The sequence below is a fragment of the Erithacus rubecula genome, assembly GCF_903797595.1.
Source record: "Erithacus rubecula genome assembly, chromosome: 5".
Classification (NCBI taxonomy): Eukaryota; Metazoa; Chordata; class Aves; order Passeriformes; family Muscicapidae; genus Erithacus; species Erithacus rubecula.
Genome location: NC_136687.1, coordinates 37,604,474 through 38,181,189, shown reverse-complemented (window position 1 = coordinate 38,181,189; position 576,716 = coordinate 37,604,474). Strand labels below are relative to the sequence as shown.

The following is a 576,716-nucleotide window of genomic DNA, read 5'->3' as shown; positions in this document are numbered from 1 at the left end:
CCCCTATGTGAAATTTTCCCCATTGTTGTGCTAAGAACCTGTGGAATAGCCCTAGTGATGGGGGAAAGGGGAGAAAGGGAGAAAACCCACGAGATTAAAAAAAAAAAAAAAGAAAAATCCAGAAGAAGAGAGGGGAGGCACTGGCTCTCCCCATTTTGCCTTCAGGGTCGGAGGAGGATGACTGACCGCTGTTGTTGGACCCTGCACCACTGCCTCTCCCCTTCAGCCTGCCTCCAGGCACCTGCTGAGCTCTGTGAGCAGAGGGGCCTCTCCTCCATCCCTCTCCCACCTGGGATGCTGCCACCATCACCCCAGCCCTCTCAGCTGCACAGGACCTGCCCTGCCCCACCTGCGGTAACTGCAGTCCAGGGAAAGGGTGTCTGTGGCTGGAAAGGACTGGAACCGGGTTACTGTTCTCTTTGTTGCTAATTTCATAGCTGTTGGGTTTTTGTTTGTCTTGTTAGATATATTAGTAAAGAACTGTTATTCCTATCACCATATCTTTGTGTAAGAGCCCCTAATTTAAAAATTAAAATAATTTGGAGGCAGGGCAGTTTACATTCTCCATCTCAAAGAGAGGCTCCTGCCTTTTTAGCAAATACCTGTCTTTCAAACCAAGACAGAAGCACTTGTTGGAACCTATTTGACTTGTCTGGGCTACCTGAGTAGGGATGTGGTTGTGCTATCAAATGAAGCAAGTAAAGACACAGAATTTTCTTGTACCTGCTTTCATATACCATCTACTGAGCTAGTTGTAAGAAATAACTGATAAATGACAGATACAAAAACTCACAAGTGGGTAATAATATTTTCTGGGCTTCCTTTGAAGTGCATGACAGGCTTTTAAAGGAAATGGTTGTCAAAGAGGCAAGGCTGTATTCCCTTTCAGTTGAGAGTAGCAGTTCATAGCACCTCTGTGCCTCTTACTGAGGCATCTATTCAATACCTTCTGGAAATTCTGGCCATGCTGGAAAAGAATGCCATTTAGAGTAATAAGGATTTGAAACAACTGTGTGAAATATCTTGGGGGGGGGGAAAAAGTGTTTCTATGTTCTTATGGGTAAAAAATATTTGTACTTTTCATTTTAAAGAACTACTCTCAAAAGTGGTTACTTAGCTTGAAATGCTGAAGTATCTCGTTATATCAGTATGACTAAGACCTTTCAAATCTATCAATGTTGAGAAAAACTGCTGGATGTCTGACTACTTCCCAAGTACACTGCATTTCCAATATATTCATTGAGGAACAAGGCAAAAATAGAGATGTGTATTGTCTCAGTTTGGCAGAGGGATATTCAGAGCTGCACGATTTCCAACCCTGTAGGAATTTGTGAATTCATTGTTCAATTTGTGAATTCATTGCCTTTGTCCACTTGCAGGGCTGTTTGATCCACAGGTTTTGGCTTCATAATAATGTGTAAAATACCAAATCAGAAATTTAGATAAATACTTAAAAATACTTCATGCTTTTTTTTTTTTTTTTTTTTTTTTTTTTTTTTTTTTAAATTAGGTTAGACTCTTGTTTTTTAAAACTGCAGTTGCAAATAATTTCTGATAGCTAGTAACAAATAATGTTCCTCATGTTCTCATATAGGAGCTGATACTGTTTAAAATCTTCATTAGTAGCCTGGATAGCATAACAAAAGGCTCCTGCATCATGTTTGCAAATGACATAAGGTTGGGTGGGTAGGTCCACACTGGAATGATGTTGAATGGATAAAAAAAGTGGACTGAATATAAAAAGGGCTCTTATGAAGATCAGTAAAGGTAAATACAAAGCCTTGCAACTGTGATGACACAAACCCTTACGATTGTACAGGCTGAGAACCACATAGCTATGAAAGTACTGAATAATCTAAAGTTTACTATAGGCAACAAGTTTAGCTCAAACCATCCACACACCCTTTCAATGACAGAGACTAATCACATGCTGGATTGCACTAGCCATTAACTGGAGGGAAGTGACCCCTGGAACTCACTGCCATGGAGCATCAAGACCAAGACTCCTACACATTGGAGGATGAGCTATAGGTGACCTGGGCACACAGGGGGGTAGGGACTTCAACATAGCTGCATTTCCACAGGACCAAGCACGATTGGTGGCAGTAACAAGTTCAGCCCAGCAATCATCAGCCAAATGTGATGTGACAGCCAGGGCTGAGGTTAAATTGTACATCCAACAAAAACATCAGTACCTGGAGGAAATCAATTTGGCCCAGGGACACATGTTCCATAGGTCAGACAAAAACTAGGGACACAACCTGAGCTTAAACAAAGCGTCTGGACCAAAAGGCAGATGATAAATTGGTGCACTATGACTGGTCAGGACAATTAGTGCTTGTGGGTGCACTCAGGGCCTCTACACCCTGAGAGAAGAGTTCTGCATAGTAACTGAGTCTTTCCAGATTTAGTCAGTCCTTTCCTAATGTATTTCTAGTCATGTCTCTATCAGTCTGTCTATTCCTGTTCTCAGATCAGATTTGAACATTTCTTATGTCATGTAAAGCAATCAATTTTATTGTACTTTTCAGTTGTATGCTGGTGTGGTAAAACTTTTATGCCTCGATTTATTCTTGCAATAACTGATCACAAGATCATTTAAAAATACTTAGGTGTTTATTTATAAAGTTAGGTTATCTGTATATTTGTATTTTATCTAATTTAGCTTGTAGTGTTTTAGTAATGAAGTCAATGCTTTATTCAGAAAGCTGCACCATGACAGTATGCAGTATACTAAATGCAAGGAAGTGAAGTAATTTTTGACTTGTGACAGAAAAAGAAGCATTCTGCTATTTTAATTTCAGAAAGAAAATGGTGTTTCTCTTGATGTGTTAAACATTAACTAATAATTGCTTTTCAACTTTCCTTTAAAATAATGATCATCCTGTTTCAGTTTTGGAAACTAGAGGAAAAAATATGTAAAAAAATTACCATTTTTTACACATGAACTCGAGGAAGGTGTAAACATGGAACAAAGTAATTTAGGACAAATTGGGACAAGCCACCCTGCATCAACACCAGGGATCAATACTCCATCTGAACAAGATATACAGCATATTTTTAACTTTCCAGAATAAAGCCACTTTCTCAGATACAACAACAAAGGCCTTCTTCAAAACAGTCAATCAAGTTTTGGACATATCCATCCATCAATATATTCCACACTTTGTGTACCATAATTCTTGGGCTCTTATTTCATCCATCAACTTTCTTAATTCCTTTTCCCTCTTGGTTAGAGTGCTTATCCCCACCAGCTCTGCTTAGACTTTTTTTGCATCATTGTGGTCTTAGTAGTTACTAAATATAGATCCAGAAATAAATTTATACATTACATTAAGAAATGTGGCACAGCAGCATTAATTTTTAGATTACTTGCTCTCCAGTACATAATAGAGTCCCCCAAACCCAATGCCAGGTTTCTAGACTCTGTTTATAGTGATTTTAAAAAAGAAAGAAGCAATTAGCAGCCAGTAACCAAAGTTAACCAATGCAAAACACCAAACTCTTATGGAAGAGGCCACCCATTAAAAGGGAGGCCTTCTAATGCAGTGGTCCAACAGTCATCATCTTAAACATTTAGGATCCAGATAGCATTCATTACACTGCCCAAATATCATGTGAGCTCTTCAGATTCTATAGCAGTGAAGGCCCTACAGCCAGGCAGCATCTCCTCTTCCAGCTGTTCCAATGTTAATGGCCAGTCTAGCAATCTTCAGTATCAATACAAGTTCTAATTTAGCAGTAGGTCACTGTTTATCTACTAAATATGCATAAAGTTCAATTAGTCATCTGGATATTGTTATCTTTTTTTTTTTCATAATCTTTAGTGTTGGGTCTAGAACCCAACAATTTTTCCCTGTTTGCCAGGCAATTTTAATCTATTACCAACTCAGATCTAACCACTGTGTAAGAATACCCTATGAAAAAAAACTTCAACATGCTTAATATCAGTATTTCCATCACACAACATGCTGGCTCCTCTGCATCTCCAATGGTCATTATGCACAAAATCTAGAAGAAAGAAATCAATTTAACAAGTTGCAGGAGGAGATGTGGGCAAGTAGTTTGGAAATAAAGGGAATAAAGGTGCTAGGGGAATAACAGAGAAAAAAAGAAAATTCTGAAAGATAATGGCTGGATAAGGAGTATGTCACCTCAGAGAAACAGCATAAAAAAAGAAAAATTCAACAGCTATCAGTCAGAAAATATCCAAGACTTTGGGGAAAAAAACCTGACAGTACATGAACAAAATTATTTGTATGAGAAGGCGCAAAGAAAAAAAAAAGGCTCAAGGATGTCTATGGAATAGATAGGAGAGACATCTTCACTATTAGGTTTGACACTCTTACTATACAGCAAGAAAGAAAATGAACATTTCTGCCTGTGAAAAGTGAGATAAGCTAAAAGAGCTTTTGAAGGTAACAGGAGAGAAAAAAAAAAAAAAAAAAAAAAAAAAAAAAAAAAAAGGAAAAAAATCCAGAAGGTAAAACTTTGTACTTGGCATAAGAAAGAGCAGGTTATGCTGAGTCTCTGAGAGGGTGGGCCTGAACTTTTACTGCAGCTCTGCTGGATCAGAAAAAGCTGCATTACTCCTAAAGCTGTAGTTCTCATTTCCTTGTAGGCTGTCCGCAAAAAGCAGGCAATAAAGTTCCTTTATTAAACTTCCTACTGTTTTTGAAAAGCTTCAGACCTACATCAATTAAAATATGAAAAGGAAAAGAAAGACTATGTCTGAGAAATATCCTGAGGGACAGAAAATCCTAATCCTCTCTGAGGAGTGGAAGCCCTGTTGTTTTTACTTTAAGAACAATTCTGGACAAAGTACTTGAAAATGCACAATAAAGAACATTTGTGCAGTGCCAGGAAATTAACTCAATGATCTAATAGGTATCTTTCCCCTCTAGCTTCTATCATTCTGGTTGAAATTGCTCTTTAAATTTAGAGAGTTAAAATTAAATAAAGACAAGCACCAGTACAAGCCTTTGAAAAAATCTATTAAATGCATTCATCTGTGTTACAGCTCTCTCTGTGGGCCAAATTCTTCCTTCACTTGTATTAGTGTAGTGCTGTTGAAATAAGCATGAGAAAAGTGAGTAACTATTTATTCCCATTCAGGAGATGTAGCTTGTTTGGTAGTCGACTATCCTAATTGTTTTAAATTCCAAAAACATCTGATAGCTTACTATTGAATATTCTGTATATGGATGCCTAGTAACATAATGCAGCTTAAAATTGATTTTAAATCTGTGTGGACCAAATACTGCTTTCAAATCCAGTGGCATTAAATTTCAGCAGAATTTACTTTTAGCTGTCATTGACACTTAATGGCAAAAGTCATGAAAGACAGCAGTAACCAGAGTCCCCCTGAAAAAAACCCAGACATCATTACCTCTCTGGTGTCTCTCTAATCCCTAAGAATGCTATTAGAGCAACGTGTGGTTTCTTAAATGGCTCTGTCAGCTGATCTTACCCCTGAGTTTCATTTAATGTGTGTCTTTATCACAGAACAAGTAAGGCTGGAAGAGACCTTTGGAGATAAGCTGGTCCAGCTTCCCTTCTCAAGCAGGACTACTTAAAGCCAATTGACCAAAACCAATTTTGCTATATCCACAAGGAGGAAGATTCTGCAACCTCCCTGGGAAACTGGTGCCAGGGTTCAAAATTAAAAAACCACCGTGTTTCCTGAAGTTCAGATGGAGCCTTCTGTGTTTTCTTTCTTTGTCCATTTTTCCTAGTGTCCTGAAAGTGAGCCTAACAGAAGACCCTTTCTCCATCCTCTTTTCATCTTCCATTCCGGTGTTTATTTACACTGATGAGATGCTGCCCTGAGCTTTTTCTTTTCCAGGCTGAACAGTACCAGCCCCCTCAGCTTTTTCCCACATGAGAGATGCTCCAGACCCCATAACCATCCCCACTTTGCTGGATTCTGTACAGTACGTCCATGTCTCACTTGTGCTGAGGAACAGTGAATAGTTATTCTCCCATCTGTGTTAGCAGGCTAAATGTGCATGGACTACATGCACAGCAGTAATAGTCTTGTGAATCTTCTGACAAGTTCAAGTGAGTTTGAAAAGTACTCTTTTCTAAAAAAATGAGGCTTTGATTTTCTGAGTAAACTGAAAAATGAGCCCTAATATCCCTTTATTTATCTATACAGAATATTTCTTTATAGAAATTAAATTTGTTGTCACAAGCTTCCTGGTTTCCTTTATTGTTTGTATAATTTTAAAAGATTTGATTGAAAAAAACCTCATTAAATATTCACTTAGAAGAGATAAAAGCGTTTTATTCCTTGGCTCGCAACTGCAGTGATGTCAATTATGTCCCAGAGAGGGGCAATTATCAACCACAAAACTGTAAGTGACCTCTGCATCCCACTCATGAACTAAGCAACAATAAGAATGTTAGACAAAAAAACCTCTTTGGCAGAAGATTAAACCATTTTAGCTATCAGCATGGTTACTCAGTATGGGGACCATTTCTAGTGCAGGACTGTCTATTGTCAATTTCTAATGCATTCACAGTGATTAGAATATATAATAGCAGTCACAGCAAGACTTCTTTAATAATTATTTGAGTGGTAGGGAAATGGAGTTCTTTTTTGTGGTGAGCAAGAAATCACTGCTTGCCCTTAAAAGAGGTCCACATCTCAATCTAGCATGTTTTTTAGTCAAATATCTAATCACAAATACATAAGTGAGCTCATTGTACTAAATAAAAGGTCTGTAGAAAATTTTATGAAACTCGAAAGGCTCTGGTTAATTATGTGTACCCACAAATCAACCCATGCCATATCATCTTTACCAGTCTAAAGAATAACTGATTATGTATGAAAAGGTATTGTAAGATCCTGGCACCAAATCAATCATGCTTTCTTCTTTGACAGTCAAAGGGACAGGGTATTCCTTCCCTTCTTTCATTCAGGCATAGCAATCTGTCGGTCAGCATGTGCTGATACAAAAGCCTGGTCCTAGAGGAACAGATTGATGTACTTTTTTGCCTAAGCTCTTAAATACATGGCTTCCCGTTAGGGCAAAAAAGCTGTCATGTTTACTTAAAAGTACTGTAACTTTCACTGTAAAGCTGATTCCATTTTTTCTCTGCTTGGCAGTAAGTCTGCAGCTACAGGTAAGTGGAACACTGTCCTTTCTAACAAGTGGTCTTCCACATCACAAATATAACTGCTGTGCCTCTTCCAGCCATAATTCACCTTCTATCACAGTGGGCACAGGGTACATGGTTAGCACCAGCTGCATCATAAAAGTACTTTGATTGATTTTGTACTGTGCAGACCACAGAATGACTGAATTTGCATGTGTGCAGAGAGAAAAAATTCTAAACACGAAGCTTTTATGCAAACCTACACAAACCCACCCCAAACACTGCTCTCCTTCTCACAACCTGACACAATTTCTCCGTGGAAACACACAAATGTGAGGCAACTGTTACTGCTTTCAAGTTCCACACTTTTCTGTAGGAAAGAAATTTCTGTGATGTAAAGGAGTTGTTTACCCTACAGAACTGAGTATCATGAACAATCTGAGTCTGGACCACGCAGGGAAACCACATGCCTTGGTGGGACTCCAGACCTTCCTTTGAGGCCATCAAGTAATCAGGGAAGGGGAACAATAAGAAACAATTTCAAAGGCAAAAAGAGCAGCAAAGGTGATTAAATTGCTGGTTCAGTGTTCAAACTTTATTGGAGTCATATATTGCTGGACTCTTTTTCTTGCTTTAATCATATTTTAGTCATTCTCTATCTCAGCCTTGTTTCCATACACTTCAATACTCATTAAATATTCTTCTATATCATCCACCTTCTAAAAAATGAAATTATAGGAAATTATGATGAGCTCTTAAATGCAGTAGACATGAAAAATCTATAGCAAAACAGTCCAGTTAATCAATATTGCAAAAGGGACGTATATCAGGATGCTTTTTTTTCCATGCTACTGCATGAAATAAAATTAAAATGAACCTATTATTATGGTCATTGGAGGTTCAAAACAACATGTTCAACAGATAATCTCACTGGATTAACAGGATATCCAAAATATACTTTCTGATTTTGCGTGAGCTTTTCTTCTCAGCATTATCATGACACAGTTAATTTTCAGTGGGATTTTGAATTTAATGAGGTTCTTTAATAGGGAAGTCTATTAACATTCACACTTGGGAATTAAAAGGGCATCTCAGTCCATGAGCAAATGAACTCTTTCCCTTTGGAAACTATTAGACAACCTTCTATTAGTGATCATTGTTCCTGCACTATAAGAGGTTCAGATAATTTGGTGCTTCTGCAAACAAGATACGCCACACCTTATGAGGATTTATGTCCTGACTTTTTCTCCTTTGTTTTACCACAAGGAGCTGCTGTACTGAGACTGTGCCTCCAATCCAGTGTCTGTTGCTTTACCTATTAAACTGGTGGAATTTCAATAGCAACAAAAGAAAAAGTACTAGATATGTGAGTGGGTGTATATATTAAAGAGTACATGTGCATATGATACAAGAGTTTCAAGACAAACTTAACAGATAAAACACAATCTGCCTTGGTCATTAATTATCATGACCATTTTAACAAGATGATTTAGCTTCTACATGTTGGAAATCAGAAGTGATAATCATTACTTTGTAAAGGGCCTTCTAAATTTCTTTCTCATGCCTTCATTCACATTCAGCTCTCTGAGCTTGCGAATGACCAGAAAAATTCCCACTGTGTGATAAGGTCTCCCCTGAGCCTTCATTTCTTCAGGCTAAATAACCATTTCTCCCCCATGCATTCCTCATAAGAATTTGAAAAATAATTTCCCGATGTGAGGAAAGATAATGGAACAAGAGGTACAGCTGGAGAAACAAAAGAAGCAGCAAGATCTGGGAATAGAAATGGAGAATAGATTGCCTATATTGGCAACTGGATGTCCATTGGCAATGGACTGGAAGTGGAAAGGATTGTCTGCTCATCAGAGAGGTATGACTGATTTCTCTGGAGTTTGCTGCCTGCAGTTCTGTTTAGTGATTCTTTACTGTACACATCATGGTTCCTGCAGGCTTAGGTGACAGAATCACAAAATATTCTGAGTTGGAAGGGACCCAGAAGGATCAGCAAGTCTAACTCTTAAGTGATAGATCCCCAGAGGGATTGAACACACAACCTTGGTGTTTCAGGCTCGAACAGGGAATGACCCCACATTTTAGTGTGGGTGAAACCATAGCCAAAGTCACTAAGAATGAAATAGATGTTAAATGCAAATATATAGCTGGATATATGGAGGGAAAATCAGAGATAATGTAATTTTTTAACTTTCTGAAAAATCCCAAACCATATGAGAATCTGGGAGCAAAAATTCCAAAGGAGACAATTGTTACAGGTCTTCTAGGCACTTGGGAAACACTTCTAGCCAAACCTATATCTGGAGAAGCTAATGTACCATTTTATCACAATCAAGGGCTCAGAGTTTTACAGATATTTGTTGATGTGGGTCCAGTTCAAGTTAGAGACTTATTTGCTCTTGCTTGGAAAAATGCCTTGTGCATTCTCTTCAGTGATGAAATAGATTCAGCAGGAAGGAAGAGAAGTGGCAAATTTGAAGGACAAAGAGAGAAGCCAATCAATTCTTAGTAAAAAGATGTGTTTAATACAGCAATGTAACAATTTTGGCAGGTACTAACAAGCTAAATATATTTGAGGCCAGAACACTTTGACAGGAAGATTTAAAATGAATTCCCACATATAGAAGGAAGTGCATCTATTTTTCAAAGTTCACTTTAGGCCTCTGAAATTAGACATTATTCCAAGTAAATATAACCTAGTAAGAAAGCTGACACCACTAACACTTGGCTTTTCTGGGGCTGATATTGCCATGTAAATGTTGGAGTAATCAATTATATGTTGTCTGCCATTCGAAGTGGAAGAAAATGAGATAAAAACGTCTTGATAATGGTTAGAAATTTCTGGTGAGGGAATACTCTGACAGACCCAAAGTAAGAACTTCTCATGCTCTAACTGATCCTTTTCCCCTCCTAAAAATTTTCTTTGTAGTTAAACTCTATTTTTTTTTTTTTTTTTTTTTTTTTTTTAGATATGGCTAATGTTTTGTTTGTGTGTTTGAGGGTTTAAATGAGGGGGTTTTTTGTTCTGGAAAGTTATGTGTTCAGCTTTTCAAAATCCCTGTAATTTTGGCTAAGAAAACAGTGGTTGCATATAGCAATAATACAGTTTTCCCTTCTTTCCTCAGATTTTTACTGCTCAATACCAATGACTTGTCACAATACCGTGCATAATCTTTGCATACAACCTTAGAGAATCATAGAATCACATAATGGTTACAATTGGAAGAGACCTTAAAGATCATCTAGTTCCAACACTCCTAACTTGGGCAGGAAACCTTCTCTCATTTAAAAACATCATATATGTTCAGCAGTCCAGAAAGCATCCATGGGTAAAAAGTGGCTGAAAAGATTATATAAATGATTCAAGGAATAGACATAGAAAGGGCAGGACACATAGAGAATGAGAGGAAGGTTGGCATAGGAAAAGGGGTAAAAGAAAAATGCGCACTACTTGAGCTGAATATTTCAGGAAGGTCTGGAGGAAAATAATCAGAATGTCAGCACACCAGCTGCAGTTTTCTGCCTTCCAAAGCTCAGTTTAGAGTCAATTCCATTATCTCTAAACTCTTTGTAGCATTCCTCCCTGTGGACTGTACTCTGTCTCTCTGAGGATAGTTGTTTGGTTTTTTTCCATAATCTATACCACTTTCCCTCTACTTTATTTAGTCCAACAGGTTTCTCTTTTCAGTGATCCAGTTTTGCTTTTCTCTCTCCTAGCTTTGCACTTTGACTCTAATATCTTCTCTTTTTGGTAAGTGGCAGTCAAACACACTTCTGCTCTCTCTAAGAGGACTTGTCATATTAATTTAAGCTTTAGCTTGACAAACATGTAAATACAGGCTTAATTTTAGGTTTGAACTTAAATGAGATAAAACACATTTAATGACTTGCTTAAAGAAGGACCTCAGTTTCATAATTCTAATCTCACGTTCTTTCAAGGTGTACACATAGTGATTAATATATTTATAAGTTATTAATCATGCTGAAATTTTTATTTGCACACAAAAGCAACAGTTCTGTAAAATGTAATGAGTTAAAAATTGTCTGGCAGAATATCTCTCTATTTGAAAATGTGTGCTATTTCTCTGTGTGTGTGAGCTCACTGTCTAAGCATAAATTGTTACACTGCACTGGGCATTACAATTTATGTTCCTTTCAAAAGGAAACCAAAAGAATCCTGAATACATTTGCATAGCAAAATATTTATTGAACCTTTTCTTGCACTATCACCACAATCCAATCTTTCCATTAAGAAAAGCAGACCATGGAACATGAAAGATAATTTTAGCAGCATTTAGTTCACATTGTGTGGTACTTCTGGCCCCATTATGCAGTGTATACACTTTCCTTAATATATTTTCAGATGCCTTCTTTCCCACTTCAAACCTTTTGGTATCAAAATTCATGCATGAACTTATGTAAATAAAATAATCTGGGGTACTGGTTCAGAGTCTGAGCATCATTCCATTGATTTAAATATGTTATTTTCAGTAGGAGTGTGTGTATTTATATCAGTTTAAGGAAATTTGGTAACAGTAAAGTTAAACCTCTGTACAAGAAGAAAGCATTAGAATTCTAAATCACTACTGATTCAATCAATATATGAAAATTATAAAATTTTAGCCTGTTCTGAATTTGAGTGTTACAGCCTTTCTTTCTCCAGCAAAACACCTGGCTTAAAAGAAACTATCACAATACTCTGAATTCAACACATTCGTAGCATCTTTTCAGCCATGGAATCTACAGACACTCTAAGGAAAAAGAAAATCAAAGCTTTTGCATTTTTACACTAAACTAGTTAGCCTATTTACCAAGCCCATTTCCAAGAGAAAACATATTTCTAAAGCATGTAACATTTTGTTCACTGTACTGCACAGAATGCATTTTGCATACAGAGCTCTTAGTTATTAGCCTTTGGTAGGTTAGGTTCCAGTTACGGAGCAGAAATTCATGCCATATATTAGTGCAAATAATGCATGAAATTACTCAATACATCTATTGCCTGTCACTTGCCCCAGCTCTGACTCCTCCAAAGATGGAAAAAGCTACTTCAGGATCCTTTCTGAAGAACCAGTGCAGTAATCTATTGAAGATATACATTATATGTGTGAGAGAATGATAAGTACAGTGGGTTTTGTTAATATTTTATTAAGTAGAAAAGATAAACTAGTAGCAGTAAATCTTTAGAAGACTAACCCTCCTGTTACACCTTAACTTCACTAAGGAATGCAATACTGGGAGTTATACACTGCAGCTTTCTAGGCTGTTAAAAAATTCACAAATTAAAACATGCATTTATTTTACCTCTTTTACATAGTGAACAAGCATATTAATTATTTAACACAGCATGCATCAAAAAATCAAAAAAAGAACTCAAATGATAATAAAACAAATTGAGTCACAAAAATATCTAACCATAAATATTAGTCTTGTTATAATCACAGAATAAAACTTTTTACTATTATGCTTAAGAGGGGGAAAAAGTGTAAAACAAACAAACAAACAAAAACAAAAAAACCCACAACAGAACAAATTCAGGATTCCTCTAAACTGTTCTTTCTCCTAGCTTATCCTATCCATGCTGAATATTTTAATGATGAGTAGTACAAATATAATTTCTACTATTACATCAATGATTTTTGCAGTACCTGGAAGCTAGCACAATACAATTTAGTTAGGCTTTCTATATGCTCCATGCATGAAAATTCTTTATAGGAGTTTTTGCCAATGAAAAGAGAGAAAACCATACATATAATTCAATTTCAAAATGTAAAGAAAAATGGTACCACCTCAGAAAATATTTTGAATCAAATTAATAACAAAGCTCCTCTTAAAAATCATAAACATGAAAAATTCTAAATTATAAACTGTATTTTTAAATGTATTGCACATATGTAAATCTGTGTGATGCAATACATGTGCAGTACTTGTATAAATCAATATATTTGAAATATAATTCATGTACTATCAATGTATTCTATTCCTATAAATCCTGGAATTAAAAATTAATAAAACATCAAATCAAACTGTCAGTGGAAAAAAAAAACTTCAAAAGATTGTAAATACTTAGGGAAGATTATAAGTTACAGCATTTCCACAGAAACAATTTCAGCTTTTAAAACATCAACATCCAAAAGAGTGTGAATAATTAAAACAGGAGTGGTCGCAGAAATTTCAATGTCAGATATTTCTCTTTAGTGGACATCACTCAGAATAACTGATAAACAGCACAGCAAAATACATTTAACAGATCTCTTGTACAAATCCAGTTTCCAAACGTGTTTTACTGTATTATATGTAGTAATACTAGAATATAACAGATGGTATGGGACTGAATTAAAGGAAACAATCCACTGTAGCATTCTGGCATACTTATAAAACTCATCAATATAATCAAATGTGGAGTAGAAAATAAGTGAGAATTTTTTTACAAGCAAGTTTTCTGCAGTGGAAATATTTTTATTGTATTTCATTTAATGAATAATCAGACAAGTACATAGTAAATATTAATGCCTTTTCTGTCGTGTTGGGGCAAAACTTTAAAACTTCAAAACTCAGATAATTCTTAACTCTTGATTTAAAAACGTGACAATTATTACATTGATATTGAGCAAACTCTGGGACTAACATTGCAAGACAACATTTGTACCAATTTCCCATATTAATTTCTCAAGTCAGATCTCATTATAACACCATAGTGTACTAAACCAAAGAACAATACACTGGGAACAATAGTTGACTTTTAGTTGTTCTGCTAGAGGTGGAAAGCACAGAAAAGCCCTAAGCAAGCAAAAGATTTTTTGATGCCCTGTTTTTGTCCATGACTCCCAAAACACACTCTGTGCATTGTTAGATATGGCTACATCTGATTTTTTTTTAGACAAAATATATGGTATGTTTTGAATGAAAAGTACCCAAGATATTCTCATTACTCTAACTTAATAAAAAAACACATGATGATAACACAAAATATTTACTGTTAATTTTTAACTTGGAAACAAAATGTTTTTAAATACTCATTAATTGCAAATACTACACATTCACCCACAGGAGTTTCTCTTGACTCTATTTCCTAGGTTGACTCTTCTCTGCTAATGATAAGAGCAGATTAATGAAGGATCTGTAAGAGAAAATTCTCATGAGCCAGAATTAGCAGGAATGTTTCTGATAATGGAATCTCCAGCTATATTTCGCTCTTTTTAAAAAAACAAATCAAATAAATAAGATTTTTATTCAGGATACAGGGAAAACTTCTGAATTTAGTAGCTTTGGGTCAATATATGCAACATTATAACTTGGAATATTCCCTTCACTGTGGCAATAGTAAATAAGCCATACTGTGTGTCTCACTGTGATAAAAAACACCTAGAACAATGAACCTGGTTTGTGTATTTCCCATTTCATAACTACAATAGCTCCATCAGGACTAACGATGCATTGCCAATAACTCCAAAAAGCAATAAATGAAGAAAAAGCTATTAGTCAAGGCTGTTAACAAAGAAGGCAATTTAGAAAACACATATAGTCTTACAGTTTAGTATTTTGGATTTGTTTGATTTTGTTGTTTTGATTTTGTCATTTTTTTTAAAATGTGAAATGAAATATCAGGGATCTTGCCATACTATAAAAAGGGTCTGTGGGGTACTTCAATTTTCAATTAATTTTTCCCTGAAAACTTTTCAAAGCTAGCCACAGACTTCAATACCTTTCACGTGACATCTGATATTTCCAGTCAACTAAGGATTACCTTCACTAAGGGTGTATTAATTCCTGCCAGTCCTAGTATTTTCAATTGAAATTTTCAGTATCTTGTTAAGAACTAAAAAACCTCCAAACCTCACCACTCCAAAAACAGCCACATTGAGAGCTCTATTGTGACAGAAACCTTTGCCAAGCTCTGTGAAAAAAATAAGAAACAGGGATAATATCACCTTCTTGCAGAGTCTTGAGAACACTGTGAACTCTTGCACTAACACCCCAAGTATGAAAACATCAGTATTTAGCAACAGATTAGAACACTCAGAATACAAGGCAATCACTGCTGCACAGTGATTGCCCTAATGTCTATTAACCTTTATAATTTCACTAAAATAAGAAAGTAAAACTATGGAAAATTTTATTTCACCTAATTTTGTACTAGGAAGGGGGAAGTAGAGATCTTGGAAGAAATGGCAGAAATTAAATACTTGCAGTGATCATTCTGACAAGAAACACAAGCTAGTAAGTAGGAAAAACTCACTCCAAATACATATCTTCAAAAAATGTGACCTAAGGGCTTCTTTTCATTTATTCCCTTTCTATGTTGAAAAGAAAAACTGCCAAATCCCAAATCCTCATATTGTAAAAAGGTCCCCCTTTTTTATGCTTGATGTGAAAATTTTTATTTTCTAAATACACATGAATTCTGTCATTGCAGATGTAATCACAGTATTATATGGGAAAATGTGTACAAAAATCAGTGACACAAGACTACAAAAAAATTAAGCTATTCCTTAGAAATGGAATGTTCTTACAATTTCAATACCCCACAACTCAGATCAACTCCTCCTGAACAGTCTATTAAGAAACTGTGGCAAGATATTTTTATGTGGTGAAATGCCCTTGTACTTTGAGTAAATTCCCAGTTTAGTCATTGTGAAGAAGAAATGAATGAAGCAGAACAGGTTATGACAGCCCTCTGAAAGATGGGATAGAGTTCTAATTCTCTTCCCTAATCTCATTGTTTTTTTTTTTGCATTTACCATTACATCATTTACTCCCTTAAGAACAGCCTGAACTATTCTGGATGCAACTCATAGAACCTTCACCTTCTGTTGCATCCAATCACTGGATTGCTTCAGTGAAAAAAATGCAAGACCCTCTCAAATATAAGGCTGGGTTTTTTTATTATTATTATTTTTGTTTTGGTTTGGTTTTTGGGGGTTTTTTGTTTGTGTTTGTTTGTTTGTTTGTTTGTTTTTTGGTTTCTCAAACTTATAGTAATCAGCATGGCCTGATCCGATGTGTTTTAGAAACCATGCTGATAATTTGAGATAACCACAGAGCTTGTGAGAGAAACCTACACAATACTATGGATTTGTATTTGGGCTTTTCTTTCTGCTATTCATCTTTTCAACAGAGGGTAACCTGATAGCTTTCTGCTAAACAAGTGCATAGGGAGATGGTTTCCAGCTACAGAAGGTTCTTTATCTGGTATGAAGTGATATGAGATGATTTCAACTTAAATATTAAGAGCTATAAATAATGAGACTGCTTTTTAGTATGGGTTTTGATGTTTGGGGATTTTTCACCTGCAAGATTTCATCTGATAAAAGTCTTCTATTACAATAGATTTAGAATAGCAAATCTAGGTTTTTACCAAGCTGTGAATATCTAAAAAAACAGAACCGCATTTTCATATGAAATATTCCATTGGAAAAAATATAAAATTCTTGAAAAAAATTTTTGTGTTTGGTTGTTTGTTTTATTAAAACCAGATTTAGGAAGGAGCAAAAAGTTGAATCCAGGATAGAACTGGCAACCAGGGATAAAGGCAGATTTTGATGCTGTAATTTGCAAGTACACATGCAAGTTAACATGCAAGTTAACAAAGTGAAAACTGGTTGTGGTTGTCATTTACTTTTGAAACATAGTCTTTCACCCAAGCCTGGATGACTTGCTTAGAGACACAGAAGTTAAGATTTAGGATTCTCAATAATATGAATTACATAATGCACACACTGTTCATGCAATTATAGTCTCACAGCCAAGGGAATGTATCATTAGCCACATATATGGAATTAAGACTTAAACTGAACCTCTCTCTCCTAAATCTTTCCTCCTAAATACTTTTCTGATCCATTTAATTAAGATTTCCAGTGAATATTGTGAATATCAAACTCTTAAAGGTCATTGTGACCTACAAAAAACATGGGCATTTCTCTGGTGGATGAGTAAACACTGATAAAGTTTGGGCCAGCAAGAGTGAAATAACCAAGGAAAGCAATACACTGCAGTCCCAACAGAGACAGACATTGTTTGCTACACCCTTATCTGCATTTACTAATGATTAATTGTTGATCCTAACTTTTTCCTTCACCAGCTTCCTTTATAACTCATACTAAATTATACAGGATATGAGGCAGACTATTCAAGGCACAATTTTCTTATCAGTTTATTCTGTCTGATGAGCCAAAACCTTCATAGTAATACATAGGGGAATTCAGTATGACTCTCCTGGAGTTAACACATAGATAAAATGTTCAGAATAATCTCTTCAACCTGAAATTAGAATGCTTTACTTTCCCTGAATGGCTCACTTTTATTTCCAGGTCAGTATGATTAAGAATAGCTTATAGATATATAAATACAGATAAATCTATTATTTTAAGTTTTAGAAATGTTTTTCAGGTTACAAAAATTTAAAAAACCCAAAGAAACCCAAACTAAAACTAAGTAAAACACTGTGAACTTTCATCCTGCTTTCCATTTTTTCATCTCTAAAATCTATAAATAGGGCAGAAGAAGTTAGGCAAGGGTTATACTGACATGACCCACTTTCTAAGAACTGATAGCTTTCCTGCATCCCTAGCTCAGGAAAGCTAGTTCTTGAATGAAAAACTCTGCTACCATTTCTAGAAGCATAAAATAAGATTTCTGAACCAATATATCTTACAAGATACCTTCATTGCTTGTAGCACCATATCCCAACGAGCAACAATATTAAGTGTACTTACATAAAACCATTTAGTTTGCAAGTATATTTATCATATTTTCAAATGCGTACTTAATACTAATGAATTCAAGCTACTACTGTTAAGCATCATTTTGAAGCTTTATATATTGAATTCAGCATTTATTATGCCCAGCCATACAACACTGAAGAAGACAGAAATTTTTTGATTGCAAGCTATAAAAATCTAGATTCTGCCTGCTATGAAATGCTAGTAATTCGTATCTCTGAACCAGCAACAATATGTAGAAAGCAGAAATATTAATCAGGAGAGCCAGAGTTCTGGGGAAAAGTGTCCATTATTTCTAATGAACTCTCTTTACCAATTCAGAGATACCAGTGCAATTGCTTTTCTGGCAGACATAATATATTTTATGATGTAATTCTTTCCAGACAATTATGGGTACTCACCTGTTTAAATCAATAAACTACTCCTAAAGAGTCACTTCTTTTTCACCAGGGCAAAATAAATTCCCTTGTGTGTTTTAAACATCTTCTTTGATGGGTAAATAATCTCTAATGAGGTAAAACATCTTCTTATTTTGACCGAGTATGTAAGTTAAGCTTGAGAAGATACATTCTATAAAACAATAAAATTCATGTGGGTTTTATGTTTGCTTCTTTTTGTTTCTTTTTTTTTATTTTTTTTTTCAGGTGGTTTTCATTATTATTGTTTTTTGTTTTGTTTTTGTTTGTTTGGTTTGTTATTTGTGGGGCTTTGTTTGTTTTTCCTGGTTTTCCATTTGTTTTTGTTTGGTTGGTTTGTTATTTGTGGGGCTTTGTTTGTTTTTGCTGGTTTTCCATTTGTTTTTGGTGGTTTTTTTGTTTGTTTGTTTGTTAGTTTTTTTATCTAGACTTGCTTTGATATTGAAAAATATCAAAATGCCAGGAGAGATACGAAAGACAACCTATTGCTATCTAGAATTAGGACTAAATGAAAGGCAAAGTAATTCTAGCCTAGTGTTTAAATATCAGCCAGACGCCCAAACAAAAACCACAGCTGCAAATATCTAAAGTCACCTTTGTGCTTCATACACCTTACTGATGCCTGCCTCAGGGATATTTGCTGATTCTCACAGGTTATACATGACTGATACCTGATTCATGATTAGAAGGGCTACTGATCCTGATAAAACTTGGTTTCTAAACAGAAATAATAACACATAACTGTGGAGGTAGCAAAAAAATGCCTTAATTTAGCGTAGCAAAGGCAGCTCTAGAAATTTCCTGGTGTTCTAATAAGAGAAACTGCACATTTGGAGGAATCATTGTAGTAACTGACAAATGAAATCTTGCATGCAACATATTTTAGGGTGAAAGATTACCCTTACAGAATATTGTTAAAGGATGCACAAACTACAACAACAAAAAGCCAAACATATAACTGTACTGCTACACTGAAAGAGAAATAATGGGTAATCAACACTTTTTTTTTTAACCAAGTATCTTTTATGTGCCACCGAACCACCTAGGGACCCAATATATCACCATGGAAATGATTTGGACCATAAAAATACTGAGATACTGGCCTGACTTCTCTGAGAGCTGTCCCCTGTACAGCCCTAGCCACAGCAGGGGTGGAGAGTGTGAGTGGTGGCTCAGAGGAAGGAAGCTTGGAATAGCCTGCCATTCTAATTTTTGTTAGTTTGTAGGATGTAAAACTTTAGTCACTGTCAAGTTTATACCCCTATATTATGATTCCTCCATACGATTTTATTTTCCCTACCTCTCACTGCCTTAAAAGTGGAGAATGACCAGAAGTTTACTATATTCATAGATGTATGAATGTGTTTAGTATATTTTTTATATGCATATGTATAATCATACACACACACATACATATATACACACACACACACCTATATATGTAAGTATAAAATAGTTGTTACTTGTGAAGAGCATTTATCCACAGGCAATTGCAGACATACTAAGCTAGAGGAGGTTGACACTGCATTCAGACAATATGTACAGAAAGAAATTAGATAAACACGGATGTCTCATAATGAAGTCTGCTTTGTTGATAAGAGAACAAACTATCTGATTGCCGAATTCAGCTTGCTTCCTGTTGTTGCAGAAATGTACTGTGTAGAGAGATAGCAATGCAACAGTCATTTCAAAATTGAAATTGAAAATGTAGTCATCATGAATCCAGGAATTGATTTGAAAAACCCATAAATGCCTTCTTTACCTCCCTCTAGGATTTAAACCAGAAATATTTGTAGTACAGAGTTACTGAAGGTATGTGTCATTTGTGATTTATAATTTTGACACAAAATTCTATAAATATACAGTTAAAAACATAAAAAGGAAGCTTTTATTTAGGATTTATGTTTATTTTTTGTGACCAGATAGTGACCACACTTGGAAAATCACTACTTTACTTTTTGGAAAACAGATGTACAAAGGAAATCTTTTTAACATTGACATCACAGAAGCCTCAGCCATTTTTCAGATTCATTGAATCCCATGGAGGATAAAGCAAACAAATGAGGTAAATATTTTTCCACTTTCAGAACCAAAATAAGAGGAAATCCAGCAAAAGTGTCTTGCAACCCTCTAAAATGAGTGGTTGCTTAAAATACAGTATAATAGAAGTACATAAGATCTGTGGCATTATTTGCAAACATTTGTATAATTTCCTGTTTAACAGGTTAACATGTACTTGCATTGAAAGTTTTGTATTTTGTTTTAATATTTGTTTGTATTCAATAATTTTCAATGAATATGTTATGATATGTCACATTTTCTAACTATTGCCCTATAAAAGCATTATTCTTCTTGAAAGAGCAGAAGAAATCAATCTAAATGAATTTTACTCGATAATTAAAGCAAATGTACATAAGCAAGAGCCAAAGAGTAAATAACTTCCTTTCCTGCAGCATTTTTTTAAAGAACTTGAGTTCATTTCTTCTTTGACGTATCTGTAGACATCACCAGCAGACATATGAAAGTATGCTAACACACACACCAAAAAAAGACAAATTAACAGAAAGTATGGAGACATGGAAGGAGGTGTTATAAATGAGTTGATGCTGGGCATGGAGTTATAGGTTATTGGTGGATGTAGTGAATGAATTGTTGATGTTTGTGTTGGTGTGTGTCCACCTAGTCAACCATAATTGCTGATGTTAAGATGATGTTATGATTTTGTGTTTGTTAAAGTGACACAGTCACTCTTTAAGAAGGGAGCATTTAGTCATAAATTAATGATTTTTTTTGCCTCCTGCTGCCACAATGAGACTCCTCCTATCAATAATTTAACTTTTATCTTCTTTTAATAAGAAAACTATCAACAAGATTAATTGTATTCCAATATATTTGACTATGCTTGGATATTCTGAGACTTTGTTGCCTCTATATATTCAAATTTCCAATGCAGCAGCATACTGCATTAGTAGTAGTCTCACACTTCAATTATGTTTTTTAAATCATCAAGAAGGCAGGAGTCATTTTTGTGTCTTTAGAACTCTCTGAAGCCTTTCATATATAAGATGTCTGAGGGTACAGACATGAGAGACAAAGTTTCACTTACTGCATTCTCATCTTTCCTCTGAGTGAAATGAGGACTAGAATTATGCATCATGTGTTCCCAGTCTGAGTAATATAAAAAAAAATTGAAGTGTTTTACTTTGTTCCTATTCTGGAGAGCATATAAAAGCCCATATACAAGTGTTTGAGATACCATAGAAAACTGACTTCTTAAGAATATATCTCAGCATAGCCTTTTTAGTCTATATATTTAGATACAATATAATCACTCATGTTGGTGAGACTAGATTAATTTTCTGCTTTCCCTACAGACTCCCTATACATATATGCAGACAGAGCTATTTTTTCCCATAAAAATAGTGACTGCATACCTGAAATTTCTTTAGTCTTTCAGAACCCAAAACTTTTAAAAACTGAAAATAAACTTCTGTATTTTTATCCTTTTTTCAGAGAAGAAGCCCTAGCAAATGGCAAAAGAGAAGAGCATCTGGAAAGTGCTTGCTCACTAACTGAAGGTGGTATAAAAGCTACTGTGGAGTACTGGTAACAATAGATTCTCATCTGAAGGAATAGGTACACCAGTAGTGAGCAAATTTTATGTTACCAGCATCATTAGACTACAAACTATTTTACATACACGACTTCAAGCTACTGTTGAGAAATATGGTTCCTCTGCTCCAGGAATGATTTGTTGCATTACACATGCATTATTTAGATCTGTCTCTGTTCACCTGCACAAAATATTTAATCGTCTTCTGCTTGAGCTTTCTTCTTGCCCAGTTATTAGAATAAATTCTGACAGTTTCTTACACCAAGAGAAACCTACTTATAAATATTCTCCTGCTAATTTTTGGTTTGAAGGACATACACAATCACAAAAGGGCTAAAGTGATCTTTCAAAGCATGTATGTTTTCTAAGTCATATTAATTACCATATACCCTGCTATGTAAAGCTGAGCATCCTGGGATTTTTGCTCATTGAAATATAACAACACTTTTTTAAATAATAAACTCTTGAAATAAGCATACTCTAGCATAAGCCCAGCACACAAGAATTAACAGTCACATTTGACTGAACTGATCCCAATCCAATAGTGATTTCTGAAAAATGAAGCTGTGTTGACTTACAGACAGGATTCTTACACACATCAGTACTTTGTTCTATAGAATAAGGGAGTATTTCTGTGTAGCTTGAGTAGCTGACCTCAGCTAGGTCCCTCTCTAATCTGCCTCCCAGGTTCCACACATCTTTTCCATTGAAAACAGTGCTAATCTTTGCCGTGTCTTTGTTTGTCTTCACTCCCTCCTTTATACTTCCCTTTCAACACTCTTGGCCTAGTGCAAGTCTCATGGAAAACTTAACTTGCTTAGTCATTCTTGACTGAAAATAGATTATAGTAAATTATTTTTTTCTTTCATTTGGAAGATAAACTATAATTTGTGCTTGAAAATGGATTATATCACGAGACAAAGAATAAGCAAATTTCAAATAAAAATTATTGTACTCAATATATAACTGCCTGAAATAAACTCCAAAAACTCCTCACTGAACTAAAGATACAAAAAATTTTCATGGGACAATTTTGATGATTAGGATGACTTAACCAATTATGCAGTCAATTGTAGTGGCCAGGTTTTTTATTTGTGTGAGGTTTTTTGGGTGTTTTTTGTTTGTTTGTTTGTTTGTTTTTTGGTTTTTTGGAATGTCACACTATAAAATATCATTTAATATGACCAAGCGGAATTTTTTGGGGGAATTTTTTTTCCAGAATGAAATTCCTTTCCTAACAGATCTGTTTAAGGCTACTGCCATTTCATAAGATCTGTTAAAATTACATAATATAAGCAATTAAATAAATGGCAAAAATCAATTAATACCAGTGTAAACAGGGTAGGAGCAGATTGACTTGTATCAGTACAATGTCATAGGCCCAAATTTTCATTACAATAAAATAAATGAGAGCTTGATGCATGTTAGACAGTAAAAGTTCAACAGTGATTCAGCAAGGGACATTAAGAACATAAATGACCAAACAGAACAGTCTGAAAATGAAACACTTAAGAATTCAGAACAGTTCTCTGTAAAAATAAAACCAGGAAACCGTAACGGTTTAAAATAAAGGCATTCCCAAAAGATGCATGAAATGCAACTGAAAGCAGAAACTCTTCAAATAGAGTTGTTAATTTAGAGTAGAACCGAGTCCTGCACAAAGAAACTTACAAGAGCATATTGTTAATTGAAGTCATAGCTATGAATTAGTCTCAAAACAAACATTTGATGCTGTCAAATTCCATGGAATATACATTAAATTAGTCTAGTTGTGAATAAGAGAGATGCTGCATTCATCCTATCACAGCTGGAAAAGTTTCTCATAGCGGAAGCATTTTCTGAACCAAATCAGTTTCATCAGCAATAGTCACACGTTTTTTAGTTGCTCCTGTTCCCAACATTTCCTTCAATACCAGTAAGTTTCCTTGGCACTGGAAGAAGATTTAAAGGTGACTGTGTCTGCCTGCACTCTGAGGCCACAGTGTGGCTGCTGTGAGCAGCAGACATTCATTACTTTTAAGTGCTAAACCAGATGGCAGATGGTAGATGCCTGACTGATATTTTTAGCACTCTGTGCCATGTATGACCATCTGAAGGATTTCCACATTAAGGAATAGTCATAACAATTTCTGAAAGTGTTTAAAATAGCTAAAATTTTTATAGTTCAAGTGCTGCAGTACTACAGGTCTAGAACAAACTTTTTCTTCAAAGAACCTCTAGAGAATACTTGTCTGTATACCTCTTTCCAGATAATCAGAAGTAGACTTCTTTGGATGCTTCAATAATCACTGCACTTATTCAGAATCTATCCTGTATATGATGTCCCAGGCTCAAGTGGAAGAATAGTGCTGAAGCCAATCGCTTTTCTTAGAAGTAAAAATGAGGGCTATGTTTCCTGCAGAATGTTTTTCTATAAAATGAATTATTACTTTACTTAAAAGGAGAAAAAAAATTGATCTGTAACACAACTTGATCCATTAAATAAAGTATTACATGGAGTTCCTAATGCTTTCCTTAATTCTCACCTAATTTTTTTAAGCTCCAACCTCTTTTTTTAAAACTTTTATAAAGCTCAAACATAATCTGACAAAAATAAATTGGTAGAGGTCTAAGATTAATAGTGGTTAAAGAGGTACATGGGAAATTAACTTTCTGTAATTAGCCTTGTTGTTAACTAGAAACACTTAATTGAAAAAAACCAAAACCAAAACCAAAAAGTCCCTAAATTTTAGAGTGATATCTGATGAAGGCTACCACAAGAGGGAGAAGAGATGGAAATTGATTCTTTCCACCAGTTGCTCCTTCACAGCATTTTTTAATTGATCCTTTTCACCAGTTGCTCCTTCACAGCATTTTTTAATTGATCCTTTTCACCAGTTGCTCCTTCATGCCATTTTTAAACTGGCACAAGGATCTTGGCCTAGGAGTACTGCCAGTCTAACAGATGGCTGTAAGTGCTGCAAGTCAGGAGAAATCAAAATGTGAATCAATTTTGAGGATTGGGATTATATTCTTATCCAAGACCTATCAAAGCAAAACCTAAACCAGATTTTCTTCTGAACTATAAAGGTGTAAAGGTATACAAATGAATAACCCAACACGTTTTTTTATGTTCTTAATATCAGAGAATGGAAGCTTTTGGTCTCTAATAAATGACCAAAATTAATCCCGTTTTAGATGTATTTAGAACTTGAGAGGTTGTTTCTCAAGTCTGATTTTGTTAGTCAGTCTTACAAGACTTTCTGTGCACTTGTCTTGATTCCGACTTCTGCAAGTGGATCGACATTGGCATTTAACTTGGACCCTGGTACTCTATTCAGTCTCAAAACTACATTTTACACACAACCTCTACAGTGCCTCACTTTTCCTTCTCAGGTTATAATCCTATTTGGAAAACAGAAGGAAAATAAATGAACTAACATAAACTCAAACTGTTTCCGACAAGCAATCTGGATACTACCCACTTAATAGTCACTTCAAGTACAGTTACCGAAAGATAAAAAGTCACTGTGAACACAGGGTTTGGGTTTTATGTATCTGCTCTGACCATTTCTGGTGCTGGTCTAGTTCAATATATCTTACTGTATATTATACTACCAGGAAGATTGTATTTGGGTATCTTCCTTTCTATTCCTTTAAAGCCTCTACAAGAGTAACTGTTTTAAAAAACATCTTTTATTTGATATTATTAAACGTAAAATAATCTGTCTCTCTTGATCTAATATTTCATTGTTGAGACAGCTTGGTGAGACAACCTTTTCTCCAGCCACAAAACTGAACAAATATAAATTTCTGAATTATTTTTTTTTTCCGTTTCCTGCTAGTATAATGTGCTTTGCTTTCTCTGACTACACTGGAGTTATTGATGCTACTTAGACATATATTAATGGCTTTTATGTCCTAGAACACAAACACGTTTTGCTGTCACCTGTAAATCTTAGAAGGAATTTTTTAAATTATTATTTCTCCAGAATTCTCACATTTAGAGATAGACCTGAAAAGAAACCAATGAACAAAAACCCTAATTCCCCCACATCTTAAGAGACTTTATACATTTTTAATAGACCACTTAGAAAATTATGTATAAATAAGATAAGAATTTCTACATGAGTATCAATTAAACATATAAAACAGGGCAATATATAGATCACGATCTCAAGACTTTTTCACCTTTTCAAATCTATGGAAAAGAGCAATTTTTCTTCCGAACCATTTCTTCCAAACACCTTATTTCATAATAGAATTAGACCTAATGCTTTATTATCACCTTTAAATGTGGAGAAAAATAAAATAATCTAGTAAAATTACTTTCAAATAGCAGTTGTTTAAATAGACAAATGGCTTTTTTTTTTTTTGTTTTAAAATGTGTAAAGCTATTCCCATATAGCTTTATAAATTCCTGTGGTATTATTACTGAAACCTTGCATTATCTTCTATTCAAAACAAATATAACTAGGGGAAAAAAATCCAGAGCAAGTAGATGTGAGTTATATCTAGGAAAACTGAGCTAGAGGTCAGATCAAACAACTTAAGGCACCTGTAAGCAATGTTAGAGAAAGAAAAGAATTTGACAGGAAACCATAACCTATATTTATAGCTTGGACACAAGCATACATATTCTGCCAACTGCCTCCAGGCTGAGCCCAGATGATTGCTACCCCTCTTATACCAGGGTGCCTTTGCTAGCTATGGGTCTCATATTAAGTCAAAATTATTAACTTGATTTAATGATTTAACTTAGCAAAAATCTGATGCTTGCTTTGTTTAAGTTAATATTTTCTGGTTTGTCAAAATAAATTAGGAATTCTTTTTGGAGAGGGTAGGAAACTGGTTAAAGAATTTCACACGCTTTGATATTTGTATTGGTTGTGACCACCAAATAACCTGTATGAAGGATACTGTTCTTTGTATGTTAATTCAGCTCTTTGTGCTTTGTACTTAGAGTTTCTTATTTACATTTCGCTAAGCAGCTCGGACTGATTCTTTAATACTTATGGCTGTATTTTTCCAAAACATACAGATGCAGTTTATATAGGTTATTTTGATGCCTTGGGTTTTAACTTTTATATTTTTCAGATTCTCTGCCACTTAGCGTGTAACTCTGAAACTTTATATTAGGTGTTAGTATGTTCTCTTCACAGGGTACCTAGACAAAACCCTCCCTTCCCAGCTAGAGAACCAAGGACACCCTTTACCAAACAATGGCAAAGGCAAGGGGGCAAGCCAGGGGGTTGAGACTTCATAACCCGATTGTGGTTGGATAATTGACCCCAATATGTAGATGAAGCAAAACTTATAAAAGTGTAAAAACTTGTGACCAGGATCCATCTTGGATTCAACCTGAGTGCAGCCCTGGCTGAGCTCTTGCACTGCCCAAGGTGTATAATTTTAAGGCCTTTTAATAACTACGTATTTTACTCCTTTTAACTCTGTCTACGCTCTGTTCCAGATCAGCCTTTCTAGGCATCAGTTCTGGTGACAACAAAGGAACCTCAAGGCATGTGAAAAACACCTGGACCAGAGGAACACCAACTTCCTGACCGCACCCCCCCCCCCCGCCCCTCCCCATTCTCCAGGATATTTTACTCCTAAATTTTGATCATTTTGTATTAAAAAATATACATAAACCACATTTCTAAGTTCAAAGAATTACAAGGAAAATCACAATGAAGCATGCTATTTACTTTTCTCACTGTTTTTGAGTGTAATTTACAGGTAATATTTACAATGAGGGACAAAAAATTCAATTTAATTTTGATCTTAATAGTAACTTACTGCTTCACAAATATTAATGGAACATTAACGACCAATTTAGAGAAAAAAACCTGTCTCATTATGACAGCATATTGACAAATTCTTCAATTTTAAATTTAATTCAATATTTCATACACATACTGTTATTTATTTATAAGAACACAGTAATAAAAAAACTTCTTTAATTTTAATAGGTAATGTATGTAGACATGCAATCAATATTCTGTTTTTAGTCCATATTTCTCATGTTAATCTTGAGGAATTGTTGAAAACTGATTAGTGATTTCATTTTATACATTGTTTCTAATTATCAAAAATAAAAATTATGTATGTTTAAACTATGAAAAAACCACCTTTTTGCCCCAACTGACTATTGATATAAAGGGAACCAGTCAAAAAACTGCATAATACATGTTCTCTGGACTGTAGAAACAATGAAATATAAATGCACTAATGTTTAATTACCATTACAATATACTATTGTTATTCTGAAGTATCAGGGCATAGTAATTGCTGTGCTTATCTTACCATGAAATTCCTGACAAAGCAGAAGTATATCTACTGGTGATTCCACCAGAGATTTCAACTTAATTAATTCTGTGGTGAATGGGATACCATGAATTTTCACTTGAATTTCCAGAGAAGTTTCCATTACTTCTCCTGTCTCCACCCCCCACCTCCCATCCCCACATCTTAAAAAGAATTTCAGGCTCATGAACTATATTTTTTTCACTGTCTGTGTCTGATTTGGATTTAGAATCAAAACACATTAAGTCTGTCCAGGATACTTGGTCTATTCTGTGTTCAATGCCTGAATACTCACTGACTCAAAGGGGAATGACACAGCAAAAGCCAACTCAAAACTGTGTTAACCTGATCATGCCATTTAGCTGAATCAAACATAATGATGGATTAATAAAAATCAAAACTGTGTCTCTTGCTTTTGACCACCACTACTTTTTATTCGCTGCCTAAAATAGAAGTAGATAAATTATGACCCCCTTAATATTGCCACTAACAAACACTTCTTTTTACTCAAGATAGTTTTTAACCTATAAATTAAATTACCATTCCTTTCATGGTATTTTAATTCCTATGCCCCAAACTACAAACCATTTTGCAAGATACATATTTATTTCATTTTGTTGTAATCTTTACATAAGGCACACCTTTGGAAAAAGTTTACAATGGAATCAGTTTATGAAGTGGCATTTATGAAGAGATTGTAGAGGGAGGGTTTTATTAATTTGGACTTTTTCCTTATGATCACAAACTTTCAAAAACCAAACATGCAAAACCAAAAATTGAATGAAAGAATATGGATAGTCAAAAAATATCTGTAAACTATTCAAAGCTGCCAGCAGCATTTGAAGTATAATTCACCTGCTATGTGAGGATCATATACAACAACCTATTCAGAATATTTGCTGCCTTTTATATCTACCTAAATCCGTTTGTGTTGGTGTTTTCAGAAGAAAAGGAGCTTAGAAAGATGTGTAAGAGCATATATATAATCAGGTTATCTTCTTAACAAGTGTTCAGAGTGAAAGTGAACATAACTTGGAAATTAAAGATTTCATTTGCTGCTGCAGATTTTCCCTGCCTTGTTAATGCAATCTGTGAATGATAGTTCATTCCAATTCTGGTCTACATTAACAATATTTGAAGAGTCTGAAAAATCAATTAATTGTAAAAATTATTCTGAAACATGGTCTACAATGCAGGCTCAATTATATATTTTTCATAATAAATAAGTAACTTATTAATTTCTACTGCTTGTACCTGGCGTGTCCCTACACTAAAATGCACAATACATTCCCAGATTGGAAAAGAAGAAAAAAAGGCAGTCCTTTTTAAGTGGACACACTTTTCCATTAAACATAATGATTGATTTGCTCTCCTGTACCAGCCCAAGAAAAAGAAAACTTTCCTCTCAAGCAAATAAACCATTTTGAAAGCCGTGATAATGTTCACCATTGTATTTCTAAGGATTCCAAAACTTTGGGCCACACAAAACATTCCCCAGAGGAATGAGAAACCAGCACAAAACTAGGGACAACAAAAATAATTACTTCTATTTTCACCCATCCTGTCTTTTAGTGAATGTAATTCAAAAGACAGTTTTTGAGCCATAGGACAGAAACAAAGGCTGTTGCTGCATTGCATGATGAAATGCCATGCATCTAAGCAGATATGACAGATTATCCCTAACAGCAATCTGATAGCACAGCTGTACTCCACTCCTGGTTATTTCTGTGACAATACAAATATTCCAGCACACCATAGCACATTATGGGCATGCCAAATGTCCTCTCTGTGTAATACATACTGCACATTATTTCACTTTTAATACCAAGATAAATCTAAAACTCTATCCAGTCACTTGTTAATAACATTAACTTAAAATATTCCTACTAAAGCAAAACTTGGTTACTGAACTGAAATTGTTTTTCAATGGTTTGGTTGAAAGCAGCCAATTCTTAAAGAATATGTATTTTAACTAAAGTATTTAGTATGTATGAACAAGATATCATATCGGACCACACAAAACAAAATAAAAAAGGAACCTCTAAAATCTCCTTAAATGTACTGGTTTCCAGACAGTGAAACATTTTATTTTCATTCAAACTATGACAAAAAAAACCCTCCAACCAAATCTTCTAATTTGATGGTGTGAGGAAGCATCCAAATAAAAGTTATGTTTATTGTTTGATGTATTTATTTTTCCATGTAAAATCTGGATTATCTGTAGTGATGCAGCATGAATCATCCTCAATTTTCCTATGGAGGAAGAATTCCATGCACCAGTACATGCTGGCTTCCCAGAGAAGTTGTGCTGTCTCCATCTGTGGGTATAATGAACACCCAGCAGGACATTATTTTGGACAACCAGCTGTAGCTGATCCTGTTTGACTCGAGTAGTTGAACAGATCATCTTAAGAGATCCCTTCTCACCAAAATCTGTGATGTCAGAAGATGTCAGCATGTGATAATAGCTCACTGCGTGCAGGATGTAACATTTAATTTACTTAGCTGTGTCTTAATAGGTTTATGTGCCTTGACTGACATTTTTAGAATAAGCCCAACAGTTGAAGATATTTTTTGCCACTGTTGTCTTTACTGTGCATTTAAATGAAACCACAGGCTTTTCTCAGTTTAAGTTTGTGCAAGAGAAAAATGACTCAAGCAAAGCTAAATAACAGAAATGTTTTTCTTTTACAGTGCTTACCAACTCTCAGTGGACAGAGGAAAAACTTTTGCAATGTCAAAATTTGCAGTTCACTTGTTTCCTACTAATTGACATTATGCCACAAGAATCCAGCACTGAATAATTAAAAATTAGTTGCCTGCTATTTAAAGCTCCCAGTGGGAAATACACAGACATGTCTGTGCAATGTACTAAGAAAGGCCAAGCCTGTTGGCTGCATTCAGTGTTTGGATTTTGTTTCAGTGGCTTAAAACACAAAGAAGTTTACATTTGCTTAAATTAACAAAGAAGTTAAATTTGCCATTGACATAAATGATGGTAATTGGGACTTCAAAACAGACACCATAATTTTCCCCCCTTCTTATAAGTGAAATAAGGGTGAGCAGAAAACTAGTAAGACATTTTGGTAAGTATAGAAATGATACTGAGAAATCACTTCTAATGCTCAACTTGACACTCTTTCTAAATGTCACAAAGCATACGACATCTAAATGCATTTTTGATTTATTGATTAGGAACTTAAGATCATGTTATCTCATGGGCTTGTGCACAAGAAAGGAGTTAGAAATACCTTTATACACAGGAGCTATTTGTCATGGAAGAAGGTTACCTCTTTTACCATAACTAGAGGAAAAATGTATTATTTGAGTTTCCAAATCAGTCTGCAAAAATGATTGAAGGGTGGATGCCTAGGTCCAGAAATATTCCTTTGAAACCTTCTTCCAGAATGTTAATTTAGGTTATTTGAAAGCTGCTCTCAGATATTTTAAGCATGTTCATTTAGACTATATATATGCAGATTAGTCCCATTCAGGAGTGGTCAAGTGTTCAAGAGATTACTGAAGTACATAAAATGCATGGGAATTGTTATTATACAAATTTGGTAGCATTTTGTTCCAAATAATTTTTAAAAGCAGCTATTTACAATCACAGAATATCCTGATGTGAAAGAGACCCACAACAATCATCAGAATCATGCATCTCCTTATTTTACATATGTGGAAAAGCTGAAAGAATTGTGGTCTTTAAATCAAGAACTTAACTTTTAAGAAAGCTTACTTTAAAAATACATGGATATTTTCATTTTTCCTAAGTGCCCATTACTTCCTCAAAACTGCACATTCTCAAAACAAGTTTCTGAATATATATATTACTCAGAGAAGTAGTTATAAGCCCAGAAGGATACATTTCAAGTATTTTTCCATTTGATATCAGACATTTCATACAACAGATTTTTCTTTGTTTTGCAACAGCTTTTAGGAGTCTTACATAATTTCCTTCTGGATTTTGACCTGAACTCATCTTGATGTTAGAAGACAAAAAAGCAGATGAAAACAGATTGTGTGTGAATAGGTTTCTTCCAAGTTATGAAAGCAGGTTATGAATTAATTATCATTGCAGCTGAACAGCAAGTGGCTATGACACTGCATTTTGACATAATGCTACAATAGGAAAAGGTGGAAATGATTTTTCTTAAGAAGGCCAAAATCTAAGCGAGACATATGACTAGTAAGTTATGTGACAAATTTGTGTCATCAGAAGTAGGGCCACATTTAGGAGTCATATGAAAGCCACATACAAAAATGTGTATGAACAGAAAGACTGTTCTTGGATGTGAACACATTCACTATTAGGATAACTACAGTTTGGAGTCTATGCATGTACTAGATGTCTAATTCCTACTATTGCCATAAAAATCAAACACCAGTAAGCTTTAGGTGCCAGGCTTTAGTTCCAGCCAAAAAATGAGATTGCCATCCCTTGCTACATGCCCTGTTGCGGGGCTCTACCAAACCACTTCATGCCTCAGTAGGTCATTGCATGTGTGCAAAGAAAAACAAGGCATTCATGATTTCAGAGAATAAAACACGTTGTCTTCAAGGTTTTTCTTCAAGTTGTTCTTCTAATCCTACATAATGTCCAGAGTAGGTCTGAGTGCTTAGAAAAGCTCAACATCATCTCATACTTATTCACTTAGAAATCAGTTGAAGAGCCTTGTTCTGACAAAAGCAGAAGCAGAGATTTTTACCAGAATAAACCCTAAGTATAACTACAGCAACAGACTTGTGACAGTTTTGTTGAATTCAGCATAAATCAACTCCTGCCAACTGCCAAGTCTCTTAGTTTGTCCATCTGTGCTGTATGGCTAGATAAATATCCTAAATAACTTTCAATATTTTAGGCTGGCACAATGATTTATGACAATGAGGATTAAGAGCTGACAGGTGGGGGAAGAGCTAGAAAAATATATTAATTGCCTTTGTGTAGATCTCAACTTGAAACATAACTACAAAAATAAATATATTATCCTTTTGTAATTTTATAACAATTTGGGGGATTTTTTAATACTAAGATTTTAAATGATGCTTGAAGACATTGGATCTACTTAGTTTGTACTTTGTTAGAAGCTCTCAGAGAATGTCTGTAATTTTGAAAATATTGCTATACTGTGTAGTTCAACTAGAAGCTTTAAATGTTTTTGGAATTCCTCTCTGTCAAAGAGAGGTCAGTGAAGGTATGATGTGGTACCATTGGGACCTGTTATGTGAGCTAATCTACTGAAATACCTGTATTTTAGCAGAGATTTATCTTCTTGTATTAATAGAACTCTAATACAATTTACTGGGAAATAATAATTCCAATCTCAGTTTCTCTCTGCCTCCAGATTTACTTGGTGGAAAGTAAAAGAAATTCCACAGTCTATGAGCCTAGAGGAAATGTCAGATGAATATTGTCAGCATCTTTACATCCTTTCCTTGCGTTTAGTTTGTGCCTGAGTTTCTGGTAACGTTCTCATAGGTGAAACTGGGCAATGGACACATATAAAAAATTAAATTCTATGTCAACATGAGAAAAAATATTTTTACTATGAGGACGATCAAGGACAAAAACAGGTTTGCCCAGAGTTGTGAATCCTCTGGTTTGAGATATTCAAGGATTGACTAGACGTGTCCAAGAGAATCTCATCCTCTGACTCTATTTGAGAGGTGGAAGACACAGTGATCTCAAGAGACCCCTTCCAAACCTCGAAAAAATTCTGTAATTCTTTGAATTTCAGTTGTGTTAGTATGAGAGATTTAAAATCTTCAGAATACACGCTCATGCTGGAATGAAGACAATTGCATGTTTTTCTATGGCACATAACATTTGAGTTTCAATACAGAAACTCAGAGGTTAAGTGTATCTCACATGAAATGAGAGACATTTGAAATGTTTAAAAAAAACGAACCCACAAAAAAATTTAAAGAATACAAGAATGAAAAATTCTGAACTCCTATGAACTCCTTGCTTCCTTAGCAATTTTGGATGCACATCACTTCTGTAAAAACCTAAAACTTAGGAGATGCAATTGCTGGGACGATCTGGAGCTTCCCTCCAGCCAACTCCGGGTATTAGAAAGAAGCCCAGAGTCCTGCAGGAAGGAGATAAAAGAAACAAAAGAGGCTCCTTCTCCCAGTGGTGATTCACAGCTTTATTCCGGATGTGGTGCTGGGAGAAAGAGAAAGTGGGAATGCCGGACCTTGGATTTTAAACCCCCCGCCAGGGGCGGAGTAAAACCAGAGCCCAGCCAGTCAGCTCAGGGGGGAGGGGAAAGGACTGAACCACAGGACAGGGTACAGGGGAAGCCAGGGAGATACCATTCTTACTGCTACACAGAGCAAGTATATCAAATACAATTTTAGTTTTTCTAATTTGGATGGGTGGCATTTTAGCTTCCACTGTGAGCAGAATTTTAAAAAGCATAATAAATACTTTCTATGTATGCATGGCTATGCCCTAAAATGGAAGTGTCTCTTCTAAATCAACCTAGGCCAGGTTACTAGCCTTACGTTCTATTTAATGCTTGACAATGGATTTTTCTTATGACAAAAATTTTGGTTTTCTTCTTCTATAGAGATATCCTGACATTGTAAATAACAAGCTGCCTTGGTTTGAAAGACAGACATTTGCTAGGGAAGGCAGGACCCTCTCTTGGATTGGAGAAGGTAAACTTTCTCCCTCCAAATTATTATAATTTAGAAATTAAAGGGTTCTCAGGCAAAGATATGAGGATAAGTGTAACAGCTCTTTACTAGTATGTATATCAAGGTAAACAAAACAACAGCAACTATTGAATTAGTAACTAGTAGAACCAGTGACTCCATGACCACCTTCTAGGCCAAGATAAGAAAGGAGGGAGGAGAGGCTTTGCCTCACAAAGCCCTGGGGCAGCCGATCCCGGTGCCCTGCAGGACTCTGAGGAGCACTAAGCTGGAACTGCAGGAATGAGCCAAAGATCCCGGCTGCTGTCTGAGGTGTGTCAGAAACTTTGTGGCAGTAGCTGGAAGTGCTGGGTGTCCCAGCAGGGCAGGGCAGTGCGGGGCTGCAGCGCAGAGAAACCCAGAGCGGCGCCGAAGGAGCGGCGGGGCTGGGGCAGCGATGGCCGAGCCGAGCCGGGCCGGGAGAGGGGGCTCAGGATTACCGGGAGCCCCAGCAGATGGTGACGGGTCCCTCTCTTAGGGAGGCAAGAGTTAATAAGGTCCTGGGTCAGTGGCTGCTCTCACAAGCTGAGGCTCACCCCACAGTAGAAGAAAAAGCTCTGGGCTGGGTTATGGTGAATTCCTTTTCCCAAGCAACACCAGCGAGCATCCTTTCTCTGAAGCTGCAGCTCGAGAGAGAGACAGTAGCTGCCTCCTGCCCTCTTCTTACCTGGGCCCAGCCACACCTTGGTTTTCTCATGCAGCCATAAGGACCAGGAGTCAGCATCTTCCAGCATCTTATGGAAAAAAATTCTATAAATAAGAAGGAACTAAAGAAAAGAAACCTAACCCCCAACACAAATGAAATACCAGAAGTTATTTATGTCTCTTGGAATAATTTTACTGACTTTTATAAAATAAAGAAGCTGCATTCTAACTGCTTAGGACTAACCAAATTTTGGGGACAAAGAAATGGACTAGCCAGATTTCTCTTTTACCCACAAAGGCATAGGAAGTAGACTATGAATATTGGGATCCTGTCAACTTTTCAGTATTTAAGATAACTGCAAATTATTTTTGTTCAAACTTTTTTATCCAACATGGTCTGTTACACAACATACCAATTAACAGAAAAAAAACCCACATCCATTTTTTCCTATGTGGAGAGAGCAAATCACCACTGTGATGGATTTCTTGCATATTTACAATAAGTATTGGTTGAATTAGCACATTCTGTGTTACTTTCAAAATTACAAGTAACTTTTTAAAACCAACCTCAATTCTTCATTGAATTCTTCTAAAAACTTAGAGAAAATGCAATAATGAACCATAATTCTTCAGCTAAACTAACATTTAAAAAACAGCTGATAATATTTGTTACTGATAGATATTTAACATTGTAGACCAACATTTTTCCTTACATGCACAAAAGCATTAAATTCAGAAATGTCATGGAGGTTTCACAGAGTCTAACAACATGGTGTCAAATGAAATCAATAACATCTGCAATTAATATTTTTCCATATAAACTGACCAACTATTACAGAAGCTATTGAACGTGGAAATGTTAAAATATTAATTTACAATTGCATATCAAGAAATACAGAGGATGTACTTCCAGAAGTACAGTTTTCTTCAAATTTTGCCTTTAAAGTTGTAATTTGACACAATAATGCTAAATAATAGAACAAGAGAAGTATGGATAGCATTAAATAGGGAACAGTGTAATGAGGAGTCAGCTCTCAGAAGAGTAAAAACCCTGAAAAGTAAAATGGATTGATGATAACTAATATATGATATAAAATTGGAAGACAAATAACGCTTTCTCTATTAGTGCTCTACACATGAATAATATATACATACTTTAGAACAAATCCCATCTTCTGTATATCATCCAGATAAAGTAATAAATAAAAATGCCAAGAACAAAAGGGGAATGATTGTTTAAAGCACTGCTGCATATAGTATATATATATATATATTTTTTTTTTTAAGAAAGAAAGAAGAAAAAACATTATTTCAACTGGAAAGAAATAGAATAAAATACACTTTTAAAAATTTTCCTACAAAGACAGAATCCTTCTGGGCAACAGTAAAAAAGATGCACCTGCGTGAAATGCATCAGAACCCAAGTAAGTAAAAATTTGGTACCAGTTACTCCAGTCAGAGATCATGAATAACAAAGTAGCAGTTAAGGCCCAGAGAAACAAACTACACGGATGAAACAAAATACCCCAAAAATTAGGCACCTAGGAGTCAGCTCAAAAAAAAGTGATTGAAGGAAGATGAGATATATGATATGATATGATATGATATGATATGATATGATATGATATGATATAGATATGGGTAAAAGAAACAATATAATTGAGAGAGATGCAAAAGTAATCCCAATGTGAAACTGAAATTGTACTTGAAAACTGAAGAGAAATAATAATATTAGATGTGTAGAAAAGCACTTTCTGTAAGATTAAATTGTAACATTTAAATAACTAATAAGAAAGTAATAGAAGTTGCCTTAAAAATAAGGAGATCAGTAATTTCAGTTTTGAGAAGTAATGGAAATTGAGAATATTAACATTTTTACTCATCTCTGTAGGCTGTCTCTTAGGTCTGACCTGTAAATCAATAGATGGTAGTCTGATTCATCATTAGAAACTGGAGCTAATCAGACATTTTCCACATTTCTTTCATTTGAACCAGCAGTATTACTACACCTGCAGATAGAAATGAAGATCTCTCAGGCTAGAGAGAAAGCACAGGAATGAATGTGGTTTCAGGCTTTCAGTTAAGGTACCTCCATCTTAAGTTAGTGAAAGATATCTTGTGGTCCCTGACACAAACAGTGTTTGACCTTTGAAAAAAGAATACTTTCTACTAGATGAACAAGACATCATAGAGAAGCAATTTAATGGCTACAGCTATTCTCCCCTCAAAGATGTACTGAGCAAAGTTTCCCTTGACTTTTTTTTCTGCATTGGACTCCAAAGTCTGAGAGAGAAAAGGTAAATAAGACCCTGACATGGTTTAATCACATCCAGCAACTAAGATCCATGCAGTGGACCCTCCCATTCCCCTCCTCTGCCCCACTGGGATAGGAGCAGAATTGTGAAAAGTTCATGTGTTGTGATAAGAACAGTTAAATAACTGGAATAAGGTAAAATTATGATGATGATAGCAGGAAGGGGGGAGGAGGAAGGAATAACATGCCATAACAACACAACTGCTCACCATCCACTGACCATCCCATCCTCAAGGAATAGCTGGCTGCTCCTGGCCACCTCCCCAGTTTATACCCTGAGCATGATGCCCTATGGTATGGAAAATCCCTTTGGCCACTCAGTTGTCTCAGCTACACTCCCTCACAACTTCTTGCTCTCCTCCTCACTGGCAGAGCATGAGACATTGAATTTTCAGCAAGAAAACTTTTTGGTAAGAACTACTGAGCAATATCACTATCAACAATACTCTAATACTAAATCCAAAACCACGGCACTGTTCCAGCGACTCTGATGAAAATTAACTCTATGCCAGCCAGAAACAGAATAGAAACGACATGAAAATGAAACATTAATTTTATTCTGATGGCCAAAATAATCGGAGCATAAAGAAGAGAAACTGCATTAATTAATAAGCATGAATTCACTTCTCTGTCACTTTTCTGAAAATCATGTAAACAGTTTTGAATAATTTTCTTTTTTTTAATAAATTAGTGGTTTTTATGAGTGGCTCAGCATCTATAAGTTACAGCTATAATAATAATTCTCTGTGTCAGATGAACCAAACCCATCAAGGAGTTCAGTTCCGCTTTTTAAAACCAAACTGATTTATTAATGAGGATGAAAAGAAAGATGATTCCATCTAATCTCTGTGCATGTGCATTACTGTCATCCTTCTTGGTCAGACCTGGAAAATTAACCTTGAGTTCATTGGTGTGTCCCTTACAGTGTAACAATTATACTATTTTTAACTCATTGCTATAACCCATAGGGCTTGAAAAGCTATGAGGCAGCCCCAAGAAAACAATCTGCTTGATTAGGTTTTCCAGCAGCCTAGTTATGTTTTGGCATCTAATAGTGAGAAAATAACGATGTAAGGAAAAATATTCTATTTTCTTTTTACTTTCTTTATTTCCTCACTATGTTTACATATCTCCTTGTCTTGACTTAAGAGATTTTGGAGAAGGGATGATCACTTTGTCCTGTGATTCAGAACACCCAGAACAATATATTGTTTTCATTTTTTTTTTTGTAATACTGTAATTCAAAGGCACATTATTAAAACAGAAATACAACAGCAAACAAGAAAACATACAAACAAATCCCTTAAAAAAAAAAAAAAAATACACGAAACCTCAACCCATTCCCAACATTAATATTAGTGTGGTGCTCCAAAGCACAGTCCTTACAGTTACCCAAATTACTCTCAGATTAAGAAAGTACATGCTATAAAAAATTATTTAGGAATTACTGATGTATTCTTGGTTCTGTCTCTAAACTATTAGTTTTGGATTTTTCCAATCATTCTCATATGATTGCATTAATACTATTTTATTTCCAATTCTTAAAGTGATTTCATTTTTCTCTATTTAACCAACTTGACTTCAAGCATGAATATTTTTAGTGTGTATTTTCTCTGTACACTTCCAGGCATTACTATAATCTTTTATTTTCTGTATTTTTTATTTACAACCCTAACAGTTTTCAGAGTGTGAAAAACATTTGTTTCATTTTTTTTTGAAAAAACACTTTTTTTTCAAACATCTTTCAGACAGTAATCATTGCTGTCCTCAGCTATGGGAAATCTTGCTGACAATGGACTAACTTTTGACCCAGACATATGCTTCCACTTTGCAGCAAGAGTTATTTTAAATGCTATTTCTGCTCTTCTGAAAAAGGTTACTCAATCCAAAAAGCTGGATTGAGCAGTTTGCATGTGGCTAAAAGATAAATACAGTTTCAATCACCTGGGAATAAAAGTCTTCTCCTGTGGGCTCTCTTGACCTGAAAGACTGAATCCAATTTTGTTTTTACATTGCCATAAGTTAAATGTGGTTTGAATGCCATTTAAGTTAAAGAGTAGTTTTGGGTTTTTATCCTGTGAAAAAAAGCTATGCTTTTCTTCTGCAGCAACTCATCTGAGAGCTCTCACTTCTCAGAATTAACATGTAATAAAGATTCCTCTGTGTTGATAATATTGCTGCAAGAACATTTGAAACACAATGCAAATATTTTTATTTTTTTTATTACTCTTAATTTAATAAACAGTTCTTGTCCTACCAAAAAAAAAAAAAAAAAAATCACCTGTTTATTTTCCTGTTGTCTTTTCCTTCTCTTTTTCTTACTTATTTTCCCATCTCAGAACAGTGAATTTTCTGCAACAATAAATAACTATTTCCTAGTAGAGGAAAACAGCCTCCTCTCATTTCAACATTCAGAATTAACAATTTTTTTACAAATGGAGACTTATAATTTTCTCTGTGCTATTAAGCAAGTGTCTTGTTCCATCTAGAACAACAAATGCATTTCATAGAGGCAAATTTGATATCTGATATATTTACAACAGAATTTTTATTAATATTAGCATTTAATAAGCTGATTCATTTCATCATGACTATTTCATAAGCTTTTCCTTTCCTTAAACTCAGTACTATGTTTTTTCTATTTCAGTTGTCTCCTATAAAAAATAAATTTCCCTTTCCATTTGCCAGGTATTAGCATACAAAGCAAATGGGTGTGGGGTAAAGAATCAAAAGTGTAAAAGAGAGAAAACTTGTGGGTTGAGACCAGGACAGTATAGTAATAATAACTATTCCTGTTGTAGCAACGTGCAATTTAAAAGGAAAATATCAAAGAGAGAGAAAATAAATGCAAGGAAGATAAGTGATGAAAATGAAAAAAATTCCTCACCACCAAACGACTTGTGTCCAGCCAGTCTCTGAGCAGCTGGACCTCATTAATTCCCCTTGTTTTATTGCTAAGTGTATTGCCATAGGGATGGAATATTCCTTTGGTCAGTGGGTTTCAGCTACCCCAGTTGTGTCCTCTCCCAACTTTTTGTTGCCCTGACTCCTTACTGATGGGGTGCAGTGAGGAACAGAAAAGGCTTTGGACCCTCATGAACATCACTCAGCAATACCAAAAGCATCTCTGTTCCCCTGTAGTAGCTACTGTGAATAAAATAAACTCTATCCCAGCCAAAACCTAGCAAAATACCATTATTTGTACACAGCCTTAACAAGCCAGGCTTCCACATGGACACACTGAAATCCTTTATACTCTTGGACTGAATTGCACCAAGTAATTTCACTGAAGTAAACAAAAGTCATATCAACCAAATCTGACCCTAATATTTCCATTTTTATCCATTCTTTGCAACTCTTTCTTCCCCACCTCATAGGTGACTGTTCTGAGACTACCATGACTGAATAAGAATTGCAAGACTGCATTTTCTTGTGAAGCACCTGACTGGGTCAGGGTCAAGTTCAATAAGCTACTGTGAAAAGCAAAGAACACACAACATGCCATGCCCACTTCAAAGTTAAGTGAATGCCTTCTAACTCTGACTTGTTCTCAGACAACACAAAGAAAATTAGGCAACAAAGCTGCATGTTGAAAATTGCTCTAAGTGTTGCACCGAAACCAAATTTCAGTGCTGTCACACGCATATCCTATCTCATCTCTGCATCATATTTATCTTTTCATATACCTTTAAGTATTATACATAAATTGTATATTTATTAAGCAATAATTATATATTTAAGTATTATATTTAAGTTATATTTTTTTATATATTCTATATATGTCAGCTTTATACAACCAAACATCTACTTTCTGACACCTTATCAAATCTGTTTTCAGGCAAAAGTAATTTAGAATGCTGTTCACATTACAGGCTTGAAAGTTTGTATCTGAGTTTAAGATCCCCAACATACATTTTTTTGAGGGCTTGATGACAAATGTATTTCTCTTCTGTAAGGCTCTCTGTTAAGCAAAACCCTCAGAATTAAATGAAGATAGACAGGTTTCTGTCCAACAGAAATGTTATCCTGGTTTTGCAACTGAATGGTGCAATTTGATCAAGAAATTATCTGAGCACAGTGACCTTTTGATGCATACATATATGTAGTGGAGTTTTTTGTGCCTAAAGATTAAAGTGCTCTTTCTGCATCTCTGTCACCAGTTTAGCACCTGACAGTTAAGATCAGTTTTTCCACAGCTCATTACCTGTTATTGTGACCTACTCTGATCTATTACAGGTGCAGGGTCTATGATTTTGCAAGGCACCCTACCTACCTATGACAGTCCCTCTTGTAAGGCAAATCAATCATTCACATTCTGCTCATTTATTATCTGCAGCTTCAGCTGACAAAAGCAGCAGCTGCACATCTCTTCTAGGACTTCCATATATTTCTTTCTGTAATGCTATCTAAAGACATATTTTTTTAGTCATTTTGAGAGTGGTTTTAAGTTTGCAAAATACATTTGGCAAAACACTCAGTATTTACAGATGGATAACAAAGGTTCAGTATAATATCAGACATAGTAATTTTACAGTTACAAAGCTTGCTCACACAGATGTGTAACTTCAAGCTTGTAGTACCAAAATTCATACTCAATGTCGACATTTTTTAGAATTAAGACTGAAACATCTGTTTTCCCCAAACATTTCAAGGACATGGAGTTAGATTATTTCTTACCCACAGACCTTCCTATCTATCCACAATACGTGTACAAAATCTAGTTAAACTTCAAAAGGAAGAAATCTAAAAAATTAATTTAATTAGTAAAGTTCATATCAAATAACAACAGAACCAATGACTGAATCACTCAGACATCAGGAATATTTTAATCATATTAGACAAAAAATTTAACTGATTTCTTTTTCTAATATTTTACAACTAATTCTTTTTTATCTGTGCGTTTCAGCAATTAAAATTTCAAGGAGAAAAAACGAGCAAACAATCCATTCTATTTTAATACATAAGATCAAATAATGGAAGATTTATTTGTATGTTTCCTAGAAATAGATCATCTTTGAGGGTGCTGCATGTGCAACAAAGTTCTTTGAGTATAACTTCTACAACATGAAACTATTGTAGCAGCCTACCCAAGTCTCAGTGGGGAAGGCTTTACCCTGCTTACCAAGACAACAATAATTGTCTCCACCACACAAGGAAAACTGTGGAGCACAGAGAACAATTGGAGACATGGATGGGCAGCTCTGGCGACTGAGACACCTACATAAGATGCCCACAGTGACAAAGGAGACCAAAATCAGAGATGAATGAAACAGCAACTGTCTCATAGTTGTGTGTACTGGCCTAAGCAAATAAATAGTAACCACTCAAGATTTTATCTCAATATGTTTCTGCTATTTGTAGCTGGAGAGAACAAGTATTTAATGGTTTTAATCTAATTTTTTTTTTATTCCCAAGAAGCATTTTGCTTAATATTAAAAAAAAACCAAAAACGTAAGCCCATAACGGCTGATCACAGATATTAACAACTCCCAAATATCCCTCCAACTCCATTCAGAATGGCTGAAAATGATGACAATCATAGCCTGGGCAAAATTCATGAGCCTATACTGCAAGCATCTTATAATTTCCAGGTTTTTTTCTGTAACATCATGTTACTTAGCCTCTGCACTATATAAGGAGTTCAAAATTCTAAGAGCAAATACTAACTCTTGATTCCAGAAATGAGTTAATTTTCTTGTAGATGTGATCAGGAAAACGACAAGGACTAGTTACAACCTTTCTTGTGTTTACAGAATGGCAGAGGCATAAGAAATCAGACAAGATAAACTTTTCAGATTTCACACTGAGTATATAGAGCATTCCTTCAACTTAATAATATTTTCTGATAGAGTCAGTTGTTAGCAAAAAAGGAAAATGAAAACTTCAGTCCTGATCTAGCAGCAAGAAACAGATATCAACACAATACAGTGTGTTTCTCTTCAACAGTACTGTGTTAAGTCTTTCCTATGGAAAGACACCTAACTGCTTGGCAAAACCCTACTCTAGAGAGTAGAGTAGAGTAGAGTAGAGTAGAGTAGAGTAGAGTAGAGTAGAGTAGAGTAGAGTAGAGTAGAGTAGAGTAGAGTAGAATATTTAGGTTGGAAGGGAAACTCAAGCATGTTATTAAGGACACTACCTAACAAAAAACAATATTCAAAGCTTGCATTCCTTTTTAATGATCATTCAAAATATGATTCATAGGTATTTCTAGATAAGTATTTCTACTCATAGCTGGCATATCTTTCCACGAACCAGCAAATCATCTCTCTCTAAATTAAAAAAAAAAAAAAAAAAAAAAAAAAAAAAAAATTCTTCAAATCTATTATCTTTGCAACTGTTTTCTCAAAACAAAGTGCAACTGTTCTCCAACCTCCCTGAAACTGGTCATGGAAAATCTCTGACACATTATTTCTCAAGACATTGCAGATAGTGTTTGCCTTTAGAAAGAAAAGAATACAAGTAGTTTAAAGGATTCTAAGCCTCAGAATTTTTGCTCTATTTCATCACTGCTTTGACTGACCTGTATGCAGTTTTAATTTCAAAAGGAGTAGCAAGGTGTGAAACAGTTGCAACTGCAATTAAAACCAGCAAAGACTCAACGTGCCCATGACTGGGAGAATTGCTTTTTGACTGCTGTAAGATTTTTAGTCTTCCAAAGCATTTGTAAAATATCTCGAGTGCTGCTATCTCTTCTTTTTCCTCTTTATTTTTGTTTTTAACTAGCAAGCTTGTATTAATGCTGTTCTTGTTAAGATTAATATGAAAATACCTCAAGATTTGTCCTTAGTGCAGAGCAGAATCTGTCTCACACAGTTCAGGAAGCATGTCAGGAGAGAACAAGAAAACTAAGGGGTGATTTTTTTTAGGTATTAGAAACAAAATAACTGTCAACTCAGACTGACTTTATATATTACTGATCACAATTTCTGAGTGAAAGATATAAGTTGTTTTCCTCCATTTTGGTATTTCCTTTGTTTTTCCCTTTTATTTCACATATTGATGAGTACCTCTTCTGTTTGGCCTCTAAACACAACTTAATCTGGTGCTTCTAATATCTAAACAGATTTATAGAGACTGACTAAAAACTGGGACAACTTCCAGTCAACAAACTTAATGAATAAAGCTCACATAACACTCATACAGACATATACTCCATTCTATCGAACTGTCTGTATTTGTGAGTTTGCTCACAAACAGAATCTTTTGAAAGCTAAATTTAGTTCTCTTCTGAATACATGCATTTGTTCATGAGAACTTCACCTGTGAACTGCCAAGAAAATCTCTTATTCTTCCTCAGCAGCAGCCTGCCATTTTGGGAACTGCATAGCACAGTGTGCATGGCATTTACAAGGTTGCTAGAAGAATCTGTGAAGAGACACACACAAACTGTGAATGTTTTTCACTTCAGAGAAGGTGTTTAACTGTAGATCAATTAAATATGCAGCTGTAAGTTTTGCATAGATCTGACAAAAATTATGATAGTGTAGGAGAGCTTTATTCCAAACACTTGCATAGACTCTAAATAAAGTAGAGATAGGAACAATAATTGTATTCTCTTGACTGCAGTCAGTAGAACTTGAAGAGTAACTTACAAAGTATTATTTTCATATTAGACAGATAATCACTGTTTCTGAAGCTGACTGCAGTTTAGTACATAGCTCACTTTAGTGCATTATCCACTTCATCACATAAAGCAAGTGAAGCCCTCTCAAAGGTTTCCTAGTATTATCTGTACATACATTTTTCAGTATTAACTTGATTCACCATATTATTTTATGGTAAGCCATCCCTTCAGCTGGGTGAAAACTCCAAACTTTGCCAGGAGCCAAACAGATCAGAGCTGCTAAACATTTTTTCCAACAAGGGCTTTTCAAACTCAGGAGCCAAGTTACTTTAACTGACTTTATTGAATTACACCACTTTTGAAGCTCGTCACCAGCATTTCAAACACAAATGAACACCTAAGTCTGCATCTTCCTTAAAAACAGGCTAAGTAACTAGTTGAGTTGCATGACACAGCATTAAGATGCTGGCCTTAAAAGAAAGAATCTTAATACTCCAGGACAGCTGTACTGTGTGAATTAGAGATATCACAGTTTGCTGCTCACAGTAGGGCTCAGATGCTGCCTGGTTAAGTGAAAATCTTAGCTGCACATTCCACTACAAATCAACCAAATGCTGCTTCTACTGCAGCAGGCATATAATTTTGCAAATGAGAATGGGGTGCTAGTTTTGGACCACTGTTTATGAGTCTTTTTGCAATAGATGGAGATCATATATCATTTTCTATATGTCACTCAGATTCTGTTAAAAACATAAATTACTACTTATCCGTAAAACAAAAGAAGGAAATCTATTTTATTATTCCCCTGGAAAATCTAAACAAATTATGCAACATCACACTTCCTCCTACTAGAAAGCAATAAATTATGTATGTAGACAAGAAAATAAGAGTTGAAGTATCAAAGGAGAGCAGAATATATCATAAAAATGCTATTCACACTACAAGACATAAGGCTTTTTCAGTTTTTCTATTCTGATCCATTATGCCCTGGGGATCATCTCAGCCTCAGAGCAATTCTTTTCAGCTAATGTATAACTCTAAAGTGAATGTGCTGTGGAGGTTTCTCTTGTTTTGTCCATCCTAGCAACCAAAAAGGAAATTATAAATGTCACTGTAAAGTACCTGCATTGGTGAGATACAATGGACAATTTCCTCATATAAAATCTCCAGCATGAAAATGTATTTAAACTAAGGTATAAAGGCCAGCATCACCAGATACTGAGGGCTTGAATAAAACTACTTAGTAGTGGCTGGGAATTACTTCAAAATGGCCAGTACAGGATATCAGCTACATGCTTGAAAATTTCTGGCTGAGGGAGTGACACAATTAACTGGCTAAATTACTTTGTCAGGGATGAGGTAGCTACTCACAGGTTTCCCGTTACTTTTTTGACACCTAAGCAGCTCAAATTTCTCAGTTAGATGTATCAGGAATACAAGCCTGTGGGATTGGGTTTTTCTGAAAGGGGAAAAAAAATAAGGTATGCTTCAAAACATTGGCCTAAGTAAATTCTGCATGTCTTTTGAATTTTTTTTTTTTTTTGTCTTTTGTCTTAAACTGTTTGATTTAAATCTGATTTTTTCACAGGGTACAGGGAATCTTTGTTCTTCATTTTCTTGAGAGGAAGTTCATGCGCAGTGCCAGCCTCTATAGCTTTGTGACTCTTCTGAAATAATTTATTAATGGATAGTCAAAGCTGTTTCTCATTCTTCAGAAATATTCCTTGGCTGCATCAGCCACCCCAACAAAGGTGTAGCTTTCAGTCAAGAATTGTACAGCAGCTTATTGCAGTGGTCAACTACAATTGGGCTGCTGTGCCAAATGACAGAGTATAAAGTACATCTGAGTCATTTGGCTCATGCCTACTGTTGCAGCTGCTTTCATCTGCCTAGACTAATCTGTTTCTTGTACAGCATTCTGTAACTCCTCAAGCTTAATTCTATTTACTATTAATTGCATTATGAGAAAGCAGCAAAAATACCACATTCACTTTTCACTCTTGGATAATTTGTGTAATAGAAAGGTAGAAAGCAGGCTGTTAATCATGCTAAAACACCTCTAAACTGAGACAGCTTTGGCTCATGCAGGCAATGCAATTTTCTACCTAATAGTGAGGTACACTTTGCAAGAAAGAAGGATACATGAGATTTTTCAGGTTTTAGCATTTAAGGTAATAAAGTCTGTTAACAGCGAGAATTTTTTTTCTTGGTTTCCTTTATATTTATGTTTGTGAGATTTTTTTCACAGAACATCCAATCACACTTTTCTGTAGATTGCATATTTTCCTCTATACCATTTCAAAAAACAAATTATCAAAAAGCATATTTTGTGAATTATTTCCCTTTGATTCACACATCCTTCAATTTTTAATTTATTTACAGAATTTTTTTAGTGTAAGACCATATTGCCTTATCCAGATTTTCCTATAATTTATCATAAACAAGTTATTAAAGGCATTAAAATTTATAATAATAAATTAATCTTACCATCTCTCTAAGTTCTTATGTAATTCCCCTTCCCTACCTTGTTCCATCTACCTAGAGGAAATTATATGAGAGACACAGTATATGGGCTCTCAGTTTGTCCTTTAAGTTTCTCTGAAAAAAGTGACTGGGTTAAAAGAAATTCCTTGAGGTTTGGTCTTGCTTTAGGTAGAAGCTAAGAGCTTGGAGATAGAAGATTCAGAGGTTACAGAGTGTAGTAAGTGAACAGGAAGCCTGCAGGGGAGGAAAAAAAAAAAAAAAAAAGAAAAAGACAGAAAAAGGAAAGAAAAAAGGATTTACAGCCCTTAGAATGGGACAGAAGGAACCTTCCTAGGGGCTGGTGGGGAGGACTGAGTGTGCTGTAATGCAGAAAATCCAGGAAATGGTTGAAATCAAGCCCTGAAACAAGCTTCTCCTCTGCTAGTAAACTGTGGGCACACCATCCTGTATATAATTTCTTACAGTTACTTAATTCTGAACACACATGGTAAAGCAGTGCTCACAAGTATGTGGAAATATCTACAAAGAGAGTTATATCAACTAAATAACTATTAAATTAACTGCCACACAAAGTACCTATAATAATATTCAATTCCATTTACTCCAAATTCTTACAACCAGATGGGACTTTTTTCTTTCTTCTTTTTTTTTTTATTTTTATTTTTAAAATTTCTTTTGTTTCCTTATAGCCTAGTAAGATTAGCTTAGTTGCTTAGAGCATGGTGCTAGTAAGACCAAGCCTGAGGGTACAACCCTGTGTGGGCCATTCACTTAAGAGCTGGACTTAATAACTCTTGTAAGTTCCTTCTAATGCAGTATATTCTGTAATCTGGAAATAATTCCTAGCTGCTGTAATCTGAAAATAATTCTAGAGACAGAGAGGAGGGCATACAATTTTTTTAAAAGCAGAATAATTAATATAAAAGGCTATCAGTCTTTCCTTTAATAATTTATTCCTTATCATGAACCAGACCAGAAAAAGTAAGAAAAAGACAAGAAGTCTTAAGGTGTTATGAACTTCTGTTAATCCTTGCATCCACATAAGATGAACAGAGGGGATAAAGAAAGAAATCTTGGAAGAGGAGAACAGCTGATCTCATACTATAAAACATTAATGGCTTAGCTAGCTAGGCTAACTAACAAACTATATTTCTGTTGGATTTTGCAAGAGCTGAAAAAAGTACAAAGAGGATTTCTGAAGAAATATGCCCAAAACGAATTGTGTTTGCACTGGGATAAAAATTCATAGCTTGAAGCACACAAAAAAATAAACAGTCCAACTGAACTAATATTAAATCTAATATTGGGACAGGCTCCTGTGAGCTATTTACTATTCTGTTGACATGTAATAGTCTGTTCAGCAGTGCAACTTACATTTTTTTACTACAAATATGAGCACAACTCATGAGTTTGGTAAGAAAAAGCAATTCAAAAAAATTTTTTTTTCTTTAAACATCATAGTGTTTTGCTGCTTAAACCAACTAATCTTGATTGTCATATTGCCAAAAAAATTTATCTTTTTGAGTGTTTGATTGCCATTCTAGCCCCCTGAACTTCTTGCACATGGAAAATTTTTTGTTCGAGGGGAACATTTCAGTATATATTTAGTTTCTTTAGATTTGCAGAATCCACAGCAAAAGAAGATTACAGGACCATCTGATTGTTAGCTACAAAAAAGCCCCATAACAAAACCCTCAGAACAATTAAAAAATTACATTTGACATACATTTATGATACTCCAATACACTCAAATCAACTTTTTCATCTTTTACTTAGGCTCAAATTCACTTCTCAAATGTATAAAGTAATAGTGTTTACAGATCATAGAAGGCAAAATCTCCTTCTAAAAGGCATTAAACAGAATTAATACCATTGGCATAGCCTGAGGATAATCACTTTTGAAAAATTGATTAATAAATAATAAATTCCTTATGTGCAGTGCCTCAGTTGCTGGGATTGGCTCATATTTGCACAAGTTCTTTACGGTTCCTTGAGGCAATCAGTTGATGGCAAAGGAAGTTCTACAATTCAGGACAAAAAGGCAGAATATTCTATATGAACACAGAAAGAGAGGGGACAGCAATTGGTATGGACAATGATGGCGATAAAATGGTGGCTATTGTTCTTATAATGGATTTTGAAACACACTTTGTTTTCTGAAGCTGGCAACTCTTCCTTTTCTGTTTTTAAATAAGTAATTGGCTTAAGAAAAAGCAGGTTGGCTTAAGAAAGCAGGTTGCCACAGACTTTGGAATTTTTCAAGTTGCATGCTGGCACCCAGGGTTCTAAATATGTGCATATCATCATGTTGGAACATATTCTGAAAACCTTTTTTTTGCTTACCAATAGCCCAGAGAATTAGGCAATACTCAACTTATACTGCATTAATCAATTCTTCTACCTATTTTTACTAGGGAGATATGTTAATGTCTTGATGCCACAAAATATAATGCCCTGTAATTGTTACTAGCCAGGTATATATGACATACAACATTTGCTCCTGAAACTGAAGTAGATGCTGAAGAGGGAAGAGTTATAATCCTATTTACAACTTGACTTCATGAAACCTGGGAACTCCTCTGATTCCTGCCAGTAACACCTATAATCTGCCATGAGTAAATCCAAGCTATATAGCATGACAAGAACACACAGACATGGGTAAATAAATAATGTCAAAACAGCTTCTATAAACAGCTTCATAAAAATACATAAAATTGTCAGATATCTTGTACTGCTCCTATGAGAGAATATGTCTTCACCGAATTTCTTGGATTTGATAACATCTCCCCAGAATTAAGAAATTGAGATGAAATATTAGTCTCCAGATGCTGAATTTCTTAATTTTAAACACTATCTGATTAACTTTATGTTTTATCACTCACAGTAATAATATGATTATATGTAGTTGGGAAAGTACATACATATTCTAAAGGAAAAGTAATTGAACACTTCATTGAAGCTCATAGTCATCTAGTCATCTGCAGTTCACTAGGTCAACTTCTATACTTATCAGGTAAAAAGGAACTTTAAAAAGTTTTTAAATTGTTTAAGTCATATTTGGAGCAAGTTGTATAGACAGAGTGAGAAAGGTTCACCATATGTTTCAGAGACCTGCTCAAGTCTCTGTTGACACCTGCCACATTGATTCACTTTTAACTTATGTGACATGGTCTGTTTAGAACATCTGTATCCTAATGGGTCAAACACCACAAATGTAATCATTCTGACATTTAGGAGTTGAGAGGTGCTGTTTTCCTTTGAACAAGTAATTTGTGTAAGCATAAGCTGAGTCTCTGTGCTTCTAACTCTGTACTAGCAACATGGCCCAAACCTCCTCCACAAATTTCTTTTCCAATGGAAGAGCATCAGTAATCTCCCTCTTGATTGTGTAACAGCCCCTGCAGCTCCAAACTTTCCCACGTATACATGTCATCAACATCCATTACAAAGCAGGGAAAATGTGACTGAATTTACTGCTAGATACTCCCACATTTTCCTCATAAAAACTTTAAGCTTTAATTTGTTTATTAATCTCAAAAGGCAGTTTTATTTCCTGGAATAAACACTGAACACTGTGGAACAAAACCAAAATAAGTTGAAATTCATTGGAACCATGGATTGCTATTGCTTATTGCAACTCTAGAGTTTATTGTAATATCTTTCCTATCAGTCAATTTTAAAGAGAACTTAGAGAAATAAACAAACAAAAATCCCAAAACAAACAAATTTAAAAAAAAACCCAAAAACCAAACCCACAGGTTTTGATTCTAAATATCTAAATTTAACAGGATCAAAGCTCCTTTCCTTTTGAATTCTCTCTGTCTCTATATGCATACAAGGTCAACAATGTACCTTCTTGTCAACCCCTGGATGAAAGGAACAATATTTCAGACAAAGAGTGAGAGTGGAATGGCTGACAAATAGATGTTTAGAACCTATAATTAAACTTCACAGAGGATGCTTAACAGAGGGGCAAAAGCAAACAAAATTTAAATCTGTTTCATACCTACCTCCTCAATCCTACCTCATTCTCCCCCAAAAATTACAAAAGGAAAGATATCTAGTGGCATAATAATTGCTATAGGGTACTAACTGCTATGTTTCACTGGTTAAACAGAACTTGAAAAAGAAGCTGCACAGAAGAACCAAACAGTATAAATCTAACAAAATAGCCCCATAAAGTAGTTCAGGAAGATGCTACTTCACCTGAGGAAAAGAAATATATGACTGGCTTGAGATCAACCCCTTAAAAACAGCCTTTGGATAAGCAGTGGATAGGGGTGCAGTTGGAGTAAGACCTACACAGATTCACTTCAGCCTGACCACATAAGTTTAGGAAAGAGAGAGTGACTGAGAATCTGAAATTGCTAGAATAGCAACATGAAATAATTCAAGCAAGGTTCAACAGCAGCTGCTGTCCTTATGCTCTGAATCTTCCCCTCTTCTTTTTGTGTGCCAGCTGCAATTTCTCTCCTTTACTTCTCACATGGTTATTCTCATTTTTTTTTTTTTTTTGGTCTTTTTTTTTTCTTTTTTTTTTTTTTTTTTTTTTTTTTTTTTTTCCTCTTTTGTGTTTTAGCCCTATAAATGTTAATTTGCAGAGTGTCAGTCAGATAAACACAAACTTGCTTTTCCTGATTTTTTTCAAACTTCAAACCAACAGCCTTAGGATCTGATACCAAACAACAAGCTGAAAATCACTGATTTCCAAATAAAATTTTATTAAAAGTGTGCTACTCATCAGAGCCTTGTGGAGGGCCACTCAGAATGCTGTGCTGTCAAGGGCAGGCAGCAAAGGCTGACAATCCTCTTCAAAGCCCCCTTCCCCATCTCAACCACTCAGGTATTCCCACTGCTTAGTTATGCACATATGCCTCAACCTGCTTCATTCTCTTAATTTATTTTTCTGCTTATACAGAATTTAAACATAAATTAATTTTCAGTCATTCATACTGAAGGCTTAATACTCTCAAAATCTAGTTTTATTGAATCTCCAGGCTGTTGCAAAACTCAACCCAAAACATTATAACACAACTCACAACTCTGGATCCTTTTTGCCCCCCAAACTGAGGAAAACACAGTTTATTTCCAGCTAGGAGTCAGTCTGTTGTTTTTCCTTTACCTGAACTGGATTCTGTCTCTTATAAACCTATATCAATATATTTAATATCAAGCAAGCTTTGTCATATTTTTCCTCCATTCCCTCACCACCAAAACCTCCTACTGCAAAACACATACAGCTTAACTCACACCTGATGTGAATAATCTGTTTGTATCTCTATTTTTTCCATGTTTTCATATTTTTATTATTAAAATTGTGAAAGAGAGATTTTTCCTAAACTTGAGAAGTTCCCTACATTATTAAAATTTAAATACAGCTGTGCTAACTGCCTAAATAATAACAGTAGTAAAATAAAAATGTCATATCTTTCTGTCCACATTAAACAGTGCTATATTATGCTGCTGAGAAAAATCTGTGTACGATATATCTTAATCTTTCCACTTAGCTGCTAAACTAGATCAATAAAACTATTGATGTCTGAGATGTGAGATTATAGAAATTACTTAAAATTCTCATACAATAATTTTAAGTGAATAAATTAAGTATCTTTCAACCATTCCTTCCAACTTTTCTTAACATCATTATGAAATAACAGCTACCCACCTTGGATATCTACAGCATAATAATAATTTTCTATTGAAGAAACAACAACAACAACAAAAAACAACCCTAGTACTACAATAGTACTGCAAATAAGGAGAAATCTGGATGCTTCTACAGATTTTTTGACATAGATCTGTACAGAATACAAAGACATAACAGACATAGAGTGCAGTTTACTAGCTGTATTTAATTTAATCTGAAACTACCCCATGCTATCTTCTGAAGGAGATGGAGCAGATTGGTGTTTCCGTTTGCATGACATTTTTCCCCATTTAACTCCTATCATTAGCTCCAATATTGCTTCCCATTTTTATGACAGAATGTAGTTGATAACAAGCACTGAGCCCAAAAGGAGCCAAAAACCTAACTGGAAGATTCTTTTATAGAATGGAGTCTTTTATAGAAAAGGGCATCTCTAAGCAGGTCATTTTATTCCAATAAAAAGCTTAGTCTGTAGCACTCTGCAATATATCTAGTAATAATAAAAAGTCCTCTGTAATCTATCTAGTACAATTAAGACCTGTTTGAAATTCACTCTCACTTTTCAAAGAGGAACTTTCAGTGAGGTGCCTTAATCTATTTTGAAGTTTGAAATTACACAGACTCTGCTCCTATGCAAAGTATATTTTGTATTTAAGATTGTCAGTGGCAGTCCCACCATACTGCAACAAGATGAGCACAATTGCCAGTAGGAAAACTGCTGAAATTCCAGCAATAAAACTAATTCCTAGAATATACCAATAATTTTTAATGAATACTTTTATATGTTTTTTCTCTTTATAAAAAGGAAATACTGCTTTCATTCTCTTGACAACTATTGTGCTTTGACAGCACATTTGTAGAAAAACCTCTTGGAGTAGATTTGCTTCATCATTATATTTTACTGTTTTACAGCCACACATGGTTTTCTTATTTAGAGTCACTAGTAACCTTTTGCTGTGCATAGTGTGGGTAAGAATAGTTAAGAAAAATGGCTTTTTTAGAGAAAGAAAAAAATCAAGCACTTGTCTCTGACTTTTTACTTGTCAACAAAAGTCTGATAAAAACAGCTTTTAACTTTCGTCTTGCTAATAACCCATTGAAAAGTTTTCTTTAAGAGGTTTACTTTATTTAAGCCTGTCACTTTGAAAGAAAGACAAGATTAATATTTTACTACTCACCATTTAGCACTGAAAAATGCACAATAAAGGTGTTTTAAAATAGATCTGCTCAGTTGCTTCTCTTCATAGAGAAGTAAATTAAATTAAGTGAAGTTGCTGGTTGGCTTTTGTGTATTTGAGTCCATCAATATGAGTCATCAAACACTCAATAGGGTATATCATAGATAACATGTTGCAAAAATGACAGTGCAAGGGAAGTTTATATGGAATAAGGTGGAAGGAACATCCTTCTGTTTTCTTTCTGCAAGACATGCTGGAAGACTTTTATGAGACAAAAAATTGTATTTCACAGTCAGACATTTCTCCATCCATTAATAAACCCATAACCCCTGTGAAAAATAAAAAGAAATTGAAAGCTTTTGAAATGTATCTAATACACTTACAGAGCAAAGGAAATGGATCTTGTAGTGACAGCAATTCAAAATGGTGACATTTCAGCTTTGAATTGCAAGTTTACTGTTTATTTGAAATTTTCAAGCGCTGCAGCTGCAATGAGATACCTTATGGTTAACCTCAGGAATCCAGTAGAAGATTTGCAAACATGATGCTGAGGCCATATTGCATTGAGTGAAAATTTGGAAACCTGTGTTAGATACCCAGGAATTCCCAGTAGAAAGTGACACAAATCACCCAGTCATTTAGGGCCAGAAGCCACATAAGGACAATAACCTTAAACACAGCACCACTGGCTGGTCAAAGGGGATAACTGTCCTGCTCTACTCTGCAGGTGTGGCCTCACCTTGAGCAGATTTGGGTACCACAATATTAAAAGGGCACTATTAAAGAGCATCCAAAAGATGGCTACAAAGGTGGTGAAGGCTCTGGACATGAAGTATATGAGGAGTGGTTGAGGTCACTGAGTCTGTACAGTCTGGAGGAGACTGAGGGGAAACCTCATCACAATCTACATCTTCCTCCTGAGGGAAAGAGGGACTGGCACTGATCTCTTCTTGCTCATGACAAGAATCAAAGAAACATCATGAAGCTGCAAGAGGGGAGATTTAGGCTGGATATCAGGAAAAGGTTCTTCACCCAGAGGATGTTTGGGCACTGGAACAGGCTCCCCAGGGAATTAGTCACAACTAGAAGCCTGAGTTCAAGAAGCATTTGGACAATGCTCTCAGGCACATGGTGTGATTCTGCTCAGGGCCAGGAGTTGGATTTGATGATCCTGAGGGGTCCCTTCCAACCTAGCATATTCTGTGATTCTAAGCATACAGCTCCTTACTTATCCAGAAGGCTAATGGAGGAAATACAGAACATGTAATTTGTCTTAGCTCAATAAAAGTTGTCAGAATCATTTCATACTCTTATCATTTGCATTCAGGAACACTTTCCTAAACATTCAGAAGACAACATTCCTTTTTTCTTTCCCAGTTAAAAAACCTACTAGCTCCTGTTAATATTAACAGTTGTTAATATAATGTCTTTCAAGAACCAAGAGAAACTACTTTGAAAGTACTGTACTCTGTTATAATGCATTTGTTTAAAGTTATCAGATCAAATAATTATTTAAATAATTTTGGAAAATGGATGTTATTCTAACTGAAAACATATTTATTGTATAGATTGCTATTTTTCAGAGAAAGAAGAGGTGTGGGAGAGTAGATTAAACCTATTTTTTGAGCAATTTTCAGTTTCTTTTGGTTTCCCTAGCTAGACTCACTTGTCTCCCTGGAATGAATGACAAACTGTAAAGGGTTGGATAACAAGATGAAAGAGCAAAGAGGATCAAGCTACTTAAGATTACCAAGTGCAAGGTTAAGTAGTGAATCGATCTCAGTTTGTGAGTATCTACAGCAGGACAAAACCTTTATAATGAGTTCTTCAGTCCAGCACACAAAGACACAAAAAAGATGTAAGAACTGGAACACAAAGCCATACAAATTCAAGAAACATGGTGCACACGTTTTATGAGAAGCAACTAATCATAGAAACAATTTAGCAGGGTTTGCAATGGATTTTCTGTCACTGTCATTGCTAACATTATCTGATGAGATAGCTTTTTTCATTTCTAAAAACCAATATTGCTGCTCAGGGATACACAGAAGTCTTATTTAGTGTGCTGCAGAATTGCAAGGGTCATATAGTTTCCTCCTTTCACAATCATATATGAGTAATTATATCAGGTACCACTAAAATGAACATACATTAAGGGTTTCCATCCACAAAACAGTTTCTTTCCTTCAAGTGTGATGGCTTATTTTTCCTTGCCCTGAGGACAATAAAATTCCTGGAAATTTTGAAATTAGTCAGAATATGATTTGGAAAGAAGCAAATGCCCCTAAAGAACCATAAAGATTCTGTGTACATTTATCTTTATTCTTTTAGTTTAGAGACTATATGATCCATTGTTTCCCTAAAGAAATACCACGTTTCTGTTTACTCGTCACCCACAGCCACCACTCTTCTGTAAAATGGCTACTTCAAACTGCAGAATCTGAGTCTCTCTTCATGTATAAATCAGTTGCAATCTCTGGTTTCAGAATGGAATTGCAAAGGCGAAGTTCTGTACTCCCTTATTATTCTGTGCAAGCTAGTAATACATCAATAAAAGGGGCAAATATAAAGCCACAAGTATAAAATACCCTTGCTCACTAAATGTATGGAGTTTATGTATTTACTACTTAGTTTTTCTCACTGTATAATTTTTTGCCCTTCAGTTATATACCTAAGGTTTTTCTTGGGTGTCAATATACACTGTTATCTAAGGGAAATCAATGTTTGTGAAATACTATGATGCCAAACTCAGGTGCACTTCAGCAGCAGTTCATCACACTTTCTTATGCAGCATCATTCCAATATGATGGTAATGGCAACTGAATTCCAACAGACTACATGTACTTCATTTTTAATCTCTCTAGGGTAATTTTTCTTTACCTGAGAGCTTTATGTCTTTACATTCTTCCTTGCATTCCAGAACTAGATACATTTCCTATGAGCATAAATTTGGAAAGAAGTGACTGTAAATGTGTTAAGCAAATGGAAAATTTTAATACTGATGATCTTTCTGTCATCCAGCAGACTTGTTCAGCTGGTAGCTGCACATTATAAGAATTACCTTTTAATATGGTTTTAAAATTGGTATTGGCTGTACCTCCTAAAGGTCAGACCTGAAGGTATTGTGCTCTTCACTGCTATTTCCCTCCTTCTCTTCTTGCTTGTCAAAACCAGTTGATGAATACAAGTCCACACACCTTCAAAGAAAAGTTGCCCAGATTGGATTGCATTATGCTGAATTATCATGCATTTGTCTGTTATGTATCATGTTTGGTTCAGATGGAGATAATTATAAGCTTTTCTTCTTTGGGTGGAGGGAAATTCCTATTGAGTATTAGTTGTGAAAACTGTCTTGACTATTGCATGAAGGTCAAGTAAATTAAAACTAGGTTTTTGTTTATTTCTTTTTAATTGCTACTTTTTATCTACAGCATTTAATTATTTCTACCCCCTGAAAAATAATATTTGGGAAAAAAAACCCAAAAAACAAAAACCAAACTATTCTTCTGGCCAGGAAAATAAACTGTACAGGAAGCAATTTCTGTATGAAATAGAAAAGGTTAGTTTCTCATCTTAAGAATGGAATGAAGAAAAGAAATCCTTTCTGCATAGCAATATTCCCAAACCATTTGGTTTTATTTAAAGCTTGTGATATGGGAGAAGTGAGTCATGTTATATCTAACCCATAAAAAACGTTCCATTGAAAGATGAAATTCAGGGTAGATTTTTTTTATGTCAAGCATTCCATACACATTTGATGGAAGTGAAAAAAATGGAAATCAATGCTGATCTTGACCCAAGAACATTGGTAGAAGAATAATAGCAGACTGGGACTGGATAAGAAATGAACTGCACATCAAGCATGAAAGATTTCCTGCAGACTGTGCTTGTGCTGAGTTTTACCTTTAGCTCAAGAAACAGACCAGGTTCTTGAGCAGTCAAGTGTTTCTCTTTCAGTCCCATAGAGGATGTTTTAACATAAATTTCTTTTAATTGCCCATTTATTTTTGTATAGACTAGAAGCAGGTATATATGACAGCCTCTGGTTGTACTTATATAGAAAAGGTTAAACTACAAATGTTTTATTTCACAAGTTCAGGAAGAGTCAATAATTCATGTGTGGTGTAACCACAGGCAAAATTCCCAGGTATTTCTACACATACCAACTAAAATCTATCCATGGCATACTCTCTACTGTATTTATGTGGGATCTTCATTTCATAGTTCCTATTCTCTTTTTCACTGAATATAATTCTTTTGTCTTTTCTGTGGTCCCTAAGATTCTAGTTCCTGAGATTCCAATTGTATTTGTTGAGAGCCCACTTGCTGCAACTCATTCTTAGTAGTTCACTGACTGAAAACAATACAATTTTGAAAAACCCAAAACCTACCAACAGGTAAGTATTGAGGCTACTATGAAATTCCATTCTGATTCAGAAACAAAGCAAAAATACAGAAGCATCTGGGAAAGGAATGCTCTAAAACGTGTAATTTACAGCACTGATCCTGCAAACGAACACATTGTTATGAGCAACCACTGACAAGCAATGTTGTCTTTACCAGCTTTGATTGGTTGGGCTGTAGATATGGTAAAAGTTCTGATTTATTTTTTTATTTTTTTTAATTTCCTGAAGAGTAATTTTACAGTGATGCCTAGAGCATGTGAGAGGCTCTTTCCTTAGCTTTGTCATAAATCTAAACAAATAAATTATAATAACAATGGTACTTTCCTCATGGATAAAACTCTTACTTTGTGCTATAAAGATGGGGGGAAAGGAAGGAGCAATTCCATTTTCTCATAGCATCAATTTAGAATCAATTTAACTCTGCTACATAATGAAAAATAAATGAGAGAATCATTCACATTTAAGTGTCAACAGGAAAAACTTATGCTAAAATATTGTCACCTTCAGTTACTATGATGCTTTTCATTTTTACACTATTAAATTCTTAACTTTTACAATCGTCATTTGCATTAGAAAGATAAGTGTCACAGAATACCATCTGGAAACAAATATAGAATAAAACAATGTAAATGTGTCTACAGAAAATCGCACTTAAAAAATGTGTTCAAAGAAGAATGCCCCCAAATTACATTGAAAATTTATACTGCTCATAATTTATACTCCCATCTAAATCTTTAGTAACACGCTTTACAGTATATCTACTGAACGGAGCTGGTTTTTAGAATGCCAGCTTTTTTCAGAATGCTGAAATTAATTACTCTGAATATATACTAGATGAAGGAAGTCACGTCAGACTTCATAATATAAAATAATAGGTACAAGGAGCCATATCTGGAAAAGAAGTTAGGGGTATGGCTCATTATAAAGATGAAAATTGTACCAAGAACTGAGGTATTATAGATAAATTGAAATAAAAGGAAAAAGTCATGCATGATAAAAGCTACCTGGAAGTACAATCCAGAAATAGCTTTGTTCAGTGCCCATCTATTTTTAAAATTTGACAAAAATATAAAAGTTCCAATTACATACATCTCAATGACCCATATTAAGATGTGGATTGCTGATTCATGCTCCTCTCTCACAGCTTCATGGTTATTAGGTTTCTTCAAATTTCCATTTCATAGATTTTGAGAATGACACATTATGAAACTTTCAGATATCTGTTAGGGTGACAGTTAAGTGGCAATGATGATACACTGGAAACTTTGAAAAAGATTTGTCGACAATAAAAGAATAATCAAAATAATTTTAAAATCCAACACATTAAAGAAATTGTCAAAAAGAATAGAAAATTTCATTCGCTTTTATATGAGAAAAAATAAAACAGACCTAGCAAGCCAAATGTAAAACTATAGTAAAGCAAAGCAGGTAAAACTTCAAGATGAAACTTGAAGGCATAAAATAAAATGGTTCCAAGCACAGAAGAAGTAGGATGACTGTAGCGTCAGTGGGGCCAGCAGATTATCAAAGTACAAAGGGCACACTAAAGAAAGGGAAGACTGCTGCAGAAATCACAAGGGAATCCTTTCATCACTGTTCACTATGGAGAAGGTCATGAAGGTTCCTTTCTTCACAAGGCATGAGATGGAGAAACTATATTTTTTTAAAAAGCATCACTAGAAGAGGTTTTAGTACAAATTAATAAATCGAACAGTAACAGTTGCCAGAATCGTGAATTTTTTTCAAAAGTGAAGGAAGTCTAGTATGAAGTTGCTGAGTTATTAACTGTAGCATATAAACTGTTGCTGTAATAAGACTCTGTGTCAGAGGAATAAAGAACAGAATTGAAGAGATAAAACTCTTGAGAAAGGACTCATGCAAAGACTTAAGGAACTACAGAACAGCAAATTGGATAGCCATTAGGAAAATAAGTAAGAATTACTATTCTAGAATTAATAGATGATAAATATGAAATATTTGCTAAAGTTCCACATGGCTTTTATAGATTTTTTTTGAGGACTATTTCTTATCAGATTACGATTACTTTGAAAGTGTTAATAAACATAGATCAATTGATATAACTAATCTGTATCTTCAAAAAGCTTTTGGCAAGTTTCCATTCTCCAATATTTGACCCATGTTGTTCTCCCTTTTTTCATTCCTTTTATTGCTTCTGTTTTTATCAAATGCATTCTTTTTAGGTTAACTATGTCAATGAATTCCATACTCTACTCTTTATTCTTTCTTTCAGCTGATACAGTTTTATGTTACTAAAAAAATGGAAATCAGAAAAAGTTTTGATGCACATTCACAGAAAGCTATCTAGGCTGTTGATCAGCCAATTTTCAGAATTTCCTAAAGTCTTTTCACAATGAAGTTCTGATACTGCTCCCTCTTAATTTAATAAGTGCATCTCCTGGGATAATACACACCTCAGTTTTCAGCCTACTGTTTTTTCTCTTCAAAATGTAATTAATATCAAGTTAACAAGAAACACTGTCAATTCTCAGAGGCAAATGTACTGTACCATGCAGAAAAATGAACTGACAACAGTCAATTTTCGTGAAAGGTGGGCAGAACACTCCTTGTGTTATTCTGAAGAACAGTTTTGAAAAATAAGATGAAAATATTTGTTTAAGAAATTCAGCTTCCAAATACTGGATTTTGATGTTCTCCTTCTAATAGCCTTTAAAATATTCTTTTTTAAGTGAAAAGGTGTTAGGAGACGTATTTGTATCTAGCCATAGGTGGTGGTTGTCTATTTTTTTAAATTACTTTTTGCAGAACTGCAGGTGTATAAATCAAATAAGAATATAGTTGAGCTAGACAATGTAGCTATGATTGCAGTTCAGAGTCTCATCTCAGCTGTGAACTCTGTGTCTTAGCCATGCAAAGGATTGCATTCTTTCTCTTTATAACAAAAGAAACAGGCCCCTGTTAGCCCTGTTTCAGTCCTCTGTGGTTCATTTAGAGCTTTGTTTGTGGAGGACAGAAATTTACCCCTTCTACAGCATTCAGAAATCTCAGATATCGTCCATAACTACCCACTTAACTTTATAAATATTACCAAATTATGTTATTGTGAAAGTATTCCAATAAATATTTGAAACTATTTTGGTGGGAGTTTTGAGGTTGTTTTGGATGGTTGGTTGCTTTTTTTTCTCAATTTTTGCACTGTGGCTTTTGTTCCTGAGAGAAGTCTTCCATTAGATTGCAGCCATAAGTGGGATCACACAAAATTCAAAGTCACATCAAAAGCAACAAATCAAAAAGCAAGCAGTGAGCTGCCTTTTTTCAGGATACAGTAAATATTTTCAAACAGCTCTCCCACTGGTGATGACTTTGTGTTAGTGGCTATAAAGACACATTGCTTAGATCACCAGAGGTTGACAGATTTTCCATTTCTTCTTTTTCTACAAAGAAAGCTAGTCAAGAATTTTTGAAAAAGTATTTCTGTTTTAGAGACAGTTGCTATCAAACTAGTTGCAAAGTCTGCCATTTAATTCATGTTTTTGGTCAGTCCAAATTTAAAAAATCTCCTACTAACCTTCAAAAATGTTGCTCATCACATTAATTGGTAAAAGTTATACATTTAGTCAGTATATGTGCAGAATCCAAAACAGTACAGAATTGCTGTTTCTAAACATATTTCACAATGATGCCATAAGTATTTTGAGGATTTTTTTGGTCTTTACTGTAAGTTATGTTATGCAGGAAAACAATATTACTAAATAGAATCGTGGAAAGAATATAGGGAGATAACGGACTGAGAAAATCAGAAATATATTTTAAAAAGTCAAGGGAGTAGGCAGAAAATTAATACATGCAATTTGAAAAAAAAAATAGGAACACGATAAATGAAAATTCAGAGATAAAAGAACTCAGGAAATGAGATTACATATTTTTAGCAAGTCCAAATATCATCTGCACTAATGAGTACTAGACAGAAAAAAGTTTAACCATCTTTCTTGAAAATGAGAGAAAACTCAGAGAGTAGGAATGCAAGGAAACCAACAGAAAATTCTGGCAGTTGAAGACCATAGCCAGTCTTAGTGTTTTTAGACAATGTGCTGTACAACCTGCAGTCACAAGGAAAAGGGATGTAGTTGTAGTGAGTGAAGGGTATGAATAATGCTTGATATAATTTCTTAAATGATTCTTTTGTACTCTGAATATTTATTTCTGAAGTCAGCATAAGAGTACTTGTAGCAACACTTATCCAAAAGGATGGAGAAAATATTTGTCTGCTCAGCTGTTACTTCTAGGTTGAACGTTTTTGGTGTAGCTACTCAATCTGCCTAATAGGATGAAATATGCCTGCAAGGAACAGGCACATACCACCACTACTCCATAAGAAGCTACTAAAAAAGTACTCAATGTGCACTTCTGTTAGGATCAGAGATGACCTGAGATTTGTTCTTTAAGGTGAAAGGAAGTTCAGTAAATTAATACTGCTATAACCTCCAAAACTAAATTTTAGGAGCTCTGCAATAATACAGAATGTCATTTTCAAGTCAGTTGTAAGACTGAATGAGTGGTTTTAATAAGAAGATGAGCAGAAACCATGCATAGCCTCTGGCAACATGGAAAGGGATTTTTTAATTCACTATCTGCTTTCTAGTTGATTGGCAGCATACAATGCAAAACAACAAAAAATAAATTCTAACCCATTCATATCAGAGACTTAAAAAGCAACAATTCCCACCTGTTCTTGCCACAACACACTCATCAATTTTGATAATTATTATAATCATGTACAGTTTTAAATATTCGAATTAATTCTGCTAATTATATGACATCATTAGGATATGATCAATTAGCCTTCCACATGCCCTGGATTGGTCTTAGACCTGTAGATTACCTTATAATTATCAGCTCTGCTATTTGCTGCTCCCAGACACTGGAAAAAAACCACAACTGCTGATTATGAAACATGTGCAGTGGATCTTCCCTAAGTGGAAGGTCTTTCAGGAAAAAATAGTACCTCAGTGCTACTTGCTCCTTTTATAGATTCACTCCACATGATTTCTACAACAGATGAAGGATGTTGAGTCCCCAGATTACACACTTTCCTCTTCCACTAACTTTAACAATAGTTTCTAGCACTGCATGTTTTCTTGTTTCCAGTTTTCTCTGGAGAAAACTGTCAAGAGATGGAGATCAATACTTCATGCTTCTCAGTATCCCTCTAATTTAGTTTTCCATCCTTTTCTAACTCATTGCTAGCCATACTTCTCCTTGATCACTTTGCATCTAGTGCATAACTTTTGCAATAGTCAAGACATGTTTCTGTTGTTAGCTACTGTAAAAACAACTGATGGGGAAAGTGTCCTCTCAGTACTATCACCAAGACATGCTCAGTCAGAGTGACTTCCTTCTTTTAGGTGCTAGTCTTACAGCAAAGGGATACCTCTCTCACCTACAATGGCCAGTAGTAAGGACTACAACACTAACCAACATCCTAGTGTGTTGTGTTGCCATGCAGGGATATCATTTGTGCTACATTATGGATATATTTTTGTTTAAAGAGTGACACTGCCTAATGCTTTGCTTCGTCTAGGTTTCATATGATGGGTATAATTTTCTGTTTACATCACCTTCACATGTTCTGTGCCACTGTATTACATTTTCTCTCTAGTTACATTTATTAGGAGAAATGTAAATTAAAACATTTTTATCAATTAAGCGATAAGGAGTAACTTGTCTAAGTGATTAGAAGGAAAACTTCTTAGTATATACATACCATGTTAAGGAAAATAGTGCATATAAAATCAGTTTCAGTGACTAAGGCATCATTTAGAACTTTTTTTTTCTGCAGCTGTTACAGTTTTGAAGCTGTTTCTGTCATAGAATAAGCTGCAGTAGGCATACTTTTGTAGAGTAAATAAAACTATGGGTAAACCCTGCACTCTTCAGACTCCATTAAATAGGATTTTTATTCTTGTGCTCTAAAGAACATTGAGCACTTCAAACTCCAACAGAGAGGCCTTATTAATAGAGGCCACAAAAGAGAAACAGTTCATGATATCAAGGTGTCAGAATTCAGATCAAGTAATCTATGAATTATTTTTGATAGTTTCTTGTGTTTGAAACAACTGCCATCTACTTCATCCTCTCCTAAAAAACAAGAGATACTTGATTTCAGAGCAGTGAAAAAATAGCATCTGATGACTTATTTTCCCTACAGTCTTCTAGTATTTCATGCTTTTCTTCTCTATGAAAAAAGCACCAACAAAACACAACTGCTGTAGTTGTAAACTGGCATTTGTATTTATTTGTAAAATCTGTAAACAACATAGACTGTACCAAGAGAAACGTGATATGTTCTAGGTTGAAAATACAATCACTGTGCCTAGAAATCACAAAGATTCATTAGCACAACACTGTGCTTGAATGCTCTAAGCCCTGCTCAGAGCCAGAACATAGCACCTAAGAAATGTATTTAATATTCATAGAGTAAGGGAATTATTATACCTGGAAAAGGCCTCTAAGATTATTTTAGATTATCTAAGACTATCCAGTTGTTAACATAGTGCCACCATGTTCACCACTAAACCATATCCCCAGGTGCCACATCTACATGATTTTGTACACTTCCAATGATGGTGACCACCAATCCTATGAGCAGCCTGTTCCAAAGCCTGACTGCTCTCTTAGTAAACACCTAATTAGGTCTTTGTAAAGACCTAATAAACCTCCAATAATACAACCTGAGGCCACTTTCTCTTGACCTGGCACTTGATACCTGGGGGAAGAGACCCCCACCTGGTTACAACCTCCTCTAAGGCAGTTGTAGGTCACCCCTGAGCCTCCTTTTCTCCAGGCTTAACACCCTCAGCTCCCCCAGCCACTCTTCATTAAACTTGTACCTCAGACCTTTCACTACTCCATTGCCCTTCTCTGGACACACTCCAGCACCTCAATGTCCTTCTTGTAGTGAGGGGCCCAGAACAGGGTTCAAGGTGTGATCTCACTAGTGCTCAGTACAGAGAGACAATCACTGCCCTGGTCCTGCTGGCAACACTGTAGTGATGACCTAAGCCAGGATGCCACTGGCCTTCTTGGCCACCTGGGCACACACACTGGCTCTTGTTCAGACAGCTGTTGAGATGCAGCCCTGAGTCCTCCTCCACTGGGCAGTTTCCCAGCCACTCTGCCTGTAGAACTGCATAGGGTTTTTGTGACCAAAAGGCAGGATCAGCACTTGGCCTTGTTAAACTACATACAATTACCCAGTGCTCCAGCCTGTCCAGACTGCTCTGTAGAGCCTTCCTGTCCTTCAACAGATCAACACTCCCACCCAACTTGGCAAAATGTATGAACTGAGGATGCACTTGATTCCCTCATCCAAGTAATCAATAAAGGCATTAAACAGAACTGGCCCCAGTACTGAGCCCTGGGAAACACCAGCAGTGACTGACTGCCAACAGGATCTAACTCCATTCACCACCCCTCCCTCAGCCCAGCGATCCAGACAGTATTTTGTCTAAGTAAGAGTATACCTCTCCAAGTCATAAGCAGCCAATTTCTCCAGAATGCTATAGGAGACAGTGTAAAAAGCTTTACTACATCCCAGCATCCACAGCTCTTTAAGGAGATAACCTTGACATAGGAGGAGATCAGGTCAGTCAAGCACGACCTGCCTTTCACAAACCCAAGCTTGTTGGGACTGATTTTCTGGTTGTGCTGCACTTTCCACATAATGGCACAGATAATTATTTGCTCCATGACTTTGCTGTGAGATCAGCTGACAGGTCTGTAGTTCTCTGGATTCTCCTTGCAACCTTTCTTGTAGATGGGCTAACCTCCAGTCTATTGGGACCTCTCAGTTAACCTGGACTGCTAATAAGAGATGGAAAGTGACTCAACAAGCACTTTTACCAAATACTTCAAAACACTTGATTGGATCCTATTCAGCACTATAGATACATGTGCCTCCAGCTGGTGTAGTGGGTCCCTGATCATTTATTTCTCCTTGGATTATCGGTGCTTCATTTTGCTTCCTATATCTGTCTTTAAGCTCATGTCCTGGGTACCCTGAGAAAAAATAGTGTTTAAAGACTGAGGCAAAGAAAACATTAAGTATCTCAGACTTCCCCTGAACCTTTGTCACTATGTTTCCTTGTACATGCAATGAAGGATGAAGATTTTCCTTGGCCTCCTTTTGTTGCTGAAATATTTGTACAAAACAATTTTCTTATCTTTTACAGCAGTAGCCAAATTAAGTTCTATCTGCACTTTGGCCCTTATAATTTTCTCCCTGCATGACCTCACAATATCCTTTTAATACTCCTGAGTTGCCATCCCCTTCTTCCAAGGGAGATACACTCTCTTTTTTCCCCCTCCCTGAATTCTAACCAAAAATCATCTACGTTCAGCCAAGCTGGTCTTCCCTGCTGGCTCATCTTTTGACATATGGGGATACTCTTCTTCCACACTTGTAATATTTCCTTAATAAAATGTCCAGCCTTCCTGGACTCCTTTGCCCTTCAGGAATGCCTCTCCAACAGACTCCCTCAACCAGTCTTCTTAACAAGACAAACTCTGCCCTCTGAAAACTCAATGATCTACTGACACCTTTCCTTACTTCAATAATTGAAAATGGTCATTTTGTGATCACTCTGCCCAAGGCTTCCTCCAGCCACCACATTTCACACCAGTCTTTCCCTGTTCACAAACAGCAGGTCCTGTGGGGAAGCTTCCCTAGTTGGCTCCCTCTCCAGCTGTGTCAGGAAGGTATGTATATTCCTCACACTCCAAGAACCTTGTTAGACTTGGAAACGCTTTCTCTCTGCTGTGTTGCAAGTTGAAGTGCCTCATGAGAACAAGGGCTAGCAACTGTGAGACTTCTCCCAGACACTTATAAAAAATTTTATCTGTCTCTTCATCCAGAACGGGTTATCTGGTTCACCTTCCCCCTGATCCTTACCATATGTACTCAGCCCTCTTGTGACCATCACTGTGATCATCCAGACAATCAAAACACGCTCTGACATACAGGTCTACATCCACGCTTTTCTTTCCTGTAATTTCTGAAGAACTTATAGCCACCCATTGCAGCACTTCAGTTGTGCAAGTTATCCCACTACATTTCTGTGATGGCAGCTATGTCACTAAGTCCGCACAGTGACTTCTGGCTCCTTCTCTTGGTTGCTCATGCTGTGTGCATTGGTGTAGATGTACTTCAGTTGGGCATTGATCGTGCCACCTTTTTGGGGGATCGTGCCCTAATTCTCACTTTAGGAGCAATCCTCAGGCTTTTCTCTAGCACTCCTGGTTTCATCCTCTTCTCCCTTTAAATCTAGCTTAAAATGCTCAGTGGGACCTGCTAATTCCTACGCAAGGATCTTTTTCTCCCTTTGAGACAGCAGTACCCAGTCTGTCATCAGCAGGCCTGGTGCCATGTAAACTGACCCCTAATCAAACAACCCAAAGATGCTGTTGGTAACAGCAGGCTATGAGCCATGTATTCATCTGTATGATGTTCCTGTTTCTTCCTGCTTCATTGCCTGCAATTGGCAAGACAGACAACACTGCTTGTGCTTCTGATGTCCCAGCTAGTCATACCAAGACCCTGAGGTCTCTATTCATTGTCCTCAAACTTCTTATTGTGACTTCATCTCTGCTCACCTGAACAAACAGTAATGGGTGATAAATCACACCAGGCTGGAGAATTTGTTGGTGACATTTCTTAACAGGATCACAAGGAGGCAGCAGTCTTCTGCATGGGTTTGTTCAAATTGATATATTGGAGCCTCTGTTTCTCTCAGAACTGAGTCACTGATAACAACTACCCTTCTTTTTTCCTTAACAGAAGTAGAATGCTCTCTAGAAGATGGCAAAATATCAAAAAAGCAGAGCAGTCTGGAATTCTCTGTATGTTAACAAAACTGGATCTCCAAATTCACTAATCTGAATGGTGTTCAGTGCTTTGTTCCTCCTGAAGAAATGGATATGCTTCTCAGAATTGCTACCCAATTAACATATAGAAGGACTCCTGAATATTTAAAAATCTCAGCCAGATGACTGACAATCTCTGATTGAAAGGTCAGTTTTCAATTGAGATTTTTTTTTCCCCATTTCTGTGCAATAGCCCATAATGAATGAGCAAACTGTGTTTCAGGATTGTAGCTCAACTGGAACACAAAAATTAATTGTCCCAATCAGTCAGCAAGTAGCAACCTGTCGCAAGTGCCTGCACATATTAACTATGAAATGAGTCAAAAGAATAAATATTCAGCACGAAAACCTTCTGAGAGCATAGCACAGTTATGTTTGCTTCCAGTGAAATTCACAGCACAGCTGTATTTGTTGTGCCAAACAGAGATAGATGTCTAAAGCCAGAATTGGATTAATTAAGCAAGGGTTGTAGGATCACCAAAGGCTGGTCCCAGCATAACAGATGAGAGGATGCTTCCAGTTCTTCTTGTGTGCTGGCCAAAATAATTGTTCTGTAGCAGGCTGTACATGGAAAGACAGCTCTGAAGGCCATGCTATTTGGGTAACCTTTTACAATTAAACCACAAATTAATCTGCTTGCTAATGTTTGTCATCGTGGAAAGACACTTTAAAAATCCTAGATACATTATTGCTGCCCACTACAACCATCTGTAACAATCAGCTCTGTGGAATAAATTTTGAACAAGTGCATTTTGAGCTAAGGCCATGCTGAAAATTAATGGCTTGGAAAGGTTGTGGGTTTTATGCATTTTAAAATATATGGTGTGTTAACCATATACATATGGTATTATTCATGTATTAAAATCATTCTAACAAAGTAGAATTACTGAAATAAGTATTAAATTATCTGTTTCTGTTGATGAAGAATGCCTCAGCCACCATACCTGTTAATGCACCATTGTTGCTCAGAGGAAACAAACCTAACGAGAAAAATAGAACCACCATAACTGATGCAATTGAATATAACAGATGAAAAGATTGAAACTAAGAGACCCAAAAATCCCTCTTTGAAGAAGTATGGAGACATAGCCCAGAATCCATGAGACAGAAACCCATGCAGACAGAGTCAGTCTAAAATGGAGTTTCTTAATGATTGCACAGCAAAACCCAAGGCTCACTACTGAAGGGCAATAGACATCCCCAAGTTTTAAAGTTTGTCTAAGCCAGATCTCAATAGCATTGGATGAGACATAACAGGGCAGTTAAGATTAATTCTTCTTGTAAATATTGATAATTTTGCTACTTATTTTTACTCTTCATTGCCCCATTTGTCACCTCATAATTAAGACCACAATCTTTTGATTTGTTAAAATAATTCTGGTTTTATTCTAGCCACAGAACACTTTATGACAGAAAGCACCTAGGTGAAGGCAATAAACCTGCAGCACATTTCCCCAGAGTCAATAGATAGAAATCAGATGGTGCATACCTACCACACGTGTCTACAACTTTGAAAGATTTAAAGATCTTAGTGCTGTTTGAGGAATTGCATCATCCTGCTAAACCAAAGTAATTCAGTATAGTGACTGGAAACATCTCTCATTTTCTGGGGAAGAATTTCCATGGTACTTGTTCTGTACAGAACAGGAAACAGTAACACTCCTAAATCTTCATGAAAATTTGGGAAATGAAAAAGTTAAATTCTTAATTTATGATTGAAAGACACTTGTTTGTGTCCATTAAGAGCATTTTAATATACCTATTAGCATCATATTTTGCATCACTATCAATACGGACATTAAATGAGAGCATTAGAACTAATGCACATGGTTTACAAGTTTCTTTCCACTAGCTCTATTTTTGTCTCTTGTTTTTCTTAAATACTGCTATTTGTACCTTAACAATAACTCTGATTAAGACCTAATTTTGTGAAAGACTCACAGTTTCTTACTCACTACAAAAAAAAAAATCATAGAATCATATATTATCCTGGCTTGGAAGGAACCCAAAAAATCATCAAAGTACAGCTTCTGACCCTGCACAGGATCAACTCTAAAATCACACCATGTGTCTGAGAGAATTTTCAATGCCATGGAAATGCAAATGGAGAAAAGGCACCTGGATAGAAACCTGTTTACACATGATCAGTGCTGGCTGCAGTTCTAGCATCAGTTCCTGGGACAATACACTTTGTTAAAAGACTCATGCAGTACTATAAAAGAGAGTCTTTTTGTGTTTTCCCTCACTGAAGGATTCATGAAGCCTAACATCTTCCATCAGGGCAGTGACTACTACTGCTGCCAAATGTTAAGCAGGAGAAAAATATCTGGAAACTTGACCACAGTACTGTGGAGGGCTGTGAAATTTTTAGAAAAAGATATTTTGTGATAAAAGTAGAATCCAGCTTCATCCACCATTAAGAGCTGAGACTGAAAGAAAAAAAAAAGGTAAGAAAAAGGTGTGAGGAAAAAAAGAAAGAGAGCAATTATATGATTGAATATTAATTAGAAATCAGCCAGAAATTCCCTATGTCAAAGATGCTTGAAGTATTATTATAATGATTAAAAGGCTTAACTGCAATTTTGAATAAAGTGATCTAAAGAGGTAACAAAAAGTATTTATTTATTTATTTTTATGAATAAAAACATGTGTCAAACAACATTGACTCTAACATCCAGTGTCTGAAACATTAAAAACAGTTTAATGGGTAACGGGTGCTCAGGGTTGTACTACATCAGGTTTTCAGAGTTAACATTGAAAAATTATTCTAATTAACAAATTTGTTCAGGTACAAATTTGGTATACTGACATCTACTAGTATAGAAGAATTCACAGATTTAAGCTAAAACTTACCAGACATTAAGACAGAAGAAAAGACAAATCAATTACTGGATTTGTGATATTTCTACATACACAATGGAAAATATAAAGGCAAAAAGAATGTCCCACAGCCATCAGTAAAAGGATAGGAGAAAGTTATGTTTTGACTCCATACCTTCTCCAGTAAGACAACTAAATTCAAATCAAACCTCTGACATTTGTAGTGTGGTTTGTAAATAGACAAAGCTTTTCACTGTGAAGTCTGATATAGTGGAGCTACTCTCAAAATGCTGAGTTCCAGAAATAACAGGCAAGTGCTTAATTTTAATGTCTATTTATAAATGCCTACTGTAAGCAAGAATTGCATAAACAAGGAGTAGTTGAAATTTAGTTAACACAGAATTTTGCACTTCTAGGAAACATAGAATGCGTGCTGTGACTTTTGAGCACAATTATCACCAAGTGAAAGAGCAGGGAGATAAATCTCCATGGACATAGTTTAATATTTAGCAAGATATACTTCAAGAAACTAAACATGTAGGAAGCTAGTTTGCACGAGAAACATTTTCCCATGTGGAATTCATTAGGGAATTAAATGAAGAATTCTGTCTCCCAACAAAGAGTCTGCATTATTATAGCACTGAGACTGCTCCAAGTACATCTGCAGTCTAGTGTGGCAACTCTAAAGTTAATTCATACTCACAAAATTACTGACAAGTTGTTACTTAGGTTTTGCAGAAGGGAAGATAGGAGAAGAATCAAATTATTCTTATTAAAGCATGAAAGAAATTACTTATGGGCATGATCAACTATCTTTTTGAAGTAGGTGCATACAGAAGCTTGTGGGCAAATATGCTGAAGTGTTTGATGAAGAAAACCATAAATAAATCCCATCCCTGAATACTTAAATGATGTAATGCTCATGCATTTTGTAAAACAACATGAGGATAAACACTAGTGCATAGCCAACATATCTTCGTGCTAAAGGCAGGACAGAGACAGTGATTATGAACAAGTTCAAATGTACAAGATGTACAGATTTTTGGAAGGGAAAGATCTAGTTTTCACCTTTGGAGCAAAATTATATGAAGAGTTATACTGTAAGCCATTTAATCACAAAACTTCTTAGTTAATCAGAACTCTGCAATAATCTTCACATGATAAGGTGAGGCTGATAAGGTGGTCAAGAGTACTAGAAAATGGTTCAAACAGAACCTACTTCAAAGTATACTTATGAACAAAGCATAAATGATCAGCATATTGAAATAAAGATGCATGTTTGACAGACAACTTGAAGATACAAAATAAATCATTGAATTAGATGTCTTGCCACAGGCTCTTAAAAATAAATCTTATTCCTGAAAGAGTACTTGTAAGATAGGTTGGAAGTATTATTTTACTTATCTCAGGAGTTTTAAACATGACAACAGGTCCACAGTCCAGCCCACAGTAAAAGGCACATTTCAGAGGTGATATGTAACGCAGATATAACATTTCAGAAATGAGACAAAAAGGGCACATTAACAAATGAGGCAATACTCAAATCTAGAAGAGTTTGGACCAAGTCTGATCTCCAAGCCTGGCTGAACAGAAAGGCATAAAAGGAGACTAAATAGTATTAACAATGGCATAAACCTGAAGGGGGACTGTGTACAGAGGAATCTGTGTTATCATTTTGTCCATAATGTGATATCAGTGCCTTTTCCTTTGTGGGGAACACATCTTTTACTAGAGGGACACAAGAAATCAGATGCCTATACAAAAAATGAAGAGCTTAACTGTTAAAAAGAAACAAGCAAGGAGAAGTATAGGTTAAAAAATCCAAAATATGGGAAGTGGATTAAAGTCTTCCTCTCTGTATGTTTATTTGAATGCTACACGATATCACTGTACCTCAAGAAAATGAAACCAAACCAAAACACACTTCCATGATGAAAATCCCATCTAGTTTCACAAGTCTTGCATCCCTGTGTATTATTACCCAGCATGCAGCACATAAAATATTTTGAGAACAGCGTGGCCTTACTGAAGGCAGTGGGAAATTTGAAATTGTCTTCAGAGGAGCCAGGATGAAAGTCAGCAGTCCTATTGATTCAGCAAGACTATTAATTGTCAGAGGCTATGCACAAACATGAATCTTCAAAGGAGCAGGGATTTGAACAATTCATCTGTATGTATTTATGAACTGAGAAAAATGTTTTAAATCTGACTGCAACACTGGCATGAGCTTCAAATGAAATTAAGTGCACTGTTTCATTATGCTGAACCTCAGCTATTGTAGATTTACTGAGATGAGTGTTCTGGATCAGCAGGTGTCAGTCCCCTGCTGTTAAATAAATTTAGACAAGTAAAGGCAAGAGCAGCATCCTGCAGCAGAGCTGAGGAGCCGTGTGTGTTCTACCTCTGCATCAGGGAGCCTGAGCAGACAGGGAACCATCTCTCAAGCCAAGGCTTCAAGACCTGCAGTGTCCAGTGTCCTCAATTTTATGGAATAGAGAAGAGGGGGCATGTCCAGACTGAGAAAAGATCTCAAAGTGTCTAGGCTGTTTACTTCTAGACATGGTATTTCCTTAAATGCTCAGGTTCTTTCCAAATTACATAGCTACAAATTTTCTTTTTGTTCTTGTTTGTGTGTGTATTAAAAAAGAGAAGACTTTTTACATTCAAAACTGCAGCCTGTTCTGACATTGCCAAGATTTGTCTTTGTAAATTTTGTATCTGGTTCACACTAACAAATTTCATTTCCTGTCAAATAAATTAAAACTGAGAAGTAAGAAGGAAACGACTGTAAAAGTTAGCAACACCTAAGTGGCACAACTTATGCCAGGTAAGTGCATTCCAAGTACAAAATGTATTCAGATGACTCCCAAGTCATAGAAAATGCTCTCTCTTTTTTTTTTTTTCTTTCCTAAATAACTAAATAAACAACCTAAAAAATTAGATCTGGTTTGTTTTTTTTTTTTTTTTTTTTTTTTAACAAATACATTTTGTCATCACAACCTGAGGAGACTGCAGAAATGTGTTTGGAGAGGTGTTTTGGGAGTTTTTTGGATTGTTGTTTTCTTTTTTTTCCTGCAGCTTTATTTTTTTAGTTGCTTTGGCATGTGGTAAGTAAAAGAATTAAATATAAATGATCCTTCTCCACTCCTGGGCATGACATGCACAGCTGCTTTTTCCAGTGCACAAGGAAAACATAAAATTGCCCTTGTACAAATAAGAGTTCCTTTTAAGGCTGTATGTTAACTACAGCAATCTGATTTGCAACCACCACTCTATAGCTTGTCTAATCAACTCTCAAATGGATATTAGATCCAATTCACTGACTGGCTCTTTTCCCTTCCTGTAATTTCTTCTACAGATGATCTCTTAGTTCTATAACATTATCCTCAGATATAAAGTATTTATTTAAAGTCATTAGGTTTTCAATTCTACTAGACAATACCAGTTGTACTGTAAATATTTAACTTTAGTATTTCATGGTCTTATTTGCTTCGACTCTATCTTTTTTACATTATTTGTATTTCACATAAATCCTGTCAATAAAATTAGAGAAACACATAGGTAATCTTTTCTCAAAAATTCATGACAAAATTGAACACTGCATGCATGTTTTTTTGTTTATTTTTGCTTTATAATAAAGCTTTAATTAAAAAAAATATACATATACATTTAAGTTACTACATTTTAGAAATCGTCACATTAGTTTTAACAACAAAGGAAAGAATACTAAAATACTTAAGTTGTTTGCTACCATTGTCTAGTTTGGTCTGTTAACTTCATATTCAAGAATACTTCTATTGAAATAAAAACATAAAATGTAGTCCATAATCTGCAATCAGGTCACATTTTTCATATTATGCAAAAAATCATTAAGCAAATATGTTCTAATGTTATTCGCCACACTTCAATTTATTTTCCTACCCAAAACTGATAGTAAAATGAGTCAAATTCATCTAATGGAAACGTAACAAAGTCCTGTATTTGTAATTATTGCTTGGAAAAACAGATCAATTGAGTCTTTTAACATTAAAAGTTCAGTTCTTTAATAAAGATTTTTTGTAATTTTATTAGCACTGTGTTGATTTGGCTTAAAGATGTTTGGGGTTTTTTTTATGTAGAGGACATTTGAAGGACTAAAGGAGAGGAAAATTATTGAGAAAAGCATATTTTAAATTAATTTGGAAGAATACTTATGATAAATGAATCTCACCTTTATAGTGATTAATGCCTGAGATACTATTTGGTTCCTAAGGTCTATTTAGATATCCAGGGAAGAGAAACTCTATTTCATTATTGGTATCACTAATCAAAACAACGTTTCTATCCATCAGGAGAAAAAAAAACAACAATGAAGGAGCTCTTTACTGACAACCTACATGTTAATGTCTAAAGAATTCTGAAAAAGAACCTATTCTGGGGGATTGTATTAATATATTTTCAGCTTGCTTATCAGAAAATATGCATGGTCTAATAAATTTTATAATGAAATTTTTTTTTAGTTCTCATTATGATCTCCAGGTAAAAAACTGGAATGTGCTCCACTATGTGAACTTACCATCTCCCTACATGAAGACCTGCCTGGAGCGTCCTCTTCATTTTTTTCTTGAATTTGTATTGTTACTGAAAACTAAGGGTAAGGAGCAGCAAAGACACCATCTCCTATCCCAGCAAGAGCTGAGGACAGGCACGAGCAGGACATCCTGAGGTTTGCTGTATTCCTGCAGATAAACACCCAGTACATGCTTTGGAAGCACTGAGTCAAGGCTATCTGCTAGTGGACTCCATCACTGTTAGCCAAGCAATTCAACTCAAACAAGTTCATGGCAAAGCAACATCAAAATAAAATGCTCAGGATCTCCATTTTCATGAAGGGTAATCTATATAAATATAGGTATTATTTCTATGCATAAATACACTGATTTTTTCACAGTAATAATATTACGGGGGAAAGACAAGGATAAAGACACCTGCTCTTCTCCAGATCTGAAAAAATTGAGATGACAGCACAGAGACTGAGTCTATAGCATGTAAGACAAAGTGTTGTAAAATGATGAACTATTCCTAAGCAAGCTGGAAGGGGACTGAAAATTGTAATTGCACTAGCATGATGTGTCATGTTGCTGTGGCTATTTTTTCTCTTCATCTAAAGTAATTTGCCTCTATGATACCTTAAAATGCACACTGCATTTGTACACAAGAAATTTATCTGAGAAAACTGTTAAGTTGCACAAGTACAGAAACGTATTGGAGGGTGGAGGGAAGAGGGGACAAAGGGGAATGTGTGCACTTATGCATAAATTATTGGTGCATATGTTAATGATAGGTACACAATAATTTTGTATTTTTAGAAATAATTCATATCGTGTTTCTTTATATAAGATAAAAAGTGGTGCAAGAAACTTACAGGTGCTATCTATTAGGTACAAACAAAAGTATTCACAGATGTCCAGGACATAGGTGCATTGAAGCAATATACTTGAGTATTTAAAGTATTTGTATTTTCTTTGAAGTGCATCATTGAAAGCATGAAATATACAAAATATTAGAATGTTTCAGACATTAGTACACGCTATGTTGGCAGTAAATCCAAGTACTGTTTTCAGAGCTCATGATTTACTTCAGTAGCCAAATGGATTCTTAAGAGCTGATAAAGTACCTAGGGTAGGTACAAGCAGGCAACTTCAGGTACAGCACAGGAAAAGGCTTTTGTATATTAAGAAACAGAGACCTTTATGAAGAAGCCTAATTATTCTGCACCCTGCAAAGAGTAACTAAATGATCTGGAAAATGAGAAATCTTTGAAAATGTTTGTTCCATCCACATGAGGCATTGGAACACAGGCTGAACTTAACAACATCATCACTTACAAGCTTCATTATCACCATCCATAGGAAGCATTCATTGTTGGGAAAATATTTCAACATAATTTACTGAAACAAATATTCATTTAAATGTACATTAGTGGAAAGGAAAAAAAATTAGTTCTCTTTCAAATTTTTCTAAATTTAAGCCACCCCAGGCTTCTTTCTATCTAAAGTGGTGTTATAAGCCTATATAGTAAAAGAAGGTTTACAAGGGAAATAGCCACCCCCTTATCTTTGAAATTCACTGAGAGTTTATACAACTCCTTTCCTGCCCCTTTAGTGGATATTATTTTAAATAGATGTATGGAATCTTAGGATGGTACTTCTATGCTATACAAGAATCCTTTGCAGCAAGCAGTCTTATGTCACTTTTATGAATTAATTAATATAAACCCATTCCTTGATTCTGAGCCACAGTTGAGCAACTATAATTACATGTATTCCTATTGAATAAACTTGTTCAGTCTTTTACTATCAATAAAAAAGGACATGGTTTCCATAATGAAACCAAAAGACACCATAATAAAGGATCCATGAAGCTCTTATTAGGTGTTTGTTAGGGAAGGGTGAGGTTGCTATTGGTTTGGGGTTTTTGTACACCTTAGAGCAAGATTATGTAACAAAAAACCTACCAAAACAATGTTAAAATTTTAATTTAAGTAACGAGATATTAAATATATTTTAGAACAATTTTATTTATATTTTTAGTTTTCCACACACAAGAGGATTCTACTTTCAGTTTGTCTTTTTTTAATTATATTGCTTGACTTCTGATATTTGCAATGCCACCTAGCCAAGGAGTAAATTCCAAGGCCTGGGTTATGCTGCACAGGACTATGATTGATATTCCTCCATGGCACTCAGCTGCTCTCTAAAATTGGGGTGAGTGGAAGGGTCTCTCACTTCCTTGACTTCTAATTTCTCTGAGCATATGATCTGTTTATCCCTTTCTGACAGAGGGCACATTTTCTTCAGCTCACCTTTGCAGCACCTTTCTGCTTTGGCTCATACCAGACAGTTTAGCTTGTTTAAAGGGAGACCCCTAGAATCCTAATTCTTATAAAAAAACCTATTTTCTCCTGAAAAATTACACCTGTATGCTGTGTGGCTACTGGCCTAAATGTCAGTGTTTTTCCAAAACCAGATAGAATAATGATCCTTAATAAATATTGAGGAACTTTTTTTCTAATTCAGAAATATCAGTAAAGGAGTAATAGGTAAGAGGCTCAGTGCTGGTTGATAAGGATGGCCAGCACTGAAGGCAGGATGATTTGCAGGATAAATATTACCTAAATTTCTGGGCAGAACACAGGAGTAGGAACTACCACTTAGTGCTATCACTGATAAAGTCATTGTGTACCAGTGTACCCAGGATGTGATGAATATGGGCTGTGTTGATCAATAGAAGCAGAAAAAGTGACATCTTTGACTCTTTGAGAAAGCCAAAGCCCCCACGCACAGCAAGCTCTGGTAGTGGGCAACAGGTTCTAGGCAAGGCACAGATTTCAGGGCTGTGGTGGAAGCAAGAACTTTCCCTTGGGGGAAGTGCAGATTCAGAGAGATATAGTTTCAAAGTATTACTAACAAGAATAAGTATTTAATAATAATTTATTGACACTCACATTCAAGCACAACGCACACTACGCTTCCCTTCACATTGCACTCATTTATGACAGTTCCCAGGTTAATTTCAAGATTAACTAGTTGCCTGCCTGCAAGTAGGTAACTTTAAACAGATTTTCAAGTAGGGGAATAAATATTTACCTGTGTCATGGCATCACTATTATGTTCTTTACCACTGTTATCCCTAGCTGAGCTTCACTGGCAATACCTTATTCCCAGCTGATCAGGAAAACTTCTGGAAAAAGCTGCAATCATCATAAATATTGAAATGTAGGGCTTTTAAGTCTCAAACTGAACCCTGATTATCTTTGAGTGGAAGGCTAATTTTTAGACTCAAGGGTATTTTTTCCTCTTATATAAAAAATTCCCAAAACTAAGAAATGGAATTAAGTTCAAAATTCTAGTTCAGTGAGAACACAGAAATCAAAGTTGGCTCATGATTAGACCAATTTATTAGAAAGGTATTGGATTAGTCATCCTTTGAAGTCCTGGGCAGCCTTATGGAAATTAAGATGCAAAGAGTAATTTACAGAAAGCTGTATGATCCTGTGTTTTGCTTTAAATAAGATATTTGAGACTACAGGAAACAGACAGTTGTTTCTGATTAACAAATACTGACTTGATAATCCAATAGTATCTTCTGAAATAGTATCTATCTTTAAATTTTAGAAGAAAAGTGTGCTGCTATTTTGTGTGGAGTGTGTTTGCAGTTTGTTCTTGTTAGGGTTGGGTTTTTTCTTTTTTGTTTTTTCCAAAATGAAGACAGAAATCCAAGAATTTTTTTTTTATTCCAGTTATTGTTCTAGCTTAATTTTTTTTTTCCTTTTAAACAAGCCAAATTGATGTTATTGCAACAAAAGCAGTATATTGAAAATGCAAAAATAATTTAATTTATTTATCTGTTTCATAGGCTACTAAATTTTTTTATCACCTGTCATGAAGTATTTTTCTCTAGCTGGAAAAAAAATCAATTAATTTTACAAAACTAAAAGTGAATTCATACCAAAGCCTGCTATGAATGGCAGCAATGCTATAGTATTAATTTCTTATCACATAAGTTTTAGAAAACATGAAATTGATGGGTATTTTTGCTGTGGGAAAATATTAACTTTTTCATAAATTTTATATACATAACCTATGCATATGAAATACATTACCAAAAATACATTAATAAAGTACTTAATAAAGAATAAGTCAATGAAGCCCCAAACCATCCCATAGAGTGCCCAGAATGAATTTCTTTGGCATAGTAATATCAAAGTCAAAAATAAAATCTAGAAGCAAGTAGTCCAAAACTCTCCTGCAGAAACAAAGCAGTCCCAGATCTGGACCAGCAGTTGGGATTCCTATCTGTGTGCTTGCTCCTATGACTCAAAAGCAGAGCTGAGTGCTTAAAAAACACATTTTATACCTGTAGTAGCTTTCTAGCATAAAGAAATTGTAGAAGCAGAACAGTGCTTACTATTTCCTCCTTTCCACCTCTGGAAACTTCAAAAGCTGAATCTGTTCATGTTTAGTTTGAGGACTTTTTTTCAGGGAAGGTGTTTGGCTTTGTGTATTTTTGTTTAGTTGGTATCAATCTGTGTTTAAAACCTGCTCTGATCCTTGTAATGAGATCTCACTCGTTACAATCACTTTTAATATTTGGGGGGTGAGTAGGAAAGCAAATGGATGATGTCATGCCCTAATGAGAATGTCTGATGTCATGGAGATTAATAGGGAAAATGGATTATACCACCAACTGTTGCTGCATTGGATCTGAAACCTTGACTGTGTGAATAAAATAGTAATTGCTGATGGAGTGTATGACAAAGGGTGTAAATACATGTTTGGACAGTTCCTAAATAATAAAAATTCTAATTACATAGTACATTATCTATTTTTATTTTAAAATATCAAAGAGCTAAGCAGTATGCTCATTTATGAGCTTATACTTTTGGTAGAAGGAAATAGAAAAGCTAAATTAATACTATAAATAGTTACAGAACTTAACAGAGACAGCAAAATTACTTTGCTCTGTGGCTTCCTTCACAAGATAAAATAAATATTCCAACTGTAATAAGTGATATGAGAAACACTGTGTGCAAAGAGAGGGAGGACAGATCACACTTTTTCCACTTGTGCCAGGGCAAGATATGGAAGTCACCCTTTTGTACAGTTATTACATCTATTTGTGCAAAGATAAACAATGGTCTTTAACTGGTTATTTTATTTCTACTAAACAAACAAGGAGGCCACAACCAGGAGTACAGAATGAACCTTTAGGACAACAACCTTAACATAGATATAGTAGTATGTTATGAAAAAAATTTGTAGAAGCTTTTTTAAAGTTTTATTTTTCCTCTCTGGAGCTCAAGATAGAGCCTGAAAGAGCTTATAAATTAAAAAAAATATAGTATCTTGGCACTATTTTCTTAGATATTCCTGATATCAGGCAAATTTTGCACTTTTTCTTTTCTCAGATGAATGCAAGCTGAATTGCTACCAGTACACAGTAATTACTCAAGGACAGAATAAACCATGGTCAAAAGGAGGAAATGATGACCTACAGAAGTTTTTCAAGTAGCCACATAAGCCATTTGTCCTAAAGCAGATGAGAATAAATTTCTTTCTCTTGCAAGTGTAGTCTCTTTTATCCTATATTTTTCTGAATTATATTTTTTTCTCATAATTTTCCTGGCTGGCACATTGAATTTTAAAACCACATGCCTTTTGAAAAGCCCATGGCAACATTTTTTGTTTTGCTTCTTCCTCATAGTACAGACTTATTATGATGTTAGTTAAAAATTAGCCCATTGAAGTTAACTTCAGACAGCTTGCTTAATTTATTTCTATGATTGTTGGTTGCTTTTTCCTAAAAAAAACCCATGACACATTTCCTGAAATCATTGTTAAAGGGATATTAAGAATGAAGTAAGAACATACTTGTAGAAGGACTAAATTGCCAACACCAGCTTTATGTGTAAGATTAAAGCTCTACAGACAACAGTTATTTTCTAGCAGTAAATTATACTACAGTATACACAGTATGTATATAAAGTGTGAGGATAATGGCAAAATGAATATTACTCTGTCACATAATGAAGAATAAAATGAGCTCTAAGTTACACAGAGGATCAAAAAGTATGGTAGATGGTGACAGCCATGGGACATTTTGATAATATATCTAAACATAATTAGACATGGCTCTTTTATTAACAAAAGTGAGCTACTTCACTGAGAAACAGGCTCTGAATGACATAATATATTTACAGTTGCAGAGAAAATGAAATACCTATTGTCTGGAATTTTGAAAAGATTTCCTGTGGCATAGATCAGTGTCCTGTTTAGTCAGATCCTTAACGGCTTTAAATTAATTATTTAATTCAAAATTTGATTCTATCATTGATCAGAACCTCTACCTCTAAAATGTGAAGGGTATTTAAATGAAAAAAAAATTTGTTATAGTAAACAAAAGAAAAAAAATCCAAACACCTTCTTTCCTAAAGCACGTACAAGAAGTTTTGCAACGAATATTTTGTCTGCTCTTTGCCTTTTTTGTTTATAAACCAAACACCTTTCTTAAGACCCTCAGCTGAGATGAACTACAAGGGTTATTCACACTCTGTTACTATTTAAACTTTTGATTTTTTTGTGTATGAATAAAGATCTTTATAAGCACCAATAGTCATATGGTTTTCAGGTTTGCTTTTCTTATTTTTTTTACTGAAGTTTTGAGCACAGTGAAAAATTAAACATTGGGAATTTATCCCATTACACATTTTGAAGATTGATGAAACACTATCCTCCTTGAATGACATACTGAATACATGGAACTGTGAAAGTGGGAGCTATGAAGTGAAACAGCAAAGTTATTTGTGATTTATAGGCTCCCAAAGGCTTTACATCAAAACAATAGGAAGGGTTTTCATATGGTCTAGAATGAATTCTGCTTCTTAGCTAACACGAAAAAAACCTCTAAGAATGAAAGTTGATTTAAAGGATCTACTCTTTCTGCAGGTGAAAGCATACCCCTATTGCTAATTACTCTAAATGAGACCTGCAGTTTTATTCCTAGCACCAAGAATTTTCTGTCTTCTGAAGGATTTATTGCCCTCCAATCTGAGTTTCCAGCAAACAGCTGGAAAAGATGAGATCAGTGGCCTTAAACTTTTAAAGGTATAACCTTCATAATTTTGAAATATTGAGTTATACTATGGAAAGTTACAGTAGACATAGCCTGTCATGAACTGAGCTATAATTGCAGCACATTTATGCAGCTACTCAGAAAGCTCTTCTGGATGTAAAGTAGAAAAATTCACTCATGACTCATCTAGCCATCCATAGGCACTCATATATCTAACTGCACCCTTTTTCCTTTTAGCATATATTCTATGTATTGAACACGGGCAACACAAACACAGCACTAGCCCATCACAGTGTAATGAGACTGACAGCAAAGCAGCACCACCCCCACTAGTTCAAAGGCTTTCACAAAATGAGTGGGGGGAAAGGTTCCTTCACTTTGTGTCCCACAAAGGCCAGTCTCACCCTGACAAACTCCAGGTCCATGCAGTACCCACCAACCCACACAACACAGCTCCTACGGCTGCACTGCCTTCCTGGGAGCAACGTGGGGTCTGCCTTAGGCACCTTGAAGCAGAATCACCCATCCCAGGCCATTCTTCAACCACACTGACAGGTGAGGACCTACTTTGGAAGGAAGATACATAAGCATAGCAACTAAATACATCCACATAAGCATATGGAATAAGGTATATGAAGATGCATCTCTGCAAATAAACATTCTTTTTCTACAGCTTTCTGGAGCTCCTTTCATCTCCCTTGCTTCCTTATGCTGAGAATGACTTCAAAATAATAGGTATGTATTTGTAACATTTCATCATCTACCCAGAAAGCTTTGGGTTATTTTCTTTGAGGTTTTGTTTTTGTTTTTTGTGGTTTGTTTTTTTTTCTTTTTTTTTTTTTTGTTGGTTGGTTGGGATTTTTTTCTTTTTGTATAAATGCTTTTTGTTGTTGTTTTTGTTTTGTTGGGGGCTTTTAGGTTTTCCTTTTTGTTTTTTATTTTCTTCTGCAATTGTCTAAACTTTGAGATGACCATTCACATGGGTCTACTGGAAGTTGGGAGAAGTCACAGTAAGTTACTTAACCTGGCAGCTTAATGCTGCATACTCGGTATGACAGCTGATTTGAGAGAGATTTCAGGGAAAGCCTGAGGCTGTGTAGCCTCTCCAGGGTGTTGAGAAAACTAGACTCCTTGGAGCATTTGAGCAGAGTCCTGGCACTCAGAAAGGAGGTCATCTCCACAATTTGAAAGCTGGCTGTATCCAGCTTTCTGTTATGGCATATCCCAGAGAAAACATTATTTGACATAGGTAAAAAATATCTCTATGTTACTACTTTTATTTTTTCACTGATAGGAATAGTGATTTTTTTCCCCTTGTCTGAAGATTTTGGCCAAGTTTTGTATTATATCTTAACTAAGAGAACTAAACTGTATTTTACCAAAATCTCACTTGCTGAAAACTTAAAACAGCTCATTCAGATATCACAGTCCCAAGAGCTGGTCCAGAGTTATGGGAGCATTTATTTCAATATATACTGTGTTTAAATTAGATATTGGAATTACCTAAACCTACAAAAATAAAAGGTCAAGATTGTTTTTCTCTGTTTCTATAAGTAAAAGGGTTATGCATTTTTTTACTCTTCTACTTGAATTATAGAGAGCAAAAATAACCAAGAAAATTAGTGTCATGGAAGACCTCACCTTAGCTTTTTAATTTTTTTTGCCTCTTACCTGGAGATGGGAAGCAAATCTGCACACATACATGTAATGCAACAGAATATTCAAAATACGTAATTCTGGAATATTCCCAAATTGTTTTCTAGACGAAACCAAACTTTTATCAGACAAAAAACCTATTTTCTTTGTATAGCCCAAACAGACAAGTATTCAAAATTAACCCTCCAAATCACCATTAAGTAGGTACTTCGTCACTCTGGAATGTTTCAGGAAGCTGCATCTACATAAATAAGTGATCACATTGCTGCTTTCAAGAAGAAACTTGCCAATGCAAGGGTATAAATAATAGACATATAGAGGCTTTCTGTCAACATGATGGGAAGGGTGAAGTTTTCAGCCTTGCCCACGGAAGCGACCGACTGAAGCCATTTCAGTACAGGTGCTCAGAGCAGCAGCAAGCACTCGTGCAGATAAAACATCTTGAAAACCAGGATTAAGTATTTCTGAGATTTTGAAAACATAGCCACTTTTAGATTGTTGCTGAGTGATTGAAACAGACAACTGATGCAAATTCCTTATCATGATGTTTCACAGACTTCTGACATTACTTTACCGCAATAACAACTGTTAATTAAATTCACTCAACTAGAACATATTCTAGTAACCACTGAATTAATTTACTGAGAATTTCACATTTTAAATTAGTAAAGATGAAAGATACAAAAGAGACCCATTTATCAAACCTGCCACATTTTTTACGGTATAACTTCTATAGATTTCTTATAAAGAAGCCATCTAAATCAACATGTCCACTATGACATGATTATTTTTCTTTTCCAATGTCAGAGCTATTATTTATGCCAAAGATGATCCTACTAACTCTTCTTTTTGATGTCATAAATAAATGTAGTCATTTGTCAATAGTCTCATCCTCCCCAAGAACACCTTTCATGTGAAGGGTTTTAGTTTGTTTACCCTTTTCCTACTTGTGAAGATGTCAAACTTTCTCATGGATGTGTTATTTCCTTATTCTTACTATATATGAAAAGTCTTAATATTCAAGATGCTAATTCACCAGTGTTCACATTATATTCCACTACTTGGAGACAACAGGGCCTATAAAAATCAAATACATCATATCAACTGTCTATTGCACCACCAAGACAGGAAAAAAATTATAATTTCCACTGGTCCTGGGTAAAATCTGAAGAAAACTTTACCCTAGTTTAACGTAGCTGACAGCAAAATGTCCAATATAGTGACATGGCCACATCGTGTTAACAGATAATGTCACATCCCCTGTATGTCAGAGACCATTTTCTGAGAATAGCTGGAAGATGTTAGACTATGATTCCCAGAGAAGGAAAGAAAAAACGAGCCCATAGTCCCCATAATTTATCCAGGGTAGTCCTGATGAAACAAGAGACACCTCCAAGCAGCTGTCAGCTCCCAGAGGTCTGCCTTGAGCACAGACACATCACAGCCCAAGGAAAACAACACAGTTTTCCCAAACTCTGGTTTATCCACTGAAGAAAAAGCAAACTATGGATCATTAAACATGGCAGTGACATTCACCTACGGACTATCAACATGTCAAATTACACCAGCATTTATGTTAATGACCAGAAGAAAACAGGAGGCACTGAAAATCTGTTCCAGCTGTAGTCTTTGATTCGCTCAATGTTGTAGCTAATCCATATAGTAGCTAGCCTAATAAATTAAAGAATTATGTAAGACCAGTTTTAAAGAATAATAGAATGGCTGCATAGCTTATTACTGCTACATTAAAATGTTTATCATGGCAAGGAACTACTCTTAAAACCACATTATGGCAGTGTCATCAGAATCAGGACCTCAAGCAGTGCAGCACTCCATAGAATATAAAATCTCAGCTTTCTCAGAAACAGTATCTTTTCTATTTCCTTTTTAAGCTATTTTTTAGCTGCACAAACAGCTGTAGGAAAACACTATTGCTACCTCTTTGCCTGCTTCCCAACAATTATTGTATTGAACAATGTAGATAATGCACATCTAATGAGTATTTCATTCTCTCTGCTTCAGATCAGGCAGTGCACAGTGAGGTTCCCTGAGACTGATTAGTTCGTACAGAAAATCACAGAGAGCAAAGTGTAAGCAATTACTTTCCTCTATAAAAATGCAACTACCTTTAACACATATATTTGGTGGAGAGGGGGGAAAAGTAATCCTGGGTACTGCTAACACTTTGTGGCTATGCTTATGCAGTCATTGTTACAGTTATTTTAATATGGAGATTCAATTCTGCAAATGTATTTTGCTGCTTGTCATGGATTTTATAATAAATCAAAAATAAATTACTATAAAAGGAGCCTAGTATAACTAAATTTCAAGTTTCGTGAGAGCTATTGATTGCCTTCTCTCATTAACTGCTACTTTAAAGTGTTCAATAAATTATAACAAAATAATAAAGGAGATCATTGCCTTTAATAATCAAGTTTCTGTATTGCTTATTTGTGGAAATGACTGAAAAATATATTAAACCTAAAGACTAGAGTAAAGGCTCTAAGTCACGAACAGACCATTTTCCTATTTTGTCTAAAGATGTCTTATTCCCCTAGTATTTAAGTGAAGCAGTGTGTCCATATGTCACAGCTTGTGTTCAATGACAGCAATGCTCTGGGGTTTAGACAAGGAGATTGTTGTGGGATTATCATTCCTGTGACACTCTGCTAACATATTCACTCTAAACTCTTTTTGGAAAGATACTTGATATGACTTCTTATTGCTGGAATTACTTCCAAATTCAATAATATTTGATAAGGAGGGGAGGGTGATAAAAGGATAAAAAAGATATGGTGTTAATCCTACAGAAAGTAAACATGGGATTCTATTTACTGGGTATTTAGAATGGCAACAATAATTCTAGTACAGCAGAAATCCCAAACAATAGAAACCCAGGATGCTAACAGAGCTCTCTGTGTAAAAGCACAACCCAAGGAGGTTATTTATTGGTGATTAAAGGAATGTAGTCTTCACAGCTGTGTGCAAGTTGATTTATAGACTATAAATGAGAACAAGAACATATACAATAAATTTGAAATAGTCAGGTACAACGACAATTTAAAAGTGATAACAGGAAAACATGCAAGAGGATCACAGTCCTTATGACAATGAAAACCAAGAGTGAATTTTTTCAGCATTATTCTCTGAAGTTAAGGATGCAACACCTGACCAATGCCAATACTTCAACATCCACCTCCTCTTCTGGAGAAGGAGAATGATACTTTTTGATTTCCTTCTTCCTGTATTTTATATATAATTTCTGAAATTGCAGAGTTTCAAATAACAACCTCTTCACGTGTCACATGTCTAACACAAGGCAAGAGATATCACAGCATTAATTTACAGTAAAGGCAAAAGCAACAACAGACATGCAAAAAGGAAATACCTGTGTGGTGGCAGGTATAGAAATTTGTAGACAATGATCAACAGGGATTAAAGCATGGTTGTAATGTAGGAAAAAGAAGCCAGGGAGTAAAATGCATTGGGCAACTGAGAGGATAAAATCTACCATTGGACTTAAACAAACCCCAAACTGAATAAAACCCACAGCCTCTACAGAGGCACATGGTTTGAATTTTCACTCATTTAAGTGATGTTCTTCCTTTCTCCATCTGGAACCTGAGTGAAAATATAAGACAATTCTGGGGAAGAAAATAATTTCCTGCAGTCAGTGTTGCAAAATCCAAGTTCTGAGTTCTGTTACATCAATTACAATGTTACCCAAATAAATGCATAAAAAAGCAAATATTATATTAATGTACTCTTTAATCAGCAGAATGTCTTAAAACTACAAATTTTGACTCTTTTAATGAAGTGTATTTCTTGCTAAACTACACTGAGTTTTTGATGATTAGGCATTAACATTTCTTAATCTATTCCACATGAAAAAAACCTTACACACACAAGCAAACCACCCCTATATATCAGCTAAATCCCAAGCAGTCTGAATATCTTCTACCTCTAATTTTTCAAAGCCATGTTAGCATCAACATAACCTCTCAAATTAGGTCTGTATCATCAGAATTCCCTTCTCAATTTTAAGTATTTTTATTAAAAAATAAAAGGTCTGTTTACATATAGATTGGCCAAAATTATGCTACATATATGCAAACATTATTTTATATTTTGTATTATATTCTTAAAATTAACTTTTAATTGTTTTGAACAGTGTTGAAGCTTATTTTTTATCTGATGCCATTTCAAAATATTTTCCCATTTCCTGCTACCAGAAACGTTAGTGTTTTCTAATTTCTGTGTCTTCTGAATTCATGGGTGGCTTAAAAAAATACTTTACTTGTTTTCATCTTCCCTAAAGATATGAAATGCATAAAAAATATTACAGTGTCTGAATATGAAGAACTTTTGCTGAAGGAAAAAAGCTTACTTCACAGTTTGCATTCTTCACCCACCTATTTTTCATTTACTTTTGTCAAAACTGGCAATAAATAACAAAATTAATAAGATACCTATGGACATTGGTGTTATTTCTAATAACCAAACTGCCTCCTATAACATGAAAAAGCAACTAATCAAGTGTCACTTAAAGCAGACAAATATAAGCCAAAGGCTAAACCTAGAAGCAGTATGCTAGTAATGTAATAATATATTGTTCCCATCAGGCTTCATTACAGTTCCTGGATTTATTTAATTCAATTCATGCCTAGCACAGCTCTCAGAAAGAGCTATTAGAGTATATCATCTAACTTGTCACAAAAAGAAATACAAGTCATCCATTTCAATCTAAAAGTAAACTGGGAAAAAAAAAACCCCAGACCTAAATCACCTTTACCTACTATTTCAATGTGTTCATTCTTTGTTACTGGTAAAGTTTCTCTGACATCCATAAAATGATAATGTATAGCAAAACTGTGCTCTTGGGAATGACTGTAGTGCCTATCGAGATATAAGCTGTGATTTCTGCCCCAAATACAAGGTGGAAAAATACAAGTTCAAGAAAACAAAGAAAAGTTTGAAAACAGGAAACAATTTCTACATTTTCAACATTTAAAATATGTCTGCACTGCTTTATTTTCTTTTTGCTCTGAACATGTGAGAACTTCTAAAATGCCACAGCAAAGAAGGACACAAGTTCAAGGCACTGTTTCTTCTATTGTTAAGACAGGAGAAGGGAAGGATTTCAGTGGCTCTCACTATAGTGGATTACAATTTCATTGGTTACTTTAGTTTGTTGGGGTTTTTCTGTGCACTCCGCCCCTACACTCCTCAAAAGAAAACATCAGGCAGAGCACAGTGAGTTTCTGTGCTCTGTATTAGTGCAAAATGCTGTGCAACAAACTCAAGTTAGATCATGATCTTCATAGACAAAATGAACAGGCATTAGTTTCAAGTACCGTATTGAAGACCACAATAAAAATGTGATGGTGCTCTTCTCTCCCTTTTTTAATGTACTTTGACTCAACTGATCAAATGTATCTAGAGTGAAACTGAGTGAAAACAACATATTAATGCATCTTTTTTATAAAATAAAAACTAAGAAATATGAGCCATGTATAAGATGTTTTCCCCTTCAAAATTAAAGAAAAAGTTTAAAAGGTAGTATTGTATGTTTTCAACAGAGATTGTATTTAAAGTACCTTTGTCTGTGGCAAATTTTTATTCTGGGATCATAGCTGTGACAGTTTTGCAAATTAGTTTATAAACTAAAAAAAATATAATAATACATGCAAATTTGAACATAACACTAATTTAATTTTGTTGATTGCAACTGCCTTCAGTCTCAAACTTGGGTAGCAGAAAACAGATAAATTACAAAACCATAATTTTGCTCACTACACAGGATATTGAAGACTGGTTTGGTTAGCTTACATTGCAGCTAAGAATTTGAGAAATATAACCAGATATTTTAGCTATAGCATTTTGTTGCAAGATCCAGCACTGAGCACTAAAACCTCTTCCTAATTCATATGTATAAGGAAATCACAAGCTAAGTTCACTGATCACTGGTGTATTTAGATGTTCTTTAGTGTAGGAATCAGAGAAAAAAATGGAGAGTTCATTTATTTTAATCTACTTTCACCCTTTTCATGACTTTCCTATTTTTAAAAATAAAGTACTCCATTATCAAATTTTCAAAGTGACAAAACTTTAATCAATTGTAGTAATATTCTTCATTACATATCAATTCTCATATGCAAGTCTTTGTAAACCTGTCAGCATATTTTACAATTCATCAGAAGTAATTTATTCTAAATCACTTCAGAAAAATCAAGTTTAGGAACACTTAAATGAGAACTATCCACAAATACATTATAATCCTCTTAAATAGTCAGCAGCTTACTCTTGCAAAATAGACACTTAGGAGGGATTCAGCTGATTAAAAGATAACTGTACCAGACTGGAGAAGCTTAAACCTTGCTTTTGAGGAAAATTACTATCACTGATCTTACTCAGATGGGATGGATTGCTTCTGGCTTGGACCTCACTTTCACAACTGCTCATAGAGATTTACATGACATGCCCAATCTAGGTACCTGAATTTCACATGCACAAGCTTAGTTAAAAGGAAATATATCACTAGATTTAATTTATTCATTTTAATCATTTCACATATAGGAAATGCAAAAAACCCCCAAAACCCTTCAGCTAGATGCCTCATCTTTTATTAATTGCCTCTAGATTCTCTAGGCTAATCATCCAGATCCTCTATAAACCTCTCTTCTCTCGATAAGTTGGAATCAAAGCCTTAAGTAATCTGAAACTATTTACTCATGGGGCCTTCAGAAATGAAAAACTCCTGGAGTAACCTAATTGGAATATCCCACTTTTCAATTATATTAAATAATTGCCTATGTTTTCAACTCTGCAACTACAAGCCCCTAAAGCCTTTTTAAAATTTTACCCTTACTATCTGAAGTCAAAGACCTTTTTCTGTATTTTGTGGTATATATTCACTCAGTTTTAGTAGTTTACAGCCATACCATAGCTGCAAATGTTTTTTTTTTCCTGAATCACATCAGCAGGCAAAGCCCCAGACCCCAGAAGTACTAAGAAATTTCAACCATAAGAAGACATCCTGAAGGAGCAGTTTCAGTATCTGCCTTGGAGTGACAATCTTTTTGAAGTATGAGGCCTCATAAACCTCTCCTATTTCCTGAACATAATCCATTTCAGTATTTGAAGGTATTAGTCCTGATGTTTTCATTTCTTTCACTTTTTATATTTCCTTTGCCTTATGCTCTGCAAATAGAAGTTTCCAGTAAAAATAGCAGATCTACAAAGGGTAACGTTCTCTGCTGTTGATTATTTTCTAGTTACAGGGATGCTGTGGGAAATGTTGCTCTGGGAAGTGTAGCATTTTTGTTTACTACCTAAGTGAGATGAGGAAGAAGAACGTCAAGATTTCAGCTTGGATTCAACCAAGCCCTAAGTCTGGTTTCCACCAAGTACTTCCAGTATTTCACTTACTATTATCTATGCCTCTCTCTCCTTTCACTCAAGTTGAAGAAACATTTCAATCTATAGAATACAAGTTTTCTGGGGTAAAACTGAAACTTCCTGCTGGCCAAAACTTCCACCTTTGACCATCAGTTTTCGTTTAAGTGAGAGCTTTTACTTTACTAACTGTAGCCTGAAGCAGCAATGAACCATTTTCAAACAGTGCAGTGACCTAAAGATAGGTACAAAATCACCAGAACCAATAGCCTGGGGATTTCATCATTGTCCTAATCATTATGACCATAACTTAGCTTTAACATTATCTAAAAACAAGTTTAATGACTTAAAAGCACCAGAAAAATTGAGCAGAATATATAAACAACAACAACAACAACTAATCTTTTCCTGCTAAAAAAGGTAAATAATAAAAAAGAAGAAACCACACCAAAAAGTTCAGACCTTCAGCTGAAATATGATATTCCTATGAGACACTGAAGCTTCTAGCTGCACCAGTGTCTGCAATTTTGAGACATAAAGAGGAAAAGCCTAGGAAAATTAGTTCATTACATACCAAATACTTGCTAGAAAACATTTTGCTTTATTTCCCTATTTCTCCATTTAACCTTATATTTGAAGCTGAGACGTCAAGAATTCCACAATAATCCTTTTCTTTCTGATGAAATTCCAGAGACAAAAACCTTTTATTATTCTGTTAGTAATTATGCCTTGTGCTGCACCACAGCACTTCAATACTGACCTATAAAAGCAACCTTGTCTAGAGATAAGAGTAACTGGCTCTGCATCCTCAGTGAAGAAAAACTGATGGTTATGCCAAAATTTTCATTTATATTATTAACTAAGCAGAACTCAACTAGAAACTATATTTGCTTGAAATATATGTCCTTTTTTGCAGAAATTAATTTAAGAAAATGCTTAAATTTTCTCTGTTAAGATAGCTGGAAAGTAAACGGTATAAGTGGTCAAGGTACACTGTTAACTTACATTTTCAGTAATACAATGAAATTCTTTGTTGGTGATTCAAAGTGTGTTGAAGTTGTTATTCATTGTTCATAATAATCTTCACAGTGAATTATATTACTCCTATCCCCACTTGAATAAATTGGATTTTTATAATGTCAACTTCAGAAACCAGATTTATATAAAACGAAATATTCAAGGCAATAAGTGGAGAAAGAAAGACCCTCAGTTCTCATGTAAACAAAACTTGGCTGTGAGAACAATTTATTGACTGCACTCCTTGCATAGGGAAAAAGAGTGATGATTGTTAACTCAAGCAAGGATAATATTCCACATATAGGTAGATAAACTAATCTTTTGCAAATTCCTTTCAGACATACTGATCTGACTGCAACCATTAACAACCAAAACCAACTTTACTTCAGTTTAAGGAAGAGTGCTCCACAAGGGGTTGCTCAAAATTAAATTAAATTCAAAATTACAGTAATAGAAATGAGTGAAAAGAAACATAAACAACAAGCTGATGGAGCAAAGTTAATGCAACAATAATTTGGAAGATTGTGGGAGTTAAAGCACTACAATTATTTTTTAGTTTCAGAAAGTGAATTTCTGAATGTTTTAAAATATAGGAATCACTTGAATGATTGACTGAAAGCAATTTCTGATATCTCCTTTATTCTTCTCTTCCCTTCATTACATTAAAGGGAACCAACTCCCAAATGATTTACTAAAATTCAACTAACCCTTCCACAGGTAGGAAAACACACTTTGCTTTCCAGATTACCATGCTGCACCACCAGTGTGGGTAGTTCCTTACTATGTTCCTCTGTTCCAGATACGTTTCCTTTTGACATTTGTGATTTAAATAGCTCTAAGGAGGTGAAATAAAACTTCTTAATTTAAATGGCAAGGGTGGGAAGCTATGATACACCTTTAAGCTGTCTATTACTTTGTCTTACAATGACTTTCAAAGAGAAATTAGTTGCTTCTAATTTCAGTATCTGGTGATTTACAGCAAATTAGTTTCTCCATAATTTTGCCATTTTCCTCCTAGATTTCTTTCTGCAATTTTATAGTGTCCAAGTTTAGGAAAAATTTGGGGGAAAAGAGCTCCAAAGGGCCCCCCCCCTTTTTCTTTTTCACAATTCCTTCCTTCACTGAGCTCAGAAACAATTGTTCTTCAGGTGAAAATGGAAAATACTTTTGTTATTAACAAAAAATACAAAAGAAACACTCCCCAACCCAAACCAAGATGAGACAAACCCAGCCGGTCCTCGCCGAGGAGAGCGGCACAGCCTCCCAAGCCGACCTCCAGCAGCGGCCCCCGAAGTCCAGATTCTTGTCCTCCGGAGTCGGTGCAAATTCCTGGAGCAGGGAGAAGGGAGAGAGGGGGAGGGGCAGCCGGGAGCAGGCCAAAGCAAGCCCAAGACAAGCTAAAGCAAGCCCAAGACAAGCCAACACGGGGGCACAGACAAAACAGCTGGGGGAAAAGGGAAAAAAACGGCAAAAGCAGCCAGGGGAGGGGGTCACAGCTGAGCAGACGGCAGAGAGCAAGACACAGCCCACAACCGAAGCGCAGCAAGAGAGAGAGAGCCGGAAAACACCAGCCTAGATAAAACAGTCTGAGGGAGGGACCGGCAGCTGCACGGGGGAAGCAAGGAGAGGAGCCAGTCCAAATATCAGCCCATAACATTCCACCCCTTATCCCATACCGTGATCATTGACACACGATTGGGATACACACTCACTAAACACGATATGAAAACTTCCTCTGACTTGCTTAAACCTTCAACACTTACACATTTCTTTCTATTCATAGAATCTAGTATACAATGGTGGCAACACTCAACAATAACATTTGTCTATACTTCATCCTATAGTCAGATCTCCCTGAGGTACACAGCGGGTTGTTCCATCCTTCTGCATTATCCACCAAGTACATCCTGGTCCTTGAGCAAAGGCAATCCCACGAATGGGTTTGCCTGTACTCGAGGCAGGATGAATCCATACTGTCTTCCCTAGCAACCCTCTGACATGGGCCACTGGGACTTTGTCTCCATCTACTACATTAAGGCCTTCAGACTGGGCGGGACCTGCTCGGTTGGTGGAACCTCGAGTGTTGACTAACCAAGTGGCTTTTGCCAGGTGCTACTCCCAGTTTTTTAGAGATCCCCCACCCAATGCCTTTAAGGTGGTCTTCAACAATCCATTGTACCTCTCCACTTTACCTGCAGCTGGTGCATGGTAAGGGATATGGTACACCCACTCAATACCATGTTCCCTAGCCCAGGTGTTGACAAGCTTATTTTTGAAATGAGTCCCATTGTCTGACTCAGTTCTCTCAGGGGTACCATGCCTCCAAAGGACCTGCTTTTCCAGGCCCAGGATGGTGTTGCGGGCAGTAGCATGGGACACAGGGTAGGTCTCCAACCATCCAGTGGTGGCTTCCACCATGGTCAGCACATAACGTTTTCCCTGGCGGGTCTGAGGCAGTGTGATATAGTCAATCTGCCAGGCCTCCCCATACTTGTACTTGGACCACCGTCCACCATACCAGAGGGGTTTTACCTGCTTGGCCTGTTTGATGGCAGCGCAAGTGTCACAGTCATGAATGACTTGGGTAATGCTGTCCATGGTTAGATCCACCCCTCGATCTCGTGCCCACTTATAGGTGGCGTCTCTGCCCTGATGGCCTGAGGCATCGTGGGCCCATCGAGCCAGGAACAGTTCTCCCTTGTGTTCCCAATCTAAGTCTGTCTTTGAGACCTCTATCTGAGCAGCCTGATCTACCTGCTTGTTGTGCCTGTGTTCTTCATTAGCCCGACTCTTGGGAACATGGGCATCCACATGACGGACTTTCACGGGGAGCTTCTCTACCCGAGTGGCAATGTCTTTCCACTCATCTGATCTCTTAGAAGAATTTGTTTACTTTTCTGTAATACCTGATAGATGCCCATATTGAAAACTGAACTGGACCCTTGATTACAGTAGCTCTTTTTTTTTTTTTGACATTATTAGAACATATTATAAATCCCAGTGACCTAGACCTGGGAGAAGAGAGCATTCAAGAGATAGTGGGTAGTAGGTAGGGAGGTGCAAATGTGTAAAAAATTATGTTTTTTCTTCATTCATAAGGGCTGCAGTGACAGTGGGTGGAATTTTTGGGGAATAGAGAAGGGAGACTGTGGCTGTAGTAGCCCCTCTTCATGGGCTGATGGTGGAGGATACAGGGCACAAATCAGACTTAAGGAGAAAGCCAAAGTTCCCATAAGCTACTGTGTACTTCTGTATTTATGATCTTGGAGACATTTAAATTCTGTTCCTTGTTTTCAATACTATAGAAAGCACACAGAATTAATTTATAAGGAGCTTTCAATGCACTACATGATTCTAAATGCCAAGTTTTTGCAACACATGTTAAAAAGTATTTGATTTTTTCCACCATCTTTCCATAAACTATTGATAATGAAAGCAAAGCTCAAGAAAAATTAAAAGCATTTCTATTAACAACATGAAATCCAAAATTCAAATCTTTTATCTTTATCATTAAAAGTTTAACATTTTTACAGTTGTTCCTTCAGTCCTTAACAACACAAAACTCACAAATTAAAGCTATCATGTTGGTTAGACAAAGAGATAAGTAATACAACAAATCCCATTACTTTCAACCCTCTTAAGAAACCAAAATTTGAAAAGTTAAAAAAAAATTTCTAAAACAATTAAAATATCTCATGGAATAACTTTTAATTTTTGTTTAATTAAACACTTAGTATTTAATTGCTTCTGGAAAGGTGAATTTAATTAACATTATTTTGAAGAATGAACATTTCACACATCCCAAATGGCAGATTTAGTTATGAATCATGTGTATCTATCTAATTTATCTGAATGGAAGTAGTCTGCTATGTGTAGTACAAAAGGTAGAACTTATTAAAAAAAATGTGAAGAAAGGGTTCCACACAGTATTGGATCCTAAGAGAGCCTATGGCTTTGAATTTTTCATTTTATTTCACTTATTTACTGGAAAAAAGAAACCATAGTTTCCAGAGATGTCAATCTATTCACACAGGTCCCTCATGAAAAATACTCATTTGTTTTATAACTCATGGCTGAAGAGATGATTGCTGAGGTTGAAAGCTCTTGGTATAGCAGTGAAGTCTGCTAAATGATCTGTATAGAAGATTTGAAGTTGTCACATGTTTGCTTTATGAAGATATTTCTAGTTTTGAAAATTTCTATATTTGGATCCTTTCATAGCAGCAACACATCAGCTCACAGTTTGTGGGAGCCCCGTGTCCTTTATACCACCACCAGAGATTTCATCCCAGCTCTTAGCAGGCTGCAAGAAGCATCCTAAGGGAGGAAAATAATTGTTATTAAATTATTTTTGCAAAGTTATTCTTGAGCACTAAGATTCCTTAAAGTCTGTGCATCAATCCAGTCCAGTTTGAGACTTCTAAACCACCAAAGATGCACAAAATTTCATTGTTTACTACTTTAGCCAGAAATGATGAATCCTTTTTGTTTCAGAAATTTAAAGTTTGTTTCTTACCTTGATTTTTCAAGAAATTATATTAAAAATTTTTCACTACAAACATGGTTGTGTTTTTGTAGCCATATCTGAAGAAGTAATTAAGGATTATGCATTAGTGATTAGATGAAACATCTACACAAGAGACTGGGGAGTAGAGTTATGTGCAGGACATTCTCCACTGGCATATTGTAGCTAAAAAAATAATCCATCATCTTTATCAGGAAATTTATTTCAGTATTTTTCTTGGTTTTAAAGGAAGTATCACAACACAACAGTATAGAAAAGAGCATAAAAATACCAATATATTTTTCAAAAGACAGTAGTACCAGCTATTGCATTGATAAAAAATATATTTGTATACTATGACTCTGGAAATTCATGCAGTAAAGCAAGAGATAGTTTTAATTAATTCATTCACCATTTAAAAGCTGCAAACATTTGGCTATGTAGGACTGGGAAATAAAAACTAAGATGAGAACCAGAGAGAACTAACTTAACATTCGAAAGATCATCAATTTCTCTGATTTTGAAACTAAAATAATTTCAAGGGATAAAAAAAATTGCTGATGAGTTCTTTCCAAGAGTACCTTTGGGCAAGTTAACTCAAAAACATGTTGAGTGCTTCTATTATATTATCCACCTGTATTCACTAAAGGTCCATTAACACCATCCCTATTTTATTACTTTCATTTGTCTTCCCCTCCAGTCCAGAACACTTAAAGGACAAGTTAATATGAGAAAGAGACTACTAAATTCTGCTTTTTTTTTTTCTTATCAAATACTAACTTTATACAGGTTCTCAGCAAATATATAGATAACAGTACTTCCACAAAAAAACAAATCAAAGAAGCAAGCTAAAACACCCCCTCTTGTCCCCCACCAAAAAAACTCCAAACCAAACAAAAACCAGCAACCATACATAAAAACCACCACCCTAACAACAAACCCCCTCCTAAACCTTGTAAATGTCTTTTGCATTGAAGTTACAAAATTCACCTCTGTGGAATTCATAGTGCTTGAAAGACCTTGTTATGGTACAGCATACATTTAGATGATACATGACAGACTTCATATTGTTAAACTGAGGCAGACAATTTACCTCAATACCACATAACCTTCATTGAAAATAAAAAGATCTTTAAAAATAAGGATATAACTTCTACTCTCTTCACAACACATATTTTATTATATTTTATTGTTACTCGGGATTTTTTCCCTACACAAGTAATTGAAAGGTTTACATCATAAATTTTTATGATTACACGGAGAAGTAGGTAATAGTCCAAAAAGGTAATAATTTTATAAATTGTAGGAAAATGAATGGTAAATAGATTACTGGTGCTGCTGCCTTTTAGATAAACCCTCCAATAACATTAATCATTCTAAAGGACTTTTATTCAAATGCTTGTGTTCAGAATTCCTTTTCCATACAGAGCATTCATTACTCAATGCCAAATCCTGCAGTCTGTTTACTGCTGTTGGATATTCTCCATTTATTACATCTATAATTTTTGGGCAGTTGGTCTTGATACTGGGGAACTTAGAAGAAATATCAGGGGAATTCAATCAACAAAGACAGAAATTTTTGTGATGCAGATGATAATATGTAGAAACTTACTTGAAGGTACACTCCGAACATTTGGCCATGAAGAGTCTTTTTTGTGAATGTTTTCTATGTCATGTGTTTGCTATTTGTGTGATTTTCTGGATGAAGAAGTTACAAATCTGTTCTGCCACGATAACATTCAGACACCATTTTTGTGACATCCTGCATGTAGCCATAAATACACACCACACATTCAAGTGGCCCACAACCGTATCATGACTAAAAGGAACATCAGCCATGACACATGATAACATTTCTTCTGGGATATCTTGGCACCATATTTAGCTTCCTGATAACAAGTGGAAGCAGATTTTATATATATTTGAAAAAAAACTGTGTCCTTCTCTAATTTATATAGTAGTAAGAATTGTTCCCTTTTAGTCATATATGAAGCTAACCAGACAATATCGCAGTCCTGTGAATCGTACAATGGGGATATATTGCAACATTAGGACAATTGGGCAGCAGTGACTGACAAAGGGTGATTACTTAATAGGTGAAAAACAGGGGAAAAATCACCTTATTTATTAGGTCTTTAAAGCTTGATTTAGATATTTATTTATTTTTTTTAGTCATAGGAGACCAATTTCATCAATTGACCCATATACCTACATCAAGAAGTATCAGAATTTTTCTAATAGAGAAATATGGAGAAACAGCCATTTTTTCTATATGATAGGTTGCTAATCCTTATACAGCCTCACTTTTACAGGTCTTTAGTCTATTTCCATTCTTTGTCATTGGAACACTTTTATATTAAATTCATCTTTCTGCTATCTATATTTCATCTGTTTAATCCTCTTTGCTTTCTTATACTCCAAAAATTACATGTTAGTTTCTTTGTCTCCTTCTCTTTACTCCATACTCAAATGTTCTTTGAATTCTGTTTACTGATCCAAAGGCTAAGTTACTATTGCATTGCATTTCCAACAGTTTTCATTGTCACTGTTTACCAAGAGTTACATCCATATATACATTTGAACAAATACGTCTCTCCTGTTTTCCTCCACACCAAACTTCTCTTTTCTGTACCTACTTCAGTATTTGTTGCCTTTACTGTCTGTGTTATCTCATCATTTAACAAAACTGGGAAGAGTCATTCCTATTCTTTTCTGAGATGGAAATAGTAGAGAGCGGTGATATGTTTATTTGACTGCAATCAGATTCATTTAAACTCCATGCTAACACTACTGAGACTCATGATTCTACTACTGCAAACATTATGAAATAGCAGAAAAACCTTCATCTGCTGTTTTCCTCCCCACCAAGAGCTGCAAGTGAGATGCCTGTGTGACCCTCCCTTCCAGTGCTCTGCTCTCTCTAGTGCAAGGTCTAGTTTTGAGGGATACAGCTTTTCACATTGTCAAACCTAGGTTAGCTGTGAGAAAATACATAGACTAGAGCAAAGCTATGCAGGACAAACAAAATTATTTTCAAAACTAAGCTCAGACATTAAAGAGGAAAATACAAATATGCAAAGGCATACAATTCATCCAAGGATAACTAGAGACTGACCCTTTTGCACATGACCAATGAAATGTTAGGCAGCAAAGACACTTGCAACATCACAGGAATGGCAAGCATCTTAATGCTTAGGCAGTAGCTACCTTAATCTTATCAGCTGTGCACATTTGCCAAAAAATAAGTGCTTTGAAAGTCTGTGCTGTCTAGAAACTGCTTGCATTCTCTGCTTGTACATGGTAAAAAGTATATCAAGTGATCTGGACTGTGAAGGATGTCAAGACCAAGACTGACCATTGTAATCAATCAAAACCCATATCCCTGATGACCTCTGCTCCCCCACAGTTTGCTGTATTCAGCAATGCTAATACCAGTGAGAGGCTACCACTACTAAGTAACTTGCAGGAAATTGCTAAAAGACTTTTGATTAGATTTTGTGTTGAAATTCAAAAATATATAATCTTTCCATATTAATTTTTTGTCTATTTTTTTGACATTGATTGCAATTCATGCCTCTGGGATATGTTGAAACAGTATAAACATTGCCATGATACCACAGAATCATGGAAAATTAAGGTTGGAAGAGACTTTTAAGATTATTGAGTCTAACTATTAACCTAGCACTGCCAAGTGCACTTCTAACCATGTCCCCAGATGCCATATCCACATATTTTTGAACATCGTGAGGGATGGTGATTTCAGAAATTCCCTGGAGGACTTTTTCTGAGGCTTGGCAGCTTTTTCAGTGAATAATGTTTTTCATAATATCCAATCCAAACTTCCCCTGGTGCAGCTTGAGCCCCTTCCTCTTACTGCATCACTCGATATGTGGGAGGAGAGTCTGCCCCCACCCGGCTACCCCCTCCCTTCAGGCAGCTATAAAGAAACAACAAGGTCACCCCAAGCCTCGTCCTATCCAGCCTAAACACCACTGGCTCCCTCACTGCTCCTCACAGGTCTTGTACTCCAGGCTTGTGCCTTTCTCTGGACTCTCTCCAGCACCTCAATGTCCTTCTTGTAGTGAGGGGCCCAGAACTGAACACAGGGGTAAAGGAGCAGCCTCACCAGTGCCAAGCACATGGGGGACCATCACTGCTCTGGTCCTGCTGGCCATGCCATGCTGATCCAAGGCAGATGCTGCTGGCTTTCTTGGCCTCCTGGGAACATGCTGGATGACATACAGCTGGCTGTTGATCAGCAGTCCCAGAACCCTTTTCACCAGGCAGCTTTCCAGCCAATTTTCCCTTATCCTAGTGCTGCATGGGGCTGTTGTGACCAAAGGGAAGGACCCAGAATGCAGCCTCACTGAGCCTCATACAGCCAGGCTCAGACCCATGACCCACCCTATCCATATTCCTCTGTAGAGACTTCCCACCCTCCAGTGGATCATTAGGGTATCAAAGGCTTTAATAAAGTCCAGGTAGACAACATCCACCGTTCTTGTCTCATCCACTGAGCAAGTGACCTTGTCATAGAATGATATTGGGTTGGTCAAGCACGACCTCCCTTTCATAAACCACTGCTGTCTGAGCCTGATCCCCTATTTGTGATGGCCCTCAAGGTGATCTCTTCCCTGGCATAGAGATCAGACTGACAGGCCTGTAGTTCACCAGATACTCCTTCTAGTCTCTCTTGTAGATGGGAACCATATTTGATGACTTTCAGTCAGCTGGGTCTTCCCAGGTTAGCCAGGATGGCTGATCGAAAATGAAGAGTTTCCTTACCTCTCCTTTTACTTTTGATGTATTTATAGAAGTTTTGTTGTCTTCTATTGCAGTAGCCAGACTAAGTCCTAATAAGGCTTTGATTGCTCTAATTTTCTTCCTGCATAACTTCACAATATGCTGCCTGTGGTGAGTGATAGGAAACAAAAATGTGGCCTTTCCTGTCACTCAGGCTACTTTTCATACTTTAGTTTGCATAAAACCATTCTCCTGTCTGTGGGTAATGTGTAGGTGTTTAAATATACAAGTGAAATCAAACAAGAAGTGCAGAATGGTTTTGACTCACTAGTGATTGAAAGATCAGCTTTCAAAAGGGGTGAAAAAAAGGAAGGATGGTAGGTATTTTCATATGTCACAATGTGAACTAGATAGCTGAAGGGCATTACAGGTACTTCACTAACCAGGATATATGTAGAAAATGAAAAATCCTCAGATAATCTAACACAGAAATAGTTTTTAGCTCTGGGAATTTGAGAGAAAGTCAGCAAGCTGGAGGATTAAAGAGCTCTGCTAGTGGACACTAGAATGCTCCAGGCAGAGAAAAAGCGTTTGCAGTCAAGTAATGATTGCAACTATTCTTTTCTTACAGAAAAACTTCTTTCATTTGAGCACTTCTTTCATTTCATGTAGCACTGAAATACATGTATGAAGTTCTAGCTGCCATTCTGCCTAACCTATGGTCTGTATGAAATAAGAAAAAAAAATCAGCTCTGTGCTTTAACTGTAATTCTGCCAATGGACTAGGAACAAAATGATTTATTGTTCCTGAGAGAACAGGGAGTTGCTTATGACAGCTACAATCCCTGTTCCCTCCAAACAAACTAAACAAAAAAAGAAAGCCCCACAAACAAACAAACAAACAAACAAAAGTAATAACTAAAAAAGTCAACTTTTGCAATCCTCTTGGTTCTTGTGTATAATCTGCAAGGCTGTGTGAAGTCAGGCAAAAAAAAAATAGAAATTTCAAGCACTTTTTTATGTCTTACCAAAGTCAATTAAAAATAAATAATGGAAAAAATATTTTAGTTTGAATATGCTGAAATCTATCTCAATGTCTATAGACATTCATCTGAATTCCTGTGAAGTCAGTAAAATGATTTCACTGTGCTTTAGACTAAGCTCCTGTGTGCTTGTGTGAAAGACAGAAGTACAGTCATAAATTTTTTCAAGCATTAATGTGTCACCAGCAAAGCAAATTATGGAGAATGTAAGCTTCCACCCATAATTACAAGGAATTAAAATGCAATTAAACAGTACCTTAAGGTATAAACTGTCCATGAATTAAAATTTCCAATTCTTTTTAACTCATAGCATCCCCATCTCTCTTGCTTTGTTTGGATTTTTTTGGTGTCAATGTTAATGCTGTATTTGACTAAGTTACATAGTCATTTATCTGACTGGCTTTGTGCATGCACAAGTGTGATGCATCATAAGAGAAGAATGGGAGCTACAGGGGTGGCTTCTGTGAGAAGCTGCCAGAAGCTTCCCCCATATCTGGCAGAGTCAATGCCACTGGCCAATTAGAAATGGTGATAATGCCTGAAGGATAACATATTTAAGAAGAAGAGAGAAAGAAGTTGTTGCACAGGTGTGATTGAGGCCAAGGAAGAGCAGAGTGAGAATACATGAGAGGAATAACTCTGTAGACACCGAGATCAGTGGAGAAGGAGGGGCCAGAGGCAGGAATTAAGGTTCCCTGCAGAAATGCCTGAGGCAGCTCACTGCAGCCCACTGAGCACCACCGAGATTCAGAGACCCACTGTGGAGCAGGTGGGTGCCTGAGAAGGGTCTGGGACCCCATGGGAAGCCTGTGCTGGGGCAGGCTCCTGACAGGGACCCGCAGAGCCATGGAGAGAAGAGCCCTTGCTGAGGCAGGTTTCCTGGTAGGGCTTGTGATCCCATGGGGGATCCATGTTGGGTCGGGCTGCACCCTGTGGAAGAGTGACCTGTGTTACAGCAGGACTGTTGTCAGTGTGATGGGCTCACACTGGACAGTTCATGGAGCTCTTTCCATGGGAGGGAGCCTATGCTGAAGCAGGGGAAGGATGAAGGACTCCTCTCCCTGAGCAGTGGGAGAAACAATGTGTTTCAAACTGACCATAACCCGCATTCCCTTCCTCCCTGTGCCACAGAGGGAAGGATGTAGAGCTGGAAAGATGGGAAGGATGAGGGGAAGGTGTTTTTAAGGTCTTATTTTACTTTTCATGATCCTGATTTTGCTAGTAATAAATTGAATTAATATCTGCAATCTGAATCCGTTTTGCCTGTGACAGTATTTGCTCAGTGATCTCTTCTGGACTCATGTTTGCTATATTTTCTCAACTCATGAGCTATTGTTTTATTTTCTTTCCCCTGTTCAGCTGAGAGGGGGGCGGGGTGGTGGTGATAGAATGGCTTCTATGTCTGGCATCCATGCACTGTTTAATGTAAGTGTTAAGAAAACGTCAGGTTTACTTGGATAGAATAATACTGGGCACTGTGGGAGCTGTCACTCAAAGGAAAGTGTCCATCTCTTTAGTTCCCCAGCTTGCAAGAAGAAAGCAAATACCTTGCAAGAAACAAATAACACCAGAGGCTATTCTATGACAAAATACTGTGTAGCAGGATTTATGCTCAGAAACTGCAAGTCACATTAGTTATGTCCTACCTGCTAGATCACATGGGAAAATGCTGAGAAACCCTCTGAAGACTGAAGTCACTACCCATTACTAAAAAAGTTTTTCAGTATCTAGATGGTTTCTTATATTCTTTTCAGATAATTAAACCAATAATATAGGTGTACAAAACTAGAAGGAGTAAGCATTTGATCTTAATAGAGGATTTAACTCTTCAAGTGTAACTAAGCTATTTGTACCAAAGAGCATTTACTCTTAAAGTTTTATCCCCATATGAATTTCAAGCAATTTAAGCACAAATTTCTTCTAATGAAAACAGACATTTAAAATTTCCACACTGCCCTTGGTGGCTCTGGAGGGTTGATCCTGCCTGGACACCAGGTGACCACAAAAGCTTCTCTGTCCCTCCTCTCTTGAACTGGACACAGGATAGAAAATTAAAGGCTTGTGGGTTGGAATGAGGACAAGGAGAGATCACTCAGCAATTGATCACAGGCAAAACAGACACGACTTAAAGGAAATGAGTTTAATCAGGATAGGATAACCAGAAATAAAACTAAATCTTAGACCACCTTCCCCCCACCCCTCTTAAGTTCTTCCCAGGCTTAACTTCACAACCTATTTTGTCTCCCTTCCCCCATTAGCAGTGAAAGGGGATGGGGAATGGGGGTTATGGTTAGTTCATAAAACATTGCTTCTGCTGCTCCTTCCTCCTCAGGGGGAGGACTCCTCATGCTTTTCCTCTGATGTGAGACAGTAATCCATGAGCTTCTCTAATGTGCATCCTTCCTATGAGCTTTAGTCCTTCACAAACTGCTCCAGCACAGGTCTCTTCCAAAAGCTAAAGTTCTTCAGGAACACACTGCTCTTCTGTGGTTTCCCCCACGAGGTCACAGCAAACCAGCTCCAGGGTGAGCTCCTCTCCCCATGGAGTCACAGGTCCCTACCCGAAGCCTGCTCCAACATGGGCTTTCCAAGGGTCACAGCCACCTGTGGACATCTACCTGCTCCAAAGTGAAGTCCTCCATGAGCTGGAGGTGGATATTTGCTCCACAGTGCTCTTCCTTGGCTGCAGGGGCACATCCTGTCTCACCATGGGCTTCACCACAGTCTGCAGGGGAATCTCAGCTCCAGTGCCTGGACCACCTCCTGCCCCTCCTTCTGCACTCACCTTTGTGCTTGCAGGGCTGTTTTTCTCACATTCTCTCTACTCTCTCCAGCTGCTATTCTGCAGCAGTTTTTTTCCATTTTACCATCTCCTCTGGCTGGCTTGGTCTTGGCCAGTGGCAGATCTATCTTCGGCCAGCTGGCATTGACATTGTTGAACATGAGAAAGGTTTCTGGCAACCTCTCACAGAAGCCACCCATGTATCCCTCCTCCCACCTAACCTCAATCATGCAAACCCAATACAGGAACAGAAAATTTCCTTAATAACCAGGTATAATTTTAAGCTTCTTTACCAAGAAAACGTCAACTAAAACAATCTACATTTAATTTCAAACAACTATGAACAAGAATAGCTGGAGGGTGAACACAAGGACAAAAGAATTGATCAGACATGGTTTTTAAAAAAAACAGTTTTAAATGTCCAAGTATTGTGTTTCATAAATTTCTGCATCACTGTTTTTCCATTAGATGAGCAACATTTTTTTCTGCCACTGAGGATTGTATCAAATGCATTAATGATTTGTTTTTTAGCCCAGGAAAAGTTCCTTATAAACACCTTTGCTTCACCCCTCAACTTTACTTGAAATCTTTTATAAAAAAATCAATTCACAAAGAATCGACATCAAGAGCTAGCAGACACTCTTATTAACTCCCTATTCATTACTGTTTAGGGAATTCATTGAAAGAAGAGGGCTTATGATCACTTTAGAGTATACTTCATTCAATTCTTAATGATGTTTAACATTTGACAGATGTTTTTCAGCTCAGTCATTGCATACAGAGATTTACAAGTGGTGTTTCAGAAAATAAATTTAAATTAAATTTCTCCCTATTAAGAAAAACTGATTTTTTCCTAAATTTAATTGTTTAAACCAAATGTTTCAGAATTTTTCTTTTAATATGAGATATTTGCAATGAAACAGCTAGATTGTAGATGTATAAACAAAGCCAACTCATCAGAAAAGCTCTCACAGCAGTCCTGAGTCTTTTTGAGTTACTACATAGTTCTTCAATCCTGAGAATATTTTGATTGAAAATTTTTACATTTAAATTTAAATCTAAAGTGTCCTTTTACCTTGCCATAAGTTGACAGCCAGGGTGAAGCAAATATTCATTATATCTCAGAGCTAGTACTTGTAATATATGAACCCTGTGTATCCTTAGGACAGCATTTTAACTCTTAAGGTGACATAGAGGTCATTTTCACTCACTAAAAACATGAATGTTCAACACTTTATCTAATACTCTATAAATATAATAGCTTTACAGAGCCCTTCCCCTTACTGCCACCCTGAATGTCTGAATAAGGCAGGGAAGACCTTTCAATAACCAATTATTGGGAACTACATGCTATATCACTCGTCTTTGTAATCTCTAGATATTTTTAAGTGTTTAGTATTAGTTTATCTCCACACACCAATATCAACATAAATACAATAATAGGCTAAATTAATGATAAAATTGTTGACTTTTACTGTTTCTGAGAAATTATGAGGAAAAAACCCATATTATTTAGGTATTTAAATTCTTTACCTGTCCCCTAATGACAAACATCATAATAATCTTGCATTATTTTGAAAACTGCTAAAATCTTTGAGTATATGCCTTTAAAGCATTGCCAGCAATTCAGTAACTCTAAGTAATCTCAAATTGCCTAAAATTTCTGGTAGTCAAGTCCTGTGAAGTCCTATTCTACTTGCAGTTTTAATATTAATCTCCCACAAGACAGAAGCTGTTTAAACTATTGTCAGCATTCAACATTCAGCAGCTTTTTTGATCAATTTGCATCATGCCAGGGTCCTCTCCAGATTTTGTGCAATCTGAGATAGTTTTTTTCCTTCACAAGAGCAATGACATCTAACCACTAACTACATCAGAGAGAAGAAAAACAATTTGTTGCTTTTGTTTAAAAAATTAATTTTTTCTTAATAACATAAGATAATTTATCCAGTTACATTAACTTATCTAACTACAGTTAAAATTAACAATTCATTAAAAAAGAAAACAAAGTAATTTTTGACACTCAGAATATCCATGTAGAGAATTATAAATATGTTGCTTAGATATTTATTTTAAAAAGCTCAATTGAACAATTTCATTGATTTATAAAATTCAAAGGTAATGCCTATTAACTAAAGCATTTCTGCATGTTAGTAATGCATTTTGGGTGGTTTCATGCCACATGAAAGAAAAGCAGAACTCCTTTTCTCCTCCTCTCTCAACAGTGTCTACCAAACTCTTAGCCAAACTTTAAAAGTTTTTTAGATTATTTTTGTAACTCTAACTATATAACAAACTTAGAACTGCTGAATCCTGATCACAGCAAAATTTTGGCCCTCCATGGATAATGACTTTTGTGGAAGGATTAATTTATGCAGTAGTTGGGTATTGATTTCTGGAACAGCCTGGAACAGACTTACTAAAGGGGCCTAGACTTTACCTGCTTCTTTCTCATCTAATTTTTTTCCTGGCATAATTAAGTGCTGTAAAATTCCCATAACTGGAATTCTGACTATCTCTTTGCCTAAGAGTGCTGCATTTCATGAGCTGAATCCTGTGCTGCTGTGGCTGTCCCAGGAAATAAATAGGATGAAGGGCACCAGGCACAGCATCAGTAAAGCTCACAGGGAAGGATCAGAGCTATCCTGCTCCTATGGAACCAGCAGCTATCTACACCCTTTACACCAGCCAAGACAGGAAAGGGAGTATCTTGTACACGGCTACTGGAGAAAGCAATACCATGATATTGTAGCCATCCTTTGAAGGGGCAAAGAAAATTTCCACAGCAAAATGAAAGTAAAGGAGATTGTGCCAGTAACTCCACTGTAAATTAGCAGTGAAATCTCAGCCACTGCGTTGAAATGGCATGAATCTTTGCATCATGGAGCAACTTGGTGTCTTCCCACAGTGAGCAAAGTGACTACAGGGAGGATTTGCACCATTAATACTCTTCAAGCATCAATGAACTTTTCATCAGGATCACAGAAGGTTTTTGATTCCCAGCATTTTCCCAGCACAGCATAAAAAACCCCAACATTATAAACTGCCAGTGATGGAACAGGAAACAGCTCAACCAACTCACAGGAAGTATTTGTTAATACTATTTTCTCTCAGAACTGTGAGCAGTGTCCTTTTTGTGCCTTCCCTTCTTTTTAAACTATCCTTATATTTTACACCACAAATAATCTTTTAAAATTTTTTTTTCTTCAAATACAGGATCATACAAGGACCATACAAGCAGATTTTCTAAAACAAAACACCACTAAAAATTACAGCCACTACCAGTAATGCCCCATCATGTATCAAAACCAACACACTTATTTCCACATTTTCAACTGCCATGTGAAAAACTTTCTGCCTCAAACAAATCCTAAGAAAATAGATTGCCACAAGAAAGTTTAGCTAACCCTTAAATATTTGTAATCCTCAATATCAAAATACATTATCAATCATTGTGGTTTCTTTTTTGCTATTTCAACAAGTAGTGAAATATGCATACATAACTAGAAAATGGGACATGGGAGATCAAAAGGAAGCTATCTATTACACGTTTTTAATGATTTTGAGGACACAGAGGAAGACATAATTAAAACCTCAAAGTTCTTAAAAACAAGATTTGCTATAGATATTTCTTTACTCCAGTCTTTAATTTCTTTTAAATCTTTGCAATCATGTCCTTCCTACTGACACTTTTTATGCAGTTCCATTGTCACTTCTAAATTATTTCCACTTTTCAAGACTCTAAATGTAGAAAAGACTTCTATTTTTTTTTTCTTAGAAAAACAAAATCCATCACCCTTTAACATTTCAAATAACTCTTCCATTGTCCCTTGGCCAAATTCCTCAAAGAACAAGATAACTTAATTTTTCTTGTTTAAAACTACAGTGTGTTTGATTATCACTGCACTAAACATCCTTTGAATGCATTTGGTGACTTTTACATCACTAAATACATCAAATTGAAAATAAAAATGAAAATATAAAACCAAACACTAAAACCCACAAACAGAGTCTTAAAGGGAAGATTAAGTGCTTCCTCCATATGCTTTAATGTCCAGGAAATATTATATTACTTTATATTACAGCTTGCACAAGAAGAATACTTCATGCATCGAGCATGTTAACTGACTTTGTCAATTGAATGTGCGGGAATGAAGGAAACAATATTTTACTCAAAATTAAAATGTTCTGTTGATACAATATAGTTCCAAATATCAATTCACTTACATATGGTTTACATTAAGTTCAAACTCATTGCAATCTAAAAATGTTGATTAGATCATGCTGCAACATACAGGTCATAACTCAGTTGCACATCATCTTCACACTACCTTGAAAAGTTAAAGGGACTTCAAGATGTATGTAATAACAGTAATCAACTCCTTAACTTGCCTTATAACATGAAGGGGGTTACTGAATCTTTATTTATCATTTTCTCTTGAAGTTCAAACTGAATACCTTTATTACTGGTGAATGGAAACACTAATTTCTTTAGCTGGACATAGATCCACTATGTTTGTTTGTTTGTCTTTTTGTACAGCTGGCTAGATAAACCTACAATTTGGCTGCTAATGTTAGAAAATAATGTAGGAACAAATAAATATTTTATGAGCAAAACCTACCAAGATTTCATTATTAAGCACCATCTCAGATTTGTGTTGCTAAAGTACTCTTTTTTGATCTCCTCTGCTGAATATCCCTGGATTACCAAAGGTAATATATGGTGGCAATAAGACTTGCTGCTCATCTCAGATTTTCTGGAGTATTGTATATTTTATGGGGTCAATTTTTAGAAATTTGTCTTTTTCACAGTGCTTGCAGTTTTATGGTATTTGAGTGTTAACACCCAGCTGCACAAAGGAGTTCTACTATCCTGTATTTCTTCCTTTAAATCTGCAGTACTGCAACAGAATCAAGTAGAAATAAGCCTGTATTTTTCTATTTTTTATTTAATAGTAGTGATATCCTGTTGTAGCTTCCAGAGGAGTAGTAAATTTTCTTTCCATAGCTGACACATTACAGGAACACTGCTGGAGTGTTCTCACCGGAGATATGGGAAGATTTAATTTCAGCATGTATTTTCTTTCTGAAAGATATCACAACAGTTTTCTCTTCTTTTAAGGAAAATTGCGGCTTTACTTCCTTTAGAAATGCATTCTCACTGAATTCAGAACTGTGTGCAATGTAATGCTAATACCAGTGTTAATGGCAGAATGCCATTTCCCTTTTCTAAGTGCTTTAAAAAAAACCTACAGAAGAAAAATTCCCCACAAATGCACAGCTGTTTAATGTCAGGAGAGATTTCAGAATCAATGCTTTTGAGCATAGGAAATGATATCCTTGTATATGGACACATGCAGGACAACATCTTTGCAACTTTGCAACCCTTTTGCAAGAAGGGATTTTGTGCCCACCCATCCAAAATAACTTCAGTAAAAAACATGTCAGTGACAAACAACATCATTTTTTCCAAGTAACACTTCCTGGTTTGCAGGGAAAAACCCACACAATGCTTACTTCATTCTTTTTTTAATCAGTGCTTTTCACAGCAAGTTGCACAAAGCATGATCATGTCTGTTTTTAAATCTTACTAGAAAATGGCAAGAATTGTATCTAGATGATTCTAATAGGCCTGTTCAGCTCTGGAAGTGGTTATAGGGATGGACTTACATTTTACATCACAGGGGGTTAAAGAAGAATTTTAAGACCTCATTTTTGTTGAAATATTTACTTGGCTGAATGCACACTAATAGGTCGGTGGTACACACAGAACACTGATATTAAAAAAGGTAGGTCATCACTTCCCTGTGATTTGGTTGTCAAGAGCTATTTTTTATTTTATGTGCCAGTGGTAATCTCTGGAGCAGTAACTGCATATGGTATGTCAACCAATGAGACCTGTATTCATAAATAAAACACCTATGGTTACAGCAAGGAAGGGAATGCTTCAGAGCAGACAACAGCATGGGGACAGGATGCTCTGAATAGTTGAGGACACTTGGGTAAAAACTTATAATGTTGCTCTTTTTTTCTCATATTTTATATATCAACATGCTGTTATGATTCTCTTTTAAATGTAAATACCTCTTTAAAGAAATAGCATCAAACAATCAAACACTTGGAAATTATTTTATGTAAAATGGAGACGATTCCTGTTCTTCGATAGAATTACATTTTGCTCTTGCCTGTCCAAAATTATTCAGCTTCTACTAATTTCACTGTGTTTAAAAGTTTCATTCTCCCCTCCCCACACTCACAATTTTCTTTATCAGATACTGATAGGTAGAGCACTTATATCAAAATTTTAGCAACAGCTCAATGCACTGGCATTAGATGAGATTATGCAGGTGTAAAAAACTGCAAAATATCTAAGGAAGATTATTTTTTCATTACATGGAAAAAACACAGCTTATTTTTCTTATAAGCTGTGTTTATACAAAGATGTTGGCTGACTGCAAGTAACAAACTCAGCTTTTAGGATTAAATCCAGATAATAATTAAAGGTGTACAAAATGCATTAGATAACCCAGTATTTTACATTTTAAAAAGGTGAGGGACTAGATTAAAAAATATAATAATGATAATAATAACTCCCTGCTCAGAATATTTATCAAGCTTTGCTGAGGGTGATTTTGCAGCTTTTTAATTTGCTGTGATACAGTGAAATGAAACTGTACCCCTCCTTAAATCTTCAAACCTCATTCTAATTTCTCAAGTACTCTTAGGCATTAGGAATAGTTCTTCACTTCAGTAGTCTGTTCCTTGAAGCACTAACTAAAGTGAATTTCACAGAATTCAGCTTAGCCAGGGGTTTACAGTTCACTTGTCTGGCACAGACCTTCAAGAACAAGTTATCCAACTCCAGGAATACATTCAGCAATTCAGAAATAAATCCTCTATACTTAACATTTTAAAGGTTCTTTTTATTATGGATTTTTAAATATATATTTTTGACTTCCAGAAGGTATCTTGAAGATTTTTACACATGCTTGTGTATTAAATTTAAGGTAGCACATAATTGCATGTTGTATTTTACCTTTTTCACAATCCTGATCTCTTCAGCAACATAAAAGGATATAACTTCTTGCAAGTTGACTTTGAATTCATATGTGAAGTGATGAAAATCAGGAAAATTATCAGCTTTAGCATTGGTTGTAATGCAATGCATAAAAATGGGGCGTTTCTTTATTTTTTTAATGCAAAACTTATAAAATGAGTTAATAAAACTTTCATACCTAACATCAAGAACTAGAGAAAATAATCTTTTGTCTGGTTAACTGAGCAATTAAAACTAGAATTGAGCTTTTTAGTGTATGTAAAATTTCACACAAGCTGTACCACATCTATCTTATCAGTTTCACATTAGGCACATTAAGACATACTTTCTATAAATACATTGTTATAATATTACTAGAACTTATTCTATTCCTATGACTACTTTGTATACAAGTTTTAACAAACTTACAGCTATTCAGAGATAGCCAGGTTTTGTTCTGTTGCTTAAATTTCATATTTTGTTTGTCACTAGTAAGACCCAACAAAAACTTAATTTGGCATTACTTTACAGGGAATTTCTTTTAGTTTCCATGTATAGTCCCTGTCCCTTTTAGCCTATGTTAATGGTGACTTATTTTCCATTAAACATTGAAAATAACATTTTCAGTGTAAAGCTATTTTTAAATAATCATCATTCACAGTTAATTGTTAAGTAATTTTCCTGCTAGTTCACTGGTTACAACGAGGTTACATAAGAAAAATCAAGTTGAAAAGAATCATTACATACTATTTTGAAGTAAGGATTTAAGGATTCATCTATGCATGAGATTTGCTTATTAAAGAGCTAATTACAGGATTCTGGAAAAAAACCTAAAGTCTTCACAGGTTTTTGTACATAGACTAAAAATCAAACACAGATGGAAAAATAATCCCATGGAGTAAGGTTTAGTTTAAAAAGTAAAAATAAATAAATAAAACATTCAGACTCAAATCTTCATCTAGTGGGAATCACAGGACCCATCTAAAGAAGGCACAGCAACACATAGTAAAGAACATGATAATATCTCCATGTTTCATTAATATAAATAAATGTCTTAAAATATAAGCTTACAATTTAAAAAAAATCCCACCTACAATTATTATAAATCAAGATGATATGGTCATGGGTCAAGTAAAACTATGTAAAACATAAAATTAAGCACACACACAAGCTTTAGTTGTAAATACAATCATCAAAAAACTTATCTTCCTCTTTATTTGTGACTTAAGGCCTTCAGTAGAAATAAAAAAAAAGCCCTTGAAGTCTTCTATGTGATGTTAGGAGGCATTTGCTGACTTTAAATTTTCAGGTTATACAGAGATATTTTTAATAGACAACCAGGATTGTCAGGAGACCCATTGGGTACAATGCGTTTTTAATGTTACATTACATGACAAGATATAATCTATAGTTCTAGACTGTTGTTACTAGCAAATTATTTTCCCCCCAAAAACACTGTCTCAGGGTGATTTTATTTTTTCTTTTTTAAACACATCACTTTCAAAATTAAGTAGAATAAGACATTTACCCAAAAGTTTTCTTGGAAATTTAAGCCTGACTCATATCTTTATAACCAGCCAAAATTTTAGGGCAACTGAGGCAAGAGGTGAAACAGAGAAACAGAGAAGTCTGCCAGCTGTAACATGATCCTATGTTTCTAAACCTTTTGGGCCCTTTCTGAAAGATTTGTCTAATACAATTTTTCTGTTTCTTTATATTCTACTTTTGTTTCTTCATTCTTTCTCCTTTTCTTCCTCCAGATGTTTGATGGATTAATATTCCTCTTCTTAGTTTGAATTTTTTGCTTGACATGTAATTTTTTGGAATTGTTTAAAAAATGGTGGAACACATATAGTATCAGGTTTTGACTTGCTATTCTTTTAAAATTTAATTTTTTTTCTGGTACTAATATATTTAAGTAATACAAGTACTCTCCAGCACTAAAATACATGCTTCAAAATGAAAAGAAACTTCATTTACTGAATTCATCAGGTGAAAAAATTAGGACATTGAAGGACAAAGTGTCTTACCTAAGTTGTCATACCTGAAATTGACACTTAGGCAGCTTTTTATAAATCAAAATACAAAATGGTCTTTTAATCAGTTCAGTTACCTCCCTCAAATTTTTTCAGTCTTTTTTCTCTGCTAACAAAGTGCTTTTCAAATTATAGAAAAATGTAAAGGTTTCCCTCCTCTCAACTTCCTTCCTACAACTTGCATATAATTACTCCTATAACCTTTGTAGCTGAAGTCCTTTGGATGCAAGGTGCCTTTTCAAGTGAGATATTATTAGTGTTGCCTGGAGATATTATGATGTAGGCATTTTCTTTGACCTCCAAGCATTTTGCAGAATGGTAGAGCAGCATTACAACCCCCAGAGCACATAAGCAGCTACACCACAGAACTCATTTCTAAGGAAGTTTTATTCCACTGAAGCATGGAAATTCCTTCATATAGAACAACTCTTGGGCTTCCTCTGAGTATTTTTATAAAGTGCAATGCCAAAACTAAAGTTCTGTTCTAGTTTTGGTCTTGAATTTCCCCAGGTGGTTAATGTGATATGATAAAGTGCCTCAATAGGAGAAAAAGCAGGATTCTCAAAGCATCATTGAGCAGAAATACTCAAGAGTGCACGCTACCTTATCACATAATTTAAGCAAGACTGTTTAATTGGAAAGTGTATAATGCATTTTGATCTGCCAAGCATTCTTCAACATTTTAGTGATAAAACTCTTTGGAGATATCCTTAATACCTCACTGTTTGCATCACAGGAAGAACAAAGCAGCATTGCTGAATCCCTGCTTTTACTCTGAATATCTCCATATGATCACCTATCACAAAAACTCTTCAGAGAATGGAAATCTGTCAAACACTGAAAGATGATAGAGGTCCAGAGTGTTCTGTATCACTATGTATAAGAGAAATCTTACCTCACAGAGGGCAAGGTTATAACTTAGAGATGAATAAAAGAGATAATGTTTTCTGTCAGTATTTACATTTAATGATCCAAGAAGGCATTTCAAGTCCTGTTTGATGCAGAGAGACAAAAACCTTCACTCCAGATTTTTCAGCATGTTGACATCACTGTCCGTGACTATAGTTTAAAACAAACAAATAGTCAGAAACATAATAGTTCGATCAACTAGAGTTGCAAATGCATATAAAACTACAATAAAATTAAGTCAGCTGCCAGGGTAATTAAAATATGTGTGACCAAAATTCTGGACATGTACATATTCAAATGGTTTGGATGTGGTCTGTCTACAAAATCATCAAGCGGTCAAATATTTCCATATCTTACAGACAACTTCTAGTATATTGTTGAATTAAGTAATGTTTAAAAAAAGTCCTTAAAAATCAAATGAAATTACTGAATCTAAAAAAATTCATTTGCACTTCAGACGCTGTCAAGTTTATATATTTTTAAGGTCATTGAACATAACTTAAAATACATTTTTTGCATAGCAACTGATGCAAACATGAAGAAGAAAGACCTTGAGTGTTTTCCTCCAAAACACTCCATTCCAGTCAGTGTCATGCATTATTTTTGGCAGGAGGCAGAAAGGGATATTTGACCTACTAATTTGGCACTTCTCTCCAGAAAAATTATATTGTAATAGAGATTCTCTACTAGAATTAGAAATAATCTTGTTGACAATAAAAACTCCAGTACATTTATATCTCATTTCCCTACAACATAAGTAGTTGCACTAAGTTTTTCAAGGCTCTGCACAAAGAGCAAAAGTTCTTAAAGCTGCAAACCATACCATCGACATTTTTACTCAAGTTGCTTAAGCTGGACCCGTATATCCACAAGAAGTGTGATCATGAGTCTATTTTTACCTCATGCAAAGTTTATTTAGAAATAGAACTAATAACTGTGCTTCACTAAATTGAATTATTCCTTAAATCAAATCTGAATCCCAAATTTCCTGAGTTTAGCTTTGGTATTTGCTGCTGGGCTAGAATTGCTGCCTGAGATCAATGGGTAGTAGAGTGAATAATAAGATATAAGGAAGGCATATTACAAGTTCAAAGTCACTGAAAATCATTGGTAAATAAAAGTACAAGAGTAGAGCTGCAGAAAGGAATAAAAGAAAGTGCAACTTGAATTAAAAATAAACTCTAGGCATATTGCTAATATTAAAATATTCAGCCTAAGATTTTCACTTTGCCATGTAAAAACTGCATTTTCTTCCCAGAGTTACTGACCTGATCTAAGTACAAAACCATGCTGACTCCATAAGCAGTGTGATTATAACACCACCTCTTCCTCAATACTCTCATTTGAATCAAAAAGAAGGAAAGTTGGTTAGGTAAGTCTTGTTCTTCTATGAGCTTCAATTTTTAGACCTTTTTTCCACCTTGATGCACTTTCATATCTTTATTCTAAGTGAATAATCCCTCAGCATGTAAAATTCTTTACTTCTCCACTATTTCTGTAACACAATGGCTAATACATATTTATAGTTTTTTAAGCCAGTTAACTGAAATCAAGATCACTGTGTCTTTAATTCATCTCTTGGGTTTAACCAATGCAAAAATTGCAGAGATTATTCATAGTGTACTTTTTATCTCCTTGGATGCAAGAACAGAGATGATTCACAAAAAGTTTAAGATTCTCAACTCAAGTGACTATGCAGTCACATAAATAATTTAACTAAAGAACTAACAAGACTAAGTTATGTGCAGCTGAGATTATTTTCCTTTAAATGTTTTCTTTGTTTCCTCCTTTCTACAGTTTTTTTTTTTTCCTTGTCACTGCCTACCTTAACCTCATAATTAATCTACTTGGAGATCACCTCAGGTCTTGTACATCCAGAGCAGACAAGTTCCACTGCATGGAGCTGATAAATCAAAGGCAGCACAGACTTGTTCAAAACAGACACTCATTTGGATTCTCCTCAACAGTTCTGAAGGGCTGACACACCACATATGTACAGCTCCAGCCAGCCAGGGACATGATTTTAAGGAAAGCAGTCCTATAATCGGTTCTAGATAGTGATTTTCTGATGGATTCCTGCTGTTTTACAAGTTCTCCTCTGTCAATTCCCACATCTTTATTTCTCACGGTAATTAAAAAAAAAAAAAAGGAAAAAGAAAGAAAAGAAAAATCAATGCATTAAACCATGGCATAAAAGACTGGCTCTAGATAAATTCCAACACAGAGCTGCAAGTGCATCATTCAGCTAATACTAATACTGTAGTTAAGCCCCTGTGCTCAGGGTTCTGCTGTTGAAGTCTGTCTGTGCTTTATGATGTCTGTGGTGTGACACCAATGAAATCATCATCCCACCAAGTACTTGGCACTTAGGGATTTTCAACAAGTCACCAGCTGAATACTTTTATATTGGCTCCATTGGCTACAACCATGAAGTGAAACATGGATCTTCTTTTGCTTAGAGGAAAGCCACCACAAAACAAAACCCAAAGAAAACAGCCCAATTACAGAAGACAGAGCACTGGTAAATGTAGATACTTCCTTCCCCAATGTAGTAGCAAAAAAAGCAATTACTTTAATTTTAAAAATGTATTTACCAATTTCTTCAGGAAATGTAGGGGCACTAGTATGCTTAAAATTAGTTTGTGGTTCAAGCTTATATTTCCATTTGTGGCTCTGCAAATGACATTAGTGATTCAGCTCTTCTGGCTGTATAGCAAAACTCAGTCTCCTCCCAAAACACTTTTCCTTTTCTATGGCAGAAGAGCTTCTTATAGAAGCATGAACTTGGTAGGTTTGTGGGAGAGGAAATGTGGAGTGGTGAATGAAGTGTTTGCCAGAGCTGGGGAGATGGTGGAATACAGAGGGATCCAATACCCTCAACAGAGCATTAAAGATTTCCAGTCTTCTCAAGCACCTTAGAGTCATTTTGAAGCTCATTTCCAGCTTCCTCTGACTCATCTCAGAAGCACATGTATTAGCACCCCCAAAACCACTTCTGCTGCAGAAATTGTTCTCCCTCAAGGTCCCTGAAATAAATAAGGCATTTTCTCTTTATCCTTAGGCCAGTGAGTTTCAGATATGGCTTACATTTTTGAAAAGCCTGAAACAGCTCTTCAGGAAAGACATCTTAAATTTCATTTTGCTATAGTGCCTAGGCTTATTAATGTTGGTTATTTAGTTGGGGATTACATCCCAGAATCCACTTCTGGACTTCAGCATCAAAATCCCTTCTTTCAAAAAGTTTTCTTTTCAAAAAAGCTTCCAGAAAATAAATAAGTGAGATATATTTGAGCTAATTAACTCAAAGAGAATTAATTAAAGCCAAGATGCCATTTCATTTTTCTTCTCTACTTGAAAACATTCAAACTATGCAGATAACTCCTCATATTGTAGTGCTTTCATTTCAGGTCATAAGTGAAGGGCAAGGGAGAACATGACACTATAACCTGCTAGCTCAGATGCTCACATAGTGCATGAAACAGCAGGAGGTTTATAATGACACTTGAACTTCACTAACTCTATTTAAAAGCAACAACCAAAACCTGATTGTACAATTTTAGCCAAAGCATTGCAACTTTGTCTTAAGGTAAAATCATATTTGAATATCCCGATCCCACGAGACTTGATAGATGAAATCCCATATGCAACATGCATCACACCTTAGAAAGATCTTTGTTAGTTACAATAAAGACAAAGCCAATTTTTCTTCAATTATTAAATAAGATAAAACTTTTCATGGTGACCATATTTGTGGTTATAATTTTTTTTATAGTTGTTTTCAAGCTTTTGTATGGTAAAATGTTCAAGTCAACAATACTTGTATTTTCACTAGCCCATTACAGTATGACAAAGCAATATTACATTATCTCTCAGTGTGTAAAAGAAGTGAACTTTACTGATAATCAGCTTATACAAAATTGTGACTCTAACATCTTCACCAAGTTGTTCCTTTTGTCAGGAAGAAAATCCAGTTGTTTCCCTGGATTTGCTGAGGGTATTCTGTCTCATGAACGAAATATAAAAGTCAATTTCTTCCACACTGACATTCAAAACAGAATGGGGGACACTTCATGTTACTATATTTTGTTCACTGACTACCCATGGGATGGTTAAGGTTGGAAAAGTCCTCTAAGATTGAGTCCAGCTATTAACTGAGCATTGCTACATTTACTGCTGTACCACGTCTTCTAGTGTTACACGCATGTTGTTTGAAAACTTTCAAGGATGGTGATTCCACCACTTCTCTGGACAGTCCATTCCAAGGCCTGTTCACCCTTACAGTGAATAATTTTTTCCTACTACCCAATCCCAACTTCCCCTGGTGCAACTTGAGGCTGTATCCTCTTGTCCTGTTCCTTGGTACCTGGGAGAATAGGCCAGCTCCCGCCTGGCTACAGCGTCCTTTCAGACTTGTGCTCCAGATATTTTGTCAGCTCAATACCCTTCTCTGTGTACATATTGTGAGCCTTTCTTCTCAGCTTCCCTAGATCTCTACTTTGCTATCCAAATGAAGACTCACAGGATAAATAATGGAGGCTACTGAGAAACTAGTTATGACCACCAAACAGGAGGAAAAAATCTAGTGTACTGCATTTGAACACGTTCTTAATTTTGTTTGGTGAAATACTGAGCAAACAAATGTCTGAATAACCCTTATTTGGCATCTATGTAACTTCCTTTTATACAGGAAGTTGGGATTTAAAGTGCATTTTCATAATACTCTTCAAAGGTTAAAATCATATTCCCATTTGTAAAGAAATATAAGAGCTTAACCCACAAAGTGTACCATGTAAACAAACAAAAAAATGAACATTTTTAACTGGTACCTAATACTGAAGGAACAACTCCTTTGCTCCTCTGGTTCCTAGTGAAGTCCCTCTGTAGCTGAAATAGCTCTCTACAGAGCTGAAGGTGAGGTTCAAATCTCTTCAGGAAAGCTCCCAGGTATTTTTATCTTATAGGGTCAAGTTGCAACCAGAACTCACTCTCCCGGATAATTTCAATTCCCAATTTCAAAAGCACAAAGGTGATTCCTGTAACACAGTAACTGTACCAGTACTCATCCCAATGCCACCACTGCTCAACTGCTGAGCTACATGCTACCAAAACAGCACTGTTTGATAGTACCCAGGTAACCAGTCACTGGTTGTGGCATTAATTTGTAAGAGAAATTCCTGTAAGCTTGCCATCTGCAATAGGAAAAGCAGCAGAAACTAACAGAAGAGGGGGAAAACAAATGCAACATTAACCACAAAGCATCTCTAAAAAGAAACATTGCTTAATATAATATTGGATAAAGTCAGAATGTCTTCTCAAAAATAAAGGAGCTATTAGATTTGGGAATTAGCATTTAAATAGTTAACAGATAAGGGATATCTGGCCAATACTACAACACTTTCAAGAGGATTAATTGCCAAAGCATCTTAAAGAAGCTAAGTAGCCATGGGATAAAAGGATGGTCCTGTACAATTTGCTAAAAGATTGGATAAGTTGAATATTCATACTGTGCTGAGGGTTTTCTCATGTGCTGGGTTACATGCTAATCAACACTACAAATATATAAACCACTCATTAAAGAGAAAAAAGAATGAAGTGGAAATCATTTTATATAAAATAAATTTTATAAAATGTACAGGACTATAAATTGGCAATTGAACTTTAAAATGGAGAGATGAAAGGAACAACAGCAAAAAATAATTCCCTCACCCACAGATACTAAGGAAACTACCTGTATTAAAAGAAGGCAATAATTCTAAGAAAAAACAATGAAACCAAACAACCAACCAAACAAAAAAGCCTACAACAACAAAAGACAGTTTAAAGCACAATAGCAGTCAAATTAAACTTGGCAATTGTTAGGAAAACTGTTGCACCTGACAGAGCATATAGTGAAACTATTTAGATCCAAATGCAACTCTTAAAGAGCTTAGAAGTGTAAATTAGGAGCTCAGAAAAATGCATGGATAAATGTCAGCTGTTTCCAGAACATAATAGAAACCAGTTGTGTGGAATGGTTTCTCAGTAACCACAGTATTAACATCAGCACCAAAATAAATAGGTTAGTAAAGAAGAAAGCCTCTTTCAAAAAACCTAGTGTAATAAAAATCTTTCTACGAGCACTGAAGTTTACACATACCCCTAAGCTCTGCTTACCCAGGGGCCAGCAGAAATACCCACATGAACAACATTTTTTTCCTCCACAAGAGTTTAAAAGATGCATTTTCTATATTGTACCTGGTACTGGCTAACTTTGTGCCTTGAATTGACAGGAGGATTTGCCCTTAAGTAATAGAAAGAGTGTGACAGTCTTGTAAGGGCTTTTCTTCTGAGCTAATGCAAAGAAAACTTTATTTCTGGTGTTAAATTTCTCACATTCCTAAATATTTTCAAAAATACTTATAGTTGAATTTAAAAAATTCCTGTTCTTTTAAAATTATTTGAAAGTAGGATAGAACTATTTCTATTTTAATATTTTTTTGCTACTTTACTAGTCAAAGTCATTTACCCAGCATTACCCATCTCTTTTGTGCCCAACTGTGCTTCCCACTTTGATGTTGCAGAAACAGTTAAAAGGAAGGGAATGTTTCTTGATCTCCAAAATTACTCTATGCAGTCAAAAGCCATAGAATCCCTTGAAGGTTTGAAGTGAAACACTTAACTTTAGGCAGATCCTTTAAAATGTAGAGCTAGAGTGCTGCAGACTAAAGGAACGATGGCTAATGTCAGGCACGTGGTGTCCATCTGACACTGAGAAGCAAATTGGAGAGTAGCTTGGAGCAAAACTACAAACTCTTTGGCTTTCCACCAGGAATATACTACAGTTTTATTCTCTCTTCTGGTAAAGTAACAAATTCTGGTACACATTTGCTGAAAAAAAGCCCAAAGAATCCTAGAATATGACCCACAGTTAGAGCACAAGTCACACACACATCTCAGTATTTACGAAGTATTGACAACTATAGACACTTTTCAAATGGAAGAAGATCTGTAAGATGTTTTGTTGAACAATAAAGGAAGTATGCAGCAAAGGCAAAACTTAGTAGAATAGAGTATCATGTAGCATGCTTCTGCCATTCTAGGTACAGTAACCTCTGTAAACACCCTGGCAGAATTTGGATTACATAGCAACAAATACAATCAAACCTAGAAAATGTGCAAACCTGCAAATTTGTTTGATCAGTTACTTTATACCTAGTAAAAGGAGTTTTCCAAAGCTTATTTCATTGTAGCATCTGATGGGGAGGATTATCTCATATAGCTGCTTCTTGAAAGCAATGTTTTGATATGTGTTAGTCATTAAAGACAGTGTTCCATAAAGAATCTCACAGCTTCAAAGACTGACATTTTTCTCAAGTTGAATTTTCTTTATGTTAAGGAAGAATGCATTTTCATTTCAAGTATACTGGCTTTGTGGAGGTGTGAAAAATATCTGAAGATATTGCCTTTGTACAGTTAAAAATCCATCTTCTATTCATGTAGATAATATGTCTTTCATTAACTTCTTATCTCAGTAATTGGCAGATTCCATGGATGGTTTACTAAAGCCACCTGAGGGCAGAGGTATGTGCCCATTCCTGATGCTGCCCTGCCCAGCATCAGCAAAACTATCATTAAGTGAGCAATCAATGAGGTGTGGTACCTGACATCAGTGAAATAAGATGACTAATTAGTATATCTGCCTTAGTAATTCTGTGTTTATTTCTCAAGCTCGCAGCTTCATTTTTAAATGTACAGTTTGCTCTGCATGCTCATCTTTAGGACAGGTTAAAACTCCAGGAATGTGGTCTCTTTAGCCCATCTGAAGACTAAAATTAGTGGAGTTTTCACTTAAAATAAGTGGAAAACTCTGATTAGAAAGATAAAATAACTTTTATGTTTTTTTTCTCATGGAAAGCTGGTCTAAAGTAAGTGCTATTGAGTTCTGGGAAATCTTATTTTCAGTTATTCTTGAATCTTTTGTTGTTGCTGTCATCATAGATGGCAAGTTATGGTATGGTTAGAATTCCTGTGGAGAATATGTTTACTGTCATTCATCACTGAGATTTACAGAGATCCCATGACAGCAATTAAATGTGGTTGTTTACTCAATGCTGTCACCAGAATAGGATATAGCTTGTAGAGTGGAGCTATTCAGGAGCCTGAAAACATTTTGTCAGTCACATCAAAACCATGAGCCAACAAGCATCTCTTTCAGGGTCCTCTACACATTTCAAGAAACTCAAAATTTTGGCAAGTAAAGAGTCTTTGGTTTAAATTCTTGTTTTGTCCGTAAAGCCAAATTAAACACTTCATTAACACATTCTTTGTCAAAATTCAAAATTACAAAATGATGACTGGATGTCTTTGTAAGCACTTATGTACTGCTACTTGTAAACCTCACGTGGTGCTAAAGTGTAAAAGCCATTCCTATGGTTCATGCCTTGGTCAAACAGAAGTTGCATAATGGATAAATCAGTGCATAAAGCACAAAACCATTCACTGAAATATTTAGACAAAAAAGGGATGAAATAAAGAAGAGAAGCATTTCTTTTGCTCTGCAGCTCAAAGCTGTTCCTCACATCAGGGTTTCAGAGACAGAAAAACAAAGCTTTGTATTGTAGAGATTCTGTGGTGATATATACAAAGGAGAATTCAAGTTTTTGCATTTGTAAAGTGAAAATAAATAAGTGGTTTCATAAATCAGCTGTTACAGTGTCTCCCATTATCAATACTGAAAAGCTCTAGTAAATGCCAGATTATATTATATCCAAGGGAGAAGCACAAATCTGTGTCAGAGGAGGTTTAGATTAGATATACGGATAGCATTTTACACAGAGGATGGTTGGGCACTGGAACAGCTTCCCTAGGGAAGTGGTCACAGTGCCAAGCCTGAGAGAGTTTAAAAACCATTTGGACAATGCTCTCAGATACATGGTGTGGCACATGGGGTGTTCTGTGCGGGACCAGGATTTGGAATCTATGATCCTAGTCAGACCCTTATAACTCAGGATAGTCTATGGTATTTTCTTCAATTCACTTGTTTCTTCAATTCCCTGCTGTCAGGGTGCAACTTGAGAGTATATAAATAACTGCTCAGCAAACTCATTGGAGTGGTGAAGTAAACACCATGAAAGAGGACTATTCAGCAAAAGGAAATACATGCAGAGTGTTATATGAGTTTTCTGCAGCACTGTTAAGGACTGCTTCATGCAGTAGGGCAGCTGCATGGCTGGTCATTCCATGCCAATATTCAGTGAAACAGCGTATCTTCTCTAGCAGGCTCAAATCAAATATAGGTTATCACTCTTAAATGAAGCAAGAAGGAAGACATAGCCTATAAAAACATTATTTTATAGAAACAAGTCTATTTAATGCTTTAAAACTACTATTGGAATAGTATGACCTTCAGTTTTAAATGTGCAAGTATTTTTAGCAATCCATAACTGCCATAGCTGATGAAACTTTCTACTACCATACCTAAAAGCTTTGCAAAACTTCCATTACTCCTAACAATTATTGTGGTTGTTCTAATGGTTGCTCATGTGTGATTGCTATGTTAAGAACACACTCTGATTTAAAGTACTCTGTTTTTAACAGGAAGTGGTAGACTAATTTTCAAACTTTCAGAGTTGGTTTACTTTAATAATGTTTATAAACTACAAGTAATTTCTTCCAGTGCTACAGAATATTTTTTAATAAATACAAGATAATTTTAACAATTTTTACTTTCTTAGCTGAAAAAAAAATTATTCAATGAAATCTGTAAATTGGAAGAACACTCATGATGCAAGAAGCTGTTTTACATATATAAATACGTGTGTGTATCTATATATAATTACAATACCAAGTTAGGAATTTTAATTTTATAAGTTCTTCAGTCAAACCTAAGTTGAGCACAGTCACATTTTTTAAAGTGCCTTATTATGACCGAAGGAAAACCTGTAAATTTAGTTTACCTAGGTATATCTTAGCAAGGTTACAGGAGATATGGTGTTTAATCCCTATAGTACTCTTTCATCACATATTCTTCAGTGACACTTAAAACTATTTTATAGAAGTACTAAACAGTTCCTTCATGAACTGGGGAAATGCAAGAAAAATATCTTTTCAAAAGTTTTCTGGTTTAAGTGTTGATATCAAACATCAGGTCACATGGGTATTTGCCAGTTTACTTTTGCTGCTCCACAGGGAAAATGTCACAGCAGAAAGTAGATAAAGAAAAGCCTTATACTACTCAGTAGAAGTTATTAATGGATTAGGTGACAAATTTATGATTGTGGGGACCTACTAGGGTGCCTTGTGTGACAAGAGAATAGGAGCCACCCTCATAGAAAGAGCCAGTCCCAGCCAGCTTCACTGCTGCTCAAAGCTGGGCCTATCAACAGCACTGGTCCCTTGTGATAATGTATTTAAGAAAGGGCAAAAAGTGCTGCATGCCCGTTATGAGATGGACAGTGAAAAAAAAGTGAGCAAAAAAGCCCTGCAGACACCAGTGTCAGTGTAGCAGTGTAGGAGGCTCTCCAGCCACCAGAGCAGAGATTAACCTGCAGCCCATGTGGACAGCATTGAGGCACTCACTCACTGCAACCATGGGCAGGAGCACAGAGCAGATATGCACACTGATGCTTGGTGGGAGAGGATGGAAAAGCACCATGAGTGAATTGATCCTGAGAAGGGAGGGATGAGGGAGAAGTGGTTTTACTTTCGTCTTTGTTTCTCACTCTCCTATTTTATTTTTAATTGGCAATTAATCTACCCTAGTTGAGTTTATTTTGCCTGGTAATTAGCAGGTGATTTCCTTGTCTTTATCCTGACCCCTGAGCTTTTTGACCTTATTTTCTGATCCTCTTGCTGAGGAGAGTGAGCAAGACAGCAGCTTGTTAGGGGTCTGACAGTCAGCCAAGGTTAACCCACCACAATTTTGTACATCTAGGATAAGAATTATTTAGCCACAGAGGACTCTGGAGAGCCTTCCAGAGTAATCTAAAAATAGAAGTTAATTGTTTTATTAGAGGGCTAATACAACATCATTTCCTCCAGCAATGATGCAGGACATAAATAAGGTCGTGTGCTCTGCATAAGACCTTTAAATCAGGCCAACTGCACCTCTTTGGATAAATGCCTTTAGAAATATATTCAATGACAACCTTCATCAGCACTGTGGAAAAACAGCAGCAAGTGAATGTCAGTGACTAGTTCCTGACAGCATTCAGACTCAAATGAGTGTAAACATGATTTTAACCTGCTATAATTTCAGTACTGTGTTTTTGGATTCCCAATCTGAGTGTGATTTGTGGAAAACAGATACTCAGCATTATCTGAAAGTACCATTCACCTAACAACATATTTGATTTTAAAAAAAAATCTCTTTCAGAATTCTCACTCCACTTCTTACTTAGAGGCAATTCTCAGCACAAAGATGTAGTTACTTTAGCTTAAGGAAACAGGAATCAGCAGGTCAGAAGAAAGGCTCTGAGAGTACTAACTCTTGAATTTAACAGCTTCTAGTTCAAGAACAAAAAAGGCCCTGCCCTACTGAACTGTAATTAAACTTTCCTTACACTGATATTGACAACATAACAAGTTATCAGTTTTAAAGAGTCACTTGAATATTGTCTCTATTTCAAATCAACATGAGTAAGAATAAGTGCAAATTAAAATAAATCACATTAAGCTAATTTTTATCATGTCTACAGAAAATTCTATAAGCTTTCTAAAAACATCTACATGCAATCAGAATGTAAATAATACCTGCAAATATTCACAAATATCCCAAGTTGTATAAGCCTAAGGGAAGAACTCTTATTTCTACAACAATTTGTTCTCATAGTACTATGACATCCAGTGTCTTCCAGATAAAAAAGCAATAAAAATGTCTATCCTGATTGTAAGCCCTAAAGTAAAGGATTACAGTGATAAAGTCAAGCAGTTTTCTCTGTAGAGCATTTTAGATTGTCTGCAACAGAAAAAGCTGAGAGTGAGACATAGGTACAGGAGTAGAATCTGTTAGTGTTTGACATCAGCTAGCAAAAACCTCTCAAACTGTTAAGCTGGTGATTCTCCTTCCTAGGGCTCTTACCACATTCCTTCAGGCTGCAAGAAGCTGAATAGTCTTTTTGTAACAAGGAGCACATGATAGGCTCTCCTCTTTTTTTAGGAGGATTTAATGTACATGAAATGGTGAAACCATAATCATAAAAATTCAAAAAGCATTAATATAAAAAATACATAGAACAAGATACAACATAATAATACAAAAACTCTGGGGAAGAAAATATTGCTGTTAAGTCCTAGTGACTGGAAAATAACTGATTTCAGGTGCTGTAATTAATTCATTGTGAAAGAAATAAGTGGATTACAGCAGAGAATACTAAATTCCCAAGGTTGATTTATTCACAATTATTTATATGCCTGAGCAGGTGTCTTGATAACAACATCAGCAGCGAATTTTACAATTCACAGGTGTAGCATCCCTTTTAGAACTCTAGCAAAGACAGCTGTGTTTGAACAATTTCAGCCTGCCAATGGTTTCTCATACTCCTGTTTTTCCCAAGATGCTGCGTCCCCAAAACTGCTGCAAACTTGTTTCACTCCTTCACTATAAAGAAATGAAATATTTTGTGCTGAGGCAGACTCTTGTAAGGTTATTTGATGTATTGCTGTTTTGCAGCTACATATATAGCATAATCAGCAATTCCCTAGTGTACAGGAGCAAGGTTACTGTTTGCAATCTTCCTCATTTAAAAGTCATGCAAAACTCCAGTGAAAAGTTTGGTGTTTGCCACAAAAACTTGTAAGCGCATTTTAGATATTAATAAATGCCCATTCCAAAGGTGGCACAGCTTCATGATCAACAATGTATTTCTCTTTATGTCATACCTGTGAGACTATTAGCCTGATTTTTGAAGGTGAGATATGGAAAACTAGATTATTGAAACCACAGTACCTAAATGACATAAATGGTTATTCCTTAAACACAGGAAGAATTAGTAATTTTAAGAGAATTAGTAGGCACCTCAAAACTCCATTGCTAAAAACAGAACAGCCTAAAATACTTCACAATAATGTGTGGCTACAAAACTAATATATAGGGGTTTTTTCTGTGCTGTTTTGACATTTAATAAGAAGAGACAGCCTTATTAAGTCTTAGAATGAAAATCTATCCTTCTATAAATGCTCTAGAAATTAAAATACAGTAAAAATGAAGTTTACATGGCATCAGTAAATTCTCCTAAGATACATCAGATATAATCTGATCTGTTAAGTTCTTTTAATGAAAAGATTATGATTTTAGAGAGATATTTTAACAATTTAAGGAAAATCAAATGAAGGAAAAAGTCTTCAATGTGCCTCTCATTTTGTTAGCAAACTCTGAAAGCTGCAAGAAGCACTTGTGCTCAAACCTACTAAAAGCCACCAAGACAGAAGTTCCAAGGAGCATCAGTGCATTAATTCTAACCTCACTTAGATACAGCAAATTATACAGATTTATTGTTCCGCCAATTTTCATTACAACCTCACAATGCCTGCCTGGCCTATATAAGAAAGATAAAGCGTTTTTGCTGTTGGAAACGTGGTCTAGCTATCCCAAGGAGTGAAAGCACAGGGCTAGCAGAGAACAGAAGCAACTGCTGCACTGAAGGCTGTGCTTTTCAGAATGGCATTTTAGTTCTAATGAATCTCTTCCTGACATCCAAGCATAGCAGAAGTACTGTTGTGATCTCAGTTCTCTGCTCCTCAGCCAGCAGAGGCTAAAATTGACAGCTCACTAAACTTCACAGGGAAAAAGACTACCTCTTACCTCATGAAACTTAAAAGTGATCCTTCTGTCCGGATAAGAGAGACAGACTCCAATGGGAGAGGCATCAGATCTTAATCAGCTGAAAGGAAGGTGGTTCTGATGACAGGATTCAAAGGAAGAATAATGAAAATATAGCAGAGTGGAGGAGCATTTTTACACTGAGTGATACTCATGATCCCCTTGTGGATGTCTCCTTCACAGATCTTCAAATTTTATTAGTATCTACAACATTATGAGTTTTGTTCATTAAAATGATTCAGTACCATTACACTCTGACATTTTACTATGATATATGCTCAGTAACTGCAATCAGGCTATAATTACTTCACAAATATATTTGAAAAACTTAAAAAGGCTCTTAGGAAATTGCATACACTCTTCTTTCCTTAATGGCATTTGTACAAGCCACATATTTAAAAAATCTTCTCTATTATAGAAGTGTTTCTGTGCATGAGAAAAGACTGCTTCATTCCCCAATGGCTAAGAAGAGTTAAATACGCACTAGCATTTCTGATGTATCAATTAGTCATAAAAAATAGAGGCAAGTCAAAAGGGAAAACTAAAGTTTCATAGATAAAAATGTTTATAAATAGCCCAAGAATGGCATTTGCCATAACATCTGCAATGACAGTACATGGCCCTCTTTTCCAACTAAGTAATATTTTAGTACTAAAAGTGTGATAGAACTTCAGGTACAGTGCTAAAAGCAAGATATCTGTCAAAATTTTAGAACTTGAAGAAGTAGGTAAGACTGAAAAGCCAAATATTTTCATAAATCCTTAGTAAATTTCTGTGTGTATGTGATGTTCTGCTTAAATACAAAAGACTTGCATAACTCAAGGTGGTTTGTTTATTTTAGTGTGTGCTTTCTTGTAGAGGGGTGTGTTTGGAGTGTTTATCTTTGGTTTGGGGTTTTTTTTCCCATAGCATGTCCTAATAGCCTTGAATTTCCATTCCTTGTTTCAATAGTAGATCAGAAGTGATAAGATTTTGCAAATAAACATTTTCATCTCTTCTAATCCATTGATCTAATGGGTTCTTGTGGCATTTCCAGCTAACAGGGAATAAAGATTCTGGTTACTCAGAAGATTTTTTTTTTTGTTTATATTATAATCAGGGTGATATTTCCTTATTTCATTAATAAATTCTTTACTCTGATCAGCAAAAGTTAGCTAAGCAGAATTTGACCCTCTAATCAAACCAAGCAAAGAAAGAATTAGTAATGGCTAAAATAATTTAGAAGTAAGAAAATTATAATAATACAAGGGTTTTTAAATTAATGGAGAGCTCTGTTATTTTTTTGAAAAGTGACCAACATAAACCTGGATCCAAAGAGCTGAGTGTTTGATAGAATTATTTTATTTTAAACCAATTTTCTTTAACTGTTCAACACACTTCTTTAACATATTTGACATTTCTTTAACACATTTCTTATCAGTTCAGAAATTACACAGATGTTTACATTTGTGCACTGGGCAAGACCTTAATGTTGGAGTTTCTATTTGCAGAAACAGAACCAATGCCCTCTGGAACTGTCCATTTCATAATTTCAAAACCAATGAAGATAATAGATACGTTCACAGTATGGGACTGGCTGGTCTACTAACATGTGAGCCCCTGTGGGGCTCAACTAATAGAATTCTTTTTGTCAGAGCTGCCAGCAATAATGTGGATTATTTTGAAAGTTTTGAGATACCAATCTTTCAGTGTTCTCCAGGGCTACCTGGAGGACAGAAGTATAGTTTGATAAGAAAATAGCAAAGTGTTCATTTCACATTAGAACAAATATGGTAACTTTGATCTTCCAAGGAAAAGACATAAAAAAAAGTTATAACCCAGTTTGAGAACCCATTTGTTGTCCTGAGGGTTCAAAATCACATGTTGATCAAGGAGATTAAAAAAAAAACAATCAGAACCATATTCTTATTTCCAAATAAACACTAGCAGTCTGACTTCATCACAGCCCCATATAACAATATTTTGTGCACAACCCAATATGTTCCAAAAAAAGAGATTGTTTAACCAAATTAGCATTTTTTTCTGGCAGATAAAGGCTTTTGGTGCACCTACCTGTCCACTGCTCTGCTGATAATAGCTCATGGAATTACTCTGTGGCTGTTCTGTGATTTCAGATTTGAAAAGCAAGAAGACTGGCTCCTACTGCAGAAAACATCCAGCAACTGCTGTTTTAATATATACTATCTACATATTTAATAGCAGCAGCCTCTATTGTGAGGCAGCAGTAAATGGACACCATACAATATGACTATGTGCTACTCTGATATTCAACATGCCCTCAAGAGCACACAAGGAACAAAGACTTCTATACCAATTCCAAGAACTCATGTCCTAATCTGTTTGCATTTAAAATGCAAGTGCAAATAATTATGTTATCACAATTTTAAAAAATGTGCAGACCCATGGATCTTTCAACCTTGCTATCTCCTTTTCTGTGGCAACTTGTTTTTTTGTGTGTTTTGATTTTTTTTATCCCCTCTGCTATTGAAATCCCACTGTGAGGTGCAGAAAGGTCAGAATACATCAATCATTTTCTTGGATTGAATTCTTAGAAACATTCAAGAGCATTTAAACATGACAGTACCATAAAAACAAACAAACAAAAACCTCATGCTTAACAAAGATCCACCTGTGCTGTAATATCAGCTTTATATAACAGTTTAAATGATTGTAAATCCTTTCAGCATTCTTAGTTGGGACAAATTCTATTTGGATATTGTGTCACTCAAAGTTAGGTATTTTCATTGGAGCCACCTTTCTGAGCTTCCATCATAGAGTTTAAATAGGCAGAGCCATGAGGCTGACTAGTCACCACTATGGAAAATAACTCAGCTCTTTCTAGATCCTACTGGATAGACCTTAACCATTCTTATTTCATATTGCAAAGGTAAAACAAACAAACCACCCTCTACATATTTATTGACTGGAATATCTGTTAAAGAACACAATTATTTGACTTGTTATTAATTGCACCTTTTGCCAGTGAATGCTTTTATTGTTTTACTTTGCCCTGCTACTGTAATCTACACCCTTATCCATGAGAGGATTTATTTTAAAAAGAAAAAGAGCAGAGAAACAAAGCTTTTCCCTTCTTTTATTCTGAAAATATTTAAAATGCATTTTATGAAATTGTAAACAAACACAGTCTTATTCAAGTCTTGACTATCACATGTATCTGCTTGACAAACACTTCAAATACAATAATGCAATGTGGGATGCTTGGAAAATTATCATGACATTGCCTCAAGTTCTTTAATGAAAGATTGAGCTGCATGCTTTACATAAGTGATATTATCATCTGAGGCTTTTTATCTTCCATAGGAGTTAGAGCACTTTTCTGCACAGAATACACTCTGTATATATAACAATCCTGGAATTTACTTTCAATTTGAATTTTTTCTTCTCTTTGTAATTTGAAAGGCAGCTTTGTGATTTTCTTTGGCCTGCTCTGGTTAAGGGGCATATCTTTAAGTGGAATTTTAAAGAATTCTCAGAATATATTTTCTTGGAATTATACATTTCTTCTATGAAACACTTCCTTTAGAAACCAGAAATGCTGCAACCTCCACTCATGAAAGGAAAAATATCAATATTCTGCAAGGAGAGAACACTCCCAGTACAAAAGCCTAAGTGTTTTCAGTAGGATATATGTAAATATCTGTCCCATCTAGAGACTTTCAAAGGAAGAATCACAACAAAAGGAATTAATTTATTCCTTGAGCATGGCTATGCACAGATGATTCCAGATCAAAAAGTGTGGGAAAAAAAAAAAAAAAAGCAGAAATGGACACTTTCTTATTTAAGAATTAACCAAATTCATAATTATGATGATAATAATTCCACAAACAAGTTCAAAATCTTGGAAACTGGTGGAAAATGTATAATATTGCGAAATTCTTAGGAAACTGATTTATCTTTAGATGTTGAGGAGTGTGATTAGCCTTCAAAGCAACACCAAAAACATTTGCATTTATCCAATGTTACATTTCTGATCCTTCAACCCAGTCTATCACATGTAGCAAACAAATTTCATAATTAATTCAAAAAATGTTCCCACCCAACTTTAAATATTTAACTTGTGTTCCCTCATAACTCCAGCCACAAAGCCATTTCACCACCTTCTCCACAGACTTCCAGTGTTCATCCTAAATGTGCTTGTGTAACTATATTACTGCTAGCTTTTCCATCACTGTTGTTCTTAACCCTAGTCACCCCTAATTTTCTATTTTAAAACTTAGAAGAATACACATCCCCTTTCAACTCTTAATATATTAAACTAAGAGAACAAAAAAATGTTATTTTTCTCTCAAATCACAATGTAAGCATTCAGTTTTAATCATTATGCCGTCCTTCTTCAGGGTTCAACTTGGAGTTCAACTCTCAAGTTGTACACAGAAGCAATCTCATCAGCTTTTACAAAGCAGTCTTAGGACTACATTTTTCCTAATGAAAACATATTTTCTAACAAGTTATACAGCAAAATTTCTAATTCATTTCCCAGTAAGCCCCTTTTCTTCACATCAGTGTGTTAATGCAAAATAGCAATTGTTTGGATTTGATCCAGATTACTTGTGGTCTTGACTGCACTATGTAAAAACTTTGTGCTGTCTCATTTTCATTCATCAAAATTTATAGGCTTTATTTTGATTTTCTCAAACTATTGAATGCAGTTTTGTCTATTTTTTTCTTCATTCCTTTATTTATAGCCTTTTAAAACACAGAAACTGACAAAACCGTTTTTTGCCCTTCATTTTCCAAATAATATATTCATAAGCATCGTGCTTATTCTTTTCACTATAAAATTTAATATTTTTATTTAATTGCAGATATTGTCAGAACAGTGCAGAGTTCCAGAGTTTCCTGCAAAGGCCCCCTCTGTGATCCCATATGCCACTTCTGAGGTGAACAGGCATATCTTCATCTTTGCAGGTTTCACTCTTTTGTATTTTATTTGTGCCTCTAATTTTCCCCAGCTGTGGCTGGATCTTCAGCAGGCTCCCAGCTAGGACATGCTTACTCAAGGCAAAGTATCCCTACACCACAGAGGAAAAAAAAAAAATTCCTTCTGGGGAACTATAGATAGGACGTTATGTCCAGGTGCATGGGTGATAAATGTTAGTTCAAAAATATAATTTTATATAACATCATTCCACACTGACATGGTGCTTTTGAGTGGGTTACTTTTATACCAAAGAGCCGGATATAGCATTGCATATCAAAACAAACACATTAGAATTAATTTTCTAATGGAAGGAACCCCATCACAACTGAATTTGATACAACTTGTCACCAAACTGTGAAACACTTAGAGAACAAGAGGAAAACTTTTTCGGTGTTTTTGGTTTCTCAGATACTTCTTTGGTTATTACAAGCCAGGCAATTACGTTCTCTCATCCACAAGTATGCATTCATCTGACTCTACTCCTGAATAACTTCTAGTACCACCAAAGTATCCATCTTTTGATAAATTTGGATTAGCAAATAATAATACCAAATAATACCATTGCTGCTATTTTTCTCTCCTTTTTTTTTTTTTAAATCCCCCATTGCATGTAGAAGACAGATTGTCAACTACATTCACATATTGTTGACCAAGCTGCCAATAGTGTGACTGCTGTACTTTTAAAGAGCTTGCCACACCTTTTGAAAGCATTTGGAAATAGAAAGACTCCTAAGAACAACCTGTACATGGTTCATCACTGCCAGTTTCCACTTTAAGTTGTGCAAAGCAAGATAAACAATCTGGGAACATCCAGGAGGTGCACAAAATTTAAGGTATAAAGTTAATACAAGAACTAATTCCATTTCACAATACCTCATCTAAACATTTTTTCAGAGCCAGTAGGAACACCATGTTATTAAAGTCAGCAGCCCATATAGACATCTGTCCTTCACTACAGACCCCACTGCACATTTTAAACACACTTGAAGTTTCTAGTTACAGCTAAATTATTCATTTTTCTCCCTAAAGGAAAGATGAAATTCATCATGCAATTACCTTAACATCCTGCTGCAACAGAAAGGGTCTTTGCAACTCATCTGGAGCTGTATATTGTATGATCAGAAAAAGAGCCGCCAGACTGAGTTTGGAAATCTTTCAGGTCTTGTGGTATAGCCTATTCTTGGAAAATAAACCAAATCTGTGGAACAAGCTTTTCTCCTGGAGAGGAGTCCTCCTTCTTTCTGAAAGTACCTGAACAATTTCAGCTGGGCAGGCACACCCTGAGGAAACAACAAACACATCACAGGTGTGGATAAGCAGATTTGGAAAGAAGAGCTGCCAGTAGGAACCAGAACTAATAAACAGTGAGGAAAGGAAGAGCAAAGCTGAGTTTTGGGATTATAATAGTTATTTTGTTTCGGTTTTGGTTTTTTCTATATATTAATTGATGTTTTTTGCTGAAAGAAATTAATTGCCACCAATATTTACATGAATGCTAGTTTATCTTTAATAAATTTTAAGCTTCAAGAAGATCAAACACAAAGTTCTGTCTAGTTTGTAGTTCCAGCATATCCTAATATCTTTAGTTTCTTCAAAAGTTACTTGATTTACCAAGAGAAAAAAACTAAACAGTTAAATTTTCAAATTCACAGTCTTTGTGTAATAGAAACAATGAACACAAATTTAATTCTGCTTGTCAGTTAACAAGTGAACTATTTATACATATAAAGATACCTTAGAAAATGCCTTTAATTAAGAGAAATATGCATGTATAAAATAAACCTCTGTCGTTTCAGATTCAAACATTCAATTAAATCCATTGATTTCAGCAGAACAAATGTTTCTTGGTTCTAGATAGCAGTTGAAAACTCAAAAAAGGTAAAAGAAATAGTCAAGGATTTCCACATAGCCACAGAAGATCTTAGTCCAAATATTTGCTTTTTCTTAGTTCTCAGTAAAGCTAGGAGCTGTTGTCTCAAGCAGTCCCATTGCAATTGTTCATTTACTGCCTTGCAGCTGCTCCATTCCATGTTCAGCTGCCAAAAGTAAAGGATTCCCTGACTTGGTGGGTAGCTTGCACACCTGAGTGAAGGATAACAATGCCTGCTCTTAAACTGCAAGTGCAAATATGAGGCTGGGCTAAAAAGAATTCTGAAGTGCCTTGATAAAATATTTCTTTGCATGTCTTCTAAAAAAATGAAAATCTTGAAAACTGTCTAAGGGGAAAAATATTTTTCAGCTGTGCTCTGCTCTAGGAATGTTATCAACAAATTTCTCCTAAGGAGCAAAGCATTCGCATTAGCCTTCGAAGAAGATACCCTTAACAACTGGTACTGCTAATCATAATGATGGGTAGGGGAATACTTATGCAAATGATCATTTATGAAGCATCTCACTGGCATCCCAAAAGGACAATAAAGCATTTTATAAATAAATGGAGTCAGTAAGGAAGAGTAATAATTTTTCCTTGGTTTTTTTTTTTTGTTTGTTTGTTTGGTTTTTTGGTTTTTATTTCAGTTTTTGGTTTTGTTGTTGTCAGTGATAAAAGTTCTTTTGACATTTTGATCATGCTGAATGAGGCTGCAATATGTTTGAAATAATTTCTGAGAAATAGAAAGATTTTGTGAGAAAGTAGGTCTGATACTTCCCCTCCCTACTGCACTGTTCAAAGACAGTAAGCAAAAATTAGCAAATCTTTGCTGGAAAAACCCAACTTCTTAGTGAAAATTCAAATTTGACATTGCTGTAATACAGTATGACTTAGGTAGCATAATGATATGATATTCTTATTTTTGATGTCACAAAGTTCATATGTGGTATCAGAGTTTAGGCTACCCACACTAATGAGAGAAGGTTGAAGTCAGTTAATCTTGTGTTCTAGTAGTTGTAAGAACTGTTACAGACTCACAGCAAAGATTAATCTAATACCAAATACTGCTTTAACAGCAGACTGCAGTCATTATTAAGAAACTGGGGAAAGTAGAGAAATCTTTTCCAACTTCTGATTAGAATGTGGGGGTTTTCTGAAATAGAGACCTGATCTGTAGCATTATTTTTAATACCTATTGAAAAAACAGGTCTGAAGTTTTCATCCAGAGGAGTATATAAACAGATTAATCAAATCAGAAAGGATTGTGCATTTATTACAAAAGGTCTTCTGATTCTGAAATTGTTCTGAGTTTCATGAAATTAGTATTAACCACATTTTCAAAATATCAAGAATATGTTAGGCAAGTCACTGTTTGTGATATTTTTTGATTTTTCTTTGAAGACATTATTCTGGAAAATTACTAATGCAACAGAAGTCTCTAAGACAGCTGGAGAAAGAAAAAAGTTAGGATCATACAGAATAGAATGTATGATTGTGAACTAGAAAGAGGTTATTACAAATGTCACTCTAGTATATATATATATATATGTATGTATGTATATATATCTTTACTTTTATCTAAAGGAATAATCTGAGAGACAGGTTTGCAGGATGTCATTACAGCTAGCACTGCAGCATGTTTCATATCTGAATGTCCTGATTTAACCCTTCTCTTTGATACTCCACAAATCCTAAAGAGTTTCTGAGAACTCTGGCACCTTCTGTTAAACAGATTTCCCACTTGTCACTTGTCTAAATAAAGTTTGAATGCTAGTGTATTAGTAAGAAGAAAAATCACCTCAAATTCAATTCACCAACAATAGTTTAAGAGAACCATCTTGGTTCCTAATTCCCTCATGGTAAAGGAGATTTGAAAGTTAATCTATCAGGCAACTTTTCTGATGTGTAACTGTTTTTTTTGCAAAAGATCCTGTCTGGTTTCATCAGGGTTTTTTGTCTGGTTGCTTGGGGTTTTTTTTCACTCCAAAAAAAGGTGAATTTTAAATGGTTTTGACTACGATACCTGGAAGCCAAAAGTTGAGAGGGAGATGACTTCAGCTGGATTGAATTTTGGGGCACTGGCTAAATCATTTCTAGTTGCAGATTAGTTTCAGGGTTTGCAGAAATTTTTTACCTCTATGCAAGAGTGAGGTAAATTTAGAGGACAAAAGTATTTTCTTGTAGGAGCAATATATTTTTTTCAGGAAAATGGTTGTCTTTCTCATGCAAATATGTAATTGCTGATTTTTTGTAAATTACAAGAATTGAAAATCCAAAATCTCAATTTCATCTTAAACAGCATTAAAAGATCCTGAACAGTCCACTCCTCTCTGCATCTCATCCTTACCCTCTGCCCATCCTTCATTCCAGAGGCAGGGCCAAAAAGTAGGTAGGTGTGTGATAAATAATTATTACATTGAAAATTCTTAAGAGCTACTACACTGTTTCTAGTTGGGGTAGAGTGCTGAGAATTTAAGGACAATTCTTCAGCAAAGTGGGGAGAAGGAAGAATATGACGCATCATTCATCATAACAGTAATTGCAAATACCTAGCACAGTTCTTGCCAAGTGTTTCCAAAACAAAGAGTTTGCAGAGTGTGAGATAATTCATGCTACTCAGAAGTCTTAGGAGCACAACAGGAAATATTTTCAAGAATCCAGAAGATTGTTTTAAGAAAGAAAGTTTTGAGAAAATGTTTTAGTATTCTTAAGAGCTACAAATACTGGCTTTTTGACTTGTGTATGACTAAGGGATAGAACTATGTTTCATAACTGAAATTCTTTGTTTGCTCTTGAAAATTATCCCCCGAACTTTTGTCATTATGAAAACTGCATAGACTCTCACTTTTTAAAATACTGATTTAATTTATATATTAAATTAAAATATATATCATTTATTTTCAAATGCTGGGGCAATTAAAGAACCGGAGTCACAATAAAATAAACAATTTGTATACATCTGTGTAGTTTATAACAAACATGCATTTGGATGAAATTTTTTTAAAAAAGATTTTTTAAACATCATTGTCCTTTAAAACTCCAAATAATATAGTTGGGGAAGATATAATTCAGGTAGATCAGCACTATGATTCCTAGTGCTGCCACTTACATCTCTAACTAACAGAAGATACAAATTATGCTATTATGAGAAATTAGATCAAATGAGATAGAATTGGCACTACAGGTCTCATTGAAAACCTAATTTTTGTTCCAGGGGTTTCATAAACCAAAACTGATAGGTGCTTTACAGTCCAAAATGTTCTTCCAATGTTTTCTCCTTTAGTATTGATGTGCTATATAATCAATTTTAACTATTCAATAGGAGGAAGTTACTCTAGACAGGTCTTTCAGACTAATTGTGCTTTCAGGAATAGTGAAAGGATGAAATGTAAAGAAATTAGATGAAAGATGAAATAGATCTTTTCAGTTCCAAGGAGAGTTGATAATGCCTGTTATGGGTATGTTATACTCAAAGAACTGTTATGGCCAAAAAAAAAACCCATAAAGGTACATACAGAACCAATAATTTATTTCTAACCTAGTAAAAATCTTAACAGTCTAAATAAAATAGAGCCAACTGACTGGTCTTGCTACAGATCAGTCCAAATTCATACTGAAAAGCCTTACTATTGATGTCACTAAGATTGTTATTCAATATTTAACTACTTTTTTCTTTGGTGTTGTGTTCACTGTTCACATCTGTTGCATCACACGGTTGATTTTAGATATGTGCACCAAACATGGAAGTGGTGCCAGATCATCAGCATCCTGAGTTGCTTCCAAATAAAACTTCAGTTTAAGTGTGTGTAGAGGATCCCTTCTGCCTCACTCCTGGCATTCAGCTGGGACTATCTTTACATGCTTTCTTTTCACAGTCTGCTTCTTTCTCTGATTCCCAACTGAAGTTTGAAGTCTGTGCTATGCCCTCCCTCAATTTTATTTGCCGTAAGGGACTACTGCCCTTTAGGCAAAGAGTCAATAACCTGATCTGTCAGACCTTTACAGTCAAGTACATTCAAAGGGGGTAACTAAAGCTAGGAATTAGACCAACAGAGAATTATAAGAAGTTGATAAAAGTAGCTCAGGCCAAGGCAAGTTCAGAAAAGTCCTGAGAGCTGCACAACCAGATCAACACAAAATCTGTAGCTTTTTAGTGGTCATGGAAGAGGTCATATTTACCGTCCTACTGTCAGGAAAATATGGCAGTAATGGTCAGGTAAAACTCATTGAAAGAGCAAATTGCTTTAGTAGATTATGCAATGACAGCATTTGAGTGTTCAGTCATTATAGTGTGAAAAGAGGAAAATCATTGAACAAGACCTAGGATGCAGAAAAATGAAGAGATCTGAATAAGAGATTAAAATTGTTAGGTCAGAAAGTAGGTAAAAAAAGTGTTATGGCAGTTAAAGCATTCTGTAGGTGGGGAAAAAAAAAAAAATAAAGTAATATTGGCAAAAAAACCCACAAACCCAAACAAAAGCCTACACAAGCTCACACATTTAAAAATTACCACAAGCTGAATGTCAAATTTTGGTGCTTCAAAAGTGTTGAGATGAATTTTTTCTGAACATATGGATCTCTGTATAAGAAACTTAGGTGTGGGGCTTGTTTTGGAGATTGTCACATCCAAGATCCAGCCCCAGGGGATGCATCATGCAGTGCTGCAGGCCCTGGAGTTTCAGGCCATCCGTGTGGGAAGGACGGACAGGCTGATGTTGCTCTAGATGGTGGCACTGCTCACCGAGGACACCACCTCCAAGCCCTGCCATGGGAATGGCTTCTCCAGGGTCACTTCTGACTCCTGATAAGTGACAACTGAGTTGATGGCTAAAATGAAGTGATGCACACGTGGGGAAAAAAAAAATAAAAAATACTGGACTTCACGATAAGTCAGGAATTTCTACGTAGTCTGCATATGAATTTGGAAGCTCAGATTTCTGAATGCATTTCATGTCTGGTAAGTCCAATGAAAAAACAATTTGTATTAAAAAATTGCATACTGATCACAGGCAGAATTTTGTGCAAGTTCACAGTAACTGCAAAAACTGTTTTAATTCTTCGTACAGACCTAGAGGAATTATCCTAACATTAATAAGGAGAACAATGAGGTTTTAGTCGTAGAATGCTTTAGGTTGAAAGGGACCTTAAAGATCATCTAGTTCTAACCCCACTGCCTTGGCCAGGCACAATTTGTACTTGACCAGGTTGCTCAGAGCTCCATTCAATCTGTCCTTGATATGTTGTCATAAACACTCATTCTTTGAAAATACTTTTCTATGGATATAACACATTACAGGAAAAATGGATGGGTGAGGACTGGGGAAAAAGGAAAGGGAAAAACATTATTTCAAGAAACACAACTTGCTGTTCTTAAACAATTTAAATTGTATATGCATCAGTCATTCAAGCAAACTCTTTTGTAAAGTTCATAGAGTAATGTAAAAAGTAAAATGCCAGTTTCAGGAAAAGCCCCTTTGCATATATTTCATTGAAATTCCTTTTAGTGATGACAGTTACTAAAGTTTAATAAATCTGAAAGCACAAAAGAGTGCCACATGAATTTAAAGCTGAAAAGAAGTCAATCCAGCATTCCATTCCTTCAGTAAAACTCTCCAGAGAGTAGAGAAGATGCTAAGACAGTCTACCCAGACTTAGACTGACTGCACTGTTGCTGACCTGGCTGGATCTAATTGCCTCATAAAATCTCACAAAAATTAAATAGCAATATTTTCTTTTCTAAAAACTCACAAGCATTTTAACAAACTGTGTATTAGTGAAGTCTAAAAGCACACAATGCTAGAAACACCACTTAAAATACAGTGTAGCTGTGAAGACAGGTAATCTATATTTGAGTTTGACTTTCCCCATTCTGAAAAGTTCATGTTCTGCCTCTTTGCAAGAGAACCTCAGCTTTGATAACAATGAAGAGATTTTAACATTTCACTCATGACAACATGATCTGGGCCAAGAAATCAGTAATCACTCATAGTGCTTCCCTGAAAAGCTGAATCCAGGACAACTCTTATATATAATATAAAATATAAAAATATATATATAAAAAGATATGGACAGCTAAATGACTGGAGTAACAGAAACAGTTGAATTTTACCAGTGTACAGTTTCTGTGTGGTGCCTAGAAACCCAATAGCAGTGATTCAGGACTTTGCATAGAACTATAAAGGCAGAGGAGTACTAGTTCAATGTAGGCTAGCCAAAATTCATTGAAGATCAGAGAGCTGTAGAAAAGGTGTTGTAGAATATAGTATTTTTTGGTATTTCCAAGCAATATATGGAAATGCTAATGCCATTGGACAAGGTGTTAATGAAATGTCATGTCAAAATCTCCATTTATTTCTAATCTCTATGTTCAATATGGAAAAGTTCAAAACTGCTAGAATAATCATTTAGGTTGGAAAGGACTTTTAAAGTCATTGAGTCCAATTGTAAACAGGCAAATGAAAGTCTAAATGTTCATGAGATCCTTCTTTCCCAGAAAAAAATTGCCCTTGTTGTTTTTTTCAAGAAATCTAAAGAAGGAACACTAAAGAGGAGAAACTAGAAAGATATCTTGCCTGAGACTGTGACAAAAGTTGCTGACATATTCAAACACAATTTGGCATTGTGTGCTGAACAAGCCAGCAGATCCCACTGAGTACTTGTGGGGTTCCAGGATAAAGGTGTTTGCCTCAGAATGTTGCACGTTGTGTATACTCAGCATAAAAATGAGATATGGCACACAGCCACATACTGCTCCAATTCAGGTATTAGAAAGAGAGAATATATGGTGAAAAAGAAAATCTTTCAGACTCTTTAAAACAAAGGAATGCTAACAATGAGAACAGTGGCACTATTGTGACTGAGGCTTCCAGTAAGCCGATTAAAATTTGTTTGTCCCAGTCACACTGAATTTTTAACTGGAGTCTGACAGTATAAATGTGACAAACAGAAGAGGTCCCATTATTTCCCCCTTGCAGGGCCTTGTTTGCATGTTTTTCCAGAGTTAAGAGAAAATCCACAATAGTTACTTCATTCAGCACAGGAGCAATTCTTAGAAATTCTGGCATTTGCTAATAATCTGCAGGAGCGTGGAAACCAAATGGCAGCTATTGCAGTGAAATAGCACAAAGCTTACTCATCTGTTTTCATATTGCCACTTATATTGCTTAAAAAGGGAAAACATACGGAACTAGTTTCCTGGTATGTCATTGCTTCTCCAAGTACTTTTTCATTCAGTGTTTTAAACCTCATGGATCAGAATTGGACAGGAGCTGCTTGACCTGCCCTGAGATCAGGCACAGTACCAATGTCTTATAAACAGAAAAAAAATATTTTCTTAGTTTATGCATATAGTAGTATCATGTGGACTATGTTGGTTAAAATTTGCCCACATTGTATTTGAAAATTTAATTTGTGATAGGGCTGCTGAGGCACCAATTATTATGATGCTTAATACACTAATCTTTCCTCACAAAACTTCCATTTGCAGCCTGTGAATTCCATTGGATTCCTGATTAAGTTTTAGACCTATGAAATATATAAAATGCCTGACTACAAAATTTAGATCCATAGAAACTGAAACTGTGCTTACCTGCCTCCATCAGTTGGGCCTCTAAATTTTCCCATGCATATCAGCTTCCTCCAATATTATTTCTGGAAGACAAAGTGTCTGTCTGGGGCATATCAAGATCTGACTATTATCCCATAATGCTGAGCAATTTGAGGATTTATTCCAGACCCAGGTCAGCAGAGAGTAGGCTCTTCAGACAAATAGCAGGGTCTAATCCTGTAAGGTGTACTTACCCTGTCCTTGATATCATTCTAACATAAGTAATCTCATCAAATTAATAAAAATTCATCCAAAATATTCAATATAAATCTAAAAGCCTGGAAATTGCCACCTAATTTATTTATGTTGTATTGAGTAAAACAAGAAAGTCTATTCAGCTCAAGGGGTCTTATCAAGGTTTTTCCTCTGACATCAACTTTCCCCATGCTGTGTCAGAGGATCCAGGACTTTCATCTGTGGGTGTGAATGCCACTCCCAGCTCCAAAGTACTGGCCAAGTTCTGTTTCAGTCCAGTTCTCCACAATTTTTGTTTCTTTACAGAAATGCTTGAACATCAAGCACATGTAAACACCATGACAGTTAAGTTTGATAATAAATTTTAACCTTCAGCAGTCTAGGAGATACAATTGCATGTTTCAATTCATTTGGAGAAAGCCCAGACACCCCATGTCGAGTCTACATTGGATTAAACCATTGTTTATGCAATGACTCTGTAGTGTGTGGCTCGGTGGCACTCTTCTCAAATTACAACAGACTTGCTTAATTATCCACAAATCTTGGACATTCAGCACTTTCAGAAACAGCAAGTTGAAACTGAGTCTAATGTATCCTCCTGGAAGACAAGAGCAACCTTATTAAAATCAATTAAATCACACAAAGTAGCAGATGAAATCTAAACAGAATACTGCATAATATTTGGTAGTAGCAAAAAGCCTGCACTTTCTTTGTGATTATTAAAGCAAACTAAGTACTGTAATAGCAAAATACGTTTTTATTTACTTGGATTTTTCTGTGATTTTATGTTTTCTTCTCAAGTCTGTTCAGGATCTGAATTGGCCAGTGGAGTGTGCCAAGGGTGTTTTCCTGTTCTAGCTGCCTGAAGGGCACGAAAAGTCTATCTTGCATTAAATGCACTTGAAAAACACATTAAAGAAAGGTAAATTGTTCTCCAACTCTTTTCTGTGATCCAAAATGCTCAATTCACAAATTTAAACTCTATGTCCCCACTCTCCTGTCAACATGGCCTTATGAACATGGAAAGAAAGGCGATTTAAGATTTTTGCTCTTCCCAAATGCTGCTTCTGTTTATCTACTGATATAACAATATCTTTCAAACAGCCAAAAGGAAAACATAACCTATTTTGTCTATCAAATACTTTGCTTTAAGGATGTTATATATACTGCCAAAGCAATTCCCCTGAGAATTTCTGACAAAAATTTCCTGACAGAGGGATGACCTTTCTTGAACTGCAAACTGTCAACATCTTTCTTAACAGAAAGGAAGTTCATAGAACTTTGAACTAAATAACATCTTTAAACTTTCAGGAACAAGGCAGACTGCATTATTTCTGACCAAAGAAAAGGTATTACTCAATATTTAAAACTTAATAAAACAAATATTCTGGATGGAATAATTATTTATGAGGAGACAGAGGATAGATTATATGCACAAAGTAAAATGGTGGGATAAATGAGAAGGAAAACCTCTAAAACACTTTAACACACATTTTAAAATTATAAAGGAAAATTAAATGCACAGACTTTATGGAAATCTATGTCTAAATTCATCTATGATATCCCTAACACTGTGTGTATTTGAAAAAAAACCAGAAGAATTTAAACAGTATTTAAAAAGAATATAATTTTGAATTAGATGGCTAAGTGTCCATAGAAAAGTGTCTTTTCTTCTTTTGACTTCCTCCTATACTGTGGGTACTCTTAACTAATGGTTTGAAAGTAGCTGAAATTTGAAAATATTTCACTATTTTCTGAGTTTAGATTATTTGTCAAGATTTTTTTTTGTGGTTGCTAATTACAATATTAATGTCATCCTCTCTATTCACTGTCTAGTACTAGAGAATTTTGATGTAAATATTTATTGTTATATAACAATTAATATATTGTTATATTATTGTAATATATTGTTATATTATTTGTTACTGAATGGATAGTTAAAGGGAAAGCCATGTTACAGGTAAAGTGTAACTGAACTCTGTGAAATCCTGACTATAGATGCTGAGAAATGTTTTACTCCTGATGAAAATGATGTTCAAAGACACAAATATGAGGGTCACAATTTAAAACAAAGAGTGTCTTGAGCACAAGAAGACATGACTGGCAATACAACACTATCTAAACACCAGAGCTGTTGAATTTCAGCCATGTAGTTCACTTGTATAAACTAAAACTTTGAAAAATGCTTAAGAATTACTGAAGCTTAGAATAAAAAGAGGAAAATACTTAAGAATTACTGAAGCTTAGAATAAAAAGAGGAAAAGAGTTTTCTATTTTCCTGCTTTCTATTATATGCCTATGTGTCAGGACAAAAGAGGTTTTTGAAGAAAGGAAGAATGATTTGGATTTATATTGATATGAAAAGATTGGAGTGGGAATACAGTGCGCTTGATTCTCCAAGAGTTTGTAATGGAAGTATATTTGGAGAAGCAATGGATAAATTTAATTCTTTATTTTCACGTTACTAAATTATCATCTCTCTGTACAGTGTGTAAACCATGATGAATCTCAGTGAATAAAAATCTACAATCAGTAACTTAATCTCTATATAAAATGGGGTCTAGTAGATCTTAAAAATAGGTTTTCTAGTAAAAAATCAACAACAACAAAAAAAAAAAGAAATTGCAGAATTATAGTATTAACAAAAGGCTTAAAGCAAAATCACATTTTTTGAACTGAGAGTATTTAGTCTGTGGCATACTTAAAATGTTTGGGAAATCAGAAGAATATTCTGTGGAACACCAGGTGGTGTATTAGACATTCTCATGTATGTGTGACAGTCAAATAAGCCCTTCAGTTTTTAAGATAAAGGTCATCAGATATTAGGGTTTTCTTGATGAAGGGCTACATTTATGTACAAATACATTTTTTCTCCATCATGGCAAATAGTTAACTAGCAGTTCTTCCCCTCCTTGGAACATCATAGCTTTACTGTGTCCCATGCACACTTATTTACATCAATAAACAAAATGAGAGCAAGCATGAAAAATGGGAACACACAATTATTTCTGCTCTTAGCACAAATGATTTCTGTTAAAGAACAACTGATTATGGATCCCAAAATCAGTATTAAAAGTGATGATGAGAAATGAAATAATTACTCAAGCAACATTCTAACTTCTCCAATCTCAGCCCAAGATAGCAGTGCCATGGCATTGACTGGCTAGACCCCATGTTTTAGAGAGTTGTGTGTAAAATTTCTTTTGAAATCTGGAACCAAGGCTTGTCTTCATCATGTTCTGAGCCAAAATCCACTGAAGATTCCTGTACTAAATTGAAGATAATGTTCCACCTGCTTGGTCCTAGCCACAAATTGCACTGACCAACTTCCACTACTCTGTCTCCCCATACCTGTTGGCACAACTGGCACGTGAAAGCAGGAGGTAAACATAACATGAAACATAAGAATCTTTTATCCCTTTTTCATGGTTCTCCTCCTTAATGCACACAAAGTGCTGCTGCTAGGGGGCACAGAGACTAGCTCTACAACAATACTCATTCTCCTACACAGTCAAAAAGAGCAAAAACCCCTCTTCAGTGAAGTAAAATAAATGTCTTCTATTTGGTTTTTAAAAACAGTCAGAGGGAGGAAAATCTCTCTTTATCACAAGACTGAGGCATCAAGGTTATCCAAGGTAAATAGAGTTTAGCAAAAGAGGTAAAGTAAAAGCAATATTTTGTCAAAATGTAATATGATTTAAGATGAAAATGATGAATCATTTTAGCCAAAATTGATTTGAGCATCAAATACAATTGTAAAGGTCATCCTGATCCCGTGGGAAAGAGGCTCACTCCCATAGTTAAATGTTGCATTTAAACTTAAAAGGTAAAAGAGAACAACATATCAATGCCAGTAGAACCAGTGAAATTATTGTTTCTCTGTACTTGGCACTGGCGAGGTCTCACCTCGAACACTGTTTCCAGTTCTTGGCCCCGAACTTCAAGAAAGTCTTGGAGGTGCTGGAACATGCCAAGCACTGGTTTGTGGAGGGTCTAGGGACTAAGTCCTAGAAGGAGCAGTTGAGGGAGCTGGGGTTGTTAAATCAGGAAAAAATGAGGTTCAGGGGTAACCTTCACTCTCAACAGGTGCCTGAGAGTGTAGCCAGGTGGGGGCCAGCCTCTTTTCCCAGACAACCAGTGACAGGACAAGAGGAAACAGCCTTGAACTGCACTAGGGGCTTCAGGTTGGACATTAGAAAAGATTTCTTCTCTGAAAGTTAAACATTGGAATGGGCTGCTCGTGGAAGTGATGGACTCTGCATTTTTGGAAGTGTCAAGAAAGAACTGAACACAGCACTCAGTGCTCTATGATCCTCTTGACATGGTTGTGTTCAGTCAAAATTTGGACTCGATCTTGAAGGTCTTTTTCCACCTTACTGATTCTATGATTCTATGGTTCTAATTTAGTATGAATGCCAATCAAGATGTTCACTTAACTGGAAATTCAAAGGACCCAGGAGCCCCCATGGTGGAGGAGAGGATGTGGAAGTCCGGCCTGAACATCGTTAATCTATGTCATTCTGCTCTTAGAGTATATAGAGAAAGTTTATTTTGAAAGAGCATCCAAATAATTTCATAAATATATCTCCTTACTCAATCTTTACAGTCAACATAGAGAAAATGGATATTTATTTACAATTTTAATTAGGACACTTAAAAACTAATTTTTATCTCCATAACTTGGAGACTTAGCTCCTCTCCCCATCTCATTTATGCAATAATTTTTCCTTACACTGTTGCTTTTACTTCTTCACAGTATTTGCTTCAGCATTAGCAATGATTTAGCACAGGTCTACTGAGATGGGGTCAGGGGTGGGGGAGGAAATCTTCCAGGAAGTTACTAGGGTATGGTGAATTGTGCTTTGCTTTTTTCTTGAATGTTATACAAGGAGAGTACTGAAAAATATTACATTGTTTTTTGCCATAGGTTTAATGACAATTAAAAGGAAAGCATATACCTATGTTTTGATTGCTAGAGAAAAATATAAAAAGAAGCATTGTAAATTGAGAGAATTGTAAATCGTCCATCCTTTTGTAAAGGACACATACCTTGAAAAGATTAAAAATAAGAACATTAACATCGTGACTAATAACAGGAAGCTGTTTCTTTCATCTATTAGATTAAAAGCAGAACAAGTTTAATATTCATAAGTTAAAAGAAGCAATCTGTCATGCATTAGTTCTAAATAGAAAAAAGCAATTTAAGTATCTTTCAGTCTTTTATCAGTAACTGAATTTGTCATACTTTGTGAAAGATAGCTCACTGAAGACAGTTTAAAATAATTTTTTAAGTAGTGGCACACCAACAGTGCATTTAACCCATTAAGAGGTGACAGGCAGGATAGATTCAAGTGAAATACATATTTTTAACTCCTGTTTATGAATTTTTATCACTAGTGTCAATAGATTTTTGACACACAATCTTGTTAGCACTTTCTCTGAAAATGTTGCATTATTTAAACAAAAAAAAAAATCTCTATCCCACTCCCCCCCAAAAACCTAACAAAAAACCCAAACAACAACTCTTCAAATCCAAACCAAAACATCCCAACATAAAACCCTTTTTACAATCTGGAAGTTCAATTACCTGTGCAAAGGAACGAAAACATCTTAGGTGATTATTTCTTAACTCTCAGGTTACAGACCTGTCAGAATCTCTTCCTTCCTCAATATACAAGGAAATAGATCACCACACCTCCTTTGTTGCTATTACTGTGCTCTGCATAATGTGATACTCACTGACTATAAAATAAAATGCTCCTGACATCAGCATAAGTAAGATTTCACCAATTTCCTCAAAATTGAATTATTATTGTAATATCATGAAGCACTTTAAGTGTTGATTTTTTTTTTTTTATTCCAGTATTACATAAAATGGACTGATAGTGTGTGGAGGTAGGAGTTCAACACCCTCTGACTAGGTTATTTTAGGGGTTCCACATTAGGAGGACTTAAAGTTTAATAACAAATTTACTTTATATAATTGTTGTTTCATAGTACTTTGATTTTGTAGAGTATTACAGCAGCACACTGAAGCCATACCAGAAGCACAAAGTAACTTGAAATATGCATTTTAATTACCATGCAAACATAGTTCCAATTGTCAGTCCCTGTATTCACACCATCATGCTGCTGGGTGGGTCAAGTCACCAGAAAGGAGTACAAAGGATGAACCAGGTCAAGCCCATTACTCTGTTCAAAGTTAATTTTAGTAGCTGGACAGTTTTCAAACTTAACCTTAGGCTGAGCCACCCATACACTTTTACCCCCCATGCTGCTCTGGCTGGCTCAGAAGAGTAGTCTCCACTAATTATCTCACTGAAGGCAGTCTATACAACCTGATGACTCACTGGTACAGTTGTGTATCTAAGCCAAAGTTTACTTTTCAGTCCCCCTAAAAAATGCAGTTTTCTTTACAATAATTGGTCGTTCTTGACATTCTTCCCTGAGCTCATTATTTTTGCCCTTCTCCTCCAAGTCTTCCCCCATTGGGGGGGGATTGGTCACAGTGAAGCAATGTCAGTGTGGTGCAAGTGCAAAGGTTCTCAACTGCTGGGCTCCATCTCACATCTCTTTAATTAATGTATGTATGTACAAAATGACTTTTTCCTCTCTCTCACCTCATATGCTCTATTTTGTCACTTTCTTAATTTGGTTGAAATTAGGATTTTTAGCCTAGCCATAGTTATGATGATGTTTTTTCCTCATTTAACAACAGTATTCACAAAAAATTTTATTCACATTTAGGGTCAGTACAGCTAAATAATGCTTAAATATGTCTTTTTTAAAATTCTTATGTGTTCTACATTTTAGTTGCTAACCTTAAAACAAAGTTTTTAGCAGGCTTCTTTAAGAACTGCTTAAGATGAAGACCAGAATGTAAAGGACAAAGTGATGAAAGGTGAGCAGGACTTTGTGTTAGAGTGTTTCTTTTAAAGATATGACCATAGTTATGAAATGAGCTCTCCTGTCTCAAATTATTAAATTAACAGATTATTTTATTCCACTACTGAACCATACTAGAAATGCCTGGAAAAGATTTACTAGAAAATCTGATACTAAGGATACACTTCAGTGGCTATGTTCACATTTGGACACATACCCAGATCTTATCTAGAATGGTTTTCTCAAGTCCTCCTTCCCTTTACCATAGCTATTTTTCAGATACATCAAAAGAAGCACTTATCTCTGCATAACTCATCCTGTGCAAGTTCTATAATCAGTTTAGGATTTCCTGGAACCCAAGAAATGTGTTCCAGATTTCAGATGAGAATATCCTTGTTTTAAAGTGAGATGTTCTGAGCTAAGGATTTCCAGTGACAAAACATATTGATTTTTGAGTTTTGCTTAGCCCATACTTTAGCCCAACAGTAACACTTGCAGGTTTTACATTAAACTCAATCAGAAACAAACAACTAAAGCAAAATAAGTCTCCATCCCCAAGTTGTGATGATAAAATCACAAGACAACTGAGGTTTGAAGGCCCCTTGGCAGGTCTCTAGTCTGATACTCTAGAGTCACAGCCAGTTCCACTAAAAGTCAGATGGGCATAATCCAGACAGGTATTAAAATCCACCCAGGATGGAGATTGCATTGTCTCTCTAAGCAACCTGCTTCCATGCCTGACTGGCATCACAGCTTTTCCATATACCCAGCCTGAAACTCTTTATTTAATTTATGCTGCTGTCTTGTCCTCCTGCTATGCACAGCTGTGAAGAATCTAACTCTGTCTTTTTTGTAAGCTCTCATGGGTACTGGCAGGCTGCTATAAGGCATCCCTGGAGAGGTTGCCTCTGGGATGAAAAAGCCCCCTTACATCAGCTTTCCTCAAAGAGCTGCTGGCAAAAATGGAAACAGGTTCCAGCTCTTCCCCTCATTCAGATTAAAGCTTTCAGTCAGGCCATCTGTATTTGAGAAAGCTGAACTTCAACTGTAAGAGCTCTGAAAGCAACCATGGTGATTCAATATTTGTTTAACTTCACTGAAAAAACAACGGTGAAAAGTTGTGATCATTATTTACACACACAGCCTGGACAATATTGTCAAAAAAGTAGAATTATTGAAGGCAAATAATAATAATCACATCACTCAGCCTTCTGGTCATGTCTCTCTTGCAGCAGACCAGGATGTAGTTGGATTTCTGGGTTGCAAGTTGACACTGCTGAGTCATATTAAACTTTTCATCCACTAACACTGCCAAGGCTTTCTCCCCAAGGCTTGCCTCAATCCATTCTCCACTCAGCCTGTGCTTGTGCTTTAGATGTGCTAGTAGGTGAGATAGTGTTATGAGTTTTCCTTTGTAGCAGCCAAAGGAAACTTTTTCACTTACTTATGCTTTTCTAAAAATTTTCTTTCCTCACCACAGAGCATTTTGCATATATATTAATACATGTATTTTCATACATCTATTAAAAATAATAGGTGCTTTTAAATAGTCAGTTTTACCTGCCAGCTCAGTGCACTGATTGGATGATTCACCAAAGTCAGTACTGTTTAAAATTTATGGGGTTTATTCTCCTTTTGTCAAGCATTTTCTACATACAGAACATTCACGTGGTATAAATTACAGAACAAAAACTGCATCAAACAGACTACTGCAATTGAGTAACAGACAGTTTGCACGACTATTGTTTGTTCACAATGGAGAGGAGTTCTTAAAAAGGAAAATAGATTCAGCAGCTAGAAATGTAAGCAAATTTTTATCTCAGTTAAAGCTACTTACCAGGAGGTTTGCTCAAGCTAAAGAGAGATCTACTGTACCACACAGGGCAGAATGTTCAATGCACACAAGATTACAATGCTAGAAAATTCCAGATTTAGAAGCAATTTTACACAATCTAAATTGCAGTAAAACTTTGTTTAAAAAAAGATATTTTATTCTGATTGCCTTCAGTAAATGGAGGTCAGTTTAACAGCTTACAAGCATTCTTTAGCAAAAACATAATAAAAATAAAAATACTCTCAAACTTCTAAATCATTGCTTTGAGTCTGGATAGATGTTCACTGCTGGCTTTCTATCAACTTGTTATTATACTTCTGGGAATCTTATTTTTCCCATTTACATGTTTAACCAGTGTTATATTAGAATACTAAGTAAACAAACTATAAAAAATACAAAGTTTTTGTTGGTTTTTTTATATATTTTGGTTTTTTTTTCACTAATCCAGTTGGATGCAAGGACTAGAAAACATGTTGAGCTAACCAAATGGTTTAACAAATAAGAATCAATGGTACAACAAATAAGCAAAAATGTTATCTACTGGTCGTAGACTTGAGTTCTTTGAACTCTAATTTTCTTAAAATGCATTTTATTTATGTTTAATTAACAGTTTCCTCAATGATATAGGAGAACCTTTGTGATGTCAGGTTTTTAGAATGTGGTATATTCTGAAAGGATGTGCAATGTTTCTCTTCAGTAGACTTGAAACTTTGCTGATGCCACTCTGTGATAGCTGAAAAACCTAACATCTATTTTTTTCTAAAAAAAGGTTAAGCTTCTGTAAGCAGATTTCCCAACTAAGACACCATAAAAATAAACTCCAAAATGCAGTGATCAGAAAACACTGCAAATATAATTTTTCTTTTTATTTTCCTTTCCATGTATGTTGCACAACTTGACACCTAGAATTTGATAGCAAAACTTTCTTTCCAACAACAAGCGATCCTGTAGACACAGTGGGAATAAATTTCATAATTTCTATGTTTGTCTTTCTTGTGAGACTTTCGCTTCAAGGCACAAAAAGATTTAACAACAGATTGAATAGGATATAACATTTCAGCTTAAGGAGTCAAAGGTTGTGTTACAACAGCTCTTGTTTTGTGTCTGAAGCAAAGCAAAATAAAGTTTGAATCATATTTAAGTCTTGCATTTACAAACGCAAAGTATCATATTAAATTTCCCAAAGATTTTTTTGTACCATTTTTTACAGTAATTTATATTTATCATCAATTTCAATATTTAGTTATTTCAATCAACACAATTTGCTGATAATTAATAAGGAGTACCATTATCAAATAGCCATCATTTTAGTCACTTTTATGTGGAAATTGATTCAAATTGTGTACATGTCAAAGAATTAACAGGTATAGAAGGGCCTAACAATTTAAAACTAAAATTGTGTGAATTTGAAGAATGGGGTTATTTAAGTGCAATGTACTGTAAAACTATTAATTCAGTAAATATCTAACACAGATTCTTATGCTTCTCTAACCCAAATTACTGTGTTGCCTTTCTCAACTTCGGTGATTTCACAATTTAACTTATTGAGCCGTCCATCCAGGATAAACAGAGATTCCTTGGAAGGGGTCATGAGATATTGACCAAAAAGGCCACTGTCTCTTATAAGACGATTCTTACTGTTCCAAGGCCAGTCGCCTGCCTTGATGGGCTCCTTCAGACTCTTTACCATCTTCACCTTGCCAGAGGAGAGCTCCATGAAGAGAACATCAGTTTGTGTGCTGGAGCTGCAGTAGACATTGTATTGATGAGCTTCAGTGAAGGACGGCTGAAAAGCTACATCAGATATGTGCAAATTAGTGTGAATGTCAAATGCATCCTGTATTTCTCCTCTCACTGTTATGGACTGGATCCTCATGAGGCCTTTTGCATCATCAATGCTGAGAAGGTAGTGTCCATCTGGGGAGATATGTGGAGTGCCCGTCACGTCTCCATTGTATCCAATCACGGAATCAGTGACGCTATCCACTATCAGCTGTGGTAGGACTGCCCCAGTGGTGTCAGGCTTGCAGCAGATAAAAAGATATCCTCCAAGATGTGTATGAGCCAGTGACTCAGGAATGCAATTATAATCCTTTAAACTAATTGTCTTGATGTACGACATCGTTTCTAGATCAATTTTCTGGAGCATGGGATCTTCCTTATGAAGAATATATCCAAACCTGAAAGGAGAAGCACAAAACCAAAGTCAGAGCTACTGTGTGCATTATATATGGATGGGGAAAAAAGCCATGAACAAAGGAGATAAGTTCATATGCGCAGCGATGTATTGCTATATATCTCAGCTTCAAATGTTTCAGATATTAAGAAGTTTATCATATTTTATTATTAGTGTTCTTGTAATTTAGAATATACTAAAAAATGCCTAAAACCCATTTATCTGATTAATGGGAAAGTTCTTTTTTTCTACTGACATCAAGGAAAAGGTAAACCATTACTTTCAGAATATCTATTCACTTCTAACTTTTACAAAAGCCAGGAAGGAGGAAAAGATTAAGTATCAATAGATACCACGTCCCACATATTTGAATTCAGTTGTTACAGCTCTTCGACTTTCTTGGGAACATCAGCTTAACCCAGTGCTCATTGTTATTCAGATCATTATTTGAATCTTCCTTATTTTGATTCAATAGAAATGAATATCATAAAAGGATTTAGGTTTATGCCTCCTAATTATCCAAACACCATATTTCTTACAATTTAAATTACCCTTTATGCTCTTCCATACATCAAGGAACTTTCACTGAACGTGAATAATATGGTTACATTTTTAAAATCCTAGAGCTGATTGATTTTAACCTTTTAATATAAACTGTATCACTATTCCTTAATGGCAATGTATATGTTCAGACTGCACAATCGATTGACTACACACCTATATGCAGAAAAAGGCACTTCTAAATGTTATGTAAAAGAATATTAGCTTTACTTATCTAAGTAGCTTTCACAACCCTTTTCCCAAACAGCTCCTTTATTTTTGCCCATTTCTTGGCATTTCCCTCTGAATCCTTGATCCTAATAATGAGACTGCATGATGATATATACAGTCTAAAAATACCTTTCACATCCTTTTAATATAAAGCCATATGGCAGTCAGAATATTTTAACAATTGAGTTGACAATGACATAAAAATTTCACACTATACTTGTAATCCCAGCATACGTACTAATCAGTGAACCACCAAAGTAAAAGGCAAAAACGTTTCAGTACATGGTTCAGTCAGATCCTCAGTAAAAGACAGGGTGAATTAAATTAGCACTTTCTACTGAATTGACGTAAGAACACTTTTAATTTTAGCCCCACCTTCCAAAATCCTTTCATACTGTTTCAGTATCATAAAAGCCCAGAATTAAGGAATTATTTTAATTAGAACCTTAGGATTTTATTTGGTCCAAATGCTGCTCAAAGAAGGGGCATGAATCAGATTGTTTGTGATAACAGTTTGAGCTGATTATGAGATCATTTTTGTCTTTGATTATTCAGCCACTTATAAATACATGAATTCAATCATTATGGTTAGAAATGTGCAAGAGAGGTTTTTTTGGAAGTTATGTCTGGATAACTTACTTAAGATAACATTACTTTTCTATTCATGAAGTGTGTTGCTCTGTCATAGAAGAAGATTAGGATCATCATCAGAATTTGATTTTTAGGGTTTTTTTCACCACATAATATCTGTTTCTTAATCTTTTTGGGTAGCCATAAAGTCATTGATTCCTGGTTCCATTATTAATTAGAAAGCATTTTGCAGCTATAAGAAACAGATTTATGCTGCATTTTGTACAGAATCATCCTGTAATAGAAAAGGCTAAATAGCTAACAAGACTGACATTTCACATATCTCCATGTTTAATAACCAATGTTAGACACATGAGCAGTGGTTGCAAAAGAATTGGCTTATTGATTGCTTATTGATGGCATTTTTACATAACAATGTAAAGCAACAGTCAGTGGACTATACATGAGTGCTCACAAGAAGATAAAGGGAAAATACTTAATTTTAAGGTAAATATTATGAGAGGTACTGAATAACTTAATTTTAAGACACTATAATATTATTTAATGTATTTTAATAAAAGTACACAGTGCAGAGTTTTTACTTTAACTACTTTTGACCTCAATTTCAGTTGCAAACTCACAGTAAAGTTTTTGCTTTTGAGACTGGCAAGATGACCTTGGGTTAAAAACATTATTTTTCTGTTCCAGCATACGAATATATAGTCATAAGAAAAATCAGGAAATCTTTTTTAATAGTGAAAGAAAAGGCTCTCACTGAATTGTTTTTAGCATACATAGGTACTAAACCACAGACTTATATCCAAATGAAATTTTCCAATATACATAAACATATACCAAATACTTACTGAGATTTTGAAAATACAACAGTCATCATCTACATGATTAAATGTATACATGTTTTTTCAAATTTGGCCTGTTATTTTCACAAACGGTATTAAACATAGTAATAAATTCTCTTCTGCAAAAAAAATCAGTTATTTAACATTTTAATATATTTGATATATTTTATTCCATGTATGTGTCCATCCTATTTCATGGTACCTTTATTTAATTCAGGAAAAATATTTAAAATTTTACTTTATGTTTTAAATTGCATTTTAGTTTGTATCCTGTGCATGAGAGAAAACACAAGCTGGTCAAAACCTAAAAAAATTTAAAAATCTAAATAAATAAATACATTTTAAACTGGTCAAAACCTAAAGCAATTATTTTTTTCATTTATCATATATCAAGAGAAGATATATGATAAAACAAGAAGAAATCTTTGTGCTGTTTGACAATTTTTTTTTTTCCTAAAGATTATTCCAGGTCATAAAAATTAACTTTTTTAAAAGTAAAATACAAATGCAAAACAAGATTAATATCAATTACCTAAATCAGCAAATCTTACTTGCTGATTTAAATTGTGATTAAAATTAAGGATTTAAATCAATTTGAGTCAAAGAAATGTCTTGCTTATGAGTATTTGATTAAGCAGTGTTAATGATCAATTTATGCGACACGTTTGCATTCAAATGTTATTGATTTCAAGAGGAATATGTAAGTTATTAATCCTTGCTTCTCAAATATTATTCCCAGAATATATGTTTTTGAACCACAGGTACACTTATGTGTACTTTGGTTACATAAACTCTTTGACTACCAAACCTGAATGAGTTTTCTAAAGTTAAAGTCTTGTCTACCTTCCCTAGAGGTAACATCAACTGAACGTGGGAAAGACTCACGTTTGACATCAAGAATTCCCCATAGAGGACACTGCCATTGGTTTGTGCTCCAGCTTCTCATTACCTGGTGGCACCTTCTCTCAGACAAATCCCCTAAACTCTGCCAGTCAAAATGTTTACATCAGCTTTCACCAATGCATTTCATTAAGGTAAATTTAGCTACTGTGGAATAATTAAAAGACTTCAAATGTTTTTTGTTGCCTGGTTAGTTTGAATGAAATATCTCAGGAGCCTTGGAAGAATGTTGACATAAACATTTGTGCTGGCATAGACAGATTTAATAAAAATTACATTTGTCCACAAAAAGGTACTGCAGATCTCCGGAGTTGGTCAGCAAACACATTTTGAAACAAATCATCTGATAACATAAGAATACTAGGTTTTTTTTTAATAACTTTATATCGATCTCTTTGTAATATTTAGTTCACAATTCAAAAAGCCACAAGTAAAAACCTTACTGTATCTTGGACAGACAGTTCCTGTGATATAAACAGTGGCTTCAGCTTTAGTAATTGAGTTTTACTGAAAACTACAGAAAATGGCTTCAACATTTTACCCACTTTATCTGATGCAGTATTTTTATTGCACTTGGGAGATCTACTGTCCCTTGCTCTGGAGCTATTAAGAAACATGATTTTATATGCTAGAGCAGCTAACCATGTATATTCTGATAATCAGTTGTACCTGAATGCCAGTTTAATGCATTTTTTTCAGTGATCATTTATTTTCAACTTAAAATTATTTACAGCTATCCATGCTATTCATTGCATTCTATTTACTTCTGAATTGGAAACAAAGATTTGTGAGATATGCTCTTTCCTTCCTTAAAGTATTGACTTCTCTAGCCCTTATAAAATATAATTCCACTTTTTTGTAACATTAACATGAAAAAGACTTTTTGCTTTATAATGTTTTCTAGTTCAAACTTTAAAAAATCACTGATTTAGACACAGATGTAAAGTCAGCCTCCAGGCTAACTGTGTTAATGTTTCTGGAGCTGAAAACACTGAGAAATCAGGTAGTGAGCAGAAAAACACATAGAACATGCATAGCTGTTTTTAGTTACTGATTTCAAGGCTCTGTACAGATATTACAGATTATTAAGAAAGCTGAATGACCGGCCTAAGGCAACATTGTGATCCATTGGCATGGTCTAGGTGAAAATGCACATTATATAAGGACCAGATGTGAGAAAGTACATACAACAAATATATATAATTTTGAATAAGAATACACAAAATCACTCAGTCAAAATAATGGTTTTGATCACTAAAAATAGATAGAACTTTGGACCTGGCTGGGAGAGAAGTTGGTAAAATTTAATAAAGGATCTACTCTTCCCAAAAATGTGAGTATGGCTGCCGAAAGTAATTTATTAGAAGTAATAGGATTTTATCAATACTACTGTTTAAACAATTCTTTCTTGGCTGTCATACTGCCTGCAACACTTCAGTGCTCCAATTAAAATTCAGTAAAGCTAGACTGGGATGTAAATACCCTAACAGCCCAACAATACAGATAAAAAGAGAGGGGGAATAATTTAAAGCTGCCAGTCTTCTTGGGTGTAAAAGGATTTGGCAAGCTGTGTGTATGATATGTTTGTCTGCCTGTCTCAGTGAGAGCTGTGTGGCTGGAGTTTTGAGAAGCTGAACAAATCAAGAGAGGTCTGTTTCTGTGCCTGTGAGGTTTGTGAGGCTGATTCATAGTCTCTGAGAATTGCTAGGCAGAGGCATAAGGATGGAAAAAGTAATGAAGTTCTGGAGGGAAGGTACAGAAGGGAAAAGGGGAAATGAACTGATAAGAAAAGCTAAGAATTTCATGTCTGGTATAGTTTAAAAAAATACAAATCCAATAGGAAAAAAAAATAAACCAACAACCAAAAAACAAAAAACAAAGAATAAGAAAATATATTTTTGTTACCTAAGATGAGAAAGTACTTTCCAAGCCACTGGCAACTGAGAAAGGTGATAAACAGGTTTTTTTAATAGGGACACATATCTATCAGGTTAGAGAATTTGTTCCTAATAACTTTGAAAGAGTTGACTAGCTCTTAGCATTTTAATAAATCTTAAAATAACAGGAAAATTTTGAAAGTCTGAAAAAAAAAGATTGTTGAAATATTCATAAGACAAAGTCAGGTATCCCATCTAAGCTGAAGAGCTTGATGCATATCTAAGGGAAATAATAAAATAGGTGATATGAGAATGAATTACAGAAAATCGTGAATATAACACAGCATGGGTTTATGAAAAAAATGAACTTTGTCAGACAAACCTAATTTAATTTTTTTATTAGAAAACTTTCTGAAGGTAAGTGAACATTTGGAGGGCATAGCTTTCTTGGAATAAAAACTCCTACCTGAAGGAAATCTGTAATAAAATGTAGTTTCCATTGCAGAATCATCATTTTACAGGAAACTTCTTGGTACAAAAGCTGATACTTCACAAAATTTTCACAGATGGTTTGGATGTAAATGTCTATGAATATCCATAACACTAAGGTAATCAATTAAGACAGCATAATCATAATAGTCAGCTGCTCATTCAAGCAAAATGTCTTCAAAGTTAGCAAAGTGTAAAGTTGAGCAACTTCATGTGTGAATGGGGAATGTAGGATATGAAGACAGAACAGTATCCTAAAAAAGCAATGGCTATAAAAAGATTTACTGATCATAGCAGACATGCAAGTCAATATGAAATCTGAGTCTAATGAGTTAAAAACAAAATCAAGACCCAAAAGCCTATCTAAAGTCCTTAAAGTTATTTCATGAGAGGTGAGTGAGAATCATGCAACACACTCATACCTGTATTCTACATCAAGGAAAGTACACCAAGAATACTTTATGATTTTTTTTCCCTCATTTTTGCCCTTCTAAAAAGGAATAAAAAATTAGGCGAAAGGAAAAAACAAAATTATTTGAGGAATGGAGATAATGGTTTTATGCAAGAGTCTGAGTCCTATGTAAAAATGTTTGCATACTGAAATCAGACAACTCTGAATTAGGAATTGGTAATTTTTCCTAACAATAAGGACAATATACCATTGCAAGCAACTACCAGAGACATTATGAATTTTTCCTGAATTTTCCAAGTAAAGATTATACTATCTACTTGAAAAAATAGATGTAGTTTCAAAAATATCAGATTAATTATCTGAATTGCTCAATGACTATTTGAAATGTTTAAAACTTAAAGTATATGCAGAAGTCAGAGAAAATGTTCTCCTGGCCTCTTCTAGCTGATGGATTTATGAAACACCATTTCTTGGGTTTTGTTCATGTAATTAAAATTGCATAGGTACAGTAGATTTTAATCTTATACTACTCATTAATTTGATAGTGGGATATTAACCATCATAAAATCATAGAATCATCAAGGTTGGAAAAAGCCTTTACGATCATACAGTCCCACCATTCCCCCAGGACTATCCCTGTAACCCCTAAGACTCTAAACCATATCACCATATCATGCAGACACCTCTTGAACACCTCCAGGGGTGGTGACTCCACCACCTCCCAGGGCAGCTTATTCCAACACCTGAAAAAAGCAACCAAGAATTTCAAATCTCATTAAATGACTGTGATTTGATACAATCCTTTAGCTCACAGACACACACACACACATAGGTAGAATGCAGAGGAATCTGCCTTTCTGCAGGCCTAAGGTTGAGATGCTACTTTGCCATCCACTGTATAGAAAACAGCTGCTTTGTAAAATTTATCTTACACTGTTTCTGATCTTAAGTAATTGTGAATTTCACACATGAGTTACTAAGAATTTTACAATTACTTATCTTTCATACACACACATGTATTTTGAAAACAAGCATCTTCCTCCATTGGTCTCTTAATTCAGAAGGCTTATGAATTGCTTGTAATATTAAAATTATGCAAGTACAAAAGCTATATAAGGAGGTGAAAGGTGTTCTAAGGCTGAATGGTCACTCTTTTGAGGTTTATTGATCTAAATGTAGAAGATCATGGTGGATAGGTTGGGGGAATGGTGTTAGACCATGGAGACCTGCTTCAGAACAGTTAACTGTTTACAAACAGCAATGATCAGATGCAAATAACTTTTAGTCCATTGTCCAATAACCAACCAATCTAACCAGCAGATGAATCTGTCATCCCTTTTCTACAGCTCTATGAACCTTCTCAGTATATGAGTGTCAGATTATTAACTGCTTCCATTGCCAGATTGGCTCTCATCTTTTTTATGGGGAGACAAGAGCAACTATAAAAAAAAAAAATAGAACTTACCCAATTTGTGAGAAAAAAGTATTGCAAGTCACCAAGGTGACAGTTTTGGATTGCTCAGTCAAGTAGATTGGGACATGCAAAAAAGCTGTATGTAATAAAATAGGATAAGAAAATGTGGTCCTCCAGTGGTCCTACAGAACCAGCAAAATAGGGACATTGAACAAAATTTATATTAGTGAGACTTCTGTATGAGGTCTCTGCAAACCAAATCTGTAAGTGCATGTGCTGAGCTTTGAAAATCCCAAGATTTCTTTTCCCATTCCAAGTAAATGAAAGCTATTAAATCTGAGTAAAGAAGTCTGCATTACTACTGCATGTTCTATAGAGATGGAATCCAATCCCCAAAATAACCATAAAACTTTCCAAAGCACTTGGCTACCTGAAAGGATTAAAGAATACAGCCATTTATAATTATGTCATGAAATTGTGTCCCTCAGCTCTGTGCATTTAGCCAGGTTTTAATGATTAGGCTATTGGAAAACAGCAAGTGATCATTGAGAATACCTTCACTTTTCTGGAATGTTTTATATAGAGTTGATTGAATATTAAATTCAAAATTTCCTCTCATATAGCTTAGTATGTAAGAGCCTCCCACTGCTCATTAATGTCTGATTAATATTTATGACAATTTCAACTCCTATGTCTCTTCTATGCAGTGAAGTAATTCACAATATCAGCAAAAAAAGGTGTTTCTCGCAGTGCATACTGGAATCACATGTAACTTAAACCTGCCAGTCATGAGAACAAATCTTATAATTTCCAATAATTTATTGTACAGTTAATGCAAGTGGGAACTGTAGCCTGTGGACATATCACTCCCATTGGAGTAAATGCTAGAACTGTGAAATCAGTGATTGTTTCTTTCTTCACTTACTCCATATGAATAAACAGTAAAGATTTTAATCCCAGAATTTCAACATATGATTTTTCATCATATGTTTTGACAAAAATTTAAAATAAATAGGGCTAATTACATTTAGCACTCTACAGCAATTTCAGTAAGAGCAGTATGCTGGATTTGGCTGAGATGGAGTTAATTTTTATCACACCAACCTGCATGGCGCTGTGTTTTAAATTTGCAAACAAGGGTTGATAACTCACCCATGTTTTAGTTATTGTTGAGCACTGCAGGCACAGCACCAAGGCCTTTTCTCTTTTTTACTCTGCCTTTCCTATGAGTAGTCTGCAGGTTTGAAAGAGGTTGGGTGGACACACAGCAGGCTACCCCAGGGATATTCCATGACATGCAATATTATGTTCAACAATAAAACTTCTTCCTAAGTAGGTGTTGCTTCTGCTAATGAGAGCTCAGCTGCTAGCTGGGACAGCTCTCCACAGGGAGTCATTAGTTTTCCATAATGAGCTTCATAGACCTCAGACAAAAGGAAAAAGACATAATTAAAATTTACTTGTTGAAACCAACTCCAAAGAGATGGGAAGAGTATCCTACAATGTGGCAATTGCAAAACACAGTTTTAAAAAATGCAGATCGTATGAATGATTCCCTTACTTTTTTCAATATGAAAAAACGTGTCCATATATTTAAAGTTTCATAATTACAGTGACAAAGTTAATAACACTATAAATTATTAGTTCTGCTTTTGTCTCACCAAATAAATTCAAGACCATCTTTCTAAAGAATTTTTAAAGCACTTTAAAGGTATTCAAAATATGGGATTTTGGTCCAAATTTTATGGACCTATAAGCCTGTCTGTAACACACACATAATAAAAAGAACAGTAAACCCAGGAACTCTGTCATTCTTTCCCCAAAGCAATTATCATAATTACCACTATCTTATCTTCTGAAAAACAATCTGAAGACTCTCATTGCCAAGCTGTCAAAGTAATCCCTATAGCAAATCAGATTATTGCTCTACCAAAACTACTCCTCTCTTTTGCTTTCATTATCAAATGACTCGGAGCAAGGGAAATCTAACAAATCTTTCTTTGGAATAACATACTCACAGGAACTTGCCCATCACTGAGAAGTAGCTTATGACATGAGAAACTAACATGAAATTTATATTTTAAAAGGTATCAATTTTGGAAGCCTTCTAGGTATTATTATTACACATTAAATATCATCAGTTTTTACAAGTATTTTCACATTCTCCTCCTTTTCATACCTAATTTTCAGTTTTTTTATCTGGAAAGTTCCCATCACCTTAAGTTCCATTGTTTGTAAAAGGTAAGAGGGACAAAACAAATTTCCTTTTTCTTATATGCTATACAACTTTCACTTATGAGAAAATGTGAAAATGCAGATTATCATATCACAACAGGACTTACATAGCTGGCTCCCTTTCACTGCTCAAAATATATTATTCAATCACTATCATTTAAGGTGTGGAGGCTTTTAAACCAGAAAAAAACCTGACTCTTTGTTAATGTAGAAAAATGGTTTATTATGGTTTAGAACAAGTAATATCAGTTTTATATAAAATTTCTTTTAAGTTCTTTATCAAATATGTTCAGCCTAAGTAGCATTAATTCTGGCAGAGCTCAAAAAGAGTGTTTTGCTTTTGAGGAATGAACAAAACATCATTTTCATCTCAAATATCTTACTGTTCTTATATATCTGTTATGTCATTGCTCTCTATAGCTATACCAAAAATGCTTTGAGTGTCATTACACCATTTAAAATGTGTGCAACTTCCTCCACTGGATTTTGTGAGTTTGTTCCATAACAATATAGTGGATTTCAACAAATTAATTAGAAAGTGTATTGCAGAAGTATCATTGGTAGAATGTGCTATTTACTAGTAGCTGTAAGTGAACCTAAAAATGAAATCTGTCTGAAATCTTTAGTGACTCACCCAGTTTTGTGGGAGGTTTCCTGGTTACAGGATGTCACATTTATATGCATAATTCTCTATCTTCATTACCGTAGTACCTAAGTCAATTTTTTTCCTATTTTCTAGTACTGAAGATCAGTACTTATTGCCTGAACTTCAGCACTGCCATTTTAATTATGCCATTTTAATATCTCTTTCCATATATGAGAAGGGTTGACATTGTTTACAAAGCAAAATACGTAGCCATTGCACAAGGAGGTTGTTTACCATCAAGCCTTTTCTGAATTCACTTGATACAGTCACAAGGCTAACACTCATCCTGTGAGTTGGCGTATTTCACACGGGCAAGGATTCTGCTATCATTTTGTTATGACTGTTAATAGGTGTGTTGTAAAAGACACTTAAGCATCTGTGGATTCCCCTTCAACCCCTCCTTCTGTCATCTAAATCCTACAGGAGAGAGGGAGGGATAATAGGGGAAAAACCCCACACCAATTCAGTGCTGGAATTTCATGAAATATCACTCTCACATACTGCCAGTCTGCTGAGTTTTAATGGAGGTATGTATTATTTGATATAAAAAGAAATGTTACATAACAAATATGCATACATGCATATGAGTATATAGAACAGGTATAATATCAGCTTGCAGTTGAAATATAGGAAGAAAATCACATACTAGAGCACTCCTCCTTTGACTGTTTTTTCTTCTAAGAAGTGGAAAAGTAAAAATAATTTCTGCCTCATATATTCTGGGCCTCGGTCCTAAGGCTCCAAATACTTTCACTGCTCATCTCTGCACAATCCTGTATCTTCCAAATTTGCCTATAAAGACCCCACTGATCCTCTTTGACATCAAGTGGTAGTATCCTTGAAAGCAATGATTTTCCTTGTCCTCTCAAGAGATAAGCATGCTCTCTCTCTTAGGATTAAATATAAATGTTTTAATTTTCAGCTGGTGAACTGGAGAGTTGAATGCCTACATACCAGTATCAGGTATCATTTAGGACGGCAGTGCTAGATCTCAAGCTACACAGAATTGAGTTCTAGGTGGTTCTGATAAGGATTTCAAGTAATACACTTTGAAATTTTAAAAAAAGTATAGTTTAGATTAAGCACATGTGTAAAATGGGTGTGCTGCCACAATGACCAGTTAAATTTAAGTACTGTATATTCTATAAGCTTTTCATCAGTTTATTAAAAATTGATAGATGAACCAGAAAATAATTTAAAAAAACCCAACCCAAAAATGCTATGTCTTAACTGTATCTCTTCCAGAATACATAAACATATCAATTTGTTTATATTTATACCCTTATTGCTTTGAAATAAACAAGAAAAAATCTATTTTTGCAGGCCTAATCAAGCACAGCTGCTACCCTTCTATTGGATCATATCAGTGGTCAATAAGGAGGTTCAAGAATTGCCATTACAAATGTACAGCATCACCACAACTCCTTAGTGCAAAAACCATTCTCTACAAGGTAGTATCTATGCACAGTTATGTATGAACTGAAAATCTAAGCTTCTATTTTTGCCAGCGGAAATCTGACCATATAGTCAACAGAGTCCAAAATATTTTTAAAAATAACCAGTACCATAGGCCTGTAGGGGGTGAGAAAAACTGTTTATGCACTCCACTGTGTGTGGGGACAAAATCTCCAATAAACAGTGCAGAGGATGGACAGCTTACACCCACAGATACACTGTATTTTCACATCTAAATCTAGGTGCCCACAATCTGAACTTCACACTCACCATAAGCATCCCCTCAGCATGAAAACATAATATCCAAATATAGCCCTATAAAACTTTGAAAGATTTGGACAATTGAAGCTTAAATGACTGACGTTATATCATGATGTGACCAAGAGCTACAATTACATTTGGAATGTGATTGTCTGATTCTCCAAACCATTACAGTAAGTTCAGGTATCATAGAGCAGTAGGGGTTTATTAAAGCTGCCCTTTGTGGTCAGAAATTAAAACTACTGATTTGAGAATAGCTAGCAGTGCTGAAAGTGCCTTCATAGAGTGAAGAATGTTATATAAGTTTCCATGCAATACAGCCCTAAAAACAGTGATGTCTCGCCCAGGATTTTCAGGAATCTCTGAAGAAGATTTTCACTGCTCTCAAAGTGCAGCTTTAACAGAAAATCATCACTTTTCTTTCCACAATAGTACAATTTGCCAGCCATAACAACCAACTTCACTATTTTTTCAAAGCTAGAGAGTCATCAAACAGACAAAGAGAAACTCTTCAGTCTGGCATTCAGTTTGGTGTTAGGGTTCTGTGGAGACCTATGAACTGCATGCAAATCTTATGCATGAATTTTCCAAAAGCGATTTTGTTTATCTGAATATCTTAGTGATCTATGTTTTCATGACACTACTAAAGTACTTGGTATGCTCTGACAGAACTAACACTATGGTTCCTGCAAAATATTGAGATGGAATCCACTTCAGACAATGAATTGACAAACGATAACTAATATTTTTCAAGAATAATAAATATAATGGAATGTGGCTAGTAACCATGCTATACATAATGATTTTAAAAGGTTAGGAAATTTCCTGGTTTATAAAGAATGATTTTTAAAATGTTTCTGTGGTCAGGAAGTATAAAAACTGTGCAAGGGAATGGTACACTGCCTATGCTACACAACTTTTCCCTTTTGAAAGCATGGGTAACAGGAAGAAATTAAAGCTTACTGAGGCACAATTACTTGAACTAACTATAGCAGAGTTAGGTCCAAATTGTCTCACCAATATTACTTTATAATTCTGTGAAAAGTATACTGGGTCATTATGTAGAACACACTAAAGCAAAGGTCAAAAGAGAAAAACAGTATGAAGAAGAAACTCAGTGCAGGACTTAAAGAAGTTCTGTACTAGAAAAGTGTCAGTCATGTGAATTCAGACACTGCTTCTTTAAATTTGTAAGGTCATTTTTTTCCCTCTTCCTTCAGGTAAAGCAACTTACTTCACCTCTTTTATGCACGTATAGACAAGCAAGATGCAAGTGTGGAGCTGCCAATAGATGGCAAATTAACAACCTGAGTTCCTCTATGCTATTTTCTTCTTTTAGAAGAAATATATCTTTTAGAAGAATATATATTGCTTACCATTCCAATTGCAGTCAGTATAAAAAAAGGAAATATGTAGGCATTGTTTAAAAAGACGAAATAGAGAAAATCTTTGGGACTTTCTTCCTAGAAATGAGACTAAATTTAGTTTTTTCATTTCTTTAAAAGAATATATTAAGGTAAAAAAATGTATTCTTTGCTTCAAGAAGATTGACACTATAGAAGATGAGGAGGAAAGAAGGAGAAGGAGAAGGAAAAGGAGAAGGATAATATAAAAAATATATTCTTTCTATATAATAGAAAGAAAATAGAAGAGAATTAAATACACTGCAATCAAAATTATCTGTGCAAGAAGCAAAGTGCAGTATTTCTGTGAAAAAGAGAAATTATATAACCCAAATAATTATGTTCAAGAAAAATCTCCAAACTATTATCTAATTTATCCAGAGTGAATAAAAATTTTGTTTAAAGTCTTCCAATATTCTACGTCTTAGGCACTAATTTTATTTTATTTCATTTTACTTTCCAGAATGTATGCAAAAATCAACCCAGGAAGATAAAGTTCTATTATTCAAAGTTTGATCAAATCTGCTAAGGTTTTCTTGGTCTCAGAAGAAATTGCCATTAACTACGCAAACCTAGTGTGTTGGAGGTCTTGGGTCTACATTTATCTTACAAACTTCTAATCTGCCAGCATGGCAAATTAGTACTATTTAAAAGAAATACTGAAATAGAAGTGTGTTATATACCAACATTTTTTCTGTTGAAATTAAGTTATTGGAAAAAGGAAAATTGGTGTAAGAACTTTTTTCTTAGCTCTATAGCACTTTACTGGTGCTTGGAGTTTTTGCCAGCAGTGTAACTAAGAATCTTACAAAAACTTAACCTACAACACTGCAAACATTATTTATTTTGTTAAAATTACTCTTCAATTTATATCCATACACAGATGATTGTAAAGAAGACTGCTCACACTGGCATATTTCAGATGCTTTGCATTCTTAGCATGCAAATCATCACACAATTAAGTTTTCTTTTTAAAAGTGATTTTAAAAGACACAAATGTCATTGTCACATTCTACTACACCTACTGTAGTATAATGCAGAAAATAAAATATTTACCTTTATATTAAAAAAAAAAAAAATTGTCGAAGTGTTTCTAGTTTCAAAAACTCAGCAGTGCAAGAACATAACAGCTTTCTTCTCAGGACTCAGAACATTATTGTTGCCTGGAATAGCTCATTTCTGGCAGGTTGCTCAGAAAAGACCTTTCATTAATTTTTGCCGTTCAGAAATGGTTCTTTGATGATAACAAAAGGCTAAGTAGATTTTTTCTCAGTAGGAACTGCTCATCAGCACAAATGGTGCCTTTCTTGTGGGTACTATAACACTTTTTGACCTTCTAAATGTGCTTTCCTAATTTTGTTCCTGATGCTCTTTGCAAATTGCTCCATATTTTTCCCTTGTATCAGAAAAGGCACATTTTTCCTCCTTTTTTGGTGTTTGTATGTGACAGAATTAATCACAAAGCATCTTCCTATCTGAGAAAATATTCCTATCTTCTAGAAAATCTTAATAATTCTCTATTTTTGTGTTTATGTACATGAACACATACATACACACACACATCTGTAAAATATTTCTGTCCTCTTCACTACTTTATCTGTTCAGTTGTTGCTATTATTGTAAATGAAATATTGAAAAGTGTCTCATTAAAAAAAAGAGAAATAACATTTGCAGTAGTATTGTCTGACTGCTAATTTACCTGGGAAGCAATAGACTAGCAGTCGTCAAGAACGGGGGAAAAAATAAAAACAAAACCCACAGAACATAAGGCTGTGGGACCACTCTTATGGAAAACAAGCAATTTTAGAGTAAAACAAGATCATCACTATAATTTCTGTTATATGAAGAACAGATTTTGATGGCAGGTCTAATTTTCTAAAATTATTGACTCTTGTTATACCTGTTTGGGAAGTTCTGGGTTTTGAAAACTTCAGGTTTCTATGTTCTTATAGATTTACACATTAAAATCTTATCTGTGCTTCACCAATTAGAAGGAAAAAATATCTACCCAATAACAGGTAATCTTTAAAATTTACAGCATATGTGAAGAAGAAAATTTATATATAGACAGATATAACTTGCTTTCATTAAAATCAATATGATTATTATTACTATTAGGTGGAGTAAGCAATAGAATTTTATTAGCCAGCAGAGATCATAAGTTTTCTTAATAATGCTTATAAAAATAAATATAGGTCTTCACAGATTAATTCAGAAAGGAAATTAATATTCAATTTTAAGTAGCAAGAAATGAACATTTTTAAATCTATGGGAGCAGATAGTCTTAGTAATGAAAAAATTCCTAATTAGATCCCAAAGTGTATTTAAATATAATAGAAAAGGACATTGCAAGGGCTAGGGGCAAAAGAAAAAAAACCCAAAAGAGACCTGCTGTCCTCAAAGGCGATAACAACTGCTCAATATCACCTGAGAGACCTGAATTAAAGTGATCTTTATAGTAAGTATTCCAAGATTTCAGAGATTGATATTCACATATTTGTTCTGAAGATTTTATTTTTTTTTGACATTGCTTTTTATAGCAATTTACATAGAAGTGAGTATGGTTTCTCTATTTCCAGTCTCAGTGAAGAACCTCAGTGTAGAGAGGATTAAATTGGATGTCAAAGACTCCACAGTCAATGATGGTCAAACATAATAAAATGATTTTTTTTCTCTCTCTCTCTTTTACTCTCTCAGCACATACTGACCATTATTTTGAAAAATAAGGATATCAAGGACTTCAAGACAGCCATGCAAGACAGAAAGGAAGAAATATTTCATCAAGGGCTTGAAGGAATCCTGACAAGTGTTATATTCTTAGAATAAAAAGATCTCAAATTAAGCTTTGTGCTGTGAGATTGAATAGAAAAAAAATCCATTGCTAGACAATATGTAACAGAGATAGAAGATAATATTATAAAATAGATATTTTATGCATTAGTAAGCTTCCAGCTTCTGAGTTTTTCCTACATCGTATTTAATAAGATTGGTTCTGGATTAAAAAATGAACACCACAGATATAATGCTGCTGAGCTGAAGTAAATGACATTGTAAGTGTCATCAACAAAATCCTTACTGGGATAGTTTTCACTTGGGTAGAAAAACCAAAAGTGATACAATCCTTTAAGAATTTATGTGGGGAAAGACTATGCAAGCTGTCTTCTGTAACCCAGCTGGATAAATCAAGTAAGTGCATGCAAGCACTTTTTGTGGGAAGAGATGATTTCTTTTAACAGGCTATACAAAGCCCAGGACTTCTGACTTTTAGTGCACATTTGCACAGCTTAGAGATAAATTCTGAATTTTTAGGGTACTAGTGATGCAGGTGTCTATGAATTCTTTGAGGTCTACCTTGGGGAGCACTTGCAAGATATGTATTACAATACACTTCTAAATTATTGCAAATTTTTGTCCAATACTGACAAGAAACAATCCAGAAAATTTTATGATAAAGAGAAGTAACTTAATTTCTAAGTTTTTAGTATCCAGGAATATATGAATCTGTTTCTATTATATCATAAAGGAACCCACACAGCAAAAATCTATTTCTAGTGCAGAAAATGCATTTTTCTGTCTCATACTTTCTAAGGAAGGAGAGATAGAAATTTGATAAAAAAATCCCCAATCCTTTTTAAAGCAATAAAAGTCAAAGAAATGGCTAGCTATACAGACACAGTGAACCAAAGACTGTAAAGATGCTCCAAAATGTCAGTACAAGGTAGGATTGGATTAAGAAAATCTGGCATTTCAGAAAATGTGGTAATATCAAGGTGGGTAGATGCCATATGGACTGAAGAATCAAATTTATATATGTCAAAAGAAATGGTCAGAATGAGTAATGAGGGAGAGATAAGGACTACAAGGATGATAAATTACATGCATCAAAACAGACTCAATAGATATTTTTCTTCATTTTAAACATGAAGTCCACATACCATTATAGCTGGGGGTATGTGAATGCTCCTAAGAACAAATACTGAACTTTACCACATTCTTTTCTCTCCTTTTAGTTTTTGCTAGGGACCCAAACTAAGAAAATATTAGATGGGGAAAAAAAGCCCATATATTTTTTAAATTTAAAAACATGAAAAAATATTATTTTTTGCACATAGAAGCATCAGAGATGACATTTGATTGCAAAGTATAAGATTATAATGGGAAATAAGATGAGGCACATAATGGCAAATTTCTGTGTTCTAATTTGTAGATTATACAGGAGGTGGAAGCTGGCTCGAGTGACTGTTAAGATGGAAGTTGGAGGTTTTATTCACCAAAAGATGTTACATGTTGACAGCTGAGGACCCATGGAAGAAACACAAAAATAGTCTGTAGATTTCGAAGTTTCCTTAAAGTCTTTGATTCATATGATTTAAACAAATATTTGTTATGTTTATAACAACAAATAGGACACCTTAAACACAATTAGCAAAATTAAATTCTAAATGTTAAAAAATAGAACTGAAAAAAAATTCCAATCACATTTTTACTAGTCAATGTCACAAATCTAGACTACAGCACTATTCTTGCTGCTACCAAGAAAATTAGCTCCATCCAAGCCAGATCCAGCAAAATTTTGTAAAAATAATTGTGTTCTGGTTGTTTCTTAACAATCATACAAAAAAAAAAAAAAAAAAAAAAAAAAAAGTTAATTGCATTATTTTGAGATTGCCTCCAAGCTAATAAATGATTCTTTATAATTTGGAAATTTTTTTTAAATCCAATGAGTAATTAAAGCCGCACTAAGATAACTTCTATCCCCTGGATACAACAAATTATGTGTTATAGTTGCAGAGATTAGTCTCTTCTTATAGTTGATTATGTTTTTAAACATTACATTGTGTCATGTATTTTTACATACTGGTACTGGCAGATGCTGAATTTTTAAAAGCAGGTAGGTTCTAGAAGACATGCACATTTATTTTTAGCAATGGCTTGTCCACTTTAGATGGAAAATGATATTTTTTCAAAGCTAGATATTCCTGTAATGACTTCTGCATATGCAAAAGAGAAGAAACCTTACAATATGAAAAAAAAATTTACAGTTTACCAAAACTATCTTTTTCTGTATTACAGCTGACTAGACTTATGTAAGTCAGGTTCCAGACACTTTCTGAGCTAATGGGGAAGGTCAAGTAGAACAAAGGGTTTTTGTGGGGTTTTTTTTCTGGGTTTTTTTTTTTTGTTTTTTTTTTTTTTTTTTTTTTTTTTTTTTTTTTTTTTTTTTTTTTTTTTGTTTTTTTCTTCAATAATTGATTCTGCTTTTTATAGTGCTACAAAGGCTGGCTGCAATCTCGTGTTTCAGGAAGCATTTGAAGGGAATTCTCATTTCTAAATAGCCCCACTGAAGTGGAAATGGTTTTTTATAATCCTTTTTTCTGCTGACAGCTGGAATTTGTTGTTCAAGAGCTTTGTGAAGTTTTACTCAAGGTACCTGAGAGGAAAAGATTTGGACCATAAGTTAAATAAATTTGTCAAGCAGTATTGAATTGTCAGCTGATGTGGGAAAAGGCATGCAGAATAACTGATTCCACAACAGGATCATTTTCCAGACTGATTCCTTCTATATCCATCTGTGTCTACATGTGCATACATTTATTTTACAAGGTTAGAAGAAGTCACACTGAATAAAATATTAAAATAGTTTTATATTGGCTTAATTTAAATGTAAAATTAGTTATTTACTAAATTTCATAGCACCAAGATGAAAATAAACTTTAAAATTTAAAATATTTTCTTCCTGAATTCCAAAATCCCTTGGCTTCAAAAACACTATGTATACATCTGTACATAATTTCAGTGACAATAAATCTTAACTGGACTTATTGAATGATGACAATAATCTTTACCTTCATGATTCCTGTAGGTGCTTTCCCACAGACACAGTGGGGATTCTGTACTCCCTAGAACGTTTTAAAGCTTGCAAACACTGGTCTTTGTCATTTATAGGAGTGGAGCTGAGAGAGGATGCAAATTTGGGCACATGGTACATCTTGTAATTATCTAAAGGACTGCAGGTTTCTTAGTTTAGAGATATGTAGCAACTACATTTATGAAATTTTGGGGAAGGAGCATGTGAACAGAGGACTGAAGTAGAAATTATAGGTTTGGTGCACTGAAGAGGACTTCACTTTTCTAAAAAGTCACTTATTTTAATGGCTGTTGCTGTTGCCAGTGGTGGTAGTTGGACAAAGTAAGTTGCAATGCTATAAACTCTCTGAGCTGAATCTCTCAATATTTTGTTCTTTAGATTGTCTCTGGAAAAAAAAATCCTCCAAAATCCACTATTTAAAGCCAAAAAAAGATGCAGAAAAAGACTTATTGCTATGTCCTCTCTATCTTTCCCAAAAAAACCCTATCTTTCAAAAGCAACATATTTATGGACCAGAAGGGTCCTTCTTTTGGGGGACAAATATGAGGAGAGGGGGCAAAATTACCACAAGTTTTCCATTTAGCACAAGTCTCTCAGTAAGACATAGAGTAGAAGGCTGCAGAGTGAACCTCTATCCCTCCTTTGTGTGCTGTGCCATGCAGGACTTACAGACAGATTCCAATATCCTTATTAGAAATTGCAGAATACTTTCTAGATCTTCTTTTCTTGCCCTGGTACTATTGAGCTGTGTCAGATTCCTCAAGCTTTCAAGCTGTTTCCCTATTTCCCCTGTACCATTATAGGCTTATAGTTTGCTGACTAAGAACTGTCACAAAATTTCTACTACCTAATGTGCATTGTTAACTGAATTTGTAAAATATTAAATTGTCTCTTATCTTCACACAAAATCATAGTATGTGAAAAATTCAACCCCTAAATTAATTCAATTTCTTTAGTTAATGTTTCATCTACAGCTGACTTAGCATTTACCACTTCCATTGTTTCACTAGAAACTATTGAATAGAAAGCTTTTTCTAATTATGTAGGATTTTTGCAACAAAAATAATGTCTTCTGTTTCATTATTTGTATAGAAACACTGAAAATGCTCTCACACCCTGTCAGCTACTTCACACCTCTGTAGGGGCTTAAACTCTGGAATGAAATGTGAATGTACTGACTCACTGCTCCACATGGGTTTCATTTAAGAAGGTTCACAGGAATGCATTTGGCAGCACATTCCAATTACCTGTTAAAGAAAAGCTTAGTTTTTGGATTGTTTTGTGCAAATGAATAAATGTAATTTTAGAAAGCAGTGCATACTGCTTCCCCTATTACCATACACAACAGAGGCACAAAAGAGAGAAAAAACTCAAACAGAATATGTTAACTCTATTCAGATCCTGAGCCATCTCACCAGTGAGTTGATTGCTCATTCTTCCACTTGTTAGGTCAGGTAACTGTATTACATTTTAAAACACTGCTCAAAGACTAAAACATCTAAAAAGTTAGAATTACTCCATTAGAGTGAGTTCATTTAATACTGCTTTTGAAACATTTTACAGAGTGTAGTGAAAGACCTTAATTTATTTCAATTGTCTTCTGTTTGCTTCGATTTATGAACTCTGAAGCTCAAATAATCACCCCTTTTGCTTCTTAGGCTTCCAAGAATATATTTTTGTGAATATTGCACAAGTCATCTTTCTGCAACCATCCCACATGCTAATTGCAAAAGTCTATTTTTATGATAAGAAGTGGTATTAGCAGACAATTAAGGACAAGATTATTGGTTGTCCTGAAATGTTTTGGAACAGAAATAGCACACTGAATAAAATTTTCTTGTTAGTAAATGCATAAGGACAAATATATCCAATTCTCATAAGGTGCATCTACAGAAGGAAAAGTCTTCACAAAGATGAAGAAAAACACTGTGGGATTTGTACTATTTATTACAGTATGATAGATCTTATCCTATATACTTTTGGTGGCCCTGGTGTTTGGTAATTTTCCAACAGAACTAGGAGGAGGGGGAGACTTTTTTCAAGCTGTGTAAACTAAAAATATAGGCATGAGAGTGTGCATGACAAACAGTGTTTTACATTCATTCATTGATTCTCTTGGTATAATTCAAAGTGTACTAACAGTGTATGCAATGATAATAGCAGAATGGGGTGTTTTTCAAGATGGGCAAAATTGATATAAAATTTCTTCCTTTTGAAATCTTCAGATTTCCAACAGCAAGACTGACTGAACTTTTTTCAGTGTTCTTTCTAACAATAATTATTACTGTTTCATGTCACAGCCTCTTTTTCTAAGATTAAGATCTGTTGTGCACTACACAACAACTAGCTTGTATAAGAAACTCATGAAAACTCATGGGAAACTGACTTTCTCTAAACACTGAGCTTGCTTAGTGAGAAAAATAAGGAAATTTATTTTTATCATGGAGAAATGCTCAAAGGCATGATGCAATTCCTCCCTTATCGTCAGCAGGTGAACTAGTCTTGCCAAAAAAAAACTGACATGAAATTCTAGAATTAAGGCAATTATATTTGTAAAGCATCTTAATGGGATCCCAACCAGGTCTATCTGCAGCTGAGACTCTCAGGACAGCCATAGATTTGCTATCTGGAAACATCAGTGGGGCTTCTCTACACATTATTAGCGAGATAGTATATTTTCACTAAAAATAAGAGATATTTTTTTTCTCAATAAACATATACATACCCATACATATATATCTTTATAAATGCAGATACGAAAGGATTACAGGCAAAATATCATTTGATTCCTAATGGTGTTTGAGTGGAAAGAAATAGCATTACTGGAATATAAAAGAGAGGGAGACACCTTAACGTCCCAAAACTAACTGGTGCTACCTAACCTAACACATTTTTCCCCCCAGAATGATAAAGTTTCTTTTCTTGTCCTCTTCTGTGCACACTAGCCACTGACTATCAAAGAAAGTTGAAAGATAATAAATTTGTTTATTCTTCCTCTACTTCTTTTGGCTCACTCCTACTTAGTTTGGTTAGCTGATGCTTTGATGGTGCATCACAGCTGTTCAGAGTATGTATGGCATGCCTGCTGGTTATCAAAACAAAAGGATATTTGCCCTCACTCCTGATATGTGCTAAGTACAAGCAAACATGAGTGTACACAAACATAACATTAACTGATAGGAAAAATATGGGAAAAACTTTTCTCCTTGAAATTAATTACTGTCTACTTGAGACCAAAATTTATAGTATCTCTTCAAATATTTGATTTGGAGGAACTGTGTCCTAAATTATCTGCTGCCCAAAAGAGCATTAAAATGTGTGGAATTTTCTTTTCTAATAATGGGCAGCCCATTTGGGTTTTCATATATAAAGATAACTCACTAGGTAAATCAAAAGTATAGTTCCATCACTTCTTAAATAAAATTATTTTGCAATAAGTTTTAAATGCTTATATACTACTGCATACTACTAGTAATTACCACTTTAGCTATTATTTAAAAGTAATAAATAATGATTCACTATAGCTTTATATTATTTGCCTTTACTTCTCTTCCTATGTGTCAACAAGTCAACCTATTGGACAGAATATGCTGTAGAGAGTAATACACTGCAGATAGTTCATGCTAGCTGTTGCAAAATTTAATTAACTTTTTAATGATATGCATTTTTTTTTTTTTTTTTTTTGCTTAGAATTGCCTTTATTTGGACAGTGTGTTTAGTTTTGGATGCTAATTTAGTAAGCCATGCATTCTGACTTCTGCTCCATTGTTCAAAATTTAAATTTACAGGTAAAAAATGCACTTATCTACAGAAAGCTTTTATTTTTCTGTAAGAGACTGGTGTTGCATGGTCAAAGGGAGCTGATTTCTGGCAAAGAGTAAATAGGGCCCTTGAGCAATTAACTACACCAGCTGATTTAGCCAGTGGGGTTATTTCCCTTTTAGCTGTTTTTTGCAATTCACACTCATAAATTGCTCCCCTGGTTGGTATATACTCCCAAGAATAATAAACTCAAGTTTTATGTTTGCTGCCTAACAGCCTTAAGAAACACATGCTGTGATTGAGTGGGTTTTTTTGTTGACTGGTGATATTAAATTTAATAGACTGGGTTTTTCTACATCACTACTAATTTGATGAATATGGTTAATTTTAAATCTTTCCCATAACATTGTTCACGTATTGCATTCCTATTTAAACAAAAAAAAAGCAAGGTACTTGCAGGCCAGACATTTTATGGAAGACAAATTCTTTAACAACTGATTACCATAAACGGCTCTTGAAGAATACACTGAAAAAAAAGCACTTTATTTATCTACATAGTGGTTTTTTAATTTTCTTTTTAGAAAAGGCACTCAATATTAATACCATTTCCCTTAAGCTCATTATTTGGTCAAACCAAATTGATTTTGTTCATTAAACCCCCCAAATCTATTGTAGGCTTTTTGATGGACCAGGAATTTTCTTTTGGCATTATGGCAATCTTGTCAATTTTATCCAGCATGTGAATATTAAAAAAAAAACAACCAACCAACCAACCAATCAAAAAAAAAAATTTACTAGGCCTGAATTGATGTCCATGTTTATTACATATCTGCAGGCATTTATCAGATTTTATTCTTTCAATGTTCAATTAATTTCATACCCCCTTTTTATTCCTGTGTGTTTTCTTTAATTCTATCATTTTGTTTTCTCTTGAGTTGCATATAGGACATGTGAAATGACTCAGCAGCTGAAGGAAACATGCAAAGCAGGAAGTGCCTAATTGACCTATTTGCGAAAAATATTGACTTAAAATAGTTTGAGTTAGATGAATCCAACACTAATTTTGGACTGACCCTATTTTTCTTTTCCCAGTCCTGTTTCCCCTCCTAGTATGATGTTTATCTCAATCCATGGTTTTATTTTCCTAGTTATTTGAACATTAAAGTATCGAAATGTCAGTTCTGTTGGGGCAGTACCTCTAGTACTTGCTAGTTTATGAAACAGTAATCTTTCTCCACAATACATATTTGTTCCAAATACAGCAGAAATATTTAATATTTTTCTAAGGCAGATTACTTCAGGGACATGACAGAAATTTGTCTTCTAGTTCAAGAAATACGGTAATAATGGTACTTAGAGTCAATTTATTATTCAGTTATATAATTTATAAATTTCTTTTTAAATTGCAAATGGCTGATTGCTAACTTACTTGTTAGCTAAGACTTTTGTAGGAAATTAAACAAAATATTTTTCATCAACAACGTCCTTAGAAGAAGCCAAATGTTCTTTGATACAGAAGATTAGATTCTTCCCAGGCACATACAGAGCAAATTCTAAAATAAATTGTAAAATTGTCCTAAATTGCATGCTTTAACGTTTAAAATACTACCACTCATTACAATCAGAAATTATATCCTTTTTAATGGAGATGCCTATTTACACTTGTAATTTGAGAATTTTGCTAGAACAGAATGATGATAGTTATGATTATATAATAAAGATATTCCTATAGAAACTTGAACTTGGAATATCAGAATTAATGATGGATAATTGTTGGCAGAGAAGATTTGAGACAAAATGGATGTGTCAGCTTGCAAAGAAACTTAGAAGTTGTAAACATATAAATTACTAATACACATTAATGCAATACTCAGCTGAAAACATCCTAGACTGCAGAATTATTCAATACCTAGAAGTAGAAATGTTACAGAAAAAAAGTATGAAAATTATAGATCCCATTCTTACTGGTGTATATTGAGAACATAAAACAGATTTTTCTCTCAGAGGTCTTGGGGAGACCTCTGGTTTATGCCTCTGTTAAGTGCTGTCCTGTTCTTCTCAGCCTCTCTTTCTCTGTACCATGTCCTTCAAACATGTTCTTAGGATGAACACAATGTGCATTCACTGCATTCAGATAAACTTACCGTACATGGGTAATGATAAGGGTTGTAGCTGGAATGAAAAAGTCATCCACTCTGTCAAACTGCTTTCCCACTGGCTGAGTATGGATTGTGTGATGAGAAACACTCCCACTGGCTTGTGTTATTACCTGCATAAAGTAACATCATTATAAACTATAGAAATACTTTTAAAAATTAAAATCTCAATCCAAATGAATGAATACAGTATTGCCTCTGTATTCTCATGTACTGTCTTTTCCAAGTTAGCAAGAAAGGAATGCAAATAAAAGTGAATAAAGCTGATCAGCATTACAGATTTCAGAGAACTATTACATACCTGACCACTTTGTCTTCATACTTCTTTTTCGCCTCCATCTTTTTTATTCACCCCTGAATCCATATTCATTCATTTACATTACTAAACCCCTTAACAGGTTTTAGTTTAAACTAAGTTTTTGATCTTAGAGTGAGATTAAAGTTTTTAAGCACTTCAGCCAGAATGCAATGATGCTATCAACAAATCCACTGGAACATATGGTTATGCCCAACTCTTGTCAGTCATGAGATAATTCAACGTAACACAGACACATTTCAGAAGAACAAGCTGAACTGAGTTTATGTATTCCTCAAATTGTTATGAACCAATTTTAATCAAATCCCAGAATCTTGGGCCTTTTCTGAAGCAAACACTTACGGGTGAATAAAAGACAATACCATATAACAGCCACTTATGTTTTTCACATATATGCATTTAAGAGTGGATTTTTTTTAATTTTTTTTTTTTTTTTTTAGAAAATAAGGTAATTTATTATTTATGCTGTAATTAAAAATGAAGATGAGGATGATCAGTCACTTTAGAATATGGTAATACTGACTCAATTAACAGTTCTGGGGAGGAGTGGAAACTAAACTCACAAATTACCTTGCATGATCAAAGTTACTGAGAGTCAGTAGGTTCCAAACAGGTGATTTCAAATGCTTCTTGTTTTTCTTTTCAACATTCTCTTATTCTTTTTCTTATATATGTATTTATTAAATATATAAAAATTTCATTAATTTCTGAAGAAAAGGAAAACTAATTAAAGGAAAAATGAATTTTTAAATTATTATATAAAGTTGATCATCATAGTCTCAGGGGATTGTTATAAAATAAGGAAATTTTTAAAAAAAGTAGTAAAGTACAGCTTCTTGAGATATCTCTTTAGTGACTGTCCCTAGGTTTGTCACTGCTCCAAGGTGGAAAAAATCAAAGTTTTTGATATCTTTAATCTGAAAAAAACCCAATAAAGATGGAGCTTGACACCTCCAGAATGTCAATATGACCTTAATGAAATGGAAGTATGTCTAAAGTCCTGTTTATCCTCTAATTAGGGACAAAAATACAATGAACATCAACAGTTTGCTCAGTACAGAACACGCTGCTGTTTTCAGCTGCATTCCTTATCCTTCCATCAATTTGCCATTGTTAGTTCTGACTAAGAGTCTTGAAAATGATCAGTAACTTTTATGGTGAAGTCAGTTGTCTGACTTTTTTCTGTTTACTTAAAATAATTTCTCTGTCCCTGCTGGGGTCATAGTAGTAATGCTTAAAGGAAAATATGCAAAGACATTGCAATTATACAAAGGCTCAACTTGTCTGTTTCTCCTTACACATAATCTTGTGATCACCTCACCTGCAAAGTTGGTGAATTCTTTTCCATGTCTCCCCAGCTCAGCACCCAGACTTGATCATGTGATTTATCATAGTGTAGTTTCACTGGAACAGGATCTGTACTCACTGCCTGATATATAGTAAAAGAAGAAACACTTCGTTTCCATCACATTTTCAAAGGAAACATAATATATATGCTTGAATTAAAATGATGAACAGATAGGCATTTTGAGATATTTTCAGACTGCATTTAAGAATTATGTCGTCAATTCTTGAAGTAGCCCTCTTATTAATTCAGAATTACTGAATTGCTGAAAATGTGGTTTTTATTCATTATGTACTCTAACACTTGGTATCCAAACCACATTATACAGAAGCCTTTAAGAAGTTGAAAACAAAGGTTTTAAATCAAGTACAAAACTAATCTTCCTTCCCTGCCATCACACTCACTTTACATGTATTGGTTGAAAAACTACATCAATTACTGAGAAATGGTTAAAAATGGAAGAGTATTCACATACTGAAATTAATGGAAGATGTTACTGCATAAAATCAACATGATGTTGCTGCAACCCAAAGCTTCCTACCTGTTAAATTATGTATATTTTGTTGAAGTAGGAAGGAAGGATTGTTTTCATATGTTTTCCAATTACAGTTGCTACTTTTCATAGACCTGTGATCAGAACCAGTGTTTTCCCTGTAACCCTAAGCACTGTCTTTTGAGATCATGAATATTTTAGACAGCTGAGCTCTAAACTTCCTTTTTCATGAAATCTGAAGGATTCAGAGGTATGGAATGGGAGGACAGTGTATTTGATTAAGAGATGTTATGCACAGGCTAAACAAGTGGGGGGATTGCTTTTTTATTTTCATCATTAGAGAAGAAAAAAATAGGTGGAAATTGTATTTTAGTCTTACCATTATGGAAGTCTAAAGCACAGCTTGTTTATCAGTGTGTCAAGGAGAGTACCAGCTGGCTAATTAAGTGAACCTAATTTAAACTAATGATGTAGATCCTCAAGATAATGCACTAATGGCTGGCTGAGACTGCTGATGATACTTAACTGTACTCCTGAGGTGTTGCAAGCGGCCACTTCATCTAAGCAGAATTTGTTTTTCCTTTTGAAAATGGAAAATAAAGCCAGGTTGCTCACCAGCTCACTTAAAATCACAAGTTACCCTTGAAAAGGGTCATTTGTGTTTGATAACTTCTTTCTGCTACATGTTAGAAAACAAGTTGTTTAAAATAATACTTGAACTGTTGTATAGCTAATTTGTCAAGGCATGTCAAATTTCCTTTTGGCTTCCCCAGACAAAGGTCTGACCCATACATGTTCTGCCAGAGGACTGCCAGCTGTGTTCAGAGCTGGGGTCATGGCACAGCCAGGAGGAGCAGAAGGAATTGCCTGCAGGGTCAGGCACAGGCAGCACAGCTCCCTAGAGGAAATCCAGAAGCAAAAAAGAGTTGAGCATCTCAGAAGCAGACTTTCCCAGCTGTTTCTAGCTGACCAGGCTGATCTGCCAGCAGCACAGGAAGGACTGAAGGAAGATGACTGTTTACTACAGCCTCTAAGTCATCCTACTTAGTGTGTGCTGCTATGCAGTACTGCACAATTCTTGCTTTCAAGAATTTAAATATGAAAGCAAATGCTTCTCTTGATTTTAGAATGAGAATTACCTGGATAAGTCAAAAAGTCTGCTGCTGTACATATCTCTAAAGGTACAACAACCATGTTTCCAATACATTTCAATTTAGTCTGCTATAGAATCCTCTAAAGTACTCATTTTGATAAATATACCTGTCATAAAAAATGAATCATCCTCAAATCTAGTTGTCACATATGTGAACACCTTTTATGTTAACTTTCATAGTAGAAAGGAATAACATATAGAGTAGTACTTCAGAGAAAACATTGTAATAAGCAAAACCAAATAAACATTATTTTTACACAGAAAACAGCATCACTACATGACTTAAAGTCCTCTCAAACAAATTTTTAATTTTCTTTAGGGTTTTTTCACAGTGATGGAAGTTTCATTAGAGTGCTCTTGCTTTCAGAATATGAAATTATCTCCATATTTGTTCCCACTAGCCTATGTGCTTTTTTTTGCAAGGTGGTTTCTTATTTAAGGAGTAGAAATGGTTACATGTATTTGTACATGTATGAAAATTATATCCTCTGTATTAATATGATCTTTAGGAAAAAGGCAGTCTAACAAGAAAAATGTTCTCATTTCTGAACAGCTGAGTTTCAATACCTACAAAAGTATTTAAATCTTTATTTTACTCCATGCTAGGCAGTACTCTACGTAATGAAAATAGACTGGTCTGGAAAACAAAATACCCTTCTCTGCCTCCTGTTTGTAAAAGTGTTTTTGTAAGTCCATATCATATGAATAGAGCAACACTTAATGGTTAGAACATTCTTTCTGTTTGCAAAAAATAGAGCTAGAAAATAAATGCTTATTTTTAAAAGAGAAGAAGTCAGAGCTGTGCATGTTATAAGAAATGATAAAAAATTATCTCTTGACTTGTCACCAACTTCCAAATTAGCCTTACTTCAATTCTAAAACTTGTCTGTGCATTAACAGTTGTTTTACTTTTTACAGTTTTATATTACATGTAAAAAGATTGTATAAGTTTTATGCCTTCATTATTTATTTGCTTTGCTTGCAACTACTGTTATTTTGTTTCTGTTTTTGTTTTTTCTGTTTGGTTTGGTTTTGCTTGGTTTTTGAAGTCTATTTTGAATTATGACATAGGTTAGCTGGACAGGGAGCAAGTCCCCTTGTACTTTCCCCATGTATTTGCCTAAGTATATCCTAGGAAATAACATCCAGATCAGTAACAAATAGTAGAAATTCTACTTAGGTGTTCAAAAGTGACAGTAGAACATCTGGTTTAACTTATTTATCTGGTTAAACTGTTATTCCTTGGTTTTATTATCTTTCCAAAAATCTTTATTAAATATTGTGAAATAGAAAAATAATTTATTATGATTACTTAAACACCTAGAACCATCAAAACTAAGACTTCCATTTCTGCAAAAGTTTTCCACAGTTTGGGTAAATTTAGTTCTATACTTTCCTTAGTTCATAATCTGGATATTATTAAATTAGTGGAAAAGCAATGCTATTCTATCCCTCAAAAAAAAAAAAATCCTTTTAAAGTGATTTTTCCCCTCAGAATGACATGAAAGCTTCTGGAGTATCCTTGTTTAAGCTCAATATACTGGCTAAATAGCACAGACTTAGTGCACAAAGCTCTTTGCTACACTTAGGCATTCTGTATGTCTGCTTTTCAGCTCATTACAGAAACTTGAATATTTTTATGATAGAACAATCTAACCCCATTCAAAAACTGCACAATTGCTTTACATAATATTATAAATATTTACATATTTATGCGGAAGGGCTGAACTTTTAATTAGTGGTTAATTGACTGAATTTTACTTTTTGATTAACATACATCTTTGCAGTAAGTACTTCTGTGCATTTCACAATGGTAAAGTGATATATACTTATACATATTTTAAAAAATATCTAAGGCAACTAAAGGCAATTTAGAAGAGCCTACGAATGAACATATTTCATAAAACTTAAATGAAAACTTATTTTCAGTGAGCTCAAGAGGAATCGTGCTTTGGACACTGAAGTCTAAATGCTAATAAATGCAGTTAAATTGGTATTTCATCCCTCCTGTTGAGAAAAAGAACCTGACACCTGAATGTCAGTCAGAGAACACAGAAAATATTGCCAGACATTCCAGTCCTTCAAATCTGTGGACTGTGTTGAGACTGTAAGTTTTCAGTCTTTCTTCCTGAAGTAATCATCAAACCAGTCGTAAAAAAACTATTGTTTTCAGAAAATAAAAATTCATTACCCACTCAGTTTATTTCTATTTTAATATGCAAAGGTAAATTTAAGTAAAAAACCACCACCTTTTTATAATTAACTTTTTGAATAAAACATTTTATAAGTCCCTGCCATTGTTTGGATAGCTCAAATTTTGAGGAAGCCATGTCTAAGTCAGCTGATACAGAATTTAGAAAGCAGATGTTCCAAGTATGCAAAAGTATTATAATTGTTTTTGATATTAATCCAATTTTATAAATGCAATTTTATTATTTATTTTTAAATTTTATATGCATATACAGAATGCATATATATATATATACTTATTTCATGCAATAGTTTGTGCTGGAAGGGACCTTTAAAAGTCATTTAGTCCAAAACCTCTGTTGTGAGCAGGGACATCTTCAGAGCCCCACTGAAATTGATTTTGAAGGTTTCCAGGGATGTGGCTTCTACCACCTCTCAGGGCAACCTCTGACAGTCTTTCAGAAACCTCACTGAAAAAATGTCTTCATTACATCTAGTTTGCATCTACCATCTTTTAGCCCTTGTCCTATTGCTACTGTCCCTATTAATATATTTGTCTCCAACTTCCTTATAATTCCTCTTTAAGTACTGAAAGGACACAACACTGTCTCCCAGGAGGCTAATATATAATCTATACTTTAAAGATTTTCATTCACTTACCCATGAAAAAAGCAAAAGGCATGAGAATTTCTATATAAGTGGGTTATTTTATTAATAACTTAATTAGGTTTCTAATTAAAAAAAAAAGAAATCTATGCTTTATTTAGCTAAAGGACACCTTTCTCCTATAAATATGATGATACTATAAGCACTACCTTGTACCTTGGTGCACTGGATTTGCTTGACAAGCTTTTGGCAGCGGAGGGAGCTGTACAGGTGGCTTCTGTAAGAAGCTGCCAGCCACTTTCTCCATGTCCAACAGAGCCTGTGCCAGCTGATGCCAACACAGACCTGCTGCTGGCCAATATCTAGTCAATCAGTGGTGGGGTAGAACCTCTGAGACTACATAGCTGAGATGCATGAAAGTGGACAAGTGCTTGCAATCAGATCAGAGAGGAATGAGAATATGTCAGAGGAACAGTTCTGCAGACGCCCAGGTCATGGAGGAGAGGCAGGAGCTGCTTGGGGTGAGCCAGCAGAGATTCCCTTGCAGCCTGTGGTGAGCACCACAGTGAAGCAACCGTGGCCCTGCAGCCCATGGAGGCCTAGGGTGGAGCAGAGGCCCACCTGCAGCCCCTGGAGGACCCCACATGAGCAGGTGAATGCCTGAAGGAGGCTCTGAACCCATGGGAAGCCTGTACTGGAGCAGTTTCCTGGCAGGGCCCGTGAAATTGTGAAGAGGCACTCACAGGCAGGACCTGTGACTGTATAGGGGACCCAAACTGGAGCAATCTCTTCCAGAAGGACTGCATCCCATGGAAAGAAAACCACACTGGAGTGGTTTGTGAAGAACTGAAACCCATGGGGAAGAGACTCACACTGGAGAAGTTAATGGAGGACTGTCTCCCATGGGAATGGTCCCACACGGCAACAGGGAAAAGACTACATTCTCTGAGGAAGAAGCAGCAGCAGAAATAACACGGCAAACTGACAAACTGACCCCCCATTCCTCATCTCCCTCACTGCTGCTGACGGAGGAGGTAGTCAGGAAAAAAACTAAGCCCAGGAAGGAGTGCAGGGGTACAGGTGTTTAGGATTTGTTATACTATCCATTATCCTACTTAGATTTTGTTAGTGAAATGAACTGAATTTATTTTAAAAGTCAAGTCTGTTTTGACTGTGACAGTAATTGGAGAGTGATCTTTCCCTTCCCTTCCCTTATCTCAACCCATGAATCTTTTTTTCCCCATCCAGCTGAGAAGAGGAGGGATAGAGTGGCTTTGGTGGGTATCTGGCCTCCAGTCAGGGTCAACACACCCCACCTGGTTTTTCTCAAATTCTATGACTGTATTAATTGCTGTAGCATAGCAATGAATTCTCTCTTTCATTTGCTGAATTATTTTCACTAAGCAGAGTATATCCAGCACCCCAGATACCAAGAATGAGGAGTAGAGAAGTTTGAATTCAGTCTCCAGCCTTGGCTAAGAGTGGTGTTTTTTTTTACTGTTTCCATAATTTCTCTGTCTAAAAGTGTACAGAGTAACAGTCCTCCACCTTCTGTAGCCAAACCTGATCTTCATGTCAAAACTGATGGATACATTCTTGTGATGAGACTCTATTTTAGCCAATCTGCATTTTAGAGTGAAAGGTACCTCAAGTCAGAAGCTTCCTATAGAACTCATTTCTTCAACTACTTGAATAGTATTTATAAGAGCTATTTTCATGTAATCTTCTTCACAATTGTCTATTGAGAAGAACAGTTGCTAAACAGAAATTGCCGCTAAATGCTGCAAGTAGGTGAGCTTTTTTCAAATAATGTGTTTCCTCTCAAGGTAACTATTTTTCTGTTTCTGAAATATGAAGGAAAGTCTTAAAATTTTTGCCTAAATTAAATAGTAACTTAAAAAAATATAAATAAATACCTGTACAACTTTCTGAGACTGTACATCAACAATGAGAACTCTGTCAAGTGTGGGCTGAGTCACGTATATGAACTTGTCTTTTACATTAACAGCAGTTGCCCAAATACACCGCTGAACTGGATCACCATCTGCTTTGGGACAAACTTCATCCTGTAATTCAATAGCAACAGGAAAAGTGTAAGAATTGAAACAGTCAACAATGTAACAAAAGGACAAATTATACTAATTAGCTTCTTTTCTAACTGTAAAATAAAACCTAGGTTAACATTGGGAAGGAAAAAGAACAGTTGACACTATGACATAAACTCATGTTAGCTAAACTGCATCTGTAAGCACCACAACTTGCAAGCACTTTAAAATAATTCATACACCAAGTTTTGTTATGTTTTCTAGAAGTTCAAGAAGTTAGTACTGTTGACCTGAGAAAGAAACCAATTTGAAACAACCATACATGTAGAAATAAAGTGAGTGAGGGGCAGAAGACCTTAAAACAAGAAAACCAAACCAGGTACACAGTGCCCTGTTACTGCAGTAGCTGGCAGCTCCCACCTGAGCAGCATTACCGTGCCCAGCAAAGGGAAGCAGTGCAGGCATGGCTCCCCACACAACTGAGAACACAGCAGTAAGCCAGGCAAGCATGTAACTGGGGAGATGAAAATGTCAAGGGATGAGAAAGAGGAGGTGCTATGGTGCAAATTGTCCCATGATTCATGAGCAAAGCAGCAGTTAGAGAGATCAGGTGTTTTTGTCACTTGGAGTACTGGTAAGCTGCTCTAAAGATCAAAAGTTTGGCTACGTCTGCCATAGGACATTCTCATGGCCTATCTTACTAGTGTTAAGCCCAATAAATACCAAATATTTTCTTAATACCATTATTTCCCTCTCTGCCCTTCCATTCCTGCCAAAGGACAAATTTGAAAAGGATTAAAATCTGTTCACTTCAGTGAACTGGTATTTCATAACACATATAACTATAAACTCTTAGTCAAAGTAGCTAACTGTAGTTTACATACTCATTATTCCTAATTTGTAGAGCTATACGGCTACTTAATATCTACTTGTGAATATTTTCTCCCAGAAAAAGCTTGGTTTTACCAAAATTAAAAGTTCTTGGTCAAATATATTACTATATGAGGAAATTCCATTTATGAAGTAAAATAATTTCTTTCCTTTAATGGACATGAAAATTATTTAAAAATGTGCACCTGAAAAACACTCTATTTGAAAAAGTACAGGATGTGTCAAGGGTTTTTGTTTTCCTGACCTTTTCTTCTATTGTCTCTTATTTTTAATTCCTTGCATCACAAAGGATAATTTTACCAAATCATAAGTATTATTTCTTTTTCCACTTATCTGCTGCTTATTCCTAATTTAGAATGCTCTGCCTCATACATCATAACTTGCTGCTGTGAAAATAATTATGATATGTCAGCAGATGATGACTCAATATAGAATGAGCAGCAAGAGATGATGAGCTCTTAGACAAGAATTCTGCTCCTAAGCATCAAATGCCTTTTAATAGGCACAGGAAACATTATGTGGCAGAACACCATCTTTGGCACCAAGCAATGCTCTTCAAGAAGATGATGCATTTCAACACTTGGTTTTCTGTATCATCAACATTCTTTGCCTGCTGTGCCTCTACACTTTTGAAAATACACTCAACCTTTATATGTCAAAAGAAGAAATAAATCAATTTCCAGCTTTGAAAGAGGAGGTTTCTTTGCAAAAGATTGAAAGTCACTGCTTGCTTTTACATGACTCTTAAACTTCAACAAAGGGAAGGTCTTTCAGAAACCATATGATAAGGAAAGGTTGCTAAACTCAGGTACCATGCAATAGCACATCATCAGGAACTTCAGAAAAACTTACAAATAAGTAACGAGTAAGATTTAGTTTGTGCTGAAAAGAAGGGATGAAGATCAAAGAGAGAAGTGAAAAATCTGTTTGTTTTTTTTTAAGGAATGATAGGCATGGGATAAATGGGACTTTCATTCCCAAAAGCAGCTAAACGTTTTTCATTGTTGCATTAAGTCAACCTATGCAAGTATGTCTCTAATATGGTGTGCAATCACCATACCAGTGATCTACTGTCATTTTCTTTCTGGGTAATTGTCACTTCAAGTGGAGGGTTGTTGCACCAATCTCATTATTTTTTTACATTTATTCTAAATACACCTTTCCTTAATACATGTTTTATCTACACAGATAACTACATCTAGATTACTCTACATTATCCTCTTTATTCCTCAGAGGGAGCACCATCAAACAATGAATCCACAAATTTTTGCAACAAATCTATACAGAGACATTATTTTCAGTCGTGTCTCAGGGACTCACATTAATTTACATGAGTTTCTGGGACTAAATTCTGCAAGGATATATTCAATATATTATTCAAAAACAACACTGACTTCTGCTAAAGGAATCTGTGTTTCTCTTATATGGCATCATATAGATTAGTATAAAGGATTTCTCTGATATCACTTTCCCTTGTGGGTTGTATAGCAGAATAACTTAAGCACTTATAACTACATACAGAGATGAACTACAGCTTTATATATTTGCCTGAATCTGAATCAAAAATACTCAGAAGTGTATTTTTAAAGATTTTTTCACTGTAAGACCAGTACAAATATAGTCTAATATATATATATATAAACACATATCTACATATAAAAATGTACTTTAAAGGTTCTAAAACATTTTTCAAGTTGACATAATTGTTATAATCCACTGCCAATTCTCAACTTGCCTGAAAAAATTGAAAACATAAAAGCAAAACCCCTTTTTATTCCAATGCAACAGTGAAAATTGTGCACCAAAATTCTCATATCCAAAACAGAGTGGTTTTCCCAGTATAAACTGGTTTATGTGGTTGTTCCTCTATTTTTTCAAATCTACATTTACCTGAAGCTGTTTCAACAGAACTGAAATTTTGCTTTTGAAAATATAACATTTATCTAATTAGACAGTTTGGACTTCTTTTATACTACAGGCAGTTATTCTGAGGCTTCATAATAATTTCCCCAGTGGTTGGGTAATTGGTTAAAATAATTTATCCTTAAAATATAAGCATAAACCCACCATTTTCTTCTTCTAATTAAAATGTGGGCAATTTACTTTTTCCTAATTTATTCTCTCTGGAAAAAAAAAAAAAAAAGTTAACATCTGATAAAACATTAATTTAATTCATTGTTGTATTCCTCCCAGACTTTTTAATCAAAAAGTGACTTGCTCTGGAACAAGTCAGGAGATGGAGGAAAATAAATCCTTAGAGAAAGTTTTTTGAGATAGTCTGGGGCAAGAAAATCTCAAGAGGAAACATGTACTTGCAGATTTATATGTGCAAATTCTAAGTTTATTAATTCACACTTACTGCAAAGGTCCTCAGTGTTTTAGCAGGATGTGAGTCAAACTCTTCAGGCAGTGTAGTGAAATGTCTGGCTATGCTACAGCTGCCTAAAAGTAAGATAATACCAACAGGCTGCAACAGTTTTAAAACATGAATTTATGTATCACCTTTTTACATTAAATCATTGTTCTTTGACATTCTTAACTAAAAAATCAGACCAGATTTTTTTTTTTTTTTTTTCCAAACAAATGTTAGCATTTACTAAGATTTTTTTGTTTGGTTGGTTGTTTTTTTTGCTGCAAGAGTGCAAACCAAGGCAGTTTCTGTGAACTACAAAGTATGTTTCAATCTAATTTCCTGGGGAAATTTTGGTCTGACATGTAGTCATATTAATCATTTTGAAATGAAGTATTTTGCTCCGACCTCCAGCATATATTCAAATGTGAGATTGTATATTTCACTGAAATTTGGCCATTATTTGCTGCTTCTTGTAATAAACAGAAAATCAGTTTTATGTAGAAGTCAAAAGGCTTTTTCATTAGACTCAAAAAGGCATGTTACAATTGCTTTTCTCCCAGTGTCTCGAAATAATTATTCTAATTGGGATTCATTGTGAAAGGAACATAAAAGCACTTTTGCATAAGAATTAGAATTTAAGTCTTTTGATATTATTAATTTGCAGAGGATAAACAGAGGCTGAATGTTAATGATGAAAATGTCCCAAGCATTTCACAATGATAAGATATTTCAATAGGTGAAAGATTACTTGAACCATGGATAAGACTCTATTTGATAACAGGTTAAACAAACAGCTGCCAAAGCTGGTCTATCTAAGCAACAACCTATATCAGAAAATAGAAATCAGTTTACTTCTGTCCCTATGTATCTAGAATTTTCACTATCAGACTAATAAATTTCTACTAGCACTTGACATTAAGAAGATTCAAGTAATTTAGGAGATTCTGGAAGGAGAGGAAGGAGGTCTTTACAACTTCTGTGACCCATGATGATCCAGTAAAGCACTAAATCTTTTGCTTCACTTTAAACACAGTGAGTCTATTTGATTCCCATGTTAGATATACACCAAAGTGTTTTTCTGTATTGACACTCAGTTGCATAAGAGGCAATTAAATATTTAGATAAGGGTTCTCAAGTATATAGAAAGTGAGAAAATATATTTACCTTTAGCAAAATTAGCATACCTAAATATGTACATGTGTAAGTACTGCAATACTATGTAGAAATAGTAGTGCAATGCTATGTGGAAACACCTGAGCTCATACAGAAGCTCAGTTCAAGTTTGTTGACAGACAAATAGGAAACCTGTGGAGGAACAGTGGATTGTCATGTGTGTCATATCCAGACATTTTCTACTATGGAAACTGCACTGCTGAATTTAAAAATGTTCCTATGCTTGAGCAACAGTTTGGCAATAAAGAGTTTTCTGTTTTTTTCTTCTGTTCTCTTCTGTGGTTTTACTCATCACTTGGACAGCTAATTCAGAGAAATGTAAAGAAATGGGAGAGGTTTAAGCAAGCACATATTTCCTTTATTATTAATATGTTCAAACTTAAGTCATGGAGATGCCCTAATGGGAAAGGCTATGTAAAGCTACCTCAAAATAAACTTGGTATACTTACCAACATCTCTGATTAGTAAAAGGATATGACAGAGCCACAGACAAGTAATAACCAGCAATTTATGACATGAGCTGTTACCACTTAGCAATTGCATGCTGAACTTGATAAAACTCTGATCCTGGGACAGAACTGGGTTTAACTGGGTTTTTTTTTTTTTATTTTTATTCAGAGGAAATAGACTTTCCAAAGACTTTTGAGGAATATATGATATTCTTCAAAGGAAAAGAATAATTTTCAAAATAAAAAAAGGTTTTAAAAAAACTAAAGTTATCACATAGCCTACTTGCCTGGGCTTTTCTTTTTTTTTTCTTCCCTTCCCCACCCTGCCTCACCCAAGAGAATATAGTTATTATGCTGCTCCAGGTTTGAAAGCTTTCAAAAGGAAAGAAATTTTAACTATTCATCCTGATTATTGCCATATTTCAATAAAAATACCCATAAAATCTAGGCTACACTTAAGATCAATATATTTTTAACAGATTTCTTAAAGAATCAGCTTTTAAATTAATCAGCCATAAAAAAAAAGCTTTATGCCTTATTTTTAGCTGTGTCAACTTAAATTCACTTAAGTAGCACAAATCAAGGTATGATTAGCTGCTCAAAGCATAATTATTCACACTAAAATCAATCTTGTTGCTGAGTACAGCAGCCTTTGACATCAATAATGATAACTGAAGAGGCAAATTCCATTGAGACAACTCTAGCTCTGCTGTCATTGAGGCATTAGAGGAAAAAAATTCCAAAACTAAGTGTACAGCTCAATGCTTAGTATGTATTTCAAGGTCACTCATTCAAATCCAAATGAGAAAAAGTTACTATTTTTGAAAGCTGATATATCATATGGAGTAAGTCTTAATGTAGTGACTAGTAACAAGTGTTCCTGTGGGAACATGCATCATGTCAGCTAGCAATTTGATTAGCAGTAAAGGAAAACCATCGCAAGAATAAATGGAAGTGGAGAATACACTAGTGTTTTTATGCATCCTACTCAGGGAAACTATATCATAAATTCTCAGAATTTGGAGAAATCAGCTATAAATATGTTAACAGTAAAGTTATTGAAACTACTTATATGAATTTTAAGTTGAAACTAAAGCATCAATCATCTTTACTAACTTCAGTGGAAGCTGTGAGAGCGTTTACCAGGACAGGGATTTGCCTCATGATAGCTGAGAGTTTAATACAGACAAACATCCAGTGGAGAAAAAGAAAACATTAACACCTCCCCATCCCCCAAGATCTTATATTTAATATAGAGAGAATCAATCCCTGATTCACTAAGATGAACTTAACTGGTGGGTTGGAGGTGGGGGCTAAAAAAAAACCAACAACAAATCCAGAAATAGAGATTTGTTAAAGAACTGGGAAAGGAGAAAGACAGCCAAAGAAAGAAAAGATTGGCAAAAGTATTCAGGGAATATTCAAAAGAGGGACTGTAGCTTGAATTTAATAGAGGAAAATACAAGAAATTTTGAGAACACCATTATCAGTTACTTATTAATTCAGAAGACATGGCTGAATTTATCAAGCAGAAGACATTGAACTAGTAATAATAAATTCTCATGTAAAGAGAAGTATAATTGAGAAAACACTACAAATAGATTTTTAAATACAAACTTGCCTGGAAACCGAGGAGTTTTTCACTAGGCTTAATATGCCTCTGAAATTCACATTCCACCGGTTGTATTACTTTGATGCCATCTTCATAAAAAACATAAAACATGTTCCCAATTCCCAGACCTTAGGGACAAAAACACATTGAAATGCATAAAATTAAATAATGACAAAAAGGAAAATCCTTGTCTTGAACTAAAAAACCTAATCACAGTTCAGTATGACATCAGTTTGTTAATGTGTATAACAGTAATACAGCTAAACTTATGGGATCTTTTGTTGCAAAACTGAAACAAAACTGTCACATTATTCAGAACTTTACACAGTTTTCTCCATTGGCAAGACAGTGTCTTTACAAATACAGATCTAGAAATACACAGTTTGACTGCCACAACAATAAAAGTAGTCTTGTGAAACCATCTACACTGAAATCAAACTAATATAAAATCTCTATGTATACTTTTTTGTTTGTTTTGCTTAGGGATGGAGGACTTAACATAATTTCTGTATAACATTGAAAGAGAAGACCTGAGTCTTTGTTATAAACCCTTGCTTTATATTTCAAGAAAAGGAAATAATATCTATTTTATTTTATTAGAAAGACAGAGTTGGGCAGATACTGATTCCAATGTTGAAGGGCCATAGCTGTTTACAGAATGGTTTTCCTTCTTCCACAATGCTGCTGAAAGGCATGATGCTAAGTTTTGTGGAAAAGGTGAGAACCAGATCTGTAGCATGAAATCTCACAATATCTGTGGCCATGACCACAGAAAATAACAGTCTCATTAATTTTCTGTATGCCAAATAAGACAGCAGTTGTTGATTTGTTATGCGGATGCTGTAATGGATGATCGGTTCATATTCATAAAATTCTTTGAAGAAAATCATAGTACTCATAAAATCACAACTATAACCATTCTGACAAATAAACTATTGGCTACAATGGTAAACAAATTTCCATGTATCCTGGGCACAGGACCTAAGCTTTCACTTGCAGTAACAACATTTGGTATAAGAAACTTGAGTCTAAAACTCTGCTTATCCTAAATTCTGAGGGAAAGCCAATATTAATAGACAGAGAACAGCTCTTAATACAAAATAAAAGAATGAAAAAATCAAGAGGGGGTAGGGTGGATGCATATTTGTGTCTGTCTGTATGTATGTATGCATGTATGTTTATATGTATTTATGTGCACATGTACATAAATGTTTCCAGTCCCCGTTAGGGATCATATAGGTAATACAGTAGTTTAAAGGTGGTAATTCACAGAAGGTTGTCAGGCTATGCCCAGAACAAACACATTTAATTATCTTTGAGAAATCTTGTGGAATCATTTCCCATTTCTGGCCAAATTTTCCCAGAAAGAAAGAAGAGGCACTCTCCAGGCAGGGTTTTCCTCACTTTATGTCAACTCCCTGGTCATGTCTATTCAGAGCAGGGTGCACTCAGGGCAATATGCCCACTCTGGCCAGTGGGCACTTTTCTATGCCTTGGCAGATAAACCACACAGCCTATATAAGACAGAATGTTAAGGTCTCTCTTTAGAGAATAGTTGACATTGTATTGTGTAAGAACAGCTGAAATTTGCAGATAAGCCTGACTGATGTTAGGCTGTCTGTACCAGTGAACGCAGTGTGGAGATCTATAGCTTAGCAACTGGCATATAGTGCCTTGAGGACGAATATGTGAACATGGCTGGGGACAAAACAGGGCTTTCCCTTCTCCCTCAGCTCACTGGCTGAAGTACATTATAGTTATTAGCAGGATAAGCAATACCAGAATGTGAGGAAGTAGCTCAGATGATAGTCCCAGGTGACCCAGATATTAGATAATCAGGCTCCTAAAACCTCCACCTCAGGTGACAATACTCCAAAGCAAGATTTCCAACGTACAGATATTACTTATGTCTAATAAATAGCCCAAAGTTTTAAGGCTTTATTTCTAAAGTCTGGATATTAATGTTCACCAAACTGTTCTACTAAAGCAGTGAAGGACATACAGCATGAAACACCCTTCCTCTATTTCAATACCAAGTTAAGGAAGTCAGTTCATATAATGAACCTTTACCTCTAGATCTGATTAGTTAATTCCCTCTTCCAACTTATTATGACCCAAAATTCTTAATTTGAGTGAGTGGCTACCTGAGATACCTGTACAAATATCTAATCTGCATAAATATCTAATCACCTCTGCAAGCCACTATTTCAGAACTACAGGAGCTATTCCTTTGAAGACTTAATTTTGCAACCCTCCTCTCACTAAATACAATCCTGCACATTTTTAATGCAGTGCCAGAAGCAATAGATAAATAGATTTGCTTTATGTAGACCGAATTGATACTTAAAACTGGCTAACACTGATTTTTTTAAAAAAGGTGGTGGTTTGGGTTCTTTTGCATATATATGAACATACTTATATATATATTTCTATATTGTATTATTACTGTAATACACATGTACTTTCAATATTGTTTCAGATTTTCTGATGCAAGTAGTTGAGATAAACATTTTGTGCACTTCATATAGAAATATCTCTAGGCACTAAGATCTATGTCTGGTTTTGTGATTGTCCTACTTACCACCCATCCCTCCCTTCCTATCTGTTAATACTTTCACAACAGAAAATGGCAGAGTATGCATGGCCCAGAGAAGTTGGTGGTAATGTTTATTGGCATCTTCAGGATATTTCTGTCTTGTAAAATATTTCTAATGTTGTAATTAGTAATAGTATTTGTTGGAAACACAAGGATTGGCCAATGAGAAATACAGGAGAAGTTGAGAATTTCTGCTCTAAGAGACACAAAATCTGCTACTATAAATTGCTATTTGATTAGCTTCATATTAGTTACAGAGAAAACTGATTGTCTTTACAATAAGCACTGTAGTAAGCTATTATTTTTAATTGGATTTTTTTGTCACAGAATTTAAGTTTTCCTAGGTGCATTCTAATGACTGAAAGCAACAAAGTTACTTGAAAAGACAATCTTCTAAATAATTGAGGGCATACTAACCATTTTTCACTTTTGAGATAAACCATACTTGATACTTTCCCAACAAGAGGTGAGAACAGCATACTTTTGAGAATTTGGTACAATCTTGTTGCACATCAGTTTAATCATTAACAGTGGAATTGTATGAAACTGTAAATATATCATTTGTGATTTACAAGGCCAACAGAGCAGGAGGATCACAGCTGAGCTCCACTACAATCACAGAAATGATTATACCAGTTGAACAACTGGTAAAACAGAAATCAAATAATAAAACTAGTTCATATTTATAAATACACTGGGAATGCCAAAAGTTACTACAGACAAATGAAATATCAGATTTTAAAATCTTTAAATTAATTAAAAACCATTTTTAAGAAGTCTACTGAAATACCATTTCTAGCACAAATTCACAGCAAAGCCTAAACCAATGGAAATACTCAAAGCAGTTTCTTACCCCTGAAATAAATTACAACTTTAGATGAAAAACAAGCTACTTAAAGCAACAGAATGGGAACTTATGATAACTCTTGGATTATGGCATTTTTCTGGAATATGCAGATAAATTTTGAGATTATGTCATATCTATGAAAATTAATACCTATCTTTTGCTTTCAAAATAAAATTTCCATGATTTTTATGTTAATAACACCTGATTGTATCTTTTTTTATATTTATCCTTCAGTTCATCACAAATATCCATTCTCTGCCTCAAAATTTATTTGCAAACTTTTCCTGAGAAAAGAATAAAATGCTTGGTTTCATTAAGCAGCAACAGCTATCTCAATTTTAAACTGTTTAAGATTATAATTTTGTCAAATAAGAGACATTCATACAAGAAAATCAACCTCAACAGCATATAAGCCAACTGCTTGGAAGTTGTATCATGACAACAATCAAAATTTAAAAGTCTACATTTTAAATCTGAGCTTCTTGTCATATATCTTTGAACAATTGTCGGAAAATTGTTAACAGCTTATTTCCTTCTTTCTCCCTAAAAGGAGAAGCAGTTTACAAAAGTATGAGCATTTATAGGATTAATTTCCACTTAATTTTTTTTTAAGTCAAATTCCTCAGTGTTGCAAGGGGGTAGGTAATTACAGTAACTGTAGAGTATGAACAAACATACAAAAGAATCAACAGATGAGCATTTCATCACACTACAGAAAATATGAACAAAAGTGATCTCCATTAGTACCTTGCTCTCGCCACAATATGTTTGCAACTGCAGCATGTAAGAGAAAGAAAAAACAGAAAATACAAATGAATGAGGGAAAACAAGAAATGCTACATCAAATCTCAAATAATTATGATGCATTAACCTCTGATTCACTAAAACACTCTTACAGGTAAATCAATGGAAACAGTAAATTAACAATAGCCCTCTGTGTCACATGACAAAATTGTGATTAGCCATGGTAGTTATTGGGGATAAGGTAAATCCCATCACTCCCACTAAATCCCTCCAAATTAATTCCATTAGGCATTATCAACAGTGTATTTTATAATCCATTACAAAAAAGCATGTGCAGTTTTCATGCTCACAAATTATACAGATTAATGATAGGTGATGCAATTTTCATCTTTTTTTTTAAACCCTGGAATTTGAACAGCTTGATTTAAGAACATAGTTGTGAGAGAGATATGCAAAATTAAAACATAGACAAGATATTTTTCTGTTTGACTGTAGTGCAACCATGCTACCAAAATTGTCACATTTTATAGTGTGCACCATTCCCTTTGGAAGACTAAGACTGGAAGTATAAGATGGCATGGTAATCAACTAAATGTTTTCATTGATTTTTTCCCTGAAAGCATAAATTTCATTTCACCATCTTGTTTACAATTGGATTTTAGACCTTTGAGGCCAATGAAATTATATTGTCCTAATATTGCTCTTTCTGTCTGCTGAGGGAAAAAAAAAAAAAAGAAAGCAAATAAAGTCTTGCAAATTTTAAGTATTTAGAACTCAGCATGCAATAGCATAAAATTTTTAAAACACCATCACTGAAAACCAACACATATTGCAAAGTAATGAACTTGAGAAATTTAAAAAAAAACCTAAACAACTTAAAGGAAAGGAATACAACACAGAAAACACATATGTCACACACATACACTAAGGAAATTGGGAGGTTCATTGAAACACAGTGTTACAAAAGCTCAAAACATTAGTATGCTTTAAAAAAAAAAGTTTGGAAAAAGAAATGAAAGACATATTATTAAAAATTATGTTGGCACACAGAAATTCCTCAATTGCTGACAGCTGAAGGTTGAGAGTAAAAACAAGAACTATCACTCCAGAAAAGCCCTGCATACTAAGATTTTCCCGACATCATCTGTACTTCAACAGACAGGAGAGGAAAAACCCCTGGGATATGATGCAGGTCTTTGGGTCTGGTAATACAGCCAGTTTTGGATTCAGGCCCCTGTCTGTACATCTAGCCTGAACTTTACTGTTTTGTCTTTGAAGGTGTCCAAAAGATTTCTAAGGACATTCTAAACAACATCCCCTACATTTACCCTGCCAGTCCCTTCACTGCAGAAGGCAGGAAATGTTTTCTCTCTAAATCCATGATGACTGCTCCTAAACAACTTCTATTTCTGGGAATGTTTCCAGGGTGAAATGCTCCCTGTCTATTCCAGAAATCAACGAGAGGCTGCTGCACCTATCGTGTCTTGGATTCTCCCTCTTGCCCTTGAAAGGTGGCACTGGCATTCTTACAGTCTGCAGGAACCTCTTTGGTCACCATGATCCCTCACAGACTGCCAAGAGTTGCCTCACAATGCCAAGGGCCAGTTTGCCCAGTGCTTGTGGGTGCAGCCTTTCCAGGCCCTTTTACCTGTGAAACTTCACCTCATTAAAATGGTCTTAACCAGATCCTATACACCACAGAGAAAGAAAGCTTCCTTGCCAGATGATGACTTCCTTCCCAAACTTTCCCACTGGTGCACATTCCAACAAACAATTTTCACATTCACCCTTAACCTTCCTTTTCATGCTGATGGTCAGTAGAGGCCCATCTTGTGCCCTCTATGTCATTCACCAGACTCAGCTCCAAATGGGTTCTGGAACTTTAAAATTTATCCCTACATGCCCAGACAATGGCTCCAGATGCAGATCACAAAGCTGTATTTGCCTATGTTATCATACACAATCTTTCTTATGTAATAAAGGAAATTAATTTCCCCAGAGCAACATGGAGGATTTCCTTTAAAATTACTTTTCACATTTTGAGAAAATAACCATGCCACTTGAGGTCCCATAAATTCCGCCATAATATTCTACAATTTATCAGTGTTTTTCTAGGGGTGATATAGGAAAGAAAATAAAATGTAACTATAATTAGTCAACTTTGTGGAACTGTACAGGAACAAGTACAGAACACATTGATTTGTGTTAATGCAAAATTATATGTATGATTTTGATCTTTGCTCAAGAAAAAGGGCAGGATAATAAAAGTGCATTAAAAGCCTCATATAATAATTTTAAAATTAGCAAATCAACTAGAAGAAAATTGCGATATAATTTAAGAATGCAATATAATATCATAAACCACAGCCACTACCTCACCTAACAGATCAAAAAACCTTACTTATATTTTTGATCAGACCTATAACTTCTGCTCAGGAAAGATGTCGAATCTCAAGATAAAGAGTTCAATGCTGGAACAAGTACAGCATGTATAGATATAAAGGAACTTATTGTTTGCTAAGGAACATATTGTTTGCCTTCCTTTTTGGTAAAGAAAAAGTTAACATTTCCAAACACACTTTATACTAAATTCTCAAACATTTGTAAGCTTCACAATGTGAGAATATAGAATTATTGATAGATTCAGCAAAATGTTCTGGTTTCAAGACTGAATACCATCTTCTCTTCTGCCCTGATTCCACAGAGTTATTAAATAGTATTAGGAGACATACTGGGAGCCTTGCAGAAGACATTGGATTCCAAAAGTTTGTGACCTTGAGCAGGCTATGTCTGCTACATGGGGCCTTGTCACAGGGAAGCCTGCATGCCACATGGATACCTGCTGCAAGGGTAGGTGCTGGAATGCCCATAAAAATCTGTGCTGTGCTCTCATTGGTTTTATGACAAATATAACATTGCAACCTGCTGGAAGATATACAGGTTTCTTTGTTACACCAGACAAAACCACCACAGCATGGGAGGGAGCAGAAACCTCTCCATGGACATGATCTGCACAGCTTGCTGTGAAAAAATCCATCCACAATTAATCCCATGCTGCATAAATCCACAAAACCCAGCATGTGAAGAGTTGCAATATCTACTCACTATCTATATTCCTCTTTTTATTATATCTTATCAAAGCAGCTATTTTATTACACCATTTTTTGCTGGGCCTTTTATATTATCACCATAAAGAAGTCTGCATTGTTCCCCCGTCTCCCTTGTCCCCCAGGAATGTAAAACAAGGGAGAATCCAAGTTTTCTTGAAAGAGGTTTTCTTTCTTTTTATTTTCATTTTTTTATTTTTAAGGACACTAACAGCTCCATAAAAAGCACTCTTCATGGTCCTTACACAGCTATTCTATGGTTTTCTGTACAGCCCCAGCCTTTGATTAGGAGCAGCTAATATAACATCTGAATGCCTGCTCTTCATCGTTGTTATACATTGTATTAGTTGAATGGTAATAGGTTGCACATATTTCACTAAACTCTGTCCTTAGCAATTCATGAAATTCTGCAGCAGACTAATAGCAGTGTAAATTCTTATCCACTCTGGATGGAAACAAGAACTGCAAAAATCCATGATATTTCTAGCACTAAATGAATGAGGGTACTGCAACATCACTTTCCAAATAAATTCTGTATTCTTCTCTTTCTTATTGCATGGGTAATAAATGTCATTATATTCACTTTTCTGTCTTAATAGACACTTTCAAAATTTCCAAGTATGTCAACTAGTGTTTTTCCTCGGTACTTTTCCTGTCTTGAAACATTCAATGCATTTTGGAAATAAAGTGTGTGTGTGTGTGTGTGTGTGTGTGTGTGTGTGTGTGTGTCTATGCAAAATTGAATTGAGTGAGTTTGAAGTCTAAATGTAGCTCTACTTCCTTTTGGCATTATAATTAGCTGTTCAAATTTTTGGTAATCAGCATACAATACTCTATATTCATACATATTGAAACAAAATGGATATCAATTAAAATCTTAATACCTGAAAATTTTCTTTGTTTTCTTCACTAAGAGAAAAATGGAGTTTAAGATGGCTTTAAAAATAGGGGAAACCAGCAAAAAGGCACTTTTCTGCCTTAAATAACATGCATAATAACAAAAAATGTGAGAGAAAAATGCAAATAATGTTTGTTCATGAATATAGAAACACTGTTGTTAATTCCAAGTTTTGTCTCATCAAAACAGAAGCTTTGTATTCAATATTTTGCAGTTATTTTATCCAAATTTCTATCAGAAATTACAGCTGATTAATAAAATCAATAGTTTCATATCAGCTGATTGCTCTAATCACATTATTGCTTTGTACCATCAGACAGGAAGCCACAGCCTGCAGTGCCTTCAATTCCATGATAGCAAGAGGTCACAAGAAGATGTAATATAAAATAGGACAATGAGGAAAATGCAACAAAGTAATTTGAAAAAATTTGTAGTTCAACATTATTTTTCAAAATTGTCCTATCATAATCTGCTGCACTTTCAATTTCATTTAAAAAGCAATTTCAAGATGTTTAAAGGAATGTTATCTCCTTACTTCACTCATAGCCATCGCCATTGTCAATTGTTTTGATTAATCCTAAACAAAAGATAAAGACAATGTATAAAACACCTGCCATTAAAGGGTAAATCTATAATATAATTAGTATCTTTTTGCTGAACCATATAAGATTTTAATTATTATTTGTATACTAAAAATAGTTGTGTGAATGAAAAGTAAAGATGAGTTTGACATGAATTGCTTTTTGTTCAGATTCCACAATTAAAGGGAATGAAAAATGTTATGCACATACCTGTTTTTAATTTCATTCTTTTTCTATAAGAAATTCAGATATGTTTGTTTATATACAAATGCAAATATATAAAACCTAATTTATTTATGAAGCCAATCCCTTTTTTTTTTTAGTTATCTATAGCTTGCTTCAAGTATTTTTTAAATAAGTGTAATTAAAAATTCTATCCAAAATCCAAATTCCATTCTGTTCTTATGTGACATGCACTTCTATTTTGTTTTAGGTTAATACAATAATTGAAGATCTGGTTTATGTACATTGGACTATTTCAGTAAAAAGTCAACAGTTGACACTTTGTATTGTTCATATATGAACATTACCTAATTTTTCTACATTTTGTAAAACTCTTATAATGAATCATGCATAAGGCCTTTCCCATAGCATATTAACTCAATCCAGTGTACACTAGCAAGAAGAAAAAAATGGTTCATGAGCTGAATTACTTGGAAGTTTGAAATAAAGTCTTTGCCTACAATGCTGTCAACAAGTATAAACTTGTTTAGCTCTGCCATAAAATAAAATGCCAGCATAAATTATCTCTGAGGAAATTAGATAAATAGGTACCATTCAGTATCAGATGTGACAGGAAGATTCTATTAAAATTGCATAAAGCCTTTCACAGAGAATTCAGGCCATAAATCACAGTCAAAAGGCTTTTAGTCTTATTCCCAGTTCTAGACAGTAGAGATGCCTTGTTGCTTATGATGGCCATAAACCTGTCAAGTCAGTAACATTCAGATCACATCATCTTGTTAGGTGATAAGACTATGACATTACCTAAAAAAGGCACAGTTAGAAATAAAGCCACTTAATAGCACAGAACAGTTATAATGGTTTTTTTTAAATTTAGTCCTAAAGTCCAGTGCATGAAGTAGAGAACTTCTGTTCTGCTTTTTGTGACTAAATGAAAGAAACCATAGGATTAATTACTTTGCTATATATGATGCCATAGTGGGTGAATTCAGTAACACAAGAGCCTATGGTTGATAAACAAAAGCTACTAAATATTAAAAGTTCATCAAGTACTTTCAAATTGGTGTTGGAAACACCTTAATAGCTTTACTTGATATCTCTATCATGCCAATTGTCTCCCCAAGGTGTGTACATATGTCTCAAAAAATTTAGAGAAACAACTAAGAAGTCATATTAAACAATCCCAAATTGAACTGCATTTTGTAACATAATTGTTTGGAAATAGTTAGGAGAAATTAAAGCATTTTTTAAAATAACAAATAACAAACCCACAGAACTATTTCACTTCAAAGGGAACAGCATGAGTTTTTATGATCCATGGCTCTAGTTTAGTAGAATTTTTCTAAATTGAAACAGAAAAGAAACTAAAGCACAACCAAAGTACCTGTCAAAGTTATCAAGAAAGAAACAAAAAAAAAAAAAAGGATTTTTAAAGTTACTTAACTTCAAAATATTTTACTAGTAGCTAAGAAAAAAAATTTAAGTACTTGAAAATTACCCCTGAATGTATTAACTTGTCTTTAGTGATGACTAGTTTTTCTTTTCCTGTTTAATACACTGCCAGATTTTCTTCTTTAGGAAAAAAAATCTATATTCAATGTAATCTGATATGCCATATGTGTATCAAATTACAGTGATATGTTCTACTCCATTGTTTATATTAAATATTCCACCATTAGTTTAAACTGCTAAACTTGCTATCTTTTTTCTAAGTTAACAATATGGTTTATTTGGTATATTTAGCTATATATTATATTCCATATTCAATCAATGTTACCTTGATTAAAAAATGAAATTTGGACCAATTCCATTGGTCCTACTACTATTTCAATGGAATATAACTAAATAAATAAATTCCACAGATGAAAATTGTAACTTCTTCCTCCTCACTTTGAAATTATTATTCTACTCTGTATCAACAAAAAAGGCAGTAACGTTGCCCACTACACTTTTAAATATATTGCCAAGAAACACTGATAAATTATCTTTGTCCTATATTGAAACTCTTCAGCTTCCAAACAGTGTTTCAACAACAGCAATATGATGACTTTGGTTTGCCCTATGAGTCAGAGAGTTCTAGGAGTTGGGGTGATCCAATCTGTGTTTGTGATTATCATATGTAATCACCAACAGAAATCTGCAGTGGAGTTGTCCATTTGTGTGTTCATGGTTTAAATGATCCAGTAGTATGCGGGAAAAAGTTATCCATTAATAAAAGATTTGAGAGTCCCTTAAAATGTACCTGCACGTACTACAAGCTAGAAAATGAAAAGCCATCTTTTATCAATTGCTGCAGGGATGCTAGAATATAGAAGCTGTTTACAAAAAGAGAAAAGAAGGAGTCTTAGTTATGATGAAATCCCATTTTTCTGCTAGCAGAAGTTCTGGCAGTCTGACATTCCTTTATACCATTGCAGCAGCAAAACCCCTGGAAATCATCACAGATTGCTGCTAAAGGTAGAAGAAAAGCATTGTCAGATCAGAGCTATTCAAAGTTTAAATTGTACAGCTATAAATCAGTTTGGGTTTTCTAATGTTCTGTTAACAATATTCTTCCATAAATATTTTTGTCCTGGATTTGTACAGGAGCAGGATAATAACTGAAACCACAGCCTGATTGAATACCTTCTACCTTACGAAGGACTAAAGAGGTGGGTAAATGAAGTGTAGCCAAGACAAATATTTAAAACATCCAGATCCAAATGCAGTGCATTGAGTACTGGCTAAAAGTTGTTTCAGATGTTTAGTCTGGTGCTATTAGTTTTGAATACATTTCAGAATACATCATAAATTTTAAGAGTGCCATGAAGTACCACTATATCTGCTCTTAGTAGTTGCCCAACTTCCCAAAACTTAATAACTCAAGTAGCTGTAGGTTAGTTAGACTGGGGTATATGACCCAGACCAAAGAGCAGACAACACTTGCATAGAATTAAATTCTGTAAGAAATAAAAACACAAGAATATAATTATAGGTCAGCTAATATGTTCTGCCAGAGACCAGGTCTTCACAGACAAACCTGATTGCATTTTTTTCTGTAAACAGGAGTTTGGTAATGTAAAAATTCATATAGTTGTGACCCATAATCTTGCTAAACATCTGATTTGTCAACACAGAATATTCTGAATAAATATGAGTTATTTAATAATGGTAAAATACATGTTAGTTGAATTAAAAACTGTCAAAATAATTAATCTGAAAATGTAGTTCGATCGGTAGTAAAAGATGAAGTAGAAAGTTCTGAAGCATGTCCAGAGCAAGAGGTAGTGAATTATGTCTTAACCACTTTCATCAGTGATCTGTAAAAAAATACAAAATCATTTCCTAAGAAGTCTGTGAATTGCCTGTAATAATAAACAACTTAATTAAATTGTTTGAAGGACTTTTTCAAGTCTTTACAATAAATTTTGTTTTATCCAAATGGAAATGTCTTGGAAAACAATAGCAGACTACGGCTAATTGAGACAGGTGGGAAGGAACAGGATTTGGAAAGTGACATTTGATTTATAAGAGATAAACATATAAACAAACTTCCACTGCTGGTATTAATGGATAATAGTGACAAAGGATTGGTGGATGCGGAAGAAAAAATTACCAAAGATCTATTTCTCTTTCCAGAACAGTAAAGAAACAAAATAATACTAAGCAGTTCTGATTTTTTAAAAAAACAACTGTACCGAAACAATTAGAATCCTCAAGACAATATCTGAGTACTGTGGTAACTGTCTTATTATGAGAAACTTATACATTGTGTGTGTGAGAATTTGCAATCAATATTCATATATTCATAGGACAAGAATTCTTAAGAGGTCAATTTATAGGAAGGGAAAAAAAAAAAGAGAGAGACTCAAAGGAGGCAACTGAAGGAAAAACTGACTTCAAAATTGAAACTAAGCATTATTCTGTATTAGTGAAATTGATTAAAAGTAAAGAAAAATACCAAGAGAAATTAGGGATTTTTTGACTCTCTGCATGTCTGACTCAGGTATATGCTTCTCTGTAAGGGCACACTTCAGAAAAACAAAGCATTAGCTCTGTATTCAGGCAGAACAGAATGCAATTTAGTGTCTTGTGAAATGCAGAAGATAGAATACAGCTAGATAAAATGGTTCAATCATGCTTAAATCTATGAATCCATGCAATACGTGTTCTGAAAAATAAAAATACATTGGAATGAAAATAAAACCAGTTTTTAAACTGGTATTTGTATTTACAAATGTGATCTCACCAAAGAGTCCTTCCAACACAGCTGAACAGTCTCAGGTATTATTAGAGGATCATGACAACAGGGGAGACTCTTGTGTCTTCAATGAGATTTAGACCAGGTCATTAATCCCCAGAATGTTTTTACCAGTCACCACAGGGGTTATTCAGCTATCAACCAGACCAGCTATCTCATTCTCAATGGCTTTAACTGCAGGCTTGAGGGGAAATGGAATTCACAGCAAAAAGAGAATGTGCAGTCTCTAGAGAATCAAAACAGCACAGTTCTCACATTCAGAAGTATTTTAGATGCTGCTGCTATTATCAACATCAGAGGAATTAAACAGGATCTGATAACAGAGAGCAGTAGAAATTTATCACTTGTACTTGTAAGAGACATTTATATAGGTAATATAAACTGAAACTTCCCATTATAACTTCACAAATCTAGCAAAAAGGATCTATGTGCTGGGACACATTGTTAAATAAATAAATAAATAAAACCTCAGATACTGAATGAGTTAATTGGGAAAAGGCACAGCTAAGGTATTTAAAAAAAAAAAAAAATATCATTTCTCTCACCTAAGAAAATGTTAAAATGCAAGCACGTTTTCCAAAGTCTTATTTTTAGTGGATGTTGAAAAGGCTGATGTGCTAAGAGGAGGTTAAACTATCCTTGAGACGATTATCCACTATTCAAAATTTGACATATGTGAAACTGAACTGTGAGAATGCAGCTGGAGAGCAGAACTCGGAGCACTGCTCAACTCATGCTCAACTGAAATGGATGTGCTAAGTCTAGTGGGCCACCAGCTCTGGCAAGGCAAGGCAAGGCAGAGCCTTGAATGAGGAAACAAAAGGTGTGCTTGGTGTGTTTTGCTCAAGATAAATCATGCAAATCGTACATGTCTGTGCCTGTGCAGGTGTGTGTAAAAGCTCTGTGCAGAGCTCTGATTAGGTAATGTTACTTAGGAACACCAATTGTGTGAATGTTGCTATTTTTAGCTATAGCTAAAGAAAAGGATATAAAAAAAAAAGGATATAAAAGGATATAAAACTGATTTTTACAATCAATAAATCGGGTCCATGTATGCAAACCATGGAGACACCATCTCATCAATTGTGGGCACAGAACAATGCTTCCCTGTTCAGTGCTGGTATTTACTGAACAGATCTGGATGACAAAGAATTCTCAGAGTATTTTCCATTCACTTCCATCTAGATTACCATCCTCATGATGAACCATTATCATCAAAGTCTATTGACTTTTCTTGGTAACTGGACTTCAGATTTCTGAAACGGGAAACTTTAAAATAAACAAGTCCCTAGCACCTTGAATTCATACTTCACATTGCATAACTTTATTTTTTTCCCACTAGCATCACATTTTCCACAATTCAGTATAGCTTTGCCTTAATTTCTTTTTTCTTTATAATACAGACACATACACTACACTCATCTGTAACAATCCTATGAATTATGAAAATCTAGAAGTCTGATAGCACTTTTAGTGTTTATTATTTAGCAATCTACTTATACTGACACTTATAATGACACTGATTTGTATTTAGTCCAAGGTATCAGGAAATACAGTATACTCTCTTAGGAGCTGATTAAATTACCAATTTACAGAGAAATCAATTAGCCCTGTGGCCCTTTCTGCCACACATATTTTTTTTTCTCAAAGCACTGAACTGAGTTTTCCACAAATTAGGGATGTACGGAAAGTGAGATTCAACAGCAAAATAATTTAAAAATTTGCTTTTTTGTGCAAAGTAACATCAAACCCCTAATGTTTTCCTATGAACACAAACAGGTCAGATAAGTACAAAAGTGAACATTTGCTTTGACTATCAAACTTTCCAGGAAATAAAATACATGTACTGGTAATGGAATAATGTTCTGCATTTCTTATGTGGCTTTTGAAATTAGTGTCATGCTCAAGGCAGTGCAATTCTACTTTACATTTTAGAATGCAATTGTTAAGTTCTCACTAAACTCTCAATAGAAAATCAACTCAGTGTTCAGAAATGCCTTTATTTTTCTTTCATTTTTATCTTATGTGACATCACAAAGGAGAAAAGCCCAGACTAACTGACAAGCTATTGAGAATATGATCTCATTTTCTTCAAAACAGTATCCTAATATTTCTAAAAGGAAGCCCTCTAATAAGGTACCAAAAAAAAAAATTAAAGAGTATGTCTGCTTTATTCTCTTAAAGAAGGATAAAAGCAAAATAATTTAGAAAAATACATCAATGACAGAAATAGTTAATATCAGATCATATAGATCACATTTATATTCACCAGAGACTATCTTTAGAATGCAACAACAGGCTTGAAATAAAAGTAACTGTAGCACTGTACTTAATATGTGTGAGTGGGGTTAAAAAAAAGTCCACAATCCTATTCAAGTGGTTTTAATGATGTCATTTTATTTCCTAATAATCCCTAATTTAGTGTGTGAGTAAGAGTTTTGGGGGAAATGTGAAAAATAAAAAGCAGAGAAGAATTAATAATGAGGCCCTTCCACTTCTAATGCTAGCTGCAAATCCTGTTGCTGGAAATCTTCTCTATTCCTCCCTGAAAAGGACTTTTTTTAAAAACAGCAGCTGCATTTTAAACTTCATCTATAAAAATGTGCACTTATTCAGGTAATTTGTTCATGTAGTTGTGTCAATGATATTGAGAGTCAATGCTTTTTTTTTTATGAGTATGTACTTTGGTCTTGTGTGTACCAAAATGGGATTCTGAACAAATTGAAGTTGAACACATAAATATCTGCTACACCTAAATTTGAATGTTATAGTTATGCATCTTTGGCTTTTATGAGTATTTACACATGGATGAATTCTTGGTAAACCATGTTCAAACACCAAGGAACTTTCACCATTTACAAGAAAATTTTACCATTTACATAATGGTAAAAGGTTTCCCTTCAACATGCAACACAGAGTTTACAGAGTAAATTACTTTTATAGGAAAGATGATTACTATATTATTTGGATGAATTGTCTTTGAAATAATTTGGTTTATATTCTGTCATCCTTCATTTACATCTTTCATTACACCAGTGGTCATTCTAACAACTTACTGCTAGTAGATATTAAAGCTGTGTTTACTATATGGCACATTCTGTTTACAAATCCTGCTAAGGTAGCAGATGTAAAATTATTACATTATGATATAAATCTCCCAAAAATAGTGTTCTGCATTGGTGTGGATATACATACATATTCACAGCAGATCTTCAGAAGACAAAATTACTTAACTAAAACATTAGCAAACTGGATGAGTGGCTACAAATATTTTGTTGTTAAGGCCAAACACGTTTTAATCAAACATACAAACTAGAGTTTGTCAGGGTCTTGAAATTTGGCAACATTCACAATATTTTTCACACAATCTAATAGGGAAATGGAAACTATTTCACATTACCAGATTAACTGAAACTCTGCATGATCAAACAATTTATTTATCCTCGGGTGTCTTCCCAGAAATGTCTGAGCAGTAATTTCCATGATACTTAAAACAACCCATGTTAAAGCTTTTGAAAATCTACAATTATAATTAGTCTTACTTAAAGCAGCTAAGTGAAGATATCAACATTTAGATTATAAAATTTTCCTGCATCGAAGACTTGCTCTGAAACATTCAAAGCACAGTAAACCTATATGTAGCTGAACTCAATATCCTGTGGCTTAGAAGTGTCTGGCAGACTTGCAGTGCTACTAATTCTGCCTCTGGCATCCTGTCGAGTACATGGCACTGCTCAATAAACTTTTTAAAAAAAACAGGAAGTGATCAGATTCACTAGCAAGATAACTATCATTTTACTGGATGTATTTCTAATAAATATGTAGTATTCATTGAGGTAAGAGATTCAAAAGAAAAAACAAACAGACATAACCAAACAATCAAACCAAGTAAAAAATGGGTGAAGTATAAACTCAGGAAAGGATTTTTTAAGCAAAATGAGGTAAGTGAAAAAAAATACCAAGTCGGACAAATAATAGGAAAACAGGGTTTATAAATCCCACTATCATTTAACAGAGGATAAAGAATGACATTTGTTAGTAAGGATATTGATTTGGCACATTCAACTCCCAACGTAGAAGTGAATGTGCTCATTGCTCCTCAGCATTCCAGGCACAAGGCAGCATGGGCAGGCTGGAACTGATCTGGAGCTGCCAAGCAGTTCAGCAGATGAGATTAAGTCATATGATTACTGTCACACCATGAGGACCAATTTTGACTCTTGGTATATCTCAAGAACAGTCAGGAAGAAAAGTCTTCCTCCTACATCCTCATCAACCACTGGAAAACACACTAATAGTTGCCATATATAGATCTCCAGCTCCTTTTTCCCTTCACATTCCCTTTGTATGCAATATATCTATCATGAAAAAACTATCAAAAATTTATCAGCAATGTAAAAAATATGTTGGTTCACAGAATGAATTTCTAAATATACTGCAGAATGCACACTCCACCCTCAGTGACTCTTGGACACCATTAATTGAACCTTATTTTGTTAAATCAGCTATCTACACAAAATCAATTTAATTTGTTTAATGTTTCATAGTTTTAATACTGACTAAATACTTACGAGTCTTCCGAGCAGAATCTTCCACAAAGAGAGAAGAAATATCTTCATCCACCCCTGCTTCATTCTTTGCAATGCAAGTATATGCTCCAGTATCTTCATAGCGCACATTGCTAATGTGAACCTCACTGCCATTTGCTGAAAGGAGAGGAAAAAATCAACATGCAGACCTGCTAGTGCTTTCAGATTATAAATTCAAAAGGGTTTCTCTGCTTACACTAATTAAACCATTTTCATTCCTGAGTTCATAACTTGGAGGCATTCCAAATTAGTCCAAAGGTATTCAATTGGCTAGTGAATTACATGCACTATTTCATCTCACAGAAATCCAGAATGCCTCAGATGATTTTGCACATCAGAGCCAAATATCAACCTGAGGTTTTATATATATTTAAATTATGATGATTTTTCTTTTCAAACCAGGTAAATATTAGGTTTTATTATGTTGCATTTGGTCATTTGACACCACCATTTCCTTTACACAAAACATCCCATGGAACGTGAAAGGCCAAACTTTCAATGTAAACAAAAATTTTAATAAAGTTATTTATTGCTCCTAACCACAGGCACCTACTTAGTTGGTTTCACGTGACTGCAGTGTAACAACATTGAAAACAGGGCACTGAAATTTTTCACCTACATCAATGTAGAAGCTTATGGAAACCTCAGGAATTGCACGTCACACTGTGTAGGAATGTCAACAAACACTCCAGGATTCATGGGTAATTGTCTTTTAAATAATGTGATGTGAATATTGGTGTGAACAACGATGCATTGAATTTTAAGTATAACATACTTGTTCAGCTGTAGGAACTACACAAAAACTGTTTTTGTAGGTATTCTAAAGCATGGACTAAAAGGGGCATTGTCTTATGGTGTGGCACCCCTCCAGCTTGAAGAAAGTGCACAGACAGTTTAAGTCAGAAAAATCTCAGGGAAAACATATTGAGATTTTCAAAATTTTATTTTGAATAATTCCATGCTAGAAAATTGAATTAAAGGTATTTAATTCAATTTGTCCATAGAGGAGAAATTAAGAGAATGTTGCTATGGAAGAGAAGTTCTTCACTTTCTACTTGTAGTGGAAAGTATTTCTGCAAGGCAAGAGTTCACAAATACCCAGGAGAGTTGTACATGAAAGAACAGGGGACTATGACATCTGTGCAGAAAGTAACACTTCAGAGAAGAAATTGCCATGTCTGTCCCACTGCTTCTTACAGAGCAGGCTAAGTGCTGTCCTACCCTATCCACACATCCTGGTTTTGTTGATGAGTGAAAGTTTTGAAGAGAACACTATCAGGAGGAGATTTTTTTTTTTATGGCTGATCAAAAATTACCAGAAAGACTGAAGAAGCATGAAGATTTAAAGCTGGATTTAAAGTTGGATTTAAAGCTGAATTTAAAGCTGATTTTTCTGAGCCCTGAAGACTCATAGAAATTAACTGGTGCTAAAGGTAAGACTTTCCTTTAGCTTTGGCTGGGTTTTTTTTTGTTTGGGTTTTTTTTTGCAGGTTTTTGGGATTTCAGGGGGTTTGGGGTTTTCTGGGGGGTGGAAGTTAGGGCTTGTGTGTGTGTGTATGAAATGTCTTTGCACTCCCACACAGGTCTGCTGATACCCTTCAGAAAAGAGCACATCCATTTCAGTTATTTCTCCTTCAATCCTTTCTACTATCAGGTCCCTAAATCTCATTAAGATTCTTATCAGTTCTGATTGGGATCAGGTCTTGGACTGCCTGCTCTACTCAGATACTGCACATTTTCAAACAGAGAAGAGCATATAGGAATTTACTGGTAATCCTGCTAGTAAGGACAATCATTATTCTAACAAAGAGAAAGCAGAAAGATATGTGTCTTGGGGAGTAACTGGAAGACATCACATCTTTTGAAATGTTTTAGCTTAAACATTGAGCCTTTGTTAAAACTACGGAAGAAGGGCAGTTAGTATGGAAATTATGCACAGATAAAGCATTAGAAATCTGTAGAAAGCAATAAATATATCTCTTTACCTTGAAGAGTTAGCTGTTTGGACAACTTTGGAGTGATATCAATTCCATTCTTCAGCCAACCAAGTTGTGGGTTGGGAATACCTTCAGCATGGCACCGAAGGCTTGCTGTCACACCTGGCTCCCTCGCCTGGCTCTCTGGATAGACTCGGATAACTGGTGGAACTGAATACAAAAAACAATCATAATTTAGTAGAGAATATTATCTTCATTTTAAGAAAAATAACTATAAGCAATTCGGAAGACCCTGCAGCTACATATAACAATACACAGATGTAGTATTCATCAGATATTCAGTGACATTCAATGCAGAATTATGTCTCAGAAAATTTATGAAGCAGAAAAAATATTCTATGAGAAAAACCTTTTTTCACTGCCTGTGACATCAAAGAAAAAAGCTTCAACTCTAGTTCAATAGTTTGTGGTTGAGTAATAAGATTTTTATTTTTTCCTTACATTTCTTTATAAAATATGACTAATGTACAATTAGTGAGTCATGATATGTTGTACAGAGATTGTAATTGTCCTGTTTAACAAAGCTTAACATTTCATCTCCACCTTTTCCCTCTTTCCAAAGCACCTATCAATAATTCATTCTACCTGCATAAAACCTGTTCAGGTTTATACTTTTTACCTGTTCAGACAGGACCTTCTGTACACATGATACCACTTCTTTATCACACAGACACATCACTAGCTTATGTTTAACTTGATTTTCCTCTGAAGTCCTTTCCTGCCAAAATACTTCCCACTAGGTGGTCTTCAGGATATACTGGTGCACCAGGGCTGTTCCTCTCTGGGCACAGGACTCCTGCACTTCTTGTTTAACTTACTAAGTTCTTGCTGGTTCATTTCTTCATTCTGTCAAACTCCCTACAAATAGCAGCATGATCCCATTGTCTATCAGCCACTCCTCCCAGTTTGCTGCCATCTACAAAACTGCTCAAAGTAGAACTCTCTCCCATTATTCAGACCATTAATTAAGATGTTGAACAAGATATGTATGTATGTTGGGAACCAGTGAAAAAGTAGCCTTGAGGCCTTGCCTTTCTCAGGCCTTCACAAGGTCAACAAATTATAACAAAATATAAACACCTGCTGGACGTGTGAGAGCCGTGACAAGGGGTGTTGTTTTCTCTTGACCAATGAGCTGCTGTTCTCTTCCTTGCCTTGGATCATTTCTGTAAATGTAAACCTGGTTTGCAATAACGCGCTCTTCCTTGCTGCATGCAAGAGGGGCCATGTTACTGTGCGTCCTTTCGCTGCTCCACACAATAACACATGTATCCTTCTGGACAAAACGTCCAGGCAGCTAGATAACCATGTTATAACTTGATGGGTGAACAACCAGCTCATGGGTCAGGAACAAAGAGGTACAGTGAATGGGAAAACATCTGGCTGGGATCCAGTCAGTGGTGAGATTCCACCGCGGGGCTTAATCCTCAGCCCAGTTCACTTCAACATTTTCATTAAAGACTTGGACACAGGATTTGAAAGAACACTAAGTAACTTTTCTGACAACATCAAACTGGAAGAAGCTGTTGACTCCTTCAAGGAGAGAGAGGTCCTGCAGAGACACCTCAACAAATTAGAGATGGGCAATCACCAGCTGTATGAAGTTTAAAAAGTGAAAATGCCAGATTCTGCACCTAGGACAGGGCAACCCTGTGTGCTGGGTGTACAAAATGGGGAATGAGAGGCTGGAGGGCAGTGCTGTAGAAAGGGACTTGGGGGTCCTGGTTGATGTCAAGTTGAACGTGAGTCATTGTGCCCTGGCAGCCAGGAGGGCCAACCCTGTCCTGGGGGCATCAGGCACAGCATCACTGCTGGGCAAGGGAGGGGATTGTCCTGCCCTGCTCTGCACTGGGGCAGCCTCACCCCCAGTGCTGGGGGCAGTTTGGGGCACTACATATACAAATGACACTGAGATGTTGAGGAATGTCCAAAGCAGGGCCACCAGGATAGTGAAGAGTTTTGAGATGAAGCTGTGTGAGGAGTGGCTGAGGGCACTTGGCCTGTTCAGCCTAGAGGAGCCTGAGGGGAGACATTTCAGTCTGCAACTTCCTTGTGAAGGGAAGGGACTGGCACTGATCTCTTTGTGGTGACCAGTGACAGGACCTGAGCAAGTGGCACAAAACTGCATCAGGGAAGGTTTAAGCTGGATATTAGGAAAAAGTTCTTCACCCAGAGGGTGGCTGGGCACTGGAACAGGCTCCCAGGGAAGTGGTCACAGCACCAGCCTGGCAGAGTTCATTAAGTGTTTGGACAACACTGTCAGGCACATGGTGTGACTCTTGGGCTGTCCTGTGTACAGCCCACAGCTGGACACGATGATCCTGATGGGCTCCCTGCAACTCAGCAGATTCTGTGATCCCATGTATAAGACTAGTCTTATCTGATATCAATTTTCCAAGGTTTGAAATCTTGCTGCAGTATATGCTTGCCAATTTAAAGTCTTCTACATACACCAGTAGTGTTGGAAAGAGGACATATGACATCCCAGTGGACATACTCCTATTAGTAATCAATAGTTAAGCAAGATTTTAAAATCCTTCTATGCAGATTTTTTAGATTTATAACTATTTAACTTATCTTTAATTTTTTATAGAGACAACTTGCTTGAGGTTGTTTCTAACAATAAAAATGATAAACTGTAGTAAGACTAAGGAAGTGTACTTCCTATTCACCAAAGTTTTGTTTAATGCAGCTCTAAAAATGTAGAATACTTAGGTTGTGTCACAAAGCACAGCTGGATAGAGTATGAAGTATCAGTCAATAGTGAAAGAAGATCAAAAATTAACTGCATCTATTTTGGCATGAGATTAAATGTTTTCAAATCCTGTTCAACTATTTACAAGAGATGTCTCAGCATGCTGTCCCATTAGATCATAGATCATAGAAATGCCTTCAACATTGCAAGAAATACACAAATCTACTTTATCTCAGATAAGATGCAAAAATCAGTATGTTCCAGGGATATTTTAAACCCAGTTAGAGAGGACAGTCTTTTCCACATAACCCCAACATGCAAATTGCAAAAACATAATATAATAATATGGGAAAAGGTTAAAAATTAGATGATATGGCTTTCAGTTTCTTAGACTACCCACTGAGAGAAAGAGCACATAAAAATCAGAGATTTAAGGTTTCTATTGATTTTCTGGAAAGGGCTTTGCTTTCATGGAAGTGGATCTTTATTTTCTCAAGCCTTATATTCCCACTCTTATTTCCCCCCCCATTTCTTCCCTCTTCTATCTCCTTTTCCATAGCATCTGTCTGCTCCATACTGAGATCTTGCCTTCCCCACTGTGTTCTTCAGACTGGGCCCTGCCTGGCTTCACGTTCAGTGGTCTGAACATTTTTTGACACCTCAGCTCCAAGCCTCTCTCTGCCTCACTTCCTAAAGTCCAATTTTCATGCCTGCCTGTTCAGTGTTTCTTGAGACAGGTCCTTTATGTAGGTTACTTCATGTAGATTTCTCACTGCAGCAAAGCCAAATGGCTTATTTTTCCACCTTGCCTCTGGAAAAGCAAGGTCCTTCACTTCCTTAGAGGCAGGACTGCCATCACTGAACACTCTAAAGCATCTTAGCTACAGAAACAACATTTAGGACCAATAGCAAGGCTATTCAAGGTTATTCTGACTTACATATGCCAGGATATTTCTTGTCTCTTTTTGTGTCAGTGAAATACTCTCATTGCATATAAAACCTTATGGGTATTTAACTACCTCACCTTGACAGACTTCTACTGAGCACATGTGAAGAGAATTTTTTTTAACAGTCCAATTTCAAAGAATTTTCATTGAAGAGAAAGAGGAATGTATTTGTTTTATTTGGACAAAAGGCACACAATATTTCTGATGCAATATAATTGTTTAAAAAATTTAGAAAATATAATAATTGAAACCAAATTCTTCCTAAACTAACAAACAAAATCTCACCCTCCATGACAAAATGTTCTTGTTGCTAAATTAAGTACTTAAGGGTGTTAGGAGATGTGAAAGAGAGGAGAGGACCTGCTCAAGTGAAAGGATGCCTGAGTTTTCTTTTACTACTCCTTATTTCTATAGCAGATCCTGTTCCCTTTAGCACTGCTTTCCAAGGAACAAAGGTTCTTGCATGACAGTAGGGTTTATTTCTTGTTGGATCTTTCCTTGCTGCCATTTTCCTCTTTCCTCAGCAACTCTGTGTCTAAGAGGTTATCTATACAAATAGAAATGTTTTTCAACTCTTGTTTTGCATCATAATTTTTATTTCATATTACTCTGAAGCCTATTTGTAATATTTCATTAAGAAAACTGTGCCACTGAGGCACCCTGCACAGCTGAAATATAAATGCAGTTGTGGGCTCAGTCTAAAAAGCTAATTTGATGTGATGATTTCAATGTAAAGTCATTGGTGTTCATTTGCACTAGGTTGTTTCAGTTTTTTTGGTGCAACTGTCCAAAAAAAAAAAAAATAAATCCACAGAAATGAAAATTTAGGTACACAGTTAATGTGTGTTCACACTGTTCACACCAGCTTTCAAAGAAATATGTTCTAACATATTAACTTAAAGAAGCTTACTTTACAGGGGAGAGATCATTACATTGGTTAAAAAGAAACAGGTGATACCTGTAGTGAACTAAGTTATTCTACTGATGTATATAATAACTCTTGTTTAAACTTAGATACTTTGGACAAACAAAGCTGGCAAACAATTCTTCAAACACTATACATTCCCAATTTACATCTGGCTAAGTGACTGGGTTCTCCTTTCTTTACCCTAAGGTATCAAAACTTCTGATCTTATTCAAGTATCACTGATATATTAGAAGGAAACTAAGGATCAAATAGACAGACTGAAATTCATTTAGTCATAATGTCTAAGAGATATAATCTTGAAATTGCATATATCAAAAGTTTTAAGTATTATGTAAATATTAATAATTAAGACTATGCCATAAAGAATTATTTTTTCCTGATCTCAACCTTTTAGTTTGGTTTTTTTTTTGTGTAGTTTATCTGAAAAAGTTTGAAACATCAACTTATAGGGTTGCTTACATTATTTACCTTACATATTACTTGTATAAGAGTAGACTGATTTTTGTACTATAAAACAAGTCTTTTACAGTGCTCATTAATGTATATTTAAGACTCCAAAGGAAGTTCATTATTCTTTATGACTATGCCAGATAATTCAAAACTAAAAATAATCTTCGATTTTAATCTTAAAAATAAATCAGATTTATTTATATATAATAATTCCATAGTAGCCTAAAATACATGATTTTTTTTCTACAAATACATAGCTGTACATAAATGGAAAGCAAGACAACAGTTAAAATCTAATTACATTGTTTTCATTGAACCTTCACGTTAAATCTTTGTGATCAATGTAGTCTCATTATCCCATTAACTTTTTAACTGACTCTCCAGTTAATACAAGTATCATTATAATAATTAGTCATTATCACAGTTACAAGTACTGACCATCATGTCTGTGCTTAAGAAGATTATTCCTTAGAAGTACAGATCTAAACTGTGGAAGAGCTGTTCATTTGACCTTTAATCTCAGTGGATTTAACTTCATTTATCCACAACATGCACAGCAAACAATCCTATTGCTTGAAAGGCCTCCTTTTCCTGTTTCTTGCTCCCTAAAACATCAACATCCAAAATTATTTAGGAAGGTACCATACAAGTGCCAGCTTTTAGAATAGCAGCTATCTGAGGTTTACAGTGGTTTCCAGTTGAAAAACCAATTTCCTGACATACACTTTATCATCAGAAAAACGTACACTTGTTCTCCTTCACCTCTTTCAAATTACATTTCTTGATTTTCTAGTCTTGCAAGAAAACCTTCTTCAACTTCAGTGGAGTTTTGCCTCATTATGTGCTGAACTGATCCAAACATAAAGAATTCTAGTATTTAAACTCTTGCTATGCATCTTTGGGGGATTATTTACACATTGGGATGGGTAAGGAATATGTTGATAAGAATATAATTTTGTTAATAATTTAGGGCAAACTAAACCCCATAAAACAGAGGAGAATGTCAGTCAAAAACCAACTAAAGTGTTCAGCTTGCCAGTAACTCTGCTATGTCTGCAGGAATTAAAATATTAATAAGCTGCACTTCAGTCTTCTCACTAGTTTAGCCAGTACTTGCTACCTGGCTTTTTAAGTGACAGAAAATAATCCCAGAATAAAAAATTGGAGGAAAAGATGTTGATGCCAGGTCTCCATTAGCTCAGGGACAGCACTCTACGTACAATGTGTTGTGGTTAAGGAGGGGAAAAAAAGTTGAAATATACGAATAACGAAATATTTCAAGCCAGTTTCTGGGAGAAACATAACAACTGAGACAAAATGTTTCTAAAACTGCAAACAAGCACTAAGTGTCAAAGTAATTTAAAATGTGAAGATATTAACAACAGAAAAGGGGGAAAAGGCTATTAAAAGAACAAATCACATTAAAAGTCAAAATAATGTTGGAAACTGTAATTCATATGTATATATGTGAAAGATAAGAACAAAAGAAAATATTTCAGCATTCTTGGATGAGATGTTAAAAAAAAGTCAGCCTATAAGGGTTTATGCAACTGTTGAATAGCTAACAAAACAAAAATTAAGGTAACAGCAGTGGGCAGGAAACTAGGGCTAGAGTACACATCAGGAGACCAACAGAGCCTGTTAATACAAAGTAAATTTAGAAAAGATTGAGGTCAAACATGATTCTGGATAGGATTAAACAACAACATGGAATGACAAACACTGGTTGTTTATAGCAGAAAGGGAGTCCTTAGTCAAAGATAAATATGAATTGAAATAACATAAAAGCACTCTAAGAAAAAGACACACTAAACCTCAATGATAATGAAGAAGACCGTTCATCAGTGGAAAAGAACTCATTACAATAATTTAGGAAATAAATTGTCTATAAGAAAAAGGACAGGGTACACCAGTTCTAGAGAAAGTAAAGGTCTATCTTCAGGGCATCAATAACAAATCAGTTGTTTTGTCCAAGTACAGAATTCAATGAAGTATTATCTGGAACTTGAACAGATTTAGGAAAATGTAAAGATCAAGTTTTTGACTCCAGGTGCCTCAAATTAATCTACTAAAATCACAGTTACATTTCAATAACATAAATGTGAATTTAGAAGCCTACATCACTTAGAAAATCTCCAGGGAAATGCATTATAGCAATCTTTTATTCAACCAAACATTCTTAACACAAGAAATTTACACATTTATTTTTCCAAGCTTACTTTTCAAGTTACTAAATTAACACTAAAATCTACTTTATCTATGTGTAGATGTATATATAAACCACTTACTGTTATGCACAATATCACAGGTGCAAAGCACCTATATTTACACATTTTAATAGTTATTGTTCTATGTAAGAAATAAAATTATTGTGTTTCATTACTTTTATGGTTATTTGAAGGAGAGCAGTGAAAAAAAATATACCTTTTTCTATTAAGATGTAACAAAATATGAAAAAAAAAGTAGAACAGAAACAACAGATCTGCTTAGCAAAATTCAAGTTTCTTATGACTTGAGAATCAGAACATTTTTGCTTACCAGTCACTTGGAGAATATGAGTTTGATAGACCTTATCATACCCATCAGCATAGCAGGTGTAATTTCCTATATGAGTTGTGGTAACCTTAGTGATGTACAAGGACCCATCATCTCCAAAATCCTACCAGGAAAGATTAAAAACAAGGTTATCATAATTAAGCCCACATCTCTACAGTAATTATGCTCATCATCTCAGCAACAAAGCTGCGATGCAAATATCAGATATCACACATCACAAATATTTAACCAGAATATCTGACAGTAATCTGAAATTCAAATATTATACTTGTGGATGGTGGAGTTGTTTAATCTTGCTATGTATATTGTGACTGTAAAAGAAAATACTTTCATTTTAACAACTAGTTAAAATCAGCAGAAACAATATGTTTATTTAGCTATGACAGTTATTTGCAGAAGAAAAGCTGTTGAGAATTGCATCTGACTAGAGAGAAAAATGAAATCCATGCAAAAATTAACAAGTTAAATGACATCCCGTGGAAGTGTTGCCATCGTTTGTAACAAGCAGACATGAAAAAAAAAAAAAATCCTCGTTTTTCTTCTAATTCTCATTAGATTGAGTGATACTTTAGAGAAGTACTAGTGCTGTAAACTGATTTCAGAGATCTGGGATTCCTGAAAACTAATGTTTATGATCAAGACCAAGGCAAAGGAGGCTTTTAGTACATCATTATTTTCAACTTATTTTATCTCAATGCTTTTATACACATATTTCATTCATGAAAACTTTCACTATATTTTGAGTATTTTTGTAGACTGAAATTTAAACATGAAAATTGAAATCTCTATGAAATTCTTTTTAATTTCTCTTAGTTACTTTCTTTAAATACACTCAAAATATTATTCATAAAACATAGGTCTCACTGTATTTCTTCATCCAAAGATGTGTGGGCCACTAAATTTCACATTGCACAACTCTGTGCTTCCAATGATTCTGCTAGTTTTTCCTTGGGAGAAGGAAAACAACTCACCTAAAAATTATCCTACCTAGCAATACTAGCAATAACTTGGCTTTCTCAGGACAGCTACAGGTTACTCCATTAGCACTTAGGTTACACAGAAAATATTTCTACCAAATCTTCAATATACCATTATATGTTACCACCGCAAAGATTGAAGACTTTTTTTGTAACTTTGATGATGCAAATCAATACCACTGGATTTCCCTTCAGAATAACTCACCCAACTTCAAAAAACTTCCTTATTGGATGTTTTGATCTTTATCTCTTTCTCAAATGTATGAAGCAGAAAATCAATTTACGTTTTCCCCCTTACTAGCTGAACACGTTTTCAAAGCGTTCCTCCTCGACAGCATTATTAGTGGAAGATGAAAGAACAGCTGTTCAAAAAATCCACACTACAGGTACTTACAATTTATCTGGAAAATGGATATTATTATTGCCATCTAGAATTTTTTGCCTAATCTCTGCTAAAGGTATTTGAGAACAAAATAGGGCATAGGATGGAGTGTGTAAAAATTCAGCTGCTACAATGCAGTCTGGAGACTAGTTTACTTTAACATTCTTTATCCTAAATTATTTGGCACTGCTTTGAAACATACTTACCTGTTTTAGCTATTTAACTGATTCATTGTGGCATACGGTATCTTTAGGTACCATAGCTATTTTCTAAGTAAATGGGTGCCTGTGCTATGGTTTCTCCCTTTTTTTTTTTTTTTTTTTTTCACAGAAACCACAGAAGAAACACCCCTGTGGCTATTTTACATTAGTATTTCAATAGAATTCACACATGATGATACTCAGAAAGTTTGAATTTTATAGATGGCATGTTTTGTTGGTAGTGGTAAATTTTGGCTGGTTGTTTGCTTTGGACTGTTTTATAACTACAGAATAAATGTTCCTAGCTTATTGTTATACTGAATTCAATGTTTGTTTTGTTAATTAAAGCAAACTACTCAATACAAAGTGAACTTAATGTTGTAAGCAGCATTTGAAAAGGGGTGGTGAAGTACAAACAGAGCTGCTTGAAACTGCATGTTGACAAGTATTTAGTGTTTTATTGACTAGCTCACAAGGTAAGTAATTAAAAAAATCCCTGTATATATACTGACACACAAACATCTTTGAAACAGAGCCTTCAAACACCAACAGCGAAATACACCAATAAGTGGCTTTTTTACGGTTTGGGAAATATATTTTATATATATTAAATAAATTTAATTAAAAAAAAAAAACGTGCTTCAAGCTCAACTTTTGTTTCCTGGCTGGTCAAATAGAAAGGGCAAGGTTCTTATAAAGTTACACAAAGAAACTCTACTTTTGTCATACACAAAAAAGATAGATTTTAATAATTATCTTAACAATGATTCCACTGCAATTCTGTTCTCCTGAAGAACTTGACATTTTACAAATCATGATACATGTTATGGATAATGAGCATAATAATATGGAAAAGACTTTAATTCTTTGCTGTGCTCTCTTAATGTTTATAAAATGAAAACTAAACATGATTTTTGGTTTTGAATCAGCAATTATTTCATTGGGTTTATAACCCGCTTTCAAATGCTATCACTTTGCATATAGGAGAATTTATGACCATTTGCCAGCACTTCTTCATTAACAGCTCTAGGAAGACTGTTCCTAGCTTTCTCTCCTGGGAGAACATGTCTGCTTGAATTTGTTCATCATCATAGAAGTTAGGAGTGCCTTTGGTTTCTTTAAGGTATTTTGGTTGGTTTATTTCCAGCATTTTTTTTTGCCCATATATTGTTTTCCTAAATAACTTTTTGGGTTTTTTGGCTTTGTATAAATAGCAAAAAAAAAAAAAAAAAAAAAAAAAGAAAAAGGAAGAAAACTACATAGGCTATGGGAACTGAAGATGTGATTTTCTACTTACATTATCCTCAAACAGAAAAAAAAAAAAATATGTCTTTAATAAATGGAATTAGTGAACACAAATTTTATGAATTAATAGCTTTTTATATTACATTTATTTCTATTTGCTGTCTTTACCAATTCCACAAAAAACTAAAAAAATTTAATTGTTTGATCTCTTTTTTACTGATGGTTTACAGAGTTAAAATAGTTCAATAGTTGAATGGATGGGGGCATTTCCCTTCTTTTTAAAGAAAAATCTTAATTTTTTTAAATGGGGAAAGGGAAAAAGCCTCACATTGCCTGTCGATGAGCCAATCAGGTAGAAAATCTGAAGCTAAGAATTAAAATTTTGTCTTGGTTTGTTAGGGTGTCCTGGGGTGACTTTATGATGCTGAATTGTATCCCCATTTCTCTGTTTAGCCCAGAAATAAGTTTTGCACCTTTAAAGCTGGATCTGAGAGTGAAGGGAGGGAGAAGGAGAAGTGGTGAAATGTCTGAGACGGTTGCTTTCAAAACATGGAGAGCTTCAGCACTCCTTCTCCCGGACTGTAATTTCTGCAGCACAGACAGGCAAGCGGCAGAGAGCCCTCCTTTGCCTTTTAGTAGTTTTTGGCTAGCTGAGGCAGAGAAGCTCCTCAGACTGTGGGTTTTCCTTTTCTTGGAACTGTATAAACCTGCTCTGGACTGAAAACCCAGAACACCAGGAGCTCACACCTGTGGCCCACTGGGGCTCAGCAAAGGAGGCATTGATAAGAGACTGAGCAAACTGAGCTACACCCCACAACAAGGACTTTCTGAATTTGCTCTCTTTAGAACAGTGAGAGGTTTTATTTTTTATTCTTTTGTGTGTGTGTGTTTGTGAGTGTTTTGCTTGCTGAATAAGCAGTTTTCTTCCACTTTTCTCCAAGGAAATGTTTTCCTGAACTAGTTCAAGGAGGGGTCACTTGAATCTGCTTTCTAGAGGGACCCCTTTGGAGGTTTCCTCCCTAATTTTGCTCTAAACCTGGACATAGAGGAAGGTTGTATCAATAATTGCAACAAAACAAATATTTTCAAAACAACAGTAGTTTTCTTGTAAAACACAACCAGTATACGTATTCCCCTTTATTTCCTGTATATTAGTTCAAGATTTCTGCATTTTATTTCAGTCAACTCATGGAAGTACCAGTAATACTAATGCCATGCTCTTGCTCATATTTTACAAATTTTTCAGTATCTCCAGCTTTCTTTATTACAAGGACACAGAGAGTAGATAACCTACTAGGTTAGATAAGGGCTAACTAACCTACTAGATAACCTAGTAGATAACCTACTAGGTAGATAAGGGTTGACTGAAAACATTTGAAAAATAATTATGTGTGGCTCATTTGCCAGATAAACTCAGCTCAAGCTTTTTGTGCTAATGTCAATGTCACAACTCCTATTTTCTCTATTCACATTGGCAAAGCAATGCAACTCTGCACTTTGGTACTGACTGTAAAAAAAATTTATATTCCACAAATAAATCTGAAAAAATTTGATTTGGTAGAAATCCAAGACTTTTTTTAAAGTTTTCCTTCTAGATTAAGAGGAAAAACAAAATCAACATTTCATAAGCACAAATTTTGCATACCTTCTCTCAATCTCAAATTTTACAGCTGCAATAAGAACAAATCATGAATCTAGTGTAAATCCACTGGTTGAAGAAGCAGTTTGACAGAAAATTGCAAATCATGCCAAAGCTTAAAGAAGGAAAGTACACATAAGAACTAGTACAGTATATGCAGTAGAAAGTGACAAAAATCTTAAGAGAAACTCTGTTCTCAAGAATATAACACCAGACACCAATTCGTGACTATTAATGCAGACTAGTTTTAGTCAAAGGAAATTAATCTTCCTAAGCTTCTTTTACAGTCATTTGAGAAAGCTCAGGGTAGCGAAATCCTTTTATGGGATCGTTCAGTGGATCTGTCACTACTCACTGTTTTAGCTACCACCCACTGTCTAGCTCTGCTAGACCATGAAAACAAACTTCCTAGCTACAATTAGACATTTGAAGCATTTCATTGGTTCCTCTTTTCTTGACACTGGGGAGAACAGGAAGGGAAAAGCAAATGATGACTGAATTTTACAAAGGTTGTATCTCATCACCACAAACAGCTTTACTAGCCCTCCTCTGCTGATGACTGGGTAAAGCAGTGGTCATTTGCTGAGCAATTCAGAACATCTAACTAAATCTCCAATGCTTAGAAAATCTTCATGCATACCTTCCTAAGCCTGTATTACAAATGGTCAATGCAGAGGTCAACCTCTATTCTCACTTCCTGAAATAAGACTTTGTAATGCTTGAGCCCAGGCTGGTAGTTGAATTGAGCAGGATTTGGCTGTATTCAGCAAATCTGAGAAAAGGATTATTTCTCTGACTATAAATGAATATAACAAGACTGTACCTGTTTAAATAATTAATTAGATATGTATGGTTTTGCCTTTGTTCTCTGGGATACAGTAAGGACTGCAATTTCACTTCATGAGGAAATAGTAACAGCTAATAAATGGCAATGTCCATTATTTTACAGAAAACATGGAACTGCTTTGTGCTTTTCAAAAACTGTCTGTTGATTAAAAATTGGTTTTGCTATTTTGAAATCCAGTAATGTTCAAACCTCCCAAGAACCTGAAGAGGAATGACATAGAAAAGTGAAATAAAACACCTCAGTGCTAGATCAGCACTGAGAATAATGACTTCATTTGATAGGTAGATGTGTAAAGATAATTCGGAATTTTTTTCTTGTTTATGGCAGACACTAGACATAAGTGAGAGCTTTGCCAAAATACTAGAGCTCTTGAGGCTAGTCATAAAACATCACTAACCTTTTACTTCCCCAAAAACTCTGTAATTTTATGCTATCTTGTGATGAATTGGCAATAAGGACTGCTAATTTATTTAGACATTCAAAATCTCCAACCGAGTAGATGCTGTATATTTTAAGTGGAAAATTCAGCATAGTGTGATACAGCTGTCTTTTTTATTGCTTCATATTACATAGAGATCTTCTGAATGACTCATATACCATTTAAATTTTAGTCCTTTCTAACAAAACAAAGTGTAATATAATCAGATATAATCAGATTAATCTATTTGACATTAATTTCTCATATATTTTTCAAATTAAACTCATAACCAAGGAGATGAATTTATAATAATTACCCAATTACCACAGTTTATTATTGTTCCCCCAAACTGCTTTTCTTTTTCTTTAAATCAGCTTTAATTGTAGATGTATTTATTATACTCCAAGCTAGTTATGCAGAGAAACTAGCTTTGCACTATGCAGTTTACTTGGATCATATTCCAAAGTGTATCTAAGTGTTAGGAGGGCCCAGAGGAGCAGCAGTACTGATGTAATTTACCTCTAAGGTGACCCAGTTTAGAGTTTAGAGTTTTTAGCAAGTGTATCCCCATTTCTGCTTTCCTTCCTTAAAGACCTTTTATTTGTAGAAAGAGTGCAAACAAATCACTGAATATTCCCTAATTTTTTTCTGATTCTAAAAATATCACACTATATAATTACACTGTGCTAGGATTTATTTTGTTTTCAAACATTTATATTACGAACTATTTAGTTATAAATTTATAAAGTTTATTGGAGTTTTTGATCTTTCTACTGCATAAAACACTGGATTTCAGTTTTAGTTGCATGAGTCTAAACCCCTTTTTTTATATTGAAAATAATTCATATCTTTGGTTCTTGAAGTGCACTCAAAAAACTCATTTTATTCCATAGAAAAAAATTTCCAAATTTCTCCAGATGTTTCCTTACAAATTCAAGAGAATTCACACACACAAAAAATTTGTATTGCTCAAATTTTCATCCAATTATTATCTAGTCAATCCATATATTTATGAATTATCCAGGAGTGAGACAGACAAGTAGGTAAAATGTCTTCAAGGTTTATGCAATCTACAAAAGTCCTGTGGGATAAATTTTGGGTTGTCACAAACTCTTTTATGTACATGGGATTAAACAGACAACAAAATATATTTTCAAACAACTTTCAAATCTCTTGCAGGAAAAACTATCTAAAACAAAAAGAGATTGGTTGAGAATCCCCTTCTATGTAGCAGCTGAAGAGGATAGATCAGGAGAAGTGGAGGGAAAAAATAAGAAAATAAACCTAGTACCTTAAAATGATTTAAAAATCAGACTGATTCACATTGGCCCGTTCTTAGCATACAAGGGGAAAAAAGCAGATTATAAGTCACATATTTTTTCTCAAGTTGATCTCTCATTTTAAATGCAGTATGAATGTGTGATTTAAAGACAATAGTAGAAAGAAAACAGGACCAGTCACACATTACTTGGATTATTAATACAAACCCACTTAAGTCAGTTTATCATCAAGTGTGTTATATGGGCACATACATGCTTAGAAAGATTTTGGATGTAAGTCCTATATGAAACATTTTTCTTCAACTATACATCTAATTACATACAACAAAGTGAATGACATCCATTCCTTGCCTATCTTTTTCTCTTTTCATATAAAATCAAAATATTGGCAGTTTAAATGCCATCACAGCAGCTTCACCTCAAGATTGATACACTCAATAATTCTGAAATATTCTTCTTAGAGCTTTTTAAATGAACAGCAAATTCCAGTCACTTGAACTATGCACTAAGTACTACAAATAGATGCTGAATTTACACTAATAAAATATTGGAAGCTGATACAATTTACATTTAATAGTAATCTTGGTTATCTAAGCATCACACACACAATGCATTTGTTCAAACCCATTATGCAACAATCCATGTCCATCAGTCTAATTCTTTATCACAAGAAATCTTTACTGGCAAGATTGATTCCTTGACATCGATGAAAGAAAAGCCACTTCAAGGTCATTGGTGGCAATCTTTTACTGTAAACACAGAAACCATTTGTGCAGGAAAAGTTATTTGGGTTTTGCTTTGGAGTTAGGTATTTTTGTTTGTTTTATTTTCCGTCTCTACAGAAATGAATTGTGGTACTATTTAGCATCATCTTTGTACTGTCTGGTTCTGGTTCCTGGTCAGGTTAACTGTAAGCCATTGGAAGAAAATCCTGGTATAAAACAAAAAAAATTACCATGTTCAAAAAGTAATAAATTTTTTCAGTATATATAGTGGCACAGACAAATATATTTTCTATAGAAAAGAATGACTTCCATTCTTTTACTGAAATGAAGCAAAGATGATAAATCTACAGATATCACATATTTTGATGGTTGTTCATACACAAAGACAATAGCATAATGCTGGATTAGAAAAATTTAATTACTTTCTATACATTATTATCAGTAAGATATTTCTGTTTCTTCTTTCTATCTTCATATCTGTTACATCTAGCCTGTGTTCAAGTCATAAAATGAAGTTGGAAATTCCCCATTTCAAAAGGGATTGTGAAGAGTCAAAATAAATATTTTCTGGATGCTATTAAATAAATCTTGCTTGTCTAAATAAATTTAGATACTTTGCTATTATTAAATGCTCATATTTGTTATACATAAAAAGTTTATTAAATCCTGTTACTTGCAGGTAAACTATATGTTATTTAAAAGCAAAGTACCGAATTGAGGTACATGTGTTTCCCATGCATTACAATAGTTCTAAAAAAAATTGAACACAAGTACTTTCAATTTCACAGTTTAAAAATAAGACCACAAACTCCAGTTAAATGAAATGCTTATATAAAAATTTATATGCAAACGAGATTATCACACTGAGTCATGACCACAATCCTGTGCTCTCTGTAAATTAACAGGTTCCCTCCTCTGTGAAACAGTCATTACATCAATTTTACTACTGCTCTGCCAATCTCAATAAGTAGTCTTCTTCTGCTGTAAAAATAGCTAACTCTTTGTTAACACAATTTAAGATTCTGCAAGATGTACCGAAACAATTTTACTTCTTAGTACAACATTATTTGTCTCCTGTAATTAATTTTTGCTTTTCTAATACTGTTTTCTGTAATGGGCTCAAAATTTTTTAGAAATACAAATCCTTTACAAAATATGAAGCTATATACACTATATTTTCTTATTTCACCCTTGTTCTTTGCTTTTGTTTTAAACAATGAGACAGCACTATTCATTAGAAAGATTCTATGCTACTGTCATCATATAAAACTGCACTACTGAAATACCATAATATGATATTTTTATTATATACAATACAGTCTTACTATGGAAGACTGTAATGTAAAAAGGTTTTTTTTTCTCCAGCTAACCCTTAGTTTCAATTATATTTTGCTCCAATTATAACTCTTATCATTAGCTGTTGCCAACTAATCATATTATCCATGTCAGAAATAAGATCTCTACTAATACAGAGGGGTGGGAGAAAAGGCAGCTTTTTCTTCCCTGCGTTTCTTTTGACATGTTAATTGTTCAATAATCACAGGTTAAACTTTAAAGCCTTTTTAATGAATGAATTTCCTGTCAGTTGTTAAAACTAGTGTATATCATGTTAAAAACATGAAGGCAAACCAGGATTTCTATCATCTTTCATTAACTATAGGTAACAATAGTAGGAATTTCATAGAATTCATAGCACTTGCCAAACTGCTGCACAAACTTTCAAGCATCTTGTAGACAAAAGTCATTTATATTGTACTGTGCCAGAATATGGCGATTCCATTTTATTTCTCATTAACACAAATAGGTCTGCAGAGACAAACTTTTTCCTAGAAGGAGAACAAATGCTATAAAGGCAGGCATAGCCTCCTCCCAGTTAAGTTAGGACTATTTGAAATAAAATGCTTTAGAAAATGGACATAAACCAGACAAGACAGCATAATTCAGATGTTAGTGATGAGATTGTTTTATTTTAAGGTACTCTGAAATTTATTTTCTATGTAAAAGAAATTATTTTTCCTCTTCAAGACTTCAATTAAGTATCTATATGCAAATGCTCATCATTTGAAAACATTACTATATTTCCTTTTGAAAGTTCTAGAAGAAAAATGTCCATCAGCAAAACCAAAACATATTTAACACATACTTTTGAGTAACTGCCAAAAAATCCAGTTACTTCTATCTCACTTTATCCATAAAAGTATAATAAAGAGTGCAGATTCGGTGATCCTCCGTAAACTCACCTGAATTTTCCTTACTAAGGGAAAATTTTTTATACCAAACCAAATCAGACATTATTTAGAAGCACTGTTTCAACTTCCCTACTTCTGGTTGTAGTTTTAAGCCAGACATACATGAAAGTAGAATAATTGCTAGATCTATTCTAAATCATACTAAATTAAGAAATCCTTTATCTCTCCTTTTGCACATATCATGAAAACACTCTGTCATGGATACAAAGGCTCTTGTATATACCCAAACAGAAAATTAAAAAAAAGGAAGGAAGAATACACATGAAGGTGATAAAATTAACAGGTGAAAGAGAAATCAGTCTGAGTTTAAGTAGATCTAATTAAATTTAGATATTAATGGATACATAATGTCAGGTATATGACTAGATAGATCAGTTTGGTTCAGAGAAATCTTAAATATCATAATTTGAAAATCATGGCAGATATATCCTTTTCAAACTGATCAGACTTGGTCTACATAAGCAATTTGCTACATGTTCACTTTTACAAGTAGTGGTACCAATTATTTTTCAGGTGGGTAACAATTTTCTTCCTAAGTCAGTACTAAGTAAATGCCTTTGTACACTTCTGCAGCATATTTTTTAAAAATTATATTATCTCTTGAAAATATATGAATGCCAGTTGAGCCAAGTTCCCAATAGGTAATTGCATCCTACCTATCCTAATTTTATTTCCTGGGCTGCTTGTGATAGTGGGCCAGAGAGGGTTTCTCTTTTTATTTTTTGCATTTAAGCAATTGTGCCTCTCTGTTCAATGAAACCAACTCCTGGACATCAAAGCGTTTTTATTGCTGGTGATATGGCCCCCCTATTTAATGTACTGTAGCAATGATTGGAAAGTCAGGACTGTGAGCCACAGGAGGCCACATCATTAACAAAGCATCTTTCTCATGCTCCTAAGAAGGAGTGACCTTTACTGCTAGCTGTAGTGTTGTCTGGGTTGCTCTTTCAAGACTTCTTTTCTAAAATAATAACCTGAAAGGCTCAGTATTCTTTTTGTGAACTATAAAACCCTTTCATATAATTCTTTTGAAAGCTGTGAAAAGCATTAAGTCTACTAGGGTAGCAAAACTACTGCAAAATGACCTGGGAAAGTTGGAGAAATAAATATGTAACTAGTAATAAAATTATTCAGAAATGATTCTATTTTTCACCCAGGTGATAGATGTATACAGAAGAAGTGAAATGAGTAAGTCTATAACCGTACATAAAAATCAAACTGCAATTTTTTGATGAACTGGTCAGAAATTAATAGCACAAAATGAATTTGTTAGTAACAGCAATACTGAATGCAGACATAACCTGCACCTTTACATAGATATACAGAAAAGAACAGAGAAAACAGGGAATTTGAACTGAAAGAAAAACTTAAGGAAAATATTATGCGAGTGAAGAAAAGATGCTTAAAAAGTTTTAAAAGTCATCTTGTAACACAAAATATAAAACATCTTTCCACTAATTTTAAAATACAGGGAAAATGGGCAAGAGTGAAAAAAAAGTGGTATGATAAAAGTTCTGGTGCCTGAAAAAAAAAGAACAGTAGTTACTCCTAAATTCAAGCCCCAAATGTACTTGACAGACACCTGGGCAGCTATCCTGCACCACCTTGATTAGCTTTGGGATCTTCCTAACTGAGCCCGCTGGTCTAAGGTACAGGATAGTGCTCCCATCCATTTGTCCAAATCCATCTTTCATTATTCTTTATTGGGAAAGACATGGAGGATAATAAATTCTCTGGAAAAAAGATGGGAATTGATCAGTAACATATATGATTATTATACAGCAGGGAAAAAGATAGTTTTGGGATTCAGAATATTTTTACACCTTCTATAGTTATCTTACAATACCAATGGGCCTTGGAAAATATCACACCTTCAAGTACTTGAGCCAAGTATCCATTCCTAGAGCTGAACTTACAAGACCAAGAACTGTCAAAAATGGCTTCACAAAATCAGTTAGCATTAGATATGTTATTATGAAATGAAATAAAGGTCCCAGGAAGACACGGTTTTAGTCACAGGGAGATGCAAGAGACTTAAAGACCAGAATTGCCTCGAACACTGTCAAGGCAACAGAAGTGACTTTCCACAAGTATGAACTTGTGATAAGCACAGAATACAGGAATTTGCCACAGGAATGTGCTTATTCCAGGACTAGAGGAGCTAAAGTTTGGTTAACATCCTGGTTAATGCATCCAGACAAAAATTCCTGCTATGGCAAACAGTGGGAAGGGAAACAGCTGCTTATACACATGCCACCCTAAGTCATGGAAACATCAGTGACCACCCATGGATACCCACAAATTGGACTGTATAAAAGTGGTATTTCCATAATGATTCTGGGACCCCCCCACCACTGAGAAGACCAGGATGAAGAAGAACCAATGGGACGCCTCTGGATCCACAGTGTGGTGATTATTTCCTTCTTGATCTCTCTCCTTCAGTCCCCCCTGCTCTTTCCTATTTCCTTCTATCTCTGTAGCTCACATTTACTGTTAAATAAATCCATACTACTGATTTTGGCATATGGTCTCATTTGCACCTTAATTCAGGCAGAGGCATTTCTCAACAATTGCATCATAATAAGTGGAGTAGGAAAGAACAAAAGAAAACTGGTATTCAACTCAGGAAATACAAAAGAAAAGGTAATAATGCATCCCACTTAAAAGAAACTGTGTAACAGATAACGGGCAATTCAATAGAGATAAAAATAGAAACATGCTGACTTTGATGAGTCATTGTTAGTCAAATCCAACCACTTCATCAGAAAAATCATTAGAAAATATCTGAGAGAGATGTAACAGGTTTAAGAGATTTCATAAGCATAATGTATAAGGAAAACCTGCAACTAGGCTTAAAGTGAACCTCATATACAAAGAAGTTATACATATACAACTTATATACGTGGTTTTACCACACAAAATACCACATAGAAGATCACACACTGAAATTGTTGCACTGCAATTTACTAATTAAAGCTCAAAATAAAATGATCAGGGTCCAGATTTTGTTCTGAACAAGACTGACAGCTTTTTGCCTATGGCACTGTATTTGATCATTGTTAGACTATGAGTTACTGTCTTCCAAAAAGGATGAGGTTAGGAGTATAACCTCTGGAGGGAAGTAGCTTCTGGGGCTCCGTCATGTCATTGGACCACTACACTTTCCCTCAAACAAGCAATAAATGGCCCATTGCAACACTTCAGGGAGGAGGAAAACCTCCTCAGGAATAAAACGAGCATTGACTGCAAGCAGGCATTCTCCCTTTTAGGACACTTGAGAATAAAGAAATGTACATGAACTTTGAAATTCTTTTTCTTAAGGTTCAAGGTTTAGGAATGGTTTACCCTAATCTAATGCTCCTACTGGAACTTGCTAAACCATGTGGAGTTTGACCATGCCCCCTGCCTCGTGCAGCAGGACAGAGAAGAGAACTGGAGGAACAAGAAAGGCCATGGATTGAGGTAAGAACAATCTACTGGGGATAGCAATGATATAAGACAACAAACAGTAAAAGCATCAATAATAACGACAGATTATATAGGAAGAAGTGAACAATTCATACATGGTTGCTCAGCTCACCTGCTCCCAAACAAACCCCACAAAACATCTGACTGCTCCCTTTGCCATGTTACTCCTTGTGGAAGGGAGCCCTTCCCCCACTCCTAAAAAATGATGTGAGGTGGTAGAGTACTGTCTGGGTCCTAGACATGCTCCCTTCTGGCTACTGTAAAAATTTAGCATGTGTAGTAAGAACCAGGAAACTATTCTGTTTTGAATATTAATTTTTGCTTTCTTTAAATTTAAGTCCTCTAGCTTATATCCTAACTTAAAATAAAAAAAAAAAAAAGGTTACTTTAAAGTGTTGTTTTACGTGATTTGGGGAAAAGATTGAAGAATATTTCCCTGACATTTATGGTTCACCTGAGATTCTGTCAGAAGTACAAACACACATGCACACATCCACACACACATCCACACACATATTTTTCTCAGACAGGGCATCAAATTTCTAACTATTATATTAAAGTCATAACTGTGCTGTATTAAGAACAATTCAACAATGCATAAAGAGAAGCTTTTATGCAGGTCCATACTATCCCATGGGAGAAAATAATGCCAAAAGGAATAATGCATGAGGTTCTCCTGAGATTTTTCTTAAGAATAATAAGACAGAACACAGAATGAGAAGCTGGAAGAAAAAGAAAAGGTCAGATGTCTGGAGCCCTTTCTAGGAAAGGTGCTTAGTGTTTTGGACAATCTGGAAACCTTTCTGTCATTAGTTTCTGATCAGAACTCTACAGAATGGAAGATAGCATGTTCTTTAGAGAATGTTAGCTTTTATTGGCATTCTCTATTACAGTCTTTTGGGTTGTTTTTTTTTCTTGATGGGTGAAGGTCAAATATTGTCTAGAAGAAAATGTCTACTGCCACAAAAAGGGTCCATTTTAATATGCAAATTAATTTTAACAAGATAAACAAATAAGAAGTTTTGAGAAAAAGGTAACATACTCATAACTTCAAAAACCTCAAAATGGAAATATTACATATTTTCCAAGATGGCAGCCTAAAGAAAGATATTATGAGCTTTTACCAAAAGAAAAAAAAAGAAGTTGAACTACACTATTTTGAAAAGTTACTGTTAAACATTGCGTATGGACAAACCATTTCAGTAGATCTTCAATAAATGTAAGTAAAAGGGCCAAGATCTTATGATTGCTCACAGAAAAAGGGCCAAGATCTTATAATTGCTCACATGTATAGGAAAGAACCTGAAGGCAAAGCGGAAATGAACCATTAGAAAAACAATAACATAAAATAAGTTACCAAGACTTTAAAAAGTGAATGAATTAACACTAAAACAATAATATGTATTGCATTTGGGAAATATATCTGCTACTTTTCATACATGGGAATTATTATCTCTAATGAATAGTAGGTTAGATAAAAACAAGAGGAAAGTGGAAAGGCAAATAATATTAAATTCAAGATGCTGAATAACAGCAAGGGAAAAAAAGCCTTTCTATATGTGTACTGAAATATCAAAAAGCCCTGTGATATCAGTTCTGTAGTGAGTCACAACACAGTTGTATTACAATTTAAGTAAAATTTGCAGAGGCATATAATTTTTCATAATTTTCCTCAGATGGATGCTAATTATCCCTGCCACCCATCAGTTTTAGTAAGAAAGGATTAACAGCAAGATGCAGTACTTCTACAAATAGTAGTCATAAGTACCATAAGAAGAGTTGAGGAGTACTAAGGACTTTTAAAATTATCAGCTGGATATTATCTGTAATGCTATTAAGACACACTTCAGAGAACATTTTTAAATATACTATTTAAATATAAATTTCTATTATCATGCTTTGCAAATCAAACATTATTTTAAAATATTTTTAAAAATGTCTTAGAATATACAAGACATTAGTCATTATCGAGACCCATTTTTAGCCATTTCACAGTTGACAGCTTCAGAGATGTTTCCTGCACACTTTCAGTACAGGAGTAGAATATTTTAAAAATATATATAAATTGAACATTCATTTAAAGTTTACATCTGGATTCCTTTTCTTCTTGTTGCATTTTTCCATTTGACAAAACACTAGGACATTATAGTGTTCTAAGTTTGTCCCTCCTCAAAACAAATAGCTTAATTCATATTAAAAACTGGATAATGCAAAACCTTAATGTCTAAGTATGAGCACTTTCTATCATTTACAAAATCACATTGTCATTACTGCTTAGTTTGGTTTCCTATACATGTGTTGGCTTCCAGTTATGTTGATCTTTGATCCATTTTTATTGAAAAAAAATCTCTCTTCCCAGATCAGTGTTTGCCTTGCCATGTTCAGAAAATGTACTGCTCTTTTGTTGGCGGTTGGGTTTTCCCTTCATCGTTGCCTGTGGAATTTTTCCCATTGACTTGCCAAGAAGCTCTGAGGGCTGGGTACTTGAGACAAGGGAGGGGGAACTCCTCTGGTTTTTCGGAGTTTCTTTCAGAGGAACAGAGACACTGCAAGATTAGAATCATGTTAAAGGAGAGTGGGGGCAGTTGCTCTCGCTCGCTGTCAGCTTCGGATGAGGACAGTCGCTGCTCCCACAGCCATAACCCAGCCAGGAGCTGCCTCTTCTTCTGCTGCTGGACCCTGCACCCCTGCCCTGCAGGGTCACCCTGCCATTTCAGCTTGCTGTTTCCGAGAGTCCTGCTGGTGCATCGGGACTGACACTGCTCAGGGTTGGTGAAGCAAGGCCTCTCTTTTCCATCCCTTCCCGCCTTGGACACAGCCGCCATTCCCGCGTGCTCCCCGAGCTCGCGCCACAGCGCCCCCTGCAGCCATGGGGGAATCATCGCACCTGCCCTGCCCGCCGGGAGCCACCAGCGCTCCCTGCCGGCTGTGACGGGAACTGCACCAGAGGGAACGTGCTGCGGCTGAGAGGATGGAACTGGGTTCCTGTTCTGCTTGGTATTAATTCCATAGTTGGTGTTTTGTTTGTCTTGTTATACATATTAGTAAAGAACTGTTATTCCTATCCCCATATCTTTGTGTGAGAGCCCCTTAATTTCAAAATTGTAATGATTCAAATGGAGGGGTTTTATGCTCTCCAATCCATGGGAGGCTCCTGCCTTCCCTAGCAGACATCTGTCTTTCAAACCGAGACATCTTTACACAACATTATTAGTCAAGAGATGCACAGAGGTGGTTCTTGTATGACTGAGTAAATTAAGAATTCCCAGAGTTAGGCAAACATCATTATAGTTTATAAGATAGCCATAGTAAAACTTAGAGTACACTGCCTCTGGGGACATCTTATATTATACAAGGAGTATAGAATCTAGAAATAAATAAAGAGGGATCAAGTCTGTGAAAACAGTGAAAAATAAGATAAATTTTGAAGAAAAGTAGGTCTCGGAAAGAATCTAACCCAATGTCTTTCTCTCCATTCTTTTGCTGTTTCTTCTTTTAATCCAGACACTATTAATTCTTTCTTCCTTCCTATTTTATTTTGTTTGGAAAGACAGATTAATGTCCCACATATATATATATTTGAGCTCTATTAATTTTAGTGTCTCTGTGGATATTGAATCTGACCTTCTCTTTCTGTATTTGAATCGTAACTAAATTGTTAGTATTAAGGGACTAAACTATAAGACAATTTTTGCTTATGAACAATGAGGCTCCTGTGGATCCACTTTACAGATTTGTCCAGCCCTGGGTGGCATCCCATCTTTCAGATGTGTCAAATGCACCACTCAGTTTCTTGTCACCTACAAACCTGTCGAGGGTGCACTCAATCCATTGTCTGTGTCAATGACGGAGATGTTGAAGAGCACTAGTCCAAAGACAGATCCCTGAGGGACACCTCTTGTCACTGGCTTCCACTTAGACACAATTACACAGAGTTGTTGACCATAACCTCTGGCTCACTCCATCCATCCATCCATCCATCCATCCATCCATCCATCCATCCATCCATCCATCCATCCATCCATCCATCAGGATGTTGTGTGGAACTGCATTGAAGGTCTTGCAGAAGTCTATAGAGGTGACATCTGTTGGTCCTGTCTTGTCAACCATTGTCACCACAGGATCATAGAAATCACCAGACTGGCCAGGCAATGGGTCAAGTCCTTCAAGATAAACCTGCTCCAACATAGATGTTCTGGATATCTGCTTCACCAAGGAGTACCTTCTGCTCTTCCAGCACTTATCTCTGCTGATTCTTGCTCTTTTCATTGTCTAATTTCTCTCTCTCACTGTTTTTTTTATGCTCACTGCTGCTCTGCCAATGGTCTCTTGGGACTGGCTGCATACAGCATGCAACACCCCCTTGTCTTTTCCCCTGAGGGTTTATCCTAAGCCTCTCAAGGGACTTAATGCCATCACTCAAGCAAGATGAGCTTTTGAGCTTTCAAATTGTCCTTTATTTTACAAAGCACCACTGTGAGGAAGCAGTTTACTATGAGAACTAATGAAACCAAAAATAAAAGAGAGATGATATGTGGGAACAATTTCCACCTTAAAAATAAAACATTCATTAAAAAAAAAGAAATAAAAATAGACAAACTAGATATTTGATTGTAGCAATATTCTACACACGTAACAGTTCTGGTGATTTCAGACTCACTTGGGCTAGAAAGACAGCACAACTCTCAGTGTAACGATTTGTCCACATTTAGAACTTTGCTAATATAAAATGGCCAAAACAAAGAAGGTATACCCAGAGGCATACAAAATACTGATGAAAGCCTATTTTTAGTATTGCAAGAGGATATAATTCCAATAATAGTTTTTTATTTTCCTCTGTATTTTTAGGTCATGGCAATGTTAGGTGAAAAACCACTTGCCTTCCTGAAAAAAAATTATAAATTATAGTAATATTCCATTTTTCATTCTTTGAGAAGTACTATATACACTTCTGAATGTTTGAAGAAATGTGCAAAACAACAAATTTTATTATGAAATACTCATCTTCTGAAAAATATATTCCTATTGAACTATTATAAAAGAAGATTATTATTATGTACTGTTTGTACATTAAAATGTTCATGTCAGAGATTTTCTCTTTTCTTTTAAATATGTGAAGACTGTAAAATCCTGAATGTATAATGCTGGCTCTATTTTGGGCTGCAATTTAGCCCTCATGTGCTTTTATTGCTATATTTATTGTTTAAATGATTGGTCTGTGAAACGTATTTTCTCTATATTTAACAGGGGTTCAAATACACAGCAAATAAAAAGAGTTTGTCACATATCATTTCAATTTTTTTTTTTTTTTTTTTTTTTAGTATCAGGATTATGTAGATTGTTATGCATCACTTTTCTATTATTTATGAGAAGTTTTCATAAAAAGCTGTTAAATAGAACCTTCTGTTACTTACACTGATATCTTCCAAATCTAAGCTGTTCAGAATGACATTGTTCCTCTTCCAGATGATGGGAGGTCTCAGGGTTCCCTGGATGGCACAACTTAAGACAGCACTCTGTCCCACTGTTGCTGCAGTAGTGCTTATCTTTTGATCTTCAGGCAGATTCAGCTGAACTACATCTGTAAAAAATGTATTGTTTGTAAGATCAATGAGCAGGCAGTTCACGAGCTTAATTAGCATGAACTTTTTGTATACTGGTAATTTAAGAATTTTGACTGGAACAAAAGTAAAAAGAACTTCCAAAAAACCCCAGTAAGTTCAGCGTATTTCATATAAAGGTCAGCATGACATTTCAATTAAATTGACTGACAAGTATCAGCCTGTAAGAAGCAGCATTTAACATGTCAGTGAATTCCAGAGGTAAGACTGTAATACCCATGACTGCATATCCAAACTCAGACACTGGAAGATATCTGACAGCTAAGGCAGGCACAGTGGACTAGTCAGAACCTTTACTCTGTATTTTCAGGCTAATTAGGTAGTCATCATTACTCAATGTTTAAAAAAAATCTTAAAAAAAAATCAGAGAAATGTGATAAGAGTCCAAACCTTGAATCTTTGTTTTCTCTGTTCATCTATGTACCAAATAGCTCCAATATTAACAGAAGGCCCTATGTCACTTTTATGCCCCAGAACTCATTTGGACTCTCGCATAAAAGAGTAGTGATACACCAAACTGATGAAACTGCATACTCTTTCCTCTTGTATAATTGCCTTAATTGTGTAATTGCCTCAGGATGATCAGCTGAGAGTTAGAGAGTCACTTATGGTGAGCCTTACCAAACATAACCTCTTAAAATTCTATATTTGTAAGGATTTTGTCATATTAGACAAAAGAACTATATGGGAACTGAAGATCATCCAAATAAAAATGTTTCTACTCAGCTGCTAAAGCATGAAAAATCTCTATATTTTTGATCGTTCCTTCTTCAAGTAAACTACAAAAGGTATCATGTGTCTTTTCTCTTTGAATTATGAAAACACTTTAATATAAGAGACAGATTAACTCATTCATTATAGGAAAGAAAGAATTTGTAAGGAAGCTAAGATCTTCTATAGGTTCATTTTAATTGCATAAAAGCAATACTTTATAATTAACACTTCCCCCCTGCCCTCTTTCCACCCCCCAAGTGTAAGCATTAGAAAAGCATGAAAGTAAGCTTAGCTGTTTGATAATTAAAGTAAATTATTTAACAATAATTTATTAATTATTTAATTATTTAGTAATTATTTAACAATATTTAGTATTTAGTAATTATTTAACAATAATAATTTTATACTTAGCTCCAAAGTACCCCTGATTCTTTCCTCTTTCAGAAGGAATGCACTCCATGACTCAAAACATGAGTGATAGTGCCCACCAGACATGCCCAAATGAGACTGACCTTTTTTAACTAGATGTATTACCTGACACAATGCCTTACACTAAGGAAAATGAAATGTACCAATTAAATTAAATTGATTCTTCCACTGTTTACTGTACTTTTTACAATCTACAGCTTTCTCTGAAACAATTTAGCTTCTCTGTCACAGGAGGTGGTTCTTTAGTGACACTGTCTTGAAGACTTACTGAGACATAACTGCACTAATGATTCAGACGGCTGCTAATGATTCAGAATTTCTGGTAGCCAACTAACTGTACCCATATTTTGATTCTTTACTTAGCTCACTATACAAAGGTCTCAAAAGTGAGATAAGTATTCTGATATTTCATTTATAAATTTATATTATCTGTGTATTGCAAAGTCACTATTCAATTTAGGAAAGGCATGAAAGAGGGATCATGAAATCAACTGGTATTATAGGGCCGTCTATGAAAACTGCAAACCTTCACACAATAAACTGACATAGGCAATTGAAATTCTACAAGATTTAAAAGTCTTTTTTCAATTAACTTCAGTATTACTATGGATGCCTACATAAACAAGGCCAGTCGCTGTTGCATATGTTTATAATTTTTAATTAGAGGATGACACTAGAAAAGAGAGTATCTCTCAAATATAATGCTTAACATTTCCTACATGGGCAAAGTTTATATTCTGAAATCAAAAGTGAGAGGCTACAATTTTGCTGACACCAAGAGTTCAAATGGGTTTTTTAAATGTCTTGGTTTTAATAGTAATGATAACCTTATCACAAATAATAATTAAGAAAATTATGATAACAACTAGAATAATAATAATATAGGATGATAACAATGATTTTGCCAGAGAAAACTCTCAAATAATTTCTGAAAAATTTCTCAGTATTCAATATTGATGTTGATATGCCATTTGCAATTTTTATCTCATTACTATATCGTAACAAAAGGGCCAAGTGCAGAATTTAAAAAAATAAAGAAATAGTTGTACTAGCTGGAACTAATCAATGCACTGATGTTACATATATTTTCAAAGTTATGAAAAATACCCTATTTTAATAAATGCACTAGAATAACTACTTTTCTGTAAAATCCTGAACATCTATGTAAAAATCTTCATACACTATACAATTATGCATATTTATATTATTATTTAATAGGAAAAAAGGCATGTAAGTTACATTATAGCTTTTCTTATTTTCTTGAGAGAAAATCATTGCACATATTTTCTCCTTATTTTGTGAAAAAAAATTACCACCTAATCCAAAAAGCCCTAAGCTTCGAGGGCAGCACCTGGTGTGGACTCTTTGGCAGGTAACTCCCTGAAAATTCCTGTTCATTAACTGTCTGCAACCACAGTGAAAGAGGCAAACACTGCTGGGGATGGAAGGGGTGTGGTATGTGCTCTGTCAGGTGCACAGAGCAGCATTGTCTCAGAGTCCAGGCACTATGACATTCCTTTGGAAATATAAAAACTAGGCCTCAGGAATCAAATGATGCATTTACCATCTCTTCTTTCCTCCTTGAAAGAAATAAAAAGGGTTCTGGGAGCAAATATTTTCTGGACAGGTACTGAAGTTGTGTCACTAAGAGATATTCCTGACTAGAATGACTCCTAGCTTTCCCTCCATGTTGCCTTTGTAGATCAATAATAAGTGTTTGAAGTTTAGTCACACACATTTTAACATCAAATGAAAAAGCAGAGTAAAGGTTTAGAAAAATTCTTTTTACTGACACGATCACAACACTAAAAAGTAAAGGTGGGTATTGGTTACAGAGCAGTAATAAGTAGCCAGTAGAGACTACATTTTATAGCTTGCTGTTTTTAGAAACAGGGGCCCTCTACTATGGTGTACCATATTAATGAGTTTGTTTGTAACTCCTGCAGATGCAATATCAATCTGCCACACATCCCTGGTTCTTAATTATAAAAGTTACTGGACACACTCTTTCAGATAAAGGGGAGAAAGGAAAGCAAAAAACCCAAACCAAAACAACCCAAGCATTCAAATAAAAGCTAGAAGTATAGTTAAGAAAACACTCAACAGTGTAAAAGTATCTGGTTGGAAATTAAAAAAAAAAAAAAAAGGCTATTATAAAATATGACAAAAGGAGTGGAAGTAGAATAAATACTAACTATTGGGAAGACATTTTAGAACTCTAAGACTGACCAGGAAAAAGGAACACTTACTGAAGAGGCTCAAAAAGACCAAAGATTTTAAACAACAAAGCAATCCTAAAGCCAACCAACCAACCCCAAACAAGTAAACCAAATCAAAACCAATAATTTAAATATGAGATATTCCTGCACTGTTTGAGAGATGTCTGAAAGGGATTGATAAATTCCTGGGCCATTATGCAAACTCCCCTGCCCTTCATCCTGCTTTCCCATCCTGAGCCAAGTTCTTCTGTCTCCTGTCATCTTGTTTTTGTTACTAATGCTATCACTGTATTTGATCCAGCTTGAATTTATCCTTCTTTAAAACACGTGAAAGAAAACTTTACACAATATTTAGGGTTAATGAAGTGTAATATATCAACTAATCCATACCTTCTCCTGAAAGACTTTAGTCAATATGTCCAGTGCAATGGACATTTTCACTCACATCTCATATAGTTCCTCAATTGCCCAGTAAATGACAAGTCCCCACAACTTTCTTCTACTCTGCTCTTTCCTATAGATTACTTCTCAGCCGAAAGTACAATTTCTTACTCGTAACCAAGTATAAGAACTTGTATTTTGTGACATTAATTTTCATATCACTCTTACTGTGCCAGGTTTCCAATTCAAATCTTTAAAAAAATTTGATTCCCAGGTGGTCTTTAGAGAGTTTTAATAATAACTCCTCCTCAAACTGGTATTTTCCTATTCAATTGAATCCATATAATCTCCCTTTCATACAGGCCCTTATTCATTTTATCACTACTAATTTCCATTATTTTAGCTGAATAAACAGATTCTAATATGTAAACATCCCAAGTGCTTTACTGAAAATTATGAAAACACTTTTTTTCTCATTGCTTCTCTTTATCTAGAATCTATGCTATAAAGCTACTTTTGTCTGTCTTTCAAGTTAAAATTAGATAAAATTATGAATAGTTTTTCTATTATAATTTTCTAAGTACTTTCTAATATAAATATATTTGTGATATCTTTCAAAAATATCTTCAGAACTTACTAAAATCAAATGCAAAATGACATCACTCCAACTGAATCCAGAAATACTGCAAATGATGATCAGTTAGATTAGAATGAAAGTGCTTGAACTTTCTCAGTTTGACCAAAATGTAGTCATTAAACTGATGAAGGTGGGAAAACGGAGTTTTCAAAGCTGACATGTTGAAAAAGTATTCCAACAGCTATACAGATAAACAAATAATGGAACTTTATTTTAAGCATTGTTTTCAGGAGTCATACATTGAGTCATACATTGTCATTCTTAGTATAAGTTTTATCAATACTCATTGTAAGTCAAGAGATACAACTATATCATTGCCTTTTAAAACAGAGTGGGGCAATAGGGCTTTGTTAGGGGGAAAAAAGACAGTTGCAAATGTACAGTGCTTTGACCAACAATTCTCTTTTCTTAATCTTACGTACATTGGGACAATGTGCATAACATAGAAGGGTTTGATGGTCTAAATTTAACACATTGAGGGATAGGGTTGTTATACTTGGATTTGAGATTTCTGAAGAAGTTAAATAGTAAAAGCAGGGCTATTTCAGTTCTTTCCCTGAAAAAATCCAATCTCCAACCCCTTTGATGGCCCAAATGACCTGTAGGGAGCTGCACACAATCACAAAAGTCATTTGTGTTCTTAGAATACCAAGCCAGGCTACTAGGAAGAGAAACACTGAAGTATATGAAATTTATTGAGGTTAAATAGTTCCTTACTGTCTTAGGATAAGTAAAAAAAAAAAACAAATAATCACTCTGAATAAAAGGTTTTAAAGGAAAAATGTATGAGAAGAAGTTACATTTGTAGTCTGTGTATCCCTTTAGAATTGATTATGTTGTTAAAGGGAGGAAGGGAAAAAGTTCTTACTCAACTGTAGACTGCGTTGGTTAATTTAATACCATTAACAAATGTGCAATTTGAACCTTCTCATTTGCTTACATAAGTTCTGTGTATTTATTCAAAGCAGTTGCAAAACTCATCTGAGTATAAACTAATGAACATTATAGCAAATGGTACCCACTATTTAAAATTAAGACCACATCAAGCCTGTATTTATTTTGTTTGTGTATTTCAAACATAATCTAGAATAAAACTGCTTTTCAATCCAGGCAAAAAGCCTTTTGTCTATGAACCATGAAGCTTTGTACTTACTGTATAACATTACTTGATGGCTTAAATTAGCTGAAATGCAGCTAGGTAATGTGCTTTTTACTCTTCTGGCATTGATCCCACTTCCCTTAAAATGACATTACAAAAGCTTTTTCATCAGTGTCATTTTGCTGGTCTTTTATAGCAATTTTAAAATCAGCACACATCACCATTAGCATGACTAATTTTGTCATTATCTGCTGTATACTCTGCTTTGAACTTGTTGTAAACATATTATTCAGATATTTAGTAGAATGTTTCAATATGAAAAGTAACAGAACATGGTTCATGAGTGCTTATTCTCTAAGATCTTATGCCAGCAAATAAGTCTTTCTGCTTCCAAACTCCATTTAAAAGCATACACACAAATATGCCAAACAAACAAAACAAAACAAAAAAGACCCCACAACAAAAAAACCTAATGCCCACCGCCCCAAAAAAATAAACAAACACAAAAGCATAAATAACTTTTTCATTACTCCCTAATGTTTTAGCTGCAGAGCTTGGATTAAAATTCAGGCAAGCGTTGTTACAAAAAGCTGAAAACTCTTAATGTTATAACTATCACTTATTCATCTTTTGTCTTCACTGACAAGAGATTTGAAATTTTTTTTTGTTGAAAATATAATATTGTCATAGCGTCTGTTTTTAGGAAGTCCTGTAGAAACCAATTCCATGAAAAAGTTATCAGAAAACATGCAAGAAAACACAATCATTTTTGCACTTATTTATAGTACTAGTCCATGAAATTAATAGGGATTGACATGCCATCCTAGAAAACATTTATTTTATGGGAAAACTTAAAGCTTCTCTTAAAGACAAATGTGAAGCCCCAGGTTTCTGTATCCTCTCATAAGAATATAGTATATTCTATTCAAATATCTAGAAACATTGAGCACTTCCTGCTTTAAAACCACAAAGGATAAAGTAGAATATATCAGATGACCTCTTGCTTCAGTGAATTTAGCATCAAATTCTCTTATTACTGAAACAGCTTTCATCTTTGATCTTCTAGAACTAAAAATGACTAGAGAAGCTAGTAAAAATATCTTTAAATAAAACAAATAAAGTTAAAAATATCTTTAAATAAAATTCCTAAGAATAGCTTGAAATAAATAAAATTTCTAAATAAATTATAGATTATTATATTTAAGAGAAGCTTATAGATACATGTACTTACAAAGTGCTTACCATTGAAGCAAAATCTATGTTATTTAATGGTTCTTTGAAGAAGAAGAATGTCTGTAAACTGTGACAGTAAGAAGTAGCTGAAGGACTTTTCGAGTAATGGGCCACAAGTTAATTTTTCAAGAGAGAAACAGTGAAATGAAGACAAGCAGTTTTATCAACTCTGTCCCTTCCAGCAGAGAAAAATTCAAATCAATGAATAGGATAGCAACTAAAAGCAAACAAAACCCCAAAGAATTTTGCTCCATGATTTGTAGGCATGAATACTATATGTGGCTCTATATCTTCTGTAAGACAGGCAGAAAGCTCAGAGGAAAGACAGTGATCAAGGCATGGAACAGCTTAAATATATATTTTAAAAAATCAAAGAGGCTTGACTTTTTATTTTCAAAATATCAATGATGCAAAGAGCTTTGACAGAAATCATGGATAGTCATGAAAATGCTGGAAAATAATTTCCATGACAACATGATGGCTTATTGTTTCTTTAAACACTGAAAAGTCACCAAAGTAAGTGAGCAGCCAGGTTCAAATTAAAGAATAGTAGTTTGAAGTGATATATCTGAAAAAAAAAATTTTCCAAAGCTTATTACAGATTCCAGAATCTTACACATGCAGATCACACAAACACTTGGGACAAATTATAATGATATTATTACACTTCTCTAAACGTCAATTCAAGTTCATGGTTGAAAGAAAGAACTGGACTGGCTGGACCTAGGACTATAACAGTGATTTTCATAGTGTTAAAGCATGTTTCTTAATTTTACGTGGAAATCACCCAGGAAATAGGATTTCTAAGTTTTCTTTACAGAAAGAAATCTTCTTTAACTGTTAGCTCATTTAGTAAATTAAGTGAACATAATTTAAGGTATTTTAACATTTTTAATGAAACAAATAAATCAACTGCAATGCAGTTGAGTTAATAATCAGTGTGTTACTTCTTGAAAATAATTTTGTCCCTCTGATTTTATTTCTAATTTATTTTAATAGGATTTCTTCTGAATGTCTTTGCTCACACATTTCACGTTTGAACTTTTTTAAAAATATTAATAATGGCAATCATTATTAAAATCAGCTATTATGACTTTTTGTTAATTTCAAATTCACAAGCTGATTAAGCCAAAACAAATTTTCCAAGTTCATTATACACGTGTTTTTAATTTAATTTTTACTTTAATTGAATGGATTTTTCTTCCTATGTCCAGTGACTCAAACTCCTCCTCAAGACCCTATGTTTTACACAAATGTGCTCAAAATCTGTATGTATTAGTTCTTGCCTTATATTCTTGTATTTGTACTACAGGAATACTGAACATGTTTTGAAAAGTATCATTACTACATTTGTTAAGGATATTTACCACACTGCAGATGAAGGGTCTACCCTACAGACTATGTTGTTTTGAGAGCCCTGTGAAGTTGCATTCAATTGTTATGAGAATTTTTGCAGCCTAAGGGAAAACCCGGGTCAACTCCTGATCTGCACAGCTTCAGTGTCTTCTGTTTCAAGGGAAATCAGCAATCTACTTCCATAATGTCAACAGCCTCTTTCTTTCAGGCTATTCATTAGGCATAAGCAAAACAATCCAAACTTTGCATATCCTGATTGACAGACCACTTCTTTCCCTTCATGAAGGAAAACAGAATTCCAGCTTTTATGCATTTAAGTCTCTTGAAGAGACATTAAACAAAGTGGCATATAATAAGCCTCTCTCCCTCCTGTCTCTGCTATCACCTCAGTGGACTGAAACTGTCTGCCCAACCTTAACATATCCTCTCAGTATGCTCTGTAACTGATTTCTTGCATCATTCAGTGAATCCTAAGGGAAATTTCAAAGTTATTGTGATGGGTTAAAATTTGATTTGATGCGTGTTACTAGAATTGCTGATCTGAAAGTAGTCAGAAATGGTATCCTAGGTTTATGTGTATATATAAACTTGCAACTTATATAGAGTCAATATTCAAAGTCAGACAATATATTTTTAGCCTATAAAGTTGCTGCAAAAGTTAATTATAAATTATGTTTAGAAAAGAATCTCCAAGTAAATGAAATAATAATTTTTGGTTAACCTATTCCCACTTTGAGACATAGATCCCGTTTTAAAGGCTACACTTAAGATTAGCAAGATATCATTAAAACACTTGTACATAAAAATATTTCAAAAATAACAGAAACCACAACAGTCCAGAAAATATGACAAGTTCTCTCAAATGAAATGATACATTACTGTTTAAGAAAATATGCCAAATTACCTAATCCAATCAGCCTGTCCTGATATGTGATATCACACCCATAGCAATGATCATTTGTACAGACACATGTGAATAATGACTATGAATCTGTAGCATTTCAATGTTTTGTGATACATTTTCTTAAACACAGTTGTTCTTGCATCAATAATTACTTTTTAAAAATCTATAAAGATGCCTTCTTTTTAAAAATTATTTTAAGAGGAAAGCATATGCTAAAAATTACCTGTGCAAAAATAAAGCAGAAGCAAACTTCTAGCAGATCAGAGAGCAGTATTAGCATCCATACTTCAAATGAGATATATTAGAATTTAAAAAAACATCATGGACTTGCACCAAATTTTCTCATTTAGTGTTCAAACTTACACTTTACATTTATATCCATTGTAAATTCAACAGAGAATATGTGTCTTTGTTCACAATATGGAAAATAAGATGACTCTCCACAACACTGACACTGTCACTAAAAAACACTGCCTGTACTTGACTTTTAGATGTTTTAGTTTTTTTTAATGGAAAATTATATCTTGTTATGCTAGTGTGTCTTTAAAAACAACCATTGCAGAATTGGACTGTGTCAGTTTAAAAAAAACAAAACAAAACAGGAGACAGCATATCAGATATTGATGCAACGTGGATGGGATATTAAATTTAGTCTCAGCAAACTTTTATGGCATCTCAGTGCTTAATTTTCTGAAGTTAGTATTTTTAGATGCACAAAGCAGAACTTCAAATCTTCCAAAATGGCTGTGCTGAGTCTTTGCAATGGTGGTGAGAAAGGTATTTAAGATGTGCAAAAGAGGGAAAATAATGCAGAAGAGAGAAGGGAAAGGCATATAAAAAGATATTAATAGAAATTTAATTTGAAAGTTACTTAAGTTGAATGAAATTTTCCATTTCCTTGCTAACGGGAACCTATACTGTTTCTTCTTCAGAAGGAGCATTGTTCATTTTTGCTAAATGCAATGTACAATTTCCAAAACACCCCTCTAGTTTTGCTGATAACATCACATTCACACCAACTTATGCACATCACCAAGCTTCTGGAAAGCTTCAATTTGATACTTCTGTGCCTGCTGTCAGTTTCTGTACATTTCAGCAACTCCTCTGGGACATATTTCTGTGCACTAGAAATTATCTACACTAAAAATGTGTATTTTGAAATATATTTTAACAATTTTTCTTGTAGATTCTGGAAATGCTGACTACTATAGTGACTGTTCAGACGGAAAAAAGTAAAGAAAGATAGGATGACTTTCTACAGTCACTGTAAATGTACTCATTAAACTTCAATGAGCCTAATGAAACCTAAGTTGGGTGTGCCAGTGATCTTGCATCATGGGCATATATGTGATTGCACAGATATCACTGTCTTCAAATTGTGATTATATTTAGTTAGTAAGGGAGAAAATGTTCAAGAAAAGGTCTTTGTTTTCCTTATTTCTTACTTATGTTCCTTCAGTTAAATATCAGTGTGGTTTAGTTTGTTTGAAAAAAAAAAATTATTCATACCATTGCATTTATTTTTTTTGAATTCTGGGTTATTTATAAATTTAGTAGCTTCTTTTTCAGTTTTGGAGTGATGTAGACAGAAACACGTACTACAAAGAGATCATTCTGCTGAAGAGAACACTGAATGTTCCTCTGATGTACCAGAATCTGTAATGAGTGGCAACAAAAACTTCACAGAATAGTGAGGAAGAAATGCTGGATCAAGTTACAGTTTCCAAATACTGGGATGTACTTGCAGCTGTGAGCAGCCTAAGCAAGGCTTCTAAGTACCCCAGCTAAAGTGGAATTCATCAAGGTGGATACAACTCTTAAAACACAAAAAATGCTTATAAAATACTTATCACTTCATGCCATCTGTTCCATTCTAAAGACAAAATGATTATTTTTTAATAACAGCTTCAAAAAGCACCCCTCTTCAGGTGAAAAAAAAAAAAAGAAAGAACATATGAAAATGACACTTCATAGAAAGAAAACCAAGAAGTTGACAGCCAATGACCTCAGTGTTTATCTGCAAATCAATAATCACACCTATTTATATATGTATACAACCTCACAAGTGATTGTTATATTTAAAATCTGTATTTTGGCAGCTTCTCTGATTTATTTCCATTTAAAAACTGTTAATAAATCTTTGCTTTTTCTTCTAGCCACTTTTCCAGATACACAGAATCTCAGATGTATTTAGAATTGTCTGTGCTTTTTTCTTTCTTTCTCCCACCCCCTCATTTCATCTCTTATTATTCTCATCTTTTATTTCTCCCCAGTCCCAATTATCTTTTTTTTCTCTACCTTACTATTTACATCCACTGATCCTGTTATTCTTCTTGTCCTCCCTTAAATACATTGAGTTATACTACTCATGCAAAAGCTCTAGATACTGAAGTGATGATCAGCTGGTTTTTTCACATCTGGAACTGACTTGGCTTCATCACTGGGTAAGGGAAGGCAGGAGAGTTCATGGCTATGCCTACCTTGTGGCTTGGCAGCACAGTTTAGTGTGCTAACCCATTAGAGTTTGCAGGTATGCATGCTTACCACTTCCTGCCTGAACTCTAGGAAAGATGTGCCTCTTCCCAAATGTACATCTCCTCCTGTTTGGCAAGGTGGGAGCTGTCACATTTTCATAGTGTATGCTGCTCTGGACAACAGGGAGATCATGACAGTGAGCACTCTACTTTTCACTCAACAATTTATCTCAGACATTTTGTTCAGATTTAAATCTTAAGCTAAGCAGTAACACACCCTTTAGAAGATACTACTAGAGTATAACTTGCTGTCAGAATAGGAGGAGCGTGTACAATTAAATACAGCTATATTAACCAGATTGTCTTCTATTGCTACTCATTTTCCAGTTTGTTCCAGGATAAGGAAAAAAAATAATCAAAACACTGATCACAAATATAAATTTTAACCAATATAAATCGATACTAGAAACTACTCAGACTTTTCCACTGGTGTATAAAATACATAACAGTATTTGCAATTATGTCTCTCCATGTATATCCTGTAGAACTCTGCTTTGGACCCAGTCATCATGTGTCACCATGACTTTTAAACCTACATAAAACAAAGATTCTAGAAACTGTCTCTTAGATTACTCTTTTCACATTTTCTGGTGCAGCTTTTTGACAAGACCTGGAACAGCATTCAGCTGTCTACAGTGTCAATTCCTGTCATCTCTGCAACACTTCCTTAGCTGAAATATGAGTTTTGCCACCATCCCATCCAAGACCGCACAGTTTCACAGTTTATCTTTTCAGTCATTCACTGAACATGCCAATGCATATTGCAGATGTAGATTAAAATTTTAGAATAAAGTTTTCACAAAGTTTTAGAAAATCAAACGTAGTCTCACTTCCCTCTACTCCAGATCACTCTTTTCTTGACAATCCCTCAAAATCTGGACTTATGGTGCTGTGCCATCCTATCAGGCTTCAGATGTGGGAAGATACATCTTCTAAAATATAAAAATTCCTACTGAGCATCTACTTGTAAGTTTCTGACATGGAAAACTGTCTTTTCTTGAAAATGCTTTTCACGAAGACTGACTGAAGACAAATGACAAAAGGAAAGGAGGCGGGTTGGGATGGGATACACACACAAGGCTGGGACCCAAACACAATGAGACACATAATACCCAGATTAAAGTTTGCAGACTGATCTCCAAATGTAGTCTGATTTAGATCATCAAGCACAGTCCATAGCTCTAGAAGCAGAGTCCAGTAACACAGCTGTATAATAAAGCCACCCTAATCAGATAAAAAAATCCACACTGTCAGAACAAAAGTATCCTATAACTGATAGTGGTCAACAGCAAATGCACAAGGAAGAAGACATTAGGCAAGCATATAGTGATAATAATGCTTTAGAACCCATCAATACAAAATTCCCAGGCCAGAGGCAGTTTATGGTGGTGACACTAGCATAATGAGTCAGAAGAGTAAACTATCCTGGAAGAAAAGGAATATAGACTAGCATTAGCTGGACTGTTAGCATAAGAACTAAACAGTTCCACTGCTTTAATATAAAGAAGATCTTAATTTGCAATGGAGGAAGTATTTTTCAACAAAAAAGAAAGAAAATAATTTTTTTTTCATCATGTTTTTACGCTAAGGTGATGTTAAATTAGAAAACTAAGCAAACCCTCAACCCCCTCAAAAAATCCCAAATCAAATTATCAAAATGATACCCTTTTTTCTTGTAAGAAAAAAGGACTAAAAAAATGTAGACCTCAGATATGAGTCCATTATGACTTCTAAACTAAAAGCTCTTGAGTTATTCAAATCTATGAAAATAATATTGATTACTATGTTTTAAATCTGAAAAACATACACATTTTTTAATTGATAGATGTTAAGCCACTGCTGTCAGAGGAGAATAATAGTAATAATTATGATATCCACACATTTAATCAAAATATATATATCTGGTATATGGTACATGGTATATGTCTATCTTCTGACATATATAGAAAGTTTACTTAAAAATAAATTTATAATAAAATATATATGAATAAATGGCAGGATTTTCTAGGATTAAATAGGACCAGCCAAATTAACAATCCCTTGGAAGTTCTATACAAAATTTAGAAAACTGAATTAAAATTTGTATGAAATCAAAACCAACTTTTTTATAATAAAAATTACATTTCAATCATCTTGATTTTCACAGACACTCCACCCCCTACAAACTGTAAGATAATTTTTTATATGGATTGCAAGTACTACACTCAGTCGAAATGTCAGTGTCAGTTTCTTTGGTTTCCTCAAGCTGATTCTACTCACTTTCCTGGGCTGTATACACCAAAATATGTAGTTTGTTTCAACTATTATACAACTCCCATCCAACTGCTTGCTGTCTACTAAGAATTTCACCTCAGCTTGAGGTGAAAGTGTCTCTAAGTCCTCTTTTCCCCAATTTCACAGGACATCAATCACCATTTGTATTAGTTTTCTCAGCCCCCAATTTTCTGAGAGATATTTTTCCATAGGTCCCCTGTTACTCATCTGGCAGACAAAAGAACAGATATCCTCCACAAGCTGCATCAGCAGTGAAATGTAAACTAAAACTAAAATTTCAGTCACTACAAATCAGTTTTTCTATCCTTAATCTCACATAGATCTAAATCTGGAATGGGTGAGCAAAACAACTTATGAGCAAAAGCCTTGATATTGAACACAATTTTTAATAGTAGACTATATTCAGTTTCTACTTTGGATACTTTCAACAGCTTTTAATTTTCAGGAGCATACAAAGCTCCAGCTGTTGTGAAAGCTGCTGATTAGTGAGCATAAACAACTGGCAACAGATCTTCTTTTCATAACCTTCACAAATGTCTGTCATAACTTTGCCCTTACGCTCTACACGAATGAGAAATAATTGGATTTCATGTAGTAAATATAGTTCTAGGTAAACAATAATAGAGTTGAAAGGTGATGTTGAAATAAGCCAAGAATGAAACAAACACTCCCACCTTCAGGACTAATTCAACTCTAAAAGACACCTTGCACTGTCATTTTATTATCAACTATATTCATTGACTTAACCACAGATAGTACTTTCCTTTAAAATGTCTTTAAAACCTTAAGAGACAAATAATAAACCATGATGATTGACTACTTTCGAACAAACACATTTCAATTTGGAGAATGCATAAAAGGTTTATAATGCCAGTAAACATAAGGGAGGATTACACATTACATTTTCTAAATCCTCACAGGAATTCTAATGAGGAATAAAGCTAATTATGATTCATTATAAGATGAATTGCAAATGTTTAGCACATCACTAGCACAAGGTTCACCCAGTACTGGAAATTAGAAATGACAAAAAAGGAATGCCATAATATTGAAAATAATATTTTTCATTAAAACAATGGCACACATAAGTATTCATGAATTGTGTTTTATGATAAAAGTACCTGGTAATTTTTTTAACTCCAAATAAATCCATTTAAATTATGCACCCTGTGGTGATGGCAAATTCAGATACAGAGTATGCTAAAGAATGAATTATAATTTTATAAAACTGTTTTGAAAATACAATGTCAAAAAATTTGCAGGCTGTAAAGACAAACTGGGGTTAACATCAGAGGACTTCTGAGAGAAGTGAAAAGCTTTACCTATTTAGCTTTGTGTGGGGAACACTTAACAGATTATACCTATTAATTTAAGCCTGAACTGGTTTATACTATGAAATAATGAGAAATATGCTTAATATAACAGTAGTGAAGTTCATTAACTCTAGCCAGGCTTTGATTCAGTCACTCAGAGCACTGTTGAAACCCAGTTAGGAAGGTGTGGATAGTAGAAGTGAACAGCAAATATCTTACCCTGCCTTCAGGCTCGAAGAGTCAGGATTGCACAGACTAAAGATCAGCTTACCACAAGAGGTTTCAATACTGTTTAACATTTTTTGACAGGACAAAATAGATCCTCAGAAATCCTGTAGCTGTTACCGAACTCAGAGGATCAGGAAGTAGACTTCTACAAGATTGCCCTTCAAAGAGAACTTTATAACCAGAAGGAATGGGCTGACAAACTGTGAAATTCTACCAAAACAAATTAAAAACTTAGCACTTGGGACAGAGTAAGCCCATGCAAAAATACAGGGGTTCAGCTGTCTAGAAATCAGTTTTGCAAACACAGATTCAGGTAGACCACAACTGGAACGTGAATAAAGGAATTTGGCCAAATGCCTGGAGGAATTCCCCTCTGACATGTTCTGTGCTTCAATAATCCCATATATGAAGTAGCCTGTGAAAAATCTGAATTATTAATGCTAGTGGTTGGAGTTGCAAAAGGCAAAGGTGATCCAGCGTATGAAGCCCAGATGGATTTCTGAAAAGCTCTTAACAGTATTCGTCAACTCTTCATCAAGAGCTTTGAAGGGATACTTACATGTTTTACAAATTCTGCCAGCATGACTTCATGTCCCAGTGTGAGTCTAGGCAGCAGTAGATGCATGGGAAGAGAGCCAAAGGAAGGTTAAACTGTCCCAGTGTACAACAGGCCTAGCTTCCCAGCAAGATACTGTTCTTTATCTGGATACCATTTCATTGGCTCAAAGTACAGCTTCAGTTTACTCTGGTTTCATCTATTACCCAGAACCACTGCAAATGTATCCTTTATCCTGAACATGAGGAATATGCAATCGTGTCCAGCTAAACAATTAATCTAAATCGAATAAACTATTAGTCTGATGTATTGCACTAGTTAGGAGCTTTGATTCAAAAGTAAAGTCAATTTTTCCACTTAAAAACACACATTTGTTTACCATTAGTTTTCTCTTTTTTCTTACTGTAATTATCTGTCTTGTTCACTAAATACCATTCAGCACTAATAATAAAAAACATAGAAGTTTTAACAGATAAAAGCTATTTTTGCACTTTACTTCTGATTCATTCTCCATTGTCTTCATCAAATGAGAACACCAGGCATATGTTCAAAGATAATTAAAATTTCATAATTCAGTAACAAAAAGTCAAGTAAAGTTGAGAGAAATTTATTTTTAATACCTTCATTTAAAGACTTTAATTATAAATTATAATAAAAGGAGGATATCAATAAAAATTCCACCATCTAGCATTAGTGAAAGCCCAGCTTACATGGATTTAAATCTCCAGAGTATATGAATTTCCAAATTGATGTAAGGAACTGGAGGCTTAAAAGCTGCCTCAGCCTCTTGTCTTTCTACAAGCATCATTAAATATTTCTGCCAGGAACTCCCCAATTATTTGATGTCAGCCAAGAGAAATGACCAAGGATCATGTCTTTCAGATTCAGGTTCTGAGGGAGTGGTCAATTATAGCCTCTTCTACATCCTTTTGTTTAGCAGATTTCTTTCACTCCATCCATCACTTTATCAAGTTGCCTTCTTGTGTAATTTGTCTCTTCAGCAGCTCTTGCCACCAGTGCTGTCATCATTTACCTACTTTCTAGTTGCTGTCAAAGAAATCAATTGAAATTAATGGTGCTCTCGCCAAATAACACATGACCTCAGAAAAACTTACTAGTCAAATGCTCAAAGTGGGTCCACTGTGTAGTATAGAGATATACAAAATGTCTTGTTTAGTTGAAAGAAGTCACATCTCCTGCTGGAGATTGCTATGGATTAGATGATCTAAACTATATGTTGCACTCAACTTTTTTATTTAAAGTAGTTCATTTAAAGCTAACTCAGCTATTTTTAATTAATTTGCAGCATAAATATTCAGTGCTTGACTTATATATGTATCCAGAATGCAATGAATTTTTGCAGTTCCTTCTTTCTATGGCATTTATTAAATCATAGGGAAGCAAAGGACATAATACCTCATATATTAACAAATGCCCTCTCTCTGCAAGCTAAAAAAAATTGCTACAAATACAAAAATTCCACCATTGTAGAAGTTTGAAGGTAAGTTTTAAGGTAAATGTAATCAGAGAATTCTTCCTTATTCTGTTTTTCAAATTATCAATTGAATAGTTAAAATTAATCTCAAAACATCTGCAAATCTAAACCACCCTCTTGCAATGAAGTCATAATGATGAACAAGTTAAAAAATCCTAACACTATTATCCAAAAATATAGGCACAGAACAAACTTTTGTTTATATTGCAAGAGTACATAATATAGCAAGAACTTAAGAAAAATGGTATTTGTTTAAGTGCAATGCGCATTAGGAATAACACATAATTAAAAACACATCTAGTCCATTACTCTCATAATGTTTTCTGGTTTTCTCTTGGAAAGAAATTTCACTGGAAATGAAGTTGGGTGTTAAACACAGCTTTCTTATTCAGAGAACATAGAAGTGTTAATTCACTGAAGTAAGAGTGATAATTGATTTTGACCTTAGTTCTTGTAGAATATGTTGCTGAATTTGTATTAAAAAATCCCATGAGTTTATGCAGAAATCAATTTCTGTATGCTTATTGTATTTGCACATGACTAATTCAAATAAAACCATTTAACCTAAATGCTAGAAATAATCATAAATATTTTCAAGTAATTTTACCAGTATAGATCCAAATTTAATGCTCCTGTTTATTGAAAATACAGGTGATGAACACTAATACTGCACATTTGCTGTTGCCTAAAATGAAACATTTAAAATGCTTCAATCTATGAAGTATTTCTGGAACTAATCGATAGTGAAATGGGAATTTTAAGAGGAGAGTTGACAGCCCTGGTAATTCACAGTTTTATGCATGAAGCTCTCAGTTTATAAATGCAATAATTTGCCAATTTTATTTATTGTGTATCTTCATTTCCCTTTCAAATTTCAAGGCTTTTTTCCCAGAATGATAATAGAATTTCTACACATTTAAGATCTCTGGACCTGTCCTGAGTTTTAAAATAACTAAATTTTGTAAAAACCATCTCCATATCCAGTTCTGTCAGGAGAATGAGAAGCCAGTGTTCTAAAATAGTAGTTCAGAATTAAATTAGCTGAACTGTGAATATGGTTAGAAATCCTAAAGCATAGCAGAACTACTATATTTCTGCATAAAACGAAGGAGTCCATGCAACTGTTATTCCATAGTTCCCTGAAATCATCAGACTAGAGTTATAACCAGCTCCTCACAGAAATCTTTAACATAGAAACAATAATAAATGAAAACAGTTTTAGTATGAAGGAGATTCTGAAAAATCCATCACCTGGCTGAGGTGTCTATTTACATTTAGCAGGGAAAAAGTAAAGCAAGCAGAACTCAAGGCAGGCTCTGTTACTTGACTGTACAGAGGCTTCCAAATTTTGTTACTCCCTGAGGAGAGTTTTACTTCTCTTAAGACATGGAGTTTGTGCAAAGGACCAAGACTTCATGTTGAGCTCAGTGACATATTCTGAGAGCAAGTACTGTGGATATTCTGCTCTCAGCTTTGCATATCTGGTATGTTTCCCCAAGGTCAAACCAGGCAATGGGCTATGCATCTAAGAAGATCAGCACAGAGGTTAAAGGACAACCTAAAGACAGATGGGATTAATCTGTGACTCAGCACTTCAGTCCTGTATCACACAGTCCTACTCACAGTATTTTTACCCTTTCACAGACAATGTATCTTGAAATCTCTTGGCATGTCTCCTATGAAGAAAAGTCACCAGCAGAGCTGCACCTGGGCTTCCATTGAAACCCACATTGTTCAACATCATCCAGGAGAAGTGGACAGAAAATAAAGTGATATATTTTTCTAGGAATTTCTTGAGAACAATTTATCAGGTAGTTTAGGTAGCAAACATAAAAGCTGATTTGTTTAAAGACCTTGCCTATGATACTGGCATGCCAAATTCAATGTACTTAATTCAGTATTGAAAGTATTGCAGGAAGGAAATTTAAAAAGTGCCAAACCTTATTTACCGAATGAGAGGCTCTCAGCTAGCTGGCTTTGCTCAGGTATTGAGCACACAGGTTTTAGAGTATACTTTGCAGTTTTATGAAAACACCTACTCATTCCTGGAAATATGATAATAAAAGCAATTATTAAAGACTGGTCCTATAGCACTGTACAAATCCATGCTGCATGAGCAACTCGACTATTTGCTTTCTGTCCCTCCCTCTGGAAAAAAAACTTTGAGTAAACTTGAAAAATAACTGAGAAACACAACAAGAATGAACGAAGATGTGGGAGATTTTCCATATAAGCAACTATTAAATGATTGGGGAATTTCAGAATGAAAAAGAGATGACTGCAAAGATATGTAAAGAACCTGAAGAAAAAAAGGACAAACACAACAAAACTGCTTCAGAGAAAAGAAATATGGAATTGTTCATGGTTTCTTATGATACAAAACTTAATAAACTAAAAACGAGGTGAGCATAATGAAGGAAAAAAAGATAGAACTTGAATCCAGGACACATTTTATTGTGAGTCTGAAAGAGAATATTGTCGATGTTAATTCCATATGGATCCAAAAAGTAAGTAAACCTACAAGTGAGGCATCCATCAAGAGCATTTAAAGAGAAACAGCCTTTAAGAAAAAAAATCACTAAAGAAGAGAAAAAATTTCACAAGAAACTTATATGCTTTTGCTTCTTTAGCAATCTTCCACAAGCACTTTTACAACCAAGATCCTACAGTAGATGTGCATTTGTTCTAACCTGGAAAAGTTAACATGTGCATCTTGTTACTCAAAGTAGACATTAAGTTGACAATTCACAAGCAAGAACACAACATTAATCTTGTTAAATATTTCTTAAATAGAATAAAATTTTTCTTAAATTTTTTTTTTTAATATTTCTCAAATAGACTACTCAGGAAGTTTAAAAACACTATTAAAATGTCCTCCAAGAAATAAATTTCTATATAATTATAATCATAATGCAAAACAAATTTTGGAAAAATTACATTTTCTCCAAACTTTGATTCATGACAGAGTGGCAAACAGATTAGTTGTTGGATCCCTACAATCTTATGCAATCAGGTTCCCAATTCTTATGACTATGTAAAGAAGGCTTATGTGGTTTTGCTCTCCTCTAGGTTTTCACTATTTTACATCTTTTATTTAGACCACTTTTGGCACAATATTGCACTGTGTAAACACCTGCTTCATAGCCTTTGTATGACACCCTCTTTTTTACTACAGAAAAAATTGCATTTCCATATAAATCATTTGCTAACTTAAGATTTGACACTCTGTGAGCTTGATGTGTTTAGAAAAACAGCTTGAGAATCTACTGGCAATTTAATTCTGTATATAACACAGGCAGAGATATTTTATTAACCTGTTTTCTCATTTCCTTTGGTAGAAAATGTACAGGTTTTCTTGTTGGAGGTCGGGGAGAATACTAGGTTTTTTTAATATTCAGCAGCAAGTTTTGGCTTTTTTAATATCCAACAGCATCCATAATACATTTGGAAAATTGCAAAGATGTTTTTAGGCTGTAGACAGTAGAATCATTTAGATTGGAAAAGACCTATAAAATCATTATTTCTGTGGTAGGTTTAGCAGTGGCTAAATTGCCAGTGCACCCACTAGAATTATTTATTCATTTCATGCTGTCAGATAGGATTAGGAGGTGGAGCAAAACATTCTCAAACACTGAAGATTATAAAGAAAACCTTTATTAATATAAACTAAAAGAAAAAACAATAAGAACCCGAATAAAACTTTCAGAACACTTCTCCTCCCCCACCCTCCCACCCTCTTTTCTTTCATATTGACAACGTACAGAAACAAATCAGTCAGTTTACCATTGCTAAAATAATCTTTCTCTAATTTACTTAGGGAGAGGAGTCTCTCTCTTTAGTTTATGGAGACTTCACAAGAAAACAGCTCTCTCCTGGCTTCAATGTCATAGCGAATCAGCAGCGGATCAGCTGCAGAAATCTTATCACTGTGTTTTATCTTATCAGTCACAGTTTTCCCCACAACTGTTATTGAGGACCATGTCTATTTATGGGGTTTTATTTTGAGGATGAGCAGTTCAGAGCTAAGTTCTCTTCTTCTAAATCTGAAATAATTTTCAATTCTGGGAGCAGAGATCATCTTTTCATCCGCAGGAACAAAGAGCATCACACTCTTCTCTCTCTCTGTTCAAACTTCTCATGGGATCACATCTACTTCAACATCTGCTTACTTCAACACAAATGCCCATGTTTACAATATGAATGCTCCACCACCCCATATGCACTTCTGTGAGTTACAGGGTGAAAAAAAGGAGTCTGATTTATCAATCACATATTTTCCATAGCTTACAAGAGAGTTTAAGTCCATGACATCTCCTTGTCCCTGCCCATGAAATCCCAACCCTTCTTGTCTGACCTCGATGTCACCATGCTGTTTCTGTGTGTGTCTTCATCTCTGTCCTTTTCTTTCACTCAAGAGACATGATGCAAGGGGTGCAAGTCTCATCTGTGCAGTGAAAGAGTTAATATCTTGCCCGGCCTGCAGTTGGTGATGCAGTACCTGGTGGGTCACTGCCAGGAGCTGTTTATGGTGGAAGGCTTTTTGGCGGCCACGCTGGAGGCTGGGCTAGGATAGCGGGGTCCCAGCCCGGAAGGCTGATGGCTGCTCTGGCTGCATCCATTCCAGGGGGCTGGCTCGGCCCTTTCCCCCCACAGCCGGGCTGCAGGGCCGAGGCGGGGTGGGCCGGCCTGCCCGGAGCTGCTCCCAGGCCCCGAGGCTCCCGGTGTGGCTCAGCAGCAGCAGCATCCCAGCCGAGCCACGGGCAGCCCCGCACCTTGGGGAGGGAAATCCGGCTCGGCTGGCGCTCACCGAGCCGGGGGCCCTGCAGGAACCGGCCCGGATCCATCCCAGCCCTGCGGCCCACGGGCCTGGCCGGCCCTCCCGCCCCGCCCGCCCTGCTGCCTGTACCGGGGAGAAAGACAACTCCGGAGCTGGTTCGTCTTTGTGTGTGTTCACAAAGGCCCATTAACTTTTGCATTGGTGTAACAACGTGTCAATATTAAAATCAGACACTGATTGTTTTTTGTCAGGTCTACAGGAAACTTCCAAGGTCCTTACAGGGAATTAATTCCGTAACTAGGTTATTTCCTTTCTTACTGAAAATACATAAATTAATGCCACCACCACCACAATTTCCAATTTTAATCCAGCACTGCAGAGTCCACACTAAACTATGTCCTTAAGTGTCACATCTACACATCTCAGATAATATTCATCCAGCTAAATTAAGGGCTGCAGTTATTAGAGGGAGTGGAGTCAGACAATTTCATCTATTTCATGATAGATAATTTTATCAAATATATGCAACCTGTACATATATAAATATTCCTACTGAATTCAGCTCACATGTTACTCTTTAATGAATAACAAACAATACTATACGCAATTATGAGATGCTTTTTTCTGAAGATTTGAAAAACTAGCAGTGCTGAGAAGCAATTAGTCTCACAGTTTACAATATCACAGACCACTAAAATACAATTAACTGGAGTTGTCGATATTCTTTCTGCCCTACCCATACAGTTGTCAATATTTATATCGAGTTCTAGCAGCCTAAATTCTGGCGTGACACACTCCTTAACTCTATGCACATACAAATATTTATAGCAGTGACAGTATATTAGAAGCTACTTACAAACACTTAGAGGCAAATAAGCAGGCAAATGCTTGAAGACAAGAGATTAAGACTTACTGAAATCAAATTTAAAAAAAAAAACAAACAAAATTTAAAAAAAAAAAAAAAAAAAAAAAAAAAAAAAAAAAAAAAAAAAAGCTTTTCATGTATATCTTCAAACATACCAAGTATTTCTATCACTACTGGACTGAATTGATCCTAAATTCCTGAGTAAATATAACAACATAGAAATTATATTTTTCTTCAGTCAATATACAACTTCAGAGAATGAAGCTAAATACTAGCACGAAATAACAATTTATCATGATGGAATCCTTTTATCCAAGCGCCTTGTAAATGTACTAAAACAATTAGCATTTTCTAATATATGTGCTAGCAACTGTTGCAAAGTAGAACAACAAGATTAATAGATGTGTTAAAGAAAAATATTCTTTAAAAACCAAACCTTAACATATTTTTTGAATTGAATATACTTTCAAATGCTTTTGGGATGCCAAGATCAATTTATTTTTATTTAAAATGCAATAAATTGAAATATTAACATTGAAATTATTTTATCCAATTTTTCTTTGACATATTCAATAAAATATTTCCTTCAGTTAGTCAAAAATACACATGTACTAGGATAGTTGTAAACTGCAAAAGCATACAACGTAAAAAACCCTTCACACTATGGAATCACTTTATTAAACAGAAAAAAATATACCAAATTTAAAACCTATGGAGAAATGCTACAGTAAAACTATGAACTGTTCTATTATTTTGATAAATTAAGTTCAGAATGAAATTTCCTAAAGTAAAGGAAGGAATTAATTTTCCTAAAGTAAGAAAACTTTACTGGAACCTAATCCACATGAACAATGAAGGGAACTAGAAGGGTCTCTTCACTATATTTCTTTGTAATGCAGATATTTTTGAGCCAATTCCTCCTTATGGTATTGTTTCAGTTTGGAGGATAGGTGTCTGCTAAGAAAAACCGCCTCCCTCTAAATTATTATAATTTTGAAAATAAGGGGCTCTCAGGAAAAGATACGGGAAATAGGAATAACAATTTTTTACTAGGAAAATTAAAATAGAAATACAGCATTACAAAGAACAAACCCTGACACCGTCAGTCAGGGTGTTGGTAGCAGTCCCATTCAATGGTGGCTGCAGTTCTCCTGCAGTGGCAGATGTGGCTCAGCTGAAGCAGTGGTCTTGTAGAAGGGTGCAGTTTTCTTCTGAAGGTCCAGTGATGATGTGGAAAGGTCCAGTGTTCCTCTAGAACCCAGTGGAAAAAGGCTGCCTTAGTGTTCAAAATCTCAGTTTTTATCTTGATAGGAAAGGCTTGGTTCCTCCCCATGGCCGGAACATTTCCCAATGGGATGATGTAATTTTGTTGGTCATAGAGTGGGATTTAGTGGCCCAGACAATATCTTCCCCAGTGGCCAATATCTTCCTGGAGGCAGGATGGGTTGTGGAAAAGATAAAGATGACTGTCCCACTTGGTTTTAATAGATGGCCCATTAGCCACAGTGATAATGATCACTGCCCCACCTGGTTTCAACAGGTGGTGATAGAATACATCCTTTATTGCAACTTGAGACATTATCCACCCCTTATTCTATTACCTTGTCCATAATGAAACCTTCCACACGATTCTCACTTAAGATTAGGTTTTCCTGTGCTACACAATGGGTTTCTCCATCTTTCTGCATTACCCATCAAGTCTAAGTCCTTGAGCAAAGACAATCCCACGGATGGGTTTGTCCTTGCCTGGGGTGAAACTAATCTAAAAAGTCTTTCCTAAAACATCTTTCCTGTGTAGCACAGGGACTTTATCTCCATCCACTGCATGCAAGGGTTCAGATGGACAGGACCAGCTCAACTGATGGACCCTTGGGTGTTGACTATCCAGTTGACCTTTGCTAAATTCATTTCCAAATTCTTGAAGGTTCTCCTGCCAAGTGCCTTCAGGGTAATCTTGAGTAACCTGTTGCACTGTCCAACTTTCCTGGTAGCTGGTGCATGGTAAGTGATATGATATATCCACTCAATGCCATGTTCTCTGTCTCAGGTGTTGATAAGGCCATTCTTGAAATGAGTCCCGTTGTCTGACTCAGTTCTCTCAGGGGTGCCATGCCTCCAGAGGACTTGCTTTTCCAGGCCCAGGATGGTGTGCCGAGCAGTGGCGTGGGGCACAGCGTAGGTCTCCAACCATCCGGTGGTGGCTTCCACCATGGTCAGCACGTAGCCCTGGAGGGTCTGAGGCAGTGTGATATAGTCAATCTGCCAGGCCTCTCCATACTTATATTTGGACCATCGCCCCCCATACCAGAGGGGCTTCACCCGCTTGGCCTGCTTGATGGCAGCGCAAGTGCCACAGTCATGAATAACCTGAGAGATGCTGTCCATGGTTAGATCCACCCCTCGATCTCGTGCCCACTTATAGGTGGCGTCTCTGCCCTGATGACCTGAGGCACCGTGGGCCCATCGAGCCAGGAACAGTTCTCCCTTGTGTTCTCAATCTAAATCTATCCTTGACACCTCTTATCTGAGCAGCCTGACCTACCCACTTATTGTGTCGGTGTTCTTTGTTAGCCCGACTCTTGGGAACATGGGCATCCACATGACGGACTTTCACGGGGAGCTTCTCTACCCGAGTGGCAATGTCTTTCCACTCATCAGCAGCCCAGATTGGTCTTCCTCTACGTTGCCATTCAGCCTTTTTCCCCCTTTCCAGCCAACCCCACAGAGCATTGGCTACCATCCACGAATCAGTGTAAAGGTAGAGCTTTGGCCATTTCTCTCTCTCAGCAATGTCCAAGGCCAGCTGAACAGCTTTGAGTTCAGCAAGTTGACTCGATCCACTTTCTCCTTCGGTAGCTTGTGCAACCTGTCGTGTGGGGCTCCATACGGCAGCTTTCCACTTCCGGTTCATCCCCACAATGCGGCAGGAACCGTCGGTGAAAAGGGCGTAGCGTGTTTCATCTGCTGGCAGCTGGTTGTACGGTGGAGCTTCTTCAGCCTGGGTCATTTGCTTCTGCTCCTCTTCATCAGCGAGACCAAAATCTTCACCTTCTGGCCAGTTCGTAATTATCTCCAAAATCCCAGGGCGATTCGGGTTACCAATACGGGCGCGCTGCGTGATGAGGGCAATCCACTTGCTCCATGTGGCGTCGGTGGCATGGTGAGTAGAGGGAACCTTTCCTTTGAACATCCACCCCAGCACTGGCAGTCGGGGTGCCAGGAGAAGCTGTGCTTCTGTGCCAATCACCTCTGAGGCAGCTTGAACTCCCTCATAGGCAGCCAAGATTTCCTTCTCTGTGGGAGTGTAATTGGCTTCAGACTCTTTGTAGCTTCTGCTCCAGAATCCCAGGGGTTGGCCTCGGGTCTCACCAGGCACCTTCTGCCAAAGGCTCCAGGACAGACCATGGTTCCCAGCTGCAGAGTAGAGCACATTCTTTACCTCTGGTCCTGTCCTGACTGGGCCAAGGGCCACTGCATGAGCGATTTCCTGTTTGATCTGGGCGAAGGCTTGCTGTTGTTCAGGGCCCCAATGGAAATCATTCTTCTTGCGAGTGACCTGGTAGAGAGGGCTCACAATCTGGCTGTATTCAGGGACGTGCATTCTCCAAAAGCCGATAGCACCTAGAAAAGCTTGTGTCTCTTTCTTGCTTGTTGGTGGAGACATTGCAGTGATCTTATTGATGACCTCAGTGGGGATCTGGCACTGTCCTTCTTGCCACTGCCTGGATCTTTCAGGCAGGTCTTTCGACTTTGCTCTCTTTAATGGCAAAGCTGACTCCCAGCAAAAACTGGATGATCTTCTCTCCTTTCTCAAACATTCCATTGCTGTTTTCCCCCACACAGTGATGTCATAGATATATTGCAGGTGTTCTAGAGCTTCAAAATTTTCCAGTGCAGCCTGAATCAGATGTGGTTCAGTTGAAGCAGTGGTCTTGTAGAAAGGTGCAGTTTTCCTCTGAAGGTCCATTGATGATGTGGAAAGGTCCAGTTTTCCTCTGGAACCCAGTGGAAAAAGGCTGCCTTGGTGTTCAAAATCTCAGTTTTTATCTTGATAGGAAAGGCTTAACTCCTTTCTCTTGCTGGAGCATCTCCCAATGGATGATGTAATTTTATCAGTCATACAGTGGGATTTAATGGCCTAGCAGCAGACATTATCTTCCTGGAGGAAGGATGGGTTGTGAAAAAGATAAAGATGACTGTCCCACTTGGTTTTAATAGATTGACCATTAGCAGATAATATCTCCCATGGAGATAATGATCACTGCCCCACCTGGTTTCAACAGATGGTGGTAGAATACATACTTTTGGTCATGTCCTGTTTTGCAGCTTAAGACAGTATTTAATGGATAGTTGAGGGCATTCTGCAAAAAACTTCATAGTTCAATGTAATGTGCTTTTCTCAAAGGTTTAGTGAGAAAAGCTCACCAAAAAACCTTCTACATTCTTCTAATGATTTTTTAAATCATTCTCCACCTCACCCCCTTTAAGAAGAGAGCTTCCTTTAAAATAGTTGATAAATGAAACAAATTATAAATTTTAATTTTAAATTTTCCTTGAAATTTTCTCAAAACATCTACATAAAGGCTTTTGTGGGCATTGGAACAATAATCAAAGCCTAATCTTACAGGTACACTGCTATGCAGAAATGAAAATATTCTCACAATTCACAATGTAACAAAAATATTAGCAACAATACTATAACTGATCACAGATAGCTGATTCCTGAGAAATAAGCCATAGATCTATTACTGAGGTGCTTTTCTAACTGCAACCAAATATGTGTAATTGTTTTTCCTCACCATTCTGTGGCATTCTCCAGAATAAGCTCACTGATAGACATAAGAGTTCACTCTCCAGCATTTCGAGCCAGTAACAAACACCATGCAAGTCAACCTCTACCAAACCTCTTGTCTGAAACAAAGCTACTATAATTAAGGTGTTTTGTTCCAGTCCTCATCCTCTGCAATACTGTATTTCACAGTGCCATCTCTAGTAACTTATATCACCAAAGCAGTCAAAAGCTCCCAGGTAAATGCACTGATAGGATTAGAGTTCAGCAGAGCTCGAGGTTCATAAACAAAATTTCTTTAGTATGATGCCCAAAGAGCTTGTGAAATATATTTTTTTTAAGTGTACTCATGCAAACCTATTGTGGCCATAAATTTGTTATTTGATTCCCCCAAAACATGAAGAAAAATCATTTGGTATCAAAATGAATTAACTTAGTGGCATGTGAGAAAATTCAGGCACACTATTTCAATCTGTGAAACAATATTTTAAAGCCTTAGATATTTCCTTGTTTCTGACGACCAGTTTAAAGTTCTGCCCATCGAATAGAAGAGAGTGCATTTTCTTCCAGCTGAGATTCTCTAGACTGAAAATACATACAGCACAGGTAAGAATTTGAGAAATAGATCAAGTTGAGCAAAAAAAAAAAATCACCATGAAGTCCAATAGCTCCTGCTCAGTATGATGTTAACTGGTGTTTTCAGAGGCTAGTGGTGAAATATAACACCCACTGGAACCATCCAATACACTCAAGTTGTTGCTGAAAAGGAATTAATAGTAGCAGGAGACAGAATGATACCTCTTTCTCCCTCACAAAATGTTTCCTCTAGTGTCTGTTAATGTGTTTTACTGTTGAAGACTCATCACAGTCATAAAGCTCTGACTCAGATTACACACTAAATACAGTATTTGAGACTTCATACTGAATTAATTTGAAATATAAATGTTTTTTGAGGTAGCCTTTGTGGACTTCAAGATAACTTAAGGAATCTTGTGAGAAGTCTTGTTTGCTCCCTTGAGTAATTCAGTATAGGCCATTTAAAATTTATACGTTGTTGTGGAGTTGGTTGTTTGGTTGGTTGTTTTTGTTGGGGGTTGGTTTTTCCCTTTTCTCTCTGTGGTATTTTTCCCATTGTGATGCTAAGAAAACTTGTTGGCTACACCCTAGCACAGAAAGCTAGTGACAAAGAGGGGGAAGGGAGAACACTGCGAAACCAGGGGAGAAAAGGAGGTGGGAGTAGCTGTGCTCTCTCGCTCTCTCTCTCTCTCACTAGTAGAGTCGGAAGAAAACATCCAGTGCTGCTGCCTACCACCCCCCACTATCCCAAGGCCGGGAGTCACTTTCTCTACTGCCTTCACTGCTGCCTTCCTGCTCCAGCCTGCCCCCTCCAAGCGCCCAGGCGAGCGCCTGACCGACCCCCTCCATCCCTGTCCCACCTGGGACACCGCCACCATCACCCCAGCCCTCCGCAGGACCCGCCCTGCCCACCAGCGGCAACCGAGCGCGGGGAGAAGGCGTCTGCCAAAAGAGGACTGGAACTGAGTTACTGTTCTCTTTGTTGCTAATTCTCATAGCTGGTGTTGGTTTCGTTCGTCTTATTAAATATTTTAGTAAAGAACTGTTATTCTTATTCCCATATGTTTGCCTAAGAATCCCTGATTCCAAAATTATAATAATTTGGAGGGGGGGAAGGAAAGGTCTGCACTCTCCATCTCAAAAACAAGCTCCTGCCTTTCTTAGTAAATACCTGTCTTTCAAACCAAAAGTGTTTGTTTTTAAATTCTGGTCTATTTTGCTTCAGAAACAAAGATTCACATTTCAAAAAAAAGTTTCTGAACATGCGTCTGTAATTATTGCATTTGACAACTTAAAATGGAAGTAGATGTATTATACTGAAAGTAGTAATATTTTAGAATACTTTTCCAGGACTGAGAGAATGCAATAACTATGCATATGTGTTTATAATGACCACTGTATTTCCATGATTCAAGACACAACAAATTACTGATTTTGATGATCATATTAGTTACTGACCTGAAACTTTCTCCTAAAAGGTGAGGCCAAAGCAAGTTCTGCAATTTTGAACCAGATAAAAAACTTCCATAATATCTGCTATTACTAGAGGTATATAAATTACTTCATACAAATACTTCAGCAACAAGGAGTGCTTGAAACTCAAATTTGATATCTGACCTGACTGGCATTTCAAAACTGAGAGTACTTTTATATATATACAGCATAAGCTCGTACAGTAGGAACATACAAGATCCTGAATAACAGCTGCACAACAGATTAGATATTGTTAACAGTGCCAAGTGATGCCTGAAAGCTCAAGTAGTTCCAGCAAAACTACAAAGCATCATTAATAGAAGAATGACTGATTAGGTCATATTTTGTTTTGCCTAGATAATTCTCAAACTTTCTTGTATGTCATGGGGTAATTTTTATAGTCAAGTTCTCAGTGCCCACAGCCCTTCTGTGGCCCTTTTTTTGAGCATAAGACAACATCCAGAATAGTTCTACACTAACAAATCAATTCCAAGAGACACTGATATTTTTTTTTCCTTCACTTTATGTATGATGTCCATTGTTACATAGAGCAGTTAGTTCAATTATGTACAATAGATTTGGGGTTTATATTAATTGCATTCAGTTATATTCATAAATGTTATTAGTTAGTTAGAATCATTCCTTCTACTGAAATTACAAAAGAAGTGCCTACATATACATCTGCTGAGTGATCAAACAGAATAATTTATTACTCTTTATTTGGTTGTGCTATGCCTTGAGATATTAGAGCCCACCATGAAGGCCACTTGAAGTATTTGCTTTGAAATTTTATTTGATATGGGGGGGAAACTAGTAAGATTATTTATTTTAGAAAAGAACACTAGAAGAAAAACAAAAGGAGACAACATTTACAGTGAACACAAAATTATCATGATACCACAGGAGACACTAACCAAAGAAAGAAAACCTTTGAAAAATAAAGGAAGCACACTGGTTGAGATTTACTTTATAGAGCATATAAACTGTATTCTACACCCTTTTTAGCCTTTGTTTGGCTCCATCTTAGGATTTTGCCTGCCCTTTCAGAAAATGTTAAATATATCCTTCCCCGTCTAAAAAGAATGTTTGCTGGTAAAAAATCCTTTAGCTTGGGACTGTCTGAGGAAAGAATGCAGAAAAGCAAAAAGAAAACACTAAGATGGAACTGGATCACTTTTAGGATATAATTTTACATGACATGGCCAAAGCAGTGGAGGGCTGAACCAGCTGATTCCTTCAGTCCCAAGGTCCAAAAATCTAGCTAAAGCTAAACTTTCTGCTTTATCTATTTGTGTTAAAGGAATTAATTTTTCAGGTTTTTCTCTGCACACAATATTGATCTAATTAAACTGTTCTGGAATATAGCAGACAAATAATTAGGAGAGAGATGCTACAGCACTAAAAATTATCCCTCATGATATGAGTGAAAATAGCCTATAACCAGAAAATCATAGTGGTCTGGCTAACAGGTAACATTACAGAAGCCAGTAAGCATCTTCATCTGCTTGCAACATTCTGTGAAGTTTGTCAGAAATGCTCAAGGCTGAGAACACCCTCTCACACATTTTCTTTGTTAGTTACTGCCTCAGTGTCTGACCTTCTGAAGGGGGAAAGGGACTTTTTTTTATTCCATTGCACATAGTTATTTACATTTAGCTGTCCAGTCTTATATGTATCCATTTTGTCAGATAAAATGAGACTGTTGAAAGTAAATCACAGAATACAAGCAAGCATGTATGTGTATGTATGTATAGGTATAAAATTATGTGCATATTAATACCTTTAAAATAGCCTATGCTTCATCTTTTAAGGTGGTTTCTTTTCTACTTCTAAAGTTAAAAAAAGAATTGCTGGTATTTGTGAGGAAAATTTTTGATTAAGTATGCCAATGAAAAAAAATCCTACCTGCAAATGCTAATGAAACAAGACTGATAATTAATTCTAAATATAGGAATTTATATTTAAATAAAATGCAATTGCCTAATTCTTTAAAAAGAAACTGTTTAATGGAGTCATTTGCTCAACACCATAGAGAAGATGATTTTTAATCCTGTATTCAAAATCTTACCTAAGTATTTTTAAATATAATTTGAATTCACAGCTGGAAAAGTGCACACTAGTAGTATGCTTGATTACCACTATCCCCTTTTTAGGCCAAGGCTGAGGACACAAATTTCCCTTAAGCTTTCTCTCACACCTTCTCCAGCTTTCTCATTATTTTTTCAGAAGTTCTTCTATACTTAATAAAGAATAGTTATGGACAATTACTTTTAGAAAATGAGACCTCTTTAAAGTTTATCAAATTCAAATATGACTTAAAGGATATTTTATTAACTATTGTACATTTTCTATTTTAGCAGTGCTAGATACAAATTGGCTTGAAAAGAACTCTTGTGGTATTGCCATGCATAAAAACTATGGTACTGTGACCCCTAATGCCCTGCCCAACCTCTATCACCTTGCAGTAGAACTTCTGTGTTCATATGACTCCAATTTCTGTTACATAACTAAAGAAGAAAAAGAAAAAAACAAACCAAAAAGCTCCTTTGAATTCTGTGTGGAAGCTCTGAATAGGATCAATTCCTCCATCATCACAAAGCCAAATTTTCTTCACTGCCATTTTGAGTGAATGAAAGTCAGTAACACATATTCTAGCAGTTGCACAAACTTCAATGAGAACTTGACATTTCTCAAATCCATCTCTTCACTACAACTAGGGATAGAGGCAATTCCACTGGGAGTAGCAGGTATTAAACTGAGATTAGGTTCCATGTGTACCATTAAAATTGTAGATATAAAAGGATAAAAAAACATGAAAAACACATTGTCAAGTTCAATTGATGGGATCATGCAAGAGGTCAAAAATTCTAGGAGCACTTTTTCATTTAAAATAATGGCTAAATCTTTTAAATATCTCCAAATAACAAATAAGGCTGTAATTTTAGAGGATAATCTCCTGAAAATACCATAACACAGTTATTGTCTTTTATTCGTTAGATAGTTATGAAAATAATTCGGAAAAAAACTTTTCTTGTTTTGCTTTCTATTTATTCTAGATATTTGAATGTGTCCGAGCTGGTAAAAAATTATCTTTTCCAATAATTTTAAAGTTACAACATATAATTACAATGTAACATAATAAGAAAAAGAATAAATCATTATGGTATAATAAAATAGAATGTAAACTTGAAAATATTTAGTACTTAAAGAAGACCCTGGAAAAAAACCCAGGTTTATTTCCATTTGGAATAAATCTTTGCAACCTTTCTATGCCACTTTATTGAAGAAAATTAAAATGTTGAACTATTTTGTAGGTGGGTGCTTAATTGAAGAGATATTTTTTGTGGAATAGTGTGTGGAAGATGTGTTGTTAGTGCTTCTTGTACACATTTCCATGCGTGGATCTTGTTCCATGTCTATATTAATTCTCTGTATCCTGGTAAATCCACACTTGGCATTGCTAGCAGCATCTCACAAGCTTTGCTATAGGCAAACAGCACAGGCCTCAGTGGCTGTCACATTTGCTTTACCTTGGAATTGCATGGCTTGTGTGCAGAGCTTGGTTTCAGCTTTGTGTCATCTTGACTAGCCATAAGAGCACTAGTCGAGTGACTCGGTGCCACATCCAGTTTGTTTTGGTTTTGCTTGGCTTCCTATACTTTTATAGCATTATATAAGTTTTCTTAATGGTGGTGAGATAGGTCAAACTGAATTCAAACTCTCTTGAGATAAAATGAAGTGGAACTACAGTTATTCCTCAAATTTACTTCAAGAGTATTTATTTTATCTCTATTACGGAGCCTAATATTATGTCACATTTCTTTGGCTTTCTGGGCACACACCATACAGTGAAGTAGTATCTGGTTTTAGTTTTGATTAGTTTTTTTTTTCCAATATGTAATGAATACATCTAAGTTTTGTTAATGAAATAGAAGAATGACTCTTACTCTAGAAAATCATCTTCCAAGATACCTTTATAGTTTTGAATAGGGTCTTCTCCACTACTCTACTGCAACAAAGAAACCTAAATGATTGCTAATCTTACATAATCTAGTGTTTTCATTAACATTCATATTAAGGCAATGCTTAACGTACCATATGGAAATTATTTTCATTATTCAAAAGTCCATTAAAAATATATAACAAAAAGCTATTCTGATGTCTGGAGTTTTACAACTACACAAAACAGTCCCTCAGAGACACATCAAAGTCTTATTTGGAAGAAGAATTTTGTGCTTCCATTAATACAATGTTTGCAAAAATCATGCTAATGCTTTAAACGTGTCTTTACCTTTCTTCAATTGCTGTATATGTTAAAGGCTTCTATATCAATTTTTACATCTATGCACTTAATCACAATCTAGAAGTACAACATCTAGCCATATAATCATAGCTAATAAGTGTGTTTCTATAAATCATATATTTTTGCAACCCAAACTTATATCAAAACTTTTAAAAAAGAAATTAAGGTATTTAGTGTTTTGCTAATGCAGATGAATTAATTTATCTCGCCACCACAGTGTCCTAATATCTCCCATTTTCTTCCTCCACCTTATTTCTTGGCTGTGCTCACACTTCTTTTGCATGAGTTATGGTCTGACACTTCACTTAATCAATTCAGGTCACACAAGAGGATTGGGGTGGGATGTGGAGGGTGAATATTTTTCTGCTGACTTAGTAAGTGACTCAGAGGAGAGACTGTGACTGTTAGGACACTGCAAGAAAGGCAGTCTGATAACCTCAGGAAGGAGGATCAAGTCATTTTTAGGAGCAGTAATTTGTTCAGCTTAGCTGTATCACAAAATCACACTTTCTGAAAGACTCTCAGAGAAATAAAAATCTAATTCAATGGTCTAAACTAAGATACTTTTAGGCAGTCTGTCTTAATTTTTCATTTCATGTTTATTCTTCTTGCTTTCCATGCAGCTATTTTTTTCCTAATATCAGTTCACTACTTTAGAGCTTTAAATGTCAAGCATTTTTTTATCCCTTTTCATTTGATATCACCTAAAGTGGCTGGGTGCTCAACTGCCCAAAGATAAAGTACAAGAAGATATAAAGCAACAGTCTTTAATTACTCAAAATGAAGATATATTAATGGACTAGTCAATGTATAATAAGTAATTATAAAAAGAATTTAGGACAAACTTGATCTTCTGTGCTGCCATGTTACTGAGTTTGGAGCAACAACTTTTAAACCAAAGTCAGATTTCAAGACTGAATCTTAAATTTGAGGTAGATAAGAGTGAAAAATCATCAGTTTTTATCTGGATATAACAAAATATATGGATATTACCTTTAACATCCTGTATAAAAGCTCTTAACACCTGTCTTTTGTCTGCTAACCTAGTGGTTTGGTAAAGATGTTTGTTTGTACTACATACATTTGTCCTAAGACCCCTTTGGCATCCAGAGAGCAAATACCTTGCAAATCTACCCCACAAGTCCTGTGAAGCTGTAAGGTACCTAATAGAAGTGGCACATTTGTTGCTGGGTTTGTCCAAAATGCTCTTATCAGCAGACATAAACAAAGGGTGTGGGGAGGTATTTCGGTTCCATTGATTATGTCTTGACCACACTACTTGCCACTTGCACACAACACCAACTTATTAATGAATCAAGAAAGATTATCCATGAATTCTCCATTACCAAAATAATTCATAAATCTAGAAGCTGCTGGGTATCATTTATTTCTGCTAAAAGGCTTTCTGCTGTTTCATGACTATTAAATTGCACTAATTTACATACAGCATCCAGACGTTTCAGGCTTCAAAAATAAAAAATTACCATTTAGAAAAACAAAGCAAGAAGGAGAAAATAGACTCAGGGAACAGTCTAGTCTTGGTACTTACGAAAAGCTCTATAGAATTCTTCTAGAGCTAGATGCTTGTCACCATTGTAATCATCATATTTCAGCAAATCGAACACAGAGCAGTCAGACGGTTCCTTGCCAAGCTCGTCCCGTTTTATTACCTGACAAGAAAATTATAACCATGAAATTACATCTGAGCTCTTACAGTTCTCTGGTATAATTAATTTTTTCTAATAATCATTTAATAGATAATTTTAAGGTTACTGTGTGGCAATGTACTGCAACTGTGTAAAGTCAGGGATTTCCAGTTACTTTGTCATTATTTATTACACTTTTAAAAGTTAATACCTTTAGGACAAACTCCCTGAAATTACACAAAAGTTTCTTTGAATATCCATTTTGCATATATATATATATATATATATATATATATATATATATATATATGTAAAATGAAGATAGATTGAAGCATTATAAAGAAATAGGGAATTTTAAATTTGATTTTACTTTATATATACAGGAATGGTGATTAAGAAACAATAGAATATACCTAAAATATTAATTTCCCAAGTATAAATGGGATAATGTCTTTTTTCTCTAATTTCTAACCACATAAACCAAATGCAGACACTTTCAAATATAGCTAATATAAACTCTTACTACCCTACTAATTGTATCAAGTTCTTACAGGCTTTTGACAAGACTATTACCTTATCAAAACCTATTATATAAGTAGCTGACCTAAAAAGACTCCTGTTTCTCAGTGGGGGCACACACAATTTGTAAATAGGTCAAAATTAATAGATGTTAGATTTTTCACTCCAATGAACTTATCCCAGAGAAATGTTCTTTAATATATGCACCATTTTATTTTAGGTCTGTGTATGTCATAGACATCTACTTAGATTCCAGCTGAGGAATTTTTAAGATGCTGAGAGTGATTTAGAATTTTCATATTACATAGGGCACGTACTAGAAGTACTACTACATAACTGAAAGAGCCAAAACTAAACAGCTTTTCATTTTAATATTGCAGAGTTTACAGTTTTATATTAGGCACAGAAAAAATATAACTGTAGTTAATTCCTAGGTAAAATAATTACTCTTCCAACCCTTTATCAGTCTCCTATGATAATTGCAAAACCATTACTATATTTGTATCAACAGGGAATATCTTCTGAAAAACAAGGGATACAGGGGCTTTTGTGTTTCAGTTGTTCTGCAAAGGAATTAATTCAGTTACTATTCATGTAAACACAAAATACCTAAAAGAATAATAGGGAATAACAGGAGCACTAGAGGAAAAGAAAAGACACAAACATTTCATGCTACCAGAAGTCATCTCCTACATAATAATATAAAAGCATTATAAAGGATAATCACCTTGTTAGTACATTAGAGAGTATGAAAACCATTTACAAAGATAAGAAAAATCACTGCAAAACCGCCTTTTGCTATTATGAATTTAAAAAAAACATACTATGCTACCTGAATATTACTGCTAACTACTTCCCATCCTTTAAAAGCCTTTTTATTGAGTTCACATTAAAGTGAATTAAGAAAATATGAAATTGTGTAGATCTTGCAGCTGGTACATAAAGGACAAAAATGTAGTCTGGGAAAAATTAGTAACTCTAAACCCATTACAGTTATACAAGAAATACTAAATATGTAATTGTCTGTATTGGAACCTCTAGCAATCACTGTGATTTCAAGGCCAGGAACATTCAGTATGGGAATCATTGTTCCTCTCATTGTTTCATTGTTTTAAATGCTTGCTTTCACTATCTTCAATTGTACAAATAAGGATGAAACTTTACACCTAAGGTTGAAAAAAGCATTTTTTAAGTCCCCAAAGCACCGGGCTTTATACCAAGTTTTAAATTTAAAATTAGTGTTCTCAGCTTCCATTCTTTGAACTAAAATCTGTTTTCTGTTCAAATTGACCAATTACAAATGAAAAGCACCATATTTTTAAAAAGAAGAATAATTATTTTTTAAAAATGGATAGAATTATTCTGCTACTTCAAATAATGATACTACAGCCAGGTACATTTTATTATCCTGGAAATTATTTAATTTATGTCTCCAATAAACCTATCATTTTGATTACAGATAAAAGACTCAATGTTTGATTTCGTACAGACATTTTATGCTGGTGATATACTTTGGAAAATACACTCACTGTTGATAAACCCTCCAAACTGTGAGTCTGTGAGGGTAGATTTTAAAAAAATACAGAAGTGATTTCATATGATGATTAATCTTATTTGTCTGTGATTTCCTGCTATAAGAGCTGTTCAATCTGAATTCTCTTGTGCAGGATCTAGCCACCTCCCAATTTTCCAATGGGATCTGTGGATCAGATTAGCTCTGTGATCAGAAGAAAAAATAACCTTCATGGAACTTTTGGGTTGTTGGTTGGCCTTTCCTTTTGAAGGGAGGGAGACTAATACTCAATCACATGAGATACAACTCAGAATCAGGTACAACTCAGTGTGTGGGGGTTTGGATTTTGAAAAATTATCTGTTTCTGTAAAAATTGAAGTGCAGATCAACTGTGATACAAAGTTAGAAACCATATGAGACTCTACACCATCATGTAATCATACTTGTGTTTCACAGATGATCCAACAATGCACCTTAAATTTTAAATTCTATTATTCTATTAATTTCTGTCCATGGAGAAGAGTAAAATGCAAGGAAACTGTTTCTTAAGCCAATTCTTTAAACCCAGACTGTTTGTTCCTCGTTTAAACTAAATGGTGATTTGTTAGGGAGGCAGAAGAAAAACTGGCAAAATTTTTATCAAGTCACAATCTAGAAGCAAAATACTAACTATAAATGTTAAAACCTTATTAAGATTGTCTGCACAATTTTATGATTGTTCCATAAAAGTCAAACATAGATTATTTTATTTCCAACTTGTAAATTGAAAATTAATACCAGAGAAGGTTCTCAAATATTTATGCTCACAATTTTTAGTTTGAATTTGCATAAAGACAATGAAGCATTTACTTTCAACATTATAAACTAGCAAAAGATAAAATAAACAGAAAAACTGTTCATGGTTCATTGTGAAACCCCATAAATAATGAAAACTTAGAAACTTACCTACATTTTCAAATTAAATATGTCTTTTCCAAAAAAATGAAATTTACCCATCAGAATTTTATACTCTTTGAAACATGGAGGAAGGATTTGCATTTTCTGGAAAAAATTAAATTTCTAAAAGATGTAGCACACAATTATCTATTTCCCATTAAACACTATACTGAGGTAACAGAAATTTAGTCAGTACAACACCAAATTTTGGAAGATTGGGAAAGTTAAATTATTAAATGATTAAAAATTATGAACTGCACATCAGAATAGATCGATTCATTCCTTTTAATCTGATTTCTGACAGTCAAAATGAAAAATCTTCAGATGTTATAAAACTAGACTACAAATAACGTAACACATCCTTCATTAATCCACCTCACCTGAAGTGTTATTGGTCAGTGTTTTTATACTTGCCTGTGATTAATGGCCTTTATATACCTCCCCAAAGAAAATGCTACATAAATTCAACTACAAACAAAACCTTCCTTTAAATCAAATATGGTTCAATCAGTTAATGTGTGCTCATCTTCCCTAAGAGAAAGTACCTTATCACAACAGTGCCACTCAGTGCTTGATAAAACACGAAGTACATCAAACACAAGACACTGTGAGAACTGTGCTCCAAATTAATTCTGACTGCATAAGGGGGGGTTTCAATTTCTTGTTCCATCATCTTCCACAGCAGCATAAATTTTATAAATTAAAGTAATTGATTAATTATGAAACCAAATTGATAATAAAGTTTGGTAAATTGTTCCTTTCTTTAGCTTCGATTAATCTAAATAAATCAATAGTCTTATAATTTACCACCGAGTTCTGTAGGGCAGCATCACAATCCTCTATTTGGTGTCTATAGTAATGTGATGCTTTTGATATATGTAAAGATACAGGACTTGTGCATCACAGAAGGACACAGAGATCCCTGAGCAAACTGATACCTGAGCTGCTAAACCCACACCTAGGGGCCTACAAAGGCATGGGCACAATTTCACTTGAAGGTATTATTTCAATGCTATCCCAAATTAGTCAAGATACATAGCTCAGGTATGAGGTGTCTTTCTGCCAACTTCTCCAATGAGAGGCACATTTCCCTGCCTTTCCAATTCTTCATTTAACAGAGGAAAGACCTAATCTGACTCAGAAGATGTAAATGTGTCCTTAGGTGTCTGCAAATGCAATGCTATAGATGCCTAGCTCACAGTATAAGATCAGAAGAGGTATTAGGGCCACATAGATAGGCTGGATAAAATTCTGCATCTCAGAACTAAACCTGGAACCACCAGCACTCTGAGCCTGTGTCTCTGGACTTAACCAGATAAAACAATGAGTGCAAACAAAATCCTGGACCATTATGCTGTATGTCCACTTTAGTTAGCACCAGTTCTTGAACCTTCTAAAGAAATGAAGCTTGCTCCTGCTTCCTTCACAGCCTGCAAGAATATAAAGGGGAATGCTGCTACTTGAGAAAACCAAAGATACCTAAGAAAGATAAAGATTTTAGATTTTGTATGACAATCACAGTGTTTGTAAGCTTTATCTCACTACTCATTGCTTAGAGAGTCTTAATTTCCCCCAATTTCAAAGTTTCATGTAGGGTTCTTATTTTTATTTTGAACCTAGAATTGAATATAACACATGTTTAGTATCTCCTAGGTGAGAGTAAAAAAAGGCAATGTAACCTAAATAGTATGTCCCTAATTAATAGCAGAAAAAAAAATAGAAGTATAACTCAACATGCAAAATTTTCTACCACATATGTTTAAGAAACAGAGTGTGACAGAGATGCAATTTATAAAAGCTGAGCCTCTGCAAACAAGACCCATAAAGTATCAGCTATACTGATAAGTATAATCAGTATTACAGAAATAAAAACAAAATAATTTTGGGGTGTTTATTTTGTTTTTGCAGAAGTAAGAATGAGTTTTTATAGAAATGTAATGTGCTTTCATTTATCCTATGTTAACCTGGTAAGTAGAAGTAATATATTCAGGTATTTGAAATTACAGATACTAGTTCATAAATAAGAGTTCTAACTTCTTTCTTTGAATCTAAAAACTGATCATTGAAAGAAGGGAAAGGAAGAGGGAAAATTTTTTCAATTTATTATTGTTATTATTATTATTATTACTATTACTATTATTATATTCAACTTGCTTTCAGGCTATGTCACTTCCCTTTTCTGTAAAATTTTGCTTTCTTAGTTCAATAGTGTAAGAAATAAACTTCAAAAAGCATCTCTAAGTTCAATCAAGTATAGATTATTTCACTTCACACACTTCTTCCATCAAAAAGGAACTTGAATTTCATTGCTGAGCAAGAGTAAACATTTTTAGAGCCTATTCATCTTTCACTGATGGCAACCAGAAAGGGCTTACTATTTACAAAATGGCAGTTCCACCATAGTAGAATAACTGCATTCATAACTGGAAAAACACATTTTATTCCTGTGCCTACCCATAACACCTCTGCTCTTTTTCCTCTTCTATACAGCAAAAACAACATACAGTAATCAAGCAGTCTACAATGATAGAAACACTGGTATTTGATTTACAAATTTTTGTTAGATTTTGGTTTGGTTTTGCATAAGATAAAATAGATAAAAATATTAGCCTGTTAATAACTGAACATTCATGGCTAACCAGATGATTAAATTATCTTCCATTATTTTGCATTCCATTTAAAATGTGCCAAAAGGCTTTAAAAACAAACCCTTCAAGGAACCACCTCACCTCACTCCTCACTGCAAACCTTGCAGATACATTGATCAGAGATGATGATGATAATTCTGCCTATTTCACAGTTTGCAGTTTTGAAAGATAGACACCCTCTCTGGTTAGTACCTACTTCTAAAAATAGAGTAGTCTAAAAGGTTAAATTCATAAGTCCTTTCAAAATCATATCTCACTTGCCAATACAGGATTTGGAAACCAAAACATTAAATGGGTCACACCCAGCTATTAAAGCAGTCAAGGCAGAGAAGAATTTATATTGGAAAAAAAATGTCCATTTAGCCTGTATGGAGCTATGTAACCCTACTGTTTTCCTATTACATTTACAATGTGTATTGGAGGTACAATTATTTTTTAGCTGCAATTCTGTATTGGATTACAAAGCCATGAAAAATATTATACCCAGATGCTAGAATTGTTCAAACAGAAGAAAAAAAATAGTCTGCCAATGTTTAATGTATTTTTATCATATTTGAAATATTTAAAAAACAAAAAAGCCAAAACAAAACCACAGAAAACCCAAACGAACAAAAATCCAAATGAACAACAAATAAAACTGAAACAAAACAAAAAAAAAACTCAAACCTTTCTTACTATATGAATTCGGTTTTTTTCATAAGAACAGTACTTGTGCCTTTTTTTGGGAGAGGAATATTTGTTTCTCTTGTATCAAGATGCAAATTCAATAACCTTATGACTTTTGATCCAAAATACAGCAATAAAATTGGAATGTTGCTGTCACCATTTCCAATCTCCAACTGATTCATTTCAATTTTACATTAGGTAGGATGACCTATGAGACAATAAATACAATCCAAGGGCCTGATTGCACAGCAAGATTGACGAGATGTAAAATTTAAGATGCACTATAAACTGAACTTCAATATTCACATGAACATAAATTAACTTCAGGAGTCCTTGTTTTCTACAGCAAGTGTTGCTTTTCATATCCTCTAATATGATTACATTTAAAATGCAGACAGGAGGAATTATTTATGACAACTCTGGAGATTTCAAAATTTTGACTGTGAGCACAACTGAGAAAAATTCTCCTAATCCAGAGAACATTTTCAGGAGTACAGTAATGTCTCCCTGTGGATGGTTGACCCTGACTGGATAATGAAAGTTTCACGGGCCAACATAAAGTGAGGGAGAGATCACACACCAATTACTGTTCTGGGCAAAACAGACTTAACCTGGGGACAAATTAACTGAATTCAATACTAATCAGACAAGACTAAGATAAATGAGAAATAAAACCAAATATTAAAAACTCCTTTCTTCCAAGGGACTTAACTTCACTGCCAATATTCTCTATATTCTCCCTCTCCAGGAGAGCAGGGGGACAAAGAATGGGGCCTGCAGCCAGTTTGTGGTCACTAACACTGACAATCCAGCTTCTTTCCTTAGTGGAAACACAGGGGAACCAGGGCACCATGACTGCTTGGAAACCATTGGAGCAATATACTCATGTCGCCTGGATCTGGAGGATACTCCTACGGAAAATGCAGAGAGAATTGGTTCACAGATGGAAGCAGCAATGTCCTGGATGGCAGAAGGCATGTAGAATATGCTGTCACCACTGCCATGAGGTAACAGAGTCAGAGCCATTGCCCATCAATACCTCTGCACAGAAGGAGAAAATAATCTCCTCGACCTGAGCCTTGGAACTGGCCCAAGGCAAGAACATGAACATTATATGAGTTCATATAATATATGGATTCAAAGTACTCCTTTGGAGCTGTGCATGCCCACGGAGCAAAGTGGAAAGAAAGGAAACTATTGAAATCCCAAGGGAAAAACATTAGACATGCAGAAGAAATTCTGAAGTTGTTAGAGGCAAAGAAAATAGCAATCGTGCACATCAGAGCATATCAAAAAGCAAATTCGGAATTAGAAAAAGGAAATGAGCTGGCAGACAGAGAGGCAAAAGAAACAGCCAGGAGACAGGTAAAATGGAAGGAGCTTTAATTCCAAATTTTCCTTGAAGGCAAGCCAAATTATAAGAAAGCCAAATTATAAAAAAGGGGATGCTAAAGTTAATCACAGATCTGGAAGGGAGAATGAAGAAGGGTGGGCGTGCACTCCAGAAGGAAAGGTATCCATAGCTAGCCATCTGATATGTTTTGTAGTAAGGGAGAGCATAGGAAGAGGCACTGGGGAGCAGAGGCCCTATATAAACACCTGATTCAGGACATTATCGCTAGGAATTTATATACTGCCATAAGACAGGTAACCTCACAGTGTGATCTCTGCCTCCAGACTAATCCCAAAAACATTCCAAAACCAGAAATGGGTCAAACTGGGAGAGGGAATGGACCTGGCCAACAGTGGCAACTTGATTTTTTGAAACTCCCAACAGGTTCTCTTTTCTACTCCTTCCTCCTCAGAGGGAGAACTCCTCTCAATCTTCTCCTCTCACAGAAGACAGTCCATCATGAACTGCTCCAACGTGAGTCCTTCCCATGGGATGCAGTTCCTCATTAACTGCTCCAGCATCAGTCCCTTCCAAAGGGTGCAGTCCTTCAGGAACAGACTGCTCCAGCATGGGTCCCTCATGGGGTTAATTGTGTCTCTTTTCAAGCCATACAATAACAAAACAACAGTTTACAACAATTAATTCACTTTACACTAATCTGCAGGCTGAGTAATTTGATGTTTCTGCAATGAATTTTAGCAAAACCAAAACCAAAATATTAGAGGTTTAAGGCTGACTTGTTTCCACACTTGTGAAAAAGCACTACTTTACAGCTGCCATAATAATTTGCTCTTTATAGAAAAGAAAGAATGTTGAGAAAAGTGTATATTGAAAGTTTGAAAACATAATAATGGATGATTTTTAATTATTATTTTAAAACTATGTTTAACACACAAAAAAAAGGAAAAGTGTACATGAAGCAACTGAATAGAGAAGAATTAAATATACTTTACAAATCTATATATGTGATTCCTATCTATATTATCTATTCATATAGTATATTTATATCTAAATTATTATTTGTGAGATATATACAGGCACCAAAGTCCCTTAAAAGTTGAAGTTCTGATAGAATCTAAAAGCAGCAGGAAAAACAATATTAGAAAAGTACAGAAAAGTATTTTTAAATTAATATTTTGAAATAATGTATTAGTAGTTGACATGATGCCTATATTTGCAATCACCCTCTGGTCCTTGGAATTGTGACTATAATTTTCAAAGTTATCTGTATGGAAATGATAACTCCATCCTATTTCTTAACACTGCTATGCAACTTTAAACAGGATAATGATCAACACTCACATCTAAAAAAATCTTACTTTTCTTAAAATTTTAATTGGCTGCCTAGTATTAGACTCATTAATACACTTTAGCCGTGATTAGGTTTCTCAAACTCAGACCTCTAGTAAATCAAAGTACAATTGCTCCATCAACACTCTTTAATAGAATCAATCCTTTTAGGTAGGTTAAAGCAAGTGCTGCTATGCCTACCAGAGCAGCAATTACTGGTTTATATCTGTAATTAGTTAAAATTTGCTATTTAGAGACCACCATGAACTCTCTTTACAAGATTCCTTCTATACTTCTCTATCTATAAGACAAAGCAATAATACTTCTTTAGTATTACAGAAGTGATCTACCTCATTATTTTAATTGTTTTCAACTTCTACAATACATCTATACAGTTGAACTGGATGATAGCACGCAGTGGATAATAAAACAACTCATGATCACATTAGCCTGGAGTGTTCTAACACACTGCATTATACTTCAAAGCATTATATTCAAATTTCTAAACAATCACTACAGAATTTCTGAATCATTCAGCCACTCAAAAAATTCTCTAATGAAGTTTTCCACCTCAGAGACTCGCATTTTCTAAAGTATCCCAAGACATGATATTCCCTGTGTGCATGCCCTGAGACATCTGAATAGTCACTGTGCTAATAGAAACAAAAACTCAACATTACCTGAGATAACTCCTTAGTATCCACAAGTCCATTGTTGTCTGAATCAAAATGATCGAACATTTGATCTATAAGAAGTTTCTTTAACACCATTTTCTCACCAACAGATTTATCTTTTGATTCTGCAATGTATCTCTGGTTTTGTAGATCCAGTAACATATTTTTCACTTCGGTGTATTCAGTAGGTTTACATTTATCCCCTGAAAAGAAAATACACAAAACAAGATTATTTGGAAGAGGATTTCCTATTAAAAGTTTAAAGGTAAACTAAAAGCACAAAAACTGAAAAAGCACGGTATGAACTTCTTATAGCACTAAAAACAGGATTCTTTTAAGAGATGAGAAATTAATTCTGTAGTAATTTGATCCATAATATTTCCTTGTCTGGACTTCAAATTAAGACAAAAACAAATTGCAGTTTTAGATACTTTCTTAGACAAGGTTTTCTGTTTATAGGAACTAAGGAAATTTACCAGTTTCCAAGCCTGTTCTTCTTTATTTATCATTCTAGAAAAGTGCATCTGAAGATTTATTAAAGTTTTACCTTTGGTAAAACTTTTCATATAAATGTAGAAATGTCATGTATGCAAAAACACCTGCAAATATGATACAGAAATATATGCTATATACTTCATAATAACATTTGACTTCAGAAAGCAGAAATCACTCTGGAGTGCTCATAAGCTATATCTACCTTTTCATTTATTGGACATAGAAAGCTTATTTGAACAACAAAAGGTGGGATTGCCAAAGGAAGAGAAAGGATCTTTATGAAGATCTGATTTAATTTTTTCATTATCAAGTCTTCTATAAAGTGGAAAATTTTATGGAAATGTCCTGCATACAGTGATTACAGTCAGTACTTATTTTAAACAAAAGCACAAAATAATGTATGCCTGGTGTTCTCTTATGTAAGTTGCTGCATATTTTAAATTTGATACAGAAATAGTTTAAAAGGGTTTGTTTCGGGTTTGTTTTATTAAGATAATCTTAGAATTTTGAAAGGGCTTTTTATAAGATGAGACATGTAAATGTGTACCAGCATAATACCATGTATTTGTTGCAGATGTATATTTGCAGTTAGCCAATATTTAACTTAAAGTAGTGAATTCAAGACTAGAGCAATACACTTATTAGCAAAGAATGCTATCTTGCAATCTTCTTTTAAGTCACTGTTCTGAGGATACAAGGATTTATGAGAAACAACTATTTACCTTATGGAAACTGTGTAGGCAGTTTTATTTTGCAAATGGATCTTTTAAGAAACATCTAATTTACATGTATGGGACTGGAATTCATCATTTTGATATATTTAATGGTACATGCATCTTTATGGTGACACTGTGAACATCTTCATAGCCATTACAAAATACAGAGAGAGAAAAAGTTCCTAAATCCTACCATCCTAGAAAGACTCAGACCTAGAAGAGAAGGATTTATGGTAAAAATTAAATCATGGAAGAAAAAATGTGTTTTGGAATCAAAACCACTCTAGCCTTTTTTGTTTTGGTTTTTCTAAAAGCCACCAACTGTTATGCAGCTATTTAAGTAACAGAAATAGACAAACCCAAGTTGTATTTAACTGACAGCTTAAACTATGCATAGTATTTGCATATTTGTCCTCATCTGCCAGGGGCATGAAGATTGAGGCCATATAATTTATAAGAGTTGAGTTCTGCGTGACTGCTTTCCAGGGGACTAATGCAGAAATACTCAGTAGGGAAACATGTTTATTCCTCAGGCATTCTGAAGCTGCAGTGAGCAAACCTTGCCATCTGAATGGATGCAGGCTCCAGGTGGTGGGGAGGGAAAAGAGCACTTAACTTGAACATACTCTAATTCACTTGGGTGAAATCCAGGAGACTGGGCCAGACAAAAAGCATCATCTTTGTCTCCCCTAGATAACTTTTCTGGCTATGGTGCCCTCGAAAAGACAGTCTGGCTCCACTCTGCTGCAGGTGATGACTAACACAGTTTTGCCTACACTCATGGCAGGGCTGGGATGGCAGGGAAGACAAGACAAACCCTATTTAACAGTATACTGCTCAGAGTAGCTACCTCATTCAGATTTTAGCCCCTGTAAATGATCAGTCTCATTTTGCACATTTAAAACTGCAAAGAGCTATTCTTTAGAGATATAGAACAGTAAAAGTTAGTTTTTAAAATAATATCTCTTAAATCATGGATTTGTCACAGTAGAATTGACAAGTTTCTTCATGTCTGGGTTCAAAAAAGAAACTCACATTGACAAGTTTTTCCCTTGAAGCACAGAATCATGCCTCTCACTTTAATGACTGATCAAGAATTGAAAAGATGTTCTCATCTCTACAAAGGCAATAATGATGCTAATGTTCATTTGAATACTGAAGATCATTTAACTATAAATTCTGGGCAACTTTTGTGCAAATTGCACAAATATTTTCATGAGTGAATTTACAAGCCATGTAAATTTAGAGGAAAACCAATTAAATTTATTTATCATGTGATCATGAAAAACATGGCAATAATTAGTTGCCTTTCCTACTTTTAACTCAAAATAGAATTTATGGAAAAAAGTTGTAAAGGAAGTTTGATTGCAGTCCAGGAAAGACATTTTAATGTACTTTAGACATTAACTTTACATCTAAAACTTAAGGAAAAATGAACTAACGTATTCTGTCACAACACCTGCTCAGAGAGAGCAGAATTCAGAAAACATCTTTTCCATGACATTTCTTTCTTTGTGCACTCCTCCTTGCACAGCACAAACTTCTGTAGCTAGTACAATAGTCATGTAAGAGTGCTTAAATATTGCATGTTTATAAACTATTTACACATTTTCCCAGAAGAGAAAAATATTTGTATCATTTCTTAATATAAAATATAAATGCTGTCTAATACAAAACAAATGGAGAGATTGCTACTTCTGCAAGTTTGGGTACTTCCTGTACAAATATTTCATTCACAAGTTATGCAAAATAATCAGTTAGAACTCCAATATTATTTATATTTTGATCTAACACCTACCTTCTAAATATTACTATGAACTTTAACAATGAACTTTAGGCCAGTGAGAGATGAACCTTCAGTTGACAACCATAGTTAATTACAGCTGAGGTAAACCAGGTTTCCATGGCTATACTACATTAAAACCCTTTCATTTTATAAATAATTGAAAGTAGTCTTTACACCAACATTTGGAATTTAAGGACAAACACGATGGATGGATATTACTGACAGATAAGGGAATGTCAAGGAAACAGTGAGAGACTCCTAGTAAACACAAGGCACAATTTCATTAACAAATTGCTCTCTTATCTCATTGACTGCCTTTTACTGCAGTATTTGATGAAATGTGAAGCTGATGTTTAAATTACAAGGATGAGGCTCTGTTTACAGGAGACCTCCCCCAGGCTGGAGTAGCAACACAGAGAAAAACTCAGATGCTTTATTTATGTTCTAATTTAGTAAGAATTAGTTGTAAAAAAGTTGTCTCAATGACACATAAATGGTAAATGGGGATTAAGTATGTCAACCTTTATAGTGAGGAAAAGTAATTTATGCTTAACGAATTTGAGAAAGACTGGGAATATATTACAATTATATTACTTCAAAATGGTCTACTAAATTGTATACAATTAGTTGCATACATGAAAAGGTAACCTACGTGTACATAATTTACTAACTTAATTCAGTTTTCTAGTACTTTTTATTTTTTTAATTTTTGAACTAGAATTCCTACAAGAATAAGTAGTTATTTTCTGAAAAATTCCTAGAAACTAATAAGAGAACACGAAAACACAAAATTTGCTTTTCTGTTTGTTTCATTCATGGAAAGGACCAGTTCTACTATGCAAGAGGTTTTTTTCAAAACAAACAAACAAACCAAAAACAAACCAAACAACAACAACAAAATAAACTCAATTATTTATTCCATAAGTTTTCTGACATTGTCTGTGTAACCACAGAAGATGTGCAGAAACCTAAAAGTGACACAACAAACACAATGGAATCGAAGTGCAGGTCTCCAGTTCCATATCTTGCACTTTCTGAAGTAGTGAAATTCCTAGGGTTTACTTCATTTAAACTCAAAAGTAGCAGAAAATGGAAACATTTGCTGTTTCCTTCATTCAGTGCAACAGTTATGCAGCTGTATCTCTGTTACCTAGGAAACAGCTGAAAGTTTGATTTTGAGTGCTATTGTCCTTCTAGACACTATTGAATAGTAGTATCCACCTATAAGAGAAAAAAAAGTTCTGTTTGAGTTCCTTAAGTCTTCCTAAAGTCTTCCTTAATATGTAAGAGAAAAAATATCACAAAATTAACTAATTCTTTATGAAAATATGGGAAAGAAACATACATAATCTTTAAACCTGCAGAAAAATATTAAAGAATCAGCTAAGATAATAGTTTAGGTGACACCCCTTACATCCAAAATCAGATACCAAATTCTTGTATTTTTTGTTGTTTAGAAAAACACTAATACACACAAAGAAGAAAAGAATGCACATATTTAAAAAACACAATAAAGCAAACCATTTGATTTCTCTTCTCAGTTCTTTCACCATATTCATATTTAATACTTTAGCCTTTCTTTGCCTGAGCCACTCCATTTAGCAGGAACAACCCTTATGTGAGAAAGCTAATATTCATGGCATATCTATCCCTGAAAAAGTCATCAGCTGCTGATGACTGATGCTGAGCTATATGTGATTATACACTGAGTTTTATATCTATCTGTTCATAGATTTTTATCTATTTCTATATAGCACAAATGGTTTCCTCATTATTATTTTAAAATTAAAATAACTTTGGGTCTTTCAGACATGGCAACTAGTTCTCAGTGAAGCTTATCTTATATGAATAATTTTAAATAGTACAAACCTAATGTATACATAAACTAGACTCTAGGAAATTGGATAGACCTGATAAGCATCAACTTCTAACTAACCTTCTACATTCTGAACATATTCAGAATAATCTAATTAGCCAAAACAATTAATATATATGTATGTGTATATATATGTATGTATGTGTTTATACATATATTATCTATATACATACACACATATAGAAACTAATGCAGATATGTGCACACACACATTCATATGCACATATGCACACACATATCTGATATCCATTCAATTTCAAACATAACATAAGGAGCAACTTGAAGTTCTTCATCCATTCAGCTATTTCTCAATATCTGTCTACAGATAAAGCATGAAATTTGTAATCTTACTTGTAGCCCTAAAAATAAATGGGCACTTCAGACCACTAAAATTGCTTAGGTTTATCTGAAAGAAACTTCAAGTTCAGATGTCATTTCACAATACCTAATTTTTCATTATAAAATTCATATCTTCCAAATCTGGAGGTCAAAGTTTTTGACCCTTATTCTTTGGTCTCCTCACTAAAGCTCTGGAACTAGAAGAGAATCAATCTCACCTTTCTACATAGAACTAAATTTTGACTCACGGCCCAGACTTTGAGTCAGGTGGAGAGGAAAGCTTTACACTCAAACAAATAAACAATTTCACTTAATTTCACATATTGGCAAAAGTCTGGTGTCCAGACTTATCTGGAGACACATATAAAAAGCTTTTAAGTGCCTAAACTATTAATAGTTCTGATATACAATTCAGATCTGCCTTAGAGAAATGTCATTTAGGGTTAAGTAACAGTAGAAACTGTAATAAATTTGAATTAAGATTAACCAAAAACATAACTGAAAATCAGTTACAAAAAGTACTGAATTCAGCTTTCGGGGCAGTGATCTGTGTTTTTCTGGTTGTTGAGGCAGAGTAGTTGTTATATCACAGATCTCTTGATGCAAGAAAATAGGTCATATAAACTCTCACCTTCAAGATGACATTTGAAAGCTATAGCAGGTTGACAATAATGAGCAAAACATCATTTTCCACAGCTGAGAAAACAATGAATGCTGGGGTTGTGTGGAGTGAATGTTAGCATCACAAACACTGTAAGCAGTGCTAGTCTGTAACTGGAAAAGGCAGGACTCTCCTACAGGACTGACCTGCTGTGAAACAACTCAAATCCACACTGCTTTCATACAGCAATATCACTCCTCAGAACTTCGCATGTCCTTCATGCTTACTTTGGGGTATTATACCATGGCAAAGCAGAGATGAAAATGAGTGCATTTTACTCATGATGGGTTTTGTTTTCTTCCTGTATCAAGCTCAAGCTTTTAGATAATTTTTTCTATTTGCTTCATACATTTTAAAAAAAGTTAACCTTCTGTTTCATCAAGTAAACATTAAAACGTAACATTAACAAGATAACCTGGGCTTCCTTGTCCTTTTTAAAATAAATGAGAAAGAAAAAGATAAACACAGTGTATCCCAAAGGAAGGCATTATTAAAAATGAAGGTTGAGACAGAAGTTTAATGCAGCATTTTATTTTCCCCTCCAGTGGAGTTAATGCAGCCATTGCTGCTGTTAGTCTTTCTCCCACAGGGCTTAAACAATTTTTTACTTGAAGTATCTAAAGTGATACTATGAAAGTTATAAAAAAAAAACCCCAAACAAAAAACAAAAGCCAAACAAAAACCAAAAGCATTCCACATCCAGCAAGGAAACACTTATGGAATGTAACCTCACCAGAAAATCTATGTGGAATTCCACTTCTGCTTCTTGGGAAGTGTGTGTCAGAGGGCTCTCTCATTAAAAACAAACAAAGAAACAAAAATTTACTGAAACAGATGAAATATTAAGTCACAATCTTCCTTTTCCCAAAAGCCTTCCAGAGATGTGGAGCATTAACAGGTATATGAAGGTGAGGTATGAAGACTGGGCTCAGCCTAACTAAAATAGTACTAAAATGTTGGGGGGAAAAAATAGAAAGAAGACAGTGCTTCTGTTGCTCCATTTCTATTTCTGCTCCACCATCACCTTTGCCCACTTCTTCCTTTGTTTCACCTTTAGCACAGTTGGGTTTTGTTGCTAATTACAGAAGTTGTTACATTCAGTCTTTTGCTATAGGAAAAGGAGACTTAATTTTATGTGTGTGTATATATATATATGGAACCAAAAATTAGCAATAACTTTGCATCACACACCCTTGTGTCTGAATTTCTGCTCATACTCATGCTTGAGGTTAGAGTCATGTAAAGCAATGCAAGAGAAAATCTGGGCTTACATAACCTGACTTTCATTTAGAGATGCAGCATGAATCTTGCAAAGTTCTCAGATTATGCAGTTTGACCAGTCATCCTAAAGAGTATTTTAATCATTGTTTTCTTCCACAGTCACAGAAAATGCTACCTACAGAAAATAGATCAATAATTGAATTGAATACTCTTGAATTCCTACAAATATGTTTTAGTAGAAATATTTCTCATCTATGGTTTGATGCAGAAAGGCATTAGAAAAATTAGACTCCAGCTTTTCACCAACTGCAATGAAATTCATAGCTTTGTTTTCTTACAGCTGAAGCTTTGTTTCTAAGTGCTTTGTTCAGCACTTAATCTTCAGCAGAAAATGTCCTTATTCACAGGGTTTAAGTATTTAAAGAGACCTTTTATTTCTGCCTGCTTTCATATTAATTCTATGTTTCTAGATACAATCCTTCAAATACTTAAAAAAGGATTGTAAAGCATTGGAACAGACTACACAGAGAAGGGATGAAGTCACCATCCATAGAAGTATTCAAAAAAAATATGGATATGACACCTGAAGACATGGTTGAATGGTGAACACAATGCTGATGCTGGGTTTACAGCTAGACTTTATGATTTTAATGGTCTTTTCCAACCTTATTAATTATATGAGTCAAATAAAAGCAATCTGAAGGCAGTAAGAATAAAAAAAAAATCCTACCATTCTAAGATCTGTTTTTCATGTCACCACATTGCTTGATTAGAGTAAAATGAAGGGGATGGTTGTTTGAGTTTTTCAAAAATTTGTGATAATTCTAATTTATTACAATATTTTTGCTTTCTCACAGCAACTGATGGATAGTGGTTTTTACTAACTATGACTTAGTTAATGCTGTCCTCCAGACCTAAAGGTGACTATTGCCTAGCCATAATTCAAGAGAAGTTTCAGACATACCAAGATGTCTAAAGAAGAGTGCCATGTCTGTCAATGAACCTGCCAAAACAAAGTTATACACAGACCAGCTTTTGCACATGAAGAGAACACATCTAAATACATTATTTCAACATTAACTTAATTTCACTTACGGATCTGATATCTGGCATTGTATACCCCAAATAGAGGTAACTTTTAAAGTAAGCATGCAATAAAATTAGAGTCTAAATAGTTTTAATGATCCTGTAATCATATGTCTTTCCTTGAATACTACTTTTTGCTTTGTTTTCAACATTTTTAAGCAGCAAAAGTCTCTTTTGGGGAAAAATAGATGTTCTTAAAAATCAAGATATGCTCTTTACTAAAGGATAACATCTGACTTGAACATTTGTGGAAGAAAAGACCATACAACAACTATTATCAAAATTTTTAGATGTTAAAAACACATTCCATATCTGTATTGTTTCATGTCAGTAAAAAGTGGAAAGCTTTCATGAGTTTTTTTATTACTCTCACAATCAAATAAAGTATTTCTTACTTATGTTTGTGTAGCCCAGTTAATGATTTTTCTTTAGAACATGTTAGGGATCATTGAGCCCAATGCTGAGATTGTGCAAACTTATCTTAGTACTACATGCATTATCTTACCTTAGTAACACATGCATTGCTTCCTGAACAGGTATAGTTACTGTATTTTATATAAAGTCTCTGAAAAAGGTGGTCTGGTTTACATATGGAAATACGACAGTGATCACAAGACAGCATCTAACACTTTAAAATACGGAATTTCAACCTAGTATGTGTCAGAGCAATTCTGGGTACATCTATGCCCTCACAACAGAGGATGTAAACTGACAGTTTTCATTCTATACGTCTCCACTTCACAGGTAAATGGAGGGAACATAAGATTTCAAAATATGTAACCTGCAAAATGGTTACAATTCTTGTCTCTTTGTAAAAGTGTTGCACCCACATCTGGGATTGGTATTTTTCTCCTTTCAAACTTTGACGTCCAAGTAAACAGGCTTCCAGTCCCTAAAAACAAATTCTGAATTAAAAAAAAAGGACACTATAGGTTGTCTTTTGGGGCATTTCTCTTTAGGGGGATTCTCATCTCACACCATACTAAAATGCTCTGCCCCACCATAAATTTTAGAAAGCTTTTGCACAGTCTTGAAGCCATACAGGTTCAGCTGGTTTATGGAGAAGAGAAGGAGCCATGTTCTCCCTCCAAGAAGTTGTACCTCACCAGAGAGCAAGCTCCAAGAATACAGCAAGAGCAGAGATCTTTCAGTGACTGAATTAAACTAACATCTGCATACTGAAAAAACCCTTAACTGTGAAAGAAAATTATGTATATTTGTTTAAAAAAAGTGTGAATTTTTGCTAATACCACTTAGTATATCTGATGGATATCTAAAATTATAAATTAGTGAAAAGGGCCAAGTGTTCCTCAAAACTGTTGAAGAAATAATTACATTTAAATTCTTCCTAAATATAATGGAAGAACTAATTTTCAAAATATCTTACCCCAATATATGATTATAGTATTCTAAAATAAAATAATTTCCAGTTTCAAATTTGATATTTGAGTTTCCCCTGTTACAAGACAGCAGCAGCAGTGCTGGTTAACAGAATTAGAACTGTAGGAAAGTAATGCAAGATGAGGTGTGGACAGAAACTTTATGTACAATCAATTTGTACACATTTGTTTCAATTTTCAGATTGCTAAACAAGTGCAAATGTCAAACCGGTTAACAAATAAGAGTAGATGCATTAAACATTAAATGCAAATGAAAAGTAACCCTCTGATGTGATATTCATATTACAGTTCCAGAGAAAATGCGTTAGGAAATTATCTCAGGAACAGAGTGCATATATAAATATGTATACTTCTGTGTACTATGATAATACAGCAACAGCCAGGTTCACATGAAAATAAGATAGAAAATAAATTATCATTCAAACCATTTAACATTTGGAAAGGTGTCAGTTGCCCTGTTAAGCATGGGAAAATCATATCTGCATAATACGGCTTAAGATGTCATTGCAGAAGAAGTTTAGCTGCTGCTACATTTTTGTTGTTTCAGACAGTGGGAACACTACAATAAAGTACTAGCTGTTGTATAGAAATAATTGGAGCTATAAACATGTATCCTCAGTCCTTATTTTTGTACTAAATAGAAATTAAATCCACAAACTCACTTAAGAAACTCTAGAAACAAACTCAATATATAAATTTCATCTTAGTTGGTTGCTTGAAATATCAGGCACAGATTTGATTTACATAAAACTCCCTCCATTTGCATTTCTTACATGGTAAAGAAATTATTATTTTGAAAAAAGATATTCCCTTTTCATACATGAGAGAAAATGTACAAATACAATTGTACTACTACTATCAGATTGCTTAGTGGATTTGGTCAAACTCAATTCTACTTTTGCAAACTCATTCTAGTCAAAAAGTAATGTACAAGAAACTCATAGAAAACATCTACTGTGTAAAAACATATTTTATATGCACTGAAAAATGGTGAAAAAATCTCTAGTGATTCAGTCTGAATTCTGGATACCAGTACCAGACTTTTCTCATTGTAACTAATAAGACACACAATGTAAATGTTAAAAAAATCTCTGCAGAGAAATAAAAGTATGTATTAATTACTGTTAGACTTGAAGTCTTCTAATTCTTGTATCCATAGGAATACAAAACTAATTTACAGACTGCAGTCTTTAGAAAAAGAAGTACGTTGGAAAGAAGATTGCACTGTGACAGGTACTGCACTGTGTTAATGGATGACAATCTTATTTTAAGGATTTACACAGGTTTAACCTAAATTCGCCTCTAGACCTTAACTGAAAAGGGAAAAAGAGGATAAAAAAGGTAAAAAACGCCCTCATATTACCCTAATTCGGAGATTATTTTCAAGTTAGACAGTTTTCAGAGCTTCCTACCAGTGACAAGTAACCTGAATTTAGCCTATCATTTGACTTGGAGACTAAATTCTATCTTTTACAACCAAGGGGAACCACAACATTCATGTAATAGAGGGAAGGAATGTTATTGCTGCTGCTGTTATTACTACTAGTGCTAATACTGCTGTTATTATTACTTCTGCTCTGAGAAAAGAGTGGGGTTAAATAAATAGTAAGAGTAATTTTGTTTACAAGACATTCCAAAGCAGGCTTTCCAGAATGACTTACTCTGCAAATAACCTTGAGAGTGAAACTCAATCTTTATTTCTCTTCTTTTTGTATATTCCCTATCTAATAAAGGGGAAGAGGTGAGAATGGACATAATTAAAAAAATAACCCTTCAATTCAATAAATACTGAGATATTAAAATTGATGATTGTTGACTGGTATTATTGTTGTCTTGCTTTTTTTAGAGTTGTAAATATGGATGTTCTTTGGATCTGAGTTAACATGGGTCTGTTCCTGGATTCTGTTTTGTTTTAAGGGAAAACATTAATCCAGTAATTCTCACCTCCATACTTCTCATAAATTATTAACCCATTATGGCAGGAAATAAAATTAACAGCACAGGGTACAGATTATTACCTTTATAAATGAATAATCTTATTTTGCCTTCCAACTTCACCCATTCTGTTGTCAGGAGAGGCAGTCAAGATCCTCTCACAAATATAAAAATCTATTTCTGAAGTCTCAAACAAATAGCAAATGTTAAACAAATTTAATTATCAGTAACCAGAATTTTCCAAGATGCAAAAAGTGAACCTGTGCATTTATCTTTTGCAAATGCTAAGAGTTAAGAAATATTATTGGCCTTGTAATTAATTGGACAATATATCAATGTGTAAATTGCAACATGGCCATCATACATATACCACACACAAGATAACACTGGAATGGAATAAATAAGTGTAATGGTTTGAAAGCAATAAAAAAAAAAAAAAACTGGAAAGCAAGGGCACATGACATGCAGTTCTTTAAAAGTGCCCTTTTTATTAAATTAATTATTCTTTAAGGAAGTGTCACTATTTGTCAATTCAAAACTTTAGTGATTTCAAGAAATGCCCTGACCAATTAAAATTACTTTGAGTTCTGCCTGGGAATAACAACCTTCATTAAAAGCTGTTAATGATAGCTAAGTCAGCAGGGATACACTGCTGTGTGAGAGTAAACAGAAACTGCAAGAAACCACAGTAACTATCTCCAAGAAAGGGATTATCTAGTTACATTTGTAGGTCAGCTGAAGTGTGTTGTAAAACTTCAAAGCAGTTTCATCCTTTCAGACTTGTAAGAGGTTTAAAAAAATCGGTTATTCTTCAAAAATCCACCAAGACAAATTGTCAAGAATTTGGGACTGCGATTTGAGATAAAATACCTGCTACATGGCCAGTTTCACAGCATCAGAAGTCCTTCTGAAAAAAGTATCAGTAATTTGAGAAGGCAAACCAATGAAGATGGAATTCTTATCACCTTCATCGAATTCAAACTTAAATTTATTCTGAAGTTATGTAAATGTAAAGAGGCTTCTTCTGGAAGGGCTTTTCATCTAAATAACTTTTTTCAATCCCCTTGAAGAATGCTCTTTATTTGGATATACAATGTATGATGAGAGACAAGAGGGGTGTACCTAAACTCCAAACTGTTTTAAGTAACAGAAAGTATCTCATTAAGAAGAGAACATTTTGCCTTAATGGCCTTAATTCTCATGTTTGGTGTGTATCAGCAAAGTGAATTACACTCTATTCTCAGTCTGTGCTCCTGAAAATAAAGCTGATCTGACCTTAAAGAAGATGGGTACAGCCTTCCTAGGCCTGAATTAGTGCCCAGGCTTCAGAGGTATCTTGGAGTCATCTTGACAGGCTCAGTCTCAGATCCTGAACAGGTGCCAGAGAGTAACAAGAATTTGAAGAGAAAGAATTGGAAAAGATTTAAATGTGAAGGGCCTGACACTGAAGCACCCTGCAAAAAAGTGTGATCACCTCACCAAGTCACATTCCTTACCAGGCAGTGGAAGGCAATCATGGCATGACACTGACACCTCTGCTTCTAGAGGCTTACCCATTTGTTGGCAACACTCTTGGTTTTCACAGGAGAAGCTTGTTGTTAATTGAGATTACAAGCCATGAGCTCAGGTGCATTTCAGGCACTGAGAGCAGACATTCTGGCTACAAACTGACAACCCAGCCTATATCTTAACTGGGTTATAATCTTCTAGGTCACCAATAGACAGTTCTAAGGGACTAAGAAAAAGGCAGATAAAAAAGCCGAAGCAAAACAAATTTGAAAGTTCACGTGTGCCAGGTTTCTTATGAACAGTAGACCAAGCAATTCCTGGCCCATGAAGGTCCCAAAGAGGCTAGCAAATTTATCATTCCATTTTTTACCCAGGGAAAAAGAGACAAAACATGTTAAAAGAAAATCATAATGATAAGGACAAATATTTTTAAAAGTAAGTAGGTCTGATTAAAAGCAAACAAACAAAAAAACAAACAAACAAACAAAAAAAAGAAAAACAACAAACAAACAAAAAAAACAGCCACTAAACTTTTTAAAATTAATATTTTAAATCAGGACAGAAATAGGAAATTAAGGATGTGGGAGGACACACCAACTTCTTTATCCATGTATGAGCCCAGAACACCCTCAACAGATACTGCTGAAGCCAAAGCACACACCAATAACAAATATTTCTGAAATACATCATTTTAACATATACATTAAAATAAGTATATACTGCAATTCATGCTGAACAAAACACTATCACTGCTACACTGTCACTTTGCTACAAATCTCCTTGCAAAGGGTCAGATTAGGAATCTGAATTCAAATCTGAGCATAAAGTAATTTTCTGCTGCATGTCTCAGCAAAAGAGTTGAGGAACACTCAGAAACTCTTTTCAGCAGAAAATGTTCCCAGTTTAGTATTCACAAGTGGGTATATATTTAGCCAGTTATTTGGGTATTCTTTTATATCATCATCAAGGCATTCTGCCATGGTATGACCTTCTGGAACACAGTCTACAGTAAATATTTTCCTTCAAAGATATTTCTCATCACAAAATACTGATGGGGACTTTTTTTGTCAAAGATAGTCCTCTAAGTAGAACTTCACCAGACATATGTCATATAACCATTTCTTAGTGTGCATTATTGTCAGATATGAAGAAAAATCTTTTGTCAAATCAGAAGTGTTTGGTTAGCAACAAGAATAGGCTGTTTAAAGAGCAGCTTTCTAAATAGATGGAGTTTCTATTATTGTCCTTTTACCTTCTGACACTAAAATCAGGTCCAATTTATTTATATTAGTATTTGTTCAATGCTAAAAATGTCATTCTCATCAAATATAAATGCTATATGTTCAGAAGAACTTATATTCTAAAGGCAAATTCACAGAATATGATCACATACCTCTTTCCCTTACTTTTTTCTATTTCTCTACCACTAAATTTTCCTTGGTGGTTTCTGACTTGTTCAATTAGTTTGTTTACTCACTATAGTAGGATTAACTATGTTAAAAGCAAAAGAGTCCTTACTCTCTTGTATTGGCAGTGAATTTCTGACTATAAGAATATTTCATTCCTCATTTACTCAATGAATTAATTTGCAAGGTTTCTCTAAGAACTGCACACTGAGCATTCCTATACATTACTGCAGTTGCTCTAGATTATCTTCCCCCACTCCTAAAGCAAAGAGTGATAACATTCTCAGTGTTCTCTCCCTGTGGATATAATGTTTCTATCAAACAGATGGGTGGATTTCTTCAATCTTTCTAACAAGAATTAATGGAAATTAAAAAAGGATTTATTGACTAGTGGCAGATGGCTGAAGGATTTTGCTTGGGTACAACTCAAATAAATTACAAAAAAAGCAAATTCAACCTCTTGCTGTGGACAAGAGGCTAGTCCTGTATTAAATTAGGAACATTCTGTTTGCTGTTAAAAGGAAGTAAACACTTTCTTTTTACAGATGAACATTGCTTATTCCAAAACACATGTGCTTGGGAGCACTATGCCAAGGGAATAAGAAATTTGCTTTCTATTTCACAGAATCAGAAAGGTTGGAAGGAACCACAGTGGGTCATCTGGTCCAGCCTCCCTGCCCAAGCAGGGTCATCCCAGAGCACATGGCACAGGATTGCATCCAGACAGCTCTTGACTATCTCCAGTAAGGGAGACTCCACACCCTCACTGGACAACCTGTCCCAGTGTGTGGTCACCCACACAGTAAAAAAATTATTCCTCATATTCAGGTAGAACTTTCTGTGCATCAGTTACTGTTTCTTGTCCTATTGTTCTGCACCACCAAGCAGAGCCTGGAAACATCCCTGTGGCACCCCCTTTTCAGACACTGACAGACATGGAGGATGTCCTCTCTCAGTGTCTCTTTTCATGGCTGAACAGGCACAGCTCCTTCAGCCTGTCCTCATAAGAGAGATGCTCCAGTCTGTTCATCATTGTTGTTGTGCTCCACTGGATCCATCCCACAAACTCCATGTCTCTTTTGTCCTGAGGAGCCCAGCATTGGACACAGCACTCCAGATGTGGCCTCAACAGAGCTGAGCAGAGGGGCAGGATCACCTCCCTTGCCCTGCTGGAATGCTCTTCCTTATGCACCCCAGGTCACCATTGGCCTCTTGGCCACAAGGACGCTGCTGGCTCATGGACAGCTTGGTGTCCACCAGGACCTCCAGGTCCTTCTCTGTGGAGCTTCTTTTCCATGCCCATGTAAAATCTAACAGCTCTGGATCAAAAAACACTAGGACTGAATTTTTAGAACACAGTTTGATTTTCTTGTATTCACAGAAATTTATTACTATTAAAAATTATTTATTATTTGATAAAAATTATATTTGGAAAGAAAATACTACCTCTGCCATAATAAAAAAATATTTATAAATCCAAAATCAATTTAAGTAGGTTCTATAAAATATTTTAATAGTAACTACATTTCTTACTCATTCACAAAGGTCTTGATAAACTAATATAATATTAATTCACAAGCTCTGAAGTCTCAGAAATTATACATAAAAAAGACAATAATTTATTTATAGATCCTCATTAAATGTTTATATTTCTTGAGTTAAAAAAAGGAACTCTTCTATTTTATGTTGTTGTAATTACAGAAACTAATCAGAGAGCTAATCTCTGTTTCTGGTGAAAAATAAAACAATTAAAAATATCTTCTGTCAAGACTTAATAGTATTTAACCTATAAGTTCACTTTAATATTATTTATATTTTAATATTTTTTTATGATCCATTTGATATTTAAAAGCACACTGGAAACAGGTTAAGATTATGGTTTGGGGCACTGGTTTGCACCTTGCTTTTTTCTTTCCTCCAGAACAATAACCTAGATATTTGTGAGATCTAATTGAAATCTGTTGTCTTACTAACAAACCCTCTATGCAAACAGTTAATAATTACTGGGGTATTTCAGATCTATCTAGATAGTAATATTAGTTGCAACTCCAAAATGTTAATGGATTTTCATGTTATAGGCTTTAGATGAAGCTAGTCTTTATCAGCCTTGAGAGAAATTGCAAAACCAACATTAATTGACCTCTAAGAATTCTTACCTTATCACACAATAAAATTTCTAGTGAATTTCCAAAACTAACAATACCATTCCCAAATTTTATTTGTTCCTATAAGTATTAATGTAGATATTATTAACACACATATATTATCAAACCTGCTCAGAAATTTAAAAGACAGCTTAGGCATTGCATGATTTTCTGGTAGATGAGTACATTTTGAAGAATAGCAATTTGGAAAGTAGTCAACTCTGACTACAAGCACAATATGTACTCAGGAACAGTTTCCTTTAGTAATGCTCAAAAGGTCCTTGAACAGCTTGAATGGTTACACACACAGGTAAACTGAGGGACATAACTCATTACATATTTATCAAAGACAAGTTTTTTTCACTTCAGTCACTGTTAATATTGCTGCTCTGTTGAAAACAGTAGCAATTTTGCTTTGCATATTTAGTCTACAAATCCAACAGGAACGCAAAAACCTCACCAAAAGGCAATTAATTGAGAAAAAAATATAACCCTACTTTTGACTTACCACATTAAAATATTGTAACACAAACACACGCAGACATGCAGATAAATTATACCTTAGGCAGAAAACACGAACTTCCACAAACTTTGCTAACCAAAGAACCAGATTACAGAACTACTTTAAACTCTTAATGGCTCCATGGGTAAAACACAATTAGTGAAGTCAATAAATTGTCACATATGTTTACTGGCGGTAGATTACAAAGCTGTCTTCCATGTCCTTTCTTAGCCCACAGTGAGAGCTATATTCTTGGAAAATGTATGTAGAACTATTTTGTGAAAAGTGCAGCTAGAAAATTAAGAACCAAATCCCACTAATGTGATACAAATATATGTATTCCTTATCCCAAGTCTAACTGAATTTCCATATATTTGAAGTCTAAATAATTTAACTCAAAAATTTCGACTTTTCTGCTACCATTCAAGTGCAGCAAAAAAAAAGTCTCTACCTTTTATTTTGTATTTATTTTGGACTTCAAAGATTTAAAAATTAAGAAAGTGGGAAGCGAAGCAGTTGAAATATTTAATGCTTAATTGGACTTAATGAACTTTGATTGAAGTGTGTGTGTGATGGGAGCCTAAATTCTGCTCCATACTAAAAATATATTTTCGGGGAACATTCACACTGACTGCAACTAACTTATCCTTTGAAAGGTGTGTTGGCATTCTAAGGATTTTTCACTCTAATAATCAAAATAGATCACTTTTCTCACTTGAATATTTCAATTTTAAAAAGTCAAGTCCTCCTATGATTTACTGTTATAAAATATGACAATTATTTATATTGTTATTAGTCCAAACAAGATGAAACAAAACGTAGCTTCCATCCATGGAGTTCTTCTGAAAGTACCAAATGCAAGGTGCAATACTGCTTTATTTTTTTTCAAGATAGACTGAAAGATATAAGAACAAGCCAGCTTTATCTGAATTATATACAAACTGATTTTATTTTTTTTAATCAATAAATCCACAAATCACACTTTGGGTTTTTTTTTCAATAGAGCAGTCCAGCACATTAACTATTTGGAACAGCTTAGTTTATGAGCAAGTTGTTGACCATGAGGTTTGTAAAGAGAAGCATAGGACAATGATACAAAGGAACAAACATTAAAATACTTCTATTTTTAATATAAACATTATTATATGTTTATATTATATATATATATATTTATATTACATGAGGTTTGTGAAACCATGCTTTCAAACTATTTAATGCTAGCAAAACCAAGCATCAATTAGATAAAGTTCCTCATAACTCCCCATTAAAGTTAATTGAAAATTGAAAAAAAAAAAGCCTCAACACAAAAACCAGTTTTTATTGAACCTCTGAGACTAAGAACTAGAGTTTGTAGCTTTTTCAAGAAAAAAATATTACAGGATTTATGAGAAAAAACAATTAATCTTGCATTGAGTCCTCAGTAAGAATACTCAAGAAATATTTCTATATGCACAGCAATATACTTTGAACTTTCTTTAGCATTTCCAAACCTCCAGAAAACGCATTTTCAATTTTTTCCCATTTTCTTCTCATCTCTCTTCTATTTTCTATTCTTCCTTTTATTTTAAGTAACATATTTCTCCTCCTCTAAATCTTTATATTAGAATAAAATGGTGTCCACAGTATATCTTAAAGAACACTTTGCATTGCATATGCAATTTCACCATAAATCAATTCTTTGGATTGAAATTCAGGATGAGAGTAGACGCATTAGTTCAAAAAACTCACGTGGATGGAAAAGTTAATGTAGATTCTGGTATTTCAGCTGTTGAATACATGCACATGCTGTTATGAAGAAGGGACAACTCTGTCTTGGTCTGTTTCGTCTGCTTCTTTCACATTGGTAATCCAAGTCTTTTGTCCTTGTATTGCCACCAATTTCCCAGAAAGATTCCTTGTCATGGTTTTACACAATTGCCACTTCTCTATCAAATAGCTAAGTGTAGGTCTAGGTGGGTATTTGGAAGGTCAGTCTTCAGTGGTACTTCACATAAAGCAGATAAGTGATTTTGTACTCCAGTAATGTTGCACATACTATATACATAGACTACTTAAAGTTTTCACTCACATTAATTGAGAAAAATATACTCAAGAAAGCTTGTCATCCTCATGAAGATTAAAGATATTCAGTATACCCATTATCTGAACATTATCATCAAATTCCTTAACTGGATTATGGAATTATTAAAATGACAGTTGCAGTTATTTTCCTGGTATCTCAGACAATAACAAGGCAAAGTCCTCTAATTATTTTTTTACCCCCTTATTTGTTACTAGATACCTACAGAACTGAACTGTATAGAAGATCACACCCTAGAAGATAACAGAGAATCAAAACCTCCAAAAACTGTTCCTTCCTAGTCTAATTTCTAAGGGAGATGAGTTATCTCCTTTTTAAGCATTTCCCAGCACTGGTATTATTTTATTTCAAGTATCACATCAATCTTTGCAGGAAAATGGGCTCTGAATATTTTACCATTTTAAATTTTTTTAGATTTAATTTTGTAGTTCAAACGATTGGAGGTACCAACATTGATTCACATAAAATTCTCATGACTAAAAAATTGATGGGCTTAATCTATCTAGATTACTAGCTACACAAAAATAAGAACAGCAAAAGATCTCTGTTAATTCATTCGGATCAATATCCCCAACCCAGAATTATGTCTTGAGACAAACTGTCTGTCAATCCCTGTACCCTCCTTCTTCCTCTTGTCCAATCTACTCTGCAATGAGTCTTTCAGGGGCTACACAGAAGTAGTTTCACACCTGCTTCACAGCAAAACTCCTCAGTTATAATTCCAGAGTTAAAATGCTGGAACTAGGCAGAACAAGTGAAGAAGATTTGGTTACTATAACTCTGTGTATGGAGAGATATATGTCAGACAGAGACATCAAAATATACCTTGATTTTTGACAATCACATGCTCTCAAGAAGTTGATGCTTTAATAATTTTCTATTCATTTTGTAAACCAAACAATTACAAAAAAGGAGAGAGACTTTCCACCCCTTTCCCCAAAAAAATCCTTTTAAGATTACAAAACCCACTGTAATGGGTAACTCATAATATTATGCTACTCTTGGGATTATGGGAAGAAAGACTGACTGTTAGGACAAAAACATATCTTTGGAAGAATATGATGTCCAAGCATTTAGAATGTGCCAAACTTTTCTCTTTATCCTCAGAGACTGCTAGGTTGTAGTAGAGTATTCAAAAGGCTGCCAGAACAATGTTGTAAGGCAACTGAGCAGAATTCAATGTCAGAAAACACAGTGAGCTACTCAGGGAAATGTCACGAGCCAGGATGACACAAAAAACGGGAAAAAAAAACTTATTGACTAAAAGGAAAGGACAACACTCGAGTGTTAAGCTTGTCAACACACAAGCAAGCCACCAACCACTCATTAAGTTTCTATTCCACAGCCTGTAAACTAAATTTAAGAGGGAAAATCAGTACAGTCCTGAAAGCTCCAGTAGTACTGGGAAGTGCACTGCATAGCAGCAGTTGAGTAAGTGCCTCAAACAATACAAGAATAAGATGATTGCTAATGAAGAAAAATAAAAGCTGCATATGCATGTAATTGTGGCATAGAAGTAAGAAATTCTTAATTTGCAGTCCTTTTGCTAACTTGACTTTAGGTCATCACATAGTGTTTATTACCAAAAACATGTCAGGATAATCCTGGCTCCCAGAGACTATTTCCAGCTGTAACTATACCAGTTCAATACTTTGTAACCTGCTGAAATCAATCTTATCTGTATTTAAGATTGTAAAGCTACAAAATGGACACTCTGGTGAAACACAGATTGTCACCTCTTGACAATTTATTAAAAAACAACATCAACTACAACAAAACAATAACAAAAAATAAAAAACAAACAAACAAGAAATAAACAAGCACTGCTAGAGACTAACATTAATGTCATTATGGACCTGTAGAGAGATTAGAAGCAACAGATATGGAAAATGGAAAAAAGCCTTTGGGTATGATTTTGAGTTTAGGACCTGCCATTTCTGAAAATTGCATCAATTGTTTGAGAGAGATGCATGTTGCAAACAAAGAGGAAGCAGCTTGCCAGAAAGCTTAAAACATTTTTCTCTGAAACCAAAAATTTTTTTCTGTCTGTTTTATTTCAATAGGTTCAGATGAACTGCGCTATTGTGAATACTCAGCAAAATTCATGAATGAATGAATTGTACCCTGCCAATAGTAGCAGTTACCAATAGCAGTACTGGTAACTCAGCAAGATCTTTGCATAACATTTTGGCATATGAAAAGACCAACTCCATTTGTCCAATATTCTCAATATTCAATTCAATTTTTATGAATTACTTCATATTCTGTATTGTGACACTTTAAATGCCTATGATTAGTGTCTTCAAAAGCTTTAGCAACTGAACAACTGAAATTCTCTGCAGGATCAGCAATAGGAAAAAGGACACAAAATTAATAATTTTCTTCTACTTATCATTTGGAAAATTTAAAACTTTTAAAATGAACAAACAGTTGGAAAAATATCTCTTAGGAAGGAAAAAAAATCCATATGCTTAGCACATACAAATTACTCAAGCAACCAAATGGCTCATTAATTGTATTATGAGGCCTCCCTGTTCAACAGTGCTAACAGTATTTGTGTCCTCTTTTGCAATTTTGTCTTACAACAGAAGTGAACTGTATAGCTTTGGGCTGACAGGCTGAGCTCAGGATTCCCTAAGTGCCTGGTGGTTTCATTGCTCCTGAGGAGAGCAGTTCTCATGGGAGGGCATAGCCATGTGCTACAACAGATAGTGTCAGTCTAGACTAATCCAAAGAATGGCTTTGTTGGTTCAAACCTAGACTCTGAATTCCAATTCATATTCAGGCTGTGAGCTTGTATTGCAAGCACAGTGCACCAGAGGAGGGGCAATAGCACTGGCTATTGTCATTAACCAGGCTGGCTGCTCAGTTCCAAACATGATGAAATATTTCTCAGAGTTGAGACTTTTATTTCCATGTACAATAACCAAGGTTGAACCATTGCTCATCAACTTTTCAGCCTTATGTTACAAAGTATCTCTCAGGTATTTTTTTTTCTTTCTTTCTATTAAGACAACATTACTACATAGTTTACTAGTGTCACTGAGGATTCCAGAAGTGCCCTGAACTCCTAGAAATTCAAGGATAGGAAATGTTTGACAAATAGAGACCTTAGAGATATAAGTAGTTCTACTAAATGCTTTTCAGTTTGTTTTTTGTTTTTTTTTTAATCTGTCCCAGAGCTTTGACCTTTGTTTCATTGCTGAGCTTTAATTCACTGCTTGTCCTCCAAAAGCTAAGTCATTTTAACCACTGAGACTGAAATTGTAAGGGGCTTATTCAGAAAATAGCTAACTTTTAGGTAACATGAGTGAACAAAGTGGCCTTACCAAGGATTTGAACATTCAAGTTGATATTTGTTAGGTAACTTAGCATAAGTATTTTCTAGGATGTAGGAAACAGCAACTTACAAAACTACAAATAATAAAAGAAGCAAGACCTAAAAAGTTAGAGCAGCACTCTTGCCTTTTATCCCAAATATACATTAGATTCATCTGTTCGTACAGCAAGGCAACACAGTCCAAAAGAATAAAATACTAGAAATTCAAAAAAGGAATATCTTATGCATAACATAATGCAACTTAACTTCCTTTTTTTTCCTGTTTTGAGAAGTTAAAAATTCAAATCAGATTTAAAACTAGACACTATAGTTGCAAGTTTCCAGGACAGATGTCTCTAAGACATCAAAGCAGCAAACTGCTGCAGTAGCAGAGGGACCTAACAGCAGGACAGTCACAATGAGAAACACCTTGTTATTATATAGTCAACATCTGTGCTTCCTAAATGGCAAAGCAAATGAACATAATGGTTAGTGCCCTGTATTCATATTTTGCCACCTGCATGTGCATTGAAATATAATGAGTAATTAAATCAGATAGCACAAAAAAATTTAAAAAAAACAAAAAAAGAGAACCTCTGATCTCCACTTCTCTTGAACATCCATATGAAATGTTTTTATATGCAGCAAAACGGCACTGAAGTTCTACAGATAACCCAAACAAACAACACTATTACCTTAAAAAGATCAGGACATAATCAGCAATGTGGCCTCATAATTTGTCAAGATGAAATAAAAAATATTGGAGTAGGTCCTACTTGCTTTTCTGTATTACATTCTATAAATGCAATTATGTTATAATGTTAGAAATCTCAGTTAAGCAATAACTAAAAGCTTACACATCTGGAACTTTTTAAGAATGGAGGTAGTGAAAAACCCTTCAAACTATTATCATGTAAGCCTTAAAACCCTCAAATAACATTCCAGGGCCACATCTGTTGACTTCTATACTTATCAGTACTTTAAAACGTGCTAATATTATTTGAAAAAAATAAAGGAGAGGATGAAAAATTATTTCTAGTTATCATAAATAGCTAAGGCTTCAATATGAAGAACTTCTTACCCTTTCTGCTGAGGGCAGAGAAATGTCTTCCTATTGGAGTGGAAGTCCATAAGATTTAAGACTAGGATCCCACTTAAGGACAAATCAAGCAAATACACAATCATTTTTTCCAAGAGATCTTCTTTCTAAGATAGGATTTTATGGGCATTGAGGTTGCATAAATCTTCTTCTTGAAAGAACATTTTCATTTTATTCCATGACATATCAGCATTTTGTAGACAGATTTCTGCATTTCATGTGAACCGGTATGATTCAAATCCATGTTGCATCAGTGTTCCTAGAAGATGGTGAGGCTTCAATGACTCAGTGTTACTGCTGAATTCCTAGAGAGAACCATGGACCCACACTGCTCCTTAATGGGACAAACAAGCCTGTTATTACTACTTGAAGTCATTAAAGTGCAATGGAAAAGCACTGTTTTGTATACAAAGATATGGAAATTCCCTAGTGTTTAATCTCTAATTAGTAAAATTTAATCCTTAAAAAAAAAATTTAGAATGCAATTATGGCTTTTTTTAAAAAACGCGGATTAATTAGGTTGGTTTGTTTTGTTTTTTTTTTTTTTTTAAATTAGTTTTAGTCTTTACCCAATTTAGAATTTTCAATGTATTATAGATAATCTCTAAATTCTAAAATTACAGCAGTCATACAGATGGAGCAGCCATTTTACTTTCCTGACCTTATGAAATAAAAACTTTAAGAAATGTGAAAGCACTTTATTATATTAGGCAGAAGGATCCAAGAGTGTTCTCCCAGAGAAATTCAAATAGCTGCTCCTTTTAATTGGTATCAGGAGTTCCAAAAGTCTATGACAACCAGAATCCAAAAGGAATTAAATATGTGTTCTGTATTAGTTCCATAAATGATGACACCATGCCCAAGGAAGTGAAACGTCTAATTTTCAGCTACCTGTTTCCCTCTGCAAACAATTTTGAGTTAAGTTTTGCTGGAATAAAATTACTATCAAAAACACAGTAGCTATGCACTGTAGAAATTATAGGGTTCCCCATATTTTATGAAGCCTAATATCTGCAGAAGTGAGAAAAGAATCATGTTTTGCACATTGCAAAATCTTTAAGAGGCATTTCAGTCTTAACTATGGGCATGGCTTGCCCATACATGCATTACTGTCTTCTCATTGCCTATATTAGAGTAGTTTTCAGTAAAACTGAGATGGGCAAAATAGTGGAAACAGTACAACTTGAGGTAATTAGCCCAGCTGGAAATCCACAGTGAGGAGCCTTTGATGTGAAGTGACATGCAAGGTGAATATTTGTGTCCAAACAGAGTACAGTACAAACAAGAAAACATCAGAAATAATTGGCTGATTTTTTATAACTGAGTTCAAACACTGCATGTAAAATATGCATACAGCATTAGTGTTTATTTTTGTCCACCTAGTTACATATGAATGTTGTTACATGTTAATAAAAATATGTTCTTTGGTAAATTAATTTTAAATTCCTCTTCTTAGAATAACTTTTTTTTTTTTAATTAGAAGGAGACTGAGATCACAATGAAGGGAAATCTATAGTGAAGTTTCAAAATCGTTTTATTACCCATGTTCTTGCTGAATTTATAATGAAGATGTGCCTACAACAGAAAATTACAAATTCTTGTGTTTTGAATTTGGCAGAAAATGGATGAAGGTGGGAAGAGGTCTTTATTTTCAGTCCATATTTATGTGTTACATAACTCTGTACAATTTACTGGCAATTTTTTTCTGTAAAGCAAAGTATGTGATGGTTCAAAAAAAAAATTAATTAAACTTTTTTCCATTAAATTTTAACAGGTATTATTCTTTGCCTATGATGGTTAAGGTACAAGGTGCTTACTCTTAATTACTCAAGATTCTGTCCTTTACAACAGCCTTGAGCCATTTTGAATAAGTGGCAGGTTTTCATTTTCAATTTTCCCTCAAGATTTCCAAAAAGTAGCCAAACTAAATCTTTTAAATATTTCACTGAAACCATAAGCAAAACAAGAGCCTGTATAACGTGTATTATAATAGCTTACATAAGATAACATCATCCATATGCAGAAGTTTAAGCCTATAGCTTTTTGTGTGCATTTAATTATGCTTTTATTAAATATCTCTCCATACTTACATATATGTGTGTGTATATATGTATATATAGGTTGCCATTTTTGATATTTAAAAAAATCACTAAAAATCTTATGATTTATCTTAATGATCTGTAACTGTACAAATACATAGGATATTTGAAAGCAAAATCATTAAGCAGTGTTGTTGAATTTTCACAAGGAAATACTTCTGATCAGGATCTAGCTTTAGTGTTCATAATAATATAGGGGAAACATTCAAATCTGAAGACAGATTTGAAGTAAAAATGGGATGGGCTTACAAACTGCAGATACATGTTCAATGTGCTATTTTCTTTATATGCACGAAGAATTTAAGCTTACATTTCTTAGAGATAGTCCCATAATATTTGAAAAATTTTTTAATATCAAAGGGATGGGAAAGAGCAAGTGTCTCTGAGACAAACCACCACATTACCTTTGATCTTCATATTCTCTCTCCTTTAAGACAGCATGTACAGGCACATAGTATTTCCTGTCAGGCTTTCAAGAAATACACAACAGCTGTTGGTATAAAATTATACATGCTTTCTAAATTTTATTCTATGCATATATATGTTTTAGAGTGATTTCTAATCAATTCTTTCAGAGATGTCATCAGGATTAGCATTGAAACAAACCGTAATATAAATGGAATCTCCTTACATGTCAGAAACAAATGTGGCCCCAGAACTCACAACTAAACTTCAAATTTGTGCTGGTTTCACATGGCGGAGGAGCTGACCAAGAGGAACAGCACAGGCTGGGAACAGGAGGGCTGTCCCCTCTCTGGGAGCTTCCCCTGTGGGCTGAGAGGACCAGTCAGAGAGCTGATTTAGTGGTTGACAAACTAAGTAACCAATTGAAAAGTTATTTCCCTTTCATAAATCACACGGTAAAGCTAATCCAGCGTCTTTTGACTTTCGGCTTCCACGGAGGTGAGGTCGGCTCAGCCCAGCCCCAGCCTTCTCCAGATGGCCCTTGCAGCCACGTTTTTCCCAGCATGGCCTGGCCCAGCTCCTTCACTTTCTGGATGCAGTTTTAACCCTTTTAATGTCTGGATGAGACTCTGGATCTCCTGAGCTCCCCGGAAGGAAAAGAATAAAGCGAGGAGTCTACTGAAGTCAGTGAAATGAAAGCTAAGTTTTCCAAATGGGAAGAGAGTGAGGAGATGCCACTGATAAGTAGCTGAAAACCTTTTTTGTGGCCTATAAGGGGACTATAACTACACTGAAATTCCTTTAAATTGTGAAATATATTTGGGGGGGTTGGGTGCTTGAGAGGAAGACTTTTCGCCTCGAGGAAATGGGGCTCTGTTTTGGCACTGGAATATGAACAGAGACATTTAATAGAAAAAGAAATGAAGAGAATTTTGTCTTTCAGCAGCTTCCCTTTAAAAGTAGTACCCCAAGTGTGCAGCATAACCCATAACACGGCTCTGAAGGGACTGTGAGGGATGGGAGGAAATTCAGCATTTGCATTTTTTTCTCCGGGCGGACACAGATTGTGAAGGTGAAGACACCCCCTAAGCCTAAACCAAAAAAAGGAACTTTTCTCTCTAGAGTGAACTGAAATTATATAAGTAGATAACTGACTGAAGTGTTCTCTGTATGTTGCTGTTAAGAAATGTGGAAGATAAGAGAAGGGAGAGGAGGGAATAATCTAGAAATCTTATTCTGACTTTCTTTTTTTCTTTCTGTGTTATTAATAAATTTCTTCTTATACCCTTTTAAGTTTTAATCCTGCCTTGTTTTTGCTCCTAAATCCTATCTCTAAAAGAAATTGAATATATTAAAATTGGCAAACCCAAATCAAACCATGACAAAATTTTTTATCTCTTTAATCTAGCATAGCAGTTCACTAAATATAGTATGTTTATAAAAGCCTTTCTGTAGTCAATATCCCTGTGCATGAGCAGGTGTGCTATAAGAACATTTTTTGAATTTCATCAGCTGTGATCATTAACTTATCATGCAGGGGAAAGACTGACTGTAGTGCCAACACATAGTGTAAAGAGCTTAGGAAAAATTACCCAAGCAAGAACCAACAACAGATTTTGTTTACAATGAGGGACTGAGGAAAAATCATGAACACACTACAGTGTTTTAAAAGACAGATGGCAGAACACTAGACCTAAATTTAGCTATTCAACTGTAATCATATAGTGCATGGAGAAAAAAACACACTTTGAAAACTTGAATATAGTTAATAGAATATCTTTTGCTGGCTGTATTTACACTATCAAAGCACAGAGTTGGCCATTGACTTGGAGATGAGGGACAATTTTCTAAGACAACCTTGCTTCTGTATTTATCTTTTTAACTGAATTTTTTCTTCATAGAATTTATACTAAGCCATCCCAAAACTGTCAGATTGCATTGCAGGATATGCACTAAACAAAGGAAATTATATGACATGCACCTTTTTCTGCCCATATCCTTGTCAAAAGAGGCATTAAGTGGAATGACACACTTATTAGCATTTCTCTTTCATAGCAAGTATACTTGCTGCTGTACATATTTATATCTAACTAGTGAAACCACTGTTCAAGACAAGTGCCAAGTATTGGAGCAGAACACAGTCATGTTTCCTTAGGTCTGGACAGAGTTCAATTTATAGTCTTGAATAGGCCTCCAAACATAACTACTTCCTTCAAAACTAGGACTTCCCCATCACTTTTTTAAATTACAGTTTTGCCTGAGGGAGACCTAGTAGTCATGGTTTCCATTTGAGATCATCAAGTAGCTCATTATAGATTAAGGATATGCAATATAGTGAAGCAAAACTCAAGATTCCAATTCATAATGATATTCCTGAGTGTGACATTTAAAGTTTAACACAAAACATGCTAAAAGTTAATTATTTGGAGGGACGAATATAAATTTCCTTTCCAGATAAAAGAATATTCTTTGACTCAAAGTCCTCAAATAGGAATACCCCTGAAGAATCTTGAATCACTCAATTCATAGCTGTATAATTGTATAGTCCCGTTCACCAAAGTGGCTTCTCAATAAAAAAAAAGAAAAAAAAACCACAAAAAACCCCAACATTGATTTTTGACTTAATATCTTTCAGTTTTATTCTGAGAAAATTTGAACAAAGGCGCAGAATAAAGCTGCATGTTACCTGCATATTTTAACAAGTAACTCTTGCCCTTGGGCTTCTGATTGTATACACAGGTTGTATACAATGAAAATTTGTGATGTAAAACAATTACAAATCTTAAATTGAATATATTATACTGTTTCTATTGACCAATGAATTATAGCATTTGCATGACCTATAGGTTGTGGAAGGAATTTAAACTGGATATCTTTTATGGATTCAGATGGACAAAGATGCAGTCTTTGTGGATTAGAAAAATACTAACAACTGTTACTAATAAATTCTGACATGGTTTACAGACCTTTTAAAACAGATTAAGCAATTCATCTTGAATAGACAATGAGTTCTAATACTGGTTAAGCTTCAGTGGAGACAAAGGGAGAAAGTCCTCTGACTCAGAACTTTGGTAGAGATGTTTTCAGCTACTCATCAAATAATCAGATCTCACAAGTGCTGGACTGCAAATGACATTTAATGGCTACTCTTGTGGCCTTTGGTTATGCTCCTCTCTTTCTCTCTCTCTCTCCACACACACACACACACACACACACACACGCACATTTTGCTAACCCTGTAATCTCACCCATTTGCAGTCCTGATATGTAAAAGTAACTGCCTGCTGGGCCAAGCAGGACTAGAGATGCTGCAGTGCTGCACTGCAGTGTCATCTCTCTTACACTCGTCACCTCATGTTTGACACCACCAGTGACCACCCTCACACACAACCTGCTCCAAAGCTTCAGTGCACATGCCATGGAGCAGCAAAAAGGCTGCCAAAAGGCTGCCACTGTGTGCAGCAGCTGCCCATTTACTGCCTAACTGTGCCCGGTATTCAAAGCAGCCTTGATAATAGGCTCAGTCTCAACAATGGCACAATTCCTTCCTATTCCCATAATGTCAGGCATCACATCTAACAATGGAAGACAGTGTACACCTCGAGTCAAAAGCCCAGTTTGATTCAGCTAGCAAGCAAAGAAAAGCTTTTGGTACCATTTTATAAACTTTTGTCACTGTTTTACTTTAGGGACAAAAAACCTTCATGCAGTATTAAAATCACATGTTCAGGATTTATTTTGCACAGCACTTCCTAGCAAAGTGAACCACATAAATCTAATTTAACAGCATTTCTTATGGCTCATAGTGCCTCCTTAAACAAGCTTTCCTCCAGAGTTTACAAAAGCCATGCATAAAATCCAGAAAAATAAATTATGGGCTTTGTGACCTCCTCATCTGGCAATGATAATAAGTGGCATTAAGGCAGAGTTTTATACATTTCTAGACAACATGTCATTTTTCACTGAAAAGGATTCTCCAAACATCTTTTATTAAAGGCAACAAAAACGAGGCAATTATCATAAGATATAGAGGAGAGTTTTGTGTGATTTGATTTGGTTTGATTTTTTTTTTTTTTTTACTAGCAATTCAGAAAAGCAAGATTCTTTATCAAAAAATTTAGGAACTGGCCTCATTGTGGAAGCAAAGGCTGTAAGAGTGGAAAATAACCTAGATAAAATATACATATAATCAGATGAAGATGATGATGACCTATATGACCCCATTCATAAGAAAAATACTATCTTTGAAATTGGACAAAGGGAAAACTGACAAATTTCCAACTTGTGTTTGTGGCTAAACCACAACCAATTTTTTTATGATTTGTTTTTGCACAGTTTTACATTTCTTCTGAAGCAGTCAGTATTGGTGCTTTCAAAATGGGAAAAATTAAAGTCACATGAAAAGAGTTATTGTAATATCAGATAACAATGCAATAATGAGATTTTTTTGTAAAAAGCAACCCTACACTCTTACAGGACAAGATCTAGGAAGAACACTTTAATCTTCAGTTTAATGCAGCAGCAGATAGATCAAGTATCAAGAATTATTCTTATTGTAAAAAAAGGTTTTATGCTGTCAGCAGAAGATAATTCAAAATAATAAAAGAATTAGAGAAAGCAGTGTACTAAGCCTCTGCCTCTACAGCATTTCAGTCCCTAGAGATGAAAGAACAGAATTTTATTTTTCCCCTTGAGTGTTTCACTGGGTAAGAAAAGCTAGCAAATTCAATGCAAGTCTCTTTGGATTTTGGTGTTTTGTTGGTTTTTTGGGGTTTTTTTTCAGAAAACACAGGGTAAACAAGTGCTACTGAGTTTAATGATCTTCACTGGGACACATTTTTTAAAGTTCCTTCTCCTTGGAGAAGCCTTTATATAGCACTCTTCATCAGTGATTTTTATAACACTTTACAGAGGAAAGAAGATATAATTTCCCTTCCATTTACTGTAAGTAAAAGCAGATGAAAATCCCAATACAGATATCAAGAGAGGTTCTCAACTTTAGAATCACCTACAAATTTTCAGGCAATTTTCTGGTGCTGATGACTAACTCTTATAACCCTAAAGGCTTGCAAGATCTCAACTGGCTTTTTCTTAGTATCCATGAAGACCAATGGGAGAATCCCTATATTTCACAGTAGCTCCCAGGACTAGGGATTCCCAAAATCTACTGACTTCCACTTTTATTCCAGCTCTGTTCACAAACACGGTAAAACAAAGACAGAAACAAAGGCCAGGTTTCAGGTGAGGGAGAATGGTGATTTATGCACTAGGAAGCCTGAAAATATGGGCTAATTAATGTCCAGACACTGATCTGGCCACCATCACCTATGACAGAACAAATGGGACTTTTGACAGGCTTCATTTTATAATCTCATACCTGAGTGAACAGACTTTTTTAAGAGAAAAATTTTTGAAAAAAAAGCTTGAAGAGCACATCACTAAGGTCAAAATCAGACCACACAAGCAGTTCAACCTATCAAGGTAAAGTCTAGAAAAGTCTTTCTTGACCGAGAACTTTTATTTCTATGTGATACTCTGATTTAACTTAAATCTAATCATCATTATTTACTGAAAGTGGAGCTTTTATGTTGCTAATGTATTTATCTATTAATATTGTCTGGAGGTGAATAACAAAATTATAAATGCAGCATTACAGGGAGAAAAGCAAAAGAAAAATGGTTAGGTTTCCATAAACCTTTCTTTTATGCCTCATTTCTCTAACACAAATGGACTCAATTTCCACTTAGAGAGTCCTTTGATTTACAGAGTATTAATAGCTGCATTTCATTTCTGAAATACAATCTGATTAGTAATTATGTTCAGAGAGAGATATTGTACTTGCATCACTCACACTTTCACAAGGTCTGGAAATCATTATCGCACTATTGAAAAACAAGTTTGGAATGTGGTTTAAATTTAACAAAGAGAGAGCCATTCACAGAAGGTCAAGATCTTTCCGAAAGTTTCCAAAGTCCTGGCTTACTATTGGCTTATTCTGTCAGTTTTCTCTACCAGATTTCAGAAAAAAAGCAAACTTAAAGGAAACTTTATGAATTTTCAGGAAGACATTTCTGATTATATTAGATCCTTACATGCTCTACAGTTCATCTTCTGTTGAGAAATTGAATAGAATTTCTCATACACAGCTTTATGTACTAGACTCTTGTTTGTCCTCCATCATTTATTCACGTTGTACAGAAGCTCTTTGCATAGTTTTCTTAAGATTGTGAGGTTTTTTTAAAAGTGATATTATAAAGTAACTATGTCCCAGGTATACAAGAAAGAACTTGAAAATGGTAAAGGTGCAATTTCATGAACTACTTATGTCAGCTCAAGTCCAAACTGCTGCAAAAAGTGATAGTTGCCTGTTCCTTGCACCCAGACAATGTATCCTCCTACTACATGTCAGCATTAGATTTCTAATATCTTAGATACAAATTAAAAAAAACAATCTTTCAATGTTGGCATTTTTAACTGTCAAATTTTATTTTCTTATTTAAAATTTCTATCAGTGTTGGCCTGACTTGGCTAGAATTTCCCACAGTTCTTGCAATTATACTTGATTATTACTGATGAGTATGTGAAGTTTTCTAATGAAAACAATCTCTTACTTTTATCAGAAATTAGCAAAAGAGAGCTTTTTAGGTTTAAGATCCCAATCTGCAGGGTATTAGTACCAAGATAACAGCTTCTTGGCACTAGATCCAGACTTCTTTAGCTTTTTTCAGCCTGGTCTGCCTCAAATTAAGACTCAGCCATTTCACTTGCTCTGAAACAAACCAAAAAAACTCAATCCAAAACCAAATCAAATAAACAGAAAACAACAAACAAACAAACAAACTAAACAAAACCCTACACAGAATAAAAAAACAATAAATCCTTCATTAGCTTTTTAGCCTTTAATCTGGCAGTTTCCCATTCTCCATTCCCCAAAAGTCTTCAACTGATTTTTCAGGAGAGGATGTTTTTTTTTTATGTATACTTAGCATAAGATTAGCTATCAAATCTGAATATTCTTGTTCTTGATCTTCTGCTATGCTAAGGGCTTGGTTCCATGGCTCCACAGTTTGAGCACCTGTGATAATGGAACTGAACACTATTGACCAGGCATTGCAAGTTGTCCATACACTGATTTCTCACAATAAGCACACCAAAATTACTATCATCTATTGCAACATCAAAATTGCAATGGACATCTAGATAATTTGGGGCACTGTTTCTGCAAAAGAAAAATCTGAACACTCCACTGACTTTAGTGGACCTATGGCATTTATATTGTTAAAGAACGTGATCCACTGTAATTTGAAAGTCAAACACAGACACAATAAAATTTAATGTAGCTTGGAAAGGATCTATTCTATAAACAGCTTGTAAGCATCAGATAATTACTCTCTTCAGATAGTTACAAGGGTGGATTAATTTTACATCTTGTTCATTTACATTTAGTTTGATGCACATGAATCAATGCTACAAGAGGAAAAACTGCAGGAATGTTTATCAAAATGTGTAAACATGTTTACAGTTCTTTTGCTGCACATTCATTCCATCTCATTTTTACTTAATTACCGATAATCTTCAGTAGTAATGAAGAAAGCTTCTGAAAGAATTCCTACTGAACTACAAAATTACCAAAAAAAGTCAAAAAAGCCTAGTTCTTCTGCAGGGCCTAACTCTCTAAAGGTCAGTGTTAATCTCTTGAGGATAACTATCCCTTTTTTCCTCCTTCACTTACATAAATTAGTTTATTTTACGAAGATCTTTTAGAGTTGCATTGATTCGAGTGGTCAAAAAGCCTAAGAAATTTGTCAAACATATTGCACTGAGAGAAGAGATGCAAGAGAAAATTGCCTTTAGTTTCCAGAACCCAGGATTATAGTTTTATTCTATGAAAATTGTATTATTACATGCATTACATGGTTAGAAGGATTCCATGGTAGAACATTTTGTATTCTCCAGTTTCTAGCCTTCTGAAAAGGTTGCTACTTCTAGTCAGGTCATTTCTATTCAGAATACAAAAAAGGAGATAGTCAGGTCTTTCTACCGGACTAAAGAAGCTCTTTCTAGTTCTAAGCTCTTCTCCCTTTTAAAGGGTTCTTTACTCAGTCCTAAGAGAAAATGTAAAGTAATTCAAGAGCTTTAGACAGGAATTGTTTTCCTCTCTATCAAATCTTTTAAATAAGTGCAGTACTTTGAAAATGGAAATTGCTAAACAAGAGCTAAATACTATTGCCATTACTTCATTGCCAAGGAACAGCTGCTATTAAGGTGGAATAATTAATTTAACATTTTCCACAATGCATCCTGTTTTACATTATTCTAACCATGCCAAAAATTAAGCATTTGGGCTATAATGTTTGTCATTTTTGTCCTTTTAAAAATTTAACAATAATAATTTTATGCTTTGTATGATAACATACACAAAATTTACTGGCTTTAAAGGTTTTATATATAGTTCCTACTATTTCTGGAGCATTCTTGTTACCATAAGAATGTCTCCAGAACGTCTTGAAATGTCTTTCAAGACATTTCAAGAATGTCTTGAAACCTGACTGGGTGGAAGACTCCTTTTGCAACTACAAAGATAACTTTTCCTGGAAAAAATTCCTCCAGCATTACTCAGTGTAAAAAAAAAAAAAAAAAAAATTATATATATATTCATGCAACATAGATTTTATTGACTCTTGTAGCTAAATAACAAGATTTCCACTTCAACAAGCATGCCTCACAACCAGGAAGACTATAGATCACAAAGGGATTAATTCCTTCCCCTTGCTCAATTGCTTTTCCTGAAGGATAAAGGACATTATGGGAAGAGATCTAGAACTGATCTTTGTGTTGCAGCATTGTTATTCCAGGATTTTTCTTGTCCAGGCATAGTAAAGGAGAAAGTGTACTACTGATAAGACAAAGTGGTAAGGAGCTATAAAGGAAATAAGAGAGCAATGGCAGCTTTGATCAGCAGAGAGCTATAAGAGGAATAGACTGGAATTGTTGTGCTACTACTGCATGAGAAGAGAATGATTATATGACAGAGGATGGGCCAGAAAGACATAACATTTGAAGAGTCAGTAATCAGATATTGAGCTGCTATTTTCACTTTGATATTCTAGGAAAAAGCTGTGAAACTTATGGACAAATATGCCATGTATTCTTCCTAGATGAGGGGTTATAATGCACTCCTACTTCTGCTGTGAGCATGCAGGAGAAATGTTCTTCAAGGACCTGAGAAATCTAGCCCTGCTACAGAGGAGCAAACATCAACTGGTTCTGGTAAATTTCTTAAAAAAAGAAATAAAATGTTTAAAATTTCTTTGTTATTCAGAGGAGCACAAAGAAAAGGTAAATAAAGCCATCTAATGAGTGAAAACTTTTCCTATTTCAGTGAGTGATTTAGCAGAGTTACAAAGTTAATTCATACTTATTAGAATTCATAAGGGAATAAAATGTTAATAATCTACACTCAAAAATGTTTTAAGACGTGGTGAGTATTGAATGGTGAAATGGCCATCAAGTAATAAGCTGAAGAGATGAATAAATTGCACCAGAGATATAGCAATATTATTGAGACAAAATTTTCACAACACAACCTGAAGACAATAAAATTGCATTAGACTGGGAAAATTACAGGGAAAAGATTTTGAAGAAAAATAAAAAAATTCAGAGAAACACAAAATCTGGAGAATTAAGAAAAGCAATATAGTTTACAGATGTGAACTGGTTGCAAAATCCTTTGCTGAATTAGACTGTGCACATCAAAAGATACAGTGTTTCAGCACTTGATATCCTGCACTTCCACAGCTGCTTCTGGAACAGCATATTCCATTCTGGGCATACCACCAGGAAATTAAAAAAGATTGGAAGAACAGTAAAGAACTTTAACGCCTGAGGGAATTTTATGTTGCAAAATTTAGGTGAGCTAAATATGATTTGCTGTCTTCAGCAAGAACCAAAAAGACCCAAAGAATACAAATACAACAGTAAGGATAAGTAATATTGTTTAAGAAGATTTAATTGCCATATGAAGCAAAAATTGTCACCAACATTAAAGTTAACAAAAATGAAACATTTAACGAAATGACAAGAGTATAAGTACTTGGTGCAATTATCTCTCTGTGATACTGAGCAAGGCTTCTCTGGAAAACTGAAAGCTAAGATAGTCCAGGACTTTAAACACTTAAAGAAGCCAAGAGGCTCACAGGACGGACAAAATTAGGATGTAGCAGGAAATAGTAATGCATTAATGCCTCAGAAAAGGAAACCAGGGCAAAAAGTCTGAGAGCATGAATACCAGAAACTCCTAAACAAAAATATCAATTGAAGTGCTGAGAAGTGTTACCTCAGGACTTCGATTGTTTAGTATTTTGTGTCTGTAGCACCTATTTCTACAAAATACGTTTTTTCAATAGCAGGTGTATATTTGAGGGTATTCTGACTGGAAATTTTACTATCAGTAATAATTTATAATATTTATAATAAGTGTAAATGAGAATAGAACTAGGAAAAATAACCAAAATCAAATTTTAGCTTTCTTACAAACTAAGACCACCATATCCTGTAAGTAATTAGTTTATCTGGACTCAAATGTACATATATAAAAATGTACTACAGAGAGAACTGACTTAAACAAGAACTCACCATGAAAAGAAAAAAAAAATCTCTACTGCAGAATAAAATAAGCAAAGAACTCAATCTAATATACTCACACTTCAAGGGCCTCTCAGGCATGAAAGATGAGAATTTTTAAAAGGTTAATTTCAGCTCTCAGGTATGCCTGACTAAAGGCAGATTACAATAAGAAATTGCTTTAATTATGGCAAGCCAGCTAACTGTATCCCTACTGTCTTTAGTTCTAAAAGCCATAGTTAAGGAATTTGAGAAATTCTATCATAACCACCACATTCATATCAAAGCACATTTGGGGCCACATTTTGCCCTTAGTTGCACTGTTTGGGTGTTAAACTATCTAAATTAAAGTCGATTCTGTATACAAAAGCCCTTAGCCTCACAAAGCATCCAGAAATGGAGTGTGGTTTTAATAAATAAAACAGTTGGGAATCCTTCTTACAACTCAGACATTCATAGATGGAAAAAAAATTAAAAATTTGGAACTTTCTTTAGACAAATTATTCCTTCTAAGATGCCACATGTCCAGGAACATTCCTCAGCTATGAGAACTGAGAGTATTATGAAGACTCTAACTTTCTCTTCAGTTGAATCTGTAGCTTAAAACAGAACGTGGAATAACAATTAGGAGTTGATCCTTCCACATTAGTGCTTCAACTAGCAAACTAGAGATGATTACTGACCTGCTGACTCATAATGGCTTTGTAACAGAATAGGTCAACCCTCAAACTTAACAAATGATGTTGTGAGCTACAGTTCTTGAGGCAGTCTACACCCCAAACAAAGCAGAAGGGGCACCTGATTCTTGTTTCCCACTACATGATGAATGCAAGCAGAACACCAACAGCTCCCATTTCCATAAAATTTACTGCTGCTTCAACAGAGTTCTGAATACGTCCAGCAGAAATAGTCCCTACACGTGAAATACACAGAAGAACAAAATTCTGACTCTATGCCAGGCAGAGTCCAAGCAATCTAACTCCGGATATTTGTGACAGTCACATACTTTGGCAGCAAGAAGCTCTCAAGAAAAACACATACTTCTTTTTTTGCATTGAAATGTTAAATTGCAATTCTAGAGGGACAGTGAAATAAAACAAAGAACTCAGTCCTTACTCTCTAAGGGATTGGGGTGGAATTGGCTGGGGTTGGAGGAAATGTGTAGTTACAATGAGGGTTACTATGCAGTTGCTGTTTCATGTTGGCCTACCTACGTCTCATACCTTGAGAATTTTTCGATTGTCGTGCCTTATCAACACCCTTTCTTCTACCATTATTTATTTAAATGAATCTTCCCAACACACTTCTTCCACTACCACCATATATTTTAACCTTATACTACTTCCTGTTGTTGTTTAAATGTAATTTTCCACAATTATTTAGGGAAATTTGTCTATCTAAACACCAAAATAGACACCACAATCAAAATCCTTTGTGACAACATTTCCCTATTAGGAAAGAGAGCTAGGAAATTTACTTTGAAAATGATGTAGTTATGGTACACAAGTCCCATAGAGTTTGATATGTTAAAGCTAGTTTCTATACAATACTGCATTAATAATAATTTTTTAAAAATAAAGGAGAACAGCAAGAGTAAGACAAGTAAAACAGATTCAAGTAGTATATTCGAGAGGGCCATTTTTCAGTGTATCTTAGAAAAAATTTTAAGGCAAGATTTGGCATAGAAAAAGTATTTCAGTAGCTTGAAAATCCCAAGTGATGTGGAGTAGAGCCATGCTATGAATTATTTGTCTCACTCAAAGAGTGGAATTGAAAATAAATTTTTCAATCAGTAGATTTAAAACCCAAAAGGAAGACCTTTCCATATATGACACAATTAAATTTAAAAATTCCTTCTTACAGAATGTTTCATAAAACAAAGGCATAAATTGGAATAATTTCAGAACAGGCCAGCTGGCAGTTCCCAGTCCTAAGTTCCAGAATCTGGGAAGACATACATGTGAGAATGACACAATCCATCTTCCCTTCTTGCTTCTCTTTTTAGAAGTATTCACTATTATCAAACTACACAAATGTATAATCTGACTTAATTGATTTTACCATATTACATGCAGTGCTAAGAATAATATACATACAGTAAGTCAGCGAGGTATGTGCTATAGCATCCACACATTCAGCAGAAGTGCTAAGCCATGGAACAATACTAAAAAAAAATACAGATACATTTCAAATTGTGTGCTTTCTCAGACTCAGCAACTATAGGCTTGTGTTTCTCAGCACTAAAGGTTCACTGCTACTTTAGATTATGTCCAGGTTTGAAAAAAATTGAAGATGACATTAAGGCAAATGAAAAAGAAAAAAGCTACCCAGGCCTGAAAGTTAACTGGAAAAAAAGAGCAAAATACAAATAAAAAATGGTAAAAAAAAGTCTAGTTTTCATTGACGGATCATGTACAAGTGAATGGACAAAGCAATATACAAGTGAAATGAAGAAGAAATTACATGAAAGAAAAATAAGAGTTAAGATAGCCAAGGAGACTAACTGCATACGTGCATAGGGGAATAAAACCAAACTCTCTCCTCCTTCAGCATGCAGTTTTACTTTGAAAAATAGTACTAATATTTAATGCTCAAATAAAAGAGAAGGGGAGCTATAAAATCATGACAATTGAGTAGATTGCTTGGAATTTTAGGAAACATAGCTATGAAGGTATGTGTGGAAGAGAAATAAAAATGTGAATAAGAAACTTAAGTTTTCATTTCTTATCCTTAAATTTCTGTGTAAAATTATAATATGTAAATTAACATATTTTGTGGCTGGATAGCTATACATATATATACTGAGAAAGTATCAGAAGCACAGGTCATATGGTAGCTTTGAGAAGGATGGCTTTATTAAAGCAAGACAAAATATTAAATATATCAGCCAAAGTAAGCATTGATTGTTTCTATATTTGCTAGGTATTTCATATGCAAGATTTGGAACTTGAAACTGTTGAAGCAAAACAATATTCTACCATTTATTATCTTTTAGTCTGAGGACTAAAATGCATAAAATAACTCCAAATAAGACAAAACAGAATAGTTTATAGCAAATTATATTCTTGATCATTCTCAAGAGATTTTTCTGTTGTTTCAACTTTTAAAATAAACTCAACTATTAATTTCAGTGTCAATAAGCATTTTATTTTTCATAAGTCGGGAGTGAAGCAACATTCCATCATGCCAATTCTGAAGTTCTTTGTTCCACAGAATTTGCTAATTTATTACATTCAACATGTAGCTGCACTTTGCTAGAAATAAATAACTCATAGTGAGGTCTATATACAGTCAGTGCTCCTGCTAGCCAATGTTTTCTGATTAAAACTCTGTGAAAAATGAACTGAAAAACATCTAAACCATACTGTCTTGGCTTGCAAAACAGGATGTAACCAAAAGTATGTATTCTATCACCATCTTTTGAAACCAGGTGGGACAATGATCCTTATCTCCAGAGCGGGATGTTTTCTGTTAATGGTCCATCTGTTAAAAGCAGGTGTGGCAGTGTTCTCTATCTTTTTCACTACCCATCCTTCCTCCAGGAGGATATCTGCTATTAATGGGCCATTGAGTATCACTGCATGACTGATAAAAATACATCATCTCATTGTGAGATGCTCCGCCCAGGGGGAGGAGCCAAGCATTTCCTACCTAAATAAAATCTGAGATCTGGAACATCAGAGCAGCCTTTTCCCACTGGATTCCAGAGGAAAACCAAACCTTTATACATCATCACTGGACCTTTGGAGTAAAACTGCACCCTTCAACAGGATCACTGCTTCAACAGAACCACATCTGTCACTCCGGGTGGACTGCAGCCACCATTTAATTGGACTGCTACCACCATGCTGTCTGACAGGGTGTAGGTTCTATTCTGACTCCAACAGTGGTTTGGTTTTTTCCTTTTTTTTTTGTATTACTGCATTTTAATTTTCAATTTTTCCTAGTAAAGAACTGTTATTCCTATTCCCATATCTTTGCCTGAGAGCTCCTTAATTTCAAAACTATAATAATTTGGAGGGAAGGGGGTTACATTGTCCACTTCAAAAGAGGGTCCTGCCTTTCTTAATAAACACCTGCTTTCAAACCAAGACACATACACAAATTAATGGGAGGGCAACTTCATTGTAAATATTTACAAGGCTATTACACCAAAATACTGCTTACTTGTAAGAGTTTTCTGAGCCAGTATCAATTAAAAAGTTAATAAATAATATTTTTCTCCACCCTCACCCAAACCCTTGCCGCCAAAGTCATAGCCTCTGACCAGAAAACACACAGTAATTTCAAGACTGGTTTCTTCCAACATTGGAGATTAGATTTCAGTTATAAAGATGTAATTTCAAGTCCTGTAAACTGCTGATGTAAGGTAAGGACATAGAATGCATTAAGTCCAGATGAAGTGATGCCAATTGACATTGAAACAAGTGATGTGATACCTGGGATTACTTTGGCTTCCTTTCGACTTCTTTCTTTCCGACTGTGATAAAATTTACTGGCCATAACAGAGCCAATGAGGAAACACTCAGTGACTTCACCTGAGTCAGCTTTCTCTGACTCCTACTGCAAGCCAGGGGACACAACCAACAGCCTGTTCAATCCCACAGCAATGTTGGGTCCATTAGGAGAGACATTCAGATACATTTTGGGGAATCCAAAAGTCTCTCAGCAATATTTACGTCTAACCAAAGCAAACCTATCATCTACTGTTTAAAACCCAAAAAAAATCACATTTTGGACACTTCAAATAAAGAATTTACATGCTGAACTGTGTTTATGCTACTGAAATTATATGTGTGCATTGACCAAAAAAAAAAAAAAAAATAAAAGAACATGAACTTGTCTTACAGTCAGTTATTAACACAAAGCAATTAAAAAAAAAAAATCCAACAACTAATTCCCTACAATCCACAGATTTTATGACATATTTGTAAGATGCACATTTGAAAGTATAGAATATGTGAAATATAATTAGAAAAAAAGTATGAAATTATTAAAATCTTTAAACCTAGAATGTGGAGCAGACTAACATTTTACCTAGTTGATACTAAGAGAAATTGAATGGTTACTCTCATAGGACAGATGCATATACACAGATATTATGCTGTGTACATAGCAACTGTCATTGCAAGCGAGTTTTCCAAAGTATGATAATAGAAAAACAGGAAGAAAAACAAACAAAATCAACCAACCAACAAAAAACTCCCAAACCAAAACACCCAAACCAAAAAACAAGCCACCAAAAAGCTAACACCATGGTATTTTACATAGCCATTATTGTGAAAGGAACATAAACTGGATCACTCTCCAGATGTATACAAATTTCCTTGTGCAGATGTTTTAATAGAATTATACCCATAGAAGGGGAAAAAAACCCCCAAAAACCTAACAAACCCAGACATGAGAAATTTGTCACTGAGGATGTGGATCTATCAGAATGTATCTACTTCAGGCATCATAATCAAAGAAATACTTGCAAATTATATGGTAAGTACTTATAGAAATGATAGAGAAGGACTTTGTATACAGCCAGATAGTGACAAAAAAGGGGTAATAGTTTTAAACTGTGATTACAGGTTTAGATTGGATGTTGGGAAGAAATTATTCACTATGAATTCTTCACGATAGTGAAGCACTGAACAGGTTGTGCAGAGAGGTGGTGGAGGGCCCATCCCTGGATGAACAGACAGTCTGAGAGGCCGGAGGGCAGGACTGCAGAAAGGCACCTAGTGGTACTGGTCAAAAGCAAGATGAATATGAGTCAACAATGCCCCAGCAGCCAGGAGGGCCAACCTGTCCTGGGGGGCATCAGGCACAGCATCACCAGCTGGGCAAGGGAGGGGATTGTCCTGCCTGCTCTGTGCTCATCCTGAATTCTGTGTGAAGGTTTAGACACCACAATATAAAAAGGCCATTAGGCTATTAAAGAATGTGCAAAGAAGGGCAACAGTAATGGTGAAAGGCCTTGAAGATAAGCCAAATGAGAAGTGTCTGAGGTCACTAGGTCTATTCAGCCAGGAGAAGAAATTTAGACTGGACCTCATCCCAGTCTACAACTTCCACATGAAGGGAAGGGGAGAGGCAGGCACTGATCTCTTCTCTGTGGTGACCAGTGACAGGACATGAAGGAGTGGCCTGATGTTGCCAGAGGAGGTTTAGGTTAAATATAAGGAAAAGGTTTTTCACCCATAGGGTGGTCAGGCACTGGAACAGGCTCGCCAGGGCCTGGACACAGCACAAAGACTGCTGCTGCTCAAGAAATGTCCAGACAACATTCTCATGCACATAGTATGATTCCTGGAGCTGTCCCATGCAGGGCCAGGAGCTGGACTTTGATAAACTTTGTAGGTCCCTTCCAGCTCAGCATATTCTGTGATTCTGTGTTTAGGGCCAAGTTGGATGGGGCCCTGAGCAATCTCATCTCATGAATGGCATCCTTCCCACGGTAGGACAGTTGGAACAAGTTGTTCTTAAGGTCTCTTCCCATTCAACACATTCTATAATTCTATATTATTGTGAGTAATGGCATGGGTACCTACTCCTTTGTTCTCTATTCTAATTAAATTCCAGCAGGAACTTAATAACAAAATAGATACCTGTGCGAACTTTCAATCTCTGGATTTCAGCACATACTGTTCAGATTAAATCTTTGGAGATTGTCTTGTGCCAAATTTGACTTCTACTAAGCATGCAACACCACAAGTTAACCAACAGGTTCAGACAAAACTGAGCAAATTTTTGAAAAGAACAAAAAAATGGAGTTGGTAGCAAAAGTGAAAGCTTTCTTTCTAAAGCATAAAAATTACATATAACACTGATAACAATGTGTCTGAAACAGTAAGGTATACTGTATTGTTAAGCAGAAAACATAGAATTAAACTTCCTATGCGATGCTATTGCTACTGCTATCTGCAAACACATTTTATAATCATTCTAAGTGACATCGTCACAAAACCCATACACAGTCATTTTTCAATCTTCTTTAGAAACATTAAGTCTGCTGTGATGAAAAAAACATATTCCACACAGAAACATCAGCTAAGTAATATTCTTCAGATCATAAACCACTAAGAAAGCAAAAATCCAAGCAATCTGATCACCAGTTCTAGTCAGATAATACATTCAGATTTATAAAATGAAACTTCAGTCAATTTATCATGGACATTTGCAGCTCATAAATGATTTAGAAATTATGACAATCATTAACTCGAACTATGAAAGTTAACAGTTTCACCTTGCATAATGTACCACAAAATATGAAATAGATGTTGGCAAAATATACTTTGCATATCTTGTGCTTATTAGTCAAAATTTCATCATAAATTTGTCTATTTCCTGAAAACAAGTCTAACAATATTTTACCATGCATAAAATGAAAATTCCTACAAAAACAGTCAGCCTAGTATGTTTTATGCTTGAACATTAATAACTTCCATATAAAAATTATTTAACAATTGTGTCCATACCTACTTCTTCCTTGTTTGTTCTACAGTGAAAAGCATAAAAATTATTGTGTTCCATTTTCAAAGTCCGCTTTGCCATCCAGCATCAAACCAGCACTGCACAAAAGCTGATTATATTCTCAGAAATTCTTTATGTTAAATGTGGTAGGAACACAAGGGAGTTTTATCTAATTAATTTATTGAAAGGATCACTAGCACAAAAATTACAAATTCCAGTTTAGGGATTATGGTAGTGTACAGAGAGTCACTGGCGATTCAATTAAAGATCTCATGTAGTTTTCCCGCTATTGCTTTTCCTCTTGGATCTTATTGACTTGCCAAGGGACATATTGGATGCCTCCATCATTACTGCTCTCAACTACATTTACACAAAATGGTCCTTGCTTTTGAAAGATCACATGAAGGATTCAGAGCTCAGAAATGGATCTTTTAAAGATCTTTTTTAAATATGGAACAACTCTGTGTATCAATCACAAGACAGTGTAAGACAACATTCTTTTTGAGATTCCAAATTCCCTTTCCCTGCTCAAGGCATGGATGCTGTGTTCACAGAAAGAACTGTACTGCAGGTTGCAATCAGCAAATCTGAAATTATTTGCTTTATAACATCTTACTTGCCTATTTTTCTGAGTTTAAACCTTATGCTTTTTTTCCTCCTTCATACTGATTGACAGAGATACATTATTTTACAACTACTTGCATTAGAATTGCCTAAGTCACAGGTTCATCTATTCCTCCCACTAGAACTCTGATTATAATTCTTAAGGGATTTTTCCTCTCATCCATCACTGACACTCATTCTCAGACTTCATTTTCAGTCTCTTTTCCCCTTGCTGGACATTGTTCTCAGTATGGCTAGAGAGGTATTAATCCTTTCTCCTTAGAACATATGAGTACTCTATTGCACTGAGTACCTGTCTCATAAAAAAATGTTCATAATACAGGCTTTTTTAAAATTAGTACAAACTTACCACTTCAAAACCATAAATCATCTACTGGCTCACCATTAGAATTCCATATTGTGGACAGCAAAACTGATTTTTCATGCACACTTCTTCAGACCATTTCAGATATTTGGTTTGACTTATTACAATGCATTTAAATATGGCATTTGTAAGCCCACTCTGGAAAAGTACACATTGGTAAAAACAGACACTTGATGGCCTCATGTTCACTTTGAAGAGCTGGTTGGTAACTGCTATCTGGTTAAGCACCTATAGTAAGACTATCCTGTAGTGTATAAAGTGTGCTCCACAGAGGGGCAGAACAAAAGCAGACCTGCTCAGTGACACAAGGACAGACACCTGTCTGCCATCCAGGTGCCCAAGGTCATGCTGGATGGAGCTTTGAGTAACCCAGGCTAGTGGGTGGCACCCCTGCCCATGGCAGGAGGGCTGGAACTAAATGACCTTTAAGGTTCCATTCCAACCCAAACCATTCTGTGATTCTATTAAAAAGGGAGGAAGGGAGAGGAAGAGAGAAGGAGAGTGAGTACACACATAGACATTTCCCCAAAAACTTTGTGTTTTGTTGGCCATGCTACATGCCTCTTCTACTGACTACTACCAATATAACTCCAGATAAGTACAATTTCAATTGTTCTCTAAATAAAGTAGAACAGAAACATAATAGAGATGTTATTTCAGAGAGACCACTGAATGCAGTTCCTATTCCCAGCAGAAGAAATCAAGTTGAAAGAAAAATTGTGCCTTCATAAAAATTACATGAGTTGTTATGCGTGGGCAAATGCAAATGATTTTGCTTCCATGACACAGCAACAATTTTCTACAGTGTTTATCTCTTGCCTGACCCTTGATACACAATGTCCAGCTCAATCCTGCAGGTTCACAAATTGATGCTATGAGGTAAAGTTAAATGAGTCATTTAAACCAGTCAGTCCTTATTGTAAGTAGCACTGTGTGTGTATCTATCTATAGACAAACTTTGTGTTACTTTAGCCACAGATATTTTATTACTTTTATGTACCAGATCATTTACCAGGAATGTAAATTTTCCTTTTCTTTTAATATCAACTCAATTAGAATTAAAACATGTTTGGATTTGCAATCACAAGCAAATTATTGTGCATTCTCAAATTAAAGTAGGACAGCAAAAGGTATACAGATACATATACAAGTTTATGAATTAGCCGATAAAAACTGTGTGGAAGACTGTTTAAAGGCATTGATTTGAAATTGTGAATTAAAAAAAAAATTCTATATTTATTAGACTGTCTAAATTGCTATGACTGTCATAATGGTATGAGATGTATTTGAATGTTGATACTGGATTTCAGCAGAAGAAACTGAAAATAATTCAGTTGATAAGATCCTACCTTTAAGAAAATGGTGCTATTAAGAAAATGGTGCTATTGCCTGCAAATGCAGTTAAAACACTATTAAATGCCTGTACTTTGAAATGTATCCCAAAGCTATTTAATGTCTCTTCCTGCATCTTACTAAGATCAGTCAAGAAAATTCAGATCACCAAAATATTTAAAAATGCTGCCCAGAGCAGATCAATTTTTATAATCAGCAGAGAGGATTATCAAGTAATCAAGGGACTTTTTTCCATAGGCAAGTCTCAACTGGTCATTTGTTGTTCATACTGATGAAAATACTCTCTGCAGAGATTCAAAACAGATGAAAACTCAATCTCTGCAGCACAGTGAAAACCCATCAAGGTTCCCTTAAACAAATTCTTCATTTGGAAAGTTATTTTTTTAACAAACAGATATTTAAAACAAACAGATATTTAAGAGGAAGGTAAAAACTTGTCCACATTGAGACAACAAGAAAAGTGGAAAGTAAATGCAGATGCAGCAGGAATGAGACAATTTTCGTTCTTCCCTTAAGAACCTCAAGAACTTCTAAAACTTTTAATCTCATCTCTTCTCTCCATGTATAAACTGCAATGTTCTTATCCTCTTTAACTACTTGAAACGCTTTTTCTCCTACTCCACCTCAGCTTTTTACCACTTAATTTTTTTCCAAAGCTAAAACTCATTGGTTAGGGGTCCTGGGGTTGTTTTCTTACCTGTTTTAAATATCATGGAAGTTCTCTATAAAAACTAGTGATTTCCTCATGGTGTTTGTATCTCATGTCCCTAGCAGGTCCAAAGGATTGTGATATCGTACATTAATTGATCACTGGCTAATTACTATCAGTTTCTTCTGGTGATATAGTTGTCAATCTACACTTAAAAAAAATTATGCACAATTAGCAATTGTAAATCATTCTTCTCTGAAGACACAATTTCACAATGTGTCTTTGTAAACATATTCATATGGATTAATACACAAACATAAACTTAATATTATTTATAGATTTGAATATACACACCTATTATATGCAATCCTTGTGGGTTAAATTACCCCAAAAACTAAGAATTTTCTTCAGCAGTTTTATACACCAACTCAAAGAAGCTGGCTAGGCAACCCAGGCTTCAGCAACTACTGTACTATAAGAAGTGATACAGAATAAAACCTTAGAATTTACACACCAAAATTAGTCCACTGTGTCCTGATTTTGGCTAGGATTAATTTCCTGCTGTGTGTAGCTGCCTGCAGGTAAAACCACAAGGATCAAAATCTCAAAGCTTACAATTCTTTCTACAGACATTGAGATATGATGGATATGAGAAAGAAACGTTCAACCTTAAAAAAACATTGACCAAGGACACTTCAAGAAAGACCAAGAAGATCCTGAATACTTAATAACAGAGCACTGAAAGGTGTGACAGCAATTTGTCTCAACTGTCACACCTGTCTTGTAAAAGAGAAAAAAAACCTCAGTGATGCAGTTTTCAAAATGCAAAACAAAGCAGAACACCAAAATTGCCAGACTCAGTGAATATCTCTTCTGTATTTTATTACCTAAAATACAAAGGAAGATGGAGGTTTCACATAATAGATGTGCATCCTCTTCAGGAGAGAATATAACCCCTCTGAGCCATTGATGCAGGAACAAAAGGAGCAAGGAGCAAAACCCACAAAATATACCTACCCAAAAAATACCAGTAGATTGAGACATATAAAATCAACAGGAAATGGAATTCCTAAGGAAATCTGTCCCTGTGTTCTATAACAAACTAGCATTAGCTCAACCTGAGCCTACACACTCAGCTGATCATCACTATTCCTCTATTACTAATGAGCACAAGAATTCAAAGGGAAGAACACAATTCACTTCTCTGGCAATTGTAATAGTCTGCATTTCAGAAGCCCAAGCTCTTATTCTCAGTCACATTTTAGGAGTATCTAAAGAGTGCAAACAGTGAAAATTTAATGTTAGGCATGTGCTAATTTGAACCTCAAAATATAGTGATATGTTGAAATAAGCATAACAAATTGTGTATGGCCTCATCTCAGCATGCAGAATACTTTTAGAGTATTCAGAATAAGTCATGCTAAAATAATCTACAAAAGTCAATTTGTGGAGCTACATTTTATCAAGTTGAGAGAACCTTCCTACTTTGCTGAAGTTAGGAAAGCAATAAGTGAGAAGTGCAGAAAAATAACAAGAAAATTGTCCAGGCTTTTACTTGCACGTTAATTTTTCACCATTAACATTCTATTTTTCCAACAAATAAGATCAGAAGAAATCTTTATGGCATGTCTGAGTGTTAGTGATCTTGTAAGACTGAGAGACTGGAAACAACAAGGCCAGCCAATTCACAGATTGGAGTAGCCAACATTTGTATGCCAAGGAAAATGGTGAAATGCTTGCAGAATCAATTTTTTTCAATTTATTTTGACAGGAATTTCAGCTTCTTTTTTTTGTTGAGTCTTCTTGTCTGGGGGGAATTGTTTTGTTGATTGGTTTTGATTTTTTTTTTCAAGGATTGACTCCACTCTTATTTCCATTTTAATATCTCAGTTTCTCATTCTTTCAGAAATTTCAAATAAGCAGAGAGGTAAACATTGTTGCAAATAACTTGGAATATAAAAAATAATAATAATTAAAAAAAAAAATCACACGCACTACAACGATGCAAGTGACCAATCAACCTAGCAGTGTAGAGCAAAGTAAAAGGTAAAAAAGTGAAACTTAGGAGAGAAAATCCAAGTAATTCACCGTATCCTCTTTTCACCAAAACTTGTTTTTCAAAGTTTATCAAAAATTTATCTCCATCTTGATTGGTCAAAATTGTGATTGTACTATATTGTCTGCATAATAACTTTTCTGATTTAATGAAAGAGACAGATCTCTCAAATCTACATACTTGGCTTTTATAGAAACCTATTTTTTATAACTTCCTCATCAATAAAGATTGTAAATAAATTTAAACCAATGTAATTTCTGGGAACTTACTAGGCCTTATTCTACATTTTGTGGGGATTAATCATCCTGTCTTTGTATTTTTGGATCTATTCAGATCTACACAAAGAAAAGCTTTTGCCATCCGTTTTCTGTCATTATTACAATTGCAAAAAAATAATTGGCATTTAAAATATTTTTTAAAAGTAATAATGGAAGAATTTTCTATTAATATTCCTGTTAGTTTTTACTTCCACAAGTAATTTCTATTACATTTGCATTCAATTTCTTGCAAAGTGAACTTCCTTTTTCCACCAGTCTAATAAGCAAATAAGAAGGGTTACCATATTAAAATGAAGTTATCTCACCTTCACTTGTAATCTTATGTACAATCACTAGCTTTAACAAGACAGAGAATTAAGATCCTTTACTGTTTGATTTCTTTTGTGTCTTTTAGAAATATTAATAACTTATTCAACATTCTGCAGTGAAAACTCAAGCCCTTAAATTATGCATTATCAAAGAGTATTTAAATACTGCAAATACCAAACTTCATAAGGTGAACTCTGCATGAACATTTTGTGTTACCAGATTATCATGCTCCAGTATTCACATATCAAAAATTTCTTTAACTTCAAGTAAAGTCCAGAATTTTTCGTAAAAAAATTTGCATACAACTCAGGAAAATATACTTAGCACATGTAGACTGAAAATGTATCAACAATGCATCCTAGTGTCGCAGCCCTTTGATCATCTACACAATAGCATTGTTGAGGACAGCAACCCTTTTCAACCCTTACCCAGATTTCCATCTTCCAGAAGCAAGTGTGCAAAACAGGCACCACAGGCTGGCCCCATCTACACACCATTCATCATATGAAAAAGAAATATTATGATGTATGCCCACATCCCATGAGACTTGCAAATATCTTTATCACCACTAATACTTGCCTATGGAGTAAAATAACTAAAGAAATAAAGCAATGATTTTCTATTTTTTTTCTCAACACTGTTTTTGGAATGAAGTGGGAGATTTTTTTAACTGATATCAAAGTAATATATGAATGTATAGGTTGGTTACACAAAGAGAATACCAAGACTACTGAAATGGCTACATTCATTGTGACTAGACTTACGCTCATTTATCTGTGAACTACAAAAATTAATAAAGTTTGTAAGTTTTTATAACTGGCTATTTCATTTTTACTCCTGGGTCCTTTGCATCAACTGTTAACTCCTGACAACCTGCTAATGACTTTCTATCATTGGCATATGTACTCTTCCTGCTCCTACAGCAGCAGGACTGGGTCCTATTCCAAGTCCATTAAGAGAAAAAGATTAATGAAAATGTCTCCATTAATTTCCAGAGTCCAATATAAGGAGTATTAAGACAAAAAAAAAAAAAACCCAAAAAAAAAAAAAAAACAAACCAACAACAACAACAACAAAAAAATAAACAACACCAAAAGAAAATAACAAATCATCACAACAAGCTCATGAAATGCCATAGGAGACTCTTCTGATCTCTCCTCTTTTCAGCTTTTTTTCAACTACCTATTTTCTAAAAGTACTAGATATAAGCAGAGCAAGTCTAAGTCTAGTTTTTGAAAAGCATCATTTCAGAATACTTCTAAACCTTTAAACATTTTAAAGGATTCATAAAAGAATATATTTGAAAAATTAGCTAAACTATGAGGCAAATTTCCTTGACATACAGACTAGGTAAACCCCATTCAATATAAATGAGGAACTGCCACCAGTTGTGATGTTTGCCAAATCAACTGGATTTATGCTTCAGGCAAATCCTGAGACCATTTCAGAACAATATTCAAGTTTACATCACACTTTTGGTACAGAGTATGTTTCCAATAGTTTTTTCACATTTGGGGTGTTGGGTGTGTGGTTCTTTGTGCTTTTTTGTTGATTTTTTTTTTCTTCTTTTTTTTTTTTTTTTTTGTGGTTCATTTATTTCAAACTTCTAACCCAGTATTCTCTCCCTTAGGCTCCCTTTGACATCTTTCATGCATGCAATAGAACAAATATTCATCAACTGACTGATTTCAATGAACCTAATCTTCATCAGACTCAGTAGGGAGGACTGAATTAAATCCTGAGTTTACTGACATGATAGCATTAGAGAAACTCCCATACAAACTAGAAGGTTTTCCCTGTCCAACAGTAATCCTTAGTAGTTTGGGATTTTTTGGAAACAAAAATCTGGAACACATAATTTTTAATTTCCTTTAAAACATTTTAATTATAAAATACTGTAAAAATGAAAGAAAGCATTGACATTCTTGTATATTGTATCTGTCATTTGTACTCACTCAACTATCCAATATGTACCAGTATTATTAGGGGCTTTTAAATCTTTTACCAGGTTTTCTTTTTTCCCTACAAGATTTATCACATAAGTATGTTTTTACAACTACCATAGCTAAAATGTCTGCTTTAAAACTTCATCATACAGTAAAGAAGATAGATATATTCCCAATGTGGCCATTCACCATCTGCTTAAGCAAATACACTTCAAGATGCTTCTACAATTGTGATAAAGTGACAGCAAATCTAAGAGCACACAGAACTCATCTCTTAAATGATGATTGTACAACTATAGTTTGCATCATAAGGGACCAGTAAAAACCTTTATGTTCTGTTTGAACGGCAAGGACTCATATAATAGAGAAGATGGAATAGGAAAATAACAAAAAACTGATCCATTTTGCAGTTGTCTTAAATTTAGAAGCAGTAATGAAACTTCTTGACCATAATTAGTATTTAACACTGCAAGGATATTTTTCCCTCTTTCAGATTTTTTTTTTTAGTGTTACACAAGGCTTGCCATTTTACTAAATCCCAGGAGTGTTTTTTTCTCATTTTCCAGGTGGGATTAAGAGTATGGAGTGTTCATGATTAACAACACTTCTGCTATTCTCCATGCATTTAGATTTTTATTCTTCTAATTAACAAAGTGATGACTGGAAAATGCTAATTCATAGCTTCCTCCTTGCACAGTGAAATATCCTGACAAACATGCTGAATACTAAATGAAAACTTGCAGTTTTATCAGTCAATAGCACTTTTTCTATTCTATAGAACAAACATTATTAGACAGATATAAAATCTGCATTAAAACAATGCTAATAGCAGAACTTCAATGCATTGCCTGTTTACCAGGATTCTTAGCAATAACCCTATAGCAGATACAGCTAAGAATTCTACTGCTTTAAGGCTAACATCAGCAGTTTTCTCTGGCATAAATACTTTTTCTTGTAGAAATTCAGCAGACTTGGTCTCTAAATGGTGAGAAGAAAAAAAATGAATCTCCACCATCTGTTCCAGCCCTGGGGGAAACAAACTTTCTTGGCAGTATATAGTTCAGGATTTAATTGCACCTAAAGCCAATACAAATACATGCAAAAATATAAAACATCACTCTTAGTGAGAGGAAGTTTTGTATAATTTTACTTTACTTTATTTCTTAGGGCTACAGTTTAACTTATTTTTGCTGTAATCTGTTTTCCTTTATTTCTGTTGCTTTCAACAATTTTAAATTAAATCCACATAATCATTCCAGATAAAGCTAAAGGATCTAATCAGATTTCATCACACAGTTTATCAAATTTTATTTACTCTCCGCCTGAGTATCAGGAGAAGTAAATTTGCTAAGGCCAATGAGAATTCTTCATGGCTAATTTTTTTTTTTGTGAAAAGTAAAAACTTAAAATAACACAAATTTTATAAATTTCATATAAATTATTATGAATAAACAGTAACAAAGCTCTGATTTCAAAAGAAAAAAGGAGAAGTTCAGATTCAAATAAGAAGAAAAATAAATTAGAGTGAGGCAAAAATTAACCATTTTGATTTTCTGAAATTAGTGTTTTCAAATCAGTTTCAGCTGGAGGACACTTTGGGCCATTCTATATAAATTTAAATATGAGCAACATTTGTTTTGTCTCAGGATAAAGTATGATAATATAATCTACCTCAATTGCAGCTTATGCCAAAAGGAGTACTATATAATCAACAATTCCATGACAAAAGATTATGTAATTGAATCACCAATTATAGGTCTCTGTCCAATTTTAAATTATCTTTTTCTTGCAATGTTTGCTGTTACAGAAGTAAGAGTTAAACTCTGGTTACAGCAGTATAAATATTTTTTTTTAACTAAGATAAATCAGAACTTCCAAGTCCTGGCAATATAATGTTCATCAGAATCATGTTACTTTATTTATTTTATTTACCTGTCTATGACACAATTGACAGAGTATACTGCCCAAGTCTTCCTCTTTAGAAAGTGCTTGTGGCTACTTATTTTCTAGTTGCTTCTAATACTTGTTCATACCATAACTTTAAAAATTAAAAAAAAAAAATAATATTAATAATAATAATGATGGTATGATAGCTGCCATCACAAGCATGGTGGCAGGAAGCTTTCTTTGTTTTCTAGTTACAAGATGAGACAAATAAAAAACTGGAAGTCACCTAGGTAGTGATCTACTAAAATATGTAATTTGGAAGCACCTGGCTGTTGCATTTCATTACCTATATTGTGCACTATTAGACACCAAAAAAGTTGAAAAAAATATACAGTTGAAAAATATTTACAGATATTGACAATTTGCCCAAACTAGCTACCATCAATGGAGTACATTAAGTTTCTTTAACCCAAATTCATTTCTGAGGTTCCACTAGGGTGGTACACAATAAAAGATAAGCAAAGTACCCTGAAAAGACAATGCTACATTTCTAGTTTAGTTTGTCTGTAAACTTCACCCACCATCTGATATTAAAAGAGAGGAAATGGCAAACCATGAGAGAAACCATGAGAAATCGTGAGGTTTTATCTACTGTAAATTTACTTACCCCATCCATTATTAGCTACTAGAGCCAGAAATGGAAATTAAAAATCATTTTTGCATGCCTTTTTATCTTCAAAATATTCAGATTTTGTAAATGAAGCCATGGCTTTTTTAAGTTGGTATACCATACACTAGCCAACTTGAAATACGAATATCATGCCAATGCCTTGTATGTGTATCCAATTGTAAATGATTTTTAAAGGCCAACAGTATGTTCCATCAGAAAAAATTCCCACAAGACCTAATGATAATTCTGGCTCTATTTAATTAAAACTTTTTAAAGTTTGCATTAGACTAACCAATGTTCAGTAGTTTAAGACTTTGGTCTTACTCTAAACTTAAAAATTATTTCTCACTGAAATGTCTGCCTGAATACAAGGCTTCTTTTATTTACTATAAATTTATGACAAAACATTTCCTTTGATTTATTATATAATGATTTTCACTATCCCATACCACCAAATTGATAGCAAAAAACAGTTCTTTAATTATTTTTCCAGTTTTAAAAACATTTGCTATCCTCAATACTAGCCAATAACAATATTTATTTTAGAATGTCACAAAAAGAGTTGTGCAGTGTTTTTTGCCTCTTCCCAAAATTTTTATTAAGGCTATTGGAGCACAGAAATTGAGACAATTTGAACCATGCCTGTACAATCCTTGTACTGCTAGCAGCACACACTTTTCTGACAGTACAGAAAAAGCAGGAGAGCAAAGAATATTCTGTGCTGTGAGTGGCACTGCCCCATCTGCAGGCCTAAATTATCAGGTTCAAAGAAGGGCACTAGCAGAACTCTGTTCACTGATTACACTTTGCCAGAGCTCTACTTCTGCTTCTCTTCCTCTGATCTATCCAACTCTTCCCAGAAACTACTGACTGAATTTTAGTACCATGAGCTACATTCTGTTTCTTCAAAATCAGACTGAAAGTGTATAAGTAATTTTTTGGGGTTTTTTTTTTTTTTCAGAGATGCCTACTCACAGAATGGTTGAGGTTGAAGGAAACTATTAGAAATCATCTGGTGCTGCTTCCCTGCTCAAGAAGGGCCACCTGGAGCTGGTTGTCCAGGACCACATTCAGTCAGGTTCAGTATCTCCAAGAAACAAGACTTTACATAGTTGGTTGTCTGATTCAGTTACTTGAGAATGGAGCATTCAGGTTAATACAGCTTCTTTGAACAGATTCAACATCATCACTAGAAAAATTAAAAGTTTTTAAATTTTCTGCCAGTGAAAATCTGTGATGTCCATAGACCCATTTCTTTGCATGGTATCAAACAGCAGTGATGACCTTACAAGAAATTTTAAACTTCATTAAGTTTGTACAGAGATTAGCTAGAGAACACTAATTCTTCATCACTATATGAATACATAATAGGTTAGAGCTGATTAATAGATTTATCCAGCATTGGAAGCATTGATATACAAAGATTGGGACTGTTGCAAACACTGAAAATAAAGGATGTCTTTGTAGGATATCTTTAGCCAGGCAATAAAAGTTAAACTTATAATAATAACTTGCTTCAGGGAGCTGTCCCATTGTCATTGCCTCATCCAACATTTTAGAGATATTAACTCAATGCAAAGAAGGAAAAAGAAAGTAGAGTTCAAGACTTCAGTTGCAAAGAGAGACAATATCACTTATAGTGGTGAAGCAGGCAATGTTGAATGTTTAGTTTTTAAGCTTCTTATATGCATGTTCTCATAAATACCTTGAATTAGCTTCACTCTGCAGATCTAGTAGCAGATATTACATATGTTGGCCTTTCGTGCCAGTTGGTTTAAACAATTTGCAGCAACACTGGGGAATTGGAGAGATATTTGAGACAAATCTTGCACAGATGTAGGAAGAAAAACTACCAGTTTTCCAAATCTCAGGAGCAATGCAACTCCGGAGAATGAACTGTGTGGGAAAAGCAGAGTAGAGGAACAGTGCAAAAATTGAGTATGGTTTCAAAGGGTAGTAAAAAGAACCAGTTTTCTATTGATTAGAGCATCACTTTCCAACAAATTGCAGAAAGAAGTAGCACACCTACCATTAACAATGATTTCTACCACTCTGTGGATGTTCAATTACTAATGCTATCTCTGCATGAATTCAGGAATTCATATTAATTTCTGAAGTACTGGACTAAAGTGAAGATACATAGACCATAGGCTGGATTGTAATCTAAGTCTAATAATTCCTCTGTGCTATCAAACATTTTAAAATCAAGCAGAAACCTTGAGTTCTGAAAGGTTTTTTTCAGATTTCTTTTCACATTACAGCTTGTGTTGAACTTAATTCTGGAGTGATAGCTGAAGCTTGACACTTTATTGGCAGCAACCTTCAGGGTGATGCTATATGCAGAAATTCAGGCTTTCAGAAAGAGTGTAATAATTATGTTTTTGAGAATTTCAACAGAGAAGCCAACTGACAGCCAAAGTAAAAAAGCAAATCCATCTTACAAAAAAGTTCTTTTGCAATGAAAACACTGGATTGATATTCATATTAACATATCCTAATTTCTTTTGAAAGATGCCTAATGATCAAACTTAAATAATGTGTTTAAGATTTATATAAAAGACAAGATGAAATATTTCTAGAAGTGAAACTGGTAAGATGACAGAGACTTATATGCTTGCTTTTGAAGTATATGAACATCAAATAAGATTAAATAAATTCCAGTTCTTTTAAGTGAATGTGCCAATATTTTAAGAATCAATCTAAGATCACCTAGGGCAAAAAATCAATCACTCACAAAAATTTAAAAATTAAAACTTTTGAACTAATCCTGAGGAAGTCACTGTAGAGGGTAAATAGGCATCCTAGATCTTTTCTGTGGGATAGTTAGGATTTACTTCACTTCAACTAATTCCCCCAGCCCTCTTTAAAAATGAAAAGGCTAAAGGCTTTCCTCCAGTATTTACAGTCTGAAATCCTATGTAGATTTTACTCACAGGATCTGCTGTGTGTCAAACACAAAAGCCTGCTTTGGATTTGTTCCTGCTTTCTTATTTAATAATTTTTATTTCTTTTCTTGGAAAACAAGGCAGCCTACGCATATCCACACTTACATTGCCCTGACAATTTTGTAAGGCCCTCATATATTTTTTAAACCATTGACTACTTTTGGACATTCCTGATAATATCTTCTGAACTTTTTCCAGTTTGCTCATACTTATTTTGAATTTGTCCAAAGTCAGCTCTTATCCTCTGCCCTGAACAACTTAGTATTGGGAACAAGCTTTCCAACCTATGTTTCCACTTTGTCTTTTAGGAACAGTAGGGGAAAAGTAAATGTTGTAGCAGTCTTTAGATATCTATTTTAGTAGCAGTAGTAGTAGTAAGAAATCTGAAACTCACAGCCTTTTCAACAGATGAAAATATTCACCAGAGGAAAATGAGACAAAAAAGAAAGATAAGAGATTAAAATAATATTAATATCATAAGGATGTCACAGCAGCTACTTATAAGTAAAAAGTTTACATATGCAGTAAACTCTATTCTACAAATATTCTATAAAATTCAAAGTATATAGGGGTATTTGCTACATTCCTGAAGATTCAAAGCAAATTGCCATTTGTCATAATGACTGAGTATATCACTGTATGGAAATAAATATAATGAAAAAAAAATATATATGTACTGGCCTGGGTTTAGGAAAATGGAGTAAAAGATGTGAACACAAAAAATATAACTGAAGCTTATCTGATGTCCCAAGAATGCCAGAGCCACTTCACCGAATAAAGATAAGGGTGGAGACACCAAGTAAAACAATTCTGGGCCATTTGAATCCCCATCCTCAGGGATGTTAAAGGGTTGTTAAAGGTATGGCCAGCAAGAGCCAGGGAGGGGTAAGTCAATATGTGAAGCACACTGTGAGTCAGATGCTCCTGCTGCTTTTCTGACACCCAGCAGAAGCTGCTCTGAAATACAAAGTGCCTGGCTTGAGAGCATTCAGGTCACTGGAAGCAGAGAGCATGCATCCACCTACCCCTGGATGCTCCCATGCTCATACTCTTCACAAGCTACTCATTCACCCAGCATATACAAAAAGCATATCAGACTTCCCAGCTCATAGGCTCAATATCAGATCCAATGAATAATCTAAGCTTCAAACTTCGATTTTTTTTTCAATAATATTTCCTTTAGTTTGTCATTTATGTATCCTATTCTTCCTATCACTGAACATACCATTGTGGCACTTGGCCATTTTTTTTTTACTTTTTTTGCTCCTTGATATGAATATAATTCTTAGAAAGTTCATTAAATCACAGGATCACAAAGAATTTTCTAAAGAGTTTGCTTGCTTTATTAGAGTAATCTTAAATATTTTACTTTTTTTTAGATTATTTGGGTTTGAGAACTCCTCTGAAAGTGATTGCAAAATTTTCGTTCTCTAACATTCAGTTAGAGGACACTGGACTTTATCTGAGAGAAACAGAGGACTCCACAGGTATACAAGATACTTCTAATTTAAATTCATAGAAAAGGGGATTATAAATAATTAGCTTCTCTGTAGAATTCATTTTGCTTCTATATGAGAAGAAATTGAGACAGTTTATTGACTAACTCTCAGGGTCACAGCTGGCATCTAAATATCTAACCAAGCCAGTAGGAAAAATCGTTCAGTGTCTGATGCATCATGACATGCCAATAAGTAACCGAGGGAATAATTATAGAAGGAGTAGAGGAAAAGTAATTTCTAATTTAGTATGGCCATTATCTTGATCCATGTGAAAAATGCAACATTTGCATAACAGTCTCAATCATCAAGGAAAAACTTTCAACTTCAATTACTGTTTTGCATATATTCCACACATACTTTGGAAAAAGCTATAATTTTATTTGGTGTGAAGAAACAAAGATAGCAAGTGAAAAAAAAAAAACATAGTAGTTCAATGAATCTGGAAATAAGTAAGCTACAATTAAAAGCAGGTAAAGGATCAGAATTTGAAATTTTAGCTTAAAAAAACAGCATGTCAGCAGAGTACATCTGTGACACAGCTTTTACTACTACAAAATGTACTCAAATGTTTCAGAAATGGCTCTCTGTGAAGGACTTCATGCTTTTTGTCTGTCTTCTATGCACAGCTTAGCTAAGAGACACATTTCCCAGGGATTTTAATGGAGTTTCAACATATAAGCCAAAGATCTCTCTCATTTAGCAAGGCAATCTTTAAACTCCTCTTAGCATGTAAGTGTTTAAAAGGGCAATTTTCAGACCATTAAGAAGAACTCATGATGTTTGAGATAACTATAAATCATTTGGTTACAAGATTTATTATTCAAATAATTATAGCTACCTAGCTACTATTGTAATGTTAATTTGGTATATAGAACATTAGCTTTTAAAATTTTATTCTCCAGGCACAGTACACTAGTGTTTTCTGGTAAGCTTACTCATTTAAACAAGGTGTATTTCACAGCTTCTCTCATCTTGAGCTTCATTCTCAATCTAAAACTTAAAATTTCTGCATCAAGAAATATTTCCCCCTGAAGAGGGGAGAACAGAAAACCCAGTACAAGGATTTGATGCATAAATAACTCAAAGCATGACCTTGTTAGAGATAAAATACACCAAAAAGAAAAAAAAAATAGAAAAAAGCAGCTAAGTACACAGTAGTTAGATCTGAAAAATCAGTGACTAGCAATGAACCAGAAATTAAAATTTCTTAACTGCTCTTTTAATATAGTGATTGTTGACAGTGACTACCCTATCATGTAACAGCATCTTGCAGGCACTCCTTCCCCTCACACCCCTGCCCCAGTTCAGGCTAACCTCTTCTAAGGGATTTTGTGAAAGCCTAAGCAAAGTGCTCAAATTACTTGTTCTCTGATTTTCTTTGAGTTTTTGTGGTCTCAGAAACAGCTCCTTGACATGACATCATTTGTGCTAGAGGATGTCATTTGAGGAGGACATGTGGCAGTGCCCTTCTGACACCATCAGTAGTGATGGGGTTCACCTTCCCTATCCAGGAGGAGAACTCTTGAGGGCTTTTTCCTATTAGCTTGTTAATATTTTTGACCTGTACCTGGCAGAACCTTCAGCTTTATTGAAGGCAATCTACTAGTGGCCAACTTAGAATTTTTTTGTAAAATAAAGAAATCATATAAAAATAGGTTGATATCTTCTGCCTCCTTTACCATATAGATATAGTGGATGTTGGAAGACAGTTACAAAAGACAGAGGATGTTTGAAAATAGTCACAAAAGGCAACAATGCTTTATCAGCACTCTGCTCTGCTACAGCAATGAAGCAGGGGAAGTTAACATAGAAGAAATTGAGATTGATAAGGCCCATAGATATGAAATAATACAAAGAAAAAGAGCTGTCCCCATCTCATCTGTGTAACACTAATGTATTCAACATAAGATGAGAAAGAAGGAAAATTAAATACTTAAAATTATTTTAGGCATGTAATTATAGCCCAAATTAGAGAACCTGAGTATCTTAATAAATAATAGTTTTCAGAAGGCATCTCAGACCATCTCAGACAAAGTCACTCAGATACCCTAGCTCTTTACTGAAGATTGTAATTGACTAAAGGAAAAATCTACTTTTTTACTTTTTAAATCCAGCATCAAAATTAGTTTTCTGAAGTTGAACACCATTCAGATACTCCATTGTCCACAAGTGTAAAAGAAGCATGGTGAATTTAAGGCATAAAGATGAGCTAACAAAATCTAAGGCAACCTTAGGATTGTATTTCTACCAGACGTACTGTCTCATTTCCATAAATAAATCTCTTTTTCTAAAGGAAAAAATGTAGCAATGCTACAATTTTTCCCAGACATCCTCTGAAATTATTTGTGTTGTATACACTATACTAAAGAATTGAAATTAGCCCCATAAATTTAAATGTTCTGTGGTTTTCTACTGTCATTTCTTCTACCAGAGTACTGCATCATCAGAGTCTTTTTAAAAAAGGATTGTGATTGTTAAGATGGAAGCACTCATGTTTTGTTGTTATTGCACAAACCATTCCCTACATACCCTATATATTGTACTCCTAGAATCCCATTTTAATTTTCCACTACCTCAGAACACGTGCTATGTAAATTGCAATTAAGGCCTAAATATTGTGATGATATATCAATTTTATACAGTGTCCGAGGTTTTGAACAAAGTTAAACTTTCACTATTACTGATACATGTATTCCTGTTAGAAGATTTCACACCTCCACTTTAACCTATGGATACCTGTACCTCAGCATTTTTAATGAAGTTGCTGAGATTATCATGTTTTCAGGAAGCACTAGAGAGACTAATAAGAAAGGACCTTATTAAAAATTTCACCTCCCACCAAAGCCATCCACCTTTTTTTAACCAGTGAAAACACACTCAAAATCTGTCAAAGTAGTCACAAATATTCTTATTCAAAGTCTGCATTGGCAGAGTTCCAGAAACCTGCAAGGTGCTCAAATTATACCAAAAAAAAAAAAAAAAAAAAAAAAAAAAAAAGAGCACATTGCAATTGTTGACATTGAGCATAAGGTGTTTCTCTCAGAATTCAGGCTGGCATCTCTTAGAATTCAGAAGATTAAAAAGGAACTAATCTTGCATACTTTGATGAGTACACAAGTAAACTTTTCATTATCCAAATTCAAAGCAAGAAAGACCCATTTAACCATGAACAAGCTCCTGATCACTCAACTTCAACACCAAACACGAACACAGGTCCTGCAACCTTCCAAAACCCCTCTGCAATCCTAAATTCTGTTTCTCCTGCAACAAAGATTAATATCCTTCAGGCTTTGGGATCTAGATGAATGAAGTCATCAACCACATTTGTAAGGCAAGCTGCCATAGATTAGTTTCTAAGAGACAACTGGTTCATTCAGGTTAAAAACGGCTGATTGCCCAGAGCAGTGAGTATAAACAAAAGGAAAAAAAATCCATAGGGTATCTCTGGAGTGCAATACTTACTGTATTAATTTTTCAAGCCATTTATTCACTGTACACTCAGTGCAGACGCTATAGAGATTTAATTGAACAGCTTGAAAACACATCCCCGATAGCAATATTCCAGACACTGTTCAGCCATGCTTACCTTTAAAGAAACAATCTTCATTGTGTACAATGGTGATCTTTTGCTTTTTCAGACAGGCAGCTCTGTGCACTTCACAGTGGTTTTCATAGAATTCTCCATCAGACCCACAGACAGGTTTGTAATGTGGCTTGCAGTGCTCCATGCACAGACACTCAGCTTGGCCAGTCTTCCCATTCACCACGCAGTGTCTGCCCAGACCACAGTACTTGTTCTCACATGATCCAAAATGGCCATCCCAGCCAAGATAGCCTTAAAAAAAGGAAAAAAATAAAATATTTTATTTAATAATTTTATTTTGCTTAATTGCATGCAAGATGCAAAAAGGATTTATTTGAATAAATGAAGTGAGATTATGCCTTTTGCTACATCCTTGACTAATATTAAACATAGGTCAGCCTGATGATAAAAAAATTAGTCTCTTTATCATGACTTATAAACTTTTAGTCATTGTCATAGGCTAACTGCAATTTAGAGCAAGACCTAGTAACAAGATTAATTCTTCATTAGAGAATTCATATGAAATCATTACTTTTTAAATGTATATTGAAGTTGGTCACCTTAAGATTGCTATACTGTTGCATGCAATAAAACAAAGTATTCTCTAGAATTTAGACCATAGGATGTCTCAAATTGGAAGGGACCCATAAGGATTGAAGCTAACTCTGTTGTACTTGCAGGACTGAATCTAAACCATGAACTCTGACAGGCAGATAAAATAAACATTCACACATTGAGACTGATCCATGAGAATAACTAGAGCTGAATCAGGGCTCTGAATCAATATGGAGAATTTAAAAACAAAAATTACAAAATCTTTGTGGTGGCATTGCAATGATATTTCAGGAAAGGGAGCATGGAAGAGCAGGACTGATATATCATGTGAATGGTGGCTAGAAGGAGTTACATGAATCCCTAGCAGGATTTCAATGATCAAAAATATGATTTGGATAGCAAACAGCATTAGGAATGTAGAAACAGAGGAGTTTCTACTGGCCACAACTTTCAGTTCCTTCTGCTCCTAAAATAAGGAAATGGATTGTCTATGTAAGGCTACCAAAGCCATCTGTCAGGTTTCTATCCTTTCTATGCTGTTCCCACCATGTATGACAAGCACTGTTGTCACTAGCAGATCTCTTGGTGAAAGGGGAAGCTCAGTGCACAGTAATATTTCCTTATTATATCCACAGTTTCCATTTTGGCTGCCACAGAACTAACTGTGGCTTCTTGGCAAGAGAAAGTGTATGATGTGAAAACGATGTGAAAATGAAAGAAGAACTGTCAGTTGCAATCCCCAATAAATAGTTATTCTGATAACATAATTTTGTCATAAAATACGTATAAAAATACTAAAATACTGCCAAATGTGAGAATAGACACTGCCCTTCAGAGTTACTTAATTTTATTCTCTCACTTCGTACTCGGAATGTCCAGAGAAAAACACCTAAACACCTGGTATTCTAATTCCTTGCAATACTTGCCTTATCCTCACATCCTAGCTGAATCCATCCTTGGCTAACTCATATAAAAATAGTATTAAGAAGCAAATCACAATGCATAATTAGGTAGTGATTTGTTCATATTAGATTCATTTTTCACAGTGAAGTGCTAACATGTCAACACCATACCTTGATGCACATTTCTTCAGGCCATTGAGAATTTATGCTCTTCACTTCAGTGCCAGAAATAAAATCTCACCACTTTTTCTCCTGAAGCCTATGGGTCTGTTAGACAGCCATGCTTTGATTTCTTGCTTTCTCACACACCACAAATTTTCTAGACAAATGTACTACACAACCATGAAATTTGGCTCTAATGACACGCTTTCACTATACTACTTTTAACAATTTTAACAATTACAGCATAAAGTTGAGAGGAGTACATATTCACCTCAGGTGTTGTATGGCTGATATAACTAAGCCACAGTGATTTTTATACACCTGTAAAGACCAGATTGATGGTGGGTTTACCTGCCCATGCACCAAAATGACTTGAAACAGGAAAATCCAATACAACATTAAAATTTTCCCCTAAGTTTTTCAAAGTATTCCTCCTTGTGCCAGTGCATCACCACTATATGTAAGCAGCAGGCATTAACTGACAGAAATTAATAAAAGCCAAATTTCCTTATTTCCTTATACTAAAGCTAAGGTCAAAAATATCTTTGCAACATCCAAGAGTGCTTTACAGCACAGATAATGTATTCATGTTACAGAATTTAAGAACTTCTTTGAAGTGATGGAATTGTTACATTTTGAGGACCAAGTACACAAACCATAATTATTTATGCTTTCTGAATTGAAGATAAAGATCTCAGATCTCCATCTGACAACTGCTCTGAATTATTGAGAGGTGTGTGGTGACTCAAAAATGTACTGTGCTGTATGTTATGAAAATAGAACTCATCTAAGACTTCTCTTGGGACTTAATCTTAGTACTATAATTAAATCTGATGCCTGGATGCAAAACACCTTCTTTCAGATAAGGGAGAAAAATTTACATTATATATATTGATATTTATAATATTGGTATTTGTCAACATGCACCAATTACATACAGCAATAAACAAGCACCTTTTCTGCCCTAATCGAAAACTGTATTTGTTATGAGATGTTTGATATATGTCTTCATTTCACAGTAGTAACTATTCCAAAACAATGCATACATTTGCATACATCACTGCATATGCAACTCCTTCAGTTGAAGTCTGTGGTAAAATTCCTACTGCCCTCAAGAGAAGCAGGGGGTTTTTTCCAGACACAATCTGGAGCCTTCAGTCAGTGTTAAATTATAACCTTAGTTTTAGCACGTTTAGCATTGCCCTGCACTGAGAAGGAGCAGCTATGCAGTGTTTCCAGTGGTTACACTACATATTTAAGAAAAAAAGTGTACTTTGAAACAGTCCACTGAACTGTGGTTACCAGATCACCAGATCACTCATAGCAAATAAATAAACAAAATCTGTGCAATTCCAAAACAGGTGACAAAATGCTCACAACCATAAATTTGAGCTAAACATGCACTCAATTGTGAAAATGTAAATCGATCAATCTAAAGAGCTACTGAGAAACACCAAGAAATGGAATTAGATATAAGTTATAAAAACAAATGAACAACCAAAACCCAGCTTAAGTCAAACCAACTTCTGCTGCTTTTCACTGCTCAGGTCCAAATTGCAAAAATCACAGTATTTGTCAAATCCTTCATTTTATTTTTTGTTTCCAAAAAATGTACTTCCATAACTTTAATCTTGGAATAGAACTGCTGCTAAGATAAAGGAATCTGGCCCTTAACAAAAGAGAAACCCCATTTTAAACCAATATGGACTGTGATGTGCAGTCCATTTATGAACACCTGACTATTGCAATCACCATCAGGAAATTGACACTATTTCTTTTTGTTCCTGGATATATTATTATTGGAGATACACTTTTGATACTTTGATAACAGAGGAGGTTTTTTCAGTTTGTTGGGGTTTTTAGGGGGTATTTTTGGTGGCTCAGTTGGGTTTCTAGAATGTCTGTGCAGCTAAGTCTCCTTTTATCCTGGGATTATTATTGCAGCATCCATTCAGGAGACAATCACCATGACAAACACCAGGCTTTTCAGAAGGCTGTAGTTCTATCTAAGCACTTAATTTTAGAAATAAATTAGTCTGAGAAGAACTTAGGATGCCATATTTAGATATAATTCAGTAATTTAGTTGAGAAGGTAAGCAGCACAGCATATCCAATATGGAGACTGAAAGCCAGTAAGTTGGTATGACAAATCTAGCCATGAATACAAATATTTTTCCAGCAATTGTTATTGCTTATGTGATGATAGGCAAGTCTACATTTTCTAGATGCCACAACACAAAACCAGGGAAGTATGTGCCTATATGAGCTATGTACTCTGAATTTTCAGCTTTAAGAAGTATTTGAGAGGATCTACAGTACTACAGGAAACAAAATCTACTTTGTTCTATTTGAAATTAAGTCAGGAAACATTAAAATTATCATAGCCTTAAGTTAAAAAAAATCCCCACACATTAGAAACTATCACTAAAAATGTATTACACCCAAAACAGTCAAAGCAGTCACATAGATTTTTCAGATTCTCTTGAAATTAAAAACTCTAAACAGACACCAAATGGAAGGGCAGAAGTTTTTACTTTTAGACAGCAGAGAAAGCAAAATTGCTTTAACTTTTAAGAAAGAAAAATTATTAAACACAGTTTCAAGTCACCAGTTGGGATTCCTCATACAGGTTTCCTACATAAAGGCTACTTCAACAGCATCCATAGCTGGGCAAGCTGTAGGTCACAGTTTGATCCAGTTACATCTGGGCATTAAGCTGATGTTTTAGCAGCAAAGGACTCACAGAAATACACACAGATACTTTATCCTTTTATCTAATCAGTTTAGAGAAACGTTGCACAGTGAAACTTTGGAAATTCATTGCAGTATGAATCACCATGTTCTGCAGTTAGCTCTGGGCTGGAACACACACACAGGCTTTGTATGCTGAGCATTCTCTCACAAACTCAGACTGGTTTCTTATTTCCCTAACAACATAATTTACATTCATGGCTTCTGTCTCAATTTGCTGCATAACCCACGTGTCATGGAAAACAAAGTGGTAGCTATACTTCAAGACAATGCACTGATAATTTGTGTGCAAATAACTAATGGTAATTTCTGGAGTCAAAAGACCTGTGGTCTCATTCCCCCACTTCTATTTAAAACTATTCTGTAAATGACAATTCCACTCTACAACTATATCTTTGCTTAATACACTATCTATGAAAGGCCCAACCAAGACTATAATCCTTATTTTAGTAAGTGTTCAGTGTAGTCTCAGGTTTTAGCAGCAAATAAGATCGATCACCCTCTATCATTAACACTCATAGGGTATTAACACTGAGCATGACCCCAGTATGAACTGTGAGAATCTGCCCATTAATATCAAAGCCCTGGACTTCTGCTATTTTTGAACTGTAGAATTTTACCAACAGTTCTTTAACAAATTTTATTTCACTAGCCAGAACAGCTTGTAATTACATTGACTGAACATGACAATAAATCTGCACTACTTATTATCCAGAACTCTTGGTACATTAAATTCTTCAGAAATTTAGATTTTTTTTTTAAAATTATTTTATTTTGGTTAGGAATATTTTGGGCAGAGGACAAAAAAGAAAAGAGTAGATTATTTGAGAGTAAATAAAAAATTGTTTAAAAACTTGTCAGACACACACTCACCTTTCCTCCCCCTCCCTCCCTCCTTCCTGCAGGGGCACTGGAAGTACTGTAAACATTTACACCTCCATAGAATTGATTGAGATCTTCTGGTGGGCTCAGTATTTATCAGTGAGGACCAACTAACAATAATTGACACAGCCTTTATATCTGTACAGGATTTTTTCAGCCTTAAAAGTCAAGCCTCAATACACTTAGGAGAATAGGGGGTCTATATTCAAATAAAGTGACTTTCTGATTGCCCTATAAAGGTAAGTTGGAACAAAATAGGAGAAAGTGCCACACTTTTAAAGGAAATACTATGTAAAACTATAGTGAGAAAAAGAAGAAAAAAATAATAGCAAGTAATATCAGGGAGATTTGTAAATGCTGAATTACCTAGCTATTAACCTGAAATATTGAAACCTCCCATAAAAGTCCATCTATCAGCCAGAAACAGACAAGTTAGCATCTTTGACCATATGAATTTGTTTTTCTTGCCAGCACTTAGAAGCCATCTTCAGCAAAATTCACAGAATTTAGTTTCCTCAGAAAAGAGAAAAAATCAAATCATACCTCCTTTGCTTGACTGAAATTGAAGACCAGGAAAAAAACACCACACAAGAAAACAAAGAGAAATTACAATACAACCAGAACTACACAAAAGCCTCTTTTCCTTATTAGGCAGAAACTTTCCCCTCTTTCCAGAACCTTCACCTGCTCTTCTCTCGTCCTCATAGCAATCCCTTTATAGCCCTGCTCCACACCAGGGGGCTCAGCATCTGCCTGGCCCTTGCCTTCTGCAATGACAAAGGCTTTCTATGTGTCCCTGCCTCTGTAAGCTTTCTTTGCACAATAATAGAGCTATTAAACACCTGTTTGGTATCAGAGCAAGTGCCTGTGACAACTCCACTACAGAGCCTTTCCTCCAGTGAGTGCCTGTTCAGGTTTCTGCCTGCACCAAGTTCAGTGTCACCATCCAAGTGGTGCTGAGCAGGGCCACACAGCAAGGTCCTGTGTGCCACCTCACAGCCCAGGGCCCTGCTGTTCCCTCAGGTGACAGCACTGTCCCAGCCAGGATGGCTCTCGTGCTCATGGGAGCCAAGCAGGAGTTGCCCAATGCTCTTTCACTGCTAGGAGGTGATTCTTGGGCACAACTAAGCCTTGTAAAAAATCTCCTTCCTTAATCACCCTCTTACATTTGACCAGTGACCATTAAATTTATAAAATGGTCTGTGGGCCCCAGACATGCTACTTGCCTTACATGGAGAGAATGGAAAATGCATACAGGTCTGGCACAACCAGCTGAATAGATTTGGATTAATAGCACTGCTGGCTCTAAGTGTAAATATAGACTGATGTCTTTGAGCAGTTTCAAGCCAGTAATTCATTACTCTCAATTAAATCCTCAGCTCTGATTAGCATTAACTGTGTTTGTCTTTCTCACATATAATCTTTATATTTTGAAAAATGTTTATAATTCATTTAACATCAAACCAGTGGCAAAAAAAAAGAGTTTCTTTAACACAAAGCAGGAAACAAATTACACGTTTGCCTCATCACAGATACATGGACCTTTATTCAAATGGTTGATTGCTTTTCAATTGCAGCACAGCAGGCAATCCTCTCTTCTGCCAAACATATCATTTCCATGTCCTTTGCATAAACACATGAAATTTAATGGTATAAAGATTATTAATATGAGAGACGATCTTTACAAGCCCTTCAGACAGATCAGCAAAACACTACACACTTGTATATATGAGCACAGATCTCAGAGACACATAGCTAACAGACTTTGACACCAATGACCCATGTGTGGATTTCTGAAAGGAAAAAAATCCCACCAACAGACCAAAAAAAACCTCAAAAGCCCTCCAAGCCCCCCCAAAAAACAACCTACAAAAGGTAAACATCTTTGTGACAACAAGAGGGAGTTTTAAAAATATTTTTCTATAACTAATATTTCCCTCTGGACCTTTGTAAAAGAAAATAATTTTAATTATGTTTAAACTTTCCTGACTTATTTTTGCCATTTTAAGTAAGCTAAAAGTAATGCAGACCTCCATGCACTGTGTATACACCTCTTACCTATATTTTGTTCAGAATAGGACAGATCCTATCTGCTACATACATTCAGCAAAGTTGTGGGGTTTTTTCTAAGGATATTAGAATTAGCCTAAAATATTTACAAATATAAAAAAACCACACTGAAAGCCAGGCAGTATTAACACAAAAAGGTGAAATGCTTTTCCTGACCTCTTTTAGTAGAGAATATTGCTCTACAAAAACAAAAAAAAATACATGGAAAAGTGGAGTATCGAAAATTTTTATATTTTCATATGAGAGCAGTCTACATGAACAGTCCATTTAAAATTAGTTTTACATCTTTGTATGTCTATTAAAAAATACCTGATAAAGGAGAGATGCCCACTCAAAAAAAAATATATGAGATTACTTTCACAGAAAATAATGCCCCAGTTAGATGATTTAGTCAAGCAATGTGACTATTGAAAAATTTTTTTGTGCACAGACTGAAGATATTTCCTGCATTATATAATTCCTAGGGAAGAAAGGAGAGTAAAGTATACTGCTAAACTGGAGTAACACAGTTTCAATGTCATACCCAGTAGTCTTTATAGAAATAGTTTGCTATAGAATCAATTATTCTCTTTTAATACATATGTAAAAGCAATCTGCAGTCTTATCACCTACTTCATGGAAAATCAACCTTGTGAGAAAACCATATGTATGTTTGTGAATGAGAAAGCATTTAGCTGTCAACAGAAAGAAGTCTAATCAGATATTTCAACTGTGATGTTTTTTGTATTAGTTGATACAAATTCTGTCTAGTGACAAATTGCCCTTTTAGCATGGAAAAAATATTACTTTTTTTCCTTAGATAATATTCCAATTTGATAAAACCCACCAGTATTCACATAAGAGTTCATCTAGGGCTATAGTAATAGCTAATCCTTGGCTAAAGTAATAGCTAATCCTTCAGCACTTGCTACATGTCATACTTAGGTAATTTCAAGAAATCTAAGAAATGAGATACATAGATATAAATTTACTCTTTATAATTAGAGAAATAAACTTTGCCATGCAAATAACTATTTTGAGCTTCTTTATTTTATTTATTTAACTGAATTGAAAGTAATTTCAGGTCACCAAAGCCTGTTTATGCTTGGCAACCCTAAATTATTAATCGAAGCAGAAATAAATATTTCATCACAAATCCTTTGAAAATAGCAACGCCTTTGTAACTAATTTTTACAATTGTTTTACTCATAAACAGTGTAGTTGATGGACTGAAATTATAATCCACAATATATTTTCCTCTAATCTTAAAGGCTGCCTTTACAGCGTTTTGAAAACTATCAAACAAACCTATATGAGATCTGTTAGAAATGACTCATTAGTTCAAAGTCCCTGGAATGACCCAGATAACTGGCTTTGTTTGCCATAAAACAGTTATCTCTTGACACTATACATTTATCCTTATGCATGAGCATGACTGAATTATAACTGCATGATTTTCTTTTCATTACTACTTTGTAGCTAACATTCATATTATCCATTTTAAGTCATGGCAGAACTTATTTTACTGTCTTAATTTCATTTTGTATGCAGATTAACTAGCACAGTATTACAGTCTAAGGGAAAAAAAAAAGTACAAGCAGGAATAGGAATGACTTTTAAAGAAGTTTAATCCATAAACTGCCATAGCTATTTCTGAATAAATTGAGCATTAGTGTACTTCCAGTCATACTGGTTAAGATAAACTTCTTGTTGAGTCTTTAAACCTATTTTTTACTTCATACATAATTTAACCTGCACCACTTTTTGAATGTTCAACTAAAGCTAAAAGACATTATAAAAGCATTGCTACACATGTATTTGTAAACGAATTTCACAGATTTCTGTTAGCACTACAATTTCTGGAAAACAGAAAAATGATAGATAATGTATTTGTAAAGATTTCTGGAACTCTTCTACCTTTTTTTAAAAAGTGGAAAGCCCAGTACCTTGATTTCCTTTATAGTTATTTTAAATTTTCCTTCTGAATTTAATAAATAAAAAGTTTGAATTAATAAGTTAAATTAATAAGTTTAAACAATATTCATCAATCTATATGGCCTGTTTTCTTTCCAAGATAACTTTATTGAAGTGATTTTGCTTGGGCATGTACACTTGACAATGTGCAGAGATTGAACTTCTATCTTTCTCCCTCTTCCTCATCCCCACAAGAATTATATGACTTTCCTTCCCACATTTCCTTTCTTGAAGAACTTTTTTTAATAGACAGAAGTCTTGACAATAATATTCCACTCACAGGGGCACCACAAGAGCACCACAAATTAACTCAGCAAGAAAAAAAAAAGAAAAAAAACAGGGTCTGTGGATTCTGCAAAGCCATCAAGTCAAACTGTTTTTTCAGAACAAGGCACACTTTCCTATTATTTGATACGTGTGTGCTATGATAAAAGAGAAACTGAAGATTTCCAAGGCAGTAATGCCAGCTGAAACAGATAAAAATGTGCAAATGATTTAGCAAAGTGTTAAGTGCACCATCTGAAGTTGTGCCAGTGTGTGTGAAATTCCTGCAGCTAACACAGAAAGCATTCCAAGTGCTAATGATTAAACTTTTTAGACTTTCAAGATGTGGGTTTTATTTGGTTGTTTCAGTTCCTTTTTTTCCCCCCTCTAAGTGGGCTATTTGCCATTTTATTTTGGTACTTGCTTACATAGAGTACTGTAGAAATGAGAAGTCATGCTGTCATACTGAACAAAACTAACAAAAAATGTTAGTAAATAGAGTGTTTTTTCTAACATTATTATCTATTGTGTTTTAATAAAAATGAAGTATCTTTCTTGAAAATTTCTCCGGGATTATTTAGTGCCTTTTATTTTATAATAATATGCAATTTTATAACAATATCCAACAGATACCTTGAAAGACAATACACACCATAAGAAACAGCAGATTAATAAAATATTACTTTCTTTCTCAATTTTCAGTTCAGTCCCTAGAATCTGATGGTCAACATCAAGGGCTATATTCCCATTCTCACATCTGAATTAATATTTAAGATCATTTTGGCTACCTTCAGTTTATTTTCTTATTCCAATATGTAAGAGGGAGGAGGAATCTTCAGTCCAGTTTAGACTTCTAGAGGAATAATCACCCAGCTGAGAAAAACAGTCAGTGTAATACTTTTAAAAATCAATTTGACATAGAGCCATTGAATCATTATGGTCAGAAAAGACCTTTAGGATCCTTGAGTCCAACTGTTAACCCTACAGTGTCATCTTCACCAATAAACCACATCTTCAAGTGCCACATCCACATGTTTTTTGAACACTTTCAGGTATGCTGACTCTACCACTTTGCTAGACAGCTTTTCCAATCACCACCGTTTCAGTGAAGTAATTTTTCCTAATATCCAATCTAACACACAGACATACATCAATGCAACTTGAAGCCTTTCCTTCTTTTCCTATTGCTTTTTACTTGGAAGAAACCAATCCCCCTTACGACATTCTTTCAGGCAGTTGTAGAGAGTGGTAAGGTCCCCTCCTTTTCTCCAGGCTAAGAAAGCCCAATTCCCTCAGCCAATTCTCATCAGACTTGTGCTCCATTCCCCTTTCTGGACACACTGCCTAACCTCAAAGTCTTTCTTGTAGTGAGGGGCTCAAAACGAAACATGGGATTTGAGGTGTCACCTCAGCAGTTTTGAGTCCAGGGGAATGATCACTGCCCTGGTTCTGCTGGCCACACTGTTCTTGATACAAGCCAAGATGCCACTGGCCTTCTTGGCCACCTGGGCACACACTGGCTCGTGTTTAGGTGGCAGTCAACCAGTATCCCCAGGTTCTCTTCTGCTGGGCATTTTTACAGCCATTCTGCCACAAGCCTGTAGCACTGCATGTTGTGACAGAAGCACAGGACCCAGTCTCAATCTGTACTCAGGCCTCTGTAGAGCCTTCCTGCCCTCCAGCAGATCAACACTCCTACCCACCTTGGAGTCATCTTCAAACTGACTGAGGGTGTACTCAATGCTCTCATCCAGATCATCAATAAAGATACTAGACAGGTCTGGGCCAAATACTGAGCTCTGAGAGACCAACCCACCAACTGGATGCAACTCATTCACCATCACTCTCCAGGCCTGCCCATCCAGACAGTTTATTACCCAGTGAAGAATACACCTGTCCAAGAGCCAATTCTCCAGCCATGAACTTGGATTTGATGGAAGACACAAACACAGGAAATAAATTAATGAAAAATCTTAAGCACGTGATTTTGGTTCCTAAGCTCACATCTAAGGAAACACACAAAGCACAGCCAAAAAACAGTAGATGTTCTGGTTTCATTTGTTTATTTAATTCAGCCAAAGCATTTTGAAAAAAGGCATGTCTGTGTTATGATCTCAAATGTGGTAATAATCTGTATGTCCACCATGGCTTCTTTTAAATACCAAGTTATTGGAAATGTTTTCCAATGATGCGTATGACATTAGCATTTCTTTGCCAATAACTTAAACATAAAAAAAGGAAAATAACTGAAGGCCAATACATCAACCATTCATATTTTAACCTGCTGTTATCTCAAACACTTACATGTTCTAGAGTTCAACTGAACTCTCCACTTTGGTTTGTGCTATTCAAAGGTTCTGCATGGACTCCATTTAAGCATTCAGTGATCATGCAGAAAATACTTAAATTTCTGATTTTTTAAGAAAATAAAGCAGCTATATGGTAACCAGTTTTCAAAACAAAATAAAACCCAGAAGCCTTGTATTGAACAATAGGATTTTCCCTCTTCAGTACCTAAATATATTAATTAATTGATTTTTCAGTGTAAAGCAAATTATGGATGAGTGTACTCTACTGTTTCTCCACAGGAGCCTTATTTTACATAGCTTCCTTAATATATTCCATGAGAATATATCTAATTTGGCATTTATTCAGTCAGGTATAAATTCCGGGAATTGAATAGCCTGAATTCTCACACTAAATAAAAAAAAAAATAGTAAAAAAAATATTTTAAAAAATTAAGAAAAGGTAATCATAGGAGATTTGGAGATAGCAGAAGGAATTGTTTCTTGAGATTGTGAAGTTTTGTAAACAAGATTAATTCCCTCAAGCATGGTAGTTCTTAAAAGAAACACTAGTGACTAGGACTGGAATGTGCCAAAAGACTCTCATTTCTACATTCCCTCTAGAATAAGAGCAACATTGGAAAGTAGTCATCTAAATGAATTCACTGTTTATTTTTCTGTTACTATTGTTGAACTACTCTGAAACAATCTTGTTGAAAAAGTAACTTGCCTGAAGAGCAAATGTAAAAACAAGGCAGAAAAGCTAGCTGTTACAGGCCTGTGAAGAAATGTGAGGAAAATAGGTCTATAGACCCTAAGCTGAAGTAGAAAATAGTACAACAGCCCAAGGCCATGACAATTCAAGTGTTAAATAAAACTATGAAATTAAATAAAATTAAATCTAAACTCTAAAAGACAGTCTTGCAAGTATGCATAAAATAATGCATAATTCATCTTATATAATGTCTCATAAAATGAACTCAAAAAGCATTAAAAACTGGATTTACTTTAATGCTAGTGCTGACACAGACTTTCAAGGATAAACATCAACAAAATCTGAGGCTATACTGAAAAAATGCTTTTTATGAATAGGTCTGATAACATCTATCATCAGGCATATAACTCTGTATCCTTATGTTAGCATACATATTTAACTGTTTTACAAACTGTGAATTCCAAGCTATTACACAACTGAATTTATGAAATATTGACAAACACTGTTTTCTGAGTACAAAATATATAGCAATGCATGTAATTCTGAAGAAGAGAAAATAAAGGAAAATACATGAGGTGAAAAGAGCTGTTATTGGCAGCTATTTTACTAGAATGTTATAATACAATACACATAGTTTGTCCTTAAACAGGGAAGGATAAAGAGCAAAGGACACTTGCATTCTTCTCTGTAATGGAAAAAGTAAGATGTTATTTGAAACTCTTTGACACTGCTATACTTTCTGAAAAAATAAAATGGAAATGTAGCAGGGTAAAAAGAAATTATTTCCCTCTCATTCCTCAAGGAAAATCTGCTTTATTGCAGTGACTCTCACCGATTCTTATAGTTGAAAAAATAGATAGTGGATCTTTGTGGCTGTTAGAGACCCAGAGAAAAATCTTGAGGATTTTTCCAGTCTAACTTTCTCAAGCTCATCTAGGCTTTTTCCCCAAGTTAATGTAAACATAAGAGAAAGAATTATAACAAAAGATAAGCACCTGTTGGATCCATGAGAAAACCTGGGACTAGGGGTGTTGTCTCTCGATCAGTGAGCACTGTTCTTTTCCTTGCCTTTGATCCTTGCTATAAATGTAGGATTGGGTTTTAATAAACTGCTCTCTTTCTTGCACCATGCAAGAGAGATCATGTTACTGTGTCCACTCGCCACTCCACAGCCTCATACAGTAACAGATCTTTTGGGGGAAATAAGGTGTTCTGGCCTAACATTTCCTTTTTCTTCCCTCCAAAAACTTTCTGTCTTTTTTACTATCTTCTCATTTATTCCAATGACAGAGAAACGAAAACTCTCTCTTTCTGAGACTCACAATTTACAAACACCTACAGCTTTATGCTTAGTCAGTCAAAGCTTGCCTAATGTGAAAAGCTTTGGTAGGTAGCTTTATTATTCTGTATTTATTTCTTTTTACCTCTCTGGTAGAACAAAAATGAAATCCATTATTATGTGGTTCTGGAAGTTGTGACAGAAAGTCATACTTCTATTTCAGACAATCTAGGCCAAGATATCTGGCTTACACTCTTTTGAAATATGTTTTGCATTCTTGCTGTATGAGAAATGAATAGTTTGTAAACATCATATACGTAAGAATTCTATGGAGATGAAAAACTGACTATCACAACACTAAAAACTGAAAAGTGGTGTGTAACAAAGCAGGATGCTTATGGATTTGTTCGAAGGAAAACTAGTTTCAGAATGAGCTGACAAACTGAAAATTAGTCTAATAATCTGTTCACACAGAAAAGGAAACATTCAAGCTTAACAAAAATTACTACTCTATACAAAACTCGAATTTAAAAATTAATATTTATACGTTTAAGTTGCAATCAGATACAGTTTCCTCTTTAAGTAGAACATTTCTGAGGGATCAAAAGGAAAAGTGCAAAACAACACATACATATAAAACATCATATAGTCCCACTGCAAACCCAGTTCACTTTCTTTTCACAAACAGTGCTCAAATTTTGATCAAAAGTTTATTCTAATTAAAACATTATTCTGAAATCAAAATATTAGACTAAAATTATACAAAATGATTTGTGGGCATACCAAAGGCACTTCAAAAAATCCAGTGCTTCTGTCACAACAGAGAAGATCTAAAATCTTTTCACATGTTTGATTATTGAGTCCAGAATTCCAACACTTTTCATTTGGACATAAAATGCCACTGTATCTTTGTGATACAACAAAACTAGAAAAGAAGTTAAGTGACATTTTAGCATTAAAAAACCCAGTCTCTCAGTAATATCTAAATTAGTCTTGTGCACATTAGAGTCTTTTCCTCATTATTAAGTCAACATTTTTTGACAGTACTTGACAAATACTCATAGATTTTTCTTTAAATCAGAAGGGAGGAAACACCATATTTCACCAAATTTTATTAGTTGTTATATTCATCAGGCAAATACAATCTCACAATAATAGAGTTTTTTATGCCATCTTCAAGTAAGCAACATGCCAAAGTACCTAAAGATTAAATGTCAATAATACTTAAAGATTAAAAACAAAGTAAAATAGCTCTAGGTTGTCTGCAAGGTATTACTCATCTTTTTTTACCATGCTCCCCCATACATGGTATGACAACCCCATGAACAATTCTATGCATAAGAGGTCAACTTTAGAGTAATTTTAAATAAAATTAGCAATTCCTCATTATGAAAAAAAGAGTATAAGAAACTGATCTAAAAAGAGAACTAACTAAAAAGGTGAGGAAGAATAAAATGTGTTATTTTAAAAGGATCAATCACATCTTTAATAGTAAAGCTAAATATTTCATTAGGGAAAGTCAACCTGTCATGTAAAAAATATTTCACTGTACTATAGCTGTCCTCATGCTTTGTTTGTTAGGAATCTTATGCATCAGGTCTATGTAATATATGACAAGTGATTCCACAAAATCAAAACTGAACTTGTAATGAAGATACATATTGCACTCAGCAGCATGAACCAATAACCAAACTCTGTCCAAAAATCAACTCTTCATAGGCATTCAGATAAAAAACATTACAAAATTCAACATGTCGTTTTAAGCTTTTGTGAAGTATTTTATAACATTAACTAAATTATTAAGGAAAAAAGAACCCTGGTGAACAGATAAGGATAAATAGAGTTTTCTGCTGGAGAGAACTTTACCTTCAGATTTTAAAGTCACATTGTGAGTTTTCCTGCATGTGATAAAATAACAAAATACAGTAGAAGTAATCTCAGTTGCTTTCTTTACTATTCAGTACACTTCAGGATCACAGATGAGTTTAAAATGCAGTAGTAAGCATTTTGATGCTAAGAATCCTGAGAGAATAATGATCATATGGAATGAAGCTGACTGGAAACACTGTTCTAGCAAGAATCAGGTAATTTAACATAGATTTTTATTAGAAAATACAAATCTGTTGGAAAAAAATTCTCTATGGGAAGATATTCACTTGAAAAAATTGACCCAGTAAAGTAGTTGAGACTGTAATAGACAGTAGCCTGATTTTTGCTGAGAGCACAGGACACTAAAACAGCTCACATTTAAAATACTTGAAGGCAATAAAATTTACGGAGGGTAAAAAGCCCCTAGACTCTGAAAAAATTGCAATTCTGAGAAGTCTCAATTCACTGTCACTATAAAATTCTGATTCACTTCTGAAACAGAAGAGGACCATCAACTTCAATCAAAAATTTGTCTAAACTTGAGTATACTTTTGATTTTCCCCATACTGGGAAAGTCTTCACCATATGTCTCTGATATAGTGCAGTACTGTACTGTAAAGTAAAAACGTTCCCTTCACAGCTTGCTTTTCATCAATGCTATTCACAGAAATGGCACTCAATAGCCTAAAGCTTCTTAACCCACCTAGAGCTAAGATTTAACTATATAAAAGTCTGACAGCACATAACAGAGTACAGAAGTCTCAAAACCTGTTCAGAAACCTCATCTCTTCAATCCTCATGGAGTGAAATGAGTAGTCTTTCTGGTGTAATTTCAGAGAAGGAAAATGATGAATACTACTCATTCTGCTCTAATACTCATGCACATCTCTCTTCTCTGCTATCATTTGCAACACATTAGAACAGAGTTTTGTCTCGTTACTCCTAGAGTACAGAAGTTAGAACTTCTTTCATTTCATTTTTTTCCCATTTCTACTACTCCAGCTTTAAATAATTATATCTTCTGCATGCCTTCTGCTATTTCTTTTGAAATAAAGTTTTTAAAAAGTGCAAAATGTCCTCACCCACCCAAGGATAATTGTAGTAAAGCTAAGAAGGAATTGTAATAGTTTTGTTCCCCACAGAATACCGTATGAGTGGAGCTGGTTTTACTCAGCAGTGCTCCTATAAACAACACACTAACTCCACAGAATAATAGTGATGCTTCATAAACAATATAGTGTTATTACAAAGGCACTGTACACAAACTTACATGGGATGATTTTCTAAAAAAATTATTTAATATATCCAAGCTCTATTTAATACAAATCAGTCAGTAGTCAGACTTAAACCATGTTAATGTGAACTTATTTCTCTAAACACTAGGCACTCTCCTGGTCACTGCAGGGAAACCAAGCAATTCACACCACTTTGTGATCAACATTCATGCAGGTCACCCATTGTTCCAAGGAAGAGGTGGAAGCCAAAAGAGAAAGACTGGCATAATATTCCCTACTACCCCCTATTGGCTAATGACTAATTTGAATCAAATGTTCAAAGCCCACAAGGTTCAGTCCTCAGATATATGAACAAAAAATGAGTGTTAAGGTCCACATATCTATTTGCAAAAGGGTTAAGATTTGATCTCTCAGACACTTTTCTGTTTAAATCCTGAGTACTCTACACCACATCTGAGGTTCTCTGTGGAAGACAGTGCTACCTCTGCAGAAAAATGTTTATGATCCACTTTGCTTTCTTCCATGTCTTTCATGAACACACATAATTTTCCTACTGAAGAAATTACAATAATTTGACTATATGTAGTGAGAATTCAACAAGAAGAGTATAGATTGCATTTTGAGCCATTAGCCTAATGAAACTTGTTTTCTCTCTGTCTTTTGTCTCTCAGCACTCTTTGCATTTTACTTTTTCTTGGGTGAAAACTTTCTCATATGTTACAGTAAATCCATCTCTCCTATAACATGTTACCAGATAATGCTACCAGTTACAGTTTATGGTGAATAGACCAAATAGACAAACTGACTGACATGCCAGCACACTGACATTACTTATGTACAGCACATCTTGAAAACATATTCTTTTCTCTCTGTGAGATACTAATTAAGTAGTTAATTTTGCAAAGTTGTTAACTAGGATAAACATGGTAGGATGTATTCCAGAAAACTACCATTTCTGTTTCCAAGTTGACTCAACCTGATCAACATGCTTAAAAATTATTATGAGGGGACTAACAGTAGAAAAAAAGGAAAATATGACACAGAGATAACAGAGATATCTCTATAAGCTTGCTGTTCTAAATAAGCCAGACTATAAGAGAAGAAAAAGAAAAATATAAGGAATAAAATGATAGCTAATAAATAGTTAACTATGCACGGACTAGGAAATATTTAATTTACCTTTTGAAAGAGCTGATAGTTAAGGTAAGAAAACAACTTACATGAAGTAGAATAACTATCAGGAGATTTATTAGAGTGGGAGCAATTCAAAATAATTTTAATGTTACCTAAAATTCATCCAGCAGTTAAACTCCTTGGGCTATAAAACATCTTGTAAGTAAACACATTCCTGATGCTATTAAACAGTTTCACTGTAGTCATAAAAGGCAGTCAGCATCTTACAAATGCAGTATGAGTTCATGTTAATGTTGTCACTGGATTTGTTTGCCCATTTGATTGTTAGCTGTATTCACCAGGTGCATAGATTTCCTTGTTATTTTTCTCAATGTTAATCACATACAACTTCTTTTAAATAGTCCCAAATTCCATATTAAAGATAAATTCTTAAATTTCACAGAAATTTATACACTTGCTCACTTCAAGTGTGAGAAGGTCAGAGCCACAAAAACACAATCTTCTTAAATATGCAATCCTTTTAAAATTTATTTCTGTCTGTAACTTGTACTTGAAATACAGATGACTTCTATATCATTGTTTATTTTATATATGATAATATGACAGTGGAAGCACATGAAGAGTTTGTGTTCTAAACACTGACATCAAAATTTTGAAGCCTGAAATTGCAAATAGGTTAATTTTGCTGAAAGCTGTACTGAAAGTCATGTGCTGTCCTGAAATCTCCTTCAACTCATCTTCAAATTCCTCAGCACACCAACAGAAAACACTCCCAATTGCTGCAGTTTCTCCTCAGGGCTACAAGTGTTCATTTTTTTTCTGTGGTCCTGTCATAACCAGGCTTAGGGATGGATCTCTGCTCTATAATCACAGTGGAATTAACACCCTACTTACATAAAGACACGGAAGCAAACCCAGAGTTATCAGGCTAAATCACAGAATGCAGAGACGTTACAGCTAAAATATTGTTTGAGTGATGTGAAAAAATGTCAGTTGCTCTGCTTTCCCACCTGTAATTCTTAGTTTTGTTGGCTTTTTTCCAAAGCCTAGAAAATCTGGTAGCAGACAGACTTTTCAGACTGCTGCCTATAGTTGTGAGATGCATGAGTGCACCAAACATTTCAAGTAAATCACCACCAACATCACAGCAGCCATGTCACTGAGAAGTATAATCTCCTTTTGTTCCTAATAATGAGGATAAATTTTTGCTGCGTGGAACTTTGGAATGACTACTGCTACACAAAGTCTTAGTGAATTTTGGAAATGAGAATGCTTTCTTGGTTAGGTTTCAATTTCTTATTTAAAACACCCTAACTACAAATACTAAGTGCATGCTTGTGTTGAAAACTCCCCTAAAGAAATCCCAGTATATATAAAGGAAGCTTCAGTTTTTGAGTTTAATGGATTTAAAAATAAATTTAAATTCTTTTCTGCAGTAAGGAGATAATGTGAAAATGTTTTGGTTTTTTTCTTCTTTTGTGGCTTTATTTCATTTAATTTTATACATATGCACTTCTCATGATACAGTTTACACACCTTTTCACTATGTTTAACTAAGAAAAAAAAAAAAAAAGGGAAACATTTTATGAAAAAAACCCCAGTATCAACACTCAAGGTATTGCCTCTCAAATAATTTTGTCTTCTACGGACAGTGTAGATAGATGAGGAATGGCAGGAAAATGACTTCTAGCATAGTAGATAAAGCATGAAATTCCTATTAACTAGAAAATGTGGCACAGAAAGTTCATTTCCTATTTTGGTGGATAATGTGACCATCTCTCTGGAAAAAAAAAAAAAAAAAAAAAAAAAAAAAAAAAAAAAAAAAAAAAAAAAAAAAAAAAAGAGGAATTAGCATCATATAAGCACACATTAGCTATTTAAATGAAAGTTATTATTTGCATAATATCTGACCCAATTTTAGCTATAAGAAACTATACTAAATGATATTTGGAAAGAAAATCACTGCTCTCATATGTTCAATTTTTCCCACTGTTTTTCATACTACTAAAAATTTGAATACCTATAGGCATTATATATATATATATATGTATATATATATATTATAGATATGTTTCAGAAACCAAGTTGTCTTACATACGAGGTCAGAGTTAAGCCAACAGAAGCAGACCCTTCATTGTGCTAATATGCTTTGTACTCACTAAACCAACATATATTACATATTCTGAAAAAAATTGCTTCGCATTTCTTACAGCTGCCTCCCTGTCCTGGGGTGACGTTACGATGATTTGTATTCCCAGTCGTGTGTGCTGTTCATGCCTGGAATTATGTTCAGCGCTTTCAGAATTGACTCTGAAAGTGAAGGTTTGTTTTGTCTGGTTAGCTGGCATCCCTGCCCCATCAGTTGAGCTTAGGGTGGTTTGCAGGCTTTGCTGCTGCTTTGCCAGCCCAGCGGCTTGCCTTGCGGGCTTCGCTTGGCCTTGCTTTACTTTGCTTCTATTTTTTCTTATTAGTTAGTTTAGCTAGGAATACCATCAGAACCTGTTCTGAACCAGGACCTGAGGAAACATTGAGGAGCCCCCTGGAGTCTGCATTTTCGTGACAAGCATTCAGGCCTCCCCAGCACCAAAGACTACCTGAGTTTGTTCATCCTCTCAGACTGGTGAAAGAGTTTCTTTTGTCATTTGTGGCTGGCTTTTTTTTTTGTGTTGGGGAGTGGGGTTTTTTTTGTGTTTGCTAAATAAACAGGTTTTTTCCACTTTTCCTCTGAGGAAATTCTTCCTGATCCCAGTGGTGAGGGGAGGAGTTGTGGGGATTTGTTTTTGGGGGCCTCCTTGTGGAGGCGTTTCCCCTAATTTGTCCTAAATCAGGACAAATATATTTTGGTGCCCAAAGTGGGGCTCAAGAAAGTGGAAAAAACTTTATTACTTTGTATTGGTATAGATGTTGTTTGAACTTATAATCTTTTGGGATGGAGGCTGGCGTGTGTTTTTGGTCACTAGGGTTTTTTGAGATTCTAATACCTCTGTGATCCCTAGGTTTATTTCCTTATCTGGAAATAGCTCCGGTATTGTCCCTTACACATAGTTTCTGTAGTAGAGGGACACTGACCAAAATATTCATTGGGCTGGGCTTGGTTGCAATGGCTTGCAGGAGGTTTATAAAGATGCTGGAATCTGTTCCAGGAATGTATGGTTCATGGTTATGGTTGTGCACCCAGTTTGCTAGAGGAGAAGCAATGGATGAGGCTTTTCAGCCTTTGTTTTCCTTCTTCTCCTCTGAATTTTTTACATCTTATTTAGAGAATGTTCAGTTTTCCCTGAGTGTTAAAGAGACCATCTTTCTGGTGTTTAATTTATTAAGCTTTCTTTATATGGTTTGCAGTTTATATAGAATGAGAGCTGAAATTTCTAGAGGGGCTGGTGAGACTCCTGGCTTAGGAGCAGAGCAAAGTGTGAGGAATCCTGAGTGGTGTGGGAAGTGGCCAAATCTTAAAGGAATTTTCTGACCTTATAGTCTGGGACTTTCCATGTGAACAAATTCAGAACTCAGCTGAGGTGGTAAAGTACTTGAAAGAGAAGTGCCATGATAACCCTAACGAAAAAAGTTCACTGCAGTGAGCTGGGCCCTGGTATATGCTTATTGCACCCTGCTAGATACTGTAGGGACACAGAGGAAAGGGAACAGGGAGATAAATTAGCTACTATCCCAGTCACTCAGGCTGTAGCCAACAGGCTCGAGGACAGGGGCTAAATTAGACAGTAAGCCTCAACCAATGGCTGTTGCTACCAGCATGAGAAGTGGAAAGCGCACGGCTAAGACCAATCGACCGGTGGAGGATGATGATGATGCAGGAAAAGGACCCTCAATGCCTCCTGAAATAAAACCAGGAGTCAAAGCAACCGGTGCAAGATCAGAGGCCAATATTGAGTCCTTTTCCCTAAAGGAACTCCGTGGTCTAAGGAAGGATTACACGCAACGACCTGATGAGTCCATAATTAGTTGGCTGGTCCGTCTTTGGGATACTGCAGGTGAGGCTACAATTCTGGATGGCACTGAAGTGAGGCATTTGGGATCCCTGTCACATGATCCTGTCATCGACCAAGGAATGAAGAGGGGGGTTAACCCTCACAGCCTCTGAGCATGGGTCCTAGATAGTGCGGCACAGAGATACCTATGTGCAGATGATTTGTATATGCAGCAGACACAATGGAAGACTATAGAGCAAAGGATCCAACGCCTGAGAGAAATGGCAGTGGCGGAGATCATTTTCTCAGACGATATAACAACTAAGAACCCAGATTTAGTACCTTGTACCCCAGCGATGTGGAGGAAACTCGTGCGGCTGTGGTAGCAGAGAGCATCTGGCAATTGAGCACCTTGCCTGGACTGTCTGAGAATACAATTACAGTAGGACTTCTGAAGGGAGAAGAGCAATGAGTACCAATTGCCACTTCAATAGTACACTGCCGGCAGTGTAGAACAACTCAAGATACTGTGATTCCCATCCATAAGATGATTGGAGAGCTGGAGAGCCAAGGGGTGGTCAGCAAAACCCACTCACCCTTTTACAGCCCCATTTGGCCTGTGCGTAAATCTGATGGAGAATGGAGACTGACTGTGGACTATCGGGCATTGAATGAAGTGACTCCACCGCTGAGCGCTGCCGTGCCGGACATGCTGGAACTCCAGTACGAGCTGGAGTCCAAGGCAGCAAGGTAGTATGCCACCATTGACATAGCAAATGCATTCTTCTTCATTCCTTTGGCAGCAGAGTGCAGGCCTCAGTTTGCCTTTACATGGAGGCGTGTACAGTACACCTGGAACCGACTGCCCCAGGGGTGGAAACACAGCCCCACCATCTGCCATGGACTGATCCAGGCTGCACTAGAAAAGGGTGAGGCCCCAGAACATTTACAATGTATTGATGATATCATTTTGTGGAAGAACACAGCAGCAGAAGTGTTTGAGAAAGGAGAGAAAATTATCCAAATCCTCCTGGAAGCCGACTTCGCTGCCAAGAAGAGTAAAGTTAAGGGACCTGCTCGGGAGATTCAGTTCTTGGGAGTGAAGTAGCAAGATGGACGGCGTCAGATTCCTACTGATGTTATTAACAAGATTACAGCTATGTCCCCACCTACTAACAAGAAGGAGACACAAGCTTTCCTAGGTGCCATAGGTTTCTGGAGGATGCACATTCCTGAGTACAGCCAGATTGTGAGCCCTCTCTACCAGGTCACTTGCAAGAAGAATGATTTCCACTGGGACCCCGAACAGCAGCAAGCCTTCGCCCAGATCAAACAGGAAATCGCTCATGCAGTGGCCCTTGGCCCAGTTAGGACAGGACCAGATGTGAAGAACATACTCTACTCTGCAGCCAGGAGCCATGGTCTGTCCTGGAGCCTTTGGCAGAAGGTGCCTGGTGAGACCCAGGGCCGACCCCTGGGATTCTGGAGTCGGAGCTACGGAGGGTCTGAAGGTAACTACATCCCAACGGAGAAGAAAATCTTGGCTGCCTATGAGGGAGTCCAAGATGCTTCAGAGGTGATTGGCACAGAAGCACAGCTTCTCCTGGCACCCCGACTGCCAGTGCTGGGGTGGATGTTAAGCGGAAAGGTTCCCTCTACCCACCATGCCACCAGTGCCACGTGGAGCAAGTGGATTGCCCTCATCACTAAGCGCACCCAGATTGGAAAACTAAATCGCCCTGGGATTTACAAACTGGCCAGAAGGTGAAAGTTTTGGTGTCACAGATGAGGAACAAGAATCAGTTACATGGGCTGAAGAAGCTCCGCCATACAACCAGTTACCAGCAGAGGAAACAAGTTACACTCTATTCACCGACGGTTCCTGTCGCATTGTAGGGATGAACCGGAAGTGGAAAGCAGCTGTATGGAGCCCCACACAACGGGTCACAGAGGCCACTGAAGGAGAGGGCGGATCAAGTCAATTTGCTGAACTTGAAGCCATTCAACTGGCACTAGACATCACAGAAAGAGAGAAGTAGCCAAAGCTTTATTTGTACACCGATTCCTGGATGGTAGCCAATGCGCTGTGGGGATGGCTGAAGAGATGGAAAGAGGTGAACTGACAGCGTAGAGGAAAATCAATTTGGGCTTCTGAAGAGTGGAAAGACATTGCTACCTGAGAAACTACTAGAGAAACTACCTGTGAAGGTTCACCATGTAGATGCCCATATCCCCAGAAGTAGAGCCAATGATGAGCAGCAAAATAATCATCAGGTAGATCAGGCTGCAAAGATAGGGGTGTTGAAGATAGACCTTGATTGGGAACACAAGGGGGAGTTGCTTCTAGCACGATGGACCCACGATGCCTCAGGCCATCAGGGCAGAGACGCCACCTATAAGTGGGCACGAGACCGAGGGGTGGATCTAACCATGGACAGCATCTCTCAGGTTATTCATGACTGTAACACGTGTGCTGCCATCAAACAGGCCAAGTGGGTGAAGCCCCTCTGGTATGGGGGACAATGGTCTAAATATAAGTATGGAGAGGCCTGGCAGATTGACTATATCACACTGCCTCAGACCCGTCAAGGCAAGCGCTACGTGCTGACCATGGTGGAAGCCACCAGGGTTGGAGATCTACCCTGTGTCCCATGCTACTGCCCACAACACCATTCTGGGTCTGAAAAAGCAGGTTCTTTGGAGGCATGGTACTCCTGAGAGGATCGAATCAGACAATGGGACTCATTTCAAGAATAACCTCATTAACACTTGGGCTAGGGAACATGGCATTGAGTGGGTGTACCATATCCCTTACCATGCACCAGCTGCAGTAAAGTGGAAAGGTACAATGGATTGTTAAAAAACACCTTGAAAACATTGGGTGGGGGGGGGTCTTTCAAAAACCAGCATGTAGCAAAGGCCACCTGGTTAGTTAACACCCAAAGTTCCACCAATCGAGGTCCTGCCCAGTCTGAATCCTTTAACATAGTAGATGGAGATAAAGTCCCAGTGACCCATGTCAGAGGTTTGTTAGGGAAGACAGTATGGATTAATTCTGCCTCGAGTACAGGCAAACCCATTTGTGTGATTGTCTTTGCTCAAGGACCACGTTGTAGATGGTGGATAATGCAGAAAGATGGAACAACACGATGTGTACCTCGGGGAGTGAGGAGTGAGACAGAAGGAAATGTGTAAGTGTTGAAGGTCTGAGCGAGTGAGATGGAAGGAAATGTGTAAGTGTTGAAGGTCTGAGCAACTGAAATGAAAGTTTTTACTTAATGAAGTTTCTAATATGTTCACGATATGGAGATAAGGGGTGGAATGTCCTGGGGTGACGTTACGATCTATCCCCAACTGTGTGTGCTGTTCATGCCTGGAATTATGTTCAGCGCTTTCAGAATTGACTCTGTGAAGGTTTGTTTTGTCTGGTTAGCTGGCACCCCTTCCCCATCAGCTGAGCTTAGGGTGGTTTGCAGGCTTTGCTGCTGCTTTGCCGGCCCAGCAGCTTGCCTTGCGGGCTTCACTTGGCCTTGCTTTGCTTTGCTTCTGTTTTTTCTTATTAGTTAGTTTAGCTAGGAATACAATCCGAACCTGTCCCGGAACGGGACCTGAGGAAACATTGAGGAGCCCCCTGGAGTCTGCATTTTCATGACAAGTATTAAGCATTCAGCCCTCCCCGGCGCCGAAGACTATCTGAGTTTGTTCATCCTCTCAGACTGAAAGAGTTTCTTTTGTCATCTGTGGCTGTTTTTTTCTTGTGTTGGGGAGTGGCTTTTTTTTTTTTTTTTTTTTTTTTTTTTTTTTTTTTTTTTTTTTTTTTGTGTTTGCTAAATAAACAGGTTTTTTCCACTTTTCCTCTGAGGAAATTCTTCCTGAACCCAGTGGTGGGGGGAGGAGTCATGGGGGTTTGTTTTTGGGGGCCTCCTTCTGGAGGCGTTTCCCCTAATTTGTCCTAAACCAGGGCACTCCCTAAATCCAAGAACATAGTGATAAATTGCTAGAAATACAGTAATATTTAAGACACCTAAGGCAGAATGCAAATATTCACAAGAAAAGTTTCTTATTATTAGACTCTTGGCATTGCTTTGTGCCAATATCATTACTGTATCTACAAGAATGTGTTTAATTTCCTGAGGCTTTCCTTGCCTGTGTCCTCTATTGCAGATGACAATTGTATTGTTTTTGATATGCAGGCGGGGGTTTTGGTGTATATAAATGCACTTCATACACAACACTAAACTCTGAAAGAGAGAGACTGATACAAGCTTGTTGTCTGATTGTTAAGAGAGAAATTCACATCAGAATTTGAACTGTAATCAACCTGAGTTATATCGTCTTCAAGTATAACTCCAATTTTAATCTTGGATGATTTGGGGACACATAAAAATTGCCTCTCTTCTCTATCATAGAATGCCACATTCCAGAACAACAGAAATATTAAAATAGATTCCTGCTACAGAAACAAAAAAATAAACAAATATGACATTCATTTCTTCAAGTTGAAGGCTGTTTGTATGTTAGGCAACATCAATATGAATGCAATCATCATCTTCCTTATCGGCATTAATCTAGTTCTTCTTTTGCACATTCCCCTGTAGATTGAACACTAGAGTCACTGAAAATGTAATACCTAAATCATATAGTCTTGATTACCTAAGCTTCTGAATATCTGTTCATGCTCCTAAATTTCCAATATTTCTTTTTTTTCCTCGCAAGCGGAAACTAGTGATCCCTGGGCAAAACTGTAAATAATGTCACCAGATAATATAACTTGTACCATTCATAGACATCCAAAACTGCAATATAAATGTTTAACAATAGCACTGGCATTTTCTATTGTAATTAGGCATTTCAGTCATGTTCAAGTAAGAAAAGTTTAAGAAACTAGAGATGTCTTCCTCAAGATCAAACCTAATTTTTTAAATTGCTTTTTTGGCTTTTTTAAAAATTTGAATAAAAAATATGAGATCAAACCAGCTTTTGACTCTTCATGCTACTTTGATTATTTAATGATTAATTTCTATCTTGTATACTATTTTTGTTCTGTGTATCTTAACACTGTTTCCTTCAAATAAGGAAATATTAAAGAGAATTGCCACCCAGTAGGCTTGCCCTAGATAAACAATAGAAAATCCCTGAACAGATTAGTGGTTTACAAATGCTTTAATGGTTTCCTCTGAGACAAAAGTCTGGACTCCTTTAACGCAAGCAAGGATTACAAATGTAATCCCATATTGGGGCTAGCTCTCCAGTTCTGCTACCAAACCACCAAAATATCTGCTAGGTACAGAAGAATAAAACTTGTGACCTCCATTGTGTGTATAAGTCAGTAGGGTGCTTTTGTATATTGTATATATAAGGAAATATATATATTATTTCCATATGAAAAGATGACAGAAAAAAGTACAGAAGTGTTCAGATTAAAGCTCTGGAGAACATTAAAGATGTACAGTCGAGGTCTGTGCAGCCATAGCATTTCTTCAGTGGTACAAGATTTCTCTATGAAAATCTAGTTTGATGTACTTCATGTAAAATTTGTATGGTCATTTACAAATGCTTTAATGCCAAAAATAAAGACACAGAATGTCTGTGACTTTAGGAGAACCCCTGGAACAGGAAGTATCTACAGAAGAGCACTGTGTGGGTTAAAACTAATTTCTGCATTTTTTGACTGCTAGATTCTAATACAGATGTTTAGATCACCCATACATGAGGGAATCTTCAGTACACAGACATATGTGGAATGCTACAACTTGATATCCCCTTCATCAGCCAAATGAGTTAGCATTCAAGAATGTATTAAACTAGAGGAATTAAGTTAATTGTGACAGCTCATATGTATGAAGGAAGCTCCATGGTTGTTCTGCTCCCTGAAAGATTTTTCTTATTGCTCTTTCATGGTATTTTTTTAAGGATACAGGATGGCAGCCACTCAAACACAAAATATTTGCATCTGCTTTATGAATTCAACACCATAGACTTTATTGTAAGTTCTGATCAGACCTTATTGGTAAATAAGTCATCTAAGGTTGTGTTAAAACAAAAAAATATCTGCTAAACTATAGGGTCAAATTGTTTCTCACAGACTTACTCATCTTGTTTGGCTGAGTTATGATCGAACTTCAATAGTTAAAACAGTAGAAACTGACTCAAATTCAGATTTCTCACATGCTAGAAGAGCATGTCAACCTTTACATAACATACATAAGAATATAATCTTCATTTCAGAAAGTGACTCCTGCCCAGTGTTTGCCGGGAGTGGGGGTGGCCAAGTCTTGCTGAGTAAGCCACTCAAAACCTCTAGCTGTAGCCATTTATAGGCCTGAGTTTTTGGGGTTTTTTGCCAGACTGTATAATCAGATTTTTAAAAGTTTTAATTACACCTGGAAAATTAACCTTTTACAATCAGATTAATCAGATTTTTACTTATTTGTGGATGGTTTACAATTATTACAGGCACTTATCTCTATCACTGATGTTTTATTCTATCAAATAGTTTTGGTCTCTCACTGGTGCTCCTAAACTGGCTGCTATGTTGTGACATCATAAATCAAAGACATAAAAATATATATTAAGCCCAGCCAAACTGGAAAGATTTTCCACTCAACAACTACTGCAGTGAAAAAGATATAATTATTTTTTCCAAATACACAAAAATAATTTTAATGATTATTTGATGTCTTACTGTAAGTAATTTTTTTCCTAAGTCTAGTTTTATTTTTAAGAAATATAAACAAATCTGTGATGCATATTATACTCTACTACTGGTATGTACTGTAATTTGTACACACAGAATTTTCACACATAGAAAATACATTTTTTGTTATTAGGTCTTTTCTGGAAGTCTTTGAAAAGTTATGCTAGACACAGCAGCAAAATAGATCTAACCCACATTATTTGCTCAGTGCTGTTATTGAGATTTTAAAAATTGAGTGTTACAGATAAAAATTCCATTGGGCACCATTGATAACTTCCCCCCACCAGCAATTTAGATCTTAGCTATTGCTTTTGAAATGTTGCAGCAAAGGAAAATACTTTCTTTTTCTGAATATATTACACATATAGAATATAAACACCAAGTTAACCCTTGTGTAGATGCTTGAAAATCTATATGCACAGAAGTTTTCCACAGAAAACTTCTACAGGAACATTAATTATATGTCCCCTGTAAATCTTTCACATTTGCAGGAAGATAACTTTTGCTTAAGTCTCCTAAGGAATGCAATCTTGCAACCTTGGTGTCATCTATTAAAAAATCGCATTTCCTTGTCATTTTGGATTTTTTTGATTTGTAACACTGTGTCAAAAGCATTAGACAGCACAAAACTGTATTTTCAGCAGTGTCAATAGGGGTGTAAGTTCACCAGTCATTTAGCATCTAAAAAGCAGCTTCTACACATTCTAATTTATTTTTAAGAGTTTCCCACTCCCTGATGATGAAATTATTTTATTATATATAAAATTTACATGTCAAACAATATGTTCAGAAAACCAAGTTACAACAACTAAATTCAAATTAATTATTTCTTTAACTTGAATATCTTTTCAAATATTTATTTTGTTAGTCTGTTAGTCAGTTGTTAAAACATTTTAACTTCCCACAACTGTTAAAAAGGTTGTTTAAAAAAGGCAAAAGTTTTATAACTTCTCTTTATGACATTCAAACACAAAAGGTTGCTTGGATATAAGGGGTTTTTTTTATTCAATTATTTGGAACAGGATTTTCATAGAATTGTTCTAAACTTTATAAATTATTTAAGAAGAGAGAAATAAAGAAAGCAAAGAAAAGAAGGTTTGCTTGCCTGGCATAGAATTGTGAGCTTCTGCATTTCTTATCATACAAGGTCTTCACTGCAATGAATGAATTTTTATTTATATTGATTTTTCCTAGTATTTTAGATTAATAAAATTATTACTTATATAGGAAAAAATACAAATCTAGCAAAAAGGTAAAAGTGCTACTGATTTTAGCTCATAGGTTCATCCAAGAATTTATATCATTTTGATTAAGCTGCAACCATTTTGGCAATAAATGACTTTTGAGGTTCTAAAAACGTATAAATATGAACAACAGAAGTGAAAAACATATTTTTTGCTGCACTGCATAATTTATACCAAATCTCTTCAGTGTGGTAACACCACACTGGCAAAAGTTCAGTCAAAATTCCATCTTGAAACTCACAACTAAAGCAAAGACAAAACATTTTAAACACAACTGCTATAAAAGAGAACATCAAGAATTTTGATATCCCTTTAAGACATTTTTATGTAAATTTGCATGTCAAAAACATGGCTCTCTGTCAAAACCAGCATATGGTGTCATATGCAAACTGGAATCAAGGTAACACTAATTTTGTAAACAACTATTACTGAAAAGATAGGTAGTGTTATCCACTATTATTGCATTATTCTAATATTAATTACAGATCTCTTATTAAAATACAAGCAGAAAATATATTTTTAACGCGAAGGAATTAGCTAATACATTTTTGTCTTTGAAGAAATACAGTTACTATTCAGCCTATCCTTTATACATAAAGTTAGTCAAAAACTGTAACTCCATAGAAAGCCAAAAATATACTTTGATTCTTTTCATATTAATTTGTAACATACGTATTTCTGGGGTTTGAAGTGAACAGATAAAACATATTCTGCTAAACCTTGCAGTTGTATAGCTGAAAGGAAGAAGCAGATCAAACCCAAACATACTGCATGTTTTCTCTTACCTGAATAATGTAAAGCCTACAAACTAGTTATCAATTTTTCAGATAACATAAAATAGAATGGTTTATTTTTTTCATTATATGAATTTCATTATTTAGTAGAAGAAAATAACTGCTCTATTATTTATATTGTCTGCTTATTTGTTTAGTACAGGGGTAGCCAAACATTTTCGACCCAAAAGCTAAGAAATCAGTTTGATATTGTTCAAGACAACATTCTGTCTAACTCCAGGAAAACATGTCAAAATGTAAAAGGAGAACAAAAAAAAAATAAAACAAGACATATCCTGTTCTCCTGCTCTCAGGACAATAAAATCAAATCAGTCAAATAGGAGCCACATGGAAAAAAAATAATAAGAAACTATGGAATACTTACTAGTGAGAAAACAGTTATGAGAGGAATGTATCAAAATTAAGGCATTTCTTTGTGCTTTGTAAAGGTGAGCGGAAAAATTCTACTTATCTAAAATATTTCTGATTTTCCATTGCAGAACTGGCTTTCAGCCTCTGTTTTACATGACATGACAAAAGTTTCAGAAATCAATACACAAGCACTGGCACTGAAATAAATACACTGTGTGTTTCAGTCTCTTGTTCATGAATTTCTGTGGAACAACTAACAGACTAAATGCTCTAAAAAATTCAATTCTTGCAATGTGAACTTCAGTTCCTGCTTCTGAAAGGCCCAGCTTATCCCACAGAGTTCTTGGGAATAAGAGAAACACTGATAACTGATGACATACAGATACCACAAATAAAGGTCATTTTCAATAGCTGGCTGTATTGCGATATGCTCCATAACTCTGATAGAGCCAAATATTAATATGGCATGAGTACTCCTTCAATTCAGAGGATGTACATCCTATAGACAGTTCTAAATTTAACATTATTCTTGCAGCTTGTGCTGTTGTATGTTGTAGCTGATAAACTGCTATTGTTTGGAGGTTTTTTTTTTTTTAATTTCAAAATAACAACATATTTAGCCCCTAGGTTCTCCTGCTCACTGAGTTATATAAGAGCTTCCCTCTCTGTCTATTTCTTAAGTGGAAAATCTTACATTTCACAAAGTAGCATTTCCACAGTCCACCCTGCAACTAAAGTCAGCGTCTCTGGGCCTCTACACCACCTCAAGTTAGAAAACATTCAGGACTGAATAAATAATTAGGTGCCTGCTAGCTTTCTTTGTGTGCATAATGTGATTCAGTCACTCGATGTAAAGCTCACTTAAGTTCACAAATCCTGAGTCAAAGACCAAGGAAAAATGAAGACAACTAAATTGGTTCACTGGTATCCAGCTTTTCTCTGTTATTTTGAGAATGATGCCAGAAGTGGCCAGGTCTCCCTCTTACTACCTTAAAAAACTTCCCTGCTGTCTCAGATGTCCAGATCCATCTTCTACAGATACTGTCTTTGATGAGCAGAGGCACAATTAAATTGTCTGGTCAAAATTATGTTTAACAGAGGGCTATTCCCTTCAAAGGAAAACTTTAAAATGCATTAAAATACATTGTTTCCATCTTCTGTTGGAAGATGGCAGGATTTTTTTGGTCCCTGTTTCTGTGCTAAGCCCAGCCCACCTCTTCTACCTCAATGAATTTAGAGTTTTTCTGTGTGAAGAAAGAAGGAGCATTTTAATGAACTGCATCATTGAAAAGAGATACAAATTTCTAAAAGACTGACCTCTGCCCAGTATTTCCCAAAGCATAAGGGAGCTTGTAAATCTATTGCTAAGATACTTTGATGGTACTCTGAAAAGGATTTTTTTCCTGCATTTTAAATCTTTCAGAATTATGTGCTCTGATTTACATCTCTATCTGCCATCAAAATCAAGCACACCTGCAGAATCCAACTGAAGTCAATCAAATCCAATAAATGTACATAAGAATCTACCAGTAGAGAATGTTTTTGACTCTATGCTGCAAAAGGTGATTGCACACAAGTTAAGAAAATCCTCATATTCAAATTAGGGGTTCTTTTTAATTCCATCAATTAATTTTTAGGCCATTTAAAAATAACTAATCTATTTTGCACTACTGTGTGCAGGGAAACCAATGCTTCTCAGCAACCACCATGATTCAAAAGTTCTTTAAAAAGTGATATGAAAACATAACATGAACTAAAATGGCTTCTCTGGGTACATTTAACATTCCACGAGTTAAAGCATTTTTTGACATTTTTCTTCAAGTTGTCCTTCCAGTGCCCTATCTGAAATTAAAGAACAAAAAATGCTAAGCCTGTTTAATTTAGAATAGCAATGAATTAATCCTAATAATGAAATAACTTCAATACAACGTTGTCTTTGAATCATTAGAGGATTTGCAGATAGTATCTTGTGAATGCAAACAAGATAATCATACAAGCGCAGATACCAAATAACCCTTTTCCCAAACACTGGTGGGCATGCATATTCAACAAAATGCAAATATTGACTTTTCTGATAGCAACTAGATCAGATTGTTAAGGTGCCTGGTGAGACACTGCAATCCCAGTGTGGGAAACAATATTGACCTTCATGCTCCGCGTGGCAAGCCTGTAGCTTTCCTGCATTTGTGATTCCCCTAAACTCTGAGCGCTTGCCACAACTGCAAGAATAAAGTAGACATGTGGAAAAGGGCAATCTCAGTCAGTACAGAAGAGCTTGAAAGAAAGTAAATAGGTTTCATGTCTCATAATACCTCTCCAGAGACACAAGGAAAGGAAGAAATGTCATTTGCAATTGACTGCTTATGAAGATAAACGGGCACATAAAAAGACTTTTTTTCTTATTAAGCAAGGAAAGGGGATAACAGGTCACACACCCTGCACATTCAGCAATCAGTATGTCCAGCAACTGTGTGAGAATACAAACCTATGAAAAATGCTAATGCTCTAAAGAGTGTTCATCCAGAATAAATGCATAGTCACAGTCATGTGACATGCTTTACCTAAAACCTCCTCAAACACACTATAAAGCCCAAATTTAAAAGAAGAAATATCTATAACATTGTATATTTGAGTTTGTGTATTTTAATCTTGAAATACATTACCCTTCTAAGTTTTGCCTAATTCAACACTTCAATTTGAAGTGGAAATAAAGAAATGAAAGGGAAAAAGTTCAGCATTTCCTCCTACTTTTATTACACTTCCTATAGATGATATGATACCTCAAGATGGTTGTTTAAAATATGTATTTAAAGGCTGTTACTGACTCAAATGAAATCTTTTTTTTTTTTCCTAGATTCTGATTTCTTTTCAGAGATCCTCTTTCTTCACACTTTTCACTGTATGCCTCTCCTGACATTCAAACTCTATGTCTTTGAACATACAGACATATTTCTATAAGTTTATTCATATACATTTACACTGGGGTATGTTGAATCACTTAGAAAGACTATCTTTAGGCAATATAAATACATTCTCTTTAGCTTTCATCATTCTGTATTATTTCTGCCAATGTGTTTCATTTATGATACTCCCAACCCTATGTACTGCTTTTATTCTGAGATGTCAGTTATTATAAAGTGTAATAAGATTTTTCAGTGTTTCTGGGGAAAGAAGGTCAGATTATTGCTAATTACACCAGAGTGCAAGCTATGATCCTTTGAGAATAGAAATTATGAATATGGCACCAGAATGTTTTTATTGGGTTTTTCCTCCATTTGTAATGCATTTTTAGTGGGCAATTATCCTTAAGGCTACAAAACCACAGCTTCTACATTATATGAGGAAGAATCAATGTGTGCTTATTAGAAACTTGGTGGCACTTATAATACAAATGGAGATTCTGTATGCCTTTGTATTTGCTAAAGTTCTTGAATCTTTCCTTCCTTCTGAAAGCCTTCATTTAATCAGCTTTAATTAGGACTTTAAAAATCAAAGAAAAATGTTTGTTTCAATATTTTTGAATCTATTTATTCCTAAGATAATGAAATGCTTTTTAAAATTTCCATCAAAATAATGCTGCCATGGATTTATATAGTCTTTTAAAAGAATGAAAACATCATGATTTGACTGATTATTTCCAGCGGGCCACCATTCCCAAATTTATATGTGGTTTTTGTGCATAATTTAAATAGAGAGTAATTTGAACCTTATTAGAGAGAATTTTTGTTTTGACATCCTGCCATTTTAGCAATCCAAGCCTATGCTTAGGTCTAGACAAGACATCAAATGCTAGAGAAACAAAAATTTATGGCCTGGGCACCATAAGTGCAAATAAACTCTATGTGCTACAAAGTCCAGGGAGCACAAAGAGAAGAAATAATTCCACTCTATCACATTGCCATTGAATACAAAAGCACTCTTATAGAATGGTATTTAGGTGTGTAATCATTCGTGTTAAATCTCTTAGATTATTTGAACAACAATCAGTCATTACTTTATCAGCCACAGATTCACCTTTTAACCCACCCCTGTGCAAGTAAATTCTGTTAAGTGTATTGACAGAAATCTCTGTCCCACTGTATTTCTCTCCCAGAGGGAAACTCTGACAAACAGCTTTTTGCTCAATAACTGTTGCCTAAATAGCCAAAGGCCTCGTCTTATGTAGTTATGGGGGGACACACAGAATTACAGTTTGTTGCTGTCATTGCAATGATACCATATGGATATCTTTTCCATAGCTGGGCAAAACAAATTCTGGCAAACCTTACTGTCAACTATTACAATTTTGAAAGACAAACTTTTTCTGACAGTTATCGATATATCATATGAACTTAAGAACTTTCAGACTCACTCAAAATTTACCCTATTATGGTTTCAGATAATATTTTAAAAATTAGAAAATATTTGGATCCCTATTAATTAATAAAATACAATTATTTCTTGAAGATTAACCAGGTCCTCTAAGGGGATGGAAGAAGAGGGCAAGTTACAAAAAAAAAAGCCTGTAAAGACTAAATTCAAACTGAATGTTCACCTTAACTATTTTCACTCCGACCTATAAAGTTCACTCCTTTTCAGAAACTGAAACTGAAAACTATGTGCCCTATGACTATGAAGAAAGCTACAATGTACTTCAAATACTTAATCTCTTAAAAACCTTTGGAAGTTCAAAGGCATTTCCTACCTTTGATATTCATGGGAGGATGCATTTTAAGCCTTACCCATATTCTCCCCCAAGAACACGGATTACTTTCTGCCATGTCAAATCTTGAAAGATATGAATGGCTGGTATGAAAATGGGAGACAGAGTTTTTGCAAAATGAGGCACAGGTGGGAAAGAATGTGAGAAAAGAAGGTTTTAGAGAAAACTATCCAGGCCATGGCTGCACAAATAAAATTATCTTTACACAGGTACGTAAAGGTGAAAAAGGGAGAGGAGAGGAGAGGAGAGGAGAGGAGAGGAGAGGAGAGGGAGGGAGGAGAGGGAGGAGGGAGAGGGAGGAGGGAGAGGAGAGGAGAGGAGAGGGAGGGAGGAGAGGGAGAGGAGAGGAGAGGAGAGGAGAGGAGAGGAGAGGAGAGGAGAGAGGAGAGGAGAGGAGAGGAGAGGAGAGGAGAGGAGAGGAGAGGAGAGGAGAGGAGAGGAGAGGAGAGGAGAGGGAGGAGAGGAGAGGAGAGGAGAGGAGAGGAGAGGAGAGGAGAGAGAGGAGAGGAGAGGAGAGGAGAGGAGAGGAGAGGAGAGGAGAGGAGAGGAGAGGAGAGGAGAGGAGAGAGGAGGAGAGGAGAGGAGAGGAGAGGAGAGGAGAGGAGAGGAGAGGAGAGGAGAGGAGAGGAGAGGAGAGGAGAGGAGAGGAGAGGAGAGGAGAGGAGAGGAGAGGAGAGGAGAGGAGAGGAGAGGAGAGGAGAGGAGAACCACCTTTCTTTAATAATAACACATTAATTTTTACATTTCAGTCAACATTGAAAAAGCTACCTTGAAAAATAACCAGAAATTTTATTATTAGGAAGAAAGTGTAGAAAGCTGTATTCATTTCCTAAAGACATACACAAATGCATAATCCAAAAAAAATTTATGCTTTTTGTCTAATCACTTGAATAGCTACAATATAAACATAATTTTAAATTTTATTCTCCTGAATTAAATTTTAAGGTATAAGATATCTATTCAGTCATGTAGGAACATATATGAGTAGGTCTATTTTTTAATATTTAATGCAATTTAGTTTACAACTCATTCATGTAAGGAATTAGCTTTTCAGGATTTGGAGAGCTACTTTAAATTTAAGGATTAAAAAATAAATTTCTTTTTAAAATCTCTTACATCTCATATGTATATATATGTATATATATAAATATATATGTGTGTGTATATATGTATATATATGAATTAAGAAGCAGAAAGGCATTTGAGTGACTGCAACCTCTGCTGGGGATCCCTTCAGAATAAGTTATAATAATTACCCTCATTTAAACTGCTAGTTAAAATGGATGCATTCATTCCTTGCAAAGTTTCCTTAGAAACACTAGACTCTTAAACATAATCTAAACAGACAGCTGGGTCCACCCTTTATGATAATGTGCCACACAGCTTTATTAATCTGACCTTTGGAAACAAATGAGAAATTTTATACTGCCCTACCATAATTGTTAGTGGCAGGCATTTTAGCAGTCTGTAATTTGCACTTCACTGCAACATCTACTTTCAGTTATGATGTAAATGCTAACAGGATCTGGCACCATCAATCATGTTCTGGTGTTTAAGGCAAGTGACAAGAGTGTGCTTGGAGTAAACTAGAACACGACCTTAATGATCATGAAACACATCAACCCTTGCCATTCAAAGGCAAAGGCAAAAAATGTACACTGTAACTGTCTCCAGCAGCACCTGGATAATACACAGTGCTGCAACAATTGGGAATGAGAGCTGAGGTGGAAATTATATTCAACAGACTCCATTTTCAAGTTTATATGAGTTCTGATTGTCCTTTAAGTTGCTTGCAAGAGTTATTTGATAGGACAAAATATGTTTTTAATGTATAACCATTAGTATTCTGAAGAACACTCTATGAATGCAAAAAGCAATTCTGTTTAAGAAGGCATGAGTATGGAAATTTCTTCTACTTAACACAAACGTGTCAGGTTTTCTCTGCATAAATATTCTTGGGGCCTGTTAACAGCACAGAAAACATATATGCAAGTTATTTTGATAGCTAAAAGTGTTATAAATATGCAATAAAAACCAGTGGCCTCCTACCTGAATGAAAAAGATATCTATTTAAAGATATTTATTTTTTAAAAATAAAAATTAAATAGAATTTATTTCTGAAATGACAGTATGTACACAGATCTTTTGCTTCAGAATACTGTGTATTCCTCCTCAACTTCATTTTTTCTTTCATGGTAACTCTTTCACAACTTTAAATGCTTCTTAATGAATAGTCTAATTGAACTATTGCCTATATTGGATTTTAAGTTCACATCTAAAATATTATTGTAGATATTGTAAAGACCTCTGAGGATTTTTAAAATTATCTCTATGTATATCTATATCTAAGCCTCCTTTCTGTTCAGTAATGAGGTATCACAGCAGACTATTTTATATAAACATATTGAGATAACATGGGGATCAACTGATATAGCAAGGGTTATGCTATAGGCAAGTAAAACCCTATTACATAGTACACTTTTTATCTATAAATAAAACACAAGTTTTTTGTTTAATGGCATTTATACAGTTTCTAGCACACACTTTGCTTTTTGAAAATCTATTCTAAAAGGAAAACCTCAAGTTGTTCAGGTAGGAGGATTATCTTGCTTCAACAGTCTGTAACACAAAATGTGAGCTGCACTTTCTATCATTCTCATTTTTTTTTTATTTTGGTCATAATTAGTGCCTGCTACATCACAAGTAGTGTGAAATAGCCTGCTCCACCTGGCTATTATATGCCAAGCTTCACTAAGATATCTGTGGTGCTGATACAAATCATATTTTGCTCTTCATTCATTCATTAAGGTTTTGCAAAGGAGTGGGGTAGAAGAGGTACACAGAAAAGGTAGATAATATTTTTAACCAGCTAAGCTTCAGAGAAAATGACTCATTTTACATTTAGATTTCTATTGTTAGTGTAATCAAAGGAATATTCACAACATGTGAGAAACATGGCATGCACAGCCTACAGACACTACACTTATGTATATATATCTGTATTAAAGCATCCAAGTATACTTTTTCTGTGAATTTAGTGCAAACCTTCAGTGCTCAAGAGCTAATTCAAATTACCTCATACAGCCATTTGTGGTTTGTGTACCTCTTTTAAGATGAAAGAGGTAAACCAAAGTCATTATTGAAAATACACATTGTCTTAAGCACAAAGAAGAATCTTCATATATAAAACTAAAACACTTTTAGCATTAATTTTTAACTTTAAAACCTTAACGTTATTAATAATAAAAGAACAGGCTAGCTTAAAGTCAAGTCACATTCACTATCTCTTCTCTACTCCTGAAACAGCACAAGAAATTATCCAAAACATTTTCACTGTAACGTTTAAGTTAAACAGTAGCTACTCTTACAAGGAAGCTTTAGAAGAAAACATCATCTGGAAAAAAAATCAAACTGTATTGCTATTCAAAGCCTTTGGTGGGTCACACAACATTAAAATTCAGACTACCAACACATTTAAATTTAAATAACCAAAATTGCTACATTCATCCTCAGAGTGACTTCTTTAAAGCTAGTAAAGTCTTAAAAGGAATTAATATGTATTCCTGTCAGTATTCAGCACTCCACTCCCCTGCCAGTGCTGAATCTCTTCTCCATTGTATCAGTTCAAATTGTTTGTGCACTACAGAAAAAAAACCATGCACACTACTTAACTTATTCTCTCTTGTCAAGTTCACAATGTCTGCTATGAAACAGATTTAATAATTTAACAGAATGAAACCTAAATTTTAGGAGGACATGGATGAATTTAAAAAAAAATAAGGATACCAATCTCTTATGTCATCTCTACTACGCTACTACATGCAGAAATAAACATTGTATCTCCTGTTAGAAGAGAACAATCATTTTGGAGAAGAGTTCTTGCCTGGAATTTTGACACAGATCATCTTTTTCCCTTCTAAGTTTCTGAATGTCATGAATATTACATATGAGAAGAAAACCCAACTCAGATGTACATTTTCCTGCTGTGAAGAAATCCAAAGAAGAAAGAAATTGCTTGTATGTATAATTCCTAAAGCTGCTTACAAGTCAGACACAAAGAATTTCATCTTCTTAAAAATGCAATACAGCACAGCTGCAGAATATTTTTGTTTTCATATTTAATCTATCATTACATATACATTCTGCAATAATGTATATAGGATCATATATATGTATAAATTATAATACAATACATATTATAATTATATATAATCAATATTAGTTATCTCTGTAGTCATTCTCAGAAGATGTGCATCACCCCACATAGCTTTAAAAAATGGCAGAAACAATGGATATACATTTAAGAAAAATTAAAGATGCATCTGATAATTCCAATTGATTTTTTGAATATACACTGACAGCTGTGAATTTCTGTATAACTTACAAAAAAAATTTTTCATCTCATTCAGACTCTTTTGGCTTTTAATTATTATCTTTTTGTATATATATTTCCTCATAGAAAAAATACACTTGGAAACTTTGCAGCCAAGCAGTCTGAAGTTAGAAATAACTCCTCTGTGAAAAAGCAGACATAATTTGTAACAAAACACTAAAGAAATTCTAGGTGATACTGCTCCTCCCCTGACACTAGCACAATAAAAATGCAGGCAATTTTTCACTGGTATGGAATATAGGTCTGGAACTTAGTTTAAGGCAAATGCTGCCATTCTATAAAATATATGCACTATGCCGTATTCATTTGTTATTACTTTAGATTTTTAATTAATTTATTTATTAAGATAAAGTGTGTTTACCTCAAGACAACAACCAGTGAGGCCATATTTGTGCAGTTTACACTGTTTATGTCCATGGCATTACACTGCTAGCAACTCTGACTAGGTTACTATTCAAATACTGTGCTGTATTGACAGATAGATATCAAAACTGGATTTCAGCATTGTCAAATAATGCTTTATTTAAAAGAGATAAAGAAACATTTTCATAAATCTGTGTATACAGAAGAGACCTTGCTCTTTGTGCATAATTTCTATGTCCAGTAATCACACTGTTGTCAAAGATATTACCTAGAACTGATATCTGACACTGATTCACACACTTTACTTTCTCAAAATGAGCTTCAAGCCGGCTGAAAAATAAATGCTAGGATTAACTGTCATAGCAAAATTATTTTCACACATGAAAAAATTTGTTTCATTTAAGTGCATTTCATAATCTTACTCTGAATTGATTCAGACCTCAGCATTATAATTTCTATAAATTTTAATCATGCTAAAGTCATTCCTATGTAATAATAAATAAAGAACACTGCAAAACATTTAGTTAATAACACTATCTCTGTAGGTCTTTTGTAAGAAAGGGAAAGGAGAAATATTCAGGTGTAAAACAGAATTCCACTTCTTCTGGCAACTCTTAGATAACTGAAGAGATTTGAGTTTCAGTTGACCAGGCCTTGGAGAAGAATGGAACAGGATAAAGGCAATAGTATTTGGTATAGTCAGTTCAGAAATCCCATACCAACTCTTAAAAGTTTATTCACTCAGGTAAACTGGAACATAATTACAAAGAAAAGAACTTCAGAACAAACACTGTAGGTCAGATTGGACAAACATTTACCAATCTTTTGCTGCTACACATATTCTCAAAAATATTACATTTTTTAATGAAATGTACTGATCTAGTAGAGAAGGTACTACAGCATATCAAGCTAAAACATTAGTCAGCTCAGTCCAGGAGGACTGCAGTTCAGATTCTAACCATACACAATTAATACAGGTCTGTTGAAAAATCAATTAAGAATCATTTGCTTGAGTTGACAAAATGCACCACTAGATAGCTTACAGAATGTAATGAACTGTGTTTTTGCCCCAGTTAATGGTTTTAGCATGACAAAGGATGCTGATACCATGTATACTGCATCAGGACATACATAGCTTTGTCTATATCAAAAGTAACAACAGCCAGACATATTGCAGAATATATCTAACAGTTTGTTCACCCTCTGGCATTTGAGGGTACCTCCAGACACAATTTCACTTTTACAAGTTATTATTCAAATAAGGCCTTACTGATTTTGTCCCTTAAGTGATTTCAATTTTGAAATTTCTTAAGCTTTTTTTCACTTCTTCTTATCTTACATTCATCAGGGCATAGAAAATGATAACACCAATCTGGGATTTCAGAAAAGACCAAGAATATTGGGAAGGTATGCTAACTATTTAAAAAGTAAAAAGCAAGTAAGATATGCAGGTGATGCCTATATGATTTCCTCTGTAATTTAAGTAGCTAAGGATTATAAAAGAAACAGATGTTTATTAATGATATCAGAAGAGTTTGGCAGTATGTTCATAATCATATAAAATTATGTTTTTGAAACTGATCTGTGAGTCAACAGTCGTTTTACATAGAGATTATTAAGGTAAGCATAAAATCAGAAGTATTAAGTACAATTAGAAACTCAAGTTGTAATTAAAATTTTGTCAGTCAAAATTCTATAAATGGCTTAATTCTGAGTGTTAGTGATGTTCAAACCTCAGATCAATAGTAGCTAACAAGCATTTTAAAAACACTCTATACAGTTGGTATCAAAGTGCTCTTAACTAAAGTAAAAAATTCTTCAAGTTAATTTAAATTATTTGCATGCACATTTTTTAAAATCTTATGATAAATGCATATTTCCCAAATCTTTGGGGGAGCATTTTTTATATCTCTCAAAAAGTGTTATCTAAAATGCTCATATTATCAGGAAAAGTTACACTATCATATCATTGTTCAATATCAACACAAACACCTTTTTCTCAGTCTAAATTCAGAATTTTTTTTCACTGATTTTGTTGGTGGTTTTTTAGAAAGATATTACACATCATTTCTCTATATTGAAATCAGTTTTTCAATTCTCAAAAAGGAAAAGTATTGTACAGTAATTCAGACTATTACTAAGCTTAGGGACTGATTTGAAATGCTATCAGTTATCTGAAATATTTTTTGTGGCTCATAATTTCCTGTGTGCCATTGTTTTCACTTTATGAAAAGAAACTGAGATGCCTTTCAGGTTTGGCAAATAGTTGATAAGGGTCAATCTTCTGTACTTCAGAAGTAAAAGATTTTCAGAATAATATTGTCAAAAACTTTTTCAACTTTAAAGTTTAAAATGTTATTATAAATAGCACATTAAAACACATTAGTGTCTCCTCAGTCAAGCATAGGCTGGGAAGAAAATTCCTCACATGGCTTAAATGCAATACAATTTCTGGTATTGCCAAATCATCACAGAAAAACCCTATTTTATCTTCTACTATAGGTTTGAAATAAAATATTATTTTGTCTGAAGTGGTTAACACTGGAAAAGAAAGGTTAAGAAGGTCAAATGGGTCTTCAAGTCAGCAATTAATATTAGCAAGGTTTAGTTGGTAATTGCCTTGTTAGTTGGTAATTGCCTTGTTATTTCTTTCATATTATAGAAGTGCTATAAAACTAATTTCATTTGTATTTTGCCCTGGTGATAATGATTTTCACATACAAAAGATTCTCAGTAGCATAAGGAAGTTTGCCAACATAAATTAAAATTGTAAAACGTTAACATAGTGTTTTACATAAAAGCAGTGTTGCTTTTCTCAAACAGTGTTCAAAAAAGATCTGTTACCTGTTAAGTAACACAAGAAAAAGAATAACACAGATCAGAAAGAGATGGGATTAGTGCCAGAACAGGGTGTGTTTGAGTATTGGCTTCTATTCTGGTGGGATTGACTTAGAGGCTGAAAATAGAAGCAACAGGTGGGAAAAACAAGGAGGTCAGAAATGCCTCAGGAATTAAAAAAAAAATCTGCAAAACAATAAAAAATATCCTTACTAAAATATAAATAGGAATCTGATGTATTTTATAGCATTTTTTATAAATTAGGTAAAATGCAAAATTACTAGGTATTTATAATGTTATTAAAGATACAGCATTCTCCTTTATACTAATATATTGATTCTACTGAAGTAAAAGAGCATTTGCCTTGAATTCTGCTGCAATATCCTCCCCTCTTAAAAAATACAATCTAACAAAATTAATTAATAAAAATTAGATACTGAACTACTGACTTGAATAGAAGCTATAAGGCACAACAGAGACGCCAGAATTTCCCTTGGTAAGGACCAGCTGTAATAGTCCTCTGAATTAAGAGGACAACATTGCTTCTGAAAGTGTCATACTGTTAAGAAACCACAGAAAACATTTTGTCCTTTTACCATATGTAGTGGCTGAAAGATAAAGAGCGTAAAGAATATTGTTTGAAACCTGTCCCAAAAACTTGAGGAAAATATACCTATCTCAGATGAACATATGTAGAGCACAAAACATTTAGATATTGCATGTGAACTGCACTTGCTCACTGACAAGACAAAAATGTTTATACTGAAACATTAATTTAGTCTTGTTTCATCTGAACCGATCAGTATTTTAAATAGAAAGAGTTTCAAGATTATATATGCTGTAAGTGAAATAAAAAGGTCTTTCTGAAACTTTGCAATACATGGATAAAGGACACATGAAAACAAATACATTTAAAGAATATGAAAAGAGAACACCACAAAAAAACCCAATCATAAACCTACCTCAAAACAGCATTATGCAATAAAACATATCTGTAGATACATATGTATTTCAAAGACCATTCTGTGCTTGATTAGTCTTCCAGACCACTGAAATCTTCCAAGTGGAATTGCCAGTTTAGGCAGAGATAAACATATCTTGCAGGAAGTTTAGTAGGTTAAAAATTTCCTCAAGTGATATTACAAGTACAATCACAACAAATTTTGTGCAGCTGAGCACCAATATCACTGCCTTTTTGGAGAAAATGGATATCTCCCTTCAAGTAGAGTTTAATGGGTTTCTCTGGTTGTAATTGTGGACAATATTTTATAATCCTTTGAAAATGGTTTCTGTGATTAAATAATTAACAGCTAACAAATAAGATGGGCATTCCCATCCAGTTCATTAATTTGTTAGCTAGTTCATTAGTTAGTTTCTTCCTACTTCTGCTTGTTGCTCACATACATACCATAATAACCAGCTGGCAACAGCATGGGGTGGGGTGTGTGAGAAGAGTGCCAAACATCATATATAACTGACATAAATTATATAAAATCACAAAGAATGGCCCACTTCAGAACCCTTCAGTATTCAAAAATTACTGCAATCTAATTAGAGTTTTCACAGTCTTTTTTATAATTTGTATTAAGTCATAAGACATGAAAGCATTTTGAACAATACATCATGGATTCACTCACTACATCTAAAGAAGATTCACCTTTATATTGTATTACCTCTGAAAAGAAAATTATAAATCACAAATTGGTTGAAAATTAAGTGGATTTTTTGAGTCCATTATTTTTCCCATACACACTCATCAAATGAAGGACCATAGGTCATTCAGATTATGTAAATTATCATATCATCATAAACAATGTAATTGTCCTGACACAAGCCAAATCAACCACCAGCTTTACTTTGCCTTTAGATGCTTGTGCTTAGCCTCCATGTGAGAGAAAACAAGAAAATTGAGATGAATGAGTACTGTGATACATAAATAACTGAATATTAAGAACATCTAATTCAGTTGAAATAATTACACACTGCTTCCTAACTGGTGCTCTTTCTCCTATCCTCCCTTTGTGTCCTTTTTAAAATATCTCGTACTCTATGTCTATAAAAACTAAAATATCAAGAGAACGATTTTTACCAGCATTGGCACTTTTGCTTTTAATTGCTTGCTTAGCAATTTTTTTAATTAAGAGATTTGAATGTTCTGTCTCTTAAGAGACTTTATTTTAGGAAAAAAAAAAAAAAAGTGTGAAATCCACATAAGTTTTTGACGTTCTAATATTCTATATAAAAGGTTGGTTTTTTAACCTGGATATTCTGTTTCATATAGTGCTAAGCCACTGGCACAGGGTAAGGTGCAATGAAAATATAAATTTTATGTGAAAACCACCAACAGTAGTTTTGCAAGGCAACCTATTAAGGACATGATTAATTTGTGCACAAATTGGATTCACATCCAGTGTCAGATTTACTGAATGGAAAGGGAGAAGCTAAATTGATGGTACTGATGTTTTATGGAATAATAGCCAGCTATAATCAAGGACACGAATTTAGTGAGAAGCTGTGCAGCCCATCCCATCCAGAGTGCAGCAATCAGTGTGGCTCATCTCAGAGTTCCAAAATAGTAGCTAATACATTTACTTTCTTGTTGGAGTCTGTAAATCAAAGGTCTGTCTGAATTCTTCAGAGAGAAATCAGAGTGCAGCGACTGAATTAAAACCTTTGGTTGGATTGAAGTATATTAAGCCACTCACACATAAAGTAGAGGTGTAAATTTAAGTTTTAGAGCAAGTAAGCAAGTAAGTAAGTAAAAATAAGTTTTAAGTGCTTTTAAAGAGTAAAGGTCTCAGACAACAGAGTAGAAGTGCGAGTTCTAGTGAAGGTTGAAAAACATAGTCTTAGATACTAGTGCTTCCATAGAGGCTACAGGAACATGGTTTCAGACATAATAAAACTATAGTAAGAATATTGCTTGCATTTTTCAGATAGAACAAGGCAGACTATATGGGTAGTTTATATGTAACCTGGCGTGCTAAGAAACTAGAATTCTAATAGGTTAAGGAGTAGTGGTTTGAGCTTGTGTCATTAGCCTGTTGGGAAGTTTGTATAAAAGAATTGATGCATTGGAGAGAGATACACTTTTTGCTTTTTTGCTTTTTGCCTTTTTTCTTTTGTCCCTGCTCTCCTCGCCACCATCACCATCACCTGAAGAAGATAGGAGCTTCATCAGCAACATCAGCCCTGCTGGCACCTTCAGGAGCAGCTTCTGCTTCTATTTGGGACTCTCTACCAAAACTTCAGCATGGACTTCTATGCTTATGACTCCTTGCCTTTGGAGACTGATGTGCCTTTGCAATAAACAACTTTATAGCAACTATTAGCTGCTCAGTTCTTTAAAGAAAACAGCCAAAACCTGACAAATGGTGCCCCGAGCACCATGATTAAACCAACATTTTCTAAATTTCAATGCCTTTTCTGGATATACCTTTGTCATTTCAAATACTAAAATACTTAGCAAACAATCCATGAAGATGTTTTTACCAAAAATGGATGTTACATTTTTGATAATAAGAATGTCCACACTTTGAAAATAATTGGCACTTACCTTTATTTCTTGAGCTTTCATGATTCTTTTCCTGCTGCAATTAAAAGCAGAAAAATGTATTAATTGCAGAATTAGTTATCACAAAAATCATAAAATCTTAGACCTACATGATCCAATGAAACAATGTTGTGCCTCCTCCATCCTGCTCCAAAGTAAAATCAACTAAACCTTGCCTGATGCCTAAAGGGTCCTATACAATCCATTTTTCAACTCCCCTAGCATTTTTCACTTTATTTTTTTTTCTCCCTCAATGACTAAGATTAGGTGCTGGAATACATTATCCAATGGGGCCATGCAGTCTCTGTCTTGGGAGATGCTTATAATTCAACTGCACAAGTCCCTGTAAGACTGGGATTTGTCCCCTGATGTAATTTTGAAGCATGAAAATTTACTCAAGGCAGTAATCTGTTCCCAAAACTTCAAACTTTGGTTTTACAAAATATTTACTCAAAAAGATGCTCTTTATTTTGGGTATTGCAATTCTTCGAATATTTGCTGCTATATAAGTTTATGCCAGTAAAAAATAGCATTAGGAGTAGACTAAATGCAAAGCACTTCTAAATTTTGTTCCATTACAAGATAGCTTTTCTTTTATAATTTCAACAAGAAAAGAAAATTACATAACATTTTTCTTTTGCTGCAATTTTTAATGAGCGTTTTTAAGCATTTTAGCTTTTGATAACAAAGAGAGTGTACTGATTACCCTTCAGTACTAATTGCACTGTTTTATTTTACACCAAGGATTTGTTATTATTGTGCTCATAATAGGTTCATTTAGTCTTAAAAGCATCCAGACTGCACATAAAAATCTATAGAAATAAGTTAGTACTTCTAGACCAGTACACATGTTCTTCAACAGTATATCTGTTAATATTCTCTAATTGATAGGGACATAGAAATGTTTAGCTACCATTAACATAAGCACAAGGCAGCCTTATCCTTGAACAACAAAAACATATTGTTCCAACTTTTAAAATTTTGTAAAATAATAAATAATATGGCTAGTGATGCAATATTTTTTTTGTTCCCTGCAACCCAATTTTACAAATCTAAGTTAATAACTCTGGAAAACATGTTTTCAAATTTCTCCATGACTACATTATAAACACTAGTAAGATATTAAAAAAAATAATTCATTATCAATAAAATGTGATGCACTATATACATTTTTAGTATTTGGTGATCACGATGAATGGTATTTCATGAAATACTGGACATGATGTGCTGAATTTACCAATATCAATTTTCACGCCATTCTGATTTTCATGCTGTACTAAATTCACAGCAATGGTTTCAGTATTATTTAATTTCTTTCACATTTCATTTTACACTATGGACAGCATTTGGTTTAGAGGATCTATCTAGTACTTTTTTCTAGTCTTCTAAAGGAAAACTTGCCTTTAATTTTTATTTTATATATCTTTGGAAGTCATGGAGTGAAACTTAGCCTTTAATAGACCAGTGTAAACTCAGAGAAATCTTGGGCATTAGAGGAAGTCTGTGTTTATTAAAATATCAATCAGCCACCAAGATTTAGAGCCAAGCTGTGTTAGCATTCAAATAGTGAAATTTTATGGGCTCCACACACACTGTCCAGTTCCACAAAACTCACTAGTCTTTTCTCCCTTCTTAAGCTTGAAATCAGAAGAATGGGAATTTTTTGCCAACAAAGCTGCAATATATTCTAAAGACTTAACAGAAGAATTGATTACTAGGTCAGAATAGCCTTGCAGGAAAGCAATATTAAAAGTCAAATATTGATATCATAGGAGAAGAGAAACAGTAATTAGGATGAAAATTACTTTTTAGGAAAACGAGAGTGCAACACACTTGGCAAAGTTTAGCTTAGAAACAAAATTTAGATAAAATTTTAAATTTTTTTTTTTTTTTTTAATGCAGTATGTGAAGATTTCAAGGAAAGGAGACATTGACTAAAAATATCTTTTCAGACCTATTTTCTTTAATATCTTTATTTTGTTTAATTACAGCTGAAGATTTTGGAGCAAATTTTCATGGCATAACTTTCTCAAAATACTCAAATTTTAATTTTAAGCTGCCATTCAAACTAGAAAGAAAATACTTTCTTAGCAGATCACAGACCAATCCTCAGTATGATACTCCTTAGGCCAAGATGCTTGGTAGCAGCAAAGAGCATCCACATAGAAAACTCACTTCAACTCCAGTTATTTCAAAATTAGCCCATGATTAGACTGGGTGTAGCATTTCTGAACTCAGAAATAGCTTTCTGCCTAGAGAAATCTTGCTAGATTAGACTTTTCAACAGAAAACACAGTTAAAAATGCAGACAAGTTTATACTGAGGGTGAATTAAATACAGATTTCTCCTTAATATTGAAAGATAAATTATGTGAAATATTTTCTGTAGAACATCACTAAGAAGCAATGAATTATGCTAGCAAGACAACACTGTAAGCACCTATAACTTAGGAAAATTAATTTCAGATGCTCAGGAAAGTAGGAACTGCTCATCCTGAGGAGAAACACACAAATAAAAATTTTCAGGGTGTTGAAACGTGAGAGAGGTAAATGAACTTTTTAAACTTTTCCTAAGTTAAATGTTCATAATGAAATTTATTTCCACCTGCATTTGTGCAGTGTGCTAGGCTTTTAATGCTAGTTGGACTGAAAATACCAAAATTCTACCCATATACTTCTAGAAAGTATGCAAATGTGAAAGCATTATGGTGTTAAGTAAAATGTACATAAACACTTGTGTGGAGAACTTTATAAACCCACAATTACACACATTTCTGTTATTTTTCTCCCAGACTGCATTATGATATATATACAAAATATTTTTACCTAACATGTTAACAATCAAAAAATATATAAAAATATTTTTTAAAAATTATATATATACACATACACATATATATATGTTCATTCATGTAATCATTGTGGATATATATGTCCAGAATTATTTCATTAACTACAATACTATATTGGTACCTACTGATATGAGCCATCTGTAAACAGAAGTAACCATTTTGCACTGTAGGATATTTTTATCAGTTTCAATATAGTAAAATACTTTTGAATTTAACACTCTCCAAACAAATTAATCAGACAGGTTGCATGGCATTTTATGGCTTTTTGTTGTAATACAGTGTATCATCCTGATAAATCTATCCATGCAAAACATGTTAGAACTCCAAAGAAACCTTTCCTGTGTGCCTAAAAGGCTGAATTTAAAGTAAACTTCTTATGGTGACAATATCAGATTTTCTGTTATGTTTGTGAACTGAAAAAGACCACAGATGGTTGACCATAAAAATTATTATTTTTACAAAGCATAAATTATAAACTATTTCCAACATAAAACAATGATGAAACTTATTTAAATACACACAAATGGTTTTCCAAGGTATAAAAGCTCCTTTTGTAGGGTTATTTCCTTGTTTTTTCTCTTATCACACAAACACCATCAACATCTCTTAAAACATTTTGATATCATTATTATTCAGAAATGCCACGTTTGCTAAATAAGGTTGACATAGTACCAAGTCTTATTTAGAAGGGCTGAGTTTTAGCAACAAGGGGTGTAGAAAAGGATGGTCAAATGGACTCTCAATTTACCAACAAGGTTCAAAGCTGTCTATGTTCATTTCTTAGCCCCATTTAAATATATATCATGTAAATTTTGTCTGGTTTTCCCTTTTTGAAAGAAAATTAGTGTTTATAAACCTTGGTTGTTGCACACAGAAGCATTCTGACTGCCACTTAATTTTGTGGTTTTTAAAGGATAAACTACATAACTATTTCATAGAACAGGACTCCACTTATGGCTCTGCCTCAATCATCTGCTGAGGATCGGGGTGTGTGTGTGCCAGAGTGGGCTACTGATAAAGAAGAGGAGCCTTATTTTGTTTTAGAAAACTCAGACAAAGCCCCCTTTCCTATGCTGGCTCTAATTAAAAAGTAGCTGCTGAATTAATCAAATTCCTAAAATAAACAAAGTACTAATTAATGTAAAGCATATGGTACATTGTCCTTGACATGTGACAAACATTTCAATAATTTAATAAACATACACCATTAATTAAATAAACTGATGAGAAAAGGAGAGGAAAGTTACTTGCTTTTCTAACATTTTACAATGAATATTTACCATTAGACATAAAATATAGTTAAAACCTAGAAAATCAGTTTTGTGTTCACTACCTTTATGGCTAATTCTGGAGCAAGGGCACTATACAGATAATATTAATATAATCTATAATATTTTAGTAATTATTATTATTATTATTGTTAATTGAATCATTCTTATTAAAGAAAATATTTCATCAAGAGAGGCACCAGAATAGTTATTATTGTTAAAACATGTACAAGCTATAGCAGCAGAATTAACAATATATTTACTTAAATTAATTCAACAACTTTTATTACAAGAAATCTGAATTACAAATGTACAGAAACGTTTTATTAATGGGTGAAACAACAGCATGGTCACAGCCAGGGAGTGCTATCACACATACACATAACAGCACTAAGCAATCTGCTAAACTATTCTCAGACCCAATTTGATCAATGACATTAGGCTGAACATTTGTGTTTCAAATAAGTTTTACAGAATCAGAATTCAGCAGACTCTTAGCAACTGCAGTACAATTGCAATTTAAACTAAAAATGCATGCAAAGCAGAAGCAATGACATTTACATTTGTAAAGCTGTTCTGTTAAGCAGCAATAAGCAAGGCCTTACTTACTATGGTAAGGAAGAAAGAATGTGCAAAAAAGTGAACCATTTTCTTCCTGCTTTTGTCAGAACACTATTTACTGCAGAAAGCTTTTTAGTTTAATGTTTGCAGCAGGATTCTTGAACTGGTATTCTGCATACACAGCCCAGTCTTCTTAGAGATTGCCACCACTTATAGCAGCAAATTCTGAGAAAATAATATGCCACAGGTTGTTCTTGTATTGATTAAGGCATCACATGAATATAAGATTGTGTGAAGGAAACAAGATGTGAAGCAAGGTTGCTAGGCAAAAATAAGGTAATATATAAAGCTGTTGAAGTATTCAGAATTAATGGCGTTCCCAGGAATATTACTAAAAATTACAGTGTTAAGAGTAAGCCTTACAGGCCTGTGGAGGAAATATGAGAAGTCTTGAATTCACTAATCTATATGAGAGCAACTCAACAGTATGGGGAGCTGTGATACAAAAGTGAAATGGTTGCCATTAAAACCAAAACCAAACCAAGAAAAGCCCAGTCACTGAGATGGGAAGGGTAAACACTGAAATACACTGATTGGTTCTTGGTTTGCTGATTTAGGTCCCTGAGGAACATGAATAACAATGATGGTTATATATAACAGGAAGGTGAGTTTGAAGCAGTAGATCCTCTCTGCATGCAGATTACAACCCCATAAAAAGGGGTTGCAGAGAAGAAATAAAGGTATGAAAAAGTGCAACATCATCTTGTGTATTTCTACATACTCAGAGGGAAAACTATCTCTAGACCAGGCTTCAATAAAGTGTGTGATTTCTATAGAGGAAAAGTGGACAGAAGTTCTACACAAAGATCCACAGGTTTTTCTATTCATTCTCACCTAAAATAACCTAGATGGTTGCAAGAGCATATATTATTGTTAAAAACAGCCTTGGATCACATAAAGCAGAGCAGACAAATCCTTCATCCTCAAGGTGAAACAGTTCTGGGCTAAAGTTACTGTCTAAATCCCAATGTTTCTTCAGTACCAACTGAATTGAAGCAGCTTCCTGCTAATGATGCAGTAACACTGTTTATATCAAATGTATTGCATTCTACAAAATAACTTTTCTTTTTTAAATAGGCAAACTCAGTCAGATTAGTACATTCTAAAGCCAACAATTCCTTCTGGTAGGATTGCTCATGATCCATACAGACACATTTCCAAAACACTGTGAGTGCAAAAGACCTGCGTGCAGCAGACTGCAGGTAGCTCCCAAGACAAGCACACTATAGGACCTATAAACCCTGATTACTCTTGCAGTTGAAAAGCAACTGAGTAGTAGTTTAGGGTTTTAATTTCAAGGATTCTTATTTCACTAAATCATTGGGGTTTAGTAGTACAATAAAATTTTCTTTCTTCTCTTTTTTTTTTTTATTTTTTTGTTCCCAATGTAAGACCTTGTCCAAGAGGAATCCTAATGATTCTACAGGCCCAATGGAACTGTGATGAAAGGCCAAATATGCATTCCTTCATTCTACTGAGGCAGAGAAAGGCCTGTTTTCCAAAACTTGTCATTTTTCCACAATGCAAAAAAAAATCCAATAAAATCTACATGCTGACTTTAAGGATTATTTTTTCCATTGGCTGTAACCCTTATATCCATACACATCATAACCATCAATTGTCCTAAAACTGGCCACAGTTCTGAGATAAACAGGAAAAAACCTCCAAATAGAACACATACAGAAGGTTACTGTGCATAGATTTCTTAGGCAGCTCACAGAAATACAGTGTAACTGTAGCTTCTTTAATATGATGTCTTCATACTTTGTTCTTTGATGATAAACCAAATACATTCAAAGTTTATAAGCAGTTTCACAGCACATGACAGAACAATATTCTACCAATTTTATACTGCTGTGCAGCATTGCTGTTTGTATAACACTTTAAGCATTAAGATGCTTAATGCATAGTTTAAGCAGCAGAAGTGTATACTTGTACATTAAAACATGTACTACTATGAACAAAACCACTTATACACTGAAGATTTTACAAGACAATTTATGTAGTTAAACCCAGGCTACAGCTCTCCTTAGCTAAGTTGGAGGAGCTATGTAAATAATGACTTTACAGAAGTAATTACTACTATTTGTGCATATTTTGTGTTAAACTTTATATGCTCAGACACTCAGTGTAGTATTACTTTCCTATCCACAGACAGCATAAAATGTAGTTTCTTCAAGCCTACCAAGGAAGAAATGCAATAACACAAGACAGTCAGTGTGATGCTGCAGATGAATATACTTGTCTGATATAGCTCAGAATCATATTCAGTGTATATATATTTATCTTGCAATTATCTGAGAATGCTCTAGATTTGAATAGGCAAAGAAGGGAGAGAAAGAGATCTCCAAGAAGCAACACTTTAGCATGCTGAATTATCCCTGGAAATTCCAGGATACAGTATTTAATGGGTATTCTATTACCTTCTCCTTTACATGAGCTCCTAAAGCTGCAGGTACCCTCACAATTACTGAACAGTAGTACATTTCTTGACAATAGAGTGCTACTTTAAAAAAAAAAATAGCAAGCTACTACAGATGGATCTTAGCCACAGAATTCCCAAAGACATTAATGGAAGTAATTTTCCTAAAATCTCTATTAGTTTTTCTTTTTAAATTTCAGAAGTGGCTTTAAGTCTAATTTTCTAAAACCACAAAATACATTTTGCTTTTTATTACTCGATCTGTCTGAGGGTCATTCAAATCTTATTTTTCTTCTTGGCAAAGTTTTTGTACAGATAGAAGAAAATCTACAGGAAGAATGACAATAAGGGAGTATAGACATGAGAGCACAATCATCAACTACCTTCTTACAAAACAGGAATGCAAGTAATATTTAGTCTGCATTAAGACACAATTATGGGGGAAAATGTAGTCTATCTACCAGCATTGATTAAAACGAGTGTGCTGAGACATTGCTAGGTTACAAAAGGTTTTTTCTACCATTCATCTTATGAGGGCAGATACGGTAGTGCAGCAATGCAAAAGAAAAGTTCATGGTATGAATATTAATCAATTGCAACTGCCCTTTTTTAAAGTGTTCAACTCTATGTTTGAGGAATACATTCATTTAAACCAGAGATTTGATGAAAGGTTATATCATATTACCTACCGTGTGACATTTAGGAGACTAGAAAGTAAAATTTGGATCATATTTTCTTCTACTGAATCTTAGAAAATTCAGGATTAATTCAGTATTTGATTGGTGAATTTCAACTTATTTTTCAAAATGAATTATGAAGTCTAGCTATATACCCTGCAGATAAACTAACAATTGGTTACAGCTTTCCTACTGTGCAGTAGGCAATGTACTGCAAAGCTTTAGTTATTTTCTCTTGGCATTCATGTTGGATACAATTAGCTTAAAAATGAAAGGTCACATAATATTTTATTTTTAATTACAGTTACTTTATATATATACATATATATATATATATATATACGCATAAATATATCTATTTTTCTTCCCTTAGAAGTAAACAAAAATAAAATAGAGTCGGTTATGAATAATAAACTTCAAATAATGTCTTGAAAATATCTCCTTATACCAAACCAATGAGTTTGAATTTCTTCCATCTAACGATGCAGAGTAGGTCCCAGGAAGCAGTCACTGCCAAAACAAGACAGATGCATCCAAATGGTAAGCTCTGTTCTTTACTACTTGCTAATAACAAACCACCAAAATAAATTTTTTAAAATATAAAGGTATAGAAAATGTTTGAAGATTCAGTAATTTCTTTGAAAGACATGCTTTACTCATGCCTCACTTAGAGCAGAAATGAAGGAATGATGAAAAAAATAAGTGAGCTTTATATGGAAAGTCAGACTGACCAATGCAATGATTTCTAAAGCTTATAAAAATAGCACTCACTGTCTGTTGCAGTGGGATTAGTCCTTTACAGTTTGGAAGATCAGCTTATTGTAATACAGTAGTTACTATTAATTTCAGAATTGTAGCATCAAATTATGTAATACCAAATAATGACACATATACCAACAAGTTGAATATACTCTATTAAGATGATTTAGTACGCTAAGATGATTTAATAAGTGCTTTATTACTTGCATTGATGTATGACAATAATCCTCAGGTTATAGTAATAGAAAGTAATGGCATTTTCATGAAACATTAGTGAAATAAAAATTCCACTGATGCCTCAAGAGAGTGATAGGCCTTACTTGTCCCCAGAAAAAAGATTTGAATTATAGGGTGCTTATTCCAGGTTATATAACCAGAGTTTTAAGCAATACATGAAGCAAATTACTAATAATTTTTGTTTGGTTTATTTTCGTTAGAAGAAGGGACACAGAATAAGCTTAATAGAGTTTTCTTACTTCAAATACTCTTTTGTTAGAATGCATTGGGCAGGGGAATTCAATTCCATGAAGCTCTTTAATAGAACTGACAATGAATATTTAGCAATTACTATTAATACTATGCAATGTAATCAAAATATGTATTGCTATTAAACTTAGTTCATATAAATGCAGTGCTCATACACCGCATTTATACATTGTGCTCATTTATATAAATAGTATAAATGCAGCTGAGCATAGTTAACGAAGTACATCAAATGAAAACTTAAAAATTACAAAAAATTTTTAAAAATGTGTCAAGTGGAACAGAAATCTCTTATTCATCTCTTGCATCTCATGAGACCTCACCTCAAGTACTGTGTTCAACTCTGGGATCCCCAGCACTTGTACATGGACCTGCTGGAATGAGTTCAGGGGGGGCACAAAGATGATCAGAGGACTGAAGCACCTCTCCTAGGAAGACAGGCTGAGAGACTGGGGGTTCTTCAGCCCCCAGAGGAGAAGGCAGGGGCGTTGCAACTAGCTGATCTTTAAGATACCCTCAAGGCCAAACCATTCTATGATTCTGTGAGCCATTTCAATTAAATCAAACAGCAACATCTTTTCATTAGGCTGTCATTAAACACTCCATTTTCTTTGTGTCAGGCCTAAGCAAAGATACCTTAAATATTTTCAATGGGTATTCTATCCTTTGGCCTCATTTTTTTTAAAGGAGACTGGGGTTTTTTGTTGTTACTAATGCTGCTCTTTGGGTTTCATAACGAAAAAAAAAATCTGAAACTGAAAGAAACCACATTCCCTTAGCTCATCATGAAGTTTTAAAACCTGAATCCATCTGTTCTGCAACAGTTCTCCACACAATGCTGCTGTTGTAACGTGGGTCACCCTTCTGCAGGATGTAGTCCTTCAAGCACAGACTGCTCCAATGTGGGTTCCCCTTGGGGTCACAATTCCCACCAGGAAACCTGCTCCATCATGAGCTCCTCTCTCCATGGGTCTGCAGGTCCCTGCCAGCCTCTTTCCACCTGCTTTGGCGAGGGTCTCCATTTTGGGCTGCAGGTGCATCTCTGCATCCCCGTGGTCCTCCATAGGGGCACAGCTGGTTCACCATGGTTTTGACTGCAGGAGAATCTCTGATGGGGCTGCTGGAACACCTCCTCCCTCTCCATCTGCCCAGACATGGGTGTCTGCAGAGCTGCTCCTCACATTTATTTCCATTCCACTCTTGCTTAGTGCAGTATATATGCACAATAACTTTTCTTCCTTCTTAGATATCTTACCACAGAGGTTAGCACAATTTCTGATTGGCTCAGCCTTGGTCAGCAGTAAGTCCACCCTGGAAGCAGCTGACATTGGCTGTGTTGGACATGAAGGAAGCCTCTGGCAGCTTCTCACAGAAGCCACACCTGCAACTCCCCTGCTACAAAACCAGATCATGCTAACCCAACACAGAAGCCAATGCTTAAATTATGTAATTATTTTAATTTAAAAATAGAATTTAAATACATAACTAGAGTAAGAGGTGAAAAATAAATCACAAACTAAATTGATCATTATTTATTAAAAAAAGAATCTGGTGTACAGACCAGTTTGTCTACATACCAACAAAACTGTTATACACCATATTTATTGCTTAAAATAATTTTATATTGACTTTTGCATATTATTTCTCAATTTATAAGCATTGTCTGTGCTACAGGTATCACTTTCATTTTAACAAGCCAAGATAATAGAGGTTAATACAGAAAATAAAAGTCTAAATCTCCTAGGTAATAAATAGAAGTACTAAATCCATGGGAAAAATTATTGAGAAAAAGAAGCTATGGAAAATAATAAAATAAAGCATTTGTCTGCTACCAAAAAAAAAAAAAAAAAAAAAAAAAAAAAAAAAAAAAAAAACCAAGAGAGAGAGATGGCATTAAATTACAGAGTAGTCTTGAGAAGAATAAGAAGAATCTGAAGAATAAGAGGCAACAATGAAGCTATGGAAAAGATTTCATAAACACACACTTCAAGTATTTGGCCTCTTTCGTGATCTTAGAAATCCAAACAGCACAAAGTTAAACAAGAGCAAACCACCTCAAGTAATATATTAAAAAAATCTCTCCTGGCTTTGTTTTGGTATTACTGTAATTGCATTTTGTGATGACAATTTGCTATCATAATAGAATGCTAAAAGACATGCTAATCAAGAATCTGAAATGATAGCTGATACAGATTGTGTTTGCATTGAATCCCAAATACCAGAAAGGTTAAAAAAAAAAAACCATTTTTTATCTCTACAGATAGTAACTGGACATCCTTCTCCTAGGATTCAATGTGAGAAGGCCAAACTGAGTACTGGAGAATATTGCCTCTGTATACCATTTTACATTCTATTCTTTGTTGCCAACCCAGCTTGTGAAATTAAAGCAACAATGTTAATCAAAAAGTAGGTAATACATGTGAATCTCATCATCCCTCAAAATATCTGGTTGAGATTAATCATTTCCACAGTGATGATGTTCAGTAAGAGGAACAAAAAAGAAAGGTTGACCAAAAGGTTCAGCCTAGTAGTTAAGAGGTGCCTGTGCTCCCTGACTGGCCCTCTTGATTTGATTACAAGTTTATAGTCACTGCTAATAAGTATCAGCAGGCATCTTGAAAGGAGGAATCAATCTTGCCTAAATTCCAGATTTTGACACTCTACACCCCCCAGTGACTAACTAGTTGGAAGAAGAATTATTGAAGAAATTTACAGGGAGATTTTAGAAACAACTATCCCAATATTTAAAAAATGCTTTGAGCATGTAATAAGAGGCAGCAAAAATAAAACATCTAATTGATATTAGCTTTTTAATGTACAGTGATTGCAGCAGGGTTAAAAAAAATTACCCATGCCTTTTTAATGCAATGACCCACAGGAAAAATCAGATTAGACTGCAGAATTTCCTCACTTTCTGGAGAAAAGGAAAATAAAATAAAAATTAAGACAAAAAAGGCCAACAACAAAAATAAAACAAAAACCAAAGACTTCTTGACTACACTTACAGGTGATTAAGGGGAAAAAAAGTAAAAAAGTAAACCTTAGTCTTGTGTGTTGGGTTGATGTAGCCAGAAATGTGTGTTCTATCACCATCTGTTGAAGCTGGGTGGAGTAGTGATTCCTTATCTCCATGGCACATACTATCTGCTAATGGGCCATCTTTAAAACCAGGTGGGGCGATCATCTTTATCTTTTCCACAACCCATCCTCCCTCCAGGAAGATATCATCTGCTGCTGGTCCACTAAGTCCCACTGTATGACTGATAAAATTACATCATCCCACTGAGAGATGCTCCAGCCAGGGGAATGAGCCAAGTCTTTCCTACCTAGATAAATAACTGAGATTTTGAACAGCAAGTCAGCCTTTTTCCACTGGGTTCCAGAGGAAAACCACACCTTTCCACATCATCCCTGGACCTTCAGAGGAAAAACTGCACCTTCTACAGGACCACTGCTTCAGCTGAGCCACATCTGCCACTGCAGGAGAACTGCAGCCACCATTTAATGGGACTGCTACCAACACCCTGACTGACAGGGTGTCAGGTTGTGTTCTGACTCTGTCAGTGTTTTGGGATTGTTCTTTGTAATACTGTATTTCTATTTTAATTTTCCTAGTAAAGAACTGTTATTCCTAATTCCCATATAGTTGCCTAAGAGCCCCTTATTTTCAAATTTATAATAATAATTTGGAGGAAGGGGGTTTACATTCTCCATTTCAAAAAGGAGCTTCTGCCTTTATTGACAGACACCTCTCCTTCAAACCAGGACAGTCTTGCTATTTCTAATCCTGGAATTTTCATAGGACATAGATACTGTGCTTATAGGAACCTCAGAAGGCAAAAAACTCTCGTGTTACTTTAGAGCTGAGAACAGTATTGACATGACAGGAAAAGCTCTGTTCTTAGTCCTCAGGATTCACTGTTCATCTTCCATAGATGTTTTTTCCCTTCTCTCTCTAGGACAGAGGATTTTAGAGGATCAATTTGTATGACTTCTCAGATCCTGCAAGCAAACAGATTTTCCAGACAGACGGTGTGAACCATAAATCTCAGGTTGTTTGGAGACCAGACAACACAAGAAAAGGACAGTGTATTTTTGAATCCTGGAAAACTACTTTCTGTGCATTTCTTTCTTGGCCATGACACCCTAAGCAACAATAAAATCATTGAACACTCAGTCTGTATATATTTTACAGGCATTTCAGTGCTCTTAGTAGAGGGAGATTTTATAAGTTTTGGGCAAAAACCTAAAAGTCATACATGTGTTTTTTTCTGTGCTTTGTGCTTATGCATTCAAATTTGCTTTTGATAACCTGGGACAGAAGCTTATGTTCTTCTCTTGCTTTGTTTTAATTCAGACAAAGCCCTTAGTGCACTCCTAAACTAGATCTAATTCTAATGTAACCTAAACCCCTCTAAACTGACCTAGTCCTGAGCCCTAATTTAACGTGAATCAGGGTTGAACAGATGAATTTAGCAGCAAATAGCATGAGTAGGAAGGGGAGAGGAAAAGGGAGAGAGGTGGGTTTTTTACAGGAAGTTAAAAGAAATTAGCCTGGAGAAATATCACAGACAAGAGTGAGGATTGCACAGCTGAGTCACTAATGCTTAAGCCCTTTGGTAAAGCAAGATGAAATCAGGACAAGGTTGGAAAGAAATTTGAATCAACAGATCAGCAGAAGCCAGTGGCAGCTGGCACACCCCCTTTGCTGTATCCTGCATACACTCCTGCTCAGGAGGACAACAAAAGCTCTTTTCTGATGGAGCATCCTGCACAGGCTGAGGCTCAGGCTGAACTCTAACTTCCCTGGATTCTCCCCTCTCTCTGCTCCTAGACTCCACCAAGCCCACCCCCACCCATGCTGTCAGGGCAGTGAGGGGTTAGCATTAATGTCCTAATCTCAAAAGTTCAGCACTGGGTCTAAGTAAAAAGAGGTTCAGGGCACAAGGAATAACTTACATCACCAACTGTCCCTTGAGACTGAAACTGAGGTGCTCCCCACCTGTGATGAGACCATTAACAAGGCACTGTCACCAGTATTACTCTCCTAAACCATGTGGACCACCTGGCCTGCCAAGGATGGCTGTGCACGCATGTGTTAGACACGCAGAGTTGGCATGCTCTGGAGTATACATATGGATGTACAGGCTATATTCCATATTTCTTAGAGTCTGACAGAGGATCAGCAGCCAACTGTTGCCATTCTGTTGGCTGCCACATGCCTGTTTATACCTGGAAGTCTCAGAGCATACACTCTTACACTGAAGACATTGCATAAACATTGCTCTCTGTCAGAGGCATGCAAATTACAAGAAGAAAATTCATTAGGATGCTAAAAATACTTCCTAACAATATCAGGTGGGAAACCTAGGTATTAACAAACTGCTCACAATACTTCAGCAGCAATGCAAGAAGACTCCCAAATGGAAAGTACCTTACGAACTTTTACAGTGTTTTGACAAATGAAGAACCAAGGATTACCTGGTTTAACAAGAAATTCGCATGCTGCTCAGACACAGCCTAGTACTTTTCAGCATAACCACATAAATATAAACAGTGGCAGTTAAATAAGGGAAGGAAACTCAAAACAACTTTGAGCAGTGCTCTGTAATAATCTTTCTCAGTCCTGGTTCAAGAGAACTCATCTCTTCCTGGGTTTGAATATTTCATGTATAAACAATGCAGTCAAACATTTGATCTTTATTACCATTATAATGGCCACAATAATGAACTTAATTATATAATTAATAGTGTACTAAAATGAAGTACAGAATCAAAGAATGTTAGGACCTTTAGAGGTCACCCTGTTGTATCTCCCTGCTCAAGCATGGTCACCTGCAATAGGCTGTCCTGGACCACATCCAGACAGTTTTTAAATATCTGCAAAGAAAATTCAACAAGCTCTCTGTTCCAGTGCTCAAAGTAAAATAATGTTTTCTTATGCATATCTTTCCCCCTATTTATGAAGGTTTTTTCCATAGACATGCTACTTTTCTGCTTTCAGATTATCTCATATATAGACTAAATTCCTACTTGTGATTTCTATACATGAGAAGCTGAAATCGTTCATAATCCCTTTTAAAACAACACAACCATTATGATATGAATGCCTGTTTCCAGCACAAACACAATCATTATTTCAAGATAATACCTAAGTACCAAGTAGGATTGTTTTTCCCTGAAGGTTGACATTTAAAGTTGCTCTAGTTGGACCATTGTTCAAGTCAGATAAATTTCCCTTTATTAGAGCAAGAGTGATTAATCTTTTTTTTTTTTAATCTTTGCACACATAAACTTGCATGCATATTGCCTTATCAAAGCAAATATTACTGCATTTATTCATTATCATCTGTTTGTAGCAAGTATTCTATCGGCATAACTTAATCTAAGCACTTGATTTATTAAGTGTTTGATTGAAGCAGACAGTTTCTTTTACCATATTATTTACATTTTGAGTATGCATATCTGTGCCAAACTTGATTTTTAAAATTGACTTTAAAAAAGTTTTAAATTCCTAGGTTTTTTTTATAGAAACATATGGCCTAATACCAAAAGCTGAATTAAAACATTTTCTATCTAAACATATTGCCTAAGAAAAAACCCACCATCTTTTTTAATATAATGTTTTATATAAAGTTTTAAATATTTTTGTGTTGTTTGCATATGTCTATGTGTGATTCCCTCAATATTAAACCTCAAAAGTTTATGACTATTCCAGTAATTATAGGAGACTTATCAGCATATTAAAAGCATAATTAAGAAACACCAACATATGAATAGTTCCACATATATTTATTAAGATCAGAGACCATCTAATATCAGAAATACTGCTAATCATACTCCATATTTTTTCCTTCATTGTATTCACAGTCTTCATGGTTTTGTGTTGGGCTTTTCTGCACATGTTATTTCTCTCATATGATTTATTCCATGGTTTCATTACTAGTCTCTCTCTCCCTTCTAGATTACAAAGTACTTTTCTTGTGCTATTTTGTTTTAGTTTGCTTACAGCTGTCAAATGGAAATACAGTGATGATACAAATTTTTGAATAATACTCAGCATAAAAACTTGTGCTGATACAGTTATTTATTTCCTTGAATGTGGCCTGATTCAGTCTTTATTCTGATTGAGAACATTCTCTAGAGGGTACATAATTGTATAATTTAAAAATTTTATTTTATATCTGTTAAGAAACTTTTTGTATTTCATCTACCTAGCATTCATTAATTAGCTAATAGAAAAGAATTTTACTTGTTTGAGAACTCAGGTTATCAGTTCATCCTTATACACTGAGATAGAATCACACAGTATTTGGTCTTTTTATTAAACTGGGGACCAAAAATAAATATTTTTCATACTTTATAAAAAGTATTGAGAAATAAAAATAGCAGTATCTTGAAACACTTAGAGAGACTAACGCTTCAAATTTCTGGCCATAATTTAGACCTTTTACTTGTAGCACAAAAATTCAGAAGGGTGAAATTTTTTTATAATCTCTGTTGGGCTGACTGTATGTCTTAAGGTGCCTCAGATATTGCTCCCACGATCACCATGCCCAGTAGGAATTAAGTTGATCAGATCTATGCTAACTTTAGACAACCCATGGAAATATTACAGCCCTTTTCCTTGTTTTACAGAACCATCACTGAAGCTTCCCTTTCAGCTACCAGAAAAGGGCAGGATTTGTTAGCTGAGATCTGTTTTGGGAGTACTGGATTTGTGGCAAAGAAGCATCAGGTGGGCAAAATTTCAATGGCATGTAGTAGTTGAATATGGGAACCATGTAACTCAGAAAACATTTGCACTATGCCATGGTCCAAAACTGCTAAATTCAGCAAGCACTGAGAACATCTAATTCTTGCAAATAAATTTCTATTAATCAGTTAATTTTGACACCATTCTTCTTTGATGGGCAGTTTGCCTGTTTGCTTGGACTGAAATTCACTGAGGACTGGGACATGTCATTGTGTTAAGCAGATGCTGACAGCTGCTTTAAGAGAGAGCCTCTCCTGGCTCTCCCTCTGAGTTTCTGTTGATATAACTAATTTCTAGTTTTTGAAGCTAAAACATGATCTTATTCTCTGAAAAAGTTACTTTCTGAACATTACTCCAATAAACAAAAAAAGTCAAGGCTGGTATGTAATTTATCCCTTGATCCCTTAATTTATCCCTTGAAAGAAAAGGAAGAACTATTAGAGAATTATCCATACCTTGTGCCGTAATCTAAAAAGAGGCTGATAGGGCCGAAAGTCATATCCTTCCTTGACTGGCCACCCATCTGCTCCCAGCAAAACACATCCAAGAAGTAAAACAGGGGACCACCACATAAACATCTTTACAGGTCTGTTTCTGTGAAAATAAAATGTACAAGTTCAGAGATGCAGTATTACTTTAGCATAAATTGTATCATAAAGGTTTATACTGATAACCCAATTGTGGACTTGAATAAATATAGCAGATATAGGACAATCCATCTGGCACAACAGCAAAGAGAAAAAATGGTAGTAATATTTGGGACAGTATTATCAATTTGGTAATGCTGGACTGAGAATTTTCTTATCACTATTCAATATTCATATGAGAGAGTCACTGAGGAAACAACCAGGAAAAGTCAAAGGAAATACATAAAATAAGAGAAAAGCAGTGGCGAAAAATGAAACACTTCTCAGATGAAAGCAAAAAAATTATCATCAATCACAAGTTCATCAACTTTTTATTTTAAATTTGGTCTCTTGTAATGCATTATTCACAACCTAAAAGCTTGTAATAACCATACTCAGAGATTTATAGATACATATGGCATGAGAGTTACCTTATATGGTTCCTAATAGACATACACATGTACATTACATATGAGATTTCACAACCTATTAGAGATATGCAATATTTATTATTGATATTCAGCATTTGTGTTGAAACCATCATGTTAAACAGACGACCCAGAAAACTGCTCTTCATTACTTCAAGATACTCCCAAGTCAGTCTGCTTAATCTATATTATTTAGTCCTGCATTATGGGACAGAGATGAGCCACTTTCATGTATGAGTGGGTTTTCCCCTTTCTACTTGGCTTTTAGTTCCCTTACCCTGCCAAAGCAGAAACCTCTGATGGGAATCAAGACATATAGATGTACAAAACACCACAAGTGTGCCCTAGGAACTCAGATTGTGCACTGAATTTTCAAGTCTTGCCTGACATTTTCTTTTCTATGGGAAATCATCTGAGCATAAAACGTGAACAAATTGGGGATCACTTATTATCATTTACAGTCATGCTCCTGGCAATACTGTTACACAAACCGTGCCTTTGATTCCTATCATTCTTCACATGGCAGTAGTCTTCACAGTCAGCTGAAGGCAAAGAGACTGAATAGAATTAATTCCTGTGGAGATATTAAATGTAGTAAATGGACTCTACTCTTACTTCTATTCACAGTCTCAGTAACAGATCCTACTTAACTCTGCTACCTTTCTTTGGGGACTACTCTACCAAACATGGTAAAACCACTTAAAGGACTGTTTCATCCTCATTCCAGCTGATTTTTACCAGCCTGCCTTGCCTTCACACTTTTAATTCAAACAAAAGCTCGACATTAATACACCATATTACTTCAACATCATTTACCTTTTGTTCCACCAAACCCATTCTCATTCTGGGTTTCCATATTAATCAAAACTTACCATTTCATCTCATTTTTCATTATTTATTCCAAGTTTCCACTTCAATTACCTTTCTTTTGCTCCAGATTTTCTAATATACATAGTATAGTATCTCTCTTAGGAGAGGTTGTGCAGAATACATTAAGCAGAGAATTATTTGAAACAATAATCAAGCCCTATTACAGAGAGATATTTTACGTAAATAACTTGAGGCTTGTTCCTCTACACCTGATCAGTAACAAGATATTATAGTGAGGATATGAAATGACACAGTGAAATTTTCTTTTTGAGTTCCCCTCACTCTTCCACCAAAAAAGAAGGGCTAATCAGATGTTCTGGTGGACCTTTGTTATGGGATGATTACAACAAGTTTACTGATGGGAAACAACAAAAAAACTTTTCCAAACTCTAAGGATTCAAGTACATTATGGTATGGCATTTTCCTCCACTGATACTGTGTTAGTTCTAAGTATCACTGTCAGTGGAAAAATGAGTCCATTAAAAAAAAAAAGAAGAAAAAAAAAAAAGAACGAAAGAAATATGAAAAAGCAGAATCCTGATTCTCAAAGAAAACATCTCTTTATTTCTGTTTGTTGAATTTTTTAAAAAAATACTCAATGGATGACTTTCAAGGTCAGAATCAGATTAGTTTAGCACTTGTGCATGCTAAGACTAGCTATGCATGGTTGAACCTTTGTCACCTTGGTGCACTTCTGGAATACCTCTCTGTACAGTGTAAATTTGGTTGGAAAACAGTCATTTCACAGAAGGTTGTAAGAGCAGCCACATTCCACCACCCTCCCACAAACTGAATATATTTTAGTCTCATGTGGTGTAAAAGAATAGAGTCCTTACAGTTTTGAAAATTGTTTGACCTTGAAAGGCTTATGCTTTGCACTTGTACAGAAGAAGAGAAAATTATTACATGCTCAGTTTCTGACTTCATTGCCTGATACTTGGATGAACACAACACAAATTTAAAAAGTAAGCTTTTGGATAGATGCCACCTAAAATCCCAAAAAGTATGCAGAGTCTATGCAGTTGTTATTTGCCTTTTCAGAATTTAAAATATCCTTTTTCTTTTTTTTTTAAGTAATATACATTTTCTATTGAATTTATTGGATATCTTAAATTATTACTTATTTTAAAATTCCTACCAAAACCACAGGTCTCCTTAATACAGTACCACTATGAAGCCTTTATTTTAAGAAAAATTATGATCTGTCCAAAAGACTTACATTGTTAAAGAGTTGAACTAAATGCAGGAATAAAAATGACTTTTCAAAGCTTCATTACAACTCCAGATTTTTGGTGTCACATATTATGGAACAGAAAGAAATAAGATACCATGACTTTATATTAATGTTACCTAAAATTGCTTCTTTTTTATTTCTATTTGAAGGTACAGCCCAAATTATAAGCAAAGAGGGGTTTTACTCCTATTTTAATATTGTATTATCAAGAAATCATGTATTCTGTCACAAAATTACTTATTTCTGAACTCAAATTTGCATTAATGATCTAGACCCTTTAGTCCTTAATTATAATCTGGCAGAACTTAATGTTTCAGTGTTTAGATAACATTCTTCTGTATTTTTAACTTCATTAACTACATATTTGTAAAGGAATTGCTTATAGGTTGTTATTCTATGTCTACTCTTACTTTCACTAAAGACTGTTGCTTCTTTATATTCATATAACCATGTTTGGAAATCTGATGAGTTTACTTGGTTTACTCTCTCTTTAAGCAGATACCAGTCTGTATCTCTGCATTTTCCTGTTTCTTCCTCTCCACATTTCTCACTTATAATACAGAATATAGGTTAAAATTCACAGAAAAATTTAGTAAATTATTCCATTACATATTTTAATGTGTGTATATATATATATAATTTGTCTGCCAGTAAGCACTGAACTGAAACTCTTAAATAACTACTAGCAAAAATTCCATATCTTCCATCCTATTAATGCAAACAGTTAATTTACAGCTACTCATCACATGTAAATAATTACAGTGAGGTTCCCCACCATTGCACACAAATAAATAGGGTGCTGAATTTCATTCCTCAATGGGCATTAATTTTCTTATTAACAACAAGCTTAATGCACTATTTTAGCATCAAATTGATCTATGTTGTAGGAGTCTTATGTGTTGTTTGTCATCCTTAGATTTTCCTCATGAGGAGGAATTGAACAGAGATGTTGAACAGATAATGGTTATTCGTTATTTTTCACTGTACAGTAATTTCATCAGTATGAAATTTAGATTTTCCTTTCTGATTCTCAGAAGGCTCTATCATTTCACTTTTTAGCCCATTTCCAGAGCATTCATGAATCTGATGTACTCTGCAGTTTTCCCTCGATTGATTTCTTTCCATTTCAGTTACTTCTGAAATTTTTTATAAATTATTATCCATAAGAGGATTCTTTTACTCTGTGTCAAGTTTATACTTTAAAACTCTTGGATGAGAAGCACTGCTGGGAGAGATATAGCTCCTGAACTGACAGAAGAAATACCTCAGGATATCTCACTTGCCTTATTTAGCTAAGGGAATTGGGACCATTAAATAATTTTCAGGGTTTTTTGGGGTTTTTTTTAGCAAAGGAAATTACATGAAAAGTTCATTGTTTCCACCATCACCCTGATGATCAGGTAGTCATCACTGAGTTAGAGACAATTTCTTTTAATTCTTGAAAAAATGTAATGCAAACCTATATCATCCTTTTCTCTCCTGCTAGTGCTTTTCACCCTTGCAATTTCAATATTTTGTAGAAAACAAACTAAATCCCAGTTCTGACACCTTACTTATGAATATCAAATAATGATTAATACATTCTACAATACCATAGTGAGTGTTTCCTCCCAAAGTTATTATGATTTCTAAATCTTCTCAGCAGTTCATTGGTAATATAAATTTTGTTCTTTGCCTAACTTTTTCTTGTTGAATAGGAAAGAGGTTTCTACCATGAGAGTTTCCAAATGCACAAGAAGCAATACTTTACCTGTCCCCAAGCTGAAATCTTCACAGAGAAGATTGAAAAGATATCCTATTTTACACAACCAGTTCCAAATATGATAATGTGTATTTACACTGTACTAAAAAAATCTAATTAATGTAACTTGGCTTAGGCAGGGATTATATAGAGTTAAAACATACACACATATACAAGAATGCCCTATTTTAAAATGTACACATATTTTAAATTAGAAACTTTGCCATTTTCAAAGCTCTTTTTTTCCCCAGAATTCCTCAGTTGCTATGCTCTGTTCTGTGTTGATAAATGGTGACTAGCCAGGATATTTGGCATTAAGAGATATAATTAATTTGAAAATGTAAATATTCCACCTCAATAAACTGATCTGATCAACCTAACACTCCTACAAAGTATAATAAATTAAATCTTAAATACTGGCCCAATCACAGTATTTTTCCTGCCTTTAAAAGAAAAGATATATCAGATATTAACCTGGCATTATTTAAAAGGTCAGCTGCAACTTATCAAGGAGTAGTACTGTATGCTCTCCGGAAATGTCAGTCTCTGTCTTTTACATATTATTAATCTGAAATAAATAAGAATGAAATTAATTGTCTATTTTGTGGGGATCAGAAAAAGACCATAATCCATGTCCCTATATTTAGTGTTAAAGTAATAAATATAAACCATGCTTCATTGCCTGTGACTTTGAGGATTTCATTGCATATAATGATGGACACAAATTACCAGCCATGAAAAAATACACTGCTACCATTTCTCATGTTGCTTTTATCTACCCTCATGGTTTCATGGCAGAAAGGTTGCAGCAAATATAGTCTTTTCTGGTGCAGAGACTATTATATTCCAATAACTTTAATAAACAGCCAAAGTTTTAGCTAAAAGCATGTCTTTTCCCATTAGCCTGCCTCTTCCCTAGTGCCCCACATCTTCACACACAGCCTGCCTTCAAAAACCTTACAACAGTAATCTTTACATCAAAAATGGCATTCTTACAAAGTATGTTGTTTTCTTCTGAACACAGCTGTAATCCATATCTAGCAATGTTTCTCTTGTCAAAACCCAACGTGGAAAGCAGGTCAGTCACAGTGTGGTGGGAGCAGCTCTCACCCCCACGATTCCCGATGGCTTTTGAGCACTGTGCACTCTGAGCAGCCACCTTCCAGTTCTCCTCCAGGAGTGCAGCCACACTCTGAACCAGAGCTGTTGGGTCACTCTGTCCAGCAGGCTTGGGGCTTGCAGCAGGCAGTGCAGCAGTGCCACGGCAGCCAGCAGCTCGTACATCTGCGCGCCAATCTGTTCTGTCTGCCGGCTGAGACTGTATGTGGCTACAGCCGCTCACTGTGCAGGCACATGCTCTTCATCCTTCACCCACCAAAACAGGCTGGCAGGTCATTTTGGAACAGCCAGCAACGCTCCTGACAGCTCGTGTGCTGGAACACACAGAATGAGAAATATTTTTGAAAAATCCTACAAAAAGGCCCTGTCATGCCAGATGTACCCTGCCTTCTGCTGACTCCCGTCCATCTCTGCCTCGCTCCTTTCCTGATTTAAACTGCAAAAACCATCACAGTGCAGAAGGTGGAGTGCAGGCCCTTGAACTCCTGCACTTGGTCTTTGTGCAGACATCACAAACGTGGCAGGTGGCTCCAAGGCAGGTCCAGGCTCCACCATGGTGAGCAGCAGCACGAGGGCCAGGCTTCCCTGCCTTCCGCTATTATTGTCTCCCTGCCCTCCCAGCACTTGCACTGACAGCTGCTGGTGGCTGAGAGCAAGAGCCCAGGCAGCTCATCCCCCTCCACGAGGGGATGCAAGCAAGATCCATTTGCCCAGGGCTTTTCTAGAAGGGCTTCTTTAGAATTGGCCCTAAAGATTTACAGTGGCTCCTGTGAACCTGTACACAAGTGGCCTGATTGTGCCAGGGCCATTTCTAAAAGGTCAAAACACCTGAAATGCAGATGCAGCAAGGACATTTATATTTGACACTAAATTCACACTTGATCTTACCATCTTCAGTTTATTTATTTATTTATATAAAGGATGATATCCAGAGATCGTGTCAGTGACCCAGTTTCAATGAATTATAATGAAATGAGAAATGGCAATTTTAAACTTTTCTTTTAAGTTCTTCACATAGTCTCATAATTTCTTCAATATTTCAGAGAGAGGAACAAAATTAGGGTACTATAGTTCACACATCTCAGAGGAGCTTTGTTTAATGGATTCGAGTTATGTGTATTGATCTATTTTTCTCCCAGGACTCCAGTATCAATTTCAGGGTGGTTTTAGCATCACTGATATATGCAAGTGCTGGTATGTGGAGGTTATACTGTTAGTGAGGTGGTCTCTTTCTTCCCTCATTAAGTGAACTTGTCACAGCTGGCTCCTCAATATCCTAGAGGATTAATGTTTACCATCATGGCAGTACCTGAACTGATGGGAATTCAACCACTTTATTTTATGAAACCAGAAACAGAAAACCTGCCAGCTTAGAACTCAAGTGAATAGCTGAGTACAATTACTACTTTACAAAATTTGTATACTAGGCACCTGGTATACCATTGTGTAGCTGTGTCCTTTGCACTTGCTGGAATATTTGGTTTTCAAGTTTTTAATGTTTTTCTTCTAAAATAAAACACTACTAATATTAAACTAAGAAGAAACAACAGCTATTGGCACTTCCACAGTAACCTGTTAAGAGTATATTTGAGATAAGATTATCTTAGAGAAAGCAAAATGGCCACTTAAAAATTCGACTTTTTTTTTTTTCAACAGGTGAGCTGCTAAATTAAAGACTAAAATACTCCATATTTGCTGTGATATACTCATCTACCACCCTTACTTCTCTTTTTCTTATTCAAGAAAATACTGAGGTTTGGTAAAACAGTAGTTACCAACAAAATCATTGAAACTTTTGTGTTATTTAACTCTTGGATTAATGCTAAACCATTATATGTCTACTCTACCAGTAGTTCAGTATTTTAGAGAATCACTTTCTATTAAATATTCTGGTTAATGTTATTATTTTATCCATTTACATCTATGAAACTCTCTGTACTGAAGTGCTGTAGCCAACACAGATGGATCCCATCTTTTTTATCCAGTGAACGAGATTCTTCAATAACTCAGCTGGTTTAAACCCAACCCAACCAGAGACTGTTCCTCAAGACCACTATGGAAGTGGCAAAGACAGGAGCAGACAGGTTTGAGGGTTTTGCCTCTAATTGGATTTGAAGCAACAAAATAATTATAAAGGGCTGCAGAATGTAACCAAGTCCTAAACCACAAAAATATAAAGAGATAAGGTAGTGAGGGACAGGGGAAGTAGCATTTCAGCAGTCTTCATAGGATGGGAGGATTACTAGAGTGCATATCAGCAAGAGATGTGACATGGGAAAGTCTATGACATGCAAGAAACCATGAGCTCCTGAAAGGCAGACAGACATGGATGCACTCTGGTGTGATTGAGAGGAATATACACAGCAGTACAAACACTGACAGGAATTATGAAATTATCAAACTGCAGAGAATAAAGATGCATGTGGATTTTGGAATAATTGGATCGAAGCACAGCTCAATCAGTAACCAAATGGACTGATGAATGTTGCAGCTGTTAAAAAAAAATAAGGACTATTTGTAGCTGAGGGCAGTTTGTCCTTATCAGGATTGAACAAAAAATACATTTGTCCTCCAGCACTCTTCCCCAGTGCCCACATTAATATAATTAAGTTAACTACAGATGAAATCCTGACCTAATTGACAACATGAAAACAACTCTAAACCCTAATGTTTGGTCCAGAATGTCAGATTTAGTTGCAATGAACATTCACAAGAATGGAAACAAAACTTTCAACTAACTCTGTTAACTGAAATGGAAAAAAAAAAAGAAACTAACAAAATTTCTTGTGATTATTTTTAGAATAAAACCTATGTCCATTCATATAGGTTCACAGAAGTACACAAGTAAAGTGTTCTGTACTTGAATAGCCAAAATAGTTACAGGTATTTTCTCTTTTGCAATTTAATTGCTGTGGAGTTTTTCACCTCTCCCCTTTCCTGCTTTCTGGTGACTCTCTACTCTCTTTTTTATTGTCACAAAGGTCAACTTTCTTAATGAGCCTCAATTCAGCACAATCAGAAATACAGAAAATACCACTAGTTTTGCCAGTCATAAAGCTGGCATAGGTTCCTAGTGCCATGTTCTTGGATATTTAAGTTCAAGCCTATAAAAGAAGGATTTTCTCACTTTATGTTGAAAGAAATTAACAGACTGAGAAAAATAAGAAGGAAACACATACAGTTTCTGAGATTTTATAGAACAAAAAAACTCACCCTATCATACCTGATTAAAAAAAAATGACAGTTGATTGGTCATTTGCATTCTACTATTTATATTAAATGTAGTGCATCATTATAGTATACAGTAAATTTCCTAGAAAACTGCAGTCTTCTTTAAATTTTGCAAAGATATTTCTAATCAAATAATGCATTTCTCATATTGTATGTTTACAACCCCTTTCAATAGGATCCAAATCTACATATCCTGCTATGTTTTAACTGTCTTACACTATTTTACTGAGTTTTATTCCTTATGGTTTTATATCACTCTAATATAACCACTAGGAAGAAGCCTTCCAAATGTATGCTGGAAAGCTGACAGTAAACCAGAAAAATCTACCATTACCTGATTATGTTGTAGTTAAATGGGGTTGTAAGAAAATACCTTTTTCAAAGATTCTTTAGCTAAAAATAGAATGTCTAAGAAAATGTCTAAATGTGTAATGTCTAAGAAGAATGGAGGGGAGATAATACAAAGCAAGGAGCAGCCAGGTGATGAAATGGTTATATATGAAAGGAATGTATTTTGTGTTTCCTCAACCACCATTATATAATCCACTGAAAACAATTCTTTTTGTGTTCTCTTTTTGATTCAGCCACATTGATTCTGAGATTGTCTAGGACACCTCTGTGAAGTGCAACACTCATGAAGAAGAGCCAGGAGATATTGCTGAATATCACACCCCAGCTGCTCTGCCACAAATGCTGATCACGTGGCAAGAGTCCAAGCGGCTCTTTATTGACAAATTAGTTACTGTCACATGAATTATCCTCCGTGCTGACTAAGGTGAGCATCCCTATGCTCTTAGAACTGAAAGCCTCTGTCTGTATTTTGAAGGTCTGGGAATACCTACCCTTCTGCAATTTAAAATATTTCTTGTTATCCAGATGAGATTTTCTGGAAGCCACAAAATATAGAAATTCATCGAAGCAGAGAAGAGGGTTTTGCAAGTTATTTTGAAGGTTTTTATCTGATTGAGCAACACGCAATAGAGTCTGAAGACTGTTTCCTGTCTTGCAGTTCTTATATAACTATTAAGCACTGGAAAAAGCCTTAGTGGAGAATATCCAAATTACTTGAAGCACTTTAATATTAATCACTTTCATACAATCATTCTTGCATTCTGAAAATCCCTAATTTTGAAAAATCAGGATTCTTCTGCCTATAGATCGAGGGAAGAATTCACCTTTCTTTGTCATCTTCAGTGTCTTAAAGTTGCATAAATGGGGCAATCTGACATGCAATGAAGAGAGGTGATGATAACTTCTATCCTCCAGAGTAAGACATGGATCATCTCAAACCACAGCTGATAATAAACCCAGGTCAAACCTTCTCTCTTTGTCTCCTTCAAAAATACTGAGTACAATCTGAAGCAATAGAAAGTTCCAGCAGGAAGAAAATGGGAATGCCAAAGAAAGATAAAGACAATAAACATAGGGGACCAATCTGATGCCCTGTTCATCTTCTTAGCATGGTGCAGATTAGGGAAAAGCAGATGCTGCTAAGGAGGAAGAGGGGATATTCCATATAGCAATGCATGTGCTCATATCCCCTAATTTCTCACTTAATAAAAGAGTGTCAACATCAGTGCTGTCACTTCACCAGTGGCTGCAATTTCTATGTTGAACACATAGAAATAAAACAAAAGCAGAGCCATTGCTGCTGTCACTCAAAGTTGGCTGCTTTGGGCAGCCTCCTGTGTGACTCCTTAAAGCCAGCCACACCCACAGCCCAAGATCCAGTTTGTAAGGTCCTGATAGGTACTCCCTATTCGTGTTCCTTAATAATACCATAGCCTCCAAGTTCCTTATTGCACTGAGTGAACTATATAGTACACAACACATGTATTTCCTCAATACATACTGAGAAAAAAATAGACTAGGTGCCATTAAAAGTATTAAAAATGATCCCTTATTTCCAAAGTCACTTGACTTCTTGGAATATCATCCATGAAAGATAGCCTTTATTCAGCTATATGTTTTGCCCCAGTTTTGGCTGCTCTTAAAGCCCAAGGGAGATATAAATCTGGAAAAGGAATATCTAAAAACTATTCCTGAAGAATCATTTACAACACTGGGAAAGGCAGCCCTTTCCAGCTTTTTGGGTTTGTTTTTCTTTTTTTTTTTTTTTTTTGGTTTTTTTTTTTTTTTGTTTTTTCTTTAACCATAATGGGATATCAGAAACATGCCTGGGAGGATAAACATAGGTACTGTTTGCTTTACATCAATCTCTTTCTAGATTAGCATCCCCATAAGGCTATCCTCACTCACTTGAGATAATACTATAGGGATAAAGGAGCCCACTGAGAGAAAATTTTAAAGTTATATCTTGGGATGCAAGGGAGAGAGTGGTTACCTGAGGTTCAGTGTCTAAAGTCAATTTGCTTTGTCCAATTTTTATCCCAGACAATTACTGTTACAGTCTATGTCTGCAGTAACACACTTGTTCAAAGCAAATCAGTTTTACATACTTTTGAAGAAAGCTGTCTTGTTCCAAGAAAGCTTAAACTGATCTTTGGCCATGATATTCCAGTTCAGAGGTGGAGAGGAATGCAGGAAATGTTAATTTCTAGCCAGATCAGCTCCTTAATCCAGATCACCATCCATATCAACACTACTGGCCAGTAGATGGAATGACTGATCCAGAGATGTAATAAGATGTGAGGGATAGCAGTGACCCCAACACAGCTCAATTAACACCACTAATCTATTTAGCTACAAAGAGAAATTGCACAACTTATTCTCTGATCATAGCTTTACTTGCCCAGTTACATCAAAGTGAACACTATAAACTTATTTAAAATACAACTGACAGACTGTTTAAGCAGGCTTAGTACACCAGTATCTCTCTTACATTGTTGTGACAGTAAACATGACCAAGAATGCCACAGCAAAAAGGAACACTTTTTTGCTATTGTGACTTTCGATTACCCTATTTTATCTATTATGCCCATTGTAGGGCAGCATTCTAGTTTTTAGGGTGGTTTTCTGATTATAATGGCCTTTTATGAACATCCAGAAATTTAGGAGTCTTCTTTAGTAACACTGATTTTTACCATTAATAGTTTCCTGTTGTTGGATTTACTCACTAGCTCTAATTTTACAATATTTCCCACAGATGGCCAGAAATAACATGCATGCAAGGATAAAAAGGAGGATGCAAATTTCAAAACAATGCTATAATCTTCATTACAGAAGTGTTCGTCTAGTAATTAAGTGTGGAGCTGCACATATGGTGTCTGATTTATCCTCATATTTTCACTGATACAAACTTGCTATGATAATATTAATGTAAATGTAACCATACCACTTTTCAGTCTGGGAGCACTGACAAGGTTTTTTTTTATTTTCTTTTTCTACTAGTAATTGCACTTCTTTCTTTCCCACTAGAAACTGAAAGAAAAAAGAAAGGTAGGTAGAAAGTCACTGGTTTAGCTACTGCAGACTTTTCTTCTCCTTTGTCTATTTAAGGGAAGTAGCTACTTCTCTTAAATACACAAAGAATTTAATTCAGTTTTGGTGGATCAGGACTTACATTCCCCTAGTTTGGCATTATTTCATCAATGTTTTCACTCCCAGCAGATGCTGTGATATCCAGCAAACAAGAAGAGCTTCTCTAGTGAAATATGTCCAAGGCTTCTGCCCTCTGCCTAAATACCTCACACTAAAATTTAATTCCTACTGAACAGAAATATGACACTGTCTCTTAACATGGAGCAATAGAAACAATATTTCTCAGTCCATAAAGTACTTCCCTGTAAGAATACTTAACAGCACACATACAAATTGGTAATTTGTATGTACAATTACTAGTTTTTTAATTCACCGCTCACTTTCCACTCTGTTTTTTAAGCCCAGATATGTCCTTCCCTATTGAGAAGTTATGTGTTTTTTCTGGGTATGGATCTATATTAGGACAAGCCAAAAGGAATAGCAGGATTCAACTCCTATTTATAATGTTCAGTTCCTAGAAAGCATCACCTTCTATTTTCTGTGCTACAATTCTTGATAGCCTTGAGAGACCAGGCAAACTCGGAAATGTCCTAAATTAGAAATTTATGGCCAAGACTTTTCGTGCACAAAAACTCAAAGATGAAATTTCCATATGGAAATAATAATTTTATATATAAATATATAAAATAATAATTAATAATAATAAATAAATAAATAATAATTAAATAATTTTTAAAAGCTGATAATACCAGCTTTTCCTCCCCCCTGCTCCTAAACCTCTCACAGCTTTCTATGAAGTGTAACTGAATTGTAAAAATATTTACTATGGAAAATTCTTTCTCTAGATTGTTTCTCCTCCACTTACACTTATCAACCAACTTCAGAATAACATTTTTGCCAAGATGTACCCTTTTCAATCAGGAAATTTCAACTCTGAAGCTTCACTTCTTGGCCTCATATTAGTTGAATCTTCACACACACTGCATGCTCATTTTAAAACAGTTTGACTCGTTTCAGTAGCACTTGTCTTTTACATTGTGCCTCAATTAAAGCTCCTCACAGAGCTGTTCTAATTTGTGAAGTCTTACAGTTGACATCTTGTATTCCATGAAAAGGCTACAAGATGAACAGTTACAAATTCATATAGATATTAAATACACAATCTTTAACATTAAAAAATGGCTTTCTGAAGCTAAAAGGCCTCTTGTGAAATAAATTACTATTAAAAAAAAGGAAATGAAACAAATATAAAAGATAACACAGGAAAAAACAAACTGTATAATTTCTGATGGACCTAAGTACCAGAAATGGAACAAAATTACTTATGCATTATTTCTCTTCCACACAAATAATTCCAATGCAGTTATAACAGGATTGCAAAAGAACTGATTGCTCAACCACTGGTCAAAAAAATGAAAAAATCGTAATGATTATTGGTTTACAAACCTGTCTAAATACAAAACAGAGAGTGCTGGAAAGATATTTTTCTTTATTCACTGATTAGAGTGATAGCAATAAACTCTTTGCAGCAAATGGTATTCCTTCTTGACTCCCCCAAATTTGCTGTGGCTTGTAAATCAGTTGACTTACTAACCTCAGAAATCCAGTTCTAGAGAGAAATGGTGAATTGATGCTTTAAAATCCCTTAAATTACCAAATATTTTCCTTTCTTTAAAACACCAAAGTGAGTCTTAGGGTTGATGGGTACAAATCAATATGCCACAGAAACCTCCTGCTGCATGCTGGGTTAAGAAAGTTGATGTTAAAAATCAAAACTATAATCTCAGATGTTACGGATCTCAGATGTATGGGAAGTTTAAAATAAGTCCTTACTTTGAATATTGAAGAAACTTCCAACAATTATTAATAATTTTTACAATGTTTATGTAAAACATCAAAACTCTTTTTATAGTTCTTTTTGGAAGAGCCACAACTGAATAGAATAACTGAATGATTAATCATTGGGGAAAAAAAAACCTCTCAGGTTATTGAGTCCAGCCCTTAGCCCAGCACCACTGTGTTCACCACTAAACACTGTCCCCAAGTGACACATCCAAATGTTTGTCATTCCCTTCCAGGGATAAACCACTTCCCTAGGCAGCCTGTTCCAATGCCCAACCACCCTTTTAGTGAAGACATCTTCCTTAATGGGAAATATTTCATACTCAACACTTAAGCAGTACAAATTTTAAAATTCAGAATTTACATCCATGCATACAATCTCCTGTTCACTTTATTAATTAGAAAAAATAATGAAGGCAAAAGACTGTTTGCAATTTTTTAACCATTGAGAGCTTTCTGATCATCTCTTTAAGTTTTTTTCACCATTTACTCATATCTCCAAAACATGCCCAGCTTATAAAAAATACAAGACTAAATACTAAATTCTAGTGAGACAACTCACTAAAACTGGATCTTTGTCTCTCAAAAGGCAAGCAGAGAATGATAAAATTGAAATTATTAGCCATAATACTTCACACTGCTCATCGAGGAGTCAGATGCAGCACATAAATTAATAAAACCACTCTAAATCATTAGAGTCAGCAAATTATATCACAAACTTTCATTTAAATCTCTTTATTAATGTGAGAGTTGTTCTATCTGAGAAACCATGAGAACAGGGGGGTGCTATATTTTATATGGATTTCAGAGACTATGGAAGTATAAATCAAATTTTCAGTATAGATTTATTAATGATTTATGTGTATATCATGTGTATTTTCACAAAGACAAGCATAGCAGCCCTTTCAGAAGTTTACTTATGCATGGAAGAGATTACTGAGAGCCTAGAGCAGTAGATTAATGTGACTATCACACAGAAAAGACATAAAGGACATGAATATATTAAAATATTAGATTTTTGGTCTTTTGGGGAGACCAATTTTAAGATCTGATGCTTGAAGCACTCTACTAATGTTTCAAATGCAACCTCCAAAATGCAAAAAACCTCTCCCCACCCTGCTGACTGCACCAAGAACATACAAATGTAGATAGTTAAAATATTTCTGTGAGAAAAATTCTTCAAGCATAAAATAAGAGAATCAGCCTATTATTAGACAGTAGATTAAATGCAACTATAGCTAAGAAACACAGCTTAAATTTAATAGAAAAAACTGTCTTCCGTTCAAAAAATAATTAACATTATGCAAAAGTTAAATCTCAGGAGTGATGTTAATTATTTTTTTTTCTTTCAGAGTCCCAAGAACAGAACTAAATCAGCCTCTGCATCTAGATCTAGGAAAAAAAAAAAAAATAAACAGAATATTACTGTTTATAAAAAATCAGCCTTGAGCAAACATCAAAAAATTTAAAAGAGAAATATATTTTTTTGTCTCAAAACACTATCATAGCACTAATTATCACTGGAAATCTGAATAATATAAAAATAAAAAGGTAGTATACATGAAAGATAGGAACATAACATATAGGTTAGAGGACAAACAATTTTAAAAAATAATGTTTTAACTCTCCAATATACTAGCTAAAGTCATTCACTACAAAAGGCATAGGAAATAAATGAAAAATACAATCAATCTTCAAACTATCATAACCTGGTACTGTGTCTTGTAGTTTATTTTAAATAAGAATTTTCTCTCTGTCAAAGTACTTGATAATATGGAAGAGCAGTAGTGTGATGAACTGTATTTCAACTTAAAAATCAGCCCTCAAGATTAAAAACATCAATTTCTCACTGAAGCTGATGCTATGCCTAACCTTGGCTATTGCAAGGAGAGGGAGGATCCGTGCAACTTAATTCCACTTGACAAGGACAAGCCCAAAGTACTGTCATAAAGGGCTTCTCTTCTTTCTCTGTGGCCTTTCTACTGCAAAAACTGATGATGAGATGAACTTATGTTTTCATCTTGAAACAAAGCCCAGAGAAGTGCTCAATGTCAAAATAAGATGCTACTTTAAAAAAATCACTAAATTTAATTTAAATCAAATTTTTTATCCATGCTAGAGAGACATGGACTTGATGCACTGAGCACTCAGTGGGTGAGGAATTGGCTGGATGGTCAGACCATCAGTGCTGTGGTCCATGGCTCAATATCCGAGTGGAGACCAGGGAAAAGCATTCCCCAAGGGATGGTACTGGGACTGGCACTACTCAACATCTTTGTCAGTGACATGGACACTGTGATTGAGTGCATCATCAGCAAGCTTGCCAGTGACTCCCAGCTGTCTAGTCAACACACCAGAAGGAAAGGATGCCATCCAGAGGAACCTGGACAGGCTTGTGAGGAGGGACTGAGCAAAACTCTTCAAGCTCAACAAGGCCAAGTGCAAGGTTCTGCACTTGGGTCGTGGCAGTCCCAGTACAAATAAAGGCTGGGTGGAGAAACAGATTGAGAGCATCCCTGGTGGGAAGGACTTGGGGGTGGGGGTTGGAAAGAAGTTCAACATGACTCAGCAATGTGCACCTGCAGCGCAGAAAATCTTGGGCTGCAGCAAAGGAATTGTGGACAGAAGGTCAAGGGTGGTGATCCTCTCCCTCCATTGTGTTCCTGTGAGACCCCACCTGCAGTCCTGCATCCAGCTCTGAGAATCCCAGCGAAAGGATCTGGCCCTGCTGGAGGGAGCCCAGAGGAGGGCCACCAAGGTGACCAGAGGGCTGGAGCCCCTCTCCAGGCTCAGAGATTTGGGGCTGTTCAGGCTGCAGAAGAGAAAGTCCCAGGGAGACCCCAATGGAGGCCTCCCAGGCCCTAGAGGGGCCCTACACAAAAGACGAACAGACACATTCTGCAAGGGCACGTAGTGATGGGATGAGGGAGAATAACTTTAAACTGAGAGTAGTTTTAGATCATATATTAGGAGGAAATTCTTCTCTATGAGAGTATTGACATACATTTTTCTCAGAGCAGCTGTGGATGTTCTAAGCCCTGGAAGCGTTCAAGGCCAGACAAGATGGACTTTGAGCACCCTGGGCTAGTGGAAGGTGTCCTTCCCTATGGCAGAGGGTTGGAACAAGATATCTCTAAGGTCCTTTCCAATCTGAAACATTCTTTCCTTGATAATATCAGATTTTGCACTCCTATGAATACTGCATATAATTGAGCAAATGTTTGGAATGGATACTGTCTTTCAGATAATTTTTTCTGAGTATTCACTACTTGGACCTGAGAAATATCTGTAGAACACTGAGAAAATCTGCCTTTAACAAAGGTACCCAGTCTCAGATTTCTTTTAGGTCTCAAATCTCTCATAAAAGGTGAATACTTAACCAAAATGTTGTACAAATGTCACATCTTACAAAAGCATCTGTTTTTTGTTGATTTAAGACTCAAAGCAGACCCTTAGGAGGGAAAAATTAGACACTGCTATAAATAATGATGCAGAAGGAATGTAAACTTCTCCAAAATATGACAAAATAATTATCTTTCTTTTAAAATATAAATGCAAAAGCATTTTCAAAATTAACAAGGTGCATTGCTTCTTTTACTTAGGTACAATAGGTTATTTTTTGCTTTATGAATAAAAGTTTGGACTACTGCAACTCTAAATCACATGTATTTGTGAATTGCCCATTCATTCTTGTGCATTTAGCTTTCCATTGCACTATACTTTGTCCTCAGAAAGCAGATACAAGCCTTTTCTACATATATACTAAATGTGCTTGAACCTTCCATGTTTCTTGTTATCACTGGAAAGCCATGATTGTCACCAAATACAATCCTCAATTACACAAATAATTGTAATATTAGTTCACTATATTTGCTCTGTAACAAAATCAAAAGTTGCATTTATTCTTTTGACTGCTTTTGCATACAAATCAAGATTTCCATTGATTTACCAGGATGATGTGAAATTGCTTTGTTTTTTCTTTCCCAGAAATCACTTAAAATTTAATAAAACCACAAAATCACAACATTTAACAAAAGCCATAAACAACGTGTTATCAGTTAAAGTGGTGTTTTAAGTAAAGTTTACAAAAGAAAATACATAAAAGAAATAGAACTTGAAATGTTGAACTTTGAAACAAATCATAATCTGCAAGCTCTTTGAAAGCAAAGTTTATTTCTACTACTCATCGTGTAAGAATTTTCTACCTGTTTTTGTTTTATTTGCTCATTGATTTTTGTAAATATGATGATTTACATCTTATTTAGGAAGACAGCATTCTGTTACAAAAATAAAAATATGTACAGTTCAGGGTTACAATGCAGAAAGCCTCTAAAATATTTCACTTCCTAATGGAAGCAAAAGTATGTGAAGTAATAATCTAGAAGTTCCTGTCATTTAATAAAAGACCACTTTTAGTAATGAATAAGTGTTTATCTGATTAAAGTTATGAGCTGCTTTCAGATTGCTTTGTTTCTTTTTGTAGATACTAGAAAGTTCCTTATGAAGGAACTAAAAATACTTTCAGAAAGTTTTTAATATGCTGATGTAAAAATGATAGTGGCTCTTACCACAAGACCGCCCATTCAGTGGTAAAAGTATTTCAGATTACAATAAGCATCGCTTGGAATAAAGTGAGAAGAAAGCTCTTTCTGTCAGGAAAAGAAAGAAGTATTTTAAATAGCCTCCATCTTCCAGCTAACATTTTCAAGTACTTTATTGCACAAAAAAAAAAGTCTGTCTGAGGTCTGCTCTGAAAAGCACTGCTGGACACCAACCACAGTTAATTCAAATGCAAATAAACTGTGAACTTCAACCTACTTCAAGCAATCAGTGCAAGCATTGCCAACTCTCCTCTCATTTAACTCTTTAGAACTTCTTATTTTCTTAAGATTCTCAGCAATACAGCCAAATAATTCACCACAAATTTTACATAATGTATGGTATAAAGAGTGATTAATTGAATAGACTTACTAGGATAGTAGGTGTAAATACCTGCATAAGTGTTCCTATCAAATAAGTTAAAAATAGATAATAAATACATATTTCTGTCATTCTCATCTCCACTTGGTAAGGAATCATGGCTAGTTAACCCACAGCAACCTTTCTTTTTCAGTATATTTAGCCAATACAAATAGAGGTAACAATGGCATAGAGGAAACAAGAGATATTGGCAATTAGGGAGCCTTTTTGAAGCTCTTCTGCCACAGTAACTCTGCAGAAATTCTTTGATCTGCACTGGCCCATCCAAATGGAGACACGTGTTAATAAATGCTACTGCTAAAAACAAACACAACCTACCAGCACTTTGTAACTAGACATTACTCGAGGCAAAACCTAAAGAAAGAACATGTAAAATATTACAGAAGATAATAAAGCTGTGGACTTGATTTCTCTTGAATATTTTTCCTGGGCAGTAGTAACCCATGCTATTTGAGGTGTTAGAGGGAGTTTGACATGGTGCTATTTTCAAAGGGGCTAAACTACTGCTGCTCTTGGTCAACCCAGGGCTCTCTCAATGTGTCTTAACTACAGAGAAAATATTTGACTTGCTGCTCTTCTGATAATATAAAATTGATCTTCGCCTTTCCTGTCTACCAAAAGGCAGGGAAAAGCATGCTGTATTAAATATGTATAATATCATATGAAAACATGTTTCCAGTCTTTTCATTTGTTGACAGCTATTCCCTATGCTTCAGAAAGTTTAAAAAAATAAAAAAAAACTTGAACTAAAAAAACAGGATTAAACAGATTTACAAACAAACTTGCTAATCTATTTACTTTAAAATTATGTGGCATAACAGACCAAGCTACGTTGAATGGTTAATGAATATGGTCCTGTTTTTGCTTAGAAAAACTGTAGATCAAAGTCAAGAGTGGCATTTGAGTCATCGCTTCCCCTTGAGCAAGTGATTCACTCCTGCGATATTTAATGTCCACAATTATCCCATAATATTTGCCAGTCTGGAGAAACTTACTTCCTAAACTTCTTTGACCTTTGAGACATCAAAACCAAGTTCAGATTTGTTAAATGGCAGTACTATTCCTATTGGAGCTCCATCTTTAGAATTGAAACTAACAAGACTGAGAAGTTCTTTGTTTTAAATATTATTTTATAGTCTCTAAAAGAGAAGAGTGACAGAAAATTTCTATCATCTGAAATATATAAAGTGACAGTTTGGAACAGCATGCATTTTTCTAAAAGAAAAAAGTTTGGTATTTTTAAAAAAGTAATTTATGTGATTGCAAGAGTTCTTTTATTCTAAGATTGAATATTGCTTTTAAACAAATACTGGGGATTATTGGATAAACTCACACACAATTAAAAACAGCATGGAACACTGACATGATTAGTTGGATCTAGAACACACTTAGAACAGAGCAACGTCAATATTTGGACTTTTACTGATCACTTGCTGTCAATGGCCTTAAACCAGGAAATAACCAAGTGATCCAGTGAAAAATGTATGTTTTGGACCCTAAAAGGGTTGTGCATTTGCTGATATTTTCAATAACTGTGTGTGCCCTCATAAGCACACTCTTGTGTGTCGCCAGCTTAAAAAGGGTCCATAAAGTAGCTCTTTAAACACATATTTTCTCTAAATCCTGTTTTTGTAACAAAATTCCTTCCTGATTTCACATTAGTTCTGCACTCAGCCAGTTGGTCAAGTCATTAACAGCTTTTGTATGGTGTTGATAAAGGACTTGGAACTGTGTATTGTACAAAACCACATCCTTGCAAGTTTACAAATATGCTTGAACAAGGTTTACTACTGCAGAGCAGACTTCTTCCTTTTAGAACAATGACCAATATGGCTGTGGACCATACTTAATGTATACATATATTTAGAACACCATTTTGTTGAAAAATAGCAGTGCCATTTTATCTCCTTCAGTGTATATGTATCATTGTAAAAACCCATTTTTCAAACATTATTTATCAAATGAATCAGTCTAATACAAATGAAGGCAAAATGTTACATAGAAAATACAATTAGATATAAATTTAAAAGCACAGAATCAATGTCTTAGTATCTGAGCTTATCATCTCATTGATACTAGTAAAATGACTGATCTCAGAAAGGTCAATGACTTGTAATCATGTAATGATAGAGATAGTCCTGTTAACTGGAAAAAGACTATGTGTATGCATACCAATCAAGTGAACAATGATTTGCAGATTCAGACCCTGTGTAAACATTAAAAGTTTAAATATATAATTAGTGGGTTTGGGTTGTGATGTTGTGGGTCTTTCTTCCCCTGAGTATTATTGTAGCATCTGCACCACATGGTTCAAAATAACTTTTTCAAAATAATTTTGTAATGTCTACTTTAAAAGGGAAACATCCAGAATCTCCATGCCATCACATAAAATTATATCAAAATATTTCAAAGCAAGTCAATATTCATGTCAATGACAGATGATAAAAGCCATCTTAGCTGATGGATAGACTGTTAATGAAGGCTTGCAAACAGTGCAAGTGCTATGTAATAAATTTTCATTCCCTACTATTGAGAGAGGAAGAAGAGAGCTGTTTTATGACTGGGGAGAGAAGAAGGGAGAGAGAATAAACCATATTTCCTAATTCTACCGAAATTCAGTGAAAGTCTTGGCACCCTGAAGTACTTTCTCCTCATTTTTCTAGCTTTCAACTTTACCCATCAGTAGCTCTGTGCTGCTGCCTGATGGTTATCTTTATACTCCAGCTGATACAAACATTCAGCAAAACAGGACCCACCTTAATATTAAGGAAATGATGCAGGAGTAAAAAACTTCTACAATACTAAGAAGCAGCCTCCTTTCATCAGCTTCATCCCATAAACACAAGTTACTTTATGCTCACAGCTACTACAACTGCTAGCACTTGTGCAGGACAACTGTGTAGAGAAACACGTGTGGTTTAGATCCCAGTTCCTAAAAAAATTCATCACAACCAAAAGAAGCATGAAGTGCTACATAATCCTTAAAAATCACAAGGTGGGGACCTCATTTGTCTGCTTATTCTGTTCAGTGATCTCAGTAGCACCGGCTAGCAACAGCAGCAGCTTATTCCCTCTGGAATCTGCCTTAATCTCAGACAGACACCCCTGCACAGTGCTCAGCTCTGCGTGTGCAGAAGTCGCTGCACAGCGCTCAGCTCCGAGTGTGCAGAAATCCCTGCGTAGCGCTGAGCTCTGCATGTGCACAACTCTGGCAACTCACAGAAGCAGCAGCAAACTCCTCTGCGAAGCAGAGCTCCTTACCAAGCTCACGAAATGTTAAACACTGCTGAAAGAAAAAGACATTACATCTGCCCACACTTCTCAGTTCTATTCAATTACTGACAACAGCAGTCCTATAAATGCAACATAATATGGTATTATTAAATCCAAGATTCACACTTATGCCTAGTTGCAGCCTGAAAGCAGGCCTGATGTTCAGCCGACATCAAAGGACAAAAATTCAAAACTTTCACAGACACACACACCCCATATTGACCTTGGAGGCAGAGGTGGTGATGATTCCTTTCATAATGGTGCTGTTTTCCAAGTTGACAGGATAACAGCACTGAATTGTTTGTCAAGTAACAGAGTATCACCGTCCTTCTGTTACACACACACCCACAAGAACACAGGGCAACATGCGGCTATGCTTTTAAATCCTCTCTAATTCCCTCTTTACTCTCTACTTCCCAGAATGACCTCGCATATCCTGTCTTCCCCCAGACAGAATCAACCAGAGCTTTTCTAGTCTCCCCAAATGGGTATTTTTTATATAGAAGGCTCTGTAATGTCTTTTGAGATTGTTCTGTAATATTCAAGATTTCTAAAATAAAACATTTTCAACCATTTAAAAATTACCCTGAGAGCCAGTTTTCAATAAAAATACTTTTCACTCAGATTAATCTTTTGTTTATCGAGCCCTTTTCACTGAAAGCTGCACCCCTTTTCCCAGCCTTGCCCCTATACTGACCTAAGGGCGACCAAGCTTCCAACTTTGCTCTGCCTTTAATTGCCAGCTCCTGCATCCCATCCAGCACCTTGCTACCATTTACGCGAAAAATATACGTGCGAGTGTGAATATAGATATATATATATTAGTATTGCTGCTTACCTTGTCCAAGAGTCACTAAAATCTACAAGGGGAGAAGAAACAAATCCCCCCAGCTCGACGGGTCCTCGCTCAAACCGCAAAGAGAGGAACACTTCTTCTTCCTCTGACAAAGCCAGAGGCGGCTGGGCGGCGGTGCGGGGAGCGATGCGCGGAGCCGGCGGGCGCGGCGGCGGCGCTCGGGGCGCTTCCCGGCGGAGCAGGCGCGGAGCGGGCGGCGCGAGGCGCCGGGAGGCGGCGGGCGCCTTCAGCACCGGCGCGGCGCGGACAGCAGCGCTCCCGCCCAGCCCGCCGCCCGCGCCGCCTCCGCGCCGCCCCCGCGCCGCCCCCAGCGCCGGGCGGGCTCCCAAACTTGCGCTCCCCTTGCGCCGCCCGCCTCCCTGCCCGGGGTTGTCGCGTTTTTCTGCGGGTGGCGGCGCGGAACGGTTCGTGCTGCCCCGGCCCTTCTCGCCCTGCCCGCACAGGGGGCTGTTGCCCCGCAGAGCACACCGGATCCCGCCTTCCTTCCCCTCCTCCCCGCCATCCGTGGCCCCGCTCTGTGGCCCGGCCGCCCGCGGTGCCCGCGGTGCGCGCAGAGCCCCGGCCCGGGCGGCGGCACCAGCGCCCGGCAGAGAGAGGAGCGGCTGCGAAACAGCCAGGAACAGCCCCCGGAGCACACAGGGGTGTTGTGCCGGCCTCTTTCACCCGCAATAATACACAAACGGGCTATATGAAATCTCCAGTATGATGGAGGCTTTGCGCACCTGAATAAGTAAGCCCGCACCAGATTAAAGTGCTTTAGTGCCAAGGTAGAGGGCCCTGGTAACCCTTGCCAGAAACATGGACGTGTGACTGGGAATCTTATTTAGTTATGCAAAACATAAGTGGGGGGAAAAATCACCTTGAGATAAAACCATTAATTACATGCTCCATTTATAAGCAGAAGAAGTACTTTTGGATGAACTGGAATAATCAAAAAAAAAAAAAATCCAAGTGGAAACTAATTGCCTAAAAAGTTACAGATATACTTACGTGAAGTCAAGCAGAGAAACAGTATTTTGAAGTCTCACTTGATTTTTTTTTTTTTTTGAGATAACAGGTTTAGTTATCTGATTTATTACTTTTAAATTAATTTACTATCCATTCCCACCACTTCTAAAGAGTAGCTCTTTCATCTTCAATGTGAAATCATTATGAAAATTAAGTATCTACTCCTCATGCCGTTATAGATTACCTGTTTCGTGCCTTTTGGAAAAAATACATTACAGATTAAAGTATTAGACTGTCTTTAAATCACCCATGGCTAGGGTAAAGCCAGACAGAGGTCAGCTGCTCTGACGTACATCAGCTTTCTAGGTTAATTACACTTGTGTCTACATGTGGAATGAACACATAGTGAGAAACAAAACTAGGTAGATACCGTACCTAAAAACTGAACTAGTTAACATGGGAAATAATAAATCAGGACAGGCTGGATTTGATTAGTTTATTGCTATTTTGTGAGGGAGTTCTTTCTGGACTGACAATTAGGTCATGGCACTGCAAGAAGGAATATGATTAACTTCGACACACAGAGTGTGGAGCATGAAGCCAAATAAACCAGACTTTCAGCGACCCAACCCTTTCTAATTGCCAGTTATCATGAAGGCAGCTTGTCTGGCATCTGAGTTGCATTTCTGAAACCCTATTATTTTACTTCTCATTTTTCTCTTAAGCACTCTCAGTTTTTTTGCAAAGTACAGACAGTATAATTGCACTACTTAAGGACAATTTTTGCAGTACAAAATTGACACTGAGTCTGCTAGCACAGCTGCACCAGAAACTCTCGAGGGACAGAGGTAAACCCCAAACTGGCTTGTTCAAAAACTGAAGGCAAATTGAAATGTGAGGGTGAATAGGGACCTTGTTCATCCATTCTGCTTTGCCATTATGAAAGTACATGAAGCAATCAACAATTACGTAGATGTTTTATATAACCCAATTACTGAGGTAGTTGGGAAATCAGTCAAATTAAGGTCTGATGTATCATAACTTACTGCTTAGCTTTGCAAATTAGTAGACAGTGAATCCCCAAACTAGCATATGGAAGACCCTCAAAGCTTCTGAAAATCTCTGTATCCTGTGAGGACTTGTAGTCCTAAATTTCGGTGTAAATAATGATACAACCCTGTAATACATTAAGGTATTGTGGCATTAATAAATTAATTAATAAATTAAAATTAATTTAATGTATTTTTAGCTCATCCATATTTTCTAATTTTTCATCTAATTCAGATCTGTATCAGCTGTAGACCATAGTTGGAAAATAAATTTTGTTCATTCATATCCTGACATCTTTCTGTCTTTGGCTTAATGGATATTATATGTGAGCTCTATTTTTTTACGTTGTTGGATCTGTTTTTGCACACACAAAAAATATGTGAATTATTTTTTTTTATTATTGCTTTGTTTGGTGTCCTACACATTATATCATCACTTTGCAGTTCAAACTTTTTCATCCATAGAGTGACTGGGATATTACTTTATGGGGTGTAATGCAGACCAATATATATTATTGTAATGAAAACCTTATTCTGTGCCTAACAATTAATTGCTAGTCCAGAGAGACTGTTGCTGCTTAGTGGTATATTTCTGATTTCCATAACCTTAATTTGGATACTTTATGATCATATCTAGAAGACCCCACATAATATGCCAGTTAGTTTTCTGTTTGGTATACTTCTGAGCTGCATGTGCTAGGCCATCAGTTATGCCTGGGTTTTATGTTTTCTACCCTAATTACTATATTTGAAGCATTTTCCATTGGGCAGAGGAGAACACATGCAGTAAGTACTAGGATTTTCTTGTAAAGATGAGAAACACAAAAGAACTTCAAAGCTGTTTATGTTTGTTTAGACTATACATATTAATAATAAAGATTCTCTATTTTGTATTTATGAGATGCTGTTTAATATGGTATCTGATACAGCAGGAAGTTTTATGCAAGACAAAGAGAAGACCAAAGTCTCGGTATATTAAAGGGAAGGTAATGCAAATAATAGATTATAAAAGTTATTTTAACAACCTGCTCAGTATTGTCCATGCTGTGGTTTAACTCCAGTTAGTAGTCAGAAACAGTCCAGAGGATTTTTTTTCGCACTTTACAGCCTATCCATAATTCACTGAAGTTAGAGCAATAGTCACTTTCTTTGACTATTTAGTATTTCCTATTCTACTGCAAAAAATTCTGGACAAGGCATTATGTTCCTTGTAAGCAGCATTGCACCCCAAATGAATGCAGAATTAGAGAGTAAGCATAGTTTTTCAGAAGTGACTGTTTTTCCTCTCTTGGCTTTTCTACCACCACCATTTCAAACACAATTAATTAAATTTTTAATTTTTTTTCTCTGTATTTTGTGTTAATAATCAGTCAGGGACAAAAATATGACATATCAAACACTTGCCTTGTTACTTACTCTTTAGATTATTCCAATGACTTCTGTGTGGCTTGGTACTCCTCACTACCTGCAAGTTCAATGACAATATTTTATTTTTCTGTGATCTATCTTTAAACATTTGAATTGAAAAGCATTCCTATTATTAGTTACCAAAAAGTTAGAGTATTAATATCTGATACTACTAAATATTAAGTAATTTGTTGTCCCAAACTATGCAGCAGTTACAATCTGATAAATAAGACTAAAAACCAAAAAAATAATTATTTTTGTCTTGAATGAAGAATATATAAAACTTTAAACACAATTATATTTGTAGCTTAATATAAAAAATAGTTTTCAGGATGATAAATTCTAATGATTAAGTCTTATTTCCAAATATACAGTCCAAACTACTGCCCTTTGTAGCATTCAATTTCCATTTCTTCTTAACAAATTATTCCTCTTTTTTTGAGGACAGCAGCTGCCCCTTCAGTGCAGCTGTTACTAGTGAAGATCATTGATTAGCTTGAAGTCAATGACACCAAAGGAACTCTCAGGATGCTCTGATATGAGATAGCATGAATAATCCTCCAAATCTCTCTCTCTCTCTCGCACACACACAGCATGAAGTTTGGACACATACCTCTTTCCCTCATTTTCCACTAGTCTAATTCACTCAATGTCTGTTCAATGTTTTAATGAAATATGATAGTGCATCCACTATAGACTCAGTCCTGAGCAAAAAGCACAAGAAATGCACTGAGACCTGGACCGGTGCTTTGATAACAGCAGGGCATCGTGAGCAGCAGAATGACAGACACTGGCAAATGGCAGAGGGGAAAATTAGCTTACTCCTGGCTTGGAGAAAGGTTGTGCCAACCATCTGTCACAGGAGATCTCCCAAATGACAGCAAGGATCATAAAGGCACATTAAGGTTTTCCCCATATCACCTCAAAACCAGTTCTCCCAAAGGGACCCAAATAAAAGAAATATGCATTGTTTCTCACACACAAGAAACCTACATTTGAAATTCATCAAAATAATTCAAATGCATGCCACAAAACAACAGATGTGGACTCAGAGTGTGTGGGGGAAGCCTAAGCTCTGAGGTAATTTCTGTAGGTTTTTCATTATGTGTAATAAAATAAATGCCATAAATTCATTTCGGTGTGTAGTAGATTTGCAATGATAGTGATTCTGACAAGATGACATTGTCCCCATTCTCATTTTGTGAAAATAAAGTTACAACTGATTAAACAGGAAGGAGATAGTACACTACAGAATTAATATCCACATTAAAAATTACTATTGGAAAATAATTAGGCAATGAGGATAAATATTTAATGTCATATTGTCTAGGTTTTTTCAACTTCATTTGGGATCAAATGATTTCATTATTCATTATCGTTGAAATCTGAAAGCATACTACCACTCGATAGTGGATAACACAGATTCTATTAAAAGAAACTCCACACAAAGAGAAAGCTGCAGATACTTAAATTCAGTGCCTAGTGACAGCATTTATAAGAGATCTCTTAGGGCACCTACTGGGGAACCTAAGTATTGCATGCCAAAGAAAGCCTGCAAAAAGGGTAAAAATCTTTTTAATAAACCAGAACATCAATTCAGCCTCTTTCTCCCCTGGGCAGTCCTCTTTCTATTGACTGTAGTACTTAAAGCAAATAACCAAATGAGAAAACTTCACAGCTGAAAGTATTCACTGATAGAGGAGAAAGAGCAGTACTCTACATTTCAAAATCTGGCAACTCTTGACTATTTAAATGTGTGTTAAGTTAAATATATTTAAGTTGTGTTTATATAGAAAAAGTATTTTGCATTTAAAATTTTACTAAAACCACGATGAGAAATTTAATTCATAGGAACTATGTATTGACAAGAGTGTCAAAGTTTTTGGATTAGGCTTGTTTATTCTTCAAGTTAGTTTTTCAAAGTATTTAGATTTTTTTATTTTTGATTTTTTTTTTTACCTATGAAGTTTTTTGGTAGTAATCCTGACATTTTCCATATAATTTTCATTTGCCATTTGATTTATTTCTCCCCACCAATACAGAATATCCTCTATTTTATAGCTCATTTCCTCAAAGATCCTCACAGGTGATTTCTGGAGACATATGGTGTGCAGCTAGGAGTTTATCTAAACTGTGACAGAAAACTGTTGCTTAACTTACTTTACAGGAAAGATAGCTTTTGAAATTTTGTCAATAAAGGTCACAAGCACCTCATATCAGCCTCATAAAGCTGAATTTATTTTTAAGCAAAAGTTCTCTAAGGGCCTCTCTCTGTTCCTTTAAGGTATTTTTGTGTTTTCCAAGAGCCTGTGACCTGTAACAGTCACTTATAAACTCTAGGGAGAACTGCCGGGCACCTTGTTAAAGACACCAGCACCAAACTCAGAACAGTAACACACCTAACCTGTACTGAGGCACACTGTTAATATCCACTGTCTCTGCAGTAATCTATTCCAAACCAATAAAAATCACCTTGAGCAGAGAATAAGTACCATCCTTATATTAATTTTATGCATTACTATAGGAATTACACTTCACGAAAATTCTGAAAAGACATGCAGATTTCTTCCTACATTTGTCCTAAATCTCAGTGAAGGGGATGAAGCACAATCACTTATTTTCAAGTGGATTTTCCTAGGGAATAAGCCAATAGTGATTTTGTGTCTGGAACAAAAAGCTAAATTAATATACAGTGTTGTGTAGCCCAATGCACTCCTAGTTACATATCTCATCATGTGTCTGATCCCGTCCCAAGTTGTACTAAGAATATAAAGGAACCAGTTCTTCAAAGAATGCACTTACTGACTTTGAAGCAAGTAGGTCTGTGAACTCTGATATCTGTACAGGGTAAGAGACATTTCCTACAGTTCTAGAGAACAAGAGGAGAATGTAATAAGATACGTAGATATATCCTACCCTGTCTCTCCTTGAGACCAATCAGCTTGTCCCAGAAGAGTACAAAGAATATTAAATGGGTTGAGTGTTCTGGCTTATTGTCTCTGTGACTTTGATACAGCAGAGTTTCTCGCTTTTTAAGAGATAAATTTCATCAAAGGTTGATACCCATATTACAACAACTATGGTAAGGAATGCAGTGAACTTTCCAGCTGGGAGACAATGTCATTATTCTACATGTCAGGTAGTTCACAGCTCTACTCAGCCAGAATCCTTCTTTGTCTTTCCAGACCACATTCTAACAATCTGAATAAAAACAAAAAAAATCAAGCTAAGTTGTTGAGGGAAAATGGAAGTTTCATCCCCTGGCAACTAATTTCTAACCATTTTGTCACTACTTTTGCTCAGAGGAATGATGTGATATAAAAGGGGCAGTATAACAGCTTCATGTTGTCACATCCTAAAAGAGAAAATGATATATTCATACTTTTTACTTATAAAGTAGTTCCTGGGATGAGATTAAATCTGTAGTCTTATATTCTGCCACACTTTTTTCATTTTATTTCATTTTCCTTTCTTTTTTGTAGGTCACTCTATAAACTCTGACACTCACAAGAAACCAACTACTCCCGCTACTAATATAGTGTTAAATATTAATAATCACATATTTTTTAAAAAATATGAGGGATGTGAAATGGTTAGTTGAGACTCTTCAGTTTTTATACCTCTCAATGAACCCAGTTCAGGAATCAGCCATCTCTACTCCAAAACTTATCTAATTTAAAGTGACAGACCTTTAATTACATATGACATACTATCCAATTATATGTAGAAAAATCTGTTTTCATCTGTACGGTACTTTTTTAAAAGTGTAGACTTGATGTGCCAAAAAAATCAGATTTTCTTCAAATACTTCATTCAAGAAGAAAAAAAAAAAAGTGCATTACATCTTGTTAAATATTCACTTAAAAGACCTCCTTTCTTGTAGTTTATCTTACCCTTCATGTAATTTCTATTGAAGTCAAAAATAGGCCAAGTAGGTTCTTGTTCATCAGTTTTGTGAATTTATACAAATACGAGAAGGATTACCCAGTCACACATGAATATAATAAAATTTTGGGGGAAAAAAAAACTAGGAAAAAATAAGATCTTATTTTGGTTTTAAAAGCAATTACAAAGAAGGTGTCAAAATTCATTATAAAAGATTTTTTTGTGTTTATCCTTAACATATCTAATTACTCTACTACTATTCACAAATACAGATCGCATTACTTCCATATACAAGAAAAGAAAACACAAATGCCCTCTTTTTGCTTAAATGGGAAAAATACTGAGAGGCTAAGTTGTTTAAGCAGTTAAAAAGAAATCTGGGGCATTGCTGTGAACAGAAGTCTCCTATTTCTTATTCATTCTTAATCACATGATAATCCTGCCTTATCAATCCATATGCCTATTTAAAAGCAGTGATTACAAGTCATCAATAGTGATGATCCAATATTTCAGTACAATTGAAAAAGACACACAACTGAACTTTAAAGAGAGTTCAGAAAAATCACAGTAGTCTGCCTTTCAGCATAAATGGTACTGCTTGCCTGATATAATCCAATACTGTTTATTCCAGAAAAATACCTGTAGTCACTGTAAAAATGCCTGCTGTGCTCACTTTGCTTAGCATGTGCTACAGAATATACACACACCATATTATTTCCCTAAAAGCCTCCAGAGATACAGACAGTACAGTTACACTGTCAACATTTTGAAGCAGGATCAAAAGACATACCACACTTTTTCATTTGCTTCTCTGCTAAATCAGTTCCTTGTTTTCAATCAGGAAGCCAATATCATTCTGAAGTTTCAGAATCCAGAGATTTACACAGTTCATAGCACACATTAAAGTGTATTAGGTGCTACTCTCAAATATAGATATTTAAGACATCAACTTGCAAAATCTATTTTTTTCAGGTACATGTAATTTTTAATCACCTATGAGGTGTTTATTCTTAGTGGTTTACTGAGCACCAAAGAGACAAATTTCAAGGCAGCAACCAGGTGAATAAACCCAGAAAGCCTCTCCTTACTCCACCTGCAATCGTGCACTACATAAACTTAGTGATCTGCAACTAGTAACATGTTTCATTTGGGAGTTATTTGACCATGTATCGATGCCTCTCAGTTTTGAGGGGTGATGGAGAAAAAAATACAGCCGAGGTATAGACAGAGAGGTGTGGATTAGGTAAAATTACTTACAATCACTATAGAATTTGCAAAAATTCTATAAAAAACAGGGACAGAAGACAAGAATTTGAAGTACAGACAATTGTATTTTCAGGAAAGGGTATTTCCTGAGAGAAACGTCACTGGAACAACCAAGGAGGTTAAATGGCAAGACAAGATCACAGACAAAATATTCTCTGGACAGCTGAGTACAGGAAGTAGAGATAACAAGAAATGACTAAGAGACCAAAGAAAGAGTTGAAGAAAAAGCAGGGGAGATGGAGAAAGAGAGAACAGAATTAAATTCCTGAAATAAGTGAAATGTCTAGAGATGGAGAATGCATAAGAAAATTCAGTACATAAAATACTAAGGAAAGGGGAAAGAAATATAATGAGATCACCTCATGTTTCACCTGCTATTTTTTTTTTAATGGAAAGCACTTAGCAAGATTTTGTTCACAATGAAAGAAGCAAATAAGAAATTCAGAGAGATGAATCATTACTTGTTTCATCCAAAAAACAGCAAACTGTAAACAAAAACTGTCACTCTGAATTGCAGAACTAAGAAACCTCAGTTAAGTATCTGCTTGGAAATAACAATTTGCATGTGATAAAAGAATGTCTGTATCTATTACAGAAAAAAATAAACCATATGTAAATTGGTATTATTGATAATCATTTATTAAAAATTGTCTACAGATGAAAATATAGTCACATAGTAAACTCTCAGATAAATTTGAATAACAAAATTATTTCAGAACCTGTAACTTGGCAAATACAGAAATGGCAAAATTAATGAGATATCCATGGAATATATTTGCAGAAGTAGTAAGAGTAAAGTTTTAGCTATCTCAGCTGTGGCTGCTAACCTCATCATGCAACATAGAAATACCTTAGTAGGTAATTTAACACTAAAACAGGTACAATTGTCACAGAATCACAAAATTTTTAGAGTTGGAAAGGGCCTCTGGAGATCGTCTAATCCAACCTCCCTGCCAAGATAGGGCTGTGGTAGCAAAGCAGACTAAGATAGTACACAAACCTACTGGTAGTGCAGCTTTAGTGAAAATTTCCTTTGAAATACAGTTTTAAAATAAAATACAGTTTAATAATTGTGGAGATTATGCTCTCTTTTCTAATTTGGTGATACAGTAATATTCAGTGGAGTAGCCTCAGTCTAAAACTAAATATGCAGAAACAAAGCCAAGTTCATCATGCTGTGAATTTGCTAAAGCATTCCAGCAGCACTATAGGAAGAGTAAAAGAGTTAAAAAAACAGTTCAGAAAAATTACACTGGTACAACATACCTATTTTCAAACATTAAGAGCACTATTATAGGAAGTGCTTTGATTTTCTGCCCTTGCATTTATCCAACTACAATTGCAGCCAGTCCAGTGGATCTGTTTAACTATGTTTGAAACACTGTGTGACTATGTATGAAACAGAGGGATGGCTGCAAAATTAAATCATTGCTAAGATAGTATGGAAAAGTGCATTGTCAAATAAGCAAAGTAATAATATGGATTATTATTTTGAGACATGGATTTTATTTCTATCCAATTCTGTGGACTATTTATTAAGTACAATTTCATCAGATCAATCCTGTGTGTTAGGATGCAGAAGTTTCATTTCACATCTACAAGCAATGACTACTAAATTTTACCTCAATGCAGGGCCAGCCAACCTACTTTAAACTCTATCCTAGCTTTCAGATCTTTCTTCAAATCCCTCATTCTTATCCATCTGAAACATAGAACTGGTTCTAATTAAACCCAGTATAAGGTCACTATACAACTTGACCTTATTCTTTATACTGATATAAATCCAACAGGTCTTAACATACTAATGACTAGTCTGCAATTTACTGTACACAGGTCAGTTCATAAAGCCTCTTTTTGATAGACAAATCTTTGTGGTATATCAGAAAAACTATCATAAGAATGTGCTTCTGTTTATATTGACTCTTTCCACATGTTGTCTATGAAGGAATTAAATACTATTTGGACTGATCCAAGCTGTAATTGACTTTTCCAACTGATTCCATCTTGTAGCTTTTGGAACTTCTCTGTTTTAAAATTCAACTTTGTACAGTCTACAGATATATCATTAACCAAACATCTCTATTTATGAGTAGCTTTTTGGGGATTTTTTTTTTTGTTTGTTTTGTTTTTGGTTTGGTTTTTTTGGTTTTTTGTTTTGTTTTGCTTTTTTTCTGTTTTTGTTTTTTTTTTTAATTATCCAGCCTTCAAAATCTCCTAAAAAGGAGAACTCTGGTGCTTTTAAATGTAGGGCAATTTTCCTTATTTAGTATATGATTAAGACTATTCTTATGTTATTTCCTTCAATGAATTCTAAAGGAATGAGACAATTATTTTGATACATTCCCGTAGAGTCTAACTGAAGATTTAGATACCTAATTTTAAGCATCAAGACTTGGAAGAATAATCATCCTTGTTCTACTTGAGCTCTTCCAGCAGTGTTTGTTTTGATTAGATAAACATAAAATAATTAGGAAACTCTCAATATGAATGTTTGATGGTTGATTTTGGCACACCTTCCTGTGGTCTATTTTGTCACCCCACATACAGCTCAAAATTTCATGCTGGCATTAACAGCTGTGCTTTTTGTTTCCATTATCTTTTGTGCCATTTTCATCAAACATGAAACAGGAGAAACTCCTTGGTGTGTTACATCTTATCTGTCACATGCAGTGTTCTGAAGAGGAAATGTAGAAGTGTAGAAGTGTAATCTGTGTTATGGAAAAAATTAACAAGTGGAACGATCTGTAGAACATAAAACATTCACTCTACATTGCTTTCCTCCTTTCCTTGCAAGTTTATATGACTCAGAAGTGAACAGCATACATAAAAGCATCCTATGGAGCTCTATGGACTGCACTGCACAATGTGGATCAGAATTTTTAGAAAAGTGCTCTCCTGAGACGTGAGCATTTCAAATGTCATACTTCATCCCAGCTAAGATAAAAGAAGGAAGTTGTTTGCTTTTTAGAATTTTCAATATACTTGAAATGAAAAACTAATCACATATTCTTTCCTTGCAGAGGATGATTAATTCTGATTTTTTGAACTGTAGCTGTACTGTGCTATAAAAAGCACTATTGACTTTAGTAGACTCTTGGTAATAATAATTAAATTACTAAAATTTTAATAAACTCACAAATAATGAAAGTATCACATCTTCATAATACTGAAAAATAATTGATGTAATTATTTAATTGCATTGTTTTTATCGTTCTTTATTTATATTTTTACTTCATTTTAGCCATGTAATCTTTTTTCCTAAATTCAATATACAGCTCAAAATTATACTTACAGTGCTTTCGCCTTCTTGATTTGCAAGTTCTTGACCCGTTTTAATATACAAATACACCAGGTGTTATTTCTTTAGGCTTCATCAATATCACTGAGGTTCTGCCCACATTTTCTTCTAGGAAACAAGTTTTCATGAATTCTCCTGTAGCATCTAATCCAAAGGATGTTGTAATTTTCTTGATGGAACATCAGTATGTCCAGTATTTTAGGTAGATTTCCTTATTTCTCAAAAACAATTAGATTTCTCTCATGTTCAGTAAATCAGACTGAAGATACCATGTCGAAATAGACATTTATTCATCCTACAGGAATTCATCTGAAGTATTACCAAACTACTAAACCCCAAGAATCTGATTATCCATAAATAAAGTTTGTGGTACATACTTTATATTGTTTTGGTTCATTGATTTTGTGTGAAGTTTTTGTGAAAGTTTACCCAACAACAAAAATTGTAACCAAAAAGATTGGCTTCATAGCCAGTGTCAAAAATTGTGGGAAAGAGATGCAAGGCAGCATTCAAACTAACCTGCAGTGATTGTGATTTTGGTTAAAATGCCCATGATGACAATCACCAATTTTGGGAGTGATAGTTTAGTTGTTCTATTTCTTATGCAGAGGTAAACAGAAAAATTGTATGGAAGTTTAAATTTGAATTAAGAAAAAATTACCTGTGGAAACACTTGACCAGAGTTTTACAGAAATGTGTGTGATAACTGCTGTATACCCTAATCCCCTCATTCCCCAGGAATAGCTGATGCTTAGGAACTGTCAGTGGCTTTACACAAAGACTGTGAAGCATGTCTAGAAGTTATCAAAAGAGCAGATAAAGGTGTAAATATCAATGTTATTGTTTGAAACATACTTTAGGAGAAAAAAAATACATTCTGTGGTGTCATTAACTTCTGTATCCTGCTACAAAAGCTGTAAGTATTCCATGTTTTCACTAAATGCTAGTTTTAACACTTCAGAGTTGTGCACTTCTGTTTTATTTGCTAGTATTTCGCTTTCTAGTTAAGCCATCTGAGGTATTGTTATGATGACCTAAGTTCTGTTTGTTACTGTGTTAATATATTACCTGGAGACCATATTAAAAGACAAGCGTCTCTTTCTTTTCTTACATTAGTCCCTGTTGTAGCAACACTGAGAAAAACAAAGGCCATAGAAAGGGAGAGAAGAATCAGAGCATTGAGGAGGTCACTACAACTAGTTCAATAAGTAGAATAAGTAGTAATACTTCCAAACATGTGATCTATTGAACTTGTCCATCTTGCTCTTGTGAGATTACAGTCCTTTGCAACCTCCAACTTGCCTGTGATACCACAAATCCGTGGTGAAAACCCAGCTTCCAGGAGCAGGCAGCCTGAGTCTGTGCTTATCAGTTCTTCCTTATGAAATATGATCTTACTGCGGTGTCAAATTAAATTAAGATTGGTGCTTTTTGTATCCTTCTGTTTTATAGTGCAACTACCTGGGGAACTAATTTGAGAATGAAACTTTGATTTTTTATGAGAACTCTTTCACTCTGAAGATTACATAATTTGCACTGAATTTGTTAATGTTTAAATTATTTTAGAGCACATTAATTTTAAAGTTAATACATGGTGATTTTCGTCAGCTAAGAGTGTTAGAGAAGACCAAGTTTGCAGTCTCCTAGCTTCACTAATGCCATTCATTTTCCTGATCCTTTTCAGAGTATTTGATGTCTCATACTAGTGAGGTCATTAAATCAACAAGAAGGTTGAAAAACATTTTTTTCCATATTTTAACTTGGAAGAATCCAGAATTGCACTTTGACACTGGTTTCACATGAATGCTTCCCAGTAGATGCTTTGAGTGCCTCTGTCAACCTCCCCCTCTCTGTAAGCTCTTTTCAGCAAAATAGTTATGTCTCTCTTATTTTTATCCCATTTTTTAACTCTCTTCAATCTTATTAAATCCTCTGCAAGAGAATATAATGGCCAGATGATTCAGTGTTTCCCATCTGTACAGGAAAATCTCTGGTAGCATCAGTGAAGCTTTTTATGTAAAATCCTCTAATCTGGGCAACATTATTGTGCAGTCTATCGGGGAGATTTTATGAAATCATAATTCTTTCAAATTTAGAGGAAAAATAAAACACCACACATTCAAAAGGGGAGGATTTGGAGAAGTATTTTTTAAATGGAAAATTATCCTTTTTCCTCCACATTTTTTAGTCTTACATCTCTAGAGAGGTACGGTAAAATTGGATTCTGTGTACTTTTACCAAAAAAAGGCTTATTCAGAGAGTTTTCTGTCTATCTCTTATTTCTGTTATTCTTCTGAAACACCCATGGGATATGCCTTGATGTGCTGAGTGAGATTGCTCCTCCATTTCACTTTATTTTGTTGGCTTTATTTTAAAACTGTTGACCAGAAAACACCATGGCTGCTACAGAATGCTCATACTTTTCAACACTTTCCTATTCATCATATCAAAATTTACCACTTCAAAACACATGCTTTGTCTTTCCATCATGACTTCTAGATCCCCAAGGACCTTTTTTTTTTCTTACATTTGCTTCCTGTGGTATCATTTGTGCTCACAAATGATCTCTGCTATAAGAACTGTAATTAGAATAGTGTGCTTCAGCCTTCAGGCAGCTCTGAGTAAATATGAGAAGAGTGCTGTTTGGATCCCTGAAAATAAGTGCTGCTTCTTTCATTTGGTTTTATACATGACCTGGGGTCTAGAAACTGGAAAAATAAACATAGATTTACTGCTGTCAGTCCCTTGCCAATAAAACATGTTAAACCTGGATACTCTAAACTTGAGTTTACAGTATGTTTTATCCAAGGTTTTAACTTGATCGCACCCACGAGATCTGTGATGTTCTCTGTGGGATTGGCAGATGCAGCTTTGGGACATGAGGCCCAACAGAAAACACCCTTAGCAGCTGTGCTTCCCTCTGCTCACCCCCAAACACTCTCATTCTGTAGCCTTCTTCTCCTGCAGTCTCCTCCTCTCAAAATAACAGTACTCAAATACAAGTTGCTAGAGACATCATGGTTTCAAATTTTTCATAATTTTAGGTTTTGTTTCTCTCCTAATGTTTATCTTTGGAGTTTTTCCTGAGCTATGAATTGTTGTTGAAACAGAAATTCTGAAAATAATATTATCATAGGAAAAAAGAAAAAAATTCTTACTAGGAGAAAATTTGAAAACAGCCACATTTCAGTTGGAGACATAAAACAGTAAATTGAAGTCTTACCTAAAAAGGAGTAATATGTAGTTGATTATACGGCACACAGACAGAAAATATCAGTATAGATACTAGAGTGTAAAAGGATAAAATTTTAAATTTGTCAGAAAAGCACAGCTTCAGTGGCAAATACTTACAAATGTTTAGTAAGTATAAGAATAAACTGAGTACATTCAATAAAGAAAGCAGGCAAAGAGGCACAGTTATACCTGATAACTACTTAAGTGACACAATGAAATAGATGGAGGATTAAAATGCGAGATTTAAACTGAGGGGCAGTGAGCTATAACCTCTTATCTTGGTTTTTTTCCACAAATTGGGAGATATTACACTCCTCTGACATTATCAGACTCTTAAAATAATGTTTGGTTAGTGTCATAACCAGTTCTCATCTCTCCTTGATTGATAGTGAATTCTTAAGCTATTTTTAATACCAAGTCACTGATTAAATTAAGTCAAATCTAGTTAAATAAGTTACCTAATTTTACACACATATCTAGACCATCAATGCTACTTTCATATCCAAAGCTTCAGTGCAATGTGATGAGTGCATCTAATTACTAGCAATGTCAGCTTTAAAGGCACTCCTGGCATCACAGCTGGAAGTGTCTGTGTCAGGGAAACACCATCCACAGACCTCAGCTTGCCATCTTACACACATGAGCACATAGTGACAACAGCCACATTGTCATACAGCTATTCTTGTACCTTTAGTATTGTCTTACAACAGCAAGAGTACCACTTTACAATAAATGTGGAATCTCACAAAATAACACAGACATAAAAACCACCAGCTGGGTAGCCCAGCCTACCACATCTATTGGTTTTATAATGGATTTTACAGCACTTAAAATATTTTTTATCACTCCTTGAGCTTTGGATTCCTGCAAGAACTTTGGTATTTAAGACAGGTAAACACAAAATGAAAACCACAGGTTGACATGGTTCAAACCAGTTTTGATTTGGAGCTTCTCATCTGCACATCAATATCCATAGCTCAGGCTGCCTTTCCATTACCACACAACCACTTTTACCAAATTCCTGAGCACTTTACTTTGCCTTATGCACATGTAACTCCTTGTCATTGCATTTTTCTCCATACCTCCATACATGGTAATAATGAATGACATTAGCATGGACTTGATAGGAGAGCTGGCTGTCACAGCAAATAAGCAACAAAAGGCAATACTTAAATGTCTCAGAGCACTTGAACCAATTTTCTTGGTTACTAGTATATTTTAGCTTGTGATTTCTTTTAACAAGACAATATATTATATTTTTTCCAAGCTCATCAGATTTTATCAAGAGACTAAAGATAATTTGGATCAATGCCTACTACATTAGTTTTGGTCCTATAAAATTACCCAGTTTTTTTCCTTTGAGCTGAACAACATTTAACCAAGCAATGTGCAAATAATGGTATTTAAAGCCAATAAAGGGAAAACCTTGGTAACTCTACAGATACCAGAAAGTTAGCCATGTTTTTATCTGTAAGAAAAAGTCAGTGTTTTGATTCAGCACTGATCCTCATTTGCTTACTACTATCCCTTTTTCATATGGGTGGGATGATCAGAGCACTGGACATGAAAAGAAAGCTCTCGAAGAGAGATGAAGAAAATGCAAACTAAAAGATGTGCTGATGTGTCCTGTTTCACAGCAGCAGACTGATTCCCTGATTGTCCAACCAATACCCTCTTTAGTGATATCATGTTTTTATAATTGCTTTCAAAATGTTTTTCTCAAACAATATTCTTCTGAGAAGCTCAACACAATTGATAAGGCAGTTTATTAGAGAAAGGCCTATTTAGTTTTCTATCAGCCAGACTAACAGCCCAGTTTCATCTCGCTATTATCTTTCTTCTTCCTTTTAACACCTACACGTGTTCATGTCATCCTATACCCTAGGAATATATAATTAAGAAGTCAAAAAATCAAAAATAATCCTGCACTCAGTGAGAGGACAGAAAATACTTATATGATAATTTTTAAGTATCTACTGTTTAAAAATTATTAAATAATAGGTCACAAAACACAGTGTCTTGAGTCAATACTACACTGATCAATTCAATTACTGTCCCTTCACTTGCTTTGCCTGAAATAATTTCTGCTTTCACCCGAGTCAGTTCAACAAAGGGAAACTGATCTTTATGAACTTAAAGTATGATTCTACCTTACAATGAAAAATAGAAGTGATTTGTTTATAGATTTACATGTAAAAAGTGATGATGCAAAGTGTGTCGTTTGCTACAAATACTTCCACTGGCACTATCTACCTGGTGCCAAGATTTGTATGTGTACATATACATATATATATATATATATGCACATTTGTATATATGTACATACAAATTTATCTTACTCTAAGAGTGGTAAATGTATGTTTATTCTCCAGTCTAAGTAAGTCTAAGTCTATTTTCTTTCATAAAAGATAACTGTACTTTTAAAGTAAAAACATAAAAAGCTCAAAAGGCAGAAAATTAACTCAAAAATAATCTGTGATAGCTCTTCATAATAACACCATTTAAAAAAAAATAAGATGAGTATAAAAAGACCATTTTAAATATGTTTGGGGCATTTATAGTAGCACTTCAGAGCGATTTATGTTGCAGGGTAATTTTTATTTTTTATAGCTACTAATTTTCACCTGGTGAATCTGATATTTCTCAGACCACTACTCATTTGTGCACATACTCAATGGTTTCTAATCAAATATAGCAAACCACATCAATTTTTCTTTGTTTTCAAAAGTGATGGATGACTTATCTCTGTTCAAGAATGTGAAAAACTACAAGTTTTCCTTGAAAAAAAACTTAGATGGCAAGGCCAAATTACTTTTAATTTTCATGTAGTACATAACCCCCAGTCAGTGATAAATTTCCCATCTTTTCCTTTTCACACAGACATGATTGCCCAGCAAGTGTCTGCATTCTAAGTGTCTTTCTTAAGTGCTGTTTCCAACTTTGGATCTCTTAAATTTCCTTTATTATCACTTGAAAATTCAAAAGCTACCCTATGATTTTTTTTTTAACTACATTGAAAAGGCTCATATTTTGCTTAAATCATATTTAGTATGAGTAAAGGAAGACTTTACTGAAGACAGACTGTGAACTACATTATTGGAAGTAAAATACAAATAAAATGGTCATCATAAACAAGCTAAGGGCTTATGCTTTTTGATTAAAACAAAAACATTAATGGCTTCTTGTTCTTTTCCAGTGATCAAATACATGCATATAAAATATTTTCCAGATTCATATTTGTCCAATCAATTTATATTTTTCCAAATATGTGCAAAAAGCATTACACTATTAATATCTGAGACAATTGAAACTAATATTGCAAATTTTCATGGGATAACATATTAAATGCCTTACAAAACAATAAATCTTATTGTCACACTCATTGTTCACCCTTCACCTCTTTGTAGGCTTATAACCAAAAATAACTCTTGTCCAAACAAATTCTAAATTAGATATACCACAAAAATCAGAGGATATTTTGAGTTTCAAGGGACTCACAAGGATCCACAGAATATTCTAAGTCAGAAGGGGTCCACAAAGATCATCAAATTCAACTCTTATCAAAATATTTCCTTATAAATTATGATTCTCCCTAAATCACGGATATTCTTTTCTTGGAATTAACTAGAATTAACAGGTTTCAAGTAATTGTTACAACTCGCCTTTCTCTTTTTCTTGGCAATCCAAACTTTTTTAACCTGTGTGAATATGTAATTTAGCCAAAAAGAAAGCACTGATTAAAAACAGTCCTACACTTACCAAATTTGTGTTGTGCTGAGACATTCACTGATCCATGACTGTCCAATTTCAATTGCAGCTTCAATTAACTTTTGTTTAAAGAGTGGTTTAAAGCAAAGTTTTAGTGCCTCTTTTATATGTTTCTTCTCACTATGCTCGTTGTGCTAATTTCAAGGACTTTGTTTAGACAACAATGGATAACTCTGGGGAGGACTGCCTCTCCCATGAGGAGTAAGAGACTCAGGTGGGCTCAGCAGGAGCAAGGAACTGGGAATACAGAGCTGCTGCACAGTTCAATAAATAGATAAAAGAATAGATAGAGAGCCCCCCTTCTAGGACAGAAAGGGCACGGTCCTAGAGACCAAACTATTCAGAAAAGACTGAGTCAAAAAGCTATAGAGCTGCCTGAAACCAAACCTGGAATTAAAGTTGCTCATTAGGAAAGGGTCTATAAGATCTTAGTCTTGTAGTTCTCTTACCAAATCACATAATTTTTTATGTAAAAAAAAAAAAAAAAAAAAAAAAAAAAAAAAAAATTGAAATTGTCTGTTTTGTACATAAAGCAAATCATTTAACCTAAACTTCCTTTTTCAAATTCCTTCAGATTTTGGAAGAAGAGCTGCAAAGCATTACTTTAATGCTCATTTTGTCTTTGCATTAACCTCAAGACCAATGCTAATAGAAGATTAAGAGCAAGTACAAAAACAAGTGCTTTTGTGTTAAATACAAAGCTTCAGGCAGAAGATTTTGTAGAATACTTTGAAGGAACCGGTGAGAAGAATTTGGGGAGTCATATATATGGAACGTAAATATAAACATAAATACAAGAAAGAGAAAAAGGCCTGAAGAAAATGCCAGCAGATTTTATTATTGTACCAGAAGTTTCTGGAACAAAGCAGGAAACTGTAGCTCCTCTGTGAAGTTTCATTCTGCACACTAAACCCCAGACAGTAGCACACACAGGCTCCCCTGAAAGCTGCATAATCACTTGTTTTCAAGGAAGATGAATTCAGACTACAACTGAAACGAATAAATGAACCCGGGGTTGAGAGTAGTGAGGCTCAGTGGTTAAAGGAGAGGGTCTTGGTTTATTCATATTTCCCAAGAAACAGAACTGGGAATGCAGCACAGGTTTGTAAAAAAAAAAAAAAAAAAAAAAAAAAAAAAAAAAAAAAGCCTTTTGTGAAAAACGAGGCTAACAAAACTTTATTTCTGTGTTAAAACAAAGATAATACTGGCATAAACAATAAAGAGTATATACTGGTCTATAGATTCAGGTTAAAGGAACAATCCCAGAAGGAACACTGAATGTATATTTAGGAAAAGGCCTCCTGACCCCTACTTTGAAATGTAATTTGGCTGCTCTATGAAAAGGATAATTGGGATATCTTTCAGTAGATCTCTGAAGGAACTAGCTTCTTTTTCCTTCTGTTTTCCTATTTTCTGATGTTCTCTGCCAGTGTTTAGGAAATTTCAATCAAAAAAAAAAAAAAAGTGAATTTATCTTTTAAGAACCTTGTAACATTTCTTTGAAAACAGTTAAATATAATAGTTAATGCTACTGTTGCTTTGTGGGATGTAACCCCTAAATTAGTAAGTATTTCAGCCTTCAAAATGTGTGCAGAAAAACACTGGTATAGGAAGGAGAAATTTCCCTATTTTAGGTAACATGAGAAAGTGAAATTCTGCAATTCTATAATCAACTGAAAGCCACTTTTTTTTTTTCCTTTTCCCTTTATCTATTTCTGCCATTAAAAAGTGGCATCAGAATAATAACTAGGCAGACTGAATTCAAGCAGGTCTGTCAAAGGAACAGGTGGTGGACTGCCACCACTGCCATACCCTGTGAGACCTCTATGAGAGACATAGGTCTGAGGTCAGAAGTCCAGGGAATATTTAATTATTGCCTCTGACTGCCTACACAAGGAACTACAGAGAAAATAGACTTGCTCTCTCCTGGAAGTGATCAGTAGAATGAGAGGCAACAAGTCGAAATTGCAGGAGAAACTCCCGACTACTTGCAAGAAAACTATCCCCAGAGTAAGGGCTGACAAATGTTGGAATAGATGGTCCAGAGGATTTGGTCACTCATCTTAGGAGGTATCAACACATAAAAAATATCAAAATGCAGAAAATATCATACATACTTTGAGCTTATGACTTTCTGGTTATATTTAAAGATCACATTATAAACATATTAATAATTTAAAGATTACTAATTAAGTGAAAAGTATTATTCAAAATGAGTAAGGGAGTCTTATGCATAAACTCCAAACAAGCAGATAAACCAAAATAGGTCTGTGGGCTAATTTTACAGAGACTTGGAAGTCTGAAGGTGTGGCAGGTATAAGAACCAATATGCTGGATCCTCAGGGTAGTGTTATGTCTTCATACTAGGAGAAGTAGCAGTTAATTGACATTCTGTCAAACAACTGTTTTCTCTTATCTTAGTTTTAAAAAGCCACCAAGAAAATAAATGGCTTAATATTCATAAAGGGTTTTGTAAATATTGAAACGTGCAATTTGTATTTCCCAAGCCTTAGCTATTGCTATTAGGCATGCCAGCAGAAAAGTGATGTGAAAGGATATTTTTGCAATAAACAGGACCTTCTTGACATAGCTGTCTGAATGTCTACCAATTTATTCTGACTAGAAATGTGCATAGTTCAGATGGTGTCAATATTTGCACTGACTACAAATAACGTCCTCTTTCTTTGTCCCATTAAAATGAGATGTAAATATTTCATTAAAAGATACACATGCCCAGTAGCAGAATTGTTCATTTGTCCCTTCAGAAGCAAACAAGCATAATGTGTGTAGCTCTGTGGTGCTATGAATACAGTCCTGCCATCAGTGCTAGGAGGTCACAGACTTCCTGCTGGGTTTGCAAGGCCTCAGGACTAAAGCTTATCAGTTTCCTTTCTTTGCTCTGAACTTGTCTTCAACTGCCTCCAGCCTTCCTTTTGCTTCATTTAGCTCTAACAGGGATTTGTTAACAACCAGATGGGCGTGTTTGGTTTACATGTCTGTATCTTGGTGCGGCACACACATAGTTTTAATACATGTAGCAGCAAGTAGTTATTCTGTGTAGAGTGGGGGATTTATGGCTTTACTAGAACAAAACAAATTTAGAGAAATAGAGGCCTGGAATGACAGCAAAGGCTTCCAGAAGGGGCAGTGCCAGATGCAGGATAGAAGTGTACTTGTTGAGTAGGGCTGGCAATGGAAACTCCTGGATTTACAGGCTAATCACTAATGGTCATGTGAAGAAACAATAGCCCAATTTCAGACAAAACTGTGGGGTTTACATCTAACATGTAAATTGCACCACAGAACACACTTGCAGAACAGTGAAGAAACTAGGTGGAAAGACATTCTAGCAATATATATACCTAAAAAACACCAAAAATTTTATATGTTCTAGCCCAAGGAAAAAGAAAACATAATGAACAAACTCCTTGAAGCAAAAGGATGCTGGCAATTCACTATATTTTTCTACTTTGTTCCTTCTCACTACTCCTTGCAACAGTGAAATATTAAGAATTATTATGAAGAGTGTTTAACTGTATGATTACTTAAATTTATGTCTTATTCTTGTACTAGTATTTGCATTATTATTTCTCTTCCTGTAATAATTAAATATTAACTGGCAAAGATGATTCTTAGATTAATCTGTTAAGATGTCAAGAAAGATAAAAACTTCTGACTTTCCCTGAAAGGTTTTTTCCTGTTTAGTCTGTAAGAAGATATTTAGGATAACATTTGTTTCATCTTTGTTAAGACTCATGGCAATAATAATACCACGGTCAACAGTTGAATGATGCCTAGAACAAAATGTAATTACTATTTAAATATTAATTTAGATATTAATACAAACAATGACAGTTAGTAAGCAGTCTTTACATTCTATTTAAGTAAAAATGACCTTGCATATTTCAATATGCATAGTTTAGCACTTCAGTTCTAGGTGAATCTTCACAGCCTCTATCCAGTTTTCATTGGTTTTCTTTTGTTTTACAGTGCTCTAGAATACAATTTTATGGTAAGAAAATAAGCAATTTTTTTCTTCTTTCAAGCCCATAAAAATCTCATGATTATTACTTTTTCTGGAAAGTAAATTCATATTTGCAGCTATCTGTACCCATAAAATTGTCTGAAAACAGAACTATTACTTTAAGAATGAGTTTATATTTAAAGCAAAAATATCAGATACTTCCCCTCCACACCATACCCCCTCCCATCCCCTGAGAGTAATTGATGAGTACCTCATGGGATTGTTAGCTAAAACAAACAAAATTCTTAGAAATATGTTCTCTTTGTATTACATGCAGTAAGAAAAAAAATCTGATTGCCTTTTATTATGGCTTTCAATTACTACATAATTTAGTGACCCTGAACATGGCATTTTTTTAATATAATCTACACAACACAAAATAAGTCAGTTTCCTGTCTCAAATATCTCAGCTCAATTCCTCTCACTCTAGTGAGTTCTTTCTTAACTGAATTTGGCTATGTACTAATTAACAGAGAATGAAATATATATGCACTCAATAGGGAGTGCTACAGATTTTGCCTGTAAAATTTAACAGCCCAACGTGAGCATACTCAGAGTTTTGGAAGATTTCATTTTGTCTTCAGTATGCAGAAGCTTATGCTTTCTATCAGAAAATTGCAGTGCTATCATACTCCACATTTCTGGAAGACTCTTTTACAGCATCTCCAGAGGGTATTGAATAAAGAGTATTTTAATGTATGCTGAGCTCATTAAAGTGTTTCTTCCCTAAAGTCCTGTTTCAACCCAGTTTCCAGAATAGATGAGTTAAGGTTGAGAGAAGACTTTTGCCCCCATGTAGAACTTTTAGATATGTCAGGTGACTACTAATTTAGTTTTGAATGCTAATTGTGTGATTGTGTGACTGGGGAGGAGTTAGAGGGATTTGGAGATATTTTGGTCACAGCAGGTACCTGACAGGATTGTACCTCAGTATCTCTGTGGTAAAAATCTTGTGAGTTTTTAATTTTTTTTTTTTTTTTTTTTTTTGTTCAGGTGTGACTTGACATCTTGGAAATAAATCCTTACTCTAAAAATACTCTGCTTATGTCACTACTGTTTCTGTATGAGATGTATAAAGATTCTAGGAAATCAGTATACATAATGGATATTTCTCATAGTGTCAGGTCAAGATTAAAAGTGACTTTCATTATACTAGTTACAAATTTCTGACTTTCAGCTTCTGCATGAGCAGCATTTGCTGGACTTTGGACTATGCACAATTCTCATATACAGAAACATGAGCTTATTCCTGTAAAATGTGTGATGAGTTCAAATACAGCAAAGCATTTGTTGCATTCTTCGGCTTAAAACAAGACTTCAGTACTAGAGAGTTCAAAAAGGCTCAAATGCAATTTTATGTATCTATTCTGACAGGTGCAAAGCTCCAAGCTAGCATTTAATGAAGACCCAAGCATAAGCTCAGTCAGCACAGGGATGGTTTCAGACTGCAGCAATTTCAGGTAAATGAGCTAGACTGGCCTAGTTAGTGGGTTTGATTTTACAGGTACACTGACAGCTGCTAATACCTGGGCTGAGTCTACACTAGGATGCAATCCAAGACAAGCAGACAAACCAGGGAGCAGGAATAATCCAGCTGCAGCTCTGTGCAGATCATTTCTTGGATGATAAATTGCTCTGTACAGAGTAATTCTTAATGAAGCTGGTACACAGAGAGGACCCAAGGGGCTTCACTACACAAAACTGCATAGAGTCAAATCAAACAGGTGCAAGAAAAATATTACCCCATGCACAAAAATTGTAATAATAATTATTGTTCTTAGCCCTAATGCACTTTGAGTAAGTTCACATTAGATATAACAGCAACTGGAAGAGGACAAGAAATCTTTAGTTTTAAAAGCAAGGTATCTAGTAGTAAAATACAGAAAGCACTGCTTAGTTTATGGCTTATCTTGCATTTGAACACTTGATACCATTTATCTACTGTAATGCAAATAATAATAATTTGGTCTGCCACTGGCAAATATCACAGTTGACATTTTCTCTGGGGAAAACAAAAAACAAACACACACACACACACCAAAATCCCCAAACAAAACAAAACATCCATCCTCCAGCAAATTGCAGTATATATTTAGTTTGCATTTGGAATTTTTTAATGCAAAAAAATATGGGCTTTAAATAAGGCTTCGTTAATTGCTTATGAATCATTTTTCTACACAATTTAATTACATTATTTCTGTTGTAGTCACTGAAAATAATATTAAGCTGAGATAGGTATTGTTTATCTGAAACCACACCATAAAAATAATACATAAAATACTAATAGATAGCTTTACATATCACTGAAAGATCAGTGATCACTAAAAACTCTCAAATGTTATGGCTTTATGAAGCCTTACCCCAAACCCTTATAGCTGCATATCTAAAAATGCTGGCTTCATTTATTGCCTCTTACTAAATGTGACATGTATGACCCACAAGAAAGGCACAAAGACCATTAAAATGCTTGATGTAAGGTAAAAACAGGGATTAGTGGAAATACTGCAATAAACAAGACACATGTATTCCTGCATAATTTTTTTTTTTTTTTTTTTGCTTTCTCTCTGTCTAAATAAAATTGTCTCCACTAATGGCTAAGTGATTTTAATCTTCAAAATGAGGAATAGAGGTGTCTTATAAAAAATAATAAAAGCCAAGTTGTATAACAATGGAGAAATTTAGACTATTATAGTTAATATAAATGAAGGAACAAAGAAAAATCTGGTTTATCCAATTGAGGCTTACTGGGGAAAAAAACTCATCTATATCCCCTGAATTGATGGGCTACTCTAGTATTAATAGCTAAAAAATGTAGGGGGCCTCTGTTTTTATGCCTAGAAGGCTATAGATCTGAAATACTGAGGAAAATGATAGCTTCCCTCTCCTTTGCCCAGCTGCTCTCAAGGTGCCAGATAAGTGCAAGATCTCTATTCCTTGAAGACAACACACACCCTGGTACAGGGTAAGGACAGCCTGGGAAGAGCTCAAGGACCCAGCAGCCAGCTAAACAGCATACAAGAAAAAAGGGGCTGGAGAAGCAAAACAAGATGACAAAGAGACAAGGCAGAATTTGCAATCTGCTATGCATTAGCATCTGTTTCATAAATCACTTTCACAAATCACATAAGCACTATCCTTAGATGTGGAGCTACTGCTTGTTAGGGACCTTTGTTTCCCACCCCAACCTCTGTCAGGTAGATTCTGTCTTATGCACTAATGTGCTTTTTAAATTTTTTTTAATATGTCCCAATAATATGGGATGGAGATTTCACAGTGTCTCTTAATGACATAATCAGTCTTGCTTAAAGATTTAAAACTTACTTCAGACCAGAGTAACTAAAAGTTAAGCATCAATCCAACCATGTAAAAAGATACCTACATTAGCCCATCATTTACAGACTGTTTACATTACACCTCATTAGGAAATTGCTTTCCAGTCAGTCTTTTATCCCCTTCTACTTTTAATACCTTATCTAGACCAATTCTTTATGCAAGTTCCATGAAATGATTGTTTAAGGAAGTCTCTAAAGAATGTTTTCTCTAATGAAACCTCAAGCTACATTTGAGAGAGTTGAAAAGGCTTTTTTTTGTTGTTGTTATTGCTGAGATTATAACTCTTATGTCAAGTATCAAGTATCATTAAATACTTATTGAAGTATTCTTCTTTCATCTTGGATATCTCTTTTCTCAGCTGCTAAGATTTTTATTCTAGGTTCATGGAGAAGTTTGACAGTGACAGCATTCCCTCCCTTTCCTCCATACTCCAGTCACTCTTCTGGTGATTACTGCTCGTTAACTTTTTGGGTACAGTAAAGTCACTGAGTCATTGCCCTGTGTTGGGGGTTGAGTGTTTTCTGTTACTGTGTCAATTGAAAGAATTTTTCCCATTATCATGCCAATGGAGCTGGCCAGGTTACACCCAGGATCGCTGATGAGACCAGACAAAAGGGGTGGGTGGGAACGGCTCCCGGAGGGGCCTCTGAGGCTTCCGGAGGGCACTCGGGTTTCCAGCGAGCTGGGAGGAGGACGCCCGGGGATCGTCAGCCCACGCGGCCGGAGCACAGCAGAGCCAGACCCTCTGCGATCACCTGCCCTGCATCTGCCCCGTTTCCTGCCTCCTGCCTCTGCGGACACAGCTGATCCCCCGGACACACACGGTGAGCGAGGAGCCGCCGCCCTCGGTGAGGGTGAGCCCGTTCCCGCCCGGGACCGGCGTGGCCGCTGCCGCCCCACCCCCCTCCCTCCTGCCTCCGTTCCTGTCTGCCCTCGGCAGATCCGGGCTGGGACTAAGCACAGAGACAGCGTGCTTGCATCTAAAGGGACTGACACCGAGTTATCTATGTCGTTCTGTTAGCAATTTTAACTGTTATTGTTTTCTGCTTGTACAGTTAGATATATTAGTAAAAGAGCTGTTATTCCCACCCCCTTATCTCTGCCTCAGAGTCCTTGATTCAAACAATTATAATACTTGGGGGGGGAGTGGAACCAAAGTCTCTATTCCAAAGGGAAACTTCTGCCCTTACTGGCAGACACCTGTTCTTTCAAACCAGGACAGATTTTGGCGCTCAGACGTGGGACAGAAGGCACTGAGTTGAGAGTTAAGACAGGAATAACAGCTCTCTTAACTGGCAATATGTTGTCTGGTTTAATCTGGTTTGTGTTCCATGTGGTCACAGCCATCTCCCTCCCATTTGCAAGCCCTTATTTGAATTTGGGCCCCCTCACCAAAGTTACTGTAGCTATTATCCGATTAGTTTGGTGGATTGATTATGTCAGGAATTCATTGGTTTTTAATTTTTTCTGGGAAGTGGTTGCATGGATCCGGAGCTATCGTACTCTAACTGCGTGTTTCTGGGGCTATTTCAGTAATGGTACTTACTGTGAAGTAACGAGTGCAAGGGAAATTTTCTCCCAACCCATCACCCAGTTTTTTGAGGCTACCCCACTGGTTCTCAAGGATTTCAGATCTGTTTCAATTGCCACTGTTATTATACAGTGGCTGGTGTTGCTGATAGGCCTGTTTTACTTAGCATTCAGAAACAAGGGAATATTGGCTTGGACGACAACTCTGATACCTGCCCCAGGGACTAGGGATGCTGCCCCAGAACCTGCCTCTGCCCTAGGGACAAGGGATGCTGCCCCAGAGCCTAACCCTGCCCATCAGCCCACCACAGAAATGAGCCACCCAGAGTGGGTGGGGGCTCTAGTAAAAGATATAGGCCAAATGCTGAAAGAGCATAGCCAGATGATGAAGTATTTTTCTCCAGCTGGTGAGAAACCCTCCCCCTGCCCTAAAGAGGGAGAGTCAGATGGTGCTGTAGTGGAACCCGTAGATGTTGTATCTGTCCAGGTTCCAGCTGGATCACAGGAGCAGCCACAGCCAGCAGCAGTTGCTCCTGTGTAAACTAGGAAATCTAAGATTAAAACGGGGCACTTAGATAATGGGGATCAGCAAGGAGGGTCCTCACAACCAGCAAGGGAGCCAGAGGTTGAGGTCCCTCTCATACAATAGTCTCCGTAACCTGCGTAAAGACATTGCTCGGCGGGGCCGTGAGCCTTTTACAACTTGGTTACTCCGGGTCTGGGACCTTATGGGAACAGGTGTACAACTGGATGGAACTGAGGCCAGGAATTTGGGATCCTTGGCCCAGGATTCAGGAGTGGACCAGATATTCGTAAAGGAGCAAGGCCTCCTTTTCCTCTGGGACCGGCTTTTAATGAGTGTGAGAGAGAAGTTTGTACACAGAGAGAGAATGCAGGAGCACCACCGTAGGATGCGCTGGAAGACCCTTGAGGAAGGGATCCAGCAGCTGAGAGAAACAGCAGTATTAGAGGTACTCTTTGGGAGGGATGGACAGCATGACAATGACCCTGACAAGGTCAAGTGCACAGGGCAGATGTTATGGAATCTGGCAACCTTGGGTCCATCTCAATATACCACCTACATAGCAATGATTAATGCTGATAACCATCCAGAGACAGTGTGTTCTGTTGCCAACAAACTCAGAAATTTTGAGAGCATGATGAATGGCCCAATGCAGGCCAATGTCTCTGCCATAGCCAGGGACCTCCAACAGGTCGAAGATAGGATGAGGGATATGAGGGAGGAGATGATGGAGAGAATTGAGGAGGTGAGGAAGATCAGCGTAGCACCAGTACGAGTCACAGGCCCCCAAGTCAGAGCTTCACGTCCCCCAGCTAGGGAGATAGGGTACACCTCACGAGCTGACCTGTGTTTTTTCCTGCAAGACCAGGGGGAAGACATGGGAAAATGGGATGGGAAACCTACTTCTGTCCTGGCAGAACGGGTGCGTCAGCTCAGGGAGGGAAATGCTAACCGAGGGAGACGCACTAAAATGAAGGTAGCCTCAACCTCCCACAAGCAAGGTGCAGGGTATTACAGCAAGGAGGATGTTCTGTCAGATCCCCTGGAAGGAACCTCCACTATGTATGCCCAGGAAAGAAATAATAACCAGGGCTAGAGGGGCCCTGCCTCTAGCCAGGGAGAGGCATGGGATAACAGGATCTATTGGATAGTGTGGGTGCGATGGCCTGACACGTCAAAGCCACAGAAACATAAAGTGTTAGTTGATACTGGTTCACAATGCACCCTGATACCATCAGAACATGTGGGGAAGGTACCTGTTTCCATTGTTGGGGTGACGGGGGGATCACAGGAATTCACTTTGCTGGAAACTGAGATTAGCCTGACAGGGAAGGGGTGGCAGAAACATCCAATTGTAACTGGCCCAGGGGCACCGTGCATTCTAGGCATAGACTTCCTCAGGAACGGCTAAAACAAAGACCCAAAGGGGTTCAGGTGGGCTTTTGGAATAGCTACTGTAGAGACAGAGAGCATTAAGCCGTTGAACACCTTGCCTGGACTGTCAGAAAACCCCTCTGCAGTAGGACTCCTGAAAGTGACTGAGCAACAGGTGCCAATTGCCACCATGACAGTGCACCGCCGGCAGTACCGGACAAATCGAGATGCTGTGATCCCCATCCACAAAATGATCTGTGATCTAGAGAGCCAAGGGTGGTCAGCAAGAGCCACTCACCCTTCAACAGTCCTATCTGGCCTGTGCAGAAATCTGATGGAGAATGGAGACTGACTGTGGACTATCGGGCATTGAATGAAGTGACTCCACCGCTGAGCGCTGCAGTGCCAGACATGCTGGAACTCCAGTACGAGCTGGAGTCCAAGGCAGCAAGGTGGTATGCCACCATTGACATTGCAAATGCATTCTTCTCCATTCCTTTGGCAGCAGAGTGCAGGCCTCAGTTTGCTTTCACCTGGAGGGGCGTGCAGTACACCTGGAACCGACTGCCCCAGGGGTGGAAGCACAGCCCCACCATCTGCCCCGGACTGATCCAGGCTGCACTGGAGAAGGGTGAGGCTCCAGAACATTTGCAGTACATCGATGACATCATTGTGTGGGGGAACACAGCAATGGAGGTGTTTGAGAAAGGAGAGAAGATCATCCAGATTTTGCTGGGAGCCGGTTTCGCCATGAAAAAGAGCAAAGTCAAAGGACCTGCCCGAGAGATCCAGTTCCTGGGAGTGAAGTGGCAGGATGGACGGCGCCAGATCCCCACTGAGGTCATCAATAAGATCACTGCAATGTCTCCACCAACAAGCAAGAAGGAGACACAAGCTTTTCTAGGTGCTATCGGCTTTTGGAGAATGCACGTCCCTGAGTACAGCCAGATTGTGAGCCCTCTCTACCAGGTCACTCGCAAGAAGAATGATTTCCATTGGGGCCCTGAACAACAGCAAGCCTTCGCCCAGATCAAACAGGAAATCGCTCATGCAGTGGCCCTTGGCCCAGTCAGGACAGGACCAGAGGTAAAGAATGTGCTCTACTCTGCAGCTGGGAACCATGGTCTGTCCTGGAGCCTTTAGCAGAAGGTGCCTGGTGAGACCCGAGGCCGACCCCTGGGATTCTGGAGCAGAAGCTACAAAGGATCTGAAGCCAATTACACTCCCACAGAGAAGGAAATCTTGGCTGCCTATGAGGGAGTTCAAGCTGCCTCAGAGGTGATTGGCACAGAAGCACAGCTTCTCCTGGCACCCCAACTGCCAGTGCTGGAGTGGATGTTCAAAGGAAAGGTTCCCTCTACCCACCACGCCACCGACGCCACATGGAGCAAGTGGATTGCCCTCATCACGCAGCATGCCCGTATTGGCAACCCAAATCGCCCTGGGATTTTGGAGATAATTACGAACTGGCCAGAAGGTGAAGATTTTGGTCTCGCTGATGAAGAGGAGCAGAAGCAAGTGACCCGGGCTGAAGAAGCTCCACCATACAACCAGCTGCCAGCAGATGAAACACGCTACACCCTTTTCACCGACAGTTCCTGCCGCATTGTGGGGATGAACCGGAACTGGAAAGCTGCCGTATGGAGCCCCACACGACAGGTTGCACAAGCTACCGAAGGAGAAGGTGGATCGAGTCAACTTGCTGAACTCAAAGCTGTTCAGCTGGCCTTGGACATTGCTGAGAGAGAGAAATGGCCAAAGCTCTACCTTTACACTGATTCGTGGATGGTAGCCAATGCTCTGTGGGGTTGGCTGGAAAGGTGGAAAAAGGCTGACTGGCAACGTAGAGGAAAACTAATCTGGGCTTCTGATGAGTGGAAAGACATTGCCACTCGGGTAGAGAAGCTCCCCGTGAAAGTCCGTCATGTGGATGCCCACGTTCCCAAGAGTCGGACTAATGAAGAACACAGGCACAACGAGCAGGTAGATCAGGCTGCACAGATAGAGGTCTCAAAGATAGACTTAGATTGGGAACACAAGGGAGAACTGTTCCTGGCTCGATGGGCCCACGATGCCTCAGGCCATCAGGGCAGAGACGCCACCTATAAGTGGGCACGAGACCGAGGGGTGGATCTAACCATGGACAGCATCTCTCAGGTTATTCATGACTGTGACACTTGCGCTGCCATCAAACAGGCCAAGCGGGTGAAGCCCCTCTGGTATGAGGGGTGATGGTCCAAATATAAGTATGGAGAGGCCTGGCAGATTGACTATATCACACTGCCTCAGACCCGCCAGGGCAAGCGCTACGTGCTGACCATGGTGGAAGCCACCACCGGATGGTTGGAGACCTACCCTGTGCCCCACGCCACTGCTCGAAACACCATCCTGGGCCTGGAAAAACAAGTCCTCTGGAGGCATGGTACCCCTGAAAGAATTGAGTCAGACAATGGGACTCATTTCAAAAATAGCCTTATAAACACCTGGGCTAAAGAACACGACATCGAGTGGGTGTACCATATTCCCTACCATGCACCAGCGGCTGGGAAAGTCAAACGGTGCAATGGTCTGCTTAAAACCACCTTAAAGGCACTTGGTGGGGGGACTTTCAAGAACTGGGAGATCAATCTACCAAAGGCTACATGGTTAGTGAATACTCGAGGTTCCACTAACCGAGCAGGCCCTGCCCAGTCAGAGCCCTTGGGAGCAGCAGATAGAGATAAGGTTCCAGTGGTACACCTGAGAGGCATGTTAGGGAAAACTGTCTTGTTGAACTCTGCTTCCAGCAAAGACAATCCTGTTCGTGGGGTGGTTTTCGCTCAAGGACCAGGTTGCACTTGGTGGGTGATGCAAAAGGATGGAGAGACCCGATGCATACCCCAAGGGGACCTTGTTCTAGGGTGAACTATCTATGATACTGTGCCTATAACTACATGTATGTATATAATTTAAAGTTTTCAATATGATGTAGCATGTTGGCATAGAAAAAATTCGGGATGGATAATGTTGGGGGTTGAGTGTTTTCTGTTATTGTGTCAATTGAAAGAATTTTTCCCATTATCATGCCAATGGAGCTGGCCAGGTTACACCCAGGATCGCTGATGAGACCAGACAAAAGGGGTGGGTGGGAACGGCTCCCGGAGGGGCCTCTGAGGCTTCCGGAGGGCACTCGGGTTTCCAGCGAGCTGGGAGGAGGACGCGCGGGATCGTCAGCCCACGCGGCCGAGCACAGCAGAGCCAGACCCTCTGCGATCACCTGCCCTGCATCTGCCCCGTTCCAGCCTCCTGCCTCTGCGGACACAGCCGATCACCCGGACACACACGGTGAGCGAGGAGCCACCGCTCCAGCCCGTTCCCGCCCGGGACCGGCGTGGCCGCTGCCGCCCCACCCCCCTCCCTCCTGCCTCCGTTCCTGTCTGCCCTCGGCAGATCCGGGCTGGGACTAAGCACAGAGACAGCGTGCTTGCATCTAAAGGGACTGACACCGAGTTATCTATGTCGTTCTGTTAGCAATTTTAACTGTTATTGTTTTCTGCTTGTACAGTTAGATATATTAGTAAAAGAGCTGTTATTCCCACCCCCTTATCTCTGCCTCAGAGTCCTTGATTCAAACAATTATAATACTTGGGGGGGGAGTGGAACCAAAGTCTCTATTCCAAAGGGAAACTTCTGCCCTTACTGGCAGACGCCTGTCCTTTCAAACCAGGACACCCTGTCACCACAAGAAGAGGTCTTTGCAGAACATCAGCACCACCACTCTCAGAAGGCATGAGGAAAAAAACATGTCAGAAGAAGAAGGATAATTGCCTATTATTTTTGTCCTATATAGGTAATTTTGTCATTGCCTTAATATATTTTAAGGTACCAAAGATATCAGTCTTCATAGCACTCTTCCATAGGAAGAATTATTTTTCAGCAGGTGGTGTGGCTCCGTTGCTAAAAGAATATAATATGCATAAAATAAAAAGGAATGCTATTCAAAATGCTCAAGAACCTTTTGAATTAGTCTTCGGAACAACTGACACCTCATTTTTCGCCTAAAACTAGAAACAATTATGTAATCTTTCAGTAAATAAAATCAAAACATTTTAGCAATACCACACCTGCTTCTTTTTTTCTCTTGAGAAAAAGGCTTTTTATCTTTAAATTATTGTTGACGTTGCACTCTCCCGAGATTAGCCCTGTTGGTTTGAGCATGGTACTACAACATGGTTGCGGGTTTGATCTGCATATCACTTAAGATTTGCATCCAATGATCTTTGTGGTAGAAAAAAAAAATCTTGGCCTTTCCAAGACAAACAAAAAGCCAAAAATTTCATAATTGTATTAAAACAAATTTTTGCAAACTTACCAAGCAACAGAAATCAATGCTTATTCCCACCATCTTCAAAGTCATATTATTGGGTATGGGTTCCACATATATATGGACTGAAAATCCCCATATATATATATATATATTTGAAAATGAATATGAAAAATAAATACGAAAAGTAAAGGACTGATTCAATTTTTGCTATTAACAACAAGGAAAAAAAGCACTTCTTATCTATATATTATGCTGCTACACATAATTCTAAAGATAACAAAAAATAGGAAATTTCAAAATAGGAACTTTGAAAGAAAGAATTTCCTTCAAAAACAGAAACACTATGTAAATTATATCTTTACTAGACATTACCAATTACAACCAGACTGCTAGCTCATAGCCCTTGGGAAACAAATACATGTGATTGTAGCTGGTGACTGCATCCAAACTTTCCATTCACTGCTGTGTTCATGTGGATACCCTTCTCCTGGAAAAGGGGTTCACCCAGTGTTGTCTTGAAAGGGCTGAGACCAATGGCATGGGCATCCCAACGTGCACAATGCTCTACTCTGACACGGGGTTTTTGTTTTCCTTTTTTAACATGATATATGTTCCTGGTAAGCTGATTAACTATTTTTCTTGCTTTATGCCAACCTGTGGTTAAAACACTGGGGCTGAAGCAGAGTATCTCCATTGATATCCTTTTCCCAGTTATGTGAATTTGTTCAAAAGAGGAAGAGTGGTACCTAGACGGTATACACACTGAAAGGAATGCACAAAACAGATCAGATGGCAAAAAGATCAGTGGAATAAAATATGGAAGATATTCAATAAATTCAACAATGCAGCCCATTCAATCATTAATATCAACCACTTGCATTACTCAAATATCACTTTTGGTAGAATCAGAAGGGTTAGTGACTTCCTTCCCCTTCCTCAAAGTTTATATTGTTTGCTGTATTCAGCAATCATTTTCCCTTCTCTCCAGTTCTGTGGGCTTGACAACACTACTCAGACCAAGGTAAATTTGAAATTTAAATAGCATTTTCTTTTTCATCTTTATTATGAATGTTTAAATATTGTTTTATATAGAAAGTGTATAAAAACAATGCAACTATTTGCCATATCTTTAGCTTTTATTTCACCAAACGTTTCTATTATTTATTCAGACTGTACACTATTACACCCTCTCTGCAAATTATGTATCAGGAACAAATACAGCTAAAGAGACATGTTAAAAATAAGACAAAAAAAAACCTGATTAACTGAGGTTCTTATAAAATACGTATAGAGCTAGTCCTCTGGATGTTGTATGCCAGTGTACCTACTCTGCTCAGATCAATGACTCAAGTTTCATAGACTGTTAGGCTGACAGGGGCCAAGCAGACCTCAGTGTGTGAGGTGATTCCACAATTCTGGCTGCAATACATTATGGGCAAAATGAGGATGTGACTGAAGAGTGATTCAATGGCCTACTTGACAAATCAGTCCATGACTCAGACACTTGAAATAATGTAATGTGCACAGGAGGAAAAAAAAAAATTCAATGCAGATGCTTTTCTCTTTGTTATTCCCCAATAAAACTGTGCTGGCAGCCCTAGTAAGGCACAGGTTGCTGGTTTTAGTGTTTGATCATGAACAAACTTCTTTTGAGAGACAGAAAAAAAAAAGCAAAATAATAAAAGTGAGTCATGAAAAACATGCAAGCATTTTAAAGTGTTTTGTTGCTTTGCATTTGGAACAAGAATTCTCATCTAGCATCACATCTAGTAGCTAGGACACAAAATCAAAACAAATATATGTCATTACCCAGTAGCCAAAACGCCCTAAAATATGAATGCACAAAGGGTGCAGAATTTTATACTGAATTCTGAAATTCAATCTCCTTATGAATCTGTTTTAAAATTCTGGCACTGAGATTGTTCTCAGCCCTTCACCTCAACTATGAAGCAAGTCATGCAGAAGCATACAGTTAGAGTCTTGTGACATGTATGCCCTTGTAAAAATTATAAATAAGACAGCTTGGCTAATGAGAAATCTTGTGGAAGCAACTTCAAGTTCAAACCCTCGTTTGGAAAATTTAATACACAGCTAGACATATGACAACTCCTTCTTCCTTTACTTATATTGGGTGCCCAAAAATAATAACCTCTTAAAATGTTCATGCAATTAGACCATACAGAAATGAGCCAATTTTAGTCTTCAAGATATAGATAACTGCTAGCTTGAGTCAGGCATTAGCAATGACAAATATTGAGTTATACATAAAGAGAAAAAAACTGCATAAACCATTTTTCTAAATCCTTAGAAGAATACTATAAAAAATAATAATGTGATGGGAATTATTTGTTAGATTCAACTGCTTGCAAGACAGTGAAGAAGATGATGTTCACTAAAATAATGAGAAGAAGAAAAGCAATTCCAAGATACTTGTGAAAGATATTCATAATAAGGAATGAGGTAGCTTAACAGATGACAAGCTTGCTTTTTGCTAGTCTCAACACTACAGTATTTTGACATTTAAACAGAAGAGTCTGTATTTTAAAAATAGGCCTATTCATTGCAACAAATATTACTCTATTTTGTGTTAATTAGAGTTACATATTAGGATTATCATGCTCATGAACAGTGCATGAAAGTTTTAATTAAAAGACCACTAAATTATTCATTTTTAATGAAACTGCCAGGAACACTGCAGAGAAGTTCAACAATATTTATCATATCATTACTCTAATGAACTTCTTTCTAGATAATGAATAAAAGCTTGTAAGAGTTCATAGAACTCCTTAAAGGTTGAACTATCTTCAGGTGCATAAGATAGTACTCACCTATATATGTTCCCAAACCTTAAAAAAATACACTTGAAAAACATATTCTTGACAGCAATAAAATAAACAAGACTTGTACTTTTCAATAAGAAATGGGTCAGATGTGGAAAAGTAATGATGAGTACTTTCAGAAGAGCACACAGAAAAAAACCCCAGTATGTAAAAAGGTACTAGCAGCAGGTAGCACAGATGAACTAGAGAGCCATTTAGAAGCATGAATATTAATCATTGGAAAGTAAATTAGCCCATTAAAAAAACACCAAAAACACAAAGCAAAAAAAAAAAAACAGAATAGGAACAGAATAGGAAAGACACAGTCTCTTGGCCTTCAGCCTTACAAATAAACTAAGCAGAGTGAAAATAGTGAATATATCTTTATCTTTCTAACAACTTCTATTTGCATATAATGCCTGGCATCCTAAAGGTGATGGAAGTAGTCAGAAAAACATAGTAGCTCAAATGGGATTAGAATTTCTTTCTTTGATAGGCCTTGTCCTGATTTCAGCTAGGATAGAGTGAATTCTTTCTCAGTAGCTGTTACAGTGCTGTGTTTTGGATTCAGAATGAGAATGGTGTTGACAATGCACTGATGTTTCAGGGTTTTGTGAAGTCCATTTATCCTAAGTCAAGTATTTATTTTCTCTTGTCTCATCTCTGTCAGTGAGGGGGTATACAAAAAAAATAAGCTGGGAGGGAGCATAGCTGGGACAGGTAACCCAAACTGACCAAAGGGATATTCCACACCACAGAACATCATGCCTGAGGTATAAACTCGAGGAGTTACCCAGAAGGGGGGGGCTGATTTAGGTTCAGTGGTGAGTGATTGCATTGTGTAGCACTCACTGGGGCTTTTTCCTTATTATTGTAATTATTATTATGATTTACCATAATCACTGTACTTTTATTGTCTTTTCAGTTAATAAAGTGTTCTTATCTCAACCTACAAGTTTTGCTCTGATTCTCCTCCCCATTCTGCTGGACTGGGACATGGGAAGATGGGGGCTGAGCGAGTGGCTGTGTGGTGTTTCAACTCCAGCTGGGCTTAAGCCATGACAGGCCTATTAAAGCATTAGCAGGATTTATTCCTTCTTGGCCCTCAATAAATCTAAACTCTGAGAAGATAAGAAACAGTTTTGAAACAGAGTTATAGCACTTCTGATCCCCTCAGTAAGCCCTGTGGAAGTACTGTACTCCTGCTTAAGTGCTTCCCCTAGACAAGCTCCCCTGTATATTGCCAGAATTGAATTCTAAAGAAAACTAGCTGAAAACCACACACCCCCAGTCTCCCAGTAGTACAATTCAAGGCAAATAAGGAATGGACAAATTCACAAGGAAAATTAATGGACAAAGAGGGGACCTTGCTCGTATTTTCCTTAAAAGTAGTGCAAGATTGCAGCCTGTTGAGATGGTGAACCCTAACATTCTTCCTTTCACTCTAAATGTGAAACCTACATCATAGGATTGTGAAGATTAGGGATGCTTAAATAAACCAAAAAACCTCAAGATTCTATCAGTGAGACAAATTTGACTTCCATAGAAGAGAGCTGGTATTTTATAATCCACCTTTTAGCAAGACACATATATTGTGCTGAGCCATTGTTAAACCAAAAATCAATGTTAATAAACAATAACTCTCCAACTTATATTTTTTCAAAAGGCCTATTTTGTCTTATTGTAAAATTTTACAAAGACTTTTTTTTTTTCCCTGGGTTTTCCATTAATCTTAAATGCTGTAATGTGGGGAACATTTTATTGAAGCACCATATCAAATTCAGAATTGGCTGTTTCCTAGACACAAGCTTCCCACCACTATCAAAGAAAAGGCACCTGATTCAGCAAAAGTTTTGATCAGGCCCCATATAGTTATTCTCATTTGAAAGCAGCCTGTGATTTCTCTTTAAACCTGGAACCCAAATGGTAATGTCAGAAATGCCATTTTGTTTCCAGGATGAGGACTAGCAAATACTGTGTTCAATTAAAAAAAAAAAAACCAAACCAAAAAACAAAACAACCAGTTAATCATCTCTATCCAAAAACAACCTCTTTCTCAGAGGAATAGGGCCAGATCTGTTAGTCCAGCAAAGGTCCATGCCCCAATTCCAAGCTGTAGCAAGACTAAGCACCTGCTCCCAGACACACACATGGAGCACATGTGTCCGTGTCCACAGTTTGCAGCAGGGAGAACTAACACACCTCTCTGTATGTGGGAAGCAGCACCTTAGCACCTCTTACAGATTGCTTTAGGTTTACACATCCAACTAATCCTTTTTGTCCACTGAAGCAGGATCAAGAAAACTTCATGCTTTGTTCCAGCATCTCCATGCATTATGTTAACCAATAGAAATTTTATTTGTAGGAATAGATCAATAAAATGAAGGGGTTTTCACCCACCCCTCCGCCCAACATTTTAATGGAGCAGATTAGTATTCTATCTAACCTGCCCACCTCCTGCCCTGAAAGTTCTCTTCCAACCTGTCAGTGGAATCATAAGTTCTGAACAATTTATCTTAAAACATTTATAAAGTATACCAGTGTATGCTGCATTTTATTGCCTCAGCTACAAATGCCTGTTACTTGCATTCAAGTCTCTGCAAGCAGCAATGTTCAACTCTCTGCAACTCTTAGCAAACTGCTTTATGGCTCTATACAAATAAATAAAAGCAACAGTTTTTATACAAGATATTAACCCAAATCTGAGCTGCTACAAAATCTAATTTGATATTCCCTGTTTTGGAGGGAGTGGTAGGATGGCAGGAGAGTCTTATCCCTTAATAATGACATCAGTAGAGCTAAATCCTTTGTTTTCTACTTTAGAAACATTGCAGCTGATCATGTTTGCCCCTCCCATCACCATAGCTTTTTGATTTCTGACTGTTCATTCTTGCTATCACTGAAGATAAAGAAAGCAATTTTAAAAATTGCAGTGCATGGATGCCTAGATCATCTTTAGATAAAAAATTAATTCTAATAAAAGAAAGCAGTCATGATTTTGCCTGAATGCTAGCACTTCCAAATTTCTGCCACTGTCTTTTCCATAATCTGCTTTGTTTCAAAGCAAAAACAACTGTCACTACTGGGAATGAGCTGTACACAACTAAAATACCAAGAATTTGGATTCTGAAAAAATTCACCAAATGTGTGGCTATTATATGAGATTCCCTAGAATGTTAGAGCAGCTTCATATCTGCAGTCTGACAAAAATATTTCTTAAGCTAACATTCATTTGATTTTTTTTTAATCCTCAAGCTTGCCTAGGAGCTAATATAATTCTTAAGACAGTATGAAATAGGAAAAGCTGAGAGGATAGATAAGCATGTGCTTATAGGCAAGGGAGAACAGAAGAAAATTAATACTACCATCAGGCCACAACAAAAGTTTAAGTTTGAAGAGACATGAACCTATAGCCATAAGGAAAGGGAAGGATACCAGACTCACTTCTGTCCAATTTGAACATATATGCATTAGGCAGGGGAATAGAAATAGCTGAAAACCTCACTGTAAATTATTTCCATTTCCTGTTGCCATCTGATAAACATTTGGAATTTCAGATACATAGTAGAAAGTGTAATAATTTCTCAAAAAAACTTTAGTAAAATATGGAGTCATGCCCCACCTCCTGACCTCAGCAGAAACCTGAGAAACCTTGGAAATCATAAAAGGTATTCTTTTGTCATCTGAATTCTTCCCTTGCATTTTTTTTCTCTCTTGAGTTTGGATTGTAATTTATTTTGGACAAGGTAATAGCATTTTCGTTATTTAGGTGTATCATATTTCTAGTGAATAATCTCTTAAGAGCATAAAATGCAATTAATAGTTACAGTTTATAACAAATCAAGTGTTTAAAGAAAGAGGCAGTTTCTTATCAGAAAAAGCCCTTAACAATACAAGAAATGAGCAAAATTTTAAAACCTAGAACTTGAAGTTTTCACACTCATCTACTGTTAGCAAGAAAAGAATAAAGAACTTAGTTAGCAAATCACAAAAAATATCTTTAGTGATAAGCAAAGAAAACACCATTAAAAAGCCAAAAATATTTCATCACAAGTTACTCCAAAACTGCGAAAATTTCTTCAAAAAAAGCAACAATACCTTTGAAGATTTTCCTTACCTTTCTTTGAATTCTTATATTATATACTTTACATTTTCCTGCACATCTTCCTTAGCAACATATATTTAAGTCTTTTAACTGTCTTTGTCAAACTACAGAAAGCACAAAAGTATTGCAAAGCTTACATGAGTTTCTCAAACTCTAAGGCTGAAATTCTGAGGGAATTTTATTTCACAATAAATAAACCCTCAGCACTTACAGATGACTTTCCAAGTTACAAGTCTGTATGTATTTACTGGTGCTCAACAAAGCAGCAATATTTGGCTTGGTACTCACAATTGTACAGCTATAAGAAGTTCAAGGCACACAATGTTAAAATCCTGTTGATCCCTTGGAAAAACATCACGGATTTATAAAGAGGGGGGCATATTGTGCCCTGGGAGAAGAAATCTGATTTCTTGATTGGGTGAAGGCAGTGGGGAGGGGCAGCAGCAGGTGCCTCTAACATTAATTAGCAGGTTCTGAGCTCACCAGGGACTGCTCCAGCAGTCAACTACTCAGTGTTAACCCTCTGGCTCCAGGCAGCCTCTGCAGCCACATCCACGCCCTCCAGAAGAGAGCTTGAGAGTGTTTATATCCCCTTGGCTGCTTCTGCAGGGTCTCCTGCCATCCTGCAGAATACCCCACATGCACACACCTCAGGTGCCAGCACACAGGGGGCTGACAGGACAGGTAGTCTGAGAGTGACAAAGCTCATAATGTTACCTACTCATGTTTCTCCCTGCAGGCCTCCAAAAATAAGTCTTCAAACTGCCTCATGTATTTAATGCAGAAATGAAATCATTTAAGAACAGCTGAATAAAATTGCCAGACATTGGCATATAATTTATGACACTTTTCCCAGATTTTAAAGGCAAACGGAACAACAAAAGCAATTTATTATTCGTGTTGCAAAACAACTTTTTAAACAAATAGTCCTGAAAACATAGCATATACCTGTGTGTGTGTGTATATATAAATATATACATATGTGTGTGTGTGTGTAGATATGTATATCTCCTAATGGCATCTAGTCTCTCTTTGCAGAGTCAATTGCTCAGTCAGTGACTCTAGGACAGAAACACACATTAAATATATGCAAACAGGCTGTGTTAATAAAATAATTTTTACATTATCAGGACATTACAGCTTGACCACTGAAGAAAATAAAATGTGACCTTGCAGTACAGGCACACAATATCACAGGCCCTGTGATCACAAAAGTTAAAGAGTCTCCACCTGTTCCTGGAGGGTTGCAACCTTGGTAGCAAGGAAAAAAACACTTTCAGGATAACACATGAAAAGGGTATTTATACACAAGAAATGAAGGACCCCACAGATTATCAGACTCAGACACATCTGCAGACCGGTGAAAACAACAAGTAAATGAACTGTTAGGAGATGCATAAACATAAAAACACAGCTGCACCCAAGAAGGAGCAGGAGGAAACTCTCCAAATCATACACTCTTGTTCAACAACTCCCTGTTCTTAACAAACTAGACTAACAAACAATTTATGCCTCTGTGGGTAGGTGCATTTCTGTAGCCCACTTTGATTGCATGTGATTTTTGGTTTCATGAGCTACCCTAGAGATTTGGTGGCATTATTTGTCCATCATACCACTTAGAATCACACCAGACTGTCATCCAAACGAGCCTAAATTTGCCAAGCTACATTTCACTGCCATTTTTCTAGTTGGTCTTCTTTAAGGGTCCAGCCAATTTCTGGGAATGTTAGGTATAACTAGCTATGGATGGATGCAGCTAAGATCTTCCATGTTGATGACAATTAACAATTTTTACCATTATAGAATTATACATGAGTAATTTTCATTCATATAAAATCATCTACTTTTTCCAAGAGACTTTGCATTCTTCCCTCACTGTACATCTGGCTTTCATTCTGTTTTTACATTATTAAGTTGAAATGCATTTTTCTCTTCACTGCTTTTATTGCAGTGCTGATTTTTTTTTTTTTTTTGTCTAAGACTGTTTAAATGTTTACTATAACATCTCTAGCACTATTTTAAGAAAATAATGCATTCAGAATGGTTGTGTTGTGTATTTGATGTGATTTTCCAATGGCATATCTCAGCAGCACATGTTGAACAGCTGGAAACTATCTAATTAGAACAGGGAGAAAAAAAGAAAAAGGCTGTTTGATATGAATAATAATCACATTCATCACACTCATAGTTTTTCTTATTTATGTAGCACACACCTGTGTAATTGGCAATGAAAATGATGGCAGGATGAAACACTGAGCTAACCTGATATTACATTTCTCCTTCTCTGAGTTTTAAATAGATTTTGTACGTTCCTTTAATTATATAGGTAGATTTGTTTACTGAAGCATTCATGTTAAAACTCATTTCATGCAAAGGGGAAAATTACATTTTTAATGATGTTTCTTTGGGAGGGCTGCATAGTTAAGATGAGTTGCTGCCTGCTAGTCTCCACAGAGGATAATCATGGCAACTCAATGCTAAACATCTCCAGTAGCATTAATTTTTCACACAGTAAATATGGACACATTTTTGAAGCTCTATCAGTGTATTAGGTTTTTCAAAACCACCTGCATTAGTGACTCATCTACATGTTTAGGTAATAAAAAGCTTTATAAAGCTGGAACAGTGTGGAAGAGCTGAGAAGCTGTGGATGCCCCATCCCTGGAGGTGTTCAAGGCCAGGCTGGGTGGGGCTCTGAGCAGTCTGCTCCAGCTGGAGCTGTCCATACCCATGGCTGGGGTTTTGGACTGGATGACCTTCAAGGGTCCCTTTTAACCCAAGCCATTTCATAATTCTGTGAATTAAGGGCCTCAGAGCCCAAACCACAAGACAGTAAAATTCCTATTGAAAAACTGCAGTTGAAAGATTACTATTAACTTCAGAGAAATCAACTCAAGCACAGTTATTTATGTGGATGATACTATTCAAATAAGGAAATAGAAATGCTATTAAATATAATAAATACAATAAATGCTTAAATAGAATTTAAACTCTTCTCTGATTAGAACCTTGGAATTTTTTCTGAGCGTGTTAATGTAAGAACAAAGAAAAAATACAGAATTAGATAAAAAAAGTAAAAAACTTTTTTTTCATCTTGCAAAATAGTCTAGGATTTTTAAGGAAATCTCTTTGCTTTCTTGCCATAATACAATTGTGATCAGAATTTCTAATTTTCCAAATGCATTAAAAATGACTGGCATGAATTATAATCTTGAAATTACCAATGTTCTATCATTTTGAATTCAGTTAAAACTTTCCAGATAAACTTGAGATGAGATTATATTAAAATTAAAGTGTACACATTAATTGCTAATAATTGTTTCAATTAAATAGTTAGCTAGGAGCCAACTATTATCTTAATGGATATAGAAGCATAATCTACTTTGAAAATAGCAAAACAAAGCAGGTAGCATGCTGAAAACAGACCTATAGTGAACACACAAAGAAAAGAGAACAGAAGGTTCTCTTTCAAGCATAGCTCCTAGTTTGAAGGATCAGGTATGTCAGTAATATTAAATATCTGTTTTTCTGCTGATATTGTAATGGTTCAGGGGCATGAGCAGTGATATTCATTTGATTCATTAATACACACTGCAATACTGAATAAATTAAATAAACATTAGTTCAGTGTCTGAGAAATAGTATATGGAACATGTACTATATATGTAGGTACATGTACATCTCTTTAATTGAAACTTTCTGTCATATTTATATTCCATGTTCTATCACTACTCAATCTTCTAATGGCAACAAAAATCCAAACTCATTTCAATTTTGGGCAAGGGGGTGCTGCCACTTGGGGTTTTTTTACCAGCCTTTTGGAACCTTACAAACTGGTTTATTAGATTTTCTCTCATTTTAGCAGAAACCCATGTAATTCAATTGCCATAGTTATTCTGGGTGAGAGAGTTTCATACGTACTTCAGCTTTTTTGATTAAATCCAGAAGGATGTAATCAGGTCATTATTAATCCTCTTGCAGAGTTTTCTTAATTTCCCATAATACATACCATCCAAATCTCATTTTCACTTTTTTTAGGTCAGTATGCCTCTCCTAATCAAACTTCCTAATTTTTTCTTTATTCCACATTTCTTGGCTAAGAATAGTCAAGGACAACACTGTACATTGTTTAGGGGTACTGTATGAATTCTATAGCTTGGAGGTATTTGCTTTAGTTTTGGGGAGTTTCATGGGGTTTTGTGGGGGCTTTTTGTTTGTTTTTAAGTTAATGTATTTCTCAGATAGAAATTGCACATCCTATCAACCATTTCTCCTTCAAGCAAGTATAAAATGCTGGTGTAAACCTCATTGCCATTGTGTAAGTGTACATCAACGCTTCAATCCAAGTCAGTATTTAGGCTCCTCAATATTTTCTTACATAAATCCCAAACCAAATCCACAAACCCCTGCTCAAAATTTGTCTCCCAGTCTATGGGGTGCTTTAATTTGTGAGACAGTTCTTGATTTAACTCAAAAATGTTCTGGCTGTATAACTTTTGTGTCTTAGAACATCTGTAGTCTGAACAGTCAGGAAACTGTAAAACTCTTTAGCATATAGAATCCTCCAAGAAGCCAAATTTCTTAACAGGCAGAAGACCCTAATCAGCAAGGTATATACAAATCACACAGTTCTAGCCCCCAGCTTCCTCTTGGAGAGAGATATTAATGGAGCCAAAATAACAGAGAGCAAGGAGACCTAAAGCCTATGCACTTCAAAGTGAGGATTTCTAACTCTACTCCTACCTCTGAAATTTTCATCTCTTTGATTCTAAATTAGAATGTGAAAAGAATTCTGGAACCAAGAATGAGGAAGACAATCCTACAATTCCTTTCCTTTCTGTTTGCTCCTGTTTGATGAAAATTGCACATTTCCACCAGCCAGCAGAGTCTACTCTGGCTCTTAATTAGGCTATTAGAATCCTTTCCTGGGAGACACACCTTTAAACCTTCCAGCAAAAAATGGTTAATCCCAAATTTACTGGTTCCCACACAAGTTCTGCATGAAGTTGTGATGTAAAAGATGGTGACTGCAGCATTTATAATAAACATATATATTTGATATAATATAGTGTATATAACTTCTAAATTCTAGACATATATGCACTATAACAACATGCAGTTTATAAGAAGTTTGAGATTGCCCTCAAGATACACCTTCCTCAAACACAAGCCTATTTTATAATTTCTGGCTCTATTTCATCTAATTAGGGACAGCTAATTATAAATATGCATTATTGGACCATAGTTTGTTCCTTTCCCAATATTTAGATCTAGGTAAAACAAACATCTATACCTTCAGATAACTTTAACAATGAAAATCTTTGCTTCAAATTCCACAATGCTATTCCTATCACAAGAAGTGGTTGCACCATGTATGTGATTTTTTATACCAATGTTTCTAGTTTATACTGAAAAATATATCAGTATGTGAGTTTTTTGAAGTAATTGCAGGAAAGACAAAGAGAAAAGGCAACTAAGCACTTGGCTATAAAAGAACATCCCTGTTAAAGTTAGTTATCCTGAAAATTTGACTGCTTTCCCTACTCTGTGCAGAAATACAACAGCACCTTGAAAGCCAGAGATTTCAAGGTGCTTGTGTCTTTGGGCTCCACAGAGACACCAGGGAGTTTTTACAGGCGCCTCAAACATGAGATTTCCATTAATTTCACTGGAAGTTCTGCACTTAACTAAGTATATGTTTCCTTTATAAAGCACAAAACTGATAACAGGATAAATGAATTCTTTCACAGGCTTTAGTACAAGATGAGAGAAATTATATAATACTCTTTTTACTCATCTGACCATGATAAAGTCTTCTATAATGTATAAGGGGAAAGCAAGAGCATAGCTTCTAACCTTTTATTGAGATTTTAATATATCTTTTCAACAGTGTGAAAAGACTAATTTAAAAATGAAAAATTCCATTTTCCACAGAATACATAAAGAAAAATATTCTTGTAATGTGAAATTTTACACTTTGTCTGGATTACCCAGGTCAGATCTTCAGGATGAAAGATCAGAGTCAATCATTTTGGGAAGTAATGATGCAATAAAAAAAAAAAAAAAAATTAACTGGGAAAGGAAGGCAAGGGGAAGAAGGGGGAGTCACATTAAATTTCAGATGGCTCATTAGCAAGTACATCTTTAAACTTGCATATTTATGAAAACTAATTATGTTAATAAGTCACACAGTGACTGACTTGTTTTTTAAAAAGTCAGAGAAGCTGGAATTCACTGTACAAATACCATAGCTGTTGAGGGATACATTTTCAAAGCTGCATGCATGAGTTACAACAAAGGTAAGGCTGGCCATGACAGCATCTTTCACAACTGTTGATGTTGTAGCTCTTTCTATTCAATATTAATAAATTCAGCATGTAATTATTTTGCCATCTGTCTCCTGTAGAACCGTTTATTTCTGTCCTTCAAATAAGTAAACAAAAAATATATTGAGTAATTTGTTCAAATATAAAAACTAATAAATTAAAGTAATGAGATTTTGTATACCATATAAGAAAGTAAGACAGTTATTAAATGACTTGTTATCTTTTTTCTACTATGCATAATTGCCAAGACAAATTACTTAACTATAGAATAGCATCAGCATGTATTTTAGCATGCACAGAGTGTTGGTTTATGTTTTTTAATATACCTGTGAAAATTACTATCAACCTAAATTCTGCAATTTAAGATAAATTGGTTTAAGTCTTCTTTCCAGTTTTGTTACTCTGTTAATGTTTCAACAGGAAAGCCAATATATGTTGACTGTTCTGTTTGCATTATAAAAAGAAAAAATGCTATGGAGACATAGGCTTAATTAAATGAAATCAAATGTGCATGAATATTTAAGTTATCTGATTTTCAAATTTTAGCATTTTTCTGAAATTGTCTAAGAAGGGAAACTTACCAAGAAGGAGCACGTATGTAACCAAAATAAATGGTCCTTTCCACTCTAATTATTTAATTGTGAAATTGCATTTCAATATTCAAGAAATCAGATTTTTATTATTGTAAACTGTTTCAGATAAAAAAGAAGATCAAATATGTGCTTTTTTAATACAAGCAACCTTGAAGAACTGTCCTTGCTGTAAAGAGCTGGTAAAGCAGCTTTTTTTGCAGTTACTGCTTTATGAAGTCTTTCAGTTTTTGATCAGCTTCACTTTCAAATACTGTTGGTATTCAATTAAATTAATTAAGCAATTATTAAATCTGTTCCACATAGCTACTAAAAATAAACTGATTTTTATTCATAATTACTGCTTAGATTGGGTGAGATATGTTTCCATTTTTTACAGGTAAGTCTTAAGTTCATTTGCATGTTATTTTGCCAATTTCAGTGTACAATGATTTTAGAACAATGAAGTCTATAAATTTGCATTTTCCTTTCAAAATTACTAGATAGGTTATCATCCCTGGAAAGTTACATTCCCAACTCCTGTGCACGTTTTTTATGACCTAAAGATGTCCTCAAACAAGCAGAGCAATTAACACCACTTTACTTTCAGATTTCATGAAGTTAAAAGCGACAAAAAAAAAGAAATCTTACATCTGCTAATTTTCTCCAAACTGCTAAATTCTATTAAATATGTGTGTGTGGAAATTTTTCTGTAAGTTACCTAAAGCAGTATAAGACCATTGCTAACAAAGACTAGAATGTTTCTTTGCCTTGTTCAGATGCCATGCCATCCACTAAGAAATAGTTCTGCCATCCTGGTCACTCATCAAAGCAAGACATTGTGTCTCATCTTTAATTTGGAAGAATATTTTTCTATTGTGTGTTTCTGTCACTGAATATTTCATCTGTTCCTTATTCCAGGAATTTTCTTCCCCTTGTAGTTTGTCTTCATGCAAGAAAGAGTAGCCTCAATATCTGACAATAAACGAGTACTTTTAATTTGCAATTCAGTCTAAATTTTTACAGTTGTGGTCTCAAGACTGCAGATAAACTCGTGTCACTAACAAATAATTAAAGCTACAATTATATCTCAATAAAGGCAAAGTGTGACATATGTAATTTAACCATCTGAAATATATTTTTCACATAAAAACAAACAAAAAAAATCTTCTATCAATAAATTGTTTCTCCAAATCAGAAGTATTTTTCACTTACATCTTTAAAATGTGTTTGTAGCTACAGATAGCTCTAATGAATAACACAATCAGTTTATTTCCAGATTATCTAATTCAAATGTAGCTGAAATTAAAGTAAGCAATCCTCCTCCCTTTTCTGTGTTCTCCCTCTAATTTCAGGAAGTTGATTGAGTAGTTGCATGCTAATAGTGACAGAAGCTAAGTTCTCAGATTCCAAAAGAGCATATACAGAATAATATATGGAAATTAAGTTCTTTGAATTATTCTGAAGAAGCATGTCCTTACCTAGAAATAAATTTTCTGTATTAATGATTGTGTCTGGGCTGAAATTAATTCTTGGGATCTGAGAAAGGGGATCTAATGCAATGATCCTTGGATTAGATACCTCACTCCAGATACTATGTAAAACAGACTAAACTGTCATTTCACTTGATGAAGTAATGAGAACCATTTTCTTTAAAATTACAATCTGAGAGAAAACACACTACAGAAAAAATGTCTGCCTACCATTTGCAAAAATACTCCTTTCCCAGTTCCTGTATCAATAGTTTTCTTTCTGTGGATAGCTCAAATTTTGTTCTGCATTTTTCTGGTGATTATAAAGAAAATAATAATTGTCTTTATAAAAATTTTGATTGGCAGGTGAAAGTTCAGGTAGGCCTGGATAAGCAAGTTTTCATTTCCTGCAACAATAGAAATGGGACTACTTTCTTTGATGCTGATAATGTCTTTCTTTTCTACTCTTCATTGAATCAGGTAAACATTTGAACTACAAGCAAACCTTAGGAAAGAGGTCCTGTACTGGATATTGACAAACTTGATGTGACAGCAGTTCTGAAATGTTGGAAGAAGATCCATCAATTAGGTTGCACAAAGCTGTGATTGAGGTGAATAAGGAAGAAGTGAGCTTTCTGTAAGACATTATTTCCCATAGTGTTTTTTTACTTTCTTTCCTAATGGTGACCTTCATCTTGGAGCTTCAAAGCCTTGAAGCAGCAGTAGGAAGGCAAGAGGTTGTAGCTGAGAAAGCTGTATAATAAAGATTGGTGCCAGCCCTAAGGATTGGCAGAAAGAGGAAAGCAGGAGATAATAGAAGTGAGGTGATTGTTAGTGGGGAAAATAGATTAATGAGGTATGTAGTAAAGAGATCTGAGTGAACAGAAAAGGAAAGAAAATAATCATCCATGGTAATTCGACCTCAGCAAAATCCCTGCTGTTTACAAGGTCCTCAGTGGATATTCCCATTGCAGAGATTGGAGTGCAGCTAGATTTGTTTGGGGGCAGGGCCCTGTTTTTTCTCTTTATTCCAGCCTGTTTAGTGTTTAATTCAAGGTAAACTGTAATGGATGAATAATTTTCCCTTCTTCCAGGTAACACATCAGAACTTCTCCAAACATCACTGCTATTTTGTCCACTGATAGAGAAGGATCTTGGATTGCAGTAAAGAGCAAAGAACTCATTAGCAAGAAACACCCAGAAGCAAACAAGACAATTATCTGAGAGTTCCTGCTCTGCTCTCACAATGGCTTAAATTAACCTGCTGATCGTTGGATTGAAATAGAGAGGGAAGAAATGCTTCAGCTCTCAGGCATAAGACAGAGATTTGGCTAAGACAGAAGACTAACTTTAGGATCCTTTCATCACACAACTCCTGGGAAACAGAATAGCCTCATTATTTCTAGATGGCATCTTTTCAAGGCATAGATTGCTTCCTAAGGCACTTTGATATTTTGACTAGTCATTTCTTCCATTTCAGAATCAAGACTGGTGTGCTTATTTGCTCTAAACCAGGGTATAAAAAAATTTCCAAGACTCAGTTTATAAAATCCATTTTAGTATGGATTTTAAGTAAACTGCAGTCAAATTTAACATAAATTGTACATATATACTCTGTGCTTAAAAGGCACTAAGGAATCTGAAGTATTAAGATGATTTCTTGGCAATAAAAAACAATAATTTCACTTTTGTTAATTACCTTTTACCCTTCTTCTTCCTAAACAAACTCAAAGAATTAAACTATTCCATCAATAAAGGAAAATTTCAAAGATAACAAAAACAACAACATGCCTATTGTGGGCCATTCATGGCAGTGAGCAGAAGGGTACCCCATATTTTTACAGCTTGACTCACCACAGTTTCTAGCTTTTACTGCTGCTCCTAAAGTTCTTTACTATCAGAAATAACTTATTTTGGGACATGTGGCCAAGCCATAGAGCTGACTGTTCTCATTCACAGCTACAATATATGGAGTAACTTGGGATAGACAATCTTTCTTCAGATTTATAAGTTTTTGCCACTTCACCAGAAGTGAAGTTACTTCTGTTGATTTGTCTATTGTTTGTTTTCCTTATCACTGGGATGCTATTGCATCACTGCTATTTTACAGACACTGATGTAGCAGCTGTGCAGTCAGCATTGCACCTCTCCTTGTCCAAGCAAATCCAAGCAGACAGTGCTGTTCCAGTGTATCTGAGCCTAACTATCCCACCTGGCTAAGGAACAAGACCTCAGGGTTAAATGAGCTTCTTTCATTTCTACAGTTTAAAGATCATTTGTTCTAGAGATGTTCCTGCAGAATTAAAGAGAAGTGTACTCTGATCCACAAATAAAAGAACAGTATTCATCCCAACTGTATTCATCCTCCTCTGTAATAACACAGAGTTGTTAGGTTGGAGATTAAGGCTGTAATGCTCTTCAGCTGGTGCAGTATTCTGTGCAAAAGGCACCAAGAGTCTGAAGACATGCACCCAGGAAGCTGCTGATCAGCAGTGTCAGTAGCTGAGTGGTTTGGGGGTTATTTTCAGTCAACAAAAGATTTAAACTCAGTCAACCTGCCTTGTCTGTAGCTAAATAATGTTGTGACAGTAGAAATAAGGGCTAATTAACAAAACAAAAAGCAATTCTATTCTAACATCATGTAGGTTCTTTCTCAATTTTTTTCTATTCCTTCACATAATGACTCCCTGAGAGGAAACCTATTTAATCTAAAGTTTTTAAGACTATATTTTTCAGACTTTTCTCAGTGTCCCAGGGTCTCAACACAGCTGTAGAATCATAAAGTAGTCTGAGATTTTTTCCAATTTTTTTTCATCAGTCATATTGCCCCTGCACAACATATACAACAGAATTACAGTCATTTTCACTAATACTTTAAAGCATGAAGAAAAAATACACAAAGTTTCATATATTAAAGTTATGGTACAAGAATAATCCATTATCCCTTTTTGAGTGGAGCAACTTTGCATTAACAAAAGACCAAAACTCAAGGCAACATACATAACTTGCATCATAATCTGGAAAAACTAAATAAAATCATCTAGTATATAGTTTTGGGTATGGAGTAAGATAAAAAGGCATCAGTTTAAATCTTTTAATCTTTAAATCAGAAAGTTTAATTTCTGCTTAGAAGATTTATAATAAAAATAGTAGAAGTGGGAATGATACAGTTCATTACAGCACATAGCAACAACTGTGGCTTCTACTGGAAAGATTTAATACAAGTTTTTTTGTTCTTGTTCAGCTTTCTTTCTCTTCCCCACATAATGAAAAAAAAGGAAATATTATTTCCTTCCAGATGACCTCAAAAAATTGAATAAATGCAAATATTTAGAAACATAAAACTGAGGTCAGCTCACAAGCCTTTAGGAAGATGTTTAAGATTTTTTTTTTTCCAGCCATGAGCCAAGACTGATCATTAATCATGTAATTCCCTCTGGGATCGTGAAGGTAGTCCTGTGGTGAATCTGACAATACAGAAGTGACAAGTGTCCTCTGAATAACTTTTATTTCCTGCACAGAATGTAAAAAGTGTGGGAAGAATGTTAAATTTTCTTTCATTGGTCACATACATCTTTTCACTCCAGAAGAAAATCTGAGTTGGCTCTCACCAATAAAACAGATAGAGACATCTCCTTCTCCATGGTCTAGAAACAAAACATTTATGCATAACTTGTACTAGCTAATGATTTCTTAGACATTCAGAAACATTCAGATTATCATGGCCTTTTAATGCTAAGCTCAAATCATCTGCTTCCTAGGGTTTGTGTTGATTTTTTCACAGGTGTTCCTTGATCTCAGTGTAGCCTCTCACTGCTGGTGTCATTTAGCATGAATTCTGGGATACTGTGATCTCTGCTGAGAAGGCTTACTTGACATGACTAAGTAGAAATACTTCTCGAAACTCAAATACCTTGTCCTACTGTTTTTTAACATGGTTGCCTGTTTTTCATGCACTGACATTCATAACCACAAACTAATTTCTAGAACGAATAAATACATTTTTCAACCCTCAGCAATCAAATGTTTCAAGTAGAAAAAAAGTGGATGGAGCAAATTTAAGAAAGATTGTTCATAGCCTAACTATATATTCAGAACCAGAGGGAAATCCTCATGCTTGTGACTGACCTTCCAGCTATTTCATTAGGGAGCATCTGATATAAGAAATAAACTAGTGAACTGGTAAAATAAAGCACTACTAGTTTGCCATGCAATCTTTATAGCATGTCTAAATAAGCAGCCCACATTACTCTTCAAAAGACCTTTTTTCTGTACTGTACTGTCACAGTAAGTTGAGGCATATAAACATGTCAACTGAACAAATTACAAATGCTAAATCTTAATTTAATATACATAATATTAAGGTTGAAATAAAATTATCATTCCCCTCATGTCCATCTTCATAGACAACAGTTTTACTGATAACTGAAATTTCAGATCCTACATTTTTCTATGCTAAGAAGCATACTGTAGAATTTGACAATAGACACATATAAGAAATTGCTTAGTGTCACAATATGCATGCAGCTGGATACAATTATCAAAAACATTATTAAACACTGCTATCTGTGCAAGCCAGGGAATCATTTCAAGCACCATGTCTGAATTCCCTATATATAAATATTTCTAATTCTTATCTTTGGTTGACAAAAATTAATATTTAATTGTTCTTGGAATAAATTAAGGGACTGGTAACATGGCTTTCTATTGCTTTTTGGAAAAAATCCACAGACTAAATATTGCCACCATCAGAGGTGATTCCAAAATTATTTTCTACCTTAAACAATAACATCTTGGAAAAAGCCACAGGATATATTTTGATATAAGAATTAATTTAGAAATACTTTATATTGAAATGTATTTATCATCACATTCTTTGAAAGAATACTACTACAGAAAGTTTTGCATTACATATATTCCAAAGCAGTATGTGGTTAAAAATAGATGTATTGTTATTACTGACTTAACCCAGCATTCTCTGTTATATTCAGGAATATCAAACTGTAATTACAGTATATTGCATACTACCATTTAATTATCTTATTTATAAGCACAGATCTTTCCAACCAGAAAAACTATTTCTGGTTCAGCAGACTGTTGAAAATAATTGCTGCTATAAGACAATTATTCTTCTCTGTATTTGACTTACTAATTAACTCATTTAATAAGTATCACTAATTCCCTCAGAACCCAATAGAAGCTACACTTCTTGGTTAACCAGGCAGAGTCCCTTAGACTTAATTTTGAGGATCATCTGAGCTCCACTCAGATTTCTTTTCTGCAGTCCTCCATTTCCTCAGTGTCTGTCTTGCCTTGATGTGGTATGGTAGCAGCATCCTTTACTCCCTTTTAAATAAGGAAAGCAACTGCATACTCACATTCTATCAGAACAGGATAATTTCTTCAATGAGGAGCAATTTTTGCCCCTATTCCTATTCTTTACAATCAAGCAGCAGAAAAAAAGCCCCAAGAAAACCAATCCAACCCCCTTCAAAAACAAACAAAATCAAAACAAAAAAACCCCACAAAAGTAATCCACAAAACCCCCAAAATACCTAGAGATATCTTTGCCTCTAGTAATATTTGCTTGAAGTTTATCAAGATTCTAACAAGCAGTAGTAAATTGAACTACAAAAGATACTACACCAGCTTAATCATGTTTTAGGGCAAAAGCATTTGTATGTGCTTAAAAGGACCCTTTCACAGCATACATGAATGAGTTCAGTGTCCTAAAGATACAAAATATCCTTAACTGTGAACATAAAACTTCAGGTGAGGCTTTACAACATACAAAATAAAACCTTGTCATTCTGTGTATAGGATGTGACTGTCAGAAAAACCTACATTCTGGTGTTTTGAGCAAGTATTAGAAGAATGTGTCCATTATCAATGCAATAGACAAAACCATTTGAACAAAAAGAGATTCAAAACACTTCAGGGCCTCTTCAGAAAGATGAGTTACCAGGATGAAGTATTAATTTCCTAAAGAGTAAATTTGGTTTCTTGAGGTTTTTTTTCCCCATGTGTTTTTCATCATGATGCAGAGCCGAGTCTCTCTAGAAGAAATTGATCTTAGGAAAATGAAATTCAAAGTGGTGTTCAGTGGCAATAGGCAAAGCAACTCTTTTCCTTTTTTCCTTAATTCATTTTTCCCATGTAGAAAAGTAGAAAATTTTATTGCCTGTGTTCATTAGGTACTAGTAGAATGACCATTTTTTTTTTCTTTTTGAGATACACTAATGTAATGAGAATTAAAAACAGGGCAACAATCCAAAACCCAAAACAAAGACAGTCAGTACTTCTACAGAGCTACATAGAGCATGTGATTTGTGATTTCACAAAAAAAAAAAAAAACCCATATAAAGTCAATCTGGATCTCTCTCCTGTTTCCTAGTTATTCAGAAAGATCTGTAGTTGGGGTAAACCAAGTTAACATTCCCAAATCATTTAAAATCCTAAACTTTGTTCTGGAAGACTCAAAGAAAGTATTTACTGAGTCAAGAAACAATGAAATAAAGAGTGGTCTCCATCCTACTAAAACCTTTTATTTGTAATGCTGTTTAAAAAAATAATAAAAAAATTAAGGAAATTAAAAATTGGGGTGGGGAAGACGCAAAGTGGAGGAGGATGGGGAGAATAAAAGGTATCCTGAAACTGGGCATGAAAGTATAATCCAGGAAACTGGTTAGAAACCCTTGGATTGGGACTTATGGAGGGAGGCCTATCAGAATATGTTTCTTCTGCTTGACAGAATCATTCCCATTGCAGTGAGGCAGCCAGGCACATGCCACATACAAAGACATAGCAGATGCAGGAATGCAGACAGGGGAGATAAAAGTTGTTTGCTTGGCACAACAGGAGAGAAAAGAAAACACAAATGCTCAAGGCTGCACAATGGAATGACAAGTGTCTTTAACTAAAGATGTGTGTTATGGCACAGAGATAAAAACAAAACCCAGCAAGAGCCTGTAATTCATGTAGGTGCTTATTTGATAGGGTGCCTATTGAAGCTGGCTTTGTTATACCCTCAAAGCACCCTCCAAAAAAAAAAAAAAAAATAAAAGAAACTACAAAAAAACATTGTCATGTTCTAAGTACTCTCCAATAGCTTCATGCTCCTTTCCTACCCCACCTGTCAAAAGAACTTTTTTCCTTCCTTTCCTTCCTTCAGAATATTATTTTTTTTATTTAGACTGTGAAATTGTGGAAGTCCCAGCAGAATAAGAATAAACTTTATTTAAATATTTAATGTCATAAATAACATTTTAATAACTTCTGCCATAATAAATGCTCTAATTTAAATAGACCAAATGAATAAATTTGTATTCATTTATGATACTAGAACAGCTCAGCATATGTTGGCCATCTGTAATTACAGGTTCACAGATTAGCCCAACAATGCACTCTGCTTTAAGAGACATTTAAAGATTATATCAGAGAAGAATAAATACAAGCAAACTTTTTTCCCTTTAATTCAAATATCTTCTCGTATTGCTTATGTAAGTCAAACCTTACCCTGAGCTATAATACAGCTCATTACACTTTTTAGATGCATGGCTAAGCCAGTTACTTCTGCTTCCATGCTCAAGTAGCTGATGCACAAGAGTGTGGCCATATTAATAACTCTAATGAGAGTCAGGAATGTCACTGAAAGTTCATTCCTCTGTATCTACTCTGAAAAAGAAAAAGTGCAAAGAGTTCAGATTCCAATTGGCTATCTGATAATCCAAGACCCAGAGGTTCTCAGAGTACAGTATTGCTGCATTGTCTCAGTTCTGTTCTTTATCTGCACACAGAGAAACACTTCCCTCACCTGATCTCTCAGCACCTTTTAATAATGGTTTTTCTTAATGAAAGAAAAAAGTAAAAACAGGATACACCCCTATTATACTACCATTTACTACAAAATAACATTCTTTAACTGAAAAAAAATAGCAGATTTCTTTTCTTAATACCTACATATTGACATTTCACTTTCTCTCAGCACTTGCCAGTTGAAAAAGGAGACTTATAGAAGCCGGAGAATGTTTCAGGAGAGTTTGTGTCTATTTAGGACAGAATCACTACATTTCTTTATTAGGGTAATGTTTATAATTATATGACACATCACAAGATAGCTGACTTTTCTTACTTGTTTATCAAACAGAATATTAAAAAACTTTACAACATTATTGCCATATCACAAAATCCTTCACAGACACTCATTTCCTGGAAACTCAGGTAATACAATGTGATTGACAGTATGAGAAATCAATCTAGTAAACTTCTTGATTTCTTTTCACTCTTTTTTTACTGTATTGCTGTTGACTGCACATTCTGTTCTCACTTTCTATGAAGGAAGGACCATTATTCTGTCTCAAGTAGTTTTATATGGCTTTTAAAAAGCTTTTAGGCACAGTAGCTGTGTTTATGTTAGAACATTTTTCAAGGGTGTTCTGCAGACAGAGAAGGAAGTCAGTGTCTACCACAATACATTGATTGTTTCCTTGCATGGAATATGTAAATGGCTGCTGCCCAAACAAGATTTGTGTAATATGTATTGTGAATTCCAACAGCTACTCATAACAAAATGCTCATAACAAAAATTTAAGGGATATTAAACACACTGACCGCAAAAAAAGAAAATTAAGAAAGTTTTAGAAGTACAAGATTTTGCATCACATAACTGAACTCTTGGTGATATTACATCAAAAGAATCAAAGAAAATCAAATGCTACCTTTTTTTTCCCCCTCGAAGAAGTGGAAATAAGTTAATTGTAGCAGTTATGGTCTTACAGCAATTAGAACTTGTCTTTGAATGTTTTTCTCCTTAACCTGCTCTTATTTCTTCAGGAATCACAGCTATCATAAAGAAGCCCAGGTGAGTCTAATCAAGCAAGTAAGAATATTATTTTAAATTATGAAGGAAGCAATCATAAAGAACAACAAGCTGAAACCACAAGTTGGCTAAGAGCTAATGGTTCAGAATTGGTAGGCACACATGGACAGCATTGTGGTGGATGTCTGCTACAGGCTCTCTGATCAGGATGAAGAATTTGATGAGGCCTTTTAAACAATTGGAAGAAGTCTAGTGCTCACAGGCACTTGTCCTCATGTGGGACTTGAGCCACCACTGTCATCTAGAGAGACAACACAACAGACAAAGGCACACATTTCCTACCACAAGTAATACAGGAGTCAATATGGGGAGATACACTGCTAGACTTCATGCTTATAAACAAGAAAGGAGGGGCTGGGAATATAAAGTTTGAGAGTAATCTTCCCTGTGGTAGTAACAATATGATGAAGATCAGAGTCATGAAAGGAAGAAGACAAACAGCAAGATCATAACTGTGGCCTTTAGAAAAGCAAATTTTGACTTGTTCAGGCACCTGCTTGAAAGAATCCCTTGGGAGACTGCCTTAAAGGTAAGGGATCAGGAGATCAGTTGATTTTCAAGGATCATCTCCTCCAATCTCAAGAATAGTCCATCCCCACGAGCAGGAAATAAGGAAAGGTGGCAGAGGATATGTATGGATGAACAAGTAGCTCCTGATAAATAACTTGATGCAAAAATGAAGAGTATAGGAGGTAGAAATGGGAACAAGTGATCCAGGAGGAGTATAGGTGAACTGAGAGTGCAGGGTTAGGAACACTGAGTATCTTTTGGAGATGAATCTGTCAGCTATGATACTTCCACAGAGTTGAACCTGTGATCTAGAACCTAGATCTATGTAGTGTCTGGCAGCATTGTATTTAGGAGATATGTTTCCACTTAACACTGTTTTGCAGTATGCCCTTAATGCAATTGCATTACAGATTAATATGGATATTCCATCCCCAAAAACAAACTACTTTCTACCTACCAAGATCAGCAAATGCAGAGGACAGCTGTATTGCCTTAACTAAAATGGACGCATTTTGCAGTGGTATCCACTCTCCTGGGCTATTGCAAAGAGAATTAGATGAGAGAGCTCATAAATCTCAAACTTACATAAATATCTGAATGTGTGGTATTGACAATGAGAAAGACAGTACTTTGAATGCGGGTAGTCTTGTCTCACTTGTTTAAAAGAGTACATCCCAGCACCAGCAAGGTAAAAACATCTAGATGTAATCCTAATAGTAGAGAAACCACATTCACTTGCTACTGGCTACTGCAATCCTTTGGGATTTTCCACAAAGATTTAAGAGGAGGTCCTTTATTTCTTGCACGTCAAAGGCAACATTTCTGGATGGAAAGTCAGTATCTCTCTTTCCTACTAGGTTTTTTGTAGAGTTATTGTTCAATCTCATAATTTGGGTCTGTCTGGATCAAAAAAACCCCGTAAAATAAGCTCTATTGCTCTAAATTTCACCCCTTGTCTGGTGAAGACTTGTCAGGCAACATGATAATTATTCCATTCTTTGAATGCTTTCTACAAATACTGCACAGTTTTCAACACTCACTAGATAATCATTCTATTTCTCTGAGTCTGTGCAATAATCTATTATGCTACCTTTATATTTCCTCTTGTCTTCCTGTTATATCTCCTCACACAATTGAAAATTCTTTATGTATCACATGTGGATGCAAAGTTCTATGCAGAAAGACCTGGAAACATTTTATATATCAGTCTGCAAAATTTTCTTGTGGGTTAAAGACATTTCACATGGGCCACACAGCCCAGTGTAGAACATGAAATGAAATGCTGCCAAAGTCAACTTACTGGCAATATAAGCCATTAACAACTATTCCAAGACAATTTACCAACATTAGTGTTGAATTGCCACATGTGAGCCCAAGGCTGGGCTGCTGCTGTATCTTACATGCCACCATAACATGCCAGTATACATGAAGCTATTTTCTTCCCTGTAATCCTACTGAACTTCAGAACTGTTGTCTGCAACTACACCTTTAAGATTTAATGTCTTTCTGAAAGGACTTATTAAACTTTATGATTCTTTCCTCCCAGTTTTTGTCCCTGTGTTGAAATTCATTTGAGTCATGTAATAATGTTTGTGTTATATTTATGTTATAATCTTACATTTTCAAGAAATTAAGTATTACGTTGGAGGAAAACTGAAGTACGTAAGTATCACTTGCCAAAAAAAAATTGCAATTGCTAATTTGAGGAAGTTGATTTACTTATTTTTCCTAAGTAGCCAGAGCAGGAAATACTTCAAATGTAATATATGGATAGCATTATTTCTAACTTGTTCAGCACCATTCTGAATAATTACTATCTGTACTTCCCACCATAGAGTAATAGGATGTCAATTCCTTTATCCAGCATTAAATTTCTCTCTTCCTTTAATGTCTTTTGAAAACATCTCTTAAATAATAAATAGTAGGTGCCTAGGGAGAAATAAACTCCATAAGGTATGATAAATAAAGTTAACAGGAAAAGTTTCAGGGTGGCTGTTGGGTGTTTCATTGTTATTTTTAAGTAAAATAGGCTTGTGTTTTATTGTTAATGGCTTCTATGATCACAAAGTTCATACATTCTTCTTTCATTAAAACAAATAACTTCAGTTCTCAAACTTTATGGTTCCAGTAAAACATTTTTCTAACAGCAAGGGAAGTGCATACAGTGCAGAACATCCACCAACAGTACCTTCCATGGCTGTATAATCAGCTAATCCAGCACTCTACAAAAGGAACTACAATTGTCTTTCTGCATCAATAGGAGCAAACTAAGACATTTTAGGGCAAAAGAAAAAAGTATCTGTTTTGTCTTTTGTTTCTTTATCTGATGATTCGAATTACTGGTGTTTCTAGGATTTCCTGTAAGCTTCCTTGTTGGAAACATTCTGCTTAGCAAATAAAGAGGTTAAATAAATAAAGTAGTGCTAACTTGCAGAGCCTTATGCTAACTTACTAAAAAAAACATTAGTTATCAGTAAATGCAACAGTTGACAGAAAGTAAAGAACAGAAATTAAATCTTGTATTGGAAAACCACAAGAATTTGTGAAAACACATGCAGTGTTGCCATAATGGAGCAGTGCAGAAACACAAAAACATGTAGAAGGTAGAAAAGAAGTATTTATACACAATAATTCAGATGACTTTTAGAAAAGCAACAAGTTATTAAACTTAATGATGTTTTGTAAACATAAAAGCTTTTATATATGATATTAAAAATTGGAAGGTGTATGTTAGTTTGGCCCATTCCTTGTTTCATATTGCGAAATATTTACTTGATAATTCCCACCATCAGTTCAGAGCCATACTTGATAAATAAAGTAGGGACATGTCAGCATATTTATTGGCATAAATAATTTTCAGTATCATGAATTATGAAGAGTGTTCACATCAAAATATCTAAAGCTTGTACTGTAGTTCCATTTCTATAACAAGTGCTGTTTTCTCATGGATCAATAATCCTGATGAGCTAGTTAGTTAGCTGAAATGACTTTTTTACAAAAAAAATAAACAACATATAGTACTTCTGCAGCTAACTCTAAGAAACAGCACCTACAAAAGAGGTAATTTTTGGCATATTTATTGAAAACTTGCCCCTTCCAAGCTGACTTCATTATTTTGAAGCCAGAATAATTACTTCTTATAGTACCTACAGGAAAAATACTGGGAGCAAAAGCAGCTCAGTGGGACATCTGGTCTTCTTTTAATAGCATTCATAATTTAAAGAAGTGACTTTACGACTATAGCACCCCATTCTCCCTAGTTCCTAACTATATATAGTTAGGAACTGAATATATAGTTTATTGGGCAATGGGAACATTTTTATTTAGCCACTGAGATTATAATTGTGCCCCCACAGCTCCTATTCCATTGCCTAGCAAATTTAAAGGATTTAGTGTTACTACTACTACCAAAATAAAACTCCAAAAGCCCACCAAACCCATAAATTTACAGATAGCCAAAAATCTTCAGATTTTCATACTATAATATCACCTGCTTTAGCAGTAAACATAGACAAATAAACAACCAGCAACTCTGAATAAATTAGTTGAGAACTTACTACCCATACTTTACAAATTTTGTAAGTTGTTTCAACTGGCTCTATTCTGGCTCAGAGGACCAAATGCCCACTGAAGGCTGATGTGCACTGAGCAAACTCCTGGAAAGCATCTGTAATTTAGTTTTATCTGAGAGGAACAAAGTTTGAGTGCTAAGACACTTCTCCACACCATCAACCAGAACACAAAAGGCAGGACAATTGAACTTTTTGTTTGGGACTTCTGTTCCAGCTTGAACTACTGATGTTCATCATACTGAAATGCTGCCAGATAGACTAGTTTTCTCATGAGGTGGAATTCAAGCAGATTTGTTAAGGGATAACAATCATGCTAGTGATTTTAAGATACATAAAGTAATGGGGAGCATTACCCTAGGGGAAATAAACTTTCAACATATAATCAGAAACAAACAAAACGTTTTCATTCATAGTAGAAGATTCTGAAAACCATTATCACCTAGTCATCTTTATCAGTTATTTGCCTGACTCTCAGTTTTAAATATCTACAAATTGAGCAAACATGAAATATGTCCTGCTACATGTTATTTTGACAAGGCTTTAAATTTGAATTCATCATGTCTTAAATTTGCAGTTTAAGGGCCTACTACATTGAAGAATATTGATAATTTTGTTGTTTTGTTTTTGTTTTTGTTTTTTTCTTCAAGGAAAATAAGTGCTGGAAGACTCAAAAACCTCTGATAAGAAAGAGAGAATATGTTAAAACTTATGGATAGCTAAACAGGACTAAACAAGAACAGTCAACCCTAATGTAGAAAGGAGGCTTTGGACCTCAGGTAAATTAAGGGGATGGGCATACATTCAATCACATGTTCTTAAGAGAGGGAATTGAATAGCCTGTTAAATTTTCTATTAAATCTTTGAGTAGATCAAAAGCCTTCAGTAGGCTTAAATTCCAGTAAGAGGGTAAGGTAGAATAGGAATTGAGGTCTTTAACAAGTAATGTCTCTAGAAATTATTTTGAAAGAAAATGGTTACATGTGTCCCCAGCTTTACAGAGCTGGTGAATATTATTAGTTCCAGACTGCATATATGAGTGTGCAAAGCCACCTTCAGCATAGCTGATCAAGTCCACACAGTTTAAAGGCTACTGTCACCATCTAGTGGCAGTCAGAAGGAGTTTAGACATCACATTCTTCAGTTAAGTGTTTATTATGGAATAACGACACATTCAGATATTTTCTACTTGTATTACATTCATTTAAGCCCTTCAGCTTAATATTTGGCTAGAATTTTAATTTATCATTTAATTGTCATTTATATCTTTTTTAAAACTAGAATTTATATTTTCTGGCAATTTGCTGTACATTTCTCATAGACCTTTTCACATAATTTTGGGAGCTGGATATAGGTCTACCTACAATGTTTATTACAGATTAATAAGAATTCTTATATTTTTAATACCTGTATTTTTCAGAATAAATGAAATGAGACACACTTATTACTGTACTATCAATTTTTTCCAGATTCTGTGAAACTTACAATAACCTAGAAGATACTCTGTAAAACTGTTGTAGATACTTTTAAGGGGAAATATCATTGCAACAGCCATTGAAAAACAAACTCATTTAAATAGTATTGTTCCAATGTTGTGTATACCACCTTTCCAAGCTATCCACTTTTTTCTGGTCTTCTCACTTTCCCTATTTGCAATCTATTGGTGTAGAAAGAATAAAAGCTTTTATTATACTGTCATCTGCAGCCATAACATGCTCTAGAAAACAAATACATGTCTGTACTCTGTACTTAATGCCATTTCTCTAAGTTTTTGTGTAGTAATAAAATCACTGGACTTCACTGAACACTTACTGTTCATAAAATGGGGATATTAGCATTTGTTGCTCTGATATACTACTACTCCTTTTCAATTATAATAAATAAGACTTATCAACCACTAATTTTCTTTGAAAATTCAAAAAAAAAATTTTTTACTATATAATACATATGTATTTTTTCAACACAAAAACTGTCATGCCAATCATACCATAAACCTTTAGAATAAGTAACTGAAAATCCCAAATCCATACCACCTGCTACAATTCTCTAAAACTTGTGCTTCCCATTTAGTATAAAGTATTTTCTTCATTTCATTCATGATACTTATTACTAATTTTGTGTTTTACTAATGCCAAGACCAGAATCCTGTGAATTGGCCTGAGGAAACCTGCTTCAGTTTTCACTCTTGACTAAAAGCCTCTACCTCAATACTTTGGAGGAATTGTAACATCATTCTCCATAAATAATTCTTCCTTTTCCTCATTGCCATTTTTTCCCCAAACTTTGCCTTTTCCTTTTCCTCTGGGTTTCTTTTTACTTGTTTGATTGGTTGGGGGGGACTCTTTGTATACAGAAGGTTCTGGATGAACTTTATGTCTCCCACAAGTACTATGCAACAGAGATTACTACTGCCCTCACCAAACCATCAAACCCTTCCTCACCTCAGTGCACAACATTTTGTCTACTTTACAAACCATGACATTCCATCATTACTAACTTGGAATGCATAGAACTACTATAACTGCAAAGATATCCCAGTAGGACTGAGGGATTTATTACTGAGCTTCCCCTCCCCAGCAAATAGATGCTTGCAGTTTACAGCCATAGGGCCAGTCTGTGTTTTAAGAGCCAGGACAATAGGCAGCCCATGCTATTTATATGTGCAGAGTCCCAACCAGAAAAGCCCCTGAACAAAGAAAAGCTCCTGAGTATGTTGTATAAGAACAGCAAAAAGTCAATTGCAAAAAATGCATCAACATTTTGGACTAAAAAAGAACATGGCAAGGACCTAAAAGAAGCAGTATTCTTTCTCAATTTACTTGGAAAGATGTGATCTTAGGGGGAAAAAGATAGATGAAGGCTCCACTCTGTTACAGGCAACAAGTGCTGAGGCTTTGATGTCTCTGACTCTGCTCACCACAAACACAAAGGAGACTCTAAATTGCAATCATGTAATCCATGAAATTATGTCAACTGGCACTGAGGGAGGATTTCATATTTTGCTTTTGGAAAGCCAGCAAATAGAAAAAAGTACAAAGAGTACATACTTGTAATCTTGTAAGAGTACTTACCTTGTAATCAGATTAAAAATTTTAAAAAAAGCAAACAAAAAAAACCCAAAGCAAAACAACCTTATCTGTAATCCCCCATCTACTGAGGACTATCATATATTCTCCAAAAAAGCATAATGAAGTATGTAATAGGCTCAAAACCAATATGAAAATTATATATTGAAAATTCATGTCTTTGTGGATTGCCTAAAACACAGATAGAATGCAAATTAGCAGCAACCTATGATTCAGAAAACAGTGACCATAACTAGATAGCAGAATTTGCTATTATGAACCAACTATTGATGCCATTTGGCCAACACCACAGTGTACAATTGCAATAAAAAGTATATTTTATCAACATTATAGCAGCAATAGGACATACAGGGATGCTTATGAAGCACATCATTTTTTAAAATGAGTTTCTACAGACTGCCAGAAAGTGGCAGTACTGAAGGATTTCAAGCTGATATTCTTTTACCAGAAGCTGTTAGTTTGGAGGGAATTACATTTGCTTTGTCCTCCACTGTTTATTCTCATTCCCTATTTCATAGAATATCACTTTTCAAGTCAAAAGAGAGACAGACTGTCTTGATATCAGGGAAGGAGAGTCTTTTTGGGAAATATGTGAGGTTATGACCTTTATCAGTCCCATACCATTGCATTAGCAATATCTCACCACATGTTCCCTTCTGCACTCCACTTTGCCTTTGCTAAAATTGCACACTATTTCTCTTCTCTAAATCCATAGTGATCCCACTGTTATCATTGGAACCATCGATACAAGTATACATGACCAACTTCCCTTTATATTTTAAATGCACTCTGTGCTTCTGGAATTTGCATTTAAAATATTTCATTCCGTTTCATTTCATATGTTTCTTTACATTCATATCCTGATATCTCATTCATATTATCTCCCTTTGGGTAAAGCATTGTTGTTATAAGATAGCAACAATGTAACCAAGAATTCTCACATGAAAATATCTTTCTGCAATGCTATTTAAGACAAATTATTCAGGCAAAGGAGTCTTTAACTTAAATGGCAGTAGAACTAAAAAAAAGTGAAGATCAAGGCCTGATAACCCTATAACACTGACAGTCGCTAGAAGAGAAAATTATGATTTTGTATACATGAAAGATTGTTCAACTTACTTGGAAATACAAGGGGGAATTGCATCATTGCCTGTATCCTAGCAGTATGCTGAAGTTCCAGTTGACAGATTATTTGCAGTGGTGAGTTAGACAGGACACATTCAAACAGACTTTCATTCAAATAAACTTGGAGGCAGCCACTTCTACTGTCTAGAGGATGATTTTTATCAAATACACCGGGGAGAATCTTCCCCTATGGAAGAGCGACACCCAAGCACATTCTGTTTCAGGGAGGTACTGTTCACTCAGACACTGAACTCCCCCAGGAATGATAATTATATGCATTGTAGAAGATTGTGTGTCCCACTGGATATAACTAATAATTTTATGTTTCATAAGAACAGGAACTATCAAACAGCCTAGAATTAGTTTGCTTGGAGAGCATCAGAAAAATAACTGAGGAAACCAACAAGCAAAAATGCAGCCTGAATCCTTTGTAGAGTTGGTCCATTTTACTGCAGTTAAAGAGAAATCTTGCTGTGTAGTGATATCAGCTGATAAGACAAATTCACTATTTGGAATAACCTTTTCTGCCACAAGTACAAAGAAAATATTTTTGAGATTATACAATATGACCCCATGCCCAAAGGAGTTTATTTGATATAATCTACCAGAAAATTTTGCTAGCTGAGCTACCCTATTGAGAATATAACCCTTTTATATCTCACTTGAAAAAATTCATCATCATTATTGTAAAAATAATTTATTTGTGTATTTGAATACTTTTTATGTACATCTTCTCATGATATCTTCTTTTCTTTTATATAGGTATGTCTTCCCACTGTTTTATACCTTGCATTTATGTTTTATAGCTTTCCCAGTATTTTTTCAGTCATTGGACAGTTTCTATATATTTGACAAATGTCTACGGACACAAGAGAAAACATCAGATGCACCATTCCTTTAACCATTGGATGTCAGAATTCTTTCATTCAATTTCCAGCAGTTTGGTTTTATTCTTTGCATTACTTCTTTCCTCTGTATTCATTATAACATTGGCTTTTACTTTCTAAACCATTCCCAAGACTGATTTAAAGTGTACTATTCCACTACTCCATCCTGCCTCCCCCATAACTCATCATTCCTTTGGTTGACAATCCCTTTTTATAGGACATTTGGACATTTCAAATGCATTTTTCATTCCCATTTAGACAGGGGTGGATATCCATATAGATCACCTTGCTCCAGACTAATGAGAAGAGGTGGGACCAAAGGCTGCAGTGAATTTTTGGGACTTGCTGAGGGTTAGTTTAGATTTCTACTCATCCTTCCTGTTTACTCTTCCAGACCCCTTGACTTTGGCTTACCTATAGATGTTTAACATTTAGAAAGATGGTGATGTCACAATCCACCTCAGAACTTAAGAAATGGATCTTAAACACGTCAGTGCGCTAAAGAAACTCCACAAGACTCTCTGGCAGTCACATCCCAGCTGAAGAGATTCTCACTGCTGGGACCAAAGGCCCTTGACAGCAGGTGATTTAAGAGAGCCCACGGGAGCCCATGTCACTCCTCACACTCACCCAGCCAGACCAGGCTTCCTTACCAGCTCAACCCCACATTTCCCATAGCAAATGGGAAGTTCCTAATTTGCTAAAAATAAAAGGTATGATATAAATTATATAAATAAACAGTGGTTTGTAGGATATAAAATTAATAATCTCCCATACTAGCCCCTGAAAGGTCTTGTTCCTCTAAGTGTCATGCTATAGGTAGGTAGTTTTCAGAACTGCATTTTTCATGTCAAGAAAGGCAGAGCATTATTTGGATTTAAATATATCTTAGTGCTGTTCAAAGGTCACTTGTACCTTAAAAGTAGGGAAATGTTTAAATACAAAGTAAGCCTTAGTGGAGGCCTGTGTGAAACAAAATCAATTGCTCTTCTTTGTTTTAAAGCATTCTTTAAACATTTTCATTAGTAGTAAATAATGAGAAGAAAAAGAAAGCACTGAACAATGTTTTCCAGAAGACACCACAAGATAGCAGTAAAGGATAAAAAGAAAGATTTTAAAAGTAACTACTAAAGGCCACAAAGCAGAGGAACAGAGGGAAGAAATAAACCCAGAAGCTTGGCAATTTGATGGATCACTCACAGCCTAATTACATACATGTACGAATGCAAGGATGTCTAATTTGATGTAAGTTACATATTAATCAGGCACAAAAGATAGCCATGTCATATGTGGGTGTGATTTCAACCAGACATTCAGGTGCAGCCCTCCTTTCCTCGGAAAACATTCAGTTGTAGCCTCTTTTTGTTCGTAAGCCTAGCTAAGGTACCATCATCACTGTTTACTAGGCCAAGATCACTCTTTTAGTGGCCAGGGCTGACCAAACTGAGCATGTTTATTGCTGCATTTTGGTGCACTTCTGTCTTCCTTCACCTCCTCAATTGCATTTGTTAAGATGACATCTGCTGTAACTGATATCAGCTATTCTGGTTAAACAAAATTATATGAGCCTTTGGACCTCACAGAAACAGAGATATTTTCTCTCCCCACTTAACAGCACTTGCTTGCAGACAATGAAGGCAACCCTCAACACTTGAAAATCCAATTCTTTACCTGTCAATTGCACTGCACATGGCAGATAGTCCCCATCAGACTAACATCTAGTATTAAGTTTCAGAAATTATATCAAATGAGTTTACCAACTCTGTTATCATAGGTAACTTTTGTTAAGCATGGTCTCCTGTCACCATGAAATAATATAATCTCTGACAGGAGAGGACAGAATATTTTCTCATTCTTTTTGAATGAAACGTCATAATACTTTTGCTTTTGCTCTCATTATTTCAGTCAAAACAATTTTTCCTCATAAGTGTTTGTCATAACATTGACTCATTTAAATGAAGCTAGACAGCATCAGTAAATAACAGGAATTCCTTGACTAAAACAAGAAAAAGTGCCAGTATATGCATAAAAAAATTATATAAGAGAGGGAAAAAATTCTTGATATGGTGTTGATATTAATAGTGCAACTGCTTTAGAAGCCTAAGGTCATGGATTTATTTGTTTATTTTATGGTCTGTGATTGGTAGATAAATCAATATCTAGCTTCTCATACTGTGAGCATCACCTAGTTTACAATACAAATGTGAATCCTTTCCTGAGGCGATTCTCCACTTATGGCTGTGTTGTTCAAGATGACAATACAAATTTGGTGGCAATTATGCAGATTTTGAGATGTAAAGACACATAATATGCCATAGATTTTTGTTGCCAATATAGATGAGCATAGCCATACAGTGTGATGTTGAAAAACTGAATATATACCTAATTAAAAAAATCTCTCTTACACAGGTAGGACCTAAATCCCAGTAGTACAAGAAACTTTTCTCAAACTGCTGCAGATGTACCAGAAGTATATATACATAAACTTCCAGCAATGAGTTTTTGATAATAGGCTGTTATTCCTTCACCATCTCATTTTCCAAATGATGCCATAGAAAGATAGTATCAAAGCTATTATGATGACAGGACAGGTGGCAAAGAGAAGCATCCTGGTCAAGCAGGTAAAAACATCTGAGCTTCAAAATAAAAAACAGGTGTGGCAAACAAACCATGACAGACCAGAGACCAAGACACAAAATGGCATACTGCCTCTATTCCTGCTATTGCATATTTTGAAACATACATCCTTAACTTTTGTCCAAAATTTAATCTCTATTTGGTACCAGGTAAAGAGTGCTAAAATAATGTCTGTGTGAGGACAAAAAAAAGGATCCACAACTTGTTGGAGACAGGATAGGACAGGATTCTCACTATTCTTTTTGGTTCCTCTTTCCACAGTATGCAAATTGAAATTCTTCACTGATAAACTGCACAGTCAAATAATCAGGATAAAAACTATGTGAACTATTTTATAAGCATTTCTAATAGCTGAAAAATTATAATTCTTCTGTATGTTTTTCATTTTTCTTGAAAATTCAGAAAAAAAATTGAGCTTTATGCAATTACGTTTAAGATAGTCACATAAGTTCATATTTTTCAGTGTTTACAAATGTATGAAAAATTATGGAAATTCTCTATTCATATAACATGGGTACAAAATGTACATAGGTTCAACAAACTTATTTACCACTCAGTTATGTCTAGCTGAAATTTTGTGCAAATTTTTAACTTAAACCATAAGGGAATAAAGACTTTTACTTTTGGTCTTCCTACAGCAACTTGAACACTTTTTATCTGCTGTGAGCTAGGAACTGTTCTATGACAACTATTCAATATATATTATTCATGGAAGAGGTAACTGAAATTTTTTTGATTACTACATTATTGAAGACATTTTCACTGCTATTAGCTAAATTATTTACTTAGAACTGTTTTCTCCTAATATTTTTCTTGCTCTAAATTGTAACAATTTCAGATGGAAAGATTTGGTTGAAATAACCAGTGAGGGTCATACACTCAAAGCTGTCCTTTAGGTGATGAAATTGTATTCATCTCTTGATGTCCATTAGGGACTGGAAACCCTCTCACCCATTAAAGGAATAATGGATATTGCACTACTCTGTCTCACAAGAGCTCAATTCTTCAGCACTTATCCTCTGAAACTTTTTGGGATCAGAGAGCAGTAACTCAGGTTCACAGTTAATCTAAACCAAGAATCAATCATGAGCTACCTTCTTGAATGTAGATGTTTGCATTTAGCATGTTTGGTCATGAGCAATTTAATATACAACTGAAAGTTCACATAGGAAGACATCTTACCATGAACAATTCTCCTGAGCATTAGGAAATGGTTTTATCTTTGTCAAACCAAGAAATTGTTACTCATATATACCCCAAATTCTTTCAAAGTCTTTTGTATCGTTCCAGGCGAGTGATACATTCCTAAGCTCATTTAAAGGATATCAAATTATTTTCTGAAGTATTTAGCTGTAGATATATATATATATATATATATATATATATATATATATATATATGTCAGAAAGAAATGTATCCTCCTGGACTTTTTTAGGGTTTCCAAGGAAACTTTTGCTATAAAATCCAGCATGTATAAACCAGGATAAGAAATTGTTCTCCCTCAGTGCAAAGTCTCAGATAAGATACACTGAGGGATAGAAAAATTGGCACTCGGGTGTTTGCTTGAATATGTCTGAATAGTGTCAGAGATAAAGAAAATTATGCATAACTATGCAAGTTTTACAAAACGTTCCTATTTCCTTAGTCACTATATAACCAGTTTTTAAAAGAGTATAATTTGTTAGGTTTCTCCCAATTGTTTTATTTAAACTCTAAACTGTCTGATGTAATTTTTTCTCCTGAGCCCTAGCAAATGGTCCCAATTTTCAGTCATTACAGCTTGAGCCAGCCTAGCCTTGCTTAAATGAAATTTATACCAGTTTCCTGAAGGATCTTACCATGTCTAGTTTTTTACCATTTATCTAGGTGTGGTTCACATCAACCTTCCTCAGTGCTAAGACTGATTCCTGAGTGTAACTACTTAGAGAATTATCTGCTTTAACAGAACTAAAGCTTTATCTTTCTCTGAGTGCCATTCAGTTATGGATAAAGCCCATAATGAGAATACACCAACAAACTCATTCAATTAAAGTTGCAAAAGCATCTGATATTTTTGGATTAGAAAATAGCAAGGATAAGAAAATTAAATCAGAGTACAATTTTTAGAGCTAGAAGTCAGCCTAGTTTAATGTTTTCATCTGACTAGTGGTTTTTAAATGAAAGAAAATTTTAAAGGGCACTCAGAAAATAGTGTACCCTTTAGAAATCATGAGAAGTACTGAATACCTTAGGAAAAAAAATCAAACTGCATATATCTAAGCTTTGGTTTACATCTTAAATACAGGCACCTAACATTCAAATTTCTGGTTAACCTTCTTGAGATACATGGTTAAAGTGTATTTTGCCCTTTGACCTAAAGAATAAAAATCCTTTTTTCTCCCAGCTATACCCCTCCATCACAATTAAAATGGACGTTAGAAAGTGCCCCAATGCAGAATTATTTACACAGCCCAACAAATCCATTGCTTTATGAACACAAGCATAAACCAGCAACATTTCTCAAATGCATTGAAAAAGCAAATCCTGTCTGAAACAGAAGGCAGGCTTTTAAACAGGTACCTGCATTTCTCCCAGAACCAGAATCAGACCATTTCCAATGGCTCCCTCCAAGCAAACGAGACGATCTGCATCAGGCAAATGCTACTGAAGTCAATTTATATATGCCATCCATTCATATTGAGATAAACCTGTATCCACTAGGACATTTTAAATTCAATTTTAATACCAATGGCTGCATTTTAGTCCTCACCATCTGTCATACCAGGCTGCATACTTTTTTTCCACAATGTGATATTCTCATTCTCCCAAATAAAAATACTTTTTGATTCCCTCATAGGAACTTCATTCATTCTACTTCAGAACATAAAAAATTGATCAGCCTAGCACTGACATTTAACATGTTTTGAGACAAAGTACACACACAAGCTAACAAAATTTCAGACACAAATTCCTGTACTTTTGGTCTCAATTTAAAAATAAAGTCGCAGTTTATGACATTTGCACATTTTTATACAAGATGGTTTGCTTTCTTTGTATTCAGTGCTACCTGCAAGTGTTGAAGTTTTGTCCTGGAGAACAAATTGCCACATTTTTTCTAATAAAATTTTATGTACTAATTTCTTTCAATGACATATTAACAGCCATTCTGAGAAATATATCTCCCAAACACTTGTAAAAGAAATAAAAAGCTACACATGGAAGTAGTCTGACAGAAAATCGTGGAAGGGGCTTACTGTTTTCTTCTCTCCTTCCAGGCCTAAAAATAAAATACTAGTCAAAATGTTTTAAGTTTAATTGTAATATGAACATTGAATGTATGTTCAGATAAAACAAAGTGGTTTTTTTGGTTTGTCTGATTAGGTTCTCTGTTTGGTTAATTTTGGGTTTTTTTCCCAGTAAATGCTACAAAGGATTGGAAGTGAAAACAAAATTGTAATAAAACACATTGTGGGAGCTCTCTGGGCTTTTGCAGTTATTAGCATCCTTTCTCACTAAACATGTCACTCAGCAACTCCACACCAACCATGACCCTAAAATCTTTTCATAATGCAGTTCACAGTAAATTTAGAATCCAGAAAGAGTCCAAGATTTTTCTTTTTCCTTTAGAACTATTTTCCCTGCACTTTCTATTCCTTTAGCTTGTCTTAGGTAATACATCCAAAACCTACTGTCAGTTCTTCAAGACACAAGACTGTTGTAACACCTTTCATGTCCTCAAGAACCACCAGGCTCACATTTATAAAAGGCATGTATTTTCTGCCTATTGCAGATCTGCCCAATTGGAAAGTAACTGTTTCCCAGAACCCTGCAGGACACCAGAGAATGCCAAAGCCACTTATAAGTCTATGCTTCCCAGTGTTCTTTCATTTTATCATTAATGAAATTATGCCAAAGCTGGTTGTAGCAATACAGTGAACAAATTACTTTTTCATTAGGGATTAGTGGTAACAGATGTTACCATAATACTCCATAGTTAGAGTTTCAATATTTTCTCACAGGTCTTTGACACTCATAGTTCACACTGATAAAAAAAAAACAAAACAACAACCCAACAACAAAAAACCAAACAAATAGAAATGCTATGCAAACCCCCCTCAATACACCAGTATTTCTCTGTCCTCCTCCTCCCCACCCTCAATCAGTATAGACTCTCATGATTTCACTGCAACAATTTAGTTTCCTGTGACTCTGACCTTCATTGTAAGACCAACACTTTCAAGCTTACTAGCAAATCTGCAAAAACCTTATTTATTCATTTCTTCATAAATAGCTTCTGAATACTAAATTAACTCAAACCTTTAAGTTATAAGTCAGATGCACTCAGGATTCCAGTTCTTGGGCTAAGTCAGAAACAGATATCTCCTGGTCTTTTATCAAACAATTTATATGCTCATTCATCCATTGGAAGTCAACAATACAGCTTTAAGACATTTCTATCACACTCTGTTTCAGATAATAGTTGCTGACACTCCCATGTGTTCTGCTCCTTTTATGTTATTAGTACAACTGCCACAACCTAATAATTTTAAAACTTACAAAAATTTTAATATGCCTCTCACTGGTAAGAAAAGCATCAGTATACCACCTGTAAAAAGTGTCAGTTTATGGGGCTTTGACATTTATTACTCTGCCGTAAAGTGCACCAAAAAAATCTAAACCATGCATGGAATATCAAATTGACTTTTAAAACCAAATGGAATGCTACTCCTTAGCAGAGGCTGTTTGGAGGATTTGTCAGAGTTGTTTTTAGTTAGAAAAGTAGATTAAAATTTTGTCAGAAAAGAATAAGTCTAGAAAGGAAAAAATAAAAAATAAAATAAATAAATAAATAAAAAGAAAAAATTACTCACCATAAAACCACCATCCCAACATTTTACAAGAAAAGACACACTGAAGTTGTAGCCCAGTAAAAAGGCACTCTTATTTTGTAGAAAAAGACTAGAACAACCTATGCTGCCTCAATACAACATTATTGAGCCTCTCAACACTTCAGGGTGGTTTTCATGCCTGTTTGTTCCCCTTTAAACTGCACGAGAATACAAAAGATTTGATTTCCGTTTATATTGATAGAAAGATAAAACCCAGTCAAAATATCTCCAAAAGTGTTTGCAGCCTTCTGTTTGAGCTGTAGTTCTAGAAATACTGCTGGGCACCCACCACAGCTTTTCACAGGCCTTCTTTAGAATAATACTCCTCACCCACAGTGGAAAACCACATATTTTATAAGTTCTGCATATAAAGTAAATGAAAAAAAAAACCAAAAACATCTCAACAAACAGAAAATGAGTGGTGTTTTTGCACACACAGCCAGAATTATAAAAAATAAATTCATAATTTTGAGTGTACATGTATGATTTAAAACAATGTTGATAAGCAAAGAAATCCCCAAAAATTCTGGTACTGTTTGATGTAACCTTCAAGGTACAGTCCTGTGATATGGATCTGCTTTATCAGTTTAATGTTTTTGTCTTAATTTGCCACATTTCTGACATGGTGTATTTCTGTATTACAGCCTACTGCAGAGCTGAGATGTGTGAATAATGGATTTTACATTGAATCAATGTACTTTCTGAACCTCAAGAAAAATAATCTGAGACCAGATAGAATATTGTATCTGCTGTTTCTTTGTGAGGTTATTGCAATTTCCCCCCTTTTTTTAAACAAATTTCAGAATAAATATTTCTCTTTTAATTTTTTTTTCAGTTATCAGAACATGAATAATTTGCTTAAAAAAAAATTGAATGCTTTTCTTCCTCTAGAATATTCAATAGATTTGTAAGGCATTTATATTAATAAGATCTTTACCTGGCTTTATTGTAAAAAATCTTTTAATTTCTTCATGCCATTTGCTTAGGTTCTAGGCATGAACAAAGACAAGTACTGTTGTTTTACTATTTTTTTTCCTATAAGATACAATCTTTTTGGCAACTTCCATGAGATAAATCTATTTTTATTTCCTTGCTTTATTTGTTATATAGTCCAATACAATTAAGTTATGCAGGTTGAGGTTTTCTGTTGGTTTTGTTAAAATGTTTTTTTAAATTTAGCACACAATCCTCAGCCTAGTTTATACCTAGGTGGAGCAAGACAATAGAATATATTGTCTTGACAAAATTTGATAAAACAAAAATCTATCAAACATTGGAAACAAATTCCAAACAAATGGAAGCCTTAAAAAAAAAAACCAAACTGTTGCCCAGCCTTAGCCACATCATACTGATTACATGGAGAATAAATTAATGTGCACTGAATCACAGATGTACAGATTAAGAAGTGAAATTAGAAGATTGAATGTAAAGTGGTCTCTCTCACACATCTCTTATTCTGAAATTTCAAAAGCTAGATAAAGTGGAAGTGGGTGATATCAGGAAGAGAATTAAGTCTTTTTGTCAACCTTCTAAAATATTCCCCCTCGTTGTGGTCTCATACAAAATTCCTTTCCTAATATCTTGCTCAATCTTAGCTTTCAAAAACTCAGAATCTACAGAATTTTTCACCACCAAAAATTAAAAATATCAGCAATAGGGTTTATCTTGTGTAAAATTCATTCAAATCCCTCTTGGAGGGTCAGAAAGAAGAACATATGTAAGTGCTGCAGTTTTAAACATGCAAGGAAATCTTCTACTACATTTATGTGCCTAACCATGGTTAGCCAGACTGCAGCTAGTGAGCTGACAGGAGCCTTGCCCCACTGAAAGGCAAATGTGACATTCTTTCCCAATAAACCTGCTCCCTGAAGTGAGAAGAGGATTGTCTCAATGACCAAATTCCTCTGACTTCTCTGGATCCTAATTTATCTTAATAGCTCCTCCCTGCCATTCTCACTCTTGCCTTCTTTTTGCTGACTAGAAAAACTTCCTCCCAAGCCTGCCTGTGTCCACCATGGATTGGTTTGTCCTGAGACCCCCAGAGCAATTCAGTGCACAGTGCAACAGCAATCAAGTTCTAGGCCAAAGCATACCCAGTAAAGATGGCATATTTTAATAAATACAATATTATAGATATATATATATATATATACATACACACACAGACACATGTTTACATACATACTCGGGGGGAAAAAAAAAATCAGGCACTATAGTGAGCAATGAAAAAATTTAAATTCACCTCATCCCAATAAGCATTTCAATCAGCATCAGTGACATCAGTTTCTCCAGCTACTTTCTACTAAATAGTGTTTCTCTGTTTATTATGGAAATCAAATGCTTTAAGTAATTGAAGCTGACACCCATAAATTTCCAGCAAAACATGTCAGTTCCAAAAATCTTAAAATATAACCTTGCTTTTATGAAACTGATCTGTTAACAATATAGATCTGTAATCAACAGGGCATCTCAAGATGTTAAAAATTCCCTTAAAAACAGAAATATCTTCAAGTTTCTTGTGTAACATTTTGCACTCACTCCCCTCTCTGAATACAAACTTACTTCAGGGGAGAGGACATATCTAGACAGGTCAAAACCAGAATCTCTTAGAACTATTGCTGCACTGATTATCCATGACACTAATAGCTACTAAGCATCAGAGACTCAGATTTGGAGCAATGACCAATAGTTCCTATAGACTGCCCATCTGGGAGCTCTGGAGGAAGCAGGTAGGTGTATTTGTCACAATCAAATATATAGAGCATACCCTCACTGAAAAAGAATGACAGCTACACAAATAAGCACATGAGGAAAACAGGTAAAATAAGTGTCTTTCTGGAGCAAGATTAGTGCAGACCCTGTTACATTTTTCTATAAACCATTAAAACTGCTTATTCTCCCAGCAGTTGCTATTCGTGTACTGTGGAAAGATTATTACAACACTGACACTTCTGTTTCCTCAAACTTTATCATCATTCACCATAAGTCTTTAATTCATAGCAAAAGTCCTGAGATGGTCTGGCATTTTATATTGCTGTATAAAATTAATCTGCACTATTTATACTGCGAGTCAAAGCTGAAACACAAATTCTGTTGCAGAAACAGAATCCAAAGCTTCCAGTACAGATAATATTTTATTCTCAAAGGAGAATGAACAAGCTGTACAGCATCTAAACAAATGTAACATATCTTCGGTCTCTGGACTAAAATTCTTGTATTCACAGCCTCATGTTAACATTTCTGTTGCAGTGCAGAAGGGTTGTTTGCCAAACCATGATCAAACTGAAAAGAGAGAAAGCCCAAGCTCTAGTTTGTGTTTTAGATCTTGAACAATTAATTTTCAAAAGCATGATGAAATGGAACATGAAAAAACAACACCCCCAAAAAATAGAAGATAGCTTTACAGTATTTTGGATATTCATCACAAATACAGGGAAAGTCCTTCACATTTTCCAAACATAAAAGAAATCAATTCTTTGCAACTTGATAAGAAAACATGGGTATAATTACAATATTTTCAGTAGGCTGCTACAGACCCATATCACAATAATTCTCATATCAGCCTCAATTGAGCAGAAGGAGGAATCTAAACCTGGATTCATTCAAGCCAAGAACATTTGTTTAAAGCAAGCTTCCAGGAAGAAAGTGCTGATACTTTTGCAAGACACAGCTTGTGTTTGTGTCTAAAAATCTGCCTACAGAAATTGCTTTTCCTGAGGGCTACAGGAATCTGTAGCTTTCACATGTAGAATATAAAACATTATTCATGCTAGGAGCATTTCAGAGTCAGCCTCTGCCAAGCAGAACCTGGGGACTTATCTGCATCTTCAGTCAAATCCGTGGGATTTAAATCTCCAGAGCACAAGCAAATATTAGAGTATCTACTGAGAGGAGCAACACCAAACGAAACAATTTTATGGACTTGGCCCTTTATGTTTGCTTGTTACATCAGAGAATGAGTCCTTATTGTTATACTGCTTTGTCATTTTACACTTCAAGCAACTGGATTGGACCTTGTTTCATGGCAATTCTGCAACCAATTCGTTTTAGTTATCAGAATGCAATTCATCTAGTGTAGCCCTGTATCACCCTAGGAGCAGTTAGTCTTAGTACTTTGTCACTCTAGTAACTGTTTATAAATTTTGAATGCTTATGTAATGGTCTACTCAAGTCCAGCAAAAAAATTTGTTTCCTGTGTTCAACCAACCCAGCTATCTTTTTATGACATGCTGACATTTTGCTGTTGTTTCAGAGCTTGAATTTCATATAAAATGGTCCACAGGAATAAAAACATTTGCCATTTTTCTTCAAAATTTCTAAAAACCTAAGATTTATTTGATAGTTCCTACTATAAAAGGGGATGGCAGTGGCTCAGTTCACAACCTCACTGAATGCTCAGACCTGAGAAATCTGTGTGAGACTGGACTCCACAAAAAAGACCCCTCCAGCATTAACCAGTATCCTTGTGTACATCAAGATCCAAGCAGATGTAAGAAAGCCAATATAGATTTAATCTACACTGTACATGTTCCCCATGTTTCAGTCAATTACACATAGGAAACTGTCTTTATTTTTTGGCGTCAGAGACTTTTAAATAGCCCTTATTATACAATAATTAGATAAGTGTCTCTTATGCAAAAATAATTACAGTTCATTATAACATACTAATTAGTCCTTCAAAAATGTGCTAATGCAGTGGTTATCCATTCTTTGAGAAATAAAAGAGTTTATATTCTTTTCTGTTTCAGCAACATAGGTAATAGGATGAATAATTTTGTCTAGTTAATGACAAAAAAGTAGTTTCCTCTGAAGTCCAAATCACTGAATTTTATGGAAGTACAATCTGACTGTAGCTGAGAGAATTCAGAAGAATAGCAACATCAACCTGAAATTCTCTTGGTAAAGCTCCAGAAGTAGCCAACCATCAAACCTCTACATTTATTAGTCTTTTAATATGCTTTTCAAGCAATAGGAAGCTAACCATTTCCTCCATTGATTGCTTTGTTAATCTATATATACATTTTTATTTGGAGCTTCTGCCTGTGTTTTTTGTTTGGTGGGGTTTGGATTTTAAGGTGGTCTTTTTTTTCTCCTTTTTAAAAGTAACCAGTGTTAAAAGGTGCTACTAATGATAAAACACTACAAACCCTGCAAATTCTGATAAAGTTAATTTATTCTAGAACTATTAAGAATGAAACTATAACTTCTGGAAAGAAAAAAGGATGATTTTGATAAAGAAACTCATACTCTGTGCTGGCAGATACTAAAGCAGTTCAAAGACCTAATACTTAAATGTTTTTATGAAGTTCATGAATGCAGTTTCTTCAAATTGCATTTTGGTTTTTAACAGCATCCTGACATTTGCTTGGAACAGTAAGAAAGGAGTCTTCACTGAAAATAAAAGTTTAGAAAAATATTCTATTAAAAATCTACTGGAGAACAACAACAACTTGAAGACAGAAGAGTCTAGTGCATTTCTACTACCTTCTGTGAACTAAGCCTAACAATAAAGTAATAGACTTGCACTGCCACCAGTCTGTTCCCTTTCATATCAAGGGTTACAGGAGCAGACTCCAGGAAAACATACAAAAAAACCCCCCACAAAAGCATCCCAAAACAAACAAAAAATAAGAACAGCAAAAAAGTAACAACAAAATGTCAGTCTTCATGTGGTCGCAGGACAATAGGTGTTCTTGCTACTCTGTCATGGTCATTCTGGTGCTGTTGTCATTATTTTCTTACAGATATTATTAATTTTATATTCTACTGCCTTAAAAAAAATTGCTTATAAATTTGATTCCATTTTTCTATCCAAATCCTGTCTTCCATGCTATTGAAAACCCACACATTCTGCTTCCAGCAGGAAAAAAAGTATTCTGAAACTGGCAATTTGAAACCTTCTTTAGAGAATTTTTTTTTTTTAAATCTGAAAATCTCTTCATTTTTTAGTGCTGTTCAAAGTTCTCATGAACCAGCACATTCATTTTATCATCATTTCACACAAAGTTTTAATTTAGGTTCAAGGCACATATCTGGGGATTATGTTAGTGTTTATCCTGAGTACACAGTGTTGAAAAATGACATTTAAATCACCATAGTCACAAAAAACTACCCAGCATTTCCTACCAACAGACATCTAGAATTTCTGTGTAAATTATATAACAGGACACTTCAGAACTCGCTACTGATATAATTTCAACCTCACTTGCAATTGCTATGATAATCCATTTACAGATCTCTGAATAGCCAACATCCATTATCCAAATGAGGAATGATATTCCTATAATATATTCCTATAGACTCTGGACTTCTACGAATATATTAGATTATTTAGGGGCTAGAACATACCAGATTAACAGATTATAATTTTAAAGCTTTGGTCCAATTTTAAATCTAAAGAACATCCTCTGCTCTTCTGGAAAGGAAGATAGAATAGCCTCATTGACAGGCCATTTTGAAACAAGCAAACAAAAAAAATTGTCACAAACGTGTCTCTGTTACTCCAGTTTCCAGAGGGAAAAAACCAAGGACAAGAATTGACTATAAAGTTTCTCAACATCATGCCAGCTATCATGCTCACAGTGTGTGAGTATAGACAGGTATTATACTCAATAAGGAAAATGGCTCACAAACATTAGAACAATCTCCCATTCAAGCCTCTGACTTAATCTATTTAAAAAAAATAATTCAGAAATATATGATCTCATGCTGAAACACAGACTGATCCTTGCATGTTTACTGGCAAGTGACACAGGCTCACACACAGTGCTTCCCTTCACACTTCACCTTGGATCATAAAACTCAAAATCATCCAAAATCCAAAAGCTTTCCATACAAAAATCTAGTCAAAATCCTTGAAACACTTATCTTTGAAAACACAGGTTTCCAAGGAAAGAAGATTTTGTACATCAAGACAGTGTTTCTTGAATCATTTTTCCTCTGCTAGTTACTCAGGTTCTAGGAAAAAAATTGTCATGTTATGTCAGTAAATTAAAAAAAAAACCAAAACAAAAAAATCAGAAACCCTCCAAAACCCCAAACATAAAACAGAGAAAAAACCCAAACCTTTCTGTTGTATATTTGGATAGTACCCCATCTTTTTCAAGGCTGTTGCAACAGGGGGCAGGAGGAAGCAACAAAGTTTTTTCTGTAAATACATGGGAATTAAGTGGGAACAGGGAATGCCCTTTACTGCTGATGTTGGTTCCAAAACTCAAAAGAGCCATGTCAATTCGATATAGGATTTACAGATGTGAAATTATAAAGCCACAAGTTAAGATATCAGATTTCTGTTCAAAACTAGCTCTATTTCAGAAATGCTGTCCAGTATTTTGAAGGGTATTTAACTCTTTATCCCTGACTAATTAGGCTGATGATAATTATGCTAAATATACTCCAGAGTTGTGTGTGAAGCATCAAGTGCAGAGAGGTGCAAACTGCTTTGTGACTGGAATTCTCATTCCCTAAACCTTAACACTGAGTTTTCTGTTCTTTATGTGTCTTGTTTCCTAAGTGCCACATGCAATATGGTTTGTACTTAACACGCCTCCATCACAGACTGCCAGAGTAGAGACAGCATCAGGTTTCTTTCCACCTTCCTGACTCCCCAGTGGGTTCAAGCAAATGCAGGCTCTCCTTATCAGTCCAAATGAAAGGGTATGCAAGACCTACTGGGGTGAAAGAGGGACTACCAGTGCTGTCTCTTTTTCTTTCCCTCCCTCCTGCACCTTGAGGATGTGTATGTGTGTGCCTGAAGACAAGAGAGGGCTGAAAGCAGCAAAGAACACCGTGGAAACAGACAACATAAAGAGTCAGGGACTCAAACCTGATTGTTCCCTTATTAACACCATTCCCTTATTAACACAAAAAATCCCAAAAATATGTTTTACATGGATACTTGCTGAAAGTTTCCCTACTAACAGCTTGAAGTTTCAATCTTTATCAGTTCCTACTGTGCTCAGAGAAACATGATTTCACACATAATTCTGCGGAAAACTGCTTTTCACAAAGATATGTAACTCTGTTAACTTCTCCTGATGGTTTAAACAGCCCCCAAAACTAAATCAAAAATATATCCACTTTTGTCAGAGAGAGGTTTGTGTTTTGTTACTGTTCTGTTTGTTAAGAAGAATGGAGAAAAAAAATATTCCTAAGACCACAGCCAGGGTAGTCTTTGGTTCCCTTCACACAGAAGAAAACAACCAATGATTCTCCTAGCTCTTATTACATCCAGGTTTCCTTCCAACCCTTAGGAGGATGGAGATTTTGGTATGGGAAGGATAATACATAGTCTGGTCTCACTTCAAGATGGCACCATAACTAAATTATGACAAAACTCGGTATACATTAAAGTAAAAAGTGACTATCCGAGATGAAACACTCTGAAGTCCTGATGCTTAAGGCTTGTAAACTAATTAGTTTTAATACAATTTTGTGATTTGTTTGTTTCATTATTAAGGCTTCATGGGAAACTGGAAACTTCACAGATTCCCCAGAGAATTAGCTGTAAAAAGGAGTATCAGCTGCCTTTTCCTTTCCTAATTGTGAACACAAAGAATATATCTTCAAAAACTCAACTAGCTACCAGTGTTAGTAATCAAGGGTAAGATTCAGGAGCAAGACTTGTTGAATCAGTAGAGGTCTTATATGCAACAAGAAGTCTGGGCAGCTAACTATCTCCTGAGTACACATCAGAAAAAACAGTATGAGGATGTAGCATAAGTATAATCATCTTAAAAGAAATGACAAACCTGCCAGAACCCATGTTTAATTCTGCTCAAGTATATGATGTGGCTCACAAAACAGTCAGGGGAGAACAATAGTTGCCCAGAACAGCCCCTTTGGAAGGTGACACATGTCTATCAAAATACAAAAGATTAAAGCAAGGATTACTAAACCTGCACATGCTTTAAGGTAATCCTTCAAAGCATTTTAAAAGGCTGCATGCACTTTTTTCTTCTGCTAGAAGGAATTCAGGCAAAATCCTAGACAGCCTAATCAGTGACCTAGTTTCACTGGGATAGAGTTAATTTTCTTCCTCATAGCCAGTGCCACACTTTTGATTTATGATGAGAATAATGTTGATGTTTTAATTGTTGCTGATTAATTTAACTTAACAATAATGTTTTAACTGTTGTGTAAACACTGCTTAGCAGAGTCAAAGCCTTTTCTGCTCCTCATCAGTGAGGAGACTGGGGGTGCACGAGAAGCTGGGAGGGGAGCAGTTGGGACAACTGACCCTCACTGACCAAAGGAATATTTTATACAATGTGGCATCCTGCTCAGCAGATACACAAAGGGAAAAGTTGGGCCCAGGGCTGCTGCTCAGGAGCTGTCTGGCAAGCAATTGCATTGTGTTATCACTTGTTTTCTGTCTTCTAAGTCTTTTGTCTTGCTCATCATTATTATTGGTATTTCCCCTTCCTTTTCTGACCTGTTAGATTGCTCTCAACCCATAAATTTCACCTTTCCACCACCCCTGATTCTCTCTCCTGTCCCACTGCAGGACTGGGGGAATGCAGCAGACCAGGCAGAGGCAGCAAGAAAGTGGCTGTGTGGATTTAACCTGCCTCCCAGGTTAAATCACAACCAGAAATTACTACAGCACCTGCCCTCCCAAACAATACACCCTATTGTGCAGAGACACAAGCAGGAAGGGAGAAAAAGAACATTTAAAAGTTTTTAAACCCTTATGCCAAATAAGTGACATAATTTGTAAATGCTGTACAGATATACTAGAGAATGCCATGGAAGAAAGAAAAATATTAACTGTCGCCTTTTCTCAACTTTAAATTCAGCAAAACAAACAAACCTGTATACAGTCCAGTGAGCAGAGAGAATTCTATCCTGATACTTATGCAATAAATGTCAGACTACTGCACACCCAACTCCATTGTATTGCCCACCTCATCAATACAGAAAACCAAATCCTCACATTTCAAAGACTTTTCTATCACACAGGAACAGAATTAGGAGTTTTATTTTTTGTTGTTTTTAAAGCCAATTCTGGCATTGGCTATTCTCTCATCAATAAAATACACTGCTAATACTATACCTCCCTATAGAAGCAGGAAAAAATCCAAATCAAAAGCACAAACTGTACAGTTGTCATAGGTGCAAATTAATCCTTGAAAAACTTTTGAAATCTTCATGGAGAAAATAGTGGGGAAAAATCCATAATAATTCCACTTCTTCAGAGCAGAAAGATGATTTCCATTGTAAAAACAAATCAAATCCCTCCTCTATATGCAGGAACATGGAGTGAAATGGACATTTTCCAAATCTTATACAATTCTCTATTTCTCCCATTCTCTGGTTGCACAACTCTAGTCATACAGCCTTGTAGAGTTTGTTCTCCATTTAACAAAACAGAAACAAAAGCCATCACAAAGGGTTTATAAAGTATCTGTCTTCTGTCAAAACTAAGGAAATCCTGCGGCTCCAAGTGGATCAGAAAGAGGAATTGTGCCCAGCTTTAAGACATAGGTACACAAGCACTGAGCTGTGGGAGCACTGACCTGGCATGGTCATTACAATGCTGAATCACATCAGAGAGGACGTCTGGCACTGGCAGATCTGGATAATGCTTTCTGAGGTGCACCTTCAAAATCAAGATTTTAAGTACTTATTCTGCTCTTAATATAGCTTCACAACTTGGTTCACTATTTTCTGAAATTCAGTCTAAACTAGGCTATCAGTCATCTCAACATTGTATTTTTTAGTATTAACTGACAAGATAATTTGCCACAAAAATACCTGACACTCAGACAAAAAATAATGCTCTGGCTTAAATTATAGCACACAGCACTGAAAAACACCATCAAAAAAATGCTAAAGAGACACTTGAGAAGAATTAGAAGATGAAATTAACCTACAATTACCACAACACATTTTGATAGATATTTTCACCCCAGCACATGCTATAGGGGAAAACATACCCATAATATGCATATTCTTTTTTTAAATGCATTAAAATTTCACTGCCTTTTAAATAATTTAAAACTATCCTGCGAGCTCCAATAATATTCTGAAAATTGAAACACACTCTTAAATTCTATTTTAGACTTGAAAATTAATATTTTATTTTTATGCAGGTTTCCTCAAACCAAGAAAAGCAATTATGTTTCCAGGATATGAGAAACCAAATGCATTTTAGAGCCTGGATTTTTATCTCTAAGCCACCTGAGCTGGCCAAAATCACATGACCAAGATATTGTTACTTTTCTTATTTTTCCATATCCTTCTGTATATAAGATATGGTTGTTTTTATAATGAAAATTCTCATTTTTTTCCATGGTAATTTCCTTTCTTTATTACTCCCATTTAACTAAGAACAAACTATATACGGTTAGTAGTGAATGGCCTTTAATGTGCCATGCAGTCACCCTAGTCATATAGTCTCCAGACAAGTGAAATAACTGTTTCCTTTATATAGCCCCCGTTTTCACTCATTTTGGGTGTATAACATTCTCCACACACTTTTTTTCCTCCCCCTGACCATAACATTAAATGGTCCAAAGCCTCACTTGCAGCTGGGGCTTCAAATACCATTGTATCTAAGAATACCAATCAGATGTTTATTGCAATACTGGATGCACTTAATTTACTGCACAAACCATGTGGTTAAAGTGTTGTGATTATATTTCTGTTTAAAGTTTTCCTACTTATTCAAGGTTGCAAATGCTTTTCCAGACACAAGATTAAGGTAAAGTCACAATGATTTTCTTCTGTCATTGACACCTCAACCTACTCAATATTTCCTGGTCTGGTTGCATAACTGGTTAGGAAAGCAGATGGGCCCAAGTTTAGAGCTGCTGCTCAAAAGGTGTATATTTAGACATGCCATTCATTATGTGGAAGGCATACTTCCACCCACCCTCACATATATTCAGTAACATATCTTCCCAGAAACACTAAGAACATGAGAAATATAACGAAGCATTGATAGAAGCATTTTTATCAAGCAGAACAGACAGATTTAATATTTTAAAAATTTCCTCAACATACATTATATTACATGGGAAAAATAGCAAGCCAGAAGAAGGATCTTTGCTACCCCTACTCTATCCACAGTAGCTCTCTTCTGCAGGGATCTGCAGCAGCAAATATCTGGCTGGGATGAGACAGTGTTGGCTGGAGAGGGATGCCCTATTCAAGGAAAAAAATGTCACCAGGATGTGGGAGCCAACTGCTTAAAGGGCTAATTCAGCCTTTCCACACCTCTGTGGCTTCTTCTTTCTGTTCAAGTGTCCTTAGGGAAATAGTTTACTTACAGACAGTTTACTTGAGGGAAAAGGTCACCAAAAATTTAATGCAAACTCTTTCCACGGAAGGCTGAGATTAAGATCCATGGAGAAACTGGGAAATTAGGACAATTTAGATTAATTGTTTAGATATCTGTGATAAGTAAACATGTTGATTTAAAATGTGTAAAGCTTATCAAGAAAAGCAGTTGGGTATCAGAAATAATTAAACTATACACTTTTAAGCTAATTTCTTTTGCTATAGTTTTGGTAAAAATAAGGTGAATTACTTGAGAGAAATTAAAAATGAGAAAAGGATAATTACACATAATTAAGATCTTATTATCTTAGGAAGGCACACAGAATTATAACAAAAAATTTCAGATTGTGTAACACAGATCTCCTGTAGTGCCTGTCAAGATACCCCAGAAGAAATATTTTTGGAGTATCTCCAAAACACTACCAATTAAAACCAAACAGCTAAAATGAACAGTTTCAGTAAAGTTACCTTTACTGCACTAGTTACCTAGTGAACTTTCCATGAAATCTTCTCAAAGTATTTTGTAATCACCCATATATTTTTGAAGTAGTTCCTATGTGCTCACTATGCTGGCTTCAAGTTAATGCTGATGACCAGTAATGCAATTACTAAAGGGGAAATAGTCCTGCACTCTAAGGCTTACATTCAAAAGCAAAACACGTGTGCAACAGGAGTTGCACTTTCCTTCAGATGTCTTTTCTGGCATGCATTTAAAGCCTTTTTTTAGTCTTAAATTCTAGTCTATTCTAGTAGTAATTTTTTTTCCATTTTTAACAAACTACATCAACATTTCATCAAATATTTCAGTATTATCCACCAATACATTATGTTGAAGTAGAGTCTCAAAAAAATCTGTCCTTTGTCCCATCTACTAAAAAGCATTTGAAAAGAACACTGAACTTCCTTGGGCAAAAATTTGCTTTTATTCCTATTTAAGGGCCAGCTCTCCCCCTGGAATCAGGAGGTAATTATTAAGAGTTTTGATGTTTGCATCTGAAATACCTGCAAGATTTCTGAGCTTCCTTCAAAGCTGGAGTCACTGATTAAAAAAAAAACAAAAGCCAACCAAACAAAAAAAACCAAACCAAAACAAAACAAAACAAAAAACAAACAAAAAAACCCCAGTATTTGTTGACTTTTGTGTAGTCTGTTCCTAGAAGAATGCAGAACTTGGGTACAGACTGATAGACCTGTCAGCTTTCTACATGAGTAAACAATTCAGCACCCTGCCAAGAGACACAGTGGCAATAGTGGCAAGATTTCTTCTACCTTCTCTATTAATTAGCAGGGGATAATCTGGCAATATGATGTGCTCCTTGCTCTTTCCCAGATCCTTCACAAAAATGGAGATCCAACACCTTGAATTATCTCTTTTTTAAAGCTGAGTTCCTTAGAGACCACTCAACATTTCTCGAGAAACTACAAATCAGATATTGTGTGTTAATGGGAAATAATGATGGCAGCTAGATAATTTAATGGAAAGCTACACAGGAAAAGTGAGATCTGGGGCAAGCCTGGTCTGCAATGATGTGTTTCAAAAAAGAAAAAAAAGGGCAAGCAAAATAACATACTTTGACTTCATACTATTGTTTGTTCTACTTGTGAGGTTGCTATACCCCTGTTTATGTTCTTTACAAAAGAGAAAGAAAAAATTTTCTAGACGACAGCACACTAATTATTATTTCTCCTCCACTTCTCTGCACTGCTAGTTACACAGAGAAAATGATAATGCTTCAGTAAAATTCACCACAATATGTCACATTAACATATCAATATGATATATTGGTATCACGAGACAAAAGTACCATGTTCCTCATTTGCTTATAAATTAAGTTATTCTCACTAGTAATTAAATGGAACATACACATAAAATATAATAAGATACAGATTTTTTTTAATATACCCACAAAGTTGTAGTTAGATTCACAAACTCATCAAGAAAACTAATTTCAGGCATTCCCATGTAAAACTGCTTCTCATTCCTTCTCAGTATATAAAGGTTTTTTTTATTTTTTCTCATTTCAAACCAGAGTTGAGAGAAGATATTGAAAAGTTACAAATAAATAAATAAATAATATTTAAAAGAAAAATAAGTATTAATATCAATACAGGAAAATAAACTAATTTTTATTTACCTTGATACCATTGTCTGTCAGATATTTTTGGTACTATTTCTTGACTGACTAGGAAAAAATATTTGACAAAATGTAATTGATTCAATGAAACTGCCCATTAAAAAAAGAAAAGAAAAAGGCTTTTTTTTTCTTCAGGGAAAATATTCTAGTCAAGATCAGGGAAGGAAAGTCTTAGGGCTCCACATAGGAATGTGAGTTTTATCACACCAGAGTTGAAGGTTATAATCACATTACCACTTGTAACCCTTCCAATGTAAAATATTATCAGAAGAATAGAACTGCTATTTGTTAAAAAATCAGTGGACTAAGACATAGAACATGCCTTATTATCATTTTATCAGTATTATTATTAAACCAAAACCGATTTTAGTAATATTCACCAGGACCACATGGATGGGGAAGATGCAATCACATTGCAGGTTCATGCAAATTGAGCAACTTCAGTTGGAAGCACTGAGACAAAACGTTCAAAGATTATCAAAAATTTGGTCTTGAAGCCACTTGTCAGAGATATAAAAGTCCATGTAGAACCTTTGCCATGACAATGCAAGATGATATTTTAATTAATTTTTGTAATCTTAGAGAGTTACCACAGTGACTAGTTTCTATCTGGCCTAAGGTGCTCTTAAAAGAGCTTAAAAAAATTTAGTTCTCCTAAGTATGAAAGCCAAAGAAAAGTGAATCTCAAAAATGTTTAACTGTCTTTAGCAGAGAATATTTAGCTTTTAATGTGCTTTTGCACTACTACTTAAATTGAAAAAATGGCCTTCGCTAATACTGTAGTGGAAAAAGCAAATAAATTATTAAGCTAGGCCCCATTTTATGTAGTTAGGATAAGCGATGTATCTCTCTTTGTATATGTTTGTATTCACTGTAAAAGTAAAATATTTCTATTCATTGGTGGTACTGTGTGTAATAATAACACTAAATTGTCTTTTTTTATTAAAAAAATTGGGGTTTTTTCTGCTGTCTGATTTAACCTTGGCTGGCAATTTATGCATAGCACACAGCCTCTCATTCCCACCCCCAGGAAGAGGGAAAGAATTAAAAGGACAAGTCTCAGAAGCCTTGTGGGTTGAGTAGTTCAGTAATTAGAAAAAAGAAAATTAAAAAAAAAACAGAAAAAAAAAAAAAGGAGAAGGAGAGAATTGTTCACCACCACTTGAATGATGCCCAGCCAGTTCCTGAGCTGTGGCCCACAGCCAATTTTCCCTGTTTTTATAAATAATGCTGAGAATTACTCCTTGGGGTACAGAACAGCCTTTGGTCAGTTGAGGTCATCTCTCCCAGCTGTGTCACCTCCCAGCCTCTTATGCACCTGCCTCCTGCTTGCTGGGTGTGGGGTGGGGCAGAAAATAAGAAGCAGAAAAGGCAGTAACTAAACACCTCTTATCAACCCTCTATTCAGCATGAATCCAAAACAGAGCTCATACCAGCTACAGTGCAAAAGACTGTTTCTATCCCAGCCAAAACAAGCACACCTGCAAACTACTGCTCATAAGCTTTTTTTTTTTTTTTTTTAATAACTTGAAATTCATTATTTCTCCCTATAGAGACGTTAAAGGACTTGTAATTTACGTCCCTGTTCAGAAAGTCATTAAGGCAAAACCAATAAATGGAGCTGCTTTCCTAAACTGGTACATCAGATTATCTTAACATATTATTCATTATTTTGTGTTCTTGGGCAAAAGCTTGTCTTAAATCTTACATTAACTCCTCAAAACTTTTGTAGCAATGAGAAAGGGTTGACTGGCAAAGGAAAATGTGGACTGAGAAATGATGACAACCATGACAAGGCCTCAAGGTTCCTCTTGTGCAGGAATGCTGCAGATTGGCACTAATTGTTCCCTATGGCTTGAGAGCTATGACTGAGTGATAAGACACTCATACACAGTGCTCCTAGTTCTATTTCCAGAATTCTTTTAAAGAAATTATTTGAATACAACTCTTAGCTTTTCTACTGTTTTGTCAACTGATAAGAATTTATGAATATTGTATTATGCACAAAGCACATTACTTTGGTAACACTCAAAGGTGTTTGACTTAGGATACTGGATTTATTCTTCTAGGGAACCTGAAAGGCCCAATCCACAAAAGTCAAAGAAATAATTTCAGGTTCAAAACAGAGGAGCGTGGCAAGCTGGTAGCAAGTCTGCAAAAGGAAATTTTTTTTTTTTCTAAAAATAGTAATTGCACAGCAGAAATCAGGAGAGTTTCAGAGATTGCACTAGATGCTACTTTGTATGCAACTGACATGAGGGTCCGAGATCTGCAGTGGGTGTTCTTTTGAGAAAGAAGAAGTCATATTCAGGGCATATGAATATGCAAAGAATCATCTACTTTGATTTAAAATAGCAAAGATTTTAGAAGGGAAAAATAAAAAATGGTTTATATTTTTGCATTTTTCCCTCTAAATGCGTGTCCCCATTCTTTCCAATTTCTTACAAAATTCCACTGGATCTAAATTACACGTAGGATACTAGTGAAATGAAGTTTACTGTTGTGAAAATTTGGAGGGGTAGGGGAAAAAGGCAGAAGAGGCAAAGTGAGGGAGCACAATTTCATTAAGTGACCGAGATAGAAAATGTTTGCCTTTTTAAAGATTATATATTGCTTTTACTGATGGCATTGTTCACTGTTTCTGTACTCCCACTGAAATCAATCTCACAACTATGGCACTTTGATAGCATCTTTGCTTTTCACCAACAGCATTAATTTATATAGCCAATAAAAAGATGGACAATTTTTCTCATATGATGTGTTTAGATTTTAGATAAAGCAGTTGATGAAGACACTAAAGATTGATTTATAATATTAACTTTCGAAAACACTACTTAGGAATCTAAGTATTCAACTATAATTCCTAAGGTATTGAAATCAAGCAGTTCTTACAAACTTCAGTTGCTGACATTTGTAAAAATTGTGATTGTCTGCAAAAGAGTGCAATATGTGCTCAGGGACTCAAAACCCCTAAACTCTGAGCATTTGCATTGAAATCCACAACCATCTTTTCCTCATTTCAGAGGTTTTCTGTCACTGATTCGTTCTGCAAAATTCAAGAAAGATGGAATTTTCAAAGAGGTTGGGGAAAAATTCATGCATTAGAAATATCTTGTGCTCCTTAAATATCCTTAGCAAAAATTATTCTAAATCACTAAAGGTTTCTGTCAAATCCTTTGTGTATCCTTTACACAATGAGAAAGGACATTCAGAAAAATCTTTCTGAACATGTGAAGAACCATTCATAAGATTCAGCAGTGTTATAAATAAACATAGTGAAGAAAACACAGAGATGTTTCTGTGTTTCCATAGTGACCTTATTTTTTTGTTCAATGATGCCACCCTGTGAAAAGACATAAGGATTATCAACAAAAGCTGCTCTTCTGATAGCACATTCTCCTAATATTATGCACACCTGCTAAAGGCAATAACATTTAAAAAAAAGTTCTTTACAAGAACTTCCAAAATAACATCCACCAGTGAGCAACTTCCTCTTCACATGCCTTGTCTTCTTCCCATGTTGTGGCAAGATATGATGAGCAGCATGCAGGCCCAGAAAAGAAATGTGGATCTTGCACATCTTACACATAATAATCCAGGTGACATTTCTCATTTCTGCTCTTTTCTAGAACCCTTCTGAGTTTGAGACTCAGTATGATTTGATGAACTGATGAGAGCTCCACCCATTGCTCTCCTATCCCCTCTGAAGGGAAGAAAAAAAATATCAGAGCAAAGGAGTAGAATTAAAAAACAAAATTAAAAAATCTGTCTTTTGAAATTTTGAAGAAAACTTTCAATTTCTAAATGTAAGGAGGAAGCAGTAATCTAGGGGGGAAAGAAGCCAACAATAAAGCCCCAATAACAAAATGCCAAAAAAAGCCTTTGGTACACGCATGAAAAATAGGAAGGAAAAACCAAGGCACAAAAGGTACGTATATCCATTCCATCCTGTAAATACCCATAAATATGATTCTTCTTTTGGAATCTTCCAAACTTCCTATATCTGCTAAGCTTCATCTCTGGCCCTTGAAACAGGGAGAGTCCAACCGAACTCTGCTTATACAGCAATACTTTAAACAGAATGCCAGGGTGCTGCAAAAAAATCTGTAAATGCTAAAATCTGCTTAAAATTAGGAAACTGTAAGAGTGTGCAACTTCAGATATTGCAATCTGCCTTAGGTGAGTGTCCATTTAGGTGCCTGTATAGTACCATGGTCCAGCGTGGCAGCATCAATTCATACTGCTTACATCCCTGTACTCCTGCAGTACATACAGACTTCACTGCTACTCTCACCATCCTGAATCCTGCTGTGCTAGGATGCATTACACTGCATTTCACACACTGAATTTTTGTTACAGATGCAGTAGGAGATACAAAACAAGGCACAAAAATTGAGCAAATAATTGAAATGTTTCTTGAAAATGGAGAAAAATGCAGTAGGGAAATAATTTAGGTGCAAGAGATATGACTTCTACTGTCATTTTTTTCTGGCTGTACTGCAGGAGGACAGAAAGAGAAACTCAAATTCAGACAGGACAAGTTCCACTGGAATGGAACACTAATTAACTAATTAGCTTACCATGAATTATTCAACATGATTTAGGCAAGTATCGAGAAGGGGCTTATATCACACAAGGCTGCTTTACTCTGCCATTTTCCACTCTGTGCCTAGAAAGGTCTACAGGGCACCATATGAGCATGAAATTATTTGAAAATACAACTTTGGATGATTTTGATTGCAGTTGCTTACCAGCACTGCAAAGTAGGCATATTCTTACAGAATTTCTTACAGAATTTTGCAACACAAAAATTCCTATTATAATTGTATGTTCATATATTTTAAAAATTTACTTTCTGCTCTTCCATGCGTATTATTCCCATCTAGCAGAATCAGGCTGAAAGCAATTAGATGCTGTTGCCAACCACCTGGTCTGCTAACAGATTGAATAATATTAGATAAAAATCTAAGCCACTTAACATTCTTTAATAGGAACAAAAGTTGTGTGGATCGAATCATCTCTGCCAATCAAACATGGCTGCCCACTGCACAAAAACTTCAAAGACTTTGGCATTATAGAAAACTATTATTATGCTTCCCATATAAATGACCTGATGGGTGACACTGTGCTATGAACAGAACCAAAAAATTACCCCCTAAAAATTATAGCATTTTCATTTATGAATTAGCTTGAGATTATCCCAACAGTTCTGTTGTTATGAAAGCTGTGCAGCACCTCAGGGCAAGGTTCCCAAATCCCCTTTCATTCAAACAGTAGCCTTACATTGTTCCTGTTTATCACCCTCAGTACCAGAGAAAATTAATAACCTTGCACTCCATTTGAAGCATAGATTATGGCCTGAATACATTCTGGTCTTTTGGAGGAAACTCCCCTTTCATATCTAGATTAAAAAAGCAGTTCTTGGAAATCCTGGGCAATAAAGTTCTGGGTAAGATGTAAATGCTAAACATAACAAGGCATACCATGACAAGGAGAAAAAAATTAAATACAGTATTTGAATATAGGTGGCAATGAAAGAATTGTTGGAAATTCTTCATGTTATTTTAATTTAAGCATATGGTTCTTGGTTCCTTATACACATAACTGATAAATAAAAAGAGATCTGTTGGGAAAGCTTATATCAATGCACGCTGCAAAGATTGTCAGCTTTTAAAGGAAACTAAGAGTTATAATGCTCCATTTAGATAACCAACTGATTAAGTTCAGCAGTTCCAAGTTCCAGATTTATCATGTATTCATGAAGAAATATCTTGAAATCACACACAAAATCCCTTTCTCAAATAAATAAATGAAAACACATTATAAAATGTGAAAATACAGCAGTGCTATCCCTTGCTCTAGTGAGTTTATTATAGAAGCGAGACTGTTGGTGAGCATTCCTTTATGGAATCCCTTTATTGCTGAGCTGCCCTTGAAGAGATATGAGACAAGAAGCCATTCAGCCACCTGAGCAGATAGCAGTGCATTGTGATAGAGGCTGGCTTTACATTGGATTTCTAGAACACCAGTACAGTGCCATATTAATGCCTTCCACATGGGCAATTACTTGTGTGCCAGGGCAAAGCCTGTGGACTTGGCACATGCCTCTGAGTCTGAGAAGGCAAACAATCTGCATTTATATTATTCCAGTAGGGAAGAATATGGCAAACCATCTTTCACTGATGCTTTACACACAGCTGATAATAGACAAAAATAAAAATAGTATTTTTCTTAGTTACAAGCCTTTAGAGTTCTTATCTTCAAAGTGCACATTGTGCTGTAAACCACTAACTGCTAAACATAAAGTCTTAAAGAATGTATAGCCTAATACATGCTAGACAGCAGTGGAAGAGAAAGCATGATAGATAATGATTAATATCTTCATTATTCAGAGGCAAAGTCATAAATCATGGAGTGCTTTAGTCTGTAGAAAAAATAGGGTTGCCTCCATTCAGAAAACTTCCACTGTGTTGTTCTGTGGTAACTAAACAAAGCAGATCTCTCTCTTCAAAGGTTCCAGCTCAAGGTGTGTGTGTATACGTGTATGCAGATATGTACATATATGCAACCAGATAATTCCTGCTTGAACAAATATTGATTTTTGTGCTGTAAATTGTCACTCAGAGCAGAAACTCTGCAGAGAATGGTGCATTAATAGTTCCCAGAAAGCTGGCATGCAGAATAATTGCATCCTGTTTCTTAGCACAATCTCTCTTTTTCACTAAATGCCATGGCTCCAGAGCTTTTGTCAGCCTGTTATTTATTAAGTACTTCTAATCAAGGAATCACAAATTAGTTTCTCCAAACAGCTTTGCCATACTTTCTTCTAGGATGCAAAGAATATATTCTATAATCAAATTATCACATAGATATCCCTGGGCAATCAGAAGGAATGGCATTTTCCCCACTCCTTTGTAGAAACCACAGGGATTAGCATAACCACATCAGCAAAGGAAGACTCATGGAACATTCTACTGTGAAATAATGAGAGAAAAGCATAAGCTGTGTTACTACTGTGGATATCTCTCTGCTGTAGCTGAAACTGATTTGGTCACAAAAAATAGTGGAGAGCAGAAAAAGAGAAAAATTAGGAAGCAAGAGAAGGCAAGAAATTTTCATAACATTAAGGTCTCCATTAATTTAATCTTTATTAAATGAAAGCATAACACCAAACACACATGAATCATCTTTACCATTAGGGATATAAATAACAGGAAAAATGGGGTTGACTTCAACTAGCTTAACTAAACAAACAGAAAATATGAAAAATATGAGAATAGATAGGATAGAATTCTACTTTTTCAGATTCACAAATTATTAGCAATATTCTTACTGTTTTATTTTGCTTTATTTTTGAATTAGATCAGTAGTATTGTTTAAAGGAATGATGAACATTCTGTTAACGTGTGTTTACTTAGCCTCCTCCTTCATAAAAAATTGACAGCTTCTTCAACATAGATGCTGTGGAAATGTCAATTATTTCTAACTAGATAATTCTTAAATTACTAAAATTTTACTTCTCCCTTTGGTTTTTCAAGAGTCCTTGCACAACATTCACCACAATTTTTCTGGCTTATTAAAGCAAAATTAGGTGTGCTTTACAAAGACGTTGACTGCAAATGCTAGGAAAAAAATTGTGTGAAAGCTCAATTCCTTTACAGTGTTGACTCTTTAAAATTGTTCTATGCTCTTGATAAATAACTGTGGGATTTTTCATACAGTCTGCTTTTTTTTTACTTTAAGAAAGGAATTTGAAATGTTTTGATTAAGATTCACTATTTCAATGCTGAGTTGTCTAACCTTTCATGTAATTTTGTGAAAGAAACATGAACCTCCTGGTGAGCTCCGCTAAAAGAAAATGCCAACAGAAGTTACTGAGAACAGAACCTGTCTTATTTTCATTTTACTGAAGCTAATATTCTATAGAGGCTATGATGTAAGATTAATTAGTACAGCAAATGAAAGGAGTAAAAAAAAAATTAAATCCAGTATTTTCCAAATAAAACTAAAGGCAACTTACTTAGATGCAATATGCAAGAGGAGAAAGCTTTTTGTTGATTTACTGCATTTGCATATCTGTCAGGTTTAAGCTTCCTAAAGTTCCCTAGCTACAATATTATTCAATTGTGCTACCTGGAAGATATAGCAGCTTTTAAAATTAAGCTGTCACTATATTTCTGTTCAGTTTCTCCCCCCAGTGACCGATTAATCAAATTCTAACCTCAGTTTCAGGGGTGGAGATGAGGGTGAAAATATATCTTTGTAACAGCTGTGACACTTCCTTTCAATATGTAACCATGCATTTTTTTCCAGGATAAGTATTTTTTAGAAATTACTTTACATAATGTGTTATGCACATTGAATGGTTATGCACACCATGAATCAGTTCAAGCTTTATTTTGATAACTCATTAAAAGATGGTTTTAGATCTATATATAAACAAAAAAATCAAATTATAATAGTAATAATCACCAGCTTGTCTTACCATTTTAATTTATAAATTAAGAATTACAATAGATAAAGGGAGGAAAAAAATGGTTTTAATCTGAATAGAAAATCAATTGAACGAGAATATAAAGGAGTAAGTAGCATTTACCTCTGTGCCAAATCAACATAACTGCCAAGATTCACACCAGGACTACATGAAAGGGCAGCCACCACAGAGGCACAGAAGATGTAAAAAAAGTCCCCACACAATGGAAAGCACCAAAGCAAACGATAGAAGCAGAAGGCCAATCTTCCAACAAACTGTCATTCAGCATCACACAGAGCAACATGAAAAGTTCTCAAGAGGTTCAGCAATGATGCAAAATATAGTTTAGCTGCAATTTCTTTGACTTTTCTCACAAAACTCAAGAGTTTCAGAGCTCAAAACCCCTTGAACATTTGAGAATCTCCACCCTACAGTTAGTGAACACTACATGATTGTGTCACAAACTGACCTTTCACAGGCTCAAAGAGACACATTCAGTTCATACAGGTTGGAGATGCTTAGCTGCCAGGGCCCTTCTATTACTGCTGAGCTGATTTTTAATGGCTGTTTTTCCTCCTATACTGTCTGCTATTCTCCAGAGTCTCTTTCTTTTGGATTCCCTGGCTACTTGGCCCATCACCAGGCCATCCAAACTGCCCCTTTGCTCATTACTGAAAATGAATAAGGCAGTGTGATGTGACAAAGCCATATCTGCTACCCAGCCTTACAGGGTAAACTGAGGTGGGAGAGGTGGTGCAGATGCTGCTTCCACTGCAGCAACATACTTCTTTTTAGTATAGAGTAAATTGTTTAAAATACAGATAGGTTCAAAGAGACAGCAGATTAATTTCTCACTGGGAAGAACAATAAATTACTATATTGTTTATTTTCTGATTTCTCAGGAAGCAAAAAAGACCTTCTTCCAGAACTATAACGATTCAAGTGAAAAAAACCAACCAAACAAACAAGAAAAACAACCAATCCTCAGTCCTCTCTATTTACAAGAGAACCAAAATGGGTACAAATGCTTAAAGAGGATCAACAAAATAGGATGGATAGGTGAAGATCTGTTGTCGGTAAGTCAATATTGGTGAAGGGTCCCCCCCAAACCACTCAAAATTAAGCAGAATTGATGCTGTGCTTGCATACATCACTGTTTTACACTGCCAGCTACCTATTATGCAGAAGGATGGGGCATCAATACACAAAAAATATTTTCCATAATTTTGACCCCAGCTGTTTTTCACTAAAAGCAGAAGTGGGGGGAAGTGGGGGAAAAGAAGTGGGGGAAATTCCACGCAGTGGAATTTCTGGGTGAGGTGGCTGCTGAGTGCTTAATACCCAAAAAGATACTGCTTTTCTTATGGGTTAGCAAAGTAGATTTGAAAAGTGAATATTAATGAAAATTTGCACCAGTATGGAAGCAAAAGAGAGGGTGGAAAAGAAAGGTGTGCCAGAAAGACTCAAGATGTGAACAAAGATATGATTTCAATCTGTAGCAAGCCCTTCATTAAATTTCAAGTGCTTGAGCCATTCTTCACACATCTCAAAACCACATGCTCCCACACTCTTAGCTTTTGATTATAAATACAACTTTCACATTTTCCTAATGCCGAGTAGCTATTGCTTTAGGCAAAGTAGTACTTAACAGCATTCTTGAGTGTGCAGAATTTAGGGTAAGGGGAAAAATTATCTCAATTTTTAAAAATTTCCAGCCCTGTTTAGAGTAAACATCAGTTGTCTCATCAGCTGCTATTATGACAAAGAATGTTCTCCAAGTGCACAGATGTGGATCCTGGAAACAAATTAGGCCTGAAAGATTTTTTTCTTCTTCCTTTCATAAAAAGAAATAAAAGGCTGAATTCCATGCTGATTTTAATAACAAACAATATTGGATGACATTTTTTACTTGACAAAGTGCAATTTCTTCCCAACTGTTATTATTTTAGCCTGAGGTTTTTCCAAAAGCATTAACCCATTAGTAACTGCTATATCTTCACGATTAAAGTTTGAGAGAACATATATGACTTGATTGAATGCAAAGTATTTCCATCACACCCTTTGAGGAAATTAAAAAGGCTGGAATTCTTGGAAGCATATTCTGCAGATAATCTGATTTGCTCTAATTGTTTACACCTAAACTCTATGGAGGAAAAGAAAGTGCTATAGCCCCCCTTAAAAGCCTATGTATATTGACAGCTGGATATCACAGTCTGACATGAATGGCTTTCTAAGGCAATAATTATTTCCTGAGCACACTCAAGGTAGTGCTTTAATTCTGAGGCAATAGCTAACACTATTCTTCTTGGACATAACTGATGAATGAATGCATTTCCTGAAGGAATAGTTACCTATTGTTTGACTACAGTTGATAATTATATTAATAATATTAAAGCAATCATAAGCAAAGAATCTTAGATAACTATTGCATATTATATAGCTTTTATAAAGTTCAAGAATTACACTTATTTTCACACTGGCTATTGCAGTCCCTGTTACTGCAGCTCAATTCCCGTAGCAATGAAAAGATATACAAGAATGTGTTTACTTGATATTTCTCATTCCAAAGCAGGATGCAGCCAGGGGTTTTGATGCCTTCCTATCTGCCAAAAATCAAGCAAATCCATGAATTATTTTTTCCATATTTCTCAGGTATTTCTTTTTCACACAGTCCTTTCATGAGTACGGCACAATTAAGCCAATTACTGTTGAAAAATGCATAGTTCTCAACAACACTGGACATGGCTTCCCTAAACAGCATGCTTCTATAACTTGACCTCTCTATATTGCAAAATATTCTGAGTATTCTGTCTAACCAGATGTTTATTTACAAAAAATGCACCATGAAGCATTATAACATCAATTAAAAATTTGGGACAATGCCTAAGTCACTGTATCAAAAATACTTATAAGAAAAACTCATCTTTTGGAATATTTTTAATGCTTTAAGTGTGAAATAGCACAGTCATTACGTGTTCTTTTTAGACATTTGGTGGCAGTATTTGCAAAGCATATTCAAAGTTTTTCTGCTATGTGAAAATACCATCTAACTGTATTCAGCACTCACACTATAAAATTTACTCTTGTTCTGCCCAATAAAGCTGTATTTTATACCAGCAGATTGAAAAAGAGTAAAATACAAATGGTTCTGGGGACAGTAGTGTCAAAGACCAACATGAAGTGCAATTACTTTGAGTTCTGTTAGATGGTTCTAAAGATGGTGTGTTGCAAAACTGGCAGATCCAGCATCAAATACACACACTTGTCTGCTTCCTTGGGGGGCTCCTTCCTGCCCCTGCTCTCCCCAGACACCAAAAGCAAAACTCTCTTCTGCTGAGAGGTGTTTAACTACAGTGCTTCCTATTTTCAGGAGCATCTGTGTTTTCCTTTTTTTTTTTTTTTTTTTTCCCTGGAAACTACGTCAGAACTTCACTGTAACAGGAAACAAACATAGTGTTACTCAAATACAAAAATATCAAGACATCTTTGATCTTTTCCCATATCAGGTATGCATATGCACATTACAATAATAAGCTGTGCTGGTTTTGCGTGGAAGTCACCTAGGAGGAGGAGCACACAAACATACACACACACACAACACATGGGTTTTTTTCTCTATGAGAACTTTATTCTTCTCTTGGAAAAGACCCTATAGCCAAAACAAGAAGGAACATCTCTCTCCAAAGTGAACTGAAATGATTATTTAAGTGAAAGACTGACTGAAGTGTCTCTGTATGTGACTTCTAAGAAATGTGGAAGGTGGCAGGGAGGAGGGAGTGATCTGGAAATCTTAGTCTGAATTTCTTTTTTTTTTTTTTTCTCTGTGTTGTTAATAAATTTCCTCTTTATACCCTTTTCAGTTTTTAAGGCCTGCTTTGTTTTTGCTCATAAATCCTATCTCAAAGAGAAATTGAGTATATTAAAATTGGCAATCCTAAATTAAACCAAGACATAAGCATGTATAGGTGAATGTTTGTATAAAATTTTAATGATTTTTTCTTTTTTATTCTAGAGCAATAAGAAGTTGCTAACAAAACAATTTATGAACTGCTATAATAAACCAGGATTTAGCAATCTCAAAATAATTTAAACTAGATCTTAAATAGATTGAATTTATTCAAACTCACAAAATCCAAATTTCAATATGTTCCAGTTTCTGCAAGTCTCACTGAGAAAAGCTCTCTTCCAAATTCAAGATGACAGCTTTCCCATTCCTGTGTGATGAAACATATCTATAAATTCACCTAAACTATGAGAAAAATCCCAATACAACATACCATAAGTTTATGAAGTCACTGGTAAAGCAACAAGAACTGGAAAGGTTAAAAGATTTTAGTTTTACCAACAGACACACCAGTATGTAAACATTCACCCTAACAAAAACAAAGCCTCATAAGCTTGTGAGTCTAAAAAGATACTAGTAAAGCTATTGCTGAGTAATAACATGAACCTTTATCCCAACAGGGTTCTTTACAAACAAACCAACTATTTAGCAGTATAATTTAACTACAGCATTATAGGATATATTATACCAATTTGTTATTTTATTGCAGAAGAAAACTGTGGTGTTTTCACAACTTAATAGAACACTGCTGCTTCACACTTGTTACTGCACATAAATATTAGTCCAAATTTTAAAAACAAAATAGAAATTTCAACACAAGAAAAAGAACAGCTGCCAACAACCAAGGAATGATCTCTAACCCTTACTTTATACAGCTATTAAGACCCTGTACAAATTGTTAATGATTGCTGCTTCTCAAAAAATAAAGCCTTGAGAACAACCACATTACCTTAAGAAAAGCTCCATCATCATGAGCTTCATCTGAAAAATATATAACACCCACTGAACATTAAATTCCCTTTATATTTCCACCTGATCTTAATATTCTTTTCCTTTTACATTTAGAATATGGAATTTTGGATACATTAGTTGGAAGCTGTGAAACTTCAAAACATGGCAAGTAAGGAACTAGGGATCACTCTAGAAACACTTCTTGAGACTTGCTTCCCATATGAAGCAGGTCTGATAGACTTTTGTCAAACCCATGAAGAGCTGTCCTCATCCTTTTTCTAACAGCACCTTCAGGTGGCACTTTAGATGCCTTTGCATCTCTCAACAGGCACAGGGTTGAGCCTCAAGGACTTTGGGCATCAGCCCTGGATCCATCATTATCATTCAGTGATCCTCTGAGCAGAGCAAACTCAAGAGCTCACTGGCTCTCAGAGATGTCCCAGGCAGAGGGGGGTGGCTGGTTGCAGCTGCTGTGGTCCAGGAGAGCTCAGAGGGTCTCACTTTGGGCTGCTGTTTTTAGAATCACAAGAGAGGTGACTTTAGTCATAGTAATATTCCATCCTAGCCACAATTCAGGTCAGAAACAGTCTTTGAAAATTTGATAATGAAAATATTATCCCACTTGGGGTGTTGCTTAGGCAAGAAAAAAAATTTTTCAAGACTGTCTGTGAAAACCTAGGTTCTCATTAGTTCCTGGGAACAGACAATTCATGGTGGCAAAAATTAGGGGTAGGGGAAAATGCACCACCAAATGAGCAAAACCAATCATTAAAAAAAAAAAAAAAAAAAAAAAAAAAAAAAAAAAAAAAAAAAAAACCACAACAACCAACTTGAGAAGCCAGGAATTAGATTATATTGTAGGGGCTTTGTACTCAAGGCAGACAGATTCTAAGGAAAGAGCTGACAAATCTGGTGCAAGACTGGGCACTTTCTCAGGAGTAGGAATGGGTTTTAAGTCAGCAAAAACAAGCACTAATGCAGCAACTAACAAGCAGCAAACTGAGCAGGCCATAGCAACACTTTTTTGATAAGGACAGCGCATCATTGCCATCAAAAAGTACAGCAAGAGTGGTGCTCAACAGCGCACAGAGCTCTGGCAACAATTTTACAGTCAACTCAGAACAAGTATAATGTAAGATTCTTTGTACACAAATCCCCCTAAATAACCATTTTCTTCCAGAATACGGTTCTTTTTCCTTGGCTGGCCACCTGTGCAGCCACTTCCATGGTATTTCTGAATCCAAAAGGCAAATTTGGGCCATATTCTTTAAGCCTCTGAGAAAAGATGTTTTCTGTCACTCTGAGGCTGCTGTGGATCTTACTCACTAAAAAACTAGTATTTACCAAATCACATTAAAGTACTTGCAGACTCCACAGACTGTTGCCTTGAGAGTCCATAGTTATACTCTCAGGCTTTAAATCCATTGTTATTAGTTAATAACAGTTGTTTCTCATTTGCTTAGTATAACCGATTTACATGTGTGCTGTGGAAAGCACCATTACCCAATGTAAAATCCATAGGATATTTCTATATTTAATTACTGTTTTCATAACCATCTATGAGTGCACTTATGCAAATTACACTCCTTGCATAAATTTATGTCTCAGTTCAACAAAATACAGAAGCATGTGTTAACTACTGAAAGCTCTAGGCTGAGTGAGAATCCAGAGGTGGGCAGACTCTCACTGTGAGATGAGAGCACAGGATTTACAGCAAACATTTTGAAACATCAGTTTCCTTAATTATGAAAACTTTCTGGCTTTATTGCTTTCTTTGTTTCTTTGGAGAAGAGATGATGACTATCAACTTAGGAAAAAAGTTTTATGGAAGTCTGTCCTTCTAAACTGATTTCTTTCCTCAAATCTATTCATTTTTCCAAAGCCACCATAACCCATCTTAAAAGGACATTATTATATCAGTTTGACTTACAAACATAATATGAGCATTCCTTCAATTTTAAGGGGCAATACCCATCTTTCCTTTAAGTTAAAATTACTCTCAGACATGACACTTTTATACACATAAATTAAAAGAGAACACAAGATAACTTTTCATGAAGTGCAATAGGGTTGCAAAATGTCAAAACCACCAAAATTAAGACTACTGCTATTATTGAAAGCCAACTTCTGCTTTACAGTTGACAAATAGAGCCCAATTTAAAATTTCTGGCAATGCTTGGGTCATGTATATCTTTTTTCTTCAAATCCTGTTTCTCTCTCTCTGGTTATGCATTGAAGGCACTTAGGAGAAGGCCACACTCAGAGGTTTTTCTCTATGAGAACTTCCTCTGTGAATTGATGGGACCAATTGGAAGCTGGTTTGGTTGTTGACAGGCGGAGAAACCAATTGGAGAAGTTAGTTTGCTCCATGAATCACATTTTGAAGCAAGTAAAGTCCTGGGGGAAAAGTCTCTTGTTTCTGGCTTTTTACGAGGTAACAACCTGACCCGGGCCAAAGCTGGTCAAAAAAATCTTTTTGTCAGTTATGGGGGTGGACTGTAGTGCACTGAAGTTTCCTATAAATCGTGGGAAAAGACATGGGGGGTAGAAGTGTTTGGGGAAAAGATCCTTTGCTCCAAGGGAGAGGGGGGGACCTCTGTTCCTGAGAGTGAAGTATGAACAGAGGAGAGATGAAGAGAACTTTTGCTTTTGAACAGCTTACCCTTAAAAGTAATACCCTGTGAGTTTGACATGGCCCACAAACACAGCAATGGGAAGGCTGTGAACACAGGAGGAGTTTCACAATTTTGCAGACTCTCGGGCGGCTGCTAGTGATGACAGGGGAGAACCTAATTTTTCTCTTGGAAAAAAAAAAATCTCTAAAGCTGAACAAGAAGGAACTCCTCTCCCTGAAGTGAACTGAAAAGATTATTTAAGTGAAGAACTGACTGAAGTGCCTCTGTATGTTGTTGTTAAGAAGGCAAAGGGAGGAGGAGGGAGTGGTCGGAAGATCTTTTCCTGAATTTATTATTATGTGTGTTGTTAATAAAGTATTTTTCTTTATACCCTTTTAAGTTTTAATCCTGCCTTATTTTTGCACCTAATCCTATCTCATAAGTGTATTTAAATTGACAAATCTAAACTATAACATTTTTTGGTGCATTCGCCAGGAAATTCAAACTAATCCAAGACACTAATTTCCTTCCTCTTTTCCATGAGAAATAGGCATTTCCTATCTCTACAGTTTCCTGCATGTCACAGTCATTTTCAATGACCTACACTTTCCAAAGCTACATTCATACCTTAGAAAATTCAGCATTTCCTGTTAATTTCCAACATGTAGGCATGATCCCATTAACTTTGTAGATTAATGTCAGTCTGTTTTTATCACAAGCTGCAAAAAGTAGTTCTCGTGCACAATTTCTAGTGAATTAAAGTCTGTCTTCAGTTTTAAAATAAATAAAATGCACAAGTCATCGTTCCCAGCTTGTGCAAGTCGATGCATACTTGTTCAAAATGTTATTTAAGTTACATTTTGGTCATTATTTTGAACTGATGTAATAGTATGCTGCACAGATTTAATAATAAATTTTAGGCTCAAATCCCTTTAGCAAAAAGTTGAATTTAAATCTAGCTCTGGACCAGAAGATCTCTGGAGATTTCATTCAACTGAAATAATTCTATGATTTAAATTATATTCTTTGTATTTCTTGCTTAAGTCAGCTTGAATATGATTGATTGAAGTATTTCTCATGAGATCAATTCTGATTCAATAAAGCTATCTATTTTTGAAGTATTACATTTTGAAAAACAAGATAAACTTTAAGGCCTTTTAGTCTTGTAATGATGTTAAATATTTCAGAACATTAGTTAAGGATAATCCAAAGGTTTTTAGCAGACATTTTGGAAAATGTAATATTTCACCTCAGCACTAAGAAGAGAAGATACAGCATAGAACAAGAAAAAAGTTTATGTGAAAAATAAAAAAGACCCATTTCAGATGCACTAATGCATATTTCAGTGTAATCTGAATTACATAAATATCTCATATACTTTCTAGATTCTTGGAGAAAAACTTGTTTTCCTTCTGATATCTATATGAAGCATTTTGATGGACATGAATCCTTTGAGTGCAGAGCCTCTTATATTAGACTAGCAAAATGTCTAAATACACAATTTAAAACCTCTAGGCAAAAGCTAATCAATGCAGCAAAAACAGCAAACAAACGAAAAAACCACAAAAAACAAGCAAACAAAAAAACCAAACAAAAAACCCCCAAACTGAATATTCAATCATATCCAGCTTCCTTTATGGATTAAAAATAAAACCAAGCAAATTGTACATAGTTTTATGTGATTTGTTAATTAAAAAAACAATGATAAAGATTGAAAAATAGTTTCTCTGACTAGATAAAATAAAATGTATGGAACATTTTTCTAATGTTTTATTAAAAAATAAAGAAAAAAAGTTAGGTACTCTGATTTTCAAGACTTTATGAAAAATAGAAATATTTCATGAAGCATGAGAATTTTTCATTAGAAGCAACAGTCTTCAGATTGCAGGATTATGGAGGTTGTAAAGACCTCAGGAGACCTCTACTCCAAACTTATGCTCAACACTTGCTAAAAAATACCAAAAGTAGAGCACATGAAAGCATACATTCCTTTAAAGATATTGGCAGTATTCAAAACTCAGCTGCAGAAATGTATCCTAAGAGGAGCAGGTCTCCAGCTGAAAGCTTGTTCTGCGGCTGCAGATTGGCACCAAGAACAGCAAGAGTTGCACTAACACCACTCACAGCACTTAATGGGGGAAATCACTCTACAGGGAAAGGAAGCAAGGTGGAAAAAGAAATAGAAACTTTGAACACAATTCTGTGTGCTTTTCACTAAACCTTCAAAACAAAGGGAATTCCAGCTAAAATTTAGAACAGCAGATATTTATACATGTCTTAGGCAACTGTAAGGAAAAGGTATGTTTTAAAGGACCTCAAACTTGAAAGTCTCTTATACAGCGCAGTGTATGAAACTTAATTCTGACAGTATTGCTGCAAGTGAAATGCACTTCATTCCAATTCTAAGGTATTATTTAGTTTACCAGCATCATTTTCTACTGCGTAAAAATAATCTACACGATGTTATATAGAAATATAGATTAGATAACTTTTCATTTTAAAAAATTCTGTGCATATCAGAGGAGAAAATGAAATATTTTAAATTACACATTTGTTCAAGTCAGCAACTGCTCTTTTGAAAGTATATCCCACTGTGCATATATCTCACATTTCTCTTAAGTAGACTATCTGAGCCCAGGTGTTTTTAAAACAAAGTGGTCACCAGAGGAAAGAGTGAAGATATGGAAGTGCCATCATCATTACACTTAATCCAAAAAATGTGAAAATTATGTACAGTTCTCTTTTTCTATTCTAAAAAGCAACAGAACAAAGTATCCTTCAAATATAAGTGTAGATCAAATAATTCAAATTAATTTATTTGTAGGAAATTTGTAATTTTCTCAAATCTGTAACATTTCAGATGTTTTACATCACCATAGAATTTAAGTACTATAAGTAGAAGCCTTTAATTAAATTTTCTCCTTAAAAAGCCCTTACATTTTTACTATTTCTTCGTGCCTTCTTGTGTTGTATTTTGCACCATAGACATATCAAGGGGGCATTTTCATTCTGCTTTAATACAGAGAAAATAAAATGGCAATAGAATAACACTGTCACTGAAATATCATCTACTCTGAAAGATTTTTTTTTTAAATTATAATACCTTAATTTTACTCTAAATCCAATCCAATTTTAATGTTTCTCTCATCTCAGTTTCTTGAAAACAGATGTAAATGTGAAGGTAAATTCAAGATGAGGAACTACTGCACCTGGAGTGGTGCTTTAAGTATTGACTGTAAAAATATAAAAGAAGTGAAACTTCACACAATATTTTTCTTATGAACTAGCCAAGATTATTCACACACACACTCAGGAACAATGACTATTTCAAGAACTGAAATTACTCCTCTGGGAAAAATGAACTGTGAGCAAACATGACCCCTCTCATTGGGATGGTTGCACTACCTAGAGGAAAGTACTGTTAATGGGAACTTGATCCCACAGCACTTTAGAGTACAGCTGAGGAAGCACAGCCACTGGCCTCTTAAAGGAAGCTATCCTGCTTGTCTCTTCTCAGTGTCTTCAGCTTCAAATTGTAGCTTCAAATTGTTTTAGGAGGTTCTTAACTTCCACTTCACATGGTTCAAGGGAACCATTTGGGCATGGCTGCCCAGCTCTTCATGAAGATTAAACAAGCTAGAACCTAAAATACTAGAACACCACACCAATCCAGAGGCTTCTAAAAAAAATCTCTATATGTAACTACCACCACAAGCAGCTGGGAAGAGGTTGCCATAAGTACAGACAGCTGTGTAAGTAGGAGGGCTCAGTATGGCTGTTGAAAGACAATCTGGCTCCTAATTCTGAAAATCTGCCAGTTATTTGTCCCACGAATGGCTAACAGGCCACTCAATGGCCAGATGGAAAAAGTTAGGAGACAATCTAGCAGACTGACACAGGCAGCTCATGATTTAATACTAGAACATGGAAGCCCATCAAAATTATTCAAATGGAGTGGTTTTTTGTTCTGTTTCCATTGTTTTGGCAAAGCCTTCATGTCACAGCAGTGTAGGTGTTTCTCCTCACCACTTGCCTCTTGCTGAGGGCCAATACTACATGGTGGCCTTTTGGCCCTAGATGCTGCAGGGCTTCCAGGAAGACATCCCATCTGGGGCAGTACTGCCTTGCTGAATTTTTCCCATGGATGTCTGAACTAGGGCTGTCTCTGTATAGTGCCAGAGAATTCTTCATCTTCTAAAGATTGTTAACAGGAAATGCAGCTCTGAGCATACTGCCAGCATATAAAAGAAGATGCAGTTGGAAAATTAGCACCATAAGAAAGAACCTAGTAAATAGATTGCTATTGTTCTAAGAGATGACAAGAAAAATGGGTGGAAGCAAATGCAATTTTTAGAGTGATATACCTAAAATATTCCAAATTTATTTATAGCAGACTAGAGGAAAAGATTGCATATTCAAAACTATATGAGAGAAGCTATATGGTTTTTTGTTTAGGGAGAGGAATGAAATCTGCCATGTTGGCAGTGTAGTGTAATAGATCTCACTATAGTGTCTCTGACAGTGCACTCAGAGTGTATTTTGGTTTAGAGCTAGATTTCTGTGTTTTATGCATGAGTTCAATAGTACAATTTAAAATCTTCCTTTTTAATTCTAGGCAAACCTGATTGTATGACTGCACAGTGTTTGCCTCCTACACTGGAATATGCTGCATTCCCTAGAGAAGATTATGACTCCACATATAAGCCATTATAATAAGAAACATGGGGTGAAAATGGTCAGAAAAATAGTAGAGGACAAGCTGTTTTTAGCATTCCCCAAGAGTAACCCTCCCTGTGGAGGGATGATCCTTAATGATCATTATTAGAAAAAAATATTTCTTCATTAATAAAGTAAGAAAGAATTAAAGAATTTTAATATCTTGAATTATGAAAGGATATCTCTAGCTTCACCAAGTTAGGGCTCAAGTTTTAGAGCCATACATTACACAGAGAATAGAATATGAGTTTTAATGATGATAACAAAATACCACAGTTTGGATAACTAGAGAAACAATTTGACAATACTCTGAAAGGAAAGACTCAGAATCAGCACCCATAAACTAAAAGCTGAACAATTTTAGAAAACAGGATCAGAACGACTATCAGAAAAGGGTAGCTTTCTGTTTTCTGCGTATTCTCAAGCCCTCAGACTTTCAAAGCATAGTATTTCCATAATTCAGATGATCAGAACAGTGTTGAACCTGTAACTGGTATCAATAAACTCACATAAAAAAGTGAGCCAGGACTGAATCCTTTACTGAGACTCATTTTTTTATTTAATAGCTTTTATTTCTACAACTGTACTCTACAGCTACTGTATTTTGCTGCTATTTCCCCTTCAACACTAATTTTAAAAGGTGGTACCTAGGGGCAGAAAGGAAAGAGAAGAAAAACAGATGGCTTTGCAAATGAAAGGATAGCTTATAAAAAATAGACAAGGCAAACAGCATTGGGTAAAAAATATGACTGAGTTTAAAAGAGGAATCTACAACTGAAAGGAATCTAGAGAAAGGGACAGGGAATGATTACAAATCAGAACATAAGGGAATAGCTGAAATTAATCAGATAAGCTATTCACATGGTCAGGCTAATAATAGGATTTGCTATCAGTTGAGGTGTCTCAGCTGAGAGAGAATTTAATTTCTTTACAATTCAATTTCATTTGGTTTTTCAGATTGGAAATCTAATAAATTTAAATGAGTCCTCTTTTTTAGAGGTCTTTTTATCAGTGCTTTTTATATGTACATGTAAATTCAAACCCCAAAATTAATTATTTTGGTGTAATTAAAAATAAAGTCATGATGCTCAAAATATCCTTTTTTGAAATCCCTCTACCTCCTCCCAACTCTAATATTTAGCTACCTGTAGGATAAAAATTATCAATAATCACTGCCCAGTATAGATTTTTGCTCTTCACATGCAGCTGAATGCCTCATTCTCCCAACTAAATTGCCTGTTTAGCAGGAATAGTAATTTACAGCTAGAATTTCATAAGTATTTCCTGATTATCTTTCCTGATAAATCACTGATATATTGATTGCCAAACAACGAGAAGATACATAACTCACAATCACCTTGAATCTTTTATTCCACTGCAGGTATAAGATATTGGTATACTTATTAAAACAGACTACTGCTGAATTTAACTAACTTTTTTAGAGATATAAAAGATCACTTAACAAAAATGCTCTCTCTGGTTTTAGGTTTTTTCCAGACCTTTCTGAAAAAAGACATTGTTTATTTTTTCCTAAGTAAAGGTAATTAATGTCTAAGGTTTTCAACAACTCACATAAGGGTTGAGCTTATTTTAGAAAAATAAAGCTTCTAATTAACTTTGTAATGTAATTTACTTCACATTAAATCCACAAGTACTGGAAGTTCAAGCTGTTTTAGCACATGAGATAAGAAGGTCTTAAGGAAGGATATGTATCATGTTGAAGCAGTAAATGACAAATTATTCTTTTCCCTTTAATAGTATTATTTTCAAACATTTTTTTTTTTAGTGTTCAGTGTTAATCTGAAGGAAAATTTTAAAATGCTCTAAGTATTCCTGCTGTCTAATCAGGTGTACTTGTAGCAGACTCACAGTCTGACTGCTACTGAGACATTTGTTCTTCACCTGAATCATTCACTAGATGACACTCTTGTATTACAGTACATCCTCTTGGAATGTAAGGCATCAAACTAACTCCTTATAAATGAGAACATAAATTTTAATGAAAATAACTAAAGAAAATGCTTTATATTTTCATGGAATGCTTTGTAGAGAACAATTTATACTTACAAGTAAATATAAAAACCTAATTAAAAAAAATTTTAATACTGTAGCTACTACTAGAAAGCAGTCTTAAAGCAATCATACTTTTGTCTGAATCTAAGAGGTTGTGCTCAAGACAAGATACAGAAATGAGAATTTTTCTTCATTTTTTCCCATTAAATTATTGCACATATTTATTTGTAGATTCAAAATATAGTAACATATTTTGCAAGAGTGAGTCACTGTTTTAGTATATGGCCTGAAGTAAAAAGCAAAGAACAAATTAAAAGTAACTTCTTTCAACCATGAACATTTCTTTCAACTAATTAAATTGGAAGACTGAAGTAATGAATCCTGTTACTTTTTTTTTTTTTTCTAATTTCTACCCTATAGGCTGGGATTCAAAGCATTCGTCCAGTAACTTACAAGAACATATTCAACAGAAATTTGCACTAAATGTCTTTATCAATTCAGGTTTATTTCTCCAGCCACTTTTCCAGTCTCCCTACCTTTGCTAGATGTAAAGATGTAGAATAGATCCATCATACTTAATTTCCTCATATGAGGAAGGGATTTGAAATTAGGAACAGCCAGTGCTATTCATGTAGTATTAGAATACAGTGGCCCTCTAAATTTGTGGCACATGTACAATCTGCAAAAATGTTCCAGGTAAGATATTTACTGTTCTAGACCTAATCTAGTACATGTAGTGAAAGTGGTCTGCTGTAGAATCTACTGAGAAGATTGTTACCATATCTCAGCAAGATCCAGCAACAATTTTATATCTGTAGGAATAGTATCACCTGCACAGAGTGCTCTTAATCTTGGAGTTTAAGAGAGTGCATTTTACTCCTTCAAATAAATCTGCTCTTTCTGCAGAGAAGATCATGCTGAAGTTTAGAACTTTGTTTTCTTTGTACAATGTTTTTATTTGTAAGTATGCATTAGCATAATTTTTTGGTATTATAATTGCTTCTAAGATATATGTTTAATGCCACTATTTTCTCATATACTTAAGAGTTAATGCTCAATGGTCCTTGTGAGTCCCTTCCAACTCGGAATATTCTATGAATCTGTGAAGATATTTCAGAAAAGAAATCTACATGTATGCTTCTGTGAAGACTAGCATTCTTTTTTTTGCACTATAATGTATCCAGTTTTCAAAGAGGAAAATTATACTTGGTTCCAGCCAGGACAGAGTGAATTTTCTAGCCATGAGAGGCAGAGCCTGGAGCCGTGTAGGCATGGCCAGGTTGGTTTTTTACCACCTCAGGTCATTCCAGGGATGGAGGTAAGGGACACTTACTTCTGAGAAGGCCATGGTGGGAGGGAGAAGCTGTTTGCTGTCATTCATTGTCACCTGAGGTCTGCAAGTGAGTGTTTTTGCATGTGAATCACCCTCTCTATTTTATATACTACTGCTGTTAATAATGTTGCTGTTACTGTTGTATCTCATTTCTGTTTCCAGCAAATTGTTCTTACCTCAACCCACGACCTCTGCCTTTTGTGCTTTCTGTCAGAGGAGGGCAGGGGCTCCTGGGGTTTTTGGGTTTTTGGTGGTAATACTAATTTGGGGAATACCATTTCTAAACTGCAAAATTAGGGTATAAATATTTTAGGTGTTCAAGTTATACCAAGTTGAAAGAAGTTGATTTGAAGCATTTCCCAAGTTATCTACTATCATGTAAACATTTCCAGCTCACAATGTATCATGACTTACATGACCTTCTTAAAAAAAAATAAATCAAGGGTTGGATTCAATGTTTTAAAATATCTCTGGTTTTCAAAACACATATTAATATCTGAATTTAAATAAATTCATATTATTAGTGATTTTCAGTCAATAAAACCCCAATTCAATAAAGCCCTAATATACTTTGAAGGGATATTTGTCCTAAATATTTTAGGGGTTTTTTCTGCTTCTAAGCATGTCATCCACTCCATGCACCTCTGCAGATCTGTTGTCAGCACCATTGCTCCAACTCCTCAGTCTGTTTTCCACCTTCTGAAAGCTGGTCCTCTTATCCTTCATTCCTGGTAGACGATTACATACTGTCAAAAAAAAAAAAAAAAAAAAAAAAAAAAAAAAAAAAAAAAAAAAAGCAAACAATTTTCAGCAGAAAGATATTTCACACTCATGTGGGAAAACTGAAAACATTAAACCCAGTAAAGGGAAAGACACAGATGGCAGGAGAAGCAGCTAGAAGCATGATTCATTTGTCCTGCTTTGTTAGGTCAATTAGGTCATGCAAGTATGTGCCAGGTAATGGGCTTTTTTCCTGAGCTTCTGCAGATTTCAGTCAACCATCTTGCTCCAAGCTAGTTAATTATATATGTCAAGGATGTATGATTTTAAAGACTGCTCTCAGGTTGACAGTGCAAGCAGCTGTCTCAGTGATTCAGAAACCAGCAAAAATGTTGCTGATAGCTAGGCACTAGAAAAGGCCCACATTAAATCTACTAATAAAATGAAAGTCTGCAGCACCAAACTGTGAGAAAGAAAAGCTGATAAATATCTATATTTAGATATAGATAAATATATATATTTATATTAGCTGATAATATCTATATTCAGAAGAGGAGGATAAAAACATTAAAGTTATAAAGAAAATCAGCAGAGAAGATAATCCAGGTATCTAATCTTTAGATTTCATTGTCTGCAGCAAGAGTCAGCAGTTTGAGACAAAACCACTACTGACAGGTCTCACTATTAGTTTTGGGTTTCAGTATTAAATTACTGTGCTCTATAAAATTTGATTGCTTAAGAAATATAATTTGCTAACTAAGACTTAGCACTAAGCACTGCACTTCTCCCACACTGTTGCACACTTAAGCAGCAGGAAAGAGAATAGCCAGAGTCATGAAAAATCATAGACATTTTTACAATTAAAACATACAGCAGTAATTTATTGTGTGTACAAATATGAAATGTCACATCTTATAATGAAAGTTGTAGTCAATGCTGTGAATTTTAAATGCTACATGATGGTGAATACCATAAGAAAGATGGAGAAAGACATTTTACAAGAGCATGTAGTGACAGGAAAGGAGGAATGGCTTCAAACAGAAAGACAGGAGGTTTATATAAGAGGAAGAAATTTTTTATTGTAGGGTTGATGAGACACTGGCAGAGGTTGGCCAGAGAAGTTCTGGATGCCCCATCCCTACAAGCATTTAAGAGCTGGTTGGATGGAGTTCTGGTTTAGTAAAAGAGCATGGTATAGGTAACTCTGCATGCACTCAGAACCAGATTTTATTTCTATGTTTGTGCAGTCAACTAAGAGTTGCAAGAAGGGAAAAAAAGCACATACAGTACTTTTTTGGAATGATATACTGACCACTAATCTGCCAACCTTGAAGTCAGCAACATTTTATGAGTTGTAATGAGAAATTCTCCTCATGAATTCTCAGGCCGTTCTGAAATAGTAAAACCAGGATGGAGCTGCCGGTTGCATCAGGAGCATGTTCTGCTCTTTCCACCTCACCTTTGCCTCCAACATGTGCAGCTTTCTCTCACTGCCTTGTTCTGGCTCAGGAGGAGACAAGAAGTAGCAGGATGTTACAGAGCAAGACAGAGCCTACTAATCTTACAGAGAGTAGATCACAGTCCTAGGCACCTGCAGTTCTCCCCTTTTGCATTCCATTTCACAGCTTCCCAGAGGAGTTTTGCTGAATCCAGACCCAGGTGTATAAACTAGTCTGGACTTCATCACAATCTGCATCCAAATGATGTATTTCAATTGTTGTTTAAAACAGCACACCACAACAAAACAACAAGAAGAATCAAAGCATTTTCTGCTAGAAATCTGAAGACCAATAACAAGTCAAATGCATCAAACGCAAATCATCAGAGATGTTTTTCTTTATTATTATTGCATAAGGTTTAATGAAAAAGAAAAAAGTAAACTGCAAATATCAGGCATCAACACCCTGAAGAGGCTGGACTAGTTGAGCCACCTCACAATTTTTTCTGGAGAGGAAAGTTGTAAAGAACCACTGATGAATTACAATTTTATTGTCTCCAATGTTATGGCTGTTCCCAACTAACGTTCTATGATGAACTTTTTCTTCTTAAAAAGATTAGGAATGTCAAAGACCACCCAGTAATTTTGGCAGTCTGATCTTGCTACCAGTTATAAACTTGAAAGAAAGATCACAAAATTTTTAGTCAAGTCACATTAGTACCTGGAAAATATTTACAATAAATATTTGCTCTTAGTGCCTGTCAACATGTGCTTTGATGGCATTAATTAATGTTGAAAACTCAAATGAGACAGAAATCTGTGATAGTATCTAAAATGGCATTAGTATCTTTCTTTTCAAAGAGACAATTACATTATGTGTGACCAATCCCAATATCACCAGCTGAATATCAGTAGCTTTTCTTCAGTCTTAAAAATAGTGGTTCACTCTTCTATCTTCAGTCTCAGATGAGGAATAGATTAATGAAAGGCATTTAAAATCCTGTTTCACTGAAATACAGACATTATAGCAAGTGAATTAATTACCATCTCCAAAAATAAAATCTTTACTGGAAGCAAATTTCTATAATGTTGGTCCAGCAAATGACAAAATCCTGCCAATAAGTTCTATTATAATTTCAGCTTTTTGGAAAAACAAAGAGACATTTCAGGCTTGAAAATTTTGAATGACAGAAGTCTGTTGATTAGGGAATACTATTTTTTACAGAGGAACTTGCACAAACAAAATATTATGCTTGTTTAGTTAGGATATATAAAGATAATTAAAATCATTCACCAGTAATTTTTTAAAAAACAGAAGAGACAAGATCATAACTACACAACTCATTCAGAATATTTTCATCACTTCATAAAACATGAGTGATCAAGACTTTTTTGGCCCCTATTCCTGTCATCATTCATATGAGTTGCTCAACCCTGAGATGAGCTCAGTTGGCTAGGGCAGAGTGCCAGGGATGCCAAGGTTGTGGTTTTTGATCCACATGGATCATGGGCCATTTGCATGAGAGTTGGACTCAATAATCCTTGTGTAAGTCCTGTCTTGAAGACCACTGTTTATGAAAAAGCCTGCAGATGACAAAGGGAATAATTCAACCAAATACATGTTCAGAGTTTGCTTCTGTCATATATGCATTCAAAAAACATAAATCTGCTGCTTTGGAACAGGCTCTTACAGCTTACACCTGGCTGAATATAAGACAGCTGAAGTGTAAATAAATTATAAACTTGTCATAGGACTTTGTAAATCAAAATACTTACTCAGTGGCCATCTTACTTCTGTGTGATGGTGTGGAGCTGCCAGTCTAAATGGGGACATTAAAATCTTTTCAGGTAACTCCAAATTCTGTCTGGAAAATACCAAAGGAATTTTCTCATTCCATCTTTCTCATTGCTATACACAGCACAGAGAACCCACCCCACTGTGATATGTACAATACAAACAGCACAGCAAAAGGTGGCACCCTAAGAAATCTGCTGAATTGTTTATTTGGTGCAGGATGTGTAAAAACTATTTATTGGTCTGGGTACACTCCATATAAAGTAAATATAGTATATCTGCCTTATACAGAGTTGAATATTAACAGACTTTGGACTGAGGTTTTGACAGCACAAGGAGTATTCTTATGTAAAATTAGATCCAAAATTAATACAAAACCTTTTCTGTATAAAAAATATGTATTTGTTATGACCAAATTTCTGACTTGTGTTTCATTGTTGAAGTATTACAAAGCAGGAAACATCTGTTAAATCACATTTTCTGATTCACAAGGATTAGAAAGATGGAATGACAGTGTGAAATGCTCCAAACAATTAGCCTGTGAAGTGCTCTAATGCTTTTAATTCTTTTCTCCCTAAGTACTAGAAGGCTGTTTTTCCTTTGTGAATGTGATTTCAGAGAGGAACAATGTACATGAATTAACATAAAAACAGGTTGTTCAGTGTTCACAGTTCTCCTAAAACCTGCTTGTTACATCTGGAGCTGAATATACCCTTTAATGTAATATACCCTTAAATATTTAACAGATTTGACATCCACTGCAGGCTTATCATTCATGTCATGAACAATACTTAGGATCTAAGCAGGTCATATGAGACCTGGCATCCTAACAAGGTCTCATCTTGAAAATACCTATGATGAATGGCTCTGAACTGAATAATTCTCTGAAAGGCTCTGATCACAGCCTTTTTTGGTGTTATCAGGCGTGAACTATCAGCTGGTTTTTAAAGTAACTATTTCATTTTGCTTCCTTGATTGTATTAACTTTAACCAGGATCCTTGCCCTAAACTCATTTCACACACAGCTACACAAGAGCTTGTGCCAACAAAAGAAAAGTGATGGCACAGGACGTGGGACTAAACTAAGTGCTTCTTTTTAGCTGCAGTACATGCTAGGCTGCTGAGAGGCTTCCATAACAGCCTTGGTCAAAATAGCACTACCCTTTCCAAAGTGAGAAGAGGCTAAACCCCTCTATTTGCTTGGACGTAGTTTCATATCTCCAAACAAATACGACAGAACAGAAGCAGCACCAGACAGTATAATGGCTGTTGCAGCTTGTTGCCTGCTCTAGGGATTGCTGGTCCACACAGCAAGCTAGAGAGAGAAGGGACAGAAGGCAACAGAGCAGCACCCCAGCAGACACCCCTACTCCTGGGAGGAGATGGCATTGGTCTTCAGGAACACATTCCCGAGTTTGTAACTGCAGTGGAAGTTCTAAGATAAAGTTGGAGCAAACTGTTTCAGATATAAATAAACTTCCAGTTTTTAATCAGGGTCTGCTGTAGTCTGAAAGTGAGGACAGCTGGATAGTTACTAGAGTACAAAAGGGAAAATATCTTGCTGTGTTTTGCTGCAGTTATTGTGAATATTTATTTGCTATATACTTATAACTTTCAAAAATATTCTTTAACTGGGGTAGTGAGAGAGGTGCTAATGAACTCAAATAATTTAAGTAAATGTTTAGATTAGATAAGAATAGCTCTCCAAACTTATTACTAGTTTCGAATAAACAAGACTTGATTAACTAAGAAAACAAAACACCAAAGTGAATATAGCACAGCTCATATCAAGCCATAAATCATTGCTAAGCAGTGCTAGCAAAAGACCCATACAACTGAACATATATTTGTTTTCTATATTAGCAAAAGTTTCTGAAATAGGAAAAGATAGAAATACCAGCAGAATGACATTCCATATATATCCTGTTGTGGAAGTGTTGACTGAAATATAATCTTGCAGGTATTTCTTGACGGCTAATGTATAGAGCCCAGAAAATTTCACCAGCCTTATAATAAAGATTATAATGAAAATTTAATGTACAACATGGTTTTAAGATGTTCTTCATCAGTGAAAAGATTGTGGAGGTCCTAGGGATTCGAGTCTCCTCTATCATTTGGACTATTAAACTAGAACGATTATAATTGCTACTATGAGACACATCAAAGAGAGTCAGTAATTTTATATTCTTATGTTAGTGTTAGCTTATCTTTGGAAAAAAAAGTAAATGTTCTGATGGGCATTTTACGTGGAGCACAAAGCTTAGTTGAAAAAAAAGACCATTGAGTATCAGTAAAGCAAAATGCCAACACCAGTGACACAGTATTTCCACAGAACTCTGATGACACAGTTGAAAGAATTCCTTTTTTGTGCCATGATGGCTTACCATTTAGCAGGTGGAGAGCAAGCTGCTTCATCCAAAATAGTCAGCCAAATAGTTATTTGCATGATTACAGAGAATTGTCTCATTAAAGCATCACTGGCCAAATTATCAAGTCTCTTTTACCTCCTTTTTTTATTTTTGGCAGAAAATACATATGTGACTGGCATAATTAAGAGTCTAAAGAATGTTGTTTGGAACAGCTGATAGAAAATATTTTCTTTGAGATAAGCACAGTTGAAAAATGTACTTTATCCAGTAACACTTTTATTAAGATTTCAGAATGCAGAGACAAGAGGACTTCCAGAAGACCTCAGAGTGAAAGGGCTCATGGAGAGAAGAACTCACTCAATAAAAGCCAAACTCATTCTGTCTAGTGTTAGAGTTCAAATGTGAGTCACCAAGACACCCTCCTTGTATGAGTTAGAAAACTGGGTTACAAAATATTTCAGACAACATATTGAATATAAAGACCATCAGTAATTTTCACTGTTAAATTTTCTTCCATGGCTGTCTTGATATGAAAACAGAATTGTCTCCACTACAATGAATTCCTGGCTGCTCTTTAAGTGAAAAAGATTTTATTGTGTGACAGAGATGTTTATCAATGCAACAGATAATTCAAAAGTAGACTTTTCCAAAGTAAAGTGAAGCCCTGTGTGGATTCCTTCATACTCGTGTTAGAGATTCCCTCTAAAAAAATTAAATGCCAGCCAAGTTACTTCTCCATCTTTGATTCAGAGGGAGGGAATCACCTTCCTGAAAGTTGTGTTCATTATAAGCAGATCCTTTAAATTCCTCAGACAACCTACTTATGAAAAATTTTGCTTAGTATTTAAAAAATGCTGAAGTTCTGTTATCAAGATCCTAAATAGGAACAAGGTAATTCTAAGTGTAAATTAATGAATAATTGTCATTATCCAGTACTTTTATTGACACATTTTCCAAACATTTACTGAATTTTAATTCATTACATATTAACTACCTGAAGCAGACAGATGTGTTAATGCTCTAGAGATCACAGAGATGCTTGCAGCTCCTCCTAAGCTGTTCTTAGGAGGAAAAGTGCAATAAAGAGAAATGCTTATCTTGACCTTGAATATTCCAATCAAAACCCACTCACTATTTCTCTCCACAGCTTTTTGGGAAAAAAACTCTGTGTGGTTTCCTGGCAGAGATCTTCATTCTAAGGATTTTAAAACCATCAAAACTGTAAAATCAAGAATTTAAATTCTTCCTAACGTCTTTTTCCTTGACCACCATCTGTATAAATAAGCATTATCCTATAACCTGCAAAATACAGTCAAGTGAAATCACAGTTTCATTTCATCATCCATGAATGCATATTTTTATATATTTACAGCAAAAATACAGATTCATGCTTAGTAAACACAAAAATATTCAAAATGTTTGTAATATTCAAAACAGAAATTTTTATTAAACTTTTTTGTTTCATTGTTTAAAAAGAAAAGAAACATACACACCTTCAAAATCAGTGGTTCCATTCTGATTCCACTGAAAATAGAGCTATTTAGCATTGTGTTACAGGATAGCCTTGAATACTGAATACAAGTATACTGGGAAAATGTAATTTCTAGCTTTAAAGTCCAGATTTTAGATTTTTCTCAGATTTTTTTTTCTCAGATTTTTAATACATATTTTTATCACTTAAAATCAGCTCAGGATACTTTAAATGCCCAGAATGCACATAAGGTTCTGATCCTTTTCACATGAGCATCAGAACGATGAGTAATACTGAATTTATGGGATTAGAAGTGAGTCTAAAAAACACTTACACAGCACTCCAAATATAAAAACTACTCAGCATTAAGATTCTTATCAAAAAGCAAAAGATCTGTTGAGGAATTAGCAGTGGGAAATGCTAACTCCATAAAATGTATCCTATAAATTGATATGAGAAATGCAGCATGCTTTTGATATACTCTCAATAGCTATAAGAGTATAAGAAAAATAACCTATTTGTGCTACTTTTACAGACTGCTATTTTTTTTCTTAGCTACTCTGCTTTAATTTCAGGTTCTTTCTTTTAAAAATATGAAAAAAATATTAGACAAACTACTTGTCAAATCTGGTGTTAGTCACTAAGTTATTAAAAAAGGAGAAGCTCTTAAATAAGGAAAAGGAGAATACTCTAAAATTTGGTATTTTCCACAGGGTGATCACTCCTAAATAAACTTAAATGTGCCAACACATTCTTCCACAGAACTTTCAAATATCATGATCTTTCCAAAAAGCAATTTTGTCTATATACTAACTAGTATATGATATCCAATTATATTGATTTTTTTTGCCTGAAAAATGCATAGCATTCTTTTTGAACTATTTTCCTTACATTAGCATGTATATATGCTGCTTATGATTATAAGAAATACATTTTAAAAGTGCAGAAAAAAATAAGTCTGACTTGTATATATTTTCCAAGATACAGGAGACTATGCATAACCCAAATGTTTTAAGCAAGTCAGGTTAAAACATGTATCTAGAATATGCATGAAATGCTGTTTTCTCCATTTGACCCAGGAGATTTGAGCACATACTTTTCTAATCAGCCTGAACAATAAATAAAAGATAACAGAAAAAACTTCAATGTGTATGCAGAAGTAAGCATCTTAAATGTTTGAAGAACTTTACATTGTACATTCTCCTAGAATATACATCCTTCAGAGTAGAAAAAGTTAATAATACAAGTGTGGTTTGTGATAAATTTATTTTTAAATTTTAGATAAGAGACACATGAATATGAATGAAAATTCTTTACTAGTAGATTAATACTCAGTTTCCACAATGGCAATCCAGTTTTACTGCATAACATTTATTCTTATATTTGGTCAATTTCCATAATCAGTTAAAAGATGGTTAGAGTTACTTTCAGACTGTTGTGTTCAGAAAATGTACATATTTTTAGCTTTAATCAGACACAATAGTCTTTATACAGTTTATATTTATCTTTCTAAATTATCAAGTTAATTGCTTCCAATTTTTTTATAAAACACCCAAAACAGCTTTAATCGTCTCCATTTTATCATCTGTGAGAATATAAAAATGAGTATTTTCTTAATTAAGAAATGTACTTCCTAAAAAATCTGATTGCAGATGGAAAGACAAACATTTGGTAAGAACAGGTTCCAGATACTGAAAAAATACTTACTTTTATAATGCTTTGGCAGTTGGATAAGATTATTGGAAACTTTTGAATCAATTATATTTTTTTTGACGCACAAATTTCCTTATTAATTACTGAATATGCTGTATACAATTTTCTCTTTCTTTTTTTCTTATATTAATTTGTTAAGTCCCGAAAGATTAAGGTGTTTCCATTACTCTTAAAGGATACATTATCCAAGCTCAAACCATGTGACTGAAGAATTATTTTTCTTAATGCAGTGCATTTGCCCTTCTTGAAAATAAGTCCAAAAGTGCATTTTTTTTTACACCTGGATAGGTCTCTGTTCTGAAGTGAGTAGGCATACAGAAATCACACTTTTTATGAGACCAAATTTTCAATTTTTTTTCCTAAAAAAGAATCTGTTATATTCTTAGTCATAGCACAAAACTTTTGCCATAGATAGACCAACATATATAAGACTATTAGTCATAATCAAAACAAGGATGTTTTAAGTGTTATTTCCTACGAAGAATTGCTTAGATTTCTTTGCTGTGTCATCACTATTTTAACCACTAATCTAAAGCACAACACCTCACAAGTAACCATAAAGAAAGTTAAGCCCATCCCAGCCAACCCTGGTACATTAGGAAATAGTTTTCTTAATGAAATTATAAGATTTTACTCTCATACTTCTGATCTACACAGAGCATATATGACAAATGACTGAAAAAAACATTTTTTTAAAAAAAATTCAGCTCAAGCACTTTTCATCAATCTTTTATGATGCTGGCAACATGAGCATAAGCTGTTCCTTTTGTGTTTCTTGCATTGCTCCAGACAAGATCTTCAGTCCCCTGTGCCAAGGAGCAGCAGCTCCCACCAGCCAGGGCTCAGCCTGCAGCTGGTGCTGCAGCTGCACACTGAGCTACCTGCGCTTACATGGAGTCCTCAACACTTCCACAGAGTTTGGAAGGGCCCTTCTCCAGGTGCTGCCAAAATAAGTAGACTTACTTGAGTCCTTCCATTGAAAGCAAACTTGAGCTAAATGATAACATAATTACTCCGTGTTCCTTCACAGTGACCTTACTCAAGCACTCCTGCATTTCGGAAATAAAAGGAAATAAGGATTATCCTCTAAAATAAAAAAATGGATCATCATGCTATTAAGCTAAACACAGCACTGTTCTTTTAGATATGATGTGAGTGGTTAACCTAGTCATAATTTCTGAAAATCTTTCATATGTGTACTTGTAACCTAAACTCCTTGAAAATTAGTCAGTTTTCTGTGAAGTAATTGTCTCCATTAAGGAGATGACTGTTTTAAACATGGAAAGGGCCAATAACTCTAATGGGTATTAAGTAATGAAAACATTTATTTTTATGAAAGTCTTTTTGAAAAGTCTCTATAGAAAAAAATCTTTTTCTACAATATATCTTCCAGGTTTATAGAAAAAGAATATGTATCAATCAATACCACAGACATCTCCTTTTAAAGTAATGGATGTTACCATTTGCTGCCTTCTCTCAAGACTGATACCTCAGAAAATTCTTGAATTTTTTTTCTACTAAAAGAGGAAATAAATGGGATAGTATCAAGAGTATTGTCATAACAATTTTCAGAGCTTAGCAAAGTGAATACTATTTATTGTGTAAATATTCTGCACACCAGCTCACAGAGACATCACATACTCATAATGATGTGTGATAAACACCCAACTTAAGCCTAAATCACTCATATTATGACACCAGAGACCACCATATACTGGGGAAAAAAAATGAAAGCATTGCTAAGATACTTGAACAATTGCATGATTGCCTAAGAACATCTGCTGTATATCAATTCACAGCATTCTTTCATGATCCACCAACAAAATAAGTGTAAGAGATCAAAGACTGAAAGCTGCAAAAACAAATAGTGAAACATTATAGTAACAGTAACATGAGGCAAAACTGTCAACAGTACCAGTAGTGAAAGTTGTCATAAAACCATAAATGGTATTAAACTAAGATAATATTTTACAAAGTCTATATTTAACAGGTACATGTAAACAATGCAAGGACTACAGAAGGAGGTTATGACTGCTGCTCTTCAAGGCTGAATATACTTTTACATCACTGATAAATTTACTGCCTGCAGTTTTGCTGTCAAAAGCACATTTCTTCTGATTTTAATACCTCCTTGATATCAATTAGATTTAATATTTCTCAAACCTCAGATATATTTCATTGTCTCAGCTCTGATGCATCAGTCCATATAGTAGCATTTTCTTAATATTGATAAATTTAAGAAAATCTAATTTGCCAAAACACTCTGAGACATTTTTGGATTCCCCTACCTGTTTCCTGCCTACATTCATAAATACTGCTTTATGTGCCTGCTAATGTTCAAAGTAAGTAATTAGCAGTGCAGTCTGGACACACACTAACCTCTCTACAGGGGAATAATTCTAAATAAAATTACTCAGCGAATCATAAGACCTATTTTGTAGCCAAGATTTTATGCTGTACTTAAGGGTCTACAAAATTAAAAAATAAAAATTAAGATTTTTAACATCTCTTAGGCTCTAGTGTTTGCTAACATTGTTGTTTCTATTGATCTCCTGCTGAGGATGAAATAATGAAAAACAGCCCCAGCAGTGACTACAGAGCCCTTTGATGAAGTACATGTTGGACTAGAGCATAATTTGTCTGAATGGCAGGAGATCTTTTCTTGTTGCCAATTTGTAAAATGCACCAGAAGCTTTGGCACCTGTTCAGACCTGTAGTTATACAAACACACAGGGAGTCTGCAGAGTGCTGTGGGAAGTGAAGGAAAGAAGCCTGTAAACAGAATTGTCTGCTTGTCTCCCCACCTTTTGCTCAATAGGAGTCTCTGAATATGGAGCTGTATATTATGGGGATCTGTGAACCACTTTTCTAACTCAAGGACCAAAGGTTCAACTTGGACTTGCTTGACTCTCACCTGGATAATATTCTGGGAACTGACTGGGGACAGATGTGCTCAATACAATGGGACTATCTGAGCCAAAATCTGCTTTACAGGTCTAGCTCCAAAAGCTGGCCAAGACCATATCCATATGATGATATCTTGCTAAAATAAACATTAAAAAATCCTATAGGAGGTCCTGATTCCCATATGTGAGAGTAGCAAACAGCCCTTTCTTTCTGAGGACAGAAACCTCTCTGGAGACTCATATAAACAAATCGGTCTTCCAATTATCTAGTAGATCAAGTATTAAATTAAAATTTTAAACATTTAACAGAATAGGAACAGGAAAATTCTAGTCTGCTTCTCCAGATGAATATCCCAATTACTAGGTGTGGGTTTCTTGCTAACTCTTTTATTTACTCGGTCTGTGTGGAAAGAAGCAGTTTCCTCATGAAGAACAGAGGAATACCCAGCCTTGTCCCAGAATGTAATTTAACTCAGAATTAGTGTTCATTCTATAAATAGGAATGATGCATTGAAAGCCCAGGGAAGTAAGCCTGCATATCTCAAAAGTGGTTAAATATGAAGGCAACACTACAGGGAGTTTTAGGGGGTTTGCTTTTTTAATCAATCAATTGTTTTGATGCTGAACTAGTAATTGTGTTTTGGGAATATAGGTCACAGGATTACTTGGAGCTTGGCAATCCGTTCTCTATTGACAATTGAGAGCTTTTTGTTCTTAATTATTTTGTGGGGCTTAGCTAGTTTACCAATTTCAAATACAGCCATGCATTCCCCTCACTTGTAATATCTGTTTCTTTACCTATCCATTCTTTATCATTTTCCCGTCCTGTTTTCTTGTTATAAGACATTTATACGTAAGGGACTTCAGGCTTATTTTGTATTTTATGAAACAATAAAAACAATATTTCTGAAACAAAATACTCTTGTCTTATAGGGACAGGAGATTAGATAAAATACCTTCTATGAGAACCAGAATTCTTTTACCTCCCAATCTTTCAAGCAATCCCTTTGCATTTAGTTTTAACCTCTTTATAGAGTAGAAAAAATACTCATTTCTAACACATAAAAAAAAAAGGAAAAAAACTTTAAAATTTATCAAAATGCAACAAACAACCCCCCCTCCCCCACACCTTTATTACTTCAGGCCCACCTTGCAGAAAAGGATTAAGCTTTCAATTTTCATTTAATTTCTTACTTCCATTCAGGACAACACCATCATTTGTGAAAGCCTTGAGACTGTCAAATACATATAAATTAGATCTGAATCTCCTTTTTTTTTCCCATTATAAATGGACTGTATATGTCATTAACCACTGTGCATCATCAACCATACTAGCAATTTGTAACTATTCCCTCATATGAGGTAAGAAGCACGAGGGTACTTTATATCATTGATGTCAATGACTAACTCAGTTTCCTCCGTAATTCTGTCAGCTCTGTCATGTCAGCTTTTGAATAAAGCTTCAGCTATAATTAACTGGCTTCCTAGGGTGAAATCAGAGTTTTAGTCAATATTGCTTAAGTTTAAACAATAGCTCTTGAATTCTGTATAGCACCTGTCACTGTTCCGTCTTTGAAATGCTTAACAAAGGTGCTCAGTCTTTTTCAACAGCCATTAGGAAGAAAAGCCAGCGTGGGTGGCAGCCTGTATTATCATATTCCAGATAATTGCCTTTCTGTATGCAATTTTCCTCCTAGCTGTTTTGCATGCAGTTATTATGAATCCATTGCATTCTGATAGCACCCAGATGCTCAAATTGAAATCACAACCCCTTTTGTTAAGAGACTGTACAAAATATTCCTAAACTAATTTCTGTCCTCAAGAGTTTGGATTCTAAACACACAAAGCAGACTAACAAACTCATATAAATGGAAAAATATCCTCACACTGAAGAGAAGGATAATTTCAAATGTTGCACTTGCTAATAATCACAATGCTCAGCAGTAACTCATTTCAGTTTTGGCTCCTACATTCTAACCTTAGTAATGGGAATATTGTAATGATAGTTAATGAGAATTTTGTAACTGACTTCTAAGAATTTAGGATTTTACTTTTTGAATTCAGGTCCTGTAGAAGTCAGATGTGTGTGATGATTGTATTTTAATGCTGACTAATGTTCTAAAGCACTGTTTCACAGGCTTTATTAAAAGGCCTATGCCAGTAGGTAGCTATAACCTTCATTCTTCATTTCTTGTTTTCCTCTTCACATATTTTGTTCTGTGGCATGGCTTGAGATTAAATCTAAAACTAAGTCACTTCAAGAATTATCCTTAAAAGCAGAACAGGTTATTGATTATGTCATCATGCTTCACACAAACTGAAAAATCATACCTGATGGTTGTAAAAAAAATTGTATCTGATGACATGATATATTCAGTGTCTATAGAAAAATAACTTTATATCTTCTGGGACTAATACCAGTTGATAGCTCACCTTTGCATAGAAGGAAATAAAAAAAGAGCAGACCTGTCTCAACAACCACAGAAAATTCATTGTAATAAATATTATATTAAAAAAAAAAAAAAGCAATTGTTACTATTTATTTCTAAAAATGTGACTAGGGCATTTGGAAATTAATACATACCTATATCCTACTCATTACTGACACCTAAATTACATGAAATTTTACACAGTAATAAAGAATATGATTCTTTTCTATTGACTCAGTTAATAACATTATCAAGTCCAGCAAGCCTCTAGAAAAAAACCCCAACTGCTTAATGCATATATGCTTTACAACTAATTGAGTGCATTTTACATAACAGATCTTGAAAAAGAAAGTTCTTAATAGTGGGTGTGTTTTATATCTAAAACAAAAAAGGAAAAATTATACTCCAGTGTATCATTATGGAGAGAGACCATAAATTGGCCTTGATCAGGTCTATACAATTGTGCTTCTTTGTGGCACTAAGCACTCCAGGGGCATTTTCCTAAATATACAATTCAATGAATGATATGAGAAGCAAATCAACTATCAAACATGAGATTATTATTTGGAGAAATTAGGAAGATTTTTTTTAAGATACTTTTAGTAAATTACAGTTACTGTTTATTTGTCAATCCACTGATTAAAGTTAAAAAAGAGCTTTTTGTGATTAATCATGTCAAAAGTACATTTCTTTGAATAAGTGTTCCTATCCACATTTTTATTCTCATTCACTGGGCATTCCTTTTTTACAGTTTTGGTATGCTATAGAACCTCAGTAAGGATTTAGAATTTGCATAACTGCCTTCCTGAAGAGAGACTTGTTTGGCATGACATAGAACCTTAAATAGCAATCACCATGAATTCATACAGGAGAAATACTTGCAAAAGCAATTAAGCCCCCATCAAAATGGACCATTATCATATTTTATGCCCCAAAGAGATGTGGAAACAAATGAAAATCTACTTCCCAAAACTATGCAGGGTGGCTTTTACTTGACAGAATCAAATTACCATAGCTGTTTTCTGACAGACCATTTTAAGGGTTTTTGTTTTTTAGTGGCAAACATGTGATAACACCTAGATTTCATATTATGTTACTAAAATCTCTTTATATTTAAGGTAAGTTAATAAAAAACCTTAAATATATACATCCTTTTACATTGCAAGAGATCATCAAAGCATTTTATATTGGCAAGACAATTAATTTAATGGATTTGACTTTGTTTATTTTGCCTTCCTATTTCAAGCATATTTACATAAGGTCTTATATGTTAAAAAACCCAAAATCATTTCTGTCTGATGACATGACATAAATTACATGAAATGAACTGAAATGAAATATTTCAAAGGTATAATTTCAAAATATGCTATTCAAAATTTCTAAAGTGAGTCTTTTTCTGTCATTATGGAATGAAAGGGTTTTTTTTAAAATTGTCCTGATTTTTAACATCACAGTAATTTTTAACAACACAGTAATTTGATCTTTATAAGTTAGAAATTGTCATGTTTGATTGATTTTGTTTTGGAAGAGCACACTAACTGGTATATCACATAGCTAATCAACAGCATAGGACACTTTGATATGGGAGATCTTAGATACATAAAGCTGCTTTTGTATTATGTTTAGTCATCTTTATTATCCTATCTCTTTTCATTAAAGCCTGCACACAGAACAAGTGAATGCAGATTTCATGCCTTCTGAAATTCTGGTTCTTGGGCTGCCATGGCAATTTTACACTCTAAATGGATGAAAACTATGGATGTAAAAGTAGGAATGTTTATTTTTTAAACGTTATATAAACATGACTGGGAACATTAGAGAACTGCAACCACATAACTCCCAATATTAATCCAGGCTGGGGGAAGAATCAATGAAGAGCATCCCTGCCAAGGAGAACATCAGTGCCTTGCACCTCACCCTTCCTCCTCAGCACAGCCAGCAGCCTCCAATCAGCCCTTGACCAGCAAACTCACTCTTTTATAACACCCATCCTCCTTGGACATAGCTGGGACCTATTAAGGGGCAAGGCTGTTCCCACTCCTTGGCAATTAGTACAGCTGCAATTTATCAGGGACAAGATTGCCTTCCCACCATCTGTACTCTCTTATAATCCATCCTCCCACAGTGGTAGATGCTCCATCCCTGGAAACATCCAAGGTTTGGGACTCTAAGAGTCTAGCTGGTGATGTCCCCACTCATTGAAGGGGAGTTTGACTTGATGGTATTTAAAAGATGTCTTACAACACAAACTATTTTATGATTCCCTAACAACTACAGAAAAGTATTAAGTTTTTATTATGCACCAAAATTTATTACAACCTTTCCACTCATAAATGCAACATGTGCAAAAACAAAAAACAAAAAACCAAAAAAAAAAAAAAAAAAAAAACCAAAAAAAAAAAAAAAACCCTAACCCAGAAACAGGCAGGTTTTGAACAACATCAACTCCAATATTGTCTAAAGCAGGCAATTCTCACAAAATGAGAAGGAAAAACAAGCTCACAGTCAGCAGAGTTACATTGCTGCTCCAGATTGCAAAACTCTGCATGAAGTCTGCAGATTTGCATATCAAAAGACAAAAACTTGCTGATTTAGTTTGTCATGCTCCATATCACAGGTCATTAGATCTCAATCATGTATCCCTCTGTTCAACTGCAGTAATTGGTGTTTAATTAAGGGAAAAATTTGAGAAAACAATCCAATTTGGCTTTGGCACATTTACTACAAGAAGGATGAGGGAGACAGCAGCATCTTACTCCTCCCTGTGCCAGCAGGATTTCAGCTGGAAGAAATGCAGAATATCCTACATTATTGCTCCTGACAGCCATGGTGAGAACTTTAAAGATGGTAAATTTAGCAACCCTATAGTAATCTTTCTCATCATTTAATTATCATCATTGTTAATAAGTGGTCTCAAATTTCTGATGCAAGTATCTGTGGCTCAGCTACCAGGCTCTAATTACATCTTTCTCTGGTGAATTTAAGTGCTTTTTGTTAACTGCTCTATACTCATATGTTGCAATCAAGTGACATTCTAATTTCATTTCAGATAAAGTAAACGGATTGAACTCAGTTCCTCACAGCAAGATACTTTCTAATCTTAGGAACATGTCAGTAGCTTTTTTTCTTCATCTGCCCCAATTTTTCAACATTCTTTAAAAATTGTGGATTTCATGAGCAGTGTGTCAGTGATGTATATGAAGATCTAAGACTTCTTAATTTTTTTACGATTCAAAGATTTCATTAATCCCTTTTTTTCCTACCAGACTGAACTGCGGGAAAGAATTTGGAACAAGTTTTACTCTGAAAAAAAAATATTCAGTGTGGGGATAAGTGAAAAAAATTCTTCAGATTAAGCAAGGTAATAACTAATTAGACAACTCAAGAGTCAGGCAATCAGCAGAATGAGCAAATGAATTGTCATTAAACATCATTCAGCATCAACTCTTGATTGAAAACCATGTCTTCCCAGAGTATACATATTTTTTAAATGGTGTTACAGAAGGAATGCTACAAGTAATTTCCAATGATAGTGCACAGTGTACCTTATGGAATCACAGAATATCCTGAGCTGGAAGGAATCATCAAGTCCAACTCTCAGCCCTGCACAGAACAGCCCCAAGAGTCACACCATGTGCCTGAGAGCCTTGTCCAAATGCTTATTGAGCTCTGTCAGCCTTGGTGACAGCTGTGACCTCTTCTCTGGGCAGCCTCTACCAGTGCCCAGCCACTCTCAAAGAACCTTTTCCTAATACCCAATTTAAACCTCCCCTGACACAGCTTCAGGCCATTCCCTTGGGTCCTGTCATTGGCCACCACACAGATCAGTTCATCTCCCTCCACTTTCCTCCTGAGGAAGCATTTTAAGTGCTTATACTGTTTTCTGAAGTATTCCTGATTTCTTATCCAGGATATTTTAAATAAAATATTTTTGTAGCATCCACTTCATATTTTTTATCTACTTTAACTTTTTTCTTTATTTAAGAAATAAAGGAAAAAATTAATTTAATTTCATTTTAAATTTAATTTAATTATTATTTTTTAAAAGAAAATATTTAATTACTGTGAAGTGTCAAATGTCAGTATGCTGTTACTGTATTTTATAAATCACAAAGTCCAACATCTGGAAAGAAACACAAGAGATAAACTAGTCAATAAACCCTTCAGAAGGCATGATCTATTGAAAACAATCCTTCAAAATCCCAGAAAAAATATTTATTTAAGATACTTTATGGACTACCATAAAGATTGAGCAGATTTTCTGAAAAGTTTTACTTTTTCAACATATTAATTTAGGCAGTGCCTTGGCTCCTTTAGCATCATATACAGAGCACTGAGAGAAAACTAATCCTTCATTTTCTCTTCTCCATAGCTTTCTTTGTTTACACATTCATTTCCCCTGCTTTAATTACATCCTACAATTTTAGAAGCTTGTCAGAATTATGCTCTGCTTATGCAGATCTGCCTATACCCAAAATGAAAATGTCTAGAACCTTGCTGTTATAATTAGTTACAGCTGGCCAGAGGCTTCAGCATTCTTGTGAACTCAGCTCTGCTGAGAGTTACAAAGCATTTAGCAGCCTAAATGTAGCTCTCCATGATATTTTCATCTGCATCAAACTTTCACTGTCTTTTCCCTGAAGTAGGCTGCCAAAAACCATTTTTTTCCTGAGCAGATATATTATATAATTTACATGTACCTCATAAGATCAGATTATGACTTAGAGCTCAAAAGGAAATCTATATAAGGAAATATCTCCTGACCAAGCAAAAGATTTTAAAAAGGAAAAATGGCATGTGCTCTTAAAGACAAAAAAGATGAGATAATTTTATGGGGTTTGGTTTTCTTTCTGGGTTTGTTTGTTTGTTTGCTTGCTTTACCTTTTCATTGTCAACCCAAACTTAAAAGGTGGTTCAGAAGTCACATTGGATATCAGTTGTAACTCATCAGATGTCCCTCCCAAACACAGACTGCTGATAAAATCAGTATTAGTTCTGAGGGTTTGGTCCTTTTTCAAGGTAGATATTTTATTCTGACCTGTTTTTGTCAGGCTCTGTGAGGGAAAAATCTAATATGACTCTAGTATTTTTAACTAGAAAATCACATCTTATTAGGTTCTCTATTTCTGAAATTTGAAGACATACATATTCATGTGTCTTATATGATCAGAGCTTAGAAATACTTTGTAAATGAGTTCCAGTTCTGTATAAACTTGAATGCACTGGCTTAGGAGTGTCTGAATCTGTAATTTATAAATAAGTGTTTAGCACCAAAAACCAACAGAGGTGTGCATCTGTGTACATCTTGTTTCTGATATAAATAGCGATTATACAAAATAAACAATGCATCTACCCTACAAAGTATTTTCAAAGGCTTTTTCTGTGGTTTAGATACATGCAAATGTGGAAGGCAACAGTTACCACTGCTCATCAATGGGTTTGGTTGCTGTTGAACACATCAAAATGTTCATTTCTGCCCAATGAAGTTGTCTGGATTTTCTGCCATGAAAACCTGAGTAACACAGCTTAGTATTTATGCATATCCACACACAAAAGGACACCTTGCAGAAAATCTCTGGACATGCTTTCATCCTAAATTACTTTTACTGCAAAAAAGAGAAAAAAAAGCAAATTCAGAAAGCACTGTAAAAGGAGGATGTAGAGAGTGAGTCTATGGAAAAGATCAAAGATTATTTTAAGTTCTATGGACTAGAAGGAAAAATGATTGTTTGTGTTTGAATTTCTTTAAAGGTACATTGATATTCCTGTGGGAGTTTTGCAGAATACCTCACAGGCCAGAATGAATCCCAAAATTCAGAATATATTGTGAAGACCTTTCATTTTTACAATGTATGTAATTTTCTTCTAAATAATTCTTTATAATAATCATTTCCTGGATTTTGATGAGTACTATTTTAATGGACATCTTTTCTCTTTGCATGAAAATATATATGATATTATAGTGGAATAGATGAATTTTCTCCATGCTATTTTTCTTCTTATAGCCTTCTGTACTCAGAATAAAAGGTTCACTGTACAAGTCCCATTAAATGTGTATATCTGCCATCTCTATTGCTAATAGAGTCTTCTTAATAGCAACACAAAAATATGAATAAATTGCCAACAAATTGAATTCTTTGCGTGGCAGATGAGACTATCTTTACTCTTCTTAAGCTCACCTGGGTTTCCAACAAAAGTAACTGAGCAGTGGGTGCTGAGTCAGGACCAATAACCCAAAGCACTCCCCAAGTGGGGAGAAGATAAAGGGTTGATTTGAGCTCATGACGTGGATGGTTGATGATCAGTCTCTCAAGCACTTGTGATTGAATTGCCAGGTGCTCCTGAAATTAAGGTAATACTGTTAGCCACTAATGTAATTCAGAGTCAGTAGCAACAGAAGGAAAGGTCTGAGAAAACAGAAGCCATTCCTTGTGCACAAAAGCAAAAGAAACAGTTCTCTGAAATTATGGTGACATTCAGGGGTCATGTCATGTGTTTCAGTGTAGCAATGGGAACAAAGAGACACAGACCCCCTTTATGCATCCAAAAGAGATCTCTTTATTGTAGAAAACACTCTCTTTTTACACTTTAACTTCCACCAGAATAACCAAAACTGCAGAAGAAGGCACCCCCTGGCTGCTCAGCTGCAGTGTCCATGTGTCCCACCACCCAGGCAGCTTCCCCTTCATCTGCTGCCCATCCTCTCATTCCTCCTAGCAGCTGCCTCAGCCCCAGCCAGCTCCCAGCCCTCCAGCCTGCAGCTGGGCCTTCCTGCAGGCCCTTCTGGGGGCATAGCCTGGACCACTCTAACAAATATAACCCCACATCCCACATTTCAGCAAACATACAAAATGAGGTTGCACACTACAGGGGACTTCACTTTCACCATGATCTCTGTAAGAACTTTTCATAATTAACAAAATAAATTACAGCAAGTCAGCCTCCAAGAATCTTTCAACTTCCTGCATTTTAAAAAACTGGCTAATGTTCAGTTGTTTTATTAGTGACACTTTAATTCAAACAAGTTCTTTGAAAATTTTTCTTTTTGTTTTGATACATATTTGAAGTATTTATATAAAAAACTCTGGGAGCTCATCTCATGTTAGCTACAAATTAAAAGAAGTTACTTGACAGTGTCCAATTAGACAATTTTTTATTAAATTTACTCTTAAACACTAGGACAACAAAGGGAACAAACTAAAACAAAATCTAATCCTTAAAAGGAAGGTAATTAAATTGCCACAATATGCTTAATTTCCAGTGTTCCCCAATTTATGTACTGTGCAGTCCTTTTCCCTATGTGGTCTGTTACACATATGGGAGCATACATAATTTGAAAGTGTTATGCTATATATATTAACAATATTTTTCTATTTTTGTTTTAGGATTTGCTAGCGTTCATCGTTGTATTACAGTGATGAATACTTCTCTAATCAAGTGAGGCAGTGACACGTAAAGTGATTCATCTTATGTCACTCATCATATGTACTGTGGTGGTGTTAGCCGTCCTGGACACATTCAGGACTGAAATCTGGCCAACTAAGATGACTAAAATTAAAAGTCCTATGATGTGTTACTTTCAGAACTTGCTCATGTAAATTCTGCACACACTATAATGCCCCGTTTCACTCAGCTCAGTTCATCATTTGATCAATCAGCTAATTGGTAAAGCATGTCAAAACCAACACCATTAAAGAGGCAATGAGATCTGCTGATCCCTGCAACAGCCAGGAGTCCTTGAACATTTCTCTGGGACTCAAATTTAGTGAAACAGTAGCAATGCATGAGGGGTTGTCACTACTTGTAAGTCACATCAACATACCCAGCTGGTCGGAGCTGCATAAATGGAAAAAACAGGAAAACATTAAAATTTCTGACCTAGTTCCAGCTTCCACAGCCCACAGACACAATTTCACACACTTTAGATTTGTCTGTCTTTACAGTGGATCAGATTTGGAGTATGTTACTGAGGATTCCACATTTTCATGAGCACCTTCCTCAGTCTCCAGGCTTTGTGACTGGTCTTTACTGGCATTTGCTGCTGCAAAGGTTTGGAGTTGTTAATAAAATGCTTGTCTGATCTCAAAGAGTATTTGGAGTTCAGTAAACTCCCCCATCCCCACTCCCATATAGTCTCACAGCTAACAGATAGAACAGAAATTTTAAATATCTCTTTAGTTTGACTAAATTAGTTAAACTAGATACCTTTTAGTTTTCCAGCATGCTCTTCCAGGTAATTGCATTCTGTTATCTTCTCCTCAGGAAGTGTGCCTGCTCTTGTCTTTTTCCCATGCCTAGCCTTTTCCTCCAGTCCCTCAACAGTTTCAGTTTCTTAGAGAACATGAAAATCAGTGTTACAAACAGGCAGGCATCCCAGGAGTGAAAATAAGCTGTAATCAGAGCATTTTTGACAGCAGGAATATGACAGAGGAGTAGGGCTAGCATACACTCATACAAAACTGCAAGAATTGTATCTGAGGAAAAGTGGAAAGTGATCCTGCACCCTTTTCAATGGGGTGATCATGTCAGAAACACTTAGAATATCAGACTTCCTTAGAAAAATGTAGCTTTCAAGATTCAGTATGTGGGGGTCATCCATTATTGCTACTAAGCCAGGTACCCCACTTGTTTAAATGTGACTGCACATCTCTGATACCTGACACTGTTAAGACACAAAGAATGGAGATTTTTCACACAAAGGATTCACATCCAAAAAAAGTATTATATCTCTCACTCTTTTCATCTTAAGCTAGATGTGTATTTTTACCTTTGGGACAGTCATGAGATCCCACAGATATTAGAGGAATGCTTGTCCTATATGGGTTTTGTTTCCTTATTAGTAATTTTGAATTTAGTGACCAATTTTCTACAAATGCCTTAGAATATTAAACACCAAGTCTGCAAATTTTCCCATTAAAAGCAAAGAGAACTTTTCTCTAAAAATTTGAAAAGGTGGAAATCTTAGCACTCAGTTCTCTTTACTTTGGAATACATTCATGGTAAACCAAAATAGCCTAGTAAAATTATACTCTATAAATCTGTTGAGCTGATAATTTACAAAACTATACCCAAGCATTTTATTCTCCCTGATACAATGTACCCTGGCTTTCATCTAGGAAAGAACTCATATTCTACAAAAATATCAAAGTTGCAAGTATCAGATTTTTCCTTTCCTCCTTTCCTCCTCTTTTTTTTTCTTTTTTTTGTAAAGACATTTTAGTATTGCCTTTCTTGACTTTGTTTTCAAGCTTTACAAAGTTAACTAGTTTACAAACTCATTCTTTTTCTTTATTATGGATTTTAAATTTTTTTTAGCATATTAACGCACTTTCTTCATACAATCAGCAACTGTCTGGAAATGAAGAAACCACTAAAAATAAAGTAGAGCTATCAAGTTCATCTTCTGGTAAAAGACAGAAAAGTAGTGTCTTTCCTCATCATATAAATAGAACAAAAATATTGCAAACATAATGATGTATATCCTAAATATTCACTTTGAAAATGTTGTTCCTCTTGCAAAATTAATTTTTTAAGCAATAGAAGGTATTATTTTTAGTATCTCACAATCTACTCATCTAATTGATCCAACCAATGATAATCACAGCCCATCTGCTTCCTTCAAACTCCCTTTCAAGGGTATCAGCACACTTCAGCTGCACTATGCCACAGTTACTAAGGCAACCAGTGTGTGAAGCAGGCAGAAGCTGTGCTTATTCACATTAAAATATTCTCCTGCCAGAAAAACTCTACAAAATGATGTATATCAAAAGCTACACATTTGCATGCAAGAAATATATACGAAAGAACTTCAGAGGAGTGGGAAATGCATACTCTATTTTTCTTTCTTTCTTTTTGAAAATACTTTTATGTTTGTGGAATAAGGAAATAGAGGTTTCATATGCCACTAGATAAATAGGAAGTATGTGGGGAAAGTTATGAAGATATCCAAGTGTGCAGCAGATATAGAAGTTGCTTCCTCAAAGTGCCTGCTGAGTAAGTCTGAAGCAACAACACAGATTTATGTTCATAGATAGAGTTTCTCATGCTCACTGGATGATGCCAGCTTGGACTGCCCTGTGACTGTCAGGCTACTCCATATTGTGTGACTTTGAGTCCTTTCCCAAATCCCAGGTCTGGATGATTTTAAACTTGGGGAAAAAAAGCCCCAGCCCTTTCCTCATGCTCATTTTTTTTCTCAGAAAAGCATGACAGGTACTTTATCTAAATATTTCACCATTTTTCTTATACTTAATTTATTCAGAAGTTATATTCTCCTAAGGAGACAACAAATAGAAATTTTTGAAATGATTGAGAGAGTACCAGATAGAATCAGAGCATTTGCAGAACACAAAATCAATACTAGGTCTTTCAGCAATATTCGTAAAACATTCTGCCCTAATCTCTAATTCATTACAACTAGAAAAGTTCTCCCTCTCTTACTGCTTTCCCTAAATGAAAAAAAACAATTACAATTCTGTGGAGGAATAGAGCCTCTGGGGTTATTGCAGGTGAATAATATGTTTTGATGAATTAGCTGAAATATTAATGTAGCAGAAATAATTGCATTGCATGCTGAAGGCTGAGACACTAATTGTGTCTTGCATCTTTATACATAGCTGACACTATTTGAAAGGGCAAATAGCACAGCTTTAAGGGACAAAATTCCTTACTGGAAAAACAGAAAACGTCTTCCTGTTTGAATGGAGCTACCAGGAGAACTCACCTCTGGAAAAGTCCCCCCTAGAGTGAAATGTTAGCAGTTTTGTTCAGAGGTAGACATAAATTTTCCTGTGAAACAAAGTGCTTCAGAAGTGGTAGATTATTGAGCTCCAAATTATTAGTTTGATCAGCCGTGTTTCTTCATCTGTGTCCACTTGAAAGATTTCTTCTGCTGTAAGCACTGAGGAAAGGATTTGCTTGCCTGCTTCCAAATCATTCATAGAACTTTCTTTTTATGGTTGGTAGAGAAACTGGAATTTATAGAAAACGGTTTATCTGCACAGTTTTAGCCCTGTCAGAGAAGTGGAGTTACATCCTACTCTTCCCTGTTTGTAGCACTGCATTCTACTTCTACTGATTGTAGCAGAAGTGTAGACATCTGGCTCAAGAGTAGACATCTACATTTCTTCAGGCAAATCATCCTCCCCTTAAGACCATGATCTACTGTCTTTTCTTAGTATATTCCTGTCCTCAGAAAATTAATAGTCTGGGCAATGTGAAATTACAGCCTGAGTTATAGGGAACATGTGTAATTGAGTAATACACTTTAGAGATGCTCTGCAGTGAAGGGCAAAAATACCACTGTTTCTGACCTTGTATCAAGAAGCCAAGAAAAACTCAAGACTTTATTTGCTACCCTGAACCTTAGGAACCTGGCAGCCAGCAATTCTGATTTTCATCCCAAAATTTAGGAAGGCTGTGGTCAGATTAACCCACCTAGTGTACACAGCAAGCTGTGCCCCAACTCATTTTCTTGTAAAGCCAATTTAATCCAGACTTGAGAACAAGGATCAACATTATTCAGGCCATCCAGAATCAGGAATGATTTTAGTGGAAAAGAAAGAAGAAAAGTCACATTTTTCTCAAAGATAACTAAG

General features: G+C 35.3%; 1 protein-coding gene and 1 long non-coding RNA gene across 3 annotated transcripts; one reads left to right on the top strand and one right to left on the bottom strand.

Annotated features, from left to right (window-relative positions):
* Window positions 1-68,759: 68,759 nt before the first annotated feature.
* On the top strand, window positions 68,760-69,325 carry LOC306802573. Its single transcript, XR_013774407.1, has 3 exons — window positions 68,760-68,814; window positions 68,900-69,132; window positions 69,209-69,325. It is a non-coding gene; the product is annotated as an uncharacterized lncRNA (long non-coding RNA).
* Window positions 69,326-154,069: 84,744 nt separating this feature from the next.
* FSTL5 (follistatin like 5) lies at window positions 154,070-437,383 on the bottom strand. Of its 2 annotated transcripts, XM_079306656.1 has the most exons (16): window positions 437,103-437,383; window positions 413,935-414,073; window positions 396,646-396,679; window positions 349,729-349,977; window positions 287,407-287,603; window positions 277,665-277,785; window positions 241,754-241,920; window positions 222,892-223,012; window positions 215,322-215,483; window positions 213,319-213,453; window positions 199,742-199,768; window positions 195,561-195,679; window positions 188,945-189,094; window positions 182,563-182,670; window positions 180,914-181,038; window positions 154,070-155,849 (listed from the first exon to the last, which is right to left on the bottom strand). In XM_079306656.1, exons 2-16 carry the CDS (start codon window positions 414,055-414,057, stop codon window positions 155,147-155,149), a joined length of 2,541 nt encoding a protein of 846 aa, XP_079162782.1. In that variant the 5' UTR covers window positions 414,058-414,073; window positions 437,103-437,383; the 3' UTR covers window positions 154,070-155,146. The 2 variants fall into 2 exon arrangements, with proteins under 2 accessions (XP_079162782.1, XP_079162783.1); XM_079306657.1 differs by lacking the exon at window positions 199,742-199,768.
* Window positions 437,384-576,716: the final 139,333 nt, after the last annotated feature.

Bases quoted from the DNA above. Each gene is read 5' to 3' on its own strand.
- FSTL5 (XM_079306656.1), bottom strand. From the start codon at position 414,057: ATGTTTATGTGGTGGTCCCCTGTTTTACTTCTTGGATGTGTTTTGCTG. The intron at 195,680-199,741 runs GTACTAATGGAG...TTTGTCCCTAAG, and splicing joins CATATTGTGGCGAGAGCAAG to GTCTGGGAATTGGGAACATG. The intron at 189,095-195,560 runs GCAAGTTTGTAT...ATTGAATTACAG, and splicing joins AAAAACTCCTCGGTTTCCAG to GATGAAGTTTGTCCCAAAGC.